Here is a 576,716-nt window from a genome sequence, read left to right on the forward strand (position 1 = left end):
AGTAAGAAGAGTCAGTCTTCATGTACTTAAGTCGACATTGTGCCTTTTCTATTTATTTACGATGCAATTTCTGTGTTTCATCGTCAATAAGAGGGTCAGAGGGATACAATAAACGTGAAGTGAAGCATCGGAATCTATAACTAGTGTCACAGGAATGGTTCAATACATAGTCAGTAAGAACAGTCAGTCTTCTTGTCCCTAAGTCGGCATTGTGCCTTTTTTATTTAATTCCGATATAATTTCTGTGTTTCATCGTCAATAAGAAGGTCAAAGGGATACAGTAAACCTGGAGTGTAGCATCGGAATCTATAACTAGTGTCACAGGAATGGTTCAAAGCATAGACAGTAGGAAGAGTCAGTGTTCGTGTACTTATGTCGGCATTTTGCCCTTTGGATTTAATTCCAAAGCAATTTCTGTGTTTCATCGTCAATAAGAAGGTCCAAGGGATACAGTAAACCTGAAGTGAAGCATCGGAATTTATAACTAGTGTCACAGGAATGGTTAAAAACATAGTCAGTAAGAAGAGTCAGTCTTCGTGTACTGAAGTCTTCATTGTGCCTTTTCTATTTAATTCCGATGCAATTTCTTTGTCTCATCGTCAATAAAATGTCCAAGGGATACAGTAAACCTGGAGTGAAGCATCGGAAACTATAACTAGTGTCAATGGAACGGTTCAAAACATAGACAATAAGAAGAGTCAGTCTTCTTGTCCTTAAGTCGGCATTGTGCCTTTTGTATTTAATTCCGATGCAATTTCTGTGTTTCATCGTCAATAAGAATGTCCAAGGGTGCAGTAAACCTGAAGTGAAGCATCGGAATCTATAACTAGTGTCACAGGAATGGTTCAAAACATAGTCAGTAAGAGGAGTCAGTCTTCTTGTCCTTAAGTTGGCATTGTCCCTCTTGTATTTAATTCCGATGCATTTTCTGTGTTTCATCGGCAATAAGGTCAGAGGGATACAGTAAAACTGAAGTGAAGCATCGGAATCCAAGACTAGTGTCACAGGAATGGTTCAAAACATAGACAGTAGGAAGAGTCAGTCCTCTTGTACTTAATCCGCATTGTGCCTTTTGTACTTAATTCCGATGCAATTTCTGTGTTTCATCGTCAATAAGAAGGTCCAAGGTATACAGTAAACCAGAAGTGAAGCATCGGAATATATAACTAGTGTCACAGGAATGGGTCAAAACATAGTCAGTGAGATGAATCAGTCTTCTTGTACTTATGTCGGCATTGTGCCTTTTCTATTTAATTCCGATGCAATTTCTGTGTTTCATCGTCAAAAACAAGGTCCAAGGGATATAGTGAACTTGGAGTGAAGCATCGTAATCTATAACTAGTGTCACAGGAATGGTTCAAAACATAGACAGTAAGAAGAGTCAGTCTTCTTGTACCTAAGTCGACATTGTGCCTTTTCTATTTAATTCCGATGCAATTTCAGTGTTTCATCGTCAATAAGAAGGTCAGAGGGATACAATAAACCTGAAGTGAAGCACCGGAATCTATAACTAGTGTCACAGGAATGGTTCAAAACATTGTCAGTAAGAACATTCAGTCTTCTTGTACTTAAGTCGGCATTGTGCCTTTTGTATTTAATTCCGTTGCAATTTCTGTGTTTCATCGTCAATACGAAGGTCCAAGGCATACAGTAAACCTGGAGTGTAGCATCGGAATCTATAACTAGTGTCACAGGAATGGTTCAAAACATAGACAGTAAAAAGAGTCACTCTTCGCGTACTTAAGTCGGCATTGTGCCGATGCAATTTCTGTGTTTCATCGTCAATAAGAAGGTCCAAGGGATACAGTAATCCTGAAGTGAAGCATCAGAATCTATAACTAGTGTCACAGGAATGGTTCAAAACATAGTCAGTATGAAGAGTCAGTCTTCTTGTACTTAAGTCTTCATTGTGCCTTTTCTATTTAATTCCAATGCAATATCTGTGTTTCATCGTCAATAAGTAGGTCAGAGGGATACGGTAAACCTGAAGCGAAGCATCGGAATCTATAGCTAGTGTCACAGGAATGGTTCAAATCATAGTCAGTAAGAAGAGTCAGTCTTCTTGTCCTTAAGTTGGCATTGTGCATTTCGTATTTCATTCCGATGCAATATCTGTGTTTCATCGTCACTAAGAAGGTCCAAGGGTTACAGTAAACCTGGAGTGAAGCATCGGAATCAATAACTAGTGTCACAGGAATGGTTCAAATCATAGACAGTAAGAAGAGTCAGTCTTCTTGTACTTAAGTCGGCATTGTGCCTTTTTCATTTAATTCCGATGCAAATTCTGTGTTTCATCGTCAATAAGAAGGTCCACGGAATACTGTAATCCTCAAGTGAAGCATCGGAATCTATAACTAGTGTCACAGGAATTGTTCAAAACATAGTCAGTAGGACGTTTCGGTCTTCATGTACTCAAGTCTGCATTGTGCCTTTTGTATTTAATTTCGACGCAATTTCTGTGTTTCATCGTCAATAAGAAGGTCCAAGGGATACAGTAAACCTGAAGTGAAGCATCGGAATCAATAACTAGTGTCACAGGAATGGTTCAAAGCATAGACAGTAGGAAGAGTCAGTCTTCTTGTACTTAAGTCGGCAATGTGCCTTTTGTATTTAATTCCGATGCAATTTCTGTGTTTCATCGTCAATAAGAAGGTCCAAGGGATACAGTAAACCTGAAGTGAACCATCGGAATCTATAAATTGTGTCACAGGAATGGTTCTAAACATAGACAGTAAGAAGAGTCAGTCTTCTTGTACTTAAGTCGGCATTGTGCCTTTTGTATTAAATTCCGATGCAATGTCTGTGTATCATCGTCAATAAGAAGTTCAGAGGGATACAGGAAACCTGAAGTGAAGCATCAGAATCTATAACTAGTGTCACAGGAGTGGTTCAAAACATAGACAGTAAGAAAAGTCAGTCGTCTTGCACTTAAGTCGGCATTGTGCATTTTCTATTTAATTCAGTTGCAATTTCTGTGTTTCATCGACAATAAGAAGGTCCAAGGGATACAGTAAACCTGGAGTTAAGCATCGGAATCTATAACTAGTGTCACAGGAATGGTTCAAAACATAGACAGTAAGAAGAGTCAGTCGTCTTGTTCTTAAGTCGACATTGTGCCTTTTCTATTTATTTCCGATGCAATTTCTGTGTTTCATCGTGAATAAGAAGGTCAGAGGGATACAATAAATCTGAAGTGAAGCATCGGAATCTATAACTAGTGTCACAGGAATGGTTCAAAACTTAGTCAGTAAGAACAGCCAGTCCTCTTGTCCCTAAGTCGGAATTGCGCTTTTTTATTTAATTCCGATGCAATTTCTGTGTTTCATCGTAAATAAGAAGATCCAAGGGATACAGTAAACCTCACGTGAAGCATCGGAATCTATAACTAGTGTCAGAGGAATGGTTCAAAACATAGACAGCAAGAAGAGTCAGTCTTCGAGTACTTAAGTCGGCATTTTGCCCTTTGTATTTAATTCCGATGCAATTTCTGTGTTTCATCGTCAATAAGAAGGTCCAAGGGATACAATAAAACTCAAGTCAAGCATCGTAATCTATAACTAGTGTCACAGGAATGGTTCAAAACATAGCCAGTAGGAAGAGTCAGTCCTCTTGTACTTAAGTCCGCATTGTGCCTTTTGTACTTAATTCCGATGCAATTTCTGTGTTTCATCGTCAATAAGAAGGTCCAAGGTATACAGTAAACCAGAAGTGAAGCATCGGAATATATAACTAGTGCCACAGGAATGGGTCAAAACATAGTCAGTAAGAAGAATCAGTCTTCTTGTACTTATGTCGGCATTGTGCCTTTTCTATTTAATTCCGATGCAATTTAGGTGTTTCATCGTCAATAAGAAGGTCCAAGGGATATAGTGAACTTGGAGTGAAGCATCGTAATCTATAACTAGTGTCACAGGAATGGTTCAAAACATGGACAGTAAGAAGAGTCAGTCTTCTTGTACCTATGTCGACATTGTGCCTTTTCTATTTAATTCCGATGCAATTTCAGTGTTTCATCGTCAATAAGAAGGTCAGAGGGATACAGTAAACCTGAAGTGAAGCATCCGAATCTATAACTAGTGTCACAGGAATGGTTCAAAACATAGTCAGGAAAAAGAGTCTGTCTTCTTGTACTTAAGTCGGCATTGTGCCTTTTGTATTTAATTCCGATGCAATTTCTGTGTTTCATCGTCAATAAGAAGGTCAAAGGGATACAGTAAACCTGAAGTGAAGCATCGGAATCTATAACTAGTGTCACAGGAATGGTTCAAAACATAGTCAGTAAGAAGAGTCAGTCGTTTTGACTAAATTCGGCATTGTGCATTTTGTGTTTAATTCCGATGCAATTTCTGTGTTTCATCGTCAATAAGATGGTCCAAGGGATACAGTAAACCTCAAGTGAAACATCGGAATATATAACTAGTGTCACAGGAATGGTTCAAAACACAGACAGTAGGAACTGTCGGTCTTCATGTACTTAAGTTGGCATTGTGCCTTTTGTATATAATTCCGATGCAATTTCTGTCTTTCATCGTCAATAAGAAGGACGGAGGGATACAGTAAACCTGAAGTGATGCATCGGAATCTATAACTAGTGTCACTGGAATGGTTCAAAATATAGACAGTAAAAAGTGTTAGTCTTCTTGTACTTAAGTCGGCATTGTGCCGTTTGTATTTAATTCCGATGCAATTTCTTTGATTCATCGTCAATAAGAAGGCCCAAGGGATACAGTAAACCTGAAGTGAAGCATGGGACTCTACAACTAGTGTCACAGAAATGGTTCAAAACATAGACAGTATATGAGTCAGTCTTCTTGTACGTAAGTCGGCAATTTGCCTTTTGTATTTAATTCCGATGCAATTTCTGTGTTTCATCGTCAATAAGAAGGTCCAAGGGAAACAGTAAACCTGAAGTGAAGCATCGGAATATATAACGAGTGTCACAGGAATGGTTCAAAACATAGTCAGTAATAAGAGTCAGTCTTCTTGTACTTAAGTCGGCATTGTGCCTTTTCTATTTAATTCAGTTGCAATTTCTGTGTTTCATCGTCAATAAGAAGGTCCAAGGGATACAGTAAACCTGGAGTGAAGCATCGGAATTTATATCTAGTATCACAGGAATGGTTCAAAACATAGACAGTAAGAAGAGTCAGTCTTCTTGTACTTAAGTCGACATTGTGCCTCTTCTATTTATTTACGATGCAATTTCTGTGTTTCATCGTCAATAAGAAGGTCACAGGGATACAATAAACCTGAAGTGAAGCATCGGAATCTATAACTAGTGTCACAGGAATGGTTCAATACATAGTCAGTAAGAACAGTCAGTCTTCTTGTCCCTAAGTCGGCATTGTGCCTTTTTTATTTAATTGCGATATAAGTTCTGTGTTTCATCGTCAATAGGAAGGTCAAAGGGATACAGTAAACCTGGAGTGTAGCATCGGAATCTATAACTAGTGTCACAGGAATGGTTCAAAACATAGACAGTAAGAAGAGTCAGTTTTCGTGTACCTAAGTCGGCATTTCGCCCTTTGGATTTAATTCCGATGCAATTTCTGTGTTTCATCGTCAATAAGAAGGTCCAAGGGATACAGTAAACCTGAAGTGAAGCATCGGAATTTATAACTAGTGTCACAGGAATGGTTCAAAACATAGTCAGTAAGAAGAGTCAGTCTTCGTGTACTGAAGTCTTCATTGTGCCTTTTCTATTTAATTCCGATGCAATTTCTTTGTCTCATCGTCAATAAAAGGTCCAAGGGATACAGTAAACCTGGAGTGTAGCATCGGAATCTATAACTAGTGTCACAGGAATGGTTCAAAACATAGCCAGTAGGAAGAGTCAGTCCTCTTGTACTTAAGTCCGCATAGTGCCTTTTGTACTTGATTCCGATGCAATTTCTGTGTTTCATCGTCAAGAAGAAGGTCCAAGGTATACAGTAAACCAGAAGTGAAGCATCGGAATATATAACTAGTGTCACAGGAATGGGTCAAAACATAGTCAGTAAGAAGAATCAGTCTTCTTATACTTATGTCGGCATTGTGCTTTTTCTATTTAATTCCGATGCAATTTAGGTGTTTCATCGTCAATAAGAAGGTCAGAGGGATACAATAAACCTGAAGTGAAGCATCGGAATCTATAACTAGTGTCACAGGAATGGTTCAAAACATTGTCAGTAAGAACAGTCAGTCTTTCCTGTACTTAAGTCGGTATTGTGCCTTTTGTATTTAATTCCGTTGCAATTTCTGTGTTTCATCGTCAATACGAAGGCCCAAGGCATACAGTAAACCTGGAGTGTAACATCGGAATCTATAACTAGTGTCACAGGAATGGTTCAAAACATAGACAGTAAGAAGAGTCACTCTTCGCGTACTTAAGTCGGCATTGTGCCTTTTGTATTTAATTCCGATGCAATTTCTGTGTTTCATCGTCAATAAGAAGGTCCAAGGGATACAGTAATCCTGAAGTGAAGCATCAGAATCTATAACTAGTGTCACAGGAATGGTTCAAAACATAGTCAGTATGAAGAGTCAGTCTTCTTGTACTTAAGTCTTCATTGTGCTTTTTCTATTTAATTCCAATGCAATTTCTGTGTTTCATCGTCAATACGTAGGTCAGAGGGATACGGTAAACCTGAAGCGAAGCATCGGAATCTATAGCTAGTGTCACAGGAATGGTTCAAATCATAGTCAGTAAGAAGGGCCAGTCTTCTTGTCCTTAAGTTGGCATTGTGCATTTCGTATTTAATTCCGATGCAATATCTGTATTTCATCGTCACTAAGAAGGTCCAAGGGTTACAGTAAACCTGGAGTGAAGCATCGGAATCAATAACTAGAGTCACAGGAATGGTTCAAATCATAGACAGTAAGAAGAGTCAGTCTTCTTGTACTTAAGTCGGCATTGTGCCTTTTTTATTTAATTCCGATGCAAATTCTGTGTTTCATCGTCAATAAGAAGGTCCACGGAATACTGTAATCCTCAAGTGAAGCATCGGAATCTATTACTAGTGTCACAGGAATTGTTCAAAACATAGTCAGTAGGACGAGTCGGTCTTCATGTACTTAAGTCTGCATTGTGCCTTTTGTATTTAATTTCCATGCAATTTCTGTGTTTCATCGTCAATAAGAAGGTCCAAGGGATACAGTAAACCTGAAGTGAAGCATCGGAATCTATAACTAGTGTCACAGGAATGGTTCAAACATAGACAGTAGGAAGAGTCAGTCTTCTTGTACTTAAGTCGGCAATGTGCCTTTTGTATTTAATTCCGATGCAATTTCTGTGTTTCATCGTCAATAAGAAGGTGCAAGGGATACAGTAAACCTGAAGTGAAGCACCGGAATCTATAAATAGTGTCACAGGAATGGTTCTAAACATAGACAGTAAGAAGAGTCAGTCTTCTTGTACTTAAGTCGGCATTGTGCCTTTTGTATTAAATTCCGATGCAATGTCTGTGTATCATTGTCAATAAGAAGGTCAGAGGGATACAGTAAACCTGAAGGGAAGCATCAGAATCTATAACTAGTGTCACAGGAATGGTTCAAAACATAGACAGTAAGAAAAGTCAGTCGTCTTGTACTTAAGTCGGCATTGTGCATTTTCTATTTAATTCAGTTGCAATATCTGTGATTTATCGACAATAAGAAGGTCCAAGGGATACAGTAAACCTGGAGTTAAGAATAGGAATCTCTAACTAGTGTCACAGGAATGGTTCAAAACATAGACAGTAAGAAGAGTCAGTCTTGTTGTACTTAAGTCGCCATTGTTCCTTTTCTATTTATTTCCGATGCAATTTCTGTGTTTCATCGTCAATAAGAAGGTCAGAGGGATACAATAAACCTGAAGTGAAGCATCGGAATCTATAACTAGTGTCACAGGTATGGTTAAAAACTTAGTCAGTAAGAACAGTCAGTCTTCTAGCCCCTAAGTCGGCATTTTGCCCTTTGTATTTAATTCCGATGCAATTTCTGTGTTTCATCGTCAATAAGAAGGTCCAAGGGATACAGTAAAACTGAAGTCAAGCATCGTAATCTATAACTAGTGTCACAGGAATGGTTCAAATCATAGCCAGTAAGAAGAGTCAGTCTTCTTGTACTTAAGAATTTTTTGTGGCGTTTCTATTTTACACCGATGCAATTTCTGTGTTTCATCGTCAATAAGAAGTTCAGAGGGATACAGTAAACCTGAATTGAAGCATCGGGATCTATAACTAGTGTCCTAGGAATGGTTCGAATCATAGTCAGTAGGAAGAGTTGGTCTTCATGTACTTAAGTCGGCATTGTGCCTTTTGTATTAAATACCGATGCAATTTCTGTGTTTCATCGTCAATAATAAGGTCCAAGGGAAACAGTAAACCTGAAGTGAAGCATCGGAATCTATAACTAGTGTCACAGGAATGGTTCAATACATAGACAGTAGGAAGAGCCAGTCTTTTTGTACTTAAGTCGGCATTGTGCCTTTTGTATTTAATTCCGATGCCATTTCTGTGTTTCGTCGTCAATAAGAACGTCAGAGGGATACAGTAAACCTGGAGTGAAGTATCGGATTCTGTAACTACTGTCACAGGAATGGTTCAAAACATAGACAGTAAGAAGAGTCAGTCATCTTGTACTTAAGTCGGCATTGTGCCTTTTCTATTTAATTCCGATGCAATTTCTGTGTTTCATCGTCAATAAGAAGGTACAAGGGATACAGTAAAACTGGAGTGAAGCATCGGAATCTATGACTAGTGTCAATGGAATGGTTCAAAACATAGACAGTAAGAAGAGTCAGTCTTCTTGTTCTTAATTCGGCATTGTGCCTTTTGTATTTAATTCCGATGCAATTTCTGTATTTCATCGTCAATAAGAAGCTCAAAGGTATACAGTAAACCTGATGTTAAGCATCGGAATCTATAACTAGTGTCACAGGAATGGTTCAAAACATAGTCAGTAGGAAGAGTCGGTCATCATGTACTTATGTCGGCATTGCGCCTTTTGTATTTAATTGCGATGCAATTTCTGTGTTTCATCGTCAATAAGAAGGTCCAAGGGATACAGTAAACCTGAAGTGAAGCATGGGACTCTACAACTAGTGTCACAGAAATGGTTCAATACATAGACAGTAGATGAGTCAGTCTTCTCGTACGTAAGTCGGCATTTTGCCTTTTGTATTTAATTCCGATGCAATTTCTGTGTTTCATCGTCAATAAGAAGGTCCAAGGGAAACAGTAAACCTGAAGTGTAGCATCGGAATATATAACTAGTGTCACAGGAATGGTTCAAAACATAGTCAGTAATAAGAGTCAGTATTCTTGTACTTAAGTCGGCACTGTGCCTTTTCTATTTAATTCAGTTGTAATTTCTGTGTTTCATCGTCAATAAGAAGGTCCAAGGGATACAGTAAACCTGGAGTGAAGCATCGGAATTTATAACTAGTATCACAGGAATGGTTCAAAAAAGAGACAGTAAGAAGAGTCAGTCTTCATGTACTTACGTCGACATTGTGCCTTTTCTATTTATTTACGATGCAATTTCTGTGTTTCATCGTCAATAAGAGGGTCAGAGGGATACACTAAACGTGAAGTGAAGCATCGGAATCTATAACTAGTGTCACAGGAATGGTTCAATACATAGTCAGTAAGAACAGTCAGTCTTCTTGTCCCTAAGTCGGCATTGTGCCTTTTTTATTTAATTCCGATATAATTTCTGTGTTTCATCGTCAATAAGAAGGTCAAAGGGATACAGTAAACCTGGAGTGTAGCATCGGAATCTATAACTAGTGACACAGGAATGGTTCAAAGCATAGACAGTAGGAAGAGTCAGTGTTCGTGTACTTAAGTCGGCATTTTGCCCTTTGGATTTAATTCCAAAGCAATTTCTGTGTTTCATCGTCAATAAGAAGGTCCAAGGGATACAGTAAACCTGAAGTGAAGCATCGGAATTTATAACTAGTGTCACAGGAATGGTTAAAAACATAGTCAGTAAGAAGAGTCAGTCTTCGTGTACTGAAGTCTTCATTGTGCCTTTTCTATTTAATTCCGATGCAATTTCTTTGTCTCATCGTCAATAAAAGGTCCAAGGGATACAGTAAACCTGGAGTGAAGCATCGGAAACTATAACTAGTGTCAATGGAACGGTTCAAAACATAGACAATAAGAAGAGTCAGTCTTCTTGTCCTTAAGTCGGCATTGTGCCTTTTGTATTTAATTCCGATGCAATTTCTGTGTTTCATCGTCAATAAGAATGTCCAAGGGTGCAGTAAACCTGAAGTGAAGCATCGGAATCTATAACTAGTGTCACAGGAATGGTTCAAAACATAGTCAGTAAGAGGAGTCAGTCTTCTTGTCCTTAAGTTGGCATTGTCCCTCTTGTATTTAATTCCGGTGCATTTTCTGTGTTTCATCGGCAATAAGGTCAGAGGGATGCAGTAAAACTGAAGTGAAGCATCGGTCTCCAAAAGTAGTGTCACAGGAATGGTTCAAAACATAGACAGTAGGAAGAGTCAGTCCTCTTGTACTTAATCCGCATTGTGCCTTTTGTACTTAATTCCGATGCAATTTCTGTGTTTCATCGTCAATAAGAAGGTCCAAGGTATACAGTAAACCAGAAGTGAAGCATCGAAATATATAACTAGTGTCACAGGAATGGGTCAAAACATAGTCAGTGAGATGAATCAGTCTTCTTGTACTTATGTCGGCATTGTGCCTTTTCTATTTAATTCCGATGCAATTTCTGTGTTTCATCGTCAATAAGAAGGTCTAAGGGATATAGTGAACTTGGAGTGAAGCATCGTAATCTATAACTAGTGTCACAGGAATGGTTCAAAACATAGACAGTAAGAAGAGTCAGTCTTCTTGTACCTAAGCCGACATTGTGCCTTTTCTATTTAATTCCGATGCAATTTCAGTGTTTCATCGTCAATAAGAAGGTCAGAGGGATACAATAAACCTGAAGTGAAGCATCGGAATCTATAACTAGTGTCACAGGAATGGTTCAAAACATTGTCAGTAAGAACATTCAGTCTTCTTGTACTTAAGTCGTTATTGTGCCTTTTGTATTTAATTCCGTTGCAATTTCTGTGTTTCATCGTCAATACGAAGGTCCAAGGCATACAGTAAACCTGGAGTGTAGCATCGGAATCTATAACTAGTGTCACAGGAATGGTTCAAAACATAGACAGTAAAAAGAGTCACTCTTCGCGTACTTAAGTCGGCATTGTGCCTTTTGTATTTAATTCCGATGCAATTTCTGTGTTTCATCGTCAATAAGAAGGTCCAAGGGATACAGTAATCCTGATGTGAAGCATCAGAATCTATAACTAGTGTCACAGGAATGGTTCAAAACATAGTCAGTATGAAGAGTCAGTCTTCTTGTACTTAAGTCTTCATTGTGCCTTTTCTATTTAATTCCAATGCAATATCTGTGTTTCATCGTCAATAAGTAGGTCAGAGGGATACGGTAAACCTGAAGCGAAGCATCGGAATCTATAGCTAGTGTCACAGGAATGGTTCAAATCATAGTCAGTAAGAAGAGTCAGTCTTCTTGTCCTTAAGTTGGCATTGTGCCTTTCGTATTTCATTCCGATGCAATATCTGTGTTTCATCGTCACTAAGAAGGTCCAAGGGTTACAGTAAACCTGGAGTGAAGCATCGGAATCAATAACTAGTGTCACAGGAATGGTTCAAATCATAGACAGTAAGAAGAGTCAGTCTTCTTGTACTTAAGTCGGCATTGTGCCTTTTTCATTTAATTCCGATGCAAATTCTGTGTTTCATCGTCAATACGAAGGTCCACGGAATACTGTAATCCTCAAGTGAAGCATCGGAATCTATAACTAGTGTCACAGGAATTGTTCAAAACATAGTCAGTAGGACGAGTCGGTCTTCATGTACTTAAGTCTGCATTGTGCCTTTTGTATTTAATTTCGACGCAATTTCTGTGTTTCATCGTCAATAAGAAGGTCCAAGGGATACAGTAAACCTGAAGTGAAGCATCGGAATCAATAACTAGTGTCACAGGAATGGTTCAAAGCATAGACAGTAGGATGAGTCAGTCTACTTGTACTTAAGTCGGCAATGTGCCTTTTGTATTTAATTCCGATGCAATTTCTGTGTTTCATCGTCAATAAGAAGGTCCAAGGGATACAGTAAACCTGAAGTGAACCATCGGAATCTATAACTAGTGTCACAGGAATGGTTCTAAACATAGACAGTAAGAAGAGTCAGTCTTCTTGTACTTAAGTCGGCATTGTGCCTTTTGTATTAAATTCCGATGCAATGTCTGTGTATCATCGTCAATAGGACGTTCAGAGGGATACAGGAAACCTGAAGTGAAGCATCAGAATCTATAACTAGTGTCACAGGAATGGTTCAAAACATAGACAGTAAGAAAAGTCAGTCGTCTTGCACTTAAGTCGGCATTGTGCATTTTCCATTTAATTCAGTTGCAATTTCTGTGTTTCATCGACAATTAGAAGGTCCAAGGGATACAGTAAACCTGGAGTTAAGCATCGGAATCTATAACTAGTGTCACAGGAATGGTTCAAAACATAGACAGTAAGAAGAGTCAGTCTTCTTGTACTTAAGTCGACATTGTGCCTTTTCTATTTATTTCCGATGCAATTTCTGTGTTTCATCGTGAATAAGAAGGTCAGAGGGATACAATAAACCTGAAGTGAAGCATCGGAATCTATAACTAGTGTCACAGGAATGGTTCAAAACTTAGTCAGTAAGAACAGCCAGTCTTTTTGTCCCTAAGTCGGAATTGTGCTTTTTTATTTAATTCCGATGCAATTTCTGTGTTTCATCGTAAATAAGAAGATCCAAGGGATACAGTAAACCTCAAGTGAAGCATCGGAATCTATAACTAGTGTCAGAGGAATGGTTCAAAACATAGACAGCAAGAAGAGTCAGTCTTCGAGTACTTAAGTCGGCATTTTGCCCTTTGTATTTAATTTCGATGCAATTTCTGTGTTTCATCGTCAATAAGAAGGTCCAAGGGATACAGTAAAACTCAAGTCAAGCATCGTAATCTATAACTAGTGTCACAGGAATGGTCCAAATCATAGCCAGTAAGAAGAGTCAGTCTTCTTGTACTTAAGAAGGCTTTGTGGCGTTTCTATTTAACACCGATGCAATTTCTGTGTTTCATCGTCAATAAGAAGGTCAGAGGGATACAGTAAACCTGAATTGAAGCATCGGGATCTATAACTAGTGTCACAGGAATGGTTCAAAACATTGTCAGTAAGAACATACAGTCTTCTTGTACTTAAGTCGGCATTGTGCCTTTTGTATTTAATTCCGATGCAATTTCTGTGTTTCATCGTCAATGAGAAGGTCCAAGGGATACAGTAATCCTGAAGTGAAGCATCAGAATCTATTACTAGTGTCACAGGAATGGTTCAAAGCATAGTCAGTATGAAGAGTCAGTCTTCTTGTACTTAAGTCTTCATTGTGCCTTTTCTATTTAATTCCAATGCAATATCTGTGTTTCATCGTCAATAAGTAGGTCAGAGGGATACGGTAAACCTGAAGCGAAGCATCGGAATCTATAGCTAGTGTCACAGGAATGGTTCAAATCATAGACAGTAAGAAGAGACAGTCTTGTTGTACTTAAGTCGGCATTGTGCCTTTTTTATTTAATTCCGCTGCAAATTCTGTGTTTCATCGTCAGTAAGAAGGTCCACGGAATACTGTAATCCTCAAGTGAACCATCGGAATCTATAACTAGTGTCACAGGAATTGTTCAAAACATAGTCAGTAGGACGAGTCGGTCTTCATGTACTTAAGTCTGCATTGTGCCATTTGTATTTAATTTCGATGCAATTTCTGTGTTTCATCGTCAATAAGAAGGTCCAAGGGATACAGTAAACCTGAAGTGAAGCATCGGAATCTACAAATAGTGTCACAGGAATGGTTCTAAACATAGACAGTAAGAAGAGTCAGTCTTCTTGTACTTAAGTCGGCATTGTGCCTTTTGTATTAAATTCCGATGCAATGTCTGTGTATCATCGTCAATAAGAAGTTCAGAGGGATACAGGAAACCTGAAGTGAAGCATCAGAATCTATAACTAGTGTCACAGGAATGGTTCAGAACATAGGCAGCAAGAAAAGTCAGTCGTCTTGTACTTAAGTCGGCATTGTGCATTTTCTATTTAATTCAGTTGCAATTTCTGTGTTTCATCGACAATAAGAAGGTCCAAGGGAAACAGTAAACCTGGAGTTAAGCATCGGAATCTATAACTAGTGTCACAGGAATGGTTCAAAACATAGACAGTAAGAAGAGTCAGTCTTCTTGTACTTATGTCGACATTGTGCCTTTTCTATTTATTTCCGATGCAATTTCTGTGTTTCATCGTCAATAAGAGGGTCAGAGGGATACAATAAACCTGAAGTGAAGCATCGGAATCTATAACTAGTGTCACAGGAATGGTTCAAATCTTAGTCAGTAAGAACAGCCAGTCTTCTTGTCCCTAATTCGGAATTGTGCCTTTTTTATTTAATTCCGATGCAATTTCTGTGTTTCATCGTAAATAAGAAGATCCAAGGGATACAGTAAACCTCAAGTGAAGCATCGGAATCTGTAACTAGTGTCAGAGGAATGTTTCAAAACATAGACAGCAAGAAGAGTCAGTCTTCGAGTACTTAAGTCGGCATTTTGCCCTTTGTATTTAATTCCGATGCAATTTCTGTGTTTCATCGTCAATAAGAAGGTCCAAGGGATACAGTAAAACTCAAGTCAAGCATCGTAATCTATAACTAGTGTCACAGGAATGGTCCAAATCATAGCCAGTAAGAAGAGTCAGTCTTCTTGTACTTAAGAAGGCTTTGTGGCGTTTCTATTTAACACCGATGCAATTTCTGTGTTTCATCGTCAATAAGAAGGTCAGAGGGATACAGTAAACCTGAATTGAAGCATCGGGATCTATAACTAGTGTCACAGGAATGGTTCAAATCATAGTCAGTAAGAAGAGTCAGTCTGCTTGTACTTATGTCGGCATTGTGCCTTTTGTATTTAATTCCAATGCAATTTCTGAGTTTCATCGTCAATAAAAGGGTCCAAGGGATACAGTAAACCTGAAGTGAAGCATCGGAACCTATAACTAGTGTCACAGGAATGGTTCAAAGCATAGACAGTAAGAAAAGTCAGTCGTCTTGTACTTAAGTCGGCATTGTGCCTTTTCTATTTAATTCCGATGCAATTTCTGTGTTTCATCGTAAATAAGAAGATTCAAGGGATACAGTAAACCTCAAGTGAAGCATCGGAATCTATAACTAGTGTCACAGGAATGGTTCAAAACATAGTCAGTAGGAAGAGTCGGTCTTCATGTACTTAAGTCGGCATTGTGCCTTTTGTATTAAATACCGATGCAATTTCTGTGTTTCATCGTCAATAATAAGGTCCAAGGGATACAGTAAACCTGAAGTGAAGCATCGGAATCTATAACTAGTGTCACAGGAATGGTTCAAAACATAGACAGTAAGAAGAGTCAGTCTTCTTGTACTTACGTCGGCATTGTGCCTTTTCTATTTAATTCCGATGCAATTTCTGTGTTTCATCGTCAATAAGAAGGTACAAGGGATACAGTAAAACTGGAGTGAAGCATCGGAATCTATGACTAGTGTCAATGGAATGGTTCAAAACATAGACAGTAAGAAGAGTCGGTCTTCCTGTTCTTAATTCGGCATTGTGCCTTTTGTATTTAATTCCGATGCAATTTCTGTATTTCATCGTCAATAAGAAGGTCAAAGGTATACAGTAAACCTGAAGTGAAACATCGGAATCTATAACTAGTGTCACAGGAATGGTTCAAAACATAGTCAGTAGGAAGAGTCGGTCTTCATGTACTTATGTCGGCATTGTGCCTTTTGTATTTAATTCCGATGCAATTTCTGTGTTTCATCGTCAATAAGAAGGTCCAAGCGATACAGTAAACCTGAAGTGAAGCATCGGAATCTATAACTAGTGTCACAGGAATGGTTCAAAATATAGACAGTAAAAAGAGTCAGTCTTCTTGTACTTAAGTCGGCATTGTGCCATTTGTATTTAATTCCGATGCAATTTCTTTGATTCATCGTCAATAAGAAGGCCCAAGGGATACAGTAAACCTGAAGTGAAGCATCGGACTCTACAACTAGTGTCACAGAAATGGTTCAAAACATAGACAGTAGATGAGTCAGTCTTCTTGTACTTAAGTCGGCATTTTGCCTTTTGTATCTAATTCCGATGCAATTTCTGTGTTTCATCGTCAATAAGAAGCACCAAGGGATACAGTAAACCTGGAGTGAAGCATCGGAATCTATAACTAGTGTCACAGGAATGGTTCAAAACATAGACAGTAAGAAGAGTTAGTCTTCTTGTACTTAAGTCGACATTGTGCCTTTTCTATATATTTACGATGCAATTTCTGTGTTTCATCGTCAATAAGAAAGTCAGAGGGATACAATAAACCTGAAGTGAAGCATCGGAATCTATAACTAGTGTCACTGGAATGGTTCAATACATAGTCAGTAAGAACGGTCAGTCTTCTTGTCCCTAAGTCGGCATTGTGCCTTTATTATTTAATTCCGATGTAATTACTGTGTTTCATCGTCAATAAGAAGGTCAAAGGGATACAGTAAACCTGGAGTGGAGCATCGGAATCTATAACTAGTGTCACAGGAATGGTTCAAAACATAGACAGTAAGAAGAGTCAGTGTTCGTGTACTTAAGTCGGCATTTTGCCCTTTGGATTTAATTCCGATGCAATTTCTGTGTATCATCGTCAATAAGAAGGTCCAAGGGATACAGTAAACCTGAAGTGAAGCATCGGAATTTATAACTAGTGTCACAGGAATGGTTCAAAACATAGTCAGTAAGAAGAAACAGACTTCGTGTACTGAAGTCTTCATTGTGCCTTTTCTATTTAATTCCGATGCAATTTCTTTATCTCATCGTCAATAAGAAGATCCAAGGGATACAGTAAACCTGGAGTGAAGCATCGGAATCTATAACTAGTGTCAATGGAACGGTTCAAAACACAGACAATAAGAAGAGTAAGTCTTCTTGTCCTTAAGTCGGCATTGTGCCTTTTGTATTTCATTCCGATGCAATTTCTGTGTTTCATCGTCAATAAGAATGTCCAAGGGAACAGTAAACGTGAAGTGAAGCACCGGAATCTATAACTAGTGTCACAGGAATGGTTCAAAACATAGACAGTAGGAAGAGTCAGTGCTCTTGTACTTAAGTCCGCATTGTGCCTTTTGTATTTAATTCCGATGCAATTTCTGTGTTTCATCGGCAATAAGGTCAGAGGGATACAGTAAAACTGAAGTGAAGCATCGGAATCCAAAACTAGTGTCACAGGAATGGTTCAAAACATAGACAGTAGGAAGAGTCAGTCCTCTTGTACTTAAGTCCGCATTGTGCCTTTTGTATTTAATTCCGATGCAATTTCTGTGTTTCATCGTCAATAAGAAAGTCCAAGGTATACAGTAAACCAGAAGTGAAGCATCGGAATATATAACTAGTGTCACAGGAATTGTTCAAATCATAGGCAGTAGGAAGAGTCAGTCTTCTTGTACTTAAGTCGGCAATGTGCCTTTTCTATTTAATTCTGATGCAATTTCAGTGTTTCATCGTCAATAAGAAGGTCCAAGGGATACAGTAAAACTCAAGTCAAGCATCGTAATCTATAACTAGTGTCACAGGAATGGTCCAAATCATAGCCAGTAAGAAGAGTCAGTCTTCTTGTACTTAGGAATTCTTTGTGGCGTTTCTATTTAACACCGATGCAATTTCTGTGTTTCATCGTCAATAAGAAGGTCAGAGGGATACAGTAAACCTGAATTGAAGCATCGGGATCTATAACTAGTGTCACAGGAATGGTTCAAATCATAGTCAGTAAGAAGAGTCAGTCTGCTTGTACTTATGTCGGCATTGTGCCTTTTGTATTTAATTCCAATGCAATTTCTGAGTTTCATCGTCAATAAGAGGGTCCAAGGGATACAGTAAACCTGAAGTGAAGCATCGGAACCTATAACTAGTGTCACAGGAATGGTTCAAAGCATAGACAGTAAGAAAAGTCAGTCGTCTTGTACTTAAGTCGGCATTGCGCCTTTTCTATTTAATTCCGATGCAATTTCTGTGTTTCATCGTAAATAAGAAGATTCAAGGGATACAGTAAACCTCAAGTGAAGCATCGGAATCTATAACTAGTGTCACAGGAATGGTTCAAAACATAGTCAGTAGGAAGAGTCGGTCTTCATGTACTTAAGTCGGCATTGTGCCTTTTGTATTAAATATAGATGCAATTTCTGTGTTTCATCGTCAATAATAAGGTCCAAGGGATACAGTAAACCTGAAGTGAAGCATCGGAATCTATAACTAGTGTCACAGGAATGGTTCAAAACATAGACAGTAAGAAGAGTCAGTCTTCTTGTACTTACGTCGGCATTGTGCCTTTTCTATTTAATTCCGATGCAATTTCTGTGTTTCATCGTCAATAAGAAGGTACAAGGGATACAGTAAAACTGGAGTGAAGCATCGGAATCTATGACTAGTGTCAATGGAATGGTTCAAAACATAGACAGTAAGAAGAGTCGGTCTTCTTGTACTTAATTCGGCATTGTGCCTTTTGTATTTAATTCCGATGCAATTTCTGTATTTCATCGTCAATAAGAAGGTCAAAGGTATACAGTAAACCTGAAGTGAAACATCGGAATCTATAACTAGTGTCACAGGAATGGTTCAAAACATAGTCGGTAGGAAGAGTCGGTCTTCATGTACTTATGTCGGCATTGTGCCTTTTGTATTTAATTCCGATGCAATTTCTGTGTTTCATCGTCAATAAGAAGGTCAGAGGGATACAGTAAACCTGAAGTGAAGCATGGGAATATATAACTAGTGTCACAGGAATGGTTCAAAGCACAGTCAGTAAGTAGAGTCAGTCGTTTTGTACTTAATTCGGCATTGTGCATTTTGTGTTTAATTCCGATTCAATTTCTGTGTTTCATCGTCAATAAGAAGGTCCAAGGGATACAGTAAACCTGAAGTGAAGCATCGGAATCTATAACTAGTGTCACAGGAATGGTTCAAAATATAGACAGTAAAAAGAGTCAGTCTTCTTGTACTTAAGTCGGCATTGTGCCATTTGTATTTAATTCCGATGCAATTTCTTTGATTCATCGTCAATAAGAAGGCCCAAGGGATACAGTAAACCTGAAGTGAAGCATCGGACTCTACAACTAGTGTCACAGAAATGGTTCAAAACATAGACAGTAGATGAGTCAGTCTTCTTGTACTTAAGTCGGCATTTTGCCTTTTGTATCTAATTCCGATGCAATTTCTGTGTTTCATCGTCAATAAGAAGCACCAAGGGATACAGTAAACCTGGAGTGAAGCATCGGAATCTATAACTAGTGTCACAGGAATGGTTCAAATCATAGACAGTAAGAAGAGTCAGTCTTCTTGTACTTAAGTCGACATTGTGCCTTTTCTATATATTTACGATGCAATTTCTGTGTTTCATCGTCAATAAGAAAGTCAGAGGGATACAATAAACCTGAAGTGAAGCATCGGAATCTATAACTAGTGTCACTGGAATGGTTCAATACATAGTCAGTAAGAACAGTCAGTCTTCTTGTCCCTTAGTCGGCATTGTGCCTTTTTTATTTAATTCCGATGTAATTACTGTGTTTCATCGTCAATAAGAAGGTCAAAGGGATACAGTAAACCTGGAGTGGAGCATCGGAATCTATAACTAGTGTCACAGGAATGGTTCAAAACATAGACAGTAAGAAGAGTCAGTGTTCGTGTACTTAAGTCGGCATTTTGCCCTTTGGATTTAATTCCGATGCAATTTCTGTGTATCATCGTCAATAAGAAGGTCCAAGGGATACAGTAAACCTGAAGTGAAGCATCGGAATTTATAACTAGTGTCACAGGAATGGTTCAAAACATAGTCAGTAAGAAGAAACAGACTTCGTGTACTGAAGTCTTCATTGTGCCTTTTCTATTTAATTCCGATGCAATTTCTTTATATCATCGTCAATAAGAAGATCCAAGGGATACAGTAAACCTGGAGTGAAGCATCGGAATCTATAACTAGTGTCAATGGAACGGTTCAAAACACAGACAATAAGAAGAGTAAGTCTTCTTGTCCTTAAGTCGGCATTGTGCCTTTTGTATTTAATTCCGATGCAATTTCTGTGTTTCATCGTCAATAAGAATGTCCAAGGGAACAGTAAACGTGAAGTGAAGCACCGGAATCTATAACTAGTGTCACAGGAATGGTTCAAAACATAGACAGTAGGAAGAGTCAGTGCTCTTGTACTTAAGTCCGCATTGTGCCTTTTGTATTTAATTCCGATGCAATTTCTGTGTTTCATCGGCAATAAGGTCAGAGGGATACAGTAAAACTGAAGTGAAGCATCGGAATCCAAAACTAGTGTCACAGGAATGGTTCAAAACATAGACAGTAGGAAGAGTCAGTCCTCTTGTACTTAAGTCCGCATTGTGCCTTTTGTATTTAATTCCGATGCAATTTCTGTGTTTCATCGTCAATAAGAAAGTCCAAGGTATACAGTAAACCAGAAGTGAAGCATCGGAATATATAACTAGTGTCACAGGAATTGTTCAAATCATAGTCAGTAAGAAGAATCAGTCTTCTTGTACTTAAGTCGGCATTGTACTTTTTCTATTTAATTCCGATTCAATTTATGTGTTTCATCGTCAATAAGAATGTCCAAGGGATATAGTGAACTTGGAGGGAAGCAACGTAATCTATAACTAGTGTCACAGGAATGGTTCAAAACATAGACAGTAAGAAGAGTCAGTCTTCTTGTTCCTAAGTCGACATTGTGCCTTTTCTATTTAATTACGATGCAATTTCAGTGTTTCATCGCCAATAAGAAGGTCAGAGGGATACAATAAACCCGAAGTGAAACATCGGAATCTATAACTAGTGTCACAGGAATTGCTCAAAACATAGTCAGTAGGAAGAGTCGGTCCTCATGTACTTAAGTCTGCATTGTGCTTTTGTATTTAATTCCGATGCAATTTCTGTGTTTCATCGTCAATAAGAAGGTCCAAGGGATACAGTAAACCTGAAGTGAAGCATCGGAATTTATAACTAGTGTCACAGGAATGGTTCAGAACATAGGCAGTAGGAAGAGTCAGTCTTCTTGTACTTAAGTCGGCAATGTGCCTTTTCTATTTAATTCTGATGCAATTTCAGTGTTTCATCGTCAATAAGAAGGTGAGAGGGATACAGTAAACCTGAAGTAAAGCATCCGAATCTATAACTAGTGTCACAGAAATGGTTCAAACCATAGTCAGTAAAAAGCGTCTGTCTTCTTGTACTTAAGTCGGCATTGTGCCTTTTGTATTTAATTCCGATGCAATTTCTGTGTTTCATCGTCAATAAGAATGTCAGTGGGATACAGAAAACCAGAAGTGAAGCATCGTAATCTATAACTAGTGTCACAGGAATGGTTCAAAACATAGTCAGTAAAAAGAGTCAGTCGTTTTGTACTTAATTCGGCATTGTGCCTTTTGTGTTTAATTCCGATGCAATTTCTGTGTTTCATCGTCAATAAGAAGGTCCAAGGGATACAGTAAACCTAAAGTGAAGCATCGGAATCTATAACTAGTGTCACAGGAATGGTTCAAAACATAGACAGTAAGATGAGTCGGTCTTCTTGTACTTAAGTCGGCATTGTGCCTTTTGTGTTTCATTCCCATGCAATTTCTGAGTTTCATCGTCAGTAAGAAGGTCCAAGGGATACAGTAAACCTCAAGTGAAGCATCGGAATCCATAACTAGTATCACAGGAATGGTTCAAAACATAATCAGTAGGAAGTGTCGGTCTTCATGTACTTAAGTCGGCATTGTGCCTTTTGTATTTAATTCCGATGCAATTTCTGTGTTTCATCGGCAATAAGGTCAGAGGGATAAGTAAACCTGAAGTGAAACATCGGAATCTATAACTAGTGTCACAGGAATGGTTCAAAACATAGACAGTAGGAAGAGTCAGTCTCCTTGTACTTATGTCTTCATTGTGCCTTTTCTATTTAATTCCGATGCAATTTCTGTGTTTCATCGTCAATAGGAAGGTCCAAGGTATACAGTAAAACTGAAGTGAAACATCGGAATCTATGACTAGTGTCACAGGAATGGTTCAAAACATAGTCAGTAATAGGAGTCAGTCTTCTTGTACTTAAGTCGGCATTGTGCCTTTTCTATTTAATTCAGTTGCAATTTCTGTGTTTCATCGACAATAAGAAGGTCCAAGGGATAGAGTAAACCTGCAGTTAAGCATCGGAATCTATAACTAGGGTCACAGGAATGGTTCAAAACATAGACAGTAAGAAGAGTCAGTCTTCTTGTTCTTAAGTCGACATTGTGCCTTTTCTATTTATTTCCGATGCAATTTCTGTGTTTCATCGTCAATAAGAAGGTCAGAGGGATACAATAAACCTGAAGTGAAGCATCGGAATCTATAACTAGTGTCACAGGAATGGTTCAAAACATAGTCAGTAAGAACAGTCACTCTTCCTGTCCCTAAGTCGGCATTGTGCATTTTTTATTTAATTCCGATGCAATTTCTGTGTTTCATCGTCAATAAGAAGGTCCAAGGGATACAGTAAACCTGGAGTGTAGCATCGGAATCTATAACTAGTGTCAGAGGAATGGTTCACAACATAGGCAGGAAGAAGAGTCAGTCTTCGTGTACTTAAGTCGGCATTTTGCCCATTGTATTTAATTCCGATGCAATTTCTGTGTTTCATCTTCAACAAAAAGGTCCAAGGGATACAGTAAAACTGAAGTCAAGCATCGTAATCTATAACTAGTGTCACAGGAATGGTTCAAATCATAGCCAGTAAGAAGAGCCAGTCTTCTTGTACTTAAGTAGACATTGTGGCGTTTCTGTTTAATTCCGATGCAAGTTCTGCGTTTCATCGTCAATAAGAAGGTCAGAGGGATACAGTAAACCTGAAGTGAAGCATCGGGATCTATAACTAGTGTCACAGGAATGGTTCCAATCATAGTCAGTAAGAAGAGTTAGTCTTCTTGTACTTATGTCGGCATTCTGCCTTTTGTATTTAATTCCGATGCAATTTCTGAGTTTCATCGTCAATAAGAGGGTCTAAGGGATACAGTAAACCTGAAGTGAAGCATCGGAACCTATAACTAGTGTCACGGGAATGGTTCAAAGCATAGACAGTACGAAAAGTCAGTCGTCTTGTACTTAAGTCGGCATTGTGCCTTTTGTATTTAATTCCGATGCAATTTCTGTGTTTCATCGTAAATAAGAAGATCCAAGGGATACAGTAAACCTCAAGTGAAGCATCAGAATCTATAACTAGTGTCACAGGAATGGTTTCTGAACATAGTCAGTAGGAAGAGTCGGTCTTCATGTACTTAAGTCGGCATTGTGCCTTTTGTATTAAATACCGATGCAATTTCTGTGTTTCATCGTCAATGATAAGGTCCAAGGGAAACAGTAAACCTGAAGTGAAGCATCGGAATCTATAACTAGTGTCACAGGAATGTTTCAATACATAGACAGTCGGAAGAGTCAGTCTTTTTGTACTTAAGTCGGCATTGTGCCTTTTGTATTTAATTCCGGTGCCATTTCTGTGTTTCGTCGTCAATACGAACGTCATTGGGATACAGTAAACCTGAAGTGAAGCATCGGAATCTATAACTAGTGTCACAGGAATGGTTCAAAGCATAGAAAGTAAGAAGAGTCAGTCTTCTTGTACTTAACGCGGCATTGTGCCTTTTGTATTTAATTCCGATGCAATTTCTGTGTTTCATCGTCAACACGAAGGTCAGAGGGATACAGTAAACCTGAAGTGAAGCATCGCAATCTATAACTAGTGTCACAGGAATGGTTCAAAACATAGTCAGTAAGAAGAGTCAGTCTTCTCGTACTTATGTCGGCATTGTGTCTTTCGTATTTAATTCCGATGCAATTTTTGTGTTTCATCGTCAATATGAGTTTCAGAGGGATACAGTATACCTGAAGTGAAGCATCGGAATCTATAACTAGAGTCACAGGAATGGTTCAAATCATAGACATTAAGAGGGGTCCGTTTCTTGTACTTAAGTCGGCATTGTGCCTTTTATATTTAATTCCGATGCAATTTCTGTGTTTCATCGTCAACAAGAAGGTCAGAGGGATACAGTAAACCTGAAGTGAAGCATCGCAATCTATAACTAGTGTCACAGGTATGGTTCAAAACATAGTCAGTAAGAAGAGTCAGTCTTCTTGTACTTTAGTCGGCATTGTGCCTTTTGTGTTTAATTCCGATGCAATTTCTGTGTTTCATCGTCAATAAGAAGGTCTAAGGGATACAGTAAACCTGAAGTGAAGCATCGGAATCTATAACTAGTGTCAGAGGAATGGTTCAAAACATAGACAGTAAGATGAGTCAGTTTTCTTGTACTTAAGTCGGCATTGTGATTTTTGTATTTAATTCCGATGCCATTTCTGTGTTTCATCCTCAACAGGAAAGTCAGAGGGATACAGTAAACCTGAAGTGAAGCATCGGAATCTATAGCTAGTGTCACCGGAATGGTTCAAAACATAGTCAATAAGAAGAGTCAGTCATCTTGTCCTTAAGTCGGCATTGTGCCTTTTGTATTTAATTCCGATGTATATTCTGTGTTTCATCGTCAATAAGAAGGTCCAAGGGATACAGTAAACCTGGAGTGAAGCATCGGAATCTATTACTAGTGTCACAGAAATAGATCACAACATAGACAGTAAGAAAAGTCAGTCTTCTTGTACTTAAGTCGGCATTGTGCCTTTTGTATTTAATTACGATTCAATTTCTGTGATTTATCGTCAAAAAGATGGTCCAAGGGATACTGTAAACCTGAAGTGAAGCATCGTAACCTATAACTAGTGTCACAGGAATGGTTCAAATCATAGACAGTAAGAAGAGTCAGTCTTCTTGTACTTAAGTCGGCATTGTGCCTTTTGTATTTAATTCCGATGCAATTTCTGTGTTTCATCGTCAATAAGAAGGTCCAAGGGGTACAGAAAAACTGAAGTCAAGCATCGGAATCTATAACTAGTGTCACAGGAATGGTTCAAAACATAGCCAGTATAAAGAGTCAGTCTTCTTGTACCTAAGTAGGAATTGTGGCGTTTCTATTTAATTCCGTTTCAGTTTCTGTGTTTCATCGTCAATAAGAAGGTCAGAGGGATACAGTAAACCTGAAGTGAAGCATCGGGATCTATAACTAGTGTCACAGGAATGGTTCAAAACTTAGTCAGTAAGAAGAGTCAGTCTTCTTGTACTTAAGACGGCACTGTGCCTTTTGTATTTAATTCCGATGCAATTTCTGTGTTTCATCGTCAATAAGAAGGTCAGGGTGATACAGCAAACCTGAAGTGAAGCATCCGAATCCATAACTAGTGTCACAGGAATGGTTCGAAACATAGTCAGTAAATAGAGTCAGTCTTCTTGTACTTCAGTCGGCATTGTGCATTTGGTATTTAATTCCGATGCAATTTCTGTGTTTCATCGTCAATAAGAAGGTCCAAGGGATATAGTAAACTTGGAGTGAAGCATCGGAATCTATAACTGGTGTCACAGGAATGGTTCAAAGCATAGACAGTAAGAAGAGTCAGTCTTCTTGTACTTAAGTCGACATTGTGCCTTTTCTATTAATTTCCGACGCAATTTCTGTGTTTCATCGTCAATAAGAAGGACAGAGGGATACAATAAACCTGAAGTGAAGCATCGGAATCTATAACTAATGTCACAGGAATGGTTCAATACGTAGTCAGTAAGAACAGTCAGTCTTCTTGTCCCTAAGTCGGCATTGTGCCTTTTGTATTTAATTCCGATGTAAATTCTGTGCTTCATCGTCAATAAGAAGGTCAAAGGGATACAGTAAACCTGGAGTGTAGCATCGGAATCCATAACTAGTGTCACAGGAATGGTTCAAATCATGGACAGAAAGAAGAGTCAGTGTTCGTGTACTTAAGTCGGCATTTTGCGCTTTGGATTTAATTCCGATGCAATTTCTGTGTTTCCTTGTCAATAAGAAGGTCCAAGGGGTACAGTAAACCTGAAGTGAAGCATCGGAATCTATAACTAGTGTCACAGGAATGGTTCAAAACATAGTCAGTAAGAAGAGTCAGTCTTCGTGTACTGAAGTCTTCATTGTGCCTTTTCTATTTAATTCCGATGCAATTTCATTGTCTCATCGTCAATAAGATGGTCCAAGGGATACAGTAAACCTGGAGTGAAGATTCGGTATCTATAACTAGTGTCAATGGAACGGTTCCTAACATAGTCAATAAGAAGAGTCAGTCTTCTTGTCCATAAGTCGGCATTGTGCCTTTTGTATTTAATTCCGATGCAATTTCTGTGTTTCATCGTCAATAAGAATGTCCAAGTGAACAGTAAACCTGAAGTGAAGCATCGGAATCTATAACTAGTGTCACAGGAATGGTTCAAAACATAGTCAGTAAGAAGAGTCAGTCTTCTTGTCCTTAAGTTGGCATTGTCCCTTTTGTATTTAATTCGGATGCAATTTCTGTGTTTCATCGGCAATTAGGACAGAGGGATACAGTAAAACTGAAGTGAAGCATCGGAATCCAAAACTAGTGTCACAGGAACGATTCAAAACTTAGACAGTAGGAAGAGTCAGTCCTCTTGTACTTAAGTCCGCATTGTGCCTTTTGTATTTAATTCCGATGCAATTTCTGTGTTTCATCGTCAATAAGATGGTCCAAGGTATACAGTAAACCAGAAGTGAAGCATCGGAATATATAACTAGTGTCACAGGAATGGTTCAAAACATAGTCAGTAAGAAGAATCAGTCTTCTTGTACTTAAGTCGGCATTGTGCCTTTTCTATTTAATTCCGATGCAATTTCTGTGTTTCATCGTCAATAAGAAGGCCCAACGTATATAGTGAACTTGGAGTGAAGCATCGTAATCTATAACTAGTGTCACAGGAATGGTTCAAAGCATAGACAGTAAGAAGAGTCAGTCTTCTTGTACCTAAGTCGACATTGTGCTTTTTCTATTCAATTCCGATGCAATTTCAGTGTTTCATCGTCAATAAGAAGGTCAGAGGGATACAATAAACCCGAAGTGAAGCATCGGAATCTATAACTAGTGTCACAGGAATGGTTCAAACATAGTCAGTAGGAAGAGTCGGTCTTCATGTACTTATGTCGGCATTGTGCCTTTTGTATTTAATTCCGATGGAATTTCTGTGTTTCATCGTCAATAAGAAGGTCCAAGGGTTACAGTAAATCTGAAGTGAAGCATCGGAATCTATAACTAGTGTCTCAGGAATGGTTCAAAACATAGACAGTAAGAAGGGTCAGTCTTCTTGTACTTAAGTCGGCATTGTGCCTTTTGTATTTAATTCCGATGCAATTTCTGTGTTTCATCGTCAATAAGAAGGTCAGAGGGATACAGTAAACCTGAAGTGAAGCATCGCGATCTATAACTAGTGTCACAGGAATGGTTCAAAGCATAGTCAGTAGAAGAGTCAGTCTTCTTGTACTTAAGTCGGCATTGTGCCTTTTGTATTTAATTCCGATGCCATTTCTGTGTTTCATCCTCAACAGGAAAGTCAGAGGGATACAGTAAACCTGAAGTGAAGCATCGGAATCTATAGCTAGTGTCACCGGAATGGTTCAAAGCATAGTCAATAAGAAGAGTCAGTCATCTTGTCCTTAAGTCGGCATTGTGCCTTTTGTATTTAATTCCGATGTATATTCTGTGTTTCATCGTCAATAAGAAGGTCCAAGGGATACAGTAAACCTGGAGTGAAGCATCGGAATCTATTACTAGTGTCACAGGAATAGATCACAACATAGACAGTAAGAAAAGTCGGTCTTCTTGTACTTAAGTCGGCATTGTGCCTTTTGTATTTAATTACGATTCAATTTCTGTGATTTATCGTCAAAAAGAAGGTCCAAGGGATACTGTAAACCTGAAGTGAAGCATCGTAATCTATAACTAGTGTCACAGGAATGGTTCAAATCATAGACAGTAAGAAGAGTCAGTCTTCTTGTACTTAAGTCGGCATTGTGCCTTTTGTATTTAATTCCGATGCAATTTCTGTGTTTCATCGTCAATAAGAAGGTCCAAGGGGTACAGAAAAACTGATGTCAAGCATCGGAATCTATTACTAGTGTCACAGGAATGGTTCAAAACATAGCCAGTATAAAGAGTCAGTCTTCTTGTACCTAAGTAGGAATTGTGGCGTTTCTATTTAATTCCGATTCAGTTTCTGTGTTTCATCGTCAATAAGAAGGTCAGAGGGATACAGTAAACCTGAAGTGAAGCATCGGGATCTATAACTAGTGTCACAGGAATGGTTCAAAACTTAGTCAGTAAGAAGAGTCAGTCTTCTTGTACTTAAGTCGGCACTGTGCATTTTGTATTTAATTCCGATGCAATTTCTGTGTTTCATCGTCAATAATAAGGTCAGGGTGATACAGTAAACCTGAAGTGAAGCATCCGAATCCATAACTAGTGTCACAGGAATGGTTCGAAACATAGTCAGTAAATAGAGTCAGTCTTCTTGTACTTCAGTCGGCATTGTGCATTTGGTATTTAATTCCGATGCAATTTCTGTGTTTCATCGTCAATAAGAAGGTCCAAGGGATATAGTAAACTTGGAGTGAAGCATCGGAATCTATAACTGGTGTCACAGGAATGGTTCAAAGCATAGACAGTAAGAAGAGTCAGTCTTCTTGTACTTAAGTCGACATTGTGCCTTTTCTATTAATTTCCGACGCAATTTCTGTGTTTCATCGTCAATAAGAAGGACAGAGGGATACAATAAACCTGAAGTGAAGCATCGGAATCTATAACTAATGTCACAGGAATGGTTCAATACGTAGTCAGTAAGAACAGTCAGTCTTCTTGTCCCTAAGTCGGCATTGTGCCTTTTTTATTTAATTCCGATGTAATTTCTGTGCTTCATCGTCAATAAGAAGGTCAAAGGGATACAGTAAACCTGGAGTGTAGCATCGGAATCCATAACTAGTGTCACAGGAATGGTTCAAATCATGGACAGAAAGAAGAGTCAGTGTTCGTGTACTTAAGTCGGCATTTTGCGCTTTGGATTTAATTCCGATGCAATTTCTGTGTTTCCTTGTCAATAAGAAGGTCCAAGGGATACAGTAAACCTGAAGTGAAGCATCGGAATCTATAACTAGTGTCACAGGAATGGTTCAAAACATAGTCAGTAAGAAGAGTCAGTCTTCGTGTACTGAAGTCTTCATTGTGCCTTTTCTATTTAATTCCGATGGAATTTCATTGTCTCATCGTCAATAAGAAGGTCCAAGGGATACAGTAAACCTGGAGTGAAGATTCGGTATCTATAACTAGTGTCAATGGAACGGTTCCTAACATAGTCAATAAGAAGAGTCAGTCTTCTTGTCCTTAAGTCGGCATTGTGCCTTTTGTATTTAATTCCGATGCAATTTCTGTGTTTCATCGTCAATAAGAATGTCCAAGTGAACAGTAAACCTGAAGTGAAGCATCGGAATCTATAACTAGTGTCACAGGAATGGTTCAAAACATAGTCAGTAAGAAGAGTCAGTCTTCATGTCCTTAAGTTGGCATTGTCCCTTTTGTATTTAATTCGGATGCAATTTCTGTGTTTCATCGGCAATTAGGACAGAGGGATACAGTAAAACTGAAGTGAAGCATCGGAATCCAAAACTAGTGTCACAGGAACGATTCAAAACTTAGACAGTAGGAAGAGTCAGTCCTCTTGTACTTAAGTCCGCATTGTGCCTTTTGTATTTAATTCCGATGCAATTTCTGTGTTTCATCGTCAATAAGATGGTCCAAGGTATACAGTAAACCAGAAGTGAAGCATCGGAATATATAACTAGTGTCACAGGAATGGTTCAAAACATAGTCAGTAAGAAGAATCAGTCTTCTTGTACTTAAGTCGGCATTGTGCCTTTTCTATTTAATTCCGATGCAATTTCTGTGTTTCATCGTCAATAAGAAGGCCCAACGGATATAGTGAACTTGGAGTGAAGCATCGTAATCTATAACTAGTGTCACTGGAATGGTTCAAAGCATAGACAGTAAGAAGAGTCACTCTTCTTGTACCTAAGTCGACATTGTGCTTTTTCTATTCAATTCCGATGAAATTTCAGTGTTTCATCGTCAATAAGAAGGTCAGAGGGATACAATAAACCCGAAGTGAAGCATCGGAATCTATAACTAGTGTCACAGGAATGGTTCAAACATAGTCAGTGGGAAGAGTCGGTCTTCATGTACTTATGTCGGCATTGTGCCTTTTGTATTTAATTCCGATGGAATTTCTGTGTTTCATCGTCAATAAGAAGGTCCAAGGGTTACAGTAAATCTGAAGTGAAGCATCGGAATCTATAACTAGTGTCTCAGGAATGGTTCAAAACATAGACAGTAAGAAGGGTCAGTCTTCTTGTACTTAAGTCGGCATTGTGCCTTTTGTATTTAATTCCGATGCAATTTCTGTGTTTCATCGTCAATAAGAAGGTCAGAGGGATACAGTAAACCTGAAGTGAAGCATCGCGATCTATAACTAGTGTCACAGGAATGGTTCAAAGCATAGTCAGTAGAAGAGTCAGTCTTCTTGTACTTAAGTCGGCATTGTGCCTTTTGTATTTAATTCCGATGCAATTTCTGTGTTTCATCGTCAATAGTAAGGTCAGAGGATTACAGTAAACCTGAAGTGAAGCATCGGAATCTATAACTAGTGTCACAGGAATGGTTCAAATCATAGACAGTAAGAAAAGTCAGTCGTCTTGTACTTAAGTCGGCATTGTGCCTTTTGTATTTAATTCTGATGCAATTTCAGTGTTTCATCGTCAATAAGAAGGTCAGAGGGATACAGAAAACCTGAAGTGAAGCATCCGAAACTATAACTAGTGTCACAGGAATGGTTCAAAACATAGTCAGGAAAAAGAGTCTGTCTTCTTGTACTTAAGTCGGCATTGTGCCTTTTGTATTTAATTCCGATGCAATTTCTGTGTTTCATCGTCAATAAGAAGGTCAGAGGGATACAGCAAACCTGAAGTTAAGCATCGGAATCTATAACTAGTGTCACAGGAATGGTTCAAAACATAGTCAGTAAGAAGAGTCAGTCGTTTTGACTAAATTCGGCATTGTGCATTTTGTGTTTAATTCCGATGCAATTTCTGTGTTTCATCGTCAATAAGATGGTCCAAGGGGTACAGTAAACCTGAAGTGAAACATCGGAATATATAACTAGTGTCACGGGAATGGTTCAAAACACAGTCAGTAGGAAGTGTCGGTCTTCATGTACTTAAGTTGGCATTGTGTCTTTTGTATATAATTCCGATGCAATTTCTGTCTTTCATCGTCAATAAGAAGGACCGAGGGATACAGTAAACCTGAAGTGAAGCATCGGAATCTATAACTAGTGTCACTGGAATGGTTCAAAATATAGACAGTAAAAAGAGTCAGTCTTCTTGTACTTAAGTCGGCATTGTTCCATTTGTATTTAATTCCGATGCAATTTCTTTGATTCATCGTCAATAAGAAGGCCCAAGGGATACAGTAAACCTGAAGTGATGCATGGGACTCTACAACTAGTGTCACAGAAATAGTTCTAAACATAGACAGTAGATGAGTCAGTCTTCTTGTACGTAAGTCGGCATTTTGCCTTTTGTATTTAATTCCGATGCAATTTCTGTGTTTCATCGTCAATAAGAAGGTCCAATGGATACAGTAAATCTGGAGTGAAGCATCGGAATTTATAACTAGTATCACAGGAATGGTTCAAAAACGAGACAGTAAGAAGACTCAGTCTTCTTGTACTTAAGTCGACATTGTGCCTTTTCTATTTATTTACGATGCAATTTCTGTGTTTCATCGTCAATAAGAAGGTCCGAGGGATACAATAAACCTGAAGTGAAGCATCGGAATCTATAGCTAGTGTCAATGGAACGGTTCAAAACATAGACAATAAGGAGAGTCAGTCTTCTTGTCCTTAAGTCGGCATTGTGCCTTTTGTATTTAATTCCGATGCAATTTCTGTGTTTCATCGTCAATAAGAATGTCCAAGGGTACAGTAAACCAGAAGTGAAGCATCGGAATCTATAACTAGTGTCACAGGAATGGTTCGAAACATAGTCAGTAAGAAGAGTCAGTCTTCTTGTCCTTAAGTTGGCATTGTCTTTTTTGTATTTAATTCCGATGCAATTTCTGTGTTTCATCGGCAATAAGGTCAGAGGGATACAGTAAAACTGAAGTGAAGCATCGGAATCCAAAACTAGTGTCACAGGAATGGTTCAAAACTTAGACAGTAGGAAGAGTCAGTCCTCTTGTACTTAAGTCCGCATTGTGCCTTTTGTACTTAATTCCGATGCAATTTCTGTGTTTCATCGTCAATAAGAAGGTCCAAGGTATACAGTAAACCAGAAGTGAAGCATCGGAATATATAACTAGTGTCACAGGAATGGGTCAAAACATAGTCAGTAAGAAGAATCAGTCTTCTTGTACTTATGTCGGCATTGTGCCTTTTCTATTTAATTCCGATGCAATTTCTGTGTTTCATCGTCAATAGGAAGGTCAGAGGGATACAATAAACCTGAAGTGAAGCATCGGAATCTATAACTAGGGTCACAGGAATGGTTCAAAACATTGTCAGTAAGGACAGTCAGTCTTCTTGTACCTAAGTCGACATTGTGCCTTTTCTATTTAATTCCGATGCAATTTCAGTGTTTCATCGTCAATAAGAAGGTCAGAGGGATACAATAAACCTGAAGTGAAGCATCGGAATCTATAACTAGGGTCACAGGAATGGTTCAAAACATTGTCAGTAAGAACAGTCAGTCTTCTTGTACTTAAGTAGGCATTGTGCCTTTTGTATTTAATTCCGTTGCAATTTCTGTGTTTCATCGTCAATACGAAGGTCCAAGGCATACAGTAAACCTGGAGTGTAACATCGGAATCTATAAGTAGTGTCACAGGAATGGTTCAAAACATAGACAGTAAGATGAGTCACTTTTCGCGTACTTAAGTCGGCATTGTGCCTTTTGTATTTAATTCCGATGCAATTTCTGTGTTTCATCGTCAATAAGAAGGTCCAAGGGATACAGTAATCCTGAAGTGAAGCATCAGAATCTATAACTAGTGTCACAGGAATGGTTCAAAACATAGTCAGTATGAAGAGTCAGTCTTCTTGTACTTAAGTCTTCGTTGTGCCTTTTCTATTTAATTCCAATGCAATTTCTGTGTTTCAACGTCAATAAGTAGGTCAGAGGGATACGGTACACCTGAAGCGAAGCATCGGAATCTATAGCTAGTGTCACAGGAATGGTTCAAATCATAGTCAGTAAGAAGAGTCAGTCTTCTTGTCCTTAAGTTGGCATTGTGCCTTTCGTATTTAATTCCGATGCAATATCTGTGTTTCATCGTCACTAAGAAGGTCCAAGGGTTACAGTAAACCTGGAGTGAAGCATCGGAATCAATAACTAGTGTCACAGGAAGGGTTCAAATCATAGACAGTAAGAAGAGTCAGTCTTCTTGTACTTAAGTCGGCATTGTGCCTTTTTTATTTAATTCCGATTCAAATTCTGTGTTTCATCGTCAATAAGAAGGTCCACGGAATACTGTAATCCTAAAGTGAAGCATCGGAATCTATAACTAGTGTCACAGGAATTGTTCAAAACATTGTCAGTTGGACGAGTCGGTCTTCATGTACTTAAGTCCGCATTGTGCCTTTTGTACTTAATTCCGATGCAATTTCTGTGTTTCATCGTCAATAAGAAGGTCCAAGGTATACAGTAAACCAGCAGTGAAGCATCGGAATATATAACTAGTGTCACAGGAATGGGTCAAAACATAGTCAGTAAGAAGAATCATTCTTCTTGTACTTAAGTCGGCATTGTGCCTTTTGTATTTAATTCCGTTGCAATTTCTGTGTTTCATCGTCAATACGAAGGTCCAAGGCATACAGTAAACCTGGAGTGCAACATCGGAATCTATAACTAGTGTCACAGGAATGATTCAAAACATAGACAGCAAGAAGAGTCAGTCTTCGAGTACTTAAGTCGGCATTGTGACTTTTGTATTTAATTCCAATGCAATTTCTGTGTTTCATCGTCAATAAGAAGGTCCAAGGGATACAGTAATCCTGAAGTGAAGCATCAGAATCTATAACTAGTGTCACAGGAATGGTTCAAAACATAGTCATTATGAAGAGTCAGTTTTCTTGTACTTAAGTCTTCATTGTGCCTTTTCTATTTAATTCCAATGCAATTTCTGTGTTTCATCGTCAATAAGAAGGTCCAAGGGATACAGTAATCCTGAAGTGAAGCATCACAATCTATAACTAGTGTCACAGGAATGGTTCAAATCATAGTCAGTAAGAAGAGTCACTCTTCATGTCCTTAAGTTGGCATTGTGCCTTTCGTATTTAATTCCGATGCAATATCTGTCTTTCATCGTCACTAAGCAGGTCCAAGGGTTACAGTAAACCTGGAGTGAAGCATCGGAATCAATAACTAGTGTCACAGGAATGGTTCAAATCATAGACAGTAAGAAGAGTCAGTCTTCTTGTACTTAAGTCGGCATTGTGCCTTTTTTATTTAATTCCGATGCAATTTCTGTGTTTCATCGTCAATCAGAAGGTCCAAGGGATACAGTAAACCTGAAGTGAAGCATCGGAATCTACAACTAGTGTCACAGGAATGGTTCAAAACTAAGATAGTAGGAAGAGTCAGTCTTCTTGTACTTAAGTCGGCAATGTGCCATTTGTATTTAATTCTGATGCAATTTCTGTGTTTCATCGTCAATAAGAAGGTCCAAGGGATACAGTAAACCTGGAGTGAAGCATCGGAATCTATAAATAGTGTCACAGGAATGGTTCAAAACATAGACAGTAAGAAAAGTCAGTCGTCTTGTACTTAAGTCGGCATTGTGCATATTCTATATCATTCAGTTGCAATTTCTGTGCTTCATCGACAATAAGAAGGTCCAAGGGATACAGTAAACCTGGAGTTAAGCATCAGAATCTATAACTATTGTCACAGGAATGGTTCAAACATAGACAGTAAGAAGAGTCAGTCTTCTTGTACTTAAGTCGACAATGTGCCTTTTCTATTTATTTCCGATGCAATTTCTGTGTTCATCGTCAATAAGAAGGTCAGAGGGATACAATAAACCTGAAGTGAAGCATCGGAATCTATAACTAGTGTCACAGGAATGGTTCAAACTTAGTCAGTAAGAACAGTCAGTCTTCTTGTCCCTAAGTCGGCATTGTGCCTTTTTTATTTCATTCCGATGCAATTTCTGTGTTTCATCGTCAGTAAGAAGGTCCAAGGGATACAGTAAACCTGGAATGTAGCATCGGAATCTATAACTAGTGTCAGAGGAATGGTTCAAAACATAGACAGCAAGAAGAGTCAGTCTTCGAGTACTTAAGTCGGCATTTTTCCCTTTGTATTTAATTCCAATGCAATTTCTGTGTTTCATCGTCAATAGGAAGGTCCAAGGGATACAGTAAAACTGAAGTCAAGCATCGTTATCAATAACTAGTGTCACAGGAATGGTTCAAATCATAGCCAGTAAGAAGAGTCAGTCTGCTTGTACTTAAGAAGGCTTTGTGGCGTTTCTATTTAACACCGATGCAATTTCTGTGTTTCATCGTCAATAAAAAGGTCAGAGGGATACAGTAAACCTGAATTAGAAGCATCGGGGTCTATAACTAGTGTCACAGGAATGGTTCAAATCATAGTCAGTAAGAAGAGTCAGTCTTCTTGTACTTATGTCGGCATTGTGCCTTTTGTATTTAATTCCGATGCAATTTCTGAGTTTCATCGTCAATAAGAGGGTCCAAGGGATACAGTAAACCTGAAGTGAAGCATCGGAACCTATAACTAGTGTCACAGGAATGGTTCAAATCATAGACAGTAAGAAAAGTCAGTCGTCTTGTACTTAAGTCGGCATTGTGCTTTTTCTATTTAATTCCGATGCAATTTCTGTGTTTCATCGTAAATAAGAAGATCCAAGGGATACAGTAAACCTCAAGTGAAGCATCGGAATCTATAACTAGTGTCACAGGAATGTTTCAAAACATAGTCAGTAGGAAGAGTCGGTCTTCATGTACTTAAGTCGGCATTGTGCCTTTTGTATTAAATACCGATGCAATTTCTGTGTTTCATCGTCAATAATAAGGTCCAAGGGATACAGTAAACCTGAAGTGAAGCACGGGAATCTATAACTAGTGTCACAGGAATGGTTCAATACATAGACAGTAGGAAGAGCCAGTCTTTTTGTACTTAAGTCGGCATTGTGCCTTTTGTATTTAATTCCGATGCCATTTCTGTGTTTCGTCGTCAATAAGAACGTCAGAGGGATACAGTAAACCTGAAGTGAAACATCTGAATCCATAGCTAGTGTCACCGGAAAGGTTCAAAACATAGTCTGTAAGAAGAGTCAGTCTTCTTGTCCTTAAGTCGGCATTGTGCCTTTTGTATTTAATTCCGATGAATTTTCTGTGTTTCATCGTCAATAAGAAGGTCCAAGGGATACAGTAAACCTGGAGTGAAGTATCGGATTCTGTAACTAGTGTCACAGGAATGGTTCAAAACATAGACAGTAAGAAGAGTCAGTCTTCTTGTACTTAAGTCGGCATTGTGCCTTTTCTATTTAATTCCGATGCAATTTCTGTGTTTCATCGTCAATGAGAAGGTACAAGGGATACAGTAAAACTGGAGTGAAGCATCGGAATCTATGACTAGTGCCAATGGAATGGTTCAAAACATAGACAGTAAGAAGAGTCAGTCTTCTTGTTCTTAATTCGGCATTGTGCATTTTGTATTTAATTCAGATGCAATTACTGTATTTCATCGTCAATAAGAAGGTCAAAGGGATACAGTAAACTTGAAGTGAAGCATCGGGATCTATAACTAGTGTCACAGGAATGGTTCAAACATAGACAGTAAGAAGAGTCAGTCTTCTTGTACTTAAGTCGACATTGTGCCTTTTCTATTTACTTCCGATGCAATTTCTGTGTCTCATCGTCAGTAAGAAGGTCAGAGGGATACAATAAACCTGAAGTGAAGCATCGGAATCTATAACTAGTGTCACAGGAATGGTTCAAAACTTAGTCAGTAAGAACAGTCAGTCATCTTCTCCTTAAATCGGCATTGTGCCTTTTTTATTTAATTCCGATGTAATTTCTGTGTTTCATCGTCAGTAAGAAGGACCAAGGGATACAGTAAACCGGGAATGTAGCATCGGAATCTATAACTAGTGTCAGAGGAATGGTTCAAAACATAGACAGCAAGAAGAGTCAGTCTTCGAGTACTTAAGTCGGCATTTTGCCGTTTGTATTTAATTCCGATGCAATTTCTGTGTTTCATCGACAATAAGAAGGTCCAAGGGATACAGTTAAACTGAAGTCAAGCATCGTAATCTATAACTAGTGTCACAGGAATGGTTCAAATCATAGCCAGTAAGAAGAGTCTGTCTTCTTGTACTTAAGAAGGCTTTGTGGCGTTTCTATTTAACACCGATGCAATTTCTGTGTTTCATCGTGAATAAGAAGGTCAGAGGGATACAGTTAACCTGAATTGAAGCATCGGGAATGGTTCAAATCATAGTCAGTAGGAAGAGTCAGTCTTCTTGTCCTTAAGTTGGCATTGTGCCTTTCGTATTTAATTCCGATGCAATATCTGTGTTTCATCGTCACTAAGAAGGTCCAAGGATTACAGTAAACCTGGAGTGAAGCATCGGAATCAATAACTAGTGTCACAGGAATGGTTCAAATCATAGACAGTAAGAAGAGTCAGTCTTCTTGTACTTAAGTCGGCATTGTGCCTTTTTTTATTTAATTCCGATGCAAATTCTGTGTTTCATCGTCAATAAGAAGGTCCACGGAAGTACTGTAATCCTCAAGTGAAGCATCGGAATCTATAACTAGTGTCACAGGGAATGGTTCAAAACTTTGTCAGTAAGAACAGTCAGTCTTCTTGTCCCTAAGTCGGCATTGTGCCTTTTTTATTTAATTCCGATGCAATTTCTGTGTTTCATCGTCAATAGGAAGGGTCCAAGGGATACAGTAAACCTGGAGTGAAGCTTCGGAATTTATAACTAGTATCACAGGAATGGTTCAAAAAAGAGACAGTAAGAAGAGTCAGTCCTCTTGTACTTAAGTCGACATTGTACCTTTTCTATTTATTTACGATGCAATTTCTATGTTTCATCGTCAAAAGAAGGTCAGAGGGATACAATAAACCTGAAGTGACGCATTAGAATCTATAACTAGTGTCACAGGAATGGTTCAATACATAGTCAGTAAGAACAGTCGGTCTTCTTGTCCCTAAGTCGGCATTGTACCTTTTTTATTTAATTCCGATATAATTTCTGTGTTTCATCGTCAATAAGAAGGTCAAAGGGATACAGTAAACCTGGAGGGTAGCATCGGAATCTATAACTAGTGTCACAGGAATGGTTCAAAACATAGACAGTAACAAGAGTCAGTGTTCGTGTACTTAAGTCGGCATTTTGCCCTTTGGATTTAATTCCGAAGCAATTTCTGTGTTTCATCGTCAATAAGAAGGTCCAAGGGATACAGTAAACCTGAAGTGAAGCATCGGTATTTATAACTAGTGTCACAGGAATGGTTCAAAGCATAGACAGTAAGAAAAGTCCGTCGTCTTGTACTTAAGTCGGCATTGTGCTTTTTCTATTTAATTCCGATGCAATTTCTGTGTTTCATCGTAAATAAGAAGATCCAAGGGATACAGTAAACCTCAAGTGAAGCATCGGAATCTATAACTAGTGTCACAGGAATGGTTCAAAAACATAGTCAGTAGGAAGAGTCGGTCTTCATGTACTTAAGTCGGCATTGTGCCTTTTGTATTTAATACCGATGCAATTTCTGTGTTTCATCGTCAATAATAAGGTCCAAGGGATACAGTAAACCTGAAGTGAACCACGGGAATCTATAACTAGTGTCACAGGAATGGTTCAATACATAGACAGTAGGAAGAGCCAGTCTTTTTGTACTTAAGTCGGCATTGTGCCTTTTGTATTTAATTCCGATGCCTTTTCTGTGTTTCGTCGTCAATAAGAACATCAGAGAGATACAGTAAAACCTGAAGTGAAGCATCGGAATCAATAGCTAGTGTCACCGGAAAGGTTCAAAACATAGTCTGTAAGAAGAGTCAGTCTTCTTGTCCTTAAGTCGGCATTGTGCCTTTTGTATGTAATTCCGATGAATTTTCTGTGTTTCATCGTCAATAAGAAAGTAAAAGGGATACAGTAAACCTGGAGTGAAGTATCGGATTCTGTAACTAGTGTCACAGGAATGGTTCAAAACATAGACAGGAAGAAGAGTCATTCTTCTTGTACTTAAGTCGGCATTGTGCCTTTTCTATTAAATTCCGATGCAATTTCTGTGTTTCATCGTCAATGAGAAGGTACAAGGGATACAGTAAAACTGGAGTGAAGCATCGGAATCTATGACTAGTGCCAATGGAGTGGTTCAAAACATAGACAGTAAGAAGAGTCAGTCTTCTTGTTCTTAATTCGGCATTTTGCCCTTTGTATTTAATTCCGATGCAATTTCTGTGTTTCATCGACAATAAGAAGGTCCAAGGGATACAGTTAAACTGATGTCAAGCATCGTAATCTATAACTAGTGTCACAGGAATGGTTCAAATCATAGCCAGTAAGAAGAGTCAGTCTTCTTGTACTTAAGAAGGCTTTGTGGCGTATCTATTTAACACCGATGCAATTTCTGTGTTTTCATCGTCATTAAGAAGGTCAGAGGGATACAGTAAACCTGAATTGAAGCATCGGGATCTATAACTAGTGTCACAGGAATGGTTCAAATCATAGTCAGTAAGAAGAGTCAGTCTTCTTGTACTTATGTCGGCATTGTGCTTTTGTATTTAATTCCGATGTAATTTCTGAGTTTCATCGTCAATAAGCGGGTCCAAGGGATACAGTAAACCTGAAGTGAAGCATCGGAACCTATAACTAGTGTCACAGGAATGGTTCAAAGCATAGACAGTAAGAAAAGTCAGTCGTCGTGTACTTAAGTCGGCATTTTGCCTTTTCTATTTAATTCCGATGCAATTTCTGTGTTTCATCGTAAATAAGAAGATCCAAGGGATACAGTAAACCTCAAGTGAAGCATCGGAATCTATAACTAGTGTCACAGGAATGGTTCAAAGCATAGTCAGTAAGAAGAGTCGGTCTTCATGTACTTAAGTCGGCATTGTGCCTTTTGTATTAAATACCGATGCAATTTCTGTGTTTCATCGTCAATAATAAGGTTCCAAGGGATACAGTAAACCTGAAGTGAAGCACGGGAATCTATAACTAGTGTCACAGGAATGGTTCAATACATAGACAGTAGGAAGAGCCAGTCTTTTTGTACTTAAGTCGGCATTGTGCCTTTTGTATTTAATTCCGATGCCATTTCTGTGTTTCGTCGTCAATAAGAACGTCAGAGGGATACAGTAAACCTGAAGTGAAACATCGGAATCCATAGCTAGTTGCACCGGAACGGTTCAAAATATAGTCTGTAAGAAGAGTCAGTCTTCTTGTCCTTAAGTCGGCATTGTGCCTTTTCTATTTAATTCCGATGCAATTTCTGTGTTTCATCGTCAATGAGAAGGTACAAGGGATACAGTAAAACTGGAGTGAAGCATCGGAATACTAGTGTCAATGGAATGGTTCGAAACATAGACAGTAAGAAGAGTCAGTCTTCTTGTTCTTAATTCGGCATTGTGCCTTTTGTATTTAATTCCGATGCAATTTCTGTGTTTCATCGTCAATGAGAAGGTACAAGGGATACAGTAAAACTGGAGTGAAGCATCGGAATCTATGACTAGTGTCACAGAAATGGTTCAAAACATAGATAGTAGATGAGTCAGTCTTCTTGTACGTAAAACGGCATTTTGCCTTTTGTATTTAATTCCGATGCAATTTCTGTGTTTCATCGTCAATAAGAAGGTCCAAGGGAAACAGTAAACCTGAAGTGAAGCATCGGAATATATAACTAGTGTCACAGGAATGGTTCAAAACATAGTCAGTAATAAGAGTCAGTCTTCTTGTACTTAAGTCGGCATTGTGCCTTTTCTATTTAATTCAGTTGCAATTTCTGTGTTTCATCGTCAATAAGAAGGTCCAAGGGATACAGTAAACCTGGAGTGAAGCTTCGGAATTTATAACTAGTATCACAGGAATAGTTCAAAAAAGAGACAGTAAGAAGAGTCAGTCCTCTTGTACTTAAGTCGACATTGTGCCTTTTCTATTTATTTACGATGCAATTTCTATGTTTCATCGTCAAAAAGAAGGTCAGAGGGATACAATAAACCTGAAGTGACGCATCGGAATCTATAACTAGTGTCACAGGAATGGTTCAATACATAGTCAGTAAGAACAGTCCGTCTTCTTGTCCCTAAGTCGGCATTGTGCCTTTTTTATTTAATTCCGATATAATTTCTGTGTTTCATCGTCAATAAAAGGTCAAAGGGATACAGTAAACCTGGAGTGTAGCATCGGAATCTATAACTAGTGTCACAGGAATGGTTCAAAACATAGACAGTAAGAAGAGTCAGTGTTCGTGTACTTAAGTCGGCATTTTGCCCTTTGGATTTAATTCCGAAGCAATTTCTGTGTTTCATCGTCAATAAGAAGGTCCAAGGGATACAGTAAACCTGAAGTGAAGCATCGGTATTTATAACTAGTGTCACAGGAATGGTTCAAAACATAGACAGTAAGAAGAGTCAGTCTTCTTGTCCTTAAGTCGGCATTATGCCTTTTGTATTTAATTCGGATGCAATTTCTGTGTTTCATCGTCAATAAGAATGTCCAAGGGTACAGTAAACCTGAAGTGAAGCATCGGAATCTATAACTAGTGTCACAGGAATGGTTCGAAACATAGTCAGTAAGAAGAGTCAGTCTTCTTGTCCTTAAGTTGGCATTGCCACTTTTGTATTTAATTCCGATGCAATTTCTGTGTGTCATCGGCAATAAGGTCAGAGGGATACAGTAAAACTGAAGTGAAGCATCGAAATCCAAAACTAGTGTCACAGGAATGGTTCAAAACGTAGACAGTAGGAAGAGTCAGTCCTCTTGTACTTACGTCCGCATTGTGCCTTTTGTACTTAATTCCGATGCAATTTCTGTGTTTCATCGTCAATAAGAAGGTCCAAGGTATACAGTAAACCAGAAGTGAAGCATCGGAATACATAACTAGTGTCACAGGAATGGGTCAAAACATAGTCAGTAAGAAGAATCCGTCTTCTTGTACTTATGTCGGCATCGTGCATTTTCTATTTAATTCCGATGCAATTTCTGTGTTTCATCGTCAATAAGAAGGTCCAAGGGATATAGTGAACTTGGAGTGAAGCATCGTAATCTATAACTAGTGTCACAGGAATAGTTCAAAACATAGACAGTAAGAAGAGTCAGTCTTCTTGTACTTAAGTCGACATTGTGCCTTTTCTATTTAATTCCGATGCAATTTCAGTGTTTCATCGTCAATAAGAAGGTCAGAGGGATACAATAAACCTGATGTGAAGCATCGGAATCTATAACTAGTGTCACAGGAATGGTTCAAAACATTGTCAGTAAGAACACTCAGTCTTCTTGTAAAGTCGGCATTGTGTCTTTTGTATTTAATTCCGTTGCAATTTCTGTGTTTCATCGTCAATACGAAGGTCCAAGGCATACAGTAAACCTGGAGTGTAGCATCGGAATCTATAACTAGTGTCACAGGAATGGTTCAAAACATAGACAGTAAGAAGAGTCACTCTTCGCGTACTTAAGTCGGCATTGTGCCTTTTGTATTTAATTCCGATGCAATTTCTGTGTTTCATCGTCAATAAGAAGGTCCAAGGGATACAGTAATCCTGAAGTGAAGCATCAGAATCTATAACTAGTGTGACAGGAATGGTTCAAAACATAGTCAGTATGAAGAGTCAGTCTTCTTGTACTTAAGTCTTCATTGTGCCTTTTCTATTTAATTCCAATGCAATTTCTGTGTTTCATCGTCAATAAGTAGGTCAGAGGGATACGGTAAACCTGAAGCGAAGCATCGGAATCTATAGCTAGTGTCACAGGAATGGTTCAAATCATAGTCAGTAAGATGAGTAAGTCTTCTTGGCCTTAAGTTGGCATTGTGCCTTTCGTATTTCATTCCGATGCAATATCTGTGTTTCACCGTCACTAAGAAAGTCCAAGGGTTACAGTAAACCTGGAGTGAAGCATCGGAATCAATAACTAGTGTCACAGGAATGGTTCAAATCATAGACAGTAAGAAGAGTCAGTCTTCTTGTACTTAAGTCGGCATTGTGTCTTTTTTATTTAATTCCGATGCAAATTCTGTGTTTCATCGTCAATATGAAGGTCCACGGAATACTGTAATCCTCAAGTGAAACATCGGAATCTACAACTAGTGTCACAGGAATTGTTCAAAACATAGTCAGTACTACGAGTCGGTCTTCATGTACTTAAGTCTGCATTGTGCCTTTTGTATTTAATTTCGATGCAATTTCTGTGTTTCATCGTCAATAAGAAGGTCCAAGGGATACAGTAAACCTGAAGTGAAGCAGTGGAATCTATAACTAGTGTCACAGGAATGGTTCAAACATAGACAGTAGGAAGAGTCAGTCTTCTTGTACTTAAGTCGGCAATGTGCCTTTTGTATTTAATTCCGATGCAATTTCTGTGTTTCATCGTCAATAAGAAGGTCCAAGGGATACAGCATACCTGATGTGAAGCATCGGAATCTATAAATAGTGTCACAGGAATGGTTCCAAACATAGACAGTATGAAGAGTCAGTCTTCTTGTACTTAAGTCGGCATTGTGCCTTTTGTATTAATTTCCGATGCAATGTCTGTGTATCATCGTCAATAAGAAGGTCAGAGGGATACAGTAAACCTGAAGTGAAGCATCAGAATCTATAACTAGTGTCACAGGAATGGTTCAAAACATAGACAGTAAGAAAAGTCAGTCGTCTTGTACTTAAGTCGGCATTGTGCATTTTCTATTTAATTCAGTTGCAATTTCTGTGTTGCATCGACAATAAGAAGGTCCAAGGGATACAGTAAACCTGGAGTTAAGCATCGGAATCTATAACTAGTGTCACAGGAATGGTTCTAAACATAGACAGTAAGAAGAGTCAGTCTTCTTGTACTTATGTCGGCATTGTGCCTTTTGTATTTAATTCCGATGCAATTTCTGAGTTTCATCGTCAATAAGAGGGTCCAAGGGATAGAGTAAACCTGAAGTGAAGCATCGGAACCTATAACTACTGTCACAGGAATGGTTCAAAGCATAGACAGTAAGAAAAGTCAGTCGTCTTGTACTTAAGTCGGCATTGTGCCTTTTCTATTTAATTCCGATGCAATTTCTGTGTTTCATCGTTAATAAGAAGATCCAAGGGATACAGTAAACCTCAAGTGAAGCATCGGAATCTATAACTAGTGTCACAGGAATGGTTCAAAACATAGTCAGTAGGAAGAGTCGGTCTTCATGTACTTAAGTCGTCATTGTGCCTTTTGTATTAAATACCGATGCAATTTCTGTGTTTCATCGTCAATAATAAGGTCCAAGGGATACAGTAAACCTGAAGTGAAGCATCGGAATGTATAACTAGTGTCACAGGAATGGTGCAATACATAGACAGTAGGAAGAGCCAGTCTTTTTGTACTTATGTCGGCATTGTGCCTTTTGTATTTAATTCCGATGCCATTTCTGCGTTTCGTCATCAATAAGAACGTCAGAGGGATACAGTAAACCTGAAGTGAAGCATCGGAATCCATAGCTAGTGTCACTGGAAAGGTTCAAAACATAGTCTGTAAGAAGAGTTAGTCGTTTCGTACTTAATTCGGCATTGTGCATTTTGTGTTTAATTCCGATTCAATTTCTGTGTTTCATCGTCAATAAGAAGGTCAGAGGGATACAGTAAACCTGAAGTGAAGCATCAGAATCTATAACTAGTGTCACAGGAATGGTTCAAAATATAGACAGTAAAAAGAGTCAGTCCTCTTGTACTTAAGCCGGCATTGTGCCATTTATATTTAATTCCGATGCAATTTCTTTGATTCATCGTCAATAAGAAGGCCCAAGGGATACAGTAAACCTGAAGTGAAGCATCGGACTCTACAACTAGTGTCACAGAAATGGTTCAAAACATAGACAGTAGATGAGTCAGTCTTCTTGTACTTAAGTCGGCATTTTGCCTTTTGTATTTAATTCCGATGCAATTTCTGTGTTTCATCGTCAATAAGAAGTTCCAAGGTATACAGTAAACCAGAAGTGAAGCATCGGAATATATAACTAGTGTCACAGGAATTCTTCAAAACATAGTCAGTAAGAAGAATCAGTCTTCTTGTACTTAAGTCGGCATTGTACCCTTTCTATTTAATTCCGATTCAATTTCTGTGTTTCATCGTCAATAAGAAGGTCCAAGGGATATGGTGAACTTGGAGTGAAGCAACGTAATCTATAACTAGTGTCACAGGAATGGTTCAAAACATAATCAGTAAGAAGAGTCAGTCTTCGTGTACTGAAGTCTTCATTGTGCCTTTTCTATTTAATTCCGATGCAATTTCTTTGTCTCATCGTCAATAAAATGTCCAAGGGATACAGTAAACCTGGAGTGAAGCATCGGAATCTATAACTAGTGTCAATGGAACGGTTCAAAACATAGACAATAAGAAGAGTCACTCTTCGCGTACTTAAGTCGGCATTGTGCCTTTTGTATTTAATTCCGATGCAATTTCTGTGTTTCATCGTCAATACGAAGGTCCAAGGCATACAGTAAACCTGGAGTGTAGCATCGGAATCTATAACTAGTGTCACAGGAATGGTTCAAAACATTGTCAGTAAGAACACTCAGTCTTCTTGTAAAGTCGGCATTGTGTCTTTTGTATTTAATTCCGTTGCAATTTCTGTGTTTCATCGTCAATACGAAGGTCCAAGGCATACAGTAAACCTGGAGTGTAGCATCGGAATCTATAACTAGTGTCACAGGAATGGTTCAAAACATAGACAGTAAGAAGAGTCACTCTTCGCGTACTTAAGTCGGCATTGTGCCTTTTGTATTTAATTCCGATGCAATTTCTGTGTTTCATCGTTAATAAGAAGGTCCAAGGGATACAGTAATCCTGAAGTGAAGCATCAGAATCTATAACTAGTGTGACAGGAATGGTTCAAAACTTAGTCAGTATGAAGAGTCAGTCTTCTTGTACTTAAGTCTTCATTGTGCCTTTTCTATTTAATTCCAATGCAATTCCTGTGTTTCATCGTCAATAAGTAGGTCAGAGGGATACGGTAAACCTGAAGCGAAGCATCGGAATCTATAGCTAGTGTCACAGGAATGGTTCAAATCATAGTCAGTAAGAAGAGTAAGTCTTCTTGTCCTTAAGTTGGCATTGTGCCTTTCGTATTTCATTCCGATGCAATATCTGTGTTTCACCGTCACTAAGAAAGTCCAAGGGTTACAGTAAACCTGGAGTGAAGCATCGGAATCAATAACTAGTGTCACAGGAATGGTTCAAATCATAGACAGTAAGAAGAGTCAGTCTTCTTGTACTTAAGTCGGCATTGTGTCTTTTTTATTTAATTCCGATGCAAATTCTGTGTTTCATCGTCAATATGAAGGTCCACGGAATACTGTAATCCTCAAGTGAAACATCGGAATCTATAACTAGAGTCACAGGAATTGTTCAAAACATAGTCAGTACTACGAGTCGGTCTTCATGTACTTAAGTCTGCATTGTGCCTTTTGTATTTAATTTCGATGCAATTTCTGTGTTTCATCGTCAATAAGAAGGTCCAAGGGATACAGTAAACCTGAAGTGAAGCAGTGGAATCTATAACTAGTGTCACAGGAATGGTTCAAACATAGAGAGTAGGAAGAGTCAGTCTTCTTGTACTTAAGTCGGCAATGTGCCTTTTGTATTTAATTCCGATGCAATTTCTGTGTTTCATCGTCAATAAGAAGGTCCAAGGGATACAGCATACCTGATGTGAAGCATCGGAATCTATAAATAGTGTCACAGGAATGGTTCCAAACATAGACAGTATGAAGAGTCAGTCTTCTTGTACTTAAGTCGGCATTGTGCCTTTTGTATTAAATTCCGATGCAATGTCTGTGTATCATCGTCAATAAGAAGGTCAGAGGGATACAGTAAACCTGAAGTGAAGCATCAGAATCTATAACTAGTGTCACAGGAATGGTTCAAAACATAGACAGTAAGAAAAGTCAGTCGTCTTGTACTTAAGTCGGCATTGTGCATTTTCTATTTAATTCAGTTGCAATTTCTGTGTTGCATCGACAATAAGAAGGTCCAAGGGATACAGTAAACCTGGAGTTAAGCATCGGAATCTATAACTAGTGTCACAGGAATGGTTCTAAACATAGACAGTAAGAAGAGTCAGTCTTCTTGTACTTATGTCGGCATTGTGTCTTTTGTATTTAATTCCGATGCAATTTCTGAGTTTCATCGTCAATAAGAGGGTCCAAGGGATAGAGTACACCTGAAGTGAAGCATCGGAACCTATAACTACTGTCACAGGAATGGTTCAAACCATAGACAGTAAGAAAAGTCAGTCGTCTTGTACTTAAGTCGGCATTGTGCCTTTTCTATTTAATTCCGATGCAATTTCTGTGTTTCATCGTTAATAAGAAGATCCAAGGGATACAGTAAACCTCAAGTGAAGCATCGGAATCTATAACTAGTGTCACAGGAATGGTTCAAAACATAGTCAGTAGGAAGAGTCGGTCTTCATGTACTTAAGTCGGCATTGTGCCTTTTGTATTTAATTCCATTGCCATTTCTGGGTTTCGTCATCAATAAGAACGTCAGAGGGATACAGTAAACCTGAAGTGAAGCATCGGAATCCATAGCTAGTGTCACCGGAAAGGTTCAAAACATAGTCTGTAAGAAGAGTTAGTCGTTTCGTACTTAATTCGGCATTGTGCATTTTGTGTTTAATTCCGATTCAATTTCTGTGTTTCATCGTCAATAAGAAGGTCAGAGGGATACAGTAAACCTGAAGTGAAGCATCGGAATCTATAACTAGTGTCACAGGAATGGTTCAAAATATAGACAGTAAAAAGAGTCAGTCTTCTTGTACTTAAGTCGGCATTGTGCCATTTATATTTAATTCCGATGCAATTTCTTTGATTCATCGTCAAAAAGAAGGCCCAAGGGATACAGTAAACCTGAAGTGAAGCATCGGACTCTACAACTAGTGTCACAGAAATGGTTCAAAACATAGACAGTAGATGAGTCAGTCTTCTTGTACTTAAGTCGGCATTTTGCCTTTTGTATTTAATTCCGATGCAATTTCTGTGTTTCATCGTCAATAAGAAGCACCAAGGGATACAGTAAACCTGGAGTGAAGCATCGGAATCTATAACTAGTATCACAGAAATGGTTCAAAACATAGACAGTAAGAAGAGTCAGTCTTCTTGTACTTAAGTCGACATTGTGCCTTTTCTATATATTTACGATGCAATTTCTGTGTTTCATCGTCAATAAGAAGGTCAGAGGGATAGAATAAACCTGAAGTGAAGCATCGGAATCTATAACTAGTGTCACAGGAATGGTTCAATACATAGTCAGTAAGAACAGTCAGTCTTCTTGTCCAGGAGTCGGCATTGTGCCTTTTTTATTTAATTTCGATGTAATTTCTGTGTTTCATCGTCAATAAGAAGGTCAGAGGGATACAGTAAACCTGGAGTGTAGCATCGGAATCTATAACTAGTATCACAGGAATGGTTCAAAACATAGACAGTAAGAAGAGTCAGTCTTCTTGTACTTAAGTCGACATTGTGCCTTTTCTATATGTTTACGATGCAATTTCTGCGTTTCATCGTCAATAAGAAGGTCAGAGGGATACAATAAACCTGAAGTGAAGCATCGGAATCTATAACTAGTGTCACAGGAATGGTTCAATACATAGTCAGTAAGAACAGTCAGTCTTCTTGTCCCTAAGTCGGCATTGTGCCTTTTTTATTTAATTCCGATGTAATTTCTGTGTTTCATCGTCAATAAGAAGGTCAAAGGGATACAGTAAACCTGGAGTGTAGCATCGGAATCTATAACTAGTGTCACAGGAATGGTTCAAAACATAGACAGTAAGAAGTGTCAGTCTTCTTGTCCTTAAGTCGGCATTGTGCCTTTTGTATTTAATTCCGATGCAATTTCTGTGTTTCATCGTCAATAAGAATGTCCAAGGGAACAGTAAACGTGAAGTGAAGCATCGGAATCTACAACTAGTGTCACAGGAATGGTTCAAAACATAGTCAGTAAGAAGAGTCAGTCTTCTTGTCCTTAAGTTGGCATTGTCCCTTTTGTATTTAGTTCCGATGCAATTTCTGTGTTTCATCGGCAATAAGTTCAGAGGGATATAGTAAAACTGAAGTGAAGCATCGGAATCCAAAATTAGTGTCACAGCAATGGTTCAAAACATAGACAGTAGGAAGAGTCAGTCCTCTTGTACTTAAGTCCGCATTGTGCCTTTTGTATTTAATTCCGATGCAATTTCTGTGTTTCATCGGCAATAAGGTCAGAGGGATACAGTAAAACTGAAGTGAAGCATCGGAATCCAAAACTAGTGTCACAGGAATGGTTCAAAACATAGACAGTAGGAAGAGTCAGTCCTCTTGTACTTAAGTCCGCATTGTGCCTTTTGTATTTAATTCCGATGCAATTTCTGTGTTTCATCGTCAATAAGAAGGTCCAAGGTATACAGTAAACCAGAAGTGAAGCATCGGAATATATAACTAGTGTCACAGGAATGGTTCAAAACATAGGCAGTAGGAAGAGTCAGTCTTCTTGTACTTAAGTCGGCAATGTGCCTTTTCTATTTAATTCTGATGCAATTTCAGTGTTTCATCGTCAATAAGAAGGTCCAAGGGATACAGTAAACCTGAAGTGAAGCATCGGAATCTATAACTAGTATCACAGGAATGGTTCAAAACATAGACAGTAAGAAGAGTCAGTCTTCTTGTACTTAAGTCGACATTGTGCCTTTTCTATATGTTTACGATGCAATTTCTGCGTTTCATCGTCAATAAGAAGGTCAGAGGGATACAATAAACCTGAAGTGAAGCATCGGAATCTATAACTAGTGTCACAGGAATGGTTCAATACATAGTCAGTAAGAACAGTCAGTCTTCTTGTCCCTAAGTCGGCATTGTGCCTTTTTTATTTAATTCCGATGTAATTTCTGTGTTTCATCGTCAATAAGAAGGTCCAAGGGATACAGTAAACCTGAAGTGAAGCATCGGAATCTATAACTAGTGTCACAGGAATGGTTCAAAACATAGACAGTAAGAAGAGGCAGTCTTCTTGTACTTAAGTCTTCATTGTGCCTCTTCTATTTAATTCCGATGCAATTTCTGTGTTTCATCGTCAATAGGAAGGTCCAAGGTATACAGTAAAACTGAAGTGAAACATCGGAATCTATAACTAGTGTCACAGGAATGGTTCAAAACATAGTCAGTAATAAGAGTCAGTCTTCTTGTACTTAAGTCGGCATTGTGCCTTTTCTATTTAATTCAGTGGCAATTTCTGTGTTTCATCGACAATAAGAAGGTCCAAGGGATAGAGTAAACCTGGAGTTAAGATTCGGAATCTATAACTAGTGTCACAGGAATGGTTCAAAACATAGACAGTAAGAAGAGTCAGTCTTCTTGTACTTAAGTCGACATTGTGCCTTTTCTATTTATTTCCGATGCAATTTCTGTGTTTCATCGTCAATAAGAATGTCAGAGGGATACAATAAACCTGAAGTGAAGCATCGGAATCTATAACTAGTGTCACAGGAATGGTTCAAAACATAGTCAGTAAGAACAGTCAGTCTTCCTGTCCCTAAGTCGGCATTGTGCGTTTTTTATTTAATTCCGATGCAATTTCTGTGTTTCATCGTCAATAAGAAGGTCCAAGGGATACAGTAAACCTGAAGTGAAGCATCGGAATCTATAACTAGTGTCACAGGAATGGTTCAAAACATAGACAGTAAGATGAGTCAGTCTTCTTGTACTTAAGTCGACATTGTGCCTTTTCTATATGTTTACGATGCAATTTCTGCGTTTCATCGTCAATAAGAAGGTCAGAGGGATACAATAAACCTGAAGTGAAGCATCGGAATCTATAACTAGTGTCACAGGAATGGTTCAATACATAGTCAGTAAGAACAGTCAGTCTTCTTGTCCCTAAGTCGGCATTGTGCCTTTTTTATTTAATTCCGATGTAATTTCTGTGTTTCATCGTCAATAAGAAGGTCAAAGGGATACAGTAAACCTGGAGTGTAGCATCGGAATCTACAACTAGTGTCACAGGAATGGTTCAAAACATAGACAGTAAGAAGTGTCAACCTTCTTGTCCTTAAGTCGGCATTGTGCCTTTTGTATTTAATTCCGATGCAATTTCTGTGTTTCATCGTCAATAAGAATGTCCAAGGGAACAGTAAACGTGAAGTGAAGCATCGGAATCTACAACTAGTGTCACAGGAATGGTTCAAAACATAGTCAGTAAGATGAGTCAGTCTTCTTGTCCTTAAGTTGGCATTGTCCCTTTTGTATTTAGTTCCGATGCAATTTCTGTGTTTCATCGGCAATAAGTTCAGAGGGATATAGTAAAACTGAAGTGAAGCATCGGAATCCAAAATTAGTGTCACAGCAATGGTTCAAAACATAGACAGTAGGAAGAGTCAGTCCTCTTGTACTTAAGTCCGCATTGTGCCTTTTGTATTTAATTCCGATGCAATTTCTGTGTTTCATCGGCAATAAGGTCAGAGGGATACAGTAAAACTGAAGTGAAGCATCGGAATCCAAAACTAGTGTCACAGGAATGGTTCAAAACATAGACAGTAGGAAGAGTCAGTCCTCTTGTACTTAAGTCCGCATTGTGCCTTTTGTATTTAATTCCGATGCAATTTCTGTGTTTCATCGTCAATAAGAAGGTCCAAGGTATACAGTAAACCAGAAGTGAAGCATCGGAATATATAACTAGTGTCACAGGAATGGTTCAAAACATAGGCAGTAGGAAGAGTCAGTCTTCTTGTACTTAAGTCGGCAATGTGCATTTCTATTTAATTCTGATGCAATTTCAGTGTTTCATCGTCAATAAGAAGGTCCAAGGGATACAGTAAACCTGAAGTGAAGCATCGGAATCTATAACTAGTGTCACAGGAATGGTTCAAAACATAGACAGTAAGATGAGTCAGTCTTCTTGTACTTAAGTCGGCATTGTGCCTTTTGTGTTTCATTCCGATGCAATTTCTGTGTTTCATCGTCAGTAAGAAGGTCCAAGGGATACAGTAAACCTCAAGTGAAGCATCGGAATCCATAACTAGTATCACAGGAATGGTTCAAAACATAGTCAGTAGGAAGTGTCGGTCTTCATGTACTTAAGTCGGCATTGTGCCTTTTGTATCTAATTCCGATGCAATTTCTGTGTTTCATCCGCAATAAGGTCAGAGGGATATGTAAACCTGAAGTGAAGCATCGGAATCTATAACTAGTGTCACAGGAATGGTTCAAAACATAGACAGTAAGAAGAGGCAGTCTTCTTGTACTTAAGTCTTCATTGTGCCTCTTCTATTTAATTCCGATGCAATTTCTGTGTTTCATCGTCAATAGGAAGGTCCAAGGTATACAGTAAAACTGAAGTGAAACATCGGAATCTATAACTAGTGTCACAGGAATGGTTCAAAACATAGTCAGTAATAAGAGTCAGTCTTCTTGTACTTAAGTCGGCATTGTGCCTTTTCTATTTAATTCAGTGGCAATTTCTGTGTTTCATCGACAATAAGAAGGTCCAAGGGATAGAGTAAACCTGGAGTTAAGATTCGGAATCTATAACTAGTGTCACAGGAATGGTTCAAAACATAGACAGTAAGAATAGTCAGTCTTCTTGTACTTAAGTCGACATTGTGCCTTTTCTATTTATTTCCGATGCAATTTCTGTGTTTCATCGTCAATAAGAATGTCAGAGGGATACAATAAACCTGAAGTGAAGCATCGGAATCTATAACTAGTGTCACAGGAATGGTTCAAAACATAGTCAGTAAGAACAGTCAGTCTTCCTGTCCCTAAGTCGGCATTGTGCGTTTTTTATTTAATTCCGATGCAATTTCTGTGTTTCATCGTCAATAAGAAGGTCCAAGGGATACAGTAAACCTGAAGTGAAGCATCGGAATCTATAACTATTGTCACAATAATGGTTCAAAACATAGGCAGTAGGAAGAGTCAGTCTTCTTGTACTTAAGTCGGCAATGTGCCTTTTCTATTTAATTCTGATGCAATTTCAGTGTTTCATCGTCAATAAGAAGGTCAGAGGGATACAGTAAACCTGAAGTAAAGCATCCAAATCTATAACTAGTGTCACAGGAATGGTTCAAAACATAGTCAGTAAAAAGCGTCTGTCTTCTTGTACTTAAGTCGGCATTGTGCCTTTTGTATTTAATTCCGATGCAATTTCTGTGTTTCATCGTCAATAAGAAGGTCAGTGGGATACAGTAAACCAGAAGTGAAGCATCGTAATCTATAACTAGTGTCACAGGAATGGTTCAAAGCATAGTCAGTAAAAGGAGTCAGTCGTTTTGTACTTAATGCGGCATTGTGCCTTTTGTGTTTAATTCCGATGCAATTTCTGTGTTTCATCGTCAATAAGAATGTCCAAGGGATACAGTAAACCTAAAGTGAAGCATCGGATTCTATAACTAGTGTCACAGGAATGGTTCAAAACATAGACAGTAAGATGAGTCAGTCTTCTTGTACTTAAGTCGGCATTGTGCCTTTTGTGTTTCATTCCGATGCAATTTCTGTGTTTCATCGTCAGTAAGAAGGTCCAAGGGATACAGTAAACCTCAAGTGAAGCATCGGAATCCATAACTAGTATCACAGGAATTGTTCAAAACATAGTCAGTAGGAAGTGTCGGTCTTCATGTACTTAAGTCGGCATTGTGCCTTTTGTATTTAATTCCGATGCAATTTCTGTGTTTCATCGGCAATAAGGTCAGAGGGATAAGTAAACCTGAAGTGAAGCATCGGAATCTATAACTAGTGTCACAGGAATGGTTCAAAACATAGACAGTAGGAAGAGTCAGTCTTCTTGTACTTAAGTCGGCATTGTGCCTTTTCTATTTAATTCAGTTGCAATTTCTGTGTTTCATCGACAATAAGAAGGTCCAAGGGATAGAGTTAACCTGGAGTTAAGCATCGGAATCTATAACTAGTGTCACAGGAATGGTTCAAAACATAGACAGTAAGAAGAGTCAGTCTTCTTGTACTTAAGTCGACATTGTGCCTTTTCTATTTATTTCCGATGCAATTTCTGTGTTTCATCGTCAATAAGAAGGTCAGAGGGATACAATAAACCTGAAGTGAAGCATCGGAATCTATAACTAGTGTCACAGGAATGGTTCAAAACATAGTCAGTAAGAACAGTCAGTCTTCCTGTCCCTAAGTCGGCATTGTGCCTTTTTTATTTAATTCCGATGCAATTTCTGTGTTTCATCGTCAATAAGAAGGTCCAAGGGATACAGTAAACCTGGAGTGTAGCATCGGAATCTATAACTAGTGTCAGAGAAATGGTTCAAAACATAGACAGGAAGAAGAGTCAGTCTTCGTGTACTTAAGTCGGCATTTTGCCCATTGTATTTAATTCCGATGCAATTTCTGTGTTTCATCTTCAATAAGAAGGTCCAAGGGATACAGTAAAACTGAAGTCAAGCATCGTAATCTATAACTAGTGTCACAGGAATGGTTCAAATCATAGCCAGTAAGAAGAGTCAGTCTTCTTGTCCTTAAGTCGGCATTGTGCCTTTTGTATTTAATTCCGATGAATTTTCTGTGTTTCATCGTCAATAAGAAAGTCCAAGGGATACAGTAAACCTGGAGTGAAGTATCGGATTCTGTAACTAGTGTCACAGGAATGGTTCAAAACATAGACAGGAAGAAGAGTCATTCTTCTTGTACTTAAGTCGGCATTGTGCCTTTTCTATTTAATTCCGATGCAATTTCTGTGTTTCATCGTCAATGAGAAGGTACAAGGGATACAGTAAAACTGGAGTGAAGCATCGGAATCTATGACTAGTGCCAATGGAATGGTTCAAAACATAGACAGTAAGAAGAGTCAGTCTTCTTGTTCTTAATTCGGCATTTTGCCCATTGTATTTAATTCCGATGCAATTTCTGTGTTTCATCGACAATAAGAAGGTCCAAGGGATACAGTTAAACTGAAGTCAAGCATCGTAATCTATAACTAGTGTCACAGGAATGGTTCAAATCATAGCCAGTAAGAAGAGTCAGTATTCTTGTACTTAAGAAGGCTTTGTGGCGTTTCTATTTAACACCGATGCAATTGCTGTGTTTCATCGTCATTAAGAAGGTCAGAGGGATACAGTAAACCTGAATTGAAGCATCGGGATCTATAACTAGTGTCACAGGAATGGTTCAAATTATAGTCAGTAAGAAGAGTCAGTCTTCTTGTACTTATGTCGGCATTGTGCCTTTTGTATTTAATTCCGATGTAATTTCTGAGTTTCATCGTCAATAAGAGGGTCCAAGGGATACAGTAAACCTGAAGTGAAGCATCGGAACCTATAACTAGTGTCACAGGAATGGTTCAAAGCATAGACAGTAAGAAAAGTCAGTCGTCGTGTACTTAAGTCGGCATTTTGCCTTTTCTATTTAATTCCGATGCAATTTCTGTGTTTCATCGTAAATAAGAAGATCCAAGGGATACAGTAAACCTCAAGTGAAGCATCGGAATCTATAACTAGTGTCACAGGAATGGTTCAAAACATAGTCAGTAAGAAGAGTCGGTCTTCATGTACTTAAGTCGGCATTGTGCCTTTTGTATTAAATACCGATGCAATTTCTGTGTTTCATCGTCAATAATAAGGTCCAAGGGATACAGTAACCCTGAAGTGAAGCACGGGAATCTATAACTAGTGTCACAGGAATGGTTCAATACATAGACAGTAGGAAGAGCCAGTCTTTTTGTACTTAAGTCGGCATTGTGCCTTTTGTATTTAATTCCGATGCCATTTCTGTGTTTCGTCGTCAATAAGAACGTCAGAGGGATACAGTAAACCTGAAGTGAAACATCGGAATCCATAGCTAGTGGCACCGGAACGTTTCAAAATATAGTCTGTAAGAAGAGTCAGTCTTCTTGTCCTTAAGTCGGCATTGTGCCTTTTCTATTTAATTCCGATGCAATTTCTGTGTTTCATCGTCAATGAGAAGGTACAAGGGATACAGTAAAACTGGAGTGAAGCTTCGCAATCTATGACTAGTGTCAATGGAATGGTTCAAAACATAGGCAGTAAGAAGAGTCAGTCTTCTTGTTCTTAATTCGGCATTGTGCCTTTTGTATTTAATTCCGATGCAATTTCTGTGTTTCATCTTCAATGAGAAGGTACAAGGGATACAGTAAAACTGGAGTGAAGCATCGGAATCTATGACTAGTGTCACAGAAATGGTTCAAAACATAGATAGTAGATGAGTCAGTCTTCTTGTACGTAAGTCGGCATTTTGCCTTTTGTATTTAATTCCGATGCAATTTCTGTGTTTCATCGTCAATAAGAAGGTCCAAGGGAAACAGTAAACCTGAAGTGAAGCAACGGAATGTATAACTAGTGTCACAGGAATGGTTCAAAACATAGTCAGTAATAAGAGTCAGTCTTCTTGTACTTAAGTCGGAATTGTGCCTTTTCTATTTAATTTAGTTGCAATTTCTGTGTTTCATCGTCAATAAGAAGGCCCAAGGGATACAGTAAACCTGGAGTGAAGCTTCGGAATTTATAACTAGTATCACAGGAATGGTTCAAAAAAGAGACAGTAAGAAGAGTCAGTCCTCTTGTACTTAAGTCGACATTGTGCCTTTTCTATTTATTTACGATGCAATTTCTATGTTTCATCGTCAAAAAGAAGGTCAGAGGGATACAATAAACCTGAAGTGACGCATCGGAATCTATAACTAGTGTCACAGGAATGGTTCAATACATAGTCAGTAAGAACAGTCCGTCTTCTTGTCCCTAAGTCGGCATTGTGCCTTTTTTATTTAATTCCGATATAATTTCTGTGTTTCATCGTCAATAAAAGGTCAAATGGATACAGTAAACCTGGAGTGTAGCATCGGAATCTATAACTAGTGTCACAGGAATGGTTCAAAACATAGACAGTAAGAAGAGTCAGTGTTCGTGTACTTAAGTCGGCATTTTGCCCTTTGGATTTAATTCCGAAGCAATTTCTGTGTTTCATCGTCAATAAGAAGGTCCAAGGGATACAGTAAACCTGAAGTGAAGCATCGGTATTTATAACTAGTGTCACAGGAATGGTTCAAAACATAATCAGTAAGAAGAGTCAGTCTTCGTGTACTGAAGTCTTCATTGTGCCTTTTCTATTTAATTCGGATGCAATTTCTTTGTCTCATCGTCAATAAAAGGTCCAAGGGATACAGTAAACTGGAGTGAAGCATCGGAATCTATAACTAGTGTCAATGGAACGGTTTAAAACATAGACAATAAGAAGAGTCAGTCTTCTTGTCCTTAAGTCGGCATTGTGCCTTTTGTATTTAATTCGGATGCAATTTCTGTGTTTCATCGTCAATAAGAATGTCCAAGGGTACAGTAAACCTGAAGTGAAGCATCGGAATCTATAACTAGTGTCACAGGAATGGTTCGAAACATAGTCAGTAAGAAGAGTCAGTCTTCTTGTCCTTAAGTTGGCATTGCCACTTTTGTATTTAATTCCGATGCAATTTCTGTGTGTCATCGGCAATAAGGTCAGAGGGATACAGTAAAACAAAAGTGAAGCATCGAAAACCAAAACTAGTGTCACAGGAATGGTTCAAAACGTAGACAGTAGGAAGAGTCAGTCCTCTTGTACTTACGTCCGCATTGTGCCTTTTGTACTTAATTCCGATGCAATTTCTGTGTTTCATCGTCAATAAGAAGGTCCAAGGTATACAGTAAACCAGAAGTGAAGCATCGGAATACATAACTAGTGCAACAGGAATGGGTCAAAACATAGTCAGTAAGAAGAATCCGTCTTCTTGTACTTATGTCGGCATCGTGCCTTTTCTATTTAATTCCGATGCAATTTCTGTGTTTCATCGTCAATAAGAAGGTCCAAGGGATATAGGTGAACTTGGAGTGAAGCATCGTAATCTATAACTAGTGTCACAGGAATGGTTCAAAACATAGACAGTAAGAAGAGTCAGTCTTCTTGTACTTAAGTCGACATTGTGCCTTTTCTATTTAATTCCGATGCAATTTCAGTGTTTCATCGTCAATAAGAAGGTCAGAGGGATACAATAAACCTGAAGTGAAGCATCGGAATCTATAACTAGTGTCACAGGAATGGTTCAAAACATTGTCAGTAAGAACACTCAGTCTTCTTGTAAAGTCGGCATTGTGCCTTTGTATTTAATTCCGTTGCAATTTCTGTGTTTCATCGTCAATACGAAGGTCCAAGGCATACAGTAAACCTGGAGTGTAGCATCGGAATCTATAACTAGTGTCACAGGAATGGTTCAAAACATAGACAGTAAGAAGAGTCACTCTTCGCGTACTTAAGTCGGCATTGTGCCTTTTGTATTTAATTCCGATGCAATTTCTGTGTTTCATCGTCAATAAGAAGGCCCAAGGGATACAGTAATCCTGAAGTGAAGCATCAGAATCTATAACTAGTGTGACAGGAATGGTTCAAAACATAGTCAGTATGAAGAGTCAGTCTTCTTGTACTTAAGTCTTCATTGTGCCTTTTCTATTTAATTCCAATGCAATTTCTGTGTTTCATCGTCAATAAGTAGGTCAGAGGGATACGGTAAACCTGAAGCGAAGCATCGGAATCTATAGCTAGTGTCACAGGAATGGTTCAAATCATAGTCAGTAAGAAGAGTAAGTCTTCTTGTCCTTAAGTTGGCATTGTGCCTTTCGTATTTCATTCCGATGCAATATCTGTGTTTCACCGTCACTAAGAAAGTCCAAGGGTTACAGTAAACCTGGAGTGAAGCATCAGAATCAATAACTAGTGTCACAGGAATGGTTCAAATCATAGACAGTAAGAAGAGTCAGTCTTCTTGTTCTTAAGTCGGCATTGTGTCTTTTTTATTTAATTCCGATGCAAATTCTATGTTTCATCGTCAATATGAAGGTCCACGGAATACTGTAATCCTCAAGTGAAACGTCGGAATCTATAACTAGTGTCACAGGAATTGTTCAAAACATAGTCAGTACTACGAGTCGGTCTTCATGTACTTAAGTCTGCATTGTGCCTTTTGTATTTAATTTCGATGCAATTTCTGTGTTTCATCGTCAATAAGAAGGTCCAAGGGATACAGTAAACCTGAAGTGAAGCAGTGGAATCTATAACTAGTGTCACAGGAATGGTTCAAACATAGACAGTAGGAAGAGTCAGTCTCCTTGTACTTAAGTCGGCAATGTGCCTTTTGTATTTCATTCCGATGCAATTTCTGTGTTTCATCGTCAATAAGAAGGTCCAAGGGATACAGTATACCTGATGTGAAGCATCGGAATCTATAAATAGTGTCACAGGAATGGTTCCAAACATAGACAGTATGAAGAGTCAGGCTTCTTGTACTTAAGTCGGCATTGTGCCTTTTGTATTAAATTCCGATGCAATGTCTGTGTATCATCGTCAATAAGAAGGTCAGAGGGATACAGTAAACCTGAAGGGAAGCATCAGAATCTATAACTAGTGTCACAGGAATGGTTCAAAACATAGACAGTAAGAAGAGTCAGTCTTCTTGTACTTATGTCGGCATTGTGCCTTTTGTATTTAATTCCGATGCAATTTCTGAGTTTCATCGTCAATAAGAGGGTCCAAGGGATAGAGTAAACTGAAGTGAAGCATCGGAACCTATAACTACTGGCACAGGAATGGTTCAAAGCATAGACAATAAGAAAAGTCAGTCGTCTTGTACTTAAGTCGGCATTGTGCCTTTTCTATTTAATTCCGATGCAATTTCTCTGTTTCATCGTTAATAAGAAGATCCAAGGGATACAGTAAACCTAAAGTGAAGCATCGGAATCTATAACTAGTGTCACAGGAATGGTTCAAAACATAGTCAGTAGGAAGAGTCGGTCTTCATGTACTTAAGTCGGCATTGTGCCTTTTGTATTAAATACCGATGCAATTTCTGTGTTTCATCGTCAATAATAAGGTCCAAGGGATACAGTAAACCTGAAATGAAGCATCGGAATCTATAACTAGTGTCACAGGAATGGTGCAATACATAGACAGTAGGAAGAGCCAGTCTTTTTGTACTTATGTCGGCATTGTGCCTTTTGTATTTAATTCCGATGCCATTTCTGCGTTTCGTCATCAATAAGAACGTCAGAGGGATACAGTAAACCTGAAGTGAAGCGTCGGAATCCATAGCTAGTGTCACCGGAAAGGTTCAAAACATAGTCTGTAAGAAGAGTTAGTCGTTTCGTACTTAATTCGGCATTGTGCATTTTGTGTTTAATTCCGATTCAATTTCTGTGTTTCATCGTCAATAAGAAGGTCAGAGGGATACAGTAAACCTGAAGTGAAGCATCGGAATCTATAACTAGTGTCACAGGAATGGTTCAAAATATAGACAGTAAAAAGAGTCAGTCTTCTTGTACTTAAGTCGGCATTGTGCCATTTATATTTAATTCCGATGCAATTTCTTTGATTCATCGTCAATAAGAAGGCCCAAGGGATACAGTAAACCTGAAGTGAAGTATCGGACTCTACAACTAGTGTCACAGAAGTGGTTCAAAACATAGACAGTAGATGAGTCAGTCTTCTTGTACTTAAGTCGGCATTTTGCCTTTTGTATTTAATTCCGCTGCAATTTCTGTGTTTCATCGTCAATAAGAAGCACCAAGGGATACAGTAAACCTGGAGTGATGCATCGGAATCTATAACTAGTATCACAGGAATGGTTCAAAACATAGACAGTAAGAAGAGTCAGTCTTCTTGTACTTAAGTCGACATTGTGCCTTTTCTATATATTTACGATGCAATTTCTGTGTTTCATCGTCAATAAGAAGGTCAGAGGGATACAATAAACCTGAAGTGAAGCATCGGAATCTATAACTAGTGTCACAGGAATGGTTCAATACATAGTCAGTAAGAACAGTCAGTCTTCTTGTCCCTAAGTCGGCATTGTGCCTTTTTTATTTAATTCCGATGTAATTTCTGTGTTTCATCGTCAATAAGAAGGTCAAATGGATACAGTAAGCCTGGAGTGTAGCATCGGAATCTATAACTAGTATCACAGGAATGGTTCAAAACATAGACAGTAAGAAGAGTCAGTCTTCTTGTACTTAAGTCGACATTGTGCCTTTTCTATATATTTACGATGCAATTTCTGCGTTTCATCGTCAATAAGAAGGTCAGAGGGATACAATAAACCTGAAGTGAAGCATCGGAATCTATAACTAGTGTCACAGGAATGGTTCAATACATAGTCAGTAAGAACAGTCAGTCTTCTTGTCCCTAAGTCGGCATTGTGCCTTTTTTATTTAATTCCGATGTAATTTCTGTGTTTCATCGTCAATAAGAAGGTCAAAGGGATACAGTAAACCTGGAGTGTAGCATCGGAATCTATAACTAGTGTCACAGGAATGGTTCAAAACATAGACAGTAAGAAGTGTCAGTCTTCTTGTCCTTAAGTCGGCATTGTGCCTTTTGTATTTAATTCCGATGCAATTTCTGTGTTTCATCGTCAATAAGAATGTCTAAGGGAACAGTAAACGTGAAGTGAAGCATCGGAATCTACAACTAGTGTCACAGGAATGGTTCAAAACATAGTCAGTAAGAAGAGTCAGTCTTCTTGTCCTTAAGTTGGCATTGTCCCTTTTGTATTTAGTTCCGATGCAATTTCTGTGTTTCATCGGCAATAAGTTCAGAGGGATATAGTAAAACTGAAGTGAAGCATCGGAATCCAAAATTAGTGTCACAGCAATGGTTCAAAACATAGACAGTAGGAAGAGTCAGTCCTCTTGTACTTAAGTCCGCATTGTGCCTTTTGTATTTAATTCCGATGCAATTTCTGTGTTTCATCGGCAATAAGGTCAGAGGGATACAGTAAAACTGAAGTGAAGCATCGGAATCCAAAACTAGTGTCACAGGAATGGTTCAAAACATAGACAGTAGGAAGAGTCAGTCCTCTTGTACTTAAGTCCGCATTGTGCCTTTTGTATTTAATTCCGATGCAATTTCTGTGTTTCATCGTCAATAAGAAGGCCCAAGGTATACAGTAAGCCAGAAGTGAAGCATCGGAATATATAACTAGTGTCACAGGAATGGTTCAAAACATAGACACTAAGAAGAATCAGTCTTCTTGTACTTAAGTCGGCATTGTACCTTTTCTATTTAATTCCGATTCAATTTCTGTGTTTCATCGTCAATAAGAAGGTCCAAGGGATATGGTGAACTTGGAGTGAAGCAACGTAATCTATAACTAGTGTCACAGGAATGGTTCAAAACATAGACAGTAAGAAGAGTCAGCCTTCTTGTTCCTAAGTCGACATTGTGCCTTTTCTATTTTATTCCGATGCAATTTCAGTGTTTCATCGCCAATAAGAAGGTCAGAGGGATACAATAAACCCGAAGTGAAACATCGGAATCTATAACTAGTGTCACAGGAATGGTTCAATACATAGTCAGTAAGAAGAATCAGTCTTCTTGTACTTAAGTCGGCATTGTACCTTTTGTATTTAATTCCGATGCAATTTCTGTGTTTCATCGTCGATAAGAAGGTCCACGGAATACTGTAAACCACAAGTGAAGCATCGGAATCTATAACTAGTGTCACAGGAATTGTTCAAAACATAGTCAGTAGGAACAGTCGGTCTTCATGTACTTAAGTCTGCAATGTGCCTTTTGTATTTAATTCCGATGCAATTTCTGTGTTTCATCGTCAATAAGAAGGTCCAAGGGAAACAGTAAACCTGAAGTGAAGCATCGGAATCTATAACTAGTGTCACAGGAATGGTTCAAAACATAGGCAGTAGGAAGAGTCAGTCTTCCTGTACTTAAGTCGGCAATGTGCCTTTTCTATTTAATTCTGATGCAATTTCAGTGTTTCATCGTCAATAAGAAGGCCCAAGGGATACAGTAAACCTGGAATGAAGCTTCGGAATTTATAACTAGTATCACAGGGATGGTTCAAAAAACAGACAGTAAGAAGAGTCAGTCCTCTTGTACTTCAGTCGACATTGTGCCTTTTCTATTTATTTACGATGCAATTTCTATGTTTCATCGTCAAAAAGAAGGTCAGAGGGATACAATAAACCTGAAGTGACGCATCGGAATCTATAACTAGTGTCACAGGAATGGTTCAATACATAGTCAGTAAGAACAGTCAGTCTTCTTGTCCCTAAGTCGGCATTGTGCCTTTTTTATTTAATTCCGATATAATTTCTGTGTTTCATCGTCAATAAAAGGTCAAAGGGATACAGTAAACCTTGAGTGTAGCATCGGAATCTATAACTAGTGTCACAGGAATGGTTCAAAACATAGACAGTAAGAAGAGTCAGTGTTCGTGTACTTAAGTCGGCATTTTGCCCTTTGGATTTAATTCCGAAGCAATTTCTGTGTTTCATCGTCAATAAGAAGGTCCAAGGGATACAGTAAACCTGAAGTGAAGCATCGGTATTTATAACTAGTGTCACAGGAATGGTTCAAAACATAATCAGTAAGAAGAGTCAGTCTTCGTGTACTGAAGTCTTCATTGTGCCTTTTCTATTTAATTCGGATGCAATTTCTTTGTCTCATCGTCAATAAAAGGTCCAAGGGATACAGTAAACCTGGAGTGAAGCATCGGAATCTATAACTAGTGTCAATGGAACGGTACAAAACATAGACAATAAGAAGAGTCAGTCTTCTTGTCCTTAAGTCGGCATTGTGCCTTTTGTATTTAATTCGGATGCAATTTCTGTGTTTCATCGTCAATAAGAATGTCCAAGGGTACAGTAAACCTGAAGTGAAGCATCGGAATCTATAACTAGTGTCACAGGAATGGTTCGAAACATAGTCAGTAAGAAGAGTCAGTCTTCTTGTCCTTAAGTTGGCATTGCCACTTTTGTATTTAATTCCGATGCAATTTCTGTGTGTCATCGGCAATAAGGTCAGAGGGATACAGTAAAACTGAAGTGAAGCATCGAAAACCATAACTAGTGTCACAGGAATGGTTCAAAACGTAGACAGTAGGAAGAGTCAGTCCTCTTGTACTTACGTCCGCATTGTGCCTTTTGTACTTAATTCCGATGCAATTTCTGTGTTTCATCGTCAATAAGAAGGTCCAAGGTATACAGTAAACCAGAAGTTAAGCATCGGAATACATAACTAGTGGCACAGGAATGGGTCAAAACATAGTCAGTAAGAAGAATCCGTCTTCTTGTACTTATGTCGGCATCGTGCCTTTTCTATTTAATTCCGATGCAATTTCTGTGTTTCATCGTCAATAAGAAGGTCCAAGGGATATAGTGAACTTGGAGTGAAGCATCGTAATCTATAACTAGTGTCACAGGAATGCTTCAAAACATAAACAGTAAGAAGAGTCAGTCTTCTTGTACTTAAGTCGACATTGTGCCTTTTCTATTTAATTCCGATGCAATTTCAGTGTTTCATCGTCAATAAGAAGGTCAGAGGGATACAATAAACCTGAAGTGAAGCATCGGAATCTATAACTAGTGTCACAGGAATGGTTCAAAACATTGTCAGTAAGAACACTCAGTCTTCTTGTAAAGACGGCATTGTGCCTTTTGTATTTAATTCCGTTGCAATTTCTGTGTTTCATCGTCAATACGAAGGTCCAAGGCATACAGTAAACCTGGAGTGTAGCATCGGAATCTATAACTAGTGTCACAGGAATGGTTCAAAACATAGACAGTAAGAAGAGTCACTCTTCGCGTACTTAAGTCGGCATTGTGCCTTTTGTATTAAATTCCGATGCAATGTCTGTGTATCATCGTCAATAAGAAGGTCAGAGGGATACAGTAAACCTGAAGTGAAGCATCAGAATCTATAACTAGTGTCACAGGAATGGTTCAAAACATAGACGGTAAGAAAAGTCAGTCGTCTTGTACTTAAGTCGGCATTGTGCATTTTCTATTTAATTCAGTTGCAATTTCTGTGTTGCATCGACAATAAGAAGGTCCAAGGGATACAGTAAACCTGGAGTTAAGCATCGGAATCTATAACTAGTGTCACAGGAATGGTTCTAAACATAGACAGTAAGAAGAGTCAGTCTTCTTGTACTTATGTCGGCATTGTGCCTTTTGTATTTAATTCCGATGCAATTTCTGAGTTTCATCGTCAATAAGAGGGTCCAAGGGATAGAGTAAACCTGAAGTGAAGCATCGGAACCTATAACTACTGTCACAGGAATGGTTCAAAGCATAGACAGTAAGAAAAGTCAGTCGTCTTGTACTTAAGTCGGCATTGTGCCTTTTCTATTTAATTCCGATGCAATATCTGTGTTTCATCGTTAATAAGAAGATCCAAGGGATACAGTAAACCTAAAGTGAAGCATCGGAATCTATAACTAGTGTCACAGGAATGGTTCAAAACATAGTCAGTAGGAAGAGTCGGTCTTCATGTACTTAAGTCGGCATTGTGCCTTTTGTATTAAATACCGATGCAATTTCTGTGTTTCATCGTCAATAATAAGGTCCAAGGGATACAGTAAACCTGAAGTGAAGCATCGGAATCTATAACTAGTGTCACAGGAATGGTGCAATACATAGACAGTAGGAAGAGCCAGTCTTTTTGTACTTATGTCGGCATTGTGCTTTTGTATTTAATTCCGATGCCATTTCTGCGTTTCGTCATCAATAAGATCGTCAGAGGGATACAGTAAACCTGAAGTGTAGCGTCGGAATCCATAGCTAGTGTCACAGGAATGGTTCTAAACATAGACAGTAAGAAGAGTCAGTCTTCTTGTACTTAAGTCGGCATTGTGCCATTTATATTTAATTCCGATGCAATTTCTTTGATTCATCGTCAATAAGAAGGCCCAAGGGATACAGTAAACCTGAAGTGAAGCATCGGACTCTACAACTAGTGTCACAGAAATGGTTCAAAACATAGACAGTAGATGAGTCAGTCTTCTTGTACTTAAGTCGGCATTTTGCCTTTTGTATTTAATTCCGATGCAATTTCTGTGTTTCATCGTCAATAAGAAGCACCAAGGGATACAGTAAACCTGGAGTGAAGCATCGGAATCTATAACTAGTATCACAGGAATGGTTCAAACATAGACAGTAAGAAGAGTCAGTCTTCTTGTACTTAAGTCGACATTGTGCCTTTTCTATATATTTACGATGCAATTTCTGTGTTTCATCGTCAATAAGAAGATCAGAGGGATACAATAAACCTGAAGTGAAGCATCGGAATCTATAACTAGTGTCACAGGAATGGTTCAATACATAGTCAGTAAGAACAGTCAGTCTTCTTGTCCCTAAGTCGGCATTGTGCCTTTTTTATTTAATTCCGATGTAATTTCTGTGTTTCATCGTCAATAAGAAGGTCAAGGGATACAGTAAACCTGGAGTGTAGCATCGGAATCTATAACTAGTATCACAGGAATGGTTCAAAACATAGACAGTAAGAAGAGTCAGTCTTCTTGTACTTAAGTCGACATTGTGCCTTTTCTATATATTTACGATGCAATTTCTGCGTTTCATCGTCAATACGAAGGTCAGAGGGATACAATAAACCTGAAGTGAAGCATCGGAATCTATAACTAGTGTCACAGGAATGGTTCAATACATAGTCAGTAAGAACAGTCAGTCTTCTTGTCCCTAAGTCGGCATTGTTACTTTTTTATTTAATTCCGATGTAATTTCTGTGTTTCATCGTCAATAAGAAGGTCAAAAGGATACAGTAAACCTGGAGTGTAGCATCGGAATCTGTAACTAGTGTCACAGGAATGGTTCAAAACATAGACATTAAGAAGTGTCAGTCTTCTTGTCCTTAAGTCGGCATTGTGCCTTTTGTATTTAATTCCGATGCAATTTCTGTGTTTCATCGTCAATAAGAATGTCCAAGGGAACAGTAAACGTGAAGTGAAGCATCGGAATCTACAACTAGTGTCACAGGAATGGTTCAAAACATAGTCAGTAAGAAGAGTCAGTCTTCTTGTCCTTAAGTTGGCATTGTCCCTTTTGTATTTAGTTCCGATGCAATTTCTGTGTTTCATCGGCAATAAGTTCAGAGGGATATAGTAAAACTGAAGTGAAGCATCGGAATCCAAAATTAGTGTCACAGCAATGGTTCAAAACATAGACAGTAGGAAGAGTCAGTCCTCTTGTACTTAAGTCCGCATTGTGCCTTTTGTATTTAATTCCGATGCAATTTCTGTGTTTCATCGGCAATAAGGTCAGAGGGATACAGTAAAACTGAAGTGAAGCATCGGAATCCAAAACTAGTGTCACAGGAATGGTTCAAAACATAGACAGTAGGAAGAGTCAGTCCTCTTGTACTTAAGTCCGCATTGTGCCTTTTGTATTTAATTCCGATGCAATTTCTGTGTTTCATCGGCAATAAGAAGGTCCAAGTTATACAGTAAACCAGAAGTGAAGCATCGGAATATATAACTAGTGTCACAGGAATTGTTCAAAACATAGTCAGTAAGAAGAATCAGTCTTCTTGTACTTAAGTCGGCATTGTACCTTTTCTATTTAATTCCGATTCAATTTCTGTGTTTCATCGTCAATATGAAGGTCCAAGGGATATGGTGAACTTGGAGTGAAGCAACGTAATCTATAACTAGTGTCACAGGAATGGTTCAAAACATAGACAGTAAGAAGAGTCAGTCTTCTTGTTCCTAAGTCGACATTGTGCCTTTTCTATTTTATTCCGATGCAATTTCAGTGTTTCATCGCCAATAAGATGGTCAGAGGAATACAATAAACCCGAAGTGAAACATCGGAATCTATAACTAGTGTCACAGGAATGGTTCAATACATAGTCAGTAAGAAGAATCAGTCTTCTTGTACTTAAGTCGGCATTGTACCTTTTGTATTTAATTCCGATGCAATTTCTGTGTTTCATCGTCAATAAGAAGGTCCACGGAATACTGTAAACCTCAAGTGAAGCATCGGAATCTATAACTAGTGTCACAGGAATTGTGCAAAACATAGTCAGTAGGAAGAGTCGGTCTTCATGTACTTAAGTCTGCAATGTGCCTTTTGTATTTAATTCCGATGCAATTTCTGTGTTTCATCGTCAATAAGAAGGTCCAAGGGAAACAGTAAACCTGAAGTGAAGCATCGGAATCTATAACTAGTGTCACAGGAATGGTTCAAAACATAGGCAGTAGGAAGAGTCAGTCTTCTTGTACTTAAGTCGGCAATGTGCCTTTTCTATTTAATTCTGATGCAATTTCAGTGTTTCATCGTCAATAAGAAGGTCCAAGGGATACAGTAAACCTGAAGTGAAGCATCGGAATCTATAACTAGTGTCACAGGAATGGTTCAAAACATAGACAGTAAGAAGAGGCAGTCTTCTTGTACTTAAATCTTCATTGTGCCTCTTCTATTTAATTCCGATGCAATTTCTGTGTTTCATCGTCAATAGGAAGGTCCAAGGTATACAGTAAAACTGAAGTGAAACATCGGAATCTATAACTAGTGTCACAGGAATGGTTCAAAACATAGTCAGTAATAAGAGTCAGTTTTCTTGTACTTAAGTCGGCATTGTGCCTTTTCTATATAATTCAGTGGCAATTTCTGTGTTTCATCGACAATAAGAAGGTCCAAGGGATAGAGTAAACCTGGAGTTAAGATTCGGAATCTATAACTAATGTCACAGGAATGGTTCAAAACATAGACAGTAAGAAGAGTCAGTCTTCTTGTACTTAAGTCGACATTGTGCCTTTTCTATTTATTTCGGATGCAATTTCTGTGTTTCATCGTCAATGAGAATGTCAGAGGGATACAATAAACCTGAAGTGAAGCATCGGAATCTATAACTAGTGTCACAGGAATGTTTCAAAACATAGTCAGTAAGAACAGTCAGTCTTCCTGTCCCTAAGTCAGCATTGTGCGTTTTTTATTTAATTCCGATGCAATTTCTGTGTTTCATCGTCAATAAGAAGGTCCAAGGGATACAGTAAACCTGAAGTGAAGCATCGGAATCTATAACTAGTGTCACAGGAATGGTTCAAAACATAGGCAGTAGGAAGAGTCAGTCTTCTTGTACTTAAGTCGGCAATGTGCCTTTTCTATTTAATTCTGATGCAATTTCAGTGTTTCATCGTCAATAAGAAGGTCAGATGGATACAGTAAACCTGAAGTAAAGCATCCAAATCTATAACTAGTGTCACAGGAATGGTTCAAAACATAGACAGTAAGATGAGTCAGTCTACTTGTACTTAAGTCGGCATTGTGCCTTTTGTGTTTCATTCCGATGCAATTTCTGTGTTTCATCGTCAGTAAGAAGGTCCAAGGGATACAGTAAACCTCAAGTGAAGCATCGGAATCCATAACTAGTATCACAGGAATTGTTCAAAACATAGTCAGTAGGAAGTGTCGGTCTTCATGTACTTAAGTCGGCATTGTGCCTTTTGTATTTAATTCCGATGCAATTTCTGTGTTTCATCGGCAATAAGGTCAGAGGGATAAGTAAACCTGAAGTGAAGCATCGGAATATATAACTAGTGTCACAGGAATGGTTCAAAACATAGACAGTAGGAAGAGTCAGTCTTCTTGTACTTAAGTCGGCATTGTGCCTTTTCTATTTAATTCAGTTGCAATTTCTGTGTTTTATCGACAATAAGAAGGTCCAAGGGATAGAGTAAACCTGGAGTTAAGCATCGGAATGTATAACTAGTGTCACAGGAATGGTTCAAAACATAGACAGTAAGAAGAGTCAGTCTTCTTGTACTTAAGTCGACATTTTGCCTTTTCTATTTATTTCCGATGCAATTTCTGTGTTTCATCGTCAATAAGAAGGTCAGAGGGATACAATAAACCTGAAGTGAAGCATCGGAATCTATAACTAGTGTCACAGGAATGGTTCAAAACATAGTCAGTAAGAACAGTCAGTCTTCCTGTCCCTAAGTCGGCATTGTGCCTTTTTTATTTAATTCCGATGCAATTTCTGTGTTTCATCGTCAATAAGAAGGTCCAAGGGATACAGTAAACCTGGAGTGTAGCATCGGAATCTGTAACTAGTGTCAGAGGAATGGTTCAAAACATAGACAGGAAGAAGAGTCAGTCTTCGTGTACTTAAGTCGGCATTTTGCCCATTGTATTTAATTCCGATGCAATTTCTGTGTTTCATCTTCAATAAGAAGGTCCAAGGGATACAGTAAAACTGAAGTCAAGCATCGTAATCTATAACTAGTGTCACAGGAATGGTTCAAATCATAGCCAGTAAGAAGAGTCAGTCTTCTTGTACTTAAGTAGACATTGTGGCGTTTCTATATATTTACGATGCAATTTCTGCGTTTCATCGTCAAAAAGAAGGTCAGAGGGATACATAAACCTGAAGTGAAGCATCGGGACCTATAACTAGGGTCACAGGAATGGTTCAAATCATAGTCAGTAAGAAGAGTCAGTCTTCTTGTACTTATGTCGGCATTGTGCCTTTTGTATTTAATTCCGATGCAATTTCTGAGTTTCATCGTCAATAAGAGGGTCCAAGGGATACAGTAAACCAGAAGTGAAGCATCGGAACCTATAACTAGTGTCACAGGAATGGTTCAAAGCATAGACAGTAAGAAAAGTCAGTCGTCTTGTACTTAAGTCGGCATTGTGCCTTTTCTATTTAATTCCGATGCAATTACTGTGTTTCATCATAAATAAGAAGATCCAAGGGATACAGTAAACCTCAAGTGAAGCATCAGAATCTATAACTAGTGTCACAGGAATGGTTCAGAACATAGTCAGTAGAAAGAGTCGGTGTTCATGTACTTAAGTCGGCATTGTGCCTTTTGTATTAAATACCGATGCAATTTCTGTGTTTCATCGTCAATAATAAGGTCCAAGGGAAACAGTAAACCTGAAGTGAAGCATCGGAATCTATAATTAGTGTCACAGGAATGGTTCAATACATAGACAGTCGGAAGAGTCAGTCTTTTTGTACTTAAGTCGGCATTGTGCCTTTTGTATTTAATTCCGATGCCATTTCTGTGTTTCGTCGTCAGCACGAGCGTCAGAGGGATACACTAAACCTGAAGTGAAGCATCGGAATCCATAGCTAGTGTCACCGGAAAGGTTCAAAACATAGTCAGTAAGAAGAGTCAGTCTTCTTGTCCTTAAGTGGGCATTGTACCTTTTGTATTTAATTCCGATGATGATTTTTTTGTGTTTCATCGTTAATAAGAAGGTCCAAAAGATACAGTAAACCTGGAGTGAAGTATCGGATTCTATAACTAGTGTCACAGGAATGGTTCAAAACATAGACAGTAAGAAGAGTCAGTCTTCTTGTACTTAAGTCCGCATTGTGATTTTTGTATTTAATTCCGATGCAATTTCTGTGTTTCATCGTCTATAAGAAGGTCCAAGGAATACAGTAAACCTGAAGTGAAGCATCGGAATCCATAACTAGTGTCACAGGAATGGTTCAAAACATAGACAGTAAGAAGAGTCAGTCTTCTCGTACTTAACTCGGCATTGTGCCTTATGTATTTAATTCCGATGCAATTTCTGTGTTTCATCGTCAACAAGAAGGTCAGAGGGATACAGTAAACCTGAAGTGAAGCATCGCAATCTATAACTAGTGTCACAGGAATGGTTCAAAACATAGTCAGTAAGAAGAGTCAGTCTTCTTGTACTTATGTCGGCATTGTGCCTTTCGTATTTAATTCCGATGCAATTTTTGTGTTTCATCTTCAATATGAAGGTCAGAGGGATACAGTATACCTGAAGTGAAGCATCGGAATCTATAACTAGAGTCACAGGAATGGTTCAAATCATAGACATTAAGAGGGGTCCGTTTCTTGTACTTAAGTCGGCATTGTGCCTTTTGTATTTAATTCCGATGCAATTTCTGTGTTTCATCGTCAATAATAAGGTCCAAGGGATACAGTAAACCTGAAGTGAAGCATCGGAATCTATAACTAGTGTCACAGGAATGGTGCAATACATAGACAGTAGGAAGAGCCAGTCTTTTTGTACTTATGTCGGCATTGTGCTTTTGTATTTAATTCCGATGCCATTTCTGCGTTTCGTCATCAATAAGATCGTCAGAGGGATACAGTAAACCTGAAGTGTAGCGTCGGAATCCATAGCTAGTGTCACAGGAATGGTTCTAAACATAGACAGTAAGAAGAGTCAGTCTTCTTGTACTTAAGTCGGCATTGTGCCATTTATATTTAATTCCGATGCAATTTCTTTGATTCATCGTCAATAAGAAGGCCCAAGGGATACAGTAAACCTGAAGTGAAGCATCGGACTCTACAACTAGTGTCACAGAAATGGTTCAAAACATAGACAGTAGATGAGTCAGTCTTCTTGTACTTAAGTCGGCATTTTGCCTTTTGTATTTAATTCCGATGCAATTTCTGTGTTTCATCGTCAATAAGAAGCACCAAGGGATACAGTAAACCTGGAGTGAAGCATCGGAATCTATAACTAGTATCACAGGAATGGTTCAAACATAGACAGTAAGAAGAGTCAGTCTTCTTGTACTTAAGTCGACATTGTGCCTTTTCTATATATTTACGATGCAATTTCTGTGTTTCATCGTCAATAAGAAGATCAGAGGGATACAATAAACCTGAAGTGAAGCATCGGAATCTATAACTAGTGTCACAGGAATGGTTCAATACATAGTCAGTAAGAACAGTCAGTCTTCTTGTCCCTAAGTCGGCATTGTGCCTTTTTTATTTAATTCCGATGTAATTTCTGTGTTTCATCGTCAATAAGAAGGTCAAGGGATACAGTAAACCTGGAGTGTAGCATCGGAATCTATAACTAGTATCACAGGAATGGTTCAAAACATAGACAGTAAGAAGAGTCAGTCTTCTTGTACTTAAGTCGACATTGTGCCTTTTCTATATATTTACGATGCAATTTCTGCGTTTCATCGTCAATACGAAGGTCAGAGGGATACAATAAACCTGAAGTGAAGCATCGGAATCTATAACTAGTGTCACAGGAATGGTTCAATACATAGTCAGTAAGAACAGTCAGTCTTCTTGTCCCTAAGTCGGCATTGTTACTTTTTTATTTAATTCCGATGTAATTTCTGTGTTTCATCGTCAATAAGAAGGTCAAAAGGATACAGTAAACCTGGAGTGTAGCATCGGAATCTGTAACTAGTGTCACAGGAATGGTTCAAAACATAGACATTAAGAAGTGTCAGTCTTCTTGTCCTTAAGTCGGCATTGTGCCTTTTGTATTTAATTCCGATGCAATTTCTGTGTTTCATCGTCAATAAGAATGTCCAAGGGAACAGTAAACGTGAAGTGAAGCATCGGAATCTACAACTAGTGTCACAGGAATGGTTCAAAACATAGTCAGTAAGAAGAGTCAGTCTTCTTGTCCTTAAGTTGGCATTGTCCCTTTTGTATTTAGTTCCGATGCAATTTCTGTGTTTCATCGGCAATAAGTTCAGAGGGATATAGTAAAACTGAAGTGAAGCATCGGAATCCAAAATTAGTGTCACAGCAATGGTTCAAAACATAGACAGTAGGAAGAGTCAGTCCTCTTGTACTTAAGTCCGCATTGTGCCTTTTGTATTTAATTCCGATGCAATTTCTGTGTTTCATCGGCAATAAGGTCAGAGGGATACAGTAAAACTGAAGTGAAGCATCGGAATCCAAAACTAGTGTCACAGGAATGGTTCAAAACATAGACAGTAGGAAGAGTCAGTCCTCTTGTACTTAAGTCCGCATTGTGCCTTTTGTATTTAATTCCGATGCAATTTCTGTGTTTCATCGGCAATAAGAAGGTCCAAGTTATACAGTAAACCAGAAGTGAAGCATCGGAATATATAACTAGTGTCACAGGAATTGTTCAAAACATAGTCAGTAAGAAGAATCAGTCTTCTTGTACTTAAGTCGGCATTGTACCTTTTCTATTTAATTCCGATTCAATTTCTGTGTTTCATCGTCAATATGAAGGTCCAAGGGATATGGTGAACTTGGAGTGAAGCAACGTAATCTATAACTAGTGTCACAGGAATGGTTCAAAACATAGACAGTAAGAAGAGTCAGTCTTCTTGTTCCTAAGTCGACATTGTGCCTTTTCTATTTTATTCCGATGCAATTTCAGTGTTTCATCGCCAATAAGATGGTCAGAGGAATACAATAAACCCGAAGTGAAACATCGGAATCTATAACTAGTGTCACAGGAATGGTTCAATACATAGTCAGTAAGAAGAATCAGTCTTCTTGTACTTAAGTCGGCATTGTACCTTTTGTATTTAATTCCGATGCAATTTCTGTGTTTCATCGTCAATAAGAAGGTCCACGGAATACTGTAAACCTCAAGTGAAGCATCGGAATCTATAACTAGTGTCACAGGAATTGTGCAAAACATAGTCAGTAGGAAGAGTCGGTCTTCATGTACTTAAGTCTGCAATGTGCCTTTTGTATTTAATTCCGATGCAATTTCTGTGTTTCATCGTCAATAAGAAGGTCCAAGGGAAACAGTAAACCTGAAGTGAAGCATCGGAATCTATAACTAGTGTCACAGGAATGGTTCAAAACATAGGCAGTAGGAAGAGTCAGTCTTCTTGTACTTAAGTCGGCAATGTGCCTTTTCTATTTAATTCTGATGCAATTTCAGTGTTTCATCGTCAATAAGAAGGTCCAAGGGATACAGTAAACCTGAAGTGAAGCATCGGAATCTATAACTAGTGTCACAGGAATGGTTCAAAACATAGACAGTAAGAAGAGGCAGTCTTCTTGTACTTAAATCTTCATTGTGCCTCTTCTATTTAATTCCGATGCAATTTCTGTGTTTCATCGTCAATAGGAAGGTCCAAGGTATACAGTAAAACTGAAGTGAAACATCGGAATCTATAACTAGTGTCACAGGAATGGTTCAAAACATAGTCAGTAATAAGAGTCAGTTTTCTTGTACTTAAGTCGGCATTGTGCCTTTTCTATATAATTCAGTGGCAATTTCTGTGTTTCATCGACAATAAGAAGGTCCAAGGGATAGAGTAAACCTGGAGTTAAGATTCGGAATCTATAACTAATGTCACAGGAATGGTTCAAAACATAGACAGTAAGAAGAGTCAGTCTTCTTGTACTTAAGTCGACATTGTGCCTTTTCTATTTATTTCGGATGCAATTTCTGTGTTTCATCGTCAATGAGAATGTCAGAGGGATACAATAAACCTGAAGTGAAGCATCGGAATCTATAACTAGTGTCACAGGAATGTTTCAAAACATAGTCAGTAAGAACAGTCAGTCTTCCTGTCCCTAAGTCAGCATTGTGCGTTTTTTATTTAATTCCGATGCAATTTCTGTGTTTCATCGTCAATAAGAAGGTCCAAGGGATACAGTAAACCTGAAGTGAAGCATCGGAATCTATAACTAGTGTCACAGGAATGGTTCAAAACATAGGCAGTAGGAAGAGTCAGTCTTCTTGTACTTAAGTCGGCAATGTGCCTTTTCTATTTAATTCTGATGCAATTTCAGTGTTTCATCGTCAATAAGAAGGTCAGATGGATACAGTAAACCTGAAGTAAAGCATCCAAATCTATAACTAGTGTCACAGGAATGGTTCAAAACATAGACAGTAAGATGAGTCAGTCTACTTGTACTTAAGTCGGCATTGTGCCTTTTGTGTTTCATTCCGATGCAATTTCTGTGTTTCATCGTCAGTAAGAAGGTCCAAGGGATACAGTAAACCTCAAGTGAAGCATCGGAATCCATAACTAGTATCACAGGAATTGTTCAAAACATAGTCAGTAGGAAGTGTCGGTCTTCATGTACTTAAGTCGGCATTGTGCCTTTTGTATTTAATTCCGATGCAATTTCTGTGTTTCATCGGCAATAAGGTCAGAGGGATAAGTAAACCTGAAGTGAAGCATCGGAATATATAACTAGTGTCACAGGAATGGTTCAAAACATAGACAGTAGGAAGAGTCAGTCTTCTTGTACTTAAGTCGGCATTGTGCCTTTTCTATTTAATTCAGTTGCAATTTCTGTGTTTTATCGACAATAAGAAGGTCCAAGGGATAGAGTAAACCTGGAGTTAAGCATCGGAATGTATAACTAGTGTCACAGGAATGGTTCAAAACATAGACAGTAAGAAGAGTCAGTCTTCTTGTACTTAAGTCGACATTTTGCCTTTTCTATTTATTTCCGATGCAATTTCTGTGTTTCATCGTCAATAAGAAGGTCAGAGGGATACAATAAACCTGAAGTGAAGCATCGGAATCTATAACTAGTGTCACAGGAATGGTTCAAAACATAGTCAGTAAGAACAGTCAGTCTTCCTGTCCCTAAGTCGGCATTGTGCCTTTTTTATTTAATTCCGATGCAATTTCTGTGTTTCATCGTCAATAAGAAGGTCCAAGGGATACAGTAAACCTGGAGTGTAGCATCGGAATCTGTAACTAGTGTCAGAGGAATGGTTCAAAACATAGACAGGAAGAAGAGTCAGTCTTCGTGTACTTAAGTCGGCATTTTGCCCATTGTATTTAATTCCGATGCAATTTCTGTGTTTCATCTTCAATAAGAAGGTCCAAGGGATACAGTAAAACTGAAGTCAAGCATCGTAATCTATAACTAGTGTCACAGGAATGGTTCAAATCATAGCCAGTAAGAAGAGTCAGTCTTCTTGTACTTAAGTAGACATTGTGGCGTTTCTATATATTTACGATGCAATTTCTGCGTTTCATCGTCAAAAAGAAGGTCAGAGGGATACATAAACCTGAAGTGAAGCATCGGGACCTATAACTAGGGTCACAGGAATGGTTCAAATCATAGTCAGTAAGAAGAGTCAGTCTTCTTGTACTTATGTCGGCATTGTGCCTTTTGTATTTAATTCCGATGCAATTTCTGAGTTTCATCGTCAATAAGAGGGTCCAAGGGATACAGTAAACCAGAAGTGAAGCATCGGAACCTATAACTAGTGTCACAGGAATGGTTCAAAGCATAGACAGTAAGAAAAGTCAGTCGTCTTGTACTTAAGTCGGCATTGTGCCTTTTCTATTTAATTCCGATGCAATTACTGTGTTTCATCATAAATAAGAAGATCCAAGGGATACAGTAAACCTCAAGTGAAGCATCAGAATCTATAACTAGTGTCACAGGAATGGTTCAGAACATAGTCAGTAGAAAGAGTCGGTGTTCATGTACTTAAGTCGGCATTGTGCCTTTTGTATTAAATACCGATGCAATTTCTGTGTTTCATCGTCAATAATAAGGTCCAAGGGAAACAGTAAACCTGAAGTGAAGCATCGGAATCTATAATTAGTGTCACAGGAATGGTTCAATACATAGACAGTCGGAAGAGTCAGTCTTTTTGTACTTAAGTCGGCATTGTGCCTTTTGTATTTAATTCCGATGCCATTTCTGTGTTTCGTCGTCAGCACGAGCGTCAGAGGGATACACTAAACCTGAAGTGAAGCATCGGAATCCATAGCTAGTGTCACCGGAAAGGTTCAAAACATAGTCAGTAAGAAGAGTCAGTCTTCTTGTCCTTAAGTGGGCATTGTACCTTTTGTATTTAATTCCGATGATGATTTTTTTGTGTTTCATCGTTAATAAGAAGGTCCAAAAGATACAGTAAACCTGGAGTGAAGTATCGGATTCTATAACTAGTGTCACAGGAATGGTTCAAAACATAGACAGTAAGAAGAGTCAGTCTTCTTGTACTTAAGTCCGCATTGTGATTTTTGTATTTAATTCCGATGCAATTTCTGTGTTTCATCGTCTATAAGAAGGTCCAAGGAATACAGTAAACCTGAAGTGAAGCATCGGAATCCATAACTAGTGTCACAGGAATGGTTCAAAACATAGACAGTAAGAAGAGTCAGTCTTCTCGTACTTAACTCGGCATTGTGCCTTATGTATTTAATTCCGATGCAATTTCTGTGTTTCATCGTCAACAAGAAGGTCAGAGGGATACAGTAAACCTGAAGTGAAGCATCGCAATCTATAACTAGTGTCACAGGAATGGTTCAAAACATAGTCAGTAAGAAGAGTCAGTCTTCTTGTACTTATGTCGGCATTGTGCCTTTCGTATTTAATTCCGATGCAATTTTTGTGTTTCATCTTCAATATGAAGGTCAGAGGGATACAGTATACCTGAAGTGAAGCATCGGAATCTATAACTAGAGTCACAGGAATGGTTCAAATCATAGACATTAAGAGGGGTCCGTTTCTTGTACTTAAGTCGGCATTGTGCCTTTTGTATTTAATTCCGATGCAATTTCTGTGTTTCATCGTCAATAAGAAGGTCCAAGGGATACAGTAAAACTGAAGTCAAGCATCGTAATCTATAACTAGTGTCACAGGAATGGTTCAAATCATAGCCAGTAAGAAGAGTCAGTCTTCTTGTACTTAAGTAGGCATTGTGGCGTTTCTATTTAATTCCGATGCAATTTCTGTGTTTCATCGTCAATAAGAAGGTCAGAGGGATACAGTAAACCTGAAGTCAAGCATCCGAATCGATAACTAGTATCACAGGAATGGTTCAAAACAAAGTCAGTAAAAAGAGTCAGTCTTCTTTTACTTAAGTCGGCATTGTGCCCTTTGTATTTAATTCCGATGCAATCTTTGTGGTTCATCGTCAATAAGAAGGTCAGAGGGGTACAGTTAACCTGAAGTGAAGCATCGGAATCTATAACTAGTGTCACAGGAATAATTCAAAGCATTGTCAGTAAGAAGAGTCAGTCTTCTTGTACTTAAGTCGGCATTGTGCCTTTTGTGTTTAATTCCGATGCAATTTCTGTGTTTCATCGTCAATAAGAAGGTCCAAGGGATACAGTAAACCTGAAGTGAAGCATCGGAATCTATAACTAGTGTCACAGGAATGGTTCAAATCATAGACAGTAAGATGAGTCAGTTTTCTTGTACTTAAGTCGGCACTGTGATTTTTGTGTTTAATTCCGATGCCATTTCTGTGTTTCATCCTCAACAAGAAAGTCAGAGGGATACAGTAAACCTGAAGTGAAGCATCGGAATCTATAGCTAGTGTCACCGGAATGGTTCAAAACAAAGTCAGTAAAAAGAGTCAGTCTTCTTGTACTTAAGTCGGCATTGTGCCCTTTGTATTTAATTCCGATGCAATTCTTGTGGTTCATCGTCAATAAGAAGGTCAGAGGGGTACAGTTAACCTGAAGTGAAGCATCGGAATCTATAACTAGTGTCACAGGAATGGTTCAAAGCATTGTCAGTAAGAAGAGTCAGTCTTCTTGTACTTAAGTCGGCATTGTGCCTTTTGTGTTTAATTCCGATGCAATTTCTGTGTTTCATCGTCAATAAGATGGTCCAAGGGATACAGTAAACCTGAAGTGAAGCATCGGAAACTATAACTAGTGTCACAGGAATGGTTCAAAACATAGACAGTAAGATGAGTCAGTTTTCTTGTACTTAAGTCGGCATTGTGCCTCTTGTATTTAATTCCGATGCAATTTCTGTGTTTCATCGTCAATAAGAAGGTCAGAGGGATGCAGTAAACCTGAAATGAAGCATCGCAATCTACGACTAGTGTCACAGGATTGGTTTAAACATAGTCAGTAAGAAGAGTCAGTCTTCTTGTACTTAAGTCGGCATTGTGCCTTTTGTATTAAATTCCGATGCAATTTATGTGTTTCATCGTCAATAAGAAGGCCCAAGGGATACATAAAAACTGAAGTCAAGCATCGGAATCTATAACTAGTGTCACAGGAATGGTTCAAAACATAGCCAGTAAGAAGAGTCAGTCTTCTTGTACCTAAGTGGGAATTGTGGCGTTTCTATTTAATTCCGATGCAGTTTCTGTGTTTCATGGTCAATAAGAAGGTCAGAGGGATACAGTAAACCTGAAGTGAAGCATCGGGATCTATAACTAGTGTCACAGGAATGGTTCAAAACATAGTCAGTAAGAAGAGTCAGTCTTCTTGTACTTAAGTCGGCTTTGTGCATTTTGTATTTAATTCCGATGCAATTTCTGTTTTTCATCGTCAATAAGAAGGTCCAAGGGATACAGTAAACCTGAATTGAACATCGGAATCTATAACTAGTGTCACAAGAATGGTTCAAAACATAGACAGTACGAAAAGTCAGTCGTCTTGTACTTAAGTCGGCATTGTGCCTTTTCTCTCTAATTCCGATGCAATTTCTGTGTTTCATCGTCAATAAGAAGGTCAGGGGGATACAGTAAACCTGAAGTGAAGCATCCGAATCCATAACTAGTGTCACAGGAATGGTTCAAAACATAGTCAGTAAATAGAGTCAGTCTTCTTGTACTTCAGTCGCCATTGTGCATTTTGTATTTAATTCCGATGCAATTTCTGTGTTTCATAGTCAATAAGAAGGTCCAAGGGATATAGTAAAGTAGGAGTGAAGCATCGGAATCTATAACTAGTGTCACAGGAATGGTTCAAAACATAGACAGTAAGAAGAGTCAATCTTCTTGTACCTAAGTCGACATTGTGCCTTTTCTATTTAATTCCGATGCAATTTCAGTGTTTCATCGTCAATAAGAAGGTCAGAGGGATACAATAAACCCGAAGTGAAGCATCGGAATCTATAACTAGTGTCACGGGAAAGGTTCAAGGCGTAGTCAGTAAGAACAGTCAGTCTTCTTGTACTTAAGTCGGCATTGTGCCTTTTTTTTTTAATTCCGATGCAATTTCTGTGTTTCATCGTCAATACGAAGGTCCAAGGGATACGGTAAACCTGGAGTGTAGCATCGGAATCTATAACTAGTGTCACAGGAATGGTTCAAAACATAGACAGTAAGATGAGTCAGTCTTCGTGTACTTAACATCTACATCTACAACTACATTGATACTCCGCAAGCCACCCAACGGTGTGTGGCGGCATTGTGCCTTTTGTATTTAATTCCGATGCAATTTCTGTGTATCATCGTCAATAAGAAGGTCCAAGGGATACAGTAATCCTGAAGTGATGCATCGGAATCTATAACTAGTGTCACAGGAATGGTTCAAAACATAGTCAGTATGAAGAGTCAGTCTTTTGTACTTAAGGCTTCATTGTGCCTTTTCTATTTAATTCCGATGCAATTTCTGTGTTTCATAGTCAATAAGAAGGTCAGAGGGATACAGTACACCTGAAGCGAAGCATCGGAATCTATAGCTAGTGTCACAGGAATGGTTCAAAACATAGTCAGTAAGAAGAGTCAGTCTTCTTGTCCCTAAGTCGGCATTGTGCCTTTCGTATATAATTCGGAAGCAATTTCTGTGTTTCATCGTCTATAAGAAGGTCCAAGGGTTACAGTAAACCTGGAGTGATGCATCAGAATCAATAACTAGTGTCACAGGAATGGTTCAAATCATAGACAGTAAGAAGAGTCAGTCTTCTTGTACTTATGTCGGCATTGTGACTTTTGTATTTAATTCCGATGCAATTTCTGTGTTTCATCGTCAGTAAGAAGGTCCAAGGAATACTGTAAACCTCAAGTGAAGCATCGGAATCTATAACTAGTGTCACAGGAATGGTTCAAAGCATAGTCAGTAGGAAGAGTCCGTCTTCATGTACTTAAGTCTGCATTGTGCCTTTTGTATTTAATTCTGATGCAATTTCTGTGTTTCATCGTCAATAAGAAGGTCCAAGGGATACAGTAAACCTGAAGTGAAGCATCGTAATCTATAAATAGTGTGACAGGAATGGTTCTAAACATAGAAAGTAAGAAGAGTCAGTCTTCTTGTACTTAAGTCGGCATTGTGCCTTTTGTATTTAATTCCGATGCAATTTCTGTGTTTCATCTTCAATAAGAAGGTCAGAGGGATACAGTAAACCTGAAGTGAAGCATCGCAATCTATAACTAGTGTCACAGGAATGGTTCAAATCATAGTCAGTAAGAACAGTCAGTCTTCTTGTACTTAAGTCGTCATTGTGCCTTTTGTATTTAATTCCGATGCAATTTCTGTGTTTCATCGTCAATAAGAAGGTCAGAGGGATACAGAAAACTGAAGTGAAGCATCCGAATCTATAACTAGTGTCACAGTAATGGTTCAAAACATAGTCAGTAAAAAGAGTCTGTCTTCTTGTACTTAAGTCGGCTTTGTGCATTTTGTATTTAATTCCGATGCAATTTCTGTGTTTCATCGTCAATAAGAAGGTCAGAGGGATACAGTAAACCAGAAGTGAAGCATCGTAATCTATAACTAGTGTCACAGGAATGGTTCAAAACATAGTCAGTAAGAAGAGTCAGTCGTTTTGTACTTAATTCGGCATTGTGCCTTTTGTGTTTAATTCCGATGCAATTTCTGTGTTTCATCGTCAATAAGAAGGTCCAAGGGATACAGTAAACCTAAAGTGAAGAATCGGAATCTATAACTAGTGTCACAGGAATGGTTCAAAACATAGACAGTAAGATGAGTCAGTCTTCTTGTACTTAAGTCGGCATTATGCCTTTTGTGTTTAATTCCGATGCAATTTCTGTGTTTCACCGTCAATAAGAAGGTCCAAGGGATACTGTAAACCTCAAGTGAAGCATCGGAATCTATAACTAGTGTCACAGGAATGGTTCAAAACATAGTCAGTAGGAAGTGTCGGTCTTGATGTACTTAAGTCGGCATTGTGCCTTTTGTATTTAATTCCGATGCAATTTCTGTGTTTCATCGGCAGTAAGGTCAGAGGGATAAGTAAACCTGAAGTGAAGCATCGGAATCTATAACTAGTGTCACAGGAATGTTTCAAAACATAGTCAGTAATAAGAGTCAGTCTTCTTGTACTTAAGTCGGCATTGTGCCTTTTCTATTTAATTCAGTTGCGATTTCTGTGTTTCATCGACAATAAGAAGGTCCAAGGGATACAGTAAACATGGAGTTAAGCATCGGAATCTATAACTAGTGTCACAGGAATGGTTCAAACATAGACAGTAAGAAAAGTCAGTCTTCTTATACTTAAGTCGACATTGTGCCTTTTCTATTTATTTCCGATGCAATTTCTGTGTTTCATCGTCAATAAGAAGGTCAGAGGGATACAATAAACCTGAAGTGAAGCATCGGAAACTATAACTAGTGTCACAGGAATGGTTCAAATCATAACCAGTAAGAAGAGTCAGTCTTCTTGTACTTAAGTAGGCATTGTGGCGTTTCTATTTAATTCCGATGCAATTGCTGTGTTTCATCGTCAATAAGAAGGTCAGAGGGATACAGTAAACCTGAAGTGAAGCAACGGGATCTATAACTAGTGTCACAGGAATGGTTCAAATCATAGTCGGTAAGAAGAGTCAGTCTTCTTGTACTTATGTCGGCATTGTGCCTTTTGTATTTATTTCCGATGCAATTTCTGAGTTTCATCGTCAATAAGAAGGTCCAAGGGATACAGTAAACCTGAAGTGAAGCATCGGAATCTGTAACTAGTGTCACAGGAATGGTTCAAAACAGAGACAGTAAGAAAAGTCAGTCGTCTTGTACTTGAGTCGGCGTTGTGCCTTTTCTATTTAATTCCGTTGCAATTTCTGTGTTTCGTCGTCAATAAGAAGATCCAAGGGATACAGTAAACCTCAAGTGAAGCATCGGAATCTATAACAAGTGTCACAGGAATAGTTCTAAGCATAGTCAGTAGAAAGAGTCGGTCTTCATGTACTTAAGTCGGCGTTGTGCATTTTGTATTAAATTCCGATGCAATTTCTGTGTTTCATCGTCAATAAGACGGTCCAAGGGATACAGTAAACCTCAAGTGAAGCATCGGAATCTATAACTAGTGTCACCGGAATGGTTCAAACATAGTCAGTAAGAAGAGTCAGTATTCTTGTACTTAAGTCGGCATTGTGCCTTTTGTATTCAATTGCGATGAATTTTCTGTGTCTCATCGTCAAAAAGAAGGTCCAAGGGATACAGTAAACCTGGAGTGAAGCATCGGAATCTATAACTAGTGTCACAGGAACGGTTCAAAACATAGACAGTAAGATGGGTCAGTCTTCTTGTACTTAAGTCGGCATTGTGCCTTTTCTATTTAATTCCGATGTAATTTCTGTGTTTCATCGTCAATAAGAAGGTACAAGGCATACAGTAAATCTGGAGTGAAGCTTCGGAATCTGTAACTAGTGTCAATGGAATGGTTCAAAACATAGACAGTAAGAAGAGTCAGTCTTCTTGTTCTTAAATGGCATTGTGCCTTTTGTATTTAATTCCGATGCAATTTCTGTGTTTCATCGTCAATAAGAAGGTCAGAGGGATACAGTAAATATGAAGTGAAGCATCGGAATCTATAACTAGTGTCACAGGAATGGTTCACAACATAGTCAGTAGGAAGAGTCGGTCTTCATGTACTTATGTCGGCATTGTGCCTTTTGTATTTAATTCCGGTGCAATTTCTGTGTCTCATCGTCAATAAGAAGGTCCAAGGGATACAGTAAACCTGAAGTGAAGCATCGGAATCTATTACTAGTGTCACAGGAATGGTTCAAACCATAGACATTAGAAGAGTCAGTCTTCTTGTACTTAAGTCGGCATTGTGGCATTTGTATTTAATTCCGATGCAATTTCTGTGTTTCATCGTCAATAAGAAGGTCAGGGGGATACAGTAAACCTGAAGTGAAGCATCCAAATCCATAAGTAAGGTCACAGGAATGGTTCAAAACATAGTCAGTAAATAGATACAGTCTTATTGTACTTCAGTCGGCATTGTGCATTTTGTAATTAATTCCATTGCAATTTTTGTGTTTCATCGTCAATAAGAAGGTCCAAGGGATATAGTATACTTGGAGTGAAGCATCGGAATCTATAACTAGTGTCACAGGAATGGTTCAAAACATAGACAGTAAGAAGAGTCAGTCTTCTTGTACCTAAGTCGACATTGTGCCTTTTCTATTTAATTCCGATGCAATTTCAGTGTTTCATCGTCAATAAGAAGGTCAGAGGGATTCAGTAAACCTGAAGTGAAGCATCGGAATTTATAACTAGTGTCACAGGAATGGTTCAAAACATAGACAGTAGGAAGAGTCAGTCTTCTTGTACTTAAGTCGGCATTGTACCTTTTGTATTTAATTCCGATGCAATTTCTGTGTTTCATCGTCAATAAGAAGGTCCAAGGGATACAGTAAACCTGAAGTGAAGCGTCGTAATCTATAAATAGTGTCACAGGAATGGTTCTAAACATAGACAGGGAGAAGAGTCAGTCTTCTTGTACTTATGTCGGCATTGTGCCTTTTGTATTTAATTCCGATGCAATTTCTGTGTTTCATCGTCAATAAGAAGATCAAAGGGATACAGTAAACCTGAAGTGAAGCATCGCAATCTATAACTAGTGTCACAGGAATGGTTCAAATCATAGTCAGTAAGAACAGTCAGTCTTCTTGTACTTAAGTCGGTATTGTGCCTTTTGTATTTAATTCCGAAGCAATTTCTGTGTTTCATCGACAATACGAAGGTCAGAGGGATACAGTAAACCAGAAGTGAAGCATCGTAATATATAACTAGTGTCACAGGAATGGTTCAAAACAAAGACAGTAAGATGAGTCAGTCTTCTTGTACTTAAGTCGGCATTGTGCCTTTTGTGTTTAATTCCGATGCAATTTCTGTGTTTCATCGTCAATAAGAAGGTCCAAGGGATACAGTAAACCTCAAGTGAAGCATCGGAATCTATAACTAGTGTCACAGCAATGGTTCAAAACATAGTCAGTAATAAGAGTCAGTCTTCTTGTACTTAAGTTGGCATTGTGCCTTTTCTATTTAATTCAGTTGCAATTTCTGTGTTTCATCGACAATAAGAAGGTCAAAGGGATACAGTAAACATGGAGTTAAGCATCGGAATCTATAACTAGTGTCACAGGAATGGTTCACAACATAGTCAGTAGGAAGAGTCGGTCTTCATGTACTTATGTCGGCATTGTGCCTTTTGTATTTAATTCCGATGCAATTTCTGTGTTTCATCGTCAATAAGAAGGTCCAAGGAATACAGCAAACCTAAAGTGAAGCATCGGAATCTGTAACTAGTGTCACAGGAATGGTTCAAAACAGAGACAGTAAGAAAAGTCAGTCGTCTTGTACTTGAGTCGGCGTTGTGCCTTTTCTATTTAATTCCGATGCAATTTCTGTGTTTCGTCGTCAATAAGAAGATCCAAGGGATACAGTAAACCTCAAGTGAAGCATCGGAATCTATAACAAGTGTCACAGGAATAGTTCAAAGCATAGTCAGTAGGACGAGTCGGTCTTCATGTACTTAAGTCGGCGTTGTGCATTTTGTATTAAATTCCGATGCAATTTCTGTGTTTCATCGTCAATAAGAAGGTCCAAGGGATACAGTAAACCTCAAGTGAAGCATCGGAATCTATAACTAGTGTCACAGGAATGGTTCAAAACAAAGACAGTAAGATGAGTCAGTCTTCTTGTACTTAAGTCGGCATTGTGGCTTTTGTGTTTAATTCCGATGCAATTTCTGTGTTTCATCGTCAATATGAAGGTCAGAGGGATACAGTAAAACTGAAGTCAAGCATCGGAATCTATACCTAGTGTCACAGGAATGGTTATAAACATAGCCAGTAAGAAGAGTCATTCTTCTTGTACTTAAGTAGGCATTGTGGCGTTTCTATTTAATGCCGATGCACTTTGTGTGTTTCATCGTCAATACGAAGGTCAGAGGGATAGAGTAAACCTGAAGTGAAGCATCGGGATCTATAACTAGTGTCACAGGGATGGTTCAAATCTTAGTCAGTAAGAAGAGTAAGTTTCTCGTACTTAAGTCGGCATTGTGCCTTTTGTATTTAATTCCGATGCAATTTCTGTGTTTCATCGTCAATAAGAAGGTCCAAGGGATACTGTAAACCTCAAGTGAGGCATCGGAATCTATAACTAGTGTCACAGGTATGGTTCAAAACATAGTCAGTAGGAAGTGTCGGTCTTGATGTACTTAAGTCGGCATTGTGCCTTTTGTATTTAATTCAGTTGCGATTTCTGTGTTTCATCGACAATAAGAAGGTCCAAGGGATACAGTAAACCTGAAGTGAAGCATCGGAATCTGTAACTAGTGTCACACTAATGGTTCAAAACAGAGACAGTAAGAAAAGTCAGTCGTCTTGTACTTGAGTCGGCGTTGTGCCTTTTCTATTTAATTCCGATGCAATTTCTGTGTTTCGTCGTCAATAAGAAGATCCAAGGGATACAGTAAACCTCAAGTGAAGCATCGGAATCTATAACAAGTGTCACAGGAATAGTTCAAAGCATAGTCAGTAGGACGAGTCGGTCTTCATGTACTTAAGTCGGCGTTGTGCATTTTGTATTAAATTCCGATGCAATTTCTGTGTTTCATCGTCAATAAGAAGGTCCAAGGGATACAGTAAACCTCAAGTGAAGCATCGGAATCTATAACTAGTGTCACAGGAATGGTTCAAAACATAGACAGTAGGATGAGTCAGTCTTTTTGTACTTAAGTCGGCATTGTCCCATTTGTATTTAATTCCGATGTTATTTCTGTGTTTCATCGTCAATCAGAACGTCAGAGGGATACAGTAAACCTGAAGTGAAGCATCGGTATCCATAGCTAGTGTCACCGGAATGGTTCAAACATAGTCAGTAAGAAGAGTCAGTATTCTTGTACTTAAGTCGGCATTGTGCCTTTTGTATTCAATTGCGATGAATTTTCTGTGTCTCATCGTCAAAAAGAAGGTCCAAGGGATACAGTAAACCTGCAGTGAAGCATCGGAATCTATAACTAGTGTCACAGGAACGGTTCAAAACATAGACAGTAAGAAGAGTCAGTCTTCTTGTACTTAAGTCGGCATTGTGCCTTTTCTATTTAATTCCGATGCAATTTCTGTGTTTCATCGTCAATAAGAAGGTACAAGGCATACAGTAAATCTGGAGTGAAGCATCGGAATCTATAACTAGTGTCAATGGAATGGTTCAAAACATAGACAGTAAGAAGAGTCAGTCTTCTTGTTCTTAAATGGCATTGTGCCTTTTGTATTTAATTCCGATGCAATTTCTGTGTTTCATCGTCAATAAGAAGGTCAGAGGGATACAGTAAACGTGAAGTGAAGCATCGGAATCAATAACTAGTGTCACAGGAATGGTTCACAACATAGTCAGTAGGAAGAGTCGGTCTTCATGTACTTATGTCGGCATTGTGCCTTTTGTATTTAATTCCGGTGCAATTTCTGTGTTTCATCGTCAGTAAGAAGGTCCAAGGGATACAGTAAACGTGAAGTGAAGCATCGGAATCTATTACTAGTGTCACAGGAATGGTTCAAAACATAGACAGTAAGAAGAGTCAGTCTTCTTGTACCTAAGTCGACATTGTGCCTTTCTATTTAATTCCGATGCAATTTCAGTGTTTCATCGTCAATAAGAAGGTCAGAGGGATACAGTAAACCTGAAGTGAAGCATCGGAATTTATAACTAGTGTCACAGGAATGGTTCATAACATAGACAGTAGGAAGAGTCAGTCTTCTTGTACTTAAGTCGGCATTGTACCTTTTGTATTTAATTCCAATGCAATTTCTGTGTTTCATCGTCAATAAGAAGGTCCAAGGGATACAGTAAACCTGAAGTGAAGCATCGTAATCTATAAATAGTGTCACAGGAATGGTTCTAAACATAGACAGGAAGAAGAGTCAGTCTTCTTGTACTTATGTCGGCATTGTGCCTTTTTTTATTTAATTCCGATGCAATTTCTGTGTTTCATCGTCAATAAGAAGGTCAGTGGGATACAGTAAACCTGAAGTGAAGCATCCGAATCTATAACTAGTGTCACAGGAATGGTTCACAACATAGTCAGTAGGAAGAGTCGGTCTTCATGTACTTAAGTCGGCATTGTGCCTTTTGTATTTAATTCCGATGCAATTTCTGTGTTTCATCGTCAATAAGAAGATCAAAGGGATACAGTAAACCTGAAGTGAAGTATCGCAATCTATAACTAGTGTCATAGGAATGGTTCAAATCATAGTCAGTAAGAACAGTCAGTCTTCTTGTACTTAAGTCGGCATTGTGCCTTTTTTTATTTAATTCAGTTGCAATTTCTGTGTTTCATCGACAATAAGAAGGTCAAAGGGATACAGTAAACATGGAGTTAAGCATCGGAATCTATAACTAGTGTCACAGGAATGGTTCACAACATAGTCAGTAGGAAGAGTCGGTCTTCATGTACTTATGTCGGCATTGTGCCTTTTGTATTTAATTCCGATGCAATTTCTGTGTTTCATCGTCAATAAGAAGATCAAAGGGATACAGTAAACCTGAAGTGAAGCATAGCAATCTATAACTAGTGTCATAGGAATGGTTCAAATCATAGTCAGTAAGAACAGTCAGTCTTCTTGTACTTAAGTCGGCATTGTGCCTTTTTTTATTTAATTCCGATGCAATTTCTGTGTTTCATCGTCAATAAGAAGGTCAGTGGGATACAGTAAACCTGAAGTGAAGCATCCGAATCTATAACTAGTGTCACAAAATAGTTCAAAACTTAGTCATTAAAAAGTGTCTGTCTTCTTGTACTTAAGTCCTCATTGTGCCTTTTGTATTTAATTCCGAAGCAATTTCTGTGTTTCATCGACAATAAGAAGGTCAGAGGGATACAGTAAACCAGAAGTGAAGCATCGTAATCTATAACTAGTGTCACAGGAATGGTTCAAAACATAGTCAGTAAGAAGAGTCAGTCGTTTTGTACTTAAATCGGCTTTGTGCCTTTTGTGTTTAATTCCGATGCAATTTCTGTGTTTGATCGTCAACAAGAAGGTCCAAGGGATACAGTAAACCTAAAGTGAAGCATCGGAATCTATAACTAGTGTCACAGGAATGGTTCAAAACATAGACAGTAAGATGAGTCAGTCTTCTTGTACTTAAGTCGGCATTGTGCCTTTTGTGTTTAATTCCGATGCAATTTCTGTGTTTCATCGTCAATAAGAAGGTCCAAGGGATACACTAAACCTCAAGTGAAGCATCGGAATCTATAACTAGTGTCACAGCAATGGTTCAAAACATAGTCAGTAATAAGAGTCAGTCTTCTTGTACTTAAGTTGGCATTGTGCCTTTTCTATTTAATTCAGTTGCAATTTCTGTGTTTCATCGACAATAAGAAGGTCAAAGGGATACAGTAAACATGGAGTTAAGCATCGGAATCTATAACTAGTGTCACAGGAATGGTTCACAACATAGTCAGTAGGAAGAGTCGGTCTTCATGTACTTATGTCGGCATTGTGCCTTTTGTATTTAATTCCGATGCAATTTCTGTGTTTCATCGTCAATAAGAAGGTCCAAGGAATACAGTAAACCTGAAGTGAAGCATCGGAATCTATAACTAGTGTCACAGGAATGGTTCAAAGCATAGACAGTAAGAAGAGTCAGTCTTCTTGTGCTTAAGTCGGCATTGTGCCTTTTGTATTTAATTCCGATGCAATTTCTGTGTTTCATCGTCAATAAGAATGTCAAGGGATACAGCAAACCTGAAGCGAAGCATCGCAATCTATAACTAGTGTCACAGGAATGGTTCAAACATAGTCAGTAAGAAGAGTCAGTCTTCTTGTACTTAAGTCGGCATTGTGCATTTCGTATTTAATTCCGATGCAATTTCTGTGTTTCATCGTCAATATGAAGGTCAGAGGGATACAGTAAAACTGAAGTCAAGCATCGGAATCTATATCTAGTGTCACAGGAATGGTTATAAACATAGCCAGTAAGAAGAGTCATTCTTCTTGTACTTAAGTAGGCATTGTGGCGTTTCTATTTAATTCCGATGCACTTTCTGTGTTTCATCGTCAATACGAAGGTCAGAGGGATAGAGTAAACCTGAAGTGGAGCATCGGGATCTATAACTAGTGTCACAGGGATGGTTCAAAGCTTAGTCAGTAAGAAGAGTCAGTTTCTTGTACTTAAGTCGGCATTGTGCCTTTTGTATTTAATTCCGATGCAATTTCTGTGTTTCATCGTCAATAAGAAGGTCCTAGGGATACAGTAAACCTGAAGTGAAGCATCGGATTCTATAACTAGTGTCACAGGAATGGTTCAAAACATAGACAGTAAGAAAAGTCAGTCGTCTTGTACTTAAGTCGGCATTGTGCTTTTTCTATTTAATTCGGATGCAAATTCTGTGTTTCATCGTCAATGAGAAGGTCAGAGGGATACAGTAAACCTGAAGTCAAGCATCCGAAAATATAACTAGTGTCACAGGAATGGTTCAAAACATAGTCAGTAAAAAGAGATAGTCTTCTTGTACTTAAGTCGGCATTGTGCCCTTTGTATTTAATTCCGATGCAGTTTTTGAATTTCATCGTCAATAAGAAGGTCAGAGGGGTACAGTAAACCTGAAGTGAAGCATCAGAATCTATACCTAGTGTCATAGGAATGGTTCAAAGCATAGTCAGTAAGAAGAGTCAGTCTTCTTGTACTTAAGTCGGCATTGTGCCTTTTGTGTTGAATTCCGATGCAATTTCTGTGTTTCATCGTCAATACGAAGGTCCAAGGGATACAGTAAACCTCAAGTGAAGCATCGGAATCTATAACTAGTGTCACAGGAATGGTTCAAAACATAGTCAGTAATAAGAGTCAGTCTTCTTGTACTTAAGTTGGCATTGTGCCTTTTCTATTTAATTCAGTTGCAATTTCTGTGTTTCATCGACAATAAGAAGGTCCAAGGGATACAGTAAACATGGAGTTAAGCATCGGAATCTATAACTAGTGTCACAGGAATGGTTCAAAACATAGACAGTAAGAAGAGTCAGTCTTCTTGTACTTAAGTCGACATTGTGCCTTTTCTATTTATTTCCGATGCAATTTCTGTGTTTCATCGTCAATAGGAAGGTCAGAGGGATACAATAAACCTGAAGTGAAGCATCGGAATCTATAACTAGTGTCACAGGAATGGTTCAAAACATAGTCAGTAAGAACAGTTAGTCTTCTTGTCCCTAGGTCGGCATTCTGCCTTTTTTATTTAATTCCGATGCAATTTCTGTGTTTCATCGTCAATAAGAAGGTCCAAGGGATAAAGTAAACATGGAGTTAAGCATCGGAATATATAACTAGTGTCACAGGAATGGTTCAAATCATAGCCAGTAAGAAGAGTCAGTCTTCTTGTACTTAAGTAGGCATTGTGACGTTTCTATTTAATTCCGATGCAATTTCTGTGTTTCATCGTCAATAAGAAGGTCAGAGGGATACAGTAAACCTGAAGTGAAGCATCGGAATCTATAACTAGTGTCACAGGAATGGTTCACAACATAGTCAGTAGGAAGAGTCGGTCTTCATGTACTTATGACGGCATTGTGCCTTTTGTATTTAATTCCGATGCAATTTCTGTGTTTCATCGTCAATAAGAAGGTCCAAGGGATCCAGTAAACCTCAAGTGAAGCATCGGAATCTATAACTAGTGTCACAGGAATGGTTCAAACCATAGACAATAGAAGAGTCAGTCTTCTTGTACTTAAGTCGACATTGTGCCTTTTGTATTTAATTCCGATGCAATTTCTGTGTTTCAGCGTCAATAAGAAGGTCCAAGGAATACAGTAAACTTGAAGTGAAGCATCGGAATCTATAACTTGTGTCACAGGAATGGTTCAAAGCATAGACAGTAAGAAGATTCATACTTCTTGTGCTTAAGTCGGCATTGTGCCTTTTGTATTTAATTCCGATGCAATTTCTGTGTTTCATCGTCAATAAGAATGTCAAGGGATACAGTAAACCTGAAGTGAAGCATCGCAATCTATAACTAGTGTCACAGGAATGGTTCAAAACATAGTCAGTAAGAAGAGTCAGTCTTCTTGTACTTAAGTCGGTATTGTGCCTTTTTTTATTTAATTCCGATGCAATTTCTGTGTTTCATCGTCAATAAGATGGTCAGTGGGATACAGTAAACCTGAAGTGAAGCATCCGAATCTATAACTAGTGTCACAGGAATAGTTCAAAACTTAGTCAGTAAAAAGAGTCTGTCTTCTTGTACTTAAGTCGGCATTGTGCCTTTTGTATTTAATTCCGAAGCAATTTCTGTGTTTCATCGACAATAAGAAGGTCAGAGGGATACAGTAAACCAGAAGTGAAGCATCGTAATCTATAACTAGTGTCACAGGAATGGTTCAAAACATAGTCAGTAAGAAGAGTCAGTCGTTTTGTACTTAAATCGGCTTTGTGCCTTTTGTGTTTAATTCCGATGCAATTTCTGTGTTTGATCGTCAACAAGAAGGTCCAAGGGATACAGTAAACCTAAAGTGAAGCATCGGAATCTATAACTAGTGTCACAGGAATGGTTCAAAACATAGACAGTAAGATGAGTCAGTCTTCTTGTACTTAAGTCGGCATTGTGCCTTTTGTGTTTAATTCCGATGCAATTTCTGTGTTTCATCGTCAATAAGAAGGTCCAATGGATACAGTAAACCTCAAGTGAAGCATCGGAATCTATAACTAGTGTCACAGCAATGGTTCAAAACATAGTCAGTAATAAGAGTCAGTCTTCTTGTACTTAAGTTGGCATTGTGCCTTTTCTATTTAATTCAGTTGCAATTTCTGTGTTTCATCGACAATAAGAAGGTCAAAGGGATACAGTAAACATGGAGTTAAGCATCGGAATCTATAACTAGTGTCACAGGAATGGTTCACAACATAGTCGGTAGGAAGAGTCGGTCTTCATGTACTTATGTCGGCATTGTGCCTTTTGTATTTAATTCCGATGCAATTTCTGTGTTTCATCGTCAATAAGAAGGTACAAGGAATACAGTAAACCTGAAGTGAAGCATCGGAATCTATAACTAGTGTCACAGGAATGGTTCAAAGCATAGACAGTAAGAAGAGTCAGTCTTCTTGTGCTTAAGTCGGCATTGTGCCTTTTGTATTTCATTCCGATGCAATTTCTGTGTTTCATCGTCAATAAGAATGTCAAGGGATACAGCAAACCTGAAGTGAAGCATCGCAATCTATAACTAGTGTCACAGGAATGGTTCAAACATAGTCAGTAAGAAGAGTCAGTCTTCTTGTACTTAAGTCGGCATTGTGCCTTTCGTATTTAATTCCGATGCAATTTCTGTGTTTCATCGTCAATATGAAGGTCAGAGGGATACAGTAAAACTGAAGTCAAGCATCGGAATCTATATCTAGTGTCACAGGAATGGTTATAAACATAGCCAGTAAGAAGAGTCATTCTTCTTGTACTTAAGTAGGCATTGTACCTCTTGTATTTAATTCCGATGCACTTTCTGTGTTTCATCGTCAATACGAAGGTCAGAGGGATAGAGTAAACCTGAAGTGAAGCATCGGGATCTATAACTAGTGTCACAGGGATGGTTCAAAGCTTAGTCAGTAAGAAGAGTCAGTTTCTTGTACTTAAGTCGGCATTGTGCCTTTTGTATTTAATTCCGATGCAATTTCTGTGTTTCATCGTCAATAAGAAGGTCCTAGGGATACAGTAAACCTGAAGTGAAGCATCGGATTCTATAACTAGTGTCACAGGAATGGTTCAAAACATAGACAGTAAGAAAAGTCAGCCGTCTTGTACTTAAGTCGGCATTGTGCTTTTTCTATTTAATTCGGATGCAAATTCTGTGTTTCATCGTCAATGAGAAGGTCAGAGGGATACAGTAAACCTGAAGTCAAGCATCCGAAAATATAACTAGTGTCACAGGAATGGTTCAAAACATAGTCAGTAAAAAGAGTCAGTCTTCTTGTACTTAAGTCGGCATTGTGCCCTTTGTATTTAATTCCGATGTAATTTTTGAGTTTCATCGTCAATAAGAAGGTCAGAGGGGTACAGTAAACCTGAAGTGAAGCATCAGAATCTATACCTAGTGTCACAGGAATGGTTCAAAGCATAGTCAGTAAGAAGAGTCAGTCTTCTTGTACTTAAGTCGGCATTGTGCCTTTTGTGTTGAATTCCGATGCAATTTCTGTGTTTCATCGTCAATACGAAGGTCCAAGGGATACAGTAAACCTCAAGTGAAGCATCGGAATCTATAACTAGTGTCACAGGAATGGTTCAAAACATAGTCAGTAATAAGAGTCAGTCTTCTTGTACTTAAGTTGGCATTGTGCCTTTTCTATTTAATTCAGTTGCAATTTCTGTGTTTCATCGACAATAAGAAGGTACAAGGGATACAGTAAACATGGAGTTAAGCATCGGAATCTATAACTAGTGTCACAGGAATGGTTCAAAACATAGACAGTAAGAAGAGTCAGTCTTCTTGTACTTAAGTCGACATTGTGCCTTTTCTATTTATTTCCGATGCAATTTCTGTGTTTCATCGTCAATAGGAAGGTCAGAGGGATACAATAAACCTGAAGTGAAGCATCGGAATCTATAACTAGTGTCACAGGAATGGTTCAAAGCATAGTCAGTAAGAACAGTTAGTCTTCTTGTCCCTAAGTCGGCATTCTGCCTTTTTTATTTAATTCCGATGCAATTTCTGTGTTACATCGTCAATAAGAAGGTCCAAGGGATAAAGTAAACATGGAGTTAAGCATCGGAATATATAACTAGTGTCACAGGAATGGTTCAAATCATAGCCAGTAAGAAGAGTCAGTCTTCTTGTACTTAAGTAGGCATTGTGACGTTTCTATTTAATTCCGATGCAATTTCTGTGTTTCATCGTCAATAAGAAGGTCAGAGGGATATAGTAAACCTGAAGTGAAGCATTGGAATCTGTAACTAGTGTCACAGGAATGGTTCAAAGCATAGACAGTAAGAAGAGTCAGTCTTCTTGTCCCTAAGTTGGCATTGTGCCTTTTTTATTTTATTCCGATGCAATTTCTGTGTTTTATCGGCAGTATTGTCAGAGGGATAAGTAAACCTGATGTGAAGCATCGGAATCTATAACTAGTGTCACAGGAATGGTTCAAAACATAGTCACTAATACGAGTCAGTCTTCTTGTTCTTAAATGGCATTGTGCCTTTTGTATTTAATTCCGATGCAATTTCTGTGTTTCATCGTCAATAAGATGGTCAGTGGGATACAGTAAACCTGAAGTGAAGCATCCGAATCTATAACTAGTGTCACAGGAATAGTTCAAAACTTAGTCAGTAAAAAGAGTCTGTCTTCTTGTACTTAAGTCGGCATTGTGCCTTTTGTATTTAATTCCGAAGCAATTTCTGTGTTTCATCGACAATAAGAAGGTCAGAGGGATACAGTAAACCAGAAGTGAAGCATCGTAATCTATAACTAGTGTCACAGGAATGGTTCAAAACATAGTCAGTAAGAAGAGTCAGTCGTTATGTACTTAAATCGGCTTTGTGCCTTTTGTGTTTAATTCCGATGCAATTTCTGTGTTTGATCGTCAACAAGAAGGTCCAAGGGATACAGTAAACCTAAAGTGAAGCATCGGAATCTATAACTAGTGTCACAGGAATGGTTCAAAACATAGACAGTAAGATGAGTCAGTCTTCTTGTACTTAAGTCGGCATTGTGCCTTTTGTGTTTAATTCCGATGCAATTTCTGTGTTTCATCGTCAATAAGAAGGTCCAATGGATACAGTAAACCTCAAGTGAAGCATCGGAATCTATAACTAGTGTCACAGCAATGGTTCAAAACATAGTCAGTAATAAGAGTCAGTCTTCTTGTACTTAAGTTGGCATTGTGCCTTTTCTATTTAATTCAGTTGCAATTTCTGTGTTTCATCGACAATAAGAAGGTCAAAGGGATACAGTAAACATGGAGTTAAGCATCGGAATTTATAACTAGTGTCACAGGAATGGTTCACAACATAGTCAGTAGGAAGAGTCGGTCTTCATGTACTTATGTCGGTATTGTGCCTTTTGTATTTAATTCCGATGCAATTTCTGTGTTTCATCGTCAATAAGAAGGTACAAGGAATACAGTAAACCTGAAGTGAAGCATCGGAATCTATAACTAGTGTCACAGGAATGGTTCAAAGCATAGACAGTAAGAAGAGTCAGTCTTCTTGTGCTTAAGTCGGCATTGTGCCTTTTGTATTTAATTCCGATGCAATTTCTGTGTTTCATCGTCAATAAGAATGTCAAGGGATACAGCAAACCTGAAGTGAAGCATCGCAATCTATAACTAGTGTCACAGGAATGGTTCAAACATAGTCAGTAAGAAGAGTCAGTCTTCTGGTACTTAAGTCGGCATTGTGCCTTTCGTATTTAATTCCGATGCAATTTCTGTGTTTCATCGTCAATATGAAGGTCAGAGGGATACAGTAAAACTGAAGTCAAGCATCGGAATCTATATCTAGTGTCACAGGAATGGTTATAAACATAGCCAGTAAGAAGAGTCATTCTTCTTGTACTTAAGTAGGCATTGTACCTCTTGTATTTAATTCCGATGCACTTTCTGTGTTTCATCGTCAATACGAAGGTCAGAAGGATAGAATAAACCTGAAGTGAAGCATCGGGATCTATAACTAGGGTCACAGGGATGGTTCAAAGCTTAGTCAGTAAGAAGAGTCAGTTTCTTGTACTTAAGTCGGCATTGTGCCTTTTGTATTTAATTCCGATGCAATTTCTGTGTTTCATCGTCAATAAGAAGGTCCTAGGGATACAGTAAACCTGAAGTGAAGCATCGGATTCTATAACTAGTGTCACAGGAATGGTTCAAAACATAGACAGTAAGAAAAGTCAGTCGTCTTGTACTTAAGTCGGCATTGTGCTTTTTCTATTTAATTCGGATGCAAATTCTGTGTTTCATCGTCAATGAGAAGGTCAGAGGGATACAGTAAACCTGAAGTCAAGCATCCGAAAATATAACTAGTGCCACAGGAATGGTTCAAAACATAGTCAGTAATAAGAGTCAGTCTTCTTGTACTTAAGTCGGCATTGTGCCCTTTGTATTTAATTCCGATGCAATTTTTGAGTTTCATCGTCAATAAGAAGGTCAGAGGGGTACAGTAAACCTGAAGTGAAGCATCAGAATCTATACCTAGTGTCACAGGAATGGTTCAAAGCATAGTCAGTAAGAAGAGTCAGTCTTCTTGTACTTAAGTCGGCATTGTGCCTTTTGTGTTGAATTCCGATGCAATTTCTGTGTTTCATCGTCAATACGAAGGTCCAAGGGATACAGTAAACCTCAAGTGAAGCATCGGAATCTATAACTAGTGTCACAGGAATGGTTCAAAACATAGTCAGTAATAAGAGTCAGTCTTCTTGTACTTAAGTTGGCATTGTGCCTTTTCTATTTAATTCAGTTGCAATTTCTGTGTTTCATCGACAATAAGAAGGTCCAAGGGATACAGTAAACATGGAGTTAAGCATCGGAATCTATAACTAGTGTCACAGGAATGGTTCAAAACATAGACAGTAAGAAGAGTCAGTCTACTTGTACTTAAGTCGACATTGTGCCTTTTCTATTTATTTCCGATGCAATTTCTGTGTTTCATCGTCAATAGGAAGGTCAGAGGGATACAATAAACCTGAAGTGAAGCATCGGAATCTATAACTAGTGTCACAGGAATGGTTCAAAACATAGTCAGTAAGAACAGTTAGTCTTCTTGTCCCTAAGTCGGCATTCTGCCTTTTTTATTTAATTCCGATGCAATTTCTGTGTTACATCGTCAATAAGAAGGTCCAAGGGATAAAGTAAACATGGAGTTAAGCATCGGAATATATAACTAGTGTCACAGGAATGGTTCAAATCATAGCCAGTAAGAAGAGTCAGTCTTCTTGTACTTAAGTAGGCATTGTGACGTTTCTATTTAATTCCGATGCAATTTCTGTGTTTCATCGTCAATAAGAAGGTCAGAGGGATATAGTAAACCTGAAGTGAAGCATCGTAATCTGTAACTAGTGTCACAGGAATGGTTCAAAGCATAGACAGTAAGAAGAGTCAGTCTTCTTGTGCTTAAGTCGGCATTGTGCCTTTTGTATTTAAATCCGATGCAATTTCTGTGTTTCATCGTCAATAAGAAGGTCAAGGGATTCAGTAAACCTGAAGTTAAGCATCGCAATCTATAACTAGGGTCACAGGAATGGTTCAAAACATAGTCAGTAAGAACTGTCAGTCTTCTTGTCCCTAAGTTGGCATTGTGCCTTTTTTATTTTATTCCGATGCAATTTCTGTGTTTTATCGGCAGTATTGTCAGAGGGATAAGTAAACCTGATGTGAAGCATCGGAATCTATAACTAGTGTCACAGGAATGGTTCAAAACATAGTCACTAATACGAGTCAGTCTTCTTGTTCTTAAATGGCATTGTGCCTTTTGTATTTAATTCCGATGCAATTTCTGTGTTTCATCGTCAATAAGAAGGTCAGAGGGATACAGTAAACCTGAAGTGAAGCATCGGAATCTATAACTAGTGTCACAGGAATGGTTCACAACATAGTCAGTAGGAAGAGTCGGTCTTCATGTACTTATGTCGGCATTGTGCCTTTTGTATTTAATTCCGATGCAATTTCTGTGTTTCAGCGTCAATAAGAAGGTCCAAGGAATACAGTAAACCTGAAGTGAAGCATCGGAATCTATAACTTGTGTCACAGGAATGGTTCAAAGCATAGACAGTAAGAAGAGTCATACTTCTTGTGCTTAAGTCGGCATTGTGCATTTTGTATTTAATTCCGATGCAATTTCTGTGTTTCATCGTCAATAAGAATGTCAAGGGATACAGTAAACCTGAAGTGAAGCATCGCAATCTATAACTAGTGTCACAGGAATGGTTCAAAACATAGTCAGTAAGAAGAGTCAGTCTTCTTGTACTTAAGTCGGCATTGTGCCTTTCGTATTTAATTCCGATGCAATTTCTGTGTTTCATCGTCAATATGAAGGTCAGAGGGATACAGTAAAACAGAAGTCAAGCATCGGAATCTATTACTAGTGTCACAGGAATGGTTATAAACATAGCCAGTAAGAAGAGTCAGTCTTCTTGTACTTAAGTAGGCATTGTGGCGTTTCTATTTCATTCCGATGCAATTTCAGTGTTTCATCGTCAATAAGAAGGTCAGAGGGATACAGTAAACCTGAAGTGAAGCATCGGAATTTATAACTAGTGTCACAGGAATGGTTCAAAACATAGACAGTAGGAAGAGTCAGTCTTCTTGTACTTAAGTCGGCATTGTACCTCTTGTATTTAATTCCGATGCAATTTCTGTGTTTCATCGTCAATAAGAAGGTCCAAGGGATACAGTAAACCTGAAGTGAAGCATCGTAATCTATAAATAGTGTCACAGGAATGGTTCTAAACATAGACAGGAAGAAGAGTCAGTCTTCTTGTACTTATGTCGGCATTGTGCCTTTTGTATTTAATTCCGATGCAATTTCTGTGTTTCATCGTCAATAAGAAAATCAAAGGGATACAGTAAACCTGAAGTAAAGCATCGCAATCTATAACTAGTGTCACAGGAATGGTTCAAATCATAGTCAGTAAGAACAGTCAGTCTTCTTGTACTTAAGTCGGCATTGTGCCTTTTTTTATTTAATTCCGATGCAATTTCTGTGTTTCATCGTCAATAAGATGGTCAGTGGGATACAGTAAACCTGAAGTGAAGCATCCGAATCTACAACTAGTGTCACAGGAATAGTTCAAAACTTAGTCAGTAAAAAGAGTCTGTCTTCTTGTACTTAAGTCGGCATTGTGCCTTTTGTATTTAATTCCGAAGCGATTTCTGTGTTTCATCAACAATAAGAAGGTCAGAGGGATACAGTAAACCAGAAGTGAAGCATCGTAATCTATAACTAGTGTTACAGGAATAGTTCAAAACTTAGTCAGTAAAAAGAGTCTGTCATCTTGTACTTAAGATGGCATTGTGCCTTTTCTATTTAATTCAGTTGCAATTTCTGTGTTTCATCGACAATAAGAAGGTCAAAGGGATACAGTAATCATGGAGTTAAGCATCGGAATCTATAACTAGTGTCACAGGAATGGTTCACAACATAGTCAGTAGGAAGAGTCGGTCTTCATGTACTTATGTCGGCATTGTGCCTTTTGTATTTAATTCCGTTGCAATTTCTGTGTTTCATCGTCATTAAGAAGGTCCAAGGAATACAGTAAACCTGAAGTGAAGCATCGGAATCTATAACTAGTGTCACAGGAATGGTTCAAAGCATAGACAGTAAGAAGAGCCAGTCTTCTTGTGCTTAAGTCGGCATTGTGCCTTTTGTATTTAATTCCGATGCAATTTCTGTGTTTCATCGTCAATAAGAATGTCAAGGGATACAGCCAACCTGAAGTGAAGCATCGCAATCTATAACTAGTGTCACAGGAATGGTTCAAACATAGTCAGTAAGAAGAGTCAGTCTTCTTGTACTTAAGTCGGCATTGTGCCTTTCGTATTTAATTCCGATGCAATTTCTGTGTTTCATCGTCAATATGAAGGTCAGAGGGATACAGTAAAACTGAAGTCAAGCATCGGAATCTATACCTAGTGTCACAGGAATGGTTATAAACATAGCCAGTAAGAAGAGTCATTCTTCTTGTACTTAAGTAGGCATTGTGGCGTTTCTATTTAATTCCGATACACTTTCTGTGTTTCATCGTCAATACGAAGGTCAGAGGGATAGAGTAAACCTGAAGTGAAGCATCGGGATCTATAACTAGTGTCACAGGGATGGTTCAAAGCTTAGTCAGTAAGAAGAGTCAGTTTCTTGTACTTAAGTCGGCATTGTGCCTTTTGTATTTAATTCCGATGCAATTTCTGTGTTTCATCGTCAATAAGAAGGTCCTAGGGATACAGTAAACCTGAGGTGAAGCATCGGATTCTATAACTAGTGTCACAGGAATGGTTCAAAACATAGACAGTAAGAAAAGTCAGTCGTCTTGTACTTAAGTCGGCATTGTGCTTTTTCTATTTAATTCGGATGCAAATTCTGTGTTTCATCGTCAATGAGAAGGTCAGAGGGATACAGTAAACCTGAAGTCAAGCATCCGAAAATATAACTAGTGTCACAGGAATGGTTCAAAACATAGTCAGTAAAAAGAGTCAGTCTTCTTGTACTTAAGTCGGCATTGTGCCCTTTGTATTTAATTCCGATGCAATTTTTGAGTTTCATCGTCAATAAGAAGGTCAGAGGGGTACAGTAAACCTGAAGTGAAGCATCAGAATCTATACCTAGTGTCACAGGAATGGTTCAAAGCATAGTCAGTAAGAAGAGTCAGTCTTCTTGTACTTAAGTCGGCATTGTGCCTTTTGTGTTGAATTCCGATGCAATTTCTGTGTTTCATCGTCAATACGAAGGTCCAAGGGATACAGTAAACCTCAAGTGAAGCATCGGAATCTATAACTAGTGTCACAGGAATGGTTCAAAACATAGTCAGTAATAAGAGTCAGTCTTCTTGTACTTAAGTTGGCATTGTGCCTTTTCTATTTAATTCAGTTGCAATTTCTGTGTTTCATCGACAATAAGAAGGTCCAAGGGATACAGTAAACATGGAGTTAAGCATCGGAATCTATAACTAGTGTCACAGGAATGGTTCAAAACATAGACAGTAAGAAGAGTCAGTCTTCTTGTACTTAAGTCGACATTGTGCCTTTTCTATTTATTTCCGATGCAATTTCTGTGTTTCATCGTCAATAGGAAGGTCAGAGGGATACAATAAACCTGAAGTGAAGCATCGGAATCTATAACTAGTGTCGCAAGAATGGTCCAAAACATAGTCAGTAAGAACAGTTAGTCTTCTTCTCCCTAAGTCGGCATTCTGCCTTTTTTATTTAATTCCGATGCAATTTCTGTGTTTCATCGTCAATAAGAAGGTCCAAGGGATAAAGTAAACATGGAGTTAAGCATCGGAATATATAACTAGTGTCACAGGAATGGTTCAAATCATAGCCAGTAAGAAGAGTCAGTCTTCTTGTACTTAAGTAGGCATTGTGACGTTTCTATTTAATTCCGATGCAATTTCTGTCTTTCATCGTCAATACGAAGGTCCAAGGGATACAGTAAACCTGAAGTTAAGCATCGCAATCTATAACTAGTGTCACAGGAATGGTTCAAAACATAGTCAGTAAGAACAGTCAGTCTTCTTGTCCCTAAGTTGGCATTGTGCCTTTTTTATTTTATTCCGATGCAATTTCTGTGTTTTATCGGCAGTATTGTCAGAGGGATAAGTAAACCTGAAGTGAAGCATCGGAATCTATAACTAGTGTCACAGGAATGGTTCAAAACATAGTCACTAATACGAGTCAGTCTTCTTGTTCTTAAATGGCATTTTGCCTTTTGTATTTAATTCCGATGCAATTTCTGTGTTTCATCGTCACTAAGAAGGTCAGAGGGATACAGTAAACCTGAAGTGAAGCATCGGAATCTATAACTAGTGTCACAGGAATGGTTCACAACATAGTCAGTAGGAAGAGTCGGTATTCATGTACTTATGTCGGCATTGTGCCTTTTGTATTTAATTCCGATGCAATTTCTGTGTTTCATCGTCAATAAGAAGGTCCAAGGGATCCAGTAAACCTCAAGTGAAGCATCGGAATCTATAACTAGTGTCACAGGAATGGTTCAAACCATAGACAATAGAAGAGTCAGTCTTCTTGTACTTAAGTCGGCATTGTGCCTTTTGTGTTTAATTCCGATGCAATTTCTGTGTTTCATCGTCAATAAGAAGGTCCAAGGGATACAGTAAACCTGAAGTGAAGCATCGGAATCTATAACTAGTGTCACAGGAATGGTTCAAAACATAGACAGTAAGATGAGTCAATTTTCTTGTACTTAAGTCGGCATTGTGCCTTTTGTATTTAATTCCGATGCAATTTCTGTGTTTCATCGTCAATAAGAAGGTCCAAGGGATACAGTAAACCTCAAGTGAAGCATAGGAATCTATAACTAGTGTCACAGGAATGGTTCAAAGCATAGTCAGTAGGAAGAGTCGGTCATCATGTACTTAAGTCGGCATTGTGCCTTTTGTATTAACATCCGACGCAATTTCTGTGTTTCATCGTCAATAAGAAGGTCCAAGGGATACAGTAAACCTGAAGTGAAGCATCGGATTCTATAACTAGTGTCACAGGGATGGTTCAAAACATAGACAGTAAGAAAAGTCAGTCGTCTTGTACTTAAGTCGGCATTGTGCTTTTTCTATTTAATTCGGTTGCAAATTCTGTGTTTCATCGTCAATGAGAAGGTCAGAGGGATACAGTAAACCTGAAGTGAAGCATCCGAAAATATAACTAGTGTCACAGGAATGGTTCAAAACATAGTCAGTAAAAAGAGTCAGTCTTCTTGTACTTAAGTCGGCATTGTGCCCTTTGTATTTAATTCCGATGCAATTTTTGAGTTTCATCGTCAATAAGAAGGTCAGAGGGGTACAGTAAACCTGAAGTGAAGCATCAGAATCTATACCTAGTGTCACAGGAATGGTTCAAAGCATAGTCAGTAAGAAGAGTCAGTCTTCTTGTACTTAAGTCGGCATTGTGCCTTTTGTGTTGAATTCCGATGCAATTTCTGTGTTTCATCGTCAATAAAAAGGTCCAAGGGATACAGTAAACCTCAAGTGAAGCATCGGAATCTATAACTAGTGTCACAGGAATGGTTCAAAACATAGTCAGTAATAAGAGTCAGTCTTCTAGTACTTAAGTTGGCATTGTGCCTTTTCTATTTCATTCAGTTGCAATTTCTGTGTTTCATCGACAATAAGAAGGTCCAAGGGATACAGTAAACATGGAGTTAAGAATCGGAATCTATAACTAGTGTCACAGGAATGGTTCAAAACATAGACAGTAAGAAGAGTCAGTCTTCTTGTACTTAAGTCGACATTGTGCCTTTTCTATTTATTTCCGATGCAATTTCTGTGTTTCATCGTCAATAGGAAGGTCAGAGGGATACAATAAACCTGAAGTGAAGCATCGGAATCTATAACTAGTGTCACAGGAATGGTTCAAAACATAGTCAGTAAGAACAGTTAGTCTTCTCGTCCCCAAGTCGGCATTCTGCCTTTTTTATTTAATTCCGATGCAATTTCTGTGTTTCATCGTCAATAAGAAGGTCCGAGGGATAAAGTAATCATGGAGTTAAGCATCGGAATATATAACTAGTGTCACAGGAATGGTTCAAATCATAGATAGTAAGAAGAGTCAGTCTTCTTGTACTTAAGTAGGCATTGTGGCGTTTCTATTTAATTCCGATGCAATTTCTGTGTTTCATCGTCTATAAGAAGGTCAGAGGGATACAGTAAACCTGAAGCGAAGCATCGGAATCTGTAACTAGTGTCACAGGAATGGTTCAAAGCATAGACAGTAAGAAGAGTCAGTCTTCTTGTGCTTAAGTCGGCATTCGGCCTTTTGTATTTAAATCCGATGCAATTTCTGTGTTTCATCGTCAATAAGAAGGTCAAGGGATACAGTAAACCTGAAGTTAAGCATCGCAATCTATATATAGTGTCACAGGAATGGTTCAAAACATAGTCAGTAAGAACAGTCAGTCTTCTTGTCCCTAAGTTGGCATTGTGCCTTTTTTATTTAATTCCGATGCAATTTCTGTGTTTTATCGGCAGTATTGTCAGAGGGATAAGTAAACCTGAAGTGAAGCATCGGAATCTATAACTAGTGTCACAGGAATGGTTCAAAACATAGACAGTAAGAAGAGTCAGTCTTCTTGTACTTAAGTCGACATTGTGCCTTTTCTATTTATTTCCGATGCAATTTCTGTGTTTCATCGTCAATAGGAAGGTCAGAGGGATACAATAAACCTGAAGTGAAGCATCGGAATCTATAACTAGTGTCACAGGAATGGTTCACAACATAGTCAGTAGGAAGAGTCGGTCTTCATGTACTTATGTCGGCATTGTGCTTTTTGTATTTAATTCCGATGCAATTTCTGTGTTTCATCGTCAATAAGAAGGTCCAAGGTATCCAGTAAACCTGAAGTGAAGCATCGGAATCTATAACTAGTGTCACAGGAATGGTTCAAACCATAGACAATAGAAGAGTCAGTCTTCTTGTACTTAAGTCGACATCGTGCCTTTTGTATTTAATTCCGATGCAATTTCTGTGTTTCATCGTCAATAAGACGGTCCAAGGAATACAGTAAACCTGAAGTGAAGCATCGGAATCTATAACTTGTGTCACAGGAATGGTTCAAAGCATAGACAGTAAGAAGAGTCAGTCTTCTTGTGCTTAAGTCGGCATTGTGCCTTTTGTATTTAATTCCGATGCAATTTCTGTGTTTCATCGTCAATAAGAATGTCAAGGGATACAGTAAACCTGAAGTGAAGCATCGCAATCTATAATTAGTGTCACAGGAATGGTTCAAAACATAGTCAGTAAGAAGAGTCAGTCTTCTTGTACTTAAGTCGGCATTGTGCCTTTCGTATTTAATTCCGATGCAATTTCTGTGATTCATCGTCAATATGAATTCAGAGGGATACAGTAAAACTGAAGTCAAGCATCGGAATCTATTACTAGTGTCACAGGAATGGTTATAAACATAGCCAGTAAGAAGAGTCAGTCTTCTTGTACTTAAGTAGGCATTGTGGCGTTTCTATTTCATTCCGATGCAATTTCTGTGTTTGATCGTCAATAAGAAGGTCAGAGGGATACAGGAAACCTGAAGTCAAGCATCCGAAAATATAACTAGTGTCACAAGAATGGTTCAAAGCATAGTCAGTAAAAAGAGTCAGTCTTCTTGTACTTAAGTCGGCATTGTGCCCCTTGTATTTAATTCCGATGCAATTTTTGAGTTTCATCGTCAATATGAAGGTCAGAGGGGTACAGTAAACCTGAAGTGAAGCATCGGAATCTATATCTAGTGTCACAGGAATGGTTCAACGCATAGTCAGTAAGAAGAGTCAGTCTTCTTGTACTTAAGTCGGCATTGTGCCTTTTGTGTTTAATTCCGATGCAATTTCAGTGTTTCATCGTCAATAAGAAGGTCCAAGGGATACAGTAAACCTGAAGTGAAGCATCGGAATCTATAACTAGTGTCACAGGAATGGTTCAAAACATAGACAGTAAGATGAGTCAGTTTTCTTGTACTTAAGTCGGCATTGTGCCTTTTGTATTTAATTCCGATGCAATTTCTGTGTTTCATCGTCAATAAGAAGGTCCAAGGGATACAGTAAACCTCAAGTGAAGCATAGGAATCTATAACTAGTGTCACAGGAATGGTTCAAAGCATAGTCAGTAGGAAGAGTCGGTCATCATGTACTTAAGTCGGCATTGTGCCTTTTGTATTAACATCCGACGCAATTTCTGTGTTTCATCGTCAATAAGAAAGTCCAAGGGATACAGTAAACCTCAACTGAACCATCGGAATCTATAACTAGTGTCACAGGAATGGTTCAAACATAGACAGTAGGATGAGTCAGTCTTCTTGTACTTAAGTCGGCAATGTGCATTTTGTATTTAAATCCGATGCCATTTCTGTGTTTCATCGTCAATAAGAAAGTCAGAGGGATACAGTAAACCTGAAGTGAAGCATCAGAATCTATAGCTAGTGTCACCGAAATGGTTCAAAACATAGTCAATAAGAAGAGTCAGTCATCTTGTCCTTAAGTCGGCATTGTGCCTTTTGTATTTAATTCCGATGAATATTCTGTGTTTCATCGTCAATAAGAAGGTGCAAGGGATACAGAAAAACTGAAGTCAAGCATCGGAATCTATAACTAGTGTCACCGGAATGGTTCAAAACATAGCCAGTAAGAAGTGTCAGTCTTCTTGTACTTAAGTCGGCATTGTGCCTTTTGTATTTAATTCCGATGCAATTTCTGTGTTTCATCGTCAATAAGAAGGTCCAAGGGATACAGAAAAACTGAAGTCAAGCATCGGAATCTATAACTAGTGTCACAGGAATGGTTCAAAACATAGTCAGTAAGAAGAGTCAGTCTTCTTGTACTTAAGTCGGCATTGTGCCTTTCGTATTTAATTCCGATGCAATTTCTGTGTTTCATCGTCAATATGAAGGTCAGAGGGATACAGTAAAACTGAAGTCAAGCATCGGAATCTATAACTAGTGTCACAGGAATGGTTCAAAACATAGTCAGTAAATAGAGTCAATCTTCTTGTACTTCAGTCGGCATTGTGCCTTTTGTATTTAATTCCGATGCAATTTCTGTGTTTCATCGTCAATAAGAAGGTCAGAGGGATACAGTAAACCTGAAGTGAAGCATCGGAATCTATAACTAATGTCACAGGAATGGTTCAAATCATAGTCAGTATGAAGAGTCAGTCTTTATGTACCTAAGCCTCCCTTGTGCCTTTTGTGTTTACTTCCGATGCAATTTCTATGATTCATAGTCAATAAGAAGGTCCAAGGGATACAGTAAACCTCAAGTGAAGCATCGGAATCTACAACTAGTTTCACAGGAATGGTTCAAAACCTAGACAGTAGGAAGAGTCAGTCTTCTTGTACTTAAGTCGGCATTGTGCCATTTGTATTTAATTCCGATGCCATTTCTCTGTTTCATCGTCAATAAGAAAGTCAGAGGGATACAGTAAACCTGAAGTGAAGCATCGGAATCTATAGCTATTGTCACAGGAATGGTTCAAAACATAGTCAGTAAGAAGAGTCAGTCTTCTTGTACTTAAGTCGGCATTGTACCTTTTGTATTTAATTCCGATGCAATTTCTGTGTTTCATCGCCAATAAGAAGGACCAAGGGATACAGAAAAACTGAAGTCAAGCATCAGAATCTATAACTAGTGTCACAGGAATGGTTCAAAACATAGCCAGTATGAAGAGTCAGCCTTCTTGTACCTAAGTAGGAATTGTGGCGTTTCTATTTAATTCCGATGCAGTTTCTGTGTTTCATCGTCAATAAGAAGGTCAGAGTGATACAGTAAACCTCAAGTGAAGCATCGGAATTTATAACTAGTGTCACAGGAATGGTTCAAAACAGAGACAGTAAGATGAGTCAGTTTTCTTGTACATAAGTCGGCATTGTGCCTTTTGTATTTAATTCCGATGCAATTTCTGTGTTTCATCGTCAATAAGAAGGTCCAAGGGATACAGTAAACCTCAAGTGAAGCATCGGAATCTATAACTAGTGTCACAGGAATGGTTCAAAGCATAGTCAGTAGGAAGAGTCGGTCTTCATGTACTTAAGTCGGCATTGTGCCTTGTGTATTAAAATCCAACGCAATTTCTGTGTTTCATCGTCAATAAGAAGGTCCAAGGGATACAGTAAACCTCAAGTGAAGCATCGGAATCTATAACTAGTGTCACAGGAATGGTTCAAAACATAGACAGTAGGAAGAGTCAGTCTTCTTGTACTTAAGTCGGCAATGTGCCTTTTGTATTTAATTCCGATGCCATTTCTGAGTTTCATTTTCAATAAGAAAGTCAAAGGGATACAGTAAACCTGAAGTGAAGCATCAGAATCTATAGCTAGTGTCACCGAAATGGTTCAAAACATAGTCAATAAGAAGAGTCAGTCATCTTGTCCTTAAGTCGGCATTGCACCTTTTGTATTTAATTCCGATGAATATTCTGTGTTTCATCGTCAATAAGAAAGTGCAAGGGATACAGAAAAACTGAAGTCAAGCATCGGGATCTATAACTAGTGTCACAGGAATGGTTCAAAACAGAGCCAGTAAGAAGAGTCAGTCTTCTTGTACTTAAGTCGGCATTGTGCCTTTTGTATTTAATTCCGATGCAATTTCTGTGTTTCATCGTCAATAAGAAAGTCCAAGGGATACAGTAAACCTCAAGTGAAGCATCGGAATCTATAACTAGTGTCACAGGAATGGTTCAAAACAGAGACAGTAAGATGAGTCAGTTTTCTTGTACATAAGTCGGCATTGTGCCTTTTGTATTTAATTCCGATGCAATTTCTGTTTTTTCATCGTTAATAAGAAGGTCCAAGGGATACAGTAAACTTAAAGTGAAGCATCGGAATCTATGACTAGTGTCACAGGAATGGTTCATAACATAGACAGTACGAAAAGTCAGTCGTCTTGTACTTAAATCGGCATTGTGCCTTTTGTATTTAATTCCGATGCAATTTCTGTGTTTCATCGTCAATAAGAAGGTCAGGGGGATACAGTGTACCTGAAGTGAAGCATCCGAATCCATAACTAGTGTCACAGGAATGGTTCAAAACATAGTCAGTAAATAGAGTCAATGTTCTTGTACTTCAGTCGGCATTGTGCCTTTTGTATTTAATTCCAATGCAATTTCTGTGTTTCATCGTCAATAATAATGTCAGAGGCATACAGTAAACCTGAATTGAAGCATCGGAATCTATAACTAATGTCATAGGAATGGTTCAAAACATAGTCAGTATGAAGAGTCAGTCTTTATGTACCTAAGTCTCCCTTGTGCTTTTTGTGTTTAATTCCGAAGCAATTTCTATGATTCATAGGCAATAAGAAATTCCAAGGGATACAGTAAACCTCAAGTGAAGCATCGGAATCTATAACTAGTTTCACAGGAATGGTTCAAAACCTAGACAGTAGGAAGAGTCAGTCTTCTTGTACTTAAGTTCGCATTGTGCCTTTTGTATTAAATTCCGATGCCATTTCTCTGTTTCATCGTCAATAAGAAAGTCAGAGGGATACAGTAAACCTGAAGTGAAGCATCGGAATCTATAGCTAGTGTCACAGGAATGGTTCAAAACATAGTCAGTAAGAAGAGTCAGTCTTCTTGCCCTTAAGTCGGCATTGTGCCTTTTGTATTTAATTCCGATGCAATTTCTGTGTTTCATCGCCAATAAGAAGGTCCAAGGGATACAGTAAACCTGAAGTGAAGCATCAGATTCTATAACTAGTGTCACAGGAATGGTTCAAAACATAGACAGTAAGAAAAGTCAGTCGTTTTGTACTTAAGTCGGCATTGTGCCCTTTGTATTTAATTACGATGCAATTTCTGTCTTTCATCGTCAAAAAGAAGGTCGAAGGGATACAGTAAACCTGAAGTGATGCATCGGAAACAATAGCTAGTGTCACAGGAATGGTTCAAAACATAGTCAGTAAGAAGAGTCAGTCTTCTTGTCCGTAAGTCGGCATTGTGCCTGTTGTATTTAATTCCGACGCAATTTTTGTGTTTCATCGCCAATAAGAAGGTCCACGGTATACAGTAAATCTGAAGTGAAGCATCGGATTCTATAACTAGTGTCAAAGGAATGGTTCAAAACATAGACAGTAAGAAAAGTCAGTCGTCTTGTACTTAAGTCGTCATTGTGCCTTTTGTATTTAATTCCGATGCAATTTCTGTGTTTCATCGTCAATAAGATGGTCCAAGGGATACAGAAAAACTGAAGTCAAGCATCAGAATCCATAACTAGTGTCACAGGAATGGTTCAAAACATAGCCAGTATGAAGAGTCAGTCTTCTTGTACCTAAGTAGGAATTGTGGCGTTTCTATTTAATTCCGATGCAGTTTCTGTGTTTCATCGTCAATAAGAAGGTCAGAGTGATACAGTAAACCTCAAGTGAAGCATCGGAATCTATAACTAGTGTCACATGAATGGTTCAAAACATAGACAGTAGGAAGAGTCAGTCTTCTTGTACTTAAGTCGGCAATGTGCCTTTTGTATTTAATTCCGATGCCATTTTGTGTTTCGTCCTCAATAAGAAGGTCAGAGGGATGCAGTAAACCTGAAATCAAGCATCGCAATCTATAACTAGTGTCACAGGAATGGTTCAAAACATAGACAGTAAGAAGAGTCAGTCTTCTTGTACTTAAGTCGGCATTGTGCCTTTTGTATTTAATTCCGATGCAATTTCTGTGTTTCGTCCTCAATAAGAAGGTCAGAGGGATGCAGTAAACCTGAAATCAAGCATCGCAATCTATAACTAGTGTCACAGGAATGGTTCAAATCATAGTCAGTAAGAAGCGTCAGTCTTGTTGTACTTAAGTCGGCATTGTGCCTTTTGTATTTAATTCCGATGCAATTTCTGTGTTTTATCGTCAAGAAGAAGGTCAGAGGGATACAGTAAACCTGAAGTAAAGCATCGGGATCTATAACTAGTGTCACAGGAATGGTTCAAACATAGACAGTAAGAAGAGACAGTCTTCTTGTACTTAAGTCGGCATTGTGCCTTTTGTATTTAATTCCGATGCAATTTATGTTTTTCATCGTCAATAAGAAGGTCCAAGGAATACAGTAAACCTGAAGTGAAGCATCGGAATCTATAACTAGTGTCACAGGAATGGTTCAAATCATAGACAGTACGAAAAGTCAGTCGTCTTGTACGTCAGTCGGCATTGTGCCTTTTGTATTTAATTCCGATTCAATTTCTGTGTTTCATCGTCAATAAGAAGGTCAGAGGGATACAGTAAACCTGAAGTGAAGCATCGTAATCTATAACTAGTGTCACAGGAATGGTTCAAAACATAGTCAGTATGAAGAGTCAGTCTTTATGTACCTAAGTCTGCATTGTGCCTTTTGAGTTTAATTCTGATCTAATTTCTGTGTTTCATAGTCAATAATAAGGTCCAAGGGATACAGTAAACCTCAAGTGAAGCGTCGGAATCTATAACTAGTTTCACAGGAATGGTTCAAAATCTAGACAGTAGGAAGAGTCAGTCTTCATGTACTTAAGTCGGCATTGTGCCTTTTGTATTTAATTCCGATTCCATTTCTGTGTTTCATCGTCAATAAGAAAGTCAGAGGGATACAGTAAACCTGAAGTGAAGCATCGGAATCTATAGCTAGTGTCACAGGAATAGTTCAAAACATAGACAATAAGAAGAGTCAGTCTTCTTGTCCTTAAGTCGGCATTGTGCCTTTTGTATTTAATTCCGATGAATATTCTGTGTTTCATCGTCAATAAGAAGGTCCAAGGGATACAGTAAACCTGCAGTGAAGCATCGGAATCTATAACTAGTGTCACAAAAATAGTTCAAAACATAGACAGTAAGAGGAGTCAGTCTTCCTGTACTTAAGTCGGCATTGTGCCTTTTGTATTTAATTCCGATGCAATTTCTGTGTTTCATCGTCAATAAGAAGGTCCAAGGGATACAGAAAAACTGAAGTCAAGCATCGGAATCTATTACTAGTGTCACAGGAATGGTTCAAAACATAGCCAGTAAGAAGAGTCAATCTTCTTGTACCTAAGTAGGAGTTGTGGCGTTTCTATTTAATTCCGATGCAGTTTCTGTGTTTCATCGTCAATAAGAAGGTCAGAGGGATACAGTAAACCTGAAGTGAAGCATCGGGATCTATAACTAGTGTCACAGGAATGGTCAAAATATAGTTAGTAAGAAGAGTCAGACTTCTTGTACTTAAGTCGGCATTGTGCCTTTTCTATTTAATTCCGATGCAATTTCTGTGTTTCATCGTCAATAAGAAGGTCAGGGGGATACAGTAAACCTGAAGTGAAGCATCCGAATCCATAACTAGTGTGAAAGGAATGGTTCAAAACATAGTCAGTAAATAGAGTCAGTCTTCTTGTACTTCAGTCGGCATTGTGCCTTTTGTATTTAATTCCGATGCAAGTTCTGTGTTTCATCGTCAATAAGAAGGTCAGAGGGATACAGTAAACCTGAAGTGAAGCATCGTAATCTATAACTAGTGTCACAGGAATGGTTCAAAACATAGTCAGTATGAAGAGTCAGTCTTTATGTACCTAAGTCTGCGTTGTGCCTTCTGTGTTTAATTCCGATGCAATTTCTGTGTTTCATAGTCAATAAGAAGGTCCAAGGGATACAGTAAACCTCAAGTGAAGCATCGGAATCTATTACTAGTGACACAGGTATGGTTCAAACATAGTCAGTAAGAAGAGTCAGTCTTCTTGTACTTAAGTCGGCATTGTGCCTTTTGTATTTAATTCCGATGCAATTTCTGTGTTTCATCGCCAATAAGAAGGTCCAAGGGATACAGTAAACCTGGAGTGAAGCATCGGAATCTATAACTAGGGTCAAAGGAATGGTTCAAAACATAGACAGTAAGAAGAGTCTGTCTTCTTGTACTTAAGTCGGCATTGTGCCTTTTGTATTAAATTCCGATGCAATTTCTGTGTTTCATCGTCAATAAGAAGGTCCAAGGGATACAGTAAAACTGACGTCAAGCATCGGAATCCATAACTAGTGTCACAGGAATGGTTCAAAACATAGCCAGTAAGAAGAGTCAGTCTTCTTGTACTTAAATAGGCATTGTGGCGTTTCTATTTAATTCCGATGCAATTTCTGTGTTTCATCGTCAATAATAAGGTCCAAGGGATACAGAAAAACTGAAGTCAAGCATCACAATCTATAACTAGAGTCACAGGAATGGTTCAAAACATAGCCAGTAAGAAGAGTCAGTCTTCTTCCACCTAAGTAGGAATTGTGGCGTTTATATTTAATTCCGATGCAGTTTCTTTGTTTCATCATCAATAAGAAGGTCAGAGGGATACAGTTAACCAGAAGTGAAGCCTCGGGATCTATAACTAGTGTCACAGGAATGGTTCAAAACATAGTCAGTAAGAAGTGTCAGTCTTCTTGTACTTAAGTCGACATTGTGCCTTTTGTATTTAATTCCGAAGCAATTTCTGTTTTTCATCGTCAATAAGAAGGTCCAAGGGATACAGTAAACCTGAAGTGAAGCATCGGAATCTATAACTAGTGTCACAGGAATGGTTCAAATCATAGACAGTACGAAATGTCAGTCGTCTTGTACTTAAGTCGGCATTGTGCCTTTACTATTTAATTCCGATGCAGTTTCTGTGTTTCATCGTCAATAAGAAGGTCAGGGGGATACAGTAAACCTAAAGTGAAGCATCCGAATCCATAACTAGTGTCACAGGAATGGTTCAAACATAGTCAGTAAATTGAGTCAGTCTTCTTGTACTTCAGTCGGCATTGTGCCTTTTGTATTTAATTCCGATGCAATTTCTGTGTTTCATCGTCATTGCGAAGGTCCAAGGGATAATGTAAACCTCAAGTAATGCATCGGAATCTATAACTAGTGTCACAGGAATGGTTCAAAACATAGACAGTAAGAAGAGTCTGTCTTCGTGTACTTAAGTCGGCATTTTGCCCTTTGTTTTTAATTCCGATGCAATTTCTGTGTTTCATCGTCAATAAGAAGGTCCAAGTGATACAGTAAAACTGACGTCAAGCATCGGAATACATAACTAGTGTCACAGGAATGGTTCAAAACATAGCCAGTAAGAAGAGTCAGTCTTCTTGTACTTAAATAGGCATTGTGGCGTTTCTATTTAATTCCGATGCAATTTCTGTGTTTTATCGACAATAAGAAGGTAAGAGGGATACAGTAAACCTGAAGTGAAGCATCGGGATCTATAACTAGTGGCACAGGAATGGTTCAAATCATTGTCAGTAAGAAGAGTCAGTCTTCTTGTACTTAAGTCGGCATTGTGCCCTTTGTATTTAATTCCGATGCAATTTCTGAGTTTCATCGTCAGTAAGAAGGTCCAAGGGATACAGTAAACCTGAAGTGAAGCATCGGAATCTATAACTAGTGTCACAGGAATGGTTCAAAACATAGACAATAAGAAAAGTCAGTCTTCTTGTACTTAAGTCGGCATTGTGCTTTTTCTATTTAATTCCGATGCAATTTTTGTGATTCATCGTCAATAAGAAGGTCCAAGCGATACAGTAAACCTCAAGTGAAGCATCGGAATCTATAACTAGTGTCACAGGAATGGTTCAAAACATAGACAGGAAGAAAAGTCAGTCGTCTTGTACTTAAGTCGGCATTGTGCCTTTTCTATTTAATTCCGATGCAATTTCTGTGTTTCATCGTCAAAAAGAAGGTCTAAGGGATACAGTAAACCTGAAGTGAAGCATCGGAATCTATAACTAGTGTCACAGGAATGGTTCAAATCACAGACAGTACGAAAAGTCAGTCGTCTTGTACTTAAGTCGGCATTGTGCCTTTTCTATTTAATTCCGATGCAGTTTCTGTGTTTCATCCTCAATAAGAAGGTCAGGGGGATACAGTAAACCTGAAGTGAAGCATCCGAATCCATAACTAGTGTCACAGGAATGGTTCAAAAATAGTCAGTAAATGGAGCCAGTCTTCTTGTACTTCAGTCGGCATTGTGCCTTTTGTATTTAATTCCGATTCAATTTCCGTGTTTCATCGTCAATAAGAAGGTCAGAGGGATACAGTAAACCTGAAGTGAAGCGTCGTAATCTATAACTAGTGTCACAGGAATGGTTCAAAACATAGTCAGTATGAAGAGTCAGTCTTTATGTACCTAAGTCTGCATTGCGCCTTTTGTGTTTAATTGCGATGCAATTTCTGTGTTTCATAGTCAATAAGAAGGTCCAAGGGATACAGTAACCCTCAAGTGAAGCATCGGAATGTATAACTAGTTTCACAGGAATGGTTCAAATCATAGACAGTAGGAAGAGTCAGTGTTCGTGTACTTAAGTCAGCATTGTGCCTTTTGTATTTAATTCCGACGCCATTTCTGTGTTTCATCGTCAATAAGAAAGTCAGAGGGATACAGTAAACCTGAAATGAAGCATCGGAATCTATAGCTAGTGTCACAGGAATGCTTCAAAACATAGTCAGTAAGAAGAGTCAGTCTTCTTGTCCTTAAGTCGGCATTGTGCCTTTTGTATTTATTTCCGATGCAATTTCTGAGTTTCATCGTCAATAAGAAGGTCCGAGGGATACAGTAAGCCTGAAGTGAAGCATCGGAATCTATAACTAGTGTCACAGGAATGGCTCAAAACATAGACAGTAAGAAAAGTCAGTCTTCTTGTACTTAAGTCGGCATTGTGCCTTATCTATTTAATTCCGATGCAATTTTTGTGATTCATCGTCAATATGAAGGTCCAAATGATACAGTAAACCTCAAGTGAAGCATCGGAATCTATAACTAGTGTCACAGGAATGGTTCAAAGCATAGTCAGTAGGAAGGGTCGGTCTTCATGAACTTAAGTCGGCATTGTGTGTTTTGCATCAAATTCCGATGCAATTTCTGTGTTTCATCGACAAAAAGAAGGTCCAAAGGATACAGTAAACGGCAAGTGAGGCATCGGAATCTATAACTAGTGTCACAGGAATGGTTCAAAACTTAGACAGTGGGAAGAGTCAGTCTTCTTGTACTTAAGTCGGCATTGTGCCTTTTGCATTAAATTCCGATGCAATTTCTGTGTTTCATCGTCAATAAGAAAGTTCAAGGGATACAGTAAAACTGGAGTGAAGCATCGGAATCTATAACTAGTGACAATGGAATGGTTCAAAACATAGACAGTGAGAAGAGTCAGTCTTCTTGTACTTAATTCGGCATTGTGCATTTTGTATTTCATTCCGATGCAATTTCTGTGTTTCATCGTCAATAAGAATGTCCAAGGAATACAGTAAACCTGAAGTGAAGCATCGGAATCTATAACTAGTGTCACAGGAATGGTTAAAACATAGTCAGTACGAAGAGTCGGTCTTCATGTACTTATGTCGGCATTGTGCCTTTTGTATTTAATTCCGATGCAATTTCTGTGTTTCATCGTCAATAAGAAGGTCCAAGGGATCCAGTAAACATGAAGTGAAGCATCGGAATCTATAACTAGTGTCACAGGAATGGTTCAAACCATAGACATTAGGAAGAGTCGGTCTTCTTGTACTTAAGTCGACATTGTGCCTTTTGTATTTAATTCCGATGCAATTTCTGTGTTTCATCGTCAATAAGAAGGTCCAAGGAATACAGTAAACCTGAAGTGAAGCACCGGAATCTATAACTAGTGTCCCAGGAATGGTTCAAAACACAGACAGTAAGAAGAGTCAGTCTTCTTGTACTTAAGTCGGCATTGTGCCTTTTGTATTTAATTCCGATGCAATTTCTGTGTTTCATCGTCAACAAGAAGGTCAGAGGGACACAGTAAACCTGAAGTGAAGCATCGCAATCTGTAACTAGTGTCACAGGAATGGTTCAAAGCATAGTCAGTAAGAAGAGTCAGTCTTATTGTACTTAAGTCGTCATTGTGCCTTTCGTATTTAATTCCGATTCAATTTCTGTGTTTCATCGTCAATAAGAAGGCCAGAGTGATACAGTAAACATGAAGTGAAGCATCGGAATCTATAACTAGAGTCACAGGAATGGTTCAAATCATAGACAGTAAGAGGGGTCCGTCTTCTTGTACTTAAGACGGCATTTTGCATTTTGTATTTAATTCCGATGCCATTTCTGTTTTTCATCGTTAACCCTGCTGTTCTGTTCACTTTTACTTGACATATATACTGTTCGGGTCAATATGACCCGACATATCAAAATGCTTTAGAAACATAAATTTTGGTACAGTTTTAGCTATCGACATTGTTGTTCTATTCCAGTACCTTGTTAGTAATAATAATAATAATAATAATAATAATAATAATGGTAATAATAATAATAATAACAATGCATACAACTTTATTGAGGGATATTTTTCATTTAAATATGCACATAAATTTGAAACAACAGACAGTTTCCATTACAGGCATTCAACTTAGAAAGCACTACAGTTTTTCCATACTTCTATTCTTATTGTTGACAGTTTAGACGTAAGTATTGACATTTTCTAACAACAGACAGTTGTCATTACAGATATTCATCTTAGAGCACACTACAGTACAGAACACACTACAGTTTTTTTATTACATTCCAACATAGAAAGCACTACAACTTTAGAATCCTCTCTTCTTACTGATTGTAGTTTAGGCACAAGTATTCACATAAATTTGAAACAACAGAATTTTCAATACAATCATCTTATAAAATACTACAGTTCTTTTCTTACTGCTTGCACTGTGGACACAAGTAGGTTACATGTTTCTTGCAAATATGTTTACTACATTTTCCACACACCATGTTTGTTTTATTGTCATTACTTGATGGACAGAACTTACAGCGTGCACGTTTTGTAGATTTTCTTGTTGTTACCGATTCTGACACACCACCCACATCATTCGGGTTTTGGATGCTTGTGACCATTCTCAAAGAATCTTCTGTTCTTGGGAAATGCGTTCTTGATGCAATATGTTCTTTTATCAGTGACTTTCCAAGTTCCTCCAAGAATATTCTCCTTCTAGTCAATTTGCTTGCATTCCAATTAGGGTCAACCGAAATCCACAAAACGTATGCATTATAAGCAGAAACATCAAGAATATTGTAGAAAACTATCATTGGCCACCTATTACTTTTTCGTTTGCATGTATATGTACCTAATAACTGATCAAGCGTGTCTACAGCACCTTTGGTTGAATTATAGTCCAAAATCATTTTTGGCTTCTTATCAGCCCTGTCACTGATTTCCGCATCATGGTGGAGAGTGCTCATAAGTACAACATTCTTGTGTCTCTTAGGAATATAATTAACCACAGTAGTGTCATTTGTGAAGTAAAATGAAGAGCTGTGTACCTCCTTGTTGGTCATTTTGTGTGGAAGCTCCGGCTTATTTTTCCGTATAGTTCCCAACATAGTCAATTTCCTTTTCAGAAGCAGCTGCCCCAAATTGTACGACGTAAAAAAGTTGTCACACGTGATATTCTGACCACGTAACTCAGAAGTGAGATCAGATACCACCCTCATTCCCTGATTTCTTTCTGGTGCCGCTCCACTCACCTTTCCTGTATAAATTTGGGCTTTCAGTACGTATGAAGTTTTGCTGTCACACATGGTCCATATTTTGATCCCATATTTTGCCGGTTTACTTGGGATATACTGCTTGAATGGACAGCGACCTCTAAATGCTACTAACTGCTCGTCAACAGTAACATTTTCTCCTGGATTATACAGTTTAGGAAGGACCTCTACCCACTTCTCCCAAATACTACGAATTGCGGCAAGTTTGTCAGTACGTCGTCTTTCCTCTCTAGTAGATTTCTTGTCAAATCGCAGGACACGTGATATCTTACAGAATGTTTCATGAGACATGGTTGCTCGAAATATGTTTCGCCCAGTATCTTTATCCCACAAACTTTTTGTAGACTCCCCATGAGATCGATATACACCCGCTAGGAGTAAGAGTCCTAAGTATGCATGGAAAACAGAACCATCAATATCTGTCCACTGTTCACCATAAACTCGCTGCCCTTCAATATTTGTCATCTCTATTATTTCATTTTGAAGCGCTGTGTGAAATACTGCTTCAAATGAACATTTTACATCAGATATTCTGCTGACTGCATACCTGGTAACTCCTGGGGTACTCTTGATGATGTTCGAAGCTGGTAGGCGACCATGTTGTGCTGGTGGATGCAACTGCCATTCTATATTCCCATTTTTAGAAAGAAAAGTCTCTACACTATTTTGTATGGGCTGTGGACTGTCGTAACTGTCATCGGAACACTCGCTTTCAGATGCATTGCTGATGTGATCTTCAAACTCAGAAAGTGATCCTTCATCTGGTGAGGCATTTACTATTTCTTCCAACTCACGATCATTCAATGGTCTCATCGCCATGGTGTCACAAGTCAAACTGGGCAGAAACAAAGCATTCCAATTATTGAGAACTGCCAATTATTATTTCCTGGGGAAAGCAACAAACAAGCCCATTGTTGTGAACGCATGGAGCTTTAGGTGATTGTTGAGAGTAAGTTGGAATGATGCAGTCACTATTCCCACACAACACAACAAAAATAATTTTCGCCATTTCCAGATTTTAGAAATAAATACGAGTTACACTAAACATATTTGTGTCGGGTCATTATGACCCGAACATTACATATGCAACTATTACAGTTGAAGCCCAAACTTCTTAAACTTTTTTAAAACCTTTTAAAACACATGCTGCTCATCCATTTTCAGACAAAGTCACAAAGTTTCATAAATATATATTGGTATTTACATAATGTAAAATAACGTTCATATTCGTTTCGGGTCATATAGACCCGAACAGAACAGCAGGGTTAATAAGAAAGTCAGAGGGATACAGTAAACCTGACGTGAAGCATCGGAATCTATAGCTAGTGTCACAGGAATGGTTCAAAACGTAGTCAGTAAAAAAAATCAGTCTTCTTGTGCTTAAGTCGACATTGTGCCTTTTGTATTTAATTCCGATGCAATTTCTGTGTTTCATCGCCAATAAGAAGGTCCAAGGGATACAGTAAACCTGGAGTGAAGCATCGGAATCTATTACTAGGGTCAAAGGAATGGTTCAAATCATAGACAGTAAGAAGACTCAGTCTTCTTGTACTTAAGTCGGCATTGTGCCTTTTGTATTTAATTCCGATGCAATTTCAGTGTTTCATCGTCAATAAGAAGGTCCAAGGTATACAGTAAACCAGGAGTGTAGCATCGGAATCTATAACTAGTGTCACAGGAATGGTTCAAATCATAGACAGTAAGAAGAGTCAGTCCTCGTGTACTAAAGTCGGCATTTTGCCTTTTGTATTTAATTCCGATGCAATTTCTGTGTTTCATCGTCAATTACAATGTCCAAGGGATACAGTAAACCAGGAGTGAAGCATCGGAATCTATAACTAGTGCCAATGGAATGGTTCAAAACATAGACAGTAAGAAGAGTCAGTCTTCTTGTACTTAAGTCGGCATTGTGCCTTTTGTATTTAATTCCGATGCTATTTCTGTGTTTCATCGTCAATCAGAAAGTCAGAGGGATACAGTAAACCTGAAGTGAAGCATCGGAATCTACAGCTAATGTCACAGGAATGGTTCAAAAGATAGTCAGTAAGAAGAGACAGTCTTCTTTTCCTTCAGTCGGCATTGTGCCTTTTGTATTTTATTCCGATGCAATTTCTGTGTTTCACCGTCAATAAGAAGGACCAAGGGATATAGTAAACCTAAAGTGAAGAATCGGAATCTATAACTAGTGTCACAGGAATGGTTCAAAACATAGACAGTAAGAAGAGTCTGTGTTCTTGTACTTAAGTCGGCATTGTGCCATTTGTATTTAATTCCGATGCAATTTCTGGGTTTCATCGTCAATAAGAAGGTCCAAGGGATACAGTAGAGCTTAAATGAAGCATCAGAATCTATAACTAGTGTCACAGGAATGGTTCAAATCGTAGTCAGTAGGAAGAGTCGGTCTTCATGTACTGAAGTCGGCATTGTGCCTTTTGTATATAATTCTGATGCAATTTCTGTTTTTCATCGTCAATAAGAAAGTCCAAGGGATACAGTAAACCTGAAGTGAAGCATCGGAATCTATAACTAGTGTCGCAGGAATTGTTCAAAACATACACAGTAGGAAGAGTCAGTCTTCTTGTACATAAGTGCGCATTGTGCCTTTTGTGTTTCATTCCGATGCCATTTCTGTGTTTCATCGTCAATAAGAAAGTCAGAGGGATACAGTAAACCTGAAGTGAAGCATCGGAATCTATAGCTAGTGTCACAGGAATGGTTCAAAACATAGTCAGTAAGAGGAGTCAGTCCTCTTGTCCTTAGGTCGGCATTGTGCCTTTGTATTTAATTCCGATGCAATTTCTGTGTTTCATCGCCAATAAGAAGGACCAAGGGATATAGTAAACCTAAAGTGAAGAATCGGAATCTATAACTAGTGTCACAGGAATGGTTCAAAACATAGTCAGTAAGAAGAGTCAGTCTTCTTGTACTTAAGTCGGCATTGTGCCTTTTCTATATAATTCCGATGCAATTTCTGTGTTTCATCGTCAATAACAAGGTCCAAGGGATACAGTAAACTAGGAGTGAAGCATTGGAATCTGTAACTAGTGTCAATGGAATGGTTCAAAACATAGACAGTAAGAAGAGTGAGTTTTCTTGTACTTAAGTCAGCATTGTGCCTTTTGTATCTAATTGCGATGCAATTTCTGTGTTTCATCGTCAATAAGGAAGTCAGAGTGATACAGTAAACCTGAAGAGAAGCATCGGAATCTATAGCTAGGGTCACAGGAATGGTTCAAAACATAGTCAGTAAGAAGAGACAGTCTTATTGTCCTTAAGTCGGCATTGTGCCTTTTGTATTTTATTCCGATGCAATTTCTGTGTTTCATCGTCAATAAGAAGGTCCAAGGGATACAGTAAACCTGGAGTGAAGCATCGGAATCTATAACTAGTGTCACAGGAATGGTTCAAAACATAGACGGTAAGAAGAGTCAGTCTTCTTGTACTTAAGTCGGCATTGTGCCTTTTGTATTTAATTCCGATGCAATTTCTGGGTTTCATCGTCACTTAGAAGGTCCAAGGGATACAGTAAACCTCAAGTGAAGCATCAGAATATATAACTAGTGTCACAGGAATAGTTCAAAACATAGTCAGTAGGAAGAGTCGGTCTTCATGTACTGAAGCCGGCATTGTGCCTTTTGTATAAAATTCCGATGCAATTTCTGTGTTTCACCGTCAATAAGAAGGTCCAAGGGGTACAGTAAACCTGACGTCAAGCATCGGAATCTATAACTAGTGTCACAGGATTGGTTTAAAACATAGACAGTAGGAAGAGTCAGTCTTCTTGTACATAAGTCGGCATTGTGCCTCTTGTATTTCATTCCGATGCAATTTCTGTGTTTCATCGTCAATACGAAGGTCCAAGGGTTACAGTAAACCTCAAGTAAGCCATCGGAATCTATAACTAGTGTCACAGGAATTGTTCAAAACATAGTCAGTAGGAAGAGTCGGTCTCCATGTACTTAAGTCGGCATTGTGCCTTTTGTATTTAATTACGATGCGATTTCTGTGTTTCATCGTCAATAAGAAGGTCCAAGGGATAGAGTAAACCAGGAGTGTAGCATCGGAATCTATAACTAGTGTCACAGGAATGGTTCAAATCATAGACAGTAAGAAGAGTCAGTCCTCGTGTACTAAAGTCGGCATTTTGCTTTTGTATTTAATTCCGATGCAATTTCTGTGTTTCATCGTCAATAATAAGGTCCAAGGGATACAGTAAACATGAAGTGAAGCATTGGAATCTATAACTAGTGTCACAGGAATGGTTCAAAACATAGTCAGTAAGAAGAGTCAGCCTTCGTGTACTTAAGTCGGCATTGTGCCTTTTGTAATTAATTCCGATGCAATTTCTGTGTTTCATCGTCAATTACAATGTCCAAGGGATACAGTAAACCAGGAGTGAAGCATCGGAATCTATAACTAGTGTCAATGGAATGGTTCAAAACATAGACAGTAAGAAGAGTCAGTCTTCTTGTACTTAAGTCGGCATTGTGCCTTTTGTATTTAATTCCGATGCTATTTCTGTGTTTCATCGTCAATCAGAACGTCAGAGGGATACAGTAAACCTGAAGTGAAGCATCGTAATCTATAGCTAGTGTCACAGGAATAGTTCAAAACACAGTCAGTAAGAAGAGACAGTCTTCTTTTCCTTAAGTCGGCATTGTGCCTTTTGTATTTTATTCCGATGCAATTTCTGTGTTTCACCGTCAATAAGAAGGTCCAAGGGAAGCAGTAAACCTGGAGTGAAGCATCGGAACCTATAACTAGTGTCACAGGAATGGTTCAAAGCATAGACAGTAAGAAGAGTCTGTCTTCTTGTACTTAAGTCGGCATTGTGCCTTTTGTATTTAATTCCGATGCAATTTCTGGGTTTCATCGTCAATAAGAAGGTGAAAGGGATACAGTAGACCTTAAATGAAGCATCAGAATCTATAACTAGTGTCACACGAATGGTTCAAAACATAGACAGTAGGAAGAGTCAGTCTTCTTGTACATGAGTGCGCATTGTGCCTTTTGTATTTAATTCCGATGCCATTTCTGTGTTTCATCGTCAATAAGAAAGTCAGAGGGATGCAGTAAACCTGAAGTGGAGCATCGGAATCTATAGCTAGTGTCACGGGAATGGTTCAAAACATAGTCAGTAAGAAGAGACAGTCTTATTGTCCTTAAGTCGGCATTGTGCCTTTTGTATTTTATTCCGATGCAATTTCTGTGTTTCATCGTCAATAAGAAGGTCGAAGGGATACAGTAAACCTGAAGTGAAGCATCGGAATCTATAACTAGTGTCATAGGAATGGTTCAAAGCATAGGCAGTAAGAAAAGTCAGTCTTCTTGTACTTAAGTCGGCATTGTTTCTTTTCTATATAATTCCGATGCAATTTCTGTGTTTCATCGTCAATAACAAGGTCCAAGGGATACAGTAAACCAGGAGTGAAGCATTGCAATCTATAACTAGTGTCAATGGAATGGTTAAAAACATAGACAGTAAGAAGAGTGAGTTTTCTTGTACTTAAGTCAGCATTGTGCCTTTTGTATTTAATTGCGATGCAATTTCTGTGTTTCATCGTCAATAAGAAAGACAGAGGGATACAGTAAACCTGAAGTGAAGCATCGGAATCTATAGCTAGTGTCACAGGAATGGTTCAAAACATAGTCACTAAGAAGAGACAGTCTTATTGTCCTTAAGTCGGCATTGTGCCTTTTGTATTTTATTCCGATGCAATTTCTGTGTTTCATCGTCAATAAGAAGGTCCAAGGGATCCAGTAAACATGAAGTGAAGCATCGGAATCTATAACTAGTGTCACAGGAATGGTTAAAACATAGTCAGTACGAAGAGTCGGTCTTCATGTACTTATGTCGGCATTGTGCCTTTTGTATTTAATTCCGATGCAATTTCTGTGTTTCATCGTCAATAAGAAGGTCCAAGGGATCCAGTAAACATGAAGTGAAGCATCGGAATCTATAACTAGTGTCACAGGAATGGTTCAAACCATAGACATTAGGAGGAGTCGGTCTTCTTGTACTTAAGTCGACATTGTGCCTTTTGTATTTAATTCCGATGCAATTTCTGTGTTTCATCGTCAATAAGAAGGTCAGAGGGATACAGTAAACCTGAAGTGAAGCTTCGTAATCTATAACTAGTGTCACAGGAATGGTTCAAAACATAGTCAGTATGAAGAGTCAGTCTTTATGTACCTAAGTCTGCATTGCGCCTTTTGTGTTTAATTGCGATGCAATTTCTGTGTTTCATAGTCAATAAGAAGGTCCAAGGGATACAGTAACCCTCAAGTGAAGCATCGGAATGTATAACTAGTTTCACAGGAATGGTTCAAATCATAGACAGTAGGAAGAGTCAGTCTTCGTGTACTTAAGTCGGCATTGTGCCTTTTGTATTTAATTCCGACGCCATTTCTGTGTTTCATCGTCAATAAGAAAGTCAGAGGGATACAGTAAACCTGAAATGAAGCATCGGAATCTGTAGCTAGTGTCACAGGAATGCTTCAAAACATAGTCAGTAAGAAGAGTCAGTCTTCTTGTCCTTAAGTCGGCATTGTGCCTTTTGTATTTATTTCCGATGCAATTTCTGAGTTTCATCGTCAATAAGAAGGTCCAAGGGATACAGTAAGCCTGAAGTGAAGCATCGGAATCTATAACTAGTGTCACAGGAATTGCTCAAAACATAGACAGTAAGAAAAGTCAGTCTTCTTGTACTTAAGTCGGCATTGTGCCTTTTCTATTTAATTCCGATGCAATTTTTGTGATTCATCGTCAATATGAAGGTCCAAATGATACAGTAAACCTCAAGTGAGGCATCGGAATCTATAACTAGTGTCACAGGAATGGTTCAAAACTTAGACAGTGGGAAGAGTCAGTCTTCTTGTACTTAAGTCGGCATTGTGCCTTTTGCATTAAATTCCGATGCAATTTCTGTGTTTCATCGTCAATAAGAAAGTTCAAGGGATACAGTAAAACTGGAGTGAAGCATCGGAATCTATAACTAGTGACAATGGAATGGTTCAAAACATAGACAGTGAGAAGAGTCAGTCTTCTTGTACTTAATTCGGCATTGTGCATTTTGTATTTCATTCCGATGCAATTTCTGTGTTTCATCGTCAATAAGAATGTCCAAGGAATACAGTAAACCTGAAGTGAAGCATCGGAATCTATAACTAGTGTCACAGGAATGGTTAAAACATAGTCAGTACGAAGAGTCGGTCTTCATGTACTTATGTCGGCATTGTGCCTTTTGTATTTAATTCCGATGCAATTTCTGTGTTTCATCGTCAATAAGAAGGTCCAAGGGATCCAGTAAACATGAAGTGAAGCATCGGAATCTATAACTAGTGTCACAGGAATGGTTCAAACCATAGACATTAGGAAGAGTCGGTCTTCTTGTACTTAAGTCGACATTGTGCCTTTTGTATTTAATTCCGATGCAATTTCTGTGTTTCATCGTCAATAAGAAGGTCCAAGGAATACAGTAAACCTGAAGTGAAGCACCGGAATCTATTACTAGTGTCCCAGGAATGGTTCAAAACACAGACAGTAAGAAGAGTCAGTCTTCTTGTACTTAAGTCGGCATTGTGCCTTTTGTATTTAATTCCGATGCAATTTCTGTGTTTCATCGTCAACAAGAAGGTCAGAGGGACACAGTAAACCTGAAGTGAAGCATCGCAATCTGTAACTAGTGTCACAGGAATGGTTCAAAGCATAGTCAGTAAGAAGAGTCAGTCTTATTGTACTTAAGTCGTCATTGTGCCTTTCGTATTTAATTCCGATTCAATTTCTGTGTTTCATCGTCAATAAGAAGGCCAGAGTGATACAGTAAACATGAAGTGAAGCATCGGAATCTATAACTAGAGTCACAGGAATGGTTCAAATCATAGACAGTAAGAGGGGTCAGTCTTCTTGTACTTAAGACGGCATTGTGCATTTTGTATTTAATTCCGATGCCATTTCTGTTTTTCATCGTTAATAAGAAAGTCAGAGGGATACAGTAAACCTGACGTGAAGCATCGGAATCTATAGCTAGTGTCACAGGAATGGTTCAAAACGTAGTCAGTAAAAAGAGTCAGTCTTCTTGTGCTTAAGTCGGCATTGTGCCTTTTGTATTTAATTCCGATGCAATTTCTGTGTATCATCGCCAATACGAAGGTCCAAGGGATACAGTAAACCTTGAGTGAAGCATCGGAATCTATTACTAGGGTCAAAGGAATGGTTCAAATCATAGACAGTAAGAAGGCTCAGTCTTCTTGTACTTAAGTCGGCATTGTGCCTTTTGTATTTAATTCCGATGCAATTTCAGTGTTTCATCGTCAATAAGAAGGTCCAAGCTATACAGTAAACCAGGAGTGTTGCATCGGAATCTATAACTAGTGTCACAGGAATGGTTCAAATCATAGACAGTAAGAAGAGTCAGTCCTCGTGTACTAAAGTCGGCATTTTGCCTTTTGTATTTAATTCCGATGCAATTTCTGTGTTTCATCGTCAATTACAATGTCCAAGGGATACAGTAAACCAGGAGTGAAGCATCGGAATCTATAACTAGTGCCAATGGAATGGTTCAAAACATAGACAGTAAGAAGAGTCAGTCTTCTTGTACTTAAGTCGGCATTGTGCCTTTTGTATTTAATTCCGATGCTATTTCTGTGTTTCATCGTCAATCAGAAAGTCAGAGGGATACAGTAAACCTGAAGTGAAGCATCGGAATCTATAGCTAATGTCACAGGAATAGTTCAAAAGATAGTCAGTAAGAAGAGACAGTCTTCTTTTCCTTAAGTCGGCATTGTGCCTTTTGTATTTTATTCCGATGCAATTTCTGTGTTTCACCGTCAATAAGAAGGTCCAAGGGAAACAGTAAACCTGGAGTGAAGCATCGGAATCTATAACTAGTGTCACAGGAATGGTTCAAATAATAGACAGTAAGAAGAGTCTGTGTTCTTGTACTTAAGTCGGCATTGTGCCATTTGTATTTAATTCCGATGCAATTTCTGGGTTTCATCGTCAATAAGAAGGTCCAAGGGATACAGTAGAGCTTAAATGAAGCATCAGAATCTATAACTAGTGTCACAGGAATGGTTCAAATCGTAGTCAGTAGGAAGAGTCGGTCTTCATGTACTGAAGTCGGCATTGTGCCTTTTGTATATAATTCTGATGCAATTTCTGTTTTTCATCGTCAATAAGAAAGTCCAAGGGATACAGTAAACCTGAAGTGAAGCATCGGAATCTATAACTAGTGTCGCAGGAATTGTTCAAAACATACACAGTAGGAAGAGTCAGTCTTCTTGTACATAAGTGCGCATTGTGCCTTTTGTGTTTCATTCCGATGCCATTTCTGTGTTTCATCGTCAATAAGAAAGTCAGAGGGATACAGTAAACCTGAAGTGAAGCATCGGAATCTATAGCTAGTGTCACAGGAATGGTTCAAAACATAGTCAGTAAGAGGAGTCAGTCCTCTTGTCCTTAAGTCGGCATTGTGCCTTTGTATTTAATTCCGATGCAATTTCTGTGTTTCATCGCCAATAAGAAGGACCAAGGGATATAGTAAACCTGAAGTGAAGAATCGGAATCTATAACTAGTGTCACAGGAATGGTTCAAAACATAGTCAGTAAGAAGAGTCAGTCTTCTTGTACTTAAGTCGGCATTGTGCCTTTTCTATATAATTCCGATGCAATTTCTGTGTTTCATCGTCAAGAACAAGGTCCAAGGGATACAGTAAACTAGGAGTGAAGCATTGGAATCTGTAACTAGTGTCAATGGAATGGTTCAAAACATAGACAGTAAGAAGAGTGAGTTTTCTTGTACTTAAGTCAGCATTGTGCCTTTTGTATCTAATTGCGATGCAATTTCTGTGTTTCATCGTCAATAAGGAAGTCAGAGTGATACAGTAAACCTGAAGAGAAGCATCGGAATCTATAGCTAGGGTCACAGGAATGGTTCAAAACATAGTCAGTAAGAAGAGACAGTCTTATTGTCCTTAAGTCGGCATTGTGCCTTTTGTATTTTATTCCGATCCAATTTCTGTGTTTCATCGTCAATAAGAAGATCCAAGGGATACAGTAAACCTGGAGTGAAGCATCGGAATCTATAACTAGTGTCACAGGAATGGTTCAAAACATAGACGGTAAGAAGAGTCAGTCTTCTTGTACTTAAGTCGGCATTGTGCCTTTTGTATTTAATTCCGATGCAATTTCTGGGTTTCATCGTCACTTAGAAGGTCCAAGGGATACAGTAAACCTCAAGTGAAGCATCAGAATATATAACTAGTGTCACAGGAATAGTTCAAAACATAGTCAGTAGGAAGAGTCGGTCTTCATGTACTGAAGCCGGCATTGTGCCTTTTGTATAAAATTCCGATGCAATTTCTGTGTTTCACCGTCAATAAGAAGGTCCAAGGGGTACAGTAAACCTGACGTCAAGCATCGGAATCTATAACTAGTGTCACAGGATTGGTTTAAAACATAGACAGTAGGAAGAGTCAGTCTTCTTGTACATAAGTCATCATTGTGCCTCTTGTATTTCATTCCGATGCAATTTCTGTGTTTCATCGTCAATACGAAGGTCCAAGGGTTACAGTAAACCTCAAGTAAGCCATCGGAATCTATAACTAGTGTCACAGGAATTGTTCAAAACATAGTCAGTAGGAAGAGTCGGTCTCCATGTACTTAAGTCGGCATTGTGCCTTTTGTATTTAATTACGATGCGATTTCTGTGTTTCATCGTCAATAAGAAGGTCCAAGGGATAGAGTAAACCAGGAGTGTAGCATCGGAATCTATAACTAGTGTCACAGGAATGGTTCAAATCATAGACAGTAAGAAGAGTCAGTCCTCGTGTACTAAAGTCGGCATTTTGCTTTTGTATTTAATTCCGATGCAATTTCTGTGTTTCATCGTCAATAATAAGGTCCAAGGGATACAGTAAACATGAAGTGAAGCATTGGAATCTATAACTAGTGTCACAGGAATGGTTCAAAACATAGTCAGTAAGAAGAGTCAGCCTTCGTGTACTTAAGTCGGCATTGTGCCTTTTGTAATTAATTCCGATGCAATTTCTGTGTTTCATCGTCAATTACAATGTCCAAGGGATACAGTAAACCAGGAGTGAAGCATCGGAATCTATAACTAGTGTCAATGGAATGGTTCAAAACATAGACAGTAAGAAGAGTCAGTCTTCTTGTACTTAAGTCGGCATTGTGCCTTTTGTATTTAATTCCGATGCTATTTCTGTGTTTCATCGTCAATCAGAACGTCAGAGGGATACAGTAAACCTGAAGTGAAGCATCGTAATCTATAGCTAGTGTCACAGGAATAGTTCAAAACACAGTCAGTAAGAAGAGACAGTCTTCTTTTCCTTAAGTCGGCATTGTGCCTTTTGTATTTTATTCCGATGCAATTTCTGTGTTTCACCGTCAATAAGAAGGTCCAAGGGAAGCAGTAAACCTGGAGTGAAGCATCGGAACCTATAACTAGTGTCACAGGAATGGTTCAAAGCATAGACAGTAAGAAGAGTCTGTCTTCTTGTACTTAAGTCGGCATTGTGCCTTTTGTATTTAATTCCGATGCAATTTCTGGGTTTCATCGTCAATAAGAAGGTGAAAGGGATACAGTAGACCTTAAATGAAGCATCAGAATCTATAACTAGTGTCACACGAATGGTTCAAAACATAGACAGTAGGAAGAGTCAGTCTTCTTGTACATGAGTGCGCATTGTGCCTTTTGTATTTAATTCCGATGCCATTTCTGTGTTTCATCGTCAATAAGAAAGTCAGAGGGATGCAGTAAACCTGAAGTGGAGCATCGGAATCTATAGCTAGTGTCACGGGAATGGTTCAAAACATAGTCAGTAAGAAGAGACAGTCTTATTGTCCTTAAGTCGGCATTGTGCCTTTTGTATTTTATTCCGATGCAATTTCTGTGTTTCATCGTCAATAAGAAGGTCGAAGGGATACAGTAAACCTGAAGTGAAGCATCGGAATCTATAACTAGTGTCATAGGAATGGTTCAAAGCATAGGCAGTAAGAAAAGTCAGTCTTCTTGTACTTAAGTCGGCATTGTTTCTTTTCTATATAATTCCGATGCAATTTCTGTGTTTCATCGTCAATAACAAGGTCCAAGGGATACAGTAAACCAGGAGTGAAGCATTGCAATCTATAACTAGTGTCAATGGAATGGTTAAAAACATAGACAGTAAGAAGAGTGAGTTTTCTTGTACTTAAGTCAGCATTGTGCCTTTTGTATTTAATTGCGATGCAATTTCTGTGTTTCATCGTCAATAAGAAAGACAGAGGGATACAGTAAACCTGAAGTGAAGCATCGGAATCTATAGCTAGTGTCACAGGAATGGTTCAAAACATAGTCACTAAGAAGAGACAGTCTTATTGTCCTTAAGTCGGCATTGTGCCTTTTGTATTTTATTCCGATGCAATTTCTGTGTTTCATCGTCAATAAGAAGGTCCAAGGGATCCAGTAAACATGAAGTGAAGCATCGGAATCTATAACTAGTGTCACAGGAATGGTTAAAACATAGTCAGTACGAAGAGTCGGTCTTCATGTACTTATGTCGGCATTGTGCCTTTTGTATTTAATTCCGATGCAATTTCTGTGTTTCATCGTCAATAAGAAGGTCCAAGGGATCCAGTAAACATGAAGTGAAGCATCGGAATCTATAACTAGTGTCACAGGAATGGTTCAAACCATAGACATTAGGAGGAGTCGGTCTTCTTGTACTTAAGTCGACATTGTGCCTTTTGTATTTAATTCCGATGCAATTTCTGTGTTTCATCGTCAATAAGAAGGTCAGAGGGATACAGTAAACCTGAAGTGAAGCTTCGTAATCTATAACTAGTGTCACAGGAATGGTTCAAAACATAGTCAGTATGAAGAGTCAGTCTTTATGTACCTAAGTCTGCATTGCGCCTTTTGTGTTTAATTGCGATGCAATTTCTGTGTTTCATAGTCAATAAGAAGGTCCAAGGGATACAGTAACCCTCAAGTGAAGCATCGGAATGTATAACTAGTTTCACAGGAATGGTTCAAATCATAGACAGTAGGAAGAGTCAGTCTTCGTGTACTTAAGTCGGCATTGTGCCTTTTGTATTTAATTCCGACGCCATTTCTGTGTTTCATCGTCAATAAGAAAGTCAGAGGGATACAGTAAACCTGAAATGAAGCATCGGAATCTGTAGCTAGTGTCACAGGAATGCTTCAAAACATAGTCAGTAAGAAGAGTCAGTCTTCTTGTCCTTAAGTCGGCATTGTGCCTTTTGTATTTATTTCCGATGCAATTTCTGAGTTTCATCGTCAATAAGAAGGTCCAAGGGATACAGTAAGCCTGAAGTGAAGCATCGGAATCTATAACTAGTGTCACAGGAATGGCTCAAAACATAGACAGTAAGAAAAGTCAGTCTTCTTGTACTTAAGTCGGCATTGTGCCTTTTCTATTTAATTCCGATGCAATTTTTGTGATTCATCGTCAATATGAAGGTCCAAATGATACAGTAAACCTCAAGTGAGGCATCGGAATCTATAACTAGTGTCACAGGAATGGTTCAAAACTTAGACAGTGGGAAGAGTCAGTCTTCTTGTACTTAAGTCGGCATTGTGCCTTTTGCATTAAATTCCGATGCAATTTCTGTGTTTCATCGTCAATAAGAAAGTTCAAGGGATACAGTAAAACTGGAGTGAAGCATCGGAATCTATAACTAGTGACAATGGAATGGTTCAAAACATAGACAGTGAGAAGAGTCAGTCTTCTTGTACTTAATTCGGCATTGTGCATTTTGTATTTCATTCCGATGCAATTTCTGTGTTTCATCGTCAATAAGAATGTCCAAGGAATACAGTAAACCTGAAGTGAAGCATCGGAATCTATAACTAGTGTCACAGGAATGGTTAAAACATAGTCAGTACGAAGAGTCGGTCTTCATGTACTTATGTCGGCATTGTGCCTTTTGTATTTAATTCCGATGCAATTTCTGTGTTTCATCGTCAATAAGAAGGTCCAAGGGATCCAGTAAACATGAAGTGAAGCATCGGAATCTATAACTAGTGTCACAGGAATGGTTCAAACCATAGACATTAGGAAGAGTCGGTCTTCTTGTACTTAAGTCGACATTGTGCCTTTTGTATTTAATTCCGATGCAATTTCTGTGTTTCATCGTCAATAAGAAGGTCCAAGGAATACAGTAAACCTGAAGTGAAGCACCGGAATCTATTACTAGTGTCCCAGGAATGGTTCAAAACACAGACAGTAAGAAGAGTCAGTCTTCTTGTACTTAAGTCGGCATTGTGCCTTTTGTATTTAATTCCGATGCAATTTCTGTGTTTCATCGTCAACAAGAAGGTCAGAGGGACACAGTAAACCTGAAGTGAAGCATCGCAATCTGTAACTAGTGTCACAGGAATGGTTCAAAGCATAGTCAGTAAGAAGAGTCAGTCTTATTGTACTTAAGTCGTCATTGTGCCTTTCGTATTTAATTCCGATTCAATTTCTGTGTTTCATCGTCAATAAGAAGGCCAGAGTGATACAGTAAACATGAAGTGAAGCATCGGAATCTATAACTAGAGTCACAGGAATGGTTCAAATCATAGACAGTAAGAGGGGTCAGTCTTCTTGTACTTAAGACGGCATTGTGCATTTTGTATTTAATTCCGATGCCATTTCTGTTTTTCATCGTTAATAAGAAAGTCAGAGGGATACAGTAAACCTGACGTGAAGCATCGGAATCTATAGCTAGTGTCACAGGAATGGTTCAAAACGTAGTCAGTAAAAAGAGTCAGTCTTCTTGTGCTTAAGTCGGCATTGTGCCTTTTGTATTTAATTCCGATGCAATTTCTGTGTATCATCGCCAATAAGAAGGTCCAAGGGATACAGTAAACCTTGAGTGAAGCATCGGAATCTATTACTAGGGTCAAAGGAATGGTTCAAATCATAGACAGTAAGAAGACTCAGTCTTCTTGTACTTAAGTCGGCATTGTGCCTTTTGTATTTAATTCCGATGCAATTTCAGTGTTTCATCGTCAATAAGAAGGTCCAAGCTATACAGTAAACCAGGAGTGTTGCATCGGAATCTATAACTAGTGTCACAGGAATGGTTCAAATCATAGACAGTAAGAAGAGTCAGTCCTCGTGTACTAAAGTCGGCATTTTGCCTTTTGTATTTAATTCCGATGCAATTTCTGTGTTTCATCGTCAATTACAATGTCCAAGGGATACAGTAAACCAGGAGTGAAGCATCGGAATCTATAACTAGTGCCAATGGAATGGTTCAAAACATAGACAGTAAGAAGAGTCAGTCTTCTTGTACTTAAGTCGGCATTGTGCCTTTTGTATTTAATTCCGATGCTATTTCTGTGTTTCATCGTCAATCAGAAAGTCAGAGGGATACAGTAAACCTGAAGTGAAGCATCGGAATCTATAGCTAATGTCACAGGAATAGTTCAAAAGATAGTCAGTAAGAAGAGACAGTCTTCTTTTCCTTAAGTCGGCATTGTGCCTTTTGTATTTTATTCCGATGCAATTTCTGTGTTTCACCGTCAATAAGAAGGTCCAAGGGAAACAGTAAACCTGGAGTGAAGCATCGGAATCTATAACTAGTGTCACAGGAATGGTTCAAATAATAGACAGTAAGAAGAGTCTGTGTTCTTGTACTTAAGTCGGCATTGTGCCATTTGTATTTAATTCCGATGCAATTTCTGGGTTTCATCGTCAATAAGAAGGTCCAAGGGATACAGTAGAGCTTAAATGAAGCATCAGAATCTATAACTAGTGTCACAGGAATGGTTCAAATCGTAGTCAGTAGGAAGAGTCGGTCTTCATGTACTGAAGTCGGCATTGTGCCTTTTGTATATAATTCTGATGCAATTTCTGTTTTTCATCGTCAATAAGAAAGTCCAAGGGATACAGTAAACCTGAAGTGAAGCATCGGAATCTATAACTAGTGTCGCAGGAATTGTTCAAAACATACACAGTAGGAAGAGTCAGTCTTCTTGTACATAAGTGCGCATTGTGCCTTTTGTGTTTCATTCCGATGCCATTTCTGTGTTTCATCGTCAATAAGAAAGTCAGAGGGATACAGTAAACCTGAAGTGAAGCATCGGAATCTATAGCTAGTGTCACAGGAATGGTTCAAAACATAGTCAGTAAGAGGAGTCAGTCCTCTTGTCCTTAAGTCGGCATTGTGCCTTTGTATTTAATTCCGATGCAATTTCTGTGTTTCATCGCCAATAAGAAGGACCAAGGGATATAGTAAACCTGAAGTGAAGAATCGGAATCTATAACTAGTGTCACAGGAATGGTTCAAAACATAGTCAGTAAGAAGAGTCAGTCTTCTTGTACTTAAGTCGGCATTGTGCCTTTTCTATATAATTCCGATGCAATTTCTGTGTTTCATCGTCAATAACAAGGTCCAAGGGATACAGTAAACTAGGAGTGAAGCATTGGAATCTATAACTAGTGTCAATGGAATGGTTCAAAAGCATAGACAGTAAGAAGAGTGAGTTTTCTTGTACTTAAGTCAGCATTGTGCCTTTTGTATCTAATTGCGATGCAATTTCTGTGTTTCATCGTCAATAAGGAAGTCAGAGTGATACAGTAAACCTGAAGAGAAGCATCGGAATCTATAGCTAGGGTCACAGGAATGGTTCAAAACATAGTCAGTAAGAAGAGACAGTCTTATTGTCCTTAAGTCGGCATTGTGCCTTTTGTATTTTATTCCGATGCAATTTCTGTGTTTCATCGTCAATAAGAAGGTCCAAGGGATACAGTAAACCTGGAGTGAAGCATCGGAATCTATAACTAGTGTCACAGGAATGGTTCAAAACATAGACGGTAAGAAGAGTCAGTCTTCTTGTACTTAAGTCGGCATTGTGCCTTTTGTATTTAATTCCGATGCAATTTCTGGGTTTCATCGTCACTTAGAAGGTCCAAGGGATACAGTAAACCTCAAGTGAAGCATCAGAATATATAACTAGTGTCACAGGAATAGTTCAAAACATAGTCAGTAGGAAGAGTCGGTCTTCATGTACTGAAGCCGGCATTGTGCCTTTTGTATAAAATTCCGATGCAATTTCTGTGTTTCATCGTCAATAAGAAGGTCCAAGGGGTACAGTAAACCTGACGTCAAGCATCGGAATCTATAACTAGTGTCACAGGATTGGTTTAAAACATAGACAGTAGGAAGAGTCAGTCTTCTTGTACATAAGTCGGCATTGTGCCTCTTGTATTTCATTCCGATGCAATTTCTGTGTTTCATCGTCAATACGAAGGTCCAAGGGTTACAGTAAACCTCAAGTAAGCCATCGTAATCTATAACTAGTGTCACAGGAATTGTTCAAAACATAGTCAGTAGGAAGAGTCGGTCTCCATGTACTTAAGTCGGCATTGTGCCTTTTGTATTTAATTACGATGCGATTTCTGTGTTTCATCGTCAATAAGAAGGTCCAAGGGATAGAGTAAACCAGGAGTGTAGCATCGGAATCTATAACTAGTGTCACAGGAATGGTTCAAATCATAGACAGTAAGAAGAGTCAGTCCTCGTGTACTAAAGTCGGCATTTTGCTTTTGTATTTAATTCCGATGCAATTTCTGTGTTTCATCGTCAATAAGAAGGTCCAAGGGATACAGTAAGCCTGAAGTGAAGCATCGGAATCTATAACTAGTGTCACAGGAATGGCTCAAAACATAGACAGTAAGAAAAGTCAGTCTTCTTGTACTTAAGTCGGCATTGTGCCTTTTCTATTTAATTCCGATGCAATTTTTGTGATTCATCGTCAATATGAAGGTCCAAATGATACAGTAAACCTCAAGTGAGGCATCGGAATCTATAACTAGTGTCACAGGAATGGTTCAAAACTTAGACAGTGGGAAGAGTCAGTCTTCTTGTACTTAAGTCGGCATTGTGCCTTTTGCATTAAATTCCGATGCAATTTCTGTGTTTCATCGTCAATAAGAAAGTTCAAGGGATACAGTAAAACTGGAGTGAAGCATCGGAATCTATAACTAGTGACAATGGAATGGTTCAAAACATAGACAGTGAGAAGAGTCAGTCTTCTTGTACTTAATTCGGCATTGTGCATTTTGTATTTCATTCCGATGCAATTTCTGTGTTTCATCGTCAATAAGAATGTCCAAGGAATACAGTAAACCTGAAGTGAAGCATCGGAATCTATAACTAGTGTCACAGGAATGGTTAAAACATAGTCAGTACGAAGAGTCGGTCTTCATGTACTTATGTCGGCATTGTGCCTTTTGTATTTAATTCCGATGCAATTTCTGTGTTTCATCGTCAATAAGAATGTCCAAGGGATCCAGTAAACATGAAGTGAAGCATCGGAATCTATAACTAGTGTCACAGGAATGGTTCAAACCATAGACATTAGGAAGAGTCGGTCTTCTTGTACTTAAGTCGACATTGTGCCTTTTGTATTTAATTCCGATGCAATTTCTGTGTTTCATCGTCAATAAGAAGGTCCAAGGAATACAGTAAACCTGAAGTGAAGCACCGGAATCTATTACTAGTGTCCCAGGAATGGTTCAAAACACAGACAGTAAGAAGAGTCAGTCTTCTTGTACTTAAGTCGGCATTGTGCCTTTTGTATTTAATTCCGATGCAATTTCTGTGTTTCATCGTCAACAAGAAGGTCAGAGGGACACAGTAAACCTGAAGTGAAGCATCGCAATCTGTAACTAGTGTCACAGGAATGGTTCAAAGCATAGTCAGTAAGAAGAGTCAGTCTTATTGTACTTAAGTCGTCATTGTGCCTTTCGTATTTAATTCCGATTCAATTTCTGTGTTTCATCGTCAATAAGAAGGCCAGAGTGATACAGTAAACATGAAGTGAAGCATCGGAATCTATAACTAGAGTCACAGGAATGGTTCAAATCATAGACAGTAAGAGGGGTCAGTCTTCTTGTACTTAAGACGGCATTGTGCATTTTGTATTTAATTCCGATGCCATTTCTGTTTTTCATCGTTAATAAGAAAGTCAGAGGGATACAGTAAACCTGACGTGAAGCATCGGAATCTATAGCTAGTGTCACAGGAATGGTTCAAAACGTAGTCAGTAAAAAGAGTCAGTCTTCTTGTGCTTAAGTCGGCATTGTGCCTTTTGTATTTAATTCCGATGCAATTTCTGTGTATCATCGCCAATACGAAGGTCCAAGGGATACAGTAAACCTTGAGTGAAGCATCGGAATCTATTACTAGGGTCAAAGGAATGGTTCAAATCATAGACAGTAAGAAGACTCAGTCTTCTTGTACTTAAGTCGGCATTGTGCCTTTTGTATTTAATTCCGATGCAATTTCAGTGTTTCATCGTCAATAAGAAGGTCCAAGCTATACAGTAAACCAGGAGTGTTGCATCGGAATCTATAACTAGTGTCACAGGAATGGTTCAAATCATAGACAGTAAGAAGAGTCAGTCCTCGTGTACTAAAGTCGGCATTTTGCCTTTTGTATTTAATTCCGATGCAATTTCTGTGTTTCATCGTCAATTACAATGTCCAAGGGATACAGTAAACCAGGAGTGAAGCATCGGAATCTATAACTAGTGCCAATGGAATGGTTCAAAACATAGACAGTAAGAAGAGTCAGTCTTCTTGTACTTAAGTCGGCATTGTGCCTTTTGTATTTAATTCCGATGCTATTTCTGTGTTTCATCGTCAATCAGAAAGTCAGAGGGATACAGTAAACCTGAAGTGAAGCATCGGAATCTATAGCTAATGTCACAGGAATAGTTCAAAAGATAGTCAGTAAGAAGAGACAGTCTTCTTTTCCTTAAGTCGGCATTGTGCCTTTTGTATTTTATTCCGATGCAATTTCTGTGTTTCACCGTCAATAAGAAGGTCCAAGGGAAACAGTAAACCTGGAGTGAAGCATCGGAATCTATAACTAGTGTCACAGGAATGGTTCAAATAATAGACAGTAAGAAGAGTCTGTGTTCTTGTACTTAAGTCGGCATCGTGCCATTTGTATTTAATTCCGATGCAATTTCTGGGTTTCATCGTCAATAAGAAGGTCCAAGGGATACAGTAGAGCTTAAATGAAGCATCAGAATCTATAACTAGTGTCACAGGAATGGTTCAAATCGTAGTCAGTAGGAAGAGTCGGTCTTCATGTACTGAAGTCGGCATTGTGCCTTTTGTATATAATTCTGATGCAATTTCTGTTTTTCATCGTCAATAAGAAAGTCCAAGGGATACAGTAAACCTGAAGTGAAGCATCGGAATCTATAACTAGTGTCGCAGGAATTGTTCAAAACATACACAGTAGGAAGAGTCAGTCTTCTTGTACATAAGTGCGCATTGTGCCTTTTGTGTTTCATTCCGATGCCATTTCTGTGTTTCATCGTCAATAAGAAAGTCAGAGGGATACAGTAAACCTGAAGTGAAGCATCGGAATCTATAGCTAGTGTCACAGGAATGGTTCAAAACATAGTCAGTAAGAGGAGTCAGTCCTCTTGTCCTTAAGTCGGCATTGTGCCTTTGTATTTAATTCCGATGCAATTTCTGTGTTTCATCGCCAATAAGAAGGACCAAGGGATATAGTAAACCTGAAGTGAAGAATCGGAATCTATAACTAGTGTCACAGGAATGGTTCAAAACATAGTCAGTAAGAAGAGTCAGTCTTCTTGTACTTAAGTCGGCATTGTGCCTTTTCTATATAATTCCGATGCAATTTCTGTGTTTCATCGTCAATAACAAGGTCCAAGGGATACAGTAAACTAGGAGTGAAGCATTGGAATCTGTAACTAGTGTCAATGGAATGGTTCAAAACATAGACAGTAAGAAGAGTGAGTTTTCTTGTACTTAAGTCAGCATTGTGCCTTTTGTATCTAATTGCGATGCAATTTCTGTGTTTCATCGTCAATAAGGAAGTCAGAGTGATACAGTAAACCTGAAGAGAAGCATCGGAATCTATAGCTAGGGTCACAGGAATGGTTCAAAACATAGTCAGTAAGAAGAGACAGTCTTATTGTCCTTAAGTCGGCATTGTGCCTTTTGTATTTTATTCCGATGCAATTTCTGTGTTTCATCGTCAATAAGAAGGTCCAAGGGATACAGTAAACCTGGAGTGAAGCATCGGAATCTATAACTAGTGTCACAGGAATGGTTCAAAACATAGACGGTAAGAAGAGTCAGTCTTCTTGTACTTAAGTCGGCATTGTGCCTTTTGTATTTAATTCCGATGCAATTTCTGGGTTTCATCGTCACTTAGAAGGTCCAAGGGATACAGTAAACCTCAAGTGAAGCATCAGAATATATAACTAGTGTCACAGGAATAGTTCAAAACATAGTCAGTAGGAAGAGTCGGTCTTCATGTACTGAAGCCGGCATTGTGCCTTTTGTATAAAATTCCGATGCAATTTCTGTGTTTCACCGTCAATAAGAAGGTCCAAGGGGTACAGTAAACCTGACGTCAAGCATCGGAATCTATAACTAGTGTCACAGGATTGGTTTAAACATAGACAGTAGGAAGAGTCAGTCTTCTTGTACATAAGTCGGCATTGTGCCTCTTGTATTTCATTCCGATGCAATTTCTGTGTTTCATCGTCAATACGAAGGTCCAAGGGTTACAGTAAACCTGAAGTGAAGCATCGGAATCTATAACTAGTGTCACAGGAATTGTTCAAAACATAGTCAGTAGGAAGAGTCGGTCTCCATGTACTTAAGTCGGCATTGTGCCTTTTGTATTTAATTACGATGCGATTTCTGTGTTTCATCGTCAATAAGAAGGTCCAAGGGATAGAGTAAACCAGGAGTGTAGCATCGGAATCTATAACTAGTGTCACAGGAATGGTTCAAATCATAGACAGTAAGAAGAGTCAGTCCTCGTGTACTAAAGTCGGCATTTTGCTTTTGTATTTAATTCCGATGCAATTTCTGTGTTTCATCGTCAATAATAAGGTCCAAGGGATACAGTAAACATGAAGTGAAGCATTGGAATCTATAACTAGTGTCACAGGAATGGTTCAAAACATAGTCAGTAAGAAGAGTCAGCCTTCGTGTACTTAAGTCGGCATTGTGCCTTTTGTAATTAATTCCGATGCAATTTCTGTGTTTCATCGTCAATTACAATGTCCAAGGGATACAGTAAACCAGGAGTGAAGCATCGGAATCTATAACTAGTGTCAATGGAATGGTTCAAAACATAGACAGTAAGAAGAGTCAGTCTTCTTGTACTTAAGTCGGCATTGTGCCTTTTGTATTTAATTCCGATGCTATTTCTGTGTTTCATCGTCAATCAGAACGTCAGAGGGATACAGTAAACCTGAAGTGAAGCATCGTAATCTATAGCTAGTGTCACAGGAATAGTTCAAAACACAGTCAGTAAGAAGAGACAGTCTTCTTTTCCTTAAGTCGGCATTGTGCCTTTTGTATTTTATTCCGATGCAATTTCTGTGTTTCACCGTCAATAAGAAGGTCCAAGGGAAGCAGTAAACCTGGAGTGAAGCATCGGAACCTATAACTAGTGTCACAGGAATGGTTCAAAGCATAGACAGTAAGAAGAGTCTGTCTTCTTGTACTTAAGTCGGCATTGTGCCTTTTGTATTTAATTCCGATGCAATTTCTGTGTTTCATCGTCAATAAGAAGGTCGAAGGGATACAGTAAACCTGAAGTGAAGCATCGGAATCTATAACTAGTGTCATAGGAATGGTTCAAAGCATAGGCAGTAAGAAAAGTCAGTCTTCTTGTACTTAAGTCGGCATTGTTTCTTTTCTATATAATTCCGATGCAATTTCTGTGTTTCATCGTCAATAACAAGGTCCAAGGGATACAGTAAACCAGGAGTGAAGCATTGCAATCTATAACTAGTGTCAATGGAATGGTTAAAAACATAGACAGTAAGAAGAGTGAGTTTTCTTGTACTTAAGTCAGCATTGTGCCTTTTGTATTTAATTGCGATGCAATTTCTGTGTTTCATCGTCAATAAGAAAGACAGAGGGATACAGTAAACCTGAAGTGAAGCATCGGAATCTATAGCTAGTGTCACAGGAATGGTTCAAAACATAGTCACTAAGAAGAGACAGTCTTATTGTCCTTAAGTCGGCATTGTGCCTTTTGTATTTAATTCCGATGCAATTTCTGTGTTTCATCGTCAATAAGAAGGTCAGAGGGATACAGTAAACCTGAAGTGAAGCTTCGTAATCTATAACTAGTGTCACAGGAATGGTTCAAAACATAGTCAGTATGAAGAGTCAGTCTTTATGTACCTAAGTCTGCATTGCGCCTTTTGTGTTTAATTGCGATGCAATTTCTGTGTTTCATAGTCAATAAGAAGGTCCAAGGGATACAGTAACCCTCAAGTGAAGCATCGGAATGTATAACTAGTTTCACAGGAATGGTTCAAATCATAGACAGTAGGAAGAGTCAGTTTTCGTGTACTTAAGTCGGCATTGTGCCTTTTGTATTTAATTCCGACGCCATTTCTGTGTTTCATCGTCAATAAGAAAGTCAGAGGGATACAGTAAACCTGAAATGAAGCATCGGAATCTGTAGCTAGTGTCACAGGAATGCTTCAAAACATAGTCAGTAAGAAGAGTCAGTCTTCTTGTCCTTAAGTCGGCATTGTGCCTTTTGTATTTATTTCCGATGCAATTTCTGAGTTTCATCGTCAATAAGAAGGTCCAAGGGATACAGTAAGCCTGAAGTGAAGCATCGGAATCTATAACTAGTGTCACAGGAATGGCTCAAAACATAGACAGTAAGAAAAGTCAGTCTTCTTGTACTTAAGTCGGCATTGTGCCTTTTCTATTTAATTCCGATGCAATTTTTGTGATTCATCGTCAATATGAAGGTCCAAATGATACAGTAAACCTCAAGTGAGGCATCGGAATCTATAACTAGTGTCACAGGAATGGTTCAAAACTTAGACAGTGGGAAGAGTCAGTCTTCTTGTACTTAAGTCGGCATTGTGCCTTTTGCATTAAATTCCGATGCAATTTCTGTGTTTCATCGTCAATAAGAAAGTTCAAGGGATACAGTAAAACTGGAGTGAAGCATCGGAATCTATAACTAGTGACAATGGAATGGTTCAAAACATAGACAGTGAGAAGAGTCAGTCTTCTTGTACTTAATTCGGCATTGTGCATTTTGTATTTCATTCCGATGCAATTTCTGTGTTTCATCGTCAATAAGAATGTCCAAGGAATACAGTAAACCTGAAGTGAAGCATCGGAATCTATAACTAGTGTCACAGGAATGGTTAAAACATAGTCAGTACGAAGAGTCGGTCTTCATGTACTTATGTCGGCATTGTGCCTTTTGTATTTAATTCCGATGCAATTTCTGTGTTTCATCGTCAATAAGAAGGTCCAAGGGATCCAGTAAACATGAAGTGAAGCATCGGAATCTATAACTAGTGTCACAGGAATGGTTCAAACCATAGACATTAGGAAGAGTCGGTCTTCTTGTACTTAAGTCGACATTGTGCCTTTTGTATTTAATTCCGATGCAATTTCTGTGTTTCATCGTCAATAAGAAGGTCCAAGGAATACAGTAAACCTGAAGTGAAGCACCGGAATCTATTACTAGTGTCCCAGGAATGGTTCAAAACACAGACAGTAAGAAGAGTCAGTCTTCTTGTACTTAAGTCGGCATTGTGCCTTTTGTATTTAATTCCGATGCAATTTCTGTGTTTCATCGTCAACAAGAAGGTCAGAGGGACACAGTAAACCTGAAGTGAAGCATCGCAATCTGTAACTAGTGTCACAGGAATGGTTCAAAGCATAGTCAGTAAGAAGAGTCAGTCTTATTGTACTTAAGTCGTCATTGTGCCTTTCGTATTTAATTCCGATTCAATTTCTGTGTTTCATCGTCAATAAGAAGGCCAGAGTGATACAGTAAACATGAAGTGAAGCATCGGAATCTATAACTAGAGTCACAGGAATGGTTCAAATCATAGACAGTAAGAGGGGTCAGTCTTCTTGTACTTAAGACGGCATTGTGCATTTTGTATTTAATTCCGATGCCATTTCTGTTTTTCATCGTTAATAAGAAAGTCAGAGGGATACAGTAAACCTGACGTGAAGCATCGGAATCTATAGCTAGTGTCACAGGAATGGTTCAAAACGTAGTCAGTAAAAAGAGTCAGTCTTCTTGTGCTTAAGTCGGCATTGTGCCTTTTGTATTTAATTCCGATGCAATTTCTGTGTATCATCGCCAATAAGAAGGTCCAAGGGATACAGTAAACCTTGAGTGAAGCATCGGAATCTATTACTAGGGTCAAAGGAATGGTTCAAATCATAGACAGTAAGAAGACTCAGTCTTCTTGTACTTAAGTCGGCATTGTGCCTTTTGTATTTAATTCCGATGCAATTTCAGTGTTTCATCGTCAATAAGAAGGTCCAAGCTATACAGTAAACCAGGAGTGTTGCATCGGAATCTATAACTAGTGTCACAGGAATGGTTCAAATCATAGACAGTAAGAAGAGTCAGTCCTCGTGTACTAAAGTCGGCATTTTGCCTTTTGTATTTAATTCCGATGCAATTTCTGTGTTTCATCGTCAATTACAATGTCCAAGGGATACAGTAAACCAGGAGTGAAGCATCGGAATCTATAACTAGTGCCAATGGAATGGTTCAAAACATAGACAGTAAGAAGAGTCAGTCTTCTTGTACTTAAGTCGGCATTGTGCCTTTTGTATTTAATTCCGATGCTATTTCTGTGTTTCATCGTCAATCAGAAAGTCAGAGGGATACAGTAAACCTGAAGTGAAGCATCGGAATCTATAGCTAATGTCACAGTAATAGTTCAAAAGATAGTCAGTAAGAAGAGACAGTCTTCTTTTCCTTAAGTCGGCATTGTGCCTTTTGTATTTTATTCCGATGCAATTTCTGTGTTTCACCGTCAATAAGAAGGTCCAAGGGAAACAGTAAACCTGGAGTGAAGCATCGGAATCTATAACTAGTGTCACAGGAATGGTTCAAATAATAGACAGTAAGAAGAGTCTGTGTTCTTGTACTTAAGTCGGCATTGTGCCATTTGTATTTAATTCCGATGCAATTTCTGGGTTTCATCGTCAATAAGAAGGTCCAAGGGATACAGTAGAGCTTAAATGAAGCATCAGAATCTATAACTAGTGTCACAGGAATGGTTCAAATCGTAGTCAGTAGGAAGAGTCGGTCTTCATGTACTGAAGTCGGCATTGTGCCTTTTGTATATAATTCTGATGCAATTTCTGTTTTTCATCGTCAATAAGAAAGTCCAAGGGATACAGTAAACCTGAAGTGAAGCATCGGAATCTATAACTAGTGTCGCAGGAATTGTTCAAAACATACACAGTAGGAAGAGTCAGTCTTCTTGTACATAAGTGCGCATTGTGCCTTTTGTGTTTCATTCCGATGCCATTTCTGTGTTTCATCGTCAATAAGAAAGTCAGAGGGATACAGTAAACCTGAAGTGAAGCATCGGAATCTATAGCTAGTGTCACAGGAATGGTTCAAAACATAGTCAGTAAGAGGAGTCAGTCCTCTTGTCCTTAAGTCGGCATTGTGCCTTTGTATTTAATTCCGATGCAATTTCTGTGTTTCATCGCCAATAAGAAGGACCAAGGGATATAGTAAACCTGAAGTGAAGAATCGGAATCTATAACTAGTGTCACAGGAATGGTTCAAAACATAGTCAGTAAGAAGAGTCAGTCTTCTTGTACTTAAGTCGGCATTGTGCCTTTTCTATATAATTCCGATGCAATTTCTGTGTTTCATCGTCAATAACAAGGTCCAAGGGATACAGTAAACTAGGAGTGAAGCATTGGAATCTATAACTAGTGTCAATGGAATGGTTCAAAACATAGACAGTAAGAAGAGTGAGTTTTCTTGTACTTAAGTCAGCATTGTGCCTTTTGTATCTAATTGCGATGCAATTTCTGTGTTTCATCGTCAATAAGGAAGTCAGAGTGATACAGTAAACCTGAAGAGAAGCATCGGAATCTATAGCTAGGGTCACAGGAATGGTTCAAAACATAGTCAGTAAGAAGAGACAGTCTTATTGTCCTTAAGTCGGCATTGTGCCTTTTGTATTTTATTCCGATGCAATTTCTGTGTTTCATCGTCAATAAGAAGGTCCAAGGGATACAGTAAACCTGGAGTGAAGCATCGGAATCTATAACTAGTGTCACAGGAATGGTTCAAAACATAGACGGTAAGAAGAGTCAGTCTTCTTGTACTTAAGTCGGCATTGTGCCTTTTGTATTTAATTCCGATGCAATTTCTGGGTTTCATCGTCACTTAGAAGGTCCAAGGGATACAGTAAACCTCAAGTGAAGCATCAGAATATATAACTAGTGTCACAGGAATAGTTCAAAACATAGTCAGTAGGAAGAGTCGGTCTTCATGTACTGAAGCCGGCATTGTGCCTTTTGTATAAAATTCCGATGCAATTTCTGTGTTTCATCGTCAATAAGAAGGTCCAAGGGGTACAGTAAACCTGACGTCAAGCATCGGAATCTATAACTAGTGTCACAGGATTGGTTTAAAACATAGACAGTAGGAAGAGTCAGTCTTCTTGTACATAAGTCGGCATTGTGCCTCTTGTATTTCATTCCGATGCAATTTCTGTGTTTCATCGTCAATACGAAGGTCCAAGGGTTACAGTAAACCTCAAGTAAGCCATCGTAATCTATAACTAGTGTCACAGGAATTGTTCAAAACATAGTCAGTAGGAAGAGTCGGTCTCCATGTACTTAAGTCGGCATTGTGCCTTTTGTATTTAATTACGATGCGATTTCTGTGTTTCATCGTCAATAAGAAGGTCCAAGGGATAGAGTAAACCAGGAGTGTAGCATCGGAATCTATAACTAGTGTCACAGGAATGGTTCAAATCATAGACAGTAAGAAGAGTCAGTCCTCGTGTACTAAAGTCGGCATTTTGCTTTTGTATTTAATTCCGATGCAATTTCTGTGTTTCATCGTCAATAATAAGGTCCAAGGGATACAGTAAACATGAAGTGAAGCATCGGAATCTATAACTAGTGTCACAGGAATGGTTCAAAACATAGTCAGTAAGAAGAGTCAGCCTTCATGTACTTAAGTCGGCATTGTGCCTTTTGTAATTAATTCCGATGCAATTTCTGTGTTTCACCGTCAATTACAATGTCCAAGGGATACAGTAAACCAGGAGTGAAGCATCGGAATCTATAACTAGTGTCAATGGAATGGTTCAAAACATAGACAGTAAGAAGAGTCGGTCTTCTTGTACTTAAGTCGGCATTGTGCCTTTTGTATTTAATTCTGATGCTATTTCTGTGTTTCATCGTCAATCAGAACGTCAGAGGGATACAGTAAACCTGAAGTGAAGCATCGTAATCTATAGCTAGTGTCACAGGAATAGTTCAAAACACAGTCAGTAAGAAGAGACAGTCTTCTTTTCCTTAAGTCGGCATTGTGCCTTTTGTATTTTATTCCGATGCAATTTCTGTGTTTCACCGTCAATAAGAAGGTCCAAGGGAAGCAGTAAACCTGGAGTGAAGCATCGGAACCTATAACTAGTGTCACAGGAATGGTTCAAAGCATAGACAGTAAGAAGAGTCTGTCTTCTTGTACTTAAGTCGGCATTGTGCCTTTTGTATTTAATTCCGATGCAATTTCTGGGTTTCATCGTCAATAAGAAGGTCCAAGGGATACAGTAGACCTTAAATGAAGCATCAGAATCTATAACTAGTGTCACACGAATGGTTCAAAGCATAGACAGTAGGAAGAGTCAGTCTTCTTGTACATGAGTGCGCATTGTGCCTTTTGTATTTAATTCCGATGCCATTTCTGTGTTTCATCGTCATTAAGAAAGTCAGAGGGATGCAGTAAACTGAAGTGAAGCATCGGAATCTATAGCTAGTGTCACGGGAATGGTTCAAAACATAGTCAGTAAGAAGAGACAGTCTTATTGTCCTTAAGTCGGCATTGTGCCTTTTGTATTTTATTCCGATGCAATTTCTGTGTTTCATCGTCAATAAGAAGGTCGAAGGGATACAGTAAACCTGAAGTGAAGCATCGGAATCTATAACTAGTGTCATAGGAATGGTTCAAAGCATAGTCAGTAAGAAAAGTCAGTCTTCTTGTACTTAAGTCGGCATTGTTTCTTTTCTATATAATTCCGATGCAATTTCTGTGTTTCATCGTCAATAACAAGGTCCAAGGGATACAGTAAACCAGGAGTGAAGCATTGCAATCTATAACTAGTGTCAATGGAATGGTTAAAAACATAGACAGTAAGAAGAGTGAGTTTTCTTGTACTTAAGTCAGCATTGTGCCTTTTGTATTTAATTGCGATGCAATTTCTGTGTTTCATCGTCAATAAGAAAGACAGAGGGATACAGTAAACCTGAAGTGAAGCATCGGAATCTATAGCTAGTGTCACAGGAATGGTTCAAAACATAGTCACTAAGAAGAGACAGTCTTATTGTCCTTAAGTCGGCATTGTGCCTTTTGTATTTTATTCCGATGCAATTTCTGTGTTTCATCGTCAATAAGAAGGTCCAAGGGATCCAGTAAACATGAAGTGAAGCATCGGAATCTATAACTAGTGTCACAGGAATGGTTAAAACATAGTCAGTACGAAGAGTCGGTCTTCATGTACTTATGTCGGCATTGTGCCTTTTGTATTTAATTCCGATGCAATTTCTGTGTTTCATCGTCAATAAGAAGGTCCAAGGGATCCAGTAAACATGAAGTGAAGCATCGGAATCTATAACTAGTGTCACAGGAATGGTTCAAACCATAGACATTAGGAGGAGTCGGTCTTCTTGTACTTAAGTCGACATTGTGCCTTTTGTATTTAATTCCGATGCAATTTCTGTGTTTCATCGTCAATAAGAAGGTCCAAGGAATACAGTAAACCTGAAGTGAAGCACCGGAATCTATAACTAGTGTCCCAGGAATGGTTCAAAACACAGACAGTAAGAAGAGTCAGTCTTCTTGTACTTAAGTCGGCATTGTGCCTTTTGTATTTAATTCCGATGCAATTTCTGTGTTTCATCGTCAACAAGAAGGTCAGAGGGACACAGTAAACCTGAAGTGAAGCATCACAATCTATAACTAGTGTCACAGGAATGGTTGAAAGCATAGTCAGTAAGAAGAGTCAGTCTTCTTGTACTTAAGTCGTCATTGTGCCTTTCGTACTTAATTCCGATTCAATTTCTGTGTTTCATCGTCAATAAGAAGGTCAGAGTGATACAGTAAACATGAAGTGAAGCATCGGAATCTATAACTAGAGTCACAGGAATGGTTCAAATCATAGACAGTAAGAGGGGTCAGTCTTCTTGTACTTAAGACGGCATTGTGCATTTTGTATTTAATTCCGATGCCATTTCTGTTTTTCATCGTTAATAAGAAAGTCAGAGGGATACAGTAAACCTGACGTGAAGCATCGGAATCTATAGCTAGTGTCACAGGAATGGTTCAAAACGTAGTCAGTAAAAAGAGTCAGTCTTCTTGTGTTAAAGTCGGCATTGTGCCTTTTGTATTTAATTCCGATGCAATTTCTGTGTTTCATCGCCAATAAGAAGGTCCAAGGGATACAGTAAACCTGGAGTGAAGCATCGGAATCTATTACTAGGGTCAAAGGAATGGTTCAAATCATAAACAGTAAGAAGACTCAGTCTTCTTGTACTTAAGTCGGCATTGTGCCTTTTGTATTTAATTCCGATGGAATTTCAGTGTTTCATCGTCAATACGAAGGTAAAAGGGTTACAGTAAACCTCAAGTAAGGCATCGGAATCTATAACTAGTGTCACAGGAATTGTTCAAAACACAGTCAGTAGGAAGAGTCGGTTTCCATGTACTTAAGTCGGCATTGTGCCTTTTGTATGTAATTAAGATGCGATTTCTGTGTTTCATCGTCAATAAGAAGGTCCAAGGTATACAGTAAACCAGGAGTGTATCATCGGAAACTATAACTAGTGTCACAGGAATGGTTCAAATCATAGACAGTAAGAAGAGTCAGTCCTCGTGTACTAAAGTCGGCATTTTGCCTTTTGTATTCAATTCCGATGCAATTTCTGTGTTTCATCGTCAATTACAATGTCCAAGGGATACAGTAAACCAGGAGTGAAGCATCGGAATCCATAACTAGTGCCAATGGAATGGTTCAAAACATAGACAGTAAGAAGAGTCAGTCTTCTTGTACTTAAGTCGGCATTGTGCCTTTTGTATTTAATTCCGATGCTATTTCTGTGTTTCATCGTCAATCAGAAAGTCAGAGGGATACAGTAAACCTGAAGTGAAGCATCGGAATCTATAGCTAATGTCACAGGAATGGTTCAAAAGATAGTCAGTAAGAAGAGACAGTCTTCTTTTCCTTAAGTCGGCATTGTGCCTTTTGTATTTTATTCCGATGCAATTTCTGTGTTTCACCGTCAATAAGAAGGTCCAAGGGAAACAGTAAACCTGGAGTGAAGCATCGGAATCTATAACTAGTGTCACAGGAATGGTTCAAAACATAGACAGTAAGAAGAGTCTGTGTTCTTGTACTTAAGTCGGCATTGTGCCATTTGTATTTAATTCCGATGCAATTTCTGGGTTTCATCGTCAATAAGAAGGTCCAAGGGATACAGTAGACCTTAAATGAAGCATCAGAATCTATAACTAGTGTCACAGGAATGGTTCAAAACGTAGTCAGTAGGAAGAGTCGGTCTTTATGTACTGAAGTCGGCATTGTGCCTTTTGTATATAATTCTGATGCAATTTCTGTGTTTCATCGTCAATAAGAAAGTCCAAGGGATACAGTAAACCTGAAGTGAAGCATCGGAATCTATAACTAGTGTCGCAGGAATGGTTCAAAACATAGACAGTAAGAAGAGTCAGTCTTCTTGTACATAAGTGCGCATTGTGCCTTTTGTGTTTCATTCCGATGCCAGTTCTGTGTTTCATCGTCAATAAGAAAGTCAGAGGGATACAGTAAACCTGAAGTGAAGCATCGGAATCTATAGCTAGTGTCACAGGAATGGTTCAAAACATAGTCAGTAAGAGGAGTCAGTCCTCTTGTCCTTAAGTCGGCATTGTGCCTTTGTATTTAATTCCGATGCAATTTCTGTGTTTCATCGCCAATAAGAAGGACCAAGGGATATAGTAAACCTGAAGTGAAGAATCGGAATCTATAACTAGTGTCACAGGAATGGTTCAAAACATAGTCAGTAAGAAGAGTCAGTCTTCTTGTACTTAAGTCGGCATTGTGCCTTTTCTATATAATTCCGATGCAATTTCTGTGTTTCATCGTCAATAACAAGGTCCAAGGGATACAGTAAACTAGGAGTGAAGCATTGGAATCTATAACTAGTGTCAATGGAATGGTTCAAAACATAGACAGTAAGAAGAGTGAGTTTTCTTGTGCTTAAGTCAGCATTGTGCATTTTGTATCTAACTGCGATGCAATATCTGTGTTTCATCGTCAATAAGAAAGTCAGAGTGATACAGTAAACCTGAAGAGAAGCATCGGAATCTATAGCTAGGGTCACAGGAATGGTTCAAAACATAGTCAGTAAGAAGAGACAGTCTTATTGTCCTTAATTCGGCATTGTGCTTTTTGTATTTTATTCCGATGCAATTTCTGTGTTTCATCGTCAATAAGAAGGTCCAAGGGATACAGTAAACCTCAAGTGAAGCATCAGAATATATAACTAGTGTCACAGGAATAGTTCAAAACATAGTCAGTAGGAAGAGTCGGTCTTCATCTACTGAAGCCGGCATTGTGCCTTTTGTATAAAATTCCGATGCAATTTCTGTGTTTCATCGTCAATAAGAAGGTCCAAGGGATACAGTAAACCTGACGTCAAGCATCGGAATCTATAACTAGTGTCACAGGATTGGTTTAAAACATAGACAGTAGGAAGAGTCAGTCTTCTTGTACATAAGTCGGCATTGTGCCTCTTGTATTTCATTCCGATGCAATTTCTGTGTTTCATCTTCAATACGAAGGTCCAAGGGTTACAGTAAACCTCAAGTAAGGCATCGGAATCTATAACTAGTGTCACAGGAATTGTTCAAAACATAGTCAGTAGGAAGAGTAGGTCTCCATGTACTTAAGTCGGCATTGTGCCTTTTGTATTTAATTCCGATGCGATTTCTGTGTTTCATCGTCAATAAGAAGGTCCAAGGGATAGAGTAAACCAGGAGTGTAGCATCGGAATCTATAACTAGTGTCACAGGAATGGTTCAAATCATAGACAGTAAGAAGAGTCAGTCCTCGTGTACTAAAGTCGGCATTTTGCTTTTGTATTTAATTCCGATGCAATTTCTGTGTTTCATCGTCAATAATAAGGTCCAAGGGATACAGTAAACATGAAGTGATGCATCGGAATCTATAACTAGTGTCACAGGAATGGTTCAAAACATAGTCAGTAAGAAGAGTCAGCCTTCATGTACTTAAGTCGGCATTGTGCCTTTTGTAATTAATTCCGATGCAATTTCTGTGTTTCATCGTCAATTACAATGTCCAAGGGATACAGTAAACCAGGAGTGAAGCATCGGAATCTATAACTAGTGTCAATGGAATGGTTCAAAACATAGACAGTAAGAAGAGTCAGTCTTCTTGTACTTAAGTCTTCATTGTGCCTTTTGTATTTAATTCCGATGCTATTTCTGTGTTTCATCGTCAATCAGAACGTCAGAGGGATACAGTAAACCTGAAGTGAAGCATCGTAATCTATAGCTAGTGTCACAGGAATAGTTCAAAACACAGTCAGTAAGATGAGACAGTCTTCTTTTCCTTAAGTCGGCATTGTGCCTTTTGTATTTTATTCCGATGCAATTTCTGTGTTTCACCGTCAATAAGAAGGTCCAAGGGAAGCAGTAAACCTGGAGTGAAGCATCGGAATCTATAACTAGTGTCACAGGAATGGTTCAAAGCATAGACAGTAAGAAGAGTCTGTCTTCTTGTACATAAGTCGGCATTGTGCCTTTTGTATTTAATTCCGATGCAATTTCTGGGTTTCATCGTCAATAAGAAGGTCCAAGGGATACAGTAGACCTTAAATGAAGCATCAGAATCTATAACTAGTGTCACACGAATGGTTAAAAACATAGACAGTAGGAAGAGTCAGTCTTCTTGTACATGAGTGCGCATTGTGCCTTTTGTATTTAATTCCGATGCCATTTCTGTGTTTCATCGTCAATAAGAAAGTCAGAGGGATGCAGTAAACCTGAAGTGAAGCATCGGAATCTATAGTTAGTGTCACGGAATGGTTCAAAACATAGTCAGTAAGAAGAGACAGTCTTATTGTCCTTAAGTCGGCATTGTGCCTTTTGTATTTTATTCCGATGCAATTTCTGTGTTTCATCGTCAATAAGAAGGTCGAAGGGATGCAGTAAACCTGAAGTGAAGCATCGGAATCTATAACTAGTGTCATAGGAATGGTTCAAAGCATAGTCAATAAGAAAAGTCAGTCTTCTTGTACTTAAGTCGGCATTGTTTCTTTTCTATATGATTCCGATGCAATTTCTGGTTTCATCGTCAATAACAAGGTCCAAGGGATACAGTAAACCAGGAGTGAAGCATTGCAATCTATAACTAGTGTCAATGGAATGGTTCAAAACATAGACAGTAAGAAGAGTGAGTTTTCTTGTACTTGAGTCAGCATTGTGCCTTTTGTATTTAATTGCGATGCAATTTCTGTGTTTCATCGTCAATAAGAAAGACAGAGGGATACAGTAAACCTGAAGTGAAGCATCGGAATCTATAGCTAGTGTCACAGGAATGGTTCAAAACATAGTCACTAAGTCTTATTGTCCTTAAGTCGGCATTGTGCCTTTTGTATTTTATTCCGATGCAATTTCTGTGTTTCATCGTCAATAACAAGGTCCAAGGGATACAGTAAACCTGGAGTGAACATCGGAATCTATAACTAGGTCACAGGAATGGTTCAAAGCATAGACAGTAAGCAGAGTCTGTCTTCTTGTACTTAAGTCGGCATTGTGCCTTTTGTATTTAATTCCGATGCAATTTCTGGGTTTCATCGTCAATTAGAAGGTCCATGGGATACAGAAAACCTCAAGTGAAGCATCAGAATCTATAACTAGTGTCACAGGAATGGTTCAAAACATAGTCAGTAGGAAGAGTCGGTCTTCATGTACTGAAGTCGGCATTGTGCCTTTTGTATATAATTCCGATGCAATTTCTGTGTTTCATCGTCAATAAGAAGGTCCAAGGGATACAGTAAACCTGACGTCAAGCATCGGAATCTATAACTAGTGTCACAGGATTGGTTCAAAACATAGACAGTAGGAAGAGTCAGTCTTCTTGTACATAAGTCGGCATTGTGCCTCTTGTATTTCATTCCGATGCAATTTCTGTGTTTCATCGTCAATAAGAATGTCCAAGGTATACAGTAAACCTGAAGTGAAACATCGAAATCTATAACTAGTGTCACAGGAATGGTTCAAAACCTAGACAGTAGGAAGAGTCAGTCTTCTTGTACTTAAGTTGGTATTGTGCCTTTTGTATTTAATTCCGATGCCATTTCTGTGTTTCATCGTCAATAAGAAAGTCGGAGGAATACAGTAAACCTGAGGTGAAGCATCGGAATCTATAGCTAGTGTCACAGGAATGGTTCAAACATAGTCAGTAAGAAGAGTTAGTCTTCTTGTACTTAAGTCGGCATTGTGCCTTTTGTATTTAATTCCGATGCAATTTCTTTGTTTCATCGCCAATAAGGAGGTCCAAGGGATATAGTAAACCTGGAGTGAAGCATCGGAATCTATAACTAGGATCAAGGGAATGGTTCAAAACATAGACATTAAGAAGAGTCAGTCTTCTTTACTTAAGTCGGCATTGTGCCTTTTGTATTTAATTCCGATGCAATTTCTGTGTTTCATCGTCATTACGAAGGTCCAAGGGATACAGTAAACCTCAAGTAAGGCATCGGAATCTATAACTAGTGTCACAGGAATGGTTCAAAGCATAGTCAGTAGGAAGGGTCGGTCTTCATGTACTTAGCTCGGCATTGTGCCTTTTGCATTAAATTCCGATGCAATTTCTGTGTTTCATCGACAAAAAGAAGGTCCAAAGGATACAGTAAACCTCAAGTGAAGCATCGGAATCTATAACTAGTGTCACAGGAATGGTTCAAAACTTGGACAGTAGGAAGAGTCAGTCTTCTTGTACTTAAGTCGGCATTGTGCCTTTTGCATTAAATTCCGATGCAATTTCTGTGTTTCATCGTCAATAAGAAAGTTCAAGGGATACAGTAAAACTGGAGTGAAGCATCGGAATCTATAACTAGTGACAATGGAATGGTTCAAAACATAGACAGTAAGAAGAGTCAGTCTTCTTGTACTTAATTCGGCATTGTGCATTTTGTATTTAATTCCGATGTAATTTCTGTGCTTCATCGTCAATAAGAATGTCCAAGGAATACAGTAAACCTGAAGTGAAGCATCGGAATCTATAACTAGTGTCACAGGAATGGTTAAAACATAGTCAGTACGAAGAGTCGGTCTTCATGTACTTATGTCGGCATTGTGCCTTTTGTATTTAATTCCGATGCAATTTCTGTGTTTCATCGTCAATAAGAAGGTCCAAGGGATCCAGTAAACATGAAGTGAAGCATCGGAATCTATAACTAGTGTCACAGGAATGGTTCAAACAATAGACATTAGGAAGAGTCGGTCTTCTTGTACTTAAGTCGGCATTGTGCATTTGTATTTAATTCCGATGCAATTTCTGTGTTTCATCGTCAATAAGAAGGTCCAAGGAATACAGTAAACCTGAAGTGAAGCACCGGAATCTATAACTAGTGTCCCAGGAATGGTTCAAAACATAGACAGTAAGAAGAGTCAGTCTTCTTGTACTTAAGTCGGCATTGTGCCTTTTGTATTTAATTCCGATGCAATTTCTGTGTTTCATCGTCAACAAGAAGGTCAGAGGGACACAGTAAACCTGAAGTGAAGCATCGCAATCTATAACTAGTGTCACAGGAATAATTCAAAGCATAGTCAGTAAGAAGAGTCAGTCTTATTGTACTTAAGTCGTCATTGTGCCTTTCGTATTTAATTCCGATTCAATTTCTGTGTTTCATCGTCAATAAGAAGGTCAGAGTGATACAGTAAACATGAAGTGAAGCATCGGAATCTATAACTAGAGTCACAGGAATGGTTCAAATCATAGACAGTAAGAGGGGTCAGTCTTCTTGTACTTAAGTCGACATTCTGCCTTTTGTATTTAATTCCGATGCAATTTCTGTGTTTCATCGTCAATAAGAAGGTCCAATGGATACAGTAAACCTCAAGTGAAGCATCGCAATCTATAACTAGTGTCACAGGAATGGTTCAAAGCCTAGACAGTAGGAAGAGTCAGTCTTCTTGTACTTAAGACGGCATTGTGCATTTTGTATTTAATTCCGATGCCATTTCTGTTTTTTATCGTTAATAAGAAAGTCAGAGGGATACAGTAAACCTGACGTGAAGCATCGGAATCTATAGCTAGTGTCACAGGAATGGTTCAAAACGTAGTCAGTAAAAAGAGTCAGTCTTCTTGTGCTTAAGTCGGCATTGTGCCTTTTGTATTTAATTCCGATGCAATTTCTGTGTTTCATCGCCAATAAGAAGGTCCAAGGGATACAGTAAACCTGGAGTGAAGCATCGGAATCTATTACTAGGGTCAAAGGAATGGTTCAAATCATAGACAGTAAGAAGACTCAGTCTTCTTGTACTTAAGTCGGCATTGTGCCTTTTGTATTTAATTCCGATGCAATTTCTGTGTTTCATCGTCAATACGAAGGTCCAAGGGTTACAGTAAACCTCAAGTAAGGCATCGGAATCTATAACTAGTGTCACAGGAATTGTTCAAAACAGTAGGAAGAGTCGGTTTCCATGACTTAAGTCGGCAATGTGCCTTTTGTATGTAATTAAGATGCGATTTCTGTGTTTCATCGTCAATAAGAAGGTCCAAGGTATACAGTAAACCAGGAGTGTAGCATCGGAATCTATAACTAGTGTCACAGGAATGGTTCAAATCATAGACAGTAAGAAGGGTCAGTCCTCGTGTACTAAAGTCGGCATTTTGCCTTTTGTATTTAATTCCGATGCAATTTCTGTGTTTCATCGTCAATTACAATGTCCAAGGGATACAGTAAACCAGGAGTGAAGCATCGGAATCTTTAACTAGTGCCAATGGAATGGTTCAAAACATAGATAGTAAGAAGAGTCAGTCTTCTTGTACTTAAGTCGGCATTGTGCCTTTTGTATTTAATTCCGATGCTATTTCTGTGTTTCATCGTCAATCAGAAAGTCAGAGGGATACAGTAAACCTGAAGTGAAGCATCGGAATCTATAGCTAATGTCACAGGAATGGTTCAAAACATAGTCAGTAAGAAGAGACAGTCTTCTTTTCCTTAAGTCGGAATTGTGCCTTTTGTATTTTATTCCGATGCAATTTCTGTGTTTCACCGTCAATAAGAAGGTCCAAGGGAAACAGTAAACCTGGAGTGAAGCATCGGAATCTATAACTAGTGTCACAGGAATGGTTCAAAACATAGACAGTAAGAAGAGTCTGTGTTCTTGTACTTAAGTCGGCATTGTGCCATTTGTATTTAATTCCGATGCAATTTCTGGGTTTCTTCGTCAATAAGAAGGTCCAAGGGATACAGTAGACCTTAAATAAAGCATCAGAATCTATAACTAGTGTCACAGGAATGGTTCAAAACATAGTCAGTAGGAAGAGTCGGTCTTCATGTACTGAAGTCGGCATTGTGCCTTTTGTATATAATTCTGATGCAATTTCTGTGTTTCATCGTCAATAAGAAAGTCCAAGGGATACAGTAAACCTGAAGTGAAGCATCGGAATCTATAACTAGTGTCGCAGGAATGGTTCAAAACATAGACAGTAGGAAGAGTCAGTCTTCTTGTACATAAGTGCGCATTGTGCCTTTTGTGTTCCATTCCGATGCCATTTCTGTGTTTCATCGTCAATAAGAAAGTCAGAGGGATACAGTAAACCTGAAGTGAAGCATCGGAATCTATAGCTAGTGTCACAGGAATGGTTCAAAACATAGTCAGTAAGAGGAGTCAGTCCTCTTGTCCTTAAGTCGGCATTGTGCCTTTGTATTTAATTCCGATGCAATTTCTGTGTTTCATCGCCAATAAGAAGGACCAAGGGATACAGTAAACCTGAAGTGAAGAATCGGAATCTATAACTAGTGTCACAGGAATGGTTCAAAACATAGTCTGTAAGAAGAGTCAGTCTTCTTGTACTTAAGTCGGCATTGTGCCTTTTCTATATAATTCCGATGCAATTTCTGTGTTTCATCGTCAATAACAAGGTCCAAGGGAAACACTAAACCAGGAGTGAAGCATTGGAATCTATAACTAGTGTCAATGGAATGGTTCAAAACATAGACAGTAAGAAGAGTGAGGTTGCTTGTACTTAAGTCAGCATTGTGCCTTTTGTATCTAATTGCGATGCAATTTCTGTGTTTCATCGTCAATAAGAAAGTCAGAGTGATTCAGTAAACCTGAAGAGAAGCATCGGAATCTATAGCTAGTGTCACAGGAATGGTTCAAAACATAGTCAGTAAGAAGAGACAGTCTTATTGTCCTTAAGTCGGCATTGTGCCTTTTGTATTTTATTCCGATGCAATTTCTGTGTTTCATCGTCAATAAGAAGGTCCAAGGGATACAGTAAACCTGGAGTGAAGCATCGGAATCTATAACTAGTGTCACAGGAATGGTTCAAAACATAGACGGTAAGAAGAGTCAGTCTTCTTGTACTTAAGTCGGCATTGTGCCTTTTGTGTTTAATTCCGATGCAATTTCTGGGTTTCATCGTCACTTAGAAGGTCCAAGGGATACAGTAAACCTCAAGTGAAGCATCAGAATATATAACTAGTGTCACAGGAATGGTTCAAAACATAGTCAGTAGGAAGAGTCGGTCTCCATGTACTTAAGTCGGCATTGTGCCTCTTGTATTTTATTCCGATGCAATTTCTGTGTTTCTTCGTCAATAAGAAGGTCCAAGGGATAGAGTAAACCAGGAGTGTAGCATCGGAATCTATAACTAGTGTCACAGGAATGGTTCAAATCATAGACAGTAAGAAGAGTTAGTCCTCGTGTACTAAAGTCGGCATTTTGCTTTTGAATATAATTCCGATGCAATTTCTGTGTTTCATCGTCAATAATAAGGTCCAAGGGATACAGTAAACATGAAGTGAAGCATCGGAATCTATAACTAGTGTCACAGGAATGGTTCAAAACATAGTCAGTAAGAAGAGTCAGCCTTCATGTACTTAAGTCGGCATTGTGCCTTTTGTAATTAATTCCGATGCAATTTCTGTGTTTCATCGTCAATTACAATGTCCAAGGGATACAGTAAACCACGAGTGAAGCATCGGAATCTATAACTAGTGTCAATGGAATGGTTCAAAGCATAGACAGTAAGAAGAGTCAGTCTTCTTGTACTTAAGTCGGCATTGTGCCTCTTGTATTTAATTCCGATGCTATTTCTGTGTTTCATCGTCAATCAGAACGTCAGAGGGATACAGTAAACCTGAAGTGAAGCATCGGAATCTATAGCTAGTGTCACAGGAATGGTTCAAAACACAGTCAGTAAGAAGAGACAGTCTTATTTTCCTTAAGTCGGCATTGTGCCTTTTGTATTTTATTCCGATGCAATTTCTGTGTTTCACCGTCAATAAGAAGGTCCAAGGGAAACAGTTAACCTGGAGTGAAGCATCGGAATCTATAACTAGTGTCACAGGAATGGTTCAAAGCATAGACAGTAAGAAGAGTCTGTCTTCTTGTACTTAGGTCGGCATTGCTCCTTTTGTATTTAATTCCGATGCAATTTCTGGGTTTCATCGTCAATAAGAAGGTCCAAGGGATACAGTAGACCTTAAATGAAGCATCAGAATCTATAACTAGTGTCACACGAATGATTCAAAACATAGACAGTAGGAATAGTCAGTCTTCTTGTACATGAGTGCGCATTGTGCCTTTTGTATTTAATTCCGATGCCATTTCTGTGTTTCATCGTCAATACGAAAGTCAGAGGGATACAGTAAACCTGAAGTGAAGCATCGGAATCTATAGCTAGTGTCACAGGAATGGTTCAAAACATAGTCAGTAAGAAGAGACAGTCTTATTGTCCTTAAGTCGACATTGTGCCTTTTGTATTTTATTCTGATGCAATTTCTGTGTTTGATCGTCAATAAGAAGGTCGAAGGGACAAGGTAAACCTGAAGTGAAGCATCGGAATCTATAACTAGTGTCATAGGAATGGTTCAAAGCATAGTCAGTAAGAAAAGTCAGTCTCCTTGTACTTAAGTCGGCATTGTTTCTTTTCTATATAATTCCGATGCAATTTCTGTGTTTCATCGTCAATAACAAGGTCCAAGGGATACAGTAAACCAGGAGTGAAGCATTGCAATCTATAACTAGTGTCACAGGAATGGTTCAAAACATAGTCTGTAAGAAGAGTCAGTCTTCTTGTACTTAAGTCAGCATTGTGCCTTTTGTATTTAATTGCGATGCAATTTCTGTGTTTCATCGTCAATAAGAAAGACAGTGGGATACAGTAAACCTGAAGTGAAGCATCGGAATCTATAGCTAGTGTCACAGGAATGGTTCATAACATAGTCACTAAGAAGAGACAGTCTTATTGTCCTTAAGTCGGCATTGTGCCTTTTGTATTTTATTCCGATGGAATTTCTGTGTTTCATCGTCAATAACAAGGTCCAAGGGATACAGTTAACCTCAAGTGAAACATCAGAATCTATAACTAGTGTCACAGGAATGGTTCAAAACATAGTCAGTAGGAAGAGTCGGTCTTCATGTACTGAAGTCGGCATTGTGCCTTTTGTATATAATTCCGATGCAATTTCTGTGTTTCATCGTCAATAAGAAGGTCCAAGGGATACAGTAACCCTGACGTCAAGCATCGGAATCTATAACTAGTGTCACAGGATTGGTTCAAAACATAGACAGTAGGAAGAGTCAGTCTTCTTGTACATAAGTCGGCATTGTGCCTCTTGTATTTCATTCCGATGCAATTTCTGTGTTTCATCGTCAATAAGAATGTCCAAGGTATACAGTAAGCCTGAAGTGAAGCATCGGAATCTATAACTAGTGTCACAGGAATGGTTCAAACATAGTCAGTAAAAGAAGTCAGTCTTCTTGTACTTAAGTCGGCATTGTGCCTCTCGTATTTTATTCCGATGCAATTTCTGTGTTTCATCGTCAATAAGAAGGTCCAAGGGATACAGAAAAACTGAAGTCAAGCATCGGAATCTATAACTAGTGTCACAGGAATGGTTCAAATCATTGCCAGTAAGAAGAGTCGGTCTTCTTGTACCTAAGCAGGAATTGTGGCGTTTATATTTAATTCCGATGCAGTTTCTGTGTTTCATCGTCATTAAGAAGGTCAGAGGGATATAGTAAACTTGAAGTGAACCATCGGGATCTATAACTAGTGTCACGGGAATGGTTCAAAGCTTAGTGAGTAGGAAGAGTCAGTCTTCTTGTACTTAAGTTCGCATTGCGCCTTTTGTATTTCATTCCGATGACATTTCTGTGTTTCATCGTCAATAAGAAAGTCAGAGGGATACAGTAAACCTGAAGTGAAGCATCGGAATCTATAGCTAGTGTCACAGGAATGGTTCAAAACATAGTCAGTAAGAAGAGTCAGTCTTCTTGTCCTTATATCGGCATTGTGCCTTTTGTATTTAATTCCGATGCAATTTCTGTGTTTCATCGCGAATACGAAGCTCCAAGGGATACAGTAAACCTGGAGTGAACCATCGGAATCTATAACTAGGGTCAAAGGAATGGTTCAAAACATAGACAGTAAGAAGAGTCAGTCTTCTTGTACTTAAGTCGGCATTGTGCCTTTTCCATATAATTCCGATGCAATTTCTGTGTTTCATCGTCAATAACAAGGTTCAAGGGATACAGTAAACCAGGAGTGAAGCATCGGAATCTATAACTAGTGTCAATGGAATGGTTCAAAACATAGACAGTAAGAAGAAACTGTCTTCTTGTACTTAAGTCGGCATTGTGCCTTTTGTATTTAATTCCGATGCCATTTCTGTGTTTCATCGTCAATAAGAAAGTCAGAGGGATACAGTAAAGCTGAAGTGAAGCATCGGAATCTATAACTAGTGTCACAGGAATGGTTCAAAACATAGACAGGAAGAAAAGTCAGTCGTCTTGTACTTAAGTCGGCATTGTGCCTTTTGTATATAATTCCGATGCAATTTCTGTGTTTCATCGTCAAAAAGAAGGTCTAAGGGATACAGTAAACCTGAAGTGAAGCATCGGAATCTATAACTAGTGTCACAGGAATGGTTCAAAACATAGACAGTAAGAAGAGTCAGTCTTCTTGTACTTAAGTCGGCATTGTGCCTTTTGTATTTAATTCCGATGCAATTTCTGTGTTTCATCGTCAATAAGAAGGTCCAAGGGATACAGTAAACCTGAAGTGAAGCATCGGAATCTATAACTAGTGTCACAGGAATGGTTCAAATCATAGACAGTACGAAAAGTCAGTCGTCTTGTACTTAAGTCGGCATTGTGCCTTTTCTATTTAATTCCGATGCAGTTTCTGTGTTTCATTGTCAATAAGAAGGTCAGGGGGATACAGTAAACCTGAAGTGAAGCATCCGAATCCATAACTAGTGTCACAGGAATGGTTCAAAAATAGTCAGTAAATTGAGCCAGTCTTCTTGTACTTCAGTCGGCATTGTGTCTTTTGTATTTAATTCCGATTCTATTTCCGTGTTTCATCGTCAATAAGAATGTCGGAGGGATACAGTAAACCTGAAGTGAAGCGTCGTAATCTATAACTAGTGTCACAGGAATGGTTCAAAACATAGTCAGTATGAAGAGTCAGTCTTTATGTACCTAAGTCTGCATTGTGCCTTTTGTGTTTAATTGCGATGCAATTTCTGTGTTTCATAGTCAATAAGAAGGTCCAAGGGATACAGTAAACCTGAAGTGAAGCATCGGATTCTATAACTAGTGTCACAGGAATGGTTCAAAACATAGACAGTGAGAAAAGTCAGTCATCTTGTACTTTAGTCGGCATTGTGCCTTTTCTATTTAATTCCGATGCCATTTCTGTGTTTCATCGTCAATAAGAAGGTCAGGGGGATACAGTAAACCTGAAGTGAAGCATCCGAATCCATAACTAGTGTCACAGGAATGGTTCAATACATAGTCAGTAAATAGAATCAGTCTTCTTGTACTTCAGACGGCATTGTGCATTTTGTATTTATTTCCGATGCGATTTCTGTGTTTCTTCGTCAATAAGAAGGTCAGAGGGATACACTAAACCTTAAGTGAAGCATCGGAATCTATAACTAGTGTCACAGGAATGGTTCAAAACATAGTCAGTATGAAGAGTCACTCTTTATGTACCTAAGTCTGCATTGTGCCTTTTGTGTTTGACTCCGATGCAATTTCTGTGTTTCATCGTCAATAAGAAGGTCCAAGGCATCCAGTAAACCTCAAGTGAAGCATCGAAATCTATAACTAGTGTCACAGGAATGGTTCAAAACCTAGACAGTAGGTAGAGTCAATCTTCTTGTACTTAAGTTGGTATTGTGCCTTTTGTATTTAATTTCGATGCCATTTCTGTGTTTCATCGTCAATAAGAAAGTCGGAGGAATACAGTAAACCTGAGGTGAACCATCGGAATCTATAGCTAGTGTCACAGGAATGGTTCAAACATAGTCAGTAAGAAGAGTTAGTCTTCTTGTACTTAAGTCGGCATTGTGCCTTTTGTATTTAATTCCGATGCAATTTCTTTGTTTCATCGCCAATAAGAAGGTTGAAGGGATACAGTAAACCTGGAGTGAAGCATCGGAATCTATAACTAGGATCAAGGGAATGGTTCAAAACATAGACATTAAGAAGAGTCAGTCTTCTTTACTTAAGTCGGCATTGTGCCTTTTGTATTTAATTCCGATGCAATTTCTGTGTTTCATCGTCATTACGAAGGTCCAAGGGATACAGTAAGCCTCAAGTAAGGCATCGGAATCTATAACTAGTGTCACAGGAATGGTTCAAAACATAGACAGTAAGAAGAGTCTGTCTTCGTGTACTTAAGTCGGCATTTTGCTCTTTGTATTTAATTCCGATGCAATTTCTGTGTTTCATCGTCAATACGAAGGTCCAAGGGATACAGTAAAATTGACGTCAAGCATCGGAATACATAACTAGTGTCACAGGAATGGTTCAAAACATAGCCAGTAAGAAGAGTCAGTCTTCTTGTACTTAAATAATCATTGTGGCGTTTCTATTTAATTCCGATGCAATTTCTGTGTTTTATCGACAATAAGAAGGTCAGAGGGATACAGTAAACCTGAAGTGAAGCATCTGGATCTATAACTAGTGTCACAGGAATGGTTCAAATCATTGTCAGTAAGAAGAGTCAGTCTTCTCCTACTTAAGTCGGCATTGTGCCCTTTGTATTTAATTCCGATGCAATTTCTGAGTTTCATCGTCAATAAGAAGGTCCAAGGGATACAGTAAACCTGAAGTGAAGCATCGGGATCTATAACTAGTGTCACAGGAATGGCTCAAAACATAGACAGTAAGAAAAGTCAGTCTTCTTGTACTTAAGTCGGCATTGTGCCTTTCCTATTTAATTCCGATGCAATTTTTGTGATTCATCGTCAATATGAAGGTCCAAGCGATACAGTAAACCTCAAGTGAAGCATCGGAATCTATAACTAGTGTCACAGGAATGGTTCAAAGCATAGTCAGTATGAAGGGTCGGTCTTCATGTACTTAAGTCGGCATTGTGCCTTTTGCATTAAATTCCGATGCAATTTCTGTGTTTCATCGTCAATAAGAAGGTCCAAGGGATCCAGTAAACATGAAGTGAAGCATCGGAATCTATAACTAGTGTCACAGGAATGGTTCAAACTATAGACATTAGGAAGAGTCGGTCTTCTTGTACTTAAGTCGGCATTGTGCCTTTTGTATTTAATTCCGATGCAATTTCTGTGTTTCATCGTCAATAAGAAGGTCCAAGGAATACAGTAAACCTGAAGTGAAGCATCGGAATCTATAACTAGTGTCCCAGGAATGGTTCAAAACATAGACAGTAAGAAGAGTCAGTCTTCTTGAACTTAAGTCGGCATTGTGCCTTTTGTATTTAATTCCGATGCAATTTCTATGTTTCATCGTCAACAAGAAGGTCAGAGGGACACAGTAAACCTGAAGTGAAGCATCGCAATCTATAACTAGTGTCACAGGAATGGTTCCAAGCATAGTCAGTAAGAAGAGTCAGTCTTATTGTACTTAAGTCGTCATTGTGCCTTTCGTATTTAATTCCGATTCAATTTCTGTGTTTCATCGTCAATAAGAAGGTCAGAGTGATACAGTAAACATGAAGTGAAGCATCGGAATCTATAACTAGAGTCACAGGAATGGTTCAAATCATAGACAGTAAGAGGGGTCAGTCTTCTTGTACTTAAGTCGACATTCTGCCTTTTGTATTTAATTCCGATGCAATTTCTGTGTTTCATCGTCAATAAGAAGGTCCAAGGGATACAGTACACCTCAAGTGAAGCATCGGAATCTATAACTAGTGTCACAGGAATGGTTCAAATCCTAGACAGTAGGAAGAGTCAGTCTTCTTGTACTTAAGACGGCATTGTGCATTTTGTATTTAATTCCGATGCCATTTCTGTTTTTCATCGTTAATAAGAAAGTCAGAGGGATACAGTAAACCTGACGTGAAGCATCGGAATCTATAGCTAGTGTCACAGGAATGGTTCAAAACGTAGTCAGTAAAAAGAGTCAGTCTTCTTGTGCTTAAGTCGGCATTGTGCCTTTTGTATTTAATTCCGATGCAATTTCTGTGTTTCATCGCCAATAAGAAGGTCCAAGGGATACAGTAAACCTGGAGTGAAGCATCGGAATCTATTACTAGGGTCAAAGGAATGGTTCAGATCATACACAGTAAGAAGACTCAGTCTTCTTGTACTTAAGTCGGCATTGTGCCTTTTGTATTTAATTCCGAAGCAATTTCCGTGTTTCATCGTCAATACGAAGGTCCAAGGGTTACAGTAAACCTCAAGTAAGGCATCGGAATCTATAACTAGTGTCACAGGATTTGTTCAAAACATAGTCAGTAGGAAGAGTCGGTTTCCATGTACTTAAGTCGGCATTGTGCCTTTTGTATGTAATTAAGATGCGATTTCTGTGTTTCATCGTCAATAAGAAGTTCCAAGGTATACAGTAAACCAGGAGTGTAGCATCGGAATCTATAACTAGTGTCACAGGAATGGTTCAAATCATAGACAGTAAGAAGAGTCAGTCCTCGTGTACTAAAGTCGGCATTTTGCCTTTTGTATTTAATTCCGATGCAATTTCTGTGTTTCATCGTCAATTACAATGTCCAAGGGATACAGTAAACCAGGAGTGAAGCATCGGAATCTATAACTAGTGCCAATGGAATGGTTCAAAACATAGACAGTAAGAAGAGTCAGTCTTCTTGTACTTAAGTCGGCATTGTGCCTTTTGTATTTAATTCCGATGCTATTTCTGTGTTTCATCGTCAATCAGAAAGTCAGGGGGATACAGTAAACCTGAAGTGAAGCATCGGAATCTATAGCTAATGTCACAGGAATGGTTCAAAACATAGTCAGTAAGAAGAGTCTGTGTTCTTGTACTTAAGTCGGCATTGTGCCATTTGTATTTAATTCCAATGCAATTTCTGGGTTTCATCGTCAATAAGAAGGTCCAAGGGATACAGTAGACCTTAAATGAAGCATCAGAATCTATAACTAGTGTCACAGGAATGGTTCAAAACATAGTCAGTAGGAAGAGTCGGTCTTCATGTACTGAAGTCGGCATTGTGCCTTTTGTATATAATTCCGATGCAATTTCTGTGTTTCATCGTCAATAAGAAAGTCCAAGGGATACAGTAAACCTGAAGTGAAGCATCGGAATCTATAACTAGTGTCACAGGAATGGTTCGAAACATAGACAGTAGGAAGAGTCAGTCTTCTTGTACATAAGTGCGCATTGTGCCTTTTGTGTTTAATTCCGATGCCATTTCTGTGTTTCATCGTCAATAAGAAAGTCAGAGGGATACAGTAAACCTGAAGTGAAGCATCGGAATCTATAGCTAGTGTCACAGGAATGGTTCAAAACATAGTCAGTAAGAGGAGTCAGTCCTCTTGTCCTCAAGTCGGCATTGTGCCTTTGTATTTAATTCCGATGCAATTTCTGTGTTTCATCGCCAATAAGAGGGACCAAGGGATACAGTAAACCTGAAGTGAAGAATCGGAATCTATAACTAGAGTCACAGGAATGGTTCAAAACATAGTCAGTAAGAAGAGTCAGTCTTCTTGTACTTAAGTCGTCATTGTGCCTTTTCTATATAATTCCGATGCAATTTCTGTGTTTCATCGTCAATAACAAGGTCCAAGGGATACAGTAAACCAGGAGTGAAGCATTGGAATCTATAACTAGTGTCAATGGAATGGTTCAAAACATAGACAGTAAGAAGAGTGAGTTTTCTTGTACTTAAGTCAGCATTGTGCCTTTTGTATCTAATTGCGATGCAATTTCTGTGTTTCATCGTCAATAAGAAAGTCAGAGTGATACAGTAAACCTGAAGAGAAGCATCGGAATCTATAGCTAGTTTCACAGGAATGGTTCAAAACATAGTCAGTAAGAAGAGACAGTCTTATTGTCCTTAAGTCGGCATTGTGCCTTTTGTATTTTATTCCGATGCAATTTCTGTGTTTCATCGTCAATAGGAAGGTCCAAGGGATACAGTAAACCTGGAGTGAAGCATCGGAATCTATAACTAGTGTCACAGGAATGGTTCAAAACATAGACGGTAAGAAGAGTCAGTCTTCTTGTACTTAAGTCGGCATTGTTCCTTTTGTATTTAATTCCGATGCAATTTCTGGGTTTCATCGTCAATTAGAAGGTCCAAGGGATACAGTAAACATCAAGTGAAGCATCAGAGTATATAACTAGTGTCACAGGAATGGTTCAAAACATAGTCAGTAGGAAGAGTCGGTCTTCATGTACTGAAGCCGGCATTGTGCCTTTTGTATAAAATTCCGATGCAATTTCTGTGTTTCATCGTCAATAAGAAGGTCCAAGGGATACAGTAAACCTGACGTCAAGCATCGGAATCTATAACTAGTGTCACAGGATTGGTTTAAAACATAGACAGTAGGAAGAGTCAGTCTTCTTGTACATAAGTCGGCATTGTGCCTCTTGTATTTCATTCCGATGCAATTTCTGTGTTTCATCGTCAATAAGAATGTCCAAGGTGTACAGTAAACCTGAAGTGAAGCATCGGAATCTATAACTAGTGTCACAGGAATGGTTCAAACATAGTCAGTAAAAGAAGTCAGTCTTCTTGTACTTAAGTCGGCATTGTACCTCTCGTATTTTATTCCGATGCAATTTCTGTGTTTCATTGTCAATAAGAAGGTCCAAGGGATACAGAAAAACTGAAGTCAAGCATCGGAATCTATAACTAGTGTCACAGGAATCGTTCAAAACCTAGACAGTAGGAAGAGTCAGTCTTCTTGTACTTAAGTTCGCATTGTGCCTTTTGTATTTCATTCCGATGCCATTTCTGTGTTTCATCGTCAATAAGAAAGTCAGAGGGATACAGTAAACCTGAAGTGAAGCATCGGAATCTATAGCTAGTGTCACAGGAATGGTTCAAACCATAGTCAGTAAGAAGAGTCAGTCTTCTTGTCCTTAAGTCGGCATTGTGCCTTTTGTATTTAATTCCGATGCAATTTCTGTGTTTCATCGTCAATAAGAAGGTCCAAGGGATACAGTAAACCTGACGTCAAGCATCGGAATCTATAACTAGTGTCACAGGATTGGTTTAAAACATAGACAGTAGGAAGAGTCAGTCTTCTTGTACATAAGTCGGCATTGTGCCTCTTGTATTTCATTCCGATGCAATTTCTGTGTTTCATCGTCAATACGGAGGTCCAAGGGTTACAGTAAACCTCAAGTAAGGCATCGGAATCTATAACTAGTGTCACAGGAATTGTTCAAAACATAGTCAGTAGGAAGAGTCGGTCTCCATGTACTTAAGTCGGCATTGTGCCTTTTGTATTTAATTCCGATGCGATTTCTGTGTTTCATCGTCAATAAGAAGGTCCAAGAGGTAGAGTAAACCAGGAGTGTAGCATCGGAATCTATAACTAGTGTCACAGGAATGGTTCAAATCATAGACAGTAAGAAGAGTCAGTCCTCGTGTACTAAAGTCGGCATTTTGCCTTTTGTATTTAATTCCGATGCAATTTCTGTGTTTCATCGTCAATAATAAGGTCCAAGGGATACAGTAAACATGAAGTGAAGCATCGGAATCTATAACTAGTGTCACAGGAATGGTTCAAAACATAGTCAGTAAGAAGAGTCAGCCTTCATGTACTTAAGTCGGCATTGTGCCTTTTGTAATTAATTCCGATGCAATTTCTGTGTTTCATCGTCAATTACAATGTCCAAGGGATACAGTAAACCAGGAGTGAAGCATCGGAATCTATAACTAGTGACAATGGAATGGTTCAAAACATAGACAGTAAGAAGAGTCAGTCTTCTTGTACTTAAGTCGGCATTGTGCCTTTTGTATTTAATTCCGATGCTATTTCTGTGTTTCATCGTCAATCAGAACGTCAGAGGGATACAGTAAACCTGAAGTGAAGCATCGGAATCTATAGCTAGTGTCACAGGAATGGTTCAAAACACAGTCTCTAAGAAGAGACAGTCTTCTTTTTCTTAAGTCGGCATTGTGCCTTTTGTATTTTATTCCGATGCAATTTCTGTGTTTCACCGTCAATAAGAAGGTCCAAGGGAAACAGTAAACCTGGAGTGAAGCATCGGAATCTATAACTAGTGTCACAGGAATGGTTCAAATCATAGACAGTAAGAAGAGTCTGTCTTCTTGTACTTAAGTCGGCATTGTGCCTTTTGTATTTAATTCCGATGCAATTTCTGGGTTTCATCGTCAATAAGAAGGTCCAAGGGATACAGTAGACCTTGAAAGAAGCATCAGAATCTATAACTAGTGTCACAGGAATGGTTCAAAACATAGACAGTAGGAAGAGTCAGTCTTCTTGTACATGAGTGCGCATTGTGCCTTTTGTATTTAATTCCGATGCCATTTCTGTGTTTCATCGTCAATAAGAAAGTCAGAGGGATACAGTAAACCTGAAGTGAAGCATCGGAATCTATAGCTAGTGTCACAGGAATGGTTCAAACATAGTCAGTAAGAAGAGTCAGTGTTATTGTTCTTAAGTCGGCATTGTGCCTTTTGTATTTTATTCCGATGCAATTTCTGTATTTCATCGTCAATAAGAAGGTCGAAGGGATACAGTAAACCTGAAGTGAAGCATCGGAATCTACAACTAGTGTCATAGGAATGGTTAAAAACATAGTCAGTAAGAAGAGTCAGTCTTCTTGTACTTAAGTCGGCATTGTGCCTTTTCTATATAATTCCGATGCAATTTCTGTGTTTCATCGTCAACAACAAGGTCCAAGGGATACAGTAAACCAGGAGTGAAGCATTGCAATCTATAACTAGTGTCAATGGAATGGTTCAAAACATAGACAGTAAGAAGAGTGAGTTTTCTTGTACTTAAATCAGCATTGTGCCTTTTGTATTTAATTGCGATGCAATTTCTGTGTTTCATCGTCAATAAGAAAGACAGAGGGATACTGTAAACCTGAAGTGAAGCATCGGAATCTATAGCTAGTGTCACAGGAATGGTTCAAATCATAGTCACTAAGAAGAGACAGTCTTATTGTCCTTAAGTCGGCATTGTGCCTTTTGTATTTTATTCCGATGCAATTTCTGTGTTTCATCGTCAATAACAAGGTCCAAGGGATACAGTAAACCTGGAGTGAAGCATCGGAATCTATAACTAGTGTCACAGGAATGGTTCAAAGCATAGACAGTAAGAAGAGTCTGTCTTCTTGTACTTAAGTCGGCATTGTGATTTTTGTATTTAATTCCGATGCAATTTCTGGGTTTCATCGTCAATTACAAGGTCCATGGGATACAGTAAACCTCAAGTGAAGCATCAGAATCCATAACTAGTGTCACAGGAATGGTTCAAAACATAGTCAGTAGGAAGAGTCGGTCTTATGTACTGAAGTCGGCATTGTGCCTTTTGTATATAATTCCGATGCAATTTCTGTGTTTCATCGTCAATAAGAAGGTCCAAGGGATACAGTAAACCTGACGTCAAGCATCGGAATCTATAACTAGTGTCACAGGATTGCTTCAAAACATAGACAGTAGGAAGAGTCAGTCTTCTTGTACATAAGCCGGCGTTGTGCCTCTTGTATTAAATTCCGATGCAATTTCTGTGTTTCATCGTCAATAAGAATGTCCAAGGTGTACAGTAAACCTGAAGTGAAGCATCGGAATCTATAACTAGTGTCACAGGAATGGTTCAAACATAGTCAGTAAAAGAAGTCAGTCTTCTTGTACTTAAGTCGGCATTGTACCTCTCGTATTTTATTCCGATGCAATTTCTGTGTTTCATTGTCAATAAGAAGGTCCAAGGGATACAGAAAAACTGAAGTCAAGCATCGGAATCTATAACTAGTGTCACAGGAATCGTTCAAAACCTAGACAGTAGGAAGAGTCAGTCTTCTTGTACTTAAGTTCGCATTGTGCCTTTTGTATTTCATTCCGATGCCATTTCTGTGTTTCATCGTCAATAAGAAAGTCAGAGGGATACAGTAAACCTGAAGTGAAGCATCGGAATCTATAGCTAGTGTCACAGGAATGGTTCAAAACATAGTCAGTAAGAAGAGACAGTGTTATTGTCCTTAAGTCGGCATTGTGCCTTTTGTATTTTATTCCGATGCAATTTCTGGGTTTCATCGTCAATTAGTAGGTCCAAGGGATACAGTAAACCTCAAGTGAAGCATCAGAATTTATAACTAGTGTCACAGGAATGGTTCAAAACATAGTCAGTAGGAAGAGTCGGTCTTCATGTACTGAAGTCGGCATTGTGCCTTTTGTATATAATTCCGATGCAATTTCTGTGTTTCATCGTCAATAATAAGGTCCAAGGGATATAGTAAACCTGACGTCAAGCATCGGAATCTATAACTAGTGTCACAGGATTGGTTCAAAACATAGCCAGTAAGAAGGGTCAGTCTTCTAGTACCTAAGTGGGAATTGTGGCGTTTCTATTGAATTCCGACGCAGTTTCCATGTTTCATCGTCAATAAGAAGGTCAGAGGAATACAGTAAATTTGAAGTGAAGCATCGAGATCTATAACTAGTGTCACAGGAATGGTTCAGAGCATACTCAGTAGGAAGAGTCAGTCTTCTTGTACTTAAGTCGGCATTGTGCCTTCTGTATTTTATTCCGATGCAATTTCTGTGTTTCATCGTCAATACGAAGGTCAGAGGGATACAGTAAATCTGAAGTGAAGCATCGGAATCTATAACTAGTCTCGCAGGAATGGTTCAAAACATAGTCAGTATGAAGAGTCAGTCTTTATGTACCTAAGTCTGCATTGTGACTTTTGTGTTTAATTCCGATGCAATTTCTGTGTTTCATCGTCAGTAAGAAGGTCCAAGGAATACAGTAAACCTCAAGTGAAGCATCGGAATCTATAACTAGTGTCACAGGAATCGTTCAAAACCTAGACAGTAGGAAGAGTCAGTCTTCTTGTACTTAAGTCGGCATTGTGCTTTTGTATTTCATTCCGATGCCATTTCTATGTTTCATCGTCAATAAGATAGTCAGAGGGATACAGTAAACCTGAAGTGAACGATCGGAATCTATAGCTAGTGTCACAGGAATGGTTCAAAGCATAGTCGGTAAGAAGAGTCAGTCTTCTTGTCCTTAAGTCGGCATTTTGCCTTTTGTATTTAATTCCGATGCAAATTCTGTGTTTCATCGCCAATCAGAAGGTCCAAGGGATACAGTAAACCGGGAGTGAAGCATCGGAATCTATAACTAGGGTCAAAGGAATGGTTCAAAACATAGACAGTAAGAAGAGTCAGTCTTCTTGTACTTAAGTCTTCATTGTGCCTTTTGTATTTAATTCCGATGCAATTTCTGTGTTTCATCGTCAATACGAAGGTCCAAGGGATACAGTAAACCTCAAGTAAGGCATCGGAATCTGTAACTAGTTTCACAGGAATGGTTCAAAACATAGTCAGTAGGAAGAGTCGGTCTTCATGTACTTACGTCAGCATTGTGCCTTTTGTATTTAATTCGGATGCGATTTCTGTGTTTCATCGTCAATAAGAAGGTCCAAGGGATACAGTAAACCTCAAGTGAAGCATCGGAATCTATAACTAGTGTCACAGGAATGGTTCAAAACATAGTCAGTAAGGAGAGTCACTCTTCTTCTACTTAAGTCGGCATTGTGCCTTTTCTATATAATTCCGATGCAATTTCTGTGTTTCATCGTCAATAACAAGGTTCAAGGGATGCAGTAAACCAGGAGTGAAGCATCGGAATCTATAACTAGTGTCACAGTGACGGTTCAAAGCATAGACTGTAGGAAGAGTCAGTCTTCTTGTACTTAAGTCGGCATTGTGCCTTTTCTATTTAATTCCGCTGCAATTTCTGTTTTTCATCGTCAATAAGACGGTCAGAGGGATACAGTATACCTGAAGTAAAGCATCGGAATCTATAACAAGTGTCACTGGCATGGTTCAAAACATAGACAGTTGGAAGGGTCAGTCTTCTTGTACTTATGTCGGCATAGTGTCTTTAGTATTTAATTCCGATGCAATTTCTGTGTTTCATTGTCAATCAGAAGGTCCAAGGGATACAGTAAACCTGAAGAGAAGCATCGGAATCTACAACTAGTGTCACAGGAATGGATCAAAACATAGGCAGTAAGAAGAGTCAGTCTTCTTGTACTTAAGTTGGCATTGTGGCTTTCGTATTTAATTCCGATGCCATTTCTGTATTTCACCGGCTATAAAAAGGTCAGAGGGATACAGTAAACCTGAAGTGACTCATCGGAATCTATAACTAGTGTCACAGGAATGGTTCAAAACATAGACAGTAGGAAGAGTCAGTCTTCTAGTAATTAAGTCGGCATTGTGCTTTTGTATTTAATTCCGATGCAATTTCTGTGTTTCATCGTCAATAAGAAGGTCAGAGGGATACAGTAAACCTGAAGTGAAGCATCGGAATCCAAAACCAGTGTCACAGGATTGGTTCAAATCATGGACAGTAGGAAGGGTCAGTCTTCTTGTACCTAAGTCGGCATTGTGCCTTTTGTATTCAATTTCGAAGCAATTTCTGTGTTTCATCGTCAATAAGAATGTCTAAGGTATACAGTAAACCTGGAGTGAGGCATCGGAATCTATATCTACTGTCACAGGAATGGTTCAAAACATAGACAGTAAGAAGAGTCAGTCTTCTTGTACTTAAGTCGACATTGTGCATTTTCTATTTATTTCCGATGCAATTTCTGTGTTTCATCGTCAATAAGCAGGTCAGAGGGATACAAAAAACCTGAAGTGTAGCATCGGAATCTATAACTAGTGTCACAGAAATGGTTCAAAACATAACCAGTATGAACAGTCAGTCTTCTTGTCCTTAAGTCGGCATTGTGCCTTTTGTATTTAATATCGAAGCAATTTCTGTGTTTCATCGTCAATAGGAAGGTCCAAGGGATACAGGAAACCTGGAGTGTAGCATCGGAATCTATAACTAGTGTCACAGGAATGGTGCAAAACATAGACAGTAAGAAGAGTTAGTCTTCGTGTACTTAAGTCGGCATTTTGCCTTTTGTTTTTAATTCCGATGAAATTTCTGTGTTTTATCGTCAATAAGAAGGTCCATGGGATACAGTAAACCTGAAGTGAAGCATCGGAATCTAGAACTAGTGTCAGAGGAATGGTTCAAATCATAGTCAATAAGAAGAGTCAGTCTTCTTGTACTTAAGTCGGCATTGTGCCTTTTGCATTTAATTCCGAGTCAATTTCTGTGTTTCATCGTCAATAAGAAGGTCAGAGGGATACGGTAAACCTGAAGTGACGCATCGGCATCTATAACTAGTGTCACAGGAATGGTTCAAAACGTAGACAGTAAGATGGGTCAGTCTTCTTGTACTTAAGTCGGCATTGTGCCTTTTGTATTTAATTCCGATGCAATTTCTGTGTTTCATCGTCAATAAGAAGGTCCAAGGGATACAGTAAACCTGAAGTGAAGCATCGGAATCTATAACTAGTGTCACAGGAATGGTTCAAATCATGATCAGTAAGAAGAGTCTGTCTTCTTGTTCTTAAGCCGGCATTGTGCCTCTTGTATTTAATTCCGATGGAATTTCTGTTTTTCATCGTCAATAAGAAGGTCAGACGGATACAGTAAACCTGAAGTGAAGCATCGAAATCGAAAACTAGTGTCGCAGGAATGGTTCAAAGCATAGACAGTGGGAAGGGTCCGTCTTCTTGTACTTAAGTCTGCATTGTGCCTTTTGTATCTAATTCTGATGCAATTTCTGTGTTTCATCGTCAATAAGAAGGTCAGAGGGATACAATAAACCTGAAGTGTAGCATCGGAATCTATAACTAGTGTCACAGGAATGGTTCATAACATAGTCAGTAAGAACAGCCAGTCTTCTTGTCTTTAAGTCGGGATTGTGCCTTTTGAATTTAATTCCGATGCAATTTCTGTGTTTCATCGTCAATAAGAAGGTCCAAGGGATACAGTAAACCTGGAGTGAAGCATCGGAATCTAAAACTAGTGTCACAGGAATTGTTCAAAACATAGACAGTAAGAAGAGTCAGTCTTCTTGTACTTAAGTCGACATTTTGCCTTTTGTATTTAATTCCGATGCAATTTCTATGTTTCATCGTCAATTGGATGGTCAGAGGGATACAGTAAACCTGGAGTGTAGCATCGGAATCTATAACTAGTGTCACAGGAATGGTTCAAAACATAGACAGTAAGAAGAGTCAGCCTTGGTGTACTTAAGTCGGCATTTTGCCTTTTGTATTTAATTCGGATCCAATTTCTGTGTTTCATCGTCAATAAGAAGATCCATGGGATGCACTATACCTGAGGTGAAGCATCGGCATCTATAACTAGTGTCACAGGAACGGTTCAAAACATAGTCAGTAAGAAGAGTTAGTCTTCTTGTACTTAAGTCGGCATTGTACCTTTTCTATTTAATTCCGATGCAATTTCTGTGTTTCATCGTCAATAAGAAGGTCAGAGGTATACAGTAAACCTGAAGTGAAACATCGGAATCTATAGCTAGTGTCACAGGAATGGTTCAAAACATAGTCAGTAAGAAGAGTCAGTCTTCTTGTCCGTAAGTCGGCATTGTGCCTATTGTATTCAATTCCATTGCAATTCCTGTGTTTCATCGTCAATAAGAAGGTCCAAGGGATACAGTAAACCTGGAGTGAAGCATCGGAATCTATAACTAGTGTCACAGGAATGGTTAAAAACATAGACAGTAAGAAGAGACATTCTTCTTGTACTCAAATCTGCATTGTTCCATTTGTATCTAATTCTGATGCAATTTCTGTGTTTCATCGTCAATAGGAAGGCCCAAGGGATACAGTAGACCTGAAGTGATGCCTCGGAATTTATAACTAGTGTCACAGGAATGGTTCAAAGCATGGTAAGAAGAGTCAGTCTTCTTGTACTTAAGTCGGCATTGTGCCTTTTGTATTTAATTCCGATTCAATTTCTGTGTTTCATCGTCAATAAGAAGGACCAAGGGATACAGTAATCCTGAAGTGAAGCATCGGAATCTATAACTAGTGTCACAGGAATGGTTCAAAACATAGTCAGTAAGAAGTGTCAGTCTTCTTGTACTTAAGTTTGCATTGTGCCTTTCGTATTTAATTCCGATGCAATATCTCTGTTTCACCGCAATAAGAAGGTCAGAGGGATACAGTAAACCTGAAGTGAAGCATCGGAATCTATAACTAGTGTCACAGGAATGGTTCAAAAATAGACAGTAAGAAGAGTCAGTCTTCTTGTACTTAAGTCGGCATTTTGACTTTTGTATTTAATTCCGATGCAATTTCTGTGTTTCATCGTCAATAAGAAGGTCCAGGGAATACAGTAAACCTGAAGTGAAGCATCGGAATCTATAACTAGTGTCACAGGAATGGTTCAAAACATAGTCAGTAAGTGGAGTCAGTCTTCTTGTACTTAAGTCGGCATTGTGCCCTTCCTATTTAATTCCAATGCAATTTCTGTGTTTCATCGTCAATAAGAAGGTCCATGGGATACAGTAAACCTGGGGTGTAGCATCGGAATCTATAACTAGTGTCACAGGAATGGTTCAAATCATAGACTGTAAGAAGAGGCAGTCTTCGTGTACTTATGTCGGCATTTTGCCTTTTGTATTTAATTCCGATGCAATTTCTGTGTTTCATCGTCAATAAGAAGGTCCAGGGGATACAGTAAACCTGAAGTGAAGCATCGGAATCTATAACTAGTGTCACAGGAATGGTTCAAAACATAGTCAGTAAGAAGAGTCAGTCTTCCTGTACTTAAGTTGGCATTGTGCCCTTTCTTTTTAATTCCGATGCATTTTCTGTGTTTTATCGTCAATAACAAGTTCCAAGGGATACAATACACCTGGAGTGAAGCATCGGAATCTATAACTAGTGTCAATGGAATAGTTCAAAACATAGACAGTAAGAAGAGTCAGTCTTCTAGTACATAAGTCGGCATTCTTCCTTTTGTATTTAATTCCGATGCAATTTCTGTGTTTCATCGTCAATAAGGTCAGAGCGATACAGTAAACCTGAAGTGAAGCATCGGAATCTATAGCTAGTGTCAAAGGAATGGTTTCCAAACATAGTCAGTAATAAAAGTCAGTCTTCTTGTCCTTAAGTCGGCATTGTGCCTTTTGTATTTAATTCCGATGCAATTTCTGTGTTTCATCGTCAATTAGAAGGTCCTAGGTATACAGTAAACATGAAGTGAAGCATCGGAATGTATAACTAGTGTCACAGGAATGGTTCAAAACATAGTCAGTAAGAAGAGTCAGTCTTCTTATACTTAAGTCGGCATTGTACATTTTCTATTTAATTCCGATGCAATTTCTGTGTTTCATCGTCAATAACAAGGTCCAAGGGATACAGTAAACCTGGAGTGAAGCATCGGAATCTATAACTAGTGTCAATGGAATGGTTCAAAACATAGACAGTAAGAAGAGTCAGTCTTCTTGTACTTAAGTCGGCATTGTGCCTTTTGTATTTAATTCCGATGCAATTTCAGTGTTTCATCGACAATAAGAAGGTCAGAGGGATACAGTAAACCTGAAGTGAAGCATCGGAATCTATTGCTAGTATCACAGGAATGGTTCAAAACATAGTCAGTAAGAAGAGTCAGTCTTCTTATAGTTAAGTCGGCATTGTGCCTTTTGTATTGAATTCCGATGCTATTTCTGTGATTCATCGTCAATAAGAAGGCGCAAGGGATATAGTAAACCTGGAGTGAAGCATCGGAATCTAAAACTAGTATCACAGGAATTGTTCAAATCATAGACAGTAAGAAGAGTCAGTCTTCTTGTACTTAAGTCGGCTTTGTGCCTTTTGTATTTAAATCCGAATATATTTCTGTGTTTCATCGTCAATAAGAAGGACCAAGGGATACAGTAAACCTGGAGTGAAGCATCGGAGTCTATAACTAGTGTCACAGGGATGGTACAAAACATAGACAATAAGAAGAGTCAGTCTTCTTGTACTTAAGTCAGCATTGTGCATTTTGTATTTAATTCCGATTCAATTTCTGTGTTTCATCGTCAATAAGAAGGTCAGAGGGATACAGTAATCCTGAAGTGAAGCATCGGAATCTATAACTAGTGTCACAGGAATGGTTCAAATCATAGTCAGTAAGAATAGAAAGTCTTCTTGTACTAAAGTCATCATTGTGCATATTCTATTTGATTCTGATGCAATTTCTGTGTTTCATCGTCAATAAGAAGGACCAAGGGATACAGTAAACCTGGAGTGAAGGATCGGAATCTATAACCAGTGTCACAGGAATGGTTCAAATCATAGACAGTAAGAAGAGTCAGACTTCTTTTACTTAAGTCGGCATTGTGCCTTTTGTATTAGATTCCGATGCTATTTCTGTGTTTCATCGTCAATAAGAAGGTCCACGGGATACAGTAAACCTGGAGTGAAGCATCTGAGTCTATAAGTAGTGTCACAGGACTGGTTCAAAGATAGACAGTAAGAAGAGTCAGTCCTTTTGAACATAATTCGGCATTGTGCCTATTGTATTTAATTCCGATGCAATTTCTGTGTTTCATCTTCAATAAGAAAGTCAGAGGGATACAGTAAACCTGAAGTGAAGCATTGGAATCCATAACAAATGTCACAAGAATGGTTCAAAACGTAGTCAGTAAGAAGAGTCAGTCTTCTTGTACTTAAGTCGGCATTGTGCCTTTTGTATTTAATTCCAATGCAATTTCTGTGTTTCATCGTCAATAAGAAGGTCCAGGGGATACAGTAAACCTGGAGTGATGCATCGGACTCTATAACTAGTGTCACAGGGACGGTTGAAAACATAGACAGTAAGATGAGTCAGTATTCTTGTACTTAACTCGGCGTTGTGCTTTTTGTATTTATTTCCGATGCAATTTCTGTGTTTCATCGTCACTAAGAAGGTCAGAGGTATACAGTAATCCTGAAGTTAAGCATCGGAATCTATAACTAGTGTCACAGGAATGGTTCAAAGCATAGTCAGTAAGAAGAGTCAGTCTTCTTGTAGTTAAGTCAGCATTGTGCCTTTTGTATTGAATTCCGATGCAATTTCTGTGTTTCATCGTCAATAAGAAGGTCCAACCTATACAGTAAACCTGAAGTGAAGCATCGGAATCCATAACTAGTGTCACAGGAATGGTTCAAGGCATATACAGTAGGAAGAGTCAGTCTTCTAGTACTTAATTCGGCATTGTGCCTTTTCAATTTAATTCCGATGCCATTTCAGTGTTTCATCGTCAATAAGACGGTCAGAGGGATACAGTAAACCTGAAGTGAAGCATCGGAATCTATAACTAGTGTCACAGGAATGGTTCAAAACATGGAGAATAAGAAGAGTCAGTCTTCTTGTACTTAAGACGGCAATGTGTCTTTTGTATTTAATTCCGATGCAATTTCTGTGTTTCATCGTCAATAAGGAAGTCCAAGGGATACAGTACACCTGAAGTGAGGCATCGGAAACTACAACTAGTGTCTCAGGAATGGTTCAAAACATAGACAGTAAGAGGAGTCAGTCTTCTTGTACTTAATTCGGCATTGTGCCTTTTCTATATAATTCCGATGCAATTTCTGTGTTTCATCGTCAATAAGAAGGTCAGAGGGATACAGTAAACCTGAAGTGAAGCATCGGAATCTATAACTAGTGTCACAGGAATGGTTCAAAGCATAGTCAGTAAGAAGTGTCAGTCTTCTTGTACTTAAGTTTGCATTGTGCCTTTCGTATTTAATACCGATGCAATATCTGTGTTTCACCGCAATAAGAAGGTCAGAGGGATACAGTAAACCTGTAGTGAAGCATCGGAATCTATAACTAGTGTCACAGGAATGGTTCAAAAATAGACAGTAAGAAGAGTCTGTCTTCTTGTACTTAAGTCGGCATTGTGCCTTTTGTATTTAATTTCGATGCAATTTCTGTGTTACATCGTCAATAAGAAGGTCAGAGGGATACAGTAAACCTGAAGTGAATCTTCGGAATCTATAACTAGTGTCACAGGAATGGTACAAACACAGTCAGTCAGAAGAGTCAGTCTTCTTGTCCTTAAGTCGTCATTGTGCCTTTTGTATTTAATTCCGATGCAATTTCTGTGTTTCATCGGCAATAAGGTCAGAGGGATACAGTAAACCTGAAGTGAAGCATCGGAATCTACAACTAGTGTCACAGGAATGGTTCAAAACATAGTCAGTATGAACAGTCAGACTTCTTGTCCTTAAGTCGGCATTGTACCTTTTGTAATTAATTCCGATGCAATATCTGTGTATCATTGTCAATAAGAAGGTCCAAGGGATAGAGTAAACCTGGAGTGTAGCATCGGAATCTATAACTAGGGTCACAGGAATGGTTCAAAGCACAGACGGTAAGTAGAGGCAGTCTTCATGTACTTAAGTCGGCATTGTGCTTTTCTATTTAATTCCGATGCAGTTTCTGTGTTTCATCGTCAATTAGAAGGTCAGAGGGATAGAGTAAACCTGAAGTGAAGCATCGGAATCATTAACTAGTGTCACAGGATTGTTTCAAAACATAGTCAGTAAGAAGAGTCAGTCTTCTTGTACTTAAGTTGGCATTGTGCCTTTCGTATTTAATTCCGATACAATTTCTGTGTTTCACCGGCAATAAGAAGGTCAGAGGGATACAGGAAACCTGAAGTGAAGCATCGGAATCTATAACTAGTGTCACAGGTATGGTTCATACATAGACAGTAAGAAGAATCAGTTTTCACGTACTTAAGTCGGCATTGTGCCTTTTGTATTTCATTCCGATGCAATTTCTGTGTTTCAATGTCAATAAGAAGGTACAAGGGATACAGTAAACCTGGAGTGAAGCATCGGAATCTATAACTAGTGTCACAGTAATGGTTCAAAACATAGACAGTAAGAAGAGTCAGCCTTCTTGTACTTAAGTCGGCATTGTGCTTTTTCTATTTAATTCCGATGCAATTGCCGTGTTTCATCGTCAATAAGAAGTTCAGAGGGATACAGTAAACTTGAAGTGAAGCATCGGTATCTATAACTAGTGTGACAGGAATGGTTCAAACATAGACAGTAAGAAGGGTCAGTCTTCTTGTACTTAAGTCGGCATTGTGCCTTTTGTATTTAATTCCGATGCAATTTCTGTGTGTCATCGTCAATAAGAAGGTCCAAGGGATACAGTAAAACTGAAGTCATGCATCGGAATCTATAACTAGTGTCACAGGAATGGTTCAAACATAGACAGTAAGAAGAGTCAGTCTTCTTGTACTTAAGTAGGCATTGTGGCGTTTCTATTTAATTCCGATTCAATTTCTGTGTTTCCTCGTCAATAAGAAGGTCAGAGGGATACAGTAAACCTCAAGTGAAGCATCGGAATCTATAACTAGTGTCACAGGAATGGTTCAAAACATAGTCAGTAGGAATAGTCAGTCTTCTTGTACTTAAGTCGGCATTGTGCCTTTTCTATTTTGTTCCGATGCAATTTCTGTGTTTCATCGTCAATAACAAGGTCCAAGGGATACAGTAAACCTGGAGTGAAGCATCGGTATCTATCACTAGTGTGACAGGAATGGTTCAAACATAGACAGTAAGAAGGGTCAGTCTTCTTGTACTTAAGTCGGCATTGTGCCTTTTGTATTTAATTCTGATGCAATTTATGTGTTTCATCGTCAATAAGAAGGTCAGGGGGATACAGTAAACCTGAAGTGAAGCATCAGAAACTATAACTAGTGTCACAGGAATGGTTCAAAACATAGACAGTAGGAAGAGTCAGTCTTCTTGCACTTCAGTCGGCATTGTGCCTTTTGTATTTAATTCCGATGCAATTTCTGTGTTTCATCGTCGATAAGAAGGTCAGAGGGATACAGTAAACCTGAAGTGAAGCATCGGAATCCTAAACTAGTGTCACAGGAATGGTTCAAAACATAGACAGTAGGAAGAATCAGTCTTCTTGTTCTTAAGTCGGCATTGTGCCTTTTGTATTTAATTCCGATGCAATGTCTGTGTTTCATCGTCAATAAGAAGGTCCACGGTATACAGTAAACCTGAAGGGAAGCATCGGAATGTATGACTAGTGTCACAGGAATGGTTCAAAATATTGTCAGTAAGAAGAGTCAGTCTTCTTGTACCTAAGTCGGCATTGTGCCTTTTCTATTTAATTCCGATGCAATATTTGTCTTTCATCGTCAATAAGAAGGTCCAAGGGATACAGTAAACCTGGAGTGAAGCATCGGAATCTTAAACTAGTGTCACAAGAATGGTTCAAAACATAGACAGTAAGAAGAGTCAGTCTTCTTGTATTTAAGTCGACGTTGGGCCTTTTCTATGTAATTCCGATGCAATTTCTGTGTTTCATCGTCAATAAGAAGGTCAGAGGGATACAATAAACCTGAAGTGAAGCATCGGAATCTATAACTAGTGTCACAGGAATGGTTCAAAACATAGACAGTAAGAAGAGTCAGTCTTCGTGTTCTGAAGTCGGCATTTTGCCTTTTGTATTCAACTCCGATTCAATATCTGTGTTTCATCGTCAATAAGAAGGTCCAAGGCGTACAGTAAACCTGAAGTGAAGCATCGGAATCTATAACTAGTGTCACAGGAATGGTTCAAAACATCGTAAGAAGAGTCAGTCTTCTTGTCCTTAAGTCGGCATTGTGACTTTTGTATTTAATTCCAATGCAATTTCTGTGTCTCATCGTCAATAAGAAGGTCCAAGGGATACAGAAAACCTGGAGTGAAGCATCGGAATCTATAACTAGCTCACAGTAATGGTTCAAAAGATAGACAGTAAGAAGAGTCAGTCTTCTTGTACTTAAGTCTGCATTGTGCCTTTTGTATTTAATTCCGCTGCAATTTCTGTGTTGCATCGTCAATAAGAAGATCCAAGGGATACGGTAAACCTGGAGTGTAGCATCGGAATCTATAAATAGTGTCACAGGAATGGTTTAAAACATAGTCAGTAAGAAGAGTCAGTCTTCGTGTACTTAAGTCGGCATTTTGCATTTTGTATTTAATTCCGATGCAATTTCTGTGTTTCATCGTCAATAAGAAGGTCCAAGGGATACAGTAAACCTGAAGTGAAGCATCGGAATTTATAACTAGTGTCACAGGAATGGTTCAAATCATAGTCAGTAGGATGAATCGGTCTTCATGTACTTAAGTCGCCATTATGCCTTGTGTATTTAATTCCGATGCAATATCTGTGTTTGATCGTCAATAGGTAGTTCCAAGGGATACAGCAAACCTCAAGTGTAGCATCAGAATCTATAACTAGTGTTACAGGAATGGTTCGAAACATAGACAGTAGAAAGAGTCAGACTTCTTGTACTTAAGTCGGCATTGTGCCATTTTTATTTAATTCCGATGCAATTTCTGTGTTTCATCGTCAATAACCGGTCCAAGAGATACAGTAGACCTGAAGTGAAGCATCGGAATCTATAACTAGTGTCACAGGAATGGTTCAAAACATAGACAGTAAGAGGAGTCAGTGTTCTTGTACTTAAGTCGGCATTGTGCCTTTTCTATTTAATTCCGTTGCAAGTTATATGTTTCATCGTCATTAAGAAGGTCCAAGGGGTACAGTAAACCTGAAGTGAAGCTTCAGAATCTATAACTAGTGTCACAGGAATGGTTCAAAACATAGTCACTAAGAAGAGTCAGTCTTCTTGTACTTTAGTCGGCATTGTGCATTTTGTATTTAATTTCGTTGCAATTTCTGTGTTTCATCGTCAATAAGAAGGTCCGAGGGATACAGTAAACATGAAGTGAAGCATCCGAATCTATAACTAGTGTCACAGGAATGGTTCAAAACATAGACAGTAGGAAGAGTCAGACTTCTTGTACTTAAGTCGGCATTGTGCCATTTGTATTTAATTCCGATGCAATTTCTGTGTTTCAACGTCAATAAGAAAGTCCAAGGGATACAGAAGACCTGAAGTGAAGCTTCGGAATCTATAACTAGTGTCACAGCAATGGTTCAAAACATAGACAGTCAGAAAAGTCAGTCGTCTTGTACTTAAGTCGGCATTGTACATTTTCTATTTAATTCCGATGCAATTTTAGTGTTTTATCGTCAATTAGAAGGTCCGAGGGATACAGTAAACCTCAAGTGAAGCATCTGAATCTATAACTAGTGTCACAGGAATGGTTCTAAACATAGTCAGTAAAAGAGTCAGTCTTTTTGTACTTAAGTCGGCATTGTGCCTTTGTATTTAATTCCGATGCAATTTCTGTGTTTCATCGTCAATAAGGCGGTCCAAGGGATACAGTAAACCTGAAGTGAAGCATCGGAATCTATAACTAGTGTCACAGAAATGGTTCAAAACATAGACAGAAGGAAGAGTCAGTCTTCTTGTACTTAAGTCGGTATTGTGCCTTTTGTATTTAATTCCGATGCAATTTCTGTACTTCATCGTCAATAAGGAGGTCCAAGGGATACAGTAAACCTGAAGTGAAGCATCACAAACTATAACTAGTGTCACAGGAATGGTTCAAAACAAATTTAGTAAGAAGAGTCAGTCTTCTTGTCCTTATGTCGGCATTGTGCCTTTTGTATTTAATTCCGATGCAATTTCTGTGTTTCATCGTCAATAACAAGGTCCAAGGGATACAGTAAACCTGGAGTGTAGCATCGGAATCTATAACTAGTGTCACGGCAATGGTTCAAAACATAGACAGTAAGAAGAGTCAGTCATCTTGTACTTATGTCGGCATTGTGCCTTTTCTACTTAATTCCAATGCAATTTCTGTGTTTCATCGTCGATAACAAGGGCAAAGGGATACAGTAAACCTGGAGTGAAGCATCGGAATCTATAACTAGTGTCACAGGAAGGGTTCAAAGCATCGTCTGTAGGAAGAGACGGTCTTCTTGTACATAAGTCGGCATTGTGCCTTTTGTATTTAATTCCGATGCAATTTCTGTGTTTCATCGTCAATAAGAAGGTCCAAGGGATACAGAAAACCGGAAGTGAAGCATCAAAATTTATAACTAGTGTCACAGGAATGGTTCAAAACATAGACAGTAAGACAAGTCAGTCGCCTAGTACTTAAGTCGACATTGTGCATTTTCTATTTAATTCCGATGCAATTTCTGTGTTTCATCGTCAATAAGAAGGTCAGAGGGATACAGTAAACCTGAAGTGAGCATTGGAATCTATAACTAGTGTCATAGGAATAGTTCAATACTTAGTCAGTAAGAAGAGTCAGTCTTTTTGTACATAAGTCGGCATTGTGCCTTTAGTGTTTACCTCCAATGCAATTTCTGTGTTTCATCGTCAATAAGAAGGTCCAAGGGATACAGTAAACCTGAAGTGAAGCATCGGAATCTATAACTAGTGCCACAGGAATGGTTCAAAACATAGACAGTAATAAGAGTCAGTCTTCTTGTACTTAACTCGGCATTGTGCCCTTTGTATTTAATTCCGATACAATTTCTGTGTTTCATCGTCAATAAGAAGATCAGAGGGCTACAGTGAACCTGAAGTGAAGCATCGGAATCTATAACTAGTGTCACAGGAATGGTTCAAAACATTGAAAGTAGGAAGAGTCAGTCTTCTTGTACTTAAGTCTTCAATGTGCCTTTTGTATTTAATTCCGATGCAATTTCTGTGTTTCATCGTCAATAAGAAGGTCCAAGGGATACAGTAAACCTGAAGTGAAGCATCGGATCTATAACTAGTGTCACAGGAATGGTTCAAAACATAGACAGTAAGAAGAGTCAGTCTTCTTGTACTTAAGTCGTAATTGTGGCTTTTGTATTTGATTCCGATGCAATTTCTGTGTTTCATGGTCAATAAGAAGCTCCAAAGGATACAGTAAACCTGAAGTGAAGCATTGGAATCTATAACTAGTGTCACAGGAATCGCTCAAAACATAGACAGTACGAGGAGTCAGTCTTCTTGTACTTAAGTCGGCATTGTGCTTTTCTATTTAATTTCGACGCAATTTATGTGTTTCATCGTCAATAAGAAGGTCCAAGGGGTACAAGAAACCTGAAGTGAAGCATCAGAATCTATAACTAGTGTCACAGGAATGGTTCAAAACATAGTCAATAAGAAGAGTCAGTCTTCTTGTACTTTAGTCGGCATTGTGCCTTTTGTATTTAATTCCGTTGCAATTTCTGTGTTTCATCATCAATAAGAAGGTCCGAGGGATACAGTAAACCTGGAGTGAGGCATCAGAATCTATAACTAGTGTCACAGGAATGGTTTTAAACATAGACAGTAAGAAGAGTCAGTCTTCTTGTGCTTAAGTCGGCATTGTGCCTTTTGTATTTAATTGCGATGCAATTTTTGTGTTTCATCGTGAATAAGAAGTCGATGGGATACAGTAGACCTGAATTGAAGCATCGGAATCTATAACTAGAGTCACAGGAATGGTTCAAAACATAGACAGTAAGAAGAGTCAGTTTTATTGACCTAAAGTCGGCATTGTGCCTTTTGTATTTAATTCCGATGCAATTTCTGTGTTTCTTCGTCAATACGAAGGTCCAAGGGATACAGTAAACCTGGAGTGAAGCATCGGAATCTATAACTAGTGTCACAAGAATGGTTCAAAACATAGTCAGTAAGAAGAGTCAGTCTTCTTGTAGTTGAGTCGGCATTGTGCCTTTTGTATTCAATTCCCATGCAATTTCTGCGTCTCATCGTCAATAAAAAGTTGAGAGGGATACACTAAACCTGAAGTGAAGCATCGGAATCTATAACTAGTGTCACAGGAATGGTCCAAGACTTAGTCAGTAAGAAGAAACAGTCTTTTTGTACTTAAGTCGGAATTGTGAATTTTGTGTTTAATTCCGATGCAATTTCTGTGTTTCATCGTCAATTAGAAGGTCAGAGGGATACAGCAAACCTGAAGTGAAACATCGGAATCCAAAACTAGTGTCACAGGAATGGTTCAAAACATAGACAGTAGGAAGAGTCAGTCCTCTTGTACTTAAGTCGGCATTGTGCCATTTGTATTTAATTCCGAGGCAAATTCTGTGTTTCATCGTCAATTAGAAGGTCCAAGGTATACAGTAAACATAAAGTGAAGCATCGGAATGTATAACTAGTGTCACAGGAATGGTTCAAAACATAGTCAGTAAGAAGAGTCAGTCCTCTTGTACTTAAGTCGGCATTGTACTTTTCTATTTAATTCCGATGCAATTTCTGTGTTTCATCGTCAATAACAAGGTCCAAGGGATACAGTAAACCTGGAGTGAAGCATCGGAATCTATAACTAGTGTCCATGGAATGGTTCAAAACATAGACAGTAAGAAGAGTCAGTCTTCTTGTACTTAAGTCGGCATTGTGCCTTTTGTATTTATTTCCGATGCAATTTCTGTGTTTCAACGTCAATAATAAGGTCAAAGGGATACAATAAACTTGGAGTGAAGCATCGGAATCTATGACTAGTGTCACAGGAATGGTTCAAAACATTGACAGTCAGAAATGTCAGTCGTCTTGTACTTAAGTCGGCATTGTGCATTTTCTATTTAATTCCGATGCAATTTCAGTGTTTCATCGACAATAAGAAGGTCAGAGGGATACTGTAACCCTGAAGTGAGCATAGGAATGTATAACTAGTGTCACTGGAATGGTTCAAAACATTGTCAGTAAATAGAGACAGTCTTTTTGTACTTAAGTCGGCATTGTGCCTTTGTATTTAATTCCGTTGCAATTTCTGTATTTAATCGTCAATAAGGCGGTCCAAGGGATACAGTAAACCTGAAGTGAAGCATCGGAATCTATAACTAGTGTCACAGGAATGGTTCAAAACATAGACAGAAGGAAGAGTCAGTCTTCTTGTACTTAAGTCGGCATTGTGCCTTTTGTATTTAATTCCGATGCAATTCCTGTATTTCATCGTCAATAAGGAGGTCCAAGGGATACAGTAAACCTGAAGTGAAGCATCACAATCTATAACTAGTTTCACAGGAATGGTTCAAAACAAAGTCAGTAAGAAGAGTCAGTCTTCTTGTCCTTATGTCGGCATTGTGCCTTTTGTATTTAATTCCGATGCAATTTCTGTGTTTCATCGTCAATAACAAGGTCCAAGGGATACAGTAAACCTGGAGTGTAGCATCGGAATCTATAACTAGTGTCACAGGAATGGTTCAAAACATAGACAGTAAGAAGAGTCAGTCTTCGTGTACTTAAGTCTTCATTTTGCCTTTTGTATTTAATTCCGATGCAATTTCTGTGTTTCATCGTCAATAAGACGGTCCAAGGGATACAGTTAACCTGAAGTGAATCATCGGAATCTATAACTTGTGTCACAGGAATGGTTCAAAACATAGTCAGTAAGAAGAGTCAGTCTTCTTGTACTTAAGTCGGCATTGTGCCTTTTCTACTTAATTCCAATGCAATTTCTGTGTTTCATCGTCAATAACAAGGGCAAAGGGATACAGTAAACCTGGAGTGAGCATCAAAATCTATAACTAGTGTCAATGGAATGTTTCAAATCATAGACAGTAAGAAGAGTTAGTCTTCTTGTACTTCAGTCGGCATTGTGCCTTTTGTATTTAATTCCGATGCAATTTCTGTGTTTCATCGTCAATAAGAAGGTCCAAGGGATACAGTAAACCTGAAGTCAAGCATCGGAATCTATAACTAGTGTCACAGGAAGGGTTCAAAACATCGTCAGTAGGAAGAGACGGTCTTCTTGTACATAAGTCGGCATTGTGCTTTTGTATTTAATTCCGATGCAATTTCTGTGTTTCATCGTCAATAAGAAGGTCCAAGGGGTACAGAAAACCTGAAGTGAAGCATCAAAATTAATAACTAGTGTCACAGGAATGGTTCAAAACATAGACAGTAAGAAAAGTCAGTCGCCTAGTACTTAAGTCGGTATTGTGCATTTTCTATTTAATTCCGATGCAATTTCTGTCTTTCATCGTCAATAAGAAGGTCAGAGGGATACAGTAAACCTGATGTGAGCATCGGAATCTATAACTAGTGTCACAGGAATGGTTCAAAACTTAGTCAGTAAGAAGAGTCAGTCTTTTTGTACTTAAGTCGGCATTGTGCATTTTGTGTTTAATTCCGATGCAATTTCTGTGTTTCATCGTCAATAAGAAGGTCCAAGGGACACAGTAAACCTGAAGTGAAGCATCGGAATCTATAACTAGTGTCACAGGAATGGTTCAAAACATTGGAAGTAGGAAGAGTCAGTCTTCTTGTACTTAAGTCGGCAATGTGCCTTTTGTATTTAATTCCGATGCAATTTCTGTGTTTCATCGTCAATAAGAAGGTCCAAGGGGTACAGTAAACCTGAAGTGAAGCATCGGAATCTATAACTAGTGTCACAGGAATGGTTCAAAACATTGACAGTAAGAAGAGTCAGTCTTCTTGTACTTAAATCGGTATTGTGCCTTTTGTATTTAATTCCGATCCAATTTCTGTGTTTCATCATCAATAAGAAGGTCCAAGGGGTACAAGAAACCTGAAGTGAAGCATCAGAATCTGTAACTAGTGTCACAGGAATGGTTCAAAACATAGTCATTAAGAAGAGTCAGTCTTCTTGCACTTTAGTCGGCATTGTGCCTTTTGTATTTAATTCCGTTGCAATTTCTGTGTTTCATCATCAATAAGAAGGTCAGAGGGATACAGTAAACCTGGAGTGAGGCATCAGAATCTATAACTAGCGTCACAGGAATGGTTTTAAACATAGACAGTAAGAAGAGTCAGTCTTCTTGTACTTAAGTCGGCATTGTGCCTATTGTATTTAATTCCGATGCAATTTCTGTGTTTCATCGTGAATAAGAAGGTCGATGGGATACAGTAGACCTGAATTGAAGCATCGGAATCTATAACTAGTGTCACAGGATTGGTCAAAACATAGACAGTAGGAAGAGTCAGTCTTCTTGTACTTAAGTCGGCATTGTGCCTTTTGTATTTAATTCGGATGCAATTACTTTGTTTCATCGTCTATAGGAAGGTCAGAGGGATACAGCAAACCTGAAGTGAAGCATCGGAGTCTATAACTAGTGTCACAGGATTGGTTCAAAACAAAGACAGTAAGACGTGTCAGTCTTCTTGTACTTAAGTCGGCATTGTTCCTTTTTTATTTAATTCCGATGCCATATCTGTGTTTCATCGTCAATAAGAAGGACCAAGGGATACAGTAAACCTGAAGTGAAGCATCGGAAACTATCACTAGTGTCACAGGAATGGTTCAAACCATAGTCAGTAAGAGGCGTTAGTCTTCTCGTACTTAAGTCGGCATTGTGCCTTTTCTATATAATTCCGATGCAATATCTGTGTTTCATCGTCAATAAGAAGGTCCAAGGGATACATTAAACCAGACGTGAAGCATCGGAATCTTTAAGTAGTGTCACAGGAATGGTTCAAAACATAGTCAGCAAGAAGCGTCTGTCGTCTTGTACTTAAGTCGGCATTGTTCTTTTCTATTTCATTCTGATGCAATTCCCGTGTTTCGTCGTCAATAACAAGGTCCAAGGGAAACAGAATACCTGGAGTGAAGCACCGTAATCTATAACTAGTGTCACAGTAATGGTTCAAAGCATAGACTGTTAGAAGAGTCAGTCTTCTTGTACTGTAGTCGGCATTGTGCCTTTTGTATTTAATTCCGATGCAATTTCTGTGTTTTATCGTCAATTAGAAGGTCCAACGGATGCAGCAAACCTGGAGTGAAGCATCGGAATCTATAACTAGTGTCACTGGAATGGTTCAAATCATAGACAGTAGGAAGATTCAGTCTTCTTGTACTTAAGTCGGTTATTGTGCCTTTTGTATTTAATTCCAATGCAATTTCTGTGTTTCATCGTCAATACGAAGTTCCTAGGGACACAGTAAACCTGAAGTGAAGCATCGGAAAATATAACTAGTGTCACAGGAATGGTTCAAACATAGACTGTAAGAAGAGTCAGTCTTCTTGTACATAAGTCGGCATTGAGCCTTTTGTATTTAATTCCGATGCAATTTCTGTGTTTCATCGTCAATAAGAAGGTCCAAGGGATACAGTAAACCTGAAGTGATGCATCGGAATTATAAACAGGTCTCACAGGAAAGGATCAAAACATAGACAGTAAGATGAGTCAGTTTTCTTGTACTTAGGTATTCATTGTGACTTTTGTATTTAATTCCGATGCAATTTCTGTGTTTCATCGTCAATAAGTAGGTCCAAGGGGTACAGTAAACCTGAGGTGAAGCATCGGAATCTAAAAGTCGTCTCACAGGAAAGGTTCAAAGCATAGACAGTAAGAAGTGTCAGCCTCATTGTACTTAAGTCGGCATTGTGCCTTTTGTGTTTGATTCCGATGCAATCTCTGTGTTTCATCGTGAATACGAAGGTCCAAGGGGTACAGTAAACCTGAGGTGAAGTATCGGAATCTAAAACTGGTCTCACAGGAGAGATTCAAACATAGACAGTAAGAAGACTCAGTCTATTTGTACTTAAGTCGCATTGTGCCTTTTGTATTTAATTCCGATGCAATTTCTGTGTTTCATCGTCAATAAGTAGGTCCAAGGGATACAGTAAACCTCAAGTGAAGCATCGGAATCGATCCCTAGTGTCACAGGAATGGTTCAAAATATTGACAGTAAGAGGAGTCAGTCTTCTTGTACTTATGTCGGCATTGTGCCTTTTGTATTTAATTCCGATGCAATTTCTGTGTTTCATCGTCATTAAGAAGGTCCAAGGGATACAGTAAACCTGGAGTAAAGCATCGGAATCTATAACTAGTGTCAATGGAATGGTTCAAAATATAGACAGTAAGAAGAGTCAGTCTTCTTGTACTTAAGTCGGCATTGTGCCTTTTGTATTTAATTCCGATCCAATTTCTGTGTTTCATCGACAATAAGAAAGTCAGAGGGGTACCATGAACCTGAAGTGAAGCATCGGAACCTATAACTAGAGTCACAGGAATGGTTCAAAACATAGACAGGAAGAAGGGTCAGTCTTTTTGAACTAAAGTCGCCATTGTGCCTTTTGTATTTAATTCCGATGCAATTTCTGTGTTTCTTCGTCAATAAGAAGGTCCAAGGGATTAGGTAAACCTGGAGTGAAGCATCGGAATCTATAATTAGTGTCACAAGAATGGTTCAAAATATAGTCAGTATGAAGAGTCAGTCTTCTTGTAGTTAAGTCGGCATTGTGCCTTTTGTATTTAATTCCGATGCAATTTCTGTGATTCATCGTCAATAAAAAGTTCAGAGGGATACAGTAAACCTGAAGTGAAGCATCGGAATCTATAACTAGTGTCACAGGAATGGTCAAAACATAGACAGTAGGAAGAGTCAGTCTTCTTGTACTTAAGTCGGCATTGTGCCTTTTGTATTTAATTCGGATGCAATTTCTTTGTTTCATCGTCTATAGGAAGGTCAGAGGGATACAGTAGGCCTGAAGTGAAGCATCGGAATCTATAACTAGTGTCACAGGAATGGTTGAAAACATAGTCAGTCAGAAATGTCAGTTGTCTTGTACTTAAGTCGGCATTGTGCATTTTCTATTTTCTTCCGATGCAATTTCAGTGTTTCATCGTCAATAAGAAGGTCAGAGGGATACTGTAAACCTGAAGTGAGCATCGGAATGTATAACTAGTGTCACAGGAATGGTTCAAAACATTGTCAGTAAATAGAGACAGTCTTTTTGTACTTAAGTATTCATTGTGCCTTTGTATTTAATTCCGATACAATTTCTGTGTTTCATCGTCAATAAGGCGGTCCAAGGGATACAGTAAACCTGAAGTGAAGCATCGGAATCTATAACTAGTGTCACAGGAATGGTTCAAAACATAGACAGAAGGAAGAGTCAGTCTTCTTGTACTTAAGTCGGCATTGTGCCTTTTGTATTTAATTCCGATGCAATTCCTGTATTTCATCGTCAATAAGGAGGACCAAGGGATACAGTAAACATGAAGTGAAGCATCACAATCTATAACTAGTGTCACAGGAATGGTTCAAAACAAAGTCAGTAAGAAGATTCAGTCTTCTTGTCCTTATGTCGGCATTGTGCCTTTTGTATTTAATTCCGATGCAATTTCTGTGTTTCATCGTCAACAACAAGGTCCAAGGATACAGTAAACCTGGAGTGTAGCATCGGAATCTATAACTAGTGTCACAGGTATGGTTCAAAACATAGACAGTAAGTAGAGTCAGTCTTCGTGTACTTAAGTCGTCATTTTGCTTTTTGTATTTAATTCCGATACAATTTCTGTGTTTCATCGTCAATAAGGCGGTCCAAGGGATACAGTAAACCTGAAGTGAAGCATCGGAATCTATAACTAGTGTCACAGGAATGGTTCAAAACATAGACAGAAGGAAGAGTCAGTCTTCTTGTACTTAAGTCGGCATTGTGCCTTTTGTATTTAATTCCGATGCAATTTCTGTGTTTCATAGTGAATAAGAAGGTCGATGGGATACAGTAGACCTGAATTGAAGCATCGGAATCTATAACTAGTGTCACAGGAATGGTTCAAAACATATGCAGTAAGAAGAGTCAGTCTTCTTGTACTTAAGTCGGCATTGTGCCTTTTGTACTTAATTCCGATGCAATTTCTGTGTTTCATCGTAAGTAAGAAGGTCAGAGGGGTACCGTAAACCTGAAGCGAAGCATCGGAATCTATAACTAGTGTCACAGGAATGGTTCAAAACAAAGTCAGTAAGAAGAGTCAGTCTTCTTGTCCTTAAGTCGGCATTGTGCCTTTTGTATTTAATTCCGATGCAATTTCTGTGTTTCATCGTCAATTAGAAGGTCAGAGGGATACAGCAAACCTGAAGTGAAACATCGGAATCCAAAACTAGTGTCACAGGAATGGTTCAAAACATAGACAGTAGGAAGAGTCAGTCTTCTTGTACTTAAGTCGGCATTGTGCCTTTTGCATTTAATTCCGATGCAATTTCTGTGTTTCATCGTCAATAAGAAGGTCCAAGGGATACAGTAAACCTGAAGTGAAGCATCGGAATGTATAACTAGTGTCACAGGAATGGTTCATAACATAGACAGTAAGAAGAGTCAGTCTTCTTCTACTTAAGTCGGCATTGTGCCTTTTGTATTTAATTCCGATGCAATTTCTGTGTTTCATTGTGAATAAGAAGGTCGATGGGATACAGTAGACCTGAATTGAAGCATCGGAAACTATAACTAGTATCACATGAATGGTTCAAAACATAGACAGTAAGAAGAGTCAGTCTTCTTGTCCTTAAGTCGGCATTGTGCCTTTTGTATTTAATTGCGATGCAATTTCTGTGTTTCATCGTCAATTAGAAGGTCAGAGGGATACAGCAAACCTGAAGTGAAACATCGGAATCCAAAACTAGTGTCACAGGAATGGTTCAAAACATAGACAGTATGAAGAGTCAGTCTTCTTGTACTTAAGTCATCATTGTGCCTTTTGTATTTAATTCCGAGGCAATTTCTGTGTTTCATCGTCAATAAGGAAGTCCAAGGGATACAGTAAACCTGAAGTGAAGCATCACAATCTATGACTAGTGTCACAGGAGCGGTTCAAAACATAGACAGTAGGAACAGTCAGTCTTCTTGTACTTAAGTCGGCATTGTGCCTATTGTATTTAATTCCGATGCAATTTCTGTGTTTCATCGTCAATGAGAAGGTTATAGGGATAAAGTAAACCTGGAGTGAAGCATCGGAATCTATAACTAGTGTCACAGGGATGGTTCAAATCATAGACAGTAAGAAGAGTCAGTCTTCTTGTAGTTAATTCAGCATTGTGCATTTTGTATTTAATTCCGATTCAATTTCTGTGTTTCATCGTCAATAAGAAGGTCCAAGGGATACAGTAAACCAGGAGTGACGCATCGGAGTCTATAACTAGTGTCACAGGAATGGTTCAAAGCATAGACAGAAAGAAGAGTCAGTCTTCTTGTACTTAACTCAGCATTGTGCCTTTTGTATTTAATTCCGATGCAATTTCTGTGTTTCATTGTGAATAAGAAGGTCGATGGGATACAGTAGACCTGAATTGAAGCATCGGAAACTATAACTAGTATCACATGAATGGTTCAAAACATAGACAGTAAGAAGAGTCAGTCTTCTTGTCCTTAAGTCGGCATTGTCCCTTTTGTTTTTAATTGCGATGCAATTTCTGTGTTTCATCGTCAATTAGAAGGTCAGAGGGATACAGCAAACCTGAAGTGAAACATCGGAATCCAAAACTAGTGTCACAGGAATGGTTCAAAACATAGACAGTAGGAAGAGTCAGTCTTCTTGTACTTAAGTCATCATTGTGCCTTTTGTATTTAATTCCGAGGCAATTTCTGTGTTTCATCGTCAATAAGGAAGTCCAAGGGATACAGTAAACCTGAAGTGAAGCATCACAATCTATGACTAGTGTCACAGGATCGGTTCAAAACATAGACAGTAGGAACAGTTAGTCTTCTTGTACTTAAGTCGGCATTGTGCCTTTTGTATTTAATTCCGATGCAATTCCTGTATTTCATCGTCAATAAGGAGGACCAAGGGATACAGTAAACCTGAAGTGAAGCATCACAATCTATAACTAGTGTCATAGGAATGGTTCAAAACAAAGTCAGTAAGAAGAGTCAGTCTTCTTGTCCTTATGTCGGCATTGTGCCTTTTGTATTTAATTCCGATGCAATTTCTGTGTTTCATCGTCAACAACAAGGTCCAAGGATACAGTAAACCTGGAGTGTAGCATCGGAATCTATAACTAGTGTCACAGGAATGGTTCAAAACATAGACAGTAAGTAGAGTCAGTCTTCGTGTATTTAAGTCGTCATTTTGCCTTTTGTATTTAATTCCGATACAATTTCTGTGTTTCATCGTCAATAAGGCGGTCCAAGGGATACAGTAAACCTGAAGTGAAGCATCGGAATCTATAACTAGTGTCACAGGAAGGGTTCAAAACATCGTCAGTAGGAAGAGACGGTCTTCTTGTACATAAGTCAGCATTGTTCCTTTTGTATTTAATTCCGATGCAATTTCTGTGTTTCATCGTCAATAAGAAGGTCCAAGGGATACAAGAAACCTGAAGTGAAGCATCAGAATCTATTACTAGTGTCACAGGAATGGTTCAAAACATAGTCAATAAGAAGAGTCAGTCTTCTTGTACTTAAGTCGGCATTGTGCCTATTGTATTTAATTCCGATGCAATTTCTGTGTTTCATAGTGAATAAGAAGGTCGATGGGATACAGTAGACCTGAATTGAAGCATCGGAATCTATAACTAGTGTCACAGGAATGGTTCAAAACATATGCAGTAAGAAGAGTCAGTCTTCTTGTACTTAAGTCGGCATTGTGCCTTTTGTACTTAATTCCGATGCAATTTCTGTGTTTCATCGTAAGTTAGAAGGTCAGAGGGGTACCGTAAACCTGAAGCGAAGCATCGGAATCTATAACTAGTGTCACAGGAATGGTTCAAAACAAAGTCAGTAAGAAGAGTCAGTCTTCTTGTCCTTAAGTCGGCATTGTGCCTTTTGTATTTAATTCCGATGCAATTTCTGTGTTTCATCGTCAATTAGAAGGTCAGAGGGATACAGCAAACCTGAAGTGAAACATCGGAATCCAAAACTAGTGTCACAGGAATGGTTCAAAACATAGACAGTAGGAAGAGTCAGTCTTCTTGTACTTAAGTCGGCATTGTGCCTTTTGCATTTAATTCCGATGCAATTTCTGTGTTTCATCGTCAATAAGAAGGTCCAAGGGATACAGTAAACCTGAAGTGAAGCATCGGAATGTATAACTAGTGTCACAGGAATGGTTCATAACATAGACAGTAAGAAGAGTCAGTCTTCTTCTACTTAAGTCGGCATTGTGCCTTTTGTATTTAATTCCGATGCAATTTCTGTGTTTCATTGTGAATAAGAAGGTCGATGGGATACAGTAGACCTGAATTGAAGCATCGGAAACTATAACTAGTATCACATGAATGGTTCAAAACATAGACAGTAAGAAGAGTCAGTCTTCTTGTCCTTAAGTCGGCATTGTGCCTTTTGTATTTAATTGCGATGCAATTTCTGTGTTTCATCGTCAATTAGAAGGTCAGAGGGATACAGCAAACCTGAAGTGAAACATCGGAATCCAAAACTAGTGTCACAGGAATGGTTCAAAACATAGACAGTAGGAAGAGTCAGTCTTCTTGTACTTAAGTCATCATTGTGCCTTTTGTATTTAATTCCGAGGCAATTTCTGTGTTTCATCGTCAATAAGGAAGTCCAAGGGATACAGTAAACCTGAAGTGAAGCATCACAATCTATGACTAGTGTCACAGGAGCGGTTCAAAACATAGACAGTAGGAACAGTCAGTCTTCTTGTACTTAAGTCGGCATTGTGCCTATTGTATTTAATTCCGATGCAATTTCTGTGTTTCATCGTCAATGAGAAGGTTATAGGGATAAAGTAAACCTGGAGTGAAGCATCCGAATCTATAACTAGTGTCACAGGGATGGTTCAAATCATAGACAGTAAGAAGAGTCAGTCTTCTTGTACTTAATTCAGCATTGTGCATTTTGTATTTAATTCCGATTCAATTTCTGTGTTTCATCGTCAATAAGAAGGTCCAAGGGATACAGTAAACCAGGAGTGACGCATCGGAGTCTATAACTAGTGTCACAGGAATGGTTCAAAGCATAGACAGAAAGAAGAGTCAGTCTTCTTGTACTCAACTCGGCATTGTGCCTTTTGTATTTAATTCCGATGCAATTTCTGTGTTTCATCGTCAACAAGAAGGTCCAAGGGATAGAGTAAACCTGAAATGAACCATCGGAATCTATAACTAGTGTCACAGGAATGGTTCAAATCACAGACAGTAGGTAAAGTCAGTCCACTAGTACTTGAGTCGCCATTGTGCCATTTGTTTTTAATTCCGATGCTATTTCTGTGTCTCATCGTCAATACGAATGTTAGAGGGATACAGTAAACCTGAAGTGAAGCATCGGAATCTATAACTAGAGTCACAGGAATGGTTCAAAACATAGACAGTAAGAAGTGTCAGTCTTCTTGTACTTAAGTCGGCATTGTGCCTTTTGTATTTAATTCCGATGCAATTTCTGTGTTTCATCGTCAATAAGAAGGTCCAAGGGATACAGTAAACCAGAAGTGAAGCATCGGAATCCATAACTAGTGTCACAGGAATGGTTCAAAACGTAGACAGTGGGAAGAGTCAGTCTTCTTGTACTTAAGTCCACATTGTGCCTATTGTATTTAATTCCGATGCAATTTCTGTGTTTCATCGTCAATAAGAAGGTCAGAGGGATACAGTAAACCTGAAGTGAAGCATCGGAATCTATAACTAGAGTCACAGGAATGGTTCAAAACATAGACAGTAAGGAGTGTCAGTCTTCTTGTACTTAAGTCGGCATTGTGCCTTCTGTATTTAATTCCGATGCAATTTCTGTGTTTCATCGTCAATAAGAAGGTCCAAGGGACACAGTAAACCTGGAGTGAAGCATCGGAATCTATAACTAGTCTCACAGGAATGGTTCAAAACATAGACAGTCGGAAGAGTCAGTCCTCTTGTACTTAAGTCGGCATTGTGCCTTTTGTATTTAATTCCGATGCAATTTCTGTGTTTCATCGTCAATAAGAAGGTCAGAGGGATACAGTAAACCTGAAGTGAAGCATCAGAATCTACAACTAGTGTCGCAGGAATGGTTCAACACATAGACAGTAAGAAGGGTCATTCATCTTGTACTTAATTCTGCATTGTGCCTTTTGTATTTAATTCCGATGCAATTTTTGTGTTTCATCGTCAATAAGAAGGTCAGAGGGAAACAGTAAACCTGAAGTACAGCATCGGAGTCTATAACTAGTGTCACAGGAATGGTTCGAAACATAGTCAGTAAGAAGACTCAGTCTTCTTGTACTGAAGTCGGCGTTGTGCCTTTTGTATTTAATTCCGATGCAATGTCTGTGTTTCAACGTCACTAATAAGGTCCAAGGGATACAGCAAAACTTCGGAATGTATAATTAGTGTCACAGACACGGTTTAAAACATAGACAGTAAGATGAGTCAGTATTCCTGTACTTAAGTCGGCATTGTGCCTTTTCTATTTAATTCCGATGCAATTTATGTGTTTCATCGTCAATAAGAAGGTCCAAGGGATACAGTAAACCTGAAGTGAAGCATCGGAAGTTAAAACTAGTGTCACAGGAATGGTCCAAAACATAGACTGTCAGAAGAGTCAGTCTTCTTGTACTTTAGTCGGCATTGTGCCGTTTGTATTTAATTCCTATGCAATATCTGTGTTTCATCGGGAATAATAAGGTCTGAGGGATACAGTAATTCTGAAGTTAAGCATCGGAATCTATGACTAGTGTCACAGGAATGGTTCAAACATAGACAGTAAGAAGAGTCAGTCTTCTTGTATTTAAGTCGGTATTGTGCCTTTTGTATTTAATTCCCATGCAATTTCTGTGTTTCATCGTCAATGAGAAGGTCATAGGGATAAAGTAAACCTGGAGTGAAGCATCGGAATTTATAACTAGTGTCACAGGGATGGTTCAAATCATAGACAGTAAGAAGAGTCAGTCTTCTTGCACTTAATTCAGCATTGCGCATTTTGTATTTAATTCCGATTCAATTTCTGTGTTTCATCGTCAATAAGAAAGTCCAAGGGATACAGTAAACCAGGAGTGACGCATCGGAGTGTATAACTAGTGTCACAGGAATGGTTCAAAGCATATACAGAAAGAAGAGTCAGTCTTCATGTACTTAACTCGGCATTGTGCCTTTTGTATTTAATTCCTATGCAATATCTGTGTTTCATCGGGAATAAGAAGGTCTGAGGGATACAGTAATTCTGAAGTTAAGCATCGGAATCTATGACTAGTGTCACAGGAATGGTTCAAACATAGTCAGTAAGAAGAGTCAGTCTTATGGTATTTAAGTCGGTATTGTGCCTTTTGTATTTAATTCCGATGCAATTTCTGTGTTCCATCGTCTATAAGAAGGTCCAAGGGATACAGTAAACCTGAAGTGAAGCATCGGAATCTATGACTAGTGTCACAGGAGCGGTTCAAAACATAGACAGTAGGAACTGTCATTCTTCTTGTACTTTAGTCGGCATTGTGCCTATTGTATTTAATTCCGATGCAATTCTGTGTTTCATCGTCAATAAGAAGGCCAGGAGGATACAGTGAACCTGAAGTGAAGCATCGGAATCTATGACTAGTGTCACAGGAATGGTTCAAACATAGTCAGTAAGAAGAGTCAGTCTTATGGTATTTAAGTCGGTATTGTGCCTTTTGTATTTAATTCCGATGCAATTTCTGTGTTTCATCGTCTATAAGAAGGTCCAAGGGATACAGTAAACCTGAAGTGAAGCATCGGAATCTATGACTAGTGTCACAGGAGCGGTTCAAAACATAGACAGTAGGAACTGCCAGTCTTCTTGTACTTAATTCGGCATTGTGCCTTTTGTATTTAATTCCGATGCAATTCTGTGTTTCATCGTCAATAAGAAGGCCAAAGGGATACAGTAAACCTGAAGTGAAGCATCGGAATCTATAACTAGTGTCACAGGAATGGTTCAAAACATAGGGAGTAAGAAGTGTCAGTCTTCTTGTACTTATGTCGGCATTGTGCCTTTTGTATTTGATTCCGATGCAATTTCTGTGTTACATCGTCTATAAGAAAGTCCAAGGGATACAGTAATCATGAAGTAAGCATCGGAATCTATGACTAGTGTCACAGGAATGGTTCAAAATATAGTCAGGAATAAGAGTCGGTCTTCTTGTACTTAAGTCGGTATTATGCCTTTTGTATTTAATTCCGATGCAATTTCTGTGTTTCATCGTCAAGAAGATGGTCAGAGGGATACAGTAAACCTCAAGTGAAGCATCGGAATCTATAACTAGTGTCACAGGAATGGTTCAAAACATAGACCGTAGGAAGAGTCAGTCTTCTTTTACTTAAGTCGGCATTGTGCCTTTTGTATTTAATTCCCAAGCAATTTCTGTGTTTCATAGTCAATAAGAAGGCCAGAGGGATACAGTAAACCTGGAGTGAAGCATCGGAGTCTATAACTAGTGTCACAGGAATGGTTCAACACATAGACAGTAAGAAGAGTCAGTCTTCTTGTACTTAATTCGGCATTGTGCCTTTTGTATTTAATGCCGATGCAATTTATGTGTTTCATCGTCAATAAGAAGGTCAGAGGGATACAGTAAACCTGAAGCGAAGCATCGTAATCTATAACTAGTGTCACAGGAATAGTTCAAAACATAGTCAGTAAGAGGAGTCAGTCTTCTTGTACTTAAGTCGGCATTGTGCCTTTTGTATTTAAATCCGATGCAATTTCTGTGTTTCATCGTCAATAAGAAGGTAGAAGGGATACAGTAATTCTGGAGTGAAGCATCGGAATTTATAACTAGTGTCACAGGGACGGTTCAAAGCATAGAAAGTAAGATGAGTCAGTATTCTTGTACTTAAGTCGGCATTGTGCCTTTTGTATTTACTACCGATTCAATTTCAGTGTTTCATCGTCAATATGAAGGTCCAAGGGATACAGTACACCTTAAGTGAAGCATCGGATTCTATAACTAGTGGCACAGGAATGGTTAAAACTTAGACAGTTGGAAGAGTCAGCCTTCTGTACTTAATTCGGCATTGTGCCTTTTGTATTTAATTCCGATGCAAAATCTGTGTTTCATCGTCAAAAAGATGGTCCAAGGGATACAGTAAACCTAAATTGAGGCATCGGAATCTATAACTAGTGTCACAGGAATGGTTCAAAACATAGACAGTAAGAAGAGTCAGTCTTCTTGTAGTTAAGTCGGCATTGTGCCCTTTGTATGTAATTCCGATGCAATTTCTGTGTTTCATCGTCAATGAGAAGGTCATAGGGATAAAGTAAACCTGGAGTGAAGCATCGGAATCTATAACTAGTGTCACAGGGATGGTTCAAAACATAGACAGTAAGAAGAGTCAGTCTTCTTGCACTTAATTCGTCATTGTGCATTTTGTATTTAATTCCGATTCAATTTCTGTGTTTCATGGTCAGTAAGAAGGTCCAAGGGATACAGTAAACCAGGAGTGACGCAACGGAGTCTATAACTGGTGTCACAGGAATGGTTCAAAACATAGACAGAAAGAAGAGTCAGTCTTCTTGTACTTAAGTCGGCATTGTGCCTTTTGTATTTAATTCCGATGCAATTTCGGTGTTTCATCGTCAACAAGAAGGTCCAAGGGACACAGTAAACCAGAAATGAACCATCGGAATCCATAACTAGTGTCACAGGAATGGTTCAAAACATAGACAGTAGGTAAAGTCAGTCTACACGTACTTAAGTCGGCATTGTGCCATTTGTTTTTAATTCCGATGCTATTTCTGTGTCTTATCGTCAATACGAAGGTTAGAGGGATACAGTAAACCTGAAGTGAAGCATCGGAATCTATAACTAGAGTCACAGGAATGGTTCAAAACATACAGTAAGAAGAGTCAGTCTTCTTGTACTTAAGTCGGCATTGTGCCTTTTGTATTTAATTCCGATGCAATTTCTGTGTTTCATCGTCAACAAGAAGGTCCAAGGGATACAGTAAACCAGGTGTGTAGCATCGGAGTTCATAACTAGTGTCACAGGAATACTTCAAAGCATAGACAGAAAGAAGAGTCAGTCTTCGTGTACTTAATTCGGCATTGTGCCTTTTGTATTTAATTCCGATGCAATTCTGTGTTTCATCGCCAATAAGAAGGCCAAAGGGATACAGTAAACCTGAAGTGAAGCATCGGAATCTATAACTAGTGTCACAGGAATGGTTCAAAACATAGGGAGTAAGAAGTGTCAGTCTTCTTGTACGTATGTCGGCATTGTGCCTTTTGTATTTGATTCCGATGCAATTTCTGTGTTACATCGTCTCTAAGAAAGTCCAAGGGATACAGTAATCATGAAGTAAGCATCGGAATCTATGACTAGTGTCAGAGGAATGGTTCAAAATATAGTCAGGAATAAGAGTCAGTCTTCTTGTACTTAAGTCGGTATTATGCCTTTTGTATTTAATTCCGATGCAATTTCTGTGTTTCATCGTCAAGAAGATGGTCAGAGGGATACAGTAAACCGCAAGTGAAGCATCGGAATCTATAACTAGTATCACAGGAATGGTTCAAAACATAGACCGTAGGAAGAGTCAGTCTTCTTTTACTTAAGTCGGCATTGTGCCTTTTGTATTTAATTCCCAAGCAATTTCTGTGTTTCATAGTCAATAAGAAGGCCAGAGGGATACAGTAAACCTGGAGTGAAGCATCGGAGTCTATAACTAGTGTCACAGGAATGGTTCAACACATAGACAGTAAGAAGAGTCAGTCTTCTTGTACTTAATTCGGCATTGTGCCTTTTGTATTTAATTCCGATGCAATTTATGTGTTTCATCGTCAATAAGAAGGTCAGAGGGATACAGTAAACCTGAAGCGAAGCATCGTAATCTATAACTAGTGTCTCAGGAATAGTTCAAAACATAGTCAGTAAGAAGAGTCAGTCTTCTTGTACTTAAGTCGGCATTGTGCCTTTTGTATTTAATTCCGATGCAATTTCTGTGTTTCATCGTCAATAAGAAGGTAGAAGGGATACAGTAATTCTGGAGTGAAGCATCGGAATTTATAACTAGTGTCACAGGGACGGTTCAAAGCATAGAAAGTAAGATGAGTCAGTATTCTTGTACTTAAGTCGGCATTGCGCCTTTTGTATTTACTACCGATTCAATTTCAGTGTTTCATCGTCAATATGAAGGTCCAAGCGATACAGTACACCTTAAGTGAAGCATCGGATTCTATAACTAGTGGCACAGGAATGGTTTAAAGCTTAGACAGTTGGAAGAGTCAGCCTTCTTGTACTTAATTCGGCATTGTGCCTTTTGTATTTAATTCCGATGCAAAATCTGTGTTTCATCGTCAATAAGGTGGTCCAAGGGATACAGTAGACCTAAATTGAGGCATCGGAATCTATAACTAGTGTCACAGGAATGGTTCAAGACATAGACAGTAAGAAAAGTCAGTCTTCTTGTACTTAATTCGGCATTGTGCCTTTTGTATTTAATTCCGATGTAATTTCTGTGTTTCATCGTCAATAAGAAGGTCCAAGGGATACAGTAAACATAAAATGAAGCATCGGAATCAATAACTAGTGTCACAGGAATGGTTCAAAACATAGTCAGTAATAAGAGTCAGTCTTCTTGTACTGAAGTTGGCATTGTGCATTTTGTATTTAATTCCGATGCCATTTCTGTGTTTAATCGTCAATAAGAAGGTGCAAGGGATACAGAAAACCTGGAGTGAAGCATCGGAGTCTACAACTAGTGTCACAGGAAAGGTTCAAACATAGACAGTAAGAAGAGTCAGTCTTCTTGTACTTAATTCGGCATTGTGCCTTTTGTATTTGATTCCGATGCAATTTCTGTGTTTCGTCGTCAATAAGAAGGTCAGAGGGATACAGTAAACATGAAATGAAGCATCGGAATCAATAACTAGTGTCACAGGAATGGTTCAAAACATAGTCAGTAAGAAGAGTCAGTCTTCTTGTACTTAAGTCGGCATTGTGCCTTTTGTATTTAATTCCGATGCAATTTCTGTGTTTCATCGTCAATAAGAAGGTCCAAGGGATACAGTAATCCTGAAGTCAAGCATCGGAATCTATGACTAGTGCCACAGGTATTGTTCAAAACATAGTCAGTAAGAAGTGTAAGTCTTCTTGTACTTAAGTCGGTATTGTGCCTTTTGTATTTAATTCCCATACAATTTCTATGTTTCATCGTCAATAAGAAGGTCCAAGGGATACAGTAATTCTGGAGTGAAGCATCGGAATCTATAACTAGTGTCACAGGGACGGTTCAAAACATAGAAAGTAAGATGAGTCAGTATTCTTGTACTTAAGTCGGCATTGTGCCTTTTGTATTTACTTCCGATTCAATTTCTGTGTTTCATCGTCAATAAGAAGGTCCAAGGGATACAGTACACCTGAAGTGAAGCATCGGATTCTATAACTAGTGGCACAGGAATGGTTTAAAACATAGACAGTTGGAAGAGTCAGCCTTCTTGTACTTAAGTCGGCATTGCGCCTTTTGTATTTAATTCCGATGCAAAATCTGTGTTTCATCGTCAATAAGAAGGTCCAAGGGATACAGTAGACCTAAATTGATGAATCGGAATCTATAACTAGTGTCACAGGAATGGTTCAAAACATAGACAGTAAGAAGAGTCAGTCTTCTTGTACTTAATTCGGCATTGTGCCTTTTGTATTTAATTCCGATGCAATTTATGTGTTTCATCGTCAATAAGAAGGTCCTAGGGATACAGTAAACATGAAATGAAGCATCGGAATTAATAACTAGTGTCACAGGAATGGTTCAAAACATAGTCAGTAAGAAGAGTCAGTCTTCTTGTACTTAAGTCGGCATTGTGCCTTTTGTATTTAATTCCGATGCAATTTCTGTGTTTAATCGTCAATGAGAAGGTGGAAGGGATTAAGTAAACCTGGAGTGAAGCATCGGAGTCTATAACTAGTGTCACAGGAAAGGTACAAACATAGACAGTAAGAAGAGTCAGTCTTCTTGTACTTAATTCGGCATTGTGCCTTTTGTATTTAATTCCGATGCAATTTCTGTGTTTCATCGTCAATACGAAGGTCAGAGGGATACAGTAAACATGAAATGAAGCATCGGAATCAATAACTAGTGTCACAGGAATGGTTCAAAGCATAGTCAGTAAGAAGAGTCTGTCTTCTTGTACTTAAGTCGGCATTTAGCCTTTTGTATTTAATTCCGATGCAATTTCTGTGTTTCATCGTCAATAACATGGTCAGAGGGATACAGTAAACCTGAAGTGAAGCATCGGAATCTATAACTAGTGTCACAGGATCGGTTCAAATCATTGACAGTAAGAAGTGTCAGTCTTCTTGTACTTATGTCGGCGTTGTGCCTTTTGTATTTAATTCCTATGCAATGTCTGTGTTTCAACGTCAATAAGATGGTCCAAGGGATTCAGCAAACCTGGAGAGAAGCATCGGAATGTATAACAACTAGTGTCATAGAGACGGTTCAAAACATAGACAGTAAGATGAGTCAGTATTCCTGTACTTAAGTCGGCATTGTGCCGTTTCTATATAATTCCGATGCAATTTATGTGTTTCATCGTCAATAAGAAGGTCCAAGGGATACAGTAAACCTGAAGTGAAGCATCGGAAGCTAAAACTAGTGTCACAGGAATGGTTCAAAACATAGACCGTCAGAAGAGTCAGTCTTCTTGTACTTTAGTCGGCATTTTGCCTTTTGTATTTAATTCCGATGCAATATCTGTCTTTCATCGGCAATAAGAAGGTCTGAGGGATACAGTAATTCTGAAGTTAAGCATCGGAATCTATGACTAGTGTCACAGGAATGGCTCAAAACAGAGTAAGAAGAGTCAGTCTTCTTGTACTTAAGTCGGTATTGTGCCTTTTGTATTTAATGCCGATGCAATATCTGTGTTTCATCGTCAATAAGAAGGTCACAGGGATACAGTAAACCTGAAGTGAAGCATCAGAATCTATAACTAGTGTCACAGGGACGGTTCAAAACATAGTAAGTAAGATGAGTCAGTATTCTTGTACTTAAGTCGGCATTGTGCCTTTTGTATTTACTTCCGATTCAATTTCTGTGTTTCATCGTCAATAAGAAGGTCCAAGGGATACAGTACACCTGAAGTGAAGCATCGGATTCTATAACTAGTTGCACAGGAATGGTTGAAAACATAGACAGTTGGAAGAGTCAGCCTTCTTGTACTTAAGTCGGCATTGCGCCTTTTGTATTTAATTCCGATGCAATTTCTGTGTTTCATCGTCAATAAGAAGGTTAGAGGGATACAGTAAACCTGAATCGAAGCATCGTAATCTATAACTAGTGTCACAGGAATAGTTCAAAACATAGTCAGTAAGAAGAGTCCGTCTTCTTGTACTTAAGTCGGCATTGTGCCCTTTGTATTTACTTCCGATGGAATTTCTGTGTTTCATCGTCAATTAGAAGGTCCAAGGGATACAGTAATTCTGGAGTGAAGCATCGGAATCTATAACTAATGTCACAGGGACGGTTCAAAACATAGAAAGTAAGATGAGTCAGTATTCTTGTACTTAAGTCGGCATTGTGCCTTTTGTATTTACTTCCGATGCAAATTCTGTGTTTCACCGTCAACAAGAAGGTCCAAGGGATACAGTAAACCTGAAGTGAAGCATCGGAATCTATAACTAGTGGCACAGGAATGGTTTGAAACATAGACAGTTGGAAAAGTCAGCCTTCTTATACTTAAGTCGGCATTGTGCCTTTTGTATTTAATTCCGATGCAAAATCTGTGTTTCATCGTAAATAAGAAGGTCCAAGGAATACAGTAGACCTGAATTGAAGCATCGGAATCTATAACTAGTGTCACAGGAATGCTTCAAAATATAGACAGTAGGAACAGTCAGTCTTCTTGTACTTAAGACGGCATTGTGCGTATTGTATTTAATTCCGATCCAATTTCTGTGTTTCATCGTCAATAAGAAGGTCATAGGGAGACAGTACACCTGGAGTGATGCATCGGAATCAATAACTAGTGTCACAGGGATGGTTCAAAACATAGACATTAAGAAGAGTCAGTCTTCTTGTACTTAATTCGGCATTGTGTCTTTTGTATTTTATTCCGGTGCAATTCTGTGTTTCATCGTCAATTAGAAGGTCCAAGGGATACAGTAAACCTGTAGTGAAGCATCGGAAGCTAAAACTAGTGTCACAGGAATGGTTCAAAACATAGCCTGTCAGAAGAGTCAGTCTTCTTGTACTTTAGTCGGCATTGTGCCTTTTGTATTTAATTCCGTTGAAATATCTGTCTTTCATCGGCAATAAGAAGGTCTGAGGGATACAGTAATTCTTAAGTTAAGCATCGGAATCTATGACTAGTGTCACAGGAATGGTTCAAAACATAGTAAGAAGAGTCAGTCTTCTTGTACTTAATTCGGTATTGTGCCTTTTTGTATTTAATTCCGATGCAATTTCTGTGTTTCATCGTCTATAAGCAGGTCCAAGGGATACAGTAAACCTGAAGTGAAGCATCGGAATCTATGACTAGTGTCACAGGAGTGGTTCAAATCATAGACAGTAGGAACAGTCAGTCTTCTTGTACTTAAGTCGGCATTGTGCCTATTGTATTTAATTCCGATGCAATTTCTGTGTTTCATCGTCAATAAGAAGGTCATAGGGATACAGTAAACCTGGAGTGATGCATCGGAATCTATAACTAGTGTCACAGGGATGGTTCAAAGCATAGACATTAAGAAGAGTCAGTCTTCTTGTACTTAATTCGGCATTGTGGCTTTTGAATTTAATTCCGGTGCAATTCTGTGTTTCATCGTCAATAAGAAGGCCAGAGGGATACAGTAAACCTGAAGATAAGCATCGGAATCTATAACTAGTGTCACAGGAATGGTTAAAAACTTAGTCAGTAAGAAGTGTCAGTCTTCTTGTACTTAAGTCGGCATTGTGCCTTTTGTATTTACTTCCGATGCAATTTCTGTGTTTCATCGTCAATAAGAAGGTCAAAGGGATACAGTAATTCTGGAGTGAAGCATCGGAATCTATAACTAATGTCACAGGGACGGTTCAAAACATAGAAAGTAAGATGAGCCAGTATTCTTGTACTTAAGTCGGCATTGTGCCTTTTGTATTTAATTCCGATGCAAATTCTGTGTTTCATCGTCAACAAGAAGGTCCAAGGGATACAGTAAACCTGAAGTGAAGCATCGGAATCAATAACTAGTGGCACAGGAATGGTATGAAACATAGACAGTTGGAAGAGACAGCCTTCTTATACTTAAGTCGGCATTGTGCCTTTTGTATTTAATTCCGATGCAAAATCTGTGTTTCATCGTAAATAAGAAGGTCCAAGCAATAATGTAGACCTGAATTGAAGCATCGGAATCTATAACTAGTGACACAGGAATGCTTCAAAATATAACAGTAGGAACAGTCAGTCTTCTTGTACTTAAGTCGGCATTGTGCCTATTGTATTTAATTCCGATGCAATTTCTGTGTTTCATCGTCAATAAGAAGGTCATAGGGATACAGTAAACCTGGAGTGATGCATCGGAATCTAAAACAAGTGTCACAGGGATGGTTCAAAACATAGACATTAAGAAGAGTCAGTCTTCTTGTACTTAATTCGGCATTGTGCCTTTTGTATTTAATTCCGGTGCAATTCTGTGTTTCATCGTCAATAAGAAGGTCCAAGGGATACGGTAAACCTGAAGTGAAGCATCGGAAGCTAAAACTAGTGTCACAGGAATGGTTCAAAGCATAGCCTGTCAGAAGAGTCAGTCTTCTTGTACTTTAGTCGGCATTGTGCCTATTGTATTTAATTCCGATGCAATTTCTGTGTTTCATCGCCAATAAGAAGGTCAGAGGGATACAGTAAACCTGAAGCGAAGCATCGTAATCTATAACTAGTGTCACAGGAATACTTCAAAACATAGTCAGTAAGAAGAGTCAGTCTTCTTGTACTTAAGTCGGCATTGTGCCTTGTGTATTTAATTCCGAGGCAATTTCTGTGTTTCATCGTCAATAAGAAGGTCCAAGGGATACAGTAATTCTGGAGTGAAGCATCGGAATCTATAACTAGTGTCACAGGGACGGTTCAAAACATAGGAAGTAAGATGAGTCAGTATTCTTGTACTTAAGTCGGCATTGTGCCTTTTGTATTTACTTCCGATGCAATTTCTGTGTTTCATCGTCAACAATAAAGTCCAAGGGATTCAGTAAACCTGAAGTGAAGCATCGGAATCTATAACTAGTGGCACAGGAATGGTTTAAAACATAGACAGTAAGAAGAGTCAGTCTTCTTGTACTTAATTCGGCATTGTGCCTTTTGTATTTAATTCCGATGCAATTTCTGTGTTTCATCTTCAATAAGAAGGTCAGAGGGATACAGTAAACATGAAGTGAAACATCGGAATCAATAACTAGAGCCACAGGAATGGTTCAAAACATAGTCAGTATGAAGAGTCAGTCTTCTTGGACATCAGTCGGCATTGTGCCTTTTGTATTTAATTCCGATGCAATATCTGTGTTTCATCGTCAATAAGAAGGTCCAAGGGATACAGTAATCATGAAGTTAAGCATCGGAATCTATGACTAGTGCCACAGGTATTGTTCAAAACATAGTCAGTAAGAAGAGTCTGTCTTGTTGTATTTATGTCGGCATTGTGCCTTTTGTATTTAATTCCGATGCAAAATCTGTGTTTCATCGTAAATAAGAAGGTCCAAGGGATACAGTAGACCTGAAATGAACCATCGGAATCTATAACTATTGTCACAGGAATGGTTCAAAACATAGACAGTTGGAAGAGTCAGCCTTCTTGTACTTAAGTCGGCATTGTGCCATTTGTATTTAATTCCGATGCAAAATCTGTGTTTCATCGTAAATAAAAAGGTCCAAGGGATACAGTAGACCTGAATTGAAGCATGGGAATCTATAACTAGTGTCACAGGAATGGTTCAAACATAGACAGTAAGAAGAGTCAGTCTTCTTGTACTTAATTCGGCATTGTGCCTTTTGTATTTAATTCCGATGCAATTTCTGTGTTTCATCTTCAATAAGAAGGTCAGAGGGATACAGTAAACATGAAGTGAAGCATCGGAATCAACAACTAGTGTCACAGGAATGGTTCAAAACATAGTCAGTAAGAAGAGTCAGTCTTCTTTTTACTTCAGTCGGCATTGTGCCTTTTGTATTTAATTCCGAAGCAATTTCTGTGTTTCATCGTCAAGAAGAATGTCCAAGGGATACAGGAAACCTGGAATGAAGCATCGGAGTCTATAACTAGTGACACAGGCAAGGTTCAAACATAGACAGTAAGAAGAGTCAGTCTTCTTGTACTTAATTCGGCATTGTGCCTTTTGTATTTAATTCCGATGCAATTTCTGTGTCTCATCGTCAGTAAGAAGGTCAGAGGGAGACAGTAAACATGAAGTGAAGCATAGGAATCAGTAACTAGTGTCATAGGAATGGTTCAAACCATAGTCAGTAAGAAGAGTCAGTCTTCTTGTACTTAAGTCGGCATTGTGCCTTTTGTATTTAATTCCGATGCAATTTCTGTGTTTCATCGTCAATAAGAAGGTCCAAGGGATACAGTAATCCTGAAGTTAAGCATCGGAATCTATGACTAGTGCCACAGGTATTGTTCAAAACATAGTCAGTAAGAAGAGTCAGTCTTCTTGTACTTAAGTCGGCATTGTGCCTTTTGTATTTAATTCCGATGCAAAATCTGTGTTTCATCGTAAATAAGAAGGTCCAAGGGATACAGTAGACCTGAAATGAAGCATCGGAATCTATAACTAGAGTCAGAGGAATGGTTGAAAACATAGACTGTGAGAAGAGTCAGTCTTCTTGTACTTAAGTCGGCGTTGTGCCTTTTGTATGTAATTCCGATGCAATGTCTGTGTTTCAACGTCAATAAGAAGGTCCAAGGAATACAGCAAACCTGGAGTGAAGCATCGGAATGTATAACCAGTGTCACAGAGACGGTTCACATCATAGACAGTAAGATGAGTCAGTATTCCTGTACTTAAGTCGGCATTGTGCCTTTTCTTTTTAATTCCGATGCAATTTATGTGTTTCATCATCAATAAGAAGGTCCAAGGGATACAGTAAACCTGAAGTGAAGCATTGGAAGCTAAAACTAGTGTCACAGGATTGGTTCAAAACATAGACTGTCAGAAGAGTCAGTCTTCTTGTACTTTAGTCGGCATTGTGCCTTTTTTATGTCATTCCGATGCAATATCTGTGTTTCATCGGCAATCAGAAGGTCTGAGGGATACAGTAATTCTGAAGTTAAGCATCGGAAACTATGACTAGTGTCACAGGAATGGTTCAAAACATAGTCAGTAAGAAGAGTCAGTCTTCTTGTACTTAAGTCGGCATTGTGCCTATTGTATTTAATTCCGATGCAATTTCTGTGTTTCATCGTCCATTAGAAGGTCATAGGGATACAGTAAACCTGGAGTGAAGCATCGGAATCTATAACTAGTGTCACAGGGATGGTTCAAAACATAGTCAGTAAGAAGGGTCAGTCTTCTTGTACTTATGTCGGTATTGTGCCTTTTGTATTTTATTCCGATGCAATTTCTGTGTTTCATCGTCAATACGAAGGTCCAAGGGATACAGTAACCTTGAGTGAAGCATCGGAATCTATAACTAGTGTTACAGGGACGGTTCAAAACATAGACAGTAATATGAGTCAGTATTCTTGTACTTTAGTCGGCATTCTGCTTTTTGTATTTATTTCCGATTCAATTTCTGTGTTTCATCGTCACTAAGAAGGTCAGTGGGATACAGTAATCCTGAAGTTAAGCATCGGAATCTATAACTAGTGACACAGGAATGGTTCAAAGCATTGTCAGTAATAAGAGTCGGTCTTCTTGTAGTTAAGTCGGCATTATGCCTTTTCTATTTAATTCCATTGCAATTTCTGTGATTCATCGTCACAAAGAAGGTCAGAGGGATACAGTAAACCTTAAGTGAAGCATCGGAATCTATAACTAGTGTTTCACCAATGGTTCAAAACATAGACAGTTGGAAGAGTCAGTCTTCTTGTACTTAAGTCGGCATTGTGAATTTTGTATTTAATTCCGATGCAATTTCTGTGTTTCATCGTCAATAAGACGGTCCAAGGGATACAGTAATCCAGAAATGAACCATCGGAATCTATAACTAGTGTCACAGGAATGGTTCAAAACATAGTCAGTAAGAAGAGTCAGTCTTCTTGTACTTAAGTCGGCATTGTGCCTTTTGTATATAATTCCGATGCAATTTGTGTGTTACATCGTCAATAAGAAGGTCCAAGGGATACAGTAAACCTGATGTCAAGCATCGCAATCTCTAACTAGTGTCACAGGAATGGTTCAAAACATAGACAGTAGGAAGAGTCAGTCTTCTTGTACTTAAGTCGGTATTGTGCCTTTTCTATTTAATTCCGATGCAATTTCTGTGTTTCATCGTCTATAAGAAGGTCAGAGGGAGACAGTAAACCTGAACTGAAGCATCGGAATCTATAACTAGTGACACAGGAATGGTTCAAAACATAGAGAGTTGGAAGATTCAGTCTTCTTATACTTAAGTCGGCATTGTGCCTTTTGTATTTCATTCCGATGCAATTTCCGTGTTTCATCGTCCATAAGAAGGTCCGAGGGATACAGTAAACCTCAAGTGAAGCATCTGAATAAAAAACTAGTGTCACAGGAATGGTTGAAAACATAGACAGAAGGAAGAGTCAGTCTTCTTGTACTTAAGTCGGCATTGTGCCTTTTGTATTTACTTCCGATGCAATTTCTGTGTTTCATCGTCAATAAGAACGTCCAAGGGATACAGTAATCCTGAAGTTAAGCATCGGAATCTATAACTAGTGTCACAGGAATGGTTCAAAACATAGTGAGTTGGAAGATTCAGTCTTCTTGTACTTATGTCGGCATTGTGCCTTTTCTATTTAATTCCGATCCATTTTCTCTGTTTCATCGTCAATAAGACGGTCAGAGGCATACAGTAAACCTGAAGTGAAGCATCGGAATCTATGCCTAGTGTCACAGGAATGGTTCAAACATAGTCAGTAAGAAAAGTCAGTCTTCTTGTACTTAAGTCGGTATTGTGCCTTTTGTATTTAATTCCGATGCAATTTCTGTGTTTCATCGTCAATAGGAAGGTACAAGGGATACAGTAAACCTGAAGTGAATCATCGGAATCTATAACTAGTATCACAGGAATGGTTCAAACACAGTCAGTAAGAAGAGTCAGTCTTCTTGTACTTAAGTCATCATTGTGCCTTTTCTATTTAATTCTGATGCAATTTCTGTTTTTCATCGTCAATAAGAAGGTCCAAGGTATACAGTAAACCTGGAGTGAAGCATCGGAATCTATAACTAGTGTCACAGGAATGGTTCAAACCATAGACAATATGAAGAGTCAGACTCCTTTCACTTAAGTCGGCATTGTGCCTTTTGTATTTAATTCCGATGCTATTTCTGTGTTTCATCGTCAACAAGAAGGTCCAAGGGATACAGTAAAACTAGAGTGATGCATCGGAGTCTATAACTAGTGTCACAGGAATGGTTCAAAGCATAGACAGTAAGGAGAGTCAGTCTTCTTGTACTTAATCCGGCATTGTGCCTTTTGTATTTAATTCTGATGCAATTTCTGTGTTTCATTGTCATTAAGAAGGTCAGAGGGATACTGTAAACCTGAAGTGAAGCATTGGAATCTATAACTAGTGTAACAGGAATGGTTCAAAACATAGTCAGTAAGAAGACTCAGTCTTCTTGTACTTAAGTCGGCATTGTGCTTTTTGTATTTATTTCCGATGCAATTTCTGTGTTTCATCGTCAATAAGTAGGTCCAAGGGATACAGTAAACCTCAAGTGAAGCATCGGATTCTATAACTAGTGTAACAGGGACGGTTCAAATCATAGACAGTAAGATGAGTCTGTATTCTTGTACTTAAGTCATCATTGTGCTTTTTGTATTTAATTCTGATGGAATTTCTGTGTTTCATCGTCAATAAGAAGGTCAGAGGGATACAGTAAACCTGAAGTGAAGCATCCGAATCTATAACTAGTGTCACAGGAATGGTTCAAAACATAGAGAGTTGGAAGTTTCAGTCTTCTGGTACTGAAGTCGGCATTGTGCATTCTCTATTTAATTCCGATGCAATTTCTGTGTTTCGTCGTCAATAAGACGGTCGGAGGGATACAGTAAACCTGAAGTGAAGCATCGGAATCTGTGACTAGTGTCACAGGAATGGTTCAAAACATAGTCAGTAAGAAGAGTCAGTCATCTTGTACTTAAGTCGGTATTGCGCCTTTTGTATTTAATTCCGATGCAATTTCTGTGTTTCATCGTCAATACGAAGGTCCAATTGATACAGTAAACCTGAAGTGAAGCATCGGAATCTATGACTAGTGTCACAGGAATGGTTCAAACATAGACAGTAAGAAGAGTCAGTCTTCTTGTACTTAATTCGGCATTGTGCCTTTTGTATTTAATTCCGATGCAATTTTTGTGTTTCATCGTCAATAAGAAGGTCAGAGGGATACAGTAAACATGAAATGAAGCATCGGAATCAATAACTAGTGTCACAGGAATGGTTCAAAACATAGTCAGTAAGAAGAGTCAGTCTTCTTGTACTTAAGTCGGCATTGTGCCTTTTGTATTTAATTCCGATGAAATTTCTGTGTTTCATCGTCAATAAGAAGGTCCAAGGGATAGAGTAATCCTGAAATTAAGCATCGGAATCTATGACTAGTGCCACAGGTATTGTTCAAAACATAGTCAGTAAGAAGAGTCAGTCTTCTTGTACTTAAGTCGGTATTGTGCCTTTTGTATTTAATTCCGATACAATTTCTGTGTTTCATCGTCAATAAGAAGGTCCAAGGGATACAGTAAACCTGAAGTGAAGCATCGGAATCTATAACTAGTGTCACAGGAATGGTTCAACACATAGACAGTAAGAAGAGTCAGTCTTCTTGTACTTAATTCGGCATTGTGCATTCTCTATTTATTTCCGATGCAATTTCTGTGTTTCGTCGTCAATAAGACGGTCGGAGGGATAAGTATTCCTGAAGTTAAGCATCGGAATCTATAACTAGTGTCACAGGAATGGTTCAAAAAATTGTCAGTAAGAAGAGTCAGTCTTCTTGTAGTTAAGACGGCATTGTGCCTTTTCTATTTAATTCCATTGCCATTTCTGTGATTCATCGTCAAAAAGAAGGTCAGAGGGATACAGTTAACCTTAAGTGAAGCATCGGAATCTATAGCTAGTGTCACAGGAATGGTTCAAAACATAGAGAGTTGGAAGATTCAGTCTTCTTGTACTTATGTCGGCGTTGTGCCTTTTCTATTTAATTCCGATCCATTTTCTCTGTTTCATCGTCAATAAGACGGTCAGAGGCATACAGTAAACCTGAAGTGAAGCATCGGAATCTATGCCTAGAGTCACAGGAATGGTTCAAACATAGTCAGTAAGAAATGTCTTTTTTCTTGTACTTAAGTCGGTATTGTGCCTTTTGTATTTAATTCCGATGCTATTTCTGTGTTTCATCGTCAACAAGAAGGTCCAAGGGATACAGTAAAACTGGAGTGAAGCATCGGAGTCTATAACTAGTGTCACAGGAATGGTTCAAAACACAGACAGTAAGGAGAGTAAGTCTTCTTGTACTTAATTCGGCATTGTGCGTTTTGTATTTAATCCCGATGCAATTTCTGTGTTTCATTGTCATTAAGAAGGTAAGGGGGATACTGTAAACCTGAAGTGAAGCATTGGAATCTATAACTAGTGAACAGGAATGGTTCATAACATAGTCAGTAAGAAGAGTCAGTCTTCTTGTACTTAAGTCTGCATTGTGGTTTTTGTATTTATTTCCGATGCAATTTCTGTGTTTCATCGTCAATAAGTAGGTCCAAGGGATACAGTAAACCTCAAGTGAAGCATCGGAATCTATAACTAGTGTAACAGGGACGGTTCAAATCATAGACAGTAAGATGAGTCTGTATTCTTGTACTTAAGTCATCATTGTGCTTTTTGTATTTAATTCTGATGCAATTTCTGTGTTTCATCGTCAATAGGAAGGTCCAAGGTATACAGTAAACCTGGAGTGAAGCTTTGGAATCTACAACTAGTGTCACAGGAATGGTTCAAACCATAGACAGTAAGAAGAATCAGACTTGTTTTACTTAAGTGGGCATTGTGCCTTTTGTATTTAATTCCGATGCTATTTCTGTGTTTCATCGTCAATAAGAAGGTCCAAGGGATACAGTAAACCTGGAGTGAAGCATCGGAGTCTATAACTAGTATCACAGGAATGGTTCAAAACATGGACAGTAAGAAGAGTCAGTCTTCTTGTACTTAATTCGGCATTGCGGTTTTTCTATTTAATTCGGATGCAATTTCTGTGTTTCATGGTCAATAAGAAGGGCCAAGGGATACAGTAAACCTGAAGTAAAGCATCGGAATAAAAAACTAGTGTCACAGGAATGGTCCAAAACATAGACAGTAGGAAGAGTCAGTCTTCTTGTACTTAAGTCGGTATTGTGCCTTTCCAATTTAATTCTGATGCAATTTCTGTGTTTCATCGTCAATAAGAAGGTCAGAGGGATACAGTAAACCTGAAGTGAAGCATCCGAATCTATAACTAGTGTCACAGGAATGGTTCAAAACATAGAGAGTGGGAAGTTTCAGTCTTCTTGTACTGAAGTCGGCATTGTGCATTCTCTATTTAATTCCGATGCAATTTCTGTGTGTCGTCGTCAATAAGACGGTCGGAGGGATACAGTAAACCTGAAGTGAAGCATCCGAATCTATAACTAGTGTCACAGGAATGGTTCCAAACATAGACATTAGTAAGAGTCAGTCATCTTAAACTTAAGTCGGCAGTTTTCATTTTGTATGTAATTCCGATGCAATTTCTGTGTTTCATCGTCAAGAAGTAGGTCCAAGGGATACAGTAAACCTGGAGTGAAGCATCGGAGTCTATAACTATTGTCACAGGAAAGGTTCAAACATAGACAGTAAGAAGAGCCAGTCTTGTTGTACTTAATTCGGCATTGTGCCTTTTGTATTTAATTCCGATGCAATTTCTGTGTTTCATCGTCAATAAGAAGGTCAGGGGAATACAGTAAACATGAAATGACGCATCGGAATCAATAACTAGTGTCACAGGAATGGTTCAAAACATAGTCAGTAAGAAGAGTCAGTCTTCTTGTACTTAAGTCGGCATTGTGCCTTTTGTATTTAATTCCGATGAAATTTCTGTGTTTCATCGTCAATAAGAAGGTCCAAGGGATAGAGTAATCCTGAAGTTAAGCATCGGAATCTATGACTAGTGCCACAGGTATTGTTCAAAACATAGTCAGTAAGAAGAGTCAGTCTTCTTGTAGTTAAGACGGCATTGTGCCTTTTCTATTTAATTCCATTGCCATTTCTGTGATTCATCGTCAAAAAGAAGGTCAGAGGGATACAGTTAACCTTAAGTGAAGCATCGGAATCTATAGCTAGTGTCACAGGAATGGTTCAAAACATAGAGAGTTGGAAGATTCAGTCTTCTTGTACTTATGTCGGCGTTGTGCCTTTTCTATTTAATTCCGATCCATTTTCTCTGTTTCATCGTCAATAAGACGGTCAGAGGCATACAGTAAACCTGAAGTGAAGCATCGGAATCTATGCCTAGAGTCACAGGAATGGTTCAAACATAGTCAGTAAGAAATGTCTTTTTTCTTGTACTTAAGTCGGTATTGTGCCTTTTGTATTTAATTCCGATGCTATTTCTGTGTTTCATCGTCAACAAGAAGGTCCAAGGGATACAGTAAAACTGGAGTGAAGCATCGGAGTCTATAACTAGTGTCACAGGAATGGTTCAAAACACAGACAGTAAGGAGAGTAAGTCTTCTTGTACTTAATTCGGCATTGTGCGTTTTGTATTTAATCCCGATGCAATTTCTGTGTTTCATTGTCATTAAGAAGGTAAGGGGGATACTGTAAACCTGAAGTGAAGCATTGGAATCTATAACTAGTGAACAGGAATGGTTCATAACATAGTCAGTAAGAAGAGTCAGTCTTCTTGTACTTAAGTCTGCATTGTGGTTTTTGTATTTATTTCCGATGCAATTTCTGTGTTTCATCGTCAATAAGTAGGTCCAAGGGATACAGTAAACCTCAAGTGAAGCATCGGAATCTATAACTAGTGTAACAGGGACGGTTCAAATCATAGACAGTAAGGTGAGTCTGTATTCTTGTACTTAAGTCATCATTGTGCTTTTTGTATTTAATTCTGATGCAATTTCTGTGTTTCATCGTCAATAGGAAGGTCCAAGGTATACAGTAAACCTGGAGTGAAGCTTTGGAATCTACAACTAGTGTCACAGGAATGGTTCAAACCATAGACAGTAAGAAGAATCAGACTTGTTTTACTTAAGTGGGCATTGTGCCTTTTGTATTTAATTCCGATGCTATTTCTGTGTTTCATCGTCAATAAGAAGGTCCAAGGGATACAGTAAACCTGGAGTGAAGCATCGGAGTCTATAACTAGTATCACAGGAATGGTTCAAAACATGGACAGTAAGAAGAGTCAGTCTTCTTGTACTTAATTCGGCATTGCGGTTTTTCTATTTAATTCGGATGCAATTTCTGTGTTTCATGGTCAATAAGAAGGGCCAAGGGATACAGTAAACCTGAAGTAAAGCATCGGAATAAAAAACTAGTGTCACAGGAATGGTCCAAAACATAGACAGTAGGAAGAGTCAGTCTTCTTGTACTTAAGTCGGTATTGTGCCTTTCCAATTTAATTCTGATGCAATTTCTGTGTTTCATCGTCAATAAGAAGGTCAGAGGGATACAGTAAACCTGAAGTGAAGCATCCGAATCTATAACTAGTGTCACAGGAATGGTTCAAAACATAGAGAGTGGGAAGTTTCAGTCTTCTTGTACTGAAGTCGGCATTGTGCATTCTCTATTTAATTCCGATGCAATTTCTGTGTGTCGTCGTCAATAAGACGGTCGGAGGGATACAGTAAACCTGAAGTGAAGCATCCGAATCTATAACTAGTGTCACAGGAATGGTTCCAAACATAGACATTAGTAAGAGTCAGTCATCTTAAACTTAAGTCGGCAGTTTTCATTTTGTATGTAATTCCGATGCAATTTCTGTGTTTCATCGTCAAGAAGTAGGTCCAAGGGATACAGTAAACCTGGAGTGAAGCATCGGAGTCTATAACTATTGTCACAGGAAAGGTTCAAACATAGACAGTAAGAAGAGCCAGTCTTGTTGTACTTAATTCGGCATTGTGCCTTTTGTATTTAATTCCGATGCAATTTCTGTGTTTCATCGTCAATAAGAAGGTCAGGGGAATACAGTAAACATGAAATGACGCATCGGAATCAATAACTAGTGTCACAGGAATGGTTCAAAACATAGTCAGTAAGAAGAGTCAGTCTTCTTGTACTTAAGTCGGCATTGTGCCTTTTGTATTTAATTCCGATGAAATTTCTGTGTTTCATCGTCAATAAGAAGGTCCAAGGGATAGAGTAATCCTGAAGTTAAGCATCGGAATCTATGACTAGTGCCACAGGTATTGTTCAAAACATAGTCAGTAAGAAGAGTCAGTCTTCTTGTACTTAAGTCGGTATTGTGCCTTTTGTATTTAATTCCGATACAATTTCAGTGTTTCATCGTCAATAAGAAGGTCCAAGGGATACAGTAAACCTGAAGTGAAGCATCGGAATCTATAACTAGTGTCTCAGGAATGGTTCAAAACTTAGACAGTGGGAAGAGTCAGTCTTCTTGTAATTAAGTCGGCATTGTGCCTATTGTATTTAATTCCGATGCAATTTCAGTGTTTCATCGTCTATAAGAAGGTCCAAGGGACACAGTAAACCTGGAGTGAAGCATCAGAATCTACAACGAGTGTCACATGAATGGTTCAAAACATAGACAGTCGGAAGAGTCAGTCTTCTTGTACTTAAGTCGGCATTGCGCCTTTTGTATTTAATTCCGATGCAATTTCTGTGTTTCATCGTCAATAAGAAGGTCCAAGATATACAGTAAACCTGGAGTGAAGCATCGGAGTCTATAACTAGTGTCACAGGAATGGTTCAAAACATAGACGGTAAGAAGAGTCAGTCTTCTTGTACTTAATTCGGCATTGTGCTTTTTCTATTTAATTCCGATCAATTTCTGTGTTTCATCGTCAATAAGAAGCGCCAAGGGAGACAGTAAACCTGAAGTAAAGCATCAGAATAAAAAACTAGTGTCACAAGAATGGTTCAAAACATAGACAGTAGGAAGAGTCAGTCTTCTTGTACTTAAGTCGGTATTGTGCCTTTCCAATTCATTTCTGATGCAATTTCTGTGTTTCATCGTCAATAAGAAGGTCCGAGGGATACAGTAAACCTGAAGTGAAGCATCCGAATCTATAACTAGTGTCACCGGAATGGTTCAAAACATAGAGAGTTGGAAGATTCAGTCTTCTTGTACTTAAGTCGGCATTGTGCATTCTCTATTTAATTCCGATGCAATTTCTGTGTTTCGTCGTCAATAAGACGGTCGGAGGGATAAGTAAACCTGAAGTGAAGCATCGAAATCTATGACTAGTGTCACAGGAATGGTTCAAAACTTAGTCAGTAAGAAGTGTCAGTCTTTTTGTACTTATGTCGGCATTGTGCCTTTTGTATTTAAAGCCGATGCAATTTCTGTGTTTCATCGTCAATAAGAAGGTCCAAGGGATACAGTAATCCTGAAGTTAAGCATCGGAATCTATGACTAGTGTCACAGGAATGCATCAATATTTAGTCAGGAATAAGAGTCAGTCTTCTTGTACTTAAGTCGGTATTATGCCTTTTGTATTTAATTCTGATGCAATTTCTGTGTTTCATCGTCAATAAGAAGGTCACAGGGATACAGTATTACCTGAAGTGAGGCATCGGAATCTATAACTAGTGTCACAGGAATGGTTCAAAACATAGACCGTAGGAAGAGTCAGTCTTCTTTTGCTTAAGTCGGCATTGTGCCTTTTGTATTTAATTCCGAAGCAATTTCTGTGTTTCATCGTCAATAAGAAGGTCAAAGGGATACAGTAAACTTGGAGGGAAGCATCGGAGTCTATAACTAGTGCCACAGCAATGGTTCAACACATTGACAGTAAGAAGAGTCAGTCTTCTTGTACTTAATTCGGCTTTGTGCCTTTTGTATTTAATTCCGATGCAATTTCTGTGTTTCATCGTCAATAAGAAGGTCAGAGGGATACAGTAAACCTGAAGCGAAGCATCGTAATCTATAACTAGTGTCACAGGAATAGTTCAAAACATAGTCAGTAAGAAGAGTCAGTCTTCTTGTACTTAGGCCGGCATTGTGCTTTTTGTATTTAATTCCGATGCAATTTCTGTGTTTCATCGTCAATAAGAAGGTCCAAGGGATACTGTAATTCTGGAGTGAAGCATCGAAATCTATAACTAGTGTCACAGGGACGGTTCAAAACATAGAAAGTAAGACGAGTCAGTATTCGTGTACTTAAGTCGGCATTGTGCCTTTTGTATTTACTTCCGATGCAATTTCTGTGTTTCATCGTCAACAAGAAGGTCCAAGGGATACAGTAAACGTGAAGTGAAGCATCGGAATCTATAACTAGTGGCACAGGAATGGTTTAAAACATAGACAGTTGGAAGAGTCAGCCTTCTTGTACTTAAGTCGGCATTGTGCCTTTTGTATTAAATTCCGATGCAATTTCTGTGTTTCATCGTCAATAAGAAGGTCAGAGGGATACAGTAAACCTGAAGTGAAGCATCGGAATCTATAACTAGAGTCACAGGATTGGTTCAAAACATAGACAGTAAGAAGAGTCAGTCTTCTTGTACTTAAGTCGGCATTGTGCCTTTTGTATTTAATTCCGATGCAATTTCTGTGTTTCATAGTGAATAAGAAGGTCCAAGGTATACAGTAAACCTGGAGTGAAGCATCAGAATCTACAACTAGTGTCACAGGAATGGTTCAAACCATAGACAGTAAGAAGAGTCAGACTTGTTTTACTTAAGTGGGCATTGTGCCTTTTGTATTTAATTCCGATGCAATTACTGTGTTTCATCGTCAATAAGAAGGTCCCATTGATACAGTAAACCTGAAGTGAAGCATCGGAATCTATAACTAGTGTCACAGGGACGGTTCAAAACATAGAAAGTAAGACGAGTCAGTATTCGTGTACTTAAGTCGGCATTGTGCCTTTTGTATTTACTTCCGATGCAATTTCTGTGTTTCATCGTCAACAAGAAGGTCCAAGGGATACAGTAAACGTGAAGTGAAGCATCGGAATCTATAACTAGTGTCACAGGAATGGTTCAAATCTTAGACAGTGGGAAGAGTCAGTCTTCTTGTACTTAAGTCGGCATTGTGCCTATTGTATTTAATTCCGATGCAATTTCTGTGTTTCATCGTCAATAAGAAGGTCCAAAGGACACTGTAAACCTGGAGTGAAGCATCGGAATCTATAACTAGTATCACAGGAATGGTTCAAAACATAGACAGTCGGAAGGGACAGTCTTCTTGTACTTAAGTCGGCATGGTGTCTTTTGTATTTAATTCCGATGCAATTTCTGTTTTTCATCGTCAATAAGAAGGTCGGGGGGATACAGTAAACCTGAAGTGAAGCATCGGAATCTATAACTAGTGTCACGGGAATGGTTCAACACATAGACAGTAAGAAGAGTCAGTCTTCTTGTACTTAAGTCGGCGTTGTGCCTTTTGTATTTAATCCGATGCAATGTCTGTGTTTCATCGTCTATAAGAAGGTCCAAGGGCAACAGTAAACCTGTAGTGAAGCATCGGAATCTATGACTAGTGTCACAGGAGTGGTTCAAAACATAGACAGAAGGAACAGTCAGTCTTCTTGTAGTTAAGTCGGCATTGTGCCTATTGTATTTAATTCCGATGCAATTTCTGTGTTTCATCGTCCATAAGAAGGTCATAGGGATACATTAAACCTAGAGTGAAGCATCGGAATCTATAACTAGTGTCACAGGGATGGTTCAAAACATAGACAGTAAGAAGAGTCAGTCATCTTGTACTTAATTCGGCATTGTGCCTTTTGTATTTAATTCCGATGCAATTTCTGTGTTTTATCGTCAATAAGACGGTCAGAGGGATACAGTAAACCTGATGTGAAGCATCGGAATCTATAACTAGTGTCACTGGAATGGTTCAAAACATAGTCAGTAAGAAGAGTCAGTCTTCTTGTACTTATGTCGGTATTGTGCCTTTTGTATTTAATTCCGATTCAATTCCTGTGTTTCATCGTCAATACGAAGGTCCAAGGGATACAGTAACATGGAGTGAAGCATCGGAATCTATAACTAGTGTTACAGGGACGGTTCAAAACATAGACAGTAAGATGAGTCAGTATTCTTGTACTTTAGTCGGCATTCTGCTTTTTGTATTTATTTCCGATACAATTTCTGTGTCTCATCGTTACTAAGAAGATCAGTGGGATACAGTAATCCTTAAGTTAAGCATCGTAATCTATAACTAGTGTCACAGGAATGGTTCAAACATAGCCAGTAAGAAGAGTCAGTCTTCTTGTACTTAAGTCGGCAATGTGCCTTTTGTATATAATTCCGATGCAATTTGTGTGTTACGTCGTCAATAAGTAGGTCCAAGGGATACAATAAACCTGATGTCAAGCATCGGAATCTATAACTAGTGTCACAGGAATGGTTCAAAGCATAGACAGTAGGAAGAGTCAGTCTTCTTGTACTTAAGTCGGTATTGTGTCTTTTCTATTTAATTCCGATGAAATTTCTGTGTTTCATCGTCTATAAGAAGGTCAGAGGGATACAGTAAACCTGAACGGAAGCTTCGGAATCTATAACTAGTGTCACAGGAATGGTTCAAAACATAGAGAGTTGGAAGATTCAGTCTTCTTGCACTTAAGTCGGCATTGTGCCTTTTGTATATAATTCCGATGCAATTTCTGTGTTTCATCGTCCATAAGAAGGTCCCAGGGATACAGTAAACCTCAAGTGAAGCATCTGAATAAAAAACTAGTGTCACAGGAATGGTTGAAAACATAGACAGAAGGAAGAGTCAGTCTTCTTGTACTTAAGTCGGTATTGTGTCTTTTCTATTTAATTCCGATGAAATTTCTGTGTTTCATCGTCTATAAGAAGGTCAGAGGGATACAGTAAACCTGAACGGAAGCTTCGGAATCTATAACTAGTGTCACAGGAATGGTTCAAAACATAGAGAGTTGGAAGATTCAGTCTTCTTGTACTTATGTCGGCATTGTGCCATTTCTATTTAATTCCGATGCATTTTCTCTGTTTCATCGTCAATAAGACGGTCAGAGGGATACAGTAAACCTGAAGTGAAGCATCGGAATCTATGCCTAGTGTCACAGGAATGGTTCAAACATAGTGAGTATGAAAATTCAGTCTTCTTGTACTTAAGTCGGTATTGTGCCTTTTGTATTTAATTCCGATGCAATTTTTGTGTTTCATCGTCATTAAGAAGGTACAAGGGATACAGTAAACTTGAAGTGAATCATCGGAATCTATAACTAGTATCACAAGAATGGTTCAAACACAGTCAGTAAGAAGAGTCAGTCTTCTTGTACTTAAGTCATCATTGTGCCTTTTCTATTTAATTCTGATGCAATTTCTGTGTTTCATCGTCAATAAGAAGGTCCAAGGTATACAGTAAACCTGGAGTGAAGAATCGGAATCTATAACTAGTGTCACAGCAATGGTTCAAACCATAGACAGTAAGAAGAGTCGTACTTCTTTTACTTAAGTCGGCATTGTGCCTTTTGTATTTAATTCCGATGCTATTTCTGTGTTTCATCGTCAACAAGAAGGTCCAAGGGATACAGTAAAACTGGAGTGAAGCATTGGAGTCTATAACTAGTGTCACATGAATGGTTCAAACCATAGACAGTAAGAGGAGTCAGACTTCTTTTACTTAAGTGGGCATTGTGCCTTTTCTATTTCATTCCGATGCTATTTCTGTGTTTCATCGTCAATAAGAAGGTCCAAGGGATACAGTAAACCTGGAGTGAAGCATCGGAGTCTATAACTAGTGTCACAGGAATGGTTCAAAACATAGACAGTAAGAAGAGTCAGTCTTCTTGTACTTAATTCGGCATTGTGCTTTTTCTATTTAATTCCGATGCAATTTCTGTCTTTCATCGTCATTAAGAAGGGCCAAGGGATACAGTAAACATGAAGTGAAGCATCGGAATAAAAAACTAGTGTCACAGGAATGGTTCAAAACATAGACAGTAGGAAGAGTCAGTCTTCTAGTACCTAAGTCGGCATTGTGCCTTTTGTATTTAATTCCGATGCAATTTCTGTGTTTCATCGTCAAAAAGAAGGTCAGAGGGATACAGTAAACCTGGAGTGAAGCATCGGAATCTATAACTAGTGTCACAGCAAGGGTTCAAACCATAGACAGTATGAGGAGTCAGACTTCTTTTACTTAAGTGGGCATTGTGCCTTTTGTATTTCATTCCGATGCCATTTCTGTGTTTCAACGTCAATAAGAAGGTCCAAGGGATACAGTAAACCTGGCGTGAAGCATCGGAGTCTATAACTAGTGTCACAGGAATGGTTCAAAACATAGACAGTAAGAAGAGTCAGTCTTCTTGTACTTAATTCGGCATTGTGCTTTTTCTATTTAATTCCGATGCAATTTCTGTGTTTCATCGTCATTAAGAAGGGCCAAGGGATACGGTAAACCTGAAGTGAAGCATCGGAATAAAAAACTAGTGCCACAGGAATGGTTCAAAACATAGACAGTAGGAAGAGTCAGTCATCTTGTACTTAAGCCGGTATTGCGTCTTTTGTATTTAATTCCGATGCAATTTCTCTGTTACATCGTCAATAAGAAGGTCCAATTGATACAGTAAACCTGAAGTGAAGCATCGGAATCTATGACTAGTGTCACAGGAATGGTTCATACATAGACACTAGTAAGAGTCAGTCTTCTTGTACTTAAGTCGGCAGTTTGCCTTTTGTATGTAATTCCGATGCAATTTCTGTGTTTCATCGTCAAGAAGAAGGTCCAAGGGATACAGTAAACCTGGAGTGAAGCATCGGAGTCCATAACTAGTGTCATAGGAAAGGTTCAAACATGGACAGTAAGAAGAGTCAGTCTTCTTGTACATAAGTCATCATTGTGCCTTTTCTATTTAATTCTGATGCAATTTCTGTGTTTCATCGTCAATAAGAAGGTCCAAGGTATACAGTAAACTTGGAGTGAAGCATCGGAATCTATAACTAGTGTCACAGCAAGGGTTCAAACCATAGACAGTAAGAAGAGTCGTACTTCTTTTACTTAAGTCGGCATTGTGCCTTTTGTATTTAATTCCGATGCTATTTCTGTGTTTCATCGTCAACAAGAAGGTCCAAGGGATACAGTAAAACTGGAGTGAAGCATTGGAGTCTATAACTAGTGTCACAGGAATGGTTCAAAACATAGACAGTAAGGAGAGTCAGTCTTCTTGTACTTAATTCGGCATTGTGCCTTTTGCATTTAATTCTGATGCAATTTCTGTGTTTCATCGTCATTAAGAAGGTCAGAGGGATACTGTAAACCTGAAGTGAAGCGTTGGAATCTATAACTAGTGTAACAGGAATGGTTCAAAACACAGTCAGTAAGAAGAGTCAGTCTTCTTGTACTTAATTCGGCATTGTGCTTTTTCTATTTAATTCCGATGCAATTTCTGTGTTTCATCGTCATTAAGAAGGGCCAAGGGATACGGTAAACCTGAAGTGAAGCATCGGAATAAAAAACTAGTGCCACAGGAATGGTTCAAAACATAGACAGTAGGAAGAGTCAGTCTTCTTGTACTTATGTCGGTATTGTGCCATTCCAATTTAATTCTGATGCAATTTCTGTGTTTCATCGTCAATAAGAAGGTCAGAGGGATACGGTAAACCTGAAGTGCAACATCGGAATCCATAACTAATGTCACAGGAATGGTTCAAAACATAGAGAGTTGGAAGATTCAGTCTTCTTGTACTTAAGTCGGCATTGTGCATTCTCTATTTAATTCCGATGCAATTTCTGTGTTTCGTCGTCAATAAGACGGTCGGAGGAATACAGTAAACCTGAAGTGAAGCATCGGAGTCTATGACTAGTGTCACAGGAATGGTTTAAAACATAGTCAGTGAGAAGAGTCAGTCATCTTGTACTTAAGTCGGTATTGCGCCTTTTGTATTTAATTCCGATGCAATTTCTCTGTTTCATCGTCAATAAGAAGGTCCAATTGATACAGTAAACGTAAAGTGAAGCATCGGAATCTATGACTAGTGTCACAGGAATGGTTCATACATAGACACTAGTAAGAGTCAGTCTTCTTGTACTTAAGTCGGCAGTTTGCCTTTTGTATGTAATTCCGATGCAATTTCTGTGTCTCATCGTCAAGAAGAAGGTCCAAGGGATACAGTAAACCTGGAGTGAAGCATCGGAGTCCATAACTAGTGTCATAGGAAAGGTTCAAACATAGACAGTAAGAAGAGTCAGTCTTCTTGTACTTAATTCGGCATTGTGCCTTTTGTATTTAATTCCGATGCAATTTCTGTGTTTCATCGTCAATAAGAAGGTCAGAGGGATACAGTAAACATGAAATGAAGCATCGGAATCAATAACTAGTGTCACAGGAATGGTTCAAAACATAGTCAGTAAGAAGAGTCAGTCTTCTAGTACCTAAGTCGGCATTGTGCCTTTTGTATTTAATTCCGATGCAATTTCTGTGTTTCATCGTCAAAAAGAAGGTCAGAGGGATACAGTAAACCTGGAGTGAAGCATCGGAATCTATAATTAGTGTCACAGGAAAGGTTCAAACCATAGACAGTAAGAAGAGTCGGACTTCTTCTACTTAAGTCGGCATTGTGCCTTTTGTATTTAAATCCGATGCTATTTCTGTGTTTCATCGTCAACAAGAAGGTCCAAGGGATACAGTAAAACTGGAGTGAAGCATTGGAGTCTATAACTAGTGTCACAGGAATGGTTCAAAACATAGACAGTAAGGAGAGGCAGTCTTCTTGTACTTAATTCGGCATTGTGCCTTTTGCATTTAATTCTGATGCAATTTCTGTGTTTCATCGTCATTAAGAAGGTCTGAGGGATACTGTAAACCTGAAGTGAAGCATTGGAATCTATAACTAGTGTAACAGGAATGGTTCAAAACATAGTCAGTAAGAAGAGTCAGTCTTCTTGTACTTAAGTCGGCATTGTGCTTTTTGTATTTATTTCCGATGCAATTTCTGTGTTTCATCGTCAATAAGTAGGTCCAAGGGATACAGTAAACCTCAAGTGAAGCATCGGAATCTATAACTAGTGTCATAGAGTCGGTTCAAAGCATAGACAGTAAGATGAGTCTGTATGCTTGTACTTAAGTGATCATTGTGCCTTTTGTATTTAATTCTGATGCAATTTCTGTGTTTCATCGTCAATAAGACGGTCCAAGGCATACAGTAAACCTGGAGTGAAGCATCGGAATCTACAACTAGTGTCAAAGGAATGGTTCAAACCATAGACAGTAAGAAGAGTCAGACTTGTTTTACTTAAGTGGGCATTGTGCCTTTTGTATTTAATTCCGATGCTATTTCTGTGTTTCATCGTCAATAAGAAGGTCCAAGGGATACAGTAATCCTGGAGTGAAGCATCGGAGTCAATAACTAGTGTCACAGGAATGGTTCAAAACATAGACAGTAAGAAGAGTCAGTCTTCTTGTACTTAATTCGGCATTGTGCTTTTTCTATTTAATACCGATGCAATTTCTGTGTTTCATCGTCAATAAGAAGGTCCAAGGGATACAGTAAACCTGAAGTGAAGCATCGGAAAAAAAACTAGTGTCACAGGAATGGTTCAAAACATAGACAGTAGGAAGAGTCAGTCTTCTTGTACTTAAGTCGGTATTGTGCCATTCCAATTTAATTCTGATGCAATTTCTGTGTTTCATCGTCAATAAGAAGGTCAGAGGGATACAGTATACCTGAAGTGAAACACCGGAATCTATAACTAATGTCACAGGAATGGTTCAAAACATAGAGAGTTGGAAGATTCAGTCTTCTTGTACTTAAGTCGGCAGTTTGCCTTTTGTATGTAATTCCGATGCAATTTCTGTGTTTCATCGTCAAGAAGAAGGTCCAAGGGATACAGTAAACCTGGAGTGAAGCATCGGAGTCCATAACTAGTGTCATAGGAAAGGTTCAAACATAGACAGTAAGAAGAGTCAGTCTTCTTGTACTTAATTCGGCATTGTGCCTTTTGTATTTAATTCCGATGCAATTTCTGTGTTTCATCGTCAATAAGGAGGTCAGAGGGATACAGTAAACATGAAATGAAGCATTGGAATCAATAACTAGTGTCACAGGAATGGTTCAAAACATAGTCAGTAAGAAGAGTCAGTCTTCTAGTACTTAAGTCGGCATTGTGCCTTTTCTATTTAATTCCGATGCAATTTCTGTGTTTCATCGTCAATAAGAAGGTCAGAGGGATACAGTAAACCTGATGTGAAGCATCGGAATCTATAACTAGTGTCACTGGAATGGTTCAAAACATAGTCAGTAAGAGGAGTCAGTCTTCTTGTACTTATGTCGGTGTTGTGCCTTTTGTATTTAATTCCGATGCAATTCCTGTGTTTCATCGTCAATACGAAGGTCCAAGGGATACAGTAACCTGGACTGAACCATCGGAATCTATAACTAGTGTCACAGGGACGGTTCAAAACGTAGACAGTAAGATGAGTCAGTATTCTTGTACTTTAGTCGGCATTCTGCTTTTTGTATTTATTTCCGATTCAATTTCTGTGTTTCATCGTCACTAAGAAGATCAGTGGGATACAGTAATCCTGAAGTTAAGCATCGTAATCTATAACTAGTGTCACAGGAATGGTTCAAAACATAGTCAGTAAGAAGAGTCAGTCTTCTTGTACTTAAGTCGGCAATGTGCCTTTTGTATATAATTCCGATGCAATTTGTGTGTTACATCGTCAATAAGAAGGTCCAAGGGATACAATAAACCTGATGTCAAGCATCGGAATCTATAACTAGTGTCACAGGAATGGTTCAAAACATAGAGAGTTGGAAGATTCAGTCTTCTTGTACTTATGTCGGCATTGTGCCTTTTCTATTTAATTCCGATTCATTTTCTCTGTTTCATCGTCAATAAGACGGTCAGAGGGATACCGTAAACTTGATGTGAAGCATCGGAATCTATGCCTAGTGTCACAGGAATGGTTCAAAACATAGACAGTAAGAAGAGTCAGTCTTCTTGTACTTAATTCGGCATTGTGCTTTTTCTATTTAATTCCGATGCAATTTCTGTGTTTCATCGTCAATAAGAAGGGCCAAGGGATACAGTAAACCTGAAGTGAAGCATCGGAATAAAAAACTAGTGTCACAGGAATGGTTCAAATCATAGACAGTAGGAAAAGTCAGTCTTCTTGTACTTAAGTCGGTATTGTGCCATTCCAATTTAATTCTGATGCAATTTCTGTGTTTCATCGTCAATAAGAAGGTCAGAGGGATACAGTAAACCTGAAGTGAAACATCGGAATCTATAACTAATGTCACAGGAATGGTTCAAAACATAGAGAGTTAGATGATTCAGTCTTCTTGTACTTAAGTCGGCATTGTGCATTCTCTATTTAATTCCGATGCAATTTCTGTGTTTCGTCGTCAATAAGACGGTCGGTGGAATACAGTAAACCTGAAGTGAAGCATCGGAGTCTATGACTAGTGTCACAGGAATGGTTTCAAACATAGTCAGTAAGAAGAGTCAGTCACCTTGTACTTAAGTCGGTATTGCGCCTTTTGTATTTAATTCCGATGCAATTTCTCTGTTTCATCGTCAATATGAAGGTCCACTTGATACAGTAAACCTGAAGTGAAGCATCGGAATCTACAACTAGTGTCACAGGAATGGTTCAAAACATAGACACTGGTAAGAGTCAGTTTTCTTGTACTTAATTCGGCAGTTTGCCTTTTGTATGTAATTCCGATGCAATTTCTGTGTTTCATCGTCAAGAAGAAGGTCCAAGGGATACAGTAAACCTGGAGTGAAGCATCGGTGTCTATAACTAGTGTCACAGGAAAGGTTCAAACATAGACAGTAAGAAGAGTCAGTCTTCTTGTACTTAATTCGGCATTGTGCCTTTTGTATTTAATTCCGATGCAATTTCTGTGTTTCATCGTCAATAAGAAGGTCAGAGGGATACAGTAAACATGAAATGAAGCATCGGAATCAATAACTAGTCTCACAGGAATGGTTCAAAGCATAGTCAGTTAGAAGAGTCAGTCTTCTTGTACTTAAGTCGGCATTGTGCCTTTTGTATTTAATTCCGATGCAATTTCTGTGTTTCATCGTCAATAAGATGGTCCAAGGGATACAGTAATCCTGAAGTTAAGCATCGGAATCTATGACTAGTGCCACAGGTATTGTTCAAAACATAGTCAGTAAGTAGAGTCAGTCTTCTTGTACTTAAGTCGGTATTGTGCCTTTTGTGTTTAATTCCGATACAATTTCTGTGTTTCATCGTCAATAAGAAGGTCCGAGGGATACAGTAAACCTGAAGTGAAGCATCGGAATCTATAACTAGAGTCACAGGAATGGTTCAAAACTTAGACTGTGGGAAGTGTCAGTCTTCTTGTACTTAAGTCGGCATTGTGCCTATTGTATTTAATTCCGATGCTATTTCTGTGTTTCGTCGTCAATAAGAAGGTCCAAGGGACACAGTATACCTGGAGTGAAGCATCGAAATCTATATCGAGTGTCACATGAGTGGTTCAAAACATAGACAGTCGGAAGAGTCAGTCTTCTTGTACTTAAGTCGGCATTGTGCCTTTTGTATTTAATTCCGACGCAATATCTGTGTTTCATCGTCAATAAGAAGGTCAGAGGGATACAGTAAACCTGAAGTGAAGCATCGGAATCTATAACTAGTGTCACAGGAATGGTTCAACACATAGACAGTAAGAAGAGTCAGTCTTCTTGTACTTAATTCGGCATTGTGCCTTTTGTATTTAATTCCGATGCAATTTCTGTGTTTCATCGTCAATAAGAAGGTCAGAGGGATACAGTAAACCTGAAGTGCAGCATCGGAATCTATAACTAGTGTCACAGAAATGGTTCAAAACATAGTCAGTAAAAAGAGTCAGTCTTCTTGTACTAAAGTCGGCGTTGTGCGTTTAGTAGTAAATGACGATGGAATGTCTGTGTTTCAACGTCAATAAGAAGGTCCAAGGGATACAGCACACCTGGAGTGAAGCTTCGGAATGAATAACTAGTGTCACAGAGACGGTTCAAAACATAGACAGTAAGATGAGTCAGTATTCCTGTACTTAAGTCGGCATTGTGCCTTTTCTATATAATTCATATGCAATTTATGTGTTTAATCGTCAATAAGAAGGTCCAAGGGATACAGTAAAGCTGAAGTGAAGCATCGGAAGCTAAAAGTAGTGTCACAGGAATGGTTTAAACATAGACTGTCAGAAGAGTCAGTCTTCTTGTACTTTAGTCGGCATTGTGCCTTTTGTATTTAATTCCGATGCAATATCTGTCTTTCATCGGCAATAAGAAGGTCTGAGGGATACAGTAATTCTGAAGTTAAGCATCGGAATCTATGACTAGTGTCACAGGAATGGTTCAAAACATAGTAAGAAGAGTCAGTCTTCTTGTACTTAAGTCGGTATTGTGCCTTTTGTATTTAATTCCGATGCAATTTCTGTGTTTCATCGTCTATAAGAAGGTCCAAGGGATACAGTAAACCTGAAGTGAAGCATCGGAATCTATGACTAGTGTCACAGGAGTGGTTCAAAACATAGACAGTAGGAACAGTCAGTCTTCTTGTACTTAAGTCGGCATTGTGCCTATTGTATTTAATTCCGATGCAATTATGTGTTTCATCGTCAATAAGAAGGTCTTAGGGATACAGTAAACCTGGAGTGATGTATCGGAATCTATAACTAGTGTCACAGGGTTGGTTCAAAACATAGACAGTAAGAAGAGTCAGTCTTCTTGTACTTAATTCGGCATTGTGCCTTTTGTATTTAATTCCGGTGCAATTCTGTGTTTCATCGTCAATAAGAAGGCCAGAGGGATACAGTAAACCTGAAGTGAAGCATCGGAATCTATAACTAGTGTCACAGGAATGGTTCAAAACTTAGTCAGTAAGAAGTGTCAGTCTTCTTGTACTTATGTCGGCATTGTGCCTTTTGTATCTAATTCCGATGCAATTTCTGTGTTTCATCGTCAATAAGAAGGTCCAAGGGATACAGTAATCCTGAAGTTAAGCATCGGAATCTATGACTAGTGTCACAAGAATGGTTCAACATATAGTCAGGAATAAGAGTCAGTCTTCTTGTACTTAAGTCGGTATTATGAATTTTTTATTTAATTCTGATGCAATTTCTGTGTTTCATCGTCAATAATAAGGTCACAGGGATACAGTAAACCTGAAGTGAAGCATCGGAATCTATAACTAGTGTCACAGGAAAGGTTCAAAACATAGACCGTAGGAAGAGTCAGTCTTCTTTTACTTAAGTCGGCATTGTGCCTTTTGTATTTAATTCCGAAGCAATTTCTGTGTTTCATCGTCAATAAGAAGGTCAGAGGGATACAGTAAACCTGGAGTGAAGCATCGGAGTCTATAACTAGTGTCACAGGAATGGTTCAACGCATAGACATTAAGAAGAGTCAGTCTTCTTGTACTTAATTCGGCATTGTGCCTTTTGTATTTAATTCCGATGCAATTTCTGTGTTTCATCGTCAATAAGAAGTTCAGAGGGATACAGTAAACCTGAAGCGAAGCATCGTAATCTATAACTAGTGTCACAGGAATAGTTCAAAGCATAGTCAGTAAGAAGAGTCAGTCCTCTTGTACTTAAGCCGGCATTGTGCATTTTGTATTTAATTCCGATGCAATATCTGTGTTGCATCGTCAATAAGAAGGTCCAAGTGATACAGTAATTCTGGAGTGAAGCATCGGAATCTATAACTAGTGTCACAGGGACGGTTCAAAACATACAAAGTAAGATGAGTCAGTACCCTTGTACTTAAGTCGGCATTGTGCCCCCCCCCCCCCCCCCCCCCCCCCCTTTTGTATTTACTTCCGATGCAATTTCTGTGTTTCATCGTCAACAAGAAGGTCCAAGGTATACAGTAAAAATGAAGTGAAGCATCGGAATCTATAACTAGTGGCACAGGAATGGTTTAAAGCATAGACAGTTGGAAGAGTCAGCCTTCTTGTACTTAAGTCGGCATTGTGCCATTTGTATTTAATTCCGATGCAATTTCTGTGTTTCATCGTCAATAAGAAGGTCCAAAGGACACAGTAAACCTGGAGTAAAGCATCGGAATCTATAACTAGTGTCACAGGAATGGTTCAAAACATAGACAGTCGGAAGAGTCAGTCTTCTTGTACTTCAGTCGGCATTGTGCCTTCTGTATTTAATTCCGATGCAATTTCTGTGTTTCATCGTCAATACGAAGGTCAGAGGGGTACAGTAAACCTGAAGTGAAGCATCGGAATCTATAACTAGTGTCACGGGAATGGTTCAACACATAGACAGTAAGAAGAGTCAGTCTTCTTGTACTTAATTCGGCATTGTGCCATTTGTATTTAATTCCGATGAAATTTCTGTGTTTCATCGTCAATAAGAAGGTCAGAGGGATACAGTAAACCTGAAGTGCAGCATCGGAATCTACAACTAGTGTCACAGAAATGGTTCAAACCATAGACAGTAGGAAGAGTCAGTCTACATGTACTTAAGTCGGCATTGTGCCTTTTGTATTTAATTCCGATGCAATTTCTGTGTTTCATCGTCAATAAGAAGGTCAGAGGGATACAGTAAATATGATGTGAAGCATCGGAATCTACAACTAGTGTCACAGGAATGGTTCAAACCATAGACAGTATGAGGAGTCAGACTTCTTTTACTTAAGTGGGCATTGTGCCTTTTGTATTTCATTCCGATGCCATTTCTGTGTTTCAACGTCAATAAGAAGGTCCAAGGGATACAGTAAACCTGGCGTGAAGCATCGGAGTCTATAACTAGTGTCACAGGAATGGTTCAAAACATAGACAGTAAGAAGAGTCAGTCTTCTTGTACTTAATTCGGCATTGTGCTTTTTCTATTTAATTCCGATGCAATTTCTGTGTTTCATCGTCATTAAGAAGGGCCAAGGGATACGGTAAACCTGAAGTGAAGCATCGGAATAAAAAACTAGTGCCACAGGAATGGTTCAAAACATAGACAGTAGGAAGAGTCAGTCTTCTTGTACTTATGTCGGTATTGTGCCATTCCAATTTAATTCTGATGCAATTTCTGTGTTTCATCGTCAATAAGAAGGTCAGAGGGATACAGTAAACCTGAAGTGCAACATCGGAATCCATAACTAATGTCACAGGAATGGTTCAAAACATAGAGAGTTGGAAGATTCAGTCTTCTTGTACTTAAGTCGGCATTGTGCATTCTCTATTTAATTCCAATGCAATTTCTGTGTTTCGTCGTCAATAAGACGGTCGGAGGAATACAGTAAACCTGAAGTGAAGCATCGGAGTCTATTACTAGTGTCACAGGAATGGTTTAAAACATAGTCAGTGAGAAGAGTCAGTCATCTTGTACTTAAGTCGGTATTGCGCCTTTTGTATTTAATTCCGATGCAATTTCTCTGTTTCATCGTCAATAAGAAGGTCCAATTGATACAGTAAACCTAAAGTGAAGCATCGGAATCTATGACTAGTGTCACAGGAATGGTTCATACATAGACACTAGTAAGAGTCAGTCTTCTTGTACTTAAGTCGGCAGTTTGCCTTTTGTATGTAATTCCGATGCAATTTCTGTGTCTCATCGTCAAGAAGAAGGTCCAAGGGATACAGTAAACCTGGAGTGAAGCATCGGAGTCCATAACTAGTGTCATAGGAAAGGTTCAAACATAGACAGTAAGAAGAGTCAGTCATCTTGTACTTAATTCGGCATTGTGCCTTTTGTATTTAATTCCGATGCAATTTCTGTGTTTCATCGTCAATAAGAAGGTCAGAGGGATACAGTAAACCTGGAGTGAAGCATCGGAATCTATAATTAGTGTCACAGGAAAGGTTCAAACCATAGACAGTAAGAAGAGTCGGACTTCTTTTACTTAAGTCGGCATTGTGCCTTTTGTATTTAAATCCGATGCTATTTCTGTGTTTCATCGTCAACAAGAAGGTCCAAGGGATACAGTAAAACTGGAGTGAAGCATTGGAGTCTATAACTAGTGTCACAGGAATGGTTCAAAACATAGACAGTAAGGAGAGGCAGTCTTCTTGTACTTAATTCGGCATTGTGCCTTTTGCATTTAATTCTGATGCAATTTCTGAGTTTCATCGTCATTAAGAAGGTCTGAGGGATACTGTAAACCTGAAGTGAAGCATTGGAATCTATAACTAGTGTAACAGGAATGGTTCAAAACATAGTCAGTAAGAAGAGTCAGTCTTCTTGTACTTAAGTCGGCATTGTGCTTTTTGTATTTATTTCCGATGCAATTTCTGTGTTTCATCGTCAATAAGTAGGTCCAAGGGATACAGTAAACCTCAAGTGAAGCATCGGAATCTATAACTAGTGTCATAGAGTCGGTTCAAAGCATAGACAGTAAGATGAGTCTGTATGCTTGTACTTAAGTGATCATTGTGCCTTTTGTATTTAATTCTGATGCAATTTCTGTGTTTCATCGTCAATAAGACGGTCCAAGGCATACAGTAAACCGGGAGTGAAGCATCGGAATCTACAACTAGTGTCAAAGGAATGGTTCAAACCATAGACAGTAAGAAGAGTCAGACTTGTTTTACTTAAGTGGGCATTGTGCCTTTTGTATTTAATTCCGATGCTATTTCTGTGTTTCATCGTCAATAAGAAGGTCCAAGGGATACAGTAATCCTGGAGTGAAGCATCGGAGTCTATAACTAGAGTCACAGGAATGGTTCAAAACATAGACAGTAAGAAGAGTCAGTCTTCTTGTACTTAATTCGGCATTGTGCTTTTTCTATTTAATTCCGATGCAATTTCTATGCTTCATCGTCAATAAGAAGGGCCAAGGGATACAGTAAACCTGAAGTGAAGCATCGGAAAAAAAACTAGTGTCACAGGAATGGTTCAAAACATAGACAGTAGGAAGAGTCAGTCTTCTTGTACTTAAGTCGGTATTGTGCCATTCCAATTTAATTCTGATGCAATTTCTGTGTTTCATCGTCAATAAGAAGGTCAGAGGGATACAGTATACCTGAAGTGAAACACCGGAATCTATAACTAATGTCACAGGAATGGTTCAAAACATAGAGAGTTGGAAGATTCAGTCTTCTTGTACTTAAGTCGGCATTGTGCATTCTCTATTTAATTCCGATGAAATTTCTCTGTTTCATCGTCAATAAGAAGGCCCAATTGATACAGTAAACCTGAAGTGAAGCATCGGAATCTATGACTAGTGTCACAGGAATGGTTCATACATAGATACTAGTAAGAGTCAGTCTTCTTGTACTTAAGTCGGCAGTTTGCCTTTTGTATGTAATTCCGATGCAATTTCTGTGTTTCATCGTCAAGAAGAAGGTCCAAGGGATACAGTAAACCTGGAGTGAAGCATCGGAGTCCATAACTAGTGTCATAGGAAAGGTTCAAACATAGACAGTAAGAAGAGTCAGTCTTCTTGTACTTAATTCGGCATTGTGCCTTTTGTATTTAATTCCGATGCAATTTCTGTGTTTCATCGTCAATAAGGAGGTCAGAGGGATACAGTAAACATGAAATGAAGCATTGGAATCAATAACTAGTGTCACAGGAATGGTTCAAAACATAGTCAGTAAGAAGAGTCAGTCTTCTAGTACTTAAGTCGGCATTGTGCCTTTTCTATTTAATTCCGATGCAATTTCTGTGTTTCATCGTCAATAAGAAGGTCAGTGGGATACAGTAATCCTGAAGTTAAGCATCGTAATCTATAACTAGTGTCACAGGAATGGTTCAAAACATAGTCAGTAAGAAGAGTCAGTCTTCTTGTACTTAAGCCGGCAATGTGCCTTTTGTATATAATTCCGATGCAATTTGTGTGTTACATCGTCAATAAGAAGGTCCAAGGGATACAATGAACCTGATGTCAAGCATCGGAATCTATAACTAGTGTCACAGGAATGGTTCAAAGCATAGACAGTAGGAAGAGTCAGTCTTCTTGTACTTAATTCGGCATTCTGCCTTTTGTATTTAATTCCGATGCAATTTCTGTGTTTCATCGTCCATAAGAAGGTCCGAGGGATACAGTAAACCTCAAGTGAAGCATCTGAATAAAAAGCTAGTGTCACAGGAATGGTTGAAAGCATAGACAGAAGGAAGAGTCAGTCTTCTTGTACTTAAGTCGGTATTGTGCCTTTTCTATTTAATTCCGATGCAATTTCTGTGTTTCATCGTCAATAAGAAGGTCAGAGGGATAGAGTAAACCTGAAGTGAAGCATCGGAATCTATAACTAGTGTCACAGGAATGGTTCAAAACATAGAGAGTTGGAAGATTCAGTCTTCTTGTACTTATGTCGGCATTGTGCCTTTTCTATTTAATTCCGATTCATTTTCTCTGTTTCATCGTCAATAAGACGGTCAGAGGGATACAGTAAACCTGATGTGAAGCATCGGAATCTATGCCTAGTGTCACAGGAATGGTTCAAAACATAGACAGTAAGAAGAGTCAGTCTTCTTGTACTTAATTCGGCATTGTGCTTTTTCTATTTAATTCCGATGCAATTTCTGTGTTTCATCGTCAATAAGAAGGGCCAAGGGATACAGTAAACCTGAAGTGAAGCATCGGAATAAAAAGCTAGTGTCACAGGAATGGTTCAAATCATAGACAGTAGGAAAAGTCAGTCTTCTTGTACTTAAGTCGGTATTGTGCCATTCCAATTTAATTCTGATGCAATTTCTGTGTTTCATCGTCAATAAGAAGGTCAGAGGGATACAGTAAACCTGAAGTGAAACATCGGAATCTATAACTAATGTCACAGGAATGGTTCAAAACATAGAGAGTTGGAAGATTCAGTCTTCTTGTACTTAAGTCGGCATTGTGCATTCTCTATTTAATTCCGATGCAATTTCTGTGTTTCGTCGTCAATAAGACGGTCGGTGGAATACAGTAAACCTGAAGTGAAGCATCGGAGTCTATGACTAGTGTCACAGGAATGGTTTAAAACATAGTCAGTAAGAAGAGTCAGTCACCTTGTACTTAAGTCGGTATTGCGCCTTTTGTATTTAATTCCGATGCAATTTCTCTGTTTCATCGTCAATATGAAGGTCCACTTGATACAGTAAACCTGAAGTGAAGCATCGGAATCTACAACTAGTGTCACAGGAATGGTTCAAAACATAGACACTGGTAAGAGTCAGTTTTCTTGTACTTAATTCGGCAGTTTGCCTTTTGTATGTAATTCCGATGCAATATCTGTGTTTCATCGACAAGAAGAAGGTCCAAGGGATACAGTAAACCTGGAGTGAAGCATCGGTGTCTATAACTAGTGTCACAGGAAAGGTTCAAACATAGACAGTAAGAAGAGTCAGTCTTCTTGTACTTAATTCGGCATTGTGCCTTTTGTATTTAATTCCGATGCAATTTCTGTGTTTCATCGTCAATAAGAAGGTCAGAGGGATACAGTAAACATGAAATGAAGCATCGGAATCAATAACTAGTCTCACAGGAATGGTTCAAAACATAGTCAGTTAGAAGAGTCAGTCTTCTTGTACTTAAGCCGGCATTGTGCCTTTTGTATTTAATTCCGATGCAATTTCTGTGTTTCATCGTCAATAAGAAGGTCCAAGGGATACAGTAATCCTGAAGTTAAGCATCGGAATCTATGACTAGTGCCACAGGTATTGTTCAAAACATAGTCAGTAAGTAGAGTCAGTCTTCTTGTACTTAAGTCGGTATTGTGCCTTTTGTGTTTAATTCCGATACAATTTCTGTGTTTCATCGTCAATAAGAAGGTCCGAGGGATACAGTAAACCTGAAGTGAAGCATCGGAATCTATAACTAGAGTCACAGGAATGGTTCAAAACTTAGACTGTGGGAAGTGTCAGTCTTCTTGTACTTAAGTCGGCATTGTGCCTATTGTATTTAATTCCGATGCTATTTCTGTGTTTCGTCGTCAATAAGAAGGTCCAAGGGACACAGTATACCTGGAGTGAAGCATCGAAATCTATATCGAGTGTCACATGAGTGGTTCAAAACATAGACAGTCGGAAGAGTCAGTCTTCTTGTACTTAAGTCGGCATTGTGCCTTTTGTATTTAATTCCGACGCAATATCTGTGTTTCATCGTCAATAAGAAGGTCAGAGGGATACAGTAAACCTGAAGTGAAGCATCGGAATCTATAACTAGTGTCACAGGAATGGTTCAACACATAGACAGTAAGAAGAGTCAGTCTTCTTGTACTTAATTCGGCATTGTGCCTTTTGTATTTAATTCCGATGCAATTTCTGTGTTTCATCGTCAATAAGAAGGTCAGAGGGATACAGTAAACCTGAAGTGCAGCATCGGAATCTATAACTAGTGTCACAGAAATGGTTCAAAACATAGTCAGTAAAAAGAGTCAGTCTTCTTGTACTAAAGTCGGCGTTGTGCGTTTAGTAGTAAATGACGATGGAATGTCTGTGTTTCAACGTCAATAAGAAGGTCCAAGGGATACAGCACACCTGGAGTGAAGCTTCGGAATGAATAACTAGTGTCACAGAGACGGTTCAAAACATAGACAGTAAGATGAGTCAGTATTCCTGTACTTAAGTCGGCATTGTGCCTTTTCTATATAATTCATATGCAATTTATGTGTTTAATCGTCAATAAGAAGGTCCAAGGGATACAGTAAAGCTGAAGTGAAGCATCGGAAGCTAAAAGTAGTGTCACAGGAATGGTTTAAACATAGACTGTCAGAAGAGTCAGTCTTCTTGTACTTTAGTCGGCATTGTGCCTTTTGTATTTAATTCCGATGCAATATCTGTCTTTCATCGGCAATAAGAAGGTCTGAGGGATACAGTAATTCTGAAGTTAAGCATCGGAATCTATGACTAGTGTCACAGGAATGGTTCAAAACATAGTAAGAAGAGTCAGTCTTCTTGTACTTAAGTCGGTATTGTGCCTTTTGTATTTAATTCCGATGCAATTTCTGTGTTTCATCGTCAATAAGAAGGTCCAAGGGATACAGTAAACCTGAAGTGAAGCATCGGAATCTATGACTAGTGTCACAGGAGTGGTTCAAAACATAGACAGTAGGAACAGTCAGTCTTCTTGTACTTAATTCGGCATTGTGCCTTTTGTATTTAATTCCGATGCAATTTCTGTGTTTCATCGTCAATAAGGAGGTCAGAGGGATACAGTAAACATGAAATGAAGCATTGGAATCAATAACTAGTGTCACAGGAATGGTTCAAAACATAGTCAGTAAGAAGAGTCAGTCTTCTAGTACTTAAGTCGGCATTGTGCCTTTTCTATTTAATTCCGATGCAATTTCTGTGTTTCATCGTCAATAAGAAGGTCAGTGGGATACAGTAATCCTGAAGTTAAGCATCGTAATCTATAACTAGTGTCACAGGAATGGTTCAAAACATAGTCAGTAAGAAGAGTCAGTCTTCTTGTACTTAAGTCGGCAATGTGCCTTTTGTATATAATTCCGATGCAATTTGTGTGTTACATCGTCAATAAGAAGGTCCAAGGGATACAATGAACCTGATGTCAAGCATCGGAATCTATAACTAGTGTCACAGGAATGGTTCAAAGCATAGACAGTAGGAAGAGTCAGTCTTCTTGTACTTAATTCGGCATTCTGCCTTTTGTATTTAATTCCGATGCAATTTCTGTGTTTCATCGTCCATAAGAAGGTCCGAGGGATACAGTAAACCTCAAGTTAAGCATCTGAATAAAAAGCTAGTGTCACAGGAATGGTTGAAAGCATAGACAGAAGGAAGAGTCAGTCTTCTTGTACTTAAGTCGGTATTGTGCCTTTTCTATTTAATTCCGATGCAATTTCTGTGTTTCATCGTCAATAAGAAGGTCAGAGGGATAGAGTAAACCTGAAGTGAAGCATCGGAATCTATAACTAGTGTCACAGGAATGGTTCAAAACATAGAGAGTTGGAAGATTCAGTCTTCTTGTACTTATGTCGGCATTGTGCTTTTTCTATTTAATTCCGATTCATTTTCTCTGTTTCATCGTCAATAAGACGGTCAGAGGGATACAGTAAACCTGATGTGAAGCATCGGAATCTATGCCTAGTGTCACAGGAATGGTTCAAAACATAGACAGTAAGAAGAGTCAGTCTTCTTGTACTTAATTCGGCATTGTGCTTTTTCTATTTAATTCCGATGCAATTTCTGTGTTTCATCGTCAATAAGAAGGGCCAAGGGATACAGTAAACCTGAAGTGAAGCATCGGAATAAAAAGCTAGTGTCACAGGAATGGTTCAAATCATAGACAGTAGGAAAAGTCAGTCTTCTTGTACTTAAGTCGGTATTGTGCCATTCCAATTTAATTCTGATGCAATTTCTGTGTTTCATCGTCAATAAGAAGGTCAGAGGGATACAGTAAACCTGAAGTGAAACATCGGAATCTATAACTAATGTCACAGGAATGGTTCAAAACATAGAGAGTTGGAAGATTCAGTCTTCTTGTACTTAAGTCGGCATTGTGCATTCTCTATTTAATTCCGATGCAATTTCTGTGTTTCGTCGTCAATAAGACGGTCGGTGGAATACAGTAAACCTGAAGTGAAGCATCGGAGTCTATGACTAGTGTCACAGGAATGGTTTAAAACATAGTCAGTAAGAAGAGTCAGTCACCTTGTACTTAAGTCGGTATTGCGCCTTTTGTATTTAATTCCGATGCAATTTCTCTGTTTCATCGTCAATATGAAGGTCCACTTGATACAGTAAACCTGAAGTGAAGCATCGGAATCTACAACTAGTGTCACAGGAATGGTTCAAAACATAGACACTGGTAAGAGTCAGTTTTCTTGTACTTAATTCGGCAGTTTGCCTTTTGTATGTAATTCCGATGCAATATCTGTGTTTCATCGACAAGAAGAAGGTCCAAGGGATACAGTAAACCTGGAGTGAAGCATCGGTGTCTATAACTAGTGTCACAGGAAAGGTTCAAACATAGACAGTAAGAAGAGTCAGTCTTCTTGTACTTAATTCGGCATTGTGCCTTTTGTATTTAATTCCGATGCAATTTCTGTGTTTCATCGTCAATAAGAAGGTCAGAGGGATACAGTAAACATGAAATGAAGCATCGGAATCAATAACTAGTCTCACAGGAATGGTTCAAAACATAGTCAGTTAGAAGAGTCAGTCTTCTTGTACTTAAGTCGGCATTGTGCCTTTTGTATTTAATTCCGATGCAATTTCTGTGTTTCATCGTCAATAAGAAGGTCCAAGGGATACAGTAATCCTGAAGTTAAGCATCGGAATCTATGACTAGTGCCACAGGTATTGTTCAAAACATAGTCAGTAAGTAGAGTCAGTCTTCTTGTACTTAAGTCGGTATTGTGCCTTTTGTGTTTAATTCCGATACAATTTCTGTGTTTCATCGTCAATAAGAAGGTCCGAGGGATACAGTAAACCTGAAGTGAAGCATCGGAATCTATAACTAGAGTCACAGGAATGGTTCAAAACTTAGACTGTGGGAAGTGTCAGTCTTCTTGTACTTAAGTCGGCATTGTGCCTATTGTATTTAATTCCGATGCTATTTCTGTGTTTCGTCGTCAATAAGAAGGTCCAAGGGACACAGTATACCTGGAGTGAAGCATCGAAATCTATATCGAGTGTCACATGAGTGGTTCAAAACATAGACAGTCGGAAGAGTCAGTCTTCTTGTACTTAAGTCGGCATTGTGCCTTTTGTATTTAATTCCGACGCAATATCTGTGTTTCATCGTCAATAAGAAGGTCAGAGGGATACAGTAAACCTGAAGTGAAGCATCGGAATCTATAACTAGTGTCACAGGAATGGTTCAACACATAGACAGTAAGAAGAGTCAGTCTTCTTGTACTTAATTCGGCATTGTGCCTTTTGTATTTAATTCCGATGCAATTTCTGTGTTTCATCGTCAATAAGAAGGTCAGAGGGATACAGTAAACCTGAAGTGCAGCATCGGAATCTATAACTAGTGTCACAGAAATGGTTCAAAACATAGTCAGTAAAAAGAGTCAGTCTTCTTGTACTAAAGTCGGCGTTGTGCGTTTAGTAGTAAATGACGATGGAATGTCTGTGTTTCAACGTCAATAAGAAGGTCCAAGGGATACAGCACACCTGGAGTGAAGCTTCGGAATGAATAACTAGTGTCACAGAGACGGTTCAAAACATAGACAGTAAGATGAGTCAGTATTCCTGTACTTAAGTCGGCATTGTGCCTTTTCTATATAATTCATATGCAATTTATGTGTTTAATCGTCAATAAGAAGGTCCAAGGGATACAGTAAAGCTGAAGTGAAGCATCGGAAGCTAAAAGTAGTGTCACAGGAATGGTTTAAACATAGACTGTCAGAAGAGTCAGTCTTCTTGTACTTTAGTCGGCATTGTGCCTTTTGTATTTAATTCCGATGCAATATCTGTCTTTCATCGGCAATAAGAAGGTCTGAGGGATACAGTAATTCTGAAGTTAAGCATCGGAATCTATGACTAGTGTCACAGGAATGGTTCAAAACATAGTAAGAAGAGTCAGTCTTCTTGTACTTAAGTCGGTATTGTGCCTTTTGTATTTAATTCCGATGCAATTTCTGTGTTTCATCGTCTATAAGAAGGTCCAAGGGATACAGTAAACCTGAAGTGAAGCATCGGAATCTATGACTAGTGTCACAGGAGTGGTTCAAAACATAGACAGTAGGAACAGTCAGTCTTCTTGTACTTAAGTCGGCATTGTGCCTATTGTATTTAATTCCGATGCAATTATGTGTTTCATCGTCAATAAGAAGGTCTTAGGGATACAGTAAACCTGGAGTGATGTATCGGAATCTATAACTAGTGTCACAGGGTTGGTTCAAAACATAGACAGTAAGAAGAGTCAGTCTCCTTGTACTTAATTCGGCATTGTGCCTTTTGCATTTAATTCCGGTGCAATTCTGTGTTTCATCGTCAATAAGAAGGCCAGAGGGATACAGTAAACCTGAAGTGAAGCATCGGAATCTATAACTAGTGTCACAGGAATGGTTCAAAACTTAGTCAGTAAGAAGTGTCAGTCTTCTTGTACTTATGTCGGCATTGTGCCTTTTGTATCTAATTCCGATGCAATTTCTGTGTTTCATCGTCAATAAGAAGGTCCAAGGGATACAGTAATCCTGAAGTTAAGCATCGGAATCTATGACTAGTGTCACAAGAATGGTTCAACATATAGTCAGGAATAAGAGTCAGTCTTCTTGTACTTAAGTCGGTATTATGAATTTTTTATTTAATTCTGATGCAATTTCTGTGTTTCATCGTCAATAATAAGGTCACAGGGATACAGTAAACCTGAAGTGAAGCATCGGAATCTATAACTAGTGTCACAGGAAAGGTTCAAAACATAGACCGTAGGAAGAGTCAGTCTTCTTTTACTTAAGTCGGCATTGTGCCTTTTGTATTTAATTCCGAAGCAATTTCTGTGTTTCATCGTCAATAAGAAGGTCAGAGGGATACAGTAAACCTGGAGTGAAGCATCGGAGTCTATAACTAGTGTCACAGGAATGGTTCAACGCATAGACAGTAAGAAGAGTCAGTCTTCATGTACTTAATTCGGCATTGTGCCTTTTGTATTTAATTCCGATGCAATTTCTGTGTTTCATCGTCAATCAGAAGTTCAGAGGGATACAGTAAACCTGAAGCGAAGCATCGTAATCTATAACTAGTGTCACAGGAATAGTTCAAAGCATAGTCAGTAAGAAGAGTCAGTCCTCTTGTACTTAAGCCGGCATTGTGCATTTTGTATTTAATTCCGATGCAATATCTGTGTTGCATCGTCAATAAGAAGGTCCAAGTGATACAGTAATTCTGGAGTGAAGCATCGGAATCTATAACTAGTGTCACAGGATTGGTTCAAAACATAGTCAGTAAGAAGAGTCAGTCTTCTTGTACTTAAGTCGGTATTGTGCCTTTTGTATTTAATTCCGATGCAATTTCTGTGTTTCATCGTCAATACGAAGGTCCAAGGGACACAGTAAACCTGGAGTGAAGCATCGGAATCTATAACTAGTGTCACAGGGATGGTTCAAAACGTAGACAGTAAGAAGAGTCAGTCTTCTTGTACTTAATTCGGCATTGTGCCTTTTGTATTTAATTCCGATGCAATTTCTGTGTTTCATCGTCAATACGAAGGTCAGAGGGATTCAGTAAACCTGATGTGAAGCATCGGAATCTATAACTAGTGTCACTGGAATGGTTCAAAACATAGTCAGTAAGAAGAGTCAGTCTTCTTGTACTTATGTCGGTATTGTGCCTATTGTATTTCATTCCGATGCAATTGCTGTGTTTCATCGTCAATACGAAGGCCCAAGGGATTCAGTAACCTGGAGTGAAGCACCGGAATCTGTAACTAGTGTCACAGGGACGTTTCAAATCATAGACAGTAAGATGAGTCAGTATTCTTGTACTTTACTCGGCATTCTGCTTTTTGTATTTATTTCCGATTCAATTTCTGTGTTTCGTCGTCACTAAGAAGGTCAGTGGGATACAGTAATCCTGAAGTTAAGCATCGGAATCTATAACTAGTGTCACAGGAATGGTTCAAACCATAGTCAGTAAGAAGAGTGAGTCTTCTTGTAGTTAAGTCGGCATTGTGCCTTTTTTATTTAATTCCAATGCAATTTCTGTAATTCATCGTCAATAAGAAGGTCAGAGGGATAGAGTAAACCTTAAGTGAAGCATCGGAATCTATAACTAGTGTTTCACGAATGGTTCAAAGCATAGAGAGTTGGAAGAGTCAGTCTTCTTGTACTTAAGTCGGCATTGTGCCTTTTGTATTTAATTCCGATGCAATTTCTGTGTTTCATCGTCAATAAGAAGGTCCAAGGGATACAGTAGACCTGAAATGAACCATCGGAATCTATAACTAGTGTCACAGGAATGAGTCCAAAGATAGTCAGTAAGAAGAGTCAGACTTCTTGTACTTAAGTCGGCATTGTGCCTTTTGTATATAATTCCGATGCAAATTGTGTGTTACATCGTCAATAAGAAGGTCCAAGGGATACAGTAAACCTGATGTCAAGCATCGGAATCTACAATTAGTGTCACAGGAATGGTTCAAAACATAGACAGTAGTAAGAGTCAGTCTTCTTGTACTTAAGTCGGTATTGTGCCTTTTCTATTTAATTCCGAAGCAATTTCTGTGTTTCATCGTCTATAAGAAGGTCAGAGGGATACAGTAAACCTGAACTGAAGCATCGGAATCTATAACTAGTGTCACAGGAATGGTTCAAAACATAGAGAGTTGGAAGATTCAGTCTTCTTGTACTTAAGTCGGCATTGTGCCTTTTGTATTTCATTCCGATGCAATTTCTGTGTTTCATCGTCCATAAGAAGGTCCGAGGGATACAGTAAACCTTAAGTGAAGCATCTGAATAAAAAACTAGTGTCACAGGAATGGTTGAAAACATAGACAGTAGGAAGAGTCAATCTTCTTGTACTTAAGTCGGTATTGTGCCTTTGTATTTAATTCCGATTCAATTTCTGTGTTTCATCGTCAATAAGAAGGTACAAGAGATACAGTAAACCTGAAGTGAATCATCGGAATCTATAACTAGTATCACAGGAAAGGTTCAAACATAGTCAGTAAGAAGAGTCAGTCTTCTTGTACTTAAGTCATCATTGTGCCTTTGCTATTTAATTCTGATGCAATTTCTGTGTTTCATCGTCAATAAGAAGGTCCAGGGTATACAGTAAACCTGAAGTGAAGCATCGGAATCTACAACTAGTGTCACAGGAATGGTTCAAACCATAGACAGTAAGAAGAGTCAGACTTCTTTTACTTAAGTGGGCATTGTGCCTTTTGTATTTAATTCCGAAGCTATTTCTGTGTTTCATCGTCAATAAGAAGGTCCAAGGGATACAGTAAACCTGGAGTGAAGCATCGGAGTCTATAGCTAGTGTCACAGGAATGGTTCAAAACATAGACAGTAAAAAGAGTCAGTCTTCTTGTACTTAATTCGGCATTGTGCTTTTTCTATTTAATTCCGATGCAATTTCTGTGTTTCATCGTCAATAAGAAGGGCCAAGAGATACAGTAAAACCTGAAGTGAAGCATCGGAATAAAAAACTAGTGTCACAGGAATGGTTCAAAGCATAGACAGTAGGAAAAGTCTGTCTTCTTGTACTTAAGTCGTTATTGTGCCATTCCAATTTAATTCTGATGCAATTTCTGTGTTTCATCGTCAATAAGAAGGTCAGAGGGATACAGTAAAACTGAAGTGAAACATCGGAATCTATAACTAATGTCACAGGAATGGTTCAAAACGTAGAGAGTTGGAAGATTCAGTCTTCTTGTACTTAAGTCGGCATTGTGCATTCTCTACTTAATTCCGATGCAATTTCTGTGTTTCGTCGTCAATAAGACGGTCGGAGGAATACAGTAAACCTGAAGTGAACCATCGGAGTCTATGACTAGTGTCACACGAATGGTTTAAAACATAGTCAGTAAGAAGAGTCAGTGTTCTTGTACTTAAGTCGGTATTGCGCCTTTTGTATTTAATTCCGATGCAATTTCTCTGTTTCTTCGTCAATAAGAAGGTCCAATTGATACAGTAAACCTGAAGTGAAGCATCGGAATCTATGACTAGTGTCACAGGAATGGTTCAAAACATAGTCAGTTAGAAGAGTCAGTCTTCTTGTACTTAAGTCGGCATTGTGCCTTTTGTATTTAATTCCGATGCAATTTCTGTGTTTCATCGTCAATAAGAAGGTCCAAGGAATACAGTAATCCTGAAGTTAAGCATCGGAATCTATGACTAGTGCCACAGGTATTGTTCAAAACATAGTCAGTAAGTAGAGTCAGTCTTCTTGTACTTAAGTCGGCATTCTGCCTTTTGTATTTAATTCCGATGCAATTTCTGTGTTTCATCGTCAATAAGAAGGTCAGAGGGATACAGTAAACATGAAATGAAGCATCGGAATCAATAACTAGTGTCACAGGAATGGTTCAAAACATAGTCAGTTAGAAGAGTCAGTCTTCTTGTACTTAAGTCGGCATTGTGCCTTTTGTATTTAATTCCGATGCAATTTCTGTGTTTCATCGTCAATAAGAAGGTCAGAGGGATACAGTAAACATGAAATGAAGCATCGGAATCAATAACTAGTGTCACAGGAATGGTTCAAAACATAGTCAGTTAGAAGAGTCAGTCTTCTTGTACTTAAGTCGGCATTGTGCCTTTTGTATTTAATTCCGATGCAATTTCTGTGTTTCATCGTCAATAAGAAGGTCCAAGGAATACAGTAATCCTGAAGTTAAGCATCGGAATCTATGACTAGTGCCACATGTATTGTTCAAAACATAGTCAGTAAGTAGAGTCAGTCTTCTTGTACTTAAGTCGGTATTGTGCCTATTGTATTTAATTCCGATGCTATTTCTGTGTTTCATCGTCAATAAGAAGGTCCAAGGGACACAGTAAACCTGGAGTGAAGCATCGAAATCTATATCGAGTGTCACAGGAATGGTTCAAGGCATTGACAGTCGGAAGAGTCAGTCTTCTTGTACTTAAGTCGGCATTGTGCCTTTTGTATTTAATTCCGACGCAATTTCTGTGTTTCATCGTCAATAAGAAGGTCAGAGGGATACAGTAAACCTGAAGTGAAGCATCGGAATCTATAACTAGTGTCACAGGAATGGTTCAACACATAGACAGTAAGAAGAGTCAGTCTTCTTGTACTTAATTCGGCATTGTGCCTTTTGTATTTAATTCCGATGCAATTTCTGTGTTTCATCGTCAATAAGAAGGTCAGAGAGATACAGTAAACCTGATGTGAAGCATCGGAATCTATAACTAGTGTCACTGGAATGGTTCAAAACATAGTCAGTAAGAAGAGTCAGTCTTCTTGTACTTATGTCGGTATTGTGCCTATTGTATTTCATTCCGATGCAATTGCTGTGTTTCATCGTCAATACGAAGGTCCAAGGGATTCAGTAACCTGGAGTGAAGCACCGGAATCTATAACTAGTGTCACAGGCACGTTTCAAATCATAGACAGTAAGATGAGTCAGTAATCTTGTACTTTAGTCGGCATTCTGCTTTTTGTATTTATTTCCGATTCAATTTCTGTGTTTCATCGTCACTAAGAAGGTCAGTGGGATACAGTAATCCTGAAGTTAAGCATCGGAATCTATAACTAGTGTCACAGGAATGGTTCAAACCATAGTCAGTAAGAAGAGTCAGTCTTCTTGTAGTTAAGTCGGCATTGTGCCTTTTTTATTTAATGCTAATGCAATTTCTGTGATTCATCGTCAATAAGAAGGTCAGAAGGATACAGTAAACCTTAAGTGAAGCATCGGAATCTATAACTAGTGTTTCACGAATGGTTCAAAACATAGAGAGTTGGAAGAGTCAGTCTTCTTGTACTTAAGTCGGCATTGTGCCTTTTGTATTTAATTCCGATGCAATTTCTGTGTTTCATCGTCAATAAGAAGGTCCAAGGGATACAGTAAACCTGAAATGAACCATCGGAATCTATAACTAGTGTCACCGGAATGAGTCAAAAGATAGTCAGTAAGAAGAGTCAGGCTTCTTGTACTTAAGTCGGCATTGTGCCTTTTGTATATAATTCCGATGCAATTTGTGTGTTACATCGTCAATAAGAAGGTCCAAGGGATACAGTAAACCTGATGTCAAGCATCGGAATCTATAATTAGTGTCACAGGAATGGTTCAAAACATAGACAGTAGGAAGAGTCAGTCTTCTTGTACTTAAGTCGGTATTGTGCCTTTGTATTTAATTCCGATTCAATTTCTGTGTTTCATCGTCAATAAGAAGGTACAAGAGATACAGTAAACCTGAAGTGAATCATCGGAATCTATAACTAGTATCACAGGAATGGTTCAAACATAGTCAGTAAGAAGAGTCAGTCTTCTTGTACTTAAGTCATCATTGTGCCTTTGCTATTTAATTCTGATGCAATTTCTGTGTTTCATCGTCAATAAGAAGGTCCAGGGTATACAGTAAACCTGAAGTGAAGCATCGGAATCTACAACTAGTGTCACAGGAATGGTTCAAACCATAGACAGTAAGAAGAGTCAGACTTCTTTTACTTAAGTGGGCATTGTGCCTTTTGTATTTAATTCCGATGCTATTTCTGTGTTTCATCGTCAATAAGAAGGTCGTAGGGATACAGTAAACCTGGAGTGAAGCATCGGAGTCTATAGCTAGTGTCACAGGAATGGTTCAAAACATAGACAGTAAAAAGAGTCAGTCTTCTTGTACTTAATTCGGCATTGTGCTTTTTCTATTTAATTCCGATGCAATTTCTGTGTTTCATCGTCAATAAGAAGGGCCAAGGGATACAGTAAACCTGAAGTGAAGCTTTGGAATAAAAAACTAGTGTCACAGGAATGGTTCAAAGCATAGACCGTAGGAAAAGTCAGTCTTCTTGTACTTAAGTCGGCATTGTGCGTTTCCAATTTAATTCTGATGCAATTTCTGTGTTTCATCGTTAATAAGAAGGTCAGAGGGATACAGTAAACCTGGAGTGAAGCATCGGAGTCTATAACTAGTGTCACAGGATTGGTTCAAAAGATAGACAGTAAGAAGAGTCAGTCTTCTTGTACTTAATTCGGCATTGTGCTTTTTCTATTTAATTCCGATGCAATTTCTGTGTTTCATCGTCAATAAGAAGGGCCAAGGGATACAGTAAACCTGAAGTGAAGCATCGGAATAAAAAACTAGTGTCACAGGAATGGTTCAAAACATAGACAGTAGGAAAAGTCTGTCTTCTTGTACTTAAGTCGGTATTGTGCCATTCCAATTTAATTCTGATGCAATTTCTGTGTTTCATCGTCAATAAGAAGGTCAGAGGGATACAGTAAACCTGAAGTGAAACATCGGAATCTACAACTAATGTCACAGGAATGGTTCAAAGCATAGAGAGTTGGAAGATTCAGTCTTCTTGTACTTAAGTCGGCATTGTGCATTCTCTATTTAATTCCGATGCAATATCTGTGTTTCGTCGTCAATAAGACGGTCGGAGGAATACAGTAAACCTGAAGTGAAGCATCGGAGTCTATGACTAGTGTCACACGAATGGTTTAAAGCATAGTCAGAAAGAAGAGTCAGTCATCTTGTACTTAAGTCGGTATTGCGCCTTTTGTATTTAATTCCGATGCAATTTCTCTGTTTCATCGTCAATAAGAAGGTCCAATTGATACAGTAAACCTGAAGTGAAGCATCGGAATCTATGACTAGTGTCACAGGAATGGTTCAAAACATAGACACTAGTAAGAGTCAGTCTTCTTGTACTTAAGTCGGCAGTTTGCCTTTTGTATGTAATTCCGATGCAATTTCTGTGTTTCATCGTCAAGAAGAATGTCCAAGGGATACAGTAAACCTGGAGTGAAGCATCGGAGTCTATAACTAGTGTCACAGGAAAGGTTCAAACATAGACAGTAAGAAGAGTCAGTCTTCTTGTACTTAATTCGGCATTGTGCCTTTTGTATTTGATTCCGATGCAATTTCTGTGCTTCATTGTCAATAAGAAGGTCAGAGGGATACAGTAAACATGAAATGAAGCATCGGAATCAATAACTAGTGTCACAGGCATGGTTCAAAACATAGTCAGTTAGAAGAGTCAGTCTTCTTGTACTTAAGTCGGCATTGTGCCTTTTGTATTGAATTCCGACGCAATTTCTGTGTTTCATCGTCAATAAGAAGGTCAGAGGGATACAGTAAACCTGAAGTGAAGCATCGGAATCTATAACTAGTGTCACAGGAATGGTTCAACACATAGACAGTAAGAAGAGTCAGTCTTCTTGTACTTATTTCGGCATTGTGCCTTTTGTATTTAATTCCGATGCAATTTCTGTGTTTCATCGTCAATAAGAAGGTCAGAGAGATACAGTAAACCTGATGTGAAGCATCGGAATCTATAACTAGTATCACAGGAATGGTTCAAACATAGTCAGTAAGAAGAGTCAGTCTTCTTGTACTTAAGTCATCATTGTGCCTTTGCTATTTAATTCTGATGCAATTTCTGTGTTTCATCGTCAATAAAAAGGAACAAGGTATACAGTAAACCTGAAGTGAAGCATCGGAATCTACAACTAGTGTCACAGGAATGGTTCAAACCATAGACAGTAAGAAGAGTCAGACTTCTTTTACTTAAGTGGGCATTGTGCCTTTTGTATTTAATTCCGATGCTATTTCTGTGTTTCATCGTCAATAAGAAGGTCCAAGGGATACAGTAAACCTGGTGTGAAGCATCGGAGTCTATAGGTAGTGTCACAGGAATGGTTTAAAACATAGACAGTAAAAAGAGTCAGTCTTCTTGTACTTAATTCGGCATTGTGCTTTTTCTATTTAATTCCGATGCAATTTCTGTGTTTCATCGTCAATAAGAAGGGCCAAGGGATACAGTAAACCTGAAGTGAGGCATCGGAATAAAAAACTAGTGTCACAGGAATGGTTCAAAGCATAGACCGTAGGAAGAGTCAGTCTTCTTGTACTTAAGTCGGTATTGTGCGTTTCCAATTTAATTCTGATGCAATTTCTGTGTTTCATCGTCATTAAGAAGGTCAGAGGGATACAGTAATTCTGGAGTGAAGCATCGGAATCTATAACTAGTGTCACAGGGACGGTTCAAAACATAGAAAATAAGATGAGTCAGTATTCTTCTACTTAAGTCGGCATTGTGCCTTTTGTATTTACTTCCGATGCAATGTCTGTGTTTCAACGTCAATAAGAAGGTCCAAGGGATACAGCAAACCTGGAGTGAAGCATCGGAATGTATAACTAGTGTCACTGAGACGGTTCAAAACATAGACAGTAAGATGAGTCAGTATTCCTGTACTTAAGTCCCCATTGTGCCTTTTCTATATATTTCCGATGCAATTTATGTGTTTCATCGTCAATAAGAAGGTCGAAGGGATACAGTAAAGCTGAAGTGAAGCATCGGAAGCTAAAAGTTGTGTCACAGGAATGGTTCAAACATTGACTGTCAGATGAGTCAGTCTTCTTGTACTTTAGTCGGCATTGTGCCTTTTGTATTTAATTCCGATGCAATATCTGTCTTTCATAGGCAATAAGAAGGTCAGAGGGATACAGTAAACCTGGAGTGAAGCATCGGAGTCTATAACTAGTGTCACAGGAATGGTTCAACGCATAGACAGTAAGAAGAGTCAGTCTTCTTGTACTTAATTCGGCTTTGTGCCTTTTGTATTTAATTCCGATGCACTTTCTGTGTTTCATCGTCAACAAGAAGGTCAGAGGGATACAGTAAACCTGAAGCGAAGCATCGTAATCTGTAACTAGTGTCACAGAAATGGTTCAATTCATAGACAGTAAGAAGAGTCACTCTTCTTGTACTTAAGTCGGCGTTGTGCCTTTTGTATTTAATTCCGATGCAATGTCTGTGTTTCAACGTCAATAAGAAGGTCCAAGGGATACAGTAATTCTGGAGTGAAGCATTGGAATCTATAACTAGTGTCACAGGGACGGTGCAAAACATAGAAAGTAAGATGAGTCGGTATTCTTGTACTTAAGTCGGCATTGTGCCTTTTGTATTTACTTCCGATGCTATTTCTGTGTTTCATCGTCAACAAGAAGGTCCAAGGGATACAGTAAACCTGAAGTGAAGCATCGGAAACTATAACTAGTGGCACAGGAGTGGTTTAAAACATAGAGAGTTGTAAGAGTCAGACTTCTTGTACTTAAGACGGCATTGTGCCTTTTGTATTTAATTCCGATGCAATTTCTGTGTTTCATCGTCAATAAGAAGGTCCAAGGGACACAGTAAACCTGGAGTGAAGCATCGGAATCTATAACTAGTGTCACAGGAATGGTTCAAAACATAGACAGTCGGAAGAGTCAGTCTTCTTGCACTTAAATCGGCATTGTGCCTTTTGTATTTAATTCCGATGCAATTTCTGTGTTTCATCGTCAATGAGAAGGTCAGAGGGGTACAGTAAACCCGAAGTGAAGCATCGGAATCTATAACTAGTGTCACGGGAGTGGTTCAACACATAGACAGTAAGAAGAGTCAGTCTTCTTGTACTTAATTCGGCATTGTGCCATTTGTATTTAATTCCGATGAAATTTCTGTGTTTCATCGTCAATAAGAAGGTCAGAGGGATACAGTAAACCTGAAGTGCAGCATCGGAATCTATAACTAGTGTCACAGGAATGGTTCAAAACATAGTCAGTAAGAAGAGTCAGTCTTCTTGTACTTAAGTCGGTATTGTGCCTTTTCTATTTAATTCCGATGCAATTTCTGTGTTTCATCGTCAATACGAAGGTCCAAGGGACACGGTAAACCTGGAGTGAAGCATCGGAATCTATAACTAGTGTCACAGGGATGGTTCAAAACATAGACAGTAAGAAGAGTCAGTCTTCTTGTACTTAATTCGGCATTGTGCCTTTTGTATTTAATTCCGATGCAATTTCTGTGTTTCATCGTCATTAAGAAGGTCAGAGGGATACAGTAAACCCGATGTGAAGCATCGGAATCTATAACTAGTGTCACTGGAATGGTTCAAAACATAGTCAGTGAGAAGAGTCAGTCTTCTTACACTTTAGTCGGCATTCTGCTTTTTGTAATTATTTCCGATTCAATTTCTGTGTTTCATCGTCACTAAGAAGGTCAGTGGGATGCAGTAATCCTGATGTTAAGCATCGGAATCTATAACTAGTGTCACAGGAATGGTTCAAACCATAGTCAGTAAGAAGAGTCAGTTTTCTTGTAGTTAAGTCGGCATTGTGCTTTTTTATTTAATTCCAATGCAATTTCTGTGATTCATCGTCAATAAGAAGGTCAGAGGGATACAGCAAACCTTAAGTGAAGCATCGGAATCTATAACTAGTGTTTCACGAATGGTTCAAAACATAGAGAGTTGGAAGAGTCAGTCTTCTTGTACTTAAGTCGGCATTGTGCCTTTTGTATTTAATTCCGATGCAATTTCTGTGTTTCATCACCAATAAGAAGGTCCAAGGGATACAGTAAACCTGAAATGAAACATCGGAATCTATAACTAGTGTCACAGGAATGAGTCAAAAGATAGTCAGTAAGAAGAGTCAGGCTTCTTGTACTTAAGTCGGCGATGTGCCTTTTGTATATAATTCCAATGCAATTTGTGTGTTACATCGTCAATAAGAAGGTCCAAGGGATACAGTAAACCTGATGTCAAGCATCGGAATCTATAATTAGTGTCACAGGAATGGTTCAAAACATAGACAGTAGGATGAGTCAGTCTTCTTGTACTTAAGTCGGTATTGTGCCTTTTCTATTTAATTTCGAAGCAATTTCTGTGTTTCATCGTCTATAAGAAGGTCAGACGGATACAGTAAACCTGAACTCAAGCATCGGGATCTATAACTAGTGTCACAGGAATGGTTCAAAACATAGAGAGTTGGAAGATTCAAGCTTCTTGTACTTAAGTCGGCATTGTGCCTTTTGTGTTTCATTCCGATGCAATTTCTGTCCTTCATCGTCCATAAGAAGGTCCGAGGGATACAGTAAACCTTAAGTGAAGCATCTGAATAAAAAACTAGTGTCACAGGAATGGTTGAAAACATAGACAGTGGGAAGAGTCAATCTTCTTGTACTTAACTCGGTATTGTGCCTTTGTATTTAATTCCGATGCAATTTCTGTGTTTCATCGTCAATAAGAAGGTACAAGGGTTACAGTAAACCTGAAGTGAATCATCGGAATCTATAACTAGTATCACAGGAATGGTTCAAGCATAGTCAGTAAGATGAGTCAGTCTTCTTGTACTTAAGTCATCATTGTGCCTCTTCTATTTAATTCTGATGCAATTTCTGTGTTTCATCGTCAATAAGAAGGTCCAAGGTATACAGTAAACCTGAAGTGAAGCATCGGAATCTACAACTAGTGTCACAGGAATGGTTCAAACCATAGACAGTAAGAAGAGTCAGACTTCTTTTACTTAAGTGTGCATTGTGCCTTTTGTATTTAATTCCGATGTTATTTCTGTGTTTCATCGTCAATAAGAAGGTCCAAGGGATACAGTAAACCTGGAGTGAAGCATCACAGTCTATAGCTAGTGTCACAGGAGTGGTTCAAAACATAGACAGTAAAAAGAGTCAGTCTTCTTGTACTTAATTCGGCATTGTGCTTTTTCTATTTAATTCCGATGCAATTTCTGTGTTTCATCGTCAATAAGAAGGGCCAAGGGATACAGTAAACCTGAAGTGAAGCATCGGAATAAAAAACTAGTGTCACAGGAATGGTTCAAAGCATAGACCGTTGGAAGAGTCAGTCTTCTTGTACTTAAGTCGGTATTGTGCTTTTCCAATTTAATTCTGATGCAATTTCTGTGTTTCATCGTCAATAAGAAGGTCTGAGGGATACAGTAAGCATGAAGTGAAGCATCGGAATCTATAACTAGTGTCACAGGAATGGTTCAAAACATAGAGAGTTGGAAGATTCAGTCTTCTTGTACTTAAGTCGGCATTGTGCATTCTCTATTTAATTCCGATGCAATTTCTGTGTTTCGTCGTCAATAAGACGGTCGGAGGGATACAGTAAACCTGAAGTGAAGCTTCGGAATCTATGACTAGTGTCACAGGAATGGTTCAAAACATAGTCAGTAAGAAGAGTAAGTCATCTTGTACTTAAGTCGGTATTGTGCCTTTTGTATTTAATTCCGATGCAATTACTGTGTTTCATCGTCAATAAGAAGGTCCCATTGATACAGTAAACCTGAAGTGAAGCATCGGAATCTATGACTAGTGTCACAGGAATGGTTAAAACATAGACAGTAGGAAGAGTCAGTCTTCTTGTACTTTAGTCGGCAGTTTGCCTATTGTATTTAATTCTGATGCAATTTCTGTGTTTCATCGTCAATAAGAAGGTCCAAGGGATACAGTAAACCTGGAGTGAAGCATCGGAATCTATAACTAGTGTCACAGGAATGGTTCAAAACATAGACAGTAAGAAGAGTCAGACATCTTTTACTTAAGTCGGCATTGTGCCTCTTGTATGTAATTCCGATGCAATTTCTGTGATTCATCGGCAATAAGAACGTCCAAGGGATACAGTAAACCTGGGGTGAAGCTTCGAAGTCTATAACTAGTGTCACAGGAATGGTTCAAAACATAGACAGTAAGAAGAGTTAGTCTTCTTGTACTTAATTCGGCATTGTGCCTTTTGCATTTAATTCTGATGCAATTTCTGTGTTTCATCGTCAATAAGAATGTCAGAGGGATACAGTAATCCTGAAGTAAAGCATCGGAATCTATAACTAGTATCACAGGAATGGTTCAAAGCATAGTCAGTAAGAAGAGTCAGTTTTCTTGTACATAAGTCGGCACTGTGCTTTTTGTATTTAATTCCGATGCAATTTCTCTGTTTCATCGCCAATAAGTTGGTCCAAGGGACTCAGTAAACCTGGAGTGAAGCATCGGAATCTATAACCAGTGTCACAGGGACGGTTCAAAACATAGACAGTAAGATGAGTCAGTTTTCTTGTACTTAAGTCGGTATTGTGCCTTTTGTATTTAATTCCGATGCAATTTCTATGTTTCATCGTCAATAAGAAGGCCCAAGGGATACAGTTAACCTGAAATGAATCATCGGAATCTATAACTAGTGTCACAGGTATGATTCAAATCATAGGCAGTAAGAAGAGTCAGTCTTCTTGTACTTAAGTCATCATTGTGCCCTTTCTATTTATTTCTGATGCAATTTCTGTGTTTTATCGTCAATAAGAAGGTCCAAGGGATACAGTAAACCTAGAGTGAAGCATCGGAATCCATAACTAGTTTCACAGGAATGGTTCAAACCAAGGCAGTAAGAAAGAGTCAGGCTTATTTTACTTAAGTCGGCGTTGTGCATTTTGTATTTAATTCCGATGCAATGTCTGTGTTTTAACGTCAATAAGAAGGTCCAAGGGATACAGCAAACCTGGAGTGAAGCATCGGAATGTATAACTAGAGCGACAGAGACGGTTCAAAACATAGACAGTAAGATGAGTCAGTATTCCTGTACTTAAGTCGGCATTGTGCCTTTTCTATTTAATTCCGATGGAATTTATGTGTTTCATCGTCAACAAGAAGGTCCAAGGGACACAGTAAACCTGAAGTGCACCATCGGAATCTATAACTAGTGTCACAGAAATGGTTCAAACCATAGACAGTAAGAGGAGTCAGTCTTCTTGTACTTAAGTCGGCATTGTGCCTTTTCTATTTAATTCCGATGCAATTTCTGTGTTTCATCGTCAACAAGAAGGTCCAAGGGATACAGTAAACCTGAAGTGAAGCATCGGAATCTATAACTAGTGTCACTGGAATGTTTCAAAGCAAAGTCAGTAAGAAGAGTCAGTCTTCTTGTACTTATGTCGGTATTGTGCCTTTTGTATTTCATTCCGATGCATTTTCTGTGTTTCATCGTCAATACGAAGGTCCAAGGGATACAGTAACCTGGAGTGAAGCATCGGAATTTATGACTAGTGTCACAGGGACGTTTCAAATCATAGACAGTAAGATGAGTCAGTATTCTTGTACTTTAGTCGGCATTCTGCTTTTTGTATTTATTTCCGATTCAATTTCTGTGTTTCATCGTCACTAAGAAGGTCAGTGGGATACAGTAATCCTGAAGTTAAGCATCGGAATCTATAACTAGTGTCACAGGAATGGTTCAAACCATAGTCAGTAAGAAGAGTCAGTCTTCTTGTACTTAAGTCGGTATTGTGCCTTTTCTATTTAATTCCGATGCAATTTCTGTGTTTCATCGTCATTACGAAGGTCCAAGGGACACGGTAAACCTGGAGTGAAGCATCGGAATCTATAACTAGTGTCACAGGGATGGTTCAAAACATAGACAGTAAGAAGAGTCAGTCTTCTTGTACTTAATTCGGCATTGTGCCTTTTGTATTTAATTCCGATGCAATTTCTGTGTTTCATCGTCATTAAGAAGGTCAGAGGGATACAGTAAACCTGATGTGAAGCATCGGAATCTATAACTAGTGTCACTGGAATGGTTCAAAACATAGTCAGTGAGAAGAGTCAGTCTTCTTGTACTTTAGTCGGCATTCTGCTTTTTGTAATTATTTCCGATTCAATTTCTGTGTTTCATCGTCACTAAGAAGGTCAGTGGGATGCAGTAATCCTGATGTTAAGCATCGGAATCTATAACTAGTGTCACAGGAATGGTTCAAACCATAGTCAGTAAGAAGAGTCAGTTTTCTTGTAGTTAAGTCGGCATTGTGCTTTTTTATTTAATTCCAATGCAATTTCTGTGATTCATCGTCAATAAGAAGGTCAGAGGGATACAGCAAACCTTAAGTGAAGCATCGGAATCTATAACTAGTGTTTCACGAATGGTTCAAAACATAGAGAGTTGGAAGAGTCAGTCTTCTTGTACTTAAGTCGGCATTGTGCCTTTTGTATTTAATTCCGATGCAATTTCTGTGTTTCATCACCAATAAGAAGGTCCAAGGGATACAGTAAACCTGAAATGAAACATCGGAATCTATAACTAGTGTCACAGGAATGAGTCAAAAGATAGTCAGTAAGAAGAGTCAGGCTTCTTGTACTTAAGTCGGCGATGTGCCTTTTGTATATAATTCCAATGCAATTTGTGTGTTACATCGTCAATAAGAAGGTCCAAGGGATACAGTAAACCTGATGTCAAGCATCGGAATCTATAATTAGTGTCACAGGAATGGTTCAAAACATAGACAGTAGGATGAGTCAGTCTTCTTGTACTTAAGTCGGTATTGTGCCTTTTCTATTTAATTTGGAAGCAATTTCTGTGTTTCATCGTCTATAAGAAGGTCAGACGGATACAGTAAACCTGAACTCAAGCATCGAGATCTATAACTAGTGTCACAGGAATGGTTCAAAACATAGAGAGTTGGAAGATTCAAGCTTCTTGTACTTAAGTCGGCATTGTGCCTTTTGTGTTTCATTCCGATGCAATTTCTGTCCTTCATCGTCCATAAGAAGGTCCGAGGGATACAGTAAACCTTAAGTGAAGCATCTGAATAAAAAACTAGTGTCACAGGAATGGTTGAAAACATAGACAGTGGGAAGAGTCAATCTTCTTGTACTTAACTCGGTATTGTGCCTTTGTATTTAATTCCGATGCAATTTCTGTGTTTCATCGTCAATAAGAAGGTACAAGGGATACAGTAAACCTGAAGTGAATCATCGGAATCTATAACTAGTATCACAGGAATGGTTCAAGCATAGTCAGTAAGATGAGTCAGTCTTCTTGTACTTAAGTCATCATTGTGCCTCTTCTATTTAATTCTGATGCAATTTCTGTGTTTCATCGTCAATAAGAAGGTCCAAGGTATACAGTAAACCTGAAGTGAAGCATCGGAATCTACAACTAGTGTCACAGGAATGGTTCAAACCATAGACAGTAAGAAGAGTCAGACTTCTTTTACTTAAGTGTGCATTGTGCCTTTTGTATTTAATTCCGATGTTATTTCTGTGTTTCATCGTCAATAAGAAGGTCCAAGGGATACAGTAAACCTGGAGTGAAGCATCAGAGTCTATAGCTAGTGTCACAGGAGTGGTTCAAAACATAGACAGTAAAAAGAGTCAGTCTTCTTGTACTTAATTCGGCATTGTGCTTTTTCTATTTAATTCCGATGCAATTTCTGTGTTTCATCGTCAATAAGAAGGGCCAAGGGATACAGTAAACCTGAAGTGAAGCATCGGAATAAAAAACTAGTGTCACAGGAATGGTTCAAAGCATAGACCGTTGGAAGAGTCAGTCTTCTTGTACTTAAGTCGGTATTGTGCTTTTCCAATTTAATTCTGATGCAATTTCTGTGTTTCATCGTCAATAAGAAGGTCTGAGGGATACAGTAAGCCTGAAGTGAAGCATCGGAATCTATAACTAGTGTCACAGGAATGGTTCAAAACATAGAGAGTTGGAAGATTCAGTCTTCTTGTACTTAAGTCGGCATTGTGCATTCTCTATTTAATTCCGATGCAATTTCTGTGTTTCGTCGTCAATAAGACGGTCGGAGGGATACAGTAAACCTGAAGTGAAGCTTCGGAATCTATGACTAGTGTCACAGGAATGGTTCAAAACATAGTCAGTAAGAAGAGTCAGTCATCTTGTACTTAAGTCGGTATTGTGCCTTTTGTATTTAATTCCGATGCAATTACTGTGTTTCATCGTCAATAAGAAGGTCCCATTGATACAGTAAACCTGAAGTGAAGCATCGGAATCTATGACTAGTGTCACAGGAATGGTTAAAACATAGACAGTAGGAAGAGTCAGTCTTCTTGTACTTTAGTCGGCAGTTTGCCTATTGTATTTAATTCTGATGCAATTTCTGTGTTTCATCGTCAATAAGAAGGTCCAAGGGATACAGTAAACCTGGAGTGAAGCATCGGAATCTATAACTAGTGTCACAGGAATGGTTCAAAACATAGACAGTAAGAAGAGTCAGACATCTTTTACTTAAGTCGGCATTGTGCCTCTTGTATGTAATTCCGATGCAATTTCTGTGATTCATCGGCAATAAGAACGTCCAAGGGATACAGTAAACCTGGGGTGAAGCTTCGAAGTCTATAACTAGTGTCACAGGAATGGTTCAAAACATAGACAGTAAGAAGAGTTAGTCTTCTTGTACTTAATTCGGCATTGTGCCTTTTGTATTTAATTCTGATGCAATTTCTGTGTTTCATCGTCAATAAGAATGTCAGAGGGATACAGTAATCCTGAAGTAAAGCATCGGAATCTATAACTAGTATCACAGGAATGGTTCAAAGCATAGTCAGTAAGAAGAGTCAGTTTTCTTGTACATAAGTCGGCACTGTGCTTTTTGTATTTAATTCCGATGCAATTTCTCTGTTTCATCGCCAATAAGTTGGTCCAAGGGACTCAGTAAACCTGGAGTGAAGCATCGGAATCTATAACCAGTGTCACAGGGACGGTTCAAAACATAGACAGTAAGATGAGTCAGTTTTCTTGTACTTAAGTCGGTATTGTGCCTTTTGTATTTAATTCCGATGCAATTTCTATGTTTCATCGTCAATAAGAAGGCCCAAGGGATACAGTTAACCTGAAATGAATCATCGGAATCTATAACTAGTGTCACAGGTATGATTCAAATCATAGGCAGTAAGAAGAGTCAGTCTTCTTGTACTTAAGTCATCATTGTGCCCTTTCTATTTATTTCTGATGCAATTTCTGTGTTTTATCGTCAATAAGAAGGTCCAAGGGATACAGTAAACCTAGAGTGAAGCATCGGAATCCATAACTAGTTTCACAGGAATGGTTCAAACCAAGGCAGTAAGAAAGAGTCAGGCTTATTTTACTTAAGTCGGCGTTGTGCCTTTTGTATTTAATTCCGATGCAATGTCTGTGTTTTAACGTCAATAAGAAGGTCCAAGGGATACAGCAAACCTGGAGTGAAGCATCGGAATGTATAACTAGAGCGACAGAGACGGTTCAAAACATAGACAGTAAGATGAGTCAGTATTCCTGTACTTAAGTCGGCATTGTGCCTTTTCTATTTAATTCCGATGGAATTTATGTGTTTCATCGTCAACAAGAAGGGCCAAGGGACACAGTAAACCTGAAGTGCACCATCGGAATCTATAACTAGTGTCACAGAAATGGTTCAAACCATAGACAGTAAGAGGAGTCAGTCTTCTTGTACTTAAGTCGGCATTGTGCCTTTTCTATTTAATTCCGATGCAATTTCTGTGTTTCATCGTCAACAAGAAGGTCCAAGGGATACAGTAAACCTGAAGTGAAGCATCGGAATCTATAACTAGTGTCACTGGAATGTTTCAAAGCAAAGTCAGTAAGAAGAGTCAGTCTTCTTGTACTTATGTCGGTATTGTGCCTTTTGTATTTCATTCCGATGCATTTTCTGTGTTTCATCGTCAATACGAAGGTCCAAGGGATACAGTAACCTGGAGTGAAGCATCGGAATTTATGACTAGTGTCACAGGGACGTTTCAAATCATAGACAGTAAGATGAGTCAGTATTCTTGTACATTAGTCGGCATTCTGCTTTTTGTATTTATTTCCGATTCAATTTCTGTGTTTCATCGTCACTAAGAAGGTCAGTGGGATACAGTAATCCTGAAGTTAAGCATCGGAATCTATAACTAGTGTCACAGGAATGGTTCAAACCATAGTCAGTAAGAAGAGTCAGTCTTCTTGTAGTTAAGTCGGCATTGTGCCTTTTTTATTTATTTCCAATGCAATTTCTGTGATTCATCGTCAATAAGAAGGTCAGAGGGATACAGTAAACCTTAAGTGAAGCATCGGAATCTATAACTAGTGTTTCACGAATGGTTCAAAACATAGACAGTTGGAAGAGTCAGTCTTCTTGTACTTAAGTCGGTATTGTGCCTTTGTATTTAATTCCGATGCAATTTCTGTGTTTCATCGTCAATAAGAAGGTACAAGGGATACAGTAAACCTGAAGTGAATCATCGGAATCTATAACTAGTATCACAGGAATGGTTCAAACATAGTCAGTAAGAAGAGTCAGTCTTCTTGTTATTAAGTCATCATTGTGCCTTTTCTATTTAATTCTGATGCAATTTCTGTGTTTCATCGTCAATAAGATGGTCCAAGGTATACAGTAAACCTGAAGTGAAGCATCGGAATCTACAACTAGTGTCACAGGAATGGTTCAAATCATAGACAGTAAGAGGAGTCAGGCTTCTTTTACTTAAGTGGGCATTGTGCCTTTCGTATTTAATTCCGATGCTATTTCTGGGTTTCATCGTCAATAAGAAGGTCCAAGGGATACAGTAAACCTGGAGTGAAGCATCGGAGTCTATAGCTAGTGTCACAGGAATGGTTCAAAACATAGACAGTAAAAAGAGTCAGTCTTCTTGTACTTAATTCGGCAATGTGCTTTTTCTATTTAATTCCGATGCAATTTCTGTGTTTCATCGTCAATAAGAAGGGCCAAGGGATACAGTTAACCTGAAGTGAAGCATCGGAATAAAAAACTAGTGTCACAGGAATGGTTCAAAGCACAGACATTTGGAAGAGTCAGTCTTCTTCTACTTAAGTCGGTATTGTGCGTTTCCAATTTAATTCTGATGCAGTTTCTGTGTTTCATCGTCAATAAGAAGGTCAGAGGGATACAGTAAACCTGAAGTGAAGCATCGGAATCTATAACTAGTGTCACAGGAATGGTTCAAAACATAGAGAATTGGAAGATTCAGTCTTATTGTACTAAAGTCGGCATTGTGCATCCTCTATTTAATTCCGATGCAATTTCTGTGTTTCGTCGTCAATAAGACGGTCGGAGGGATACAGTAAACCTGAAGTGAAGCATCGGAATCCATGACTAGTGTCACAGGAATGGTTCAAAACATAGTCAGTAAGAAGAGTCACTCATCTTGTACTTAAGTCGGTATTGTGCCTTTTGTATTTAATTCCGATGCAATTACTGTGTTTCATCGTCAATAAGAAGATCGCATTGATACAGTAAACCTGAAGTGAAGCATCGGAATCTATGACTAGTGTCACAGGAATGGTTCAAAACATAGACAGTAGGAAGAGTCAGTCTTCTTCTACTTAAGTCGGCAGTTTGCCTATTGTATTTATTTCTGATGCAATTTCTGTGTTTCATCGTCAATAAGAAGGTCCAAGGGATACAGTAAACCTGGAGTGATGCATCGGAATCTATAACTAGTGTCACAGGAATGGTTCAAAGCATAGTCAGTAAGAAGAGTCAGTTTTCTTGTACATAAGTCAGCACTGTGCTTTTTGTATTTAATTCCGATGCAATTTCTCTGTTTCATCGTTAATAACTTGGTCCAAGGGACTCAGTAAACCTGGAGTGAAGCATCGGAATCTATAACCAGTGTCACAGGGACGGTTCAAAACATAGACAGTAAGATGAGTCAGTTTTCTTGTACTAAAGTCGGTATTGTGCCTTTTGTATTTAATTCCGATGCAATTTCTATGTTTCATCGTCAATAAGAAGGCCCAAGGGATACAGTTAACCTGATGTGAATCATCGGAATCTATAACTAGTGTCACAGGTATGATTCAAATCATAGGCAGTAAGTAGAGTCAGTCTTCTTCTACTTAAGTCATCATTGTGCCCTTTCTATTTATTTCTGATGCAATTTCTGTGTTTTATCGTCAATAAGAAGGTCCAAGGGATACAGTAAACCTAGAGTGAAGCATCGGTATCCATAACTAGTTTCACAGGAATGGTTCAAACCAAGGCAGTAAGAAAGAGTCAGGCTTATTTTACTTAAGTCGGCGTTGTGCCTTTTGTATTTAATTCCGATGCAATGTCTGTGTTTTAACGTCAATAAGAAGGTCCAAGGGATACAGCAAACCTGGAGTGAAGCATCGGTATGTATAACTAGAGCGACAGAGACGGTTCAAAACATAGACAGTAAGATGAGTCAGTATTCCTGTACTTAAGTCGGCATTGTGCCTTTTCTATTTAATTCCGATGCAATTTATGTGTTTCATCGTCAACAAGAAGGTCCAAGGGACACAGTAAACCTGAAGTGCAGCATCGGAATCTATAACTAGTGTCACAGAAATGGTTCAAACCATAGACAGTAAGAAGAGTCAGTCTTCTTGTACTTAAGTCGGCATTGTGCCTTTTCTATTTAATTCCGATGCAATTTCTGTGTTTCATCGTCAACAAGAAGGTCCAAGGGATACAGTAAACCTGAAGTGAAGCATCGGAATCTATAACTAGTGTCACAGGAATGGTACAAAACATAGAGAGTTGGAAGATTCAGTCTTCTTGTACTTAAGTCGGCATTGTGCCTTTATGTATTTCATTCCGCTGCAATTTCTGTGTTTCATCGTCCATAAGAAGGTCCGAGGGATACAGTAAACCTGGAGTGAAGCACCGGAATCTATAACTAGTGTCACAGGAATGTTTCAAAACACAGACAGTAAGAAGAGTCATACTTCTTTTACTTAAGTCGGCATTGTGCCTTTTGTATTTAATTCCGATGCTATTTCTGTATTTCATCGTCAATAAGAAGTTTCAAGGGATACAGTAAACCTGGAGTGAAGCATCAGAGTCTATAACTAGTGTCACAGGAATGGTTCAAAATATAGACAGTAAGAAGAGTCAGTCTTCTTGTACTTAAGTCGGCATTCTGCCTTTTGTATTTAATTCCGATGCAATTTCTGTGTTTCATCGTCAATAAGACGGTCAGAGGCATACAGTAAACCTGAAGTGAAACATCGGAATCTATAACTAGTGGCACAGGAATGTTTCTAAACATAGACAGTTGGAAGAGTCAGTCTTCTTGTACTTAAATCGGGATTGTGCATTTTGTATTTAATTCCGATGCAATATCTGTGTTTCATCGTCAATAAGAGGGTCCAAGGGATACAGTAAACCCGAAATGAACGATCTGAATCCATAACTAGTGTCACAGGAATGGTTCAAAACATGGACAGTAAGAGGAGTCAGTCTTCTTGTACTTAATTCGGCATTGTGCCTTTTGTATTTAATTCTGATGCAATTTCTGTGTTTCATCGTCAATAAGAAGGGCCAAGGGATACAGTAAACCAGGAGTGAAGCATCGGAGTCTATAACTAGTGTCACATGATTGGTTCAAAACATAGACAGTAAGACGAGTCAGACTTCTTGTACTTAATTCGGCATTGAGCCTTTTGTTACTAATTCCGATGCAATTTCTGTGTTTCATCGTCAATAAGAAGTTCCCCTGGATACAGTAATCCTGAAGTTAAGCATCTGAATCTATAACTAGTGTCACAGGAATAGTTCAAAGCATAGTGAGTAAGAAGAGTCAGTCTTCGTGTATTTAAGTCGGCATTGTGCCAATTGTATTTAATTCCGATGCAATTTCTGTGTTTCATCGTCAATAAGAAGGTCCAAGGAATACAGTAAACCTGGAGTGAAGCATCGGAATCTATAACTAGTGTCACAGGAATGGTTCAAAGCATAGACAGTAGGAAGAGTCAGTCTTCTAGTACTTAAGTCGGCATTGTGCCTTTTCTATTTAATTTCGGTGCAATTTACGTGTTTCATCGTCTATGAGACGGTCAGAGGGATACAGTAAACCTGAAGTGAAACATCGGAATCTATAACTAGTGGCACAGGAATGGTTCTATACATAGGCAGTTGGAAGAGTCAGTCTTCTTGCACTTAAATCGGCATTGTGCATTTTGTATTTAATTCCGTTGCAATATCTGTGTTTGATCGTCAATAAGAGGGTCCAAGGGATACAGTAAACCTGAAATGAACGATCGGAATCCATAACTAGTGTCACAGGAATGGTTCAAAACATGGACAGTAAGAAGAGTCAGTCTTCTTGTACTTAATTCGGCATTGTGCCTTTTGTATTTAATTCCAATGCAATTTCTGTGTATCATCGTCAATAAGAAGGTCCAAGGTATACAGTAAACCTGAAGTGGGGCATCGGAATCTATAACTAGCGTCACAGGAATGGTTAAAAACATAGACAGGAAGAAGAGTCAGTCCTCTTGTACTTAAGTCGGCATTGTGCCTATTGTATATAAATCCGATGCAATTTCTGTGCTTCAGCGTCAATAAGATGTGCCAAGGGATACAGTAAACCTGGAGTGAAGCATCGGAATCTACAACTAGTGTCCCAGGGATGGTTCAAAACATAGACAGTAAGAAGAGTCAGTCATCTTATACTTAAGTCAGCATTGTGCCTTTTGTAATTAATTCCGATGCAATTTCTGGGTTTCATCGCCAATAAGAAGGTCAGAGGGATACAGTAAACCTGAAGTGAAGCATCGGAATCTATAACTAGTGGCACAGGAGTGGTTCAAAACATAGTCAGTAAGAAGTGTCAGTCTTCTAGTACTTAATTCGGCATTGTGCTTTTTCTATTTAATTCCCATGCAATTTCTGTGTTTCAACGTCAATAAGAAGGGCCAAGGGATACAGTAAACCTGAAGTGAAGCATCGGAATAAAAAACTAGTGCCACAGGAATGGTTCAAAGCATAGACAGTTGGAAGAGTCAGTCTTCTTGTACTTAAGTCGGTATTATGCGTTTCCAATTTAATTCTGATGCAATTTCTGTGTTTCATCGTCAATAAGAAGGTCAGAGGGATACAGTAAACCTGAAGTGAAGCATCGGAATCTATAACTAGTGTCACAGGAATAGTTCAAATCATAGAGAGTTGGAAGATTCAGACTTATTGTACTTAAGTCGGCATTGTGCATCCTCTATTTAATTCCGATGCAATTTCTGTGTTTCGTCGTCAATAAGACGGTCGGAGGGATACAATAAACCTGAAGTGAAGCATCGGAATCTATGACTAGTGTCACAGGAATGGTTCAAAACATAGTCAGTAAGAAGAATCAGTCATCTTGTGCTTAAGTCGGTATTGTGCCTTTTGTATTTAATTCCGATGCAATTACTGTGTTTCATCGTCAATAAGAAGGTCCCATTGATACAGTAAACCTGAAGTGAAGCATCGGAATCTATGACTAGTGTCACAGGAATGGTTCAAAACATAGACAGTAGGATGAGTCAGTCTTCTTGTACTTAAGTCGGCAGTTTGCCTATTGTATTTAATTCTGATGCAATTTCTGTGTTTCATCGTCAATAAGAAGGTCCAAGGGATACAGTAAACCTGGAGTGAAGCATCGGAATCTATAACTAGTGTCACAGGAATGGTTCAAAGCATAGTCAGTAAGAAGAGTCAGTTTTCTTGTACTTAAGTCGGCACTGTGCTTTTTGTATTTAATTCCGATTCAATTTCTGTGTTTCATCGTCAATACGAAGGTCAGAGGGATATAGAAAATATGATGTGAAGCATCGGAATCTATATTTAGTGTCACAGGAATAGTTCAAAACTTAGTCAGTAAGAAGAGTCAGTCTTCTTGTACTTAAGTCGGCATTGTGCTTATTGTATTTATTTCCGATGCTACTTCTGTGTTTCATCGTCAATACGAAGGTCCAAGGGATACAGTAGACCTGAATTGAAGCATCGGAATCTATAACTAGTGTCACAGGAATGGTTCAAAACATAGACAGTAAGAAGAGTCAGTCTTCTTGTACTTAAGTCGGCATTCTGCCTTTTGTATTTAATTCCGATGCAATTTCTGTGTTTCATCGTCAATAAGACGGTCAGAGGGATACAGTAAACCTGAAGTGAAACATCGGAATCTATAACTAGTGGCACAGGAATGGTTCTAAACATAGACAGTTGGAAGAGTCAGTCTTCTTGTACTTAAATCGGGATTGTGCATTTTGTATTTAATTCCGATGCAATATCTGTGTTTCATCGTCAATAAGAGGGTCCAAGGGAAACAGTAAACCCGAAATGAACGATCGGAATCCATAACTAGTGTCACAGGAATGGTTCAAAACATGGACAGTAAGAAGAGTCAGTCTTCTTGTACTTAATTCGGCATTGTGCCTTTTGTATTTAATTCTGATACAATTTCTGTGTTTCATCGTCAATAACAATGTCCAAGGGATACAGTAAACTTGGAGTGAAGCATCGGAGTCTATAACTAGTGTCACATGAATGGTTCAAAACATAGACAGTAAGACGAGTCAGACTTCTTGTACTTAATTCGGCATTGAGCCTTTTGTTTCTAATTCCGATGCAATTTCTGTGTTTCATCGTCAATAAGAAGGTCCAAGGGATACAGTAATCCTGAAGTTAAGCATCGGAATCTATAACTAGTGTCACAGGAATAGTTCAAATCATAGTGAGTAAGAAGAGTCAGTCTTCGTGTATTTAAGTCGGCATTGTGCCTATTGTATTTAATTCCGATGCAATTTCTGTGTTTCATCGTCAATAAGAAGGTCCGAAGAATACAGTAAAAATGGAGTGAAGCATCGGAATCTATAACTAGTGTCACAGGAATGGTTCAAATCATAGACAGTAGGAAGAGTCAGTCTTCTAGTACTTAAGTCGGCATTGTGCCTTTTCTATTTAATTTCGATGCAATTTATGTGTTTCATCGTCTATGAGACGGTCAGAGGGATACAGTAAACCTGAAGTGAAACATCGGAATCTATAACTAGTGGCACAGGAATGGTTCTAAACATAGGCAGTTGGAAGAGTCAGTCTTCTTGCACTTAAATAAGCAATGTGCATTTTGTATTTAATTCCGATGCAATATCTGTGTTTCATCGTCAATACGAGGGTCCAAGGGATACAGTAAACCTGAAATGAACGATCGGAATCCATAACTAGTGTCACAGGGACGGTTCAAAACATAGACAGTAAGATGAGTCAGTATTCTTGTACTTAAGTCGGCATTGTGCCTTTTGTATTTAATTTCTATGCAATTTCTGTGTTTCATAGTCGATAAGAAGGTCCAAGGTATACAGTAAACCTGATATGAACTATCGGAATCTACAACTGGTGTCACAGGAATGGTTCAAAGCATAGACAGTAGGAAAAGTCAGTCTACATGTACTTAAGTCGGCATTGTGCTTTTTGTATTTAATTCCGATGCAATTTCTGTGTTTCATCGTCAATAAGAAGGTCAGAGGGATACAGTAAATATGATGTGAAGCATCGGAATCTACAACTAGTGTCACAAGAATGGTTCAAAACATAGACAGTAAAAAGAGTCAGTCTTCTTGTACTTAAGTCGGTATTGTGCGTTTCCAATTTAATTCTGATGCAATTTCTGTGTTTCATCGTCAATATGAAGGTCAGAGGGATACAGTAAACCTGAAGTGAAGCATCGGAATCTATAACTAGTGTCACAGGAATGGTTCAAAACATAGAGAGTTGGAAGATTCAGACTTATTGTACTTAAGTCGGCATTGTGCATCCTCTATTTAATTCCGATGCAATTTCTGTGTTTCGTCGTCAATAAGACGGTCGGAGGGATACAGTAAACCTGAAGTGAAGCATCGGAATCTATGACTAGTGTCACAGGAATGGTTCAAAACATAGTCAGTAAGAAGAGTCAGTCATCTTGTACTTAAGTCGGTATTGTGCCTTTGGTATTTAATTCCGATGCAATTACTGTGTTTCATCGTCAATAAGAAGGTCCCATTGATACAGTAAACCTGAAGTGAAGCATCGGAATCTATGACTAGTGTCACAGGAATGGTTCAAAACATAGACAGTAGGATGAGTCAGTCTTCTTGTACTTAAGTCGGCAGTTAGCCTATTGTATTTAATTCTGATGCAATTTCTGTGTTTCATCGTCAATAAGAAGGTCCAAGGGATACAGTAAATCTGGAGTGAAGCATCGGAATCTATAACTAGTGTCACAGGAATGGTTCAAAGCATAGACAGTAAGAAGAGTCAGACATCTTTTACTTAAGTCGGCATTGTGCCTTTTGTATGTAATTCCGACGCAATTTCTGTGTTTCATCGGCAATAAGAAGGTCCAAGGGATACAATAAACCTGGAGTGAAGCTTCGAAGTCTATAACTAGTGTCACAGGAATGGTTCAAAGCATAGACAGTAAGAAGAGTTAGTCTTCTTCTACTTAATTCGGCATTGTGCCTTTTGTATTTAATTCTGATGCAATTTCTGTGTTTCATCGTCAATAAGTAGGTCAGAGGGATACAGTAAACCTGAAGTGAAGCATCGGAATCTATAACTAGTGTCACAGGAATGGTTCAAAGCGTAGTCAGTAAGAAGAGTCAGTTTTCTTGTACTTAAGTCGGCACTGTGCTTTTTGTATTTAATTCCGATTCAATTTCTGTGTTTCATCGTCAATACGTTGGTCCAACGGACACAGTAAACGTGGAGTGAAGCATCGGAATCTATAACCAGTGTCACAGGGACGGTTCAAAACATAGACAGTAAGATGAGTCAGTTCTCTTGTACTTAAGTCGGCATTGTGCCTTTTCTATTTAATACCGACGCCATTTCTGTGTTTCATCGTCAATAAGAAGGTCCAAGGGATACAGTAATCCTGAAGTGAAGTATTGGAAACTACGACTAGTGTCACAGGAATGGTTCAAACATAGTCAGTAAGAAGAGTCAGCCTTCTTGTACTTAAGTCGGTATTGTGCCTTTCGTATTTAATTCCGATGCAATTTCTGTGTTTCATCGTCAATAAGAAGGTCCAAGGGATACAGTTAACCTGAAGTGAATCATCGGAATCTATAACTAGTGTCACAGGTATGATTCAAATCATAGGCAGTAAGAAGAGTCAGTCTTCTTGTACTTAAGTCATCATTGTGCCCTTACTATTTATTTCTGATGCAATTTCTGTGTTTTATCGTCAATAAGAAGGTCCAAGGGATACAGTCAACCTAGAGTGAAGCATCGGAATCTATAACCAGTGTCACAGGGACGGTTCAAAACATAGACAGTAAGATGAGTCTGTATGCTTGTACTTAAGTCATTATTGTGCCTTTTGTATTTAATTCTGATGCAATATCTGTGTTTCATCGTCAATAAGGAGGTCCAAGGTATACAGTAAACCTGGAGTGAAGCACCGGAATCCACAACTAGTGTCACAGGAATGGTTCAAACCATAGACAGTAAGAAGAGTCAGACTTGTTTTACTTAAGTGGGCATTGTGCCTTTTGTATATAATTCAGATGCTATTTCTGTGTTTCATCGTCAATAAGAAGGTGCAAGGGATACAGTAAACCTGGAGTGAAGCATCGGAGTCTATAACTAGTGTCACAAGAATGGTTCAAAACATAGACAGTAAGAAGTGTCAGTCTTCTTGTACTTAATTCGGCATTGTGCTTTTTCTATTTAATTCCGATGCAATTTCTGTGTTTCATCGTCAATAAGAAGGGCCGAGGGATACAGTAAACCTGGAGTGAAGCACCGGAATCCACAACTAGTGTCACAGGAATGGTTCAAACCATAGACAGTAAGAAGAGTCAGACTTGTTTTACTTAAGTGGGCATTGTGCCTTTTGTATTTAATTCCGATGCTATTTCTGTATTTCATCGTCAATAAGAAGTTTCAAGGGATACAGAAAACCTGGAGTGAAGCATGAGAGTCTATTACTAGTGTCACAGGAATGGTTCAAACATAGATAGTAAGAAGAGTCAGTCTTCATGTACTTAATTCGGCATTGAGCCTTTGTATTTAATTCCGATGCAATTTCTGTGTTTCATCGTCAATAAGAAGCTCCAAGGGATACAGTTATCCTGAAGTTAAGCATCGGAATCTATAACTAGTGTCACAGGAATGGTTCAAAACATAGTAAGAAGAGTCAGTCTTCTCGTAGTTAAGACGGCATTGTGCCTTTTGTATTTAATTTCGATGCAATTTCTGTTATTCATTGTCAATAAGAAGGTCCAAGGGATACAGTAAACCTGAAATGAACCTTCGGAATCTATAACTAGTGTCACAGGAATGGTTCAAAACATAGACAGTAGGAAAAGTCAGTCTACATGTACTTAAGTCGGCATTGTGCCTTTTGTATTTAATTATGATGTAATTTCTGTTTTTCATCGTCAATGAGAAGGTCAGAGGGATACAGTAAATCTGATCTGAAGCATCGGAATCTATAATTAGTGTCACAGGAATAGTTCAAAGCATAGTGAGTAAGAAGAGTCAGTTTTCGTGTATTTAAGTCGGCATTGCGCCTATTGTATTTAATTCCGATGCAATTTCTGTGTTTCATCGTCAATAAGAAGGTCCAAGGAATACAGTAAACCTGGAGTGAAGCATCGGAATCTATAACTAGTGTTACAGGAATGGTTCAAAACATAGACAGTAGGAAGAGTCAGTCTTCTAGTACTTAAGTCGGCATTGTGCCTTTTCTATTTAATTTCGATGCAATTTATGTGTTTCATAGTCTATGAGGCGGTCAGAGGGATACAGTAAACCTGATGTGAAACATCGGAATCTATAACTAGTGGCACAGGAATGGTTCAAAACATAGACAGCAAGATGAGTCAGTCTTCTTGTACTTAAGTCGGCATTGTGCCCTTTGTATATAATTCCGATGCAATATATGTGTTTCATCGTCAATAAGAAGGTCCAAGGGATACAGTAAACCTGAAATGAACGATCGGAATACATAACTAGTGTCACAGGAATGGTTCAAATCATAGTCAGTAAGAAGAGTTAGTCTTCTTGTACTTAAGTCATCATTGTGCCTTTTCTATTTAATTCTGATGCAATTTCTGTGTTTCATCGTCAATAAGAAGGTCCAAGGGATACAGTAAACCTAGAGTGAAGGATCGGAATCCATAACTAGTGGCACAGGAATGGTTCAAACCATAGACAGTAAGAAGAGTCAGACTTCTTTTACTTAAGTCGGCATTGTGCCTCTTGTATTTAATTCCGATGCAATTTTTGTGTTTCATCGTCAATAAGAACGTCAGAGGGATACAGTAAACCTGAAGTGAAGCATCGGAATCTATAACTAGTGTCACAGGAATGGTTCAAAACATAGTCAGTAAGAAGAGTCAGTCTTCTTGTAGTTTAGTCGGCATTGTGCCTTTTGTATTTAATTCCGATGCAATTTCTGTGTTTCATCGTCAATAAGAAGGTCCAAGGGATACAGTAAACCTGAAATGAACCATCGGAATCTATAACTAGTGTCACAGGAATGGTTCAAAACATAGACAGTAGGAAAAGTCAGTCTACATGTACTTAAGTCGCCATTGTGCCTTTTGTATTTAATTCCGATGCAATTTCTGTGTTTCATCGTCAATAAGAAGGTCAGAGGGATACAGTAAATATGATGTGAAGCATTGGAATCTATATTTAGTGTCACAGGAATAGTTCAAAACATAGTCAGTAAGAAGAGTCAGTCTTCTTGTACTTAAGTCGGCATTGTGCCTATTGTATTTAATTCCGATGCAATTTCTGTGTTTCATCGTCAATAAGACGGTCAGAGGGATACAGTAAACCTGAAGTGAAACATCGGAATCTATAACTAGTGGCACAGGAATGGTTCTAAACATAGACAGTTGGAAGAGTCAGTCTTCTTGTACTTAAATCGGGATTGTGCATTTTGTATTTAATTCCGATGCAGTATCTGTGTTTCATCGTCAATAAGAAGGTCCAAGGGATACAGTAAACCCGAAATGAACGATCGGAATCCATAACTAGTGTCACAGGAATGGTTCAAAACATGGACAGTAAGAAGAGTCAGTCTTCTTGTACTTAATTCGGCATTCTGCCTTTTGTATTTAATTCTGATGCAATTTCTGTGTTTCATCGTCAATAAGAAGGTCCAAGGGATACAGTAAACCAATAGTGAAGCATCGGAGTCTATAACTAGTGTCACAGGAATGGTTCAAAACATAGACAGTAAGATGTGTTTAGTCGTCTTGTACTTAATTCGGCATTGTGCATTTTGTATTTAATTCTGATGCAATTTCTGTTTTTCATCGTCAATAATAAGGTCAGAGGGATACAGTAAACCTGGAGTGAAGCATCGGAATCTATAACTAGTGTCACAGGAATGGTTCAAAACCCAGACAGTAAGAAGAGTCAGACTTCTTTTACTGAAGTCGGCATTGTGCCTTTTCTATTTAATTCCGATGCAATTTCTGTGTTTCATCGTCAATAAGAAGGTCCAAAGGCTACGGTAAACCTGGAGTGAAGCATCAGAGTCTATAACTAGAGTCACATGAATGGTTCAAAACATAGACAGTAAGACGAGTCAGACTTCTTGTACTTAATTCGGCATTGAGCCTTTTGTTTCTAATTCCGATGCAATTTCTGTGTTTCATCGTGAATAAGAAGGTCCAAGGGATACAGTAATCCTGAAGTTAATCATCGGAATCTATAACTAGTGTCACAGGAATGGTTCAAAGCATAGACTGTCGGAAGAGCCAGTCTTCTTGTACATTAGTCGGCATTGTGCCCTTTGTATTTAATTCCGATGCAATTTCTATGTTTCATCGTCAATAACAAGGTCCAAGGAATACAGTAAACCTGGAGTGAAGCATCGGAATCTATAACTAGTGTCACAGGAATGGTTCAAAGCATAGACAGTAGGAAGAGTCAGTCTTCTAGTACTTAAGTCGGCATTGTGCCTTTTCTATTTAATTCCGATGCAATTTCTGTGTTTCATCGTCAATAAGACGGTCAGAGGGATACAGTAAACCTGAAGTGAAACATCGGAATCTATAACTAGTGGCACAGGAATGGTTCTAAACATCGGCAGTTGGAAGAGTCAGTCTTCTTGCACTTAAATCGGCATTGTGCATTTTGTATTTAATTCCGATGCAATATCTGTGTTTCATCGTCAATAAGAGGGTCCAAGGGATACAGCAAACCTGAAATGAATGATCGGAATCCATAACTAGTGTCACAGGAATGGTTCAAAGCATAGACAGTAAGAAGAGTCAGTCTTCTTGTACTTAATTCGGCATTGTGCCTTTTGTATTTAATTCCAATGCAATTTCTGTGTATCATCGTCAATAAGAAGGTCCAAGGGATACAGTTAACCTGAAGTGAATCATCGGAATCTATAACTAGTGTCACAGGTATGATTCAAATCATAGGCAGTAAGAAGAGTCAGTCTTCTTGTACTTAAGTCATCATTGTGCCCTTTCTATTTATTTCTGATGCAATTTCTGTGTTTTATCGTCAATAAGAAGGTCCAAGGGATACAGTCAACCTAGAGTGAAACATCGGAATCCATAACTAGTTTCACAGGAATGGTTCAAACCAAGGCAGTAAGAAAGAGTCAGACTTATTTTACTTAAGTCGGCATTGTGCCTCTTGTATTTAATTCCGATGCAATTTCTGTGTTTCATCGTCAATAAGAAGGTCAGATGGATACAGTAAACCTGAGGTGAAGCATCGGAATCTATAACTAGTGTCACAGGAATGGTTCAAAACATAGTCAGTAAGACGAGTCAGTCTTCTTGCACTTAAGTCGGCATTGTGCTTTTTGTATTTAATTCCGATGCAATATCTGTGTTTCATCGTCAATAAGAAGGTCCCAGGGATACAGTAAACCTGGAGTGAAGCACCGGAATCTATAACTGGTGTCACAGGAATGGTTCAAAACACAGACAGTAAGAAGAGTCATACTTCTTTTACTTAAGTCGGCATTGTGCCTTTTGTATTTAATTCCGATGCTATTTCTGTATTTCATCGTCAATAAGAAGTTTCAAGGGATACAGAAAACCTGGAGTGAAGCATCAGAGTCTATTACTAGTGTCACAGGAATGGTTCAAACATAGACAGTAAGAAGAGTCAGTCTTCATGTACTTAATTCGGCATTGAGCCTTTGTATTTAATTCCGATGCAATTTCTGTGTTTCATCGTCAATAAGATGCTCCAAGGGATACAGTTATCCTGAAGTTAAGCATCGGAATCTATAACTAGTGTCACAGGAATGGTTCAAAACATAGTAAGAAGAGTCAGTCTTCTCGTAGTTAAGACGGCATTGTGCCTTTTGTATTTAATTTCGATGCAATTTCTGTTATTCATTGTCAATAAGAAGGTCCAAGGGATACAGTAAACCTGAAATGAACCTTCGGAATCTATAACTAGTGTCACAGGAATGGTTCAAAACATAGACAGTAGCAAAAGTCAGTCTACATGTACTTAAGTCGGCATTGTGCCTTTTGTATTTAATTATGATGTAATTTCTGTTTTTCATCGTCAATGAGAAGGTCAGAGGGATACAGTAACTCTGATCTGAAGCATCGGAATCTATAATTAGTGTCACAGGAATAGTTCAAAGCATAGTGAGTAAGAAGAGTCAGTTTTCGTGTATTTAAGTCGGCATTGCGCCTATTGTATTTAATTCCGATGCAATTTCTGTGTTTCATCGTCGATAAGAAGGTCCAAGGAATACAGTAAACCTGGAGTGAAGCATCGGAATCTATAACTAGTGTTACAGGAATGGTTCAAAACATAGACAGTAGGAAGAGTCAGTCTTCTAGTACTTAAGTCGGCATTGTGCCTTTTCTATTTAATTTCGATGCAATTTATGTGTTTCATCGTCTATGAGGCGGTCAGAGGGATACAGTAAACCTGATGTGAAACATCGGAATCTATAACTAGTGGCACAGGAATGGTTCAAAACATAGACAGCAAGATGAGTCAGTCTTCTTGTACTTAAGTCGGCATTGTGCCCTTTGTACTTAATTCCGATGCAATATATGTGTTTCATCGTCAATAAGAAGGTCCAAGGGATACAGTAAACCTGAAATGAACGATCGGAATACATAACTAGTGTCACAGGAATGGTTCAAAACATAGTCAGTAAGAAGAGTCCGTCTTCTTGTAGTTTAGTCGGCATTGTGCCTTTTGTATTTAATTCCGATGCAATTTCTGTGTTTCATCGTCAATAAGAAGGTCCAAGGGATACAGTAAACCTGAAATGAACCATCGGAATCTATAACTAGTGTCACAGGAATGGTTCAAAACATAGACTGTAGGAAAAGTCAGTCTACATGTACTTAAGTCGGCATTGTGCCTTTTGTATTTAATTCCGATGCAATTTCTGTGTTTCATCGTCAATAAGAAGGTCAGAGGGATACAGTAAATATGATGTGAAGCATTAAAATCTATATTTAGTGTCACAGGAATAGTTCAAAACATAGTCAGTAAGAAGAGTCAGTCTTCTTGTACTTAAGTCGGCATTGTGCCTATTGTATTTAATTCCGATGCAATTTCTGTGTTTCATCGTCAATAAGACGGTCAGAGGGATACAGTAAACCTGAAGTGAAACATCGGAATCTATAACTAGTGGCACAGGAATGGTTCTAAACATAGACAGTTGGAAGAGTCAGTCTTCTTGTACTTAAATCGGGATTGTGCATTTTGTATTTAATTCCGATGCATTATCTGTGTTTCATCGTCAATAAGAAGGTCCAAGGGATACAGTAAACCCGAAATGAACGATCGGAATCCATAACTAGTGTCACAGGAATGGTTCAAAACATGGACAGTAAGAAGAGCCAGTCTTCTTGTACTTAATTCGGCATTCTGCCTTTTGTATTTAATTCTGATGCAATTTCTGTGTTTCATCGTCAATAAGAAGGTCCAAGGGATACGGTAAACCAATAGTGAAGCATCGGAGTCTATAACTAGTGTCACAGGAATGGTTCAAAACATAGACAGTAAGAAGTGTTTAGTCGTCTTGTACTTAATTCGGCATTGTGCATTTTGTATTTAATTCTGATGCAATTTCTGTGTTTCATCGTCAATAAGAAGGTCAGAGGGATACAGTAAACCTGGAGTGAAGCATCGGAATCTATAACTAGTGTCACAGGAATGGTTCAAAACCCAGACAGTAAGAAGAGTCAGACTTCTTTTACTGAAGTCGGCATTGTGCCTTTTCTATTTAATTCCGATGCAATTTCTGTGTTTCATCGTCAATAAGAAGGTCCAAAGGCTACGGTAAACCTGGAGTGAAGCATCAGAGTCTATAACTAGAGTCACATGAATGGTTCAAAACATAGACAGTAAGACGAGTCAGACTTCTTGTACTTAATTCGGCATTGAGCCTTTTGTTTCTAATTCCGATGCAATTTCTGTGTCTCATCGTGAATAAGAAGGTCCAAGGGATACAGTAATCCTGAAGTTAATCATCGGAATCTATAACTAGTGTCACAGGAATGGTTCAAAGCATAGACTGTCGGAAGAGCCAGTCTTCTTGTACATTAGTCGGCATTCTGCCCTTTGTATTTAATTCCGATGCAATTTCTGTGTTTTCAATCGTCAATAACAAGGTCCAAGGAATACAGTAAACCTGGAGTGAAGCATCGAATCTATAACTAGTGTCACAGGAATGGTTCAAAGCATAGACAGTAGGAAGAGTCAGTCTTCTAGTACTTAAGTCGGCATTGTGCCTTTTCTATTTAATTCCGATGCAATTTCTGTGTTTCATCGCCAATAAGACGGTCAGAGGGATACAGTAAACCTGAAGTGGAAACATCGGAATCTATAACTAGTGGCACAGGAATGGTTCTAAACATAGGCAGTTGGAAGAGTCAGTCTTCTTGCACTTAAATCGGCATTGTGCATTTTGTATTTAATTCCGATGCAATATCTGTGTTTCATCGTCAATAAGAGGGTCCAAGGGATACAGCAAACCTGAAATGAATGATCAGCATCCATAACTAGTGTCACAGGAATGGTTCAAAGCATAGACAGTAAGAAGAGTCAGTCTTCTTGTACTTAATTCGGCATTGTGCCTTTTGTATTTAATTCCAATGCAATTTCTGTGTATCATCGTCAATAAGAAGGTCCAAGGGATACAGTTAACCTGAAGTGAATCATCGGAATCTATAACTAGTGTCACAGGTATGATTCAAATCATAGGCAGTAAGAAGAGTCAGTCTTCTTGTACTTAAGTCATCATTGTGCCCTTTCTATTTATTTCTGATGCAATTTCTGTGTTTTATCGTCAATAAGAAGGTCCAAGGGATACAGTCAACCTAGAGTGAAACATCGGAATCCATAACTAGTTTCACAGGAATGGTTCAAACCAAGGCAGTAAGAAAGAGTCAGACTTATTTTACTTAAGTCGGCATTGTGCCTCTTGTATTTAATTCCGATGCAATTTCTGTGTTACATCGTCAATAAGAAGGTCAGATGGATACAGTAAACCTGAGGTGAAGCATCGGAATCTATAACTAGTGTCACAGGAATGGTTCAAAACATAGTCAGTAAGACGAGTCAGTCTTCTTGCACTTAAGTCGGCATTGTGCTTTTTGTATTTAATTCCGATGCAATATCAGTGTTTCATCGTCAATAAGAAGGTCCAAGGGATACAGTAAACCTGGAGTGAAGCACCGGAATCTATAACTAGTGTCACAGGAATGGTTCAAAACACAGACAGTAAGAAGAGTCATACTTCTTTTACTTAAGTCGGCATTGTGCCTTTTGTATTTAATTCCGATGCTATTTCTGTATTTCATCGTCAATAAGAAGTTTCAAGGGATACAGAAAACCTGGAGTGAAGCATCAGAGTCTATTACTAGTGTCACAGGAATGGTTCAAACATAGACAGTAAGAAGAGTCAGTCTTCATGTACTTAATTCGGCATTGAGCCTTTGTATTTAATTCCGATGCAATTTCTGTGTTTCATCGTCAATAAGAAGCTCCAAGGGATACAGTTATCCTGAAGTTAAGCATCGGAATCTATAACTAGTGTCACAGGAATGGTTCAAAACATAGTAAGAAGAGTCAGTCTTCTCGTAGTTAAGACGGCATTGTGCCTTTTGTATTTAATTTCGATGCAATTTCTGTTATTCATTGTCAATAAAAAGGTCCAAGGGATACAGTAAACCTGAAATGAACCTTCGGAATCTATAACTAGTGTCACAGGAATGGTTCAAAACATAGACAGTAGGAAAAGTCAGTCTACATGTACTTAAGTCGGCATTGTGCCTTTTGTATTTAATTATGATGTAATTTCTGTTTTTCATCGTCAATGAGAAGGTCAGAGGGATACAGTAAATCTGATCTGAAGCATCGGAATCTATAATTAGTTTCACAGGAATAGTTCAAAGCATAGTGAGTAAGAAGAAACAGTCTTCGTGTATTTAAGTCGGCATTGCGCCTATTGTATTTAATTCCGATGCAATTTCTGTGTTTCATCGTCAATAAGAAGGTCCAAGGAATACAGTAAACCTGGAGTGAAGCATCGGAATCTATAACTAGTGTCACAGGAATGGTTCAAAACATAGACAGTAGGACGAGTCAGTCTTCTAGTACTTAAGTCGGCATTGTGCCTTTTCTATTTAATTTCGATGCAATTTATGTGTTTCATCGTCTATGAGGCGGTCAGAGGGATACAGTAAACCTGATGTGAAACATCGGAATCTATAACTAGTGGCACAGGAATGGTTCAAAACATAGACAGCAAGATGAGTCCGTCTTCTTGTACTTAAGTCGGCATTGTGCCCTTTGTATTTAATTCCGATGCAATATATGTGTTTCATCGTCAATAAGAAGGTCCAAGGGATACAGTAAAAGTGAAATGAACGATCGGAATACATAACTAGTGTCACAGGAATGGTTCAAATCATAGTCATCAAGAAGAGTTAGTCTTCTTGTACTTAAGTCATCATTGTGCCTTTTCTATTTAATTCTGATGCAATTTCTGTGTTTCATCGTCAATAAGAAGGTCCAAGGGATACAGTAAACCTAGAGTGAAGCATCGGAATCCATAACTAGTGGCACAGGAATGGTTCAAACCATAGACAGTAAGAAGAGTCAGACTTCTTTTACTTAAGTCGGCATTGTGCCTCTTGTATTTAATTCCGATGCAATTTTTGTGTTTCATCGTCAATAAGAAGGTCAGAGGGATACAGTAAACCTGAAGTGAAGCATCGGAATCTATAACTAGTGTCACAGGAATGGTTCAAAGCATAGTCAGTAAGAAGAGTCAGTCTTCTTGCAGTTTAGTCGGCATTGTGCCTTTTGTATTTAATTCCGATGCAATTTCTGTGTTTCATCGTCAATAAGAAGGTCCAAGGGATACAGTAAACCTGAAATGAACCATCGGAATCTATAACTAGTGTCACAGGAATGGTTCAAAACATAGACAGTAGGAAAAGTCAGTCTACATGTACTTAAGTCGGCATTGTGCCTTTTGTATTTAATTCCGATGCAATTTCTGTGTTTCATCGTCAATAAGAAGGTCAGAGGGATACAGTAAATATGATGTGAAGCATCGGAATCTATATTTAGTGTCACAGGAATAGTTCCAAACATAGTCAGTAAGAAGAGTCAGTCTTCTTGTACTTAAGTCGGCATTGTGCCTATTGTATTTAATTCCGATGCAATTTGTGTGTTTCATCGTCAATAAGACGGTCAGAGGGATACAGTAAACCTGAAGTGAAACATCGGTATCTATAACTAGTGGCACAGGAATGGTTCTAAACATAGAGAGTTGGAAGAGTCAGTCTTCTTGTACTTAAATCGGGATTGTGCATTTTGTATTTAATTCCGATGCAGTATCTGTGTTTCATCGTCAATAAGAAGGTCCAAGGGATACAGTAAACCCGAAATGAACGATCGGAATCCATAACTAGTGTCACAGGAATGGTTCAAAACATGGACAGTAAGAAGACTCAGTCTTCTTGTACTTAATTCGGCATCTGCCTTTTGTATTTAATTCTGATGCAATTTCTGTGTTTCATCGTCAATAAGAAGGTCCAAGGGATACAGTAAACCAATAGTGAAGCATCGGAGTCTATAACTAGTGTCACAGGAATAGTTCAAAACATAGACAGTAAGAAGTGTTTAGTCTTCTTGTACTTAATTCGGCATTGTGCCTTTTGTATTTAATTCTGATGCAATTTCTGTGTTTCATCGTCAATAAGAAGGTCAGAGGGATACAGTAAACCTGGAGTGAAGCATCCGAATCTATAACTAGTGTCACAGGAATGGTTCAAAACCCAGACAGTAAGAAGAGACAGACTTCTTTTACTGAAGTCGGCATTGTGCCTTTTCTATTTAATTCCGATGCAATTTCTGTGTTTCATCGTCAATAAGAAGGTCCAAGGGATACGGTAAACCTGGAGTGAAGCATCAGAGTCTATAACTAGAGTCACATGAATGGTTCAAAGCATAGACAGTAAGACGAGTCAGACTTCTTGTACTTAATTCGGCATTCAGCCTTTTGTTTCTAATTCCGATGCAATTTCTGTGTTTCATCGTCAATAAGAAGGTCCAAGGGATACAGTAATCCTGAAGTTAAGCATCGGAATCTATAACTAGTGTCACAGGAATGGTTCAAAGGATAGACTGTCGGAAGAGCCAGTCTTCTTGTACATTAGTCGGCATTGTGCCCTTTGTATTTAATTCCGATGCAATTTCTGTGTTTCATCGTCAATAACAAGGTCCATGGAATACAGTAAACCTGGAGTGAAGCATCGGAATCTATAACTAGTGTCACAGGAATGGTTCAAAGCATAGACAGTAAGAAGAGTCAGTCTTCTTGTACTTAATTCGGCATTGTGCCTTTTGTATTTAATTCCAAGGCAATTTCTGTGTATCATCGTCAATAAGAAATTCCAAGGGATACAGTAAACCTGAAGTGGGGCATCGGAATCTATAACTAGCGTCACAGGGATGATTAAAAACATAGACAGGAAGAAGAGTCAGTCTTCTTGTACTTAAGTCGGCATTGTGCCTATTGTATTTAAATCCGATGCAATTTCTGTGTTTCAGCGTCAATAAGAAGGGCCAAGTGATACAGTAAACCTGGAGTGAAGCATCGGAATCTATAACTAGTGTCCCAGGGATGGTTCAAAACATAGACAGTAAGAAGAGTCAGTCATCTTATACTTAAGTCAGCATTGTGCCTTTTGTAATTAATTCCGATGCAATTTCTGGGTTTCATCGTCAATAAGAAGGTCAGAGGGATACAGTAAACCTCAAGTGAAGCATCGGAATCTATAACTAGTGGCACAGGAGTGGTTCAAAACTTAGTCAGTAAGAAGAGTCAGTCTTCTAGTACTTAAGTCGGCATTGTGCTTTTTGTATTTATTTCCGATGCAATTTCTGTGTTTCATCGTCAATATGAAGGTCCAAGGGATACAGTAAACCTGGAGAGGCATCGGACCTATAACTAGTGTCACAGGGACGGTTCAAAACAAAGACAGTAAGATGAGTCAGTATTCTTGTACTTAAGTCGGCATTGTGCTTTTGGATTTAATTTCTATGCAATTTCTGTGTTTCATAGTCGATAAGAAGGTCCAAGGGATACAGTAAACCTGATATGAACCATCGGAATCTACAACTAGGGTCACAGGAATGGTTCAAAGCATAGACAGTAAGAGGTGTTTAGGGTTCTTGTACTTAATTCGGCATTGTGCCTTTTGTATTTAATTCTGATGCAATTTCTGTGTTTCATCGTCAATAAGAAGGTCAGAGGGATACAGCAAACCTGGAGTGAAGCATCGGAATCTATAACTAGTGTCACAGGAATGGTTCAAAACCCAGACAGTAAGAAGAGTCAGACTTCTTTTACTGAAGTCGGCATTGTGCCTTTTCTATTTAATTCCGATGCAATTTCTGTGTTTCATCGTCAATAAGAAGGTCCAAGGGATACGGTAAACCTGGAGTGAAGCATCAGAGTCTATAACTAGAGTCACATGAATGGTTCAAAACATAGACAGTAAGACGAGTCAGACTTCTTGTACTTAATTCGGCATTGAGCCTTTTGTTTCTAATTCCGATGCAATTTCTGTGTTTCATCGTCAATAAGAAGGTCCAAGGGATACAGTAATCCTGAAGTTAAGCATCGGAATCTATAACTAGTGTCACAGGAATGGTTCAAAGCATAGACTGTCGGAAGAGCCAGTCCTTCTTGTACATTAGTCGGCATTGTGCCCTTTGTATTTAATTCCGATGCAATTTCTGTGTTTCATCGTCAATAACAAGGTCCAAGGAATACAGTAAACCTGGAGTGAAGCATCGGAATCTATAACTAGTGTCACAGGAATGGTTCAAAGCATAGACAGTAGGAAGAGTCAGTCTTCTAGTACTTAAGTCGGCATTGTGCCTTTTCTATTTAATTCCGATGCAATTTCTGTGTTTCATCGTCAATAAGAAGGTCAGAGGGATACAGTAAACCTGGAGGGAAGCATCGGAATCTATAACTAGTGTCACAGGAATGGTTCAAAACCCAGACAGTAAGAAGAGACAGACTTCTTTTACTGAAGTCGGCATTGTGCCTTTTCTATTTAATTCCGATGCAATTTCTGTGTTTCATCGTCAATAAGACGGTCAGAGGGATACAGTAAACCTGAAGTGAAACATCGGAATCTATAACTAGTGGCACAGGAATGGTTCTAAACATTGGCAGTTGGAAGAGTCAGTCTTCTTGCACTTAAATCGGCATTGTGCGTTTTGGATTTAATTCCGATGCAATATCTGTGTTTCATCGTCAATAAGAGTGTCCAACGGATACAGCAAACCTGAAATGAACGATCGGAATCCATAACTAGTGTCACAGGAATGGTTCAAAGCATGGACAGTAAGAAGAGTCAGTCTTCTTGTACTTAATTCGGCATTGTGCCTTTTGTATTTAATTCCAAGGCAATTTCTGTGTATCATCGTCAATAAGAAGGTCCAAGGGATACAGTAAACCTGAAGTGGGGCATCGGAATCTATAACTAGCGTCACAGGGATGATTAAAAACATAGACAGGAAGAAGAGTCAGTCCTCTTGTACTTAAGTCGGGATTGTGCCTATTGTATTTAAATCCCATGCAATTTCTGTGTTTCAGCGTCAATAAGAAGGGCCAAGTGATACAGTAAACCTGGAGTGAAGCATCGGAATCTATAACTAGTGTCCCAGGGATGGTTCAAAACATAGACAGTAAGAAGAGTCAGTCATCTTATACTTAAGTCAGCATTGTGCCTTTTGTAATTAATTCCGATGCAATTTCTGGGTTTCATCGTCAATAAGAAGGTCAGAGGGATACAGTAAACCTGAAGTGAAGCATCGGAATCTATAACTAGTGGCACAGGAGTGGTTCAAAACATAGTCAGTAAGAAGAGTCAGTCTTGTAGTACTTAAGTCGGCATTGTGCTTTTTGTATTTATTTCCGATGCAATTTCTGTGTTTCATCGTCAATAAGAAGGTCCAAGGGATACAGTAAACCTGGAGGGGCATCGGAACCTATAACTAGTGTCACAGGGACGGTTCAAAACATTGACAGTAAGATGAGTCAGTATTCTTGTACTTAAGCCGGCATTGTGCCTTTTGTATTTAATTTCTATGCAATTTCTGTGTTTCATAGTCGATAAGAAGGTCCAAGGGATACAGTAAACCTGATATGAACCATCGGAATCTACAACTAGGGTCACAGGAATGGTTCAAAGCATAGACAGTAGGAAAAGTCAGTCTACATGTACTTAAGTCGGCATTGTGCCTTTTGTACTTAATTCCGATGCAATTTCTGTGTTTCATCGTCAATAAGAAGGTCAGAGGGATACAGTAAATATGATGTGAGGCATCGGAATCTATAATTAGTGTCACAGGAATAGTTCAAAGCATAGTGAGTAAGAAGAGTCAGTTTTCGTGTATTTAAGTCGGCATTGCGCCTATTGTATTTAATTCCGATGCAATTTCTGTGTTTCATCGTCGATAAGAAGGTCCAAGGAATACAGTAAACCTGGAGTGAAGCATCGGAATCTATAACTAGTGTTACAGGAATGGTTCAAAACATAGTAAGAAGAGTCAGTCTTCTCGTAGTTAAGACGGCATTGTGCCTTTTGTATTTAATTTCGATGCAATTTCTGTTATTCATTGTCAATAAGAAGGTCCAAGGGATACAGTAAACCTGAAATGAACCTTCGGAATCTATAACTAGTGTCACAGGAATGGTTCAAAACATAGACAGTAGCAAAAGTCAGTCTACATGTACTTAAGTCGGCATTGTGCCTTTTGTATTTAATTATGATGTAATTTCTGTTTTTCATCGTCAATGAGAAGGTCAGAGGGATACAGTAAATCTGATCTGAAGCATCGGAATCTATAATTAGTGTCACAGGAATAGTTCAAAGCATAGTGAGTAAGAAGAGTCAGTTTTCGTGTATTTAAGTCGGCATTGCGCCTATTGTATTTAATTCCGATGCAATTTCTGTGTTTCATCGTCGATAAGAAGGTCCAAGGAATACAGTAAACCTGGAGTGAAGCATCGGAATCTATAACTAGTGTTACAGGAATGGTTCAAAACATAGACAGTAGGAAGAGTCAGTCTTCTAGTACTTAAGTCGGCATTGTGCCTTTTCTATTTAATTTCGATGCAATTTATGTGTTTCATCGTCTATGAGGCGGTCAGAGGGATACAGTAAACCTGATGTGAAACATCGGAATCTATAACTAGTGGCACAGGAATGGTTCAAAACATAGACAGCAAGATGAGTCAGTCTTCTTGTACTTAAGTCGGCATTGTGCCCTTTGTACTTAATTCCGATGCAATATATGTGTTTCATCGTCAATAAGAAGGTCCAAGGGATACAGTAAACCTGAAATGAACGATCGGAATACATAACTAGTGTCACAGGAATGGTTCAAAACATAGTCAGTAAGAAGAGTCCGTCTTCTTGTAGTTTAGTCGGCATTGTGCCTTTTGTATTTAATTCCGATGCAATTTCTGTGTTTCATCGTCAATAAGAAGGTCCAAGGGATACAGTAAACCTGAAATGAACCATCGGAATCTATAACTAGTGTCACAGGAATGGTTCAAAACATAGACTGTAGGAAAAGTCAGTCTACATGTACTTAAGTCGGCATTGTGCCTTTTGTATTTAATTCCGATGCAATTTCTGTGTTTCATCGTCAATAAGAAGGTCAGAGGGATACAGTAAATATGATGTGAAGCATTAAAATCTATATTTAGTGTCACAGGAATAGTTCAAAACATAGTCAGTAAGAAGAGTCAGTCTTCTTGTACTTAAGTCGGCATTGTGCCTATTGTATTTAATTCCGATGCAATTTCTGTGTTTCATCGTCAATAAGACGGTCAGAGGGATACAGTAAACCTGAAGTGAAACATCGGAATCTATAACTAGTGGCACAGGAATGGTTCTAAACATAGACAGTTGGAAGAGTCAGTCTTCTTGTACTTAAATCGGGATTGTGCATTTTGTATTTAATTCCGATGCATTATCTGTGTTTCATCGTCAATAAGAAGGTCCAAGGGATACAGTAAACCCGAAATGAACGATCGGAATCCATAACTAGTGTCACAGGAATGGTTCAAAACATGGACAGTAAGAAGAGCCAGTCTTCTTGTACTTAATTCGGCATTCTGCCTTTTGTATTTAATTCTGATGCAATTTCTGTGTTTCATCGTCAATAAGAAGGTCCAAGGGATACGGTAAACCAATAGTGAAGCATCGGAGTCTATAACTAGTGTCACAGGAATGGTTCAAAACATAGACAGTAAGAAGTGTTTAGTCGTCTTGTACTTAATTCGGCATTGTGCATTTTGTATTTAATTCTGATGCAATTTCTGTGTTTCATCGTCAATAAGAAGGTCAGAGGGATACAGTAAACCTGGAGTGAAGCATCGGAATCTATAACTAGTGTCACAGGAATGGTTCAAAACCCAGACAGTAAGAAGAGTCAGACTTCTTTTACTGAAGTCGGCATTGTGCCTTTTCTATTTAATTCCGATGCAATTTCTGTGTTTCATCGTCAATAAGAAGGTCCAAAGGCTACGGTAAACCTGGAGTGAAGCATCAGAGTCTATAACTAGAGTCACATGAATGGTTCAAAACATAGACAGTAAGACGAGTCAGACTTCTTGTACTTAATTCGGCATTGAGCCTTTTGTTTCTAATTCCGATGCAATTTCTGTGTCTCATCGTGAATAAGAAGGTCCAAGGGATACAGTAATCCTGAAGTTAATCATCGGAATCTATAACTAGTGTCACAGGAATGGTTCAAAGCATAGACTGTCGGAAGAGCCAGTCTTCTTGTACATTAGTCGGCATTCTGCCCTTTGTATTTAATTCCGATGCAATTTCTGTGTTTCATCGTCAATAACAAGGTCCAAGGAATACAGTAAACCTGGAGTGAAGCATCGGAATCTATAACTAGTGTCACAGGAATGGTTCAAAGCATAGACAGTAGGAAGAGTCAGTCTTCTAGTACTTAAGTCGGCATTGTGCCTTTTCTATTTAATTCCGATGCAATTTCTGTGTTTCATCGCCAATAAGACGGTCAGAGGGATACAGTAAACCTGAAGTGAAACATCGGAATCTATAACTAGTGGCACAGGAATGGTTCTAAACATAGGCAGTTGGAAGAGTCAGTCTTCTTGCACTTAAATCGGCATTGTGCATTTTGTATTTAATTCCGATGCAATATCTGTGTTTCATCGTCAATAAGAGGGTCCAAGGGATACAGCAAACCTGAAATGAATGATCAGCATCCATAACTAGTGTCACAGGAATGGTTCAAAGCATAGACAGTAAGAAGAGTCAGTCTTCTTGTACTTAATTCGGCATTGTGCCTTTTGTATTTAATTCCAATGCAATTTCTGTGTATCATCGTCAATAAGAAGGTCCAAGGGATACAGTTAACCTGAAGTGAATCATCGGAATCTATAACTAGTGTCACAGGTATGATTCAAATCATAGGCAGTAAGAAGAGTCAGTCTTCTTGTACTTAAGTCATCATTGTGCCCTTTCTATTTATTTCTGATGCAATTTCTGTGTTTTATCGTCAATAAGAAGGTCCAAGGGATACAGTCAACCTAGAGTGAAACATCGGAATCCATAACTAGTTTCACAGGAATGGTTCAAACCAAGGCAGTAAGAAAGAGTCAGACTTATTTTACTTAAGTCGGCATTGTGCCTCTTGTATTTAATTCCGATGCAATTTCTGTGTTACATCGTCAATAAGAAGGTCAGATGGATACAGTAAACCTGAGGTGAAGCATCGGAATCTATAACTAGTGTCACAGGAATGGTTCAAAACATAGTCAGTAAGACGAGTCAGTCTTCTTGCACTTAAGTCGGCATTGTGCTTTTTGTATTTAATTCCGATGCAATATCAGTGTTTCATCGTCAATAAGAAGGTCCAAGGGATACAGTAAACCTGGAGTGAAGCACCGGAATCTATAACTAGTGTCACAGGAATGGTTCAAAACACAGACAGTAAGAAGAGTCATACTTCTTTTACTTAAGTCGGCATTGTGCCTTTTGTATTTAATTCCGATGCTATTTCTGTATTTCATCGTCAATAAGAAGTTTCAAGGGATACAGAAAACCTGGAGTGAAGCATCAGAGTCTATTACTAGTGTCACAGGAATGGTTCAAACATAGACAGTAAGAAGAGTCAGTCTTCATGTACTTAATTCGGCATTGAGCCTTTGTATTTAATTCCGATGCAATTTCTGTGTTTCATCGTCAATAAGAAGCTCCAAGGGATACAGTTATCCTGAAGTTAAGCATCGGAATCTATAACTAGTGTCACAGGAATGGTTCAAAACATAGTAAGAAGAGTCAGTCTTCTCGTAGTTAAGACGGCATTGTGCCTTTTGTATTTAATTTCGATGCAATTTCTGTTATTCATTGTCAATAAAAAGGTCCAAGGGATACAGTAAACCTGAAATGAACCTTCGGAATCTATAACTAGTGTCACAGGAATGGTTCAAAACATAGACAGTAGGAAAAGTCAGTCTACATGTACTTAAGTCGGCATTGTGCCTTTTGTATTTAATTATGATGTAATTTCTGTTTTTCATCGTCAATGAGAAGGTCAGAGGGATACAGTAAATCTGATCTGAAGCATCGGAATCTATAATTAGTTTCACAGGAATAGTTCAAAGCATAGTGAGTAAGAAGAAACAGTCTTCGTGTATTTAAGTCGGCATTGCGCCTATTGTATTTAATTCCGATGCAATTTCTGTGTTTCATCGTCAATAAGAAGGTCCAAGGAATACAGTAAACCTGGAGTGAAGCATCGGAATCTATAACTAGTGTCACAGGAATGGTTCAAAACATAGACAGTAGGACGAGTCAGTCTTCTAGTACTTAAGTCGGCATTGTGCCTTTTCTATTTAATTTCGATGCAATTTATGTGTTTCATCGTCTATGAGGCGGTCAGAGGGATACAGTAAACCTGATGTGAAACATCGGAATCTATAACTAGTGGCACAGGAATGGTTCAAAACATAGACAGCAAGATGAGTCCGTCTTCTTGTACTTAAGTCGGCATTGTGCCCTTTGTATTTAATTCCGATGCAATATATGTGTTTCATCGTCAATAAGAAGGTCCAAGGGATACAGTAAAAGTGAAATGAACGATCGGAATACATAACTAGTGTCACAGGAATGGTTCAAATCATAGTCATCAAGAAGAGTTAGTCTTCTTGTACTTAAGTCATCATTGTGCCTTTTCTATTTAATTCTGATGCAATTTCTGTGTTTCATCGTCAATAAGAAGGTCCAAGGGATACAGTAAACCTAGAGTGAAGCATCGGAATCCATAACTAGTGGCACAGGAATGGTTCAAACCATAGACAGTAAGAAGAGTCAGACTTCTTTTACTTAAGTCGGCATTGTGCCTCTTGTATTTAATTCCGATGCAATTTTTGTGTTTCATCGTCAATAAGAAGGTCAGAGGGATACAGTAAACCTGAAGTGAAGCATCGGAATCTATAACTAGTGTCACAGGAATGGTTCAAAGCATAGTCAGTAAGAAGAGTCAGTCTTCTTGCAGTTTAGTCGGCATTGTGCCTTTTGTATTTAATTCCGATGCAATTTCTGTGTTTCATCGTCAATAAGAAGGTCCAAGGGATACAGTAAACCTGAAATGAACCATCGGAATCTATAACTAGTGTCACAGGAATGGTTCAAAACATAGACAGTAGGAAAAGTCAGTCTACATGTACTTAAGTCGGCATTGTGCCTTTTGTATTTAATTCCGATGCAATTTCTGTGTTTCATCGTCAATAAGAAGGTCAGAGGGATACAGTAAATATGATGTGAAGCATCGGAATCTATATTTAGTGTCACAGGAATAGTTCCAAACATAGTCAGTAAGAAGAGTCAGTCTTCTTGTACTTAAGTCGGCATTGTGCCTATTGTATTTAATTCCGATGCAATTTGTGTGTTTCATCGTCAATAAGACGGTCAGAGGGATACAGTAAACCTGAAGTGAAACATCGGTATCTATAACTAGTGGCACAGGAATGGTTCTAAACATAGAGAGTTGGAAGAGTCAGTCTTCTTGTACTTAAATCGGGATTGTGCATTTTGTATTTAATTCCGATGCAGTATCTGTGTTTCATCGTCAATAAGAAGGTCCAAGGGATACAGTAAACCCGAAATGAACGATCGGAATCCATAACTAGTGTCACAGGAATGGTTCAAAACATGGACAGTAAGAAGACTCAGTCTTCTTGTACTTAATTCGGCATCTGCCTTTTGTATTTAATTCTGATGCAATTTCTGTGTTTCATCGTCAATAAGAAGGTCCAAGGGATACAGTAAACCAATAGTGAAGCATCGGAGTCTATAACTAGTGTCACAGGAATAGTTCAAAACATAGACAGTAAGAAGTGTTTAGTCTTCTTGTACTTAATTCGGCATTGTGCCTTTTGTATTTAATTCTGATGCAATTTCTGTGTTTCATCGTCAATAAGAAGGTCAGAGGGATACAGTAAACCTGGAGTGAAGCATCCGAATCTATAACTAGTGTCACAGGAATGGTTCAAAACCCAGACAGTAAGAAGAGACAGACTTCTTTTACTGAAGTCGGCATTGTGCCTTTTCTATTTAATTCCGATGCAATTTCTGTGTTTCATCGTCAATAAGAAGGTCCAAGGGATACGGTAAACCTGGAGTGAAGCATCAGAGTCTATAACTAGAGTCACATGAATGGTTCAAAGCATAGACAGTAAGACGAGTCAGACTTCTTGTACTTAATTCGGCATTCAGCCTTTTGTTTCTAATTCCGATGCAATTTCTGTGTTTCATCGTCAATAAGAAGGTCCAAGGGATACAGTAATCCTGAAGTTAAGCATCGGAATCTATAACTAGTGTCACAGGAATGGTTCAAAGGATAGACTGTCGGAAGAGCCAGTCTTCTTGTACATTAGTCGGCATTGTGCCCTTTGTATTTAATTCCGATGCAATTTCTGTGTTTCATCGTCAATAACAAGGTCCATGGAATACAGTAAACCTGGAGTGAAGCATCGGAATCTATAACTAGTGTCACAGGAATGGTTCAAAGCATAGACAGTAAGAAGAGTCAGTCTTCTTGTACTTAATTCGGCATTGTGCCTTTTGTATTTAATTCCAAGGCAATTTCTGTGTATCATCGTCAATAAGAAATTCCAAGGGATACAGTAAACCTGAAGTGGGGCATCGGAATCTATAACTAGCGTCACAGGGATGATTAAAAACATAGACAGGAAGAAGAGTCAGTCTTCTTGTACTTAAGTCGGCATTGTGCCTATTGTATTTAAATCCGATGCAATTTCTGTGTTTCAGCGTCAATAAGAAGGGCCAAGTGATACAGTAAACCTGGAGTGAAGCATCGGAATCTATAACTAGTGTCCCAGGGATGGTTCAAAACATAGACAGTAAGAAGAGTCAGTCATCTTATACTTAAGTCAGCATTGTGCCTTTTGTAATTAATTCCGATGCAATTTCTGGGTTTCATCGTCAATAAGAAGGTCAGAGGGATACAGTAAACCTCAAGTGAAGCATCGGAATCTATAACTAGTGGCACAGGAGTGGTTCAAAACTTAGTCAGTAAGAAGAGTCAGTCTTCTAGTACTTAAGTCGGCATTGTGCTTTTTGTATTTATTTCCGATGCAATTTCTGTGTTTCATCGTCAATATGAAGGTCCAAGGGATACAGTAAACCTGGAGAGGCATCGGACCTATAACTAGTGTCACAGGGACGGTTCAAAACAAAGACAGTAAGATGAGTCAGTATTCTTGTACTTAAGTCGGCATTGTGCTTTTGGATTTAATTTCTATGCAATTTCTGTGTTTCATAGTCGATAAGAAGGTCCAAGGGATACAGTAAACCTGATATGAACCATCGGAATCTACAACTAGGGTCACAGGAATGGTTCAAAGCATAGACAGTAAGAGGTGTTTAGGGTTCTTGTACTTAATTCGGCATTGTGCCTTTTGTATTTAATTCTGATGCAATTTCTGTGTTTCATCGTCAATAAGAAGGTCAGAGGGATACAGCAAACCTGGAGTGAAGCATCGGAATCTATAACTAGTGTCACAGGAATGGTTCAAAACCCAGACAGTAAGAAGAGTCAGACTTCTTTTACTGAAGTCGGCATTGTGCCTTTTCTATTTAATTCCGATGCAATTTCTGTGTTTCATCGTCAATAAGAAGGTCCAAGGGATACGGTAAACCTGGAGTGAAGCATCAGAGTCTATAACTAGAGTCACATGAATGGTTCAAAACATAGACAGTAAGACGAGTCAGACTTCTTGTACTTAATTCGGCATTGAGCCTTTTGTTTCTAATTCCGATGCAATTTCTGTGTTTCATCGTCAATAAGAAGGTCCAAGGGATACAGTAATCCTGAAGTTAAGCATCGGAATCTATAACTAGTGTCACAGGAATGGTTCAAAGCATAGACTGTCGGAAGAGCCAGTCTTCTTGTACATTAGTCGGCATTGTGCCCTTTGTATTTAATTCCGATGCAATTTCTGTGTTTCATCGTCAATAACAAGGTCCAAGGAATACAGTAAACCTGGAGTGAAGCATCGGAATCTATAACTAGTGTCACAGGAATGGTTCAAAGCATAGACAGTAGGAAGAGTCAGTCTTCTAGTACTTAAGTCGGCATTGTGCCTTTTCTATTTAATTCCGATGCAATTTCTGTGTTTCATCGTCAATAAGAAGGTCAGAGGGATACAGTAAACCTGGAGGGAAGCATCGGAATCTATAACTAGTGTCACAGGAATGGTTCAAAACCCAGACAGTAAGAAGAGACAGACTTCTTTTACTGAAGTCGGCATTGTGCCTTTTCTATTTAATTCCGATGCAATTTCTGTGTTTCATCGTCAATAAGACGGTCAGAGGGATACAGTAAACCTGAAGTGAAACATCGGAATCTATAACTAGTGGCACAGGAATGGTTCTAAACATTGGCAGTTGGAAGAGTCAGTCTTCTTGCACTTAAATCGGCATTGTGCGTTTTGGATTTAATTCCGATGCAATATCTGTGTTTCATCGTCAATAAGAGTGTCCAACGGATACAGCAAACCTGAAATGAACGATCGGAATCCATAACTAGTGTCACAGGAATGGTTCAAAGCATGGACAGTAAGAAGAGTCAGTCTTCTTGTACTTAATTCGGCATTGTGCCTTTTGTATTTAATTCCAAGGCAATTTCTGTGTATCATCGTCAATAAGAAGGTCCAAGGGATACAGTAAACCTGAAGTGGGGCATCGGAATCTATAACTAGCGTCACAGGGATGATTAAAAACATAGACAGGAAGAAGAGTCAGTCCTCTTGTACTTAAGTCGGGATTGTGCCTATTGTATTTAAATCCCATGCAATTTCTGTGTTTCAGCGTCAATAAGAAGGGCCAAGTGATACAGTAAACCTGGAGTGAAGCATCGGAATCTATAACTAGTGTCCCAGGGATGGTTCAAAACATAGACAGTAAGAAGAGTCAGTCATCTTATACTTAAGTCAGCATTGTGCCTTTTGTAATTAATTCCGATGCAATTTCTGGGTTTCATCGTCAATAAGAAGGTCAGAGGGATACAGTAAACCTGAAGTGAAGCATCGGAATCTATAACTAGTGGCACAGGAGTGGTTCAAAACATAGTCAGTAAGAAGAGTCAGTCTTGTAGTACTTAAGTCGGCATTGTGCTTTTTGTATTTATTTCCGATGCAATTTCTGTGTTTCATCGTCAATAAGAAGGTCCAAGGGATACAGTAAACCTGGAGGGGCATCGGAACCTATAACTAGTGTCACAGGGACGGTTCAAAACATTGACAGTAAGATGAGTCAGTATTCTTGTACTTAAGCCGGCATTGTGCCTTTTGTATTTAATTTCTATGCAATTTCTGTGTTTCATAGTCGATAAGAAGGTCCAAGGGATACAGTAAACCTGATATGAACCATCGGAATCTACAACTAGGGTCACAGGAATGGTTCAAAGCATAGACAGTAGGAAAAGTCAGTCTACATGTACTTAAGTCGGCATTGTGCCTTTTGTACTTAATTCCGATGCAATTTCTGTGTTTCATCGTCAATAAGAAGGTCAGAGGGATACAGTAAATATGATGTGAGGCATCGGAATCTATTTTTAGTGTCACAGGAATAGTTCAAAACATAGTCAGTAAGAAGAGTCAGTCTTCTTGTACTTAAGTCGGCATTGTGCCTATTGTATTTAAATCCAATGCTACTTCTGTGTTTCATCGTCAATGAGAAGGTCCAAGGGATACAGTAGACCTGAATTGAAGAATCGGAATCTATAACTAGTGTCACAGGAGTGGTTCAAACCATAGAGAGTAAGAAGAGTCAGTCCTCTTGTACTTAAGTCGGCATTCTGCCTTTTGTATTTAATTCCGATGCAATTTCTGTGTTTCATCGTCAATAAGACGGTCAGAGGGATACAGTAAACCTGAAGTGAAACATCGGAATCTTTAACTAGTGGCACAGGAATGGTTCTAAACGTAGACAGTTGGAAGAGTCAGTCTTCTTGTACTTAAATCGGGATTGTGCATTTTGTATTTAATTCCGATGCAATATCTGTTTTTCATCGTCAATAAGAAGGTCCAAGGGATACAGTAAACCCGAAATGAACGATCGGAATCCATAACTAGTGTCACAGGAATGGTTCAAAACATGGACAGTAAGAAGAGTCCGTCTTCTTGTACTTAATTCAGCATTGTGCCTTTTGTATTTAATTCTGATGCAATTTCTGTGTTTCATCGTCAATAAGGAGGTCCAAGGGATACACTAAACCTGGAGTGAAGCATCGGAGTCTATAACTAGTGTCACAGGAATGGTTCAAAACATAGACAGTAGGAGGTGTTTAGGGTTCTTGTACTTAATTCGGCATTGTGCCTTTTGTATTTAATTCTGATGCAATTTCTGTGTTTCATCGTCAATAAGAAGGTCAGAGGGATACAGCAAACCTGGAGTGAAGCATCGGAATCTATAACTAGTGTCACAGGAATGGTTCAAAACCCAGACAGTAAGAAGAGTCAGACTTCTTTTACTGAAGTCGGCATTGTGCCTTTTCTATTTAATTCCGATGCAATTTCTGTGTTTCATCGTCAATAAGAAGGTCCAAGGGATACGGTAAACCTGGAGTGAAGCATCAGAGTCTATAACTAGAGTCACATGAATGGTTCAAAACATAGACAGTAAGACGAGTCAGGCTTCTTGTACTTAATTCGGCATTGAGCCTTTTGTTTCTAATTCCGATGCAATTTCTGTGTTTCATCGTCAATAAGAAGGTCCAAGGGATACAGTAATCCTGAAGTTAAGCATCGGAATCTATAACTAGTGTCACAGGAATGGTTCAAAGCATAGACTGTCGGAAGAGCCAGTCTTCTTGTACATTAGTCGGCATTGTGCCCTTTGTATTTAATTCCGATGCAATTTCTGTGTTTCATCGTCAATAACAAGGTCCAAGGAATACAGTAAACCTGGAGTGAAGCATCGGAATCTATAACTAGTGTCACAGGAATGGTTCAAAGCATAGACAGTAGGAAGAGTCAGTCTTCTAGTACTTAAGTCGGCATTGTGCCTTTTCTATTTACTTCCGATGCAATTTCTGTGTTTCATCGTCAATAAGACGGTCAGAGGGATACAGTAAACCTGAAGTGAAACATCGGAATCTATAACTAGTGGCACAGGAATGGTTCTAAACATAGGCAGTTGGAAGAGTGAGTCTTCTTGCACTTAAATCGGCATTGTGCATTTTGTATTTAATTCCGATGCAATATCTGTGTTTCATCGTCAATAAGAGGGTCCAAGGGATACAGCAAACCTGAAATGAACGATCGGAATCCATAACTAGTGTCACAGGAATGGTTCAAAGCATGGACAGTAAGAAGAGTCAGTCTTCTTGTACTTAATTCGGCATTGTGCCTTTTGTATTTAATTCCAATGCAATTTCTGTGTATCACCGTCAATAAGAAGGTCCAAGGGATACAGTAAACCTGAAGTGGGGCATCGGAATCTATAACTAGCGTCACAGGAATGATTAAAAACATAGACAGGAAGAAGAGTCAGTCTTCTTGTACTTACGTCGGCATTATGCCTATTGTATTTAAATCCGATGCAATTTCTGTGTTTCAGCGTCAATAAGAACGGCCAAGGGATACAATAAACCTGGAGTGAAGCATCGGAATCTATAACTAGTGTCCCAGGGATGGTTCAAAACATAGACAGTAAGAAGAGTCAGTCATCTTATACTTAAGTCAGCATTGTGCCTTTTGTAATTAATTCCGATGCAATTTCTTGGTTTCATCGTCAATAAGAAGGTCAGAGGGATACAGTAAACCTGAAGTGAAGCATCGGAATCTATAACTAGTGGCACAGGAGTGGTTCAAAACATAGTCAGTAAGAAGAGTCAGTCTTCTAGTACTTAAGTCGGCATTGTGCTTTTTGTATTTAATTCCGATGCAATTTCTGTGTTTCATCGTCAATAAGACGGTCCAAGGGATACAGTAAACCTGGAGAGGCATCGGAACCTATAACTAGTGTCACAGGGACGGTTCAAAACATAGACAGTAAGATCAGTCAGTATTCTTGTACTTAAGTCGGCATTGTGCCTTATGTATTTAATTTCTATGCAATTTCTGTGTTTCATAGTCGATAAGAAGGTCCAAGGGATACAGTAAACCTGATATGAACCATCGGAATCTACAACTAGGGTCACACGAATGGTTCAAAGCATAGACAGTAGGAAAAGTCAGTCTACATGTACTTAAGTCGGCATTGTGCCTTTTGTATTTAATTCCGATGCAATTTCTGTGTTTCATCGTCAATAAGTAGGTCAGAGGGATACAGTAAATATGATGTGAGGCATCGGAATCTATTTTTAGTGTCACAGGAATAGTTCAAAACATAGTCAGTAAGAAGAGTCAGTCTTCTTGTACTTAAGTCGGCATTGTGCCTATTGTATTTAAATCCAATGCTACTTCTGTGTTTCATCGTCAATGAGAAGGTCCAAGGGATACAGTAGACCTGAATTGAAGAATCGGAATCTATAACTAGTGTCACAGGAATGGTTGAAACCATAGAGAGTAAGAAGAGTCAGTCCTCGTGTACTTAAGTCGGCATTCTGCCTTTTGTATTTAATTCCGATGCAATTTCTGTGTTTCATCGTCAATAAGACGGTCAGAGGGATACAGTAAACCTGAAGTGAAACATCGGAATCTTTAACTAGTGGCACAGGAATGGTTCTAAACGTAGACAGTTGGAAGAGTCAGTCTTCTTGTACTTAAATCGGAATTGTGCATTTTGTATTTAATTCCGATGCAATATCTGTTTTTCATCGTCAATAAGAAGGTCCAAGGGATACAGTAAACCCGAAATGAACGATCGGAATCCATAACTAGTGTCACAGGAATGGTTCAAAACATGGACAGTAAGAAGAGTCAGTCTTCTTGTACTTAATTCAGCATTGTGCGTTTTGTATTTAATTCTGATGCAATTTCTGTGTTTCATCGTCAATAAGGAGGTCCAAGGGATACACTAAACCTGGAGTGAAGCATCGGAGTCTATAACTAGTGTCACAGGAATGGTTCAAAACATAGACAGTAAGAAGTGTTTAGGGTTCTTGTACTTAATTCGGCATTGTGCCTTTTGTATTTAATTCTGATGCAATTTCTGTGTTTCATCGTCAATAAGAAGGTCAGAGGGATACAGTAAACCTGGAGTGAAGCATCGGAATCTATAACTAGTGTCACAGGAATGGTTCAAAACATAGTCAGTAATAAGCGTCAGTCTTCTTGTACTTAAGTCGGCACTGTGCTTTTTGTATTTAAATCCGATGCAATTTCTGTGTTTCATCGTCAATAAGTAGGTCCAAGGGATACAGTAAACCTGGAGTGAAGCATCGGAATCTATAACTAGTGTCACAGGGACGGTTCAAATCATAGACAGTAAGAAGAGTCAGTATTCTTGTACTTAAGTCGGCATTGTGCCATTTCTATTTAATTCCAATGCAATTTCTGTGTTTTATCGTCAATAAGAAGGTCCAAGGGATACAGTAAACCTGACGTGAAGCATCGGAATCTATAACTAGTGTCACAGGAATGGTTAAAAACATAGACAGGGAGAAGAGTCATTCTTCTTGTACTTAAGTCGGCATTGTGCCTATTGTATTTAATTCCGATGCAATTTCTGTGTTTCATCGTCAATAAGAAGGTCCAAGGGATACAGTAAACCTGGAGTGAAGCATCGGAATCTATAACTAGTTTCCAAGGGATGGTTCAAAACATAGACAGTAAGAAGAGTCAGTCATTTTATACTTAAGTCAGCATTGTGCCTTTTGTAATTAATTCCGATGCAATTTCTGTGTTTCATCGTCAATAAGAAGGTCAGAGGGATACAGTAAACCTGAAGTGAAGCATCGGAACCTATAACTAGTGGCACAGGAATGGTTCAAAACATAGTCAGTAAGAAGAGTCAGTCTTCTAGTACTTAAGTCGGCATTGTGCTTTTTGTATTTAATTCCGATGCAATTTCTGTGTTTCATCGTCAATACGAAGGTCCAAGGGATACAGTAAACCTGGAGAGAAGCATCGGAAACTATAACTAGTGTCACAGGGACGGTTCAAAACATAGACAGTAAGATGAGTCAGTATTCTTGTACTTAAGTCGGCATTGTGCCTTTTCTATTTAATTCCGATGCAATTTCTGTGTTACATCGTCAATAAAAAGGTCCAAGGGATACAGTAAACCTGAAGTGAAGCATCTGAATATATAACTAGTGTCACAGGAATGGTTCAAAACCCAGACAGTAAGAAGAGTCAGACTTCTTTTACTGAAGTCTTCATTGTGCCTTTTCTATTTAATTCCGATGCAATTACTGTGTTTCATCGTCAATAAGAAGGTCCAAGGGATACAGTAAACCTGAAATGAACGATCGGAATCCATAACTAGTGTCACAGGAATGGTTCAAAACATGAACAGTAAGAAGAGTCAGTCTTCTTGTACTTAATTCGGCATTGTGCCTTTTGTATTTAATTCCAATGCAATTTCTGTGTATCATCGTGAATAAGATGGTCCAAGGGTTAGAGTAAACCTGAAGTGGGGCATCGGAATCTATAACTAGTGTCACAGGAATGGTTAAAAACATAGACAGGAAGAAGAGTCAGTCTTCTTATACTTAAGTCGGCATTGTGCCTATTGTATTTAATTCCGATGCAATTTCTGTGTTTCAGCGTCAATAAGAAGGTCCAAGGGATACAGTAAACCTGTAGTGAAGCATCGGAATCTACAACTAGTGTACCAGGGATGGTTCAAAACATAGACAGTAAGAAGAGCCAGTCATCTTATACTTAAGTCAGCATTGTGCCTTTTGTAATTAATTTTGATGCAATTTCTGTGTTTCATCGTCAATAAGAAGGTCAGAGGGATACAGTAAATCTGAAGTGAAGCATCGGAATCTATAACTAGTGGCACAGGAATGGTTCAAAACATAGTCAGTAAGAAGAGTCAGTCTTCTAGTACTTAAGTCGGCATTGTGCTATTTGTATTTAATTCCGATGCAATTTCTGTGTTTCATCGTCAATAAGAAGGTCCAAGGGATACAGTAAACCTGGAGAGAAGCATCGGAACCTATAACTAGTGTCACAGGGACGGTTCAAAACATAGACAGTAAGATGAGTCAGTATTCTTGTACTTAAGTCGGCATTGTGCCTTTTCTATTTAATTCCGATGCAATTTCTGTGTTACATCGTCAATAAGAAGGTCCAAGGGATACAGTAACCCTGAAGTGAAGCATCTGAATATATAACTAGTGACACAGGAATGGTTCAAAACCCAGACAGTAAGAAGAGTCAGACTTCTTTTACTGAAGTCGGCGTTGTGGCTTTTGTATTTAATTCCGATGCAATTTCTGTGTCTCATCGTCAACAAGAAGGTCGAAGGGATACGGTAAACCTGGAGTGAAGCATCAGAGTCTATAACTAGTGTCACATGATTGGTTCAAAACATAGACAGTAAGACGAGTCAGACTTCTTGTACTTAATTCGGCATTGAGCCTTTTGTTTTTAATTCCGATGCAATTTCAGTGTTTCATCGTCAATAAGAAGGTCCAAGGGATACAGTAATCCTGAAGTTAAGCATCGGAATCTATAACTAGTGTCACAGGAATGGTTCAAACACAGACTGTCGGAAGAGTCAGTCTTCTTGTACATTAGTCGGCATGGTGAACTTTGTATTTAATTCCGATGCAATTTCTGTGTTTCATCGTCAATAACAAGGTCCAAGGAATACAGTAAACCTGGAGTGAAGCATCGGAATCTATAACTAGTGTCATAGGAATGGTTCAAGACATAGACAGTAGGAAGAGTCAGTCTTCTAGTACTTAAGTCGGCATTGTGCCTTTTCTTTTTAATTCCGATGCAATTCCTTTTTTTCATTGTCAATAAGACGGTCAGAGGGATACAGTAAACCTGAAGTGAAACATCGGTATCTATAACTAGTGGCACAGGATTGGTTCTAAGCATAGACAGTTGGAAGAGTCAGTCTTCTTGTACTTAAATCGGCATTCTGCATTTTGTATTTAATTCCGATGCAATATCTGTGTTTCATCGTCAATAAGAAGGTCCAAGGGATACAGTAAACCTGAAATGAACGATCGGAATCCATAACTAGTGTCACAGGAATGGTTCAAAACATGGACTGTAAGAAGAGTCAGTCTTCTTGTATTTAATTCGGCATTGTGCCTTTTGTATTTAATTCTGATGCAATTTCTGTGTTTCATCGTCAACAAGAAGGTCCAAGCGATACAGTAAACCTGGAGTGAAGCATCGGAGTCTATAACTAGTGTCACAGGAATGGTTCAAAACATAGACAGTAAGAAGTGTTTAGTCTTCTTGTACTTAATTCGGCATTGTGCCTTTTGTATTTAATTCTGATGCAATTTCTGTGTTTCATCGTCAATAAGAAGGTCCAAGGGATACAGTAAACCTGGAGAGGAGCATCGGAATCTATAACTAGTGTCCCAGGGATGGTTCAAAACATAGACAGTAAGAAGAGTCAGTCATCTTATACTTAAGTCAGCATTGTGCCTTTTGTAATTAATTCCGATGCAATTTCTGTGTTTCATCTTCAATAAGAAGGTCAGAGGGATACAGTAAACCTGAAGTGAAGCATCGGAATCTATAACTAGTGGCACAGGAATGGTTCAAAACATAGTCAGTAAGAAGAGTCAGTCTTCTAGTACTTAAGACGGCATTGTGCCTTTTGTATTTAATTCCGATGCAATTTCTGTGTTTCATCGTCAATATGAAGGTCCAAGGGATACAGTAAACCTGGAGCGAAGCATCGGAACCTATAACTAGTGTCTCAGGGACGGTTCAAAACATAGACAGTAAGATGAGTCAGTATTCTTGTACTTAAGTCGGCATTGTGCCTTTTCTATTTTATTCCGATGCAATTTCTGTGTTACATCGTCAATAAGAAGGTCCAAGGGATACAGTAATCCTGAAGTTAAGCATCGCAATCAATAACTAGTGTCACAGCAATGGTTCAAAACATAGTCAGTAAGAAGAGTCAGTCTTCTTGTAGTTAAGTTGGCATTGTGCCTTTTGTATTTAATTTCTATGCAATTTCTGTGTTTCATAGTCGATAAGAAGGTCCAAGGGATACAGTAAACCTGATATGAACCATCGGAATCTACAACTAGTGTCACAGGAATGGTTCAAAACATAGACAGTAGGAAAAGTCAGTCTACATGTACTTAAGTCGGCATTGTGACTTTTGTATTTACTTCCGATGCAATTTCTGTGTTTCATCGTCAATAAGAAGGTCAGAGGGATACAGTAAATCTGAAGTGAACCATCGGAATCTATAACTAGTGTCACAGGAATAGTTCCAAACATAGTCAGTAAGAAGAGTCAGTTTTCTTGTACTTAAGTCGGCATTTTGCCTATTGTATTTAATACCGATCCCATTTCTGTGTTTCATCGTCAAGAAGATGGTCCAAGGGATGCAGTAGACCTGAATTGAAGCATCGGAATCTATAACTAGTGTCACAGGAATGGTTCCAAACATAGACAGTAAGAAGAGTCAGTCTTCTTGTACTTAAGTCGGTATTGTGCCTTCTGTAATTAATTCCGATGCAATTTCTGTGTTTCATCGTCAATAAGAAGGTCAGAGAGATACAGTAAACCTGAAGTGAAGTATCGGAATCTATAACTAGAGTCACAGGAATGGTTCAAAACATAGACTGTAAGAAGAGTCAGTTTTCTTGTACTTAATGCGGCATTGTGCCTTATATATTTAATTCCGATGCAAATTTCTGTGTTTCATCGTCAATAAGAAGGTCCAAGGGATACAGTACACCTTGAGTGAAGCACCGGAATCTATAACTAGTGTCACAGGAACGGTTCAAAACAGAGACTGTCGGAAGAGTCAGTCTTCTTGTACATTAGTCGGCATTGTGCCTTTTGTATTTAATTCCGATGCAATGTCTGTGTTTCATCGTCAATAAGAAGGTCCAAGGGATACAGTAAACCTGGAGTGAAGCATCGGAATCTCTAACTAGTGTCACAGCAATGGTTTAAATCATAGACAGTAGGAAGAGTCAGTCTTCTAGTACTTAAGTCGGCATTGCGCCTTTTCTATGTAATTCCGATGCAATTTCTGTGTGTCATCGTCAATAAGACGGTCAGAGGGATACAGTAAACCTGAAGTGAAGCATCGGAATCTATAACTAGTGGCACAGGAATGGTTTAAAACATAGACAGTTTGAAGAGTCAGCCTTCTTGTACTTAAGTCGGCATTGTGCCTTTTGTATTTAATTCCAATGCAATATCTGTGTTTCATCGTCAATAAGAATGTCCAAGGGATACAGTAAACCTGAAATGAACGATCGGAATCCATAACTAGTGTCACAGGAATGGTTCAAATCATAGACAGTAGGAAAAGTCACTCTACATGTACTTAAGTCGGCATTGTGCCTTTTGTATTTAATTCCGATGCAATTTCTGTGTTTCATCGTCAATAAGAAGGTCAGAGGGATACATAAACCTGATGTGAAGCATCGGAATCTATAACTAGTGTCACAGGAATGGTTCAAACACAGACTGTAAGAAGAGTCAGTCTTCTTGTACTTAAGTCGGCATTGTGCATTTTGTATTTAATTCCGATGCAATTTCTGTGTTTCATCGTCTATAAGAAGGTCAGAGGGATACAGTAAACCTGAAGTGAAGCATCGTAATCTATAACTAGAGTCACAGGAATGGTTCAAAACATAGACAGTAAGAAGAGTCAGTTTTCTTGTACTTAAGGCGGCATTGTGCCTTTTATATTTAATTCCGATGCAATTTCTGTGTTTCATCGTCAATACGAAGGTCCAAGGGATACAGTAAAACTGGAGTGAAGCGCCGGAAACTATAACTAGTGTCACAGGAATGGTTCAAAACATAGACTGTAGGAAGAGTCAGTCTTCTTGTACATTAGTCAGCATTGTGCCTTTTGTATTAAATTTCGATGCAATTTCTGTGTTTCATCGTCAATAAGAAGGTGCAAGGGATACAGTAAACCTGGAGTGAAGCTTCGGAAACTATAACTAGTGTCACAGGAATGGTTCAAAACATAGACACTAGGAAGACACAGTCTTCTAGTACTTAAGTCGGCATTGTGCCTTTTCCATTTAATTCCGATGCAATTTCTGTGTTTCATCGTCAATAAGACGGTCAGAGGGATACAGTAAACCTGAAGTGGCGTATCGGAATCTATAACTAGTGGCACAGGAATGGTTTAAAACATAGACAGTTGGAAGAGTCAGCCTTCTTGTACTTAAGTCGGCATTGTGCCTTTTGTATATAATTCCGATGCAATATCTGTGTTTCATCGTCAATAAGAAGGTCCAAGGGATACAGTAAACCTGAAATGAGCGTTCGGAATCCATAACTAGTGTCACAGGATTGGTTCAAATAATAGACAGTAGGAAAAGTCTGTCTACATGTACTTAAGTCGGCATTGTGCCCATTGTATTTAATTCCGATGCAATTTCTGTGTTTCATCGTCAATAAGAAGGTCATAGGGATACAGTATACCTGGAGTGAAGAATCGGACTCTATAACCAGTGTCACAGGGATGGTTCAAAACATAGACAGTAAGAAGAGTCAGTCTTCTTGTACTTAAGTCGGCATTGTGCCTTTTGTATTTAATTCCGATGCAATTTCTGTGTTTCATCGTCAATAAGAAGGTCAGAGGGATACAGTAATCCTGAAGTGAAGCATCGGAATTTGTGACTAGTGTCACGGGAATGGTTCAAATCATAGACAGTAGGAAGAGTCAGTCTTCTTGTACTTAAGTCGGCATTGTGCCTTTTGTATTTAATTCCGATGCAATTTCTGTGTTTCATCGTCAATAAGACGGTCAGAGGGATACAGTAGACCTGAATTGAAGCATCATAATCTATAACTAGTGTCACAGGAATGGTTCAAAACATAGACAGTAAGAAGAGTCAGTCTTCTTTTACTTAAGTCGGTATTGTGCCTTTTGTATTTAATTCCGATGAAATTTCTGCGTTTCATCGTCAATAAGAAGGTCAGAGGGATACAGTAAACCTGAAGTGAAGCATCGGAATCTATAACTAGGGTCACAGGAATGGTTCAAATCATAGACAGTAGGTAAAGTCAGTCTACATGTACTTAAGTCGGCATTGTGCTTTTTGTATCTAATTCCGATGCAATTTCTGTGTTTCATCGTCAATAAGACGGTCAGAGGGATACAGTAGACCTGAATTGAAGCATCGTAATCTATAACTAGTGTCACAGGAATGGTTCAAAACATAGACAGTAAGAAGAGTCAGTCTTCTTGTACTTAAGTCGGTATTGAGCCTTTTCTATTTAATTCCGATGCAATATCTGTGTTTCATCGTCTATAAGAAGGGCAGAGGGATACAGTAAACCTGAACTGAAGCATCGGAATCTATAAGTAGTGTCACAAGAATGGTTCAAAGCATAGAGAGTTGGAAGATTCAGTCTTCTTGTACTTAAGTCGGCATTGTGCCTTTTGTGTTTCATTCCGATGCAATTTCTGTGTTTCATCGTCCATATGAAGGTCCGAGGGATACACTAAACCTCAAGTGAAGCATCTGAATAAAAAACTAGTGTCACAGGAATGGTTGAAAACATAGACAGAAGGAAGAGTCAGTCTTCTTGTACTTAAGTCAGTATTGTGCCTTTTCTATTTAATTCCGATGCAATTTCTGTGTTTCATCGTCAATAAGAAGGTCAGAGGGATACAGTAAACCTGAAGTCAAGCATCGGAATCTATAACTAGTGTCACAGGAATGGTTCAAATGATAGAGAGTTGGAAGATTCAGTCTTCTTGTACTTATGTCTGCATTGTGCCTTTTCTATTTAATTCCGATGCTATTTCTCTGTTTCATCGTCAATAAGACGGTCAGAGGGATACAGTAAACCTGAAGTGAAGCATCGAAATCTATGCCTAGTGTCACAGGATTGGTTCAAACATAGTCAGTAAGAAAAGTCAGTCTTCTTGTACTTAAGTCGGTATTGTGCCTTTTGTATTTAATTCCGATGCAATTTCTGCGTTTCATCGTCAATAAGAAGGTCAGAGGGATACAGTAAACCTGAAGTGAAGCATCGGAATCTATAACTAGGGTCACAGGAATGGTTCAAATCATAGACAGTAGGTAAAGTCAGTCTACATGTACTTAAGTCGGCATTGTGCTTTTTGTATTTAATTCCGATGCAATTTCTGTGTTTCATCGTCAATAAGAAGGTCAGTCAGAGGGATACATAAACCTGATGTGAAGCATCGGAATCTATAACTAGTGTCACAGGAATGGTTCAAAACATAGACAGTAAGAAGAGTCAGTCTTCTTGTACTTAAGTCGATATTGTGCCTTTTGTATTTAATTCCGATGCAGTTTCTGTGTTTCATCGTCAATAAGAAGCTCATAGGGATACAGTAAACCTGAAGTGAAGCATCGGAATCTATAACTAGAGTCACAGGAATGGTTCAAAACATAGACAGTAAGAAGAGTCAGTCTTCTTGTACTTAAGTCGGTATTGAGCCTTTTCTATTTAATTCCGATGCAATATCTGTGTTTCATCGTCAATAAGAAGGTCCAAGGTATACAGTAAACCTGGAGTGAAGCATCGGAATCTATAACTTGTGTCACAGGAATGGTTCAAACCATAGACAGTAAGAAGAGTCAGACTTCTTTTACTTAAGTCGGTATTGTGCCTTTTGTATTTAATTCCGATGCTATTTCTGTGTTTCATCGTCAACAAGAAGGTCCAAGGGATACAGTAAAACTGGAGTGAAGCATCGGAGTCTATAACTAGTGTCACAGGAATGGTTCAAAACATAGACAGTAAGGAGAGTAAGTCTTCTTGTACTTAATTCGGCATTGTGCCTTTTGTATTTAATTCTGATGCAATTTCTGTGTTTCATTGTCATTAATAAGGGCAGAGGGATACTGTAAACCTGAAGTGAAGCATTGGAATCTATAACTAGTGTAACAGGAATGGTTCAAAACATAGTCAGTAAGAAGAGTCAGACTTGTTTTACTTAAGTGGGCATTGTGCCTTTTGTATTTAATTCCGATGCTATTTCTATGTTTCATCGTCAATAAGAAGGTCCAAGGGATACAGTAAACCTGGGATGAAGCATCGGAGTCTATAACTAGTGTCACAGGAATGGTTCAAAACATAGACAGTAGGAAGAGTCAGTCTTCTTGTACTTAATTCGGTATTGTGCTTTTTCTATTTAATTCCGATGCAATTTCTGTGTTTCATCGTCAATAAGAAGGGCCAAGGGATACAGTAAACCTGAAGTGAAGCATCGCAATAAAAAACTAGTGTCACAGGAATGGTTCAAACCATAGTCAGTAAGAAGAGTCAGTCATCTTGTACTTAATTCGGTATTGCGCCTTTTTTATTTAATTGCGATGCAATTTCTGTGTTTCATTGTCAATAAGAAGGTCCAATTGATACAGTAAACCTGAAGTGAATCATCGGAATCTATGACTAGTGTCACAGGAATGGTTCAAAAATAGACACTAGGAAGAGTCAGTCTTCTTGTACTGAAGTCGGCAATTTGCATTTTGTATGTAATTCCGATGCAATTTCTGTGTTTCATCGTCAAGAAGAAGGTCCAAGGGATACAGTAAACCTGGAGTGAAGCATCGGAGTCTATAACTATTGTCACAGGAAAGGTTCAAACATAGACAGTAAGAAGAGTCAGTCTTTTTGTACTTAAGTCGGCAAAGTGCCTTTTCTATTTTATTCCGATGCAATATCTGTGTTACATCGTCAATAAGAAGGTCCAAGGGATACAGTAATCCTGAAGTTAAGCATCGCAATCTATAACTAGTGTCACAGGAATGGTTCAAAACATAGACAGTAAGAAGAGTCAGTCTTCTTGTACTTAAGTCGGTATTGTGCCATTTGTAATTAATTCCGATGCAATTTCTGTGTTTCATCGTCAATAAGAAGGTCAGAGGGATACAGTAAACCAGAAGTGAAGCATCGGAATCTATAACTAGAGTCACAGGAATGGTTCAAAACATAGACTGTAAGAAGAGTCAGTTTTCTTGTACTTAAAGCGGCATTGTGCCTTATATATTTAATTCCGATGCAAATTTCTGTGATTCATCGTCAATAAGAAGGTCCAAGGGATACAGTAAACCTTGAGTGAAGCACCGGAATCTATAACTAGTGTCACAGGAACGGTTCAAAACATAGACTGTCGGAAGAGTCAGTCTTCTTGTACATTAGTCGGCATTGTGCCTTTTGTATTTAATTCCGATGCAATGTCTGTGTTTCATCGTCAATAAGAAGGTCCAAGGGATACAGTAAACCTGGAGTGAAGCATCGGAATCTCTAACTAGTGTCACAGCAATGGTTCAAATCACAGACAGTAGGAAGAGTCAGTCTTCTACTACTTAAGTCGGCATTGCGCCTTTTCTATGTAATTCCGATGCAATTTCTGTGTGTCATCGTCAATAAGACGGTCAGAGGGATACAGTAAACCTGAAGTGAAGCATCGGAATCTATAACTAGTGGCACAGGAATGGTTTAAAACATAGACAGTTGGAAGAGACAGCCTTCTTGTACTTAAGTCGCCATTGTGCCTTTTGTATTTATTTCCAATGCAATATCTGTGTTTCATCGTCAATAAGAAGGTCCAAGGGATACAGTAAACCTGAAATCATACACAGTAGGAAAAGTCAGTCTACATGTACTTAAGTCGGCATTGTGCCTTTTGTATTTATTCCGATGCAATTTCCGTGTTTCATCGTCAATAAGAAGGTCAGAGGGATACATAAACCTGATGTGAAGCATCGGAATCTATAACTAGTGTCACAGGAATGTTTCCAACACAGACTGTAAGAAGAGTCAGTCTTCATGTACTTAAGTCGGTATTGTGCATTTTGTATTTAATTCCGATGCAATTTCTGTGTTTCATCGTCTATAAGAAGGTCAGAGGGATACAGTAAACCTGAAGTGAAGCATCGGAATCTATAACTAGAGTCACAGGAATGGTTCAAAACATAGACAGTAAGAAGAGTCAGTTTTCTTGTACTTAAGGGAGCATTGTGCCTTTTATATTTAATTCCGATGCAATTTCTGTGTTTCATCGTCAATATGAAGGTCCAAGGGATACAGTAAACCTGGAGTGAAGCGCCGGAAACTATAACTAGTGTCACAGGAATGGTTCAAAACATAGACTATCGGAAGAGTCAGTCTTCTTGTACATTAGTCAGCATTGTGCCTTTTGTTTTTAATTTCGATGCAATTTCTGTGTTTCATCGTCAATAAGTAGGTCCAAGGGATACAGTAAACCTGAAGTGAAGCATCGGTATCTATAACCAGTGTCACAGGAATGGTTCAAAACTTAGACAGTGGGAAGTGTCAGTCTTCTTGTACTTAAGTCGGCATTGTGCCTTTTCCATTTAATTCCGATGCAATTTCTGTGTTTCATCGTCAACAAGACGGTCAGAGGGATACAGTAAACCTGAAGTGGCGCATCGGAATCTATAACTAGTGGCACAGGAATGGTTTAAAACATAGACAGTTGGAAGAGTCAGCCTTCTTGTACTTAAGCCGGCATTGTGCCTTTTGTATTTAATTCCGATGCAATATCTGTGTTACATCGTCAATAAGAAGGTCCAAGGGATACAGTAAACCTGAAATGAACGTTGGGAATCCATAACTAGTGTCACAGGATTGGTTCAAATTATAGACAGTAGGAAAAGTCAGTCTACATGTACTTAAGTCGGCATTGTGCCCATTGTATTTAATTCCGATGCAATTTCTGTGTTTCATCGTCAAAAGAAGGTCATAGGGATACAGTATACCTGGAGTGAAGAATCGGACTCTATAACTAGTGTCACAGGGATGGTTCAAAACATCGGCAGTAAGAAGAGTCAGTCTTCTTGTACTTAAGTCGGCATTGTGCCTTTTGTATTTAATTCCGATGCAATTTCTGTGCTTCATCGTCAATAAGAAGGTCAGTCAGAGGGATACAGTAATCCTGAAGTGAAGCAACGGAATTTGTGACTAGTGTCACGGGAATGGTTCAAAACATAGACAGTAGGAAGAGTCAGTCTTCTTGTACTTAAGTCGGCATTGTGCCTTTTGTATTTAATTCCAATGCAATTTCTGTGTTTCATCGTCAATGAGATGGTCAGAGGGATACAGTAGACCTGAATTGAAGCATCGGAATCTATAACTAGTGTCACAGGAATGGTTCAAAACATAGACAGTAAGAAGAGTCAGTCTTCTTGTACTTAAGTCGGTATTGTGCCTTTTTGTATTTAATTCCGATGCCATGTCTGTGTTTCATCGTCAATAAGAAGGTCAGAGGGATACAGTAAACCTGGAGTGAAGCACCGGAATCTATAACTAGTGTCACAGGAATGGTTCAAAACATAGACAGTAGGAAGAGTCAGCTTGCTTGTACTTGAGTCGGCATTGTGCCTTTTGTATTTAATTCCGATGCAATATCTGTGTTTCATCGTCAATAAGAAGGTCCAAGGGATACAGTAAACCTGAAATGAAGTATCGGAATCCATAACTAGTGTCACAGGAATGGTTCAAATCATAGACAGTAGGAAAAGTCAGTCTACATGTACTTAAGTCGGCATTGTGCTTTTTGTATTTAATTCCGATGCAATTTCTGTGTTTCATCGTCAATAAGAAGGTCAGTCAGAGGGATACATAAACCTGATGTGAAGCATCGGAATCTATAACTAGTGTCACAGGAATGGTTCAAAACATAGACAGTAAGAAGAGTCAGTCTACTTGTACTTAAGTGGGTATTGTGCCTTTTGTATTTAATTCCGATGCAGTTTCTGTGTTTCATCGTCAATAACAAGCTCATAGGGATACAGTAAACCTGAAGTGAAGCATCGGAATCTATAACTAGAGTCACAGGAATGGTTCAAATCATAGACAGTAAGAAGAGTCAGTCTTCTTGTACTTATGTCGGTATTGAGCCTTTTCTATTTAATTCCGATGCAATTTCTGTGTTTCATCGTCTATAAGAAGGACAGAGGGATACAGTAAACCTGAACTGAAGCATCGGAATTTATAAGTAGTGTCACAGGAATGGTTCAAAGCATAGAGAGTTGGAGGATTCTGTCTTCTTGTACTTAAGTCGGCATTGTGCCTTTTGTATTTCATTCCGATGCAATTTCTGTGTTTCATCGTCCATACGAAGTTCCGGGGGATACAGTAAACCTCAAGTGAAGCATCTGAATAAAAAACTAGTGTCACAGGAATGGTTGAAAACATAGACAGAAGGAAGAGTCAGTCTTCTTGTACTTAAGTCAGTATTGTGCCTTTTCTAATTAATTCCGATGCAATTTCTGTGTTTCATCGTCAATAAGATGGTCAGAGGGATACAGTAAACCTGAAGTCAAGCATCGGAATCTATAACTAGAGTCACAGGAATGGTTCAAACATAGTCAGTAAGAAAAGTCAGTCTTCTTGTACTTAAGTCGGTATTGTGCCTTTTGTATTTAATTCCGATGCAATTTCTGTGTTTCATCGTCAATAGGAAGGTACAAGGGATACAGTAAACCTGAAGTGAATCATCGGAATCTATAACTAGTATCACAAAAATGGTTCAAACACAGTCAGTAAGAAGAGTGAGCCTTCTTGTACTTAAGTCATCATTGTGCCTTTTCTGTTTAATTCAGATGCAATTTCTGTGTTTCATCATCAATAAGAAGGTCCAAGGTATACAGTAAACCTGGAGTGAAGCATCGGAATCTATAACTAGTGTCACAGGAATGGTTCAAACCATAGACAGTAAGAAGAGTCAGACTTCTTTTACTTAAGTCGGCATTGTGCCTTTTGTATTTAATTCCGATGCTATTTCTGTGTTTCATCGTCATCAAGAAGGTCCAAGGGATACAGTAAAACTGGAGTGAAGCATCGGAGTCTATAACTAGTGTCACAGGAATGGTTCAAAACATAGACAGTAAGGAGAGTAAGTCTTCTTGTACTTAATTTGGCATTGTGCCTTTTGTATTTAAATCTGATGCAATTTCTGTGTTTCATTGTCATTAAGAAGGTCAGAGGGATACTGTAACCCTGAAGTGAAGCATTGGAATCTATAACTAGTGTAACAGGAATGGTTCAAAACATAGTCAGTAAGAAGAGTCAGACTTGTTTTACTTAAGTGGGTATTGTGCCTTTTGTACTTAATTCCGATGCTATTTCTATGTTTCATCGTCAATAAGAAGGTCCAAGGGATACAGTAAACCTGGAGTGAAGCATCGGAGTCTATAACTAGTGTCACAGGAATGGTTCAAAACATAGACAGTAGGAAGAGTCAGTCTTCTTGTACTTAATTCGGCATTGTGCTTTTTCTATTTAATTCAGACGCAATTTCTGTGTTTCATCGTCAATAAGAAGGGGCCAAGGGATACAGTAAACCTGAAGTGAAGCATCGCAATAAAAAACTAGTGTCACAGGAATTGTTCAAAACACAGTCAGTAGGAAGAGTCAGTCATCTTGTACTTAATTCGGTATTGCGCCTTTTGTATTTAATTGCGATGCAATTTCTGTGTTTCATTGTCAATAAGAAGGTCCAATTGATACAGTAAACCTGAAGTGAATCATCGGAATCTATGACTAGTGTCACAGGAATGGTTCAAAGATAGACACTAGGAAGAGTCAGTCTTATTGTACTTAAGTCGGCAATTTGCAATTTGTATGTAATTCCGATGCAATTTCTGTGTTTCATCGTCAAGAAGAAGGTCCAAGGGATTCAGTAAACCTGAAGTGAATCATCGGAATCTATAACTAGTATCACAAAAATGGTTCAAACACAGTCAGTAAGAAGAGTGAGCCTTCTTGTACTTAAGTCATCATTGTGCCTTTTCTGTTTAATTCTGATGCAATTTCTGTGTTTCATCATCAATAAGAAGGTCCAAGGTATACAGTAAACCTGGAGTGAAGCATCGGAATCTATAACTAGTGTCACAGGAATGGTTCAAACCATAGACAGTAAGAAGACTCAGAGTTCTTTTACATAAGTCGGCATTGTGCCTTTTGTATGTAATTCCGATGCAATTTCTATGTTTCATCGTCAATAAGAAGGTCAGAGGGATACAGTAAACATGAAATGAAGCATCGGAATCAATAACTAGTGTCACAGGAATGGTTCAAAACATAGTCAGTAAGAAGAGTCAGTCTTCTTGTACTTAAGTCGGCATTGTGCCTTTTGTATTCAATTCCGATGCAATTTCTGTGTTTCATGGTCAATAAGAAGGTCCAAGGGATACAGTAATCCTGAAGTTAAGCATCGGAATCTATGACTAGTGCCACAGGTATTGATCATAACAAAGTCAGTAAGAAGCGTCAGTCTTCTTGTACTTAAGTCGGTATTGTGCCTTTTGTATTTAATTCCGATACAATTTCTGTGTTTCATCGTCAATAAGAAGGTCCAAGGGATACAGTAAACCTGAAGTGAAGCATCGGTATCTATAACCAGTGTCACAGGAATGGTTCAAAACTTAGACAGTGGGAAGTGTCAGTCTTCTTGTACTTAAGTCGGCATTGTGCCTATTGTATTTAATTCCGATGCAATTTCTGTGTTTCATCGTCAATAAGAAGGTCAGAGGGATACAGTAAACCTGAAGTGCAGCATCGGAATCTATAACTAGTGTCACAGAAATGGTTCAAAACATAGTCAGTAAGAGGAGTCAGTTTTCTTGTACTTAAGACCGCGTTGTGCCTTTTGTATTTACTTCCGATGCAATGTCTGTGTTTCAACGTCAATAAGAAGGTCCAAGGGATACAGCAAACCTGGAGTGAAGCATCGGAATGTATAACTAGTGTCACAGAGACGGTTCAAAATATAGACAGTAAGAGGAGTCAGTTTTCTTGTACTTAAATCCGCGTTGTGCCTTTTGTATTTACTTCCGATGCAATTTCTGTGTTTCATCGTCAACAAGAAGGTCCAAGGGATACAGTAAACCTGAAGTGAAGCATCGGAATCTATAACTAGTGGCACAGGAATGGTTTACATCATAGACAGTTGGAAGAGTCAGCCTTCTTGTACTTAAGTCGGCATTGTGCCTTTTGTATTTAATTCCAATGCAATTTCTGTGTTTCATCGTCAATAAGAATGTCAGAGGGATACAGTAAACCTGAAGTGAAGCATCGGAATCTATAACTAGAGTCACAGGAATGGTTCAAAGCATAGACAGTGAGAAGAGTCAGTCTTCTTGTACTTAAGTCGGCATTGTTCCTTTTGTATTTAATTCCGATGCAATTGCTGTGTTTCATCGTCAATAACAAGGTCCAAGGGATACAGTAATCCTGAAGTTAAGCATCGGAATCTATGACTAGTGCCACAGGTATTGTTCAAAACATAGTCAGTAAAAAGAGTCTGTCTTCTTGTACTTAAGTCGGTATTGTGCCTTTTGTATTCAATTCCGATACAATTTCTGTGTTTCATCGTCAATACGAAGGTCTAAGGGATACAGTAAACCTGAAGTGATGCATCGGAATCTATAACTAGTGTCACAGGAATGGTTCAAAACTTAGACAGTGGGAGGTGTCAGTCTTCTTGTACTTAAGTCGGCATTGTGCCTATTGTATTTAATTCCGATGCAATTTCTGTGTTTCATCGTCAATAAGAAGAAAAAGGGACACAGTAAACCTGGAGTGAAGCATCGGAATCTATAACTAGTGTCACAGGAATGGTTCATAACATAGACAGTCGGAAAAGTCAGTCTTCTTGTACTTAAGTCGGCATTGTGCATTTTGTATTTAATTCCGATGCAATGTGTGTGTTTCATCGTCAATAAGAAGGTCGGAGGGATACAGTAAACCTGAAGTTAAGCATCGGAATCTATAACTAGTGTCACGGGAATGGTTCAACACATAGACAGTAAGAAGAGTCAGTCTTCTTGTACTTAATTCGGCATTGTGCCTTTTGTATTTAATTCCGATGAAATTTCTGTGTTTCATCGTCAATAAGAAGGTCAGAGGGATACAGTAAACCTGAAGTGCAGCATCGGAATCTATAACTAGTGTCACAGAAATGGTTCAAAACATAGTCAGCAGGAAGAGTCATTCTTCTTGTACTTAAGTCGGCGTTGTGCCTTTTGTATTTAATTCCGATGCATTGTCTGTGTTTCGACGTCAATAAGAAGGTCCAAGGGATACAGCAAACCTGGAGTGAAGCATCGGAATGTATAACTAGTGTCACAGAGACGGTTGAAAACATAGACAGTAAGATGAGTCAGTATTCCTGTACTTAAGTCGGCATTGTGCCTTTTCTATTTAATTCCGATGCAATTTATGTGTTTCATCGTCAATAAGAGGGTCCGAGGGATACAGTAAACCTGAAGTGAAGCATCGGAAGCTAATACTAGTGTCACAGGAATGGTTCAAAACATAGACTGTCAGAAGAGTCAGTCTTCTTGTACTTAAGTCGGTGTTGTGCCTTTTGTATTTAATTCCGATGCAATTTCTGTGTTTCATCGTCTATAAGATGGTCCAAGGGATACAGTAAACCTGAAGTGAAGCATCGGAATCTATGACTGGTGTCACAGGAGTGGTTCAAAACATAGACAGTAGGAACAGTCAGTCTTCTTGTAGTTAAGTCGGCATTGTGCCTATTGTATTTAACTCCGATGCAATTTCTGTGTATCATCGTCAATAAGAAGGTCAGAGGGATAGAGTAAAATTGATGTGAAGCATCGGAATCTATAACTAGTGTCACTGGAATGGTTCAAAACATAGTCAGTAAGAAGAATCAGTCTTCTTGTACTTATGTCGGTATTGTGCCTTTTGTATTTAATTCCGATACAATTTCTGTGTTTCATCGTCTACAAGAAGGTCCAAGGGATACAGTAAACCTGAAGTGAAGCATCGGAATCCATGACTAGTGTCACAGGAGTGATTCAAAACATAGACAGTAGGAACAGTCAGTCTGCTTGTAGTTAAGTCGGCATTGTGCCTATTGTATTTAACTCCGTTGCAATTTCTGTGTCTCATCGTCCATAAGAAGGTCATAGGGATACAGTAAAACCTGGAGTGAAGCATCGGAATCTATAACTAGTGTCACAGGGATGGTTCAAAACATAGACAGTAAGAAGAGTCAGTCTTTTTGTAGTTAAGTCGGCATTGTGCCTTTTCTATTCAATTCCAATGCAATTTCTGTGATTCATCGTCAATACGAAGGTCAGAGGGATACAGTAAACCTTAAGTGAAGCACCGTAATCCATAACTAGTGTTTCACGAATGGTTCAAAACATAGACAGTTGGAAGAGTCAGTTTTCTTGTACTTAAGTTGGCCGTGTGCCTTTTGTATTTAATTCCGATGCAATTTCTGTGTTTCATCGTCAATAAGAAGGTCCAAGGGATACAGTAAACCAGAAATGAACCATCGGAATCTATAACTAGTGTCACAGGAATGATTCAAAACATAGTCTGTAAGAACAGTCAGTCTTCTTGTACTTAAGTCGGCATTGTGGCTTTTGTATATAATTCCGATGCAATTTGTGTGTTACATCGTCAATAAGAAGGTCCAAGGGATACAGTAAACCTGATGTCAAGCATCGGAATGTATAACTAGTGTCACAGGAATGGTTCAAAACATAGACAGTAGGAAGAGTCAGTCTTCTTGTACTTAAGTCGGTATTGTGCCTTTTCTATTTAATTCCGATGCAATTTCTGTGATTCATCGTCTATAAGAAGGTCGGAGGGATACAGTAAACCTGAACTGAAGCATCGGAATCTATAACTAGTGTCACAGGAATGGTCAAAACATAGAGAGTTGGAAGATTCAGTTTTCTTGCACTTAAGTCGGCATTGTGCCTTTTGTATTTCATTCCGATGCAATATCTGTGTTTCATCGTCCATAAAAAGGTCCGAGGGATACAGTAAACCTCAAGTGAAGCATCTGAATAAAAAACTAGTGTCACAGGAATGGTTCAGCACATAGACAGTAAGAAGAGCCAGTGTTCTTGTACTTAATTCGGCATTGTGCCTTTTGTATTTAATTCCGATGCAATTTCTGTGTTTCATCGTCAATAAGAAGGCCACAGGGATACAGTAAACCTGAAGGGCTGCATCGGAATCTATAACTAGTGTCACAGGAATGGTTCAAAACATAGTCAGTAAGAGGAGTCAGTCTTCTTGTACTTAAGTCGGTATTGTGCCTTTTGTATTTAATTCCGATGCAATTTCTGTGTTTCATCGTCTATAAGAAGGTCCAAGGGATACAGTAAACCTGAAGTGATGCATCGGAATCTATGACTAGTGTCACAGGTGTTTTTCAAAACATAGACGGTAGGAACAGTCAGTCTTCTTGTACTGAAGTCGGCATTGTGCCTATTGTTTTTAATTCCGATGCAATATCTGTGTTTCATCGTCAATAAGAAGGTCATAGGGATACAGTAAACCTGGAGTGATGCATCTGAATCAATAACTAGTGTCACAGGGATGGTTCAAAACATAGACAGTAAGAAGAGTCAGTCTTCTAGTACTTAATACGGCATTGTGCCTTTTGTATTTAATTCCGGTGGAATTCTGTGATTCATCGTCAGTAAGAATTCCATTGGGATACAGTAAACCTGAAGTGAAGCATCGGAATCTATAACTAGTGTCACAGGAATGGTTCAACACATTGACAGTAAGTAGAGTCAGTCTTCTTGTACTTAGGCCGGCATTGTGCCTTTTGTATTTAATTCCGATGCAATTGCTGTGTTTCATCGTCAATAACAAGGTCCAAGGGATACAGTAATTCTGAAGTTAAGCATCGGAATCTATGACTAGTGCCACAGGTATTGTTCAAAACATAGTCAGTAAGAAGAGTCTGTCTTCTTGTACTTAAGTCGGTATTGTGCCTTTTGTAATCAATTCCGATACAATTTCTGTGTTTCATCGTCAATTCGAAGGTCCAAGGGATACAGTAAACCTGAAGTGATGCATCGGAATCTATAACTAGTGTCACAGGAATGGTTCAAAACCTAGACAGTGGGAAGTGTCAGTCTTCTTGTACTTAAGTCGGCATTGTGCCTATTGTATTTAATTCCGATGCAATTTCTGTGTTTCATCGTCAATAAGAAGGTCCAAGGGACACAGTAAACCTGGAGTGAAGCATCGGAATCCATAACTAGTGTCACTGGAATGGTTCAAAACATAGTCAGTAAGAAGAGTCAGTCTTCTTGTACTTAAGTCGGTATTGTGGCTTTTGTATATAATTCCGATGCAATTTGTGTGTTACATCGTCAATAAGAAGGTCCGAGGGATACAGTAAACCTGATGTCAAGCTTCGGAATCTATAACTAGTGTCACAGGAATGGTTCAAAACATAGAGATTTGGAAGATTCAGTCTTCTTGTACTTAAGTCGGCATTGTGCATTCTCTATTTAATTCCGATGCAATTTCTGTGTTTCGTCGTCAATAAGACGGTCGGAGGGATACAGTAAACGTGAAGTGAAGCATCGGAGTCTATGACTAGTGTCACAGGAATGGTTCAAACATAGTCAGTAGGAAGAGTCAGTCATCTTGTACTTATGTCGGTATTGCGCCTTTTGTATTTAATTCCGATGCAATTTCTGTGTTTCATCGTCAATAAGAAGGTCCAATTGATACAGTAAACCTGAAGTGAAGCATCGGAATCTATGACTAGTGTCACAGGAATGGTTCAAAACATAGACATAAGTAAGAGTCAGTCTTCTTGTACTTAAGTCGGCAGTTTGCCTTTTGTTTGTAATTGCGATGCAATTTCTGTGTTTCATCGTCAAGAAGAAGGTCCAAGGGATACAGTCAACCTGGGGTGAAGCATCAGAGTCTATAACTAGTGTCACAGGAAAGCTTCAAACATAGACAGTAGGAAGAGTCAGTCTTCTTGTACTTAATTCGGCATTGTGCCTTTTGTATTTAATTCCGATGCAATTTCTGTGTTTCATCGTCAATAAGAGGATCAGAGGGATACAGTAAACATGAAATGAAGCATCGGAATCAATAACTAGTGTCACAGGAATGGTTCAAAACATAGTCAGTAAGAAGAGTCAGTCTTCTTGTACTTAAGTCGGCATTGTGCCTTTTGTATTTAATTCCGATGCAATTTCTGTGTTTCATCGTCAATAAGAAGGTCCAAGGGAAGCAGTAATCCTGAAGTTAAGCATCGGAATCTATGACTAGTGCCACAGGTATTGTTCAAAACATAGTCAGTAAGAAGAGTCAGTCTTCTTGTACTTAAGTCGATATTGTGCCTTTTGTATTTAATTCCGATACAATTTCTGTGTTTCATCGTCAATAAGAAGGTCCAAGGGATACAGTAAACCTGAAGTGAAGCATCGGAATCTATAACTAGTGTCACTGGAATGGTTCAAAACTTAGACAGTGAGAAGAGTCAGTCTTCTTGTACTTAAGTCGGCATTGTGCCTATTGTATTTAATTCCGATGCTATTTCTGTGTTTCATCGTCAATAAGAAGGTCCAAGGGACACAGTAAACCTGGAGTGAAGCATCGGAATCTATATCGAGTGTCACAGGAATGGTTCAAAACATAGACAGTCGGAAGAGTCAGTCTTCTTGTACTTAAGTCGTCGTTGTGCCTTTTGTATTTAATTCCGATGCAATGTCTGTGTTTCAACGTCAATAAGAGGGTCCAAGGGATACAGCAAACCTGGAGTGAAGCATCGGAATGTATAACTAGTGTCACAGAGACGGTTGAAAACATAGACAGTAAGATGAGTCAGTATTCCTGTACTTAAGTCGGCATTGTGCCTTTTCTATTTAATTCCGATGCAATTTATGTGTTTCATCGTCAATAAGAGGGTCCGAGGGATACAGTAAACATGAAATGAAGCATCGGAATCAATAACTAGTGTCACAGGAATGGTTCAAAACATAGACAGTTGGAAGAGTCAGTTTTCTTGTACTTAAGTCGGCCGTGTGCCTTTTGTATTTAATTCCGATGCAATTTCTGTGTTTCATCGTCAATAAGAAGGTCCAAGGGATACAGTAAACCTGAAATGAACCATCGGAATCTATAACTAGTGTCACAGGAATGGTTCAAAACTTAGTCAGTAAGAAGAGTCAGTCTTCTTGTACTTAAAGTCGGCATTGTGGCTTTTGTATATAATTCCGATGCAATTTGTGTGTTACATCGTCAATAAGAAGGTCCGAGGGATACAGTAAACCTGATGTCAAGCTTCGGAATCTATAACTAGTGTCACAGGAATGGTTCATAACATAGACAGTGGGAAAGTCAGTCTTCTTGTACTTAAGTCGGTATTGTGCCTTTTCTATTTAATTCCGATGCAGTTTCTGTGTTTCATCGTCAATAAGAAGATCAGAGGGATACGGTAAACCTGAAGTGAAGCATCGGAATCTATAACTAGTGTCACAAGAATGGTTCAAAACATAGAGAGTTGGTAGATTCAGTCTTCTTGTACTTATGTCGGCATTGTGCCTTTTCTATTTAATTCCGATGCATTTTCTCTGTTTCATCGTCAATAAGACGGTCAGAGGGATACAGAAAACCTGGTGTGAAGCATCGGAATCTATGCCTAGTGTCACAGGAATGGTTCAAACATAGTCAGTAAGAAAAGTCAGTCTTCTTGTACTTAAGTCGGTATTATGCCTTTTGTATTTAATTCCGATGCAATTTCTGTGTTTCATCGTCATTAAGAAGGTACAAGAGATACAGTAAACCTGAAGTGAATCATCGGAATCTATAACTAGTATCACAGGAATGGTTCAAACACAGTCAGTAAGAAGAGTCAGTCTTCTGGTACTTAAGTCATCATTGTGCCTTTTCTATTTAATTCTGATGCAATTTCTGTGTTTCATCGTCAACAAGAAGGTCCAAGGCATACAGTAAACCTGGAGTGAAGCATCGGAATCTATAACTAGTGTAACAGGAAAGGTCAAAACCATAGACAGTAAGAAGAGTCAGACTTCTTTTACTTAAGTCGGCAGTGTGCCTTTTGTATTTAATTCCGATGCTATTTCTGTGTTTCATCGTCAACAAGAAGGTCCAATGGATACAGTAAAACTGGAGTGAAGCATCGGAGTCTATATCTCGTGTCACAGGAATGGTTCAAAACATAGACAGTAAGGAGAGTCCGTCTTCTTGTACATAATTCGGCATTGTGCCTTTTGAATTTAATTCTGATTGTATTTCTGTGTTTCATCGTCATTAAGAAGGTCAGAGGGATAGTGTAAACCTGAAGTGAAGCATTGGAATCTATAACTAGTGTAACAGGAATGGTTCAAATCATAGTCAGTAAGAAGAGTCAGTCTTCTTGTACTTTAGTCGGCATTGTGCTTTTTGTATTTATTTCCGATGCAATTTCTGTGTTTCATCGTCAATAAGTAGGTCCAAGGGATACAGTTAACCTCAAGTGAAGCATGGGAATCTATAACTAGTGTCACAGGGACGGTTCAAAACATAGACAGTAAGATGAATCTGTATTTTTGTACTTAAGTCATCATTGTGCTTCTTGTATTTAATTCTGATGCAATTTCTGTGTTTCATCGTCAATAAGAAGATCCAAGGTATACAGTAAATCTGGAGTTAAGCACCGGAATATACAACTAGTGTCACAGGAATGGTTCAAACCATAGACAGTTAGAAGGGTCAGACTTGTTTTACTTAAGTGGGCATTGTGCCTTTTGTATTTATTTCCGATGCTATTTCTACGTTTCATCGTCAATAAGAAGGTCCAAGGGATATAGTAAACCTGGAGTGAAGCATCGGAGTCCATAACTAGTGTCACATTAATGGTTCAAAACATAGACAGTAAGAAGAGTCAGTCTTCTTGTACTTAATTCGGCATTGTGCTTTTTCTATTTAATTCCAATGCAATTTCTGTGTTTCATCGTCAATAAGAAGGGCCAAGGGATACAGTAAACCTGAAGTGAAGCATCGGAATCCATAACTAATGTCACAGGAATGGTTCAAAACATGGAGATTTGGAAGATTCAGTCTTCTTGTACTTAAGTCGGCATTGTGCATTCTCTATTTAATTCCGATGCAATTTCTGTGTTTCGTCGTCAATAAGACGGTCGGAGGGATACAGTAAACCTGAAGTGAAGCATCGGAGTCTATGACTAGTGTCACAGGAATGGTTCAAAACATAGTCAGTAGGAAGAGTCAGTCATCTTGTACTTATGTCGGTATTGCGCCTTTTGTATTTAATTCCGATGCAATTTCTGTGTTTCATCGTCAATAAGAAGGTCCAATTGATACAGTAAACCTGAAGTGAAGCATCGGAATCTATGACTAGTGTCACAGGAATGGTTCAAAACATAGACGGTAGGAAGAGTCAGTCTTCTTGTACTTAAGTCGGCAGTTTGCCTTTTGTATGTAATTGCGATGCAATTTCTGTGTTTCATCGTCAATAAGAAGGTCCAAGGGAAGCAGTAATCCTGAAGTTAAGCATCGGAATCTATGACTAGTGCCACAGGTATTGTTCAAAACATAGTCAGTAAGAAGAGTCAGTCTTCTTGTACTTAAGTCAATATTGTGCCTTTTGTATTTAATTCTGATGCAATTTCTGTGTTTCATCGTCAATAAGAAGGTCCAAGGTATACAGTAAATCTGGAGTTAAGCATCGGAATATACAACTAGTGTCACAGGAATGGTTCAAACCATAGACAGTTAGAAGAGTCAGACTTGTTTTACTTAAGTGGGCATTGTGCCTTTTGTATTTATTTCCGATGCTATTTCTGTGTTTCATCGTCAATAAGAAGGTCCAAGGGATACAGTAAAGCTGAAGTGAAGCATCGGAAGCTAAAAGTAGTGTCACAGGAATGGTTCAAACCTAGACTGTCAGAAGAGTCAGTCTTCTTGTACTTTAGTCGGCATTGTGCCTTTTGTATTTAATTCCGATGCAATAATTGTCTTTCATCGGCAATAAGAAGGTCTGAGGGATACAGTAATTCTGAAGTTAAGCATCGGAATCTATGACTAGTGTCACAGGAATGGTTCCAAACATAGAGATTTGGAAGATTCCGTCTTCTTGTACTTAAGTCGGCATTGTGCATTCTCTATTTAATTCCGATGCAATTTCTGTGTTTCGTCGTCAAAAAGACGGTCGGAAAGATACAGTAAACCTGAAGTGAAGCATCGGAGTCTATGACTAGTGTCACAGGAATGGTTCAAAACATAGTCAGTAGGAAGAGTCAGTCATCTTGTACTTAAGTCGGCATTGTGGCTTTTGTATTTAATTCCGATGCAATTTCTGTGTTTCATCGTCAATAAGAAGGTCCAATTGATACAGTAAACCTGAAGTGAAACATCGGAATCTATGACTAGTGTCACAGGAATGGTTCAAAACATAGACAGTAGGAAGAGTCAGTCTTCTTGTACTTAAGTCGGCAGTTTGCCTTTTGTATGTAATTGCGATGCAATTTCTGTGTTTCATCGTCACGAAGCAGGTCCAAGGGATACAGTCAACCTGGAGTGAAGCATCGGAGTCTATATCGAGTGTCACAGGAATGGTTCAAAACATAGACAGTCGGAAGAGTCAGTCTTCTTGTACTTAATTCGGCATTGTGCCTTTTGTATTTAATTCCGATGCAATTTCTGTGTTTCATCGTCAATAAGAAGGTCAGAAGGACACAGTAAACCTGAAGTGCAGCATCGGAATCTATAACTAGTGACACAGAAATGGTTCAAAACATAGTCAGTAAGAAGAGTCAGTCTTCTTGTACTTAAGTCGGCGTTGTGACTTTGTATTTAATTCCGATGCAATTTCTGTGTTTCATCGTCAATAAGAAGGGCCATGGGATACAGTAAACCTGAAGTGAAGCATCGGAATAAAAAACTAGTGTCACAGGAATGGTTCAAAGCATAGACAGTAGGGAGAGTCAGTCTTCTTGTACTTAAGTCGGTATTGTGCCTTTCCAATTTAATTCTGATGCGATTTCTGTGTTTCATCGTCAATAAGATGGTCAGAGGGATACAGTAAACCTGAAGTGAAGCACCAGAATCTATAACTAGTGTCACAGGAATGGTTCAAACCATAGAGAGTTGGAAGATTCAGTCTTCTTGTACTTAAGTCGGCATTGTGCATTCTCTATTTAATTCCGATGCAATTTCTGTGTTTCGTCGTCAATAAGACGGTCGGAGGGATACAGTAAACCTGAAGTGAAGCATCGGAATCTATGACTAGTGTCACAAGAGTGGTTCAAAACATAGACAGTAGGAAGAGCCAGTCTTCTTGTACTTAAGTCGGCAGTTTGCCTATTGTATTTAATTCTGATGCAATTTCTGTGTTTCATCGTCAATAAGAAGGTCCAAGGGATACAGTAAACCTGGAGTGAAGCATCGGAATCTATAACTAGTGTCACAGGATTGGTTCAAAACATAGACAGTAAGAAGAGTCAGACATCTTTTACTTAAGTCGGCATTGTGCCTTTTGTATGTAATTCCGATGCAATTTCTGTGTTTCATCGGCAATAAGAAGGTCCAAGGGATACAGTAAACCTGGAGTGAAGCTTCGAAGTCTATAACTAGTGTCACAGGAATGGTTCAAATCATAGACAGTAAGAAGAGTCAGTCTTCTTGTACTTAATGCGGCATTGTGCCTTTTGTATTTAATTCTGATGCAATTTCTGTGTTTCATCGTCAATAAGAAGGTCAGAGGGATACAGTAAACCTGAAGTGAAGCATCGGAATCTATAACTAGAGTCACAGGAATGGTTCAAAGCATAGTCAGTAAGAAGAGTCAGTTTTCTTGTACTTAAGTCGGCACTGTGCTTTTTGTATTTAATTCCGATGCTATTTCTGTGTTTCATCGTCAATAAGTAGGTCCAAGGGACACAATAAACCTGGAGTGAAGCATCGGAATCTATAACCAGTGTCACAGGTACGGTTCAAATCATAGACAGTAAGATGAGTCAGTTTTCCTGTACTTAAGTCGGCATTGTGCCTTTTCTATTTAATTCCGATGCCATTTCTGTGTTTCATCATCAATAAGAAGGTCCAAGGGATACAGTAATCCTGAAGTGAAGCATTGGAATCCATGTCTAGTGTCACAGGAATGGTTCAAAACATAGTCAGTAAGAAGAGTCAGTCTTCTTGTACTTAAGTCATCATTGTGACCTTTCTATTTATTTCTGATGCAATTTCTGTGTTTTATCGTCAATAAGAAGGTCCAAGGGATACAGTAAACCTAAAGTGAAGCATCGGAATCCATAACTAGTTTCACAGGAATGGTTCTAACCAAGGCAGTAAGAAAGAGTCAGACTTATTTTACTTAAGTCGGCATTGTGGCTCTTGTATTTATTTCCGATGCAATTTCTGTGTTTCATCGTCAATAAGAAGGTCAGAAGGATACAGTAAACCTGAGGTGAAGCATCGGAATCTATAACTAGTGTCACAGGAATGGTTCAAAACATAGTCAGTAAGACGAGTCAGTCTTCTTGTACTTAAGTCGGCATTGTGATTTTTTTTTTTTTAATTCCGATGCAATTTCTGTGTTTCGTCGTCAATAAGAAGGTCCAAGGGATACAGTAAACCTGGAGTGAAGCATCGGAATCTATAACTAGTTTCACAGGAATGGTTCAAAACACAGACAGTAAGAAGAGTCATACTTCTTTTACTTAAGTCGGCATTGTGCCTTTTGTATTTAATTCCGATGCTATTTCTGTGTTTCATCGTCAATAAGAAGTTTCAAGGGATACAGTAAACCTGGAGTGAAGCATCAGAGTCTATAACTAGTGTCACAGGAATGGTTCAAAACATAGACAGTAAGAAGAGTCAGTCTTCTTGTACTTAATTCGGCATTGAGCCTTTGTATTTAATTCCGATGCAATTTCTGTGTTTCATCGTCAATAAGAAGGTCAGAGGGATACAGTAAATCTGATCTGAAGCATCGGAATCTATAACTAGTGTCACAGGAATAGTTCAAAGCATACTGAGTAAGAAGAGTCAGTCTACGTGTATTTAAGTCGGCATTGTGCCTATTGTATTTAATTCCGATGCAATTTCTGTGTTTCATCGTCATTAAGAGGGTCCAAGGGATACAGTAGACCTGAATTGAAGCATCGGAATCTATATCTACTGTCACAGGAATGATTCAAATTATAGACAGTAAGAAGAGTCAGTCATCTTGTACATTGGTCGGCATTGTGCTTTTTGTATTTAATTCCGATGCAATTTCTGTGTTTCATCGTCAATAAGAAGGTCCAAGGAATTCAGTAAACCTGGAGTGAAGCATCGGAATCTATAACTAGTATCACAGGAATGGTTCAAAAAATAGTCAGTAAGAAGAGTCAGTCTTCTAGTACTTAAGTCGGCATTGTGCCTTTTCTATATAATTCCGATGCATTTCTGTGTTTCATCGTCAATAAGAAGGTCCAAGGGATACAATAAACCTGAAATGATGCATCTTTGTCCATAACTAGTGTCACAGGAATGGTTCAAAACATTCTCAGAAAGAAGAGTCAGTCTTCATTTACTTAAGTCATCATTGTGAATTTTCTATTTAATTCTGATGGAATTTCTGTGTTTCATCGTCAATAAGAAGGTCCAAGGGATACAGTAAACCTGGAGTGAACCATCGGAATCTATAACTAGTGTCACAGGAATGGTTAAAAGCACAGACAGTAAGAAGTGTCAGACTTCTTTTACTTAAGTCGGCATTGTGCCTTTTTTATTTAATTCCGATGCAATTTCTGTGTTTCATCGTCAATAGGAAGGTCCAAGGGATACAGAAAACCTGGAGTGAAGCATCAGAGTCTATAACTAGTGTCACAGGAATGGTTCAAAACATAGACAGCAAGAAGAGTCAGTCTTCTTGTACTTAATTCATCATTGAGCCTTTGAATTTAATTCCGATGCAATTTCTGTGTTTCATCGTCAATAAGAAGGTCCAAGGGATACAGTAATCCTGAAGTTAAGCATCAGAATCTATAACTAGTGTCACAGGAATTGTTCAAAACATAGTCAGTAAGAAGAGTCAGTCTTCTAGTAGTTAAGTCGGCATTGTGCTTTTTGTATTTAATTCCGATGCAATTTCTGTGATTCATCGTCAATAAGAAGGTCCAAGGGATACAGTAAACCTGAAATGAACCATCGGAATCAATAACTAGTGTCACAGGAATGGTTCAAAACATAGACAGTAGGAAAAGTCAGTCTACATGCACTTAAGTCGGCATTGTGCCTTTTGTAATTAATTCCGATGCAATTTCTGTGTATCATCGTCAATAAGAAGGTCCGAGGGATACAGTAAATATGATGTGAAGCATCGGAATCTATATTTAGTGTCACAGGAATAGTTCAAAACATAGTCAGTAAGAAGAGTCAGTCTTCTTGTACTTAAGTCGGCATTGTGATTATTGTATTTAATTCCGATGCTACTTCTGTGTTTCATCGTCAATAAGAAGGTCCAAGGGATACAGTAGACCTGAATTGAAGCATCGGAATCTACAACTAGTGTCACAGGAATGGTTCAAAACATAGACAGTAAGAAGGGTCAGTCTTCTTGTACTTAAGTCGGCATTCTGCCTTTTGTATTTAATTCCGACGCAATTTCTGTGTTTCATCGTCAATAAGACAGTCAGAGGGATACAGTAAACCTGAAGTGAAGCATCTTAATCTATAACTAGAGTCACACGAATGGTTCAAAGCATAGACAGTAATAAGAGTCAGTTTTCTTGTACTTAAGGCGGCATTGTGCATTTTATATTTAATTCCGATGCAATTTCTGTGTTTCATCGTCAATAAGAAGGTCCAAGGGATACAGAAATCCTGGAGTGATGCACCGGAATCTATAACTAGTGTCACAGGAATGGTTCAAACATAGACTCTCGGAAGAGTCAGTCTTCTTGTACAGTAGTCGGCATTGTGCCCTTTGTATTCAATGCCGATGCAATTTCTGTGTTTCATCGTCAATAAGAAGGTCCAAGGAAGACAGTAAACCTGGAGTGAAGCATCGGAATCTATAACTAGTATCACAGGAGTGGTTCAAAACATAGTCAGTAAGAAGAGTCAGTCTTCTAGTACTTAAATCGGCATTGTGCCTTTTTTATTTAATTCCGATGCAATTTCTGTGTTTCATCGTCAATAGGAAGGTCCAAGGGATACAGTAAACCTGGAGTGAAGCATCAGAGTCTATAACTAGTGTCACAGGAGTGGTTCAAAACATAGACAGCAAGAAGAGTCAGTCTTCTTGTACTTAATTCGTCATTGAGCCTTTGTATTTAATTCCGATGCAATTTCTGTGTTTCATCGTCAATAAGAAGGTCCAAGGGATACAGTAATCCTGAAGTTAAGCATCAGAATCTATAACTAGTGTCACAGGAATATTTCAAAACATAGTCAGTAAGAAGAGTCAGTCTTCTTGTAGTTAAGTCGGCATTGTGCCTTTTGTATTTAATTCCGATGCAATTTCTGTGTTTCATCGTCAATAAGAAGGTCCAAGGGATACAGTAAACCTGAAATGAACCATCTGAATCAATAACTAGTGTCACAGGAATGGTTCAAAACAGAGACAATAGGAAAAGTCAGTCTACATGTACTTAAGTCGGCATTGTGCCTTTTGTATTTAATTCCGACGCAATTTCTGTGTATCATCGTCAATAACAAGGTCAGAGGGATACAGTAAATATGATGTGAAGCATCGGAAACTATATTTAGTGTCACAGGAATAGTTCAAAACATAGTCAGTAAGAAGAGTCAGTCTTCTTGTACTTAAGTCGGCATTGTGATTATTGTATTTAATTCTGATGCAATTTCTGTGTTTCATCGTCAATAAGAAGGTCCAAGGGATACAGTAAACCTGGAGTGAAGCATCGGAGTCTATAACTAGTGTCACAGGAATGGTTCAAAACATAGACAGAAAGAAGTGTTTAGTCTTCTTGTACTTAATTCGGCATTGTGCATTTTGTATTTAATTCCGATGCAATATCTGTGTTTCATCGTCAATAAGAAGGTCCAAGGGATACAGTAAACCTGAAATGAACGATCGGAATCCATAACTAGTGTCACAGGAATGGTTCAAAACATGGACAGTAAGAAGAGTCAGTCTTCTTGTACATAATTCGGCATTGTGCCTTTTGTATTTAATTCTGATGTAATTTCTGTGTTTCATCGTCAATAAGAAGGTCCAAGGGATACAGTAAATCTGGAGTGAAGCATCGGAGTCTATAACTAGTGTCACAGGAATGGTTCAAAACATAGACAGAAAGAAGTGTTTAGTCTTCTTGTACTTAATTCGGCATTGTGCCTTTTGTACTTAATTCTGATGCAATTTCTGTGTTTCATCGTCAATAAGAAGGTCAGAGGGATACAGTAAACCTGAAGTGAAGCATCGGAATCTATAACTAGTGTCACAGGAATGGTTCAAAACATAGTCAGTAAGAAGCGTCAGTCTTCTTGTACTTAAGTCGGCACTGTGTTTTTGTATTTAATTCCGATGCAATTTCTGTGTTTCATCGTCAATAAGAAGGTCCAAGGGATACAGTAAACCTGGAGAGAAGCATCGGAACCTATAACTAGTGTCACAGGGACGGTTCAAAACATAGACAGTAAGATGAGTCAGTATTCTTGTACTTAAGTCGGCATTGTGCCTTTTCTATTTAATTCCGATGCAATTTCTGTGTTACATCGTCAATAAGAAGGTCCACGGGATACAGTAAACCTGAAGTGAAGCATCTGAATATATAACTAGTGTCACAGTAATGGTTCAAAACCCAGACAGTAAGAAGAGTCAGACTTCTCTTACTGAAGTCGGCATTGTGCCTTTTGTATTTAATTCCGATGCAATTTCTGTGTTTCATCGTCAATAAGAAGGTCCAAGGGATTCGGTAAACCTGGAGTGAAGCATCATAATCTATAACTAGTGTCACATGAATGGTTCAAAACATAGACAGTAAGACGAGTCAGACTTCTTGTACTTAATTCGGCTTTGAGCCTTTTGTTTTTAATTCCGATGCAATTTCTGTGTTTTATCGTCAATAAGAAGATCCAAGGGATACAGTAATCCTGAAGTTAAGCATCGGAATCTATAAATAGTGTCACAGCAATGGTTCAAAACATAGACTGTCGGAAGAGTCAGTCTTCTTGTACATTAGTCGGCATTGTGCCCTTTGTATTTAATTCCGATGCAATTTCTGTGTTTCATCGTCAATAAGATGGTCCAAGGAATACAGTAAACCTGGAGTGAAGCATCGGAATCTATAACTAGTGTCACAGGAATGGTTCAAAACATAGACAGTAGGAAGAGTCAGTCTTCTAGTACTTAAGTCGGCATTGTGCCTTTTCTATTTAATTCCGATGCAATTTCTGTGTTTCATCGTCAATAAGACGGTCAGAGGGATACAGTAAACGTAAAGTGATACATCGGAATCTATAACTAGTGGCACAGGAATGGTTCTAAACATAGACAGTTGGAAGAGTCAGTCTTCTTGTACTTAAGTCGGCATTGTGCATTTTGTATTTAATTCCGATGCAATATCTGTATCTCATCGTCAATAAGAAGGTCCAAGGGATACGGTAAACCTGAAATGAACGATCGGAATCCATAACTAGTGTCACAGGAATGGTTCAAAACATGGACAGTAAGAAGAGTCAGCCTTCTTGTACTTAATTCGGCATTGTGCCTTGTGTATGTAATTCTGATGCAATTTCTGTGTTTCATCGTCCATAAGAAGGTCCAAGGGCTACAGTAAACCTGGAGTGAAGCATCGGAATCTATAACTAGTGTCACAGGGACGGTTCAAATCATAGACAGTAAGATGAGTCAGTATTCTTGTACTTAAGTCGGCCTTGTGCCATTTCTATTTAATTCCAATGCAATTTCTGTGTTTCATCGTCAATAAGAAGGTCCAAGGGATACAGAAAACCTGAAGTGAGGCATCGGAATCTATAACTAGTGTCACAGGAATGGTTAAAACATAGACAGGAAGAAGAGTCAGTCTTCTTGTACTTAAAACGGCATTGTGCATATTGTATTCAATTCCGATGCAATTTCTGTGTTTCATCTTAAATAAGAAGGTCCAAGGGATACAGTAAACCAGGAGAGAAGCCTCGGAACCTATAACTAGTGTCACAGGGACGGTTCAAATCATAGACAGTAAGATGAGTCAGTATTCTTGTACTTAAGTCGGCATTGTGCCTTTTCTATTTAATTCCGATGCTATTTCTGTGTTACATCGTCAATAAGAAGGTCCAAGGGATACAGTAAACCTGAAGTGAAGCATCTGAATATATAACTAGTGTCACAGGAATGGTTCAAATCCCAGACAGTAAGAAGAGTCAGACTTCTTTTACTGAAGTCGGCATTGTGCCTTTTGTATTTAATTCCGATGCAATTTCTGTGTTTCATCGTCAATAAGAAGGTCCAAGGGATACAGTAAACCTGGAGTGATGCATCAGAGTCTATAACTAGTGTCACATGAATGGTTCAAAACATAGACAGTAAGACGAGTCATACTTCTTGTACTTAATTCAGCATTGAGCCTTTGGTTTTTAATTCCGATGCAATTTCTGTGTTTCATCGTCAATAAGAAGGTCCAAGGGATACAGTAATCCTGAAGTTAAGCATCGGAATCTATAACTAGTGTCACAGGAATGGTTCAAAACATAGACAGTAGGAAGAGTCAGTCTTCTAGTACTTAAGTCGGCATTGCGCCTTTTCTATTTAATTCCGATGCAATTTATGTGTGTCATCGTCAATAAGACGGTCAGAGGGATACAGTAAACCTGACGTGAAGCATCGGAATCTATAACTAGTGGCACAGGAATGGTTTAAAACATAGACAGTTGGAAGAGTCAGCCTTCTTGTACTTAAGTCGGCATTGTGCCTTTTGTATTTAATTCCGATGCAATATTTGTGTTTCATCGTCAATAAGAAGGTCCAAACGGCTGAAAGCAAGGGGAAACTACAGCCGTAATTTTTCCCGAGGGCATGCAGCTTTACTGTATGATTACATGATGATGGCGTCCTCTTGGCTAAAATATTCCAGAGGTAAAATAGTCCCCCATTCGGATCTCCGGGCGGGGACTACTCAAGAGGATGTTGTTATGAGGAGAAAGAAAACTGGCGTTCTACGGATCGGAGCGTGGAATGTCAGATCCATTAATCGGGCAGGTAGGTTAGAAAATTTAAAAAGGGAAATGGATAGGTTGAAGTTAGATATAGTGGGAATTAGTGAAGTTCGGTGGCAGGAGGAACAAGACTTCTGGTCAGGTGACTACAGGTTTATAAACACAAAATCAAATAGGGGTAATGCAGGAGTAGGTTTAATAATGAATAGGAAAATAGGAATGCGGGTAAGCTACTACAAACAGCATAGTGAACGCATTATTGTGGCCAAGATAGATACGAAGCCCACACCTACTACAGTAGTACAAGTTTATATGCCAACTAGCTCTGCAGATGACGAAGAAATTGAAGAAATGTATGCTGAAATAAAAGAAATTATTCAGATTGTGAAGGGAGACGAAAATTTAATAGTGTTGGGTGACTGAAATTCGAGTGTAGGAAAAGGGAGAGAAGGAAACATAGTCGGTGAATATGGATTGGGGGACAGAAATGAAAGAGGAAGCCGCCTGGTAGAATTTTGCACAGAGCACAACATAATCATAACTAACACTTGGTTTAAGAATCATGAAAGAAGGTTGTATACATGGAAGAACCCTGGAGATACTAAAAGGTATCAGATAGATTATATAATGGTAAGACAGAGATTTAGGAACCAGGTTTTAAATTGTAAGACATTTCCAGGGGCAGATGTGGACTCTGACCACAATCTATTGGTTATGACCTGTAGATTAAAACTGAAGAAACTGCAAAAAGGTGGGAATTTAAGGAGATGGGACCTGGATAAACTAAAAGAACCAGAGATTGTACAGAGATTCAGGGAGAGCATAAGGGAGCAATTGACAGGAATGGGGGAAATAAATACAGTAGAAGAAGAATGGGTAGCTTTGAGGGATGAAGTAGTGAAGGTAGCAGAGGATCAAGTAGGTAAAAAGACGAGGGCTAGTAGAAATCCTTGGGTAACAGAAGAAATATTGAATTTAATTGATGAAAGGAGAAAATATAAAAATGCAGTAAGTGAAACAGGCAAAAAGGAATACAAACGTCTCAAAAATGAGATCGACAGGAAGTGCAAAATGGCTAAGCAGGGATGGCTAGAGGACAAATGTAAGGATGTAGAGGCCTATCTCACTAGGGGTAAGATAGATACCGCCTACAGGAAAATTAAAGAGGCCTTTGGAGATAAGAGAACGACTTGTATGAATATCAAGAGCTCAGATGGAAACCCAGTTCTAAGCAAAGAAGGGAAAGCAGACAGGTGGAAGGAGTATATAGAGGGTCTATACAAGGGCGATGTACTTGAGGACAATATTATGGAAATGGAAGAGGATGTAGATGAAGATGAAATGGGAGATACGATACTGCGTGAAGAGTTTGACAGAGCACTGAAAGACCTGAGTCGAAACAAGGCACCCGGAGTAGACAATATTCCATTGGAACTACTGACGGCCGTGGGAGAGCCAGTCCTGACAAAACTCTACCATCTGGTGAGCAAGATGTATGAAACAGGCAAAATACCCTCAGACTTCAAGAAGAATATAATAATTCCAATACCAAAGAAAGCAGGTGTTGACAGATGTGAAAACTACCGAACTATCAGCTTAATAAGTCACAGCTGCAAAATACTAACACGAATTCTTTACAGACGAATGGAAAAACTAGTAGAAGCCAACCTCGGGGAAGATCAGTTTGGTTTCCGTAAAAACACTGGAACACGTGAGGCAATACTGACCTTACGACTTATCTTAGAAGAAAGATTAAGGAAAGGAAAACCTACGTTTCTAGCATTTGTAGACTTAGAGAAAGCTTTTGACAATGTTGACTGGAATACTCTCTTTCAAATTCTAAAGGTGGCAGGGGTAAAATACAGGGAGCGAAAGGCTATTTACAATTTGTACAGAAACCAGATGGCAGTTATAAGAGTCGAGGGACATGAAAGGGAAGCAGTGGTTGGGAAGGGAGTAAGACAGGGTTGTAGCCTGTCCCCGATGTTGTTCAATCTGTATATTGAGCAAGCAGTAAAGGAAACAAAAGAAAAATTCGGAGTAGGTATTAAAATTCATGGAGAAGAAATAAAAACTTTGAGGTTCGCTGATGACATTGTAATTCTGTAAGAGACAGCAAAGGACTTGGAAGAGCAGTTGAATGGAATGGACAGTGTCTTGAAAGGAGGATATAAGATGAACATCAACAAAAGCAAAACGAGGATAATGGAATGTAGTCTAATTAAGTCGGGTGATGCAGAGGGAATTAGATTAGGAAATGAGGCACTTAAAGTAGTAAAGGAGTTTTGCTATTTGGGGAGCAAAATAACTGATGATGGTCGAAGTAGAGAGGATATAAAATGTAGGCTGGCAATGGCAAGGAAAGCGTTTCCGAAGAAGAGAAATTTGTTAACATCCAGTATTGATTTAAGTGTCAGGAAGTCATTTCTGAAAGTATTCGTATGGAGTGTAGCCATGTATGGAAGTGAAACATGGACGATAAATAGTTTGGACAAGAAGAGAATAGAAGCTTTCGAAATGTGGTGCTACAGAAGAATGCTGAAGATTAGATGGGTAGATCACATAACTAATGAGGAAGTATTGAATAGGATTGGGGAGAAGAGAAGTTTGTGGCACAACTTGACCAGAAGAAGGGATCGGTTGGTAGGACATGTTCTGAGGCATCTAGGGATCACCAATTTAGTATTGGAGGGCACCGTGGAGGGTAAAAATCGTAGGGGGAGACCAAGAGATGAATACACTAAGCAGATTCAGAAGGATGTAGGTTGCAGTAGGTACTGGGAGATGAAAAAGCTTGCACAGGATAGAGTAGCATGGAGAGCTGCATCAAACCAGTCTCAGGACAGAAGACCACAACAACAACAAGAAGGTCCAAGGGATACAGTAAACCTGAAATGAACGATCGGAATCTATAACTAGTTTCACAGGAATGGTTCAAATCATAGACAGTAGGAAAAGTCAATCTACATGTACTTAAGTCGGCATTGTGCCTTTTGTATTTAATTCCGATGCAATTTCTGTGTTTCGTCGTCAATAAGAAGGTCAGAGGGATACATAAACCTGATGTGAAGCATCGGAATCTATAACTAGTGTCACAGGAATGCCTCAATACATAGACTGTAAAAAGAGTCAGTCTTCTTGTACTTAAGTCGGCATTGTACCTTTTGTATTTATTTCCGAAGCAATTTCTGTGTTTCATCGTCAGTAAGATGGTCCAAGGGATACAGTAAACCTGGAGTGTAGCACCGGAATCTATAACTAGTGTCACAGGAATGGTTTAATACATAGACTGTCAGAAGAGTCAGTCTTCTTGTACTGTAGTCGGCATTGTGCCTTTTGTATTTAATTCCGATGCAATTTCTGTGTTTCATCGTTAATAAGAAGGTCAGAGGGATTCAGTAATCCTGAAGTTAAGCATCGGAATCTATGAGTAGTGTCATGGGAATGGGTCAAAACATAGTCAGTAAGAAGAGTCAGTCCTCTTGTACTTATGTCGGTATTGTGCCATTTGTATTTAATTCCGATGCAGTTTCTATGTTTCATCGTCAATAAGAAGGTCCAAGGGATACAGTAAACCTGAAGTGAAGCATCGGAATCTATGACTAGTGTCAAAGGAATTGTTCAAAACATAGACAATAGGAAGAGTCAGTCTTCTTGTACTTAAGTCGGCATTGTGACCATTGTATTTAATTCCGATGCAATTTCTGTGTTTCATCGTCAATAAGAAGGTCATAGGGATACAGTATACCTGGAGTGAAGAATCGGACCCTATAACTAGTGTCACAGGGATGGTTCAAAACATAGACAGTAAGAAGAGTCAGTCTTCTTGTACTTAAGTCGGCATTGTGCCTTTTGTATTTTATTCCGATGCACTTTCTGTGTTTCATCGTCAATAACAAGGTCAGAGGGATACAGTAATCCTGAAGTGAAGCATCGGAATTTGTGACTAGTGTCACAGGAATGGTTCAAAACATAGACAGTAGGAAGAGTCAGTCTTCTTGTACTTAAGTCGGCATTGTGCCTTTTGTATTTATTTCCGATGCAATTTCTGTCTTTCATCGTCAATAAGACGGTCAGAGGGACACAGTAGATCTGAATTGAAGCATCGGAATCTATAATTAGTGTCACAGGAATGGTTCAAAACATAGACAGTAAGAAGAGTCAGTCTTCTTGTACTTAAGTCGATATTGTGCCTTTTGTATTTCATTCCGATGCAATTTCTGTGTTTCATCGTCAATAGGAAGGTCAGAGGGATACAGTAAACCTGACGTGAAGCATCGGAATCTATAACTAGAGTCACAGGAATGGTTCAAAACATAGACTGTAAGAAGAGTCAGTTTTCTTGTACTTAAGGCGGCATTGTGCCTTTGATATTTAATTCCGATGCAATTTCTGTGTTTCATCGTCAATAAGAAGGTCCAAGTGATACAGTAAACCTGGAGTGAAGCACCGGAATCTATAACTAGTGTCACGGGAATGATTCAAAACATAGGCTGTCGGAAGAGTCAGTCTTCTTGTACATTAGGCGGCATTGTGCCTTTTGTATTTATTTCCGATGCAATTTCTGTGTTTCATCGTCAATACGAAGGTCCAAGGGATACAGTAAACCTGGAGTGAAGCATCGGAATCTATAACTAGTGTCACAGGAATGGTTCAAAACATAGACAGTAGGAAGAGTCAGCTTTCTTGTACTTGAGTCGACATTGTGCCTTTTGTATTTAATTCCGATGCAATATCTGTGTTTCATCGTCAATAAGAAGGTCCAATGGATACAGTAAACCTGAAATGAACTATCGGAATCCATAACTAGTGTCACAGGAATGGTTCAAATCATAGACAGTAGGAAAGTCAGTCTACATGTACTTAAGTCGGCATTGTGCTTTTTGTATTTAATTCCGATGCAATTTCTGTGTTTCATCGTCAATAAGAAGGTCAGTCAGAGGAATACATAAACCTCATGTGAAGCATCGGAATCTATAACTAGTGTCACAGGAACGGTTCAAAACATAGACAGTAAGAAGACTCAGTCTTCTTGTACTTAAGTCGGTATTGTGCCTTTTGTATTTAATTCCGATGCCGTTTCTGTGTTTCATCGTCAACAAGAAGGTCAGAGGGATACAGTAAACCTGAAGTGAAGCATCGGAATCTATAACTAGAGTCACAGGAATGGTTCAAAACATAGACAGTAAGAAGAGTCAGTCTTCTTGTACTTAAGTCGGTATTGAGCCTTTTGTATTTAATTCCGATGCAATTTCTGTGTTTCATCGTCAATAAGAAGGTCAGAGGGATACAGTAAACCTGAAGTGAAGCATCGGAATCTATAACTAGAGTCACAGGAACGGTTCAAACATAGACTGTCGGAAGAGTCAGTCTTCTTGTACATTAGTCGGCATTGTGCCTTTTGTATTTTATTCCGATGCAATTTCTGTGTTTCATCGACAATAAGAAGGTCCAAGGGATACAGTAAACCTGGAGTGAAGCATCGGAATCTGTAACTAGTGTCACAGGAATGGTTCATAACATAGACAGTAGGAAGAGTCAGTCATTTAGTACTTAAGTCGGCATTGTGCCTTTTCTATTTAATTCCGATGCAATTTCTGTGTTTCATCGTCAATAAGACGGTCAGAGGGATACAGTAAACCTGAAGTGAAGCATCGGAATCTATAACTAGTGGCACAGGAATGGTTTAAAACATAGACAGTTTGAAGAGTCAGCCTTCTTGTACTTAAGTCGGCATTGTGCCTTTTGTATTTAATTCCGATGCAATATCTGTGTTTCATCGTCAATAAGAAGGTCCAAGGGATACAGTAAACCTGAAATGAACGATCGGAATCCATAACTAGAGTCACAGGAATGGTTAAATCATAGACAGTAGGAAAAGTCAGTCTACATGTACTTAAGTCGGCATTGTGCCTTTTGTATTTAATTCCGATGCAATTTCTGTGTTTAATCGTAAATAAGAAGGTCAGAGGGATACATAAACCTTATGTGAAGCATCGGAATGTATAACTAGTGTCACAGGAATGGTTCAAAACATAGACAGCAAGAAGAGTCAGTCTTCTTGTACTTAAGTCGGCATTGTACCTTTTTGTATTTATTTCCGATGCAATTTCTGTGTTTCATCGTCAATAGGAAGGTCCAAGGGATACAGTAAACCTGGAGTGAAGCACCGGAATCTATATCTAGTGTCACGGGAATGGTTCAAAACATAGACTGTCGGAAGAGTCAGTCTTCTTGTACATTAGCGGCATTGTGCCTTTTGTATTTAATTCCGATGCAATTTCTGTGTTTCATCGTCAATACGAAGGTCCAAGGGATACAGTAAACCTGGAGTGAAGCATCGGAATCTATAACTAGTGTCACAGGAATGGTTCAAAACATAGACAGTAGGAAGAGTCAGCATTCTTGTACTTGAGTCGGCATTGTGCCTTTTGTATTTAATTCCGATGCAATATCTGTGTTTCATCGTCAATAAGAAGGTCCAAGGGATACAGTAAACCTGAAATGAACTATCGGAATCCATAACTAGTGTCACAGGAATGGTTCAAATCATAGACAGTAGGAAAGTCAGTCTACATGTACTTAAGTCGGCATTGTGCTTTTTGTATTTAATTCCGATGCAATTTCTGTGTTTCATCGTCAATAAGAAGGTCAGTCAGGGGGATACATAAACCTCATGTGAAGCATCGGAATCTATAACTAGTGTCACAGGAACGGTTCAAAACATAGACAGTAAGAAGAGTTAGTCTTCTTGTACTGAAGTCGGTATTGTGCCTTTTGTATTTCATTCCGATGCCGTTTCTGTGTTTCATCGTCAACAAGAAGGTCAGAGGGGTACAGTAAACCTGAAGTGAAGCATCGGAATCTATAACTAGAGTCACAGGAATGGTTCAAAACATAGACAGTAAGAGGAGTCAGTCTTCTTGTACTTAAGTCGGTATTGAGCCTTTTGTATTTAATTCCGATGCAATTTCTGTGTTTCATCGTCAATAAGAAGGTCAGAGGGGGTTCAAAACATAGTCAGTAGGAAGAGTCAGTCTTCTTGTACTTAAGTCGGTATTGTGCCTTTTTCTATTTAATTCATCGTCAATAAGAAGGTCAGAGGGATACAGTAAACCTGAGGTGAAGCATCGTAATCAATGACTAGTGTCACAGGAATGGTTCAAAGCATAGACAGTAGGAAGAGTCAGTCTTCTTGGATTTACGTCGGCATTTTGCCTATTGTATTTAATTCCGTTGCAATTTCTGTGTTTCATCGTCAATAACAAGGTCCAAGGGATACAGTAAACCTGAAGTGAAGCATCGGATTAAAAAACTAGTGTCACAGGAATGGTTCGAAACATAGTCAGTAAGAAGAGTCAGTCTTCTTGTACTTAAGTCGGCATTGTGCTTTTTGTATTTAATTCCGATGCAATTTCTGTGTTTCAACGTCAATTAGAAAGTCCAAGGGATACAGTAAACCTGGAGTGAAGCGTCGAAATCTATAACTAGTGTCACAGGGACGGTTCAAAACATAGACAGTAAGATGAGTCAGTATTCTTGTACTGAAGTCGGCATTGTGCCTTTTCCATTTAATTCCGATGCAATTTCTGTGTTTCATCGTCAATAAGATGGTCCAAGGGATACAGTAAACCTGAAGTGAAGCATCGGAATAAAAAACTAGTGTCACAGGAATGGTTCAAAACATAGTCAGTAGGAAGAGTCAGTCTTCTTGTACTTAAGTCGGCATTGTGCCTTTTGTATTTAATTCCTGTGCAATAACTGTGTTTCATCGTAAATAAGATGGTCAGAGGGATACAGTAATCCTAAAGTGAAGCATCGGAATCTATGACTAGTGTCACAGGAATGGTTCAAACATAGTCAGTAAGAAGAGTCAGTCTTCTTGTGCTTAAGTCAACATTGTGCTTTTTCTATTTAATACTGATGCGATTTCTGTGTTTCATCGTCAATAAGAAGGTCCAAGGGATACTGTAAACCTGGAGTGAAGCATCGGAGTCTATAACTAGTGTCACAGGAATGGTTCAAAGCATAGACAGTAAGAAGAGTCAGTCTTCTTGTACTTAATTCGGCATCGTGCCTTTTGTATTTAATTCTGATGCAATTTCTGTGTTTCATCGTCAATAAGAAGGTCAGAGGGCTACAGTGAACCTGAAGTGAAGCATCGGAATCTATAACTAGTGTCACAGGAATGGTTCAAAACATAGTCAGTAAGAAGGGTCAGTCTTCTTGTACTTAAGTCGGCATTGTGCTTTTTGTATTTAATTCCGATGCAACTTCTGTGTTTCAATGTCAATAAGAAGGTCCTAGGGATACAGTAAACCTGAAGTGAAGCATCGGAATGTATAACTAGCGTCACAGGAATGGTTCAAATCATAGTCAGTAAGAAGAGTCAGTCATCTTGTACTTAAGTCATCATTGTGCCTTTTCTATTTAATTCTGATGCAATTTCTGTGTTTCATCGTAAATAAGAAGGTCAAAGTGATACGGTAAACCTGGAGTGAAGCATCGGAATCTATAACTAGTGTCACAGGAACGGTTCAAAACATAGACATTAAGAAGAGTCAGACTTCCTTTACTTAAGTCTGCATTGTGCTTTTGTATTCATTTCCGATGCAATTTCTGTCTTTCATCGTCAATAAGAAGGTCCAAGGGATATAGGAAACCTGGAGTGAAGCATCGGAGTCTATAACTAGTGTCAGGAATGGTTCAAAGCATAGACAGTAAGAAGAGTCAGTCTTCCTGTACATAAGTCGGCATTGTGCCTTTTGTATTTAATACCGATGCAATTTCTGTGTTTCATCGTCAATAAGAAGGTCAGAGGGATATAGTAATCCTGACGTGATGCATCGGAATCTATGACTAGTGTCACAGGAATGGTTCAAAACATAGTCAGTAAGAAGAGTCAGTCTTCTTGTACTTAAGTCGGTATTGTGCCTTTTGTATTTAATTCCGTTGCAATTTCTGTATTTTATCGTCAACAAGAAGGTCCAAGGGATACAGTAAACATGGAGTAAAGCATCAGAGTCTATAACTAGTGTCACAGGAATGGTTCAAACCATAGACAGTAAGAAGAATCAGACTTCTTTTACTTAAGTCCGCATTGTGCCATTTCTATTTAATTCCGATACAATTTCTGTGTTTCATCGTCAATAAGAAGGTCCAAGGGATACAGTAAACCTGAAGTGAAGCATCGGAATAAAAAACTAGTGTCACAGGAATGGTTCAAAGCATAGTCAGTAGGAAGAGTCAGTCTTCTTGTACTTAAGTCGGTATTCTGCATTTTTCCATTTAATTCCGATGCAATTTCTGTGTTTCATCGTCAATAAGAAGGTCAGAGGGATTCAGTAAACCTGATGTGAAGCTTCGGAATCAATGATTAGTGTCACAGGAATGGTTCAAAGCATAGACAGTAGGAAGAGTCAGTCTTCTTGTATTTACGTCGGCATTTTGCCTATTGTATTTAATTCCGTTGCAATTTCTGTGTTTCATCGTCAATAAGCAGGTCCAAGGGATACAGTAAGCCTGAAGTGAAGCATCGGAATAAAAAACTTGTGTCACAGGAATGGTTCGAAACATAGTCAGTAAGAAGAGTCAGTCTTCTTGTACTTAAGTCGGCATTGTGCTTTTTGTATTTAATTCCGATGCAATTTCTGTCTTTCAACGTCAATCAGAAGGCCCAAGGGATACAGCAAACCTGGAGTGAAGCATCGAAATCTATAACTAGTGTCACAGGGACGGTTCAAAACATGGACAGTAAGATGAGTCAGTATTCTTGTACTTAAGTCGGCATTGTGCCTTTTCTATGTATTTCCGATGCAATTTCTGTGTTTCATCGTCAATAGGAAGGTCCAAGGGATACAGTAAACCTGAGGTGAAGCATGGGAATCCATAACTAGTGTCCCAGGGATGGTTCAAATCATAGACAGTAGGAAAAGTCAGTCTACATGTACTTAAGTCGGCATTGTGCCTTTTGTATTTAATTCCGATGCAATTTCTGTGTTTCATCGTAAATAAGAAGGTCAGAGGGATACATAAACCTTATGTGAAGCATCGGAATGTATAACTAGTGTCACAGGAATGGTTCAAAACATAGACAGCAAGAAGAGTCAGTCTTCTTGTACTTAAGTCGGCATTGTACCTTTTGTATTTATTTCCGATGCAATTTCTGTGTTTCATCGTCAATAGGAAGGTCCAAGGGATACAGTAAACCTGGAGTGAAGCACCGGAATCTATATCTAGTGTCACGGGAATGGTTCAAAACATAGACTGTCGGAAGAGTCAGTCTTCTTGTACATTAGCGGCATTGTGCCTTTTGTATTTAATTCCGATGCAATTTCTGTGTTTCATCGTCAATACGAAGGTCCAAGGGATACAGTTAACCTGGAGTGAAGCATCGGAATCTATAACTAGTGTCACAGGAATGGTTCAAAACATAGACAGTAGGAAGAGTCAGCTTTCTTGTACTTGAGTCGGCATTGTGCCTTTTGTATTTAATTCCGATGCAATATCTGTGTTTCATCGTCAATAAGAAGGTCCAAGGGATACAGTAAACCTGAAATGAACTATCGGAATCCATAACTAGTGTCACAGGAATGGTTCAAATCATAGACAGTAGGAAAGTCAGTCTACATGTACTTAAGTCGGCATTGTGCTTTTTGTATTTAATTCCGATGCAATTTCTGTGTTTCATCGTCAATAAGAAGGTCAGTCAGGGGGATACATAAACCTCATGTGAAGCATCGGAATCTATAACTAGTGTCACAGGAACGGTTCAAAACATAGACAGTAAGAAGAGTTAGTCTTCTTGTACTGAAGTCGGTATTGTGCCTTTTGTATTTCATTCCGATGCCGTTTCTGTGTTTCATCGTCAACAAGAAGGTCAGAGGGGTACAGTAAACCTGAAGTGAAGCATCGGAATCTATAACTAGAGTCACAGGAATGGTTCAAAATATAGACAGTAAGAGGAGTCAGTCTTCTTGTACTTAAGTCGGTATTGAGCCTTTTGTATTTAATTCCGATGCAATTTCTGTGTTTCATCGTCAATAAGAAGGTCAGAGGGGGTTCAAAACATAGTCAGTAGGAAGAGTCAGTCTTCTTGTACTTAAGTCGGTATTGTGCCTTTTTCTATTTAATTCATCGTCAATAAGAAGGTCAGAGGGATACAGTAAACCTGAGGTGAAGCATCGTAATCAATGACTAGTGTCACAGGAATGGTTCAAAGCATAGACAGTGGGAAGAGTCAGTCTTCTTGGATTTACGTCGGCATTTTGCCTATTGTATTTAATTCCGTTGCAATTTCTGTGTTTCATCGTCAATAACAAGGTCCAAGGGATACAGTAAACCTGAAGTGAAGCATCGGATTAAAAAACTAGTGTCACAGGAATGGTTCGAAACATAGTCAGTAAGAAGAGTCAGTCTTCTTGTACTTAAGTCGGCATTGTGCTTTTTGTATTTAATTCCGATGCAATTTCTGTGTTTCAACGTCAATTAGAAAGTCCAAGGGATACAGTAAACCTGGAGTGAAGCGTCGAAATCTATAACTAGTGTCACAGGGACGGTTCAAAACATAGACAGTAAGATGAGTCAGTATTCTTGTACTTAAGTCGGCATTGTGCCTTTTCCATTTAATTCCGATGCAATTTCTGTGTTTCATCGTCAATAAGAAGGTCCAAGGGATACAGTAAACCTGAAGTGAAGCATCGGAATAAAAAACTAGTGTCACAGGAATGGTTCAAAACATAGTCAGTAGGAAGAGTCAGTCTTCTTGTACTTAAGTCGGCATTGTGCCTTTTGTATTTAATTCCTGTGCAATAACTGTGTTTCATCGTAAATAAGATGGTCAGAGGGATACAGTAATCCTAAAGTGATTCATCGGAATCTATGACTAGTGTCACAGGAATGGTTCAAACATAGTCAGTGAGAAGAGTCAGTCTTCTTGTGCTTAAGTCAACATTGTGCTTTTTCTATTTAATACTGATGCGATTTCTGTGTTTCATCGTCAATAAGAAGGTCCAAGGGATACTGTAAACCTGGAGTGAAGCATCGGAGTCTATAACTAGTGTCACAGGAATGGTTCAAAGCATAGACAGTAAGAAGAGTCAGTCTTCTTGTACTTAATTCGGCATCGTGCCTTTTGTATTTAATTCTGATGCAATTTCTGTGTTTCATCGTCAATAAGAAGGTCAGAGGGCTACAGTGAACCTGAAGTGAAGCAACGGAATCTATAACTAGTGTCACAGGAATGGTTCAAAACATAGTCAGTAAGAAGGGTCAGTCTTCTTGTACTTAAGTCGGCATTGTGCTTTTTGTATTTAATTCCGATGCAACTTCTGTGTTTCAATGTCAATAAGAAGGTCCTAGGGATACAGTAAACCTGAAGTGAAGCATCGGAATGTATAACTAGCGTCACAGGAATGGTTCAAATCATAGTCAGTAAGAAGAGTCAGTCATCTTGTACTTAAGTCATCATTGTGCCTTTTCTATTTAATTCTGATGCAATTTCTGTGTTTCATCGTAAATAAGAAGGTCAAAGTGATACGGTAAACCTGGAGTGAAGCATCGGAATCTATAACTAGTGTCACAGGAACGGTTCAAAACATAGACATTAAGAAGAGTCAGACTTCCTTTACTTAAGTCTGCATTGTGCCTTTTGTATTCATTTCCGATGCAATTTCTGTCTTTCATCGTCAATAAGAAGGTCCAAGGGATATAGGAAACCTGGAGTGAAGCATCGGAGTCTATAACTAGTGTCAGGAATGGTTCAAAGCATAGACAGTAAGAAGAGTCAGTCTTCTTGTACTTAAGTCGGCATTGTGCTTTTTGTATTTAATTCCGATGCAATTTCTGTCTTTCAACGTCAATCAGAAGGTCCAAGGGATACAGCAAACCTGGAGTGAAGCATCGAAATCTATAACTAGTGTCACAGGGACGGTTCAAAACATGGACAGTAAGATGAGTCAGTATTCTTGTACTTAAGTCGGCATTGTGCCTTTTCTATGTATTTCCGATGCAATTTCTGTGTTTCATCGTCAATAGGAAGGTCCAAGGGATACAGTAAACCTGAGGTGAAGCATGGGAATCCATAACTAGTGTCCCAGGGATGGTTCAAATCATAGACAGTAAGAAGAGTCAGTCTTCTTGTACTTAAGTCGGCATTGTGCCTTTTGTATATAATTCCTGTGAAATAACTGTGTTTCATCGTCAATAAGATGGTCAGAGGGATACAGTAATCCTGAAGTGAAGCATCGGAATCTATGACTAGTGAACAGGAATGGTTCAAACATAGACAGTAAGAAGAGTCGGGCTTCTTGTACTTAAGTCGGCATTGTGCCTTTTGTAATTATTTCCGATGCAATTTCTGTGTTTCATCGTCAATAAGAAGGTCAGAGGGATACAGTAATCCTGAAGTGAAGCATCGAAATCTATGACTAGTGTCACAGGAATGGTTCAATACATAGTCAGTAAGAAGAATCAGTCTTCCTGTTCCTAAGTCAATATTGTGCCTTTTGTATTTAATTCCGATGCAATTTCAGTGTTTCATCGTCAATAAGAAGGTCGAAGGGATACTGTAAACCTGGGGTGAAGCATCGGAGTCTATAACTAGTGTCCAGGAATGGTTCAAAACATAGTCAGTAAGAAGAGTCAGTCTTCTTGTACTTAATTCGGTATTGTGCCTTTTGTATTTAATTCTGATGCAATTTCTGTGTTTCATCGTCAATAAGAAGGTCAGAGGGATACAGTAAACCTGAAGTGAAGCATCGGAATCTACTACTAGTGTAACAGGAATGGTTCAAAACATAGTCAGAAAGAAGAGTCAGTCTTCTTGTACATTTGTCGGCATTGTGCCTTTTGTTTTTAATACCGGTGCAATTTCTGTGTTTCATCGTCAATAAGAAGGTCACAGGGATACAGTAATCCTGAAGTGAAGCATCGGAATCTATGACTAGTGTCACTGGAAAGGTTCAAATCATAGTCAGTAAGAAGAGTCAGTCTTCTTGTACTTCAGTTGGTATTGAGCGTTTTGTATTTAATTCCGATGCAATTTCTGTGTTTCATCGCCAATAAGAAGGTCCAAGTGATACAGTAAACCTGAAGGGAATCCTCGAAATCTATAACCAGTGTCATAGGAATGGTTCAAATCATAGTCAGTACGAAGAGTCAGACTTCTTGTACTTAAGTCATCATTGTGCCTTTTCTATTTAATTCTGATGCAATTTCTGTGTTTCATCGTCAATAAGAAGGTCCAAGGGATATAGTAAACCTGGAGTTAAGCATCAGAATCTATAACTAGTGTCACAGGAATGGTTCAAACCATAGACAGTAAGAAGAGTAAGACTTCTTTTACTTAAGTCGGCATTGTGCATTTTGTATTTAATTCCGATGCTATTTCTGTGTTTCATCGTCAATAAGAAGGTCAGAGGGATACAGTAATCCTGAAGTGAAGCATCGGAATCTATGCCTAGTGTCACAGGAATGGTTCAAAGCATAGTCAGTAAGAAGAGTCAGTCTTCATGTACTTAAGCCGGTATTGTGCCTTTTGCATTTAATTCCGATGCAATTTCTGTGTTTCAATGTCAATAAGAAGGTCCACGGGATACAGTAAACCTGAAGTGAAGCATCGGATTCTATAACTAGTGTCACAGGAATGGTTCAAACCATAGTCAGTAAGAAGAGTCAGTCATCTTGTACTTAAATCATCATTGTGCCTTTTCTATTTCATTCTGATGCAATTTCTGTGTTTCATCGTCAATAAGAAGGTCCAAGGGATATAGTAAACCTGGAGTGAAGCATCGGAGTCTATAACTAGTGTCACAGGAATGGTTCAAATCATTGACAGTAAGAAGTGTCAGTCTTCTTGTACTTATTTCGCCATTGTGCCTTTTGTATTTAATTCTTATGCAATTTCTGTGTTTCATCGTCAATACGAAGGTCTGAGGGATACAGTAAACCTGAAGTGAAGCATCGGAATCTATAACTAGTGTCACAGGAATGGTTCAAATCATAGTCAGTAAGAAGAGTCAGTCTTCTTGTACTTAAGTCGGCATTGTGCTATTTGAATTTACTTCCGATGCAATTTTTGTGTTTCATCGTCAATAAGAAGGTCCAAGGGATACAGTAAACCTGGAGTGAGGCATCGAAATCTATAACTAGTGTCACAGGGACGGTTCAAAGCAGAGACAGTAAGATGAGTCAGTATTCTTGTACTTAAGTCGGCATTGTGCCTTTTCTATTTAATTCTGATGCAATTTCTGTGTTTCATCGTCAATAAGAAGGTCCAAGGGATACAGTAAACCTGGAGTGAAGCATCGGAATCTACAACTAGTGTCACAGGAATGGTTCAAACCATATACAGTAAGAAGAGTCAGACTTCTTTTACTGAAGTCGGAATTGTGCCTTTTGTATTTAATTCCGATGAAATTTCTGTGTTTCGTCGTCAGTAAGAAGGTCAGAGGGATACAGTAATCCTGAAGTGAAGCATCGAAATCTATGACTAGTGTCACAGGAATGGTTCAAAACATAGACCGCATTAAAAGTCAGTCTATATGTACTTATGTCGGCATTGTGCCTTTTGTATTTAATTCCGATGCAATTTCTGTGTTTCATCGTCAATAAGAAGGTCAGAAGGATACAGTAATCATGATGTGATGTATCGGAATCTATAACTAGTGTCACAGGAATGGTTCAAAGCATAGACAGTAAGAAGAGTACGTCTTCTTGTACTTAAGTCGGCATTGTGCCTTTTGTATTTAATTCCGATGCAATTGCAGTGTTTCATCGTCAATAAGAAGGTCCAAGGGATACAGTAAACCTGAAGTGAAGCAACGGAATCCATAACTAGTGTCACAGGAATGGTCCAAAACATAGACAGTAGGAAGAGTCAGTCTTCTTGTACTTAATTCGGCATTTTGCCTATTGTATTTAATTCCGACCTAATATCTGTGTTTCATCGTCAATAAGAAGGTCCAAGGGATACAGTAAACCTGGAGTGAAGCTTCAGAATCTATAACTAGTGTCACAGGAACGGTTCAAAGCATAGACAGTAAGATGAGTCAGTATTCTTGTACTTAAGTCGGCATTGTGCCTTTTCTATTTAATTCCGATGCAATTTCAGTGTTTAATCGTCAATAAGAAGGTCCAAGGTATACAGTAAACCTGAAGTGAAGCATCGGAATCTATAACTAGTGTCACAGGAAAGGTTCAAAACATAGACAGTAGGAAGAGTCAGTCTTCTTGTACTTAATTCGGCATTGTGCCTTTTGTATTTAATTCCGATGCAATTTCTGTGTTTCATCGTCAATAAGAAGGTCGAAGGGATACAGTAAACCTGAAGTGAAGCATCGGAATCTATAACTAGTGTCACAGGAATGGTTCAAAACATAGTCAGTAAGAAGAGTCAGTCTTCTTGTAGTTAAGTTTGGCATTGTGCCTTTTCTATTTAATTCCGATGCAATTTCTGTATTTCATCGTCTATAAGAAGGTCAGAGGGATACAGTAAACCTCAAGTGAAGCATCGGAATCTATAACTAGTGTCACAGGAATGGTTCAAACACAGACAGTTGGAAGAGTCAGTCTTCTTGTTCTAAAGTCGGCTCTGTGCATTTTGTATTTAGTTCCGATGCAATTTCTGTGTTTCATCGTCAATAACAAGGTCCGAGGGATACAGTAAACCTGACGTGAAGCATCGGAATCCATAACTATCGTCACAGGAACGGTTCAAAACATAGTCAGTAAGAAGAGGCAGTCTTCTTGTATTTTAGTCGGCATTGTGCTTTTTGTAACTAAATCCGATGCAACATCTTTGTTTCATCGTCAACAAGAAGGACGAAGGGATACAGTAAACCTGGAGTGGAGCATCGGAATCTATAACTAGTGTCACAGGGACGGTTCAAAACGTAGACAGTAAGATGAGTCAGTATTCTTGTACATAAGTCGGCATTGTGCCTTTTGTATTTAATTCTGATGCAATTTGTGTGTGTCATCGTCAATAAGAAGGTCAGAGGGATACAGTAAACCTGACGTGAAGCATCGGAATCCATAACTATCGTCACAGGAACGGTTCAAAACATAGTCAGTAAGAAGAGGCAGTCTTCTTGTATTTTAGTCGGCATTGTGCTTTTTGTAACTAAATCCGATGCAACATCTTTGTTTCATCGTCAACAAGAAGGACGAAGGGATACAGTAAACCTGGAGTGGAGCATCGGAATCTATAACTAGTGTCACAGGGACGGTTCAAAACGTAGACAGTAAGATGAGTCAGTATTCTTGTACATAAGTCGGCATTGTGCCTTTTCTATTTAATTCCGATGCAATTTCTGTGTCGCATCGTCAATAGGAAGGTCCAAGGGATACAGTAAACCTGAAGTGAAGCATCGGAATCTATAACTAGTGTCACAGGAATGGTTCAAAACATAGTCAGTAGGAGGAGTAAGTCTTCTTGTACTTAAGTCGGCAATGTGCCTTTTGTATTTAATTCCGATGCAATTTCTGTGTGTAATCGCCAATTAGAAGGACAGAGGGATACAGTAATCCTTAAGTGAAGCATCGGAATCTATGACTAGTGTCACAGGAATGGTTCAAAACATAGTCAGTAAGAAGAGTCAGTCTACTTGTACAAAAGTCGGTATTGTGCCTTTTGTATTTAATTCCGATGCAATTTCTGTGTTTCATCGTCAATAAGAAGGTCGAAGGGATACAGTAAACCTGAAGTGAAGCATCGGAATCTATAACTAGTGTCACAGGAATGGTTCAAAACATAGTCAGTAAGAAGAGTCAGTCTTCTTGTAGTTAAGTTTGGCATTGTGCCTTTTCTATTTAATTCCGATGCAATTTCTGTATTTCATCGTCTATAAGAAGGTCAGAGGGATACAGTAAACCTCAAGTGAAGCATCGGAATCTATAACTAGTGTCATAGGAAGGGTTCAAACACAGACAGTTGGAAGAGTCAGTCTTCTTGTTCTAAAGTCGGCTCTGTGCCTTTTGTATTTAGTTCCGATGCAATTTCTGTGTTTCATCGTCAATAACAAGGTCCGAGGGATACAGTATACCTCAAGTGAAGCATCGGAATCTATAACTAGTGTCACAGGAATGGTTCAAAACATAGTCAGTAAGAAGAGTCCGTCTTCTTGTACTTAAGTCGGCATTGTGCCTCTTCTATTTAACTCCGATGCAATTTCTGTGTTTCATCGTCAATAAGAAGGTCCAAGCGATACAGTAAACCTGGAGTGAAGCATCGGAATCTATAACTAGTGACACAGGAATGCTTCAAAACATGGACAGTAAGAAAGGTCTGTCTTCTTGTACTTGAGTCGGCATTGAGCCTTTTGTGTTTAATTTCGATGCAATTTCTGTGTTTTATCGTCAATAAGAAGGTCAGAGGGAAACAGTAAACCTGAAGTGAGGCATCGGAATCTATAACTAGTTTCGCAGGAATGGTTCAAAACATAGTCAGTAAGAACTGTCCGTCTTCTTGTACTTAAGTCGACATTGTGCTTTTGTATTTAATTCCGATGAAATTTCTGTGTTTCATCGCCAATAAGAAGGTCCAAGGTGTACAGTACACCTGGAGTGAAGCATCACAATCTATAACTAGTGTCACAGGAATGGTTCAAAACATAGACAGTTAGAGGAGTCAGTCTTCTTGTACGTAATTCGGCATTGTGCCTTTTGTATTTCATTCCGACGCATTTTCTGTGTTTCATCGTCAACAAGAACCTCAGAGGGATACAGTAAATCTGAAGTGAAGCATCGGAATCCATAACTAGTGGCACAGGAATGGTTCAAAAGATAGACAGTAAGAACAGTCAGTCTTCTTGTACTTAAGTCGGCATTGTGCCTTTTGTATTTAATTCCGATGTAATTTCTGTGTTTCATCGTCAATAGGAAGGTCAGAGGGATACAGTAAACGTGAAGTGAGGCATCGGAATCTATAACTAGTGTCGCAGGAATGGTTCAAAACATAGTCATCAAGAAGAGTCCGTCTTCTTGTACTTAAGTCGGCATTGTGCTTTTTTATTTAATTCCGATGCAATTTCTGTGTTTCATCGTCAATAAGAAGGTCCAAGGTATACAGTGAACCTGGAGTGAGGCATCGGAATAAAAAACTAGTGTCATAGGAATGGTTCAAAACATAGTCTGTGAGAAGAGTCAGTTTTCTTGTACTTAAGTCGGCATTGTGCCTCTTCTATTTAACTCCGATGCCGTTTCTGTGTTTCATCGTCAACAAGAAGGTCAGAGGGATACAGTAAACCTGAAGTGAAGCATCGGAATCTATAACTAGAGTCACAGGAATGGTTCAAAACTTAGACAGTAAGAAGAGTCAGTCTTCTTGTACTTAAGTCGGTATTGAGCCTTTTGTATTTAATTCCGATGCAATTTCTGTGTTTCATCGTCAATAAGAAGGTCCAAGTGATACAGTAAACCTGGAGTGAAGCATCGGAATTTATAACTAGTGTCACAGGAATGGTTCAAAACATAGAAAGTAAGAAGAGTCAGTTTTCTTGTACTTATGTCGGCATTGTGCCTTTTGTATTTAATTCCGATGCAATTTCTGTGTTTTATCTTCAGTAAGTAGATTAGAGGGATACAGTAAATCTGAAGTGAAGCTTCGGGATCCATAACTAGTGTCACAGGAATGGTTCAATACATAGTCAGTATGAAGAGTCCGTCTTCTTGTACCTAAGTCGGCATTGTGATTTTGTACCTAATTCCGATGCAATTTCTGTTTCATCGTCAATATAAAGGTCCAAGGTTTACAATAAACCTGGAGTGAAGCATCGGAATCTATAACTAGTGTCACAGGAATAGTTCAAACATAGACAGGAAGAGGAGTCAGTCTTCTTGTACGTAATTCGGCATTGTGCCTTTTGTATTTCATTCCGACGCAATTTCTGTGGTTCATCGTCAATAAGAACGTCAGAGGGATACAGTAAATCTGAAGTGAAGCATCGGAATCCTTAACTAGTGTCACAGGAATGGTTCAAAACTTAGACAGTAAGAAGAGTCAGGCTTCTTGTACTTAAGTCGGCATTGTGCCTTTTGTAATTAATTCCGATGTAATTTCTGTGTTTTATCGTCAATAAGATGGTCAGAGGGATACTGTCAACCTGAAATGAAACATCGGAATCTATAACTAGTGTCACGGGAATGGTTCAAAACATAGTCAGTAAGAAGAGTCAGTCTTCTTGTACTTATGTCGGCATTGTGCCTTTTGTATTTAATTCCGATGCAATTTCTGTGTTTCATCGTCACTAAGAAGGTCAGTGGGATACAGTAATCCTGAAGTTAAGCATTGGAATCTATAACTAGTGTCACAAGAATGGTTCAAAACATAGTCAGTAAGAAGAGTCGTTCTTCCTGTAGTTAAGTCGGTATTGTGCCCTTTCTATTTAATTCCGATGCAATTTCTGTGTTTCATCGTCAATAAGAAGGTCCAGGCGATACAGTAAACCTGGAGTGAAGCATCGGAATAAAAAACTAGTGTCACAGAAATGGTTCAAAACATGGAGAGTAGGAAGAGGTAGGCTTCTTTTACTTAAGTCAACATTGTGCCATTTCTTTTTAATTCCGATGCGATTTCTGTGCCTCATTGTCAATAGGAAGGTCCAAGGGATACAGTAAACCTGAAGTGAAGCATCGGAATCTATAACTAGTGTCACACGAATGGTTCAAGGCATAGTCTGTAAGAAGAGTCAGTTTTCTTGTACTTAAGTCGGCATTGTGCCTCTTCTACTTAACTCCGATGCAATTTCTGTGTTTCATCGTCAATAAGAAGGTCCAAGTGATACAATAAACCTGGAGTGAAGCATCGGAATCTATAACTAGTGTCACAGGAATGGTTCAAAACATAGACAGTAAGAAGAGTCCGTCTTCTTGTACTTAAGTCGGCATTGTGCCTTTTGTATTTAATTCCGATTTAATTTCTGTGTTTTATCTTCAGTAAGTAGATTAATGGGATACAGTAAATCTGAAGTGAAGCATCGGAATAAATAACTAGTGTCACAGGAATGGTTCAATACATAGTCAGTATGAAGAGTCCGTCTTCTTGTACCTAAGTCGGCATTGTGATTTTGTACCTAATTCCGATGCAATTTCTGTTTCATCGTCAATAAGAAGGTCCAAGGTTTACAATAAACCTGGAGTGAAGCATCGGAATCTATAACTAGTGTCACAGGAATGGTTCAAAGCATAGACAGGAAGAGGAGTCAGTCTTCTTGTACGTAATTCGGCATTGTGCCTTTTGTATTTCATTCCGACGCAATTTCTGTGTTTCATCTTCAATAAGAACGTCAGAGGGATACAGTAAATCGGAAGTGAAGCATCGGAATCCTTAACTAGTGTCACAGGAATGGTTCAAAACATAGTCAGTAAGAAGAGTCCGTCTTCTTGTACTTAAGTCGGCATTGTGCTTTTGTATTTAATTCCGATGCTATTTCTGTGTTTCATCGTCAATAAGATTGTCCAAGGTATACAGTAAACATGGAGTGAAGCATCGGAATAAAAAACTAGTGTCACAGGAATGGTTCAAATATAGAGAGTAGGAAGAGGCAGTCTTCTTGTACTTAAGTCGGCATTGTGCCTTTTGTATTTAATTCCGATGCGATTTCTGTGTCTCATCGTCAATAGGAAGGTCCAAGGGATACAATAAACCTGAAGTGAAGCATCGGAATCTATAACTAGTGTCACAGGAATGGTTCAAAACATAGTCAGTAAGAAGAGTCAGTCTTCTTGTACTTAATTCGGCATTGTGCCTTTTCTATTTAACTCCGATGCAATTTCTGTGTTTCATCGTCAATAAGAAGGTCCAAGCGATACAATAAACATGGAGTGTAGCATCGGACTCTATAACTAGTGTCACAGGAATGGTTCAAAATATAGACAGTAAGATGAGTCAGTCTTCTTGTACTTAAGTCGGCATTGTGCCTTTTGTATTTAATTCCGATGCAATTTCTGTGTTTTATCTTCCGTAAGTAGATTAGAGGGATACAGTAAATCTGAAGTGAAGCATCGGAATCCATAACTAGTGTCACAGGAATGGTTCAAGACATAGTCAGTATGAAGAGTCCGTCTTCTTGTACCTAAGTCGGCATTGTGATTTTGTACCTAATTCCGATGCAATTTCTGTTTCATCGTCAGTAAGAAGGTCCAAGGTTTACAATAAACCTGGAGTGAAGCATCGGAATCTATAACTAGTGTCACAGGAATGGTTCAAAGCATATACAGGAAGAGGAGTCAGTCTTCTTGTACGTAATTCGGCATTGTGCCTTTTGTATTTTATTCCGACGCAATTTCTGTGTTTCATCGTCAATACGAACGTCAGAGGGATACAGTAAATCTGAAGTGAAGCATCGGAATCCTTAACTAGTGTCACAGGAATGGTTCAAAACTTAGACAGTAAGAAGAGTCAGGCTTCTTGTACTTAAGTCGGCATTGTGCCTTTTGTAATTAATTCCGATGTAATTTCTCTGTTTTATCGTCAATAAGATGGTCAGAGGGATACTGTAAACCTGAAATGAAACATCGGAATCTATAACTAGTGGCACAGGAATGGTTAAAAACATAGTCAGTAAGAAGAGTCAGTCTTCTTGTACTTATGTCGGCATTGTGCCTTTTGTATTTAATTCCGATGCAATTTCTGTGTTTCATCGTCACTAAGAACGTCAGTGGGATACAGTAATCGTGAAGTTAAGCATTGGAATCTATAACTAGTGTCACAAGAATGGTTCAAAACATAGTCAGTAAGAAGAGTCAGTCTTCCTGTAGTTAAGTCGGTATTGTGCCTTTTCTATTTAATTCCGATGCAATTTCTGTGTTTCATCGTGAATAAGAAGGTCCGAGGGATACAGTAACCTCAAGTGAAGCATCGGAATAAAAAACTAGTGTCACAGGAATGGTTCAAAACGTAGAGAGTAGGAAGGGTCAGTCTTCTTGTACTTATGTCGGCATTGTGCTGTTTCTATTTCATTCCGATGCGATTTCTGTGTCTCATTGTCAATAGGAAGGTCCAAGGGATACAGTAAACCTGAAGTGAAGCATCGGAATATATAACTAGCGTCACAGGAATGGTTCAAAACATAGTCAGTAAGAAGAGTCCGTCTTCTTGTACTTAAGTCTATATTGTGCCTTTATATTTAATTCCCATGCAATTTCTGTGTTTCATCGTCAATAAGAAGGTCCAAGGTATACAGTAAACCTGGAGTCAAGCATCGGAATCCATAACTAGTGTCACAACAATGGTTCAAATCATAGACAGTAAGATGAGTCCTTCTTCTTGTACATAAGTCAGCATTGTGCCTTTTGTATTTAATTCCGATGCAATTTCTGTGTTTCATCGTCAATAAGAAGGTCCAAGGGACACAGTGAACCTGAAGTAAAGCATCGAAATCTGTAACTAGTATCACAGGAATGGTTCAAAACATTGACGGTAAGCAGAGTCAGTCGTCTTGTACTTAAGTCGACATTGTGCTTTTTTTATTTAATTCCGATGCAATTTCTGTGTTTCATCGTCAATAAGAAGGTCCAAGGGAGACAGTATACCTGGAGTGAAGCATCGCAATCTATAACTAGTGTCACAGGAATGGTTCAAAACACAGACAGTAAGAAGAGTCAGACTTCTTTTACTTAAGTCGGCATTGTGCCTTTTGTATTTAATTCCGATGCAATTTCTGTTTTTATCGTCAACACGAAGGTCAGACGGATACAGTAAACCTGAAGTGAGGCATCGGAATCTATAACTAGTGTCGCAGGAATAGTTCAAAACATAGTCAGTAAGAAGAGTCCGCCTTCTTGTACTTAAGTCAGCATTGTGCTTTTGTATTTAATTCCGATGCTATTTCTGTGTTTCATCGTCAATAAGAAGGTCCAAGGCATACAGTAAACCTGGAGTGAAGCATCGGAATCAATACTAGTGTCACAGGAATGGTTCAAAACATAGACGGTAAGAGGAGTCAGTCTTCTTGTACGTAATTCGGCATTGTGCCTTTTGTATTTCATTCCGATGCAATTTCTGTGTTTCATCGTCAATAAGAACGTCGGAGGGACACAGAAAATCTGCAATGAAGCATCGGAATCCATAACTAGTGTCACAGGAATGGTTCAAAACATAGACAGTAAGAAGAGTCAGTCTTCTTGTACTTAAGTCGGCATTGTGCCTTTTGTATTTAATTCTGATGTAATTACTGTGTTTTATCGTCAATAAGAAGGTCAGAGGGATACTGTAAACCTGAAATGAAACATCGGAATCTATAACTAGTGTCACAGGAATTTTTCAAAACATAGTCAGTGAGAAAAGTCAGTCTACTTGTAGTTAAGTCGGTATTGTGAATTTTCTATTTAATTCCGATGCAATTTCTGTGTTTCATCGTCAATAAGAAGGTCATAGGGATACAGTATACCTGGAGTGAAGAATCGGACCCTATAACTAGTGTCACAGGGATGGTTCAAAACATAGACAGTAAGAAGAGTCAGTCTTCTTGTACTTAAATCGGCATTGTGCCTTTTGTATTTTATTCCGATGCACTTTCTGTGTTTCATCGTCAATAACAAGGTCAGAGGGATACAGTAATCCTGAAGTAAAGCATCGGAATTTGTGACTAGTGTCACAGGAATGGTTCAAAACATAGACAGTAGGAAGAGTCAGTCTTCTTGTACTTAAGTCGGCATTGTGCCTTTTGTATTTATTTCCGATGCAATTTCTGTCTTTCATCGTCAATAAGACGGTCAGAGGGACACAGTAGATCTGAATTGAAGCATCGGAATCTATAATTAGTGTCACAGGAATGGTTCAAAACATAGACAGTAAGAAGAGTCAGTCTTCTTGTACTTAAGTCGATATTGTGCCTTTTGTATTTCATTCCGATGCAATTTCTGTGTTTCATCGTCAATAGCAAGGTCAGAGGGATACAGTAAACCTGAAGTGAAGCATCGGAATCTATAACTAGAGTCACTGGAATGGTTCAAAACATAGACTGAAAGAAGAGTCAGTTTTCTTGTACTTAAGGCGGCATTGTGCCTTTTATATTTAATTCCGATGCAATTTCTGTGTTTCATCGTCAATAAGAAGGTCCAAGTGATACAGTAAACCTGGAGTGAAGCACCGGAATCTATAACTAGTGTCACGGGAATGATTCAAAACATAGGCTGTCGGAAGAGTCAGTCTTCTTGTACATTAGTCGGCATTGTGCCTTTTGTATTTATTTCCGATGCAATTTCTGTGTTTCATCGTCAATACGAAGGTCCAAGGGATACAGTAAACCTGGAGTGAAGCATCGGAATCTATAACTAGTGTCACAGGAGTGGTTCAAAACATAGACAGTAGGAAGAGTCAGCTTTCTTGTACTTGAGTCGGCATTGTGCCTTTTGTATTTAATTCCGATGCAATATCTGTGTTTCATCGTCAATAAGAAGGTCCAATGGATACAGTAAACCTGAAATGAACTATCGGAATCCATAACTAGTGTCACAGGAATGGTTCAAATCATAGACAGTAGGAAAGTCAGTCTACATGTACTTAAGTCGGCATTGTGCTTTTTGTATTTAATTCCGATGCAATTTCTGTGTTTCATCGTCAATAAGAAGGTCAGTCAGAGGAATACATAAACCTCATGTGAAGCATCGGAATCTATAACTAGTGTCACAGGAACGGTTCAAAACACAGACAGTAAGAAGACTCAGTCTTCTTGTACTTAAGTCGGTATTGTGCCTTTTGTATTTAATTCCGATGCCGTTTCTGTGTTTCATCGTCAACAAGAAGGTCAGAGGGATACAGTAAACCTGAAGTGAAGCATCGGAATCTATAACTAGAGTCACAGGAATGGTTCAAAACATAGACAGTAAGAAGAGTCAGTCTTCTTGTACTTAAGTCGGTATTGAGCCTTTTGTATTTAATTCCGATGCAATTTCTGTGTTTCATCGTCAATAAGAAGGTCAGAGGGATACAGTAAACCTGAAGTGAAGCATCGGAATCTATAACTAGAGTCACAGGAACGGTTCAAACATAGACTGTCGGAAGAGTCAGTCTTCATGTACATTAGTCGGCATTGTGCCTTTTGTATTTTATTCCGATGCAATTTCTGTGTTTCATCGACAATAAGAAGGTCCAAGGGATACAGTAAACCTGGAGTGAAGCATCGGAATCTGTAACTAGTGTCACAGGAATGGTTCATAACATAGACAGTAGGAAGAGTCAGTCATCTAGTACTTAAGTCGGCATTGTGCCTTTTCTATTTAATTCCGATGCAATTTCTGTGTTTCATCGTCAATAAGACGGTCAGAGGGATACAGTAAACCTGAAGTGAAGCATCGGAATCTATAACTAGTGGCACAGGAATGGTTTAAAACATAGACAGTTGGAAGAGTCAGCCTTCTTGTACTTAAGTCGGCATTGTGCCTTTTGTATTTAATTCCGATGCCGTTTCTGTGTTTCATCGTCAACAAGAAGGTCAGAGGGATACAGTAAACCTGAAGTGAAGCATCGGAATCTATAACTAGAGTCACAGGAATGGTTCAAAACATAGACAGTAAGAAGAGTCAGTCTTCTTGTACTTAAGTCGGTATTGAGCCTTTTGTATTTAATTCCGATGCAATTTCTGTGTTTCATCGTCAATAAGAAGGTCAGAGGGATATAGTAATCCTGACGTGATGCATCGGAATCTATGACTAGTGTCACAGGAATGGTTCAAAACATAGTCAGTAAGAAGAGTCAGTCTTCTTGTACTTAAGTCGGTATTGTGCCTTTTGTATTTAATTCCGTTGCAATTTCTGTATTTTATCGTCAACAAGAAGGTCCAAGGGATACAGTAAATCTGAAGTGAATCATCGGAATCTATAACTAGTGTCACAGGAATGGTTTAAATCATAGTCAGTAAGGAGAGTCAGTCTTCTTGTACTTAAGTCTTCATTGTGCCTTTACTATTTAATTCTGATGCAATTTCTATGTTTCATCGTCAATAAGAAGGTCCAAGGGATACAGTAAACATGGAGTAAAGCATCAGAGTCTATAACTAGTGTCACAGGAATGGTTCAAACCATAGACAGTAAGAAGAATCAGACTTCTTTTACTTAAGTCCGCATTGTGCCATTTCTATTTAATTCCGATGCAATTTCTGTGTTTCATCGTCAATAAGAAGGTCCAAGGGATACAGTAAACCTGAAGTGAAGCATCGGAATAAAAAACTAGTGTCACAAGAATGGTTCAAAACATAGTCAGTAGGAAGAGTCAGTCTTCTTGTACTTAAGTCGGTATTCTGCATTTTTCCATTTAATTCCGATGCAATTTCTGTGTTTCATCGTCAATAAGAAGGTCAGAGGGATTCAGTAAACCTGATGTGAAGCTTCGGAATCAATGATTAGTGTCACAGGAATGGTTCAAAGCATAGACAGTAGGAAGAGTCAGTCTTCTTGTATTTACGTCGGCATTTTGCCTATTGTATTTAATTCCGTTGCAATTTCTGTGTTTCATCGTCAATAAGAAGGTCCAAGGGATACAGTAAGCCTGAAGTGAAGCATCGGAATAAAAAACTTGTGTCACAGGAATGGTTCGAAACATAGTCAGTAAGAAGAGTCAGTCTTCTTGTACTTAAGTCGGCATTGTGCCTTTTGTATTTAATTCCGATGCAATTTCTGTGTTTCATCGTAAATAAGAAGGTCAGAGGGATACATAAACCTTATGTGAAGCATCGGAATGTATAACTAGTGTCACAGGAATGGTTCAAAACATAGACAGCAAGAAGAGTCAGTCTTCTTGTACTTAAGTCGGCATTGTACCTTTTGTATTTATTTCCGATGCAATTTCTGTGTTTCATCGTCAATAGGAAGGTCCAAGGGATACAGTAAACCTGGAGTGAAGCATCAGAGTCTATAACTAGTGTCACAGGAATGGTTCAAACCATAGACAGTAAGAAGAATCAGACTTCTTTTACTTAAGTCCGCATTGTGCCATTTCTATTTAATTCCGATGCAATTTCTGTGTTTCATCGTCAATAAGAAGGTCCAAGGGATACAGTAAACCTGAAGTGAAGCATCGGAATAAAAAACTAGTGTCACAGGAATGGTTCAAAACATAGTCAGTAGGAAGAGTCAGTCTTCTTGTACTTAAGTCGGTATTCTGCATTTTTCCATTTAATTCCGATGCAATTTCTGTGTTTCATCGTCAATAAGAAGGTCAGAGGGATTCAGTAAACCTGATGTGAAGCTTCGGAATCAATGATTAGTGTCACAGGAATGGTTCAAAGCATAGACAGTAGGAAGAGTCAGTCTTCTTGTATTTACGTCGGCATTTTGCCTATTGTATTTAATTCCGTTGCAATTTCTGTGTTTCATCGTCAATAAGAAGGTCCAAGGGATACAGTAAGCCTGAAGTGAAGCATCGGAATAAAAAACTTGTGTCACAGGAATGGTTCGAAACATAGTCAGTAAGAAGAGTCAGTCTTCTTGTACTTAAGTCGGCATTGTGCTTTTTGTATTTAATTCCGATGCAATTTCTGTCTTTCAACGTCAATCAGAAGGCCCAAGGGATACAGCAAACCTGGAGTGAAGCATCGAAATCTATAACTAGTGTCACAGGGACGGTTCAAAACATGGACAGTAAGATGAGTCAGTATTCTTGTACTTAAGTCGGCATTGTGCCTTTTCTATGTATTTCCGATGCAATTTCTGTGTTTCATCGTCAATAGGAAGGTCCAAGGGATACAGTAAACCTGAGGTGAAGCATGGGAATCCATAACTAGTGTCCCAGGGATGGTTCAAATCATAGACAGTAGGAAAAGTCAGTCTACATGTACTTAAGTCGGCATTGTGCCTTTTGTATTTAATTCCGATGCAATTTCTGTGTTTCATCGTAAATAAGAAGGTCAGAGGGATACATAAACCTTATGTGAAGCATCGGAATGTATAACTAGTGTCACAGGAATGGTTCAAAACATAGACAGCAAGAAGAGTCAGTCTTCTTGTACTTACGTCGGCATTGTACCTTTTGTATTTATTTCCGATGCAATTTCTGTGTTTCATCGTCAATAGGAAGGTCCAAGGGATACAGTAAACCTGGAGTGAAGCACCGGAATCTATATCTAGTGTCACGGGAATGGTTCAAAACATAGACTGTCGGAAGAGTCAGTCTTCTTGTACATTAGCGGCATTGTGCCTTTTGTATTTAATTCCGATGCAATTTCTGTGTTTCATCGTCAATACGAAGGTCCAAGGGATACAGTAAACCTGGAGTGAAGCATCGGAATCTATAACTAGTGTCACAGGAATGGTTCAAAGCATAGACAGTAGGAAGAGTCAGCTTTCTTGTACTTGAGTCGGCATTGTGCCTTTTGTATTTAATTCCGATGCAATATCTGTGTTTCATCGTCAATAAGAAGGTCCAAGGGATACAGTAAACCTGAAATGAACTATCGGAATCCATAACTAGTGTCACAGGAATGGTTCAAATCATAGACAGTAGGAAAGTCAGTCTACATGTACTTAAGTCGGCATTGTGCTTTTTGTATTTAATTCCGATGCAATTTCTGTGTTTCATCGTCAATAAGAAGGTCAGTCAGGGGGATACATAAACCTCATGTGAAGCATCGGAATCTATAACTAGTGTCACAGGAACGGTTCAAAACATAGACAGTAAGAAGAGTTAGTCTTCTTGTACTGAAGTCGGTATTGTGCCTTTTGTATTTCATTCCGATGCCGTTTCTGTGTTTCATCGTCAACAAGAAAGTCAGAGGGGTACAGTAAACCTGAAGTGAAGCATCGGAATCTATAACTAGTGTCACAGGAATGGTTCAAAACATAGACAGTAAGAGGAGTCAGTCTTCTTGTACTTAAGTCGGTATTGAGCCTTTTGTATTTAATTCCGATGCAATTTCTGTGTTTCATCGTCAATAAGAAGGTCAGAGGGGGTTCAAAACATAGTCAGTAGGATGAGTCAGTCTTCTTGTACTCAAGTCGGTATTGTGCCTTTTTCTATTTAATTCATCGTCAATAAGAAGGTCAGAGGGATACAGTAAACCTGAGGTGAAGCATCGTAATCAATGACTAGTGTCACAGGAATGGTTCAAAGCATAGACAGTAGGAAGAGTCAGTCTTCTTGGATTTACGTCGGCATTTTGCCTATTGTATTTAATTCCGTTGCAATTTCTGTGTTTCATCGTCAATAACAAGGTCCAAGGGATACAGTAAACCTGAAGTGAAGCATCGGATTAAAAAACTAGTGTCACAGGAATGGTTCGAAACATAGTCAGTAAGAAGAGTCAGTCTTCTTGTACTTAAGTCGGCATTGTGCTTTTTGTATTTAATTCCGATGCAATTTCTGTGTTTCAACGTCAATTAGAAAGTCCAAGGGATACAGTAAACCTGGAGTGAAGCGTCGAAATCTATAACTAGTGTCACAGGGACGGTTCAAAACATAGACAGTAAGATGAGTCAGTATTCTTGTACTTAAGTCGGCATTGTGCCTTTTCCATTTAATTCCGATGCAATTTCTGTGTTTCATCGTCAATAAGAAGGTCCAAGGATAACAGTAAACCTGAAGTGAAGCATCGGAATAAAAAACTAGTGTCACAGGAATGGTTCAAAACATAGTCAGTAGGAAGAGTCAGTCTTCTTGTACTTAAGTCGGCATTGTGCCTTTTGTATTTAATTCCTGTGCAATAACTGTGTTTCATCGTAAATAAGATGGTCAGAGGGATACAGTAATCCTAAAGTGAAGCATCGGAATCTATGACTAGTGTCACAGGAATGGTTCAAACATAGTCAGTAAGAAGAGTCAGTCTTCTTGTGCTTAAGTGAACATTGTGCTTTTTCTATTTAATACTGATGCGATTTCTGTGTTTCATCGTCAATAAGAAGGTCCAAGGGATACTGTAAACCTGGAGTGAAGCATCGGAGTCTATAACTAGTGTCACAGGAATGGTTCAAAGCATAGACAGTAAGAAGAGTCAGTCTTCTTGTACTTAATTCGGCATCGTGCCTTTTGTATTTAATTCTGATGCAATTTCTGTGTTTCATCGTCAATAAGAAGGTCAGAGGGCTACAGTGAACCTGAAGTGAAGCATCGGAATCTATAACTAGTGTCACAGGAATGGTTCAAAACATAGTCAGTAAGAAGGGTCAGTCTTCTTGTACTTAAGTCGGCATTGTGCTTTTTGTATTTAATTCCGATGCAACTTCTGTGTTTCAATGTCAATAAGAAGGTCCTAGGGATACAGTAAACCTGAAGTGAAGCATCGGAATGTATAACTAGCGTCACAGGAATGGTTCAAATCATAGTCAGTAAGAAGAGTCAGTCATCTTGTACTTAAGTCATCATTGTGCCTTTTCTATTTAATTCTGATGCAATTTCTGTGTTTCATCGTAAATAAGAAGGTCAAAGTGATACGGTAAACCTGGAGTGAAGCATCGGAATCTATAACTAGTGTCACAGGAACGGTTCAAAACATAGACATTAAGAAGAGTCAGACTTCCTTTACTTAAGTCTGCATTGTGCCTTTTGTATACATTTCCGATGCAATTTCTGTCTTTCATCGTCAATAAGAAGGTCCAAGGGATATAGGAAACCTGGAGTGAAGCATCGGAGTCTATAACTAGTGTCAGGAATGGTTCAAAGCATAGACAGTAAGAAGAGTCAGTCTTCCTGTACATAAGTCGGCATTGTGCCTTTTGTATTTAATACCGATGCAATTTCTGTGTTTCATCGTCAATAAGAAGGTCAGAGGGATATAGTAATCCTGACGTGATGCATCGGAATCTATGACTAGTGTCACAGGAATGGTTCAAAACATAGTCAGTAAGAAGAGTCAGTCTTCTTGTACTTAAGTCGGTATTGTGCCTTTTGTATGTAATTCCGTTGCAATTTCTGTATTTTATCGTCAACAAGAGGGTCCAAGGGATACAGTAAATCTGAAGTGAATCATCGGAATCTATAACTAGTGTCACAGGAATGGTTTAAATCATAGTCAGTGAGGAGAGTCAGTCTTCTTGTACTTAAGTCTTCATTGTGCCTTTTCTATTTAATTCTGATGCAATTTCTATGTTTCATCGTCAATAAGAAGGTCCAAGGGATACAGTAAACATGGAGTAAAGCATCAGAGTCTATAACTAGTGTCACAGGAATGGTTCAAACCATAGACAGTAAGAAGAATCAGACTTCTTTTACTTAAGTCCGCATTGTGCCATTTCTATTTAATTCCGATGCAATTTCTGTGTTTCATCGTCAATAAGAAGGTCCAAGGGATACAGTAAACCTGAAGTGAAGCATCGGAATAAAAAACTAGTGTCACAGGAATGGTTCAAAACATAGTCAGTAGGAAGAGTCAGTCTTCTTGTACTTAAGTCGGTATTCTGCATTTTTCCATTTAATTCCGATGCAATTTCTGTGTTTCATCGTCAATAAGAAGGTCAGAGGGATTCAGTAAACCTGATGTGAAGCTTCGGAATCAATGATTAGTGTCACAGGAATGGTTCAAAGCATAGACAGTAGGAAGAGTCAGTCTTCTTGTATTTACGTCGGCATTTTGCCTATTGTATTTAATTCCGTTGCAATTTCTGTGTTTCATCGTCAATAAGAAGGTCCAAGGGATACAGTAACCCTGAAGTGAAGCATCGGAATAAAAAACTTGTGTCACAGGAATGGTTCGAAACATAGTCAGTAAGAAGAGTCAGTCTTCTTGTACTTAAGTCGGCATTGTGCTTTTTGTATTTAATTCCGATGCAATTTCTGTCTTTCAACGTCAATCAGAAGGTCCAGGGGATACAGCAAACCTGGAGTGAAGCATCGAAATCTATAACTAGTGTCACAGGGACGGTTCAAAACATGGACAGTAAGATGAGTCAGTATTCTTGTACTTAAGTCGGCATTGTGCCTTTTCTATGTATTTCCGATGCAATTTCTGTGTTTCATCGTCAATAGGAAGGTCCAAGGGATACAGTAAACCTGAGGTGAAGCATGGGAATCCATAACTAGTGTCCCAGAGATGGTTCAAATCATAGACAGTAAGAAGAGTCAGTCTTCTTGTACTTAAGTCGGCATTGTGCCTTTTGTAAATAATTCCTGTGAAATAACTGTGTTTCATCGTCAATAAGATGGTCAGAGGGATACAGTAATCCTGAAGTGAAGCATCGGAATCTATGACTAGTGAACAGGAATGGTTCAAACATTGACAGTAAGAAGAGTCGGGCTTCTTGTACTTAAGTCGGCATTGTGCCTTTTGTAATTATTTCCGATGCAATTTCTGTGTTTCATCGTCAATAAGAAGGTCAGAGGGATACAGTAATCCTGAAGTGAAGCATCGAAATCTATGACTAGTGTCACAGGAATGGTTCAATACATAGTCAGTAAGAAGAATCAGTCTTCCTGTTCCTAAGTCAATATTGTGCCTTTTGTATTTAATTCCGACGCAAATCTTGTGTTTCATCGTCAATAAGAAGGTAAGAGGGTTACAGTAAACCTGAAGTGAAGCATCGGAATCTATAACTAGTGTCACAGGAATGGTTCAAATCATAGTCTGTAAAAAGAGTCAGTCTTCTTGTACTTAAGTCATCATTGTGCCTTTTGTATTTAATTCCGATGCAATTTCTGTGTTTCATCGTCAATAAGAAGGTCGAAGGGATACTGTAAACCTGGGGTGAAGCATCGGAGTCTATAACTAGTGTCCAGGAATGGTTCAAAACATAGTCAGTAAGAAGAGTCAGTCTTCTTGTACTTAATTCGGTATTGTGCCTTTTGTATTTGATTCTGATGCAATTTCTGTGTTTCATCGTCAATAAGAAGGTCAGAGGGATACAGTAAACCTGAAGTGAAGCATCGGAATCTACTACTAGTGTAACAGGAATGGTTCAAAACATAGTCAGAAAGAAGAGTCAGTCTTCTTGTACATATGTCGGCATTGTGCCTTTTGTTTTTAATACCGGTGCAATTTCTGTGTTTCATCGTCAATAAGAAGGTCACAGGGATACAGTAATCCTGAAGTGAAGCATCGGAATCTATGACTAGTGTCACTGGAAAGGTTCAAATCATAGTCAGTAAGAAGAGTCAGTCTTCTTGTACTTCAGTTGGTATTGAGCGTTTTGTATTTAATTCCGATGCAATTTCTGTGTTTCATCGCCAATAAGAAGGTCCAAGTGATACAGTAAACCTGAAGGGAATCATCGAAATCTATAACCAGTGTCATAGGAATGGTTCAAATCATAGTCAGTACGAAGAGTCAGACTTCTTGTACTTAAGTCATCATTGTGCCTTTTCTATTTAATTCTGATGCAATTTCTGTGTTTCATCGTCAATAAGAAGGTCCAAGGGATATAGTAAACCTGGAGTTAAGCATCAGAATCTATAACTAGTGTCACAGGAATGGTTCAAACCATAGACATTAAGAAGAGTAAGACTTCTTTTACTTAAGTCGGCATTGTGCATTTTGTATTTAATTCCGATGCTATTTCTGTGTTTCATCGTCAATAAGAAGGTCAGAGGGATACAGTAATCCTGAAGTGAAGCATCGGAATCTATGCCTAGTGTCACAGGAATGGTTCAAAGCATAGTCAGTAAGAAGAGTCAGTCTTCATGTACTTAAGCCGGTATTGTGCCTTTTGCATTTAATTCCGATGCATTTTCTGTGTTTCAATGTCAATAAGAAGGTCCACGGGATACAGTAAACCTGAAGGGAAGCATCGGATTCTATAACTAGTGTCACAGGAATGGTTCAAACCATAGTCAGTAAGAAGAGTCAGTCATCTTGTACTTAAATCATCATTGTGCCTTTTCTATTTCATTCTGATGCAATTTCTGTGTTTCATCGTAAATAAGAAGGTCCAAGGGATACAGTAAACCTGGAGTGAAGCATCGGAATCTATAACTAGTGTCACAGGAATGGTTCAAAACATAGACAGTAAGAAGAGTCAGACTTCTTTTACCTAAGTCGGCATTGTGCCTTTTGTATTTATTTCCGATGCAATTTCTGTGTTTCATCGTCAATAAGAAGGTCCAAGGGATATAGTAAACCTGGAGTGAAGCATCGGAGTCTATAACTAGTGTCACAGGAATGGTTCAAATCATTGACAGTAAGAAGTGTCAGTCTTCTTGTACTTATTTCGCCATTGTGCCTTTTGTATTTAATTCTTATGCAATTTCTGTGTTTCATCGTCAATACGAAGGTCTGAGGGATACAGTAAACCTGAAGTGAAGCATCGGAATCTATAACTAGTGTCACAGGAATGGTTCAAATCATAGTCAGTAAGAAGAGTCAGTCTTCTTGTACTTAAGTCGGCATTGTGCTATTTGAATTTACTTCCGATGCAATTTTTGTGTTTCATCGTCAATAAGAAGGTCCAAGGGATACAGTAAACCTGGAGTGAGGCATCGAAATCTATAACTAGTGTCACAGGGACGGTTCAAAACAGAGACAGTAAGATGAGTCAGTATTCTTGTACTTAAGTCGGCATTGTGCCTTTTCTATTTAATTCTGATGCAATTTCTGTGTTTCATCGTCAATAAGAAGGTCCAAGGGATACAGTAAACCTGGAGTGAAGCATCGGAATCTACAACTAGTGTCACAGGAATGGTTCAAAGCATAGACAGTAAGAAGAGTACGTCTTCTTGTACTTAAGTCGGCATTGTGCCTTTTGTATTTAATTCCGATGCAATTGCAGTGTTTCATCGTCAATAAGAAGGTCCAAGGGATACAGTAAACCTGAAGTGAAGCATCGGAATCCATAACTAGTGTCACAGGAATGGTCCAAAACATAGACAGTAGGAAGAGTCAGTCATCTTGTACTTAATTCGGCATTTTGCCTATTCTATTTAATTCCGACCTAATATCTGTGTTTCATCGTCAATAAGAAGGTCCAAGGGATACAGTAAACCTAGAGTGAAGCATCGGAATCTATAACTAGTGTCCCAGGGATGGCTCAAAACATAGACAGTAAGAAGAGTCGGTGTTCTTGTACTTAAGTCGGCATTGCGCCTTTTGTAATTAATTCCGATGCATTTTCTGTGTTTCATCTTCAATAAGAAGGTCAGAGGGATACAGTAATCCTGAAGTGAAGCATCGAAATCTTTGACTAGTGTCACAGGAATGGTTCAAAACATAGTCAGTAAGAAGAGTCAGTCTTCCTGTACTTAAGTCGGTATTGTGCCTTTTGTATTTAATTCCGATGCAATTTCTGTGTTTCATCGTCAATAAGAAGGTCCAAGGGATACAGTAAACCTGAAGTGAAGCATCGGATTCTATAACTAGTGTCACAGGAATGGTTCAAAACATAGTCAGTGAAAAGAGTCAGTCTTCTCGTACCTAACACATCATTGTGTCTTTTCTATTTAATTCTGATGCAATTTCTGTATTTCATCGTCAATAAGAAGGTCAGAGGGGTACAGTAAACCTGACGTGAAGCATCGGAATCCATAACTATCGTCACAGGAACGGTTCAAAACATAGTCAGTAAGAAGATGCAGTCTTCTTGTATTTTAGTCGGCATTGTGCTTTTTTTATTTAATTCCGATGCAATTCCTGTGTTTCATCGACAATAAGAAGGTCCAAGGGATATAGTAAACCTGGAGTGAAGCTTCAGAATCTATAACTAGTGTCACAGGAACGGTTCAAAGCATAGACAGTAAGATGAGTCAGTATTCTTGTACTTAAGTCGGCATTGTGCATTTTCTATTTAATTCCGATGCAATTTCAGTGTTTAATCGTCAATAAGAAGGTCCAAGGTATACAGTAAACCTGAAGTGAAGCATCGGAATCTATAACTAGTGTCACAGGAAAGGTTCAAAACATAGACAGTAGGAAGAGTCAGTCTTCTTGTACTTAATTCGGCATTGTGAGTATTGTATTTAATTCCGATGCAATCTCTGTGTTTCATCGTCAATAAGAAGGACCAAGGGATACAGTAAACATGGAGTGAAGCATAGGAATCTATAACTACTGTACCAGGGATGGTTCAAAGCATAGACAGTAAGAAGAGTCAGTCTTCTTGTACTTAATTCGGCATTGTGCCTTTTGTATTTAATTCTGATGCAATTTGTGTGTGTCATCGTCAATAAGAAGGTCAGAGGGATACAGTAAACCTGACGTGAAGCATCGAAATCCATAACTATCGTCACAGGAACGGTTCAAAACATAGTCAGTAAGAAGAGGCAGTCTTCTTGTATTTTAGTCGGCATTGTGCTTTTTGTAACTAAATCCGATGCAACATCTTTGTTTCATCGTCAACAAGAAGGACGAAGGGATACAGTAAACCTGGAGTGGAGCATCGGAATCTATAACTAGTGTCACAGGGACGGTTCAAAACGTAGACAGTAAGATGAGTCAGTATTCTTGTACATAAGTCGGCATTGTGCCTTTTCTATTTAATTCCGATGCAATTTCTGTGTCGCATCGTCAATAGGAAGGTCCAAGGGATACAGTAAACCTGAAGTGAAGCATCGGAATCTATAACTAGTGTCACAGGAATGGTTCAAAACATAGTCAGTAGGAGGAGTAAGTCTTCTTGTACTTAAGTCGGCAATGTGCCTTTTGTATTTAATTCCGATGCAATTTCTGTGTGTAATCGCCAATTAGAAGGACAGAGGGATACAGTAATCCTTAAGTGAAGCATCGGAATCTATGACTAGTGTCACAGGAATGGTTCAAAACATAGTCAGTAAGAAGAGTCAGTCTACTTGTACAAAAGTCGGTATTGTGCCTTTTGTATTTAATTCCGATGCAATTTCTGTGTTTCATCGTCAATAAGAAGGTCGAAGGGATACAGTAAACCTGAAGTGAAGCATCGGAATCTATAACTAGTGTCACAGGAATGGTTCAAAACATAGTCAGTAAGAAGAGTCAGTCTTCTTGTAGTTAAGTTTGGCATTGTGCCTTTTCTATTTAATTCCGATGCAATTTCTGTATTTCATCGTCTATAAGAAGGTCAGAGGGATACAGTAAACCTCAAGTGAAGCATCGGAATCTATAACTAGTGTCACAGGAATGGTTCAAACACAGACAGTTGGAAGAGTCAGTCTTCTTGTTCTAAAGTCGGCTCTGTGCCTTTTGTATTTAGTTCCGATGCAATTTCTGTGTTTCATCGTCAATAACAAGGTCCGAGGGATACAGTATACCTCAAGTGAAGCATCGGAATCTATAACTAGTGTCACAGGAATGGTTCAAAACATAGTCAGTAAGAAGAGTCCGTCTTCTTGTACTTAAGTCGGCATTGTGCCTCTTCTATTTAACTCCGATGCAATTTCTGTGTTTCATCGTCAATAAGAAGGTCCAAGCGATACAGTAAACCTGGAGTGAAGCATCGGAATCTATAACTAGTGACACAGGAATGCTTCAAAACATGGACAGTAAGAAAGGTCTGTCTTCTTGTACTTGAGTCGGCATTGAGCCTTTTGTGTTTAATTTCGATGCAATTTCTGTGTTTTATCGTCAATAAGAAGGTCAGAGGGAAACAGTAAACCTGAAGTGAGGCATCGGAATCTATAACTAGTTTCGCAGGAATGGTTCAAAACATAGTCAGTAAGAACTGTCCGTCTTCTTGTACTTAAGTCGACATTGTGCTTTTGTATTTAATTCTGATGAAATTTCTGTGTTTCATCGCCAATAAGAAGGTCCAAGGTGTACAGTACACCTGGAGTGAAGCATCAGAATCTATAACTAGTGTCACAGGAATGGTTCAAAACATAGACAGTTAGAGGAGTCAGTCTTCTTGTACGTAATTCGGCATTGTGCCTTTTGTATTTCATTCCGACGCATTTTCTGTGTTTCATCGTCAACAAGAACCTCAGAGGGATACAGTAAATCTGAAGTGAAGCATCGGAATCCATAACTAGTGGCACAGGAATGGTTCAAAAGATAGACAGTAAGAACAGTCAGTCTTCTTGTACTTAAGTCGGCATTGTGCCTTTTGTATTTAATTCCGATGTAATTTCTGTGTTTCATCGTCAATAGGAAGGTCAGAGGGATACAGTAAACGTGAAGTGAGGCATCGGAATCTATAACTAGTGTCGCAGGAATGGTTCAAAACATAGTCATCAAGAAGAGTCCGTCTTCTTGTACTTAAGTCGGCATTGTGCTTTTTTATTTAATTCCGATGCAATTTCTGTGTTTCATCGTCAATAAGAAGGTCCAAGGTATACAGTGAACCTGGAGTGAGGCATCGGAATAAAAAACTAGTGTCACAGGAATGGTTCAAAACATAGTCTGTGAGAAGAGTCAGTCTTCTTGTACGTAATTCGGCATTGTGCCTTTTGTATTTCATTCCGACGCATTTTCTGTGTTTCATCGTCAACAAGAACCTCAGAGGGATACAGTAAATCTGAAGTGAAGCATCGGAATCCATAACTAGTGGCACAGGAATGGTTCAAAAGATAGACAGTAAGAACAGTCAGTCTTCTTGTACTTAAGTCGGCATTGTGCCTTTTGTATTTAATTCCGATGTAATTTCTGTGTTTCATCGTCAACAAGAAGGTCAGAGGGATACAGTAAACCTGAAGTGAAGCATCGGAATCTATAACTAGAGTCACAGGAATGGTTCAAAACTTAGACAGTAAGAAGAGTCAGTCTTCTTGTACTTAAGTCGGTATTGAGCCTTTTGTATTTAATTCCGATGCAATTTCTGTGTTTCATCGTCACTAAGAAGGTCCAAGTGATACAGTAAACCTGGAGTGAAGCATCGGAATTTATAACTAGTGTCACAGGAATGGTTCAAAACATAGAAAGTAAGAAGAGTCAGTTTTCTTGTACTTATGTCGGCATTGTGCCTTTTGTATTTAATTCCGATGCAATTTCTGTGTTTTATCTTCAGTAAGTAGATTAGAGGGATACAGTAAATCTGAAGTGAAGCTTCGGAATCCATAACTAGTGTCACAGGAATGGTTCAATACATAGTCAGTATGAAGAGTCCGTCTTCTTGTACCTAAGTCGGCATTGTGATTTTGTACCTAATTCCGATGCAATTTCTGTTTCATCGTCAATATAAAGGTCCAAGGTTTACAATAAACCTGGAGTGAAGCATCGGAATCTATAACTAGTGTCACAGGAATAGTTCAAACATAGACAGGAAGAGGAGTCAGTCTTCTTGTACGTAATTCGGCATTGTGCCTTTTGTATTTCGTTCCGACGCAATTTCTGTGGTTCATCGTCAATAAGAACGTCAGAGGGATACAGTAAATCTGAAGTGAAGCATCGGAATCCTTAACTAGTGTCACAGGAATGGTTCAAAACTTAGACAGTAAGAAGAGTCAGGCTTCTTGTACTTAAGTCGGCATTGTGCCTTTTGTAATTAATTCCGATGTAATTTCTGTGTTTTATCGTCAATAAGATGGTCAGAGGGATACTGTCAACCTGAAATGAAACGTCGGAATCTATAACTAGTGTCACGGGAATGGTTCAAAACATAGTCAGTAAGAAGAGTCAGTCTTCTTGTACTTATGTCGGCATTGTGCCTTTTGTATTTAATTCCGATGCAATTTCTGTGTTTCATCGTCACTAAGAAGGTCAGTGGGATACAGTAATCCTGAAGTTAAGCATTGGAATCTATAACTAGTGTCACAAGAATGGTTCAAAACATAGTCAGTAAGAAGAGTCGTTCTTCCTGTAGTTAAGTCGGTATTGTGCCCTTTCTATTTAATTCCGATGCAATTTCTGTGTTTCATCGTCAATAAGAAGGTCCAGGCGATACAGTAAACCTGGAGTGAAGCATCGGAATAAAAAACTAGTGTCACAGAAATGGTTCAAAACATGGAGAGTAGGAAGAGGTAGGCTTCTTTTACTTAAGTCAACATTGTGCCTTTTCTTTTTAATTCCGATGCGATTTCTGTGCCTCATTGTCAATAGGAAGGTCCAAGGGATACAGTAAACCTGAAGTGAAGCATCGGAATCTATAACTAGTGTCACACGAATGGTTCAAGGCATAGTCTGTAAGAAGAGTCAGTTTTCTTGTACTTAAGTCGGCATTGTGCCTCTTCTACTTAACTCCGATGCAATTTCTGTGTTTCATCGTCAATAAGAAGGTCCAAGTGATACAATAAACCTGGAGTGAAGCATCGGAATCTATAACTAGTGTCACAGGAATGGTTCAAAACATAGACAGTAAGAAGAGTCCGTCTTCTTGTACTTAAGTCGGCATTGTGCCTTTTGTATTTAATTCCGATTTAATTTCTGTGTTTTATCTTCAGTAAGTAGATTAATGGGATACAGTAAATCTGAAGTGAAGCATCGGAATCCATAACTAGTGTCACAGGAATGGTTCAATACATAGTCAGTATGAAGAGTCCGTCTTCTTGTACCTAAGTCGGCATTGTGATTTTGTACCTAATTCCGATGCAATTTCTGTTTCATCGTCAATAAGAAGGTCCAAGGTTTACAATAAACCTGGAGTGAAGCATCGGAATCTATAACTAGTGTCACAGGAATGGTTCAAAGCATAGACAGGAAGAGGAGTCAGTCTTCTTGTACGTAATTCTGCATTGTGCCTTTTGTATTTCATTCCGACGCAATTTCTGTGTTTCATCTTCAATAAGAACGTCAGAGGGATACAGTAAATCGGAAGTGAAGCATCGGAATCCTTAACTAGTGTCACAGGAATGGTTCAAAGCTTAGACAGTAAGAAGAGTCATTCTTCTTGTACTTAAGTCGGCATTGTGCCTTTTGTAATTTATTCCGATGTAATTTCTGTGTTTTGTCGTCAATAAGATGGTCAGAGGGATACTGTAAACCTGAAATGAAACATCGGAATCTATAACTAGTGGCACAGGAAAGGTTCAAAACATAGTCAGTAAGAAGAGTCAGTCTTCTTGTACTTATGTCGGCATTGTGCCTTTTGTATTTAATTCCGATGCAATTTCTGTGTTTCATCGTCACTAAGAAGGTCAGTGGGATACAGTAATCCTGAAGTTAAGCATTGGAATCTATAACTAGTGTCACAAGAATGGTTCAAAACATAGTCAGTAAGAAGAGTCAGTCTTCCTGTAGTTAAGTCGGTATTGTGCCTTTTCTATTTAATTCCGATGCAATTTCTGTGTTTCATCGTGAATAAGAAGGTCCGAGGGATACAGTAAACTCAAGTGAAGCATCGGAATAAAAAACTAGTGTCACAGGAATGGTTCAAAACATAGAGAGTAGGAAGAGTCAGTCTTCCTGTACTTATGTCGGCATTGTGCTGTTTCTATTTCATTCCGATGCGATTTCTGTGTCTCATTGTCAATAGGAAGGTCCAAGGGATACAGTAAACCTGAAGTGAAGCATCGGAATCTATAACTAGTGTCACAGGAATGGTTCAAAACATAGTCAGTATGAAGAGTCCGTCTTCTTGTACTTAAGTCGATATTGTGATTTTTTTTTAATTCCCATGCAATTTCTGTGTTTCATCGTCAATAAGAAGGTCCAAGGTATACAGTAAACCTGGAGTCAAGCATCGGAATCCATAACTAGTGTCACAGGAATGGTTCAAAACATAGAGAGTAAGATGAGTCCTTCCTCTTGTACATAAGTCAGCATTGTGCCTTTTGTATTTAATTCCGATTCAATTTCTGTGTTTCATCGTCAATAAGGAGGTCCAAGGGACACAGTAAGCCTGAAGTAAAGCATCGAAATCTATAACTAGTATCACAGGAATGGTTCGAAACATTGACGGTAAGCAGAGTCAGTCGTCTTGTACTTAAGTCGACATTGTGCTTTTTTTATTTAATTCCGATGCAATTTCTGTGTTTCATCGTCAATAAGAAGGTCCAAGGGAGACAGTATACCTGGAGTGAAGCATCGCAATCTATAACTAGTTGCACAGGAATGGTTCAAAACACAGACAGTAAGAGGAGTCAGTCTTCTTGTACGTAATTCGGCATTGTGCCTTTTGTATTTCATTCCGATGCAATTTCTGTGTTTCATCGTCAATAAGAACGTCGGAGGGACACAGTAAATCTGCAATGAAGCATCGGAATCCATAACTAGTGTCACAGGAATGGTTCAAAACATAGACAGTAAGAAGAGTCAGTCTTCTTGTACTTAAGTCGGCATTGTGCCTTTTGTATTTAATTCCGATGTAATTACTGTGTTTTATCGTCAATAAGAAGGTCAGACGGATACAGTATACATGAAGTGAGGCATCGGAATCTATAACTAGTGTCGCAGGAATGGTTCAAAACATAGTCAGTAAGAAGAGTCCGTCTTCTTGTACTTAAGTCGGCATTGTGCTTTTGTATTTAATTCCGATGCTATTTCTGTGTTTCATCGTCAATAAGATTGTCCAAGGTATACAGTAAACATGGAGTGAAGCATCGGAATAAAAAACTAGTGTCACAGGAATGGTTCAAATATAGAGAGTAGGAAGAGGCAGTCTTCTTGTACTTAAGTCGGCATTGTGCCTTTTGTATTTAATTCCGATGCGATTTCTGTGTCTCATTGTCAATAGGAAGGTCCAAGGGATACAATAAACCTGAAGTGAAGCATCGGAATCTATAACTAGTGTCACAGGAATGGTTCAAAACATAGTCAGTAAGAAGAGTCAGTCTTCTTGTACTTAATTCGGCATTGTGCCTTTTCTATTTAACTCCGATGCAATTTCTGTGTTTCATCGTCAATAAGTAGGTCCAAGCGATACAATAAACCTGGAGTGTAGCATCGGACTCTATAACTAGTGTCACAGGAATGGTTCAAAATATAGACAGTAAGATGAGTCAGTCTTCTTGTACTTAAGTCGGCATTGTGCCTTTTGTATTTAATTCCGATGCAATTTCTGTGTTTTATCTTCCGTAAGTAGATTAGAGGGATACAGTAAATCTGAAGTGAAGCATCGGAATCCATAACTAGTGTCACAGGAATGGTTCAAGACATAGTCAGTATGAAGAGTCCGTCTTCTTGTACCTAAGTCGGCACTGTGATTTTGTACCTAATTCCGATGCAATTTCTGTTTCATCGTCAATAAGAAGGTCCAAGGTTTACAATAAACCTGGAGTGAAGCATCGGAATCTATAACTAGTGTCACAGGAATGGTTCAAAGCATATACAGGAAGAGGAGTCAGTCTTCTTGTACGTAATTCGGCATTGTGCCTTTTGTATTTTATTCCGACGCAATTTCTGTGTTTCATCGTCAATACGAACGTCAGAGGGATACAGTAAATCTGAAGTGAAGCATCGGAATCCTTAACTAGTGTCACAGGAATGGTTCAAAACTTAGACAGTAAGAAGAGTCAGGCCTCTTGTACTTAAGTCGGCATTGTGCCTTTTGTAATTAATTCCGATGTAATTTCTGTGTTTTATCGTCAATAAGATGGTCAGAGGGATACTGTAAACCTGGAGTCAAGCATCGGAATCCATAACTAGTGTCACAGCAATGGTTCAAATCATAGACAGTAAGATGAGTCCTTCTTCTTGTACATAAGTCAGCATTGTGCCTTTTGTATTTAATTCCGATGCAATTTCTGTGTTTCATCGTCAATAAGAAGGTCCAAGGGACACAGTAAACCTGAAGTAAAGCATCGAAATCTGTAACTAGTATCACAGGAATGGTTCAAAACATTGACGGTAAGCAGAGTCAGTCGTCTTGTACTTAAGTCGACATTGTGCTTTTTTTATTTAATTCCGATGCAATTTCTGTGTTTCATCGTCAATAAGAAGGTCCAAGGGAGACAGTATACCTGGAGTGAAGCATCGCAATCTATAACTAGTGTCACAGGAATGGTTCAAAACACAGACAGTAAGAAGAGTCAGACTTCTTTTACTTAAGTCGGCATTGTGCCTTTTGTATTTAATTCCGATGCAATTTCTGTTTTTATCGTCAACACGAAGGTCAGACGGATACAGTAAACCTGAAGTGAGGCATCGGAATCTATAACTAGTGTCGCAGGAATAGTTCAAAACATAGTCAGTAAGAAGAGTCCGCCTTCTTGTACTTAAGTCGGCATTGTGCTTTTGTATTTAATTCCGATGCTATTTCTGTGTTTCATCGTCAATAAGAAGGTCCAAGGCATACAGTAAACCTGGAGTGAAGCATCGGAATCAATACTAGTGTCACAGGAATGGTTCAAAACATAGACGGTAAGAGGAGTCAGTCTTCTTGTACGTAATTCGGCATTGTGCCTTTTGTATTTCATTCCGATGCAATTTCTGTGTTTCATCGTCAATAAGAACGTCGGAGGGACACAGAAAATCTGCAATGAAGCATCGGAATCCATAACTAGTGTCACAGGAATGGTTCAAAACATAGACAGTAAGAAGAGTCAGTCTTCTTGTACTTAAGTCGGCATTGTGCCTTTTGTATTTAATTCTGATGTAATTACTGTGTTTTATCGTCAATAAGAAGGTCAGACGGATACAGTAAACATGAAGTGAGGCATCGGAATCTATAACTAGTGTCGCAGGAATGGTTCAAAACATAGTCTGTAAGAAGAGTCCGTCTTCTTGTACTTAAGTCGGCATTGTGCTTTTGTATTTAATTCCGATGCTATTTCTGTGTTTCATCGTCAATAAGAATGTCCAAGGTATACAGTAAACATGGAGTGAAGCATCGGAATAAAAAACTAGTGACACAGGAATGGTTCAAATATAGAGAGTAGGAAGAGGCAGTCTTCTTGTACTTAAGTCGGCATTGTGCCTTTTCTATTTAACTCCGATGCAATTTCTGTGTTTCATCGCCAATAAGAAGGTCCAAGCGATACAGTAAACCTGGAGTGTAGCATCGGAATCTATAACTAGTGTCACAGGAATGGTTCAAAACATAGACAGTAAGAAATTCAGTCTTCTTGTACTTAAGTCGGCATTGTGCCTTTTGTATTTAATTCCGATGCAATTTCTGTGTTTTATCGTCAATAAGAAGGTCAGAGGGATACAGTAATCCTGAAGTGAGGCATCGGAATCTATAACTAGTGTCGCAGGAACGGTTCAAAACATAGTAAGAAGAGTCCGTCGTCTTGCACCTAAGTCGGCATTGTGCTTTTGTATCTAATTCCGATGCAATTCCTGTGTTAAATCGTCAATATGAAGGTCCAAGGTATACAGTAAACCTGGAGTGAAGCATCGGAATCTATAACTAGTGTCACAGGGATGGTTCAAAACATAGACAGTAAGAGGTGTCAGTCTTCTTGTACGTAATTCGGCATTGTTAGTTTTGTATTTCATTCCGACGCAATTTCTGTGTTTCATCGTCAATAAGAACGTCAGAGGGATACAGTAAATCTGAAGTGAAGCATCGGTACCCATAACTAGTGTCACAAGAATGGTTCAAAACATAGACAGTAAGAAGCGTCAGTCTTCTTGCACTCAAGTCGGCATTGTGCCTTTGTATCTAATTCCGATGTAATTTCTATGTTTTATCGTCAATAAGAAGGTCAGAGGGATACTGTAAACCTGAAATGAAACATCGGAATCTATAACTAGTGTCACAGGAATTTTTCAAAACATAGTCAGTGAGAAAAGTCAGTCTACTTGTAGTTAAGTCGGTATTGTGAATTTTCTATTTAATTCCGATGCAATTTCTGTGTTTCATCGTCAATAAGAAAGTCAGAGGGATACAGTAAACCTGAAGTGAAGCATCGGAATCTATAACTAGTGTCACAGGAATGGTTCAAAACATAAACAGTTGGAAGAGTCAGTCTTCTTGTACTTAAGTCGGCATTGTGCCTTTTATATTTAATTCCGGTGCAATTTCTATGTTTCATCGTAAATAAGAAGGTCCAAGGGATACAGTAAACCTGAAATGAACCATCGGAATCTATAACTAGTGTCACAGGAATGGTTCAAACCATAGACAGTAGGAGAAGTCAGTCTACACGTACTTAAGTCGACATTGTGCCTTTTGTATTCAATTCCGATGCAATGTCTGTGATTCACCGTCAATACGAAGGTCAGAGGGATACAGTAAACCTGAAGTGAAGCATCGGAATCTATAACTAGTGTCACAGGAATGATCAAACATAGTCAGTAAGTAGAGTCAGTCTTCTTGTACTTAAGTCGGCATTGTGCCTTTTGTATTTAATTCCGATGCAATTTCTGTGTTTCATCGTCAATAAGAGGGTCCACGGGATACAGTAGCCCTGGAGTGAAGCATCAGAGTCTATAACTAGTGTCACAGGAATGGTTCAAAACATAGACAGTAAGAAGAGTCAGTCTTCTTGTACTTAATTCGGCATTGTGCCTTTTGTATTTAATTCCGATGCGATTTCTGTGTCTCATTGTCAATAGGAAGGTCCAAGGGATACAGTAAACCTGAAGTGAAGGATCGGAATCTATAACTAGTGTCACAGGAATCTTTCAAAACATAGTCAGTAAGAAGAGTCAGTTTTCTTGTACTTAAGTCGGCATTGTGCCTCTTCCATTTAGCTCCGATGCAATTTCTGTGTTTCATCGTCAATAAGAAGGTCCAAGTGATACAGTAAACCTGGAGTGAAGCATCGGAATCTATAACTAGTGTCACAGGAATGGTTCAAAGCATAGACAGGAAGAGGAGTCAGTCTTCTTGTACGTAATTCGGCATTGTGCCTTTTGTATCTCATTCCGACGCAATTTCTGTGTTTCATCGTCAATAAGAGCGTCAGAGGGATACAGTAAATCTGAAGTGAAGCATCGGAATCCATAACTAGCGTCACAGGAATGGTTCAAAACTTAGACAGTAAGAAGAGTCAGGCTTCTTGTACTTAAGTCGGCATTGTGCCTTTTGTAATTAATTCCGATGTAATTTCTGTGTTTTATAGTCAATAAGATGGTCAGAGGGATACTGTAAACCTGAAATGAAACATCGGAATCTATAACTAGTGACACAGGAATGGTTCAAAACATAGTCAGTAAGAAGAGTCAGTCTTCTTGTACTTGTGTCGGCATTATGCCTTTTGTATTTAATTCAGATGCAATTTCTGTGTTTCATCGTCACTAAGAAGGTCAGTGGGATACAGTAATCCTGAAGTTAAGCGTTGGAATCTATAACTAGTGTCACAAGAATGGTTCAAAGCATAGTCAGTAAGAAGAGTCAGTCTTCCTGTAGTTAAGTCGGTATTGTGCCTTTTCTATTTAATTCCGATGCAATTTCTGTGTTTCATCGTCAATAAGAAGGTCCGAGGGATACAGTAACCTCAGGTGAAGCATCGGAATAAAAAACTAGTGCCACAGGAATGGTTCAAAACATAGAGAGTAGGAAGAGGCAGTCTTCTTTTACTTAAGACAACATTGTGCCTTTTCTATTTAATTCCGATGCGATTTCTGTGTCTCATTGTCAATAGGAAGGTCCAAGGGATACAGTAAACCTGAAGTGAAGGATCGGAATCTATAACTAGTGTCACAGGAATCTTTCAAAACATAGTCAGTAAGAAGAGTCAGTTTTCTTGTACTTAAGTCGGCATTGTGCCTCTTCCATTTAGCTCCGATGCAATTTCTGTGTTTCATCGTCAATAAGAAGGTCCAAGTGATACAGTAAACCTGGAGTGAAGCATCGGAATCTATAACTAGTGTCACAGGAATGGTTCAAAGCATAGACAGGAAGAGGAGTCAGTCTTCTTGTACGTAATTCGGCATTGTGCCTTTTGTATCTCATTCCGACGCAATTTCTGTGTTTCATCGTCAATAAGAGCGTCAGAGGGATACAGTAAATCTGAAGTGAAGCATCGGAATCCATAACTAGCGTCACAGGAATGGTTCAAAACTTAGACAGTAAGAAGAGTCAGGCTTCTTGTACTTAAGTCGGCATTGTGCCTTTTGTAATTAATTCCGATGTAATTTCTGTGTTTTATAGTCAATAAGATGGTCAGAGGGATACTGTAAACCTGAAATGAAACATCGGAATCTATAACTAGTGACACAGGAATGGTTCAAAACATAGTCAGTAAGAAGAGTCAGTCTTCTTGTACTTGTGTCGGCATTATGCCTTTTGTATTTAATTCAGATGCAATTTCTGTGTTTCATCGTCACTAAGAAGGTCAGTGGGATACAGTTATCCTGAAGTTAAGCGTTGGAATCTATAACTAGTGTCACAAGAATGGTTCAAAGCATAGTCAGTAAGAAGAGTCAGTCTTCCTGTAGTTAAGTCGGTATTGTGCCTTTTCTATTTAATTCCGATGCAATTTCTGTGTTTCATCGTCAATAAGAAGGTCCGAGGGATACAGTAACCTCAGGTGAAGTTCTGAATAAAAAACTAATGTCACAGGAATGGTTCAAAACGTAGAGAGTAGGAAGAGTCAGTCTTCTTGTACTTATGTCGGCATTGTGCTGTTTCTATTTAATTCCGATGCGATTTCTGTGTCTCATTGTCAATAGGAAGGTCCAAGGGATACAGTAAACCTGAAGTGAAGCATCGGAATCTATAACTAGTGTCACAGGAATGATTCAAAACATAGTCAATAAGAAGAGTCCGTCTTCTTGTACTTAAGTCGATATTGTGCTTTTGTATTTAATTCCCATGCAATTTCTGTGTTTCATCGTCAATAAGAAAGTCAAGGTATACAGTAAACCTGGAGTCAAGCATCGGAATCCATAACTAGTGTCACAGGAAAGGTTCAAAACATTGACAGGAAGCAGAGTCAGTCTTCTTGAACTTAAGTCGACATTGTGCTTTTTTTTATTTAATTCCGATGCAATTTCTGTGTTTCATCGTCAATAAGAAGGTCCAAGGGAGACAGTATACCTGGAGTGAAGCATCGCAATCTATAACTAGTGTCACAGGAATGGTTCAAAACACAGACAGTAAGAAGAGTCAGACTTCTTTTACTTAAGTCGTCTTTGTTCCTTTTGTATTTAATTCCGATGCAATTTCTGTGTTTCATCGTCAATAAGAGGGTCCACGGTATACAGTAAACCTGGAGTGAAGCATCAGAGTCTATAACTAGTGTCACAGGAATGATTCAAAACATAGACAGTAAGAAGAGTCAGTCTTCTCGTACTTAATTCAGCATTGTGCCTTTTGTATTTCATTCCGTCGCAATTTCTGTGTTTCATCGTCAATAAGAAGGTCTAAGGCATACAGTAAACCTGGAGTGAAGCATCGGAATAAAAAACTAGTGTCACAGGAATGGTTCAAAACATAGAGAGTAGGAAGAGGCAGTCTTCTTGTACTTAAGTCGGCATTGTGCCTTTTCTATTTAATTCCGATGCGATTTCTGTGTCTCATTGTCAATAGGAAGGTCCAAGGGATACAATAAACGTGAAGTGAAGCATCGGAATCTATAACTAGTGTCACAGGAATGGTTCAAAACATAGTCAGTAAGTAGAGTCAGTCTTCTTGTACTTAAGTCGGCATTGTGCCTCTTCTATTTAACTCCGATGCAATTTCTGTGTTTCATCGTCAATAAGAAGGTTTAAGCGATACAGTAAACCTGGAGTGAAGAATCGGAATCTATAACTAGTGACACAGGAATGGTTCAAAACACGGACAGTAAGAAGAGTCTGTCTTCTTGTACTTGAGTCGGCATTGTGCCTTTTGTATTTAATTTCGATGCAATTTCTGTGTTATATCGTCAATAAGAAGGTCAGAGGGAAACAGTAAACCTGAAGTGAGGCATCGGAATCTATAACTAGTGTCGCAGGAATGGTTCAAAACATAGTCAGTATGAAGAGTCCGTCTTCTTGTACTTAAGTCGGCATTGTGCTTTTGTATTTAATTCCGATGAAATTTCTGTGTTTCATCGTCAATAAGAAGGTCCAAGGTATACAGTACACTTGGAGTGAAGCATCAGAATCTATAACTAGTGTCACAGGAATGGTTCCAAACATAGACAGTAAGATGAGTCAGTCTTCGTGTACGTAATTCGGCATTGTGCCTTTTGTATTTCATTTCGACGCATTTTCTGTGTTTCATCGTCAATAAGAACGTCAGAGGGATACAGTAAATCTGAAGGGAAGCATCGGAATCCATAACTAGTTTCACAGGAATGGTTCAAATGATAGACAGTAAGAAGAGTCAGTCTTCTTGTACTTAAGTCGGCATTGTGCCTTTTGTATTTAATTCCGATGTAATTTCTGTTTCATCGTCAATAGGAAGGTCAGAGGGAAACAGTAAACGTGAAGTGAGGCATCGGAATCTATAAGTAGTGTCGCAGGAATGGTTCAAAACATAGAGAGTAGGAAGAGGCAGGCTTCTTTTACTTAAGTCAACATTGTGCCTTTTCTATTTAATTCCGATGCGATTTCTGTGTCTCATTGTCAATAGGAAGGTCCAAGGGATACAGTAAACCTGAAGTGAAGGATCGGAATCTACAACTAGTGTCACAGGAATGGTTCAAAACATAGTCAGTAAGAAGAGTCAGTTTTCTTGTACTTAAGTCGGCATTGTGCCTCTTCTATTTAACTCCGATGCAATTTCTGTGTCTCATTGTCAATAGGAAGGTCCAAGGTATACAGTAAACCTGAAGTGAAGCATCGGAATCTATAACTAGTGTCACAGGAATGGTTCAAAACATAATCAGTAAGAAGAGTCCGTCTTCTTGTACTTAAGTCGATATTGTGCTTTTGTATTTAATTCCCATGCAATTTCTGTATTTCATCGTCAATAAGAAGGTCAAGGTATACAGTAAACCTGGAGTCAAGCATCGGAATCCATAAGTAGCGTCACAGGAATGGTTCAAAACATAGACAGTAAGATGAGTCCTTCTTCTTGTACATAAGTCAGCATTGTGCCTTTTGTATTTAATTCCGATGCAATTTCTGTGTTTCATCGTCAATAAGAAGGTCCAAGGGATACAGTAAACCTGAAGTAAAGCATCGAAATCTATAACTAGTATCACAGGAATGGTTCAAAACATTGACAGTAAGCAGAGTCAGTCTTCTTGTACTTAAGTCGACATTGAGCTTTTTTTATTTATTTCCGATGCAATTTCTGTGTTTCATCGTCAATAAGAAGGTCCAACGGAGACAGTATACCTGGAGTGAAGCATCGCAATCTATAACTAGTGTCACAGGAATGGTTCAAAACACAGACAGTAGGAAGAGTCAGACTTCTTTTACTTAAGTCGGCTTTGCTCCTTTTGTATTCAATTCCGATGCAATTTCTGTGTTTCATCGTCAATAAGAAGGTCCAAGGGATCCAGTAATCCTGAAGGTAAGCATCGGAATCTATTACTAGTGTCACAGGAATGGTTCAAAACATAGTCAGCAAGAAGAGTCAGTCATCTTGTAGTTAAGACGGTATTGTGCCTTTTATATTTAATTCCGATGCAATTAGTTTGTTTCATCGTTAATAAGAAAGTCCAAGGGATACAGTAAACCTGAAGTGAGGCATCGGAATCTATAACTAGTGTCACAGGAATGGTTTAAAGAATGGACAGTAGGAAGAGTCAGTCTTCTTGTAGTTAATTCGGTATTGTGCCATTTCTGTTTAATTCCGATGCATTTCTGTGTTTCATCGTCAATAAGAAGGTCAGAGGAATACAGTAAACCTGAAGTGAAGCATCGGAATCTATAACTAGTGTCACAGGAATCGTTCAAAACATAGACAGTAAGAGGAGTCAGTCTTCTTGTACGTAATTCGGCATTGTGCCTTTTGTATTTCATTCCGACGCAATTTCTGTGTTTCATCGTCAATAAGAAGGTCCAAGGCATACAGTAAACCTGGAGTGAAGCATCGGAATAAAAAACTAGTGTCAAAGGAATGGTTCAAAACGTAGAGAGTTGGAAGAGTCAGTCTTCTAGTACTTATGTCGGCATTGTGCTGTTTCTATTTAATTCCGATGCGATTTCTGTGTCTCATTGTCAATAGGAAGGTCCAAGGGATACAATAAACGTGAAGTGAAGCATCGGAATCTATAACTAGTGTCACAGGAATGGTTCAAAACATAGTCAGAAAGTAGAGTCAGTCTTCTTGTACTTAAGTCGGAATTGTGCCTCTTCTATTGAACTCCGATGCAGTTTCTGTGTTTCATCGTCAATAAGAAGGTCCAAGCGATACAGTAAACCTGGAGTGTAGCATCGGAATCTATAACTAGTGTCACAGGAATGGTTCAAAACATAGACAGTAAGAAGAGTCAGTCTTCTTGTACTTAAGTCGGTATTGTGAATTTTCTATTTAATTCCGATGCAATTTCTGTGTTTCATCGTCAATAAGAAAGTCAGAGGGATACAGTAAACCTGAAGTGAAGCATCCGAAACTATAACTAGTGTCACAGGAATGGTTCAAAACATAAACAGTTGGAAGAGTCAGTCTTCTTGTACTTAAGTCGGCATTGTGCCTTATATATTGAATTCTGGTGCAATTTCTGTGTTTCATCGTAAATAAGAAGGTCCAAGGGATACAGTATACCTGAAATGAACCATCGGAATCTATAAGTAGTGTCACAGGAATGGTTCAAACCATAGACAGTAGGAGAAGTCAGTCTACACGTACTTAAGTCGGCATTGTGCCTTTTGTATTCAATTCCGATGCAATTTCTGTGTTTCACCGTCAATAAGAAGGTCAGAGGGATACAGTAAACCTGAAGTGAAGCATCGGAATCTATAACTAGGGTCACAGGAATGGTTCAAACATAGTCAGTAAGTAGAGACAGTCTTCTTGTACTTAAGTCGGCATTGTGCCTTTTGTATTTAATTCCGATGCAATTTGTGTTTCATCGTCAATAAGAAGGTCCAAGGGATACAGTAAACCTGAAGTGAAGCATCGGAATCTATAACTAGTGTCACAGGAAAGGTTTAAAACATTGACAGTAGGAAGATTCAGTCTTCTTGTACTTAAGTCGGTATTGTGCCTTTTCTATTTAATTCCGATGGAATTTCTGTGTTTCAACGTCAATAAAAGGGTCAGAGGGATACAGTAAACCTAGAGTGAAGCATCGGAATCTATAACTAGTGTCACAGGAATGGTTCAAAGCAGAGACAGTAAGAAGAGTCAGTCTTCTTGTACTTAATTCGGCATTGTGCCTTCTGTATTTCATTCCGACGCAATTTCTGTGTTTCATCGTCAATAAGAACGTCAGAGGGATACAGTAAATCTGAAATGAAGCATCGGAATCTATAACTAGTGTCACAGGAATGGTTCAAAACATAGACAGTAAGAAGAGTCAGTCTTCTTGTACTTAATTTGGCATTGTGCCTTTTGTATTTAATTAGGATGTAATTTCTGTGTTTTGTCGTCAATAAGAAGGTCAGAGGGATACAGTAAACCTGAAGTGAAGCATCAGAATCTATAACTAGTGTCACAGGAATGGTTCAAAAATAGTCAGCGAGAAGAATCTGCCTCCTTCTACTTATGTCAGCATTGTGCTTTTTGTATTTAATTCCGATGCAATTTCTGTATTTCGTCGTCAATATGAAGGTCTAAGGGATACAGTAAACCTGGAGTGAAGCATCGGAATCTATAACTAGCGTCACAGGAATGGTTCAAAGCATAGACAGTAAGATGAGTCAGTCTACTTGTACTTAAGTCGTCATTGTGCCTTTTGTATTTATTTCCGATGCATTTTCTGTGTTTCATCGTCAAAAGGAAGGTCCAAGGGATACAGTAAACCTGAAGTGTAGCATCGGAATCTATAACTAGTGTCACAGGAATGGTTCAAAACATAGACAGTTGGAAGAGTCATTCCTCTTGTACTTAAGTCAGCATTGTGCCTTTTGTGTTTGATTCTGATGCAATTTCTGTGTTTCATCGTCAATAAGAAGGTCCGAGGGATACAGTAAAACTCAAGTGAAGCATCGGAATAAAAAGCTAGTGCCACAGGAATGGCTCAAAACATAGTCAGTAAGAAGAGACCGTCTTCTTGTACTTAATTCGGCTTTGCGCATTTGTATTTAATTCCGATGAAATTTCTGTGTTTCATCGTCAATAAGAAGGTCCAAGGTATACAGTAAACCTGGAGTGTAGCATCGGAATCAATAACTAGTGTCATAGGAATGGTTCAGAACATAGACAGTAAGATGAGTGAGTCTTCTTGTACTTAAGTCGGCATTGTGCCTTTTGTATTTAATTCCGACGCAATTTCTGTGTTTCATCGTCAATAAGAAGGTCCAAGGGATACAGTAAACCTGAAGTGAAGCATCCGAATCTATAACTAGTGTCACAGGAATGGTTCAAAACATAGTCAGTAAGAAGAGTCAAACGTCTTGTACTTTAGTCGGGATTGTGCCTTTTGTATTTAATTCCGATGCAATTTCTGTGTTTCATCTTCAATATGAAGGGCTAAGGGATACGGTAAACCTGGAGTGAAGCATCGGAATCTATAACTAGTGTCACAGGAATGGTTCAAAGCACACACAGTAAGAAGAGTCAGTCTTCTTGTACTTAAGTCGTCATTGTGCCTTTTGTATATAATTCCGAAGCAATTTGTGTGTTTCATCGTCAATAAGAAGGTCCAAGGGATACAGTAAACCTGAAGTGAAGCATCAGAATCTAAAACTAGTGTCACAGGAATGGTTCAAAACATAGACAGTAGGAGGAGTCAGTCCTCTTGTACTTAAGTCGGTATTGTGCCTTTTCTATTTAATTAGGATTCAATTTCTGAGTTTCATCGTCAATAAGAAGGTCAGAGGGATACAGTAACTCTGAAGTGAAGCATCGGAATCTATAACTAGTGTCACAGGAATGGTTCAAAACATAAAGAGTTGGAAGAGTCAGTCTTCTTAGACTTAGGTCGGAATTGTGCCTTTTGTATTTCGTTCCGATGCAATTTCTGTGTTTCATCGTCCATAAGAAGGTCCGAGGGATACAGTAAACCTCAGGTGTAGCATTGGAATAAAAAACTAGTGTAACAGGAGTGGTTCAAAACATAGAGAGTAGGAAGAGTCAGTCTTCTTGTACTTAAGTCGGCATTGTGCTTTATCTATTTAATTCCGATTCGATTTCTGTGTCTCATCGTCAATAGGAAGGTCCAAAGGATACAGTAAACCTGACGTGAAGCGTCGGAATTTATAACTAGTGTCACAGGAATGGTTCAAATCATAGTCAGTAAGAAGAGTCAGTCTTCTTGTACTTAAGTCATCATTGTGAATTTTCTTTTTAATTCCGATGCAATTTCTGTGTATCATCGTCAATATGAAGGTCTAAGGGATACGGTAAACCTGGAGTGAAGCATCGGAATTTATAACTAGTGTCACAGGAATGGTTCAAAACATAGACAGTAAGAAGTGTCAGTCTTCTTGTACTTAATTCGGCATTGTGCCTTTTGTATTTAATTCTGAAGCAATTTCTGTTTTTCATCGTCAATAAGAAGGTCAGAGGGATACAGCAAACCTGAAGTGACGCATCGGAATCTATAACTAGTGTCACAGGAATGGTTCAAACATAGACAGTAAGAAGAGTCAGTCTTCTTGTACTTAATTCGGGATTGTGCTTTTTCTATATTATTCCGATGCAATTTCTGTGTTTCATCGTCACTAAGAAGGTCAGTGGGTTACAGTAATCCTCAAGTTAGGCATCGGAATCTATAACTAGTGTCACATGAATGGTTCAAAATATAGTCATTAAGAAGAGTCAGTCTTCTTGTACTTAAGTCGGTATTGTGCCTTTTCTATTTAATTCCGATGCAGTTTCTGTGTTTCATCGTCAATAAGAAAGTCAGAGGGATACAGTAAACCTGAAGTGAAGCATCGGAGTCTATTACTAGTGTCACAGGAATGGTTCAAAGCATAGACAGTAAGAAGAGTCAGTCTTCTTGTACTTAAGTCGTCATTGTGCCTTTTGTATTTAATTCCGAAGCAATTTGTGTGTTTCATCGTCAATAGGTAGGTCCAAGGAATACAGTAAACCTGAAGTGAAGCATCGGAATCTAAAACTAGTGTCACAGGAATGGTTCAAAACATAGACAGTAGGAGGAGTCAGTCTTCTTGTACTTAAGTCGGTATTGTGCCTTTTCTATTTAATTAGGATTCAATTTCTGTGTTTCATCGTCAATAAGAAGGTCGGAGGGATACAGTAACTCTGAAGTGAAGCATCGGAATCTATAACTAGTGTCACAGGAATGGTTCAAAACAAAGAGAGTGGGAAGGGTCAGTCTTCTTGTACTTAAGTCGGCATTGTGCCTTTTGTATTTTATTCCGATGCAATTTCTGTGTTTCATCGTCAATACGAAGGTCCAAGGGATGCAGTAAACCTGAAATGAAACATCGGAATCTATAACTAGTGTCACAGGAATGGTTCAAAACATAGACAGTAGGAAAAGTCAGTCTACATGTACTTAAGTTGGCATTGTGCCTTTTGTTTTTAATTCCAATGCAATTTCTGTGTTTCACCGTCAATAAGAAGGTCCAAGGGAAACAGTATACCTGGAGTGAAGCATCGGAATCTATAACTAGTGTCACAGGAATGGTTCAAAACATAGAGATTTGGAAGATTCAGTCTTCTTGTACTAAAGTCGGAATTGTGGCTTTTGTGTTTCATTCCGATGCAATTTCTGTGTTTCATCGTCCATAAGAAGGTCCGAGGGATACAGTAAACGTCAAGTGAAGCATCGGATTAAAAAACTAGAGACACAGGAATGGTTTAAAACATAGTCAGTAAGAAGAGTCAGTCTTCTTGTACTTAAGTCGACATTGTGCCTTTTCTTTTTAATTCCGATGCAATTTCTGTGTTTCATCGTCAATAAGAGGGTCAGAGGGATACAGTAAACCTGAAGTGAAGCATCGGAATCTATAACTGGTGTCACAGGAATGGTTCATAACATAGTCAGTAAGAAGAGCCAGTCTCCTTGTACTTAAGTCGGCATTGTGCGTTTTTTATTTAATTCCGATGGAATTTCTGTGTTTCATCGTCAATACGAAGGTCCAAGGGATACAGTAAACCTAGAGCGAAGCATCGGAATCTATAACTTGTGTCGCAGGAATGGTTCAAAGCATAGACAGTAAGAAGAGTCAGTCTTCTTGTACTTAATTAGGCATTGTGCATTTTTAATTTAATTCCGACGCAAATTCTGTGCTTCATCGTCTATACGAACGTCAGAGGGATACAGTTAATCCTAAGTGAAGCATCAGAATCTATAACTAGTGTCACAGGAATGGTTCAAAACATAGACAGTAAGATGAGTCAGTCTTCATGTACTTAAGTCGCCATTGGGCATTTTGTTTTTAATTCCGATGCAATTTGTGTGTTTCATCGTCAATAAGAAGGTCCAAGCGATACAGTAAACCTGAAGTGAAGCATCGGAATCTATAACTAGTGTCACAGGAATAGTTCAAAACATAGTCCGTAAGAGGAGTCAGTCTTCTTGTACTTGAGCGGGCATTGTGCCTTTTGTATTTAATTCCGATGCAATTTCTGTGTTTCATCGTCAATAAGAAGGGCAGAGGGATACAGTAAACCTGAAGTGAAGCATCGGAATCTATAACTAGTGTCACAGGAATAGTTCAAAACATAGACAGTTGGAAGGATCAGGCTTCTTATACTTAAGTCGGCATTGTGCCTTTTCTATTTAATCCCGATGCAATTTCTGTGTTTCATCGTCAATAAGAAGGTCCAAGGGATACAGTGAACCTGAAGTGAAGCTTCGGAATCTATTACTAGTGTCACAGGAATGGTTCAAAGCATAGTCAGTAAGAAGAGTCAGTCTTCTTGTACTTAAGTCGGCATTGTGCCTTTTGTATTTAATTCCGATGCAATTTCTGTATTTCATCGTCAATAAGAAGTTCCAAGGGATACAGTAAACCTGGAGTGAAGCATCGGAATCTGTAACTAGTGTCACAGGAATGGTTCAAAACATAGACAGTAAGAAGAGTCAGTCTTCTTGTACTTAAGTCGGCATTGTGCCTTTTCTATTTAATTCCGATGCAATTTCTCTGTTTCATCGTCAATAAGAAGGTCCAAGGGATACAGTAAACCTGGAGTGAAGAATCGGAATCTATAATTAGTTTCACAGGAATGGTTCAAAACACAGACAGTAAGAAGAGTAAGTCTTCTTGTACTTGAGTCGGCATTGTGCATTTTGTATTTAATTCCCATGCAATTTCTGTGTTTCATCATCAATAAGAAGGGCAGAGGGATACAGTAAACCTGAAGTAAAGCATTGGAATCTATAACTAGTGTCACAGGAATGGTTCAAAACATAGACAGTAGGATGAATCAGTCTTCTTGTACTTAAGTCGGCATTGTGCCTTTTCTATTTAATTCCGATGGAATTTCTGTGTTTCATCGTCAATAAGAAGGTCCAAGGGATACGGTGAATCTAAAGTGAAGCATCAGAATCTGTAACTAGTGTCACAGGAATGGTTCAAAGCATAGTCAGTAAGAAGAGCCAGTCTTCTTGTACTTAAGACGGCATTGTGCATTTTGTATTTAATTCCGATGCAATTTCTGTGTTTCATCGTCAATAAGAAAGTCCAAGGGAAACAGTAAATCTGGAGTGAAGCATCGTAATCTGTTACTAGTGTCACAGGAATGGTTCAAAACATAGTCAGTAAGAGGAGTCAGTCTTCTTGTACCTAAGTCGGTATTGTGCCTTTGTATTTAGTTCCGAAGCAATTTATGTGTTTCATCGTCAATAAGAAGGTCCAAGGGATACAGTAAACCTGAAGTGAAGCATCGGAATCTATAACTAGTGTCACAGGAATGGTTCAAAACATAGTCAGTAAGAAGAGTCAGTCTTCTTGTACTTAAGTCATCATTGTGCCTTTTCTTTTTAATTCTGATGCAATTTCTGTGATTCATTGTTAATAAGAGTGTCCAAGGGATACAGTAAACCTGGAGTGAAGCATCGGAATCAATAACTAGTGTCACCGGAATGGTTCAAAACATAGACAGTAAGAAGTGTCAGACTTCTTTTACTTAAATCGGCATTGTGCCTTTTGTATTTAATTCCGATGCAATTTCTGTGTTTGATCGTCAATAAGAAGGTCCAAGGGATACAGTAAACCTGGTGTGAAGCATCGTAGTCTATAACTAATGTCACAGGAATGGTTCAAAACATAGACAGTAAGGAGAGTCAGTCTTCTTGTACTTAATTCGGCATTGTGCTTTTTGTATTTAATTCTGATGCAATTTCTGTGCTTCATCGTCAATAAGAAGGTCAGAGGGATACAGTAAACCTGAAGTGAAGCATCGGAATCTATAACTAGTGTCACAGGAAACGTTCAAACATAGACAGTAAGAAGAGTCAGTCTTCCTGTACTTAATTCGGGATTGTGCTTTTTGTATTTTATTCCGATGCAATTTCTGTGTTTCATCGTCACTAAGAAGGTCAGTGGGATACAGTAATCCTCAAGTTAAGCATCGGAATCTATAACTAGTGTCACATGAATGGTTCAAAACATAGTCAGTAAGAAGAGTCAGTCTTCCTGTAGTGAAGTCGGTATTGTGCCTTTTCTATTTAATTCCTATGCAATTTCTGTGTTTCATCGTCAATAAGAAGGTCAGAGGGATACAGTAAACCTAAAGTGAAGCATCGGAATCTATAACTAGTGTCACACGAATGGTTCAAAGCATAGACAGTTGCAAGAGTCATTCTTCTTGTACTGAAGTCGGCATTGTGCCTTTTGTATTTAATTCCGATGCAATTTCTGTGTTTCACAGTCAATAAGAAGGTCCAAGGGAAACAGTAAACCTGGAGTGAAGCATCGGAATCTATAACTAGTGTCACAGGAATGGTTCAAAACATAGAGATTTGGAAGATTCAGTCTTCTTGTACTTAAGTCGGAATTGTGGCTTTTGTGTTTCATACCGATGCAATTTCTGTGTTTCATCGTCCATATGAAGGTCAGAGGGTTACAGTAAACGTCAAGTGAAGCATCGGATTAAAAAACTAGTGACACAGGAATGGTTCAAAACATAGTCAGTAAGAAGAGTCAGTCTTCTTGTACTTAAGTCATCATTGTGCCTTTTCTTTTTAATTCTGATGCAATTTCTGTGATTCATTGTTAATAAGAGTGTCCAAGGGATACAGTAAACCTGGAGTGAAGCATCGGAATCTATAACTAGTGTCACCGGAATGGTTCAAAACATAGAGAGTAAGAAGTGTCAGACTTCTTTTACTTAAATCGGCATTGTGCCTTTTGTATTTAATTCCGATGCAATTTCTGAGTTTGATCGTCAATAAGAAGGTCCAAGGGATACAGTAAACCTGGAGTGAAGCATCGTAGTCTATAACTAATGTCACAGGAATGGTTCAAAACATAGACAGTAAGGAGAGTCAGTCTTCTTGTACTTAATTCGGCACTGTGCTTTTTGTATTTAATTCTGAAGCAATTTCTGTGTTTGATCGTCAATAAGAAGGTCAGAGGGATACAGTAAACCTGAAGTGAAGCATCCGAATCTATAACTAGTGTCACAGGAAAGGTTCAAACATTGACAGTAAGAAGAGTCAGTCTTCCTGTACTTAATTCGGGATTGTGCTTTTTGTATTTTATTCCGATGCAATTTCTGTGTTTCATCGTCACTAAGAAGGTCAGTGGGATACAGTAATCCTCAAGTTAAGCATCGGAATCTATAACTAGTGTCACATGAATGGTTCAAATCATAGTCAGTAAGAAGAGTCAGTCTTCCTGTAGTGAAGTCGGTATTGTGCCTTTTCTATTTAATTCCTATGCAATTTCTGTGTTTCATCGTCAATAAGAAGGTCAGAGGGATACAGTAAACCTAAAGTGAAGCATCGGAATCTATAACTAGTGTCACACGAATGGTTCAAAGCATAGACAGTTGCAAGAGTCATTCTTCTTGTACTTAAGTCGGCATTGTGCCTTTTCTATTTAATTCCGATGCAATTTCTGTGTTTCATCGTCAATAAGAAGGTCAGAGGGATACAGTAAACCTGAAGTGAAGCATCGGAATCTATAACTAGTGTCACAGGCATGGTTCAAAGCATAGTCAGTAAGAAGAGTCAGTCTTCTTGTACTTAAGTCATCATTGTGCCTTTTCTTTTTAATTCTGATGCAATTTCTGTGTTCATTGTTAATAAGAGTGTCCAAGGGATACAGTAAACCTGGAGTGGAGCATCGGAATCTATAACTAGTGTCACAGGAATGGTTCAAAACATAGACAGTAAGAAGTGTCAGACTTCTTTTACTTAAATCGGCATTGTGCCTTTTGTATTTACTTCCGATGCAATTTCTGTGTTTGATCGTCAATAAGAAGGTCCAAGGGATACAGTAAACCTGGAGTGAAGCATCGTAGGCTATAACTAATGTCACAGGAATGGTTCAAAACATAGACAGTAAGGAGAGCAAGTCTTCTTGTACTTAATTCGACATTGTGTTTTTGTATTTAATTCTGAAGCAATTTCTGTGTTTCATCGTCAATAAGAAGGTCCGAGGGATACCGTGAACCTGAAGTGAAGCATCTGAATCTATAACTAGTGTCACAGGAAAGGTTCAAACATAGACAGTAAGAAGAGTCAGCCTTCCTGTACTTAATGCGGGATTGTGCTTTTTGTATTTTATTCCGATGCAATTTCTGTGTTTCATCGTCACTAAGAAGGTCAGTCGGATACAGTAATCCTCAAGTTAAGCATCGGAATCTATAACTAGTGTCACATGAATGGTTCAAAACATAGTCAGTAAGAAGAGTCAGTCTTCCTGTGGAGAAGTCGGTATTGTGCCTTTTCTATTTAATTCCTATGCAATTTCTTTGTTTCATCGTCAATAAGAAGGTCAGAGGGATACAGTAAACCTAAAGTGAAGCATCGGAATCTATAACTAGTGTCACACGAATGGTTCAAAGCATAGACAGTTGCAAGAGTCATTCTTCTTGTACTTAAGTCGGCATTGTGCCTTTTGTATTTAATTCCGATGCAATTTCTGTGTTTCATCGTCAATAAGAAGGTCCAAGGGATACAGTAAACCTGAAATGAAACATCGGAATCTATAACTAGTGTCACAGGAATGGTTCAAAACATAGACAGTAGGAAAACTCAGTCTACATGTACTTAAGTTGCATTGTGCCTTTTGTTTTTAATTCCGATGCAATTTCTGTGTTTCACCGTCAATAAGAAGGTCCAAGGGAAACAGTAAACCTGGAGTGAAGCATCGGAATCTATAGCTAGTGTCACATTAATGGTTCAAAACATAGAGATTTGGAAGATTCAGTCTTCTTGTACTTAAGTCTGAATTGTGGCTTTTGTGTTTCATTCCGATGCAATTTCTGAGTATCATCGTCCATAAGAAGGTCCGAGGGATACAGTAAACGTCAAGTGAAGCATCGGATTAAAAAACTAGTGACACAGGAATGGTCCAAAACATAGTCAGTAAGAAGTGTCAGTCTCCTAGTACTTAAGTCGGCATTGTGCCTTTTCTATTTAATTCCGATGCAATTTCTGTGTTTCATCGTCAATAAGAAGGTCAGAGGGATACAGTAAACCTGAAGTGAAGCATCGGAATCTATAACTAGTGTCGCAGGAATGGTTCAAAGCATAGTCAGTAAGAAGAGCCAGTCTTCTAGTACTTAAGTCGGCATTGTGCCGTTTGTATTTAATTCCGATGCAATTTCTGTGTTTCACCGTCAATAAGAAGTTCCAAGGGAAACAGTAAACCTGGAGTGAAGCATCGGAATCTGTAACTAGTGTCACAGGAATGGTTCAAAACATAGACAGGAAGAAGAGTCAGCCTTCTTGTACTTAAGTCGGCATTGTGCCTTTTTTATTTAATTCCGATGCAATTTCTGTGTTTCATCGTCAATAAGAAGGTCCAAGGGATACAGTAAACCTAGAGCGAAGCATCAGAATCTATAACTTGTGTCGCAGCAATGGTTCAAAGCATAGACAGTAAGAAGAGTCAGTCTTCTTGTACTTAATTCGGCATTGTGCCTTTTTTATTTAATTCCGACGCAAATTCTGTGTTTCATCGACTATAAGAACGTCAGAGGGATACAGTTAATCTGAAGCGAAGCATCGGGATCTATAACTAGTTTCACAGGAATGGTTCAAAACATAGACAGTAAGATGAGTCAGTCTTCTTGTACTTAAGTCGCCATTGTGCCTTTTGTATTTAATTCTGATGATATTTCTGTGTTTTATCGTCAATAAGAAGGTCAGAGGAATACAGTAAACGTGAAGTGAGGCATCGGAATCTATAACTAGTGTCACAGGAATGGTTCAAAACATAGACAGTAAGACGAGTCAGTCTTCATGTACTTAAGTCACCATTGTTCCTTTTGTATTTAATTCCGATGCAATTTGTGTGTTTCATCGTCAATAAGAAGGTCCAAGGGATACAGTAAGGCTGAAGTGAAGCAGCGGAATCTATAACTAGTGTCACAGGAATAGTTCAAAACATAGAGAGTTGAAAGAGTCAGTCTTCTTGTACTTAAGTCGGCATTGTGCCTTTTGTATTTCATTCCGATGTAATTTTGTGTTTCATTGTCCGTAAGAAGGTCCGAGGGATACAGTAAACCTCAGGTGAAGCATCGGAATAAAAAAGTAGTGTCACAGGAATGGTTCAAAACATAGAGAGTTGGAAGAGTCAGTCTTCTTGTACTTAAGTCGGCATTGTTCTTTTTCTATTTCATTCCATTGCGATTTCTGTGTCTCATCGTAAATAGGAAAGTCTAGGGGATACAGTAAACCTGAAGTGAAGCATCGGAATCTACAACTAGTGTCACAGGAATGGTTCAAAACATAGTCTGTAAGAGGCGTCAGTCTTTCTGTACTTAAGTCGGCACTGTGCCTATTCTATTTAATTCCGATGCAATTTCTGTGTTTCATCGTCAAAAAGAAGGGCCAAGGGATACAGTAAACCTGGAGTGAAGCATCAGAATCTATAACTAGTGTCACCGGAATGGTTCAAAACATAGAGATATGGAAGATTCAGTCTTCTTGTACTTAAGTCGGAATTGTGGCTTTTGTGTTTCATTCCGATGCAATTTCTGTGTTTCATCGTCCATAAGAAGGTCCGAGGGTTACAGTAAACGTCAAGTGAAGCACCGGATTAAAAAACTAGTGACACAGGAATGGTTCAAAACATAGTCAGTAAGAAGAGTCAGTCTTCTTGTACTTAAGTCGGCATTGTGCCTTTTCTATTTAATTCCGATGCAATTTCTGTGTTTCATCGTCAATAAGAAGGTCAGAGGGATACAGTAAACCTGAAGTGAAGCATCAGAATCTATAACTAGTGTCACAGGCATGGTTCAAAGCATAGTCAGTAAGAAAAGCCAGTCTTCTAGTACTTAAGTCGGCATTGTGCCGTTTGTATTTAATTCCGATGCAATTTCTGTGTTTCACCGTCAATAACAAGTTCCAAGGGAAACAGTAAACCTGGAGTGAAGCATCGTAATCTGTAACTAGTGTCACAGGAATGGTTCAAATCATAGTCGGTAAGAGGAGTCAGTCTTCTTGTACCTAAGTCGGTATTGTGCCTTTGTATTTAATTCCGAAGCAATTTCTGTGTTTCATCGTCAATAATAAGGTCCAAGGGATACAGTAAACCAGAAGTGAAGCATCGGAATCTATAACTAGTGTCACAGGAATGGTTCAAAGCATAGTCAGTAAGAAGAGTCAGTCTTCTTGTACTTAAGTCATCATTGTGCCTTTTCTTTTTAATTCTGATGCAATTTCTGTGATTCATTGTTAATAAGAGTGTCCAAGGGATACAGTAAACCTGGAGTGAAGCATCGGAATCTATAACTAGTGTCACAGGAATGGTTCAAAACATAGACAGTAAGAAGTGTCAGACTTCTTTTACTTAAATCGGCATTGTGCCTTTTGTATTTAATTCCGATGCAATTTCTGTGTTTGATCGTCAATAAGAAGGTCCAAGGGAAACAGTAAACCTGGAGTGAAGCATCGTAGTCTATAACTAATGTCACAGGAATGGTTCAAAACATAGACAGTAAGGAGAGTCAGGCTTCTTGTACTTAAGTCGACATTGTGCTTTTTGTACTTAATTCTGAAGCAATTTCTGTGTTTCATCGTCAATAAGAAGGTCAGAGGGATACAGTGAACCTGAAGTGAAGCATCTGAATCTATAACTAGTGTCACAGGAAAGGTTCAAACATAGACAGTAAGAAGAGTCAGTCTTCCTGTACTTAATTCGGGATTGTGCTTTTTGCATTTTATTCCGATGCAATTTCTGTGTTTCATCGTCACTAAGAAGGTCAGTGGGATACAGTAATCCTCAAGTTAAGCATCGGAATCTATACCTAGTGTCACATGAATGGTTCAAAACATAGTCAGTAAGAAGGGTCAGTCTTCCTGTAGAGAAGTCGGTATTGTGCCTTTTCTATTTAATTCCTATGCAATTTCTTTGTTTCATCGTCAATAAGAAGGTCCAAGGGATACAGTAAACCTGAAATGAAACATCGGAATGTATAACTAGTGTCACAGGAATGGTTCAAAACACAGTCAGTAAGAAGAGCCAGTCCTCTAGTACTTAAGTCGGCATTGTGCCGTTTGTATTTAATTCCGATGCAATTTCTGTGTTTCACCGTCAATAAGAAGGTATAAGGGAAACAGTAAACCTGGAGTGAAGCATCGAAATCTATAGCAAGTGTCAAATTAATGGTTCAAAACATAGAGATTTGGAAGATTCAGTCTTCTTGTACTTAAGTCGGAATTGTGGCTTTTGTGTTTCATTCCGATGCAATTCCTGAGTTTCATCGTCCATAAGAAGGTCCGAGGGATACAGTAAACGTCAAGTGAAGCATCGGATTAAAAAACTAGTGACACAGGAATGGTTCAAAACATAGTCAGTAAGAAGAGTCAGTCTTCTTGTACTTAAGTCGGCATTGTGCCTTTTCTATTTAATTCCGATGCAATTTCTGTGTTTCATCGTCAATAAGAAGGTCAGAGGGATACAGTAAACCTGAAGTGAAGCATCGGAATCTATTACTAGTGTCACAGGAATGGTTCAAAACATAGTCAGTAAGAAGAGCCAGTCTTCTAGTACTTAAGTCGGCATTGTGCCGTTTGTATTTAATTCCGATGCAATTTCTGTGTTTCACCGTCAATAAGAAGTTCCAAGGGAAACAGTAAACCTGGAGTGAAGCATCGGAATCTGTAACTAGTGTCACAGGAATGGTTCAAAACATAGACAGGAAGAAGAGTCAGTCTTCTTGTACTTAAGTCGGCATTGTGCCTTTTTTATTTAATTCCGATGCAATTTCTGTGTTTCATCGTCAACAAGAAGGTCCAAGGGATACAGTAAACCTAGAGCGAAGCATCAGAATCTATAACTTGTGTCGCAGGAATGGTTCAAAGCATAGACAGTAAGAAGAGTCAGTCTTCCTGTACTTAATTCGGCATTGTGCCTTTTTTATTTAATTCCGACGCAAATTCTGTGTTTCATCGTCTATAAGAACGTCAGAGGGATACAGTTAATCTGAAGCGAAGCATCGGAATCTATAACTAGTGTCACAGGAATGTTTCAAAACATAGACAGTAAGAAGAGTCAGTCTTCTTGTACTTAAGTCGCCATTGTGCCTTTTGTATTTAATTCTGATGAAATTTCTGTGTTTTGTCGTCAATAAGAAGGTCAGAGGGATACAGTAAACGTGAAGTGAAGCATCGGAATCTATAACTAGTGTCACAGGAATGGTTCAAGACATAGTCAGTAAGAAGAGTCACAGTCTTCTTGTACTTAAGCCGGCATTGTGCCTTTTGTATTTAATTCCGATGCAATATCTGTGTTTCATCGTCAATATGAAGGTCCTAGGGATACAGTAATGCTGAAGTGAAGCATAGGAATCCATAACTAGTGTCACAGGAATAGTTCAAAACATAGAGAGTTGAAAGAGTCAGTCTTCTTGTACTTATGTCGGCATTGTGCCTTTTGTATTTCATTCCGATGTAATTTTGTGTTTCATTGTCCATAAGAAGGTCCGAGGGATACAGTAAACCTCAAGCGAAGCATCGAAATGAAAAAGTAGTGTCACAGGAATGGTTCAAAACATAGAAAGTTGGAAGAGTCAGTCTTCTTGTACTTAAGTCGGCATTGTTCTTTTTCTATTTCATTCCAATGCTATTTCTGTGTCTCATCGTCAATAGGAAAGTCTAAGGGATAGAGTAAACCTGAAGTGAAGCATCGGAATCTACAACTAGTGTCACAGGAATGGTTCAAAACATAGTCTGTAAAAAGCGTCAGTCTTTTTGTACTTAAGTCGGCATTGTGCCTTTTCTATTTTATTCCGATGCAATTTCTGTGTTTCATCGTCAAAAAGAAGGGCCAAGGGATACAGTAAACCTGGAGTGAAGCATCAGAATCTATAACTAGTGTCACAGGAATGATTCAAATCATAGTCCGTAAGAAGAGTCAGTCTCCTTGTACTTGAGTGGGCATTGTGCCTTTTGTATTTAAATCCGATGCAATTTCTGTGCTTCATCGTCAATAAGATGGTCCAAGGGATACAATAAACCTGAAGTGAAGCATCGAAATCTATAACTAGTATCACAGAAATAGTTCAAAATATAGACAGAAAGCAGAGTCAGTCTTCTTGTACTTAAGTCGGCATTGTGCCTTTTGTATTTAATTCCGATGCAAATTCTGTGTTTCATCGTCAATGTAAAGGTCCAAGGGATACAGTAAACCTGGAGTCAAGCATCGGAATCTATAATTAGTGTCAAAGGAATGGTTCAAAACATAGACAGTAAGATGAGTCAGACTTCTTGTACTTAAGTCGGCATTGTGCCTTTTGTATTTAATTTCGATGCAATTTCTGTGTTTCAACGCCAATAAGAAGGTCCAAGGGATACAGTAAACCTGAAGTGAAGCATCAGCATCTATAGCTAGTGAGACAGGAATGGTTCAAAACATAGACAGTAAGATGAGTCAGTCTTCATGTACTTATGTCGCCATTGTGACTTTGTACTTAATTCCGATGCTATTTCTGTGTTTCACCGTCAATAAGAAGGTCCAAGGGATACAGTAAACCTGATGTGAAGCATCGGAATCTATAACTAGTGTCACAGGAATGGTTCAAAACATAGAGAGTAGGAAGAGTCAGTTTTCTTGTACTTAGGTCGGTATTGTGCTTTTTCTATTTAATTCCGATGCTATTTCTGTGTTTCATCGTCAATAAGAAAGTCAGAGGGATACAGTAAACCTGAAGTGAAGCATCTGAATCTATAACTAGTGTCACAGGAATGGTTCAAAACATAGAGAGTTGGAAAAGTCAGTCTTCCTGTACTTAAGTCGGCATTGTGTCTATTGTATTTCATTCCGATGCATGTTCTGTGTTTCATCGTCCATAGGAAGGTCCGAGGGATACAGTAAACCGCAAGTGAAACATCGGAATAAAAAACTAGTGTCACAGGAATGGTACAAAACATAGAGAGTAGGAAGAGTCAGCATTCTTGTACTTAAGTCGGCATTGTGCTTTTTCTATTTCATTCCGATGCGTTTTCTGTGTCTCATCGTCAATATGAAGGTCTAAGGGATACAGTAAACCTGAAGTGAAGCATCGGAAACTATAACTAGTGTCACAGGAATGGTTCAAAACATAGTCAGTAAGAAGCGTCAGTCTTTTTGTACTTAAGTCGGCATTGTGCCTTCTCTATTTAATTCCGATGCAATTTCTGTGTTTCATCGTCAAAAAGAAGGGCCAAGGGATACAGTATACCTGCAGGGAAGCATCGGAATCTATAACTAGTGTCACAGGAATGGTTCAAAACATAGACAGTAAGATGAGTCAGTCTTCTTGTACTTAAGTTGGCATTGTGCCCTTTGTATTTAATTCCTTTGCGATTTCTGTGTTTCATCGCTAATAAGAAGGTCCAAGGGATACAGTAAACCTGAAGTGAAGCATCAGAATCTATAACTAGTGTCACAGGTATGTTTCAAAACATAGTCCGTAAGAAGAGTCAGTCTTCTTGTACTTAAGCGGTCATTGTGCCTATTGTATTTATTTCTGATGCATTTTCTGTGTTTCATCGTCAATCAGAATGTCCAAGGTATACAATAAACCTGAAGTGAAGCATCGAAATCTATAACTAGTATCACAGAAATGGTTCAAAACATAGACAGAAAGCAGAGTCAGTCTTCTTGTACTTAAGTCGGCATTGTGCCTTTTGTATTTAATTCCGATGCAATTTCTGTGTTTCATCGTCAATAAGAAGGGCAGAGGGATACAGTAAACCTGAAGTGAAGCATCGGAATTTATAACTAGTGTCACAGGAATGGTTCAAATCAAAGACAGTAGGAAGAATCAGACTTCTTGTACTTAAGTCGGCGTTGTGCTTTTTGTATTTAATTCCAATGCAATTTCTGTGTTTCATCGTCAATAAGAAGGTCCAAGGGATACAGTAAACCTGGAGTGAAGCATCGGAATCTGTAACTAGTGTCACAGGAATGGTTCAAAACATAGACAGTAAGAAGAGTCAGTCTTTTTGTACTTAAGTCGGCATTGTCCCTTTTTTATTTAATTCCGATGCAATTTCTGTGTTTCATCGTCAATAAGAAGGTCCAAGGGATACGGTAAACCGAGAGTGTAGCATCGGAATCTATAACTAGTGTCACAGGAATGGTTCAAAACATAGACAGTAAGATGAGTCAGTCTTCTTGTACGTAATTCGGCGTTGTGCCTTTTGTATTTAATTCCGACGCAATTTCTGTGTTTCATCGTCAATGTAAAGGTCCAAGGGATACAGTAAACCTGGAGTGAAGCATCGGAATCTATAACTAGTGTCAAAGGAATGGTTTAAAACATAGACAGTAAGATGAGTCAGTCTCCTTGTACTTAAGTCGGCATTGTGCCTTTTCTATTTAATTCCGATGCAATTTCTGTGTATCATCGTCAATAAGAAGGTCCAAGGGATACAGTAAACGTGAAGTGAAGCATCGAAATCTATAACTAGTATCACAGGAATGGTTCAAATCATAGACAGTAAGCAGAGTCAGTCATTTTGTACTTAAGTCGGCATTGTGCATTTTTTATTTAATTCCGATGTAATTTCTGTGTTTCGTCGTCAGTAATAAGGTCCAAAGGATACAGTAGACCTAGAGTGAAGCATCGGGATCTATAACTAGTGTCACAGGAATGGTTCGAAACATAGACAGTAAGATGAGTCAGTCTTCTTGTACTTAATTCGGAATTGTGCCTTTTGTATTTCATTCCGACGCAATTTCATTGTTTCATCGTCAATAAGAACGTAAGAGGGATACAGTAAATCTGAAGTGAAGCATCAGAATCTATAACTAGTGTCATAGGAGTGGTTCAAAACATAGACAATAAGAAGAGTCAGTCTTCTTGTACTTAAGACGGCATAGTGCCGTTTGTATTTAATTCCGATGCAATTTCTGTGTTTCATCATCAATACGAAGGTCCAAGGGATACAGTAAACCTGAAGTGAAGCATCGGAATCTAAAACTAGTGTCACAGGAATGGTTCAAAACATAGACAGTAGGAGGAGTCAGTCTTCTTGTACTTAAGTCGGTATTGTGCCTTTTCTATTTAATTATTATTCAATTTCTGTGTTTCATCGTCAATAAGAAGGTCAGAGGGATACAGTAACTCTGAAGTGTAGCATCGGAATCTATAACTAGTGTCACACGAATGGTTCAAAGCAAAGAGAGTGGGAAGAGTCAGTCTTCTTGTACTTAAGTCGGCATTGTGCCTTTTGTATTTTATTCCGATGCAATTTCTGTGTTTCATCGTCCATAAGAAGGTCCGAGGGATACAGTAAACCTCAAGTGAAGCATTGGAATTAAAAACTAGTATCACAGGAATGGTTCAAAACATAGAGAGTAGGAAGAGTCAGTCTTCTTGTACTTAAGTCGGCATTGTGCTTTATCTATTTAATTCCGATGCGAATTCTGTGTCTCATCGTCAATAGGAAGGTCCAAGGGATACAGTAAACCTGACGTGAAGCGTCGGAATTTATAACTAGTGTCACAGGAATGGTTCAAAACATAGTCAGTAAGAAGAGTCAGTCTTCTTGTACTTATGTTGGCTTTGTGCCTTTTGTATTTAATTCCGATACAATTTCTGTGTTTCATCGTCAATAAGAAGGTCCAAGGGATACAGTAATCCTGAAGTGAAGCATCGGAATCTATGACTAGTGTCACAGGAATGGTTCAAAACATACACAGTAGGAAGAGTCAGTCTTCTTGTACTTATGTCGGCATTGTGCGTATTGTGTTTAATTCCGATGCAATTTCCGTGTTTCATCGTCAATAAGAAGGACCAAGGGATACAGTAAACCTGGAGTGAAGCATCGGAATCTATAACTAGTGTCACAGGGATGGTTCAATACATAGACAGTAATAAGAGTCTGTCTTCCTGTACTTAAGTCGGCATTGTGCCTTTTGTATTTAATTCCGATGCAATATCTGTGTTTCATCGTCAATATGAAGGTCCAAGGGATACAGTAATGCTGAAGTGAAGCATAGGAATCTATAACTAGTGTCACAGGAATAGTTCAAAACATAGAGAGTTGAAAGAGTCAGTCTTCTTGTACTTATGTCGGCATTGTGCCTTTTGTATTTCATTCCGATGTAATTTTGTGTTTCATTGTCCATAAGAAGGTCCGAGGGATACAGTAAACCTCAAGCGAAGCATCGGAATGAAAAAGTAGTGTCACAGGAATGGTTCAAAACATAGAAAGTTGGAAGAGTCAGTCTTCTTGTACTTAAGTCGGCATTGTTCTTTTTCTATTTCATTCCAAAGCTATTTCTGTGTCTCATCGTCAATAGGAAAGTCTAAGGGATAGAGTAAACCTGAAGTGAAGCATCGGAATCTACAACTAGTGTCACAGGAATGGTTCAAAACATAGTCTGTAAGAAGCGTCAGTCTTTTTGTACTTAAGTCGGCATTGTGCCTTTTCTATTTTATTCCGATGCAATTTCTGTGTTTCATCGTCAAAAAGAAGGGCCAAGGGATACAGTAAACCTGGAGTGAAGCATCAGAATCTATAACTAGTGTCACAGGAATGGTTCAAATCATAGTCCGTAAGAAGAGTCAGTCTCCTTGTACTTGAGTGGGCATTGTGCCTTTTGTATTTAAATCCGATGCAATTTCTGTGCTTCATCGTCAATAAGATGGTCCAAGGGATACAATAAACCTGAAGTGAAGCATCGAAATCTATAACTAGTATCACAGAAATAGTTCAAAATATAGACAGAAAGCAGAGTCAGTTTTCTTGTACTTAAGTCGGCATTGTGCCTTTTGTATTTAATTCCGATGCAAATTCTGTGTTTCATCGTCAATGTAAAGGTCCAAGGGATACAGTAAACCTGGAGTCAAGCATCGGAATCTATAATTAGTGTCAAAGGAATGGTTCAAAACATAGACAGTAAGATGAGTCAGACTTCTTGTACTTAAGTCGGCATTGTGCCTTTTGTATTTAATTTCGATGCAATTTCTGTGTTTCAACGCCAATAAGAAGGTCCAAGGGATACAGTAAACCTGAAGTGAAGCATCAGCATCTATAACTAGTGTGACAGGAATGGTTCAAAATATAGACAGTAAGATGAGTCAGTCTTCATGTACTTATGTCGCCATTGTGACTTTGTACTCAATTCCGATGCTATTTCTGTGTTTCACCGTCAATAAGAAGGTCCAAGGGATACAGTAAACCTGATGTGAAGCATCGGAATCTATAACTAGTGTCACAGGAATGGTTCAAAACATAGAGAGTAGGAAGAGTCAGTTTTCTTGTACTTAGGTCGGTATTGTGCTTTTTCTATTTAATTCCGATGCTATTTCTGTGTTTCATCGTCAATAAGAAAGTCAGAGGGATACAGTAAACCTGAAGTGAAGCATCTGAATCCATAACTAGTGTCACAGGAATGGTTCAAAACATAGAGAGTTGGAAAAGTCAGTCTTCCTGTACTTAAGTCGGCATTGTGTCTATTGTATTTCATTCCGATGCATGTTCTGTGTTTCATCGTCCATAGGAAGGTCCGAGGGATACAGTAAACCGCAAGTGAAACATCGGAATAAAAAACTAGTGTCACAGGAATGGTACAAAACATAGAGAGTAGGAAGAGTCAGCATTCTTGTACTTAAGTCGGCATTGTGCTTTTTCTATTTCATTCCGATGCGATTTCTGTGTCTCATCGTCAATATGAAGGTCTAAGGGATACAGTAAACCTGAAGTGAAGCATCGGAAACTATAACTAGTGTCACAGGAATGGTTCAAAACATAGTCAGTAAGAAGCGTCAGTCTTTTTGTACTTAAGTCGGCATTGTGCCTTCTCTATTTAATTCCGATGCAATTTCTGTGTTTCATCGTCAAAAAGAAGGGCCAAGGGATACAGTATACCTGCAGGGAAGCATCGGAATCTATAACTAGTGTCACAGGAATGGTTCAAAACATAGACAGTAAGATGAGTCAGTCTTCCTGTACTTAAGTCGGCATTGTGCCTTTTGTATTTAATTCCTTTGCGATTTCTGTGTTTCATCGCTAATAAGAAGGTCCAAGGGATACAGTAAACCTGAAGTGAAGCATCAGAATCTATAACTAGTGTCACAGGTATGTTTCAAAACATAGTCCGTAAGAAGAGTCAGTCTTCTTGTACTTAAGCGGTCATTGTGCCTATTGTATTTATTTCTGATGCATTTTCTGTGTTTCATCGTCAATCAGAATGTCCAAGGGATACAATAAACCTGAAGTGAAGCATCGAAATCTATAACTAGTATCACAGAAATGGTTCAAAACATAGACAGAAAGCAGAGTCAGTCTTCTTGTACTTAAGTCGGCATTGTGCCTTTTGTATTTAATTCCGATGCAATTTCTGTGTTTCATCGTCAATAAGAAGGGCAGAGGGATACAGTAAACCTGAAGTGAAGCATCGGAATTTATAACTAGTGTCACAGGAATGGTTCAAATCAAAGACAGTAGGAAGAATCAGACTTCTTGTACTTAAGTCGGCGTTGTGCTTTTTGTATTTAATTCCAATGCAATTTCTGTGTTTCATCGTCAATAAGAAGGTCCAAGGGATACAGTAAACCTGGAGTGAAGCATCGGAATCTGTAACTAGTGTCACAGGAATGGTTCAAAACATAGACAGTAAGAAGAGTCAGTCTTTTTGTACTTAAGTCGGCATTGTCCCTTTTTTATTTAATTCCGATGCAATTTCTGTGTTTCATCGTCAATAAGAAGGTCCAAGGGATACGGTAAACCGAGAGTGTAGCATCGGAATCTATAACTAGTGTCACAGGAATGGTTCAAAACATAGACAGTAAGATGAGTCAGTCTTCTTGTACGTAATTCGGCGTTGTGCCTTTTGTATTTAATTCCGACGCAATTTCTGTGTTTCATCGTCAATGTAAAGGTCCAAGGGATACAGTAAACCTGGAGTGAAGCATCGGAATCTATAACTAGTGTCAAAGGAATGGTTTAAAACATAGACAGTAAGATGAGTCAGTCTCCTTGTACTTAAGTCGGCATTGTGCATTTTCTATTTAATTCCGATGCAATTTCTGTGTATCATCGTCAATAAGAAGGTCCAAGGGATACAGTAAACGTGAAGTGAAGCATCGAAATCTATAACTAGTATCACAGGAATGGTTCAAATCATAGACAGTAAGCAGAGTCAGTCATTTTGTACTTAAGTCGGCATTGTGCATTTTTTATTTAATTCCGATGTAATTTCTGTGTTTCGTCGTCAGTAATAAGGTCCAAAGGATACAGTAGACCTAGAGTGAAGCATCGGGATCTATAACTAGTGTCACAGGAATGGTTCAAAACATAGACAGTAAGATGAGTCAGTCTTCTTGTACTTAATTCGGAATTGTGCCTTTTGTATTTCATTCCGACGCAATTTCATTGTTTCATCGTCAATAAGAACGTAAGAGGGATACAGTAAATCTGAAGTGAAGCATCAGATTCTATAACTAGTGTCATAGGAGTGGTTCAAAACATAGACAATAAGAAGAGTCAGTCTTCTTGTACTTAAGACGGCATAGTGCCGTTTGTATTTAATTCCGATGCAATTTCTGTGTTTCATCATCAATACGAAGGTCCAAGGGATACAGTAAACCTGAAGTGAAGCATCGGAAACTAAAACTAGTGTCACAGGAATGGTTCAAAACATAGACAGTAGGAGGAGTCAGTCTTCTTGTACTTAAGTCGGTATTGTCCCTTTTCTATTTAATTATTATTCAATTTCTGTGTTTCATCGTCAATAAGAAGGTCAGAGGGATACAGTAACTCTGAAGTGTAGCATCGGAATCTATAACTAGTGTCACACGAATGGTTCAAAACAAAGAGAGTGGGAAGAGTCAGTCTTCTTGTACTTAAGTCGGCATTGTGCCTTTTGTATTTTATTCCGATGCAATTTCTGTGTTTCATCGTCCATAAGAAGGTCCGAGGGATACAGTAAACCTCAAGTGAAGCATTGGAATTAAAAACTAGTATCACAGGAATGGTTCAAAACATAGAGAGTAGGAAGAGTCAGTCTTCTTGTACTTAAGTCGGCATTGTGCTTTATCTATTTAATTCCGATGCGATTTCTGTGTCTCATCGTCAATAGGAAGGTCCAAGGGATACAGTAAACCTGACGTGAAGCGTCGGAATTTATAACTAGTGTCACAGGAATGGTTCAAAACATAGTCAGTAAGAAGAGTCAGTCTTCTTGTACTTATGTTGGCTTTGTGCCTTTTGTATTTAATTCCGATACAATTTCTGTGTTTCATCGTCAATAAGAAGGTCCAAGGGATACAGTAATCCTGAAGTGAAGCATCGGAATCTATGACTAGTGTCACAGGAATGGTTCAAAACATACACAGTAGGAAGAGTCAGTCTTCTTGTACTTATGTCGGCATTGTGCGTATTGTATTTAATTCCGATGCAATTTCCGTGTTTCATCGTCAATAAGAAGGTCCAAGGGATACAGTAAACCTGGAGTGAAGCATCGGAATCTATAACTAGTGTCACAGGGATGGTTCAATACATAGACAGTAAGAAGAGTCTGTCTTCTTGTACTTAAGTCGGCATTGTGCCTTTTGTATTTAATTCCTATTCAATTTCTGTGTTTCATTGTCAATAAGAAGGTCTGAGGTATACAGTAATCCTGAAGTAAAGCATCGGAATCTATGACTAGTGTCACTGGAATGGTTCAAAACAAAGTCAGTAAGAGGAGTCAGTCTTCTTGTACTTAAGTCGGTATTGTGCATTTGTATTTAATTCCGATGCAATTTCTGTGTTTCATCGTCAATAAGAAGGTCCAAGGGATACAGTAAACCTGAAGTGAAGCATCAGAATCTTAAACTAGTGTCACAGGAATGGTTCAAAACATAGTCAGTAAGAAGAGTCAGTCTTCTTGTACTTAAGTCATCATTGGGCCTTTTCTTTTTAATTCTGATGCAATTTCTGCGATTCATTGTTAATAAGAGGGTCCAAGGGATTCAGTACACCTGGAGTGAAGCATCGGAATCTATAACTAGTGTCACAGGAATGGTTGAAAACATAGACAGTAAGAAGAGTCAGTCTTCTTGTACTTAATTCGGGATTGTGCTTTTTGTATTATATTCCGATGCAATTTCTGTGTTTCATCGTCACTAAGAAGGTCAGTGGGATACAGTAATCCTCACGTTAAGAATCGGAATCTATAACTAGTGTCACATGAATGGTTCAAAACATAGTCAGTAAGAAGAGTCAGTCTTCTCGTACTTTAGTCGGCATTGTGCCTATTGTTTTTAATTCCGATGCAATTTCCTTGTTTCATCGTCGACAAGAAGGTCCAAGGGATACAGTAAACCTGGAGTGAAGCATCGGCATCTGTAACTAGTGTCACAGGCATGGTTCAATACATAGACAGTAAGAAGAGTCTGTCTTCTTGTACTTAAGTCGGCATTGTGCTTTTTGTATTTAATTCCTATGCAATTTCTGTGTATCATTGTCAATAAGATGGTCCGAGGTATACAGTAATCTTGAAGTAAAGCATCGGAATCTATGACTAGTGTCACTGCAATGGTTCAAAACATAGTCAGTAAGAGGAGTCAGTCTTCTTGTACTTAAGTCGGTACTGTGCCTTTGTATTTAATTCCGATGTAATTTCTGTGTTTCATCGTCAATAAGAAGGTCCAAGGGATACAGTAAACCTTAAGTGAAGCATCAGAATCTATAACTAGTGTCACAGGAATGGTTCAAAACATAGTCAGTAAGAAGAGTCAGTCTTCATGTACTTAGGTCATCATTGTGCCTTTTCTTTTTAATTCTGATGCAATTTCTGTGATACATTGTTAATAAGAGGGTCCAAGGGATACAGTACACCTGGAGTGACGCATCAGAATCTACAACTAGTGTCACAGGAATGGTTGAAAACATAGACAGTAAGAAGAGTCAGACTTCTTTTACTTAAATCGGCATTGTGCCTTTTGTATTTAATTCCGATGCAATTTCTGTGTTTCATCGTCAATAAGAAGGTCCAAGGGATACAGTAAACCTGGAGTGAAGCATCGTAGTCTATAACTAATGTCACAGGAATGGTTCAAAACATAGACAGTAAGAAGAGTCAGTCTTCTTGGACTTAATTCGGCATTGTGCCTTATGTATTTAATTCTGAAGCAATTTCTGTGTTTCGTCGTCAATAAGTAGGTAAGAGGGATACAGTAAACCTGAAGTGAATCATCGGAATCTATAACTAGTGTCACAGGAAAGGTTCAAACATTGACAGTAAGAAGAGTCAGTCTTCTTGTACTTAATTCGGGATTGCGCTTTTTGTATTTCATTCCGATGCAATTTCTGTGTTTCATCGTCACTAAGAAGGTCAGTGGGATACAGTAATCCTCAAGTTAAGAATCGGAATCTATAACTAGTGCCACATGAATGGTTCAAAACATAGTCAGTAAGAAGAGTCAGTCTTCCTTTAGTTAAGTCGGTATTGTGCCTTTGCTATTTAATTCCTATGCAATTTCTGTGTTTCATCGTCAATAAGAAGGTCAGAGGGATACAGTAAACCTAAAGTGAGCATCGGAATCTATAACTAGTGTCACACGAATGGTTCAAAACATAGACAGTTGCAAGAGTCATTCTTCTTGTACTTAAGTCGGCATTGTGCCTTTTGTATTTAATTCCGATGCAGTTTCTGTGTTTCATCGTCAATAAGAAGGTCCAAGGGATACAGTAAACCTGAAATGAAACATCGGAATCTATAACTAGTGTCACAGGAATGGTTCAAAACATAGACAGTAGGAAAAGTCAGTCTACATGTACTTAAGTTGGCATTGTGCCTTTTGTTTTTAATTCCGATGCAATTTCTGTGTTTCACCGTCAATAAGAAGGTCCAAGGGAAACAGTAAACCTGGAGTGAAGCATCGGAATCTATAACTAGTGTCACAGGAATGGTTCAAAACATAGACAGTAAGAAGAGTCAGTCTTCTTGTACTTAATTCGGCATTGTGCCTTATGTATTTAATTCTGAAGCAATTTCTGTGTTTCATCGTCAATAAGTAGGTCAGAGGGATACAGTAAACCTGAAGTGGATCATCGGAATCTATAACTAGTGTCACAGGAAAAGTTCAAACATAGACAGTAAGAAGAGTCAGTCTTCTTGTACTTCATTCGGGAATGCGCTTTTTGTATTTCATTCCGATGCAATTTCTGTGTTTCATCGTCACTAAGAAGGTCAGTGGGGTACAGTAATCCTCAAGTTAAGAATCGGAATCTATAACTAGTGCCACATGAATGGTTCAAAACATAGTCAGTAAGAAGAGTCAGTCTTCCTTTAGTTAAGTCGGTATTGTGCCTTTTCTATTTAATTCCTATGCAATTTCTGTGTTTCGTCGTCAATAAGAAGGTCAGAGGGATACAGTAGACCTGAACTGAAGCATCGGAATTTATAAGTAGTGTCACAGGAATGGTTGAAAGCATAGAGAGTAAGAAGAGTCAGTCTTCTTGTACTTGATTCGGCATTGTGCCTTTTTTATTTAATTCCGACGCAAATTTTGTGTTCCATCGTCTATAAGAACGTCAGAGGGATACAGTAAATCTGAAGTGAAGCATCGGAATCTATAACTAGTGTCACAGGAATGGTTCAAAACATAGACAGTAAGAAGAGTCAGTCTTCTTGTAGTTAAGTCGGCATTGTTCCATTTGTATTTAATTCCGATGAAATTTCTGTGTTTTATCATCAATAAGAAGGTCAGAGGAATTCAGTAAACGTGAAGTGAAGCATCGGAATCTATAACTAGTGTCACAAAAATGATTCAAAACATAGTCAGTAAGAAGAGTCACAGTCTTCTTGTACTTAAGTCGGCATTGTGCCTTTTGTATTTAATTCCGATGCAATTTCTGTGTTTCATCGTCAATATGAAGGTCCAAGGGATACAGTAAACCTGGCGTGAAGCATCAGAATCTATAACTAGTGTCACAGGAATGGTTCAAAACATAGACAGTAAGATGAGTCAGTCTTCATGTACTTAAGTCGCAATTGTGCCTTTTGTATTTGATTCCAATGCAATTTGTGTGTTTCATCGTCAATAAGAAGGTCCAAGGGATACAGTAAACCAGAAGTGAAGCATCGGAATCTATAACTAGTGTCACACGAATAGTTCAAACCATAGACAGTAGGAAGAGTCTGTCTTCTTGCACTTAGGTCGGTATTGTGCCTTTTCTATTTAATTCCGATGCTATATCTGTGTTTCATCGTCAATAAGAAAGTCAGAGGGATACAGTAAACCGGAAGTGAAGCATCTGAATCTATAACTTGTGTCACAGGAATGGTTCAAAACATAGAGAGTTGGAAGAGTCAGTCTTCTTGTACTTAAGTCGGCACTGTGTCTTTTGTATTTCATTCCGATGTAATTTCTGTGTTTCATCGTCCATAAGAAGGTCCGAGGGATACAGTAAACCTCAAGTGAAGCATCGAAATAAAAAACTAGTGCCACAGGAATGGTTCAAAGCATAGAGAGTTGGAAGAGTCAGTCTTCTTGTACTTAAGTCGGCATTGTTCTTTTTCTATTTCATTCCAATGCGATTTCGGTGTCTCATCGTCAATAGGAAGGTCTAGGGGATACAGTAAACCTGAAGCGAACCATCGGAATCTATAACTAGTGTCACAGGAATGGTTCAAAACATAGTCAGTAAGAAGCGTCAGTCTTTTTGTACTTAAGTCGGCATTGTGCCTTTTATATTTGATTCCTATGCAATTTCTGTGTTTCATAGCTAATAAGAAGGTCCAAGGGATACAGTAAACCTGGAGTGAAGCATCAGAATCTGTAACTAGTGTCACAGGAATGGTTCAAACTATAGTCAGGAAGAAGAGCCAGTCTTCTTGTACTTAAGTGGGCATTGTGCCTTTTGTATTTAATTCCGATGCAATTTCTGTGTTTCATCGTCAATAAGAAGGGCAGAGGGATACAGTAAATCTGAAGTGAAGCATCGGAATCTATAACTAGTGTCACAGGAATGGTTCAAAGCATAGTCAGTAAGAAGAGCCAGTCTTCTTGTACTTAAGTCGGCATTGTGCCTATTGTATTTAATTCCGATGCAATTTCTGTGTTTCATCGTCAATAAGAAGGTCCAAGGGATACAGTAAACCTGGAGTGAAGGATCGGAATCTGTAACTAGTGGCACAGGAATGGTTCAAAACATAGACAGTAAGAAGAGTCAGTCTTCTTGTACTTAAGTCGGCATTGTGCCTTTTCTATTTAATTCCGATGCAATTTCTCTGTTTCATCGTCAATAAGAAGGTCCAAGGGATAAAGTAAACCTGGAGTGAAGCATCGGAATCTGTAACTAGTGTCACAGGATCGGTTCAAATCATAGACAGGTCGAAGAGTTAGTCTTCTTGTACTTGAGACGGCATTGTGCATTTTGTATTTAATTCCGATGCAATTTCTGTGTTTCATCATCAATAAGAAGGGCTGAGGGATACAGTAAACCTGAAGTGAAGCATCGGAATCTAGAACTAGTGTCACAGGAATGGTTCAAAACATAGACAGTAGGATGAATCAGCCTTCTTGTACATAAGTCGGCATTGTGCCTTTTCTATTTAATTCCGATGAAATTTCTGTGTTTCATCGTCAATAAGAAGGTCCAAGGGATACGGTGAACCTAAAGTGAAGCATCGGAATCTGTAACTAGTGTCACAGGAATGGTTCAAAGCATAGTCAGTAAGAAGAGCCAGTCTTCTTGTACTTAAGACGGCATTGTGCCTTTTGAATTTAATTCCGATGCAATTTCTGTGTTTCATCGTCAATAAGAAGGTCCAGGGGAAACAGTAAACCTGGAGTGAAGCATCGGAATCTGTAACTAGTGTCACAGGAATGGTTCAAAGCATAGACAGTAAGAAGAGTCAGTCTTCTTGTACTTAAGTTGGCATTGTGCCTTTTGTATTTAATTCCAACGCAATTTCTGTGTTTCATCGTCAATAAGAACGTCAGAGGGATACAGTAAATCTGAAGTGAAGCATCGGAATCTATAACTAGTGTCACAGGAATGGTTCAAAACATAGACAGTAAGAAGAGTCGGTCTTCTTGTACTTAAGTCGGCATTGTGCCTTTTGTATTTAATTCCGATGTAATTTCTGTGTTTAATCGTCAACAAGAAGGTCAGTGGGATACAGTAAACCTGAAGTGAAGCATCGGAATCTATAACTAGTGTCACAGGAATGATTCAAAACATAGTCAGTGAGAAGAGTCACAGTCTTCTTGTACTTAAGTCGGCATTGTGATTTTTGTACTTAATTCCTATGCAATTTCTGTGTTTCATCGCTAATAAGAAGGTCCAAGGGATACAGTAAACCTGGAGTGAAGCATCAGAATCTAATACTAGTGTCACAGGAATGGTTCAAACATAGTACGTAAGAAGAGTCAGTCTTCTTGTACTTAAGTGGTCATTGTGCCTTTTGTATTTAATTCCGATGCTATTTCTGTGTTTCATCGTCAATAAGAAGGTCCAAGGGATACAGTAAACCTGATGTGAAGCTTCGGAATCTATAACTAGTGTCACAGGAAAGGTTCAAAACATAGAGAGTAGGCAGAGTCAGCCTTCTTGTACTTAAGTCGGCCCTGTGCTTTTTCTATTTCATTCCGATGCGATTTCTGTGTCTCATCGTCAATATGAAGGTCAAAGGAATACAGTAGACCTGAAGTGAAGCATCGGATTCTATAACTAGTGTCACAGGAATGGTTCAAAACATAGTCGGTAAGAAGCGTCAGTCTTTTTGGACATAAGTCGGCATTGTGCCATCTCTATTTAATTCCGGTGCAATTTCTGTGTTTCATCGTCAAAAAGAAGGGCCAAGGGATACAGTATACCTGCAGGGAAGCATCGGAATCTATAACTAGTGTCACAGGAATGGTTCAAATCATAGACAGTAAAATGAGTCAGTCTTCTTGTACTTAAGTCGGCATTGTGCCTTTTGTATTTAATTCCAAAGCAATTATTGTGTTTCATCGCTAATAAGAAGGTCCAAGGGATACAGTAAACCTGAAGTGAAGCATCAGAATCTATAACTAGTGTCACAGGAATGGTTCAAAACATAGTTCGTAAGAAGAGTCAGTCTTCTTGTACTTAAGTGGTCATTGTGCCTTTTGTATTTAATTCCGATGCTATTTCTGTGTTTCATCGTCAATAAGAAGGTCCAAGGGATGCAGTGAACCTGAAGTGAAGCATCGGAATTTATAACTAGTGTCACAGGCATGGATCAATACATAGACAGTAAGAAGAGTCTGTCTTCTTGTACTTAAATCGGCATTGTGCCTATTGTTTTTAATTCCGATGCAATTTCCGTGTTTCATCGTCAATAAGAAGGTCCAAGGGATACAGTAAACCTGGAGTGAAGCATCGGAATCTGTAACTACTGTCACAGGCATGGTTCAATACATAGACAGTAAGAAGAGTCTGTCTTCTTGTACTTAAGTCGGCATTGTGCTTTTTGTATTTAATTCCGATGCAATTTCTGTGTTTCATCGTCAATAAGAAGGTCCAAGGGATACAGTAAACCTGAAGTGAAGCATCAGAATCTATAACTAGTGTCACAGGAATGGTTCAAAACATAGTCAGTAAGAAGAGTCAGTCTTCATGTACTTAAGTCATCATTGTGCCTTTTCTTTTTAATTCTGATGCAATTTCTGTGATTCATTGTTAATAAGAGGGTCCAAGGGATACAGTACACCTGGAGTGATGCATCGGAATCTATAACTAGTGTCACAGGAATGGTTGAAAGCATAGACAGTAAGAAGAGTCAGACTTCTTTTACTTAAATCGGCATTGTGCCTTTTGTATTTAATTCCGATGCAATTTCTGTGTTTCATCGTCAATAAGAAGGTCCAAGGGATACAGTAAACCTGGAGTGAAGCATCGTAGTCTATATCTAATGTCACAGGAATGGTTCAAAACATAGAGAGTAGGAAGAGTCAGTCTTCCTGTACTTATGTCGGCATTGTGCTGTTTCTATTTAATTCCGATGTAATTTCTGTGTTTAATCATCAACACGAAGGTCAGAGGGTTACAGTAAACCTGAAGTGAAGCATCGGAATCTATAACTAGTGTCACAGGAATGGTTCAAAACATAGTCAGTGAGTAGAGTCACAGTCTTCTTGTACTTAAGTCGGCATTGTGAATTTTGTATTTAATTCTGATGCAATTTCTGTGTTTCATCGTCAATAAGCAGGTCCAAGGGATACAGTAAACCTGGAGTGAAGCATCGGAATCTGTAACTAGTGGCACAGGAATGGTTCAAAGCATAGACAGTAAGAAGAGTCAGTCTTCTTGTACTTAAGTTGGCATTGTGCCTTTTGTATTTAATTCCAACGCAATTTCTGTGTTTCATCGTCAATAAGAAGGTCCAAGGGATACGGTGAACCTAAAGTGAAGCATCGGAATCTGTAACTAGTGTCACAGGAATGGTTCAAAGCATAGTCAGTAAGAAGAGCCAGTCTTCTTGTACTTAAGACGGCATTGTGCCTTTTGAATTTAATTCCGATGCAATTTCTGTGTTTCATCGTCAATAAGAAGGTCCAGGGGAAACAGTAAACCTGGAGTGAAGCATCGGAATCTGTAACTAGTGTCACAGGAATGGTTCAAAGCATAGACAGTAAGAAGAGTCAGTCTTCTTGTACTTAAGTTGGCATTGTGCCTTTTGTATTTAATTCCAACGCAATTTCTGTGTTTCATCGTCAATAAGAACGTCAGAGGGATACAGTAAATCTGAAGTGAAGCATCGGAATCTATAACTAGTGTCACAGGAATGGTTCAAAACATAGACAGTAAGAAGAGTCGGTCTTCTTGTACTTAAGTCGGCATTGTGCCTTTTGTATTTAATTCCGATGTAATTTCTGTGTTTAATCGTCAACAAGAAGGTCAGAGGGATACAGTAAACCTGAAGTGAAGCATCGGAATCTATAACTAGTGTCACAGGAATGGTTCAAAACATAGTCAGTGAGAAGAGTCACAGTCTTCTTGTACTTAAGTCGGCATTGTGATTTTTGTACTTAATTCCTATGCAATTTCTGTGTTTCATCGCTAATAAGAAGGTCCAAGGGATACAGTAAACCTGGAGTGAAGCATCAGAATCTAATACTAGTGTCACAGGAATGGTTCAAAACATAGTACGTAAGAAGAGTCAGTCTTCTTGTACTTAAGTGGTCATTGTGCCTTTTGTATTTAATTCCGATGCTATTTCTGTGTTTCATCGTCAATAAGAAGGTCCAAGGGATACAGTAAACCTGATGTGAAGCTTCGGAATCTATAACTAGTGTCACAGGAAAGGTTCAAAACATAGAGAGTAGGCAGAGTCAGCCTTCTTGTACTTAAGTCGGCCCTGTGCTTTTTCTATTTCATTCCGATGCGATTTCTGTGTCTCATCGTCAATATGAAGGTCAAAGGAATACAGTAGACCTGAAGTGAAGCATCGGATTCTATAACTAGTGTCACAGGAATGGTTCAAAACATAGTCGGTAAGAAGCGTCAGTCTTTTTGGACATAAGTCGGCATTGTGCCATCTCTATTTAATTCCGGTGCAATTTCTGTGTTTCATCGTCAAAAAGAAGGGCCAAGGGATACAGTATACCTGCAGGGAAGCATCGGAATCTATAACTAGTGTCACAGGAATGGTTCAAATCATAGACAGTAAAATGAGTCAGTCTTCTTGTACTTAAGTCGGCATTGTGCCTTTTGTATTTAATTCCAAAGCAATTATTGTGTTTCATCGCTAATAAGAAGGTCCAAGGGATACAGTAAACCTGAAGTGAAGCATCAGAATCTATAACTAGTGTCACAGGAATGGTTCAAAACATAGTTCGTAAGAAGAGTCAGTCTTCTTGTACTTAAGTGGTCATTGTGCCTTTTGTATTTAATTCCGATGCTATTTCTGTGTTTCATCGTCAATAAGAAGGTCCAAGGGATGCAGTGAACCTGAAGTGAAGCATCGGAATTTATAACTAGTGTCACAGGCATGGATCAATACATAGACAGTAAGAAGAGTCTGTCTTCTTGTACTTAAATCGGCATTGTGCCTATTGTTTTTAATTCCGATGCAATTTCCGTGTTTCATCGTCAATAAGAAGGTCCAAGGGATACAGTAAACCTGGAGTGAAGCATCGGAATCTGTAACTACTGTCACAGGCATGGTTCAATACATAGACAGTAAGAAGAGTCTGTCTTCTTGTACTTAAGTCGGCATTGTGCTTTTTGTATTTAATTCCGATGCAATTTCTGTGTTTCATCGTCAATAAGAAGGTCCAAGGGATACAGTAAACCTGAAGTGAAGCATCAGAATCTATAACTAGTGTCACAGGAATGGTTCAAAACATAGTCAGTAAGAAGAGTCAGTCTTCATGTACTTAAGTCATCATTGTGCCTTTTCTTTTTAATTCTGATGCAATTTCTGTGATTCATTGTTAATAAGAGGGTCCAAGGGATACAGTACACCTGGAGTGATGCATCGGAATCTATAACTAGTGTCACAGGAATGGTTGAAAGCATAGACAGTAAGAAGAGTCAGACTTCTTTTACTTAAATCGGCATTGTGCCTTTTGTATTTAATTCCGATGCAATTTCTGTGTTTCATCGTCAATAAGAAGGTCCAAGGGATACAGTAAACCTGGAGTGAAGCATCGTAGTCTATATCTAATGTCACAGGAATGGTTCAAAACATAGAGAGTAGGAAGAGTCAGTCTTCCTGTACTTATGTCGGCATTGTGCTGTTTCTATTTAATTCCGATGTAATTTCTGTGTTTAATCATCAACACGAAGGTCAGAGGGTTACAGTAAACCTGAAGTGAAGCATCGGAATCTATAACTAGTGTCACAGGAATGGTTCAAAACATAGTCAGTGAGTAGAGTCACAGTCTTCTTGTACTTAAGTCGGCATTGTGAATTTTGTATTTAATTCTGATGCAATTTCTGTGTTTCATCGTCAATAAGCAGGTCCAAGGGATACAGTAAACCTGGAGTGAAGCATCGGAATCTGTAACTAGTGGCACAGGAATGGTTCAAAGCATAGACAGTAAGAAGAGTCAGTCTTCTTGTACTTAAGTTGGCATTGTGCCTTTTGTATTTAATTCCAACGCAATTTCTGTGTTTCATAGTCAATAAGAAGGTCCAAGGGATACGGTGAACCTAAAGTGAAGCATCGGAATCTGTAACTAGTGTCACAGGAATGGTTCAAAGCATAGTCAGTAAGAAGAGCCAGTCTTCTTGTACTTAAGACGGCATTGTGCCTTTTGAATTTAATTCCGATGCAATTTCTGTGTTTCATCGTCAATAAGAAGGTCCAGGGGAAACAGTAAACCTGGAGTGAAGCATCGGAATCTGTAACTAGTGTCACAGGAATGGTTCAAAGCATAGACAGTAAGAAGAGTCAGTCTTCTTGTACTTAAGTTGGCATTGTGCCTTTTGTATTTAATTCCAACGCAATTTCTGTGTTTCATCGTCAATAAGAACGTCAGAGGGATACAGTAAATCTGAAGTGAAGCATCGGAATCTATAACTAGTGTCACAGGAATGGTTCAAAACATAGACAGTAAGAAGAGTCGGTCTTCTTGTACTTAAGTCGGCATTGTGCCTTTTGTATTTAATTCCGATGTAATTTCTGTGTTTAATCGTCAACAAGAAGGTCAGAGGGATACAGTAAACCTGAAGTGAAGCATCGGAATCTATAACTAGTGTCACAGGAATGGTTCAAAACATAGTCAGTGAGAAGAGTCACAGTCTTCTTGTACTTAAGTCGGCATTGTGATTTTTGTACTTAATTCCTATGCAATTTCTGTGTTTCATCGCTAATAAGAAGGTCCAAGGGATACAGTAAACCTGGAGTGAAGCATCAGAATCTAATACTAGTGTCACAGGAATGGTTCAAAACATAGTACGTAAGAAGAGTCAGTCTTCTTGTACTTAAGTGGTCATTGTGCCTTTTGTATTTAATTCCGATGCTATTTCTGTGTTTCATCGTCAATAAGAAGGTCCAAGGGATACAGTAAACCTGATGTGAAGCTTCGGAATCTATAACTAGTGTCACAGGAAAGGTTCAAAACATAGAGAGTAGGCAGAGTCAGCCTTCTTGTACTTAAGTCGGCCCTGTGCTTTTTCTATTTCATTCCGATGCGATTTCTGTGTCTCATCGTCAATATGAAGGTCAAAGGAATACAGTAGACCTGAAGTGAAGCATCGGATTCTATAACTAGTGTCACAGGAATGGTTCAAAACATAGTCGGTAAGAAGCGTCAGTCTTTTTGGACATAAGTCGGCATTGTGCCATCTCTATTTAATTCCGGTGCAATTTCTGTGTTTCATCGTCAAAAAGAAGGGCCAAGGGATACAGTATACCTGCAGGGAAGCATCGGAATCTATAACTAGTGTCACAGGAATGGTTCAAATCATAGACAGTAAAATGAGTCAGTCTTCTTGTACTTAAGTCGGCATTGTGCCTTTTGTATTTAATTCCAAAGCAATTATTGTGTTTCATCGCTAATAAGAAGGTCCAAGGGATACAGTAAACCTGAAGTGAAGCATCAGAATCTATAACTAGTGTCACAGGAATGGTTCAAAACATAGTTCGTAAGAAGAGTCAGTCTTCTTGTACTTAAGTGATCATTGTGCCTTTTGTATTTAATTCCGATGCTATTTCTGTGTTTCATCGTCAATAAGAAGGTCCAAGGGATACAGTGAACCTGAAGTGAAGCATCGGAATTTATAACTAGTGTCACAGGCATGGATCAATACATAGACAGTAAGAAGAGTCTGTCTTCTTATACTTAAATCGGCATTGTGCCTATTGTTTTTAATTCCGATGCAATTTCCGTGTTTCATCGTCAATAAGAAGGTCCAAGGGATACAGTAACCCTGGAGTGAAGCATCGGAATCTGTAACTAGTGTCACAGGCATGGTTCAATACATAGACAGTAAGAAGAGTCTGTCTTCTTGTACTTAAGTCGGCATTGTGCTTTTTGTATTTAATTCCGATGCAATTTCTGTGTTTCATCGTCAATAAGAAGGTCCAAGGGATACAGTAAACCTGAAGTGAAGCATCAGAATCTATAACTAGTGTCACAGGAATGGTTCAAATCATAGTCAGTAAGAAGAGTCAGTCTTCATGTACTTAAGTCATCATTGTGCCTTTTCTTTTTAATTCTGATGCAATTTCTGTGATTCATTGTTAATAAGAGGGTCCAAGGGATACAGTACACCTGGAGTGATGCATCGGAATCTATAACTAGTGTCACAGGAATGGTTGAAAGCATAGACAGTAAAAAGAGTCAGACTTCTTTTACTTAAATCGGCATTGTGCCTTTTGTATTTAATTCCGATGCAATTTCTGTGTTTCATCGTCAATAACAAGGTCCAAGGGATACAGTAAACCTGGAGTGAAGCATCGTAGTCTATATCTAATGTCACAGGAATGGTTCAAAACATAGAGAGTAGGAAGAGTCAGTCTTCCTGTACATATGTCGGCATTGTGCTGTTTCTATTTAATTCCGATGTAATTTCTGTGTTTAATCATCAACACGAAGGTCAGAGGGATACAGTAAACCTGAAGTGAAGCATCGGAATCTATAACTAGTGTCACAGGAATGGTTCAAAACATAGTCAGTGAGTAGAGTCACAGTCTTCATGTACTTAAGTCGCAATTGTGCCTTTTGTATTTAATTGCGATGCAATTTGTGTGTTTCATAGTCAATATGAAGGTCCAATGGATACGGTAAACCTGAAGTGAAGCATCGGAATCTATAACTAGTGTCACAGGAATGGTTCAAAACATAGTCAGTAAGAAGCGTCAGTCTTTTTGTACTTAAGTCGGCATTGTGCCATCTCTATTTAATTGCGGTGCAATTTCTGTGTTTCATCGTCAAAAAGAAGGGCCAAGGGATACAGTATACCTGCAGGGAAGCATCGGATTCTATAACTAGTGTCACAGGAATGGTTCAAACATAGACAGTAAGATGAGTCAGTCCTCTTGTACTTAAGTCGGCATTGTGCCTTTTGTACTTAATTCCTATGCAATTTCTGTGTTTCATCGCTAATCAGAAGGTCCAAGGGATACAGTAAACCTGGAGTGAAGCATCGAAATCTATAACTAGTATCACAAGAAATGGTTCAAAACATAGACAGAAAGCAGAGTCAGTCTTCTTGTAGTTAAGTCGGCATTGTGCCTTTTGTATTTAATTCCGATGCAATTTCTGTGTTTCATCGTCAATAAGAAGGGCAGAGATATACAGTAAACCTGAAGTGAAGCATCGTAATTTATAACTAGTGTCACAGGAATGGTTCAAATCAAAGACAGTAGGAAGAATCAGTCTTCTTGTACTTATGTCGGCATTGTGCCTTTTTATTTAATTCCGATGCAATTTCCGTGTTTCATCGTCAATAAGAAGGTCCAAGGGATACAGTAAACCTAGAGTGAAACATCGGAATCCATAACTAGTGTCGCAGGAATGTTTCAAAACATAGACAGTAAGAAGAGTCAGTGTTCTTGTACTTAAGTCGGCATTGTGCTTTTGTATTTAATTCCGATGCAATTTCTGTGTTTCATCGTCATTATGAAGGTCCAAGGGATACAGTAAACCTGGAGTGAAGCATCGGAATCTAAAACTAGTGTCACAGGAATGGTTCAAAGCATAGACAGTAAGATGAGTCAGTCTTCTTGTACTTTTGTGCCTTTTGTATTTAATTCCAATGCAATTTCTGTGTTCCATCGTCAATAAGAAGGTCCAAGGGATACAGTAAACCTGAAGTGAAGCATCGGAATCTATCTCTAGTGTCACAGGAATGGTTCAAAACATAGGTAGTTGGATGAGTCAGTCTCCTTGTACTTAAGTCGGTATTGTGCCTTTTCTGTTTAATACCGATGCAATTTCTGTGTTTCATCGTCAATAAGAAAGTCAGAGGGATACAGTAAACCTGAAATGGAGCATCGGAATCTATAACTAGTGTCGCAGGAATGGTTCAAAACATAGACAGTAAGAAGAGTCAGTCTTCTTGTACGTAATTCGGCATTGTGCCTTTTGTATTTAATTCCGACGCAATTTCCGTGTTTCATCGTCAATGTAAAGGTCCAAGGGATACAGTAAACCTGGAGTGAAGCATCGGAATCTATAACTAGTGTCAAAGGAATGGTTCAAAACATAGACAGTAAGATGAGTCAGTCTCCTTGTACTTAAGTCGGCATTGTGCCTTTTGTATTTAATTTCGATGCAATTTCTGTGTCTCAACGCCAATAAGACGGTCCAAGGGATACAGTAAACCTGAAGTGAAGCATCAGCATCTATAACTAGTGTCACAGGAATGGTTCAAATCATAGACAGCAGGAAGAGTCAGTTTTCTTGTACTTAGGTCGGTATTGTGCCTTTTCTATTTAATTCCGATTCTATTTCTGTGTTTCATCGTCAATAAGAAAGTCAGGGGGATACAGTAAACCTGAAGTGAAGCATCTGAATCTATAACTAGTGTAACAGGAATGGTTCAAAACATAGAGAGTTGGAAGGGTCAGTCTTCTTGTACTTAAGTCGTCAATGTGCCTTTTGTATTTCATTCCGATGCAATTTCTGTGTTTCATCGTTCATAAGAAGGTCCGAGGGATACAGTAAACCGCAAGTGAAGCATCGGAATAAAAAACTAGTGTCACCGGAATGGTTCAAAACATAGAGAGGTGGAGGAGTCAGCCTTCTTGTACTTAAGTCGGCATTGTGCTTTTTCTATTTCATTCCGATGCGATTTCTGTGTCTCATCGTCAATATGAAGTTCTAAGGGATACAGTTAACCTGAAGGGAAGCATCGGAATCTATAACTAGTGTCACAGGAATGGTTCAAAACATAGTCAGTAAGAAGCGTCAGCCTTTTTGTACTTAAGTGGTCATTGTGCCTTTTCTATTTAATTCCGATGCAATTTCTGTGTTTCATCGACAAAAAGAAGGGCCAAGGGATACAGTATACCTGCAGGGAAGCATCGGAATCTATGACTAGTGTCACAGGATGGTTCAAAACATAGACAGTAAGATGAGTCAGTCTTCTTGTACTTAAGTCGGCATTGTGCCTTTTGTATTTAATTCCTATGCAATTTCTGTGTTTCATCGCTAATAAGAAGGTCCAAGGGATACAGTAAACCTGAAGTGAAGCATCAGAATCTATAGCTAGTGTCACAGAAATGGTTCAAAACATAGTCCGTAAGAAGAGTCAGTCTTCTTGTACTTAAGTGGTCATTGTGCCTTTTGTATTTAATTCCGATGCAGTTTCTGTGTTTCACCGTCAATAAGAAGGTCCAAGGGAAACAGTAAACCTGGAGTGAAGCATCGGAATCTACAACTAGTGTCACAGGAATGGTTCAAAACATAGAGATTTGGAAGATTCAGTCTTCTTGTATTTAAGTCGGAATTGTGGCTTTTGTATTTCATTCCGATGCAATTTCTGTGTTTCATCGTCCATAAGAAGGTCCGAGGGATACAGTAAACGTCAAGTGAAGCATCGGATTAAAAAACTAGTGACACAGGAATGGTTCAAAACATAGTCAGTATGAATAGTCAGTCTTCTCTTACTTAAGTCGGCATTGTGCCTATAGTTTTTAATTCCGATGCAATTTCCGTGTTTCATCGTCAATAAGAAGGTCCAAGGGATACAGTAAACCTGGAGTGAAGCATCGGAATCTGTAACTAGTGTCACAGGCATTGTTCAATACATAGACAGTAAGAAGAGTCTGTCTTCTTGTACTTAAGTCGGCATTGTGCTTTTTGTATTTAATTCCTATGCAATTTCTGTGTTTCATTGTCAATAAGAAGGTCCGAGGTATACAGTAATCCTGAAGTAAAGCATCGGAATCTATGACTAGTGTCACTGGAAATGGTTCAAAACATAGTCAGTAAGAGGAGTCAGTCTTCTTGTACTTAAGTCGGTATTGTGCCTTTGTATTTAATTCCGATGCAATTTCTGTGTTTCATCGTCAATAAGAAGGTCCAAGGGATACAGTAAACCTGAAGTAAAGCATCAGAATCTATAACTAGTGTCACAGGAATGGTTCAAAACATAGTCAGTAAGAAGAGTCAGTCTTCATGTACTTAAGTCATCATTGTGCCTTTTCTTTTTAATTCTGATGCAATTTCTGTGATTCATTGTTAATAAGAGGGTCCAAGGGATACAGTACACCTGCAGTGATGCATCGGAATCTATAACTAGTGTCACAGGAATGGTTGAAAACATAGACAGTAAGAAGAGTCAGACTTCTTTTACTTAAATCGGCATTGTGCCTTTTGTATTTAATTCCGATGCAATTTCTGTGTTTCATCGTCAATAAGAAGGTCCAAGGGATACAGTAAACCTGGAGTGAAGCATCGTAGTCTATAACTAATGTCACAGGAATGGTTCAAAACATAGACAGTAAGAAGAGTCAGTCTTCTTGTACTTAATTCGGCATTGTGCCTTATGTATTTAATTCTGAAGCAATTTCTGTGTTTCATCGTCAATAAGAAGGTCCATGGGATACAGTAAACCTGAAATGAAACATCGGAATCTATAACTAGTGTCACAGGAATGGTTCAAAACATAGACAGTAGGAAAAGTCAGTCTACATGTACTTAAGTTGGCATTGTGCCTTTTGTTTTTAATTCCGATGCAATTTCTGTGTTTCACCGTCAATAAGAAGAACCAAGGGAAACAGTAAACCTGGAGTGAAGCATCGGAATCTATAACTAGTGTCACAGAAATGGTTCAAAACAAAGAGATTTGGAAGATTCAGTCTTCTTGTACTTAAGTCGGAATTGTGGCTTTTGTATTTCATTCCGATGCAATTTCTGTGTTTCATCGTCCATAAGAAGGTCCGAGGGATACAGTAAAAGTCAAGTGAAGCATCGGATTAAAAAACTAGTGACACAGGAATGGTTCAAAACATAGTCAGTAAGAAGAGTCAGTCTTCTTGTACTTAAGTCGGCATTGTGCCTTTTTTATTTAATTCCGATGCAATTTCTGTGTTTCATCGTCAATAAGAAGGTCCAAGGGATACTGTAAACCTAGAGCGAAGCATCGGAATCTATAACTAGTGTCGCAGGAATGGTTCAAAGCATAGACAGTAAGAAGAGTCAGTCTTCTTGTACTTAATTCGGCATTGTGCCTTTTTTATTTAATTCCGACGCAAATTCTGTGTTTCATCGTCTATAAGAACGTCAGAGGGATACAGTAAATCTGAAGTAAAGCATCGGAATCTATAACTAGTGTCACAGGAATGGTTCAAAACATATACAGTAAGACGAGTCAGTCTTCTTGTACTTAAGTCGGCATTGTTACATTTGTATTTAATTCCGATGAAATTTCTGTGTTTTATCGTCAATAAGAAGGTCAGAGGAATTCAGTAAACGTGAAGTGAAGCATCGGAATCTATAACTAGTGTCACAGGAATGATTCAAAACATAGTCAGTAAGTAGAGTCACAGTCTTCTTGTACTTAAGTCGGCATTGTACCTTTTGTATTTAATTCCGATGCAATTTCTGTGTTTCATCGTCAATATGAAGGCCCAAGGGATACAGTAAACCTGGAGTGAAGCATCGGAATCTACAACTAGTGTCAAAGGAATGGTTCAAAACATAGACAGTAAGATGAGTCAGTCTTCTTGTACTTATGTCGGCATTGTGCCTTTTGTATTTAAATTCGATGCAATTTCTGTGTTTCAACGCCAATAAGAAGGTCCAAGGGATACAGTAAACCTGAAGTGAAGCATCAGAATCTATAACTAGTGTCACAGGAATGGTACAAAATATAGACAGTAAGATGAGTCAGTCTTCATGTACTTAAGTCGCAATTGTGCCTTTTGTATTTAATTCCGATGCAATTTGTGTGTTTCATCGTCAATAAGAAGGTCCAAGGGATACAGTAAACCTGAAGTGAAGCATCGGAATCTATAACTAGTGTCACAGGAATAGTTCAAAACATAGACAGTAGGAAGAGTCTGTCTTCTTGCACTTAGGTCGGTATTGTGCCTTTTCTATTTAATTCCGATGCTATATCTGTGTTTCATCGTCAATACGAAAGTCAGAGGGATACAGTAAACCGGAAGTGAAGCATCTGAATCTATAACTTGTGTCACAGGAATAGTTCAAAACATAGAGAGTTGGAAGAGTCAGTCTTCTTGTACTTAAGTCGGCATTGTGCATTTTGTATTACATTCCGATGTAATTTCTGTGTTTCATCGTCCATAAGACGGTCCGAGGGATACAGTAAACCTCAAGTGAAGCATCGGAATAAAAAACTAGTGTCACAGGAATGGTTCAAAGCATAGAGAGTTGGAAGAGTCAGTCTTCTTGTACTTAAGTCGGCATTGTTCTTTTTCTATTTCATTCCAATGCGATTTCTGTGTCTCATCGTCAATAGGAAGGTCTAGGGGATACAGTAAACCTGAAGTGAAGCATCGGAATCTATAACTAGTGTCACAGGAATGGTTCAAAACATAGTCAGTAAGAAGCGTCAGTCTTTTTGTACTTAAGTCGGCATTGTGCCTTTTCTATTTAATTCCGATGCAATTTCTGTGTTTCATCGTCAAAAAGAAGGTCCAAGGGCTACAGTAAACCTGGAGTGAAGCATCAGAATCTATAACTAGTGTCACAGGAATGGTTCAAAACATAGACAGTAAGATGAGTCAGTCTTCATGTACTTAAGTCGCAATTGTGCCTTTTGTATTTGATTCCGATGCAGTTTGTGTGTTTCATCGTCAATAAGAAGGTCCAAGGGATACAGTAAACTTGAAGTGAAGCATCGGAATCTATAACTAGTGTCACACGAATAGTTCAAAACATAGACAGTAGGAAGAGTCTGTCTTCTTGCACTTAGGTCGGTATTGTGCCTTTTCTATTTAATTCCGATGCTATATCTGTGCTTCATCGTCAATAAGAAAGTTAGAGGGATACAGTAAACCGGAAGTGAAGCATCTGAATCTATAACTTGTGTCACAGGAATGGTTCAAAACATAGAGAGTTGGAAGAGTCAGTCTTCTTGTACTTAAGTCGGCATTGTGTCTTTTGTATTTCATTCCGATGTAATTTCTGTGTTTCATCGTCCATAAGAAGGTCCGAGGGATACAGTAAACCTCAAGTGAAGCATCGAAATAAAAAACTAGTGCCACAGGAATGGTTCAAAGCATAGAGAGTTGGAAGAGTCAGTCTTCTTGTACTTAAGTCGGCATTGTTCTTTTTCTATTTCATTCCAATGCGATTTCTGTTTCTCATCGTCAATAGGAAGGTCTAGGGGATACAGTAAACCTGAAGCGAACCATCGGAATCTATAACTAGTGTCACAGGAATGGTTCAAAACATAGTCAGTAAGAAGCGTCAGTCTTTTTGTACTTAAGTCGGCATTGTGCCTTTTATATTTGATTCCTATGCAATTTCTGTGTTTCATAGCTAATAAGAAGGTCCAAGGGATACAGTAAACCTGGAGTTAAGCATCAGAATCTGTAACTAGTGTCACAGGAATGGTTCAAACTATAGTCAGGAAGAAGAGCCGGTCTTCTTGTATTTAAGTCGGAATTGTGGCTTTTGTATTTCATTCCGATGCAATTTCTGTGTTTCATCGTCCATAAGAAGGTCCGAGGGATACAGTAAACGTCAAGTGAAGCATCGGATTAAAAAACTAGTGACACAGGAATGGTTCAAAACATAGTCAGTATGAATAGTCAGTCTTCTCTTACTTAAGTCGGCATTGTGCCTATAGTTTTTAATTCCGATGCAATTTCCGTGTTTCATCGTCAATAAGAAGGTCCAAGGGATACAGTAAACCTGGAGTGAAGCATCGGAATCTGTAACTAGTGTCACAGGCATTGTTCAATACATAGACAGTAAGAAGAGTCTGTCTTCTTGTACTTAAGTCGGCATTGTGCTTTTTGTATTTAATTCCCATGCAATTTCTGTGTTTCATTGTCAATAAGAAGGTCCGAGGTATACAGTAATCCTGAAGTAAAGCATCGGAATCTATGACTAGTGTCACTGGAAATGGTACAAAACATAGTCAGTAAGAGGAGTCAGTCTTCTTGTACTTAAGTCGGTATTGTGCCTTTTTATTTAATTCCGATGCAATTTCTGTGTTTCATCGTCAATAAGAAGGTCCAAGGGATACAGTAAACTTGAAGTGAAGCATCAGAATCTATAACTAGTGTCACAGGAATGGTTCAAAACATAGTCAGTAAGAAGAGTCAGTCTTCATGTACTTAAGTCATCATTGTGCCTTTTCTTTTTAATTCTGATGCAATTTCTGTGATTCTTTGTTAATAAGAGGGTCCAAGGGATACAGTACACCTGGAGTGATGCATCGGAATCTATAACTAGTGTCACAGGAATGGTTGAAAACATAGACAGTAAGAAGAGTCAGACTTCTTTTACTTAAATCGGCATTGTGCCTTTTGTATTTAATTCCGATGCAATTTCTGTGTTTCATCGACAATAAGAAGGTCCAAGGGATACAGTAAACCTGGAGTGAAGCATCGTAGTCTATAACTAATGTCACAGGAATGGTTCAAAACATAGACAGTAAGAAGAGTCAGTCTTCTTGTACTTAATTCGGCATTGTGCCTTATGTATTTAATTCTGAAGCAATTTCTGTGTTTCATCGTCAATAAGAAGGTCCAAGGGATACAGTAAACCTGAAATGAAACATCGGAATCTATAACTAGTGTCACAGGAATGGTTCAAAACATAGACAGCAGGAAAAGTCAGTCTACATGTACTTAAGTTGGCATTGTGCCTTTTGTTTTTAATTCCGATGCAATTTCTGTGTTTCACCGTCAATAAGAAGAACCAAGGGAAACAGTAAACCTGGAGTGAAGCATCGGAATCTATAACTAGTGTCACAGAAATGGTTCAAAACAAAGAGATTTGGAAGATTCAGTCTTCTTGTACTTAAGTCGGAATTGTGGCTTTTGTATTTCATTCCGATGCAATTTCTGTGTTTCATCGTCCATAAGAAGGTCCGAGGGATACAGTAAACGTCAAGTGAAGCATCGGATTAAAAAACTAGTGACACAGGAATGGTTCAAAACATAGTCAGTAAGAAGAGTCAGTCTTCTTGTACTTAAGTCGGCATTGTGCCTTTTTTATTTAATTCCGATGCAATATCTGTGTTTCATCGTCAATAAGAAGGTCCAAGGGATACAGTAAACCTAGAGCGAAGCATCGGAATCTATAACTAGTGTCGCAGGAATGGTTCAAAGCATAGACAGTAAGAAGAGTCAGTCTTCTTGTACTTAATTCGGCATTGTTCCATTTGTATTTAATTCCGATGAAATTTCTGTGTTTTATCGTCAATAAGAAGGTCAGAGGAATTCAGTAAACGTGAAGTGAAGCATCGGAATCTATAACTAGTGTCACAGGAATGATTCAAAACATAGTCAGTAAGTAGAGTCACAGTCTTCTTGTACTTAAGTCGGCATTGTGCCTTTTGTATTTAATTCCGATGCAATTTCTGTGTTTCATCGTCAATATGAAGGCCCAATTGATACAGTAAACCTGGAGTGAAGCATCGGAATCTATAACTAGTGTCAAAGGAATGGTTCATAACAAAGACAGTAAGATGAGTCAGTCTTCTTGTACTTATGTCGGCATTGTGCCTTTTGTATTTAAATTCGATGCAATTTCTGTGTTTCAACGCCAATAAGAAGGTCCAAGGGATACAGTAAACCTGAAGTGAAGCATCAGAATCTATAACTAGTGTCACAGGAATGGTACAAAATATAGACAGTAAGATGAGTCAGTCTTCATGTACTTAAGTCGCAATTGTGCCTTTTGTATTTAATTCCGATGCAATTTGTGTGTTTCATCGTCAATAAGAAGGTCCAAGGGATACAGTAAACCTGAAGTGAAGCATCGGAATCTATAACTAGTGTCACAGGAATAGTTCAAAACATAGACAGTAGGAAGAGTCTGTCTTCTTGCACTTAGGTCGGTATTGTGCCTTTTCTATTCAATTCCGATGCTATATCTGTGTTTCATCGTCAATACGAAAGTCAGAGAGATACAGTAAACCGGAAGTGAAGCATCTGAATCTATAACTTGTGTCACAGGAATGGTTCAAAACATAGAGAGTTGGAAGAGTCAGTCTTCTTGTACTTAAGTCGGCATTGTGCCTTTTGTATTTCATTCCGATGTAATTTCTGTGTTTCATCGTCCATAAGACGGTCCGAGGGATACAGTAAACCTCAAGTGAAGCATCGGACTAAAAAACTAGTGTCACAGGAATGGTTCAAAGCATAGAGAGTTGGAAGAGTCAGTCTTCTTGTACTTGAGTCGGCATTGTTCTTTTTCTATTTCATTCCAATGCGATTTCTGTGTCTCATCGTCAATAGGAAGGTCTAGGGGATACAGTAAACCTGAAGTGAAGCATCGGAATCTATAACTAGTGTCACAGGAATGGTTCAAAACATAGTCAGTAAGAAGCGTCAGTCTTTTTGTACTTAAGTCGGCATTGTGCCTTTTCTATTTAATTCCGATGCAATTTCTGTGTTTCATCGTCAAAAAGAAGGGCCAAGGGATACAGTAAACCTGCAGGGAAGCATCGGAATCTATAACTAGTGTCACAGGAATGGATCAAATCATAGACAGGAAGATGAGTCAGCCTTCTTGTACTTAAATCGGCATTGTACCTTTTATATTTGATTCCTATGCAATTTCTGTGTTTCATAGCTAATAAGAAGGTCCAAGGGATACAGTAAACCTAGAGTGAAGCATCAGAATCTGTAACTAGTGTCACAGGAATGGTTCAAAATACAGTCAGGAAGAAGAGCCAGTCTTCTTGTACTTAAGTGGGCATTGTGCCTTTTGTATTTAATTCCGATGCAATTTCTGTGTTTCATCGTCAATAAGATGGTCCAAAAGATACAATAAACCTGAAGTGAAGCATCGAAATCTATAACTAGTATCACAGAAATGGTTAAAAACATAGACAGAAAGCAGAGTCAGGCTTCTTGTACTTAAGTCGACATTGTGCCTTTTGTATTTAATTCCGATGCAATTTCTGTGCTTCATCGTCAATGAGAAGGGCAGAGGGATACAGTAAACCTGAAGTGAAGCATCGGAATCTATAACTAGTGTCACAGGAATGGTTCAAAACATAGACAGTAGGAAGAATCAGTCTTCTTATACTTAAGTCGGCATTGTGCCTTTTCTATCTAATTCCGATGCAATTTCTGTGTTTCATCGCAACAAGAAGGTCCAAGGGATACAGTGAACCTGAAGTGAAGCATCGGAATCTATAACTAGTGTCACCGGAATGTTTCAAAGCATAGTCAGTAAGAAGAGCCAGTCTTCTTGTACTTAAGTCGGCATTGTGCCTTTTGTATTTAATTCCGATGCAATTTCTGTGTTTCATCGTCAATAAGAAGGTCCAAGGGATACAGTAAACCTGAAGTGACGTATCAGAATCTATAACTAGTGTCACAGGAATGGTTCAAAACATAGTTCGTAAGAAGAGCCAGTCTACTTGTACTTAAGTCGTCATTGTGCCTTTTGTATTTAATTCCGGTGCAATTTCTGTGTTTCATCATCAATAAGAAGGTCCAAGGGATACAGTAAACCTGGAGTGAAGCATCGAAATCTATAACTAGTATCACAAGAAATGGTTCAAATCATAGACAGAAAGCAGAGTCAGTCTTCTTGTACTTAAGTCGGCATTGTGCCTTTTTTATTTAATTCCGATGCAATTTCCGTGTTTCATCGTCAATAAGAAGTTCCAAGGGATACAGTAAACCTAGAGTGAAGCATCGGAATCCATAACTAGTGTCGCAGGAATGTTTCAAAACATAGACAGTAAGAAGAGCCAGTCTACTTGTACTTAAGTCGTCATTGTGCCTTTTGTATTTAATTCCGGTGCAATTTCTGTGTTTCATCATCAATAAGAAGGTCCAAGGGATACAGTAAACCTGAAGTGAAGCATCGGAATCTATATCTAGTGTCACAGGAATGGTTCAAAACATAGATAGTGGGAAGAGTCAGTCTCCTTGTACTTAAGTCGGTATTGTGCCTTTTCTGTTTAATACCGATGCAATTTCTGTGTTTCATCGTCAATAAGAAAGTCAGAGGGATACAGTAAACCTGAAGTGAAGCATAGGAATGTATAACTAGTGTCGCAGGAATGGTTCAAAACATAGACAGTAAGAAGAGTCAGTCTTCTTGTACGTAATTCGGCATTGTGCCTTTTGTATTTAATTCCGACGCAATTTCTGTGTTTCATCGTCAATGTAAAGGTCCAAGGGATACAGTAAACCTGGAGTGAAGCATCGGAATCTATAACTAGTGGCAAGGAATGGTTCAAAACATAGACAGTAAGATGAGTCAGTCTCCTTGTACTTAAGTCGGCATTGTGCCTTTTGTATTTAATTTCGATGCAATTTCTGTGTTTCAACGCCAATAAGAAGGTCCAAGGGATACAGTAAACCTGAAATGAAGCATCAGAATCTATAACTAGTGTCACAGAAATGGTTCAAAACATAGTCCGTAAGAAGAGTCAGTCATCTTGTACTTAAGTGGTCATTGTGCCTTTTGTATTTAATTCCGATGCAATTTCTGTGTTTCATCGTCAATTAGAAGGTCCAAGGGATACAGTAAACCTGGAGTGAAGCATCGGAATCTATAACTAGTGGCAAGGAATGGTTCAAAACATAGATAGTAGGAAGAGTCAGTTTTCTTGTACTTAGGTCGGTATTATGCCTTTTCTATTTAATTCCGATTCTATTTCTGTGTTTCATCGTCAATAAGAAAGTCAGGGGGATACAGGATACCTGAAGTGAAGCATCTGAATCTATAACTAGTGTAACAGGAATGGTTCAAAACATAGAGAGTTGGAAGGGTCAGTCTTCTTGTACTTAAGTCGTCATTGTGCCTTTTGTATTTCATTCCGATGCAATTTCTGTGTTTCATCGTCCATAAGAAGGTCCGAGGGATACAGTAAACCGCACGTGAAGCATCAGAATAAAAAACTAGTGTCACAGGAATGGTTCAAAACATAGAGAGTTGGAAGAGTCAGCCTTCTTGTACTTAAGTCGGCTTTGTGCTTTTTCTATTTCATTCCGATGCGATTTCTGTGTCTCATCGTCAATATGAAGTTCTAAGGGATACGGTAAACCTGAAGTGAAACATCGGAATCTATAACTAGTGTCACAGGAATGGTTCAAAACATAGTCAGTAAGAAGCGTCAGTCTTTTTGTACTTAAGTCGGCATTGTGCCTTTTCTATTTAATTCCGATGCAATTTCTGTGTTTCATCGAAAAAAAGAAGGGCCAAGGGATACAGTATACCTGCAGGGAAGCATCGGAATCTATGACTAGTGTCACAGGATGGTTCAAAACATAGACAGTAAGATGAGTCAGTCTTCTTGTACTTAAGTCGGCATTGTGCCTTTTGTATTTAATTCCTATGCAATTTCTGTGTTTCATTGCTAATAAGAAGGTACAAGGGATACAGTAAACCTGAAGTGAAGCATCAGAATCTATAACTAGTGTCACAGAAATGGTTCAAAACATAGTCCGTAAGAAGAGTCAGTCATCTTGTACTTAAGTGGTCATTGTGCCTTTTGTATTTAATTCCGATGCAATTTCTGTGTTTCATCGTCAATTAGAAGGTCCAAGGGATACAGTAAACCTAGAGTGAAGCATCGGAATTCATAACTAGTGTCGCAGGAATGTTTCAAAACATAGACAGTAAGAAGAGTCAGTCTTCTTGTACTTAAGTCAGCATTGTGCCTTTTGTATTTATTTCCGATGTAATTTCTGTGTTTCATCGTCAATAAGAACGTCAGAGGGATACAGTAAATCTGAAGTGAAGCATCGGAAACTATAACTAGTGTCACAGGAATGGTTCAAAACATAGTCAGTAGGAAGAGTCAGTGTTCTTGTACTTAAGTCGGCATTGTGCTTTTGTATTTAATTCCGATGCAATTTCTGTGTTTCATCGTCATTATGAAGGTCCAAGGGATACAGTAAACCTGGAGTGAAGCATCGGAATCTAAAACTAGTGTCACAGGAATGGTTCAAAGCATAGACAGTAAGATGAGTCAGTCTTCTTGTACTTAAGTCAGCATTGTGCCTTTTGTATTTAATTCCAATGCAATTTCTGTGTTCCATCGTCAATAAGAAGGTCCAAGGGATACAGTAAACCTGAAGTGAAGCATCAGAATCTATATCTAGTGTCACAGGAATGGTTGAAAACATAGATAGTGGGAAGAGTCAGTCTCCTTGTACTTAAGTCGGTATTGTGCCTTTTCTGTTTAATACCGATGCAAATTCTGTGTTCCATCGTCAGTAAGAAAGTCAGAGGGATACAGTAAACCTGAAATGAAGCATCGGAATCTATAACTAGTGTCAAAGGAATGGTTCAAAACATAGACAGTAAGATGAGTCAGTCTCCTTGTACTTAAGTCGGCATTGTGCCTTTTGTATTTAATTTCGATGCAATTTCTGTGTTTCAACGCCAATAAGAAGGTCCAAGGGATACAGTAAACCTGAAGTGAAGCATCAGCATCTATAACTAGTGTCTCAGGAATGGTTCAAAACATAGACAGTAGGAAGAGTCAGTTTTCTTGTACTTAGGTCGGTATTGTGCCTTTTCTATTTAATTCCGATGCAATTTCTGTGTTTCATCGACAAAAAGAAGGGCCAAGGGATACAGTATACCTGCAGGGAAGCATCGGAATCTATGACTAGTGTCACAGGATGGTTCAAAACATGGACAGTAAGATGAGTCAGTCTTCTTGTACTTAAGTCGGCATTGTGCCTTTTGTATTTAATTCCTATGCAATTTCTGTGTTTCATTGCTAATAAGAAGGTCCAAGGGATACAGTAAACCTGAAGTGAAGCATCAGAATCTATAACTAGTGTCACAGAAATGGTTCAAAACATAGTCCGTAAGAAGAGTCAGTCTTCTTGTACTTAAGTGGTCATTGTGCCTTTTGTATTTAATTCCGATGCAATTTCTGTGTTTCATCGTCAATAAGAAGGTCCAAGGGATACAATAAACCTGAAGTGAAGCATCGAAATCTATAACTAGTATCACAAGAAATGGTTCAAAACATAGACAGAAAGCAGAGTCAGTCTTCTTGTGCTTAAGTCGGCATTGTGCCTCTTTTATTTAATTCCGATGCAATTTCCGTGTTTCATCGTCCATAAGAAGGTCCAAGGGATACAGTAAACCTAGAGTGAAGCATCGGAATCCATAACTAGTGTCGCAGGAATGTTTCAAAACATAGACAGTAAGAAGGGTCACTCTTCTTGTACTTAATTCGGCATTGTGCCTTTTGTATTTCATTCCGACGCAATTTCTGTGTTTCATCGTCAATACGAACGTCAGAGGGATACAGTAAATCTGAAGTGAAGCATCGGAATCTGTAACTATTGTCACAGGAATGGTACAAAACATAGACAGTAAAAAGAGTCAGTCTTCTTGTACTTAAGTCAGCATTGTGCCTTTTGTATTTATTTCCTATGTAATTTCTGTGTTTTATCGTCAGTAAGAAGGTCAGAGGGATACAGTAAACCTAGAGTGAAGCATCGGAATCTATAACTAGTGACACAGGAATGGTTCAAAGCATAGACAGTAAGAAGAGTCAGCCTTCTTGTACTTAAGTCGGCATTGTGCCTTTTGTATTCAATTCCGATGTAATTTCTGTGTTTCATCGTCAATATGAAGGTCCAAGGGATACAGTAAACCTGGAGTGAAGCATCGGAATCTGTAACTAGTTTCACAGGAATGGTTCAAAGCATGGACAGGAATATGAGTCAGTCTTCTTGTACTTAAGTCGGCATTGTGCCTTTTGTGTTTAATTCCGATGCAATTTCTGTGTTTCATCGGCAATAAGAAGGTCCAAGGGATACAGTAAACCTGGAGTGAAGCATCGGAATCTATAACTAGTGTCAAAGGAATGGTTCAAAACATAGACAGTAAGATGAGTCAGTCTCCTTGTACTTAAGTCGGCATTGTGCCTTTTGTATTTAATTTCGATGCAATTTCTGTGTTTCAACGCCAATAAGAAGGTCCAAGGGATACAGTAAACCTGAAGTGAAGCATCAGCATCTATAACTAGTGTCACAGGAATGGTTCAAAACATAGTCAGTAAGAAGCGTCAGTCTTTTTGTACTTAAGTCGGCATTGTGCCTTTTGTATTTAATTCCGATGCAATTTCTGTGTTTAATCGTCAATAAGAAGGGCAGAGTTATACAGTAAACCTGAAGTGAAGCATCGTAATTTATAACTAGTGTCACAGGAATGGTTCAAATCAAAGACAGTAGGAAGAATCAGTCTTCTTGTACTTAGGTCGGCATTGTGCCGTTTTTATTTAATTGCGATGCAATTTCCGTGTTTCATCGTCAATAAGAAGGTCCAAGGGATACAGTAAACCTAGAGTGAAGCATCGGAATCCATAACTAGTGTCGCAGGAATGTTTCAAAACATAGACAGTAAGAAGAGTCAGTCTTCTTGTACTTAATTCGGCATTGTGCATTTTGTATTTATTTCCTATGTAATTTCTGTGTTTTATCGTCAGTAAGAAGGTCCAAGGGATACAGTAAACCTGAAGCGAAGCATCGGAAACTATGACTAGTGTCACAGGAATGGTTCAAAGCATAGACAGTAAGATGAGTCAGTCTTCTTGTACTTAAGTCAGCATTGTGCCTTTTGTATTTAATTCCAATGCAATTTCTGTGTTCCATCGTCAATAAGAAGGTCCAAGGGATACAGTAAACCTGAAGTGAAGCATCGGATTCTATATCTAGTGTCACAAGAATGGTTCAAAACATAGATAGTGGGAAGAGTCAGTCTCCTTGTACTTAAGTCGGTATTGTGCCTTTTCTGTTTAATACCGATGCAATTTCTGTGTTTCATCGTCAATAAGAAAGTAAGAGGGATACAGTAAACCTGAAATGAAGCATCGGAATCTATAACTAGTGCCACAGGAATGGTTCAAAGCATAGGGAGCTGGAGGAGTCAGTCTTCTTGTACTTAAGTCGGCATTGTGCTTTTGTATTTCATTCCGATGCAATTTCTGTGTTTCATCGTCCATAAGATGGTCAGAGGGATACAGTAAACCTCAAGTGAAGCATCGGAATAAAATACTAGTGTCACAGGAATGGTTCAAAACATAGAGAGTAGGAAAAGTCAGTCTTCTTGTACTTAAGTCGGCATTGTGCTTTTTCTATTTAATTCCGATGCAATATCTGTGTTTCATCGTCAATAGGAAGGTCCAACGGATACAGTATACCTAGAGTGAAGCATCGGAATCTATAACTAGTGACACAGGAATGGTTCAAAGCATAGACAGTAAGAAGAGTCAGTCTTATTGTACTTAAATCGGCATTGTGCTTTTTTTATTTAATTCCGATGCAATTTCTGTGTTTCATCGTCAATAAGAAGGTCCAAGGGATACAGTAAACCTAGAGTGCAGCATCGGAATCTATAACTAGTGACACAGGAATGGTTCAAAACATAGACTGTAAGAAGAGTCAGTCTTCTTGTACTTAAGTCGGCATTGTGCCTTTTGTATTTAATTTCGATGCAATTTCTATGTTTCATCGCCAATAAGAAGGTCCAAGTGATACAGTAAACCTGAAGTGAAGCATCAGAATCTATAACTAGTGTCACATAAATAGTTCAAAACATAGTAAGAGGAGTCGGTCTTCTTGTACTAAAGTCGGCCTTGTGCCTTTTGTATTTAATTCCAATGCAATTTCTGTGTTTCATCGTCAATAAGAAGGTCCAAGGGATACAGTAAACCTGAAGTGAAGCATCGAAACCTATAACTAGTGTCACAGGAATGGTTCAAACATAGACAGAAGAAGAGTCAGTCCTCTTGTACTTAACTCGGCATTGTGCCTTTTGTATTTAATTCCGACGCAATTTCTGTGTTTCATCGTCAATAAGAACGTCAGAGGGATACAATAAATCTGAAGTGAAGCATCGAAATCTATAACTAGTGTCACAGGAATGGTTCAAAACATTGACAGTAAGATGAGTCAGTCTTCTTGTACTGATGTCGACATTGTGCCTTTTGTATTTAATTCCGATGCTATTTCTGTGTTTCATTGCCAATAAGAAGGTCCAAGGGATACAGTAAACCTGAAGTGAAGCATCGAAATCTATAACTAGTGTCACAGGAATGGTTCAAAGCATAGTCAGTAAGAAGAGCCATTCTTCTTGTACTTAGGTCGGCATTGTGTCTTTTGTATTTAATTCCGACGCAATTTCTGTGTTTCATCGTCAATAAGAACGTCAGAGGGATACAGTAAATCTGAAGTGAAGCATCGGAATCTATAACTAGTTTCACAGGAATGGTTCAAAGCATGGACAGGAATATGAGTCAGTCTTCTTGTACTTAAGTCGGCATTGTGCCTTTTGTATTTAATTCCCATGCAATTTCTGTGTTTCATCGCCAATAAGAAGGTCCAAGGAATACAGTGAATCTTAAGTGGAGCATCGGAATCGATAACTAGTGTCACAGGAATGGTTCAAAGCATAGTCAGTAAGAAGAGCCAGACTTCTTGTACTTAATTTGGCATTGTCCCTTTTGTATTTAATTCCGATGCAATTTCTGGGTTTCATCGTCAATAAGAAGGTCCAAGGGATACAGTAAACCTGGAGTGAAGCATCGGAATCTGTAACTAGTGTCACAGGAATGGTTCAAAACATAGACAGTAAGAAGAGTCAGTCTTCTTGTACTTAAGTCGTCATTGTGCCTTTTGTATTTCATTCCGATGCAATTTCTGTGTTTCATCGTCCATAAGAAGGTCCGAGGGATACAGTAATTCGCAAGTGAAGCATCGGAATAAAAAACTAGTGTCACAGGAATGGTTCTAAACATAGAGAGTTGGAAGAGTCAGCCTTCTTGTACTTAAGTCGGCATTGTGCTTTTTCTATTCCATTCCGATGCGATTTCTGTGTCTCATCGTCAATATGAAGTTCTAAGGGATACAGTAAACCTGAAATGAAGCATCGGAATCTATAACTAGTGTCACAGGAATGGTTCAAAACATAGTCAGTATGAAGCGTCAGTCTTTTTGTACTTAAGTCGGCATTGTGCCTTTTGTATTTAATTCCGATGCAATTTCTGTGTTTAATCGTCAATAAGAAGGGCAGAGTTATACAGTAAACCTGAAGTGAAGCATCGTAATTTATAACTAGGGTCACAGGAATGGTTCAAATCAAAGACAGTAGGAAGAATCAGTCTTCTTGTACTTAGGTCGGCATTGTGCAGTTTTTATTTAATTGCGATGCAATTTCCGTGTTTCATCGTCAATAAGAAGGTCCAAGGGATACAGTAAACCTAGAGTGAAGCATCGGAATCCATAACTAGTGTCGCAGGAATGAATCAAAACATAGACAGTAAGAAGAGTCAGTCTTCTTGTACTTAATTCGGCATTGTGCGTTTTGTATTTATTTCCTATGTAATTTCTGTGTTTTATCGTCAGTAAGAAGGTCCAAGGGATACAGTAAACCTGAAGCGAAGCATCGGAAACTATGACTAGTGTCACAGGAATGGTTCAAAGCATAGACAGTAAGATGAGTCAGTCTTCTTGTACTTAAGTCAGCATAGTGCCTTTTGTATTTAATTCCAATGCAATTTCTGTGTTCCATCGTCAATAAGAAGGTCCAAGGGATACAGTAAACCTGAAGTGAAGCATCGGAATCTATATCTAGTGTCACAAGAATGGTTCAAAACATAGATAGTGGGAAGAGTCAGTCTCCTTGTACTTAAGTCGGTATTGTGCCTTTTCTGTTTAATACCGATGCAATTTCTGTGTTTCATCGTCAATACGAAAGTAACAGGGATACAGTAAACCTGAAATGAAGCATCGGAATCTATAACTAGTGCCACAGGAATGGTTCAAAGCATAGAGAGCTGGAAGAGTCAGTCTTCTTGTACTTAAGTCGGCATTGTGCTTTTGTATTTCATTCCGATGCAATTTCTGTGTTTCATCGTCCATAAGATGGTCAGAGGGATACAGTAAACCTCAAGTGAAGCATCGGAATAAAATACTAGTGTCACAGGAATGGTTCAAAACATAGAGAGTAGGAAAAGTCAGTCTTCTTGTACTTAAGTCGGCATTGTGCTTTTTCTATTTAATCCCGATGCAATTTCTGTGTTTCATCGTCCATAAGAAGGTCCGTGGGATACAGTAAACCTGAAGTAAATCATCGGAATTTATAACTAGTGTCACAGGAGTTGTTCAATACATAGACAGTAGGAAGAATCAGTCTTCTTGTATTTAAGTCGGCATTGTGCCTTTTCTATTTAATTCCGATGCAAATTCTGTGTTCCATCGCCAATAAGAAGGTCCAAGGAATACAGTGAATCTTAAGTGAAGCATCGGAATCGATAACTAGTGTCACAGGAATGGTTCAAAGCATAGTCAGTAAGAAGAGCCAGACTTCTTGTACTTAATTTGCATTGTGCCTTTTGTATTTAATTCCGATGCAATTTCTGTGTTTCATCGTCAATAAGAAGGTCCAAGGGATACAGTAAACCTGGAGTGAAGCATCGGAATCTGTAACTAGTGTCACAGGAGTTGTTCAAAACATAGAGAGTAGGAAGAGTCAGTCTTCTTGTACTTAAGTCGGCATTGTGCCATTTTTATTTAATTCCGACGCAATTTCTGTGTTTCATCGTCAATAAGAAGGTCCAAGGGATACAGTAAACCTGCAGGGTAGCATCGGAATCTATAACTAGTGTCACAGGAATGGTTCAAAACATGGACAGGAGAAGAGTCAGTCTTCTTGTACTTAAGTCGGCATTGTGCCTTTTGTATTTAATTCCGATGCGATTTCTGTGTTTCATCGCCAATAAGAAGGTCCAAGGGATACAGTAAACCTGGAGTGAAGCATCGGAATCTATAACTAGTGTCAAAGGAATGGTTCAAAACATAGACAGTAAGATGAGTCAGTCTCCTTGTACTTAAGTCGGCATTGTGCCTTTTGTATTTAATTTCGATGCAATTTCTGTGTTTCAACGCCAATAAGAAGGTCCAAGGGATACAGTAAACCTGAAGTGAAGCATCAGCAGCTATAACTAGTGTCACAGGAATGGTTCAAAACATAGACAGTAGGAAGAGTCAGTTTTCTTGTACTTAGGTCGGTATTGTGCCTTTTCTATTTAATTCCGATTCTATTTCTGTGTTTCATCGTCAATAAGAAAGTCAGGGGGATACAGGAAACCTGAAGTGAAGCATCTGAATCTATAACTAGTGTAACAGGAATGGTTCAAAACATAGAGAGTTGGAAGGGTCAGTCTTCTTGTACTTAAGTCGTCATTGTGCCTTTTGTATTTCATTCCGATGCAATTTCTGTGTTTCATCGTCCATAAGAAGGTCCGAGGGATACAGTAAACCGCAAGTGAAGCATCGGAATAAAAAACTAGTGTAACAGGAATGGTTCAAAACATAGAGAGTTGGAAGAGTCAGCCTTCTTGTACTTAAGTCGGCATTGTGCTTTTTCTATTTCATTCCGATGCGATTTCTGTGTCTCATCGTCAATATGAAGCTCTAAGGGATACAGTAAACCTGGAGTGAAGCATCGGAATCAATAACTAGTGTCACAGGAATGGTTCAAAACATAGTCAGTAAGAAGCGTCAGTCTTTTTGTACTTAATTCGGCATTGTGCCTTTTGTATTTAATTCCGACGCAATTTCTGTGTTTCGTCGTCAATAAGAACGTCAGAGGGATACAGTAAATCTGAAGTGAAGCGTCGGAATCTGTAACTATTGTCACAGGAATGGTACAAAACATAGACAGTAAGAAGAGTCAGTCTTCTTGTACTTAAGTCAGCATTGTGCCTTTTGTATTTATTTCCTATGTAATTTCTGTGTTTTATCGTCAGTAAGAAGGTCCAAGGGATGCAGTAAACCTGAAGCGAAGCATCGGAAACTATGACTAGTGTCACAGGAATGGTTCAAAGCATAGACAGTAAGATGAGTCAGTCTTCTTGTACTTAAGTCAGCATTGTAGCTTTTGTATTTAATTCCTATGCAATTTCTGTGTTCCATCGTCAATAAGAAGGTCCAAGGGATACAGTAAACCTGAAGTGAAGCATCGGAATCTATATCTAGTGTCACAAGAATGGTTCAAAACATAGGTAGTGGGAAGAGTCAGTCTCCTTGTACTTATGTCGGTATTGTGCCTTTTCTGTTTAATACCGATGCAATTTCTGTGTTTCATCGTCAATATGAAAGTAAGAGGGATACAGTAAACCTGAAATGAAGCATCGGAATCTATAACTAGTGCCACAGGAATGGTTCAAAGCATAGAGAGCTGGAAGAGTCAGTCTTCTTGTACTTAAGTCGGCATTGTGCTTTTGTATTTCATTCCGATGCAATTTCTGTGTTTCATCGTCCATAAGATGGTCAGAGGGATACAGTAAACCTCAAGTGAAGCATCGGAATAAAATACTAGTGTCACAGGAATGGTTCAAAACATAGAGAGTAGGAAAAGTCAGTCTTCTTGTACTTAAGTCGGCATTGTGCTTTTTCTATTTAATTCCGATGCAATTTCTGTGTTTCATCGTCAATAAGAAGGTCCAACGGATACAGTAAACCTAGAGTGAAGCATCGGAATCTATAACTAGTGACACAGGAATGGTTCAAAGCATAGACAGTAAGAAGAGTCAGTCTTATTGTACTTAAATCGGCATTGTGCCTTTTTTATTTAATTCCGATGCAATTTCTGTGTTTCACCGTCAATAAGAAGGTCCAAGGGATACAGTAAACCTAGAGTGAAGCATCGGAATCTATAACTAGTGACACAGGAATGGTTCAAAACATAGACTGTAAGAAGAGTCAGTCTTCTTGTACTTAACTCGGCATTGTGCCTTTTGCATTTAATTCCGACGCAATTTCTGTGTTTCATCGTCAATAAGAACGTCAGAGGGATACAATAAATCTGAAGTGAAGCATCGGAATCTATAACTTGTGTCACAGGAATGGTTCAAAGCATAGACAGTAATAAGAGTCAGTCTTCTTGTACTTAAGTCGGCATTGTGCCTTTTGTATTCAATTCCGATGTAATTTCTGTGTTTCATCGTCAATATGAAGGTCCAAGGGATACAGTAAACCTGGAGTGAAGCATCGGAATCTATAACTAGTTTCACAGGAATGGTTCAAAGCATGGACAGGAATATGAGTCAGTCTTCTTGTACTTAAGTCGGCATTGTGCCTTTTGTATTTAATTCCCATGCAATTTCTGTGTTTCATCGCCAATAAGAAGGTCCAAGGGATACAGTAAACCTGAAGTGAAGCATCAGAATCTATAACTAGTGTCACAGGAATGGTTCAAAACATAGTAAGAGGAGTCAGTCTTCCTGTACTTAAGTCGGCCTTGTGCCTTTTGTATTTAATTCCGATGCAATTTCTGTGTTTCATCGTCAATAAGAAGGTCCAAGGGATACAGTAAACCTGGAGTGAAGCATCGGAATCTATAACTAGTTGCACAGGAATGGTTCAAAACATAGACAGTAATATGAGTCAGTCTTCTTGTACTTAAGTCGGCATTGTGCCTTTTGTATTTAATTCCGATGCAATTTCTGTGTTTCATCGCCAATAAGAAGGTCCAAGTGATACAGTAAACCTGAAGTGAAGCATCAGAATCTATAACTAGTGTCACATAAATAGTTCAAAACATAGTAAGAGGAGTCAGTCTTCTTGTACTTAAGTCGACCTTGTGCCTTTTGTATTTAACTCCAATGCAATTTCTGTGTTTCATCGTCAATAAGAAGGTCCAAGGGATACAGTAAACCTGAAGTGAAGCATCGAAACCTAAAACTAGTGTCACAGGAATGCTTCAAACATAGACAGAAGAAGAGTCAGTCCTCTTGTACTTAACTCGGCATTGTGCCTTTTGTATTTAATTCCGACGCAATTTCTGTGTTTCATCGTCAATAAGAAAGTCAGAGGGATACAATAAATCTGAAGTGAAGCATCGAAATCTATAACTAGTGTCACAGGAATGGTTCAAAACATAGACAGTAAGATGAGTCAGTCTTCTTGTACTGAAGTCGACATTGTGCCTTTTGTATTTAATTCCGAAGCAATTTCTGTGTTTCATTGCCAATAAGAAGGTCCAAGGGATACAGTAAACCTGAAGTGAAGCATCGAAATCTATAACTAGTGTCACAGGAATGGTTCAAAGCATAGTCAGTAAGAAGAGCCAGTCTTCTTGTACTTAGGTCGGCATTGTGTCTTTTGTATTTAATTCCGACGCAATTTCTGTGTTTCATCGTCAATAAGAACGTCAGAGGGATACAGTAAATCTGAAGTGAAGCATCGGAAACTATAACTAGTGTCAAAGGAATGGTTCAAAACATAGAGAGTTGGAAGAGTCAGTCTTCTTGTACTTATGTCGGCATTGTGCCTTTTGTATTTCATTCCGATGCAATTTCTGTGTTTCATCGTCCATAAGAAGGTCCGTGGGATACAGTAAACCTGAAGTAAATCATCGGAATCTATAACTAGTGTCACAGGAGTTGTTCAAAACATAGACAGTAGGAAGAATCAGTCTTCTTGTACTTAAGTCAGCATTGTGCCTTTTCTATTTAATTCCGATGCAAATTCTGTGATTCATCGCCAATAAGAAGGTCCAAGGAATACAGTGAATCTTCAGTGAAGCATCGGAATCGATAACTAGTGTCACAGGAATGGTTCAAAGCATAGTCAGTAAGAACAGCCAGACTTCTTGTACTTAATTTGGCATTGAGCCTTTTGTATTTAATTCCGATGCAATTTCTGTGTTTCATCGTCAATAAGAAGGTCCAAGTAATACAGTAAACCTGGAGTGAAGCATCGGAATCTGTAACTAGTGTCACAGGAATGGTTCAAAACATAGACAGTAAGAAGAGTCAGTCTTCTTGTACTTAAGTCGGCATTGTGCCTTTTTTATTTAATTCCGATGCAATTTCTGTGTTTCATCGTCAATATGAAGGTCCAAGGGATACAGTAAACCTGGAGTGAAGCATCGGAATCTATAACTAGTGTCGTAGGAATGGTTCAAAACATAGACAGTAAGATGAGTCAGTCTTCTTTTACTTTAGTCTGCATTGTGACTTTTGTATTTAATTCCGATGCAATTTCTGTGTTTCATCGTCAATAAGAACGTCCAAGGGATGCAGTAAACCTGAAGTGAAGCATCGGAATCTATGACTAGTGTCACAGGAATGGTTCAAAAAATAGACAGTAAATAGAGTCAATCTTCTTGTACTTAAGTCGGTATTGGCCCTGTTCTATTTAATTCCGATGCCATTTCTGTGTTTCATCGTCAATACGAAAGTCAGAGGGATACAGTAAAACTAAAGTGAAGCATCGGAATCTATAACTAGTGTCACAGGAATGGTTCAAAACATTGAGAGTTGGAAGAGTCAGTCTTCTTGTACTTAAGTCGGCATTGTGCCTTTTGTATTTCATTCAGATGCAATTTCTGTGTTTCATCGTCAATAAGAACGTCCAAGGGATGCAGTAAACCTGAAGTGAAGCATCGGAATCTATGACTAGTGTCACAGGAATGGTTCAAAACATAGAGAGATGGAAGGGTCAGTCTTCTTGTACTTAAGTCGTCATTGTGCCTTTTGTATTTCATTCCGATGCAATTTCTGTGTTTCATCGTCCATAAGAAGGTCCGAGTGATACAGTAAACCGCAAGTAAAGCATCGGAATAAAAAACTAGTGTCACAGGAATGGTTCAAAACATAGTCAGTAAGAAGCGTCAGTCTTTTTGTACTTAAGTCGGCATTGTGCCTTTTGTATTTAATTCCGATGCAATTTCTGTGTTTAATCGTCAATAAGAAGGGCAGAGTTATACAGTAAACCTGAAGTGAAGCATCGTAATTTATAACTAGTGTCACAGGAATGGTTCAAATCAAAGACAGTAGGAAGAATTAGTGTTCTTGTACTTAGGTCGGCATTGTGCCGTTTTTATTTAATTGCGATTCAATTTCCGTGTTTCATCGTCAATAAGAAGGTCCAAGGGATACAGTAAACCTAGAGTGAAGCATCGGAATCCATATCTAGTGTCGCAGGAATGTTTCAAAACATAGACAGTAAGAAGAGTCAGTCTTCTTGTACTTAATTCGGCATTGTGCATTTTGTATTTATTTCCTATGTAATTTCTGTGTTTTATCGTCAGTAAGAAGGTCCAAGGGATACAGTAAACCTGAAGCGAAGCATCGGAAACTATGACTAGTGTCACAGGAATGTTTCAGAGCATAGACAGTAAGATGAGTCAGTCTTCTTGTACTTAAGTCAGCATTGTGCCTTTTGTATTTAATTCCAATGCAATTTCTGTGTTCCATCGTCAATAAGAAGGTCCAAGGGATACAGTAAACCTGAAGTGAAGCATCGGAATCTATATCTAGTGTCACAAGAATGGTTCAAAACATAGATAGTGGGAAGAGTCAGTCTCCTTGTACTTAAGTCGGTATTGTGCCTTTTCTGTTTAATACCGATGCAATTTCTGTGTTTCATCGTCAATAAGAAAGTAAGAGGGATACAGTAAACCTGAAATGAAGCATCGGAATCTATAACTAGTGCCACAGGAATGGTTCAAAGCATAGAGAGCTGGAAGAGTCAGTCTTCTTGTACTTAAGTCGGCATTGTGCTTTTGTATTTCATTCCGATGCAATTTCTGTGTTTCATCGTCCATAAGATGGTCAGAGGGATACAGAAAACCTCAAGTGAAGCATCGGAATAAAATACTAGTGTCACAGGAATGGTTCAAAACATAGAGAGTAGGAAAAGTCAGTCTTCTTGTACTTAAGTCGGCATTGTGCATTTTCTATTTAATTCCGATGCAATTTCTGTGTTTCATCGTCAATAGGAAGGTCCAAGGGATACAGTAAACCTGGAGTGAAGAATCGGAATCTATAACTACTTTCACAGGAATGGTTCAAAACATAGACAGTAATATGAGTCAGTCTTCTTGTACTTAAGTCGGCATTGTGCCTTTTGTATTTAATTCCCATGCAATTTCTGTGTTTCATCGCCAATAAGAAGGTCCAAGTGATACAGTAAACCTGAAGTGAAGCATCAGAATCTATAACTAGTGTCACATAAATAGTTGAAAACATAGTAAGAGGAGTCAGTCTTCTTGTACTTAAGTCGGCCTTGTGCCTTTTGTATTTAATTCCAATGCAATTTCTGTGTTTCATCGTCAATAAGAAGGTCCAAGGGATACAGTAAACCTGAAGTGAAGCATCGAAACCTATAACTAGTGTCACAGGAATGGTTCAAACATAGACAGAAGAAGAGTCAGTCCTCTTGTACTTAACTCGGCATTGTGCCTTTTGTATTTAATTCCGACGCAATTTCTGTGTTTCATCGTCAATAAGAAAGTCAGAGGGATACAATAAATCTGAAGTGAAGCATCGAAATCTATAACTAGTGTCACAGGAATGGTTCAAAACATAGACAGTAAGGTGAGTCAGTCTTCTTGTACTGAAGTCGACATTGTGCCTTTTGTATTTAATTCCGATGCAATTTCTGTGTTTCATTGCCAATAAGAAGGTCCAAGGGATACAGTAAACCTGAAGTGAAGCATCGAAATCTATAACTAGTGTCACAGGAATGGTTCAAAGCATAGTCAGTAAGAAGAGCCAGTCTTCTTGTACTTAGGTCGGCATTGTGCCTTTTGTATTTAATTCCGACGCAATTTCTGTGTTTCATCGTCAATAAGAACGTCAGAGGGAAACAGTAAATCTGAAGTGAAGCATCGGAAACTATAACTAGTGTCACAGGAATGGTTCAAAACATAGAGAGTTGGAAGAGTCAGTCTTCTTGTACTTAACTCCGCATTGTGCCTTTTGTATTTCATTCCGATGCAATTTCTGTGTTTCATCGTCCATAAGAAGGTCCGTGGGATACAGTAAACCTGAAGTAAATCATCGGAATCTGTAACTAGTGTCACAGGAATGGTTCAAAACATAGACAGTAAGAAGAGTCAGTCTTCTTGTACTTAAGTCGGCATTGTGCCTTTTTTTATTTAATTCCGATGCAATTTCTGTGTTTCATCGTCAATATGAAGGTCCAAGGGATACAGTAAACCTGGAGTGAAGCATCGGAATCTATAACTAGTGTCGTAGGAATGGTTCAAAACATAGACAGTAAGATGAGTCAGTCTTCTTTTACTTTAGTCGGCATTGTGACTTTTGTATTTAATTCCGATGCAATTTCTGTGTTTCATCGTCAATAAGAACGTCCAAGGGATGCAGTAAACCTGAAGTGAAGCATCGGAATCTATGACTAGTGTCACAGGAATGGTTCAAAGCATAGACAGTAAAAAGAGTCAATCTTCTTGTACTTAAGTCGGTATTGGCCCCTGTTCTATTTAATTCCGATGCAATTTCTGTGTTTCATCGTCAATAAGAAAGTCAGAGGGATACAGTAAACCTAAAGTGAAGCATCGGAATCTATAACTAGTGTCACAGAAATGGTTCAAAAACATTGAGGGTTGGAAGAGTCACTCTTCTTGTACTTAAGTCGGCATTGTGCCTTTTGTATTTCATTCCGATGCAATTTCTGTGTTTCATCGTCCCATAAGAAGGTTCGAGGGATACATTAAACCTCAAGTGAAGCATCGGAATAAAGAACTAGTGTCACAGGAATGGTTCAAAGCATAGAGAGTAGGAAGAGTCAGTCTTCTTGTACTTAAGTCGGCATTGTGCCATTTTTATTTAATTCCGACGCAATTTCTGTGTTTCATCGTCAATAAGAAGGTCCAAGGGATAGAGTAAACCTGCAGGGTTGCATCGGAATCTATAACTAGTGTCACAGGAATGGTTCAAAACATGGACAGAAAAAGAGTCAGTCTTCTTGTACTTAAGTCGGCATTGTGCCTTTTGTATTTAATTCCGATGCAATTTCTGTGTTTCATCGCCAATAAGAAGGTCCAAGGGATACAGTAAACCTGGAGTGAAGCATCGGAATCTATAACTAGTGTCAAAGGAATGGTTCAAAACATAGACAGTAAGATGACTCAGTCTCCTTGTACTTAAGTCGGCATTGTGCCTTTTGTATTTAATTTCGATGCAATTTCTGTGTTTCAACGCCAATAAGAAGGTCCAAGGGATACAGTAAACCTGAAGTGAAGCATCAGCAGCTATAACTAGTGTCACAGGAATGGTTCAAAACATAGACAGTAGGAAGAGTCAGTTTTCTTGTACTTAGGTCGGTATTGTGCCTTTTCTATTTAATTCCGATTCTATTTCTGTGTTTTCATCGTCAATAAGAAAGTCAGGGGGATACAGGAAACCTGAAGTGAAGCATCTGAATCTATAACTAGTGTAACAGGAATGGTTCAAAACATAGAGAGTTGGAAGGGTCAGTCTTCTTGTACTTAAGTCGTCATTGTGCCTTTTGTATTTCATTCCGATGCAATTTCTGTGTTTCATCGTTCATAAGAAGGTCCGAGGGATACAGTAAACCGCAAGTGAAGCATCGGAATAAAAAAACTAGTGTCACAGGAATGGTTCAAAACATAGGGAGTTGGAAGAGTCAGCCTTCTTGTACTTAAGTCGGCATTGTGCTTTTTCTATTTCATTCCGATGCGATTTCTGTGTCTCATCGTCAATATGAAGTTCTAAGGGATACAGTAAACCTGGAGTGAAGCATCGGAATCTATAACTAGTGTCACAGGAATGGTTCAAAACATAGTCAGTAAGAAGCGTCAGTCTTTTTGTACTTAAGTCGGCATTGTGCCTTTTCTATTTAATTCCGATGCAATTTCTGTGTTTCATCGACAAAAAGAAGGGCCAAGGGATACAGTATACCTGCAGGGAAGCATCGGAATCTATGACTAGTGTCACAGGATGGTTCAAAACATAGACAGTAAGATGAGTCAGTCTTCTTGTACTTAAGTCGGCATTGTGCCTTTTGTATTTAATTCCTATGCAATTTCTGTGTTTCATCGCTAATAAGAAGGTCCAAGGGATACAGTAAACCTGAAGAGAAGCATCAGAATCTATAACTAGTGTCACAGAAATGGTTCAAAACATAGTCCGTAAGAAGAGTCAGTCTTCTTGTACTTAAGTGGTCATTGTGCCTTTTGTATTTAATTCCGATGCAATTTCTGTGTTTCATCGTCAATAAGAAGGTCCAAGGGATACAATAAACCTGAAGTGAAGCATCGAAATCTATAACTAGTATCACAAGAAATGGTTCAAAAACATAGACAGAAAGCAGAGTCAGTCTTTCTTGTAGTTAAGTCGGCATTGTGCCTTTTGTATTTAATTCCGATGCAATTTCTGTGTTTAATCGTCAATAAGAAGGGCAGAGTTATACAGTAAACCTGAAGTGAAGCATCGTAATTTATAACTAGTGTCACAGGAATGGTTCAAATCAAAGACAGTAGGAAGAATCAGTCTTCTTGTACTTAGGTCGGCATTGTGCCGTTTCTATTTAATTCCGACGCAATTTCCGTGTTTTCATCGTCAATAAGAAGGTCCAAGGGATACAGTAAACCTAGAGTGAAGCATCGGAATCCATACCTAGTGTCGCAGGAAATTTTCCAAATATAGACAGTAAGAAGAGTCAGTCTTCTAGTACTTAATTCAGCATTGTGCCTTTTGTATTTAATTCCGACGCAATTTTCTGTGTTTCATCGTCAATAAGAACGTCAGAGGGATACAGTAAATCTGAAGTGAAGCGTCGGAATCTGTAACTATTGTCACAGGAATGGTACAAAACATAGACAGTAAGAAGAGTCAGTCTTCTTGTACTTAAGTCAGCATTGTGCCTTTTGTATTTATTTCCTATGTAATTTCTGTGTTTTTATCGTCAGTTAGAAGGTCCAAGGGATACAGTAAACCTGAAGCGAAGCATCGGAAACTATGACTAGTGTCACAGCTTTTGTATTTGATTCCAATGCAATTCCTGTGTTCCATCGTCAATAAGAAGGTCCAAGGGATACAGTAAACCTGAAGTGAAGCATCGGAATCTATATCTAGTGTCACAAGAATGGTTCAAAACATAGGTAGTGGGAAGAGTCAGTCTCCTTGTACTTATGTCGGTATTGTGCCTTTTCTGTTTTAATACCGATGCAATTTCTGTGTTTCATCGTCAATAAGAAAGTAAGAGGGATACAGTAAAACCTGAAATGAAGCATCGGAATCTATAACTAGTGCCACAGGAATGGTTCAAAGCATAGAGAGCTGGAAGAGTCAGTCTTCTTGAACTTAAGTCGGCATTGTGCTTTTGTATTTCATTCCGATGCAATTTCTGTGTTTCATCGTCCATAAGATGGTCAGAGGGATACAGTAAACCTCAAGTGAAGCATCGGAATAAAATACTAGTGTCACAGGAATGGTTCAAAACATAGAGAGTAGGAAAAGTCAGTCTTCTTGTACTTAAGTCGGCATTGTGTTTTTTTCTATTTAATTCCGATGCAATTTCTGTGTTTCATCGTCAATAAGAAGGTTCAACGGATACAGTAAACCTAGAGTGAAGCATCGGAATCTATAACTAGTGACACAGGAATGGTTCAAAGCATAGACAGTAAGAAGAGTCAGTCTTATTGTACTTAAATCGGCATTGTGCCTTTTTTATTTAATTCCGATGCAATTTCTGTGTTTCACCGTCAATAAGAAGGTCCAAGGGATACAGTAAACCTAGAGTGAAGCATCGGAATCTATAACTAGTGACACAGGAATGGTTCAAAACATAGACTGTAAGAAGAGTCAGTCTTCTTGTACTTAACTCGGCATTGTGCCTTTTGCATTTAATTCCGACGCAATTTCTGTGTTTCATCGTCAATAAGAACGTCAGAGGGATACAATAAATCTGAAGTGAAGCATCGGAATCTATAACTAGTGTCACAGGAATGGTTCAAAGCATAGACAGTAATAAGAGTCAGTCTTCCTGTACTTAAGTCGGCATTGTGCCTTTTGTATTCAATTCCGATGTAATTTCTGAGTTTCATCGTCAATATGAAGGTCCAAGGGATACAGTAAACCTGAAGTGAAGCATCAGAATCTATAACTAGTGTCACAGGAATGGTTCAAACATAGTAAGAGGAGTCAGTCTTCCTGTACTTAAGTCGGCCTTGTGCCTTTTGTATTTAATTCCGATGCAATTTCTGTGTTTCATCGTCAATAAGAAGGTCCAAGGGATACAGTAAACCTGGAGTGAAGCATCGGAATCTATAACTAGTTTCACAGGAATGGTTCAAAACATAGACAGTAATATGAGTCAGTCTTCTTGTACTTAAGTCGGCATTGTGCCTTTTGTATTTAATTCCGATGCAATTTCTGTGTTTCATCGCCAATAAGAAGGTCCAAGTGATACAGTAAACCTGAAGTGAAGCATCAGAATCTATAACTAGTGTCACATAAATAATTCAAAACATAGTAAGAGGAGTCAGTCTTCTTGTACTTAAGTCGGCCTTGTGCCTTTTGTATTTAATTCCAATGCAATTTCTGTGTTTAATCGTCAATAAGAAGGTCCAAGGGATACAGTAATCCTGAAGTGAAGCATCGAAACCTATAACTAGTGTCACAGGAATGCTTCAAACATAGACAGAAGAAGAGATCAGTCCTCTTGTACTTAACTCGGCATTGTGCCTTTTGTATTTAATTCCGACGCAATTTCCGTGTTTCATCGTCAATAAGAAAGTCAGAGGGATACAATAAATCTGAAGTGAAGCATCGAAATCTATAACTAGTGTCACAGGAATGGTTCAAAACATAGACAGTAAGATGAGTCAGTCTTCTTGTACTGAAGTCGACATTGTGCCTTTTGTATTTAATTCCGATGCAATTTATGTGTTTCATTGCCAATAAGAAGGTCCAAGGGATACAGTAAACCTGAAGTGAAGCATCGAAATCTATAACTAGTGTCACAGGAATGGTTCAAAGCATAGTCAGTAAGAAGAGCCAGTCTTCTTGTACTTAGGTCGGCATTGTGTGTTTTGTATTTAATTCCGACGCAATTTCTGTGTTTCATCGTCAATAAGAGCGTCAGAGGGATACAGTAAATCTGAAGTGAACCATCGGAAACTATAACTAGTGTCACAGGAATGGTTCAAAACATAGAGAGTTGGAAGAGTCAGTCTTCTTGTACTTAAGTCGGCATTGTGCCTTTTATATTTCATTCCGATGCAATTTCTGTGTTTCATCGTCCATAAGAAGGTCCGTGGGATACAGTAAACCTGAAGTAAATCATCGGAATCTATAACTAGTGTCACAGGAGTTGTTCAAAACATAGACAGTAGGAAGAATCAGTCTTCTTGTACTTAAGTCAGCATTGTGCCTTTTCTATTTAATTCCGATGCAAATTCTGTGTTTCATCGCCAATAATAAGGTCCAAGGAATACAGTGAATCTTAAGTGAAGCATCGGAATCGATAACTAGTGTCACAGGAATGGTTCAAAGCATAGTCAGTAAGAAGAGCCATACTTCTTGTACTTAATTTGGCATTGTGCCTTTTGTATTTAATTCCGATGCAATTTCTGTGTTTCATCGTCAATAAGAAGGTCCAAGGGATACAGTAAACCTGGAGTGAAGCATCGGAATCTGTAACTAGTGTCACAGGAATGGTTCAAAACATAGACAGTAAGAAGAGTCAGTCTTCTTGTACTTAAGTCAGCAATGTGCCTTTTTTATTTAATTCCGATGCAATTTCTGTGTTTCATCGTCAATATGAAGGTCCAAGGGATACAGTAAACCTGGAGTGAAGCATCGGAATCTACAACTAGTGTCGTAGGAATGGTTCAAAACATAGACAGTAAGATGAGTCAGTCTTCTTTTACTTTAGTCGGCATTGTGACTTTTGTATTTAATTCCGATGCAATTTCTGTGTTTCATCGTCAATAAGAACGTCCAAGGGATGCAGTAAACCTGAAGTGAAGCATCGGAATCTATGACTAGTGTCACAGGAATGGTTCAAAGCATAGACAGTAAAAAGAGTCAATCTTCTTGTACTTAAGTCGGTATTGGCCCTGTTCTATTTAATTCCGATGCCATTTCTGTGTTTCATCGTCAATACGAAAGTCAGAGGGATACAGTAAAACTAAAGTGAAGCATCGGAATCTATAACTAGTGTCACAGGAATGGTTCAAAACATTGAGAGTTGGAAGAGTCAGTTTTCTTGTACTTAAGTCGGCATTGTGCCTTTTGTATTTCATTCAGATGCAATTTCTGTGTTTCATCGTCCATAAGAAGGTTCGAGGGATACATTAAACCTCAAGTGAAGCATCGGAATAAAGAACTAGTGTCACAGGAATGGTTCAAAGCATAGAGAGTAGGAAGAGTCAGTCTTCTTTTACTTAAGTCGGCATTGTGCCATTTTTATTTAATTCCGACGCAATTTCTGTGTTTCATCGTCAATAAGAAGGTCCAAGGGATACAGTAAACCTGCAGGGTAGCATCGGAATCTATAACTAGTGTCACAGGAATGGTTCAAAACATGGACAGAAGAAGAGTCAGTCTTCTTGTACTTAAGTCGGCATTGTGCCTTTTGTATTTAATTCCGATGCAATTTCCTTGTTTCAACGCCAATAAGAAGGGCAGAGGGATACAGTAAACCTGAAGTGAAGCATCGGAATCTACAGCTAGTGTCACAAGAATGGTTCAAAACATAGACAGTGTGAAGGGTCAGTCTTCTTGTACTTAAGTCGGCATTGTGTCTCTTCTATTTAATTCCGATGAAATTTCTGTGTTTCATCGTCAATAAGAAGGTCCAAGGGATACAGTAAACCTGAAGTGAAGCATCGAAATCTATAACTAGTATCACAGATATGGTTCAAAACATAGACAGTAAGAAGAGTCAGTCTTCTTGGACTTATGTCGGCATTGTGCCTTTTGTATTTAATTCCGATGTAATTTCTGTGTTTTATCGTGAATAAGAAGACCAGAGGGATACAGTAAACCTGTAGTGAAGCATCAGAATTTATTACTAGTGTCACAGGAATGGTTCAAAACACAGTAGGTAAGGAGAATCAGTCTTCTTGTACTTAAGTCGGCATAGTGCCTTTTGTATTTAATTCCGATGTAATTTCTGTGTTTCACCGTCAATAAGAAGGTCCAAGGGATACAGTAACCAGAAGTGAAGCATCGAAACCTATACCTAGTGTCACTGAAATAGTTCAAAACATAGACAGTAAGCAGAGTCAGTCTTCTTGTACTTAAGTCGGCATTGTGCCTTTTGTATTTAATTCCGATGCAACAGGAATGGTTCAGATCATAGACAGTAAGAAGAGTCAGTCTTCTTGTACTTATGTCGGCATTGTGCCTTTTTTGTTTTATTCCGATGCAATTTCTGTGTTTCATCGTCAATAAGAAGGTCCAAGGGATACTGTAAAACTAGAGTGAAGCATCGGAATCTATAACTAGTGTCACAGGAATGGTTCAAAGCGTAGACAGTAAGAAGAGTAAGTCTTCTTGTACTTAATTCGGCATTGTGCCTTATGTATTTATTTCCGACGCAATTTCTGTGTTTCTTCGTCAATAAGAACGTCAGAGGGTACAGTAAATCTGAAGTGAAGCATCGGAATCTATAACTAGTGTCACAGGAATGGTTCAAAAAATAGACAGTAAGAAGAGTCATTCTTCTTGTACTTAAGTCGGCATTGTGTCTCTTCTATTTAATTCCGATGAAATTTCTGTGTTTCATCGTCAATAAGAAGGTCCAAGGGATACAGTGAACCTGAAGTGAAGCATCGGAAACTATAACTAGTGTCACAGGAATGGTTCAAACATAGTCAGTAAGAAGAGCCAGTCTTCTAGTACTTAAGTCGGCATTGTGCCTTTTGTATTTAATTCCGATGCCATTTCTGTGTATCATCGTCAATAAGAAGGTCCAAGGGATACAGTAAACGTGGAGTGAAGCATCGGAATCTGTAACTAGTGTCACAGGAATGGTTCAAAACATAGAGAGTAGGAAGAGTCAGTCTCCTTGTACTTAAGTCGGCATTGTGCTTTTTCTATTTAATTCCGATGCGATTTCTGTGTCTCATCGTCAATAGGAAGGTCCAAGGGATACAGTAAACCTGAAGTGAGGCATCGGAATCTGTAACTAGTGTCACAGGAAGGGTTCAAACCATAGTTAGTAAGAAATGTCAGTCTTCTTTTACTTAAGTCGGCATTGTGCCATTTCTATTTAATTCCGTTGCAATTTCTGTGTTTCATCGTCAATAAGAAGGTCCAATCGATACAGTAAACCTGCAGGGAAGCATCGGAATGTATAACTAGTGTCACAGGAATGGTTCAAAACATAGACAGTAGGATGAGTCAGTCTTCTTGTACTTAAGTCGGCATTGTGCCTTTTGTATTTAATTCCGTTGCAATTTCAGTGTTTCATCGCCAATAAGAATGTCCAAGGGATACAGTAAACCTGAAGTGAAGCATCAGAATCTATAACTAGTGTCACAGGAATGGTTCAAAACATAGTCAGTAAGAAGTGTCAGTCTTCTTGTACTTAAGTCGGCATTGTGCCTAATGTATTTAATTCCGATGCACTTTCTGTGTTTTATCGTCAATAAGACGGTCCAAGGGACACAGTAAACCTGAAGTGAAGCATTGAAATCTATAACTAGTATCACAGATATGGTTCAAAACATAGACAGTAAGAAGAGTCAGTCTTCTTGGACTTAAGTCGGCATTGTGCCTTTTGTATTTAATTCCGATGTAATTTCTGTGTTTTATCGTGAATAAGAAGACCAGAGGGATACAGTAAACCTGCAGTGAAGCATCAGAATTTATTACTAGTGTCACAGGAATGGTTCAAAACACAGTAGTTAAGAAGAATCAGTCTTCTTGTACTTAAGTCGGCATTGTGCCTTTTGTATTTAATTCCGATGTAATTTCTGTGTTTCACCGTCAATAAGAAGGTCCAAGGGATACAGTAAACCTGAAGTGAAGCATCGAAACCTATACCTAGTGTCACTGAAATAGTTCAAAACATAGACAGTAAGCAGAGTCAGTCTTCTTGTACTTAAGTCGGCATTCTGCCTTTTGTATTTAATTCCCATGCAACAGGAATGGTTCAAATCATAGACAGTAAGAAGAGTCAGTCTTCTTGTACTTATGTCGGCATTGTGCCTTTTTTGTTTTATTCCGATGCAATTTCTGTGTTTCATCGTCAATAAGAAGGTCCAAGGGATACTGTAAAACTAGAGTGAAGCATCGGAATCTATAACTAGTGTCACAGGAATGGTTCAAAACATAGTCAGTAAGAAGAGTCAGTCTTCTTGTACTTAAGTCGGCATTGTGCCTTTTGTATTTAATTCCGATGCATTTTCTGTGTTTCATCGTCAATATGTAGGTCCAAGGGATACAGTAAACCTTGAGTGAAGCATCGGAATCTGTAACTGGTGTCACAGGAATGGTTCAAAACATAGACAGTAAGAAGAGTCAGTCTTCTTGTACTTACGTCGGCATTGTGCCTTTTTTATTTAATTCCGATGCAATTTCTGTGTTTCATCGTCAATATGAAGGTCCAAGGGATACAGTAAACCTGGAGTGAAGCATCGGAATCTATAACTAGTGTCGTAAGAATGGTTCAAAACATAGACTGTAAGATGAGTCAGTCTTCTTTTACTTTAGTCGGCATTGTGACTTTTGTATTTAATTCCGATGCAATTACTGTGTTTCATCGTCAATAAGAACGTCCAAGGGATACAGTAAACCTGAAGTGAGGCATCGGAATCTATGACTAGTGTCACAGGAATGGTTCAAAACATAGACAGTAGGAAGAATCAATCTTCTTGTACTTAAGTCGGTATTGGGCCTTTTCTATTTAATTCCGATGCAATATCTGTGTTTCATCGTCAATACGAAAGTCAGAGGGATACACTAAACCTGAAGTGAAGCATCGGAATCTATTACTAGTGTCACAGGAATGATTCAAAACATTGTGAGTTGGAAGAGTCAGTCTTCTTGTACTTAAGTCGGCATTGTGCCTTTTGTATTTCATTCCGATGCAATTTCTGTGTTTCATCGTCCTTAAGAAGGTCCGAGGGATACAGTAAACCTCAAGTGAAGCATCGGAATAAAAACCTAGTGTCACAGGAATGGTTCAAAACATAGAGAGTAGGAAGAGTCAGTCTTCTTGTACTTAAGTCGGCATTGTGCCTTTTTTATTTAATTCCGATGCAATTTCTGTGTTTCATCGTCAATAAGAAGGTCCAAGGGATACAGTAATCCTGCAGGGTAGCATCGGAATCTACAACTAGTGTCACAGGAACGGTTCAAAACATGGACAGAAGAAGAGTCAGTCTTCTTGTACTTACGTCGGCATTGTGCCTCATCTATTTAATTCCGATGAAATTTCTGTGTTTCATCGTCAATAAGATGGTCCAAGGGATTCAGTAAACGTGGAGTGAAGCATCGGAATCTGTAACTAGTGTCACAGGAATGGTTCAAAACATAGAGAGTAGGAAGAGTCAGTCTCCTTGTACTTAAGTCGGCATTGTGCTTTTTCTATTTAATTCCGATGCGATTTCTGTGTCTCATCGTCAATAGGAAGGTCCATGTGATACAGTAAACCTGAAGTGAGGCATCGGAATCTATAACTAGTGTCACAGGAAGGGTTCAAACCATAGTTAGTAAGAAATGTCAGTCTTCTTGTACTTAAGTCGGCATTGTGAATTTTCTATTTAATTCCGTTGCAATTTCTGTGTTTCATCGTCAATAAGAAGGTCCAAGGGATACAGTAAACCCGCAGGGATGCATCGGAATCTATAACTAGTGTCACAGGAATGGTTCAAATCATAGACAGTAAGATGAGTCAGTCTTCTTGTACTTAAGTCGGCACTGTTCCTTTTGTATTTAATTCCGATGCAATTTCAGTGTTTCATCGCCAATAAGAAGGTCCAAGGGATACAGTGAACCTGAAGTGAAGCATCAGAATCTATAACTAGTGTCACAGGAATGGTTCAAAACATAGTCAGTAAGAAGTGTCAGTCTTCTTGTACTTAAGTCGGCATTGTGCCTATTGTATTTAATTCCGATGCAATTTCTGTGTCTTATCGTCAATAAGAAGGTCCAAGGGATACAGTAAACCTGAAGTGAAGCATCGAAATCTATAACTAGTATCACAGATATGGTTCAAAACATAGACAGTAAGAAGAGTCAGTCTTCTTGCACTTAAGTCGGCATTGTGCCTTTTGTATTTAATTCCGATGCAACAGGAATGGTTCACAACATTGACAGTAAGAAGAGTCAGTCTTCTTGTACTTAATTCGGCATTGTGCCTTATGTATTTATTTCCGACGCAATTTCTGTGTTTCATCGTCTATAAGAACGTCAGAGGGTACAGTAAATCTGAAGTGAAGCATCGGAATCTATAACTAGTGTCACAGGAATGGTTCAAAAAATAGACAGTAAGAAGAGTCGGTCTTCTTGTACTTAAGTCAGCATTATGCCATTTGTATTTAATTCCCATGTAATTCCTGTGTTTTATCGTCAATAAGAAGGTCCAAGGGATACAGTAAACCTGATGTGAAGCATCGGAATCTATAACTAGTGTCACAGGAATGGTTAAAATCATAGGCAGTAAGAAGAGTCAGTCTTCTTGTACATAAGTCGGCATTGTGCCTTTTTTATTTAATTCCGAAGCAATTTCTGTGTTTCATCGTCAATAAGAAGGTCCAATCGATACAGTAAACCTGCAGGGAAGCATCGGAATGTATAACTAGTGTCACAGGAATGGTTCAAAACATAGACAGTAGGATGAGTCAGTCTTCTTGGACTTAAGTCGGCATTGTGCCTTTTGTATTTAATTCCGATGTAATTTCTGTATTTTATCGTGAATAGGAAGACCAGAGGTATACAGTAAACCTGTAGTGAAGCATCAGAATTTATTACTAGTGTCACAGGAATGGTTCAAAACACAGTAGGTAAGAAGAATCAGTCTTCTTGTACTTAAGTCGGCATTGTGCCTTTTGTATTTAATTCCGATGTAATTTCTGTGTTTCACCGTCAATAAGAAGGTCCAAGGGTTACAGTAAACCTGAAGTGAAGCGTCGAAACCTATACCTAGTGTCACTGAAATAGTTCAAAACATAGACAGTAAGCAGAGTCAGTCTTCTTGTACTTAAGTCGGCATTGTGCCTTTTGTATTTAATTCCGATGCAACAGGAATGGTTCAAATCATAGACAGTAAGAAGAGTCAGTCTTCTTGTACTTATGTCGGCATTGTGCCTTTTTTGTTTTATTCCGATGCAATTTCTGTGTTTCATCGTCAATAAGAAGGTCCAAGGGATACTGTAAAACTAGAGTGAAGCATCGGAATCTATAACTAGTGTCACAGGAATGGTTCAAAGCGTAGACAGTAAGAAGAGTAAGTCTTCTTGTACTTAATTCGGCATTGTGCCTTATGTATTTATTTCCGACGCAATTTCTGTGTTTCTTCGTCAGTAAGAACGTCAGAGGGTACAGTAAATCTGAAGTGAAGCATCGGAATCTATAACTAGTGTCACAGGAATGGTTCAAAAAATAGACAGTAAGAAGAGTCAGTCTTCTTGTACTTAAGTTGGCATTGTGCCTTTTGTATTTAATCCCGATGCATTTTCTGTGTTTCATCGTCAATATGTAGGTCCAAGGGATACAGTAAACCTGGAGTGAAGCATCGGAATCTGTAACTAGAGTCACAGGAATGGTTCAAAACATAGACAGTAAGAAGAGTCAGTCTTCTTGTACTTACGTCGGCATGATGCCATTTGTATTTAATTCCCATGTAATTTCTGTGTTTTATCGTCAATAAGAAGGTCAGAGGGATACAGTAAACCTGATGTGAAGCATCGGAATCTATAACTAGTGTCACAGGAATGGTTCAAAGCATAGTCAGTAAGAAGAGTCAGTCTTCTTGTACTTAAGTCGGCATTGTGCCTTTTGTATTTAATTCCGATGCATTTTCTGTGTTTCATCGTCAATATGTAGGTCCAAGGGATACAGTAAACCTGGAGTGAAGCATCGGAATCTGTAACTAGTGTCACAGGAATGGTTCAAAACATAGACAGTAAGAAGAGTCAGTCTTCTTGTACTTACGTCGGCATTGTGCCTTTTTTATTTAATTCCGATGCAATTTCTGTGTTTCATCGTCAATATGAAGGTCCAAGGGATACAGTAAACCTGGAGTGAAGCATCGGAATCTATGACTAGTGTCGTAAGAATGGTTCAAAACATAGACTCTAAGATGAGTCAGTCTTCTTTTACTCTAGTCGGCATTGTGACTTTTGTATTTAATTCCGATGCAATTTCTGTGTTTCATCGTCAATAAGAACGTCCAAGGGATACAGTAAACCTGAAGTGAGGCATCGGAATCTATGACTAGTGTCACAGGAATGGTTCAAAACATAGACAGTAGGAAGAATCAATCTTCTTGTACTTAAGTCGGTATTGGGCCTTTTCTATTTAATTCCGATGCGATTTCTGTGTCTCATCGTCAATAGGAAGGTCCATGGGATACAGTAAACCTGAAGTGAGGCATCGGAATCTATAACTAGTGTCACAGGAAGGGTTCAAACCATAGTTAGTAAGAAACGTCAGTCTTCTTGTACTTAAGTCGGCATTGTGCCTTTTCTATTTAATTCCGTTGCAATTTCTGTGTTTCATCGTCATTAAGAAGGTCCAAGGGATACAGTAAACCCGCAGGGATGCATCGGAATCTATAACTAGTGTCACAGGAATGGTTCAAATCATAGACAGTAAGATGAGTCAGTCTTCTTGTACTTAAGTCGGCATTGTTCCTTTTGTATTTAATTCCGATGCAATTTCAGTGTTTCATCGCCAATAAGAAGGTCCAAGGGATACAGTGAACCTGAAGTGAAGCATCGGAATCTATAACTAGTGTCACAGGAATGGTTCAAAACATAGTCAGTAAGAAGTGTCAGTCTTCTTGTACTTAAGTCGGCATTGTGCCTATTGTATTTAATTCCGATGCAATTTCTGTGTTTTATCGTCAATAAGAAGGTCCAAGGGATACAGTAAACCTGAAGTGAAGCATCGAAATCTATAACTAGTATCACAGATATGGTTCAAAACATAGACAGTAAGAAGAGTCAGTCTTCTTGCACTTAAGTCGGCATTGTGCCTTTTGTATTTAATTCCGATGTAATTTCTGTGTTTTATCGTGAATAAGAAGACCAGAGGGATACAGTAAAACTTAAGTGAAGCATCGGAATCTATAACTAGTGTCACAGGAATGGTTCAAAACATAGTCAGTAAGAAGAGTCAGACTTCCTGTACTGAAGTCGGCCTTGTTCCTTTTGTATTTAATTCCAATGCAATTTCTGTATTTCATCGTCAATAAGAAGGTCCAAGGGATACAGTAAACCTGTAGTGAAGCATCAGAATTTATTACTAGTGTCACAGGAATGGTTCAAAACACAGTAAGTAAGAAGAATCAGTCTTCTTGTACTTAAGTCGGCATTGTGCCTTTTGTATTTAATTCCGATGCAATTTCTGTGTTTCACCGTCAATAAGAAGGTCCAAGGGATACAGAAAACCTGAAGTGAAGCATCGAAACCTATACCTAGTATCACAGAAATAGTTCAAAACAAAGACGGTAAGCAGAGTCAGTCTTCTTGTGCTTAAGTCGGCATTGTGCCTTTTGTATTTAATTCCGATGCAACAGGAATGGTTCAAAACATAGACAGTAAGAAGAGTCAGTCTTCTTGTACTTATGTCGGCATTGTGCCTTTTTTAATTTATTCCGATGCAATTTCTGTGTATCATCGTCAATAAGAAGGTCCAAGGGATACAGTAAAACTAGAGTGAAGCATCGGAATCTATAACTAGTGTCACAGGAATGGTTCAAAACGTAGACAGTAAGAAGAGTAAGTCTTCTTGTACTTAATTCGGCATTGTGCCTTATGTATTTATTTCCGACGCAATTTCTGTGTTTCATCGTCTATAAGAACGTCAGAGGGTACAGTAAATCTGAAGTGAAGCATCGGAATCTATAACTAGTGTCACAGGAATGGTTCAAAAAATAGACAGTAAGAAGAGTCGGTCTTCTTGTACTTAAGTCAGCATTATGCCATTTGTATTTAATTCCCATGTAATTCCTGTGTTTTATCGTCAATAAGAAGGTCCAAGGGATACAGTAAACCTGATGTGAAGCATCGGAATCTATAACTAGTGTCACAGGAATGGATAAATTAATAGGCAGTAAGAAGAGTCAGTCTTCTTGTACATAAGTCGGCATTGTGCCTTTTTTATTTAATTCCGATGCAATTTCTGTGTTTCATCGTCAATAAGAAGGTCCAAGGGATACAGTAAACCTGCAGGGTAGCATCGGAATCTATAACTAGTGTCACAGGAATGGTTCAAAACATGGACAGAAGAAGAGTCAGTCTTCTTGTACTTAAGTCGGCATTGTGCCTTTTGCATTTAATTCCGATGAAATTTCTGTGTTTCAACGCCAATAAGAAGAGCAGAGGGATACAGTAAACCTGAAGTGAAGCATCGGAATCTACAACTAGTGTCACAGGAATGGTTCAAAACATAGACAGTGTGAAGAGTCAGTCTTCTTGTACTTATGTCGGCATTGTGCCAGTTCTATTTAATTTCGATGAAATTTCTGTGTTTCATCGTCAATAAGAAGGTCCAAGGGATACAGTGAACCTGATGTGAAGCATCGGAAACTATAACTAGTGTCACAGGTATGGTTCAAAGCATAGTCAGTAAGAAGAGCCAGTCTTCTAGTACTTAAGTCGGCATTGTGCCTTTTGTATTTAATTCCGATGCAATTTCTGTGTTTCATCGTCAATAAGAAGGTCCAAGGGATACAGTAAACGTGGAGTGAAGCATCGGAATCTATAACTAGTGTCACAGGAATGGTTCAAAAACATAGAGAGTAGGAAAAGTCAGTCTCCTTGTACTTAAGTCGGCATTGTGCTTTTTCTATTTAATTCCGATGCGATTTCTGTGTCTCATCGTCAATAGGAAGGTCCAAGGGATACAGTAAACCTGAAGTGAGGCATCGGAATCTATAACTAGTGTCACAGGAATTGTTCAAACCATAGTTAGTAAGAAATGTCAGTCTTCTTGTACTTAAGTCGGCATTGTGCCTTTTCTATTTAATCCCGTTGCAATTTCTGTGTTTCATCGTCAATAAGATGGTCCAAGGGATACAGTAAACCTGCAGGGAAGCATCGGAATCTATAACTAGTGTCACTGGAATGGTTCAAATCATAGACAGTAAGATGAGTCAGTCTTCTTGTACTTAAGTCGGCATTGTGCCTTTTGTATTTAATTCCGATGCAATTTCAGTGTTTCATCGCCAATAAGAAGGTCCAAGGGATACAGTAAACCTGAAGTGAAGCATCAGAATCTATAACTAGTGTCACAGGAATGGTTCAAAACACAGTCAGTAAGAAGTGTCAGTCTTCTTGTACTTAAGTCGGCATTGTGCCTATTGTATTTAATTCCGATGCAATTTCTGTGTTTTATCCTCAATAAGAAGGTCCAAGGGATACAGTAAACGTGAAGTGAAGCATCGAAATCTATAACTAGTATCACAGATATGGTTCAAAACATAGACAGTAAGAAGAGTCAGTCTTGTTGCACTTAACTCGGCATTGTGCCTTCTGTATTTCATTCCGATGCCATTTCTGTGTTTCATCGCGAATAAGAAGGCCCAGGGGATACAGTAAACCTGAAGTGAAGCATCAGAATCTATAACTAGTGTCACAGGAATGGTTCAAAACATAGTCAGTAAGAAGAGTCAGTCTTCTTGTACTGAAGTCGGCCTTGTTCCTTTTGTATTTAATTCCGATGCAATTTCTGTGTTTCACCGTCAATAAGAAGGTCCAAGGGATACAGTAAACCTGAAGTGAAGCATCGAAACCTATACCTAGTATCACAGAAATAGTTCAAAACATAGACAGTAAGCAGTGTCAGTTTTCTTGTACTTAAGTCGGCATTGTGCCTTTTGTATTTAATTCCGATGCAACAGGAATGGTTCAAAACATAGACAGTAAGAAGAGTCAGTCTTCTTGTACTTATGTCGGCATTGTGCATTTTTTATTTTATTCCGATGCAATTTCTGTGTTTCATCGTCAATAAGAAGGTCCAAGGGATACTGTAAAACTAGAGTGAAGAATCGGAATCTATAACTAGTGTCACAGGAATGGTTCAAAGCGTAGACAGTAAGAAGAGTAAGTCTTCTTGTACTTAATTCGGCATTGTGCCTTATGTATTTATTTCCGACGCAATTTCTGTGTTTCTTCGTCAGTAAGAACGTCAGAGGGTACAGTAAATCTGAAGTGAAGCATCGGAATCTATAACTAGTGTCACAGGAATGGTTCAAAAAATAGACAGTAAGAAGAGTCAGTCTTCTTGTACTTAAGTTGGCATTGTGCCTTTTGTATTTAATTCCGATGCATTTTCTGTGTTTCATCGTCAATATGTAGGTCCAAGGGATACAGTAAACCTGGAGTGAAGCATCGGAATCTGTAACTAGAGTCACAGGAATGGTTCAAAACATAGACAGTAAGAAGAGTCAGTCTTCTTGTACTTACGTCGGCATGATGCCATTTGTATTTAATTCCCATGTAATTTCTGTGTTTTATCGTCAATAAGAAGGTCAGAGGGATACAGTAAACCTGATGTGAAGCATCGGAATCTATAACTAGTGTCACAGGAATGGTTCAAAGCATAGTCAGTAAGAAGAGTCAGTCTTCTTGTACTTAAGTCGGCATTGTGCCTTTTGTATTTAATTCCGATGCATTTTCTGTGTTTCATCGTCAATATGTAGGTCCAAGGGATACAGTAAACCTGGAGTGAAGCATCGGAATCTGTAACTAGTGTCACAGGAATGGTTCAAAACATAGACAGTAAGAAGAGTCAGTCTTCTTGTACTTACGTCGGCATTGTGCCTTTTTTATTTAATTCCGATGCAATTTCTGTGTTTCATCGTCAATATGAAGGTCCAAGGGATACAGTAAACCTGGAGTGAAGCATCGGAATCTATGACTAGTGTCGTAAGAATGGTTCAAACATAGACTCTAAGATGAGTCAGTCTTCTTTTACTTTAGTCGGCATTGTGACTTTTGTATTTAATTCCGATGCAATTTCTGTGTTTCATCGTCAATAAGAACGTCCAAGGGATACAGTAAACCTGAAGTGAGGCATCGGAATCTATGACTAGTGTCACAGGAATGGTTCAAAACATAGACAGTAGGAAGAATCAATCTTCTTGTACTTAAGTCGGTATTGGGCCTTTTCTATTTAATTCCGATGCGATTTCTGTGTCTCATCGTCAATAGGAAGGTCCATGGGATACAGTAAACCTGAAGTGAGGCATCGGAATCTATAACTAGTGTCACAGGAAGGGTTCAAACCATAGTTAGTAAGAAATGTCAGTCTTCTTGTACTTAAGTCGGCATTGTGCCTTTTCTATTTAATTCCGTTGCAATTTCTGTGTTTCATCGTCATTAAGAAGGTCCAAGGGATACAGTAAACCCGCAGGGATGCATCGGAATCTATAACTAGTGTCACAGGAATGGTTCAAATCATAGACAGTAAGATGAGTCAGTCTTCTTGTACTTAAGTCGGCATTGTTCCTTTTGTATTTAATTCCGATGCAATTTCAGTGTTTCATCGCCAATAAGAAGGTCCAAGGGATACAGTGAACCTGAAGTGAAGCATCAGAATCTATAACTAGTGTCACAGGAATGGTTCAAACATAGTCAGTAAGAAGTGTCAGTCTTCTTGTACTTAAGTCGGCATTGTGCCTATTGTATTTAATTCCGATGCAATTTCTGTGTTTTATCGTCAATAAGAAGGTCCAAGGGATACAGTAAACCTGAAGTGAAGCATCGAAATCTATAACTAGTATCACAGATATGGTTCAAAACATAGACAGTAAGAAGAGTCAGTCTTCTTGCACTTAAGTCGGCATTGTGCCTTTTGTATTTAATTCCGATGTAATTTCTGTGTTTTATCGTGAATAAGAAGACCAGAGGGATACAGTAAAACTTAAGTGAAGCATCGGAATCTATAACTAGTGTCACAAGAATGGTTCAAAACATAGTCAGTAAGAAGAGTCAGTCTTCCTGTACTGAAGTCGGCCTTGTTCCTTTTGTATTTAATTCCAATGCAATTTCTGTATTTCATCGTCAATAAGAAGGTCCAAGGGATACAGTAAACCTGTAGTGAAGCATCAGAATTTATTACTAGTGTCACAGGAATGGTTCAAAACACAGTAGGTAAGAAGAATCAGTCTTCTTGTACTTAAGTCGGCATTGTGCCTTTTGTATTTAATTCCGATGCAATTTCTGTGTTTCACCGTCAATAAGAAGGTCCAAGGGATACAGAAAACCTGAAGTGAAGCATCGAAACCTATACCTAGTATCACAGAAATAGTTCAAAACAAAGACGGTAAGCAGAGTCAGTCTTCTTGTGCTTAAGTCGGCATTGTGCCTTTTGTATTTAATTCCGATGCAACAGGAATGGTTCAAAACATAGACAGTAAGAAGAGTCAGTCTTCTTGTACTTATGTCGGCATTGTGCCTTTTTTAATTTATTCCGATGCAATTTCTGTGTTTCATCGTCAATAAGAAGGTCCAAGGGATACAGTAAAACTAGAGTGAAGCATCGGAATCTATAACTAGTGTCACAGGAATGGTTCAAAACGTAGACAGTAAGAAGAGTAAGTCTTCTTGTACTTAATTCGGCATTGTGCCTTATGTATTTATTTCCGACGCAATTTCTGTGTTTCTTCGTCTATAAGAACGTCAGAGGGTACAGTAAATCTGAAGTGAAGCATCGGAATCTATAACTAGTGTCACAGGAATGGTTCAAAAAATAGACAGTAAGAAGAGTCTTTCTTCTTGTACTTAAGTCAGCATTATGCCATTTGTATTTAATTCCCATGTAATTCCTGTGTTTTATCGTCAATAAGAAGGTCCAAGGGATACAGTAAACCTGATGTGAAGCATCGGAATCTATAACTAGTGTCACAGGAATGGATAAATTAATAGGCAGTAAGAAGAGTCAGTCTTCTTGTACATAAGTCGGCATTGTGCCTTTTTTATTTAATTCCGATGCAATTTCTGTGTTTCATCGTCAATAAGAAGGTCCAAGGGATACAGTAAACCTGCAGGGTAGCATCGGAATCTATAACTAGTGTCACAGGAATGGTTCAAAACATGGACAGAAGAAGAGTCAGTCTTCTTGTACTTAAGTCGGCATTGTGCCTTTTGCATTTAATTCCGATGAAATTTCTGTGTTTCAACGCCAATAAGAAGAGCAGAGGGATACAGTAAACCTGAAGTGAAGCATCGGAATCTACAACTAGTGTCACAGGAATGGTTCAAAACATAGACAGTGTGAAGAGTCAGTCTTCTTGTACTTATGTCGGCATTGTGCCGGTTCTATTTAATTTCGATGACATTTCTGTGTTTCATCGTCAATAAGAAGCTCCAAGGGATACAGTGAACCTGAAGTGAAGCATCGGAAACTATAACTAGTGTCACAGGTATGGTTCAAAGCATAGTCAGTAAGAAGAGCCAGTCTTCTAGTACTTAAGTCGGCATTGTGCCTTTTGTATTTAATTCCGATGCAATTTCTGTGTTTCATCGTCAATAAGAAGGTCCAAGGGATACAGTAAACGTGGAGTGAAGCATCGGAATCTATAACTAGTGTCACAGGAATGGTTCAAAAACATAGAGAGTAGGAAAAGTCAGTCTCCTTGTACTTAAGTCGGCATTGTGCTTTTTCTATTTAATTCCGATGCGATTTCTGTGTCTCATCGTCAATAGGAAGGTCCAAGGGATACAGTAAACCTGAAGTGAGGCATCGGAATCTATAACTAGTGTCACAGGAATTGTTCAAACCATAGTTAGTAAGAAATGTCAGTCTTCTTGTACTTAAGTCGGCATTGTGCCTTTTCTATTTAATCCCGTTGCAATTTCTGTGTTTCATCGTCAATAAGATGGTCCAAGGGATACAGTAAACCTGCAGGGAAGCATCGGAATCTATAACTAGTGTCACAGGAATGGTTCAAATCATAGACAGTAAGATGAGTCAGTCTTCTTGTACTTAAGTCGGCATTGTGCCTTTTGTATTTAATTCCGATGCAATTTCAGTGTTTCATCGCCAATAAGAAGGTCCAAGGGATACAGTAAACCTGAAGTGAAGCATCAGAATCTATAACTAGTGTCACAGGAATGGTTCAAAACATAGTCAGTAAGAAGTGTCAGTCTTCTTGTACTTAAGTCGGCATTGTGCCTATTGTATTTAATTCCGATGCAATTTTTGTGTTTTATCGTCAATAAGAAGGTCCAAGGGATACAGTAAACGTGAAGTGAAGCATCGAAATCTATAACTAGTATCACAGATATGGTTCAAAACATAGACAGTAAGAAGAGTCAGTCTTGTTGCACTTAACTCGGCATTGTGCCTTCTGTATTTCATTCCGATGCCATTTCTGTGTTTCATCGCGAATAAGAAGGCCCAGGGGATACAGTAAACCTGAAGTGAAGCATCAGAATCTATAACTAGTGTCACAGGAATGGTTCAAAACATAGTCAGTAAGAAGAGTCAGTCTTCTTGTACTGAAGTCGGCCTTGTTCCTTTTGTATTTAATTCCGATGCAATTTCTGTGTTTCACCGTCAATAAGAAGGTCCAAGGGATACAGTAAACCTGAAGTGAAGCATCGAAACCTATACCTAGTATCACAGAAATAGTTCAAAACATAGACAGTAAGCAGTGTCAGTTTTCTTGTACTTAAGTCGGCATTGTGCCTTTTGTATTTAATTCCGATGCAACAGGAATGGTTCAAAACATAGACAGTAAGAAGAGTCAGTCTTCTTGTACTTATGTCGGCATTGTGCATTTTTTATTTTATTCCGATGCAATTTCTGTGTTTCATCGTCAATAAGAACGTCAGAGGGTACAGTAAATCTGAAGTGAAGCATCGGAATCTATAACTAGTGTCACAGGAATGGTTCAAAAAATAGACAGTAAGAAGAGTCGGTCTTCTTGTACTGAAGTCGGCATTATGCCATTTGTATTTAATTCCCATGTAATTTCTGTGTTTTATCGTCAATACGAAGGTCAGAGGGATAGAGTAAACCTGATGTGAAGCATCGGAATCTATAACTAGTGTCACAGGAATGGTTCAAAACATAGTCAGTAAGAAGAGTCAGTCTTCTTGTACTTAAGTCTTCATTGTGCCTTTTGTATTTAATTCCGATGCATTTTCTGTGTTTCATCGTCAATATGTAGGTCCAAGTGATACAGTAAACCTGGAGTGAACCATCGGAATCTATAACTAGTGTCACCGGAATGGTTCAAAGCATAGACAGTGAGATGAGTCAGTCTTCTTCTACTTAAGTCGGCATTGTGCCTTTTGTATTTAACTCCGATGCAATTACTGTGTTTCATCGCCAATAAGAAGGTCCAAAGAATACAGAAAACCTGAAGTGAAGCATCAAAATATATAACTAGTGTCACCGGAATGGTTCAAAACATAGTCAGTATAAAGAGTCAGTCTTCTTGTACATAAGTCGGCCTTGTGCCTTTTGTATTTAATTCCGATGCAATTTCTGTGTTTCATCGCCAATTAGAAGGTCCAAGGGATACAGTAAACCTGGAGTGAAGCATCGGTATCTATAACTAGTGTCACAGGAATGGTTCATAACATAGACAGTAAGAAGAGTCAGTCTTCTTGTACTTAAGTCAGCATTGTGCCTTTTTTATTTCATTCCGAATCAATTTCTGTGTTTCATCGTCAATAAGAAGGTCCAAGGGATACAGTGAACCTGAAGTGAAGCATCGGAAACTATAACTAGTGTCACAGGAATGGTTCAACGCATAGTCAGTAAGAAGAGCCAGTCTTCTAGTACTTAAGTGGGCATTGTGCCTTTTGTATTTAATTCCGATGCAATATCTGTGTTTCATCGTCAATAAGAAGGTCCAAGGGATACAGTAAACGTGGAGTGAAGTATCGGAATCTGTAACTAGTGTCACAGGAATGGTTCAAACCATAGAGAGTAGGAAGAGTCAGTCTCCTTGTACTTAAGTCGGCATTGTGCTTTTTCTATTTAATTCCGATGCGATTTCTGTGTCTCATCGTCAATAGGAAGGTCCAAGGGTTACAGTAAACCTGAAGTGAGGCATCGGAATCTATAACTAGTGTCACAGGAAGGGTTCAAATCATAGTCAGTAAGAAATGTCAGTCTTCTTGTACTTAAGTCGGCATTGTGCCTTTTCTATTTAATTCCGTTGCAATTTCTGTGTTTCATCGTCAATAAGAATGTCCAAGGGATACAGTAAACCTGCAGGGAAGCATCGGAATCTATAACTAGTGTCACAGGAATGGTTCAAATCATAGACAGTAAGATGAGTCAGTCTTCTTGTACTTAAGTCAGCATTGTGCCTTTTGTATTTAATTCCGATGCAATTTCAGTGTTTCATTGCCAATAAAAAGGTCCAAGGGATACAGTAAACCTGAAGTGAAGCATCAGAATCTATAACTAGTGTCACAGGAATAGTTCAAAACATAGTCAGTAAGAAGTGTCAGTCTTCTTGTACTTAAGTCGGCATTGTGCATATAGTATTTAATTCCGATGCAATTTCTGTGTATTATCGTCAATAAGAAGGTCCAAGGAATACAGTAAACCTGAAGTGAAGCATCGAAATCTATAACTAGTATCACAGATATGGTTCAAAACATAGACAGTAAGCAGAGTCAGTATTCTTGAACTTATGTCGGCATTGTGCCTTTTGTATTTAATTCCGATGCAATTCCTGTGTTTCATCGTCAATAAGAAGGTCCAAGGGATACGATAAACCTGGAGAGAAGCATCGGAAACTATAAGTAGTGTCACAGGAATGGTTCAAAACATAAACAGTAAGAAGAGACAGTCTTCTTGTCCTTAGTCGGAATTGTGCCTTTTTTATTTAATTCTGATGCAATTTCTGTGTATCATCGTCAATAAGAAGGTCCAAGGGATACAGTAAACCTATAGTGAAGCATCGGAATCTATAACTAATGTCACAGGAATGGTTCAAAACATAGACAGTAAGAAGAGTCAGTCATCTTGTACTTAATTCGGCATTGTGCCTTTTGTATTCAATTCCGACGCAATTTCTGTGTTCCATCGTCAATAAGAACGTCAGAGGGAAACAGTAAATCTGAAGTGAAGCATCGGAATCTATAACTAGTGTCACAGGAATGGTTCAAAACATAGACAGCAAGAAGAGTCAGTCTTCTTGCACTTAAGTCGGCATTGTGCCTTTTGTATTTAATTCCGATGTAATTTCTGTGTTTTATCGTGAATAAGAAGACCAGAGGGATACAGTAAAAGTTAAGTGAAGCATCGGAATCCATAACTAGGGTCACAGGATTGGTTCAAAGCATAGTCAGTAAGAAGAGTCAGTCTTCTTGTACTTAAGTCGGCATTGTGCCTTTTGTATTTAATTCCGATGCAATTTCTGTGTTTCATCGGCAATATGAAGGACCAAGGGATACAGTAAACTCGGAGTGAATCATCGGAATCTATAACTAGTGTCTCAGGAATGGTTTAAAACATAGACAGTAAGATGAGTCAGTCTTCTTGTACTTAAGTCGGCATTGTGCCTTTTGTATTTCATTCCGATGCCATTTCTGTGTTTCATCGCGAATAAGAAGGTCCAAGGGATACAGTAAACCTGAAGTGAAGCATCAGAATTTATAACTAGTGTACAGGAATGGTTCAAAACACAGTAGGTTAGAAGAATCAGTCTTCTTGTACTTAAGTCGGCCTTGTGGCTTTTGTATTTAATTACGATGCAATTTCTGTGTTTCATCGTCAATAAGAAGGTCCAAGGGATACAGTAAACTTTAAGTGAACCATCGAAACCTATAACTAGTATCACAGAAATAGTTCAAAACATAGACAGTAAGCAGAGCCATTCTTCTTGTACATAAGTCGACATTGTGCCTTTTGTATTTAATTCCGATGCAACAGGAATGGTTCAAAACATAGACAGTAAGAAGAGTCAGTCTTCTTGTACTTATGTCGGCATTGTGCCTTCTATATTTCATTCTGATGCAATTTCTGTGTTTCATCGTCAATAAGAAGGTCCAAGGGATACAGTACATCTAGAGTGAAGCATCGGAATCTATAACTAGTGTCACAGGAATGGTTCAAAACGTAGACGGTAAGAAGAGTCAGTCTTCTTGTACTTAATTCGGCATTGTGCGATATGTATTTATTTCCGACGCAATTTCTGTGTTTCATCGTCAACAAGAACGTCAGATGGTACAGTGAATCTGAAGTGAAGCATCGGAATCTATAACTAGTGTCACAGGAATGGTTCAAAAAATAGACAGTAGGAAGAGTCGGTCTTCTTGTACTTAAGTCAGCATTATGCCATTTGTATTTAATTCCGATGTAATTTCTGTGTTTTATCGTCAATAAGAAGGTCAGAGGGATACAGTAAACTTGAAGTGAAGCATCGGAATCTATAACTAGTGTCACAGGAATGGTTGAAAACATAGTCAGTAAGAATAGTCAGTCTTCTTGTACTTAAGTCGGCATTGTGCTTTTTGTATTTAATTCCGGTGCATTTTCTGTGTTTCATCGTCAATATGTAGGTCCAAGGGATACACTAAACCTGGAGTGAAGCATCGGAATCTATAACTAGTGTCACAGGAATGGTTCAAAACATAGACAGTAAGATGAGTCAGTCTTCTTGTACTTAAGCCGGAATTGCGCCCTTTGTATTTAATTCCGATTCAATTTCTGTGTTTCATCGCCAATAAGAAGGTCCAAGGGATACAGTAAACTTGAAGTCAAGCATTAGAATCTATAACTTGTGTCACAGGAATGGTTCAAAACATAGTCAGTGAGAAGAGTCAGTCTTCTTGTACTTAAGTCGGCCTTGTGCCTTTTGTATTTAATTCCGATGCAATTTCTGTGTTTCATCGTCAATAAGAAAGTCCAAGGGATACAGTAAACCTGAAGTGAAGCATCGAAATCTATAACTAGTGTCACAGGAATGTTTCAAAACATAGCCAGAAGAAGAGACAGTCTTCTTGTACTGAAGTCGGCATTGTGCCTGTTGTATTTAATTCCGATGCAAATTCTGTGTTTCATCGTCAATAAGAAGGGCAGAGGGATACAGTAAACCTGAAGTAAAGCATCGGAATCTATAACTAGTGTCACAGGAATGGTTTAAAACATAGACAGTAGGAAGAGTCAGTCTTCTTATACTTAAGTCGCCGTTGTGCATTTTCTATTTAATTCCGATGCAATTGCTGTGTTTCATAGTCAATAAGAAGGTCCAAGGGATACAGTAAACCTAATGTGAAGCATCAAAATCTATAACTAGTGTCACAGGAATGGTTCAAAGCATAGTCAGTATAAAGAGTCAGTCTTCTTGTACTTAAGTCGGCCTTGTGCCTTTTGTATTTAATTCCGATGCAATTTCTGTGTTTCATCGCCAATAAGAAGGTCCAAGGGATACAGTAAATCTGGAGTGAAGCATCGGTATCTATAACTAGTGTCACAGGGATGGTTCAAAACATAGAAAGTAAGAAGAGTCAGTATTCTTGTACTTAAGTCGGCGTTGTGCCTTTTATATTTATTCCGATGCAATTCCTGTTTTTCATTGTCAATATGGAGGTCCAAGGGATACAGTAAACCGGGAGTGAAGCATCGGAAACTATAACTAGTGTCACAGGAATGGTTCAAAACATAGACAGTAGGATGAGTCAGCCTTCTTGTACTTAAGCCGGCATTGCGCCTTTTGTATTTAATTCCGATTCAATTTCTGTGTTTCATGGCCAATAAGAAGGTCCAAGGGATACAGTAAACATGAAGTCAAGCATTAGAATCTACAACTAGTGTCACAGGAATGGTTCAAAGCATAGTCAGTAAGAAGAGTCAGTCTTCTTGTACTTAAGTCTGCCTTGTGCCTTTTGTATTTAATTCCGATGCAATTTCTGTGTTTCATCGTCAATAAGAAAGTCCAAGAGATACAGTCAACCTGAAGTGAAGCATCGAAATCTATAACTAGTGTCACAGGAATGGTTCAAAACATAGACAGAAGTAGAGACAGTCTTCTTGTACTATAGTCGGCATTGTGGCTGTTGTATTTAATTCCGATGCAAATTCTGTGTTTCATCGTCAGTAAGAAGGGCAGAGGGATACAGTAAACCTGAAGTAAAGCATCGGAATCTATAACTAGTGTCACAGGAATGGTTTAAAACATAGACAGTAGGAAGAGTCAGTCCTCTTATACTTAAGTCGCCATTGTGCCTTTTCTATTTAATTCCGATGAAATTGCTGTGTTTCATCGTCAATAAGGAGGCCCAAGGGATACAGTAAACCTAAAGTGAAGCATCAAAATCTATAACTAGTGCCACAGGAACGGTTCAAAGCATAGTCAGTAAGAAGAGTCTGTCTTCTTGTACTTAAGTCGGCATTGTGCCTTTTGTATTTAATTCCGATGCAACTTCAGTGTTTCATCGTCAATAAGAAGGTCCAAGGGATACAGTAAACCTGGAGTGAAGCATCGGAATCTGTAACTAGTGTCACAGGAATGGTTCAAATCATGGACAGTAAGCAGAGTCAGTCTCCTTGTACCTAAGTCGGCATTGTGATTTTTTTATTAAAATCCGATGCAATTTCTGTGTTTCATCGTCAATAAGATGGTCCAAGATATATAGTAAACCTAGAGTGAAGCATCGGAATCTATAACTAGTGTCACAGGAATGGTTCAAACCATAGACAGTAAGAAGAGTCAGTCTTCTTGTACTTAATTCTGCATTGTGTGTTTTGTATTTAATTCCGACGCAATTTCTGTTTTTCATCGTCAATAAGAACGCCAGAGGGATACATTAATCTGAAGTGAAGCATCGGAATCTATAACTAGTGTCACAGGAATGGTACAAAACATAGTCAGTAAGAAGAGTCAGTCTTCTTTTACTTCAGTCGGCATTGTGCCATTTGTATTTCATTCCCTTGCAATTTCTGTGTTTCATCGTCAATTAGAAGGGCAGAGGGATACAGTAAACCTGAAGTGAAGCATCGGAATGTATAACTAGTGTAAGAGGAACGGTTCAAAACATAGACAGTAGGAAGAGACAGTCTCTCTGTACTTAAGTCGACATTGTGCCTTTTCTATTTAATTCCGAGGCAATTGCTGTGTTTCATCGTCAATAAGAAGGTCCAAGGGATACAGTAAACCTGAAGTGAAGCATCGGAATGTATAACTAGTGTCACAGGAACGGTTAAAAAAATAGACAGTAGGAAGAGTCAGTCTTCTTTTACTTAAGTCGGCATTGTGCATTTTCAATTCAATTCCGAGGCAATTGCTATGTTTCATCGTCAATAAGAAGCTCCAAGGGATACAGTTAACCTGAAGTGAAGCATCGTAATCTATAACTAGTGTCACAGGAATGGTTCAAAACATAGACAGTAAGAAGAGTCAGTTTTCTTGTACTTAATTCGGCATTGTGCCTTCTGTATTTAATTTCGTCGCAATTTCTGTGTTTCATCGTCAATACGAACGTCAGAGGGATACAGTAAATCTGAAGTGAAGCATCGTAATCTGTAACTAGTGTCACAGGAATGGTTCAAAACATAGTCAGTAAGAAGAGTCAGTCTTCTTGTACTAAAGTCGGCATTGTGCCTTTTGTATTTAATCCCGATGCAATTTCAGTGTTTCATTGTCAATACGAAGGTCCAAGGGATACAGTAAACCTGGAGTGAAGCATCGGAATCTATAACAAGTGTCACAGGAATGGTTCAAAACATAGACAGTGGGAAGAGTCAGTCTTCTTGTACTTAAGTCGATATTGTGCCTTTTCTATTTAATTCCGATGCAATTTCTGTGTTTCATCGTCAATAAGAAGGTCAGAGGGATATAGTAAACCTGGAGTGAAACATCAGAATCTATAACTAGTGTCACAGGAATGGTTCAAAACATAGACAGTAAGTAGAGTCAGTCTTCTTGTACTTAAGTCGGCATTGTGCCTTTTTTATTTCATTCCGATGCAATTTCTGTGTTTCATCGTCAATAAGAAGGTCCAAGGGATACAGTGATCCTGAAGTGAAGCATCGGAAACTACAACTAGTGTCACAGGAATGGTTCAAAGCATAGTCAGTAAGAAGTGCCAGTCTTCTAGTACTTAAGTGGGCATTGTGCCTTTTGTATTTAATTCCGATGCAATTTCTGTGTTTCATCGTCAATAAGAAGGTCCAAGGGATACAGTAAACGTGGAGTGAAGCTTCGGAATCTGTAACTAGTGTCACGGGAATGGTTCAAACCATAGAGAGTACTAAGAGTCAGTCTCCTTGTACTTAAGTCGGCATTGTGCTTTTTCTATTTAATTCCGATACGATTTCTGTGTCTCATCGTCAATAGGAAGGTCCAAGGGATACAGTAAACCTGATGTGAGGCATCGGAATCTATAACTAGTGTCACAGGAAGGGTTCAAACCATAGTCAGTAAGAAATGTCAGTCTTCTTGTACGTAAGTCGGCATTGTGCCTTTTCTATTTAATTCCGTTGCAATTTCTGTGTTTCATCGTCAATAAGAATGTCCAAGGGATACAGTAAACCTGCAGGGAAGCATCGGAATCTATAACTAGTGTCACAGGAATGGTTCAAATCATAGACAGTAAGATGAGTCAGTCTTCTTGTACTTAAGTCAGCATTGTGCCTTTTGTATTTAATTCCGATGCAATTTCAGTGTTTCATCGCCAATAAGAAGGTCCAAGGGATACAGTAAACCTGAAGTGAAGCATCAGAATCTATAACTAGTGTCACAGGAATAGTTCAAAACATAGTCAGTAAGAAGTGTCAGTCTTCTTGTACTTAAGTCGGCATTGTGCATATAGTATTTAATTCCGATGCAATTTCTGTGTATTATCGTCAATAAGAAGGTCCAAGGAATACAGTAAACCTGAAGTGAAGCATCGAAATCTATAACTAGTATCACAGATATGGTTCAAAACATAGACAGTAAGCAGAGTCAGTATTCTTGTACTTATGTCGGCATTGTGCCTTTTGTCTTTAATTCCGATGCAATTCCTGTGTTTCATCGTCAATAAGAAGGTCCAAGGGATACGATAAACCTGGAGAGAAGCATCGGAAACTATAAGTAGTGTCACAGGAATGGTTCAAAACATAAACAGTAAGAAGAGACAGTCTTCTTGTCCTTAGTCGGAATTGTGCCTTTTTTATTTAATTCTGATGCAATTTCTGTGTTTCATCGTCAATAAGAAGGTCCAAGGGATACAGTAAACCTATAGTGAAGCATCGGAATCTATAACTAATGTCACAGGAATGGTTCAAAACATAGACAGTAAGAAGAGTCAGTCATCTTGTACTTAATTCGGCATTGTGCCTTTTGTATTTAATTCCGACGCAATTTTTGTGTTCCATCGTCAATACGAACGTCAGAGGGAAACAGTAAATCTGATGTGAAGCATCGGAATCAATAACTAGTGTCACAGGAATGGTTCAAAACATAGACAGTAAGAAGAGTCAGTCTTCTTGCACTTAAGTCGACATTGTGCCTTTTGTATTTAATTCCGATGTAATTTCTGTGTTTTATCGTGAATAAGAAGACCAGAGGGATACAGTAAAAGTTAAGTGAAGCATCGGAATCCATAACTAGTGTCACAGGATTGGTTCAAAGCATAGTCAGTAAGAAGAGTCAGTCTTCTTGTACTTAAGTCGGCATTGTGGCTTTTGTATTTAATTCCGATGCAATTTCTGTGTTTCATCGGCAATATGAAGGACCAAGGGATACAGTAAACTTGGAGTGAATCATCGGAATCTATAACTAGTGTCTCAGGAATGGTTTAAAACATAGACAGTAAGATGAGTCAGTCTTCTTGTACTTAAGTCGGCATTGTGCCTTTTGTATTTCATTCCGATGCCATTTCTGTGTTTCATCGCGAATAAGAAGTCCAAGGGATACAGTAAACCTGAAGTGAAGCATCAGAATCTATAACTAGTGTCACAGGAATGGTTCAAAACATAGTCAGTAAAAAGAGTCAGTCTTCTTGTACTGAAGTCGGCCTTGTTCCTTTTGTATTTAATTCCGATGCAATTTCTGTGTTTCATCGTCAATAAGAAGGTCCAAGGGATACAGTAAACCTGAAGTGAAGCATCAGAATTTATAACTAGTGTACAGGAATGGTTCAAAACACAGTAGGTTAGAAGAATCAGTCTTCTTGTACTTAAGTCGGCCTTGTGGCTTTTGTATTTAATTCCGATGCAATTTCTGTGTTTCATCGTCAATAAGAAGGTCCAAGGGATACAGTAAACTTGAAGTGAAGCATCGAAACCTATAACTAGTATCACAGAAATAGTTCAAAACATAGACAGTAAGCAGAGCCATTCTTCTTGTACATAAGTCGGCATTGTGCCTTTTGTATTTAATTCCGATGCAACAGGAATGGTTCAAAACATAGACAGTAAGAAGAGTCAGTCTTCTTGTACTTATGTCGGCATTGTGCCTTTTATATTTCATTCTGATGCAATTTCTGTGTTTCATCGTCAATAAAAAGGTCCAAGGGATACAGTAAAACTAGAGTGAAGCATCGGAATCTATAACTAGTGTCACAGGAATGGTTCAAAACGTAGACAGTAAGAAGAGTCAGTCTTCTTGTACTTAATTCGGCATTGTGCGTTATGTATTTATTTCCGACGCAATTTCTGTGTTTCATCGTCAACAAGAACGTCAGATGGTACAGTGAATCTGAAGTGAAGCCTCGGAATCTATAACTAGTGTCACAGGAATGGTTCAAAAAATAGACAGTAAGAAGAGTCGGTCTTCTTGTACTTAAGTCAGCATTATGCCGTTTGTATTTAATTCCGATGTAATTTCTGTGTTTTATCGTCAATAAGAAGGTCAGAAGGATACAGTAAACTTGAAGTGAAGCATCGGAATCTATAACTAGTGTCACAGGAATGGTTGAAAACATAGTCAGTAAGAAGAGTCAGTCTTCTTGTACTGAAGTCGGCATTGTGCTTCTTGTATTTAATTCCGGTGCATTTTCTGTGTTTCATCGTCAATATGTAGGTCCAAGGGATACACTAAACCAGGAGTGAAGCATCGGAATCTATAACTAGTGTCACAGAAATGGTTCAAAACATAGACAGTAAGATGAGTCAGCCTTCTTGTACTTAAGCCGGAATTACGCCCTTTGTATTTAATTCCGATTCAATTTCTGTGTTTCATCGCCAATAAGAAGGTCCAAGGGATACAGTAAACTTGAAGTCAAGCATTAGAATCTATAACTTGTGTCACAGGAATGGTTCAAAACATAGTCAGTGAGAAGAGTCAGTCTTCTTGTACTTAAGTCGGCCTTGTGCCTTTTGTATTTAATTCCGATGCAATTTCTGTGTTTCATCGTCAATAAGAAAGTCCAAGGGATACAGTAAACCTGAAGTGAAGCATCGAAATCTATAACTAGTGTCACAGGAATGTTTCAAAACATAGCCAGAAGAAGAGACAGTCTTCTTGTACTGAAGTCGGCTTTGTGCCTGTTGTATTTAATTCCGATGCAAATTCTGTGTTTCATCGTCAATAAGAAGGGCAGAGGGATACAGTAAACCTGAAGTAAAGCATCGGAATCTATAACTAGTGTCACAGGAATGGTTTAAAACGTAGACAGTAGGAAGAGTCAGTCTTCTTATACTTAAGTCGCCATTGTGCATTTTCTATTTAATTCCGATGCAATTGCTGTGTTTCATAGTCAATAAGAAGGTCCAAGGGATACAGTAAACCTAAAGTGAAGCATCAAAATCTATAACTAGTGTCACAGGAATGGTTCAAAGCATAGTCAGTATAAAGAGTCAGTCTTCTTGTACTTAAGTCGGCCTTGTGCATTTTGTATTTAATTCCGATGCAATTTCTGTGTTTCATCGCCAATAAGAAGGTCCAAGGGATACAGTAAACCTGGAGTGAAGCATCGGTATCTATAACCAGTGTCACAGGGATGGTTCAAAACATAGACAGTAAGAAGAGTCAGTATTCTTGTACTTAAGTCGGCATTGTGCCTTTTATATTTATTCCGATGCAATTCCTGTTTTTCATTGTCAATATGAAGGTCCAAGGGATACAGTAAACCGGGAGTGAAGCATCGGAATCTATAACTAGTGTCACAGGAATGGTTCAAAACATAGACAGTAGGATGAGTCAGCCTTCTTGTACTTAAGCCGGCATTGCGCCTTTGTATTTAATTCCGAATCAATTTCTGTGTTTCATCGCCAATAAGAAGGTCCAAGGGATACAGTAAACTTGAAGTCAAGCATTAGAATCTACAACTAGTGTCACAGGAATGGTTCAAACCATAGACAGTAAGAAGAGTTAGTCTTCTTGTACTTAATTCGGCATTGTGCGTTTTGTATTTAATTCCGACGCAATTTCTGTTTTTCAACGTCAATAAGAACGCCAGAGGGATACATTAATCTGAAGTGAAGCATCGGAATCTATAACTAGTGTCACAGGAATGGTACAAAACATAGTCAGTAAGAAGAGTCAGTCTTCTTTTACTTCAGTCGGCATTGTGCCATTTGTATTTCATTCCCTTGCAATTTCTGTGTTTCATCGTCAATTAGAAGGGCAGAGGGATACTGTAAACCTGAAGTGAAGCATCGGAATGTATAACTAGTGTAAGAGGAACGGTTCAAAACATAGACAGTAGGAAGAGACAGTCTTTCTGTACTTAAGTCGACATTGTGCCTTTTCTATTTAATTCCGAGGCAATTGCTGTGTTTCATCGACAATAAGAAGGCCCAAGGGATACAGTAAACCTGAAGTGAAGCATCGGAATGTATAACTAGTGTACAGGAACGGTTAAAAAAATAGACAGTAGGAAGAGTCAGTCTTCTTTTACTTAAGTCGGCATTGTGCATTTTCAATTCAATTCCGAGGCAATTGCTGTGTTTCATCGTCAATAAGAAGCTCCAAGGGATACAGTAAACCTGAAGTGAAGCATCGTAATCTATAACTAGTGTCACAGGAATGGTTCAAAACATAGACAGTAAGAAGAGTCAGTCTTCTTGTACTTAATTCGGCATTGTGCCTTCTGTATTTAATTTCGTCGCAATTTCTGTGTTTCATCGTCAATACGAACGTCAGAGGGATACAGTAAATCTGAAGTGAAGCATCGTAATCTGTAACTAGTGTCACAGGAATGGTTCAAAACATAGTCAGTAAGAAGAGTCAGTCTTCTTGTACTAAAGTCGGCATTGTGCCTTTTGTATTTAATCCCGATGCAATTTCAGTGTTTCATTGTCAATACGAAGGTCCAAGGGATACAGTAAACCTGGAGTGAAGCATCGGAATCTATAACAAGTGTCACAGGAATGGTTTAAAATATAGACAGTGGGAAGAGTCAGTCTTCTTGTACTTAAGTCGATATTGTGCCTTTTCTATTTAATTCCGATGCAATTTCTGTGTTTCATCGTCAATAAGAAGGTCAGAGGGATATAGTAAATCAGGAGTGAAGCATCAGAATCTATAACTAGTGTCACAGGAATGGTTCAAAACATAGACAGTAAGAAGAGTCAGTCTTCTTGTACTTAAGTCGGCATTGTGCCTTTTTTATTTCATTCCGATGCAATTTCTGTGTTTCATCGTCAATAAGAAGGTCCAATGGATACAGTGAACCTGAAGTGAAGCATCGGAAACTACTTCTAGTGTCACAGGAATGGTTCAAAGCATAGTCAGTAAGAAGTGCCAGTCTTCTAGTACTTAAGTGGGCATTGTGCCTTTTGTATTTAATTCCGATGCAATTTCTGTGTTTCATCGTCAATAAGAAGGTCCAAGGGATACAGTAAACGTGGAGTGAAGCATCGGAATCTGTAACTAGTGTCACGGGAATGGTTCAAACCATAGAGAGTACTAAGAGTCAGTCTCCTTGTACTTAAGTCGGCATTGTGCTTCTTCTATTTAATTCCGATACGATTTCTGTGTCTCATCGTCAATAGGAAGGTCCAAGGGATACAGTAAACCTGATGTGAGGCATCGGAATCTATAACTAGTGTCACTGGAAGGGTTCAAACCATAGTCAGTAAGAAATGTCAGTCTTCTTGTACTTAAGTCGGCATTGTGCCTTTTCTATTTAATTCCGTTGCAATTTCTGTGTTTCATCGTCAATAAGAATGTCCAAGGGATACAGTAAACCTGCAGGGAAGCATCGGAATCTATAACTAGTGTCACAGGAATGGTTCAAATCATAGACAGTAAGATGAGTCAGTCTTCTTGTACTTACGTCAGCATTGTGCCTTTTGTATTTAATTCCGATGCAATTTCAGTGTTTCATCGCCAATAAGAAGTTCCAAGGGATACAGTAAACCTGAAGTGAAGCATCAGAAGCTATAACTAGTGTCACAGGTATAGTTCAAAACATAGTCAGTAAGAAGTGTCAGTCTTCTTGTACTTAAGTCGGCATTGTGCCTTTTGTATTTAATTCCTTTGCAATTTCTGTATTTCATCGTCAATAAGAAGGGCAGAGGGATACAGTAAACCTGAAGTGAAGCATCGGAATCTATAACTAGAGTCACAGGAATGGTTCAAAACATAGACAGTAGGAAGAATCAGTCTTCTTGTACTTAAGTCGGCATTGTGCCTTTTCTATTTAATTCCGATGCAATTTCTGTGTTTCATCGTCACTAAGAAGGTCCAAGGGATACAGTGAACCTGAAGTGAAGCATCGGAATCTATAACTAGTGTCACAGGAATGGTTCAAAGCATAGTCAGTAAGAAGAGCCAGTCTTCTTGTACTTAATTCGGCATTGTGCCTTTTGTATTTAATTCTGATTTAATTCCTGTGTTTCATCGTCAATAAGAACGTCCAAGGGATACGGTAAACCTGGAGAGAAGCATCGGAATCTGTAAGTAGTGTCACAGGAATGGTTCAAAACATAAACAGTAAGAAGAGACAGTCTTCTTGTCCTTAGTCGGCATTGTGCCTTTTTTATTTAATTCCGATGCAATTTCTGTGTTTCATCGTCAATAAGAAGGTCCAAGGGATACAGTAAACCTATTGTGAAGCATCGGAATCTATAACTAGTGTCACAGGAATGGTTCAAAACATAGACAGTAATAAGAGTCAGTCATCATGTACTTAATTCGGCATTGTGCCTTTTGTATTTAATTCCGATGCAATTTCTGTGTTTCATCGTCAATATGAAGGACCAAGGGATACAGTAAACCTGGAGTGAATCATCGGAATCTATAACTAGGGTCTCAGGAATGGTTTAAAACATAGACAGTAAGAAGTGTCAGTCTTCTTGCACTTAAGTCGGCATTGTGCCTTTTGTATTTAATTCCGATGTAATTTTGTGTTTTATCGTGAATAAGAAGACCAGAGGGATACAGTAAAACTTAAGTGAAGCATCGGAATCCGTAACTAGTGTCACAGGATTGGTTCAAAGCATAGTCAATAAGAAGAGTCAGTCATCTTGTACTTAATTCGGCATTGTGCCTTTTGTATTTAATTCCGATGCAATTTCTGTGTTTCATCCTCAATATGAAGGACCAAGGGATACAGTAAACCTGGAGTGAATCATCGGAATCTATAACTAGTGTCTCAGGAATGGTTTAAAACAAAGACAGTAAGGAGTGTCAGTCTTCTTGCACTTAAGTCGGCATTGTGCCTTTTGTATTTAATTCCGATGCAATTTCTGTGTTCCATCTTCAATATGAAGGACCAAGGGATACAGTAAACCTGGAGTGAATCATCGGAATCTATAACTAGTGTCTCAGCAATGGTTTAAAACATAGACAGTAAGATGAGTTAGTCTTCTTGTACTTAAGTCGGCATTGTGCCTTTTCTATTTAATTCCGATGCAATTTCTGTGTTTCATCGTCACTAAGAAGGTCCAAGGGATACAGTGAACCTGAAGTGAAGCATCGGAATCTATAACTAGTGTCACAGGAATGGTTCAAAGCATAGTCAGTATAAAGAGTCAGTCTTCTTGTACTTAAGTCGGCCTTGTGCCTTTTGTATTTATTTCCGATGCAATTTCTGTGTTTCATCGCCAATAAGAAGGTCCAAGGGATACAGTAAACCTGGAGTGAATCATCGGTATCTATAACTAGTGTCACAGGGATGGTCAAAACATAGACAGTAAGAAGAGTCAGTATTCTTGTACTTAAGTCGGCATTGTGCCTTTTATATTTATTCCGTTGCAATTCCTGTTTTTCATCGTCAATATGAAGGTCCAAGGGATACAGTAAACCGGGAGTGAAGCATCGGAATCTATAACTAGTGTCACAGGAATGGTTCAAAACATAGACAGTAGGATGAGTCAGCCTTCTTGTACCTATGCCGGCATTGCGCCTTTTGTATTTAATTCCGATTCAATTTCTGTGTTTCATCGCCAATAAGAAGGTCCAAGGGATACAGTAAACTTGAAGTCAAGCATTAGAATCTACAACTAGTGTCACAGGAATGGTTCAAAACATAGACAGAAGAAGAGACAGTCTTCTTGTACTATAGTCGACATTGTGCCTGTTGTATTTAATTCCGATGCAAATTCTGTGTATCATCGTCAATAAGAAGGGCAGAGGGATACAGTAAACCTGAAGTAAAGCATCGGAATCTATAACTAGTGTCACAGGAATGGTTTAAAACATAGACAGTAGGATGAGTCAGTCCTCTTATACTTATGTCGCCATTGTGCCTTTTCTATTTAATTCCGATGCAATTGCTGTGTTTCATCGTCAATAAGGAGGCCCAAGGGATACAGTAAACCTAAAGTGAAGCATCAAAATCTATAACTAGAGTCACAGGAACGGTTCAAAGCATAGTCAGTAAGAAGAGTCTGTCTTCTTGTACTTAAGTCGGCATTGTGCCTTTTGTATTTAATTCCGATGCAATTTCAGTGTTTCATCGTCAATAAGAAGGTCCAAGGGATACAGTAAACCTGGAGTGAAGCATCGGAATCTGTAACTAGTGTCACAGGAATGGTTCAAATCATGGACAGTAAGCAGAGTCAGTCTTCTTGTACCTAAGTCGGCATTGTGATTTTATTATTTAAATCCGATGCAATTTCTGTGTTTCATCGTCAATAAGATGGTCCAAGGGATATAGTAAACCTAGAGTGAAGCATCGGAATCTACAACTAGTGTCACAGGAATGGTTCAAACCATAGACAGTAAGAAGAGTCAGTCTTCTTGTACTTAATTCGGCATTGTGCCTTTTTTATTTCATTCCGATGCAATTTCTGTGTTTCATCGTATATAAGAAGGTCCAAGGCATACAGCGAACCTGAAGTGAAGCATCGGAAACTACAACTAGTGTCACAGGAATGGTTCAAAGCATAGTCAGTAAGAAGTGGCAGTCTTCTAGTACTTAAGTGGGCATTGTGCCTTTTGTATTTAATTCCGATGCAATTTCTGTGTTTCATCGTCAATAAGAAGGTCCAAGGGATACAGTAAACGTGGAGTGAAGCATCGGAATCTGTAACTAGTGTCACAGGAATGGTTCAAACCATAGAGAGTAGGAAGAGTCAGTCTCCTTGTACTTAAGTCGGCATTGTGCTTTTTCTATTTAATTCCGATACGATTTCTGTGTCTCATCGTCAATAGGAAGGTCCAAGGGATACAGTAAACCTGAAGTGAGGCGTCGGAATCTATAACTAGTGTCACAGGAAGGGTTCAAACCATAGTCAGTAAGAAATGTCAGTCCTCTTGTACTTAAGTCGGCATTGTGCCTTTTCTATTTAATTCCGTTGCAATTTCTGTGTTTCATCGTCAATAAGAATGTCCAAGGGATACAGTAAACCTGCAGGGAAGCATCGGAATCTATAACTAGTGTCACAGGAATGGTTCAAATCATAGACAGTAAGATGAGTCAGTCTTCTTGTACTTATTTCAGCATTGTGCCTTTTGTATTTAATTCCGATGCAATTTCAGTGCTTCATCGCCAATAAGAAGGTCCAAGGGATACAGTAAACCTGAAGTGAAGCATCAGAATCTATAACTAGTGTCACAGGTATAGTTCAGTGTCAGTCTTCTTGTACTTAAGTCGGCATTGTGCCTTTTGTATTTAATTCCTATGCAATTTCTGTATTTCATCGTCAATAAGAAGGGCAGAGGGATACAGTAAACCTGAAGTGAAGCATCGGAATCTATAACTAGAGTCACAGGAATGGTTCAAAACATAGACAGTTGGAAGAATCAGTCTTCTTGTACTTAAGTCGGCATTGTGCCTTTTCTATTTAATTCCGATGCAATTTCTGTGTTTCATCGTCACTAAGAAGGTCCAAGGGATACAGTGAACCTGAAGTGAAGCATCGGAATCTATAACTAGTGTCACAGGAATGGTTCAAAGCATAGTCAGTAAGAAGAGCCAGTCTTCTTGTACTTAATTCGGCATTGTGCCTTTTGTATTTAATTCCGATGCAATTCCTGTGTTTCATCGTCAATAAGAAAGTCCAAGGGATACGGTAAACTTGGAGAGAAGCATCGGAATCTGTAAGTAGTGTCACAGGAATGTTTCAAAACATAAACAGTAACAAGAGACAGTCTTCTTGTCCTTAGTCGGCATTGTGCCTTTTTTATTTAATTCCGATGCAATTTCTGTGTTTCATCGTCAATAAGAAGGTCCAAGGGATACAGTAAACCTATAGTGAAGCATCGGAATCTATAACTAGTGTCACAGGAATGGTTCAAAACATAGACAGTAAGAAGAGTCAGTCATCTTGTACTTAATTCGGCATTGTGCCTTTTGTATTTAATTCCGACGCAATTTCTGTGTTCCATCGTCAATAAGAACGTCAGAGGGATACAGTAAATCTGAAGTGAAGCATCGGAAACTATAACTAGTGTCACAGGAATGGTTCAAAACATAGACAGTAAGAAGTGTCAGTCTTCTTGCACTTAAGTCGGCATTGTGCCTTTTGTTTTTAATTCCGATGTAATTTCTGTGTTTTATCGTGAATAAGAAGACCAGACGATACAGTAAAACTTAAGTGAAGCATCGGAATCCATAACTAGTGTCACAGGATTGGTTCAAAGCATAGTCAATAAGAAGAGTCAGTCTTCTTGTACTGATGTCGGCCTTGTTCCTTTTGTATTTAATTCCGATGCAATTTCTGTGTTTCTTCGTCAATAAGAAGGTCCAAGGGATACAGTAAACCTGAAGTGATGCATCAGAATTTATAACTAGTGTCACAGGAATGGTTCAAAACACAGTAGGTAAGAAGAATCAGTCTTCTTGTACTTAAGTCGGCATTGTGGCTTTTGTATTTAATTCCGTTGCAATTTCTGTGTTTCATCGTCAATAAGAATGTCCAAGGGATACAGTAAACCTGCAGGGAAGCATCGGAATCTATAACTAGTGTCACAGGAATGGTTCAAATCATAGACAGTAAGATGAGTCAGTCTTCTTGTACTTATTTCAGCATTGTGCCTTTTGTATTTAATTCCGATGCAATTTCAGTGCTTCATCGCCAATAAGAAGGTCCAAGGGATACAGTAAACCTGAAGTGAAGCATCAGAATCTATAACTAGTGTCACAGGTATAGTTCAGTGTCAGTCTTCTTGTACTTAAGTCGGCATTGTGCCTTTTGTATTTAATTCCTATGCAATTTCTGTATTTCATCGTCAATAAGAAGGGCAGAGGGATTCAGTAAACCTGAAGTGAAGCATCGGAATCTATAACTAGAGTCACAGGAATGGTTCAAAACATAGACAGTAGGAAGAATCAGTCTTCTTGTACTTAAGTCGGCATTGTGCCTTTTCTATTTAATTCCGATGCAATTTCTGTGTTTCATCGTCACTAAGAAGGTCCAAGGGATACAGTGAACCTGAAGTGAAGCATCGGAATCTATAACTAGTGTCACAGGAATGGTTCAAAGCATAGTCAGTAAGAAGAGCCAGTCTTCTTGTACTTAATTCGGCATTGTGCCTTTTGTATTTAATTCCGATGCAATTCCTGTGTTTCATCGTCAATAAGAAAGTCCAAGGGATACGGTAAACTTGGAGAGAAGCATCGGAATCTGTAAGTAGTGTCACAGGAATGTTTCAAAACATAAACAGTAACAAGAGACAGTCTTCTTGTCCTTAGTCGGCATTGTGCCTTTTTTATTTAATTCCGATGCAATTTCTGTGTTTCATCGTCAATAAGAAGGTCCAAGGGATACAGTAAACCTATAGTGAAGCATCGGAATCTATAACTAGTGTCACAGGAATGGTTCAAAACATAGACAGTAAGAAGAGTCAGTCATCTTGTACTTAATTCGGCATTGTGCCTTTTGTATTTAATTCCGACGCAATTTCTGTGTTCCATCGTCAATAAGAACGTCAGAGGGATACAGTAAATCTGAAGTGAAGCATCGGAAACTATAACTAGTGTCACAGGAATGGTTCAAAACATAGACAGTAAGAAGTGTCAGTCTTCTTGCACTTAAGTCGGCATTGTGCCTTTTGTTTTTAATTCCGATGTAATTTCTGTGTTTTATCGTGAATAAGAAGACCAGACGATACAGTAAAACTTAAGTGAAGCATCGGAATCCATAACTAGTGTCACAGGATTGGTTCAAAGCATAGTCAATAAGAAGAGTCAGTCTTCTTGTACTGATGTCGGCCTTGTTCCTTTTGTATTTAATTCCGATGCAATTTCTGTGTTTCATCGTCAATAAGAAGGTCCAAGGGATACAGTAAACCTGAAGTGATGCATCAGAATTTATAACTAGTGTCACAGGAATGGTTCAAAACACAGTAGGTAAGAAGAATCAGTCTTCTTGTACTTAAGTCGGCATTGTGGCTTTTGTATTTAATTCCGTTGCAATTTCTGTGTTTCATCGTCAATAAGAATGTCCAAGGGATACAGTAAACCTGCAGGGAAGCATCGGAATCTATAACTAGAGTCACAGGAATGGTTCAAAACATAGACAGTAGGAAGAATCAGTCTTCTTGTACTTAAGTCGGCATTGTGCCTTTTCTATTTAATTCCGATGCAATTTCTGTGTTTCATCGTCACTAAGAAGGTCCAAGGGATACAGTGAACCTGAAGTGAAGCATCGGAATCTATAACTAGTGTCACAGGAATGGTTCAAAGCATAGTCAGTAAGAAGAGCCAGTCTTCTTGTACTTAATTCGGCATTGTGCCTTTTGTATTTAATTCCGATGCAATTCCTGTGTTTCATCGTCAATAAGAAAGTCCAAGGGATACGGTAAACTTGGAGAGAAGCATCGGAATCTGTAAGTAGTGTCACAGGAATGTTTCAAAACATAAACAGTAACAAGAGACAGTCTTCTTGTCCTTAGTCGGCATTGTGCCTTTTTTATTTAATTCCGATGCAATTTCTGTGTTTCATCGTCAATAAGAAGGTCCAAGGGATACAGTAAACCTATAGTGAAGCATCGGAATCTATAACTAGTGTCACAGGAATGGTTCAAAACATAGACAGTAAGAAGAGTCAGTCATCTTGTACTTAATTCGGCATTGTGCCTTTTGTATTTAATTCCGACGCAATTTCTGTGTTCCATCGTCAATAAGAACGTCAGAGGGATACAGTAAATCTGAAGTGAAGCATCGGAAACTATAACTAGTGTCACAGGAATGGTTCAAAACATAGACAGTAAGAAGTGTCAGTCTTCTTGCACTTAAGTCGGCATTGTGCCTTTTGTTTTTAATTCCGATGTAATTTCTGTGTTTTATCGTGAATAAGAAGACCAGACGATACAGTAAAACTTAAGTGAAGCATCGGAATCCATAACTAGTGTCACAGGATTGGTTCAAAGCATAGTCAATAAGAAGAGTCAGTCTTCTTGTACTGATGTCGGCCTTGTTCCTTTTGTATTTAATTCCGATGCAATTTCTGTGTTTCATCGTCACTAAGAAGGTCCAAGGGATTCAGTGAACCTGAAGTGAAGCATCGGAATCTATAACTAGTGTCACAGGAATGGTTCAAAGCATAGTCAGTAAGAAGAGCCAGTCTTCTTGTACTTAATTCGGCATTGTGCCTTTTGTATTTAATTCCGATGCAATTCCTGTGTTTCATCGTCAATAAGAAAGTCCAAGGGATACGGTAAACTTGGAGAGAAGCATCGGAATCTGTAAGTAGTGTCACAGGAATGTTTCAAAACATAAACAGTAACAAGAGACAGTCTTCTTGTCCTTAGTCGGCATTGTGCCTTTTTTATTTAATTCCGATGCAATTTCTGTGTTTCATCGTCAATAAGAAGGTCCAAGGGATACAGTAAACCTATAGTGAAGCATCGGAATCTATAACTAGTGTCACAGGAATGGTTCAAAACATAGACAGTAAGAAGAGTCAGTCATCTTGTACTTAATTCGGCATTGTGCCTTTTGTATTTAATTCCGACGCAATTTCTGTGTTCCATCGTCAATAAGAACGTCAGAGGGATACAGTAAATCTGAAGTGAAGCATCGGAAACTATAACTAGTGTCACAGGAATGGTTCAAAACATAGACAGTAAGAAGTGTCAGTCTTCTTGCACTTAAGTCGGCATTGTGCCTTTTGTTTTTAATTCCGATGTAATTTCTGTGTTTTATCGTGAATAAGAAGACCAGACGATACAGTAAAACTTAAGTGAAGCATCGGAATCCATAACTAGTGTCACAAGATTGGTTCAAAGCATAGTCAATAAGAAGAGTCAGTCTTCTTGTACTGATGTCGGCCTTGTTCCTTTTGTATTTAATTCCGATGCAATTTCTGTGTTTCATCGTCAATAAGAAGGTCCAAGGGATACAGTAAACCTGAAGTGATGCATCAGAATTTATAACTAGTGTCACAGGAATGGTTCAAAACACAGTAGGTAAGAAGAATCAGTCTTCTTGTACTTAAGTCGGCATTGTGGCTTTTGTATTTAATTCCGTTGCAATTTCTGTGTTTCATCGTCAATAAGAATGTCCAAGGGATACAGTAAACCTGCAGGGAAGCATCGGAATCTATAACTAGTGTCACAGGAATGGTTCAAATCATAGACAGTAAGATGAGTCAGTCTTCTTGTACTTATTTCAGCATTGTGCCTTTTGTATTTAATTCCGATGCAATTTCAGTGCTTCATCGCCAATAAGAAGGTCCAAGGGATACAGTAAACCTGAAGTGAAGCATACAGAATCTATAACTAGTGTCACAGGTATAGTTCAGTGTCAGTCTTCTTGTACTTAAGTCGGCATTGTGCCTTTTGTATTTAATTCCTATGCAATTTCTGTATTTCATCGTCAATAAGAAGGGCAGAGGGATACAGTAAACCTGAAGTGAAGCATCGGAATCTATAACTAGAGTCACAGGAATGGTTCAAAACATAGACAGTAGGAAGAATCAGTCTTCTTGTACTTAAGTCGGCATTGTGCCTTTTCTATTTAATTCCGATGCAATTTCTGTGTTTCATCGTCACTAAGAAGGTCCAAGGGATACAGTGAACCTGAAGTGAAGCATCGGAATCTATAACTAGTGTCACAGGAATGGTTCAAAGCATAGTCAGTAAGAAGAGCCAGTCTTCTTGTACTTAATTCGGCATTGTGCCTTTTGTATTTAATTCCGATGCAATTCCTGTGTTTCATCGTCAATAAGAAAGTCCAAGGGATACGGTAAACTTGGAGAGAAGCATCGGAATCTGTAAGTTGTGTCACAGGAATGTTTCAAAACATAAACAGTAACAAGAGACAGTCTTCTTGTCCTTAGTCGGCATTGTGCCTTTTTTATTTAATTCCGATGCAATTTCTGTGTTTCATCGTCAATAAGAAGGTCCAAGGGATACAGTAAACCTATAGTGAAGCATCGGAATCTATAACTAGTGTCACAGGAATGGTTCAAAACATAGACAGTAAGAAGAGTCAGTCATCTTGTACTTAATTCGGCATTGTGCCTTTTGTATTTAATTCCGACGCAATTTCTGTGTTCCATCGTCAATAAGAACGTCAGAGGGATACAGTAAATCTGAAGTGAAGCATCGGAAACTATAACTAGTGTCACAGGAATGGTTCAAAACATAGACAGTAAGAAGTGTCAGTCTTCTTGCACTTAAGTCGGCATTGTGCCTTTTGTTTTTAATTCCGATGTAATTTCTGTGTTTTATCGTGAATAAGAAGACCAGACGATACAGTAAAACTTAAGTGAAGCATCGGAATCCATAACTAGTGTCACAGGATTGGTTCAAAGCATAGTCAATAAGAAGAGTCAGTCTTCTTGTACTGATGTCGGCCTTGTTCCTTTTGTATTTAATTCCGATGCAATTTCTGTGTTTCATCGTCAATAAGAAGGTCCAAGGGATACAGTAAACCTGAAGTGATGCATCAGAATTTATAACTAGTGTCACAGGAATGGTTCAAAACACAGTAGGTAAGAAGAATCAGTCTTCTTGTACTTAAGTCGGCATTGTGGCTTTTGTATTTAATTCCGATGCAATTTCTGTGTTTCATCGTCAATAAGAAGGTCCAAGGGATACAGTAAACCTGAAGTGAAGCATCGAAACCTATAACTAGTATCACAGAAATAGTTCAAAACTTAGACAGTAAGCAGAGACATTCTTCTTGTACTTAAGTCGGCATTGTGCCTTGTGTAATTACTTCCGATGCAACAGGAATGGTTCAAAACATAGACAGTAAGAAGAGTCAGTCTTCTTGTACTTATGTCGGCATTGTGCCTTTTTTATTTCATTCCGATGCAATTTCTGTGTTTTATCGTCAATAAGAAGGTCAGTGGGATACAGTAAACTTGATGTGAAGCATCGGAATCAATAACTAGTGTCACAGGAATGGTTCAAAACAAGGACAGTGAGATGAGTGAAGCATCAGAATCTATAACTAGTGTCACAGGAATGGTTCAAAACATAGACAGTAAGAAGAGTCAGTATTCTTGTGTTTAAGTCGGCATTGTGCCTTTTTTATTTCATTCCGATGCAATTTCTGTGTTTCATCATCAATAAGAAGGTCCAAGGGATACAGCAAAACTAGAGTGAAGCATCGGATTCTATAACTAGTGTCACAGGAATGATTCAAAACATAGTTAGTAAGAAGAGTCAGTCTTCTCGTACTTAAGTCGGCATTGTGTCTTTTGTATTTAATTTAGATGCATTTTCTGTGTTTCATCGTCAATATGAAGGTCCAAGGGATACAGTAAACCTGGAGTAAAGCATCAGAATCTATAACTAGTGTCACCGGAATGGTTCATAACATTGACAGTGAGATGAGTTAGTCTTCTTCTACTTATGTCTTCATTGTACCCTTTGTATTTATCTCCGATGCAATTTCTGTGTTTCATCGCCAATAAAAAGGTCCAATGAATACAGTAAAATTGAAGTGAAGCATCAGAATCTATAACTATTGTAACAGATATGGTTCAAAACATAGTCAGTTAAAAGAGTCAGTCTTCTTGTACTTAAGTCGGCCTTGTGCCTTTTGTATTTATTCCGATGCAATTTCCGTGTTTTATCGTCAATTCGAAGGTCCAACGGATACAGTAAACCGGGAGTGAAGCACCGGAATCTATAACTTGTGTCACAGGAATGGTTCAAAACATAGGCTGTAAGATGAGTCAGTCTTCTTGTACATAAGTCGGCATTGCGCTTTTTTATTTAAGTCCGATGCAATTTTTGTGTTTCATGCCAATAAGAAGGTCCAAGGGATACAGTAAACCTGAAGTGAAGCATCAGAATCTTTAACTTGTGTCACAGGAATGGTTCAAAACATAGTCAGTAAGAAGAGTGAATCTTCTTGTACTTCAATCGGCCTTGTACCTTTTGTATTTAATTCCGATGCAATTTCTGTGTTTCATCGTCAATAAGAAGGTCCAAGGGATACAGTAAACCTTAAGTGAAGCATCGAAATCTATAACTAGTGTCAGAGGGATGGTTCAAAACATAGACAGTAAGAAGAGTCAGTCTTCTTGTACTTAAGTCGGCAATGTGCCTTTTGTATTTAATTCCGATGCAATTTCTGTGTTTCATCGTTAATAAGTAGGTCCAAGGGATCCAGTAAACCTGAAGTGAAGCACCGGAATCTATAACTAGTGTCACAGCAATGGTTCAAAGCATAGTCAGAGAGAAGAGTCAGTCTCCTTGTACTTAAGTCGGCATTGTGCTTTTTCTATTTAATTCCGATACGATTTCTGTGTCTCATCGTCAATAGGAAGGTCCAAGGGATACAGTAAACCTGAAGTGAGGCGTCGGAATCTATAACTAGTGTCACAGGAAGGGTTCAAACCATAGTCAGTAAGAAATGTCAGTGTTCTTGTACTTAAGTCGGCATTGTGCCTTTTCTATTTAATTCCGTTGCAATTTCTGTGTTTCATCGTCAATAAGAATGTCCAAGGGATACAGTAAACCTGCAGGGAAGCATCGGAATCTATAACTAGTGTCACAGGAATGGTTCAAATCATAGACAGTAAGATGAGTCAGTCTTCTTGTACTTATTTCAGCATTGTGCCTTTTGTATGTAATTCCGATGCAATTTCAGTGTTTCATCGCCAATAAGAAGGTCCAAGGGATACAGTAAACCTGAAGTGAAGCATCAGAATCTATAACTAGTGTCACAGGTATAGTTCAGTGTCAGTCTTCTTGTACTTAAGTCGGCATTGTGCCTTTTGTATTTAATTCCTATGCAATTTCTGTATTTCATCGTCAATAAGAAGGGCAGAGGGATACAGTAAACCTGAAGTGAAGCATCGGAATCTATAACTAGAGTCACAGGAATGGTTCAAAACATAGACAGTAGGAAGAATCAGTCTTCTTGTACTTAAGTCGGCATTGTGCCTTTTCTATTTAATTCCGATGCAATTTCTGTGTTTCATCGTCACTAAGAAGGTCCAAGGGATACAGTGAACCTGAAGTGAAGCATCGGAATCTATAACTAGTGTCACAGGAATGGTTCAAAGCATAGTCAGTAAGAAGAGCCAGTCTTCTTGTACTTAATTCGGCATTGTGCCTTTTGTATTTAATTCCGATGCAATTCCTGTGTTTCATCGTCAATAAGAAGGTCCAAGGGATACGGTAAACCTGGAGAGAAGCATCGGAATCTGTAAGTAGTGTCACAGGAATGTTTCCAAACATAAACAGTAAGAAGAGTCAGTCTTCTTGTACTTAAGTCGGCAATGTGCCTTTTGTATTTAATTCCGATGCAATTTCTGTGATTCATCGTTAATATGTAGGTCCAAGGGATCCAGTAAACCTGAAGTGAAGCATCAGAATCTATAACTAGTGTCACAGGAATGGTTCAAAACATAGTCAGTAAAAAGAGTCAGTCTTCTTGTACTTAAGTCAGCCTTGTGCCTTTTGTATTTAATTCCGATGCAATTTCTGGGTTTCATCGCCAATATGAAGGTCCAGGGGATACAGTAAACCTGGAGTGAAGCTTCGGTATCTATGACTAGTGTCACAGGGATGGTTCAAAGCATAGGCAGTAAGAAGAGTCTGTATTCTTGTACATAAGTCGGCATTGTGCCTTTTGTATTTATTCCGATGCATTTTCTGTGTTTCATCGTCAATATGAAGGTCCAAGGGATACAGTAAACCGCGAGTGAAGCATCGGAATCTATAACTAGTGTCACAGGAATGGTTCAAAACAAAGAGAGTAGGATGAGTCAGCCTTCTTGTACTTAAGTCGGCATTGCGCCTTTTTTATTTAATTCCGATGCAATTTCTGTGTTTCATGCCAATAAGAAGGTCCAAGTGATACAGTAAACCTGAAGTGAAGCATCAGAATCTTTAACTTGTGTCACAGGAATGGTTCAAAACATAGTCGGTAAGAAGAGTCAGTCTTCTTGTACTTAAGTCGGCCTTGTGCCTTTTGTATTTAATTCCGATGCAATTTCTGTGTTTCATCGTCAATAAGAACGTCAGAGGGTACAGTAAATCTGAAGTGAAGCATCAGAATCTTTAACTTGTGTCACAGGAATGGTTCATAACATAGTCGGTAAGAAGAGTCAGTCTTCTTGTACTTAAGTCGGCCTTGTGCCTTTTGTATTTAATTCCGATGCAATTTCTGTGTTTCATCGTCAATAAGAAGGTCAGAGGGATATAGTAAACGTGGAGTGAAGCATCGAAATCTATAACTAGTGTCACCGGAATGCTTCAAACGTAGACCGTGAGATGAGTCAGTCTTCTTCTACTTAAGTCGGCATTATGCCTTTTGTATTTAATTCCGATGTAATTTCTGCGTTTTATCGTCAATAAGAATGTCATAGGGGTACAGTAAAATTGAAGTGAAGCATCGGAATCTATAACTAGTGTCACAGGAATGGTTCAAAACATAGTCAGTAAGAAGAGTCAGTCTTCTTGTACTTAAGTCGGCATTGTGCCTTTTGTATTTAATTCCGATGCATTTTCTTTGTTTCATCGTCAATATGAAGATCCAAGGGATACAGTAAACCTGGAGTGAAGCATCGGAATCTATAACTAGTGTCACCGGACTGGTTCAAAACATTGACAGTGAGATGAGTCAGTCTTCTTCCACTTAAGTCGGCATTGTGCCTTTTGTATTTAACTCCCATGCAATTTCTGTGTTTCATCGCCAGTAAAAAGGTCCAATGAATACAGCAAACCTGAAGTGAAGCATCAGAATCTATAACTAGTGTCACAGGAATGGTTCAAAACATAGTCAGTAAAAAGAATCAGTCTTCTTGTACTTAAGTCGGCCTTGTGCTTTTGTATTTAATTCCGATGCAATTTCTGTGTATCATCGCCAATAAGAAGGTCCAAGGGATACAGTAAACCTGTAGTGAAGCATCGGTATCTATAACTAGTGTCACAGGGATGGTTCAAAACATAGACAGTAAGAAGTGCTGTATTCTTATACATAAGTCGGCGTTGTGCCTTTTGTATTTATTCCGATGCAATTTCTGTGTTTCATCGTCAATATGAAGGCCCAAGGGATACAGTAAACCGGGAGTGAAGCATCGGAATCTATAACTAGTGTCACAGGAACGGTTCAAAGCATAGTCAGTAAGAAGAGTCAGTCATCGTGTACTTAAGACGGCATTGTGCATTTTGTATTTAATTCTGATGCAATTTCTGTGTTTCATCGTCAGTAAGAAGGTCCAAGAGATACAGTAAACCTGGAGTGAAGCATCGGAATCTGTAACTAGTGTCACAGGAATGGTTCAAAAAATAGACAGTAAGCAGAGTCAGTCTTCTTGTACTTAAGTCGGCATTGTGCCTTTTTTATTTAATTCCGATGCAATTTTTGTATTTCATCACCAATAAGAGGGTCCAAGGGATATAGTAAACCTAGAGTGAAGCATCGGAATCTATAACTAGTGTCACAGGAATGGTTCAAAACATAGATAGTAAGAGGAGTCAGTCTTCTTGTACTTAATTCGGCATTGTGCGTTTTGTATTTAATTCCGACGCAATTTCTGTGTTTCATCGTCAATAAGAACGCCAGAGGGATACATTAATCTGAAGTGAAGCGTCGGAATCTATAACTAGTGTCACAGGAATGGTACAAAACATAGTCAGTAAGAAGAGTCAGACTTCTTGTACTGAAGTCGGAACTGTGCCTTTTGTAATTAATACCGATGCCATTTCTGTGTTTCATCGTCAATAAGAAGGTCCAAGGGATACAGTAAACCTGGAGTGAAGCATCGGTATCTATAACTAGTGTCAGAGGGATGGTTCAAAACATAGACAGTAAGAAGAGCAAGTATTCTTGTACTTAAGTCGGCAATGTGTCTTTTGTATTTAATTCCGATGCAATTTCTGTGTTTCATCGTCAATACGTAGGTCCAAGGGATCCTGTAAACCTGAAGTGAAGCACCGGAATCTATAACTAGTGTCACAGGAATGGTTCAAAACATAGTCAGTAAGAAGAGTCCGTCTTCTTGTACTTAAGTCGCCATTGTGCATTTTGTATTAGATTCCAATGCAGTTTCAGTGTTTCATCGTCAATAAGAAGGTCCAAGGGATACAGTAAACCTGGAGTGATGCATCGGAATCTATAACTAGTGTCACAGGAATGGTTCAAAACATAGTCAGAAAGAAGAGTCAGTCTTCTTGTTCTTAAGTCGGCATTGTGCCTTTTGTATTTAATTCCGATGCAATTTCTGTTTTTCATCGTCAATAAGAAGGTCCGAGGGATACAGTAAACCTGAAGTGAAGCATCGAAATCAATAACTAGTGTCACAGGAATGCTTCAAAACATAGACAGAAGAAGAGTCGGTCTTCTTGTACTAAAGTCGGAATGGTGCCGTTTGCATTTAATTCCGTTGCAATTTCTGTGTTTCATCGTCAATAAGAAGGGCAGAGGGATACAGTAAACCTAAAGTGAAGCATCGGAATGTATAACTAGTGTAACAGCAACGGTTCAAAGCAAAGACAGTAGGAAGAGACAGTCTTCTTGTACTTAAGTCGACATTGTGCCTTTTCTATTTGATTCCGAGGCAATTGCTGTGTTTCATCGCCAATAAGAAGGTCCAAGGGATACAGTAAACCTGAAGTGAAGCATAGGAATATATAACTAGTGTCACAGGAACGGTTCAAAACATAGACAGTAGGGAGAGTCAGTCTTTTTGTACTTAAGTCGGCATTGTTCCTTTTCAATTTAATTCCGAGGCAATTGCTGTGTTTCATCGTCAATATGAAGGTCCAAGGAATACAGTAAACCTGAAGTAAAGCATCGGAATCTATAACTAGTGTCACAAGAATGGTTCAAAACATAGACAGTAAGAAGAGTCAGTCTTCTTGTACTTAATTCGGCATTGTGCCTTTTGTATTTAATTCCGACGCAATTTCTGTGTTTCATCGTCAGTACGAACGTCAGAGGGATACAGTAAATCGGATGTGAAGCATCGGAATCTGTAACTAGTGTCACAGGAATGGTTGAAAGCATAGTCAGTAAGAAGAGTCAGTCTTCTTGTACTAAAGTCGGAACTGTGCCTTTTGTATTTAATACCGATGGAATTTCTGTGTTTCATCGTCAATAAGAAGGTCCAAGGGATACAGTAAACCTGGAGTGAAGCATCGGTATCTATAACTAGTGTCAGAGGGATGGTTCAAAACATAGACAGTAAGAAGAGTAAGTATACTTGTACTTAAGTCGGCAATGTGCCTTTTGTATTTAATTCCGATGCAATTTCTGTGTTTCATCGTCAATAAGAAGGTCCAAGGGATCCAGTAATTTTGAAGTGAAGCACCGGAAACTATAACTAGTGTCAGAGGGATGGTTCAAAACATAGACAGTAAGAAGAGTCAGTCTTCTTGTACTTAAGTCGCCATTGTGCATTTTGTATTAAATTCCAATGCAATTTCTGTGTGTCATCGTCAAAAAGAAGGTCCAAGAGATACAGTAACCTGGAGTGATCCATCGGAATCTATAACTAGTGTCACAGGAATGGTTCAAAACATAAACAGTAAGAAGAGTCAGTCTTCTTCTACTTAATTCGGCACTGTGCCATTTGGATTTAATTCCGATGCAATTTCTGTGTTTCGTCGTCAATAAGAAGGTCAGAGGGATCCAGTAAACCTGAAGTGAAGCATCGCAATCTATAACTAGTGTCACAGGAATGGTTCAAAACATAGACAGTGGGAAGAGTCAGTCTTCTTGTACTTAAGACGGCATCGTGCCCTTTGTATTTAATTCCGATCCAATTTCTGTGTTTCATCATCAATAAGAAGGTCAGAGATATATAGTAAATCAGAAATGAAGCATCGGAATCTATAACTAGTGTCACAGGAGTGGTTCAAAGCGAAGTCAGCAAGAAGAGTCAGTCTTCTTGTACTTAAGTCGGCATTGTGCCTTTTGTATTTCATTCCGATGCACTTTCTGTGTATCATCGTCAATAAGAAGGTCTAAGGGATACAGTAAACCTGAAGTGAAGCATCGGAATCTATAACTAGTGTCACAATAATGGTTAAAAGCGTAGTCACTAAGAAGAGTCAGTCTTCTTGTACTTAATTCGGCATTGTGCCTTTAGTATTTAATTCCGATGCAATTACTGTGTTTCATCGTCAATAAGAAGGTCCAAGGGATAAAGTAAACCTGGAGTGAAGCATCGGAATCTATAACTAGTGTCACAGGAATGGTTCAAAACATAGATAGTAAGAGGAGTCAGTCTTCTTGTACTTAATTCGGCATTGTGCGTTTTGTATTTAATTCCGACGCAATTTCTGTGTTTCATCGTCATTAAGAACGCCAGAGGGATACATTAATCTGAAGTGAAGCGTCGGAATCTATAACTAGTGTCACAGGAATGGTACAAAACATAGTCAGTAAGAAGAGTCAGACTTCTTGTACTGAAGTCGCAACTGTGCCTTTTGTAATTAATACCGATGCAATTTCTGTGTTTCATCGTCAATAAGAAGGTCCAAGGGATACAGTAAACCTGGAGTGAAGCATCGGTACCTATAACTAGTGTCAGAGGGATGGTTCAAAACATAGACAGTAAGAAGAGCAAGTATTCTTGTACTTAAGTCGGCAATGTGTCTTTTGTATTTAATTCCGATGCAATTTCTGTGTTTCATCGTCAATAAGTAGGTCCAAGGGATCCTGTAAACCTGAAGTGAAGCACCGGAATCTATAACTAGTGTCACAGGAATGGTTCAAAACATAGTCAGTAAGAAGAGTCCGTCTTCTTGTACTTAAGTCGCCATTGTGCATTTTGTATTAGTTTCCAATGCAGTTTCAGTGTTTCATCGTCAATAAGAAGGTCCAAGGGATACAGTAAACCTGGAGTGATGCATCGGAATCTATAACTAGTGTCACAGGAATGGTTCAAAACATAGTCAGAAAGAAGAGTCAGTCTTCTTGTTCTTAAGTCGGCATTGTGCCTTTTGTATTTAATTCCGATGCAATTTCTGTTTTTCATCGTCAATAAGAAGGTCCGAGGGATACAGTAAACCTGAAGTGAAGCATCGAAATCAATAACTAGTGTCACAGGAATGCTTCAAAACATAGACAGAAGAAGAGTCGGTCTTCTTGTACTAAAGTCGGAATGGTGCCGTTTGCATTTAATTCCGTTGCAATTTCTGTGTTTCATCGTCAATAAGAAGGGCAGAGGGATACAGTAAACCTAAAGTGAAGCATCGGAATGTATAACTAGTGTAACAGCAACGGTTCAAAGCAAAGACAGTAGGAAGAGACAGTCTTCTTGTACTTAAGTCGACATTGTGCCTTTTCTATTTGATTCCGAGGCAATTGCTGTGTTTCATCGCCAATAAGAAGGTCCAAGGGATACAGTAAACCTGAAGTGAAGCATAGGAATATATAACTAGTGTCACAGGAACGGTTCAAAACATAGACAGTAGGGAGAGTCAGTCTTTTTGTACTTAAGTCGGCATTGTTCCTTTTCAATTTAATTCCGAGGCAATTGCTGTGTTTCATCGTCAATATGAAGGTCCAAGGAATACAGTAAACCTGAAGTAAAGCATCGGAATCTATAACTAGTGTCACAAGAATGGTTCAAAACATAGACAGTAAGAAGAGTCAGTCTTCTTGTACTTAATTCGGCATTGTGCCTTTTGTATTTAATTCCGACGCAATTTCTGTGTTTCATCGTCAATACGAACGTCAGAGGGATACAGTAAATCGGATGTGAAGCATCGGAATCTGTAACTAGTGTCACAGGAATGGTTGAAAACATAGTCAGTAAGAAGAGTCAGTCTTCTTGTACTAAAGTCGGAACTGTGCCTTTTGTATTTAATACCGATGGAATTTCTGTGTTTCATCGTCAATAAGAAGGTCCAAGGGATACAGTAAACCTGGAGTGAAGCATCGGTATCTATAACTAGTGTCAGAGGGATGGTTCAAAACATAGACAGTAAGAAGAGTAAGTATACTTGTACTTAAGTCGGCAATGTGCCTTTTGTATTTAATTCCGATGCAATTTCTGTGTTTCATCGTCAATAAGAAGGTCCAAGGGATCCATTAATTTTGAAGTGAAGCACCGGAAACTATAACTAGTGTCAGAGGGATGGTTCAAAACATAGACAGTAAGAAGAGTCAGTCTTCTTGAACTTAAGTCGCCATTGTGCATTTTGTATTAAATTCCAATGCAATTTCTGTGTGTCATCGTCAAAAAGAAGGTCCAAGAGATACAGTAACCTGGAGTGATCCATCGGAATCTATAACTAGTGTCACAGGAATGGTTCAAAACATAAACAGTAAGAAGAGTCAGTCTTCTTCTACTTAATTCGGCACTGTGCCATTTGGATTTAATTCCGATGCAATTTCTGTGTTTCGTCGTCAATAAGAAGGTCAGAGGGATCCAGTAAACCTGAAGTGAAGCATCGCAATCTATAACTAGTGTCACAGGAATGGTTCAAAACATAGACAGTGGGAAGAGTCAGTCTTCTTGTACTTAAGACGGCATCGTGCCCTTTGTATTTAATTCCGATCCAATTTCTGTGTTTCATCATCAATAAGAAGGTCAGAGGGATACAGTAAATCAGAAATGAAGCATCGGAATCTATAACTAGTGTCACAGGAGTGGTTCAAAGCGAAGTCAGTAAGAAGAGTCAGTCTTCTTGTACTTAAGTCGGCATTGTGCCTTTTGTATTTCATTCCGATGCACTTTCTGTGTATCATCGTCAATAAGAACGTCTAAGGGATACAGTAAACCTGAAGTGAAGCATCGGAATCTATAACTAGTGTCACAATAATGGTTAAAAGCGTAGTCACTAAGAAGAGTCAGTCTTCTTGTACTTAATTCGGCATTGTGCCTTTAGTATTTAATTCCGATGCAATTACTGTGTTTCATCGTCAATAAGAAGGTCCAAGGGATAAAGTAAACCTGGAGTGAAGCATCGAAATCTATAACTAGTGTCTCAGGGATGGTTCAAAACATAGACAGTAAGAAGAGACAGTATTCTTGTTCTTAAGTCGGCATTGTGCCTTTTGTATTTAATTCCGATGCATTTTCTGTGTTTCATCTTCAATAAGAAGGTCCAAGGGATTCAGTAAACCTGAAGTGAAGCATCAGAGTCTATAACTAGTGTCACAGGAATGGTTCAAATCATAGACAGTAAGAAGAGTCAGTCTTCTTGTACTTAAGTCGGCATTGTGCCTTTTGTATTTAATTCCGATGCAATTTCTGTGTTTCATCGTCAATAAGAAGGTCCAAGGGATACAGTAAATCTGAAGTGAAGCATCGGAATCTATAACTAGTGTCAAAGGAATGGTTCAAAACATAGACAGTGGGAAGAGTCAGTCCTCTTGTACTTAAGACGGCATCGTGCCCTTTGTATTTAATTCCGATCCAATTTCTGTGTTTCATCATCAATAAGAAGGTCAGAGGGATACTGTAAACCTGAAGTGAAGCATCGGAATCTATAACGAGTGTCACAGGAATGGTTCAAAACATAGACAGTAGGAAGAGTCAGTCTTCTTGTACTTAAGTCGGCATTGTGCCTTTTGTATTTAATACCGATGCAATTTCTGTGTTTCATCGACAATAAGAAGGTCCAAGGGATACAGTAAACCTGTAGTGAAGCATCGGTATCTATAACTGGTGTCAGAGGGATGGTTCAAATTATAGACAGTGAGAAGAGTAAGTATTCTTGTACTCAAGTCGGCAATGTGCCTTTTGTATTTAATTAGGATGCAATATTTGTGTTTCGTCGTCATTAAGTAGGTCCAAGGGATCCAGTAAACCTGAAGTGAAGCACCGGAAACTATAACTAGTGTCACAGGAATGGTTCAAAACATAGTCAGTAAGAAGAGACAGTCTTCTTGTACATAAGTCGCCATTCTGCATTTTCTATTAAATTCCGATGCAATTTCTGTGTTTCATCGTCAATAAGAAGGTCCAAGGGATGCAGTAAACCTAGAGTGATGCATCGGAATCTATAACTAGTGTCACAGGAATGGTTCAAAACACAGAGAGTAAGAAGAGTCAGTCTTCTTTTACTTAATTCGGCACTGTGCCTTTTGGATTTAATTCCGATGCAATTTCTGTTTTTCATCGTCAATAAGAAGGTCCAAGGGATACAGTAAACCTGAACTGAAGCATTGAAATCTATAACTAGGGTCACAGGAATGGTTCAAAACATAGACAGAAGAAGAGTCAGTCTTCTTGTACTTAAGTCGGCATTGTGCCATTTGTATTTAATTCCGTTGCAATTTCTGTGGTTCATCGTCAATAAGAAGGGCAGAGGGATACAGTAAACCTGAAGTGAAGCATCGGAATGTATAACTAGTGTAACAGCAACGGTTCAAAACATAGACAGTAGGAAGGGACAGTTTTCTTGTACTTAAGTCGACATTGAGCCTTTTCTATTTATTTCCAAGGCAATTGCAGTGTTTCATCGTCAATAAGAAGGTCCAAGGGATACAGTAAACCTGAAGTGAAGCATAGGAATGTATAACTAGTGTCACAGGAACGGTTCAAAACATAGACAGTAGGGAGAGTCAGTCTTCTTGTACTTAAGTCGGCATTGTGTGTTTTCAATTTAATTCCGAGGCTATTGCTGTGTTTCATCGTCAATAAGGAGGTCCAAGGGATACAGTAAACCTGAAGTGAAGCATCGGAATCTATAACTAGTGTCACAGGAATGGTTTAAAACATAGACAGTAAGAAGAGTCAGTCTTCTTGTACTTAATTCGGCATTGTCCCTTTTGTATTTAATTCCGACGCAATTTCTGTGTTTCATCGTCAATACGAACGTCAGAGGGATACGGTAAATCTGAGGAGAAGCATCGGAATCTGTAACTAGTGTCACAGGAATGGTTCAAAGCATAGTCAGTAAGAAGAGTCAGTCTTCTTGTACTAAAGTCGGCATTGTGCCTTTTGTATTTAATTCCGATGCAATTTCTGTGTTTCATCGTCAATAAGAAGGTCCAAGGGATACAGTAAAACTGGAGTGAAGCATCGGAATCTATAACTAGTGTCACAGGAACGGTTCAAAACATAGACAGTAGGAAGAGTCAGTCTTCTTGTATTTAAGTCGGTATTGTGCCTTTTCTATTTAATTCCGATGCAATTTCTGTGTTTCATCGTCAATAAGAAGGTCACAGGGATATAGTAAACCTGGAGTGAAGCATCGGAATCTATAACTAGTGTCACAGGAATGGTTTAAAACATAGACAGTAAGAAGAGTCAGTCTTCTTGTACTTAAGTCGGCATTGTGCCTTTCTTATTTAATTCCGATGCAATTTCTGTGTTTCATCGTCAATAAGAGGGACCAAGGGATACAGTAAACCTGGAGTGAGGCATCGGAATCTATAACTAGTGTCACAGGAATGGTTAAAACATCGACAGTAAGAAGAGACAATCTTCTTGTACTTAATTCGGCATTGTGCCTTTAGTATTTAATTCCGATGCAATTTCTGTGTATCATCGTCAATAAGAAGGTCAGACGGATACAGTAAATCAGAAATGAAGCATCGGAATCTGTAACTAGTGTCACAGAAATGGTTCAAAACATAGTCAGTATGAAGAGTCAGTCTTCTTGTACTTAAGTCGGCATTGTGCCTTTTGTATTTAATTCCGATGCAATTTCTGTGTTTCATCGTCAATAAGAAGGTCTAAGGGATACAGTAAACCTGAAGTGAAGCATCGGAATCTATAACTAGTGTCACAATAATGGTTAAAACATACTCACTAAGAAGAGTCAGTCTTCTTGTACTTAAAGCGGCATTGTGCCTTTTGTATTTATTTCCGATGCAACTTCTGTGTTTCATCGTCAATAAGAAGGTACAAGGGATACAGTAAACCTGGAGTGAAGCATCGGAATGTATAACTAGCGTCACAGGAATGAATCAAAACATAGTCAGTAAGAAGAGTCAGTCTACTCGTACTAAAGTCGGCATTGTTCCTTTTGTATTTAATTCCGATGCAATTTCTGTGTTTCATCGTCAATAAGAAGGTCCAAAGGATAAAGTAAACCTGGAGTGAAGCATCGGAATCTATAACTAGTGTCTCAGGGTAGGTTCAAATCATAGACAGTAAGAAGAGACAGTATTCTTGTTCTTAAGTCGGCATTGTGCCTTTTGTATTTAATTCCGATGCAATTTCTGTGTTTCATCTTCACTAAGAAGGTCCAAGGGATACAGTAAACCTGAAGTGAAGCATCTGAGTCTATAACTAGTGTCACAGGAATGGTTTAAAACATAGTCTGTAAGAAGATCAGTCTTCTTGTACTTAAGTCGGCATTGTGCCTTTTGCATTTAATTCCGATGCAATTTCTGTGATTCATCGTCAATAAGAAGGTCCAAGGGATACAGTAAACCTGAAGTGAAGCATCGGAATCTTTAACTAGTGTCAAAGGAATAGTTCAAAACATAGACAAAGGAAAGAATCAGTCTTCTTGTACTTATGTCGGCATTGTGCCTTTTGTATTTAGTTCCGATGCAATTTCTGTGTTTCATCATCAATAAGAAGGTCAGAGGGATACAGTAAACCTGAAGTGAAGCATCGGAATCTATAACGAGTGTCACGGGAATGGTTCGAAACATAGACAGTAGGTAGAGTCAGTCTTCTTGTACTTAAGTCGGCATTGTGCCTTTTGTATTTAATACCGATGAAATTTCTGTGTTTCATCGTCAATATGAATGTCCAAGGGATACAGTAAACCTGGAGTGAAGCATCGGTATCTGTAACTAGTGTCACAGGAATGAATTCTAAACATAGTCAATAAGAAGAGTCAGTCTTCTTGAACTTAAGTCGCCTTTGTGCATTTTATATTAAATTCCGATGCAATTTCTGTGTTTCATCGTCAATTAGAAAGTCCAAGGGACACAGTAAACCTGGAGCGATGCATCGGAATCTATAACTAGTGTCACAGGAATGGTTCAAAAAATAGACAGTAAGAAGAGTCAGTCTTCTTTTACATAATTCGGCACTGTGCCTTTTGGATTTAATTCCGATGCAATTTCTGTGTTTCGTCGTCAATAAGAAGGTCAGAGGGATACAGTAGACCTGAAGTGAAGCATCGCAATCTATAACTAGTGTCACAGGAATGGTTCAAAGCATAGTCAGAATGAAGAGTCAGTCTTCTTGTTCTTAAGTCGGCATTGTGCCATTTGTATTTAATTCCGATGCAATTTCTGCTTTTCATCGTCAATAAGAAGGTCCAAGGGATACAGTAAACCTGAAGTGAAGCATCGAAATCTATAACTAGGGTCACAGGAATGGTTCAAAACAATGACAGTAGAAGAGTCAGTCTTCTTGTACTTAAGTCGGCATTGTGCCATTTGTATTTAATTCCGTTGCAATTTCTGTGTTTCATCGTCAATAAGAAGGGCAGAGGGTTACAGTAGACCTGAAGTGAAGCATCGGAATGTATAACTAGTGTAACAGCAACGGTTCAAAACATAGACAGTAGGAAGGGACAGTCTTCTTGTACTTAAGTCGACATTGTGCCTTTTCTATTTAATTCCGAGGCAATTGCTGTGTTTCATCGTCAATAAGAAGGTCCAAGGGATACAGTAAACCTGAAGTGAAGCATAGGAATGTATAACTAGTGTCACAGGAACTATTCAAAGCATAGACAGTAGGGAGAGTCAGTCTTCTTGTACTTAAGTCGGCATTGTGCGTTTTCAATTTAATTCCGAGGCTATTGCTGTGTTTCATCGTCAATAAGAAGGTCCAAGGGATACAGTAAACCTGAAGTGAAGCATCGGAATCTATAACCAGTGTCACAGGAATGGTTCAAAGCATAGACAGTAAGAAGAGTCAGTCTTCTTGTACTTAATTCGGCATTGTGCCTTTTGTATTTATTTCCGACGCAATTTCTGTGTTTCATCGTCAATACGAACGTCAGAGGGATATAGTAAACCTGGAGTGAAGCATCGGAATCTATAACTAGTGTCACAGGAGCGGTTCAAAACATAGACAGTAGGAAGAGTCAGTCTACTTGTATTTAAGTCGGTATTGTGCCTTTTCTATTTAATTCCGATGCAATTTCTGTGTTTCGTCGTCAATAAGAAGGTCACAGGGATATAGTAAACCTGGAGTGAAGCATCGGAATCTATAACTAGTGTCACAGGAATGGTTTAAAGCATAGACAGTAAGAAGAGTCAGTCTTCTTGTACTTAAGTCGGCATTGTGCCTTTCTTATTTAATTCCGATGCAATATCTGTGTTTCATCTTCAATAAGAGGGACCAAGGGATACAGTAAACCTGGAGTGAAGCATCGGAATCTATAGCTAGTGTCACAGGAATGGTTCAAAACATCGACAGTAAGAAGAGACAGTGTTCTTGTACTTAATTTGGCATTGTGCCTTTAGTATTTAATTCCGATGCAATTTCTGTGTATCATCGTCAATAAGAAGGTCAGAGGGATACAGTAAATCAGAAATGAAGCATCGGAATCTATAACTAGTGTCACAGAAATGGTTCAAAACATAGTCAGTAAGCAGAGTCGGTCTTCTTTTACTTAAGTCGACATTGTGCTTTTGGATTTAATTCCGATGCAATTTCTGTGTTTCATCGTCAATAAGAAGGTCTAAGGGATACAGTAAACCTGAAGTGAAGCATCGGAATCTATAACTAGTGTCACAATAATGGTTAAAACATAGTCACTAAGAAGAGTCAGTCTTCTTGTACTTAAGTCGGCATTGTGCCTTTTGTATTTAATTCCGATGCAATTTCTGTGTTTCATCATCAATAAGAAGGTCAGAGGGATACAGTAAACCTTAAGTGTAGCATCGGAATCTTTATCGAGTGTCACAGGAATGGTTCAAAACATAGACAGTAGGTAGAGTCAGTCTTCTTGTACTTAAGTCGGCATTGTGCCTTTTGTATTAAATACCGATGCAATTTCTGTGTTTCATCGTCAATAAGAAGGTCCAAGGGATACAGTAAACCTGGAGTCAAGCATCGGTATCTATAACTAGTGTCACAAGAATGGTTCAAAACATAGACAGAAGAAGAGTAAGTCTTCTTGTACTTAAGTCGGCATTGTGCCATTTGTATTTAATTCCGTTGCAATTTCTGTGTTTCATCGTCAATAAGAAGGGCAGAGGGATCCAGTAAACCTGAAGTGAAGCATCGGAATGTATAACTAGTGTCACAGGAATGGTTCAAAACATAGACAGTAAGAAGTGTCAGTCTTCTTGTACTTAATTCGGCATTGTGCCTTTTGAATTGAATTCCGACGCAATTTCTGTTTTTCATCGTCAATACGAACGTCAGAGGGATACAGTAAATCTGAAGTGAAGCATCGGAATCTGTAACTAGTGCCACAGGAATGGTTCAAAACATAGTCAGTAAGAAGAGTCAGTCTTCTTGTACTAAAGTCGGCATTGTGCCTTTTGTATTTAATTCCGATGCGATTTCTGTGTTTCATCGTCAATAAGAAGGTCCAAGGGATACAGTAAACCTGGAGTAAGGCATTGGAATCTATAACAAGTGTCACAGGAATGGTTCAAAGCATAGACAGTAGGAAGAGTCAGTCTTCTTTTATTTAAGTCGGTATTGTGCCTTTTCTATGTAATTCCGATACAATTTCTGTGTTTCATCGTCAATAAGGTCACAGGGATATAGTAAACCTGGAGTGAAAGATCGGAATCTATAACTAGTGTCACAGGAATGGTTTAAAACATAGACAATAAGAAGAGTCAGTCTTCTTGTACTTATGTCGGCATTGTGCCTTTCTTATTTAATTCCGATGCAATTTCTGTGTTTCATCGTCAATAAGAGGGACCAAGGGATACAGTAAACCTGGAGTGAAGCATCGGAATCTATAACTAGTGTCACAGGAATGGTTCAAAACATAGTCAGTAAAAAGATATAGTCTACTCGTACTAAAGTCGGCATTGTTCCTTTTGTATTTAATTCCGATGCAATTTCTGTGTTTCATCGTCAATAAGAAGGTCCAAAGGATAAAGTAAACATGGAGTGAAGCATCGGAATCTATAACTAGTGTCTCAGGGTAGGTTCAAATCATAGACAGTAAGAAGAGACAGTATTCTTGTTCTTAAGTCGGCATTGTGCCTTTTGTATTTAATTCCGATGCAATTTCTGTGTTTCATCTTCACTAAGAAGGTCCAAGGGATACAGTAAACCTGAAGTGAAGCATCTGAGTCTATAACTAGTGTCACAGGAATGGTTTAAAACATAGTCTGTAAGAAGATCAGTCTTCTTGTACTTAAGTCGGCATTGTGCCTTTTGCATTTAATTCCGATGCAATTTCTGTGATTCATCGTCAATAAGAAGGTCCAAGGGATACAGTAAACCTGAAGTGAAGCATCGGAATCTTTAACTAGTGTCAAAGGAATAGTTCAAAACATAGACAGAGGAAAGAATCAGTCTTCTTGTACTTATGTCGGCATTGTGCCTTTTGTATTTAGTTCCGATGCAATTTCTGTGTTTCATCATCAATAAGAAGGTCAGAGGGATACAGTAAACCTGAAGTGAAGCATCGGAATCTATAACGAGTGTCACAGGAATGGTTCGAAACATAGACAGTAGGTAGAGTCAGTCTTCTTGTACTTAAGTCGGCATTGTGCCTTTTGTATTTAATACCGATGAAATTTCTGTGTTTCATCGTCAATAAGAAGGTCCAAGGGATACAGTAAACCTGGAGTGAAGCATCGGTATCTATAACTAGTGTCACAGGAATGGTTTCTAAACATAGTCAATAAGAAGAGTCAGTCTTCTTGAACTTAAGTCGCCTTTGTGCATTTTATATTAAATTCCGATGCAATTTCTGTGTTTCATCGTCAATTAGAAAGTCCAAGGGACACAGTAAACCTGGAGCGATGCATCGGAATCTATAACTAGTGTCACAGGAATGGTTCAAAAAATAGACAGTAAGAAGAGTCAGTCTTCTTTTACATAATTCGGCACTGTGCCTTTTGGATTTAATTCCGATGCAATTTCTGTGTTTCGTCGTCAATAAGAAGGTCAGAGGGATACAGTAGACCTGAAGTGAAGCATCGCAATCTATAACTAGTGTCACAGGAATGGTTCAAAACATAGTCAGAATGAAGAGTCAGTCTTCTTGTTCTTAAGTCGGCATTGTGCCATTTGTATTTAATTCCGATGTAATTTCTGCTTTTCATCGTCAATAAGAAGGTCCAAGGGATACAGTAAACCTGAAGTGAAGCATCGAAATCTATAACTAGGGTCACAGGAATGGTTGAAAACAATGACAGTAGAAGAGTCAGTCTTCTTGTACTTAAGTCGGCATTGTGCCATTTGTATTTAATTCCGTTGCAATTTCTGCGTTTCATCGTCAATAAGAAGGGCAGAGGGTTACAGTAGACCTGAAGTGAAGCATCGGAATGTATAACTAGTGTAACAGCAACGGTTCAAAACATAGACAGTAGGAAGGGACAGTCTTCTTGTACTTAAGTCGACATTGTGCCTTTTCTATTTAATTCCGAGGCAATTGCTGTGTTTCATCGTCAATAAGAAGGTCCAAGGGATACAGTAAACCTGAAGTGAAGCATAGGAATGTATAACTAGTGTCACAGGAACTATTCAAAGCATAGACAGTAGGGAGAGTCAGTCTTCTTGTACTTAAGTCGGCATTGTGCGTTTTCAATTTAATTCCGAGGCTATTGCTGTGTTTCATCGTCAATAAGAAGGTCCAAGGGATACAGTAAACCTGAAGTGAAGCATCGGAATCTATAACCAGTGTCACAGGAATGGTTCAAAGCATAGACAGTAAGAAGAGTCAGTCTTCTTGTACTTAATTCGGCATTGTGCCTTTTGTATTTATTTCCGACGCAATTTCTGTGTTTCATCGTCAATACGAACGTCAGAGGGATATAGTAAACCTGGAGTGAAGCATCGGAATCTATAACTAGTGTCACAGGAGCGGTTCAAAACATAGACAGTAGGAAGAGTCAGTCTACTTGTATTTAAGTCGGTATTGTGCCTTTTCTATTTAATTCCGATGCAATTTCTGTGTTTCATCGTCAATAAGAAGGTCACAGGGATATAGTAAACCTGGAGTGAAGCATCGGAATCTATAACTAGTGTCACAGGAATGGTTTAAAGCATAGACAGTAAGAAGAGACAGTGTTCTTGTACTTAATTTGGCATTGTGCCTTTAGTATTTAATTCCGATGCAATTTCTGTGTATCATCGTCAATAAGAAGGTCAGAGGGATACAGTAAATCAGAAATGAAGCATCGGAATCTATAACTAGTGTCACAGAAATGGTTCAAAACATAGTCAGTAAGCAGAGTCGGTCTTCTTTTACCTAAGTCGACATTGTGCTTTTGGATTTAATTCCGATGCAATTTCTGTGTTTCATCGTCAATAAGAAGGTCTAAGGGATACAGTAAACCTGAAGTGAAGCATCGGAATCTATAACAAGTGTCACAATAATGGTTAAAACATAGTCACTAAGAAGAGTCAGTCTACTCGTATTAAAGTCGGCATTGTTCCTTTTGTATTTAATTTCGATGCAATTTCTGTGTTTCATCGTCAATAAGAAGGTCCAAGGGATAAAGTAAACCTGGAGTGAAGCATCGGAATCTATAACTAGTGTCTCAGGGTAGGTTCAAAACATAGACAGTAAGAAGAGACAGTATTCTTGTTCTTAAGTCGGCATTGTGCCTTTTGTATTTAATTCCGATGCAATTTCTGTGTTTCATCGTCAATAAGAAGGTCCAAGGGATACAGTAAACCTGAAGTGAAGCATCGGAATCTTTAACTAGTGTCAAAGGAATAGTTCAAAACATAGACAGAGGAAAGAATCAGTCTTCTTGTACTTATGTCGGCATTGTGCCTTTTGTATTTAGTTCCGATGCAATTTCTGTGTTTCATCATCAATAAGAAGGTCAGAGGGATACAGTAAACATGAAGTGAAGCATCGGAATCTATAACGAGTGTCACAGGAATGGTTCGAAACATAGACAGTAGGTAGAGTCAGTCTTCTTGTACTTAAGTCGGCATTGTGCCTTTTGTATTTAATACCGATGAAATTTCTGTGTTTCATCGTCAATAAGAAGGTCCAAGGGATACAGTAAACCTGGAGTGAAGCATCGGTATCTATAACTAGTGTCACAGGAATGGTTTCTAAACATAGTCAATAAGAAGAGTCAGTCTTCTTGAACTTAAGTCGCCTTTGTGCATTTTATATTAAATTCCGATGCAATTTCTGTGTTTCATCGTCAATTAGAAAGTCCAAGGGACACAGTAAACCTGGAGCGATGCATCGGAATCTATAACTAGTGTCACAGGAATGGTTCAAAAAATAGACAGTAAGAAGAGTCAGTCTTCTTTTACATAATTCGGCACTGTGCCTTTTGGATTTAATTCCGATGCAATTTCTGTGTTTCGTCGTCAATAAGAAGGTCAGAGGGATACAGTAGACCTGAAGTGAAGCATCGCAATCTATAACTAGTGTCACAGGAATGGTTCAAAACATAGTCAGAATGAAGAGTCAGTCTTCTTGTTCTTAAGTCGGCATTGTGCCATTTGTATTTAATTCCGATGTAATTTCTGCTTTTCATCGTCAATAAGAAGGTCCAAGGGATACAGTAAACCTGAAGTGAAGCATCGAAATCTATAACTAGGGTCACAGGAATGGTTGAAAACAATGACAGTAGAAGAGTCAGTCTTCTTGTACTTAAGTCGGCATTGTGCCATTTGTATTTAATTCCGTTGCAATTTCTGCGTTTCATCGTCAATAAGAAGGGCAGAGGGTTACAGTAGACCTGAAGTGAAGCATCGGAATGTATAACTAGTGTAACAGCAACGGTTCAAAACATAGACAGTAGGAAGGGACAGTCTTCTTGTACTTAAGTCGACATTGTGCCTTTTCTATTTAATTCCGAGGCAATTGCTGTGTTTCATCGTCAATAAGAAGGTCCAAGGGATACAGTAAACCTGAAGTGAAGCATAGGAATGTATAACTAGTGTCACAGGAACTATTCAAAGCATAGACAGTAGGGAGAGTCAGTCTTCTTGTACTTAAGTCGGCATTGTGCGTTTTCAATTTAATTCCGAGGCTATTGCTGTGTTTCATCGTCAATAAGAAGGTCCAAGGGATACAGTAAACCTGAAGTGAAGCATCGGAATCTATAACCAGTGTCACAGGAATGGTTCAAAGCATAGACAGTAAGAAGAGTCAGTCTTCTTGTACTTAATTCGGCATTGTGCCTTTTGTATTTATTTCCGACGCAATTTCTGTGTTTCATCGTCAATACGAACGTCAGAGGGATATAGTAAACCTGGAGTGAAGCATCGGAATCTATAACTAGTGTCACAGGAGCGGTTCAAAACATAGACAGTAGGAAGAGTCAGTCTACTTGTATTTAAGTCGGTATTGTGCCTTTTCTATTTAATTCCGATGCAATTTCTGTGTTTCATCGTCAATAAGAAGGTCACAGGGATATAGTAAACCTGGAGTGAAGCATCGGAATCTATAACTAGTGTCACAGGAATGGTTTAAAGCATAGACAGTAAGAAGAGACAGTGTTCTTGTACTTAATTTGGCATTGTGCCTTTAGTATTTAATTCCGATGCAATTTCTGTGTATCATCGTCAATAAGAAGGTCAGAGGGATACAGTAAATCAGAAATGAAGCATCGGAATCTATAACTAGTGTCACAGAAATGGTTCAAAACATAGTCAGTAAGCAGAGTCGGTCTTCTTTTACCTAAGTCGACATTGTGCTTTTGGATTTAATTCCGATGCAATTTCTGTGTTTCATCGTCAATAAGAAGGTCTAAGGGATACAGTAAACCTGAAGTGAAGCATCGGAATCTATAACTAGTGTCACAATAATGGTTAAAACATAGTCACTAAGAAGAGTCAGTCTACTCGTATTAAAGTCGGCATTGTTCCTTTTGTATTTAATTTCGATGCAATTTCTGTGTTTCATCGTCAATAAGAAGGTCCAAGGGATAAAGTAAACCTGGAGTGAAGCATCGGAATCTATAACTAGTGTCTCAGGGTAGGTTCAAAACATAGACAGTAAGAAGAGACAGTATTCTTGTTCTTAAGTCGGCATTGTGCCTTTTGTATTTAATTCCGATGCAATTTCTGTGTTTCATCTTCAATAAGAAGGTCCAAGGGATACAGTAAACCTGAAGTGAAGCATCTGAGTCTATAACTAGTGTCACAGGAATGGATCAAAACATAGTCTGTAAGAAGAGTCAGTCTTCTTGTACTTAAGTCGGCATAGTTGCTTTTGTATTTAATTCCGATGCAATTTCTGTGATTCATCGTCAATAAGAATGTCCAAGGGATACAGTAAACCTGAAGTGAAGCATCGGAATCTATAACTAGTGACAAAGGAATGGTTCAAAACATAGACAGTGGGAAGAATCAGTCTTCTTGTACTTAAGTCGGCATTGTGCCTTTTGTATTTAATACCGATGAAATTTCTGTGTTTCATTGTCAATAAGAAGGTCCAAGGGATACAGTAAACCTGGAGTCAAGCATCGGTATCTATAACTAGTGTCACAAGAATGGTTCAAAACATAGACAGAAGAAGAGTAAGTCTTCTTGTACTTAAGTCGGCATTGTGCCATTTGTATTTAATTCCGTTGCAATTTCTGTGTTTCATCGTCAATAAGAAGGGCAGAGGGATCCAGTAAACCTGAAGTGAAGCATCGGAATGTATAACTAGTGTCACAGGAATGGTTCAAAACATAGACAGTAAGAAGTGTCAGTCTTCTTGTACTTAATTCGGCATTGTGCCTTTTGAATTGAATTCCGACGCAATTTCTGTTTTTCATCGTCAATACGAACGTCAGAGGGATACAGTAAATCTGAAGTGAAGCATCGGAATCTGTAACTAGTGCCACAGGAATGGTTCAAAACATAGTCAGTAAGAAGAGTCAGTCTTCTTGTACTAAAGTCGGCATTGTGCCTTTTGTATTTAATTCCGATGCGATTTCTGTGTTTCATCGTCAATAAGAAGGTCCAAGGGATACAGTAAACCTGGAGTAAGGCATTGGAATCTATAACAAGTGTCACAGGAATGGTTCAAAGCATAGACAGTAGGAAGAGTCAGTCTTCTTTTATTTAAGTCGGTATTGTGCCTTTTCTATGTAATTCCGATACAATTTCTGTGTTTCATCGTCAATAAGGTCACAGGGATATAGTAAACCTGGAGTGAAAGATCGGAATCTATAACTAGTGTCACAGGAATGGTTTAAAACATAGACAATAAGAAGAGTCAGTCTTCTTGTACTTATGTCGGCATTGTGCCTTTCTTATTTAATTCCGATGCAATTTCTGTGTTTCATCGTCAATAAGAGGGACCAAGGGATACAGTAAACCTGGAGTGAAGCATCGGAATCTATAACTAGTGTCACAGGAATGGTTCAAAACATAGTCAGTAAAAAGATATAGTCTACTCGTACTAAAGTCGGCATTGTTCCTTTTGTATTTAATTCCGATGCAATTTCTGTGTTTCATCGTCAATAAGAAGGTCCAAAGGATAAAGTAAACATGGAGTGAAGCATCGGAATCTATAACTAGTGTCTCAGGGTAGGTTCAAATCATAGACAGTAAGAAGAGACAGTATTCTTGTTCTTAAGTCGGCATTGTGCCTTTTGTATTTAATTCCGATGCAATTTCTGTGTTTCATCTTCACTAAGAAGGTCCAAGGGATACAGTAAACCTGAAGTGAAGCATCTGAGTCTATAACTAGTGTCACAGGAATGGTTTAAAACATAGTCTGTAAGAAGATCAGTCTTCTTGTACTTAAGTCGGCATTGTGCCTTTTGCATTTAATTCCGATGCAATTTCTGTGATTCATCGTCAATAAGAAGGTCCAAGGGATACAGTAAACCTGAAGTGAAGCATCGGAATCTTTAACTAGTGTCAAAGGAATAGTTCAAAACATAGACAGAGGAAAGAATCAGTCTTCTTGTACTTATGTCGGCATTGTGCCTTTTGTATTTAGTTCCGATGCAATTTCTGTGTTTCATCATCAATAAGAAGGTCAGAGGGATACAGTAAACCTGAAGTGAAGCATCGGAATCTATAACGAGTGTCACAGGAATGGTTCGAAACATAGACAGTAGGTAGAGTCAGTCTTCTTGTACTTAAGTCGGCATTGTGCCTTTTGTATTTAATACCGATGAAATTTCTGTGTTTCATCGTCAATAAGAAGGTCCAAGGGATACAGTAAACCTGGAGTGAAGCATCGGTATCTATAACTAGTGTCACAGGAATGGTTTCTAAACATAGTCAATAAGAAGAGTCAGTCTTCTTGAACTTAAGTCGCCTTTGTGCATTTTATATTAAATTCCGATGCAATTTCTGTGTTTCATCGTCAATTAGAAAGTCCAAGGGACACAGTAAACCTGGAGCGATGCATCGGAATCTATAACTAGTGTCACAGGAATGGTTCAAAAAATAGACAGTAAGAAGAGTCAGTCTTCTTTTACATAATTCGGCACTGTGCCTTTTGGATTTAATTCCGATGCAATTTCTGTGTTTCGTCGTCAATAAGAAGGTCAGAGGGATACAGTAGACCTGAAGTGAAGCATCGCAATCTATAACTAGTGTCACAGGAATGGTTCAAAACATAGTCAGAATGAAGAGTCAGTCTTCTTGTTCTTAAGTCGGCATTGTGCCATTTGTATTTAATTCCGATGTAATTTCTGCTTTTCATCGTCAATAAGAAGGTCCAAGGGATACAGTAAACCTGAAGTGAAGCATCGAAATCTATAACTAGGGTCACAGGAATGGTTGAAAACAATGACAGTAGAAGAGTCAGTCTTCTTGTACTTAAGTCGGCATTGTGCCATTTGTATTTAATTCCGTTGCAATTTCTGCGTTTCATCGTCAATAAGAAGGGCAGAGGGTTACAGTAGACCTGAAGTGAAGCATCGGAATGTATAACTAGTGTAACAGCAACGGTTCAAAACATAGACAGTAGGAAGGGACAGTCTTCTTGTACTTAAGTCGACATTGTGCCTTTTCTATTTAATTCCGAGGCAATTGCTGTGTTTCATCGTCAATAAGAAGGTCCAAGGGATACAGTAAACCTGAAGTGAAGCATAGGAATGTATAACTAGTGTCACAGGAACTATTCAAAGCATAGACAGTAGGGAGAGTCAGTCTTCTTGTACTTAAGTCGGCATTGTGCGTTTTCAATTTAATTCCGAGGCTATTGCTGTGTTTCATCGTCAATAAGAAGGTCCAAGGGATACAGTAAACCTGAAGTGAAGCATCGGAATCTATAACCAGTGTCACAGGAATGGTTCAAAGCATAGACAGTAAGAAGAGTCAGTCTTCTTGTACTTAATTCGGCATTGTGCCTTTTGTATTTATTTCCGACGCAATTTCTGTGTTTCATCGTCAATACGAACGTCAGAGGGATATAGTAAACCTGGAGTGAAGCATCGGAATCTATAACTAGTGTCACAGGAGCGGTTCAAAACATAGACAGTAGGAAGAGTCAGTCTACTTGTATTTAAGTCGGTATTGTGCCTTTTCTATTTAATTCCGATGCAATTTCTGTGTTTCATCGTCAATAAGAAGGTCACAGGGATATAGTAAACCTGGAGTGAAGCATCGGAATCTATAACTAGTGTCACAGGAATGGTTTAAAGCATAGACAGTAAGAGGAGACAGTGTTCTTGTACTTAATTTGGCATTGTGCCTTTAGTATTTAATTCCGATGCAATTTCTGTGTATCATCGTCAATAAGAAGGTCAGAGGGATACAGTAAATCAGAAATGAAGCATCGGAATCTATAACTAGTGTCACAGAAATGGTTCAAAACATAGTCAGTAAGCAGAGTCGGTCTTCTTTTACCTAAGTCGACATTGTGCTTTTGGATTTAATTCCGATGCAATTTCTGTGTTTCATCGTCAATAAGAAGGTCTAAGGGATACAGTAAACCTGAAGTGAAGCATCGGAATCTATAACTAGTGTCACAATAATGGTTAAAACATAGTCACTAAGAAGAGTCAGTCTACTCGTATTAAAGTCGGCATTGTTCCTTTTGTATTTAATTTCGATGCAATTTCTGTGTTTCATCGTCAATAAGAAGGTCCAAGGGATAAAGTAAACCTGGAGTGAAGCATCGGAATCTATAACTAGTGTCTCAGGGTAGGTTCAAAACATAGACAGTAAGAAGAGACAGTATTCTTGTTCTTAAGTCGGCATTGTGCCTTTTGTATTTAATTCCGATGCAATTTCTGTGTTTCATCTTCAATAAGAAGGTCCAAGGGATACAGTAAACCTGAAGTGAAGCATCTGAGTCTATAACTAGTGTCACAGGAATGGATCAAAACATAGTCTGTAAGAAGAGTCAGTCTTCTTGTACTTAAGTCGGCATAGTTGCTTTTGTATTTAATTCCGATGCAATTTCTGTGATTCATCGTCAATAAGAATGTCCAAGGGATACAGTAAACCTGAAGTGAAGCATCGGAATCTATAACTAGTGACAAAGGAATGGTTCAAAACATAGACAGTGGGAAGAATCAGTCTTCTTGTACTTAAGTCGGCATTGTGCCTTTTGTATTTAGTTCCGATGCAATTTCTGTGTTTCATCATCAATAAGAAGGTCAGAGGGATACAGTAAACCTGAAGTGAAGCATCGGAATCTATATCGAGTGTCACAGGAATGGTTCAAAACATAGACAGTAGGTAGAGTCAGTCTTCTTGTACTTAAGTCGGCATTGTGCCTTTTGTATTAAATACCGATGCAATTTCTGTGTTTCATCGTCAATAAGAAGGTCCAAGGGATACAGTAAACCTGGAGTCTAGCATCGGTATCTATAACTAGTGTCACAAGAATGGTTCAAAACATAGACAGAAGAAGAGTAAGTCTTCTTGTACTTAAGTCGGCATTGTGCCATTTGTATTTAATTCCGTTGCAATTTCTGTGTTTCATCGTCAATAAGAAGGGCAGAGGGATCCAGTAAACCTGAAGTGAAGCATCGGAATGTATAACTAGTGTCACAGGAATGGTTCAAAACATAGACAGTAAGAAGTGTCAGTCTTCTTGTACTTAATTCGGCATTGTGCCTTTTGTATTTAATTCCGACGCAATTTCTGTTTTTCATCGTCAATACGAACGTCAGAGGGATACAGTAAATCTGAAGTGAAGCATCGGAATCTGTAACTAGTGCCACAGGAATGGTTCAAAACATAGTCAGTAAGAAGAGTCAGTCTTCTTGTACTAAAGTCGGCATTGTGCCTTTTGTATTTAATTCCGATGCGATTTCTGTGTTTCATCGTCAATAAGAAGGTCCAAGGGATACAGTAAACCTGGAGTAAGGCATCGGAATCTATAACAAGTGTCACAGGAATGGTTCAAAGCATAGACAGTAGGAAGAGTCAGTCTTCTTTTATTTAAGTCGGTATTGTGCCTTTTCTATGTAATTCCGATACAATTTCTGTGTTTCATCGTCAATAAGGTCACAGGGATATAGTAAACCTGGAGTGAAAGATCGGAATCTATAACTAGTGTCACAGGAATGGTTTAAAACATAGACAATAAGAAGAGTCAGTCTTCTTGTACTTATGTCGGCATTGTGCCTTTCTTATTTAATTCCGATGCAATTTCTGTGTTTCATCGTCAATAAGAGGGACCAAGGGATACAGTAAACCTGGAGTGAAGCATCGGAATCTATAACTAGTGTCACAGGAATGGTTCAAAACATCGACAGTAAGAAGAGACAGTCCTCTTGTACTTAATTCGGCATTGTGCCTTTAGTATTTAATTCCGATGCAATTTCTGGGTTTCTTCGTCAATAAGAAGGTCCAAGGGATAAAGTAAACCTGGAGTGAAGCATCGGAATCTATAACTAGTGTCTCAGGGTAGGTTCAAAACAATGACAGTAAGAAGAGACAGTATTCTTGTTCTTAAGTCGGCATTGTGGCTTTTGTATTTAATTCCGATGCAATTTCTGTGTTTCATCGTCAATAAGAAGGTCAGAGGGTTATAGTAAACCTGGAGTGAAGCATCGGAATCTATAACTAGTGTCACAGGAATGATTCAAATCATAGACAGTGAGAAGAGTCAGTCTTCTTGTACTTAAGTCGGCATTGTGCCTTTCTTATTTAATTCCGATGCAATTTCTGTGTTTCATCGTCACTAAGGAGGTCCAAGGGATACAGTAAACCTGGAGTGAAGCATCGGAATCCATAACTAGTGTCACAGGGATGGTTCAAAACATAGACATTAAGAAGAGTCAGTATTCTTGTACTTAAGTCGGCATTGTGCCTTTTATATTTATTCCGATGCAATTCCTGTTTTTCATTGTCAATATGAAGGTCCAAGGGATACAGTAAACCGGGAGTGAAGCATCGGAAACTATAACTAGTGTCACAGGAATGGTTCAAATCATAGACAGTAAGATGAGTCAGTTTTCTTGTACTTAAGTCGGCATTGTGCCTTTTGTATTTAATTCCGATGCAATTTCAGTGTTTCATCGCCAATGAGAAGGTCCAAGGGATACAGTAAACCTGAAGTGAAGCATCAGAATCTATAACTTGTGTCACAGGAATGGTTCAAAACATAGTCAGTAAGAAGTGTCAGTCTTCTTGTACTTAAGTCGGCATTGTGCCTATTGTATTTAATTCCGATGCAATTTCTGTGTTTTATCGTCAATAAGAAGGTCCAAGGGATACAGTAAACCTGAAGTGAAGCATCGAAATCTATAACTAGTATCACAGATATGGTTCAAAACATAGACCGTAAGAAGAGTCAGTCTTCTTGCACTTAACTCGGCATTGTGCCTTTTGTATTTCATTCCGATGCCATTTCTGTGTTTCATCGCGAATAAGAAGGCCCAGGGGATACAGTAAACCTGAAGTGAAGCATCAGAATCTATAACTAGTGTCACAGGAATGGTTCAAAACATAGTCAGAAAGAAGAGTCAGTCTTCTTGTACTGAAGTCGGCCTTGTTCCTTTTGTATTTAATTCCGATGCAATTTCTGTGTTTAATCGTCAATAAGAAGGTCCAAGGGATACAGTATACCTGTAGTGAAGCATCAGAATATATTACTAGAGTCACAGGAATGGTTCAAAACACAGTAGGTAAGAAGAATCAGTCTTCTTGTACTTAAGTCGGCATTGTGCCTTTTGTATTTAATTCCGATGCAATTTCTGTGTTTCACCGTCAATAAGAAGGTCCAAGGGATACAGTAAACCTGAAGTGAAGCATCGAAACCTATACCTAGTATCACAGAAATAGTTCAAAACATAGACAGTAAGCAGTGTCAGTTTTCTTGTACTTAAGTCGGCATTGTGCCTTTTGTATTTAATTCCGATGCAACAGGAATTCTTTCAAAACATAGACAGTAAGAAGAGTCAGTCTTCTTGTACTTATGTTGGCATTGTGCCTTTTTTATTTTATTCCGATGCAATTTCTGTGTTTCATCGTCAATAAGAACGTCAGAGGGTACAGTAAATCTGAAGTGCAGCATCGGTATCTATAACTAGTGTCACAGGAATGGTTCAAAAAATAGACAGTAAGAAGAGTCGGTCTTCTTGTACTTAAGTCGGCATTATGCCATTTGTATTTAATTCCCATGTAATTTCTGTGTTTTATCGTCAATAAGAAGGTCAGAGGGATACAGTAAACCTGATGTGAAGCATCGGAATCTATAACTAATGTCACAGGAATGGTTCAAAACATAGTCAGTAAGAAGAGTCAGCCTTCTTGTACTTAAGTCGGCATTGTGCCTTTTGTATTTAATTCCGATGCATTTTCTGTGTTTCATCGTCAATATGTACGTCCAAGTGATACAGTAAACCTGGAGTGAACCATCGGAATCTATAACTAGTGTCACCGGAATGGTTCAAAGCATAGACAGTGAGATGAGTCAGTCTTCTTCTACTTAAGTCGGCATTGTGCCTTTTGTATTTAACTCCGATGCAATTACTGTGTTTCATCGCCAATAAGAAGGTCCAAAGAATACAGAAAACCTGAAGTGAAGCATCAAAACATATAACTAGTGTCACCGGAATGGTTCAAAACATAGTCAGTATAAAGAGTCAGTCTTCTTGTACTTAAGTCGGCCTTGTGCCTTTTGTATTTATTCCGATGCAATTTCTGTTTTTCATCGTCAATATGAAGGTCCAAGGGAAACAGTAAACCGGGAGTGAAGCATCGGAATCTATAACTAGTGTCACTGGAATGGTTCAAAACATAGACAGAAGAAGAGACAGGCTTCTTGTACTATAGTCGGCTTTGTGCCTGTTGTATTTAATTCCGATGCAAATTCTGTGTTTCATCGTCAATAAGAAGGGCAGAGGGATACAGTAAAATTGAAGTAAAGCATCGGAATCTATAACTAGTGTCACAGGAATGGTTCAAATCATGGACAGTAGGGAGAGTCAGTCTTCTTGTACCTAAGTCGGCATTGTGCCTTTTGTATTTATTCCGATGCAATTTCTGTGTTTCATCGTCAATAAGATGGTCCAAGGGATATAGTAAACCTAGAGTGAAGCATCGGAATCTATAACTAATGTCACAGGAATGGTTCAAACAATAGACAGTAAGAAGAGTCAGTCTTCTTGTACTTAATTCGGCATTGTGCGTTTTGTATTTAATTCCGACGCATTTTCTGTGTTTCATCGTCCATAAGAACGCCAGAGGGATACATTAATCTGAAGTGAAGCATCGGAATCTATTACTAGTGTCACTGGAATGGTTCAAAACATAGTCAGTAAGTAGAGTCAGTCTTCTTGTACTTAAGTCGATATTGTGCCTTTTCTATTTAATTCCGATGCAATTTCTGTGTTTCATCGTCAATAAGAAGGTCAGAGGGATATAGTAAACCTGGAGTGAAGCATCAGAATCTATAACTAGTGTCACAGGAATGGTTCATAACATAGACAGTAAGAAGAGTCAGTCTTCTTGTACTTAAGTCAGCATTGTGCCTTTTTTATTTCATTCCGAATCAATTTCTGTGTTTCATCGTCAATAAGAAGGTCCAAGGTATACAGTGAACCTGAAGTGAAGCATCGGAAACTATAACTAGTGTCACAGGAATGGTTCAAAACATAGTCAGTAAGAAGAGCCAGTCTTCTAGTACTTAAGTGGGCATTGTGCCTTTTGTATTTAATTCCGATGCAATATCTGTGTTTCATCGTCAATAAGAAGGTCCAAGGGATACAGTAAACGTGGAGTGAAGTATCGGAATCTGTAACTAGTGTCACAGGTATGGTTCAAACCATAGAGAGTAGGAAGAGTCAGTCTCCTTGTACTTAAGTCGGCATTGTGCTTTTTCTATTTAGTTCCGATGCGATTTCTGTGTCTCATCGTCAATAGGAAGGTCCAAGGGATACAGTAAACCTGAAGTGAGGCATCGGAATCTATAACTAGTGTCACAGGAAGGGTTCAAACCATAGTCAGTAAGAAATGTCAGTCTTCTTGTACTTAAGTCGGCATTGTGCCTTTTCTATTTAATTCCGTTGCAATTTCTGTGTTTCATCGTCAATAAGAATGTCCAAGGGATACAGTAACCCTGCAGGGAAGCATCGGAATCTATAACTAGCGTCACAGGAATGGTTCAAATCATAGACAGTAAGATGAGTCAGTCTTCTTGTACTTAAGTCAGCATTGTGCCTTTTGTATTTAATTCCGATGCAATTTCAGTGTTTCATCGCCAATAAGAAGGTCCAAGGAATACAGTAAACCTGAAGTGGAGCATCAGAATCTATAACTAGTGTCACAGGAATAGTTCAAAACATAGTCAGTAAGAAGTGTCAGTCTTCTTGTACTTAAGTCGGCATTGTGCATATAGTATTTAATTCCGATGCAATTTCTGTGTATTATCGTCAATAAGAAGGTCCAAGGAATACAGTAAACCTGAAGTGAAGCATCAAAATCTATAACTAGTATCACAGATATGGTTCAAAACATAGACAGTAAGCAGAGTCAGTATTCTTGTACTTATGTCGGCATTGTGCCTTTTGTATTTAATTCCGATGCAATTCCTGTGTTTCATCGTCAATAAGAAGGTCCAAGGGATACGATAAACCTGGAGAGAAGCATCGGAAACTATAAGTAGTGTCACAGGAATGGTTCAAAACATAAACAGTAAGAAGAGACAGTCTTCTTGTCCTTAGTCGGAATTGTGCCTTTTTTATTTAATTCTGATGCAATTTCTGTGTTTCATCGTCAATAAGAAGGTCCAAGGGATACAGTAAACCTATAGTGAAGCATCGGAATCTATAACTAATGTCACAGGAATGGTTCAAAACATAGACAGTAAGAAGAGTCAGTCATCTTGTACTTAATTCGGCATTGTGCCTTTTGTATTTAATTCCGACGCAATTTCTGTGTTCCATCGTCAATAAGAACGTCAGAGGGAAACAGTAAATATGAAGTGAAGCATCGGAATCTATAACTAGTGTCACAGGAATGGTTCAAAACATAGACAGTAAGAAGAGTCAGTCTTCTTGCACTTAAGTCGGCATTGTGCCTTTTGTATTTAATTCCGATGTAATTTCTGTGTTTTATCGTGAATAAGAAGACCAGAGGGATACAGTAAACCTGATGTGAGGCATCGGAATCTATAACTAGTGTCACAGGAAGGGTTCAAACCATAGTCAGTAAGAAATGTCAGTCTTCTTGTACTTAAGTCGGCATTGTGCCTTTTCTATTTAATTCCGTTGCAATTTCTGTGTTTCATCGTCAATAAGAATGTCCAAGGGATACAGTAAACCTGCAGGGAAGCATCGGAATCTATAACTAGTGTCACAGGAATGGTTCAAATCATAGACAGTAAGATGAGTCAGTCTTCTTGTACTTATGTCAGCATTGTGCCCTTTGTATTTAATTCCGATGCAATTTCAGTGTTTCATCGGAAATAAGAAGTTCCAAGGGATACAGTAAACCTGAAGTGAAGCATCAGAAGCTATAACTAGTGTCACAGGTATAGTTCAAAACATAGTCAGTAAGAAGTGTCAGTCTTCTTGTACTTAAGTCGGCATTGTGCCTTTTGTATTTAATTCCTATGCAATTTCTGTATTTCATCGTCAATAAGAAGGGCAGAGGGATACAGTAAACCTGAAGTGAAGCATCGGAATCTATAACTAGAGTCACAGGAATGGTTCAAAACATAGACAGTAGGAAGAATCAGTCTTCTTGTACTTAAGTCGGCATTGTGCCTTTTCTATTTAATTCCGATGCAATTTCTGTGTTTCATCGTCACTAAGAAGGTCCAAGGGATACAGTGAACCTGAAGTGAAGCATCGGAATCTATAACTAGTGTCACAGGAATGGTTCAAAGCATAGTCAGTATAAAGAGTCAGTCTTCTTGTACTTAAGTCGGCCTTGTGCCTTTTGTATTTAATTCCGATGCAATTTCTGTGTTTCATCGCCAATAAGAAGGTGCAAGGGATACAGTAAACCTGGAGTGAAGCATCGGTATCTATAACTAGTGTCACAGGGATGGTTCAAAACATAGACAGTAAGAAGAGTCAGTATTCTTGTACTTAGGTCGGCATTGTGCCTTTTATATTTATTCCGATGCAATTCCTGTTTTTCATCGTCAATATGAAGGTCCAAGGGATACAGTAAACCGGGAGTGAAGCATCGGAATCTATAACTAGTGTCACAGGAATGGTTCAAAACATAGACAGTAGGATGAGTCAGCCTTCTTGTACTTAAGCCGGCATTGCGCCTTTTGTATTTAATTCCGATTCAATTTCTGTGTTTCATCGCCAATAAGAAGGTCCAAGGGATACAGTAAACTTGAAGTCAAGCATTAGAATCTACAACTAGTGTCACAGGAATTGTTCAAAACATAGTCAGTAAGAAGAGTCAGTCTTCTTGTACTATAGTCGGCATTGTGCCTGTTGTATTTAGTTCCGATGCAAATTCTGTGTATCATCGTCAATAAGAAGGGCAGAGGGATACAGTAAACCTGAAGTAAAGCATCGGAATCTATAACTAGAGCCACAGGAATGGTTTAAAACATAGACAGTAGGAAGAGTCAGTCCTCTTATACTTAAGTCGCCATTGTGCCTTTTCTATTTAATTCCGATGCAATTGCTGTGTTTCATCGTCAAAAAGGAGACCCATGGGATACAGTAAACCTAAAGTGAAGCATCAAAATCTATAACTAGTGTCACAGGAATGGTTCAAAACATAGACAGTAAGAAGAGTCAGTCTTCTTGTACTTAATTCGGCATTGTGCCTTTTGTATTTAATTCCGACGCAAGTTCTGTGTTTCATCGTCAATAAGAAGGTCCAAGGGATACAGTAAACCTGGAGTGAAGCATCGGAATCTGTAACTAGTGTCACAGGAATGGTTCAAATCATGGTCAGTAAGCAAAGTCAGTCTTCTTGTACTTAAGTCGGCATTGTGATTTTATTATTTAAATCCGATGCAATTTCTGTGTTTCATCGTCAATAAGATGGTCCAAGGGATATAGTAAACCTAGAATGAAACATCGGAATCTACAACTAGTGTCACAGGAATAGTTCAAACCATAGACAGTAAGAAGAGTCAGTCTTCTTCTACTTAATTCGGCATTGTGCCTTTTTTATTTCATTCCGATGCTATTTCTGTGTTTCATCGTCAATAAGAAGGTCCAAGGGATACAGTGAACCTGAAGTGAAGCATCGGAAACTACAACTAGTGTCACAGGAATGGTTCAAAGCATAGTCAGTAAGAAGTGCCAGTCTTCTAGTACTTAAGTGGGCATTGTGCCTTTTGTATTTAATTCCGATGCAATTTCTGTGTTTCATCGTCAATAAGAAGGTCCAAGGGATACAGTAAACGTGGAGTGAAGCATCGGAATCTGTAACTAGTGTCACAGGAATGGTTCAAACCATAGAGAGTAGGAAGAGTCAGTCTCCTTGTACTTAAGTCGGCATTGTGCTTTTTCTATTTAATTCCGATACGATTTCTGTGTCTCATCGTCAATAGGAAGGTCCAAGGGATACAGTAAACCTGAAGTGAAGCATCGGAATCTATAACTAGTGTCACAGGAAGGGTTCAAACCATAGTCAGTAAGAAAAGTCAGTCTTCTTGTACTTAAGTCGGCATTGTGCCTTTTCTATTTAATTCCGTTGCAATTTCTGTGTTTCATCGTCAATAAGAATATCCAAGGGATACAGTAAACCTGCAGGGAAGCATCGGAATCTATAACTGGTGTCACAGGAATGGTTCAAATCATAGACAGTAAGATGAGTCAGTCTTCTTGTACTTATGTCAGCATTGTGCCTTTTGTATTTAATTCCGATGCAATTTCAGTGTTTCATCGCCAATAAGAAGTTCCAAGGGATACAGTAAACCTGAAGTGAAGCATCAGAATCTATAACTAGTGTCACAGGTCTAGTTCAAAACATAGTCAGTAAGAAGTGTCAGTCTTCTTGTACTAAAGTCGGCATTGTGCCTTTTGTATTTAATTCCTATGCAATTTCTGTATTTCATCGTCAATACGAAGGGCAGAGGGATACAGTAAACCTGAAGTGAAGCATCGGAATCTATAACTAGAGTCACAGAAATGGTTCAAAACATAGACAGTAGGAAGAATCAGTCTTCTTGTACTTAAGTCGGCATTGTGCCTTTTCTATTTAATTCGGATGCAATTTCTGTGTTTCATCGTCACTAAGAAGGTCCAAGGGATACAGTGAACCTGAAGTGAAGCATCGGAATCTATAACTAGTGTCACAGGAATGGTTCAAAGCATAGTCAGTATAAAGAGTCAGTCTTCTTGTACTTAAGTCGGCCTTGTGCCTTTTGTATTTAATTCCGATGCAATTTCTGTGTTTCATCGCCAATAAGAAGGTCCAAGGGATACAGTAAACCTGGAGTGAAGCATCGGTATCTATAACTAGTGTCACAGGGATGGTTCAAAACATAGACAGTAAGAAGAGTCAGTATTCTTGTACTTAAGTCGGCATTGTGCCTTTTATATTTATTCCGATGCAATTCCTGTTTTTCATCGTCAATATGAAGGTCCAAGGGATACAGTAAACCGGGAGTGAAGCATCGGAATCTATAACTAGTGTCACAGGAATGGTTCAAAACATAGACAGTAGGATGAGTCAGTCCTCTTATACTTAAGTCGCCATTGTGCCTTTTCTATTTAATTCCGATGCAATTGCTGTGTTTCATCGTCAATAAGGAGGCCCAAGGGATACAGTAAACCTAAAGTGAAGCATCAAAATCTATAACTAGAGTCACAGGAACGGTTCAAAGCATAGTCAGTAAGAAGAGTCTGTCTTCTTGTACTTAAGTCGGCATTGTGCCTTTTGTATTTAATTCCGATGCAATTTCAGTGTTTCCTCGTCAATAAGAAGGTCCAAGGGATACAGTAAACCTGGAGTGAAGCATCGGAATCTGTAACTAGTGTCACAGGAATGGTTCAAATCATGGACAGTAAGCAGAGTCAGTCTTCTTGTACCTAAGTCGGCATTGTGATTTTATTATTTAAATCCGATGCAATTTCTGTGTTTCATCGTCAATAAGATGGTCCAAGGGATATAGTAAACCTAGAGTGAAGCATCGGAATCTACAACTAGTGTCACAGGAATGGTTCAAACCATAGACAGTAAGAAGAGTCAGTCTTCTTGTACTTAATTCGGCATTGTGCCTTTTTTATTTCATTCCGATGCAATTTCTGTGTTTCATCGTCAATAAGAAGGTCCAAGGGATACAGTGAACCTGAAGTGAAGGATCGGAAACTACAACTAGTGTCACAGGAATGGTTCAAAGCATAGTCAGTAAGAAGTGCCAGTCTTCTAGTACTTAAGTGGGCATTGTGCCTTTTGTATTTAATTCCGATGCAATTTCTGTGTTTCATCGTCAATAAGAAGGTCCAAGGGATACAGTAAACGTGGAGTGAAGCATCGGAATCTGTAACTAGTGTCACAGGAATTGTTCAAACCATAGAGAGTAGGAAGAGTCAGTCTCCTTGTACTTAAGTCGGCATTGTGCTTTTTCTATTTAATTCCGATACGATTTCTGTGTCTCATCGTCAATAGGAAGGTCCAAGGGATACAGTAAACCTGAAGTGAAGCATCGGAATCTATAACTAGTGTCACAGGAAGGGTTCAAACCATAGTCAGTAAGAAAAGTCAGTCTTCTTGTACTTAAGTCGGCATTGTGCCTTTTCTATTTAATTCCGTTGCAATTTCTGTGTTTCATCGTCAATAAGAATATCCAAGGGATACAGTAAACCTGCAGGGAAGCATCGGAATCTATAACTGATGTCACAGGAATGGTTCAAATCATAGACAGTAAGATGAGTCAGTCTTCTTGTACTTATGTCAGCATTGTGCCTTTTGTATTTAATTCCGATGCAATTTCAGTGTTTCATCGCCAATAAGAAGTTCCAAGGGATACAGTAAACCTGAAGTGAAGCATCAGAATCTATAACTAGTGTCACAGGTCTAGTTCAAAACATAGTCAGTAAGAAGTGTCAGTCTTCTTGTACTAAAGTCGGCATTGTGCCTTTTGTATTTAATTCCTATGCAATTTCTGTATTTCATCGTCAATACGAAGGGCAGAGGGATACAGTAAACCTGAAGTGAAGCATCGGAATCTATAACTAGAGTCACAGAAATGGTTCAAAACATAGACAGTAGGAAGAATCAGTCTTCTTGTACTTAAGTCGGCATTGTGCCTTTTCTATTTAATTCGGATGCAATTTCTGTGTTTCATCGTCACTAAGAAGGTCCAAGGGATACAGTGAACCTGAAGTGAAGCATCGGAATCTATAACTAGTGTCACAGGAATGGTTCAAAGCATAGTCAGTATAAAGAGTCAGTCTTCTTGTACTTAAGTCGGCCTTGTGCCTTTTGTATTTAATTCCGATGCAATTTCTGTGTTTCATCGCCAATAAGAAGGTCCAAGGGATACAGTAAACCTGGAGTGAAGCATCGGTATCTATAACTAGTGTCACAGGGATGGTTCAAAACATAGACAGTAAGAAGAGTCAGTATTCTTGTACTTAAGTCGGCATTGTGCCTTTTATATTTATTCCGATGCAATTCCTGTTTTTCATCGTCAATATGAAGGTCCAAGGGATACAGTAAACGTGGAGTGAAGCATCGGAATCTGTAACTAGTGTCACAGGAATGGTTCAAATCATGGACAGTAAGCAGAGTCAGTCTTCTTGTACCTAAGTCGGCATTGTGATTTTATTATTTAAATCCGATGCAATTTCTGTGTTTCATCGTCAATAAGATGGTCCAAGGGATATAGTAAACCTAGAGTGAAGCATCGGAATCTACAACTAGTGTCACAGGAATGGTTCAAACCATAGACAGTAAGAAGAGTCAGTCTTCTTGTACTTAATTCGGCATTGTGCCTTTTTTATTTCATTCCGATGCAATTTCTGTGTTTCATCGTCAATAAGAAGGTCCAAGGGATACAGTGAACCTGAAGTGAAGCATCGGAAACTACAACTAGTGTCACAGGAATGGTTCAAAGCATAGTCAGTAAGAAGTGCCAGTCTTCTAGTACTTAAGTGGGCATTGTGCCTTTTGTATTTAATTCCGATGCAATTTCTGTGTTTCATCGTCAATAAGAAGGTCCAAGGGATACAGTAAACGTGGAGTGAAGCATCGGAATCTGTAACTAGTGTCACAGGAATGGTTCAAACCATAGAGAGTATGAAGAGTCAGTCTCCTTGTACTTAAGTAGGCATTGTGCTTTTTCTATTTAATTCCGATACGATTTCTGTGTCTCATCGTCAATAGGAAGGTCCAAGGGATACAGTAAACCTGAAGTGAGGCGTCGGAATCTATAACTAGTGTCACAGGAAGGGTTCAAACCATAGTCAGTAAGAAATGTCAGTCTTCTTGTACTTAAGTCGGCATTGTGCCTTTTCTATTTAATTCCGCTGCAATTTCTGTGTTTCATCGTCAATAAGAATGTCCAAGGGATACAGTAAACCTGCAGGGAAGCATCGGAATCTATAACTAGTGTCACAGGAATGGTTCAAATCATAGACAGTAAGATGAGTCAGTTTTCTTGTACTTAATTCGGCATTGTGCCTTTTGTATTTAATTCCGACGCAATTTCTGTGTTTCATCGCCAATAAGAAGGTCCAAGGGATACAGTAAACCTGAAGTGAAGCATCAGAATCTATAACTAGTGTCACAGGTATAGTTCAAAACAAAGTCAGTAAGAAATGTCAGTCTTCTTGTACTTAAGTCGGCATTGTGCCTTTTGTATTTAATTCCTATGCAATTTCTGTGTTTCATCGTCAATAAGAAGGGCAGAGGGATACAGTAAACCTGAAGTGAAGCATCGGAATCTATAACTAGAGTCACAGGAATGGTTCAAAACATAGACAGTAGGAAGAATCAGTCTTCTTGTACTTAAGTCGGCATTGTGCCTTTTCTATTTAATTCCGATGCAACTTCTGTGTTTCATCGCCACTAAGAAGGTCCAAGGGATACAGTGAACCTGAAGTGAAGCATCGGAATCTATAACTAGTGTCACAGGAATGGTTCAAAGCATAGTCAGTAAGAAGAGCCAGTCTTCTTGTACTTAATTCGGCATTGTGCCTTTTGTATTTAATTCCGATGCAATTCCTGTGTTTCATCGTCAATAAGAAGGTCCAAGGGATACGGTAAACCTGGAGAGAAGCATCGGAATCTGTAAGTAGTGTCACAGGAATGTTTCAAAACATAAAGAGTAAGAAGAGACAGTCTTCTTGTCCTTAGTCGGCATTGTGCCTTTTTTATTTAATTCCGATGCAATTTCTGTGTTTCATCGTCAATAAGAAGGTCCAAGGGATACAGTAAACCTATAGTGAAGCATCGGAATCTATAACTAGTGTCACAGGAATGGTTCAAAACATAGACAGTAAGAAGAGTCAGTCATCTTGTACTTAATTCGGCATTGTAACTTTTGTATTTAATTCCGACGCAATTTCTGTGTTCCATCGTCAATAAGAACGTCAGAGGGATACAGTAAATCTGAAGTGAAGCATCGGAATCTATAACTAGAGTCACAGGAATTTTTCAAAACATAGACAGTAGGAAGAATCAGTCTTCTTGCACTTAAGTCGGCATTGTGCCTTTTGTTTTTAATTTCGATGTAATTTCTGTGTTTTATCGTGAATAAGAAGGCCAGAGGATACAGTAAAACTTAAGTGAAGCATCGGAATCCATAACTAGTGTCACAGGATTGGTTCAAAGCATAGTCAATAAGAAGAGTCAGTCTTCTTGTACTTAAGTCGGCATTGTGCATTTTGTATTTCATTCCGATGCAATTACTGTGTTTCATCGTCAATATGAAGGACCAAGGGATACAGTTAACCTGGAGTGCATCATCGGAATCTATAACTAGTGTTACAGGAATGGTTTAAAACATAGACAGTAAGATGAGTCAGTCTTCTTGTACTGATGTCGGCCTTGTTCCTTTTGTATTTAATTCCGATGCAATTTCTGTGTTTCATCGTCAATAAGAAGGTCCAAGGGATACAGTAAACCTGAAGTGATGCATCAGAATTTATAACTAGTGTCACAGGAATGGTTCAAAACACAGTAGGTAAGAAGAATCAGTCTTCTTGTACTTAAGTCGGCATTGTGGCTTTTGTATTTAATTCCGATGCAATTTCTGTGTTTCATCGTCAATAAGAAGGTCCAAGGGATACAGTAAACCTGAAGTGAAGCAACGAAACCTATAACTAGTATCACAGAAATAGTTCAAAACTTAGACAGTAAGCAGAGTCATTCTTCTTGTACTTAAGTCGGCATTGTGCCTTGTGTAATTACTTCCGATGCAACAGGAATGGTTCAAAACATAGACAGTAGGAAGAGTCAGTCTTCTTGTACTTAATTAGGCATTGTGCCGTATGTATTTATTTCCGACGCAATTTCTGTGTTTCATCGTCAATAAGAACGTCAGAGGGTACAGTAAATCTGAAGTGAAGCGTCGGAATCTATAACTAGTGTCACAGGAATGGTTCACAAAATAGACAGTAAGAAGAGTCGGTCTTCTTGTACTTAAGTCGGCATTATGCCTTTTGTATTTAATTCCGATGTAATTTCTGCGTTTTATCGTCAATAAGAATGTCAGAGGGATACAGTAAAACTGAAGTGAAGCATCGGAATCTATAACTAGTGTCACAGGAACGATTCAAAACATAGTCAGTAAAAAGAGTCAGTCTTCTTGTACTTAAGTCGGCCTTGTGCCTTTTGTATTTATTCCGATGCAATTTCCGTGTTTCATCGTCAATTCGAAGGTCCAACGGATACAGTAAACCGGGAGTGAAGCACCGGAATCTATAACTTGTGTCACAGGAATGGTTCAAAACATAGGCTGTAAGATGAGTCAGTCTTCTTGTACATAAGTCGGCATTGCGCCTTTTTTATTTAAGTCCGATGCAATTTCTGTGTTTCATGCCAATAAGAAGGTCCAAGGGATACAGTAAACCTGAAGTGAAGCATCAGAATCTTTAACTTGTGTCACAGGAATGGTTCGAAACATAGTCAGTAAGAAGAGACAGTCTTCTTGTACATAAGTCGCCATTCTGCATTTTCATTTAAATTCCGATGCAATTTCTGTGTTTCATCGTCAATAAGAAGGTCCAAGGGATGCAGTAAACCTAGAGTGATGCATCGGAATCTATAACTAGTGTCACAGGAATGGTTCAAAACACAGAGAGTAAGAAGAGTCAGTCTTCTTTTACTTAATTCGGCACTGTGCCTTTTGGATTTAATTCCGATGCAATTTCTGTGTTTCGTCGTCAATAAGAAGGTCAGAAGATATAGTAAACCTGAAGTGAAGCATCGCAATCTATCACTAGTGTCACAGAAATGGTTCAAAACATAGTCAGAAAGAAGAGTCAGTCTTCTTGTTCTTAAGTCGGCATTGTGCCTTTTGTATTTAATTCCGATGCAATTTCTGTTTTTCATCGTCAATAAGAAGGTCCAAGGGATACAGTAAACCTGAACTGAAGCATCGAAATCTATAACTAGGGTCACAGGAATGGTTCAAAACATAGACAGAAGAAGAGTCAGTCTTCTTGTACTTAAGTCGGCATTGTGCCATTTGTATTTAATTCCGTTGCAATTTCTGTGGTTCATCGTCAATAAGAAGGGCAGAGGGATACAGTAAACCTGAAGTGAATCATCGGAATGTATAACTAGTGTAACAGCAACGGTTCAAAACATAGACAGTAGGAAGGGACAGTTTTCTTGTACTTAAGTCGACATTGTGCCTTTTCTATTTATTTCCAAGGCAATTGCAGTGTTTCATCGTCAATAAGAAGGTCCAAGGGATACAGTAAACCTGAAGTGAAGCATAGGAATGTATAACTCGTGTCACAGGAACGGTTCAAAACATAGACAGTAGGGAGAGTCAGTCTTCTTGTACTTAAGTCGGCATTGTGCGTTTTCAATTTAATTCCGAGGCTATTGCTGTGTTTCATCGTCAATAAGGAGGTCGAAGGGATACAGTAAACCTGAAGTGAAGCATCGGAATTTATAACTAGTGTCACAGGAATGGCTCAAATCATAGTCCGTAAGAAGAGTCAGTGTTCTTGTACTTAATTCGGCATTGTCCCTTTTGTATTTAATTCCGACGCAATTTCTGTGTTTCATCGTCAATACGAACGTCAGAGGGATACAGTAAATCTGAGGAGAAGCATCGGAATCTGTAACTAGTGTCACAGGAATGGTTCAAAGCATAGTCAGTAAGAAGAGTCAGTCTTCTTGTACTAAAGTCGGCATTGTGCCTTTTGTATTTAATTCCGATGCAATTTCTGTGTTTCATCGTCAATAAGAAGGTCCAAGGGATACAGTAAAACTGGAGTGAAGCATCGGAATCTATAACTAGTGTCACAGGAACGGTTCAAAACATAGACAGTAGGAAGAGTCAGTCTTCTTGTATTTAAGTCGGTATTGTGCCTTTTGTATTTAATTCCGATGCAATTTCTGTGTTTCATCGTCAATAAGAAGGTCACAGGGATATAGTAAACCTGGAGTGAAGCATCGGAATCTATAACTAGTGTCACAGGAATGGTTTAAAACATAGACAGTAAGAAGAGTCAGTCTTCTTGTACTTAAGTCGGCATTGTGCCTTTCTTATTTAATTCCGATGCAATTTCTGTGTTTCATCGTCAATAAGAGGGACCAAGGGATACAGTAAACCTGGAGTGAGGCATCGGAATCTATAACTAGTGTCACAGGAATGGTTAAAACATCGACAGTAAGAAGAGACAGTCTTCTTGTACTTAATTCGGCATTGTGCCTTTAGTATTTAATTCCGATGCAATTTCTGTGTATCATCGTCAATAAGAAGGTCAGACGGATACAGTAAATCAGAAATGAAGCATCGGAATCTGTAACTAGTGTCACAGAAATGGTTCAAAGCATAGTCAGTAAGAAGAGTCAGTCTTCTTGTACTTAAGTCGGCATTGTGCCTTTTGTATTTAATTCCGATGCAATTTCTGTGTTTCATCGTCAATAAGAAGGTCTAAGGGATACAGTAAACCTTAAGTGAAGCATCGGAATCTATAACTAGTGTCACAATAATGGTTAAAACATACTCACTAAGATGAGTCAGTCTTCTTGTACTTAAAGCGGCATTGTGCCTTTTGTATTTATTTCCGATGCAATTTCTGTGTTTCATCGTCAATAAGAAGGTACAAGGGATACAGTAAACCTGGAGTGAAGCATCGGAATGTATAACTAGCGTCACAGGAATGAATCAAAACATAGTCAGTAAGAAGAGTCAGTCTACTCGTACTAAAGTCGGCATTGTTCCTTTTGTATTTAATTCCGATGCAATTTCTGTGTTTCATCGTCAATAAGAAGGTCCAAAGGATAAAGTAAACCTGGAGTGAAGCATCGGAATCTATAACTAGTGTCTCAGGGTAGGTTCAAATCATAGACAGTAAGAAGAGACAGTATTCTTGTTCTTAAGTCGGCATTGTGCGTTTTGTATTTAATTCCGATGCAATTTCTGTGTTTCATCTTCACTAAGAAGGTCCAAGGGATACAGTAAACCTGAATTGAAGCATCTGAGTCTATAACTAGTGTCACAGGAATGGTTTAAAACATAGTCTGTAAGAAGATCAGTCTTCTTGTACTTAAGTCGGCATTGTGCCTTTTGCATTTAATTCCGATGCAATTTCTGTGATTCATCGTCAATAAGAAGGTCCAAGGGATACAGTAAACCTGAAGTGAAGCATCGGAATCTTTAACTAGTGTCAAAGGAATGGTTCAAAACATAGACAGAGGAAAGAATCAGTCTTCTTGTACTTATGTCGGCATTGTGCCTTTTGTATTTAGTTCCGATGCAATTTCTGTGTTTCATCATCAATAAGAAGGTCAGAGGGATACAGTAAACCTGAAGTGAAGCATCGGAATCCATAACGAGTGTCACAGGAATGGTTCGAAACATAGACAGTAGGTAGAGTCAGTCTTCTTGTACTTAAGTCGGCATTGTGCCTTTTGTATTTAATACCGATGAAATTTCTGTGTTTCATCGTCAATAAGAGGGTCCAAGGGATACAGTAAACCTGGAGTGAAGCATCGGTATCTATAACTAGTGTCACAGGAATGGTTTCTAAACATAGTCAATAAGAAGAGTCAGTCTTCTTGAACTTAAGTCGCCTTTGTGCATTTTATATTAAATTCCGATGCAATTTCTGTGTTTCATCGTCAATTAGAAAATCCTAGGGACACAGTAAACCTGGAGCGATGCATCGGAATCTATAACTAGTGTCACAGGAATGGTTCAAAAAATAGACAGTAAGAAGAGTCAGTCTTCTTTTACATAATTCGGCACTGTGCCTTTTGGATTTAATTCCGATGCAATTTCTGTGTTTCGTCGTCAATAAGAAGGTCAGAGGGATACAGTAGACCTGAAGTGAAGCATCGCAATCTATAACTAGTGTCACAGGAATGGTTCAAACATAGTCAGAAAGAAGAGTCAGTCTTCTTGTTCTTAAGTCGGCATTGTGCCATTTGTATTTAATTCCGATGCAATTTCTGCTTTTCATCGTCAATACGAAGGTCCAAGGGATACAGTAAACCTGAAGTGAAGCATCGAAATCTATAACTAGGGTCACAGGAATGGTTCAAAACAATGACAGTAGAAGAGTCAGTCTTCTTGTACTTAAGTCGGCATTGTGCCATTTGTATTTAATTCCGTTGCAATTTCTGTGTTTCATCGTCAATAAGAAGGGCAGAGGGTTACAGTAGACCTGAAGTGAAGCATCGGAATGTATAACTAGTGTAACAGCAACGGTTCAAAGCATAGACAGTAGGAAGGGACAGTCTTCTTGTACTTAAGTCGGCATTGTGCCTTTTCTATTTAATTCCGAGGCAATTGCTGTGTTTCATCGTCAATAAGAAGGTCCAAGGGTACAGTAAACCTGAAGTGAAGCATAGGAATGTATAACTAGTGTCACAGGAACTATTCAAAGCATAGACAGTAGGGAGAGTCAGTCTTCTTGTACTTAAGTCGGCATTGTGCGTTTTCAATTTAATTCCGAGGCTATTGCTGTGTTTCATCGTCAATAAGAAGGTCCAAGGGATACAGTAAACCTGAAGTGAAGCATCGGAATCTATAACTAGTGTCACAGGAATGGTTCAAAGCATAGACAGTAAGAAGAGTCAGTCTTCTTGTACTTAATTCGGCATTGTGCCTTTTGTATTTATTTCCGATGCAATTTCTGTGTTTCATCGTCAATACGAACGTCAGAGGGATATAGTAAACCTGGAGTGAAGCATCGGAATCTATAACTAGTGTCACAGGAGCGGTTCAAAACATAGACAGTAGGAAGAGTCAGTCTTCTTGTATTTAAGTCGGTATTGTGCCTTTTCTATTTAATTCCGATGCAATTTCTGTGTTTCATCGTCAATAAGAAGGTCACAGGGATATAGTAAACCTGGAGTGAAGCATCGGAATCAATAACTAGTGTCACAGGAATGGTTTAAAGCATAGACAGTAAGAAGAGTCAGTCTTCTTGTACTTAAGTCGGCATTGTGCCTTTCTTATTTAATTCCGATGCAATTTCTGTGTTTCATCGTCAATAAGAGGGACCAAGGGTTACAGTAAACCTGCAGTGAAGCATCGGAATCTATAGCTAGTGTCACAGGAATGGTTCAAAACATCGACAGTAAGAAGAGACAGTCTTCTTGTACTTAATTTGGCATTGTGCCTTTTGTATTTAATTCCGATGCAATTTCTGTGTATCATCGTCAATAAGAAGGTCAGAGGGATACAGTAAATCAGAAATGAAGCATCGGAATCTATAACTAGTGTCACAGGAATGGTTCAAAGCATAGTCTGTAAGAAGTGTCAGTCTTCTTGTACTTAAGTCGGCATAGTTGCTTTTGTATTTAATTCCGATGCAATTTCTGTGATTCATCGTCAATAAGAATGTCCAAGGGATACAGTAAACCTGAAGTGAAGCATCGGAATCTATAACTAGTGTCAAAGGAATGGTTCAAAACATAGACAGTGGGAAGAATCAGTCTTCTTGTACTTACGTCGGCATTGTGCCTTATGTATTTAATTCCGATGCAATTTCTGGGTTTCTTCGTCAATAAGAAGGTCCAAGGGATAAAGTAAACCTGGAGTGAAGCATCGGAATCTATAACTAGTGTCTCAGGGTAGGTTCAAAACATAGACAGTAAGAAGAGACAGTATTCTTGTTCTTAAGTCGGCATTGTGGCTTTTGTATTTAATTCCGATGCAATTTCTGTGTTTCATCGTCAATAAGAAGGTCCAAGGGATACAGTAAACCTGAAGTGAAGCATCTGAGTCTATAACAAGTGTCACATTAATGGTTCAAAACATAGTCTGTAAGAAGAGTCAGTCTTCTTGTAGTTAATTCGGCATTGTGCCTTTTGTATTTAATTCCGATGGAATTTCTGTGATTCATTGTCAATAAGAAGGTCCAAGGGATACAGTAAACCTGGAGTGAAGCATCGGTAATTATAACTAGTGTCAGAGGGATGGTTCAAAACATAGACAGTAAGAAGAGTAAGTATTCTTGTACATATGTCGGCAATGTGCCTTTTGTATTTAATTCCGATGCAATTTCTGTGTTTCATCGTAATTACGTAGGTCCAAGAGATCCAGTAAACCTGAAGTGACGCACCGGAATCTATAACCAGTGTCACAGGAATGGTTTCTAAACATAGTCAATAAGAAGAGTCAGTCTTCTTGAACTTAAGTCGCCATTGTGCATTTTGTATTAAATTCCGATGCAATTTCTGTGTTTCATCGTCAATGAGAAGGTCCAAGGGACACAGTAAACCTGGAGCGATGCATCGGAATCTATAACTAGTGTCACAGGAATGGTTCAAAAAATAGACTGTAAGAAGAGTCAGTCTCTTTTACATAATTCGGCAGTGTGCCTTTTGGATTTAATTCCGATGCAATTTCTGTGTTTGGTCATCAATAAGAAGGTCAGAGGGATACAGTAGACCTGATATGAAGCATCGCAATCCATAACTAGTGTCACAGGAATGGTTTAAAACATAGTCAGGAGAAGAGTAAGTCTTCTTGTACTTAAGTCGGCATTGTGCCTTTTCTATTTAATTCCGATGCAATTTCTGTGTCTCATCGTCAATAAGAAGGTCAGAGGGTTATAGTAAACCTGGAGTGAAGCATCGGAATCTATAACTAGTGTCACAGGAATGATTCAAATCATAGACAGTGAGAAGAGTCAGTCTTCTTGTACTTAAGTCGGCATTGTGCCTTTCTTATTTAATTCCGATGCAATTTCTGTGTTTCATCGTCACTAAGGAGGTCCAAGGGATACAGTAACCCTGGAGTGAAGCATCGGAATCCATAACTAGTGTCACAGGAATGGTTCAAAACATCGACAGTAAGAAGAGACAGTCTTCTTGTACTTAATTCGGCAATGTGCCTTTTGTATTTAGTTCCGATGCAATTTCTGTGTTTCATCGTCAATAAGAAGGTCCAAGGGATACAGTAAACCTGGAGTGATGCATCGGAATCTATAACTAGTGTCACAATAATGGTTAAGAGCATAGTCACTATGAAGAGTCAGTCTTCTTGTACTTAAGTCGGCATTGTGCATTTTGTGTTTAATTCCGATGCAATTTCTGTGTTTATCGTCAGTAACAAGGTACAAGGGATACAGTAAACCTGGAGTGAAGCATCGGAATCTATAACTAGTGTCACAGGAATGAATCAAAACATAGTCAGTAAGAAGAGTCAGCCCACTCGTACTAAAGTCGTCATTGTCCCTTTTGTATTTAATTCCGACGGAATTTCAGTGTTTCATCGTCAATAAGAAGGTCCAAGGGATACAGTAAACCTGAAGTGAAGCATCGGAATCTATAATTAGTGTCAAAGGAATGGTTCAAAACATAGACAGTGGGAAGAGTCAGTCTTCTTGTACTTACGTCGGCATTGTGCCTTATGTATTTAGTTCCGATTCAATTTCTGTGTTTCATCATCAATAAGAAGGTCAGAGGGATACAGTAAACCTGAAGTGAAGCATCGGAATCTATAACGAGTGTCACAGGAATGGTTCAAAACATAGACAGTAGGTAGGGTCAGTCTTCTTGTTCTTAAGTCGGCATTGTGCCTTTTGTATTTAATGCCGATGCAATTTCTGTGTTTCATCGTCAATAAGAACGTCCAAGGGATTCAGTAAAAATGAAGTGAAGCACCGGAATCTATAACTAGTGTCACAGGAATGGTTTCTAAACATAGTCAGTAAGAAGAGTCAGTCTTCTTGTACTTAAGTCGCCATTGTGCATTTTGTATTAAATTCCGATGCAATTTCTGTGTTTCATCGTGAATAAGAAGGTCCAAGGGATACAGTAAACCTGCAGTGTTGCATCGGAATCTATAACTAGTGTCACAGGAATGGTTCAAAACATAGACAGTAAGAAGAGTCAGTCTTTTTTTACATAATTCGGCACTGTGCCTTTTGGATTTAATTCCGAATGCAATTTCTGTGTTTCATCGTCAATAAGGAGGTCCAAGGGATACAGTAAACCTGGAGTGAAGCATCGGAATCCATAACTAGTGTCACAGGAATGGCTCAAAACATCGACAGTAAGAAGAGACAGTCTTCTTGTACTTAATTCGGCAATGTGCCATTTGTATGTAATTCCGAGGCAATTTCTGTGTTTCATCGTCAATAAGTAGGTCCAAGGGATCCAGTAAACCTGAAGTGAGGCACCGGAATCTATAACTAGTGTCACAGGAATGGTTCAAAACGTAGTCAGTAAGAAGAGTCACTCTTCTTGTACTTAAGTCGCCATTGTGCATTTTGTATTAAATTCCGATGCAATTTCTGTGTTTCATCGTCAATAAGAAGGTCCAAGGGATACAGTAAACCTGGAGTGATGCATCGGAATCTATTACTAGTGTCACAGGAATGGTTCAAAACATAGACAGTAAGATGAGTCAGTCTTTTTTTACTTAATTCTGCACTGTGCCTTTTGGATTTAATTCCGATGCAATTTCTGTGTTTCGTCGTCAATACGAAGGTCAGAGGGATACAGTAAACCTGAAGTGAAGCATCGCAATCTATAACTAGTGTCACAGGAATGGGTCAAAACATAGTCCGAAAGAAGAGTCAGTCTTCTTGTTCTTCAGTCGGCATTGTGCCTTTTGTATTTACTTCCGATGCAATTTCTGATTTTCATAGTCAATAAGAAGGTCCAAGGGATACAGTAAACCTGAAGTGAAGAATCGAAATCTATAACTAGGGTCACATGAATGGTTCAAAGCATAGACGGAAGAAGAGTCAGTCTTCTTGTACTTAAGTCGGCATTGTGCCTTTCTTATTTAATTCCAATGCAATTTCTGTGTTTCATCGTCAATAAGAGGGACCAAGGGATACAGTAAACCTGGAGTGAAGCATCGGAATCTATAACTGCTGTCACAATTATGGTTATAACATAGTCACTAAGAGGAGTCAGTCTCCTTGTACTTAAGTCGGCATTGTGCCTTTTGTATTTAATTCCGATGCAATTTCTGTGTTTCATCGTCAATACGAAGGTACAAGGGATACAGTAAACCTGGAGTGAAGCATCGGAATGTATAACTAGAGTCACAGGAATGAATCAAAACATAGTCAGTAAGAAGAGTCAGTCTGCTCGTACTAAAGTCGGCATTCTTCCTTTTGTATTTAATTCCGATGCAATTTCTGGGTTTCTTCGTCAATAAGAAGGTCCAAGGGATAAAGTAAACCTGGAGTGAAGCATCGGAATCTATAACTTGTGTCTCAGGGTAGGTTCAAAACATAGACAGTAAGAAGAGACAGTATTCTTGTTCTTAAGTCGGCATTGTGGCATTTGTATTTAATTCCGATGCAATTTCTGTGTTTCATCTTCAATAAGAAGGTCCAAGGGATACAGTAAACCTGAAGTGAAGCATCTGAGTCTATAACTAGTGTCACAGGAATGGTTCAAAACATAGTCTGTAAGAAGAGTCAGTCTTCTTGTACTTAAGTCGGCATTGTGCCTTTTGTATTTAATTCCGATGGAATTTCTGTGATTCATCGTCAATAAGAAGGTCCAAGGGATACAGTAAACCTGAAGTGAAGCATCGGAATCTATAACTAGTGTCAAAGGAATGGTTCAAAACGTAGACAGTAGGTAGAGTCAGTCTTCTTGTACTTAACTCGGCATTGTGCCTTTTGTATTTAATTCCGATGCAATTTCTGAGTTTCATCGTCAACAAGAAGGTCCAAGGGATACAGTAAACCTGGAGTGAAGCATCGGTTATTATAACTAGTGTCAGAGGGATGGTTCAAAACATAGACAGTAAGAAGAGTAAGTATTCTTGTACTTAAGTCGGCAATGTGCCTTTTGTATTTAATTCCGATGCAATTTCTGTGTTTCATCGTAATTACGTAGGTCCAAGAGGTCCAGTAAACCTGAAGTGAAGCACCGGAATCTATAACTAGTGTCACTGGAATAGTTTCTAAACATAGTCAATAAGAAGAGTCAGTCTTCTTGAACTTAAGTCGCCATTGTGCATTTTGTATTAAATTCCGATGCAATTTCTGTGTTTCATCGTCAATGAGAAGGTCCAAGGGACACAGTAAACCTGGAGCGATGCATCGGAATCTATAACTAGTGTCACAGGAATGGTTCAAAAAATAGACAGTAAGAAGAGTCAGTCTCTTTTACATAATTAGGCAGTGTGCCTTTTGGATTTAATTCCGATGCAATTTCTGTGTTTCGTCGTCAATAAGAAGGTCAGAGGGATACAGTAGACCTGATATGAAGCATCGCAATCTGTAACTAGTGTCACAGGAATGGTTCAAAACATAGTCAGGAGAAGAGTAAGTCTTCTTGTACTTAAGTCGGCATTGTGCCATTTGTATTTAATTCCGTTGCAATTTCTGTGTTTCATCGTCAATAAGAAGGGCAGAGGGATACAGTAAACCTGAAGTGAAGCATCGGAATGTACAACTAGTGTAACAGGAACGGTTCAAAACAAAGACAGTAGGAAGAGTCAGTGTTCTTGTACTTAACTCGGCATTGTGCCATTTCAATTTAATTCCGAGGCAATTGCTGTGTTTCATCGTCAATAAGAAGGTCCAAGGGATACAGTAAACCTGAAGTGAAGCATCGGAATCTATAACTAGTGTCACAGGAATGGTTCAAGACATAGACAGTAAGAAGAGTCAGTCTTCTTGTACTTAATTCGGCATTGTGACTTTTGTATTTAATTCCGACGCAATTTCTGTGTTTCATCGTCAATAAGAAGGTCTAAGGGATACAGTAAATCTGAAGTGAAGCATCGGAATCTGTAACTAGTGTCACAGGAATGGATCAAAACATAGTCAGTAAGAAGCGTCAGTCTTCTTGTACTAAAGTCGGCATTGTGCCTCGTGTATTTAATTCCGATGCAATTTCTGTGTTTCATCGTCAATAAGAAGGTCCAGGGGATACAGTAAACCTGGAGTGAGGCATCGGAATCTATAACTAGTGTCACAGGAATGGTTCAAAACGTAGACAGTAGGAAGAGTCAGTTTTCTTGTACTTAAGTCTGTATTGTGCCTTTTCTATTTAATTCCGATGCAATTTCTGTGTTTCATCGTCAATAAGAAGGTCAGAGGGTTATAGTAAACCTGGAGTGAAGCATCGGAATCTATAACTAGTATCACAGGAATGATTCAAATCATAGACAGTGAGAAGAGTCAGTCTTTTTGTACTTAAGTCGGCATTGTATCTTTCTTATTAATTTCCGATGCAATTTCTGTGTTTCATCGTCACTAAGGATGTCCAAGGGATACAGTAAACCTGGAGTGAAGCATCGGAATCCATAACTAGTGTCACAGGAATGGTTCAAAATATCGACAGTAAGAAGAGACAGTCTTCTTGTACTTAATTCGGCAATGTGCCTTTTGTATGTAATTCCGATGCAATTTCTGTGTTTCATCGTCAATAAGTAGGTCCAAGGGATCCAGTAAACCTGAAGTGAGGCACCGGAATCTATAACTAGTGTCACAGGAATGGTTCAAAACGTAGTCAGTAAGAAGAGTCACTCTTCTTGTACTTAAGTCGCCATTGTGCATTTTGTATTAAATTCCGATGCAATTTCTGTGTTTCATCGTCAATAAGAAGGTCCAAGGGATACAGTAAACCTGGAGTGATGCATCGGAATCTATTACTAGTGTCACAGGAATGGTTCAAAACATAGACAGTAAGATGAGTCAGTCTTTTTTTACTTAATTCTGCACTGTGCCTTTTGGATTTAATTCCGATGCAATTTCTGTGTTTCGTCGTCAATACGAAGGTCAGAGGGTAATAGTAAACCTGGAGTGAAGCATCGGAATCTATAACTAGTATCACAGGAATGATTCAAATCATAGACAGTGAGAAGAGTCAGTCTTTTTGTACTTAAGTCGGCATTGTATCTTTCTTATTAATTTCCGATGCAATTTCTGTGTTTCATCGTCACTAAGGATGTCCAAGGGATACAGTAAACCTGGAGTGAAGCATCGGAATCCATAACTAGTGTCACAGGAATGGTTCAAAATATCGACAGTAAGAAGAGTCAGTCTTCTTGTACTTAAGTCGGCATTGTGCCTTTCTTATTTAATTCCAATGCAATTTCTGTGTTTCATCGTCAATAAGAGGGACCAAGGGATACAGTAAACCTGGAGTGAAGCATCGGAATTTATAACTAGTGTCACAGGAATGGTTCAAAACATCGACAGTAAGAAGAGACAGTCTTCTGGTACTTAATTCGGCATTGTGCCCTTAGTATTTAATTCCGATGCAATTTATGTGTATCATCGTCAATAAGAAGGTCAGAGGGATACAGTAAATCAGAAATGAAACATCGGAATCTATAACTAGTGTCACAGAAATGGTTCAAAACATAGTCAGTAAGAAGAGTCAGTCTTCTTGTACTTAAGTCGGCATTGTGCCTTTTGTATTTAATTCCGATGCAATTTCTGTGTTTCATCGTCAATAAGAAAGTCTAAGGGATACAGTAAACCTGAAGTGAAGCATCGGAATCTATAACTGCTGTCACAATTATGGTTATAACATAGTCACTAAGAAGAGTCAGTCTCCTTGTACTTAAGTCGGCATTGTGCCTTTTTTATTTAATTCCGATGCAATTTCTGTGTTTCATCGTCAATACGAAGGTACAAGGGATACAGTAAACCTGGAGTGAAGCATCGGAATGTATAACTAGAGTCACAGGAATGAATCAAAACATAGTCAGTAAGAAGAGTCAGTCTGCTCGTACTAAAGTCGGCATTCTTCCTTTTGTATTTAATTCCGATGCAATTTCTGGGTTTCTTCGTCAATAAGAAGGTCCAAGGGATAAAGTAAACCTGGAGTGAAGCATCGGAATCTATAACTTGTGTCTCAGGGTAGGTTCAAAACATAGACAGTGAGAAGAGACAGTATTCTTGTTCTTAAGTCGGCATTGTGGCTTTTGTATTTAATTCCGATGCAATTTCTGTGTTTCATCTTCAATAAGAAGGTCCAAGGGATACAGTAAACCTGAAGTGAAGCATCTGAGTCTATAACTAGTGTCACAGGAATGGTTCAAAACATAGTCTGTAAGAAGAGTCAGTCTTCTTGTACTTAAGTCGGCATTGTGCCTTTTGTATTTAATTCCAATGGAATTTCTGTGATTCATCGTCAATACGAAGGTCCAAGGGATACAGTAAACCTGAAGTGAAGCATCGGAATCTATAACTAGTGTCAAAGGAATGGTTCAAAACATAGACAGTAGGTAGAGTCAGTCTTCTTGTACTTAAGTCGGCATTGTGCCTTTTGTATTTAATTCCGATGCAATTTCTGTGTTTCATCGTCAACAAGAAGGTCCAAGGGATACAGTAAACCTGGAGTGAAGCATCGGTTATTATAACTAGTGTCAGAGGGATGGTTCAAAACATAGACAGTAAGAAGAGTAAGTATTCTTGTACTTAAGTCGGCAATGTGCCTTTTGTATTTAATTCCGATGCAATTTCTGTGTTTCATCGTAATTACGTAGGTCCAAGAGGTCCAGTAAACCTGAAGTGAAGCACCGGAATCTATAACTAGTGTCACAGGAATAGTTTCTAAACATAGTCAATAAGAAGAGTCAGTCTTCTTGAACTTAAGTCGCCATTGTGCATTTTGTATTAAATTCCGATGCAATTTCTGTGTTTCATCGTCAATGAGAAGGTCCAAGGGACACAGTAAACCTGGAGCGATGCATCGGAATCTATAACTAGTGTCACAGGAATGGTTCAAAAAATAGACTGTAAGAAGAGTCAGTCTCTTTTACATAATTCGGCAGTGTGCCTTTTGGATTTAATTCCGATGCAATTTCTGTGTTTGGTCATCAATAAGAAGGTCAGAGGGATACAGTAGACCTGATATGAAGCATCGCAATCCATAACTAGTGTCACAGGAATGGTTTAAAACATAGTCAGGAGAAGAGTAAGTCTTCTTGTACTTAAGTCGGCATTGTGCCTTTTCTATTTAATTCCGATGCAATTTCTGTGTTTCATCGTCAATAAGAAGGTCAGAGGGTTATAGTAAACCTGGAGTGAAGCATCGGAATCTATAACTAGTGTCACAGGAATGATTCAAATCATAGACAGTGAGAAGAGTCAGTCTTCTTGTACTTAAGTCGGCATTGTGCCTTTCTTATTTAATTCCGATGCAATTTCTGTGTTTCATCGTCGCTAAGGAGGTCCAAGGGATACAGTAAACCTGGAGTGAAGCATCGGAATCCATAACTAGAGTCACAGGAATGGTTCAAAACATCGACAGTAAGAAGAGACAGTCTTCTTGTACTTAATTCGGCAATGTGCCTTTTGTATTTAGTTCCGATGCAATTTCTGTGTTTCATCGTCAATAAGAAGGTCCAAGGGATACAGTAAACCTGGAGTGATGCATCGGAATCTATAACTAGTGTCACAATAATGGTTAAGAGCATAGTCACTATGAAGAGTCAGTCTTCTTGTACTTAAGTCGGCATTGTGCCTTTTGTATTTAATTCCGATGCAATTTCTGTGTTTATCGTCAGTAACAAGGTACAAGGGATACAGTAAACCTGGAGTGAAGCATCGGAATCTATAACTAGTGTCACAGGAATGAATCAAAACATAGTCAGTAAGAAGAGTCAGCCCACTCGTACTAAAGCCGTCATTGTCCCTTTTGTATTTAATTCCGACGGAATTTCAATGTTTCATCGTCAATAAGAAGGTCCAAGGGATACAGTAAACCTGAAGTGAAGCATCGGAATCTATAATTAGTGTCAAAGGAATGGTTCAAAACATAGACAGTGGGAAGAGTCAGTCTTCTTGTACTTACGTCGGCATTGCGCCTTATGTATTTAGTTCCGATTCAATTTCTGTGTTTCATCATCAATAAGAAGGTCAGAGGGATACAGTAAACCTGAAGTGAAGCATCGGAATCTATAACGAGTGTCACAGGAATGGTTCAAAACATAGACAGTAGGTAGGGTCAGTCTTCTTGTACTTAAGTCGGCATTGTGCCTTATGTATTTAATACCGATGCAATTTCTGTGTTTCATCGTCAATAAGAACGTCCAAGGGATACAGTAAACCTGAAGTGAAGCACCGGAATCTATAACTAGTGTCACAGGAATGGTTTCTAAACATAGTCAGTAAGAAGAGTCAGTCTTCTTGTACTTAAGTCGCCATTGTGCATTTTGTATTAAATTCCGATGAAATTTCTGTGTTTCATCGTCAATAAGAAGGTCCAACGGATACAGTAAACCTGCAGTGATGCATCGGAATCTATAACTAGTGTCACAGGAATGGTTCAAAACATAGACAGTAAGAAGAGTCAGTCTTTTTTTACATAATTCGGCACTGTGCCTTTTGGATTTAATTCCGAATGCAATTTCTGTGTTTCATCGTCAATAAGGAGGTCCAAGGGATACAGTAAACCTGGAGTGAAGCATCGGAATCCATAACTAGTGTCACAGGAATGGCTCAAACATCGACAGTAAGAAGAGACAGTCTTCTTGTACTTAATTCGGCAATGTGCCTTTTGTATTTAATTCCGATGCAATTTCTGTGTTTCATCGTCAATAAGTAGGTCCAAGGGATCCAGTAAACCTGAAGTGAGGCACCGGAATCCATAACTAGTGTCACAGGAATGGTTCAAAACGTAGTCAGTAAGAAGAGTCACTCTTCTTGTACTTAAGTCGCCATTGTGTATTTTGTATTAAATTCCGATGCAATTTCTGTGTTTCATCGTCAATAAGAAGGTCCAAGGGATACAGTAAACCTGGAGTGATGCATCGGAATCTATTACTAGTGTCACAGGAATGGTTCAAAACATAGACAGTAAGATGAGTCAGTCTTTTTTTACTTAATTCTGCACTGTGCCTTTTGGATTTAATTCCGATGCAATTTCTGTGTTTCGACGTCAATAAGAAGGTCCAAGGGATACAGTAAATCTGAAGTGAAGAATCGAAATCTATAACTAGCGTCACATGAATGGTTCAAAGCATAGACAGAAGAAGAGTCAGTCATCTTGTACTTAAGTCGGCATTGTGCCTTTCTTATTTAATTCCAATGCAATTTCTGTGTTTCATCGTCAATAAGAGGGACCAAGGGATACAGTAAACCTGGAGTGAAGCATCGGAATTTATAACTAGTGTCACAGTAATGGTTCAAAACATCGACAGTAAGAAGAGACAGTCTTCTTGTACTTAATTCGGCATTGTGCCCTTAGTATTTAATTCCGATGCAATTTATGTGTATCATCGTCAATAAGAAGGTCAGAGGGATACAGTAAATCAGAAATGAAACATCGGAATCTATAACTAGTGTCACAGAAATGGTTCAAAACATAGTCAGTAAGAAGAGTCAGTCTTCTTGTACTTAACTCGGCATTGTGCCTTTTGTATTTAATTCCGATGCAATTTCTGTGTTTCATCGTCAATAAGAAGGTCTAAGGGATACAGTAAACCTGAAGTGAAGCATCGGAATCTATAACTGCTGTCACAATTATGGTTATAACATAGTCACTAAGAAGAGTCAGTCTCCTTGTACTTAAGTCGGCATTGTGCCTTTTGTATTTAATTCCGATGCAATTTCTGTGTTTCATCGTCAATAAGAAGGTACAAGGGATACAGTAAACCTGGAGTGAAGCATCGGAATGTATAACTAGAGTCACAGGAATGAATCAAAACATAGTCAGTAAGAAGAGTCAGTATGCTCGTACTAAAGTCGGCATTCTTCCTTTTGTATTTAATTCCGATGCAATTTCTGGGTTTCTTCGTCAATAAGAAGGTCCAAGGGATAAAGTAAACCTGGAGTGAAGCATCGGAATCTATAACTTGTGTCTCAGGGTAGGTTCAAAACATAGACAGTAAGAAGAGACAGTATTCTTGTTCTTAAGTCGGCATTGTGGCTTTTGTATTTAATTCCGATGCAATTTCTGTGTTTCATCTTCAATAAGAAGGTCCAAGGGATACAGTAAACCTGAAGCGAAGCATCTGAGTCTGTAACTAGTGTCACAGGAATGGTTCAATACATAGTCTGTAAGAAGAGTCAGTCTTCTTGTACTTAAGTCGGCATTGTGCCTTTTGTATTTAATTCCGATGGAATTTCTGTGATTCATCGTCAATAAGAAGGGCAGAGGGATACAGTAAACCTGAAGTGAAGCATCGGAATGTATAACTAGTGGAACAGCAACGGTTCAAAACATAGACAGTAGGGAGGGACAGTCTTCTTGTACTTAAGTCGACATTGTGCCTTTTCCATTTAATTCCGAGGCAATTGCTGTGTTTTATCGTCAATAGGAAGGCCCATGAGATACAGTAAACCTGAAGTGAAGGATAGGAATGTATAACTGGTGTCACAGGAACGTTTCAAAACATAGACAGTAGGGAGAGTCAGTCTTCTTCTACTTAAGTCGGCATTGTGCCTTTTCAATTTAATTCCGAGGCAATTGCTGTGTTTCATCGTCAATAAGAAGGGCCAAGACATACAGTAAACCTGAAGTGAAGCATCGGAATATATAACTAGTGTCACAGGAATGGTTCAAATCATAGACAGTAAGAAGAGTCAGTCTTCTTGTACTTAATTCGGCATTGTGCCTTTTGTATTTAATTCCGACGCAATTTCTGTGTTTCATCGTCAATACGAACGTCAGAGGGATACAGTAAATCTGAAGTGAAGCATCGGAATCTATAACTAGTGTCGCAGGAATGGTTCAAAACATAGTCAGTAAGAAGAGAGAGTCTTCTTGTACTAAAGTCGGCATTGTGCCTTTTGTATTTAATTCCGATGCAATTTCTGTGTTTCATCGTCAATAACAAGGTACAAGGGATACAGTAATCCTGGAGTGAAGCATCGGAATCTATAACTAGTGTCACAGGAATGAATCGAAACATAGTCAGTAAGAAGAGTCAGCCCACTCGTACTAAAGTCGTCATTGTCCCTTTTGTATTTAATTCCGACGGAATTTCAGTGTTTCATCGTCAATAAGAAGGTCCAAGGGATACAGTAAACCTGAAGTGAAGCATCGGAATCTATAACTAGTGTCACAGGAATGGTTTCTAAACATAGTCAGTAAGAGGAGTCAGTCTTCTTGTACTTAAGTCGGCATTGTGCCTTTTGTATTTAATACCGATGCAATTTCTGTGTTTCATCGTCAATAAGAAGGTCCAAGGGATACAGTAAACCTGGAGTGAAGCATCGGTATCTATAACTAGTGTCAGAGGGATGGTTCAAAACATAGACAGTAAGAAGAGTAAGTATTCTTGTACTTAAGTCGGCAATGTGCTATTTGCATTTAATTCCGATGCAATTTCTGTGTTTCATCGTAATTAAGTAGGTCCAAGGGGTCCAGCAAACCTGAAGTGAAGCATCGGAATCCATAACTAGTGTCACAGGAATGGCTCAAAACATCGACAGTAAGAAGAGACAGTCTTCATGTACTTAATTCAGCAATGTGCCTTTTGTATTTAATTCCGATGCAATTTCTGTGTTTCATCGTCAATAAGTGGGTCCAAGGGATCCAGTAAACCTGAAGTGAGGCACCGGAATCTATAACTACTGTCACAGGAATGGTTCAAAACATAGTCAGTAAGAAGAGTCACTCTTCTTGTACTTAAGTCGCCATTGTGCATTTTGTATTAAATTCCGATGCAATTTCTCTGTTTCATCGTCAATAAGAAGGTACAAGGGATACAGTAAACCTGGAGTGATGCATCGGAATCTATTACTAGTGTCACAGGAATGGTTCAAAACATAGACAGTAAGAAGAGTCAGTCTTCTTTTACTTAATTCTGCACTGTGCCTTTTGGATTTAATTCCGATGCAATTTCTGTGTTTCGTCGTCAATAATAAGGTCAGAGGGATACAGTAAAAATGGAGTGAAGCATCGCAAACTATAACTAGTGTCACAGGAATGGGTCAAATCATAGTCCGAAAGAAGAGTCAGACTTCTTGTTCTTAAGTCGGCATTGTGCCTTTTGTATTTACTTCCGATGCAATTTCTGTTTTTCATAGTCAATAAGAAGGTCCAAGGGATACAGTAAACCTGAAGTGAAGCATCGAAATCTATAACTAGGGTCACATGAATGGTTCAAAGCATAGACAGAAGAAGAGTCAGTCTTCTTGCACTTAAGTCGGCATTGTGCCATTTGTATTCAATTCCGTTGCAATTTCTGTGTTTCATCGTCAATAAGAAGGGCAGAGGGATACAGTAAACCTGAAGTGAAGCATCGGAATGTATAACTAGTGTAACAGCAACGGTTCAAAACATAGACAGTAGGAAGGGACAGTCTTCTTGTACTTAAGTCGACAATGTGCCTTTTCCATTTAATTCCGAGGCAATTGCTGTGTTTTATCGTCAATAAGAAGGCCCAAGGGATACAGTAAACCTGAAGTGAAGGATAGGAATGTATAACTGGTGTCACAGGAACGGTTCAAAACATAGACAGTAGGGAGAGTCAGTCTTCTTGTACTTAAGTCGGCATTGTGCCTTTTCAATTTAATTCCGAGGCAATTGCTGTGTTTCATCGTCAATAAGAAGGTCCAAGGGATACAGTAAACCTGAAGTGAAGCATCGGAATCTATAACTAGTGTCACAGGAATGGTTCAAAACATAGACAGTAAGAAGAGTCAGTCTTCTTGTACTTAATTCGGCATTGTGCCTTTTCTATTTAATTCCGACGCAATTTCTGTGTTTCCTCGTCAATACGAACGTCAGAGGGATACAGTAAATCTGAAGTGAAGCATCGGAATCTGTAACTAGTGTCGCAGGAATGGTTCAAAACATAGTCAGTAAGAGGAGTCAGTCTTCTTGTACTAAAGTCGGTATTGTGCCTTTTGTATTTAATTCCGATGCAATTTCTGTGTTTCATCGTCAATAAGAAGGTCCAAGGGATACAGTAAACCTGGAGTGAAGCATCGGAATCTATAACTAGTGTTACAGGAATGGTTCAAAACATAGACAGTAGGAAGAATCAGTCTTCTTGTACTTAAGTCGGTATTGTACCTTTTCCATTTAACTCCGATGCAATTTCTGTGTTTCATCGTCAATAAGAGGGTCCAAGGGATACAGTAAACCTGGAGTGAAGCATCGGAATCTATAACTAGTGTCACAGGAATGGTTCAAAACATCGACAGTAAGAAGAGACAGTCTTCTTGTACTTAATTCGGCATTCTGCCTTTAGTATTTAATTCCGATGCAATTTCTGTGTATCATCGTCCATAAGAAGGTCAGAGGGATACAGTAAATCAGGAATGAAGCATCGGAATCTACAACTAGTGTCACAGAAATGGTTCAAACATAGTCAGTAAGAAGAGTCAGTCTTCTTGTACTTAAGTCGGCATTGTGCCTTTTGTATTTAATTCCGATGCAATTTCTGTGTTTCATCGTCAATAAGAAGGTATAAGGGATACAGTAAACCCTGAGTGAAGCATCGGAATCTATAACTAGTGTCACAGGAATGAATCAAACATAGTCAGTAAGAAGAGTCAATCTACTCGTACTAAAGTCGGCATTGTTCTTTTTGTATTTAATTCCGATGCAATTTCTGTGTTTCATCGTCAATAAGAAGGTCCATGGGATACAGTAAACCTGAAGTGAAGCATCGGAATCTATAACTAGTGTCAAAGGAATGGTTCAAGACATAGACAGTGGGAAGAGTCAGTCTTCTTGTACTTAAGTCGGCATTGTGCCTTTTGTATTTAGTTCCGATGCAATTTCTGTGTTTCATCATCAATAAGAAGGTCAGAGGGATACAGTAAACCTGAAGTAAAGCATCGGAATCTTTAACGAGTGTCACAGGAATGGTTCAAAACATAGGCAGGAGAAGAGTCAGCTACATGTACTTAAGTCGGCATTGTGCCTTTTGTATGTAATACTGATGCAATTTCTGTGTTTCATCGTCAATAAGAAGGTCCAAGGGATACAGTAAACCTGGAGTGAAGCATCGGTGTCTATAACTAGTGTCAGAGGAATGGTTCAAAACATAGACCGTAAGAAGAGTAAGTATTATTGTACTTAAGCCGGCAATGTGTCTTTTGTATTTAATTCCGATGCAATTTCTGTGTATCATCGTAATGAAGTAGGTCCAAGGGATCCAGTAAACCTGAAGTGAAGCACTGGAATCTATAACTAGTGTCACAGGAATGGTTTCTAAACATAGTCAGTAAGAAGAGTCAGTCTTCTTGTACTTAAGTCGCCATTGTGCATTTTGTATTAAATTCCGATGCAATTTCTGTGTTTCATCGTCAATAAGAAGGTCCAAGGGATACAGTATACCTGGAGTGTTGCATCGGAATCTATAACTAGTGTCACAGGAATGGTTCAAAACATAGACAGTAAGAAGAATCAGTCTTCTTTTACATAATTCGGCACTGTGCCTTTTGGATTTAATTCCGATGCAATTTCTGTGTTTCGTCGTCAATAAGAAGGTCAGAGGGATACAGTAGACCTGAAGTGAAGCATCGCAATCTATAACTAGTGTCACAGGAGTGGTTCAAAACATAGACAGAAAGAAGAGTCCGTCTTCTTGTACTTAAGTCGGCATTGTGCCTTTTGTGTTTAATTCCGATGCAATTTCTGATTTTCATCGTCAATAAGAAGGTCCAAAGGATACAGTAAACCTGAAGTGAAGCATCGAAATCGATAACTAGTGTCACAGGAATGGTTCAAAACATAGGCAGGAGAAGAGTCAGTCTTCTTGTACTTAAGTCGGCACTGTGCCTTTTGTATTTAATTCCGATGCAATTTCTGTGCTTCATCGTCAGTAACAAGGTACAAGGGATACAGTAAACCTGGAGTGAAGAATCGGAATCTATAACTAGTATCACAGGAATGAATCAAAACATAGTCAGTAAGAAGAGTCAGCCCACTCGTACTAAAGTCGTCATTGTCCATTTTGTATTTAATTCCGACGGAATTTCAGAGTTTCATTGTCAATAAGAAGGTCCAAGGGATACAGTAAACCTGAAGTGAAGCATCGGAATCTATAACTAGTGTCAAAGGAATGGTTCAAAACATAGACAGTGGGAAGAGTCAGTCTTCTTGTACTTACGTCGGCATTGTGCCTTTTGTATTTAATACCGATGAAATTTCTGTGTTTCATCGTCAATAAGAATGTCCAAGGGATACAGTAAACCTGGAGTGAAGCATCGGTATCAATAACTAGTGTCAGCGGGATGGATCAAAACATAGCCAGTAAGAAGAGTAAGTATTCTTGTACTTAAGTCGGCAATGTGCTATTTGCATTTAATTCCGATGCAATATCTGTGTTTCATCGTAATTAAGTAGGTCCAAGGGATCCAGCAAACCTGAAGTGAAGCACCGGAATCAATAACTATTGTCACAGGAATGGTTTCTAAACATAGTCAGTAAGAAGAGTCAGTCTTCTTGCACTTAAGTCGCCAATTTGCATTTTGTATTAAATTCCGATGCAATTTCTGTGTTTCATCGTCAATAAGAAGGTCCAAGCGATACAGTAAACCTGCAGTGATGCATCGGAATCTATAACTAGTGTCACAGGAATGGTTCAAAACATAGACAATAAGAAGAGTCAGTCTTCTTTTACATAATTCGGCACTGTGCCTTTTGGATTTAATTCCGAATGCAATTTCTGTGTTTCATCGTCAATAAGGAGGTCCAAGGGATACAGTAAACCTGGAGTGAAGCATCGGAATCCATAACTAGTGTCACAGGAATGGTTCAAAGCATCGACAGTAAGAAGAGACAGTCTTCTTGTACTTAATTCGGCAATGTGCCTTTTGTATTTAATTCCGATGCAATTTCTGTGTTTCATCGTCAATAAGTAGGTCCAAGGGATCCAGTAAACCTGAAGTGAGGCACCGGAATCTATAACTAGTGTCACAGGAATGGTTCAAAACATAGTCAGTAAGAAGAGTCACTCTTCTTGTACTTAAGTCGCCATTGTGCATTTTGTATTAAATTCTGATGCAATTTCTGTGTTTCATCGTCAATAAGAAGGTCCAAGGGATACAGTAAACCTGGAGTGATGCATCGGAATCTATTACTAGGTTCACAGGAATGGTTCAAAACATAGACAGTAAGAAGAGTCAGTCTTCTTTTACTTAATTCTGCACTGTGCCTTTTGGATTTAATTCCGATGCAATTTCTGTGTTTCGTCGTCAATAAGAAGGTCAGAGGGATACAGTGAACCTGAAGTGAAGCATCGCAATCTATAAGTAGTGTCACAGGAATGGGTCAAAACATAGTCCGAAAGAAGAGTCAGTCTTTTTGTTCTGAAGTCGGCATTGTGCCATTTGTATTTAATTCCGTTGCAATTTCTGTGTTTCATCGTCAATAAGAAGGGCAGAGGGATACAGTAAACCTGAAGTGAAGCATCGGAATGTATAACTAGTGTAACAGCAACGGTTCAAAACATAGACAGTAGGAAGGGACAGTCTTCTTGTACTTAAGTCGACATTGTGCCTTTTCCATTTTATTCCGAGGCAATTGCTGTGTTTTATCGTCAATAAGAAGGCCCAAGGGATACAGTAAACCTGAAGTGAAGGATAGGAATGTATAACTGGTGTCACAGGAACGGTTCAAAGCATAGACAGTACGGAGAGTCAGCCTTCTTGTACTTAAGTCGGCATTGTGCCTTTTCAATTTAATTCCGAGGCAATTGCTGTGTTTCATCGCCAATAAGAAGGTCCAAGGGATACAGTAAACCTGAAGTGAAGCATCGGAATCTGTAACTAGTGTCACAGGAATGGTTCAAAACATAGACAGTAAGAAGAGTCAGTCTTCTTGTACTTAATTCGGCATTGTGCCTTTTGTATTTAAGTCCGACGCAATTTCTGTGTTTCATCGTCAATACGAACGTCAGAGGGATACAGTAAATCTGAAGTGAAGCATCGGAATCTGTAACTAGTGTCGCAGGAATGGTTCAAAACATAGTCAGTAGGAAGAGTCAGTCTTCTTGTACTAAAGTCGGTATTGTGCCTTTTGTATTTAATTCCGATGAAATTTCTGTGTTTCATCGTCAATAAGAAGGTCCAAGGGATACAGTAAACCTGGAGTGAAGCATCGGAATCGATAACTAGTGTTACAGGAATGGTTCAAAACATAGACAGTAGGAAAAGTCAGTCTTCTTGTACTTAAGTCGGTATTGTACCTTTTCTATTTAATTCCGATGCAATTTCTGTGTTTCATCATCAATAAGAGGGTCCAAGGGATACAGTAAACCTGGAGTGAAGCATCGGAATCTATAACTAGTGTCACAGGAATGGTTCAAACATCGAGAGTAAGAAGAGACAGTCTTCTTGTACTTAATTCGGCATTGTGCCTTTAGTATTTAATTCCGATGCAATTTCTGTGTATCATCGTCCATAAGAAGGTCAGAGGGATACAGTAAATCAGAAATGAAGCATCGGAATCTACAACTAGTGTCACAGAAATGGTCCAAACATAGTCAGTAAGAAGAGTCAGTGTTCTTGTACTTAAGTCGGCATTGTGCCTTTTGTATTTAATTCCGATGCAATTTCTGTGTTTCATCGTCAGTAACAAGGTACAAGGGATACAGTAAACCTGGAGTGAAGCATCGGAATCTATAACTAGTGTCACAGGAATGAATCAAAGCATAGTCAGTAAGAAGAGTCAGCCCACTCGTACTAATGTCGTCATTGTCCCTTTTGTATTTAATTCCTACGGAATTTCAGTGTTTCATCGTCAATAAGAAGGTCCAAGGGATACAGTAAACCTGAAGTGAAGCATCGGAATCTATAACTAGTGTCAAAGGAATGGTTCAAAACATAGACAGTGGGAAGGGTCAGTCTTCTTGTACTTACGTGGGCATTGTGCCTTTTGTATTTAATACCGATGCAATTTCTGTGTTTCATCGTCGATAAGAAGGTCCAAGGGATACAGTAAACCTGGAGTGAAGCATCGGTATCTATAACTAGTGTCAGAGGGATGGTTCAAAACATAGACAGTAAGAAGAGTAAGTATTCTTGTACTTAAGTCGGGAATGTGCTATTTGCATTTAATTCCGATGCAATTTCTGTGTTTCATCGTAATTAAGTAGGTCCAAGGGATCCAGCAAACCTGAAGTGAAGCACCGGAATCAATAACTAGTGTCACAGGAATGGTTTCTAAACATAGTCAGTAAGAAGAGTCAGTCTTCTTGCACTTAAGTCGCCAATTTGCATTTTGTATTAAATTCCGATGCAATTTCTTTGTTTCATCGTCAATAAGAAGGTCCAAGGGATACAGTAAACCTGCAGTGATGCATCGGAATCTATAACTAGTGTCACAGGAATGGTTCAAAACATAGACAGTAAGAAGAGTCAGTCTTCTTTTACATAATTCGGCGTTGTGCCTTTTGGATATAATTCCGAATGCAATTTCTGTGTTTCATCGTCAATAAGGAGGTCCAAGGGATACAGTAAACCTGGAGTGAAGCATCGGTATCTATAACTAGTGTCAGAGGGATGGTTCAAAACATAGACAGTAAGAAGAGTAAGTATTCTTGTACTTAAGTCGGCAATGTGCTATTTGCATTTAATTCCGATGCAATTTCTGTGTTTCATCGTAATTAAGTAGGTCCAAGGGATCCAGCAAACCTGAAGTGAACCACCGGAATCAATAACTAGTGTCACAGGAATTGTTTCTAAACATAGTCAGTAAGAAGAGTCAGTCTTCTTGTACTTAAGTCGCCATTGTGCATTTTGTATTATATTCCGATGCAATTTCTGTGTTTCATCGTCAATAAGAAGATCCAAGGGATACAGTAAACCTGGAGTGATGCATCGGAATCTATTACTAGTGTCACAGGAATGGTTCAAAACATAGACAGTAAGAAGAGTCAGTCTTCTTTTACTTAATTCTGCACTGTGCCTTTTGGATTTAATTCGGATGCAATTTCTGTGTTTCGTCGTCAATAAGAAGGTCAGAGAGATACAGTAAACCTGAAGTGAAGCATCGCAGTCTATAACTAGTGTCACAGGAATGGGTCAAAACATAGTCCGAAAGAAGAGTCAGTCTTTTTGTTCTTAAGTCGGCATTGTGCCTTTTGTATTTACTTCCGATTCAATTTCTGTTTTTCATAGTCAATAAGAAGGTCCAAGTTATACAGTAAACCTGAAGTGAAGCATCGCAATCTATAACTACGGTCACATGAATGGTTCAAAGCATAGACAGAAGAAGAGTCAGTGTTCTTGTACTTAAGTCGGCATTGTGCCATTTGTATTTAATTCCGTTGCAATTTCTGTGTTTCATCGTCAATAAGAAGGGCAGAGGGATACAGTAAACCTGAAGTGAAGCATCGGAATGTATAACTAGTGTAACAGCAACGGTTCAAAACATAGACAGTCGGAAGGGACAGTCTTCTTGTACTTAAGTCGACATTGTGCCTTTTCCATTTAATTCCGAGGCAATTGCTGTGTTTTATCGTCAATAAGAAGGCCCAAAGATACAGTAAACCTGAAGTGAAGGATAGGAATGTATAACTGGTGTCACAGGAACGGTTCAAAACATAGACAGTAGGGAGAGTCAGTCTTCTTGTAATTAAGTCGGCATTGTGCCTTTTCAATTTAATTCCGAGGCAATTGCTGTGTTTCATCGCCAATAAGAAGGTCCAAGGGATACAGTAAACCTGAAGTGAAGCATCGGAATCTATAACTAGTGTCACAGGAATGGTTCAAAACATAGACAGTAAGAAAAGTCAGTCTTCTTGTACTTAATTCGGCATTGTGCCTTTTGTATTTAATTCCGACGCTATTTCTGTGTTTCATCGTCAATAGGAACGTCTGAGGGATACAGTAAATCTGAAGTGAAGCATCGGAATCTGTAACTAGTGTCGCAGGAATGGTTCAAAACATAGTCAGTAAGAAGAGTCAGTCTTCTTGTACTTAAGTCGGCATTGTGCCTTTTGTATTTAATTCCGATGCAATTTCTGTGTATCATCGTCCATAAGAAGGTCAGAGGGATACAGTAAATCAGGAATGAAGCATCGGAATCTACAACTAGTGTCACAGAAATGGTTCAAACATAGTCAGTAAGAAGAGTCAGTCTTCTTGTACTTAAGTCGGCATTGTGCCTTTTGTATTTAATTCCGATGCAATTTCTGTGTTTCATCGTCAATAAGAAGGTATAAGGGATACAGTAAACCCTGAGTGAAGCATCGGAATCTATAACTAGTGTCACAGGAATGAATCAAACATAGTCAGTAAGAAGAGTCAATCTACTCGTACTAAAGTCGGCATTGTTCTTTTTGTATTTAATTCCGATGCAATTTCTGTGTTTCATCGTCAATAAGAAGGTCCATGGGATACAGTAAACCTGAAGTGAAGCATCGGAATCTATAACTAGTGTCAAAGGAATGGTTCAAGACATAGACAGTGGGAAGAGTCAGTCTTCTTGTACTTAAGTCGGCATTGTGCCTTTTGTATTTAGTTCCGATGCAATTTCTGTGTTTCATCATCAATAAGAAGGTCAGAGGGATACAGTAAACCTGAAGTAAAGCATCGGAATCTTTAACGAGTGTCACAGGAATGGTTCAAAACATAGGCAGGAGAAGAGTCAGCTACATGTACTTAAGTCGGCATTGTGCCTTTTGTATGTAATACTGATGCAATTTCTGTGTTTCATCGTCAATAAGAAGGTCCAAGGGATACAGTAAACCTGGAGTGAAGCATCGGTGTCTATAACTAGTGTCAGAGGAATGGTTCAAAACATAGACCGTAAGAAGAGTAAGTATTATTGTACTTAAGCCGGCAATGTGTCTTTTGTATTTAATTCCGATGCAATTTCTGTGTATCATCGTAATGAAGTAGGTCCAAAGGATCCAGTAAACCTGAAGTGAAGCACTGGAATCTATAACTAGTGTCACAGGAATGGTTTCTAAACATAGTCAGTAAGAAGAGTCAGTCTTCTTGTACTTAAGTCGCCATTGTGCATTTTGTATTAAATTCCGATGCAATTTCTGTGTTTCATCGTCAATAAGAAGGTCCAAGGGATACAGTATACCTGGAGTGTTGCATCGGAATCTATAACTAGTGTCACAGGAATGGTTCAAAACATAGACAGTAAGAAGAATCAGTCTTCTTTTACATAATTCGGCACTGTGCCTTTTGGATTTAATTCCGATGCAATTTCTGTGTTTCGTCGTCAATAAGAAGGTCAGAGGGATACAGTAGACCTGAAGTGAAGCATCGCAATCTATAACTAGTGTCACAGGAGTGGTTCAAAACATAGACAGAAAGAAGAGTCCGTCTTCTTGTACTTAAGTCGGCATTGTGCCTTTTGTGTTTAATTCCGATGCAATTTCTGATTTTCATCGTCAATAAGAAGGTCCAAAGGATACAGTAAACCTGAAGTGAAGCATCGAAATCGATAACTAGTGTCACAGGAATGGTTCAAAACATAGGCAGGAGAAGAGTCAGTCTTCTTGTACTTAAGTCGGCACTGTGCCTTTTGTATTTAATTCCGATGCAATTTCTGTGCTTCATCGTCAGTAACAAGGTACAAGGGATACAGTAAACCTGGAGTGAAGAATCGGAATCTATAACTAGTATCACAGGAATGAATCAAAACATAGTCAGTAAGAAGAGTCAGCCCACTCGTACTAAAGTCGTCATTGTCCATTTTGTATTTAATTCCGACGGAATTTCAGAGTTTCATTGTCAATAAGAAGGTCCAAGGGATACAGTAAACCTGAAGTGAAGCATCGGAATCTATAACTAGTGTCAAAGGAATGGTTCAAAACATAGACAGTGGGAAGAGTCAGTCTTCTTGTACTTACGTCGGCATTGTGCCTTTTGTATTTAATACCGATGAAATTTCTGTGTTTCATCGTCAATAAGAATGTCCAAGGGATACAGTAAACCTGGAGTGAAGCATCGGTATCAATAACTAGTGTCAGCGGGATGGATCAAAACATAGCCAGTAAGAAGAGTAAGTATTCTTGTACTTAAGTCGGCAATGTGCTATTTGCATTTAATTCCGATGCAATATCTGTGTTTCATCGTAATTAAGTAGGTCCAAGGGATCCAGCAAACCTGAAGTGAAGCACCGGAATCAATAACTATTGTCACAGGAATGGTTTCTAAACATAGTCAGTAAGAAGAGTCAGTCTTCTTGCACTTAAGTCGCCAATTTGCATTTTGTATTAAATTCCGATGCAATTTCTGTGTTTCATCGTCAATAAGAAGGTCCAAGCGATACAGTAAACCTGCAGTGATGCATCGGAATCTATAACTAGTGTCACAGGAATGGTTCAAAACATAGACAATAAGAAGAGTCAGTCTTCTTTTACATAATTCGGCACTGTGCCTTTTGGATTTAATTCCGAATGCAATTTCTGTGTTTCATCGTCAATAAGGAGGTCCAAGGGATACAGTAAACCTGGAGTGAAGCATCGGAATCCATAACTAGTGTCACAGGAATGGTTCAAAGCATCGACAGTAAGAAGAGACAGTCTTCTTGTACTTAATTCGGCAATGTGCCTTTTGTATTTAATTCCGATGCAATTTCTGTGTTTCATCGTCAATAAGTAGGTCCAAGGGATCCAGTAAACCTGAAGTGAGGCACCGGAATCTATAACTAGTGTCACAGGAATGGTTCAAAACATAGTCAGTAAGAAGAGTCACTCTTCTTGTACTTAAGTCGCCATTGTGCATTTTGTATTAAATTCTGATGCAATTTCTGTGTTTCATCGTCAATAAGAAGGTCCAAGGGATACAGTAAACCTGGAGTGATGCATCGGAATCTATTACTAGGTTCACAGGAATGGTTCAAAACATAGACAGTAAGAAGAGTCAGTCTTCTTTTACTTAATTCTGCACTGTGCCTTTTGGATTTAATTCCGATGCAATTTCTGTGTTTCGTCGTCAATAAGAAGGTCAGAGGGATACAGTGAACCTGAAGTGAAGCATCGCAATCTATAAGTAGTGTCACAGGAATGGGTCAAAACATAGTCCGAAAGAAGAGTCAGTCTTTTTGTTCTGAAGTCGGCATTGTGCCATTTGTATTTAATTCCGTTGCAATTTCTGTGTTTCATCGTCAATAAGAAGGGCAGAGGGATACAGTAAACCTGAAGTGAAGCATCGGAATGTATAACTAGTGTAACAGCAACGGTTCAAAACATAGACAGTAGGAAGGGACAGTCTTCTTGTACTTAAGTCGACATTGTGCCTTTTCCATTTTATTCCGAGGCAATTGCTGTGTTTTATCGTCAATAAGAAGGCCCAAGGGATACAGTAAACCTGAAGTGAAGGATAGGAATGTATAACTGGTGTCACAGGAACGGTTCAAAGCATAGACAGTACGGAGAGTCAGCCTTCTTGTACTTAAGTCGGCATTGTGCCTTTTCAATTTAATTCCGAGGCAATTGCTGTGTTTCATCGCCAATAAGAAGGTCCAAGGGATACAGTAAACCTGAAGTGAAGCATCGGAATCTGTAACTAGTGTCACAGGAATGGTTCAAAACATAGACAGTAAGAAGAGTCAGTCTTCTTGTACTTAATTCGGCATTGTGCCTTTTGTATTTAAGTCCGACGCAATTTCTGTGTTTCATCGTCAATACGAACGTCAGAGGGATACAGTAAATCTGAAGTGAAGCATCGGAATCTGTAACTAGTGTCGCAGGAATGGTTCAAAACATAGTCAGTAGGAAGAGTCAGTCTTCTTGTACTAAAGTCGGTATTGTGCCTTTTGTATTTAATTCCGATGAAATTTCTGTGTTTCATCGTCAATAAGAAGGTCCAAGGGATACAGTAAACCTGGAGTGAAGCATCGGAATCGATAACTAGTGTTACAGGAATGGTTCAAAACATAGACAGTAGGAAAAGTCAGTCTTCTTGTACTTAAGTCGGTATTGTACCTTTTCTATTTAATTCCGATGCAATTTCTGTGTTTCATCATCAATAAGAGGGTCCAAGGGATACAGTAAACCTGGAGTGAAGCATCGGAATCTATAACTAGTGTCACAGGAATGGTTCAAACATCGAGAGTAAGAAGAGACAGTCTTCTTGTACTTAATTCGGCATTGTGCCTTTAGTATTTAATTCCGATGCAATTTCTGTGTATCATCGTCCATAAGAAGGTCAGAGGGATACAGTAAATCAGAAATGAAGCATCGGAATCTACAACTAGTGTCACAGAAATGGTCCAAACATAGTCAGTAAGAAGAGTCAGTGTTCTTGTACTTAAGTCGGCATTGTGCCTTTTGTATTTAATTCCGATGCAATTTCTGTGTTTCATCGTCAGTAACAAGGTACAAGGGATACAGTAAACCTGGAGTGAAGCATCGGAATCTATAACTAGTGTCACAGGAATGAATCAAAGCATAGTCAGTAAGAAGAGTCAGCCCACTCGTACTAATGTCGTCATTGTCCCTTTTGTATTTAATTCCTACGGAATTTCAGTGTTTCATCGTCAATAAGAAGGTCCAAGGGATACAGTAAACCTGAAGTGAAGCATCGGAATCTATAACTAGTGTCAAAGGAATGGTTCAAAACATAGACAGTGGGAAGGGTCAGTCTTCTTGTACTTACGTGGGCATTGTGCCTTTTGTATTTAATACCGATGCAATTTCTGTGTTTCATCGTCGATAAGAAGGTCCAAGGGATACAGTAAACCTGGAGTGAAGCATCGGTATCTATAACTAGTGTCAGAGGGATGGTTCAAAACATAGACAGTAAGAAGAGTAAGTATTCTTGTACTTAAGTCGGGAATGTGCTATTTGCATTTAATTCCGATGCAATTTCTGTGTTTCATCGTAATTAAGTAGGTCCAAGGGATCCAGCAAACCTGAAGTGAAGCACCGGAATCAATAACTAGTGTCACAGGAATGGTTTCTAAACATAGTCAGTAAGAAGAGTCAGTCTTCTTGTACTTAAGTCGCCATTGTGCATTTTGTATTAAATTCCGATGCAATTTCTTTGTTTCATCGTCAATAAGAAGGTCCAAGGGATACAGTAAACCTGCAGTGATGCATCGGAATCTATAACTAGTGTCACAGGAATGGTTCAAAACATAGACAGTAAGAAGAGTCAGTCTTCTTTTACATAATTCGGCGTTGTGCCTTTTGGATATAATTCCGAATGCAATTTCTGTGTTTCATCGTCAATAAGGAGGTCCAAGGGATACAGTAAACCTGGAGTGAAGCATCGGTATCTATAACTAGTGTCAGAGGGATGGTTCAAAACATAGACAGTAAGAAGAGTAAGTATTCTTGTACTTAAGTCGGCAATGTGCTATTTGCATTTAATTCCGATGCAATTTCTGTGTTTCATCGTAATTAAGTAGGTCCAAGGGATCCAGCAAACCTGAAGTGAACCACCGGAATCAATAACTAGTGTCACAGGAATTGTTTCTAAACATAGTCAGTAAGAAGAGTCAGTCTTCTTGTACTTAAGTCGCCATTGTGCATTTTGTATTATATTCCGATGCAATTTCTGTGTTTCATCGTCAATAAGAAGATCCAAGGGATACAGTAAACCTGGAGTGATGCATCGGAATCTATTACTAGTGTCACAGGAATGGTTCAAAACATAGACAGTAAGAAGAGTCAGTCTTCTTTTACTTAATTCTGCACTGTGCCTTTTGGATTTAATTCGGATGCAATTTCTGTGTTTCGTCGTCAATAAGAAGGTCAGAGAGATACAGTAAACCTGAAGTGAAGCATCGCAGTCTATAACTAGTGTCACAGGAATGGGTCAAAACATAGTCCGAAAGAAGAGTCAGTCTTTTTGTTCTTAAGTCGGCATTGTGCCTTTTGTATTTACTTCCGATTCAATTTCTGTTTTTCATAGTCAATAAGAAGGTCCAAGTTATACAGTAAACCTGAAGTGAAGCATCGCAATCTATAACTACGGTCACATGAATGGTTCAAAGCATAGACAGAAGAAGAGTCAGTGTTCTTGTACTTAAGTCGGCATTGTGCCATTTGTATTTAATTCCGTTGCAATTTCTGTGTTTCATCGTCAATAAGAAGGGCAGAGGGATACAGTAAACCTGAAGTGAAGCATCGGAATGTATAACTAGTGTAACAGCAACGGTTCAAAACATAGACAGTCGGAAGGGACAGTCTTCTTGTACTTAAGTCGACATTGTGCCTTTTCCATTTAATTCCGAGGCAATTGCTGTGTTTTATCGTCAATAAGAAGGCCCAAAGATACAGTAAACCTGAAGTGAAGGATAGGAATGTATAACTGGTGTCACAGGAACGGTTCAAAACATAGACAGTAGGGAGAGTCAGTCTTCTTGTAATTAAGTCGGCATTGTGCCTTTTCAATTTAATTCCGAGGCAATTGCTGTGTTTCATCGCCAATAAGAAGGTCCAAGGGATACAGTAAACCTGAAGTGAAGCATCGGAATCTATAACTAGTGTCACAGGAATGGTTCAAAACATAGACAGTAAGAAGAGTCAGTCTTCTTGTACTTAATTCGGCATTGTGCCTTTTGTATTTAATTCCGACGCTATTTCTGTGTTTCATCGTCAATAGGAACGTCTGAGGGATACAGTAAATCTGAAGTGAAGCATCGGAATCTGTAACTAGTGTCGCAGGAATGGTTCAAAACATAGTCAGTAAGAAGAGTCAGTCTTCTTGTACTAAAGTCGGTATTGTGCCTTTTGTATTTAATTCCGATGAAATTTCCGTGTTTCATCGTCAATAAGAAGGTCCAAGGGATACAGTAAACCTGGAGTGAAGCATCGGAATCTATAACTAGTGTTACAGGGATGGTTCAAAACATAGACAGTAGGAAGAGTCAGTCTTCTTGAACTTAAGTCGGTATTGTACCTTTTCTATTTAATACCGCTGCAATTTCTGTGTTTCATCGTCAATAAGAAGGTCCAAGGGATACAGTAAACCTGGAGTGAAGCATCGGTATCTATAACTAGTGTCAGAGGGATGGTTCAAAACATAGACAGTAAGAAGAGTAAGTATTCTTGTACTTAAGTCGGCAATGTGCTATTTGCATTTAATTCCGATGCAATTTCTGTGTTTCATCGTAATTAAGTAGGTCCAAGGGATCCAGCAAACCTGAAGTGAAGCACCGGAATCAATAACTAGTGTCACAGGAATGGTTTCTAAACATAGTCAGTAAGAAGAGTCAGTCTTCTTGTACTTAAGTCGTCATTGTGCATTTTGTATTAAATTCCGATGCAATTTCTGTGTTTCATCGTCAATAAGAAGGTCCAAGGGATACAGTAAAGCTGCAGTGATGCATCGGAATCTATAACTAGTGTCACAGGAATGGTTCAAAACATAGACAGTAAGAAGAGTCAGTCTTCTTTTACATAATTCGGCGTTGTGCCTTTTGGATTTAATTCCGAATGCAATTTCTGTGTTTCATCGTCAATAAGGAGGTCCAAGGGATACAGTAAACCTGGAGTGAAGCATCGGAATCCATAACTAGTGTCACAGGAATGGTTCAAAACATCGACAGTAAGAAGAGACAGTCTTCTTGTACTTAATTCGGCAATGTGCCTTTTGTATTTAATTCCGATGCAATTTCTGTGTTTCATCGTCAATAAGTAGGTCCAAAGGATCCAGTAAACCTGAAGTGAGGCACCGGAATCTATAACTTGTGTCACAGGAATGGTTCAAAACATAGTCAGTAAGAAGAGTCACTCTTCTTGTACTTAAGTCGCCATTGTGCATTTTGTATTAAATTCCGATGCAATTTCTGTGTTTCATCGTCAATAAGAAGGTCCAAGGGATACAGTAAACCTGGAGTGATGCATCAGAATCTATTCCTAGTGTCACAGGAATGGTTCAAAACATAGACAGTAAGAAGAGTCAGTCTTCTTTTACTTAATTCTGCACTGTGCCTTTTGGATTTAATTCCGATGCAATTTCTGTGTTTCGTCGTCAATAAGAAGGTCAGAGAGATACAGTAAACCTGAAGTGAAGCATCGCAATCTATAACTAGTGTCACAGGAATGGGTCAAAACATAGTCCGAAAGAAGAGTCAGTCTTTTTGTTCTTAAGTCGGCATTGTGCCTTTTGTATTTACTTCCGATGCAATTTCTGTTTTTCATAGTCAATAAGAAGGTCCAAGGGATACAGTAAACCTGAAGTGAAGCATCGAAATCTATAACTAGGATCACATGAATGGTTCAAAGCATAGACAGAAGAAGAGTCAGTCTTCTTGTACTTAAGTCGGCATTGTGCCATTTGTATTTAATTCCGTTGCAATTTCTGTGTTTCATCGTCAATAAGAAGGGCAGTGGGATACAGTAAACCTGAAGTGAAGCATCGGAATGTATAACTAGTGTAACAGCAACGGTTCAAAGCATAGACAGTAGGAAGCGACAGTCTTCTTGTACTTAAGTCGACATTGTGCCTTTTCCATTTAATTCCGAGGCAATTGCTGTGTTTTATCGTCAATAAGAAGGCCCAAGGGATACAGTAAACCTGAAGTGAAGGATAGGAATGTATAACTGGTGTCACAGGAACGGTTCAAAACATAGACAGTAGGGAGAGTCAGTCTTCTTGTACTTAAGTCGGCATTGTGCCTTTGAATTTAATTCCGAGGCAATTGCTGTGTTTCATCGTCAATAAGAAGGTCCAAGGGATACAGTAAACCTGAAGTGAAGCATCGGAATCTATAACTAGTGTCACAGGAATGGTTCAAAACATAGACAGTAAGAAGAGTCAGTCTTCTTGTACTTAATTCGGCATTGTGCCTTTTGTATTTAATTCCGACGCAATTTCTGTGTTTCATCGTCAATAGGAACGTCTGAGGGATACAGTAAATCGGAAGTGAAGCATCGGAATCTGTAACTAGTGTCGCAAGAATGGTTCAAAACATAGTCAGTAAGAAGAGTCAGTCTTCTTGTACTAAAGTCGGTATTGTGCCTTTTGTATTTAATTCCGATGAAATTTCTGTGTTTCATCGTCAATAAGAAGGTCCAAGGGATACAGTAAACCTGGAGTGAAGCATCGGAATCTATAACTAGTGTTACAGGAATGGTTCAAAACATAGACAGTAGGAAGAGTCAGTCTTCTTGTACTTAAGTCGGTATTGTACCTTTTCTATTTAATTCCGATGCAATTTCTGTGTTTCATCGTCAATAAGAGGGTCCAAGGGATACAGTAAACCTGGAGTGAAGCATCGGAATCTATAACTAGTGTCACAGGAATGGTTCAAAACATCGACAGTAAGAAGAGACAGTCTTCTTGTACTTAATTCGGCATTGTGCCTTTAGTATTTAATTCCGATGCAATTTCTGTGTATCATCGTCCATAAGAAGGTCAGAGGGATACAGTAAATCAGAAATGAAGCATCGGAATCTTCAACTAGTGTCACAGAAATGGTCCAAACATAGTCAGTAAGAAGAGTCAGTCTTCTTGTACTTAAGTCGGCATTGTGCCTTTTGTATTTAATTCCGATGCAATTTCTGTGTTTCATCTTCAGTAACAAGGTACAAGGGATACAGTAAACCTGGAGTGAAGCATCGGAATCTATAACTAGTGTCACAGGAATGAATCAAAACATAGTCAGTAAGAAGAGTCAGCCCACTCGTACTAAAGTCGTCATTGTCCCTTTTGTATTTAATTCCGACGGAATTTCAGTAATTCATCGTCAATAAGGAG

General features: G+C 38.7%; 1 protein-coding gene across 1 annotated transcript; it reads right to left on the reverse strand.

Moving 5' to 3' along the window:
• Positions 1-117,903: 117,903 nt before the first annotated feature.
• Positions 117,904-120,122, reverse strand: LOC124796235. The gene is made up of 3 exons (XM_047260324.1): positions 119,479-120,122; positions 118,459-119,325; positions 117,904-118,015 (listed from the first exon to the last, which is right to left on the reverse strand). Exons 1-3 carry the CDS (start codon positions 120,120-120,122, stop codon positions 117,904-117,906), a joined length of 1,623 nt encoding a protein of 540 aa, XP_047116280.1.
• Between the last annotated feature and the right edge of the window lie 456,594 nt (positions 120,123-576,716).

Source organism: Schistocerca piceifrons, chromosome 4 (genome assembly GCF_021461385.2).
Source record: "Schistocerca piceifrons isolate TAMUIC-IGC-003096 chromosome 4, iqSchPice1.1, whole genome shotgun sequence".
NCBI classification, from domain to species: domain Eukaryota; kingdom Metazoa; phylum Arthropoda; class Insecta; order Orthoptera; family Acrididae; genus Schistocerca; species Schistocerca piceifrons.

Coding starts and splice junctions, on each gene's coding strand:
- LOC124796235 (XM_047260324.1), bottom strand. CDS start 120,122: ATGGCGATGAGACCATTGAATGATCGTGAGTTGGAAGAAATAGTAAAT. Junction 119,326..119,478: donor ATTCGTAGTATTTGGGAGAA/GTGGGTAGAGGT, acceptor CATGTGTGACAG/CAAAACTTCATACGTACTGA. Junction 118,016..118,458: donor TTGTGTCCACAGTGCAAGCA/GTAAGAAAAGAA, acceptor ATTACTAACAAG/GTACTGGAATAGAACAACAA.